Source organism: Eretmochelys imbricata, chromosome 2 (assembly GCF_965152235.1).
Source record: "Eretmochelys imbricata isolate rEreImb1 chromosome 2, rEreImb1.hap1, whole genome shotgun sequence".
NCBI lineage: Eukaryota > Metazoa > Chordata > Testudines > Cheloniidae > Eretmochelys > Eretmochelys imbricata.
In genome coordinates this window covers 224,867,387-225,392,219 of record NC_135573.1, presented here as the reverse complement: position 1 = coordinate 225,392,219, position 524,833 = coordinate 224,867,387, and the positions used below count along the sequence as shown (strand labels likewise).

Sequence of the window (524,833 nt, the reverse complement as noted above, 5' to 3'; positions counted from 1 at the left end):
GCAGGTGGGTCCAACATCATGAGGGCTCTTGCTGAGTCTAATTGGAATGGAGTAACAGGTGGGCTTAGTTTCCCTTCTGTGAGATCTTGGGCTCTACATGCAATTAGAAAAGCCTCTTGTTGTGAGCTCAGGGAGATGCAGTGTTAGCAGTGACTTTGTTTAGAACCGTATTTCTTAGAAACACTTTTCTGAAAAACATTTTACATAAGGAAGCATTCCTCTGAGCTTTTTTTCCCTAATAGAGGAACTTATTGATGGTATACTATTTTTGATGGGTCTTAAATATATATTCTGGGTTTGGCTGATTGCTATGTGCTAAAGTGCCTATTTTGTGAAAATCCCCCCGCACTCTCAGTCTTACCCTTGGGACTGCCTAAATCACCCTCTTACTATGCTCCCACTACATTAAGTTGGCCACATTGTACATTCTAGCTGTTATCATACACATATAGAAAAAAACATAAAGCATTAAGGGAACCTAGAATAGAAAACGCTACATGACTTCAATGGAGCTTTGCTAGGATATTCATATGTGATTGTTTTCTTCCCAATTTTAACACAGGCTTAAATTTTGGAATTTCCTGTCTTTTGAGTGCTTGATTTGTCAGCCTTAACATTCCATGAAAGCTATTTTTGTTTTCATTTACTTTCCCTGTTTTGGAGGGTCTTTTTAGAATGGAAAAATAAAAAGCAAAAGGAAATCTGGGAGCTATTCAGCTTGGGGACCATATAGATTCCTCTGCCTTTGCTGGGTAAGCTTGTAAGTTCCTTGAGCTGGAAGTATCTGTCTTGTGCCTATACTAAAGCACTTTAGCTAGATCAATTTATCTAAGCACTTTGCTGTTGGCCTATATTAAAGTGCTTAATGCTGGGCCTCATGTGATGGGAATAATAAAATGCTGATCTAGCTGAAGCATTTTAGTCTGTGTATGTTTACACTAAATAAACATTTAAATTCAATAAACTTATTTCTTAGCTAATTACCTCTACTAAATATAAATAAAAGTTTTTAGTATTTTTTACAGTTATATTTTTAGTCTTAGTCATGTAATAATCACTTGAAATTTAATTAATAAAACCTTTGGAACACAGGTAAATTATTTGAAATTTTTAGGAAGATACTGTTTAAATACATGTTTTAAGTTTTAAATAAGTAAACTGAACCAACTGTGTATTTTTAGGCCAAATACACAGCTGATGGAAGCAGGCATATCTCCCTAAACCAGCTGTGTATTTTTAGGCCAAATACACAGCTGATGGAAGCAGGCATATCTCCCTAATAATCAATGGCTATGTGCATCTTCAGGACCATAATGAATCTGATCCAATATTAATTAAACTAAGCCTTTTTGGTAATTAAATTTGGTAAGAATGTTTGGACTATGTGAGGCTGGACCTGAGAGATGCTGAGTGTGCTCCCATTGAAGTTAATGGGAATTAGGTCCTGATTCTAGATGCCCTTGTCTGACAATCAGTACATCGTATAGGCAGATTATACAGGGAATTTCAGAGTGAAGTTATAATGTCTTGTTAGCTGTTTTTGTATGAAGTAACATTTCATAATATCATCAATATACATATATGTATTGGTTTAAATATAATGGGGAATCTCAACAATCAGGAACAATCGGGAATAAGATGCATAATTCTACTTTTCTCTTGCAGATTTGATTTTAGACTGATGGGATATGGTACTTGATATCATTAATTCTAATGTAAGTGCAATCTGCCCTGACTTGTTTCATGAGATTTTGTATGAATGACACTCTACAAAGATAACTTGCATTGTGGCCTGTATTTTCATAGCACCACTTTGGGCTAAATTTTCACAGCATTGTCCTGAATTGACCTTTCACAAGTCCTTTAATTAACAGGTGTGCCTAGATTCAGTCACAGATTTAGAAAAAATAGACTTTGGTTTTTCTTCTGAGTTTTACAAAGAGCCCCTTCTTTAATCATGTATGGAATTTATTATTTTAATAAATGTGGGGAATTTGGTTAGTGCCTATTTTCATATATGTTCAGGTGATGTCTATGTCATGCAGCTTCTTCCTGCCCAATTTCTCTAAGATACAGCTTTTGTTCTCTGTCCACACAGCTAAAATTGAAGTCCCAGGCCCTCTTCATCTCACATCTTGACAGCTGCAACTTCCTCCACTCTGGCCTTGACGAAAATGCCCTTTATATCTTTCAAAATGCTGCTGTAAAAATCACCTTCCCGGCTTGTCATGCTGACCATTTCACCCTCCTCTTTGCCTCCCTCCACTAGCTCCCCATTCTCCATCGCCTCAAACACAAAACTACTTCTTTTCATTTTTAAGGCCTTAGACAGAGCTAACCTGTGAATCATCTCTCTGTTGAGCCATCAGCCCCTGCTTGTGGTCTGCCAAAAGTGATGTCATCCTTTACTGCCTATCAGTTCAATTTTCCTTAAAATGCCTCTCCACTTTCTCCCCTGATGTTAATGTTGCCTGGAAGGAGCTCCCCATAAAAATACACAAAGCCACTGTATTATCCACCTTAAAACTCACCTCTGCTATGATGCCTACAAAACACTCACCAACGGGTAGAAAGAAAAGGAGGACTTGTGGCACCTTAGAGATTAACCAATTTATTTGAGCATGAGCTTTCGTGAGCTGCATCTGATGAAGTGAGCTGTAGCTCACGAAAGCTCATGCTCAGATAAATGGGTTAGTCTCTAAGGTGCCACAAGTACTCCTTTTCTTTTTGCGAATACAGACTAACACGGCTGCTACTCTGAAACAACGGGTAGGTAGCTGGTTTGCTGTGCCTGCTGCTTTGACTCGTCTCACTGCTCATGTGTGCTACCTTGTCTGTTTTATCTACCTATTGTCTCAGCACACACTTCTAATGTAAGCTCTGTGGGACAGGGACCATCTCTTTGTTATGTGTGTGTACACCAATTAGCACAGTGAGGCCTTGATGGCTAAGTGGAGCCTTTAGGTGTGACCACAATGTAAATAACAAATAACCTTAGTGAATCCTGTTACAGGGGGATTTTTCAACACCAGTTTGTGCCGGATACGTTACAGACAAGTACAGAGACTCATTCAATCTTTAATGCCTCATTTGTGATTTTTGTGCTGCTTAATTTTTTGCGGTGCTTTGTTACCACAGTGATAGGAGCTATAAAAACCTTAAGACATCTTATCCAAGCCTTCCCCTGAGCAGAGATTGGCATGTGGGCTGAATGATTTTAAAATAGTGAATGTGAACTGCAGTAACTTGAGCAGACCACAAAATGTCTGTCCTAAAGAACGAAGTCCAGACTTTCAGGTGTGAAAGGTGAGTCATGCACTTGTCCACTCTGCCCTATAAGCTGCAGTTCTGATGACTTTAGCACCTACACATTTTGTATTATCCATCTTGTGTGTAAAATTCATCCCTCTGTAGGGGGCTGCTAGCATAAGACTTATGCACCCCTGGCATCACACTTAAGTCCTGTCAGGTCAGCTTCACGCTATGGGCCCAGTCCTTGGAGGTTCTGAGCACCCCACTGGGAACTGAGGGTGCAGAGCTGCTCACAGAATCCAGCATTACATGCTGGTCTTCTAACATCCTTTCGAGAATATTTATGGTACCTGTGGTTTAATAAGCTTTATTAAACAAACAAAAACTCAAGAGCCCTTGAGATATAGTCAGGTTATTCTCTAAATCACCCTTGTTTTTTTGAGACATCAGTGAATAGTTGTCATTTTAAAATTATCATTGTATTTTCACATCCCAGAATCAGTTGGGCTTTGTGTGTGTGTATGTGTGAGCACGTGCATGTGCATAAGTACGTAATATACACAGATTGAGTACACTGCTGATGGCCAAATAGTCACCTGTAGATAAATAGCAATGATCATACAGTAATCACCCATCATTCAATCTTTATGATGAGATGATATGATTTACACATGCTTTTTGAATGCATTGAAATGGATCATATCCCATCTGCTTCCAATTTTATTTATCATCTTCATTATGGGAGTATTTATTGAGCATTTCAATGCCCTTAGCACATTATACCACAACGGCTGAGGTCGTTTCACTAGAAATACCATTTTCTCTTTTACTAGCCCTTTATCAGGACAGCACAAGAAAATTAGCTGGTTAAAAGATTTTTCTCTTATTTCACAGGAACATTCAGCTTTAATGTGATGTTGCTAGGTAGCCAAGTAACCTTAAATTGGAAAGTATCTTAGCACACAAATTCCTGCAAACCTAATATACTTATATTTGCTCAGCAGTGCCACTGAGATTACATAACTTTCACTGTAACATGTGATGTTTAATGCTTTGGGGTTACAGTTAAAGTCCTTCTGTTAACTCAGTAGTTTGAAGTGGGTAGATTTATGACAGCCATTTATTTTCCTTTACTGGCTACAGTTTTGTTTCTTGTCACACTGTTTCTCCAGGCTGGGCTCTCTTTGCCTTTGTCTCAGCCAAAATGAAAGAAGCTACACGTGCCTAGGTATGAAAGGGACAGCTGTATATTTCAGGAAAACAACCTAAAAGGGAATACAAATTATAACAGAGATAATAAGATTGTCTCTGAGTCTGAGGCTATTAAGTTCCAATGCTCAAGTATATGGTAAATACAAAGTAAGATATAAGGGTCTCATATACATTAGTTTTCAAAAGGACTCACCACTAGAGGGTAGTGCAGAGAGACAAACGTTCACAGATTGCTCAGACTGAGAGGTCACTGCTAAAGTGTGGTTTCTGCTAGCCGGGAAAGCCAAACTCTCTTCTCGACATTGTAGCCTTGACTAATCCATGTGGGAACGTAACACATCACCTACTAAGCCACAGCACAGGATCTATATGAAGCTGTAATCAGGCTTGAGAGGATCTGAAATTAACTTCCTAGTTAGCTTCCTTGTTTGTGCTCTGATTATCAGCAGAGATGCACAATGCACAAACAAGACTCATCCTCCTGGGTTAATAAATATCACTACTTCATAGCCAGGGCCAAAAAAGGCGAAGTCTGACACCTCTCCTCTGCTTTAAGAGCAATTTTCCAGGACCAGACACACTCCCCTTCCACTACTGCCAAAGTTTAATTTTTGTCTCTAATGCATTTTGCTAGCAGAGCTTAAAGGTCATATCCCTGAGGCTACAGCTCAGTTTGTGCTGTCAGAGCCCATCCTTCTCTTCACAAAATGAGCAGTCATCTTGGATTAAGTCCGACTAGAGGACACAGGGAAAGTGAGACTCTTAATAGGGGCTAGTAGCGCTTTCACATGGATCCTAATCCTGGGAGGGTCAGTCAAGACTTGCAGCATTGTCAAATACCAGCTCCTGGCATCCAGCAAACATGCTCTCCCAGCAATGAAATCTTTCCAAGGTGAGCCAACTGGCCTAAAGGAGAATTTCCTCAGCAAAGGAGAAAGAAGATTTGTGACATTACTTTGGACTGTCAGGTGGAGGCCCAAAAGCCTATGCTTTCTGCATGGGTAAGCCTGTCCTGCTGGAGAGCTATTTCCTACTCTCTCTCCACCCCCCGCCCCCCAGCCACCCCCGCATCCCCATCCCCATCCCAACTGCCCTCCTGCTAATCTTGAATAATCAGACGGTCTGAGTGTGCTTGTGTAAGCACACACCTCCTGGGAGTGGTATTCTGTCCCATCTAGTGGCATCGAGACCACTTAGAGAGATTAATGAGTCTGCTCCACAGACTTAAACTAACAGCCATATGGCTTTCAGACCATGCCGTAGAGGCTCATGCATTTAGTTCCAGAGGTTCCAGGTTCAATGCTACCCGCGAAGGATGGGGTTTGTCAGGTTTTACGCTTGTTCCCACAGCACAATGATCCATGCACATGGCACTGACAGGCACTGGATCAATGAGTTCTTTTTGTGTGACATGTTTTTTGCTTGTTTATGCACAGTTCAAGTTTTGAAATTCAGCCTCTTGCTCCAGTGCAAATTCAAATAACTTAAGTCCATCTCCTTTCAGAGATCCCAAAGCAAAACCAGTGGGGCTGTTACACGGGGAAGGGGAGAAGATGGTACAGCACTGAGACTCCAGAGCACATAAAACTATGTCCCCATGTACTTGGATGTCTGGCAAGTGTCCGTCTCCCCCCAGCATTGTCAGCCATTCTCTGCACCCCAGATCGGAGATTAGGTGTTCATCATCTCCCTCTTTCCCTTCTAGTAAGGAACAGTGTCTGCACTGTCCTGCAGATGTGAGATATGGGATACTGACCCCGCCATGCCCAGTACTGGTCTGGAGATGGGTTATATCAATCCCACAATCCCCATCAAACAGGTCATACTAAAATAAACCAACTGAAGACCCCCCAGTTATTTCCCCTCATAAATAACACAACTGACTTCTTACTTCAGAGCACAGCAGGCAGGCTAGCATTCCCCAGTCTCCAGCCCTGCAATACCAATCCCAGGATGGTTTGGCCAAAGGACTGATTGCTCACCACGCTGGATAACCCCTCAGTTTGCAGAATGATTCACAGTCACGCAACTAGAGGGGCTGAGTTCAGCTGAATTCTTCCCCCAAAGCTGGCCAAGAAGCTGCTTGGGATAAGGACTATTTTTCTACCTGCTTTTTCCTCCTGTTCTGTCTTTAGGGGGTTGACTCCGGGTGTTGTGCTTTAAACAAATCGCCTGGCAGAAATTCTCATTGTACAGAGTCCATTTTGTCAACAAGTTAAAACGGTGTAGACGCTTTTGGCTAAGGGGCGCAAAGACAAAGGCTGGGATTTCCTGTACGTGTAACAATGCTGATGCTCTTTAGCATTGAGTGCACATCGGTAACTTCTGCGGGGCTGCGAAGTCCGATGTTCAAATATGCCCAGCTGAGCAGAGAGCCCAGACGCTGCAAGAAAATAAACCGTCACCATTGTAATAGCTGCAGCTCTGCGGTTTGGCAATTTCACTCTTCCGCTTTATGGGTTTCCCGAGCTGGGCCATAGAAATGGAGGGGGCGGGAGGGGGAGTATTGCCAGCATCAAAGCCAAGAAGGTGCTTGCAGGTTTCAGAGCTGAAGTGAGCTGTAGCTCACGAAAGCTTATGCTCAAATAAATTGGTTAGTCTCTAAGGTGCCACAAGTACTCCTTTTCTTTTTGCGAATACAGACTAACACGGCTGTTATTCCGAAACCTGTCAAATTAATTGGTTAGTCTCTAAGGTGCCACAAGTACTCCTTTTCTTTTCATGAGTTTTCTTCAGCTCTGGTGCTCTCGGAAACAGCAACGGGGGGCGAGGAGGGGGGGGAGAGTGGGGAGACACACAGACAAAGGCACTAAACGCTTCCACTTTTCTTTCCTTCCAGCAAAAACCACCAAGAAAGGGAGGAAGAACAAACATCGCCCTGGGTGTTTTACAGATTGCTGCCCGCTGCTCTTTCATCGGGGTCTGTGGGACGCTGCCGGTGGCTTCTTCGGGGTGTCTGAGCCTAAGAGCTGTCTACTTTCATTGGGACCAGGCTACCGGCCCTAGTCGGCAGGCAGAGCTCCCATTGATTTAAAACAACGGGGGGTTACCTGACGAGGGACTGCAGGATGTAAAGCCCGGAGCAGCCGATGCACGAGAAGCAGAACTACAAAATAACATCGCGCTGTCTTTTCTTCTTCTGTTCCTGGAACTTTTCAGTTCTCTGTCCCTTTCCCTTTCCCGACACAGTTCAGGGCTTTGTAAGAGCAGCTAGTCTCTTGCGTCCATTGGTTTGTCCCAAACGAAGTCTTTAAGCACAAGACAATAGATCACGCATGATCCCTCAAGTTTCAGGTAAACAAAGCAGAGACTGCTGAATGGGAATTAATTTGCAAACTGGACACCATTAACTTAGGCTTGAATAAAGACTGGGAGTGGATGGGTCATTACACAAAGTAAAACTATTTCCCCATGTTTATTTTCCCCCCTACTGTTCCTCACACATTCTTGTCAGCTGCTGGAAATGGCCCACCTTCATTATCACTACAAAAGGTCCCCCCCCCCACTCCTACTGGTAATAGCTCACCTTATCTGATCACTCTCCTTACAGTTTTCAGAGTAGCAAAGTAGCGAATACAGTGAAGTTGATAGATTTCCACTCCATACGGCTAAATGCAATGCCTTGGTAACACCCATTGTTTCATGTTCTGTGTATATAAATCCCACCACTGTATTTTCCACTACATGCATCCGATGAAGTGAGCTGTAGCTCACAAAAGCTTATGCTCAAATAAATTTGTTAGTCTCTAAGGTGCCACAAGTCCTCCTTTTTGTTTTTTTGTGGATACAGACTAACAGGGCTGCTACTCTGAAAAAAGCATCACAGTCACACCCTCATGGGCTTTCTGTTCAACCAGCTGATTTGGGATTATTAACATTTCTGCTCATATGCCTCCAAAAACATCACAGCCTCTCTCTCCTGCCCCCAAAGAGCCTGACAGACATTTGGACAACTTTGGCACAAAGTCTTTTATTCGTAACAAGAGTAAAAGACACTGGACATGTAAGTTTATACACTGGCACACTTTTAAATCCCGCTGCAGACACTGTTCAAAAGGAGAGGCTAATGCCTCATAATTTCTTTTTTAAAAGTCAGTTCAAATAAAAATGTGGCCAAGATGAAAACTAGAATGACTTCCAGATAGACTGTAACGTGACTTTGTCCCATGTGACTTCGACACCTACAGGCTACATTGCTGCAATGTGCTCTACCTGGGTTTAGTTGTGCAGGACCACTTGAAGACAGAGCTAGTGTAGAATGCAATTGCACAGGGCTAATCAGCATGTTTATATCCTGCCTCTGTGCTCTTTCCTCTGCGCTGCGGCTCATCCATCTCTGGGTGAAACTGAATCATTACTTGCAATACACAAAACCATAAATTGCATTACATTAGCACCTAAAGACCTCAACCAGCGATCAGAATCCAAATTGTACTAGGAGCTGAGTGCACCAGAGGTGTCAAACTCATTATACAGAAAGGGTCAAATTCTACTTTTGGGTATGGTCCATGGATAACAGTATACATTTCTGTACTTGCCTCTGTCCAGAGCAAGAATACTCACTGATATCAAAAAGAAAAGGAGGACTTGTGGCACCTTAGAGACTAACCAATTTATTTGAGCATAAGCTTTCATGAGCTACAACTCACTTCAAGCTTATGCTCAAATAAATTGGTTAATCTCTAAGGTGCCACAAGTCCTCCTATTATTTATTAAGTACTTCACTGTCACACTCAATATCACTCAGTGGGAAGTAGGTCCACTCCTATTTGCACCCTTTCTCCCTCTTCCTACCCCATGCTCATCTCTGTTTCTATCACTTTTCCTTGTCTTTGCATCTCTCTTTCTTTCTTTATCTTTGCATTTTCTTCTCTGCATCATTTCCCAGTCACTGACATTGAAGTGCTATTTTAGTTAGCACTCCAGTGAAATTAAGGGGGACAACAGAATTCATGTCTTTGAGAGCTATTGTTTCAGGCTGTCTGCAGACTGAGGCTTGTCTACTGAGAGAAATTGATCGGCATTACTAGTATCCTTATGGTGCTGTAGTTATACCTGTACAACTCCCCATGTGATGAGTCTGTTTTGGAATAACAGTGGGCATTTTTTTTTTGTTAGTTTATGTTGCTTCAATAAGCTAAACTGAAAAAAAAAGCTGCTTTTATAATTACTGGTATAATTATTATTGGTGTAGTACATTTCCCCGTGTATATAAGCCATCAGAAAGGCAACACTGCATAAGTTGTTTACTTTTGGTTCACATTTGGAAGGTTTTCTTCACAATCATGAGAGCTAAGGAAATGTACATTTTAAAAGGCAAGTTAATATTCTCCACAATCTGTATATGTCATAAGGGCCACACAAATACATCATGTGGATCAGCTCTGACTCATAGGCCATATGTTCAACACCTCTAGTGTATGTGCATGTTGCAAAAGACAGTTCCTACCCCAAAGACTTGACAGTTGCAGATGATCTAGGCGCAAGTGCCTGTCTAGTGCTTTTTAAATTGAGTTAGCTAACATGATTTGAAACATTCCTTCACAGATGGAATGGACACAATGTAATACCTGTAAAATTATGCTAGTTAGCTCTGTTGTAACCTAGGTGGTGTGCCTTGCCCTACACCAGGGTTTAAAAAAGTGTTAGTTAACCTGTGTTAGCTAACATGTTTTGTGGGTTTTTTTTTAAATACTCACCTCTTATTTTAGCCTAGACACACTCTAAGGCCCAGTCTTGATTGGCCAAGAGATCATCATGTTAGCTCAACTGAGTTAACTTAACATAATCAAGAAGCCCTCAACACTCATCAGACTAACACATTTGAAGCTGTGTTATCTGGCTGTGTTTTAAAGTCTTGGGGAGGGGGGTGGGCTATGTTTGGACTTGAAGAGTCAGTGTGCCTTGTCCATACTATCCTTTTAACCATTAGTTATTAGGTGTTAGGTAACATTACCCCTTTAAACCTACTCTAGACAAGGTCTACAAGACTCTCTTCTCTATCTTTGACTCCTACACCAATTGCATTTCTCCAGAATGGCTAAGTTAACTGTCCCAAGGGTGCAACTGATAGGAGTTGGAGACACGTTGGAATTGGGTGGTGAGATCTCACTCTAGAATTTACTCCATCTCAGCCTCCTCTCTTGTGTAAGCATTGCAAACTACTGCTGTTGGAAGTGAACTCTTGCTTGCTTGGCATTCACCCTCCCCTGGCTTAATTCCACTTTGTGTATGTGCTCTAGATCACAGTGCAGTAGGGTTGTGCGGCATATAGTAGTCCTAATGAGTAATTGGTATTTCTTGCCAACTCAATCCCTACAGAATGCATCCATGCCACAGTGACAGGCACCCCAGAATAATAATTAGTAGCTGGAGATCTACAAATTGTTTTGCCTTGGGTTTTATGTACAATTCAGTGATGCTCTTAATCTTTGATGGCATGAGCTGTGGTAAAAGTGGGATCTCCCTTATGGTCTGCCCTGTTAAAAGCCACTGAAAGGAAGATCAACACAAACAGCCGGCAGACCAGAGGGCCCCTTCCATCCTCTGTCCGTAGCCTTCGGGGTGAGATAAGCCACAGCCTCGCTATGTGAGGTCTCTTAAATCCACTAGCCCCTCTCCTCAGCACCAGCTTCTTGATGCAACCACCCTCCTAGACCCACCAACCCCACCCCTTGCACCGTCAGCCTGGTCCCACCAACCCCCCCACCCCCGCACCTGCACCCATCAGCCTGGTCCCACCAACAAACCACCCCCCCTGCATCCATCAGCCTGGTCCCACCAACCCCGCCTCCCCTGCACCCATCAGCCTGGTCCCACCTTCCCTGCACTCATCAGTCTGGTCCCACCAGTCACTCCTGCCCCGCACCCATCAGCCTGAACCCCCAACCCTCCCCCACACCCAGCAGCTTGGACCCACCAACTCCCCCTGCCCCCTTGCGTAAGAACATAAGAACAGCCATGCTGGGTCAGACCAAAAATCCATCAAGCCCAGTATCCTGTCCTCTGACAGTGGCCAATGGCAGGTGCCCCAAAGGGAATGATAGGTTATCATCAAGTGACCCATGCCCTGTCACACAATGCCAGCTTCTGGCAAAGAGAGGCTAGGGACCCCATTCCTGCCCATCCTGGCTAATAGCCATTGATGGACCTATCCTCCATGAATCTACCTAGCTCCCTTTTGAACCCAGTTATAGTTTTGGCCTTCACAACATCCTCTGCCAAGGAGTTCCAGAGGTTCACAGTGTGTTGTGTGAAAAAATATTTTCTTCTGTTTGTTTTAAACCCGCTACCTATTCATTTCATTTGGTGGCCCCTTTTTCTTGTATTATGAGAAGGAGTAAATAACACTTCTTTATTTACTGTCTCTGCACCAGTGATTCTAAAAGCCGGTCCACCGCTTGTGGAGGGAAAGCCCCTGCCGGGCCGGGCCGGTTTGTTTACCTGCCGTGTCCGCATGTTCAGCCAATCGTGGCTCCAGGCCAATGGGGGCTGCGGGAAGGGCGGCCAGTACGACCTTTGGTCCACTCCGCTTCCTGCAGCCCCTATTGGCCTGGAGTGGCGAACCGCGGACAGTGGGAGCCGCAATCAGACGAAACTGCGGACGCGGCAGGTAAACAAACCAGTCCGGCCCGGCAGGGGCTTTCCCTGCACAAGCGGTGGACTGGCTTTGAGAACCACTGCTCTACACCACTCATGGTTTTATAGATCTCTATCATATCCCCCCTTAGTCGCCTCTTTTCCAAGCTGAAAAGTCCCAGTCTTATTAATCTTGCCTCATACGGAAGCTGTTCCATACCCCTAATCATTTTTGTTGCCCTTTTCTGAACCTTTTCCAATTCCAATATATCTTTTTTGAGATGGGCCGACCACATCTGCACGCAGTACTCAAGATGGGGGCGTACCATGGATTTATATAGCGGCAATATGATATTTTCTGTCCTATTATCTATCCCTTCCTTGATGATTCCCAACATTCTGTTCACTCTTTTTTGACTGCCGCTGCACATTGAGTGGATGAGTCCAGAGAACTGTCCACAATGACTCCAGCGGCCTGGACCCACCGACGCCAACCCCCACCCCCTGGTCCCAGCAGCCCCCAACCCGCAGCCTGTCCCACCAAATCCCCTCCCCCACACCCAGCAGCCCGGTCCCACCAACCCCCCTTCGGACCCAGCAGCCTGAACCCCAGGCCCCGCATCCATCAGCCTGGTCCCACCAACGCGCCCCCGGACCCCCTAACAGCCTGAACCTCCCTTCCCCCGCCCCCGCCGCCTTTCCCACCAACCCCCCCGCACCCAGCAGCCTGGTCCCCAGCCCCCCGTATGCAGCCCCGCCCCCGCCGGCCAGCCCTCGCCCCCGAAGGCCACCGCCACCGCGCTCTCCCGGCCGGGCTCCCTCGGCCAATCAGCGAGGCGCGCCGGGGCGGGGGCGGGAGCGCGGGCAGGCCGGGGCGGGGAGGGCGGCGCAGCGGAGGCTGCTGGAGTTGCCGCCCGGCTCGGAGCTGGCGGGGACGCGGCCGCTGCTGCTGCGCTAACCGGGGCGGGTCCGAGCAGCCGGCGGCACCCGGGCAGGGCTGCCCCCTTCTCCCGCGCGCCTCGGGGCACCCCCGCCGCTCCGAGCTGCCCTCCTCGGCTGCGCCCCGCCCGGGCTGGCTCCGGAGCCCCGACGGGAGGCGATGAGCCTGCCCTGGGCACCGCGGCGCGCTCCCTCCCCGGCGGTGTGAGCGGCGGCGGCGGCGGCGGGGGAGAAGGGGGTCCCGCGGCGAGGGGAGCCGGGGGGCGGCGGGCGATCGGGCTCCTCCCTCCCCCCGCGCTGGGCCGGCGCCGCCGAGCTGTGCCATGCTGGACGCGCAGTCCGCCGAGAAAAGCAGCAGGATGAAAAAGTTGCGGAGAACTTTGTCGGAGAGTTTCAGCCGAATAGGTGAGTCGGGTCCCCGGCCGCCGCCTCCGCTCTGCCCCCTGCGCCGCCTGCCCCGGCGCCTCGGGGGGCATCCTGGCATCCACGCGTGCTGCCCACGCCCACGGGGAACCGTCCGCTTGGCAGGAGACCTCTGGAGCTGGGGGGGGGGGGGTGATCACATCCCAGGGAGCTTAGCCTACTTGGGGGCTGCAGGACTTGGCCCTTCATCCCTAAAGAGTCAGGGCTGTAAATTCCAGCCGCTCCTTTTGTAATGAAACTAACTAGAGGGATGTAGAGAGGGACAAGGTGGTTGAGCTAATATCTTTAATGGGCTCAACTTCTGTTGGTGGAAGAGACAAGCTTTGGAGCTACACAGAGTTCTTCTGTTGGTCCAATAAAATATATTGCCCACCTTGTTTTTCTAACATCCTGGGACCAACAGGGCTAGAACAACACTGCCTACAAGGAGAGAGAGATCTGACTAATAAGTGAGCAGAGCTGGAAGGGGCTTGTGGGGTCAGTCTAGGCCATTGGCATCACTTGTCTGTTTCCCTACAGTATAGGGAAGGACGGGTAGGTCCATTAATCAATATACTGTTTCCCTACAGTATACTGAGGATGTCTTGTAACATAGGTGACAAAAGGAAGTGGTATGGAACTGGTAGAATTACTTTCTTACGCCTAGAGGATCAGATTTAGTTATGTGTTTGCTTTCTTGTACCTCCTTGCCTCAGCCTACCTCATGCCATCTTTTTTCTCAGGCCTCTATCTCCTAATTTTTCTCTCCCTCTACTTTAATTTTGTTATCTCTGTAAATATATTATTTAGCTCTGCAAAGTAATTTGGGATGGAGTTTGCCTGATAGATGCTAAACTGAAATTGTGCTTTATAAGTAAAGATTCTTTCTGCCCGTCTAACTACTTATCAAGTACCATTGTGCTTTACAAAGCTGCTATGCATTGTGTTTTACAAAACTGAAAAACTCTAGCAGTGTTCTGTAGATAATGTTCCTATAGATAATGAGTGTTCCTATAGATAATGTTTGAAAACTAACAAAGATTTCTCAGTACCTTCTGAAACTCAGATGCTACAGCATGAGCTTGCAATTGAATTGACTGAAAAGAAATAAAATTAAAATTGACTAGTCTGCTTTCAATGCTACACTGAGAGATCTAGACAAAAATAAAAGCACATCTAGTAGAAAAGTAAATTACTTTTAATGTTTGTCCAACAGGTAAAATGTTTGTTAAAAAATACACCACCAGACAACATCCCCTTAAGGCTGAGGCATGAGGTCGGAAAGCAGATGATGATAGTTAAGCAGTGATGGTTAGGAGACTAAACAAAAGAAGTCTGTCCATCATCTCTTGCTGCTAAATCCTGTCATTCTCTTGCTGATGTAAACCGTGTTGAGATAGCATGTTATACTTTGTATTGCTGACCTTATCATCTCCTGGCATTACTATCTAATTTTCTTTTTGGTATCAGGTTGCTTTGCCTTAAAAATTGTTATTTACTGATCTTCTTGGAATTCTTTGTCATTGTTCTCTGCACTTTAATATTTTTCATTCAAATTGACATTTTATATCTTTGGCATAATACATAAAAACAACACGAGCACGTTGGGACAAAATTAGAAAGGCCAAGACACATAATGAGATTAAACTAGCTTGGGGCATAAATGCCGAAAACATTTTACAAATATATTAGAGGCAAGAAGAAGACCAAGGACGGGTAGGTCCATTAATCAATAAGGAGGAAAAGACAATAACAGAAAATGCAGCAGTGACTAAGGGTTGAATGCCTTTTTTTGTTTTCACCAAAAAGGTTAGCAGTGATTGGACAACTGACATAATGAACATCAGTGTAAATGTAGTAGGATCTGAGGCTACAATAGGGAAAGAACAAATTAAGAATTACTTAAGCAAATTGGATGTCTTTAAGTAAGTAGGGCCTGATTAAAATACATCCTAGAATTCTTAAGGAACTGGCTGAAGAGATCTCTAAACCATTAGCGATTATCTTTGAGAGCTTATGGAGGACAGGAGAGATCCCAGAGGACTGGGAAAGGGTACTATATTTGCCCTTTTATAAAAAGGGGAATAAGGGCAACCCAGGGAATTGTAGACCTGTCAGCTTAACTTTGGTATTCAGAAAGACAGTGGAGTAAATAATCAGTTTGTAAAAACCTAGAAGATAACTAACAGTCAGCATGAATTTGTCAAGAACAAATCATGTCAAACCAACTTAATAGCTTTCTTTGACAGGATAACAAGCCTTATGCATGGGGGGAAGCAGTAGATGTGAGATATCTCAACTTTAGTAAGGTTTTTGATACTGTCTCATATGATCTTCTCATAAACTAGGGAAATATAGACTAGACGAACCTATTATAAGGTGGGTGCATAAATGGTTGGAAAACTATACTCTGAGAGTAGTTATCTATAGTTCCCAGTCAAGCTGGAAGGGCATATCAAGTGGGGGTCCCGTAGAGCTGTGGCTCTCAACCTTTCCAGACTACTGTACCTCCTTTCAAGAGTCTGATTTGTCTTGCGTATCCCCAAGTTTCACCTCATTTAAAAACTACTTGCTTACAAAATCAGACATAAAAATACAGAAGTGTCACAGCGCACTAGTACTGCAAAATTGTTTACTTTCTCATTTTGACCATATAATTATAAAATAAACCAATTGGAATATAAATATTGTACTTACATTTCAGTGTGTATATAGAGCAGTATAAATTAAGTCATTGTCACTATTAAATTTTAGTTTTAACTGACTGCTAGCGCTTTTATGTGGCCTGTTGTAAAATTAGACAAATAACTAGATGAGTTGAGAAGACCTCTGAGTATCCCCAGAGGTACATGTACCCCTGTTTGAGAACCATTGCTGTAGGGATCTGTCTGGGTCTGGTTCTATTCAATATCTTCATAAATGATTCATAATGGCATAGAAAATACTCTTAGAAAATTTGCAGATTATACCAAATCGGGAGCGATTGCAAGCGCTTTGGAGGACAGAATTAGAATTCAAAATGATCTTGACAAACTGGAGAAATAGTCTGAAATAAATGGGATGAAATTCAATAAGGACAATGCAAAGTACTAATCAAATGCACAAATACAAAATGGCAAATGACTGCCTTGGAAGGAGTACTGCAGAAAAGGATCTGGGGGTTAAAATGGATCACAAACTAAATGAGAGTCAACAATGTAATACTGTTGCTAAAAAAGCAAATATCATTCTAGGATGTGTTAGCAGGAGTGTTGTAAGCAAGACACGAGAAGTAGTAATTCTGCTCTACTCAGCCCCAGTAAGGCTTCAGCTGGAGTACTGTGTCCAGTTCTGGACACCACACTTCAGAAAAGATGTAGACAAATTGGAGAAAGTCCAAAGGGGAGCAACAAAAATGATTAAAGGTCTAGAAAACATGACCTCTGAAGGAAGCTGCGGAAAAAATGGGTTTGTTTCTTCTGGAGAAGAGAAGACTGAGGGGGGACATGATGACAGTCTTCAAGTCCGTAAAAGGTTGCTTTTAAGAGGAGGGTGTTAAATTGTTCTCCTTAACCACTGAGGGTAGGACAAGAAGCAATGGGCTTAAATTGCAGCAAGGCAGTTTCAGGTTAGATAGTAGGAAAAGCTTCCTAACTGTAAGGGTAGTTAAGCACTGGAACAAATTACCTCGGGAAGTTGTGGAATCTCTGTTGTTAGAGTTTTTTAAGAACACGTTAGACAAACACCTATCAAGGATGGTCTAGATCAGGGGTGGGCAAACTATGTCCTGGGGACCACATCTGGCCCTTCAGACGTTTTAATCCGGCCCTCGAGTTCCTGCTGGGGAGCAGGGTCCAGGGCTCGTCCTTCTCCATGTGTGCCATGGCTCCACGTGGCTCCCAGAAGCAGCATCATGTCCTCTGGATCCTACGCATAGGGGCAGCCAGGGGGCTCCGTACGCTGCCCCAAGCACCGGCTCTGCAGCTCCCATTGGCCAGGAACTGCAGACAGTGGGAGATGCAGAGGTGGCGCCTGTCGACTGGGCAATGTGCAGAGCTGCCTGGCTGCGCCTCTGCACAAGAGCCAGAGAGGGGACATGCCGCTGCTTCCGGGAGCTGCTTGAGGTAAGCGCTACCCGGAGCCTGCACCCCTGAATCCATCCTGCGCCCCTGCCCGAGCCCTGATCCCCCTCCTGCTCTCCAAATCCCTCAGTCCCAGTCCACAGCACCTTCCTGCACCCCAACCCTAGCCGGATCCCTCACCTCCTGCCCCAGTCCGGAGCCCCCTCCCACATCCTGAACTCCTCATTTCTGACCCCACCCCAGAGTCCTTACCCTCTCACACACCCCAACCCCCAATTTTGTGAGCATTCATGGCCCACCATACAATAGCTAGATGTGGCCGGTAGGCCAAAAAGTTTGCCTGTCCCTGGTCTAGATGAGCAGTTCTCAAACTATGGGGCAGGCCTTCCAAGGGAGGTGTGAGCTCTATGCTTTTTATTTATTTATTTTTTAAAGAGTTCTGGCTATCAGCCCTGGGTGGCAGGGACTTATGCAGAAGGGTCATGCGTAACCAGGAGGTGGGGATGAAGAGGCTAGCCAGAGCCTTGCCGTGCAGGGGCTGACAGCTGAAGCCCGGCACCCAGGCTCGGGCTCTCCTCTCACCCCGCCCTTCCCAATCCCTCACCTGGAGGTGGCAGGGCTCTGGCTGTCACCTCCAGGGTGGCAGCAGCAGCTCAGAAGCAAGGGTGACAATGGGGCACTAAGTCTGCTGTGAAAATTGATATTGACAAATATCACTTTTCACATTGCCTCCCTTACTTATGAGCTGCTGCTGGCACATCCCTGCCTTCAGAGCTGGGCGCCCGGCCAGCAGGCACTTCTCTCTGCTCTGTCTTGAGAGCTGGGTGGTAGGAAGGGGTGTAAACAACTACAGTACAAAGAAAGGGGGCCCGATCAAATAAGTTTGAGAATCACTGGTTTAGATAATATTTAGTCTTGCCTCAGTGCAGGGAACTGGACTGGATGACCTATCAAGGTCTCTTCCAGTCCTACATTTCTGTGATTATTTTTGGTGTGGTGTCTAAATCAACTAGTATCTCATTTTCAGTTCACACAAATAGCATAAGAATAGTAGTTGACTGCAGCCAAAAGGGGGAGCAGAGCAGCTTGGGAGGCATGCAAAGGTGTCTTAATTTAAGCTGTCTTTGTTCTCCCATAATTCAGAGCTGCTGAGCACAAGGGTGGGCCCCTGGCTGCTCTAAATTACGCTGTTTGCCAATGGCCCTGAGTGGCAACCTTGGATCACTGGGTGCAGACACACCTAATTCCTCTTGTCATGCCTCTTACCCTGACTGTGGAGATGGGGGTAGGCTCAGAGCCATTATGCTCTTCATTATGCACTGTCTCACCAGAGGATTCCCACACAGTGGTCTGATCCCATTGTGGCTGGCTCTGCTAGTTTTAAAGTTGCTTTGTGCCAGTAGTACAATGTGAAGTGGCCTGAATGTAGGAGAGAATGTGGCATGTAGTGTCCTTGTGATGTGAATCTACTACAGTTACATCAAGAGGATGCTAGACCGTATACTGGTGCCATAATTTTTGGTGTGTGTTTTGCAAATCAACTCCTTACAAACCCTAATATTTAAGAACTGTAGGCTTTTAAATGGAAGAAAGTATCTGAATCCAGACAACACCTTTCCTTTGTCTTCCTGTAACATTCATATTTATAAAGGAGAAAATGATGCCAGGAGGAATAATAAGTTCCAAGTTTGGAGCAAATATTTACATCCGCATCATAAATCCTTGTATCCCCATATGAAAATAGTGTTTGTATAATCACACATGTCCAGAGCTAGTAATATGCTTTTCAAAAAATAAAAAGCATAATTATGTATTTGGTGGATCTGATTGATCAAGTAGATAATAGTTAAAATATATAGCCATGGAAGTTTTGCTTTTTAAGAAACCAAGACTAAGTTTTGTTTTTTTTAAAATGGGTGTCTAAAGTTAGCTTCTTAAATAAAGCCCTGATCCTGCAAAGACGTAAGCACAGGCTTAACTTAATGTATTGTGAGAAGTCCCATTGACTCTAAGTCTTTTGCAAGATCAGGCCCCAACGGGGCTAACTTCCAAAAATTTTATTTCCACTTGAGTCTTCTGAACATTGGGCAGACGTGCTGTGACTTGAGTCCAAGCCCCGTCACTGTATAGTGTGGTGCAGCTCAGACTGTAGACCTCTGTCGGTCTATTTGGTGAAGTATGGACATCTTAGCACAGCTGTCAGATGCCGGGTCCAGCAATTGTAAGCCCAGTTTAACAATACAGTGCAGACAAACCCATTGAGACTGATCCAGAGTTCAGTGAATTCAGTAGAAAGACTCCAGTTGAGTTTATTGGGCTTTGGATCAGGCCTTACTGAGGAGCTTAAATGTAGAACCTTTTTTGGAAAAACTTGGTCCAAGTAAATTAAATATACAAAGACCCAAGTCTACTAATAAAATGCTTTGGCAATAGTAATGGCTATTATAAGGACAGTGACTGTTTGTATGTGCATTATCATACATTGATTCTTTGGGTTGGCATCAGCATGTGGGGCAGTTGGCTGAGCTTACTCTAATAATTGGGTCTTCTCTTAAGAACATAAGAATGGCCATACTGGGTCAGACCAAAGGTCCATCAAGCCCAGTATCCTGTCCTCTGACAGTGGCCAATGGCAGGTGCCCCAAAGGGAATCAGATAGCTGCAGCGGCACAGGAGCCAGCAAACAGAGCTGTAAACAGGGGAGTTTGGGTGGGAGTTCTGTTAGAGGAGAAGGTATTTGTAGGTGGTGGTGTTTTGGTTTGGTTTGTGTTTCCCAGATTAACAGGATTTAGGTGGGAAGGCTATGACAGGTACAGAGGCAGCAGTGGGAGTGACCGTAGTAGTGGAAGACACAATGAAGATGACTGGTTGTGGAAGCTGCGGTATGTACATGATCCTGGAGGGGGTACCTGAAAAGAGTTTCGTCTGCATGAAGTGCCACCTGATAGAGCTGATGGAAGAAAAGATCTGAGGATTGGAGATACAGGTGGAAAGTCTGGTTGAGTTTAGAAGCGGGTTTGAGCAGATTATGGAGCAAAGACATGAGGCGACTGAAGGGAAAAGCTCAGTCTTGCAGATGGAAGCAGGACCAAAGAACTCTGAGGGGAAATTGCTGGGTGAAGAAAATAGACAGTGGAAGCATGTGACTAAGAGAACCAGGCAGAGGAAAAGACGGGCTAGTGAAGGAGAAATAGAGCTCAAGAAGAGGTTTACAGAGTTGGAAAGTGAAGAAGGGGCTCAGCAGGTGGTCATTGAAGGTGGAAGGGCAAGGAAGAAGAGAAGAGCGGCTTGTCCTATAGGAAAAGGGGAAGAGTCAATGGAGACTACACCAAATACGAGCCACAGGAGGATACAGGATGAGTTGAAGAGGATTACAAGGGAGAATAGGAATGGAAAGAACTTGCAGCCAGAGGGAACAGGGGATAGACCGGGGAATCGCACCATCACCAGGAAAAGGCAGTTCAGTGTGATCGGGGACTTCTCACGGAGAAGAATAGACAGGCCTGTAACCAGAGCTGATCCAGAGAACAGAAGGATGTGCTGTCTACCAGGTGCTAAGATACGGGATGTGGACCTGAGGTTGAAGAGGATCCTAAAGGGAGCGGGAAAGAATCCAGTGATCATCCTTCATGTGGGAACAAATGATACCGGTAGATTCTCGCTGGAACATATCAAGGGAGACTATGCCAGGCTGGGGAAGACGCTTAAGGAAGTCGAGGCTCAGGTGATCTTAAGTGGGATTCTGCCCATTCCTAGAGAAGGGCAACAAAGGTGTGACAAGATTTTGACGATCAACAGATGGCTCAGGCAGTGGTGCTATAAGGAGGGCTTTGGGATGTATGGCCACTGGGAGGCATTCATGGACAGAGGACAGTTCTCTCGGGATAGACTTCATCTGCGTAGGGAGGGAAATAGACTTCTAGGATGGAGGCTGGCACAACTGATTAAGAGAGCTTTAACCGAGGAATTTTGGGGAGATGGTTGGGAGATGTCCAGGTAAACTCCACGCTGGATTTTTGCATTGAGAGGGAAGAAAACGAAGTAAGAAAGGATACAGCTGTGGGTAGGAGAATGGACATAAGGAGGAAGAGCAGTGTGGATACCAGTCTAATAGGTCATGCTGGCTGTAGAATGTCCATGCCTAATCAGGTAAAGAATGTGAGCGAAGCGAAACAGCAAAAATTAAGATGTTTGTACATCGCTGCGAGGAGCCTAAGAAACAAAATGGAGGAACTAGAATTACTGGTGCAGGAAATGAAACCAGATATTATAGGGATAACAGAAACATGGTGGAATAGTAGTCATGATTTGAGTACAGGTATTGAAGGGTGTGTGCTGTTTAGGAAAGACAGAAATAAAGGTAAAGGTGGTGGAGTAGCATTGTATATCAATGATGAGGTAGAATGTAAAGAAATAAGAAGCGATGGAATGGATAAGACAGAGTCTGTCTGGGCAAAAATCACATTGGGGAAGAAAACTACTAGATCCCCCCCTGTGATAGTGCTTGGGGTGTGCTATAGACTGCCAGGATCTAATTTGGATATGGATAGAGCCCTCTTCAATGTCTTTAATGAAGTAAATACTAATGGAAACTGCGTGATCATGGGAGACTTTAACTTCCCAGATACAGACTGGTGGACAAGTGCTAGTAATAATAATAGGGCTCAGATTTTCCTAGATGCAATAGCTGATGGATTCCTTCATCAGCTGATGGATTCCTTCAGTAGTTGCTGAATCGACAAGAGGGGATGCCATTTTAGATTTGGTTTTGGTGAGTAGTGAGGGCCTCACAGAAGAAATGGTTGTAGGGGACAACCTTGGTTCAAGTGATCATGAGCTAATTCAGTTCAAACTGAACGGAAGGATAAACAAAAATAAATCTGCGATGAGGGTTTTTGATTTCAAAAGGGCTGACTTTTAAAAATTAAGGAAATTAGTTAGGGAAGTGGATTGGACTGAAGAACTTATGGACCTAAAGGCGGAGGAGGTCTGGGATTACTTCAAGTCAAAGCTGCAGAAGTTATCGGAAGCCTGCATCCCAAGTAAGGGGAAAAAATTCATAGGGAGGAGTTGTAGACCAAGCTGGATGAGCAAGCATCTCAGAGGGGTGATTAAGAAAAAGCAGAAAGCATACAGGGAGTGGAAGATGGGAGGGATCAGGAAGGAAAGCTACCTTATTGAGGTCAGAACATGTAGGGGTAAAGTGAGAGGCTAAAAGTCATGTAGAGTTGGACCTTGCAAAGGGAATTAAAACCAATAGTAAAAGGTTCTATAGCCATATAAATAAGAAGAAAACAAAGAAAGAAGTGGGACTGCTAAACACTGAGGATGGAGTCGAGGTTAAGGATCATCTCGGCATGACCCAATATCTAAACAAATAGTTTGCCTCATTCTTTAATGAGGATCTTGGGGATAATGATAGCATGACAAACGGGAATGAGGATATGGAGGTAGATATTCCCATATCTGAGGTAGAAGCGAAACTCAAACAGCTTAATGGGACTAAATCGGGGGGGGGGGGCAGATAATCTTCATCCAATAATATTAAAGCAATTGGCACATGAAATTTCAAGCCCATTAGCAAGAATTTTTAATGAATCTGTAAACTCGGGGATTGTACCATATGACTGGAGAATTGCTAACATAGATCCTGTTTTTAAGAAAGGGAAAAAAAGTGATCCGGGTAACTACAGGCCTGTTAGTTTGACATCTATAGTATGCAAGGTCTTGGAAAAAATTTTGAAGGAGAAAGTAGTTAAGGACATTGAGGTCAATGGAAAATGGGACAAAATACAACATGGTTTTACAAAAGGTAGCTCGTGCCAAACCAACCTGATCTCCTTCTTTGAGAAAGTAACAGATATTTTTTAGACAAAGGAAATGCAGTGGATCTAATTTACCTAGATTTCAGTAAGGCGTTTGATACGGTGCCACATGGGGAATTATTAGTTAAATTGGAAAAGATGGGGATCAATATGAAAATTGAAAGGTGGATAAGGAATTGGTTAAAGGGGAGGCTACAGGGGGTCATACTGAAAGGTGAACTGTTAGGCTGGAGGGAGGTTACCAGTGGAATTCCTCAGGGATCAGTTTTGGCACCAATCTTATTTAATCTTTTTATTACTGACCTCGGCACAAAAAGTGGGAGTGTGCTAATAAAGTTTGCGGATGATACAAAGCTGAGAGGTATTGCCAATTTAGAGAAGGATTGGGAAATCATACAGGAGGATCTGGATGACCTTGTAAACTGGAGTAACAGTAATAGGATGAAATTTAACAGTGAGAAGTATAAGGTCATGCATTTAGGGATTAATAACAAGAATTTTAGTTATAAGCTGGGGACGCATCAATTAGAAGTAACGGAGGAGGAGAAGGACCTTGGAGTATTGGTTGACCACAGGATGACTATGAGCTGCCAATGTGATATGGCCGTGAAAAAAGCTAATGCGGTCTTGGGATGCATCAGGCGAGGTATTTCCAGTAGAGATAAGGAGGTGTTGGTACTGTTATACAAGGCACTGGTGAGATTTCATCTGGAATATTGTGTGCAGTTCTGGTCTCCCATGTTTAAGAAGGATGAATTCAAACTGGAACAGGTACAGAGAAGGGGTACTGGGGTGATCTGAAGAATGGAAAACTTGTCTTATGAAAGGAGACTCAAGGAGCTTGGCTTGTTTAGCCTAACCAAAAGAAGGCTGAGGGGAGATATGATTGCTCTCTATAAATATATCAGAGGGATAAACACCAGAGAGGGGGAGGAATTATTTAAGCTCAGTACCAATGTGGACACAAGAACAAATGGATATAAACTGGTCATTGGGAAGTTTAGACTTGAAATTAGACGAAGGTTTCTAACCATCAGAGGAGTGAAGTTTTGGAATAGTCTTCCAAGGGAAGCAGTGGGGGCAAAAGATCTATCTGGCTTCAAGATTAAACTCGATAAATTTATGGAGGAGAAGGTAAGATGGGATAACATGATTTTGGTAATTAATTGATCTTTAACTATTCATGGTAAATAGGCCCAATGGCCTGTGATGGAATGTTAGATGGGGTGGGATCTGAGTTACTACAGAGAATTCTTTCCTGGATATCTGGCTGGTGAATCTTGCTCACATGCTCAGGGTTCAGCTGATCACCATATTTGGTGTCAGGAAGGAATTTTCCTCCGGGGCAGATTGGAAGAGGCCCTGGGGGGTTTTTGCCTTCGTCTGCAGCATGGGGCACGGGTAACTTGCTGGAGGATTCTCTGCACCTTGAAGTCTTTAAACCATGGTTTGAGGAGTTCAGTAGCTCAGACATAGGTGAGAGGTTTATTGCAGGATGGGTGGGTGAGATTCGGTGGCCTGCATTGTGCAGGAGGTCAGACTAGATGATCATAATGGTCCCTTCTGACCTTAATATCTATGAATGAACAGACAGGTAATCATCAAGTGATCCATGCCCTGTCACCCAATCCCAGCCTCTGGCAAACAGAAGCTAGAGACACCATTCCCCGCTAATAGCCATTGATGGACCTATCTAGCTCCCTTTTGAACCCCATTATAGTATTGGCCTTCACAAGACCCTTTGGCAAGGAGTTCCAGAGGTTGACAGTGCGTTGCATGAAAAAATACTTCCTTGTGTTTGTTTTAAACCTGCTACCTATTAATTTAATTTGGTGGCCCCTTGTTCTTTTATTATGAGAAGGAGTAAATAACACTTCCTTATTTACTTTCTCTATACCACTCATGATTTTATAGACCTCTATCATATCCCCCCTTAGTCGCGTCTTTTCCAAGCTGAAAAGTCCCATTCTTATTCATCTCTCCTCATACGGAAGCTGTTCCACACCCCTAATCATTTTTGTTGCCCTTTTCTGAACCTTTTCCAATTCCAATATATCTTTTTTGAGGTGAAGCGACCACATCTGCATGCAGTATTCAAGGTGTGGGCGTACCATAGATTTATATAGAGGCAATGTGATATTTTCTGTCCTATTATCTATCCCTTTCTTGATGATTCCCAACATTCTGTTCGCTTTTTTGACTGCTGCTGCACCGTTACAAGTCTTCATGTAATGGTGACTTGAACTGCCATACATTTTTATCTTGAATTACATCTATTTTGGAGTTTACACCTACTGCTTTTCCATGTTTTTGAGTATATGATGTATTGCAACTTTATCTCTCCATTTCTCTTTCAGTAATAAATAAAAGGACCTTTTGGTTCCCTTGGGCTCTTTGACCTGGTTTTTGATGCAAAAGTTATGTTCTGATTACAGTAGTGCAGTGTGCTCCACAGGGTGGAAAGCATTTAAGTAATTTTTTTGTTAAAATAATCCTTACTCGTGAAATGGTTCCACATACACCTGGTCTGATATTTTGGCCTTCTTGCTAATCCATACCATTTATAGGAAAAACATTCTAATATACCAGCATGGGGTTTGGACTTAGTCACTCCTGTACGACCCATAGCCATACACAAAAAAACCCGCTCTATATTTAAATAACATACCAGGAAATTCAAAGTTTAAGACTGACATTCTTAACTCATACATTGAGGCTCGCGAGAGGAAAGCAAAACAGCTCTAGAAGGAGCCTTAACAGTTAGTTTAATGGCTTTTGTTGTTTATGGCCTTACACCTTTTTCTGGCAATTTCCTGATGAGATCAAATTGTTAATACCATATTCATGTTGGTCTAATGGGTTCTTTTTCATTCTGGAACCTTCAGCTCCCCGAACATAGGCTGAATTCCTGGTATGGCATGTGTATTCTAAAGAACACTTTTGATAGGTGAAAAGAACAGTCTTCCCTTTCTTGTTTTTCACGGTAGCTTCTTCATGGGCTCTGGATGGTATTTTTGGATAATAGGGTTAAATATATAGTAGCACAGTGAGTGTAACTGTGGGAAAAATTATAAAATGTTTAAACTGTGTTTGAACTCAAGAGTTACACATACCATAACCCCCTAAAGCAGTGAAAGCATAATGTATAGTTATTCTTAGGAAATCAGTATAATACTGGTTTCAGAGTAACAGCCGTGTTAGTCTGTATTCGCAAAAAGAAAAGGAGTCCTTGTGGCACCTTAGAGACTAACCAATTTATTTGAGCATGAGCTTTCGTGAGCTACAGCTCACTTCATGCTCACGAAAGCTCATGCTCAAATAAATTGGTTAGTCTCTAAGGTGCCACAAGGACTCCTTTTCTTTTTGCAGTATAATACTGAAAGTTTTTTTCTGTAATAAATATTAGTGGTATAGGGCTAACTACTCTCCAGAAATTAGTCACCAAACATAATAGTTTTCATACTGTAAAGCCCTAATTCACAGTTGTCAAGGTTCCTCCCTCACTCTGAACTCTAGGGTACAGATGTGGGGACCTGCATGAAAAACCTCCTAAGCTTATCTTTACCAGCTTAGGTCAAAACTTCCCCAAGGTACAAAGTATTCCACCCGTTGTCCTTGGAATGGCCGCTACCACCACCAAACTAATACTGGTTACTGGGGAAGAGCTGTTTGGACGCGTCTTTCCCCCCAAAATACTTCCCAAAACCCTGCACCCCACTTCCTGGACAAAGTTTGGTAAAAAGCCTCACCAATTTGCCTAGGTGACTACAGACCCAGACCCTTGGATCTTAAGAACAATGAACAATCCTCCCAACACTTGCACCCCCCCTTTCCTGGGAAATGTTGGATAAAAAGCCTCACCAATTTGCATAGGTGACCACAGACCCAAACCCTTGGATCTGAGAACAATGAAAAAGCATTCAGTTTTTTACAAGAAGACTTTTAATAGAAAATAGAAGTAAATAGAAATAAAGAAATCCCCCCTGTAAAATCAGGATGGTAGATATCTTACAGGGTAATTAGATTAAAAAACATAGAGAACCCCTCTAGGCAAAACCTTAAGTTACAAAAAAGATACACAGACAGAAATAGTTATTCTATTCAGCACAATTCTTTTCTCAGCCATTTAAAGAAATCATAATCTAACACATACCTAGCTAGATTACTTACTAAAAGTTCTAAGACTCCATTCCTGTTCTGTCCCTGGCAAAAGCAGCATACAGACAGACACAGACCCTTTGTTTCTCTCCCTCCTCCCAGCTTTTGAAAGTATCTTGTCTCCTCATTGGTCATTTTGGTCAGGTGCCAGCGAGGTTACCTTTAGCTTCTTAACCCTTTACAGGTGAGAGGAGCTTTCCCCTGGCCAGGAGGGATTTCAAAGGGGTTTACCCTTCCCTTTATATTTATGACAACAGTTATCAGAGAGAGTTTGTCATATCAAACAGCCCTGGTTGATAAGAACTGTGTATATAAATCTGAGGTCCTCATTCACTGATTTTTCATGTTAGTATGCGTAACTGTTAACACCGTTAGCAGAGCCCCTTGAATCTCGGGGGGCAGGAGGGGATGTCTTCAAGATCTCTTCAGTTTTTCGATTGTATTGTTGTAGATGTAGTACTATGACTTTGTGGTGATTTGCAGTGTGCAAAATATGTTAAACAGTGGTCAGTTGTTGCCAGAAGAAAAATGTAAGTATATTAATGCAAATGATTTCATTTTTAGTGGTGATAGTAGTTACCTAGGGATCCTGATCCTTGGGTGTTTCAGAGCTCTACTTGGTGCACCTGGTGAGGGGTGGAGCCTTAAAACCATCTTTGTGCTCCCCTGATCCTCAGGACACATCCAGGGACAGATCAGAGCAGTTTCAGGAACCATTATGTGCATTGGGATCATTGCAACACAGTGCACTTCAGCCACTGCCTCTGGGGGTTAACGGGGTGGCATAGATCTGGCTATGCTGGCTTTTCCCACCCTCTGTAGCTGTGGTCTGGCCCATACTGTCTAGCGTACCTGCTCTTGAGTAACTTTCATTGTTGTGAAAAATGTCTAATGCCAAATTGCCCTTCCCTCAACTTTCATCCTACAGGAACTGTCATTTGTAGTCTACTGACAGTCAGTGTAGATCTGTGGTGTACTGAAAGAAACGCATACTGTTTCTGGGCTGAACTCAGTATTCTTAAATCAGTTGCACAACTAATAGTTGTTCAGTGCAAAAGTTCAGAATTCGCTGCCTGCTCAGTCTGAAATATCAGAAAGCTTCTACCAGTAGAAAGGACATCTTGGTTGTAAAATTTATTACAAATACACTTACCAAAAGATTGTAATATTCTTCATGATATTCTAAGAAATGTAAATAGCTAAGTAATGCTTAGTTTCTTTAAAGATATAGATTTCTATTGGCCGTTTTGTAGCTGTCTCTGGCTTGGCAAACTAATTTGACCCTCTATGAACAAAGTCGTATTTCCTTGGTTTGATAAGGAAAAATATGGAATCCACTTAAATTAATAGACTATATAGTATGCTGATCAGTTGTTTAAAAGAATCAAGTCAAATCCTTGTTTCATTAGTATTTTAACATCATATGAGGATTGATGATTAAATATGTATCAAAATGAAATAACTATAAGATGCATAAATTATTAATTAAAGGCAGTGCTTAAAGTAGGGGGGGGGGTGGATCGCAAGGCATTGAGCCAGTTTGCATAAGGGGGCATGCTCTAGTCTAAAGCACTCTTACCAAAGCTGCTATTCCCAGATTATGATAGACCCCCTGCGCACATGTTTTTCAGGCTACTTTAAGCATTGATTAAAGGCATATTTTGAAGAAATTTATGATCAAGTTCTTTTAGAACAAATAACTTAAGACATCTGCTAATGCTAGTGTATATAGTCTAGCACCAAAAATGTATTTTAAGGGGCTTGTTCAATCGATGCTATTTTATTTGTTTTTTTATGCTCCTATTCTGATTTCCAGCTGGAAAAAAATGAAAGAAAACATTGTATGTTTTCCATGCACTAAAATAAAAATGTCAGTGTTTTTATTTTCAGAGCCATTTTATTGTAAAAGTTATCATTATGATGAGGCAATAACATATCATTTGTATGTAACATATATGGTTGTGGTATGAAATCTGCATTTTAGTGATTCACCTTTGGAGTGGCCATTTTATAATAGGGTTGCCACCTTTCTAAGCGCGGAAACCTAAACACCCTTGGCCCGCTGCTTCCCCGAGGCCGCTCACTTCATCAAACAGGCTGCTGCCCTGCCCCTTCTCCAAGGCCCCACTCCCGCTCACTTCATCCCCCCCCCCCATCGCTTGCTCTCCCCCACCCTCACTCTCATTAGGCTGGGGCAGGGGGTTGGGATGTGGGAGGGGGTGAGGGGTCCAGCTGTGGGTGCGGGCTCTGGTGTGGGGCTAGAAATGAGGGGTTGAGGGTGTTGGAGAGGGCTCTGGGCTGGGGTAGGGGGTTGGGTGTGCAGGGGGTTCAAGGTAGGGGCTCCAGCTGGGCGGCGCTTACTTCAGGCAGCTCTTGGAAGCAGCCGTGTCCTGTTCCTTTGCAGAGGGGCCAGGGTGCTCTGCCCGCAGGCGCCGCCCCCGCGGCTCCCATTGGCCACGGTTCCTGGCCAATAGAAGCTATGGGTCTGGCACTTGGGGCAGGGGCAGCGTGCGGAGCCCCTGTGGCTGCACTTGCACCTAGAAGCTGGACGTGTTCGCCGCTTCCGGGAGCTGTGCAGAGCCAGGGTAGGCAAGGAGTCTGCCTTAGCACCGCTCTGTTGCCAACTGGCGTTTTAGCAGTGCAGTCAGCGGAGCTGACTGAAGCTGCTAGGATCCCTTTTCGACCAGGTGTTCCAGTAGAAAACTAGATGCCTGGCAACCCTAGGTCAGATAGCTATTTGTTAATTAAAATTTCATTCTCAAACTGAGAATTGTCAAGGGTTTTAGTTTTACCGGCTAAGAAAATCCTCATATTTTGATTTCTCTATATCACAATTCTTAAATATCCATTTCAGTCAAAGTTAAAATACAATTAAAGGTAAAGACAAGCTAGAAAAATATCCAGAATACAGCATAACTAGGGTTGCCAGGTGTCTGGTTTTCAACTGGAACACCTGGTTGAAAAGGGCTTCAGTCAGCACTGCTGACCGGGCTGTTAAAAGTCTGGTTGGCAGCGCAGCGGGGCTAAGGCAGGCTCCCTTCCTAGCTCCGTGCGGTTCCTCGGAAGCAGCAATATGTCCCTTGCCTCCTAGGTGGAGGCGCAGCCAGGGGGCTCCGTGTTCTGCCCCCGCCCCAAGCGCTGGCTCTGCAGTTCCCAGCCAGTTGCAGTTCCCAGCCAATGGGAGCTGTGGGGGCAGCATGCACCGCGCAGAGCTGCCTGGCCATGCGTCTGCCTTGGACCCTAGGGACATGTTGCCCCTTCTGGGGAGCTGCCTGAGGTAAGCACTGCCTGGAGCCTGCACCCTCACGCCCTCCCACTCCCCAACCCACACACCAGAGCCCCCTTCTGCAAACTCCTTCCCAGAGCCTGCACCCCAACCCCGTGTCCCAGCCCTGACCCCCCTCCCACACCCAATCTCCCTTCCAAAGCCCCCACCCTCTCCTGTGCCCCAACCCCCTGTCGCAGCCTGGAGCCCCCTACTACACCCCAAACTCCTCATCCTCTGCCCCACCACAGACCCCACACCCCAACCTCCTCTCCCAACTCAGAGCCCCTTCACACACCCTGAGTTCCTAATTTCTGGCCCTATCCCAACGTTTGCTTGCCACCCCATGATTCAATTATGAGACTTGTAACATTTGGTGTTTTTGTTGAAGTCCTAGCATCTGTAATCCTGTGATTACATGAGAATTCCGATTCATTTTGTCAAGTTTTTCTCCACTGATGTTTTTTCAAAATATGACTAAAGTGCCCCCTACAGGCTCAAAACCCAAAATCAAATTAAAAGAATGGAAAATGTGTATATATTCTCCTAATCTCATGACTTTTTGGGGCCTGGTTCATGCTATTTGAACACCTGGGGTTGGCACTGCTGCAGTGTATAAACTTTTTGTCTTTACTTCAGTCCTTATTTCATTGCAATAAAAATTACATTTGATACACAAAGTACAGTGTACTCCCCAAACTACTCAGCAAAACACCAATACTGTTACTTAGTGTAAAAACTAGATAAGTCGTTTTCAGGCTGTAAGTAAGACATGTTCTCTGCCCCAATGAGCTTGCAATGTAAAGGCAAACAAAAGACAAGACCTCTGGGCCTTGTTTGCATTTGGAAAAATGGGCCCGGTAATTCACCACCTGTGGTAGGAATGATAGAAACTGTGGCACAGGCAAAACAGTAGCAGTGTTTTGTCTGACAATATAGTAGTAAAATGCCTGAGCCCTATCCACCATTGCTACCTCTAATAGATTTATGGGTCACATTTTCACCAGTGTAGACAAGACCCAAGAGGAGATGATTTGAGGGAATGATTTTATGGAGGAAACCGAGCACTAAGTGGAAGAGGAGAGGAGGATTGTTCCAGATGTTGGGGCAGCATAACCTCTACAATTCTCACCATTCAGCTGCTAACTGTAAACATATAAACCCGTGTAAAAATACTCCAATCCCGCAGTACTATGACTTGGTTCATTTTAACTGTTCAAGGTAGTCACCAAAGAGCAAACTCTTGGAGGTAGTGGTTTTTAATTCATTTCAGAACGCAGTTTCTGGATGATGTGACCACAATATGTGCATAAATTAAATAGATCCATTAGCCTGCAGGCTGATACAATTCCAGTAACGAATTGAAGAAATTAACTTAATTTACATTTCAGTGCAGGTATCTAGTAGGCTCAATGAAATGCTTCAAATGGATTAGCCTCTGTCAGAGCTGCAAAACTGCTCACACCATTTTTTTCCGCCTTGGCTCGCTGCTTCACATGCCAAGTCTCTCTCCTATCTTGACTTCACCTTTGGCTGATAGTGTATTTGCATGCAATAAACATTATCATAGTATGTGAGATCTGTGCTGTCATCTTAATGTAAACCATAGAAGAGTATAATGAATGCTGGTCACAATGCATGCTCTGTTGTATTGGAAATGTTGAGTTCTATATGAACTGAATCTATTATGGTGTATGTGATAGGTCTGCTTTACACATGGCTTTCTGCAGTTCAGTCACTCTCCTTGAAGTGTTTTCATGCTCAATAGGAATTAAAGTAAAAATTTGTAGACTCCTATTTTCCTTTAACCTGAGAGGACAGCTTGATTTACATATTTATGAAAAATATTTCTCAGATACATGCTGTGCAGTTCTACATTCAATTTACAGTTTCATATTTTGATTATAAAATTGTTATTCAGGCCAGTCTGTTCTTTCCTGTTACTACAGAAAAAAGTTACTCTATTTTTCTCTTTTTATTCCCGGAGTTAATTATTTTATATTCATTGAAATGCGTGACATAATTTCTTTTTTTTGTTTGTTTTTTATTTTAAAGCCTTGAAGAAAGAAGATAGCAGCCTTGATGAGGTAAGTTAAATATCTTTGTACCTTACTTAATCCAGATATGTTTAATTGCTACAGATTTCTTGCTAATGTTAAAAGTAACATTTGCTTTATCATATTAGTGAGTGTATGTGTACATGCATATAATCTGAGTATCTTTTCACCTCCCTAATGACTATCAGATGAGTGTTTTTACGGAAGACCTTGAGCTGAATGCTCGTTTCTATAAACATATTTTATGCGAAGTATTACATTGTTACATAGTGAGAAAATGCTTTACAGAACTGAGCCATTAGTCGTTTTTATAATAAACAGTATATACATATTTATATAAAAGATATAAACTGAATATCTTTTGAGGGAACACGTCATACAGGACATTGCTGTTGTTGGGTCCTTGGCGTTGGTTGAATAAGTAGTATGCTCTGGTTAGATCTGAAGCTATGATTAATCGTCCTTTAGGAAGTTATTCACCAATCAGTTTTTATACAAGTGGTGGCACCAACACAGTGGAGCCAAAGTTAAATTGTGTGGGGCACAAAACATACAATATGATTTAAGACTCTCTTAATTTGCAAGACAAGTGCAGACACTTGGTGATTCGTGATGCTTGTTTCTGGTGGAAATGGGGTTCAGAGTATGTTATCCTGGACCACAAGATTTATTAGTGTGAGAAATTGCCGGTAATGTAATCAATCACAAGTCATTACTTTACATTTCCTTCTAACCACATAGATGGAAATGAATAGCAGCATCTCTTCCTTTCCATGAAATAATCTTACAGTTTCTGGCTATTTGTATTTTCTTCTGTATTATATTCAGAGCATAAGGACTTGGATAATAATTACCTTGCTACGGCATAGGCAGCGGTTATGTTTTTGGTTTGAACGGAAGGTACCTCATTGTTTAATGGCCTGATCTTGAAATAAATGAGTGAGGAAGCACTAGGTGCTTTTCACTTCATTGGTTCAGACTTTAGGGCCAAACATAAGTGCTGGAAGTAGGAGTGCGGGAGGTAGGGTGTGGGGTGGATATGCTGCCACACCTGCCTGGAAGTGGTTTCCGTCATATACAGGGTTTACAGTTTGGTTCAATGGATCTCAGCACTGTACAAATTGTTCTAGCACCTCTGGGGCCAGATTTGTTTTGTCCTGTTCGCTCAGGCTTTGTACCCATGAATAAGTGTTGTAAATGGCTCTGGAGTAGAGGCAGTGTAGGCAGGTCAAGCTTTGTTAGAACACTAAAGGAATCCCTAGCTCAGAGCCATGGCTAAGATACGATAGTCTTTAGAACATGGTTCTGGCACAGGTGGGCCCCATCCACAACAGCTGTCCACATAGTGTTAGAACGTGGATCACCTGTAAGCGAATTGCTGCTGTTTGCTGGTAAGTATGGTGGCTCAGGCCGTATCTACACTACGTGCTAGGGGTGTGATTCCCAGCCTGTATAGACATACTCTCACTAGCTTTCATTTGACCTAGCAAAGCTAAAAATAGTAGCGTGGGCAGCAGTGAATGTGCTAACTGCCCTGTGCACAAACCTACCTGAACCCCTGGGTGCTCCTGGGGCTGCTAGCACATGTCACTGCTGCCCATGCTACTGCCTATCCAGTCCTGTTCTTAGTGTGCTAGCTCAGATGAGAGCAAGCGCAAGAATGTCTGTGCAAGTTGAGAATCCCCTCCCTAGCTTGTAGTATGGATGTAGCCTGAGTCCTTCGGTTTTATTAGAAATCTGGCATGTTTTGCTGCTTTGCTTCTGGTGTCTGTAGGAGGCTGAATTGTTTGTAATAAAATTGACAGGATGTTCTTGTTGTTTTTAAATGCAATCCACGTAACCAAGAAGAAAATGCTTTATCAATAACTTGCCTTAAACTAGAACTTGATTTTGGAAGGAACAAAATCCACCTGTTAAGTATGAAGCACTTTCAAATCTTAAAGGAAAGCAAATTGCACATACCACCTGTGGAGGAGGCCTCATATACAGCTCGACAGTGTTTCTTATGTGTCTGGGTTTCCATTTGTACAAATGAGACTGTTTCTGCACATGCTCTGGTTGAATTCAGTGTGTACATGGCAGGAGTAATATTTTTTTTTAAGTAAGTCTTTAAGGGAGTCTGGCTGATCAGTATATGGATTGCTGCAGTGTTAGCGAGAGAAGGCTCATAGAGAGGAAAATAAATGAGAATCTTTTCTTTTGTCCCCAGTATGCATACAAAAGGGGTAGGTGTGACATTGTCAATATCTGTCCCCTCCTTATTTTTGGGTGACATTTTGCAGAAGAAAAGTGTGTGTATGTAGGTAATCATAGGATTGGAAGGTACCTCCAGAGGTCACCTAGTTCAGTCCCCTGCACTCATGGCAGGACTGTGTGTTATCTAGACCATCCCTGACTGGTGTTTATCTAACCTGCTTTTAAAAATCCCCAATGATGGAGATTCCACAACCTCTCTAGGCAATTTATTCCAGTGCTTAACCACCCTGACAGGAAGTTTTTCCTAATGTCCAACCTAAACCGCCCATGCTGCAATTTAATCCCATTACTTCTTGTTCTATTCTCAGAGGTTTATGAGATCAATTTTTCTCCCTCTTCCTTGTGACAACTTCTTATGTACTTGAAAACTTATCAGTTATTAACTGTTAATATAGAATGATAACAGCAAAAAGTATAAGTAATCCTCTTTAGACTCAACACAACAGCTTCTATCAATTACCTATCCTAAAATATAAATAAAAAGAAGGTATGTGGCACAGGCGAATGTAATTTCTCCTTTTTCTGACAATTTACACTAAGGAGTATAAAACAATCTTTAGCAATAACTATATACCCTGTAACAATGACATATTTTCCTTTGAGAACTAATACTTCAAAGAACAGCAGCAGAGCAATTGACAATCTTAAACTGTCCCAAGAAAATCTCAAGACCGTTTCTGAAATGGGTCTTTGTGATTCTCTCACCACCAGCATCTTCTGGCTAATGGGCATAGTACTGACACTCCTGAAGGGATATAGCCTTACTAAAAATTGTGGGGGCAAGAAGCATAAATACAAGGATGTGGGGAAAAGAGAGAAGGGGCCAGTTATTATTCAAGCACCCTCCAGTCCATGCTCTAGAATGTGGGAGATAGAGCACTGAAACAGTAAATGTAGTTAGCATGAACCATCCTCTCCCCGAGCAGCTGAAACACTCCCTCTCCTGTTCCCAGCATGGAACTAAAGGGTGTTTTGTATTTTTGTCCACAGCATAGATTATCCCTGCATGGAAGAGAACCAGCCTATGAAGTAGGGATCATACCATAGCCACCAAAGGGTTTGAGGGTGGGGCCTAAAAATATACTGCACCTCCAATTTAGCCCTTAGCTCAGTAGGGAAAGGTTTATCTAGGTTTAGCCTTCTGTGGTATCCGTATTCTTTTCTAGCCCTCCATAATGTCCTCTAGCAAAAGCAGGGTAGCTGAGACCTGAAATTTCAAGATAAAAGCATCCATTTGAATCTGTCTTTACACATCTTAATGGAGTGTTTCTTTTGCAGCTCACTTTTAAAACTGCTTGCTACAGGCATACAGCCAAGTCCGTGGCTACATGTTGTACATACACTTGGAGCTTGCCCATTCTTTGTCAATCAATAGATTCACTGTTTGTTCTACATTTGGATACAGTAGCTCAGCTATATAGACTACTGTGGAAAACTTCTCCCCTTTGAAGAAAAAACTGCTAAAATTATATAAAACATAATTGCTTTCTGTGGAATATGAAATCAATTTCTCTAGTGAATTAAGACCAAGAAAAGTCAAGGACAGCAAAGCGTATGAATACATTTTGTGGGTCGTCCTGGTTCATCGATTAAATTTCATATCTCAGAAACAGAATGTGTTTAATTTTTTCTGGAAGCCTTTTAGTACTGTTTCTGGTGCAGGTAGATCTCTCCATAGGCAAATATATTATAATGTATGCCTGAAATAAAGTTGCAGAAAAATTCTGCAGTATTTGTCACTTTTGTTTTGTACCTGAACTCTTCTTGTTACTGTTGCTATGATGAAACCAAGTTTTTACTTTTTAAATTTAAAGTTTTCTGAGCATAGGGCAGATCTTGCTCATGTTGGCACCAATCCATCAAAGCACTTAAACTCCCATGTAACTTTAAGTGTGTAAGTAGTCCCATGGACTTCTGGTAAGCCCTTCTTCTGGCTTATTTGTGTATGTAACTGAGTTGGTATTGGCCCTATATTTGTCACGGCTCAGTAATGTTCATAATACATCCAGATCCTAAAAGTACTGAAGATTGACCTCACGGTGTTTCGCACTGAAAACACTGTAATAACTTATTTTCATGTTGCCCTGTATCTTTTTTTTTTCTCCCCCAACAATAACTCCCATTGGCAGCTATAAGCTACACATTCCTGTGTTTGTGTCTTCTGCCAGTTCCTTTTTATATGCAAATCTCAGACCACTCAGAAGCTGCATCAGGATCACTGTGGCTGTGGATTTATAAATCCTTTCTTTTAGGAGCCTGATCCAAAGACTGTTGAAATCCATGCAAAGACTCCTGTTGGCTCAAGTGGGCTTTGGATCAGGTACTTAAGTCTTCTAAAATTTCATTTGAATATTTATGATTGTCTTGGTTTCTAGTTTTGTTGGTGGAGTAGGAGTTGGACGTTCGCTTTCATGCCATCTTCTTGATTCCCAAAATGCTATTTCTTCTTGCCCGTGCCCTGTCTCCCCCAGAAAGAGGGTTCCAGTGTAGTTGAAGGTACAGTTGTCCTCCCTTTGAAATCCACCTGAAGTAAAGCGAGGGAATTGCTCTTCTCTTTTATCATAGGTTCTGACATGGAGACTTCATTATTATCCTGCTGTTTGTCTGCTCCATTCTTCTTGCTCACAAACTTCAGTATATTGCTTCATGTTTTATATTGCTGTCTCAAATTGCTGATAAGCCCATTTGAGAAAATGTCATATGCAAAGAGGTAGTCATGGCCATTTTTAGCTTGTGAGCCTTAGTTCCATTGACTAGCAAAGAAGTCGCCTACAGACACTCTGTTTAGATTCATAGGTTTTAGTCATGCATTTCTAGGCAGAAGGGACCACTGTGATGATTCAGTTTGACTTCCTGTGTAGCACAGGCTGCAGAATTTCACTCTCATTCTGCAGCAATGGGCATTTTCTTCCCCACCAGAAAAGTGAATGCTGTCCAGCCCTGTAACCTGTGGCTGAACTACAGCATGTGTTTTAGAAAGAGATCCTGTCTTGATTTAAAGCTTCAAGTGATGGTGATGAATTCATCACATCCCTTGGTAACCTGTTCCAATGGTTAATTACCTTTGCGGGAGCACCTTATTCCAATTTGAGTTTTTTTAACTTAAACTCGCAGTCATTGGATATTGTTGTTCCTTTATCCCCTAGATTAGAACCACTTAATACAATTTGTGTACTGTGTGTAACCTGGAGGGTTCTTAGTCTTCTTTGACAAGCTAAATAGATATCATATACTACAGAATGAGAGTAAATTTTAAAAAAACTTAAGTCTGTATTCTTTTGAGAAACATATTTTAATATCTACAAATATATTCAGCCAATACATTCCATGAAAAACTGTTTCTATGGCACTTCAGCTGTGTTGAGGGAATAAATCAAAGCGCCTCCTATATAACTGTATCAACTGAAGGAGCTAAGGAAGTCCAGAGGCCTAAATAACTTAATAGAGGGAACCTCTGAAAGAGATTAGAGATGTTAATTATCTTTGTTAGCGGCCAAACTTGTAGGAAGGTTCCTTTTCCTAAAGCCCGTTAGGAAAATAAAATACAAGTAACTTTTTGAAGGTGGGTTAGCACACACGTTACAAACCTTTTTGGGAGGGAGAGGCTCATTTGAGTTGCTTGGTTTGCTGGTAGTAGGCAATAGTGAATTGTATTTCTGCATTTCAATTATGTTTGGGTATTTTGCTATATTTTTGAGATTGTGAAAGGCATACCTGAGTATCAGAGCTCTTTTATTAGGTGTAGTTGTCCAAACTTCTTGATTTTGAAATAATCCCACCAATGGAAGGAAATATAGACAGCAGTCTACTTTACTTCACTGTTGTTGGTTTTCTTTGCTTTATATAGTGGAATATTGATTTTTACACATGAGCAATGTTTCATTGGTATAAAGGAGGTTAGTCTTGTGACCTTGTGCACCAGAATGCGTGTCTAGAGATTGAGTTTGAAGAGTGAAAAGGGATGTAGTGTAAGAGCAGATCTGCAGCGAATAGAGAGGAAGATGAATTTGAGTGCAGTATGTGGAAAAAGTAATGGTAGAATGGTAATGAGGGAAACCAAAGTAGGATTTTTTTAAGTGACTTTTGGCATAAGGAGCTGCCAAGGTTCCCTGGAAGAGAAGTGTTCTGATTGCATGGGATATCTTTGTCCTTCTGGAGGGCAGTGGCTGGCTTATGGAAGCAGAAGCATCCCATGCTCTCACTTTTAGGAGAGGTTGGGGGGGGGGGTGGTATCCTAACTATACAGAATTTGTTTCTTCACTCCCAGGATTGGAGAGTATCTGTTTGTAGAATCCAGGAATAGGGAACACTTGCTTAAATATGATTAATTGCCAATGAGCCCTCTGCACCTAAGACCTAGGAAAGAGTGGGATTTGTGTGTCTTGGGAAGAACCTGTGGTATGAAAAGTTTAGGTCATCTTTTGCCATCTTCCCTCTTAGGTAGGCTGGGCAGATTTAGAAGACTGAAATTTATACAAGATTCGGCTTGGTTATCCATTGCCTGATTATTTCATGCATGTTCACAGAGGTGCAAACTACAGTGACATATGGTGGTTGTTTTGTTCAGCCTACATACTTGAACAATGCCCAGTAAGGTGGTTAGAATAAGCATTGTAAGCATAATATTTATGTGGCCTGACAACTTGGTAAATGACCATACACGCAAGATAGAGTTGCAGTTAGATATGTATCAAACCTACCTTTCTAAACGTAGATAAAGAATCTCATTCTGAAAGCCTGATTTTGTGTTGTCTCAGCTGAGGTTGCTGAGTCTGGGCCCATAGGATAATAGATCATAAGAGAGGAGGACTGTCCCAGACTGCTCTGACAAAGAAGATGGGAGGAGAAAATGGTCTTAGGCAGGTTAAAACGCAAGCAGGAACAAGCAGCTTGGAATAATGTAAAATAATGCATCTGTGGGAAAACATTATATGCACTTGCTTTAGAAATGAGAAGCAATGATAATCAAGGTGGGCCATTTCCAGCACAAATCCAGGTTTTCTCACCCCCCCCCCCTCAAACTCACTCTCCTGCTGGCAATAGCTCATCCAAACTGACCACTCTCCTTACAATGTGCATGATAATCAAGGTGGCCCATTTCCAGCATTTATGGCCCACCTTGATTATCATGCACATTGTAGGGAGAGTGGTCACTTTGGATGAGCTATTACCAGCAGGAGAATGAGTTTGTGTGTGCGTGTGGCCCAACTTGATGATCACTTTAGATAAGCTATTACCAGCAGGAGACTGGGGTGGGAGGAGATATTGTTTCATGGTCTCTGTGTATATAATGTCTTCTGCAGTTTCCACAGTATGCATCCGATGAAGTGAGCTGTAGCTCACAAAAGCTCATGCTCAAATAAATTGGTTAGTCTCTAAGGTGCCACAAGTACTCCTTTTCTTTAAACTGAGGTTGACCATCAAGAAAAGTTTGACAGTGAGATCAATTAGGTCTCGACCTTCAAATATGTCCATTTGACTTAAGTAAAAGGCAGCTGATGAGTATGCATTCAGGTGTTTTTAGGAAGTAGTCTTAAATTGTAACAAGTGCATCATTGTTTTGGAGGATGGTGGCAGATGCATTGTAATAATGGAGTTGTTACATGTTTTAATTGGCATGTTCTGTAACTGTCAGATCACTTTTCAATCGTAAATTATTTTCACACTACAGAGCAAAATAGTTACTAGTCAATAATATGAAATTGTTCTTCTTTTCTTTCTTTAAACTTGTTGAATACAGGATGCCAGACGGATTTGTATTACAAACTGGACATAAATGGCCTTAGCTCAATTGTTTGAATCCTTTGTTGAGAGGCTGCACTTGAAACAGTATAATTCACCCTATCTTATTTCAAAATTAACAAATTATGGCAGAGGGCAATTAAAAAAGAAAACTTCTTGATTTTTATAAAATAGTATTAGTAAACATTTAATACTTCACTGGCCATTCTAAGAAATAAACTGTAGACATTTCTAAGTTATTTTGACATGTTCTGTAGGAAGAGATCTCTTCTGACCGAGCAGTATACTCCACTAAAAATAAAAAAAACACCCAACTGTTGTTGGATTTCTTTCTGCTTTGTATGCATTTATTTGAGTAAGTGCTGAGCAGTGGAAATCAGTCTGAATCCTTCCTTCTCTGGGGGAGAGATCTTCTGGGGATCTGTCCAAGGAGATGGGATATTAACCCTGTAGCCTTCATTCTGAAAAGGCTTATGAATATGGATCTCAAAGGAACACTTCCAAATAGAATGTATTTCTAAGCCCACTTTCCTCATTTGTGTGTGTGCCTTAATTATGTTATCAATGTGCCTGTTACTGCAGGTCAAACAAGAGCATGTGCACTCCACAGATGTGGACTCTGAATGTTGACTGTTGGCTCTGTTGTTGTTGTGATGTAACACTTATGTAAACATCCTGGTTGTGTTGCGTCTCGCTGTCCTTCCCTTCCATCCTCTAGCTCTTTCTGTGTCTTTGAAATTCAGTTCCATGTCTGTGAAATTCAATGGTGAGAACGTGAAATGTTTAGATGCTAGGTCAACATTTTAACCCATCTGTCTTGTCAGAACCCATTTCAGTTGTTTAAGGTATTGTAACTTACTCTATTCAATGAGGTGATTCATACATTTCACGTTCCAAGTTATTGTTGCTTAATTTAAATGCCCATGATGGCTAGGCTGAGAGCTTATTAACGAGGCTGAAGTCTGCTGTTCTTTGATTCCTAACTCCGTTAGAATCCCTTGACAAGGGGGCAGGGCTAGGTCAGGGAGAGCTGGGATTTAAAAAGCTAGCTCCTAAGCAACAAGAGAAGCTAGCAAACAGGAGAATTTTGTGAGGGAATTCAGAGAAGGAGCGTGAGAGGCAGATACACCTAACATTGTTTGGCTAACAAACATTATCTAAATTTAGGCCAACCCCTTGTCTCCTCGTCAAATTCCCCCCTCCCCCCACTACGCAAGAGTTTAAAAAAAAAAAAAAAAAAAAGAAAATGCAGGCAGAAGCCCAGCAACACAGTGGGACTATCCAGTTTATTGCTCTGAACGCAGCATGTACGATTACCTGCCATATGGACAAGTTGCTTATGTATGCATTTGCTGCAAGCAACTCTGAGTACAGACTCTTGAGACCAGAGTGGCTGAACTGGAGGAATTAAGGGAGACAAAGCAGTCCTTAGAGGAGACTTGCAGGGACACAGAAGTGCAGTCCTACCCAATTCGGACAACCTCTGTGCTGTTGAGGAGGATGAAGGTCTTGGGGAAGGAGAACGTTAAGCTGGAGTGGAGAGAAATTATCTCATAGCTGGGACACTGCTTCCGGGTGATGTATTGGTATCCTTTCTCACTGAGGATACCCATCTGTGGGATGGGACCTCAGTTATTAGGAAGAGCCAGGTAATAGTAATAGGTAGTTGGGTTTGTGATGACCGGGAGGAGAACTGCCTGGTGAATTGCCTGCCTGATGGTTGTGGACCTCGGGAGACATCTAGATACACTTCTGTGCAGTGCTGGGGAGGAGCTGGTGGTCGTCCTACATGTAGGTACAAATGACATGGTGAAAGGTAGGAGGCCAAATTTGGGCTGCTAGGTAAGAGATTAAAGTCCAGGACCTCCATGGTAGCATTCTTTGAAATGCTTCCAGTTCCACAGACACGACCAGTTAGACAGGCAGAACTGCAGGGTATTAATGTGTGAATGAGACAGTAGTGTTCAGAGGAGGGATTTAGGTTTATTAGGAACTGGAGAACTTTTGGGGAAAGAAGGTACCTATACAGGAAGGATGGGCTTCACCTAGGCCAAAATGGAACCAGATTGCCAGTTTGTAAAAATTAAAAACGTCATAGAGGAGTTTTTAAACTAAGGGCTGGGAGAAAGTTGACAGATGTGGAGGAACACATGGTCCGGACCTCATCTTTAGGGGTGGACTTATTAAAGAAGATACATTCTATCCTCTTTACTAGGATACAGAGTAAGTTGATAAAATATAGATAGAGGCTGAAGAGAAATAGTCAAACCAAATAGAGTCCCATTTAATTACATCACAGGAAGGCAGACAACTGTGTATTGACAAATGTTGTAAGTACTTGTATACAAATGCAAGAAGTCTAAATATTAAGATGGTGTAATTTGAGTGCCAGGTATTAAATAAAGATATTAATGTAATAGGCATCACAGAAACTTGGTGAAATGACAATAATCAATGGGACATTGTAATACCAAGGTACAAAATATATAAGAATGACAGAGTAGCTCACAGTGGTTGGGGAGTTGCACTATATGTGAAAGAATGCAGAGCCAAATATAGTAAAAAATCTTAAGTGATTCAAACTGTACGATAGAATCTGTATGGATAGAAATTCCATGCTTACATAATACGAGTACGACAATAGGAATATACTACCGAACACCTAACCAGGATGGTGATGGTGATTGTGAAATGCTTAGGGAGATTAGAGAGGCTACAAAAACAGAAAACCCAATAATAAGGGGGATTTCAACTATCCCCATATTGACTAGGTATGTCTCTACTCAGGGTAGGATGCAGAGATTAAATTTCTAGACACCATTAATGATTGCTTCTTGGAGCAGCTAGTCCTGGAACCCAGGGAAGAGACAATTCCTGATTTTAGTTCTAAATGGAGCATAGGCTCTGGTCCAAAAGGTAAATATAGCTGAATTGCTCTGTAATAGCAACCATAATGTAATCAAATGCAACCTCCTTGTAAGGGGGAAAATATTAAAGAAACCCACCACAGTACCATTTAACTTCTGAAAGGGGAAGTACAGAAAAATGAGGAAGCTAGTTAAATGGAACTTAAAAGGAACTGTCACAAGGATAAAATGCTTGCAAGCTGCATGGAAACTATTTAAAAACACTATGAAAGAGCCTCAGATTAAATGTATACCCACAAATAAAAATCAGAAAAATAGTAAGAGGACCAAAAAATGCCACCATGGTGTAAACAGCAGGTTAAAGAGGTGGTTAAAGGTAAAAAGGCATCCTTTAAAAACTGGCAGTCAAATTCTAGTGAGGAAAATAGGAAGGAGCATAAATTCTGGCAAGTCAAGTCTAAAAGTATAATTAGGCAAGCCAAAAAAGAATTTGAAGAGCAGCTAGCAAAAGACACAAAGTAATAGCAAACTTATTTTAGTACATCAGAAGCAGGAAGCCTGCCAAACAGTCAGTGTGGCCACTGGACTATCAGGTGCTAAAGAAGCACTCAAGGAAGTGCTGTTACAGAGAAGCTAAATACATTCTTTTCATCAGACTTCACTGTATAGCAGGGTTTCTCAAACTGGGGTCTGTGGACCCTCTGAGGGTCCATGAGGGTACTCCAGGGGGTTCCAACGCAGAACAGCTGTTCAACGATGTGCAGGGGGTGCTGGGAGTGAGAGGAAGGAGCCGGGGATGGAGCACGCTTGGGGGGAGGGGCAGAGGTGGAACGGGGGGTGGGAAGAGATGGGGTGAGGCCTTAGAGGAAGGAGTGGAGTGGGAGCAGGGTGAGGCCTTGGAGGAAGGAGTGGAGTCGGGGCAGGGCCTGGGGCTGAGTGGGGGGCTTGGGATCTGTGGAAAAATTTTAAATCAAAATGGGGGTCCTCAGATTGCTAAAGTTTGAGAACCACTGAGAGGATGTGAGAGAGATTCCCACACCTGAGCCATTCTTTTTAGGTGAGAAATCTGAGGAACTGCCAGAGACTGACGTGTCAATTAAGGAGGTTTTGGAACTAATTCATAAATTAAAAAGTAATAAGTCATCAGGACCAGATGATATTCACCCAAGAGCTGTGAAAGAACTCAAAATGAAATTGTGAAACTAGTAAGTGTGGTATGTAACCTATCGCTTAAATCAGCTTCTGTACCAAATGACTGGAGGTTCGTTAATGTAACACCAATTTGAAAAAAAAAAAAAATGCTCCAGAGGCAATCCTGGCAACTACAGGCCAGTAAGCCTAACTTCAGTATCAGGCAAATTGGTTGAAACTATAGTAAAGAACAGGCTTATCAGAAGTATAGATGAACGTGGTATGTTGGGGAAGACTCATCATGACTTCTGTAAAGGGAAATCAAGTCTCCCCAATCTGTTAGAATTTTTTGGGGATGTCAACAAGCCTGTGAACAAGGTTAATCCACTTGATATAGTGTACTTGGACTTTCAGAAAGCCTTTGACAAGGTCCCATACCAAAGGCTCTTAACCAAACTAAGCAGTCATGGGATAAGAGGGCGGGTCCTTTCATAAATCCGTATCTAATTGAGAGAGGAAACAAAGGGTAGCAACAAATTATCAGTTTTCAGAATGGAGGGAGGTAAATAGTGGGGTCCCTCAAGGATCTGTGCTGGGACATGTGCTGGTCAACACATTCATTAATGATATGGAAAAGGAGGTGAACCAGGAGGCGGCAAAATTTGCAGATGATACAAAATTACTCAAGATAGTTAAGTCCAAAGCTGACTGCAAAGAGTTAGTTATCTCACAAAACTGGGCAACAAAATGGCAGATGAAATTCAATGTTAATTGCAAAGTAATGCGTATTGGGAAAAATAATCCCAAATGTACATACAAAATTAGTGGTTACCTCTCAAGAAAGAGATCTTAGAGTCATTGGCTGTTAGCCAAGATGGTCAGGCACCCCCCTAATCCTCAGCCAGAAACTAAGACTGGATGATGGGATGGATCTCTCTCGATAATTGCCCTGTTCTGTTCATTCCCTCTGAAGCATCTAGAACCGGCCACTGTCAGAAGACAGGATAGTGGGTTAGATGGAGCATTGGTCTGACCTATTATGGACATTCTTATGTTCTTAATATGAAAAAAAGTGACTGGAGATGAGATTTACGATGTAACAACCCTTTCAAAAATGCTTAGTAAGTGGTTAATATGATGTGCCCAGTGAGCATATGTGCTGTGTATTGCCAATAATTAATATAGCTCCCCAAATACCAGCTACTTAACCAAAGAGATAAATTTCTCTATGGGATACAGATGTTTAAAAAGGTAATCTGAAGTCCCAGGCAATAAAAGAAAAGGAAACTGGCCTAACTTCGCTATCTGTTCATTACTCCCAGGCCCAGAAAATGATTAGTTGTTAAAAACATAAAAATACAACTCTTCTTACCCTAATCTGTTACTCATACTTAAAATCTGTATATTTATGTATATAGAGTGTCTATATATGAGCATATGCTTAAAAACCTGGAGACAGATTTACATTTATCCTTTGTTCTATTCACATTGGGTTGAAGAGATTTTTCTCTCACCATCAGAAACAGTATTTATCTGTTTGTTAGTCTCTGAGGTGCCACAAGTCCTCCTTTTCTTTTTGCAGATACAGACTAACACGACTGTTACTCTGAAACCTATCACTTAGCATGTTATCAATCATGGATTTTTTTTGTGCTGCTTGGTCGTATGATGATAAAATCTCTCCTTGTGGATGTGTCACTTGCTTTGTGTGCATTTCTGTACAAAGCATTAAAACTGTTTGTGGCTCTTGGGTTAAACCAGGATGCTTGAAATAGGATTTCCAGGGTTGAAATCGTTTGACCAGCACACAGTTCCAGCTACCTGAGGTCCCTTTGGAGAAGTGCTTTCTCATACTTCCAGCTTCCTTTACAGAAAAGCAAACACGCACCCACACCCCCCACCACACACACTGCCCCTTTTAAAAAAAAATGTGATTTTTTTGCTTCTCTCTCCCCTGCCTACTTTTATCCCACATTGTAACTTTCCCTCCAAACTCCTGTTACCAGGAAGAAAATGTAAAAAAAGACTCAATCATTCCCCCTTCCCTTCCTCTGTCTTCCTAGTATATGTGCATGTGTTCCCTTTGCTCGTCAAAGTGAAACCCTGTTGGAGAAGCCTGCAAACGGAATACTCTGTTTATGAACCTTCAAGAGGACTCGGTGCTGCCTTCCTCCAGAGAAAAGACTTAGCAGTTTTCCTTCCCATTGAGACTATATTTACTTAAACTTGTCTTGCAGGATTTTGGGGACTCCTGATGATTTATCCAGACGGGAAATGTTTTCTGCCAAAAGCTGCAGAGTAAAACTGACCACTGGATTTTGCTAACTGGAGAACTTCAAGTCTCAATATTCTGTTTTTAAAAAGACCCGCTCAAGAGAGTTGCTCCAATATTGGAGAGGGAAGTACTCAATTCTTTCCATCTTGCATCTACCATTCATCAGTCCTGACTGTCAGAGATATTAAATCCCCTTAAATCTCCTGCTTCATTGTGTCTCTCTTCCCGTTCTTTTTGAGGTATTTGGTGGATCTGCCATCACATTTACTAAGCTATCTTTTAGATTTATTTTCTTAGATTTCCTAATACACAGTCCCTTTTTAGTTGTGATTATGAAGATAAATGTGCATGTAAGCACAAGTAGGAATTTAGCTGGATGTAGGAATTTATATTGATTTATTCCATCTTAAAGTCAATCCAGATACCTAGTATGGACATGTGTAATTGGACATGAATGAGGCCTCATTTCTTGGGTGATAGTGTTAGGGAGGTAAATGGGTCATTAGCCTGGAAACAAAATGTCTGTACTAGCTAAAATCAGGGGAATGCCCAAGGAACCATCTACAATAGATAACTATGGATAAGATAAGTTGTGCATGTAAAGGTGAGGTAAAGAGTAAGTTGTGCATGGACGGTGCCTGTTGTATAGGGATTGGTTCTTACAGAGTAACCAAGCCAGTTCCAAAACATGTGATGTAATGTACAGTACATGCAATGTGATGTGTAAAGCAAGAGGTTTCCTCTGTACTTTTGGATGTGTGGTATACCCTGTACCCACTCCCTACACTTGAGCATGAGCAACTCAAGTGTAGTTTGAATGTATGACAATAAAGGAACCCTAGTTATGAGACTGGAATCAAACTGACTTCTTGGGGAACTGAATGGAAGAGGTCTTGGGGGAACCCCAACACACTGGTGCCGTCACTTAGATCTGCACGCTTGGAGCAGGTGACGTATACACATAAGGGTCGCAACCTAGCATTAAAAAAATAAAAATAAAAAAGTATTGGAAGAATTTAAGGGTTTAACTATAAGGAAGTGAGTGCCATGCTGGAAAACTGGGTTAACTCTAAGGGCAGGCCTTATGGACTCCCCAAAGAAGTGTTAGGGGGAGACTGAAAGAGAGTAAGAAAGCGAACTTCAAAGAATGGTATTAAAAATACTTGGAAGAGCATAGCAAAGGTCTGTTAAATGCCAATAAAAGATTAAAAAATAGATCTATTGGCTACTATAAAAATTTTTTTTTTTGTTTTTTTAATCCTAAGGCAAAGAAAGCCCAAATCAAGGCAGATGTTTCACAAGGATTATTGGTCCTGGCTAAAACTTTACAAATAAAGTGTGCCACTTTAAGGAATAAATGTGAAAGGCATAAAAAGGAAATCAAAGATGTAGAGGAGGAAATAAACTAAATGGAAAAAAATCCCTGAAAGGTCAGGGAGAAAACAGTGTCGGTTACCTATTTACATAAATCCAAAGTAAAGAGCAGCCATCCTTCAAGAGCTGTATTTAATGAGTATAGCTTTGCAGGTAAAGTATACTAAGTTTAAAAAATAAGTCCTAAAATCTTTATTAAAAAAAAAAACACTGAAAAAGTTTGGCTTAAAAAAGTCATTTTAAAAAATATGTAGTTTTTTTTTAACAGTGAGAAATTAAAAAAAACTTTTGCACAAATAAACACTGCAAAGTTTGGAAGGAATAAAGCAGTTGGGGGCTGTAAAAATATATAAAAAGTGTGAAAAATACTTGGTATAATTTGGTGCAGTCATACCTGGTAAAACCCGTAGTTATAAAACAAATTATGCAAAGGGCAGATGACTGATAGATGATGACTACCACCAATATATGCTTCTTCCCCACAAAAAACCTTTACAGCAATTCTGAAGGAAATAGGCCCTTCCTAATAAATATATCTGTAAATAATCAATTATGCTGGTTGCTACAGGTTCAAAAACAGTTTAGATTAAACTATTGGACTATGGACAATTTAGTCAAAATCATCAAAAAAGAAACAGGGATTTCTCCATGGCTTGACTGCTTCCAAATGTATTAGTAGAAATGTAACCTGGGTATAGGGTGACCAGATAGCAAAAGTGAAAAATCAGGACAGGCGGTGGGGGGGTAATAGGCGCCTGTATAAGAAAAAGCCCTGAATATAAGGACTGTCCCTATAAAATCGGGACATCTGGTCACCCTACCTGTGTACAGTTAATTAAGAGCAATGCAAGGAGCATTAATAATCTCAAAGAGCAGATTGTAAGAAAAAAGAGGAAAACACCTACCAACTATAAAATAAAAACAAAACAAAATTATATAGTAAAGTTCTGTTAATAAAAAAGTTCTAAACTAAAAACTCATCCCAATTTAAAATTAAAACCTATTAAAATATACAAATATGTTCAGTTTGTGTCATTATTAAATTTTACCAATCTGCATTTATCTAAAAATTGTCCACTAAAATTTAATAAAATATAATTAAGAACTGTTAAACAACTTTCTAAACAAAATATACTTTAAAATACATAAAACTACCAAAGTGAGGGGGAGAAACGACACTAGAAAACCCTTAATAGAATTGGTACAAAAATGAAACACTAAAAAATTAGTATATTCTAAAACCAAGCTAACACAGAGATGCTGTGAGAACATAACCAAGTATTTCAGCGAAAGAACTGCGTCTATTAAATAAGCAAAGCTAAGAATTCATTAACAAAGGTTTGTTAATTGTGTATAATATACATAATACAGTCGGTGATTGCCTGTTCTGTTCATTCCTTCTGAAGCACCTGGCATTGGCCACCGTCTGAAGACAACATACTGGGCTAGATGTACTATTGGTCTGATCCAGTATTGCTGTTCTTAAGTAATGTTGAAATTGCTTTTAAAAAAAGGAGAATATTAAGTCAATGTGTTTTTTTTTTTTACATGCTACACATGATATTAAAACACATGCTATACAAAATAAAAGCAGCCTTAAACATAAGTAATAGTAAAACTTGCTCTTTTATCACCATAAATATTAAAAATTTAATACAGAAAATGTGACACCACTTGGTGCATAATAATAAAAATAAAAAAACAAGGGTCCAATACCATGAAGTTAAATGTAAAACCACAGCAGCCCATATGGTGTAAAAACAACTGTGTTTTTCCTCCTCAAATACTTTATCAAGACAAGGTCTAAAAAGTTCCACACTTGTACTGTTGTTTGCTGAGGGACACTTGTGCAAGTATATGTCTTACAGATAGAATTGCCAAGCATGTGGGTTCATTCTGGGAAAACAGTCTCCAAATTGCACAGTATGGTTGAGATGCTGGGATGCTGGCAAAGTAAAAACTATCTATGCTAATAATAAATATTGTGTGGTAGCTAAAAACAGCCATTTCTAGTATAAACCCAGGTCTATGTTCTCTTTCACACCTGAATTTTCTGTTGTAATGTGCAAAATGTATTTTTTATTTCAGTTTTTATAATGTAATTAAAATAAATACAAAGTTAAAATTAAAGGCAAAACAAGTTAAAATTACACCCTAGTGGCCTATACCAAGGGAGGTGAGCTTGCACCCTTGGTCTATATTAAGCACAGTATTAGTAATAATTGTGGCTAAGATAAGTCAGGAATGTGAAGATGAGGAAAACAGTAAGTTGTGCATGGACAGTGCATGCTGTACAGGGATTGGTAACCAAGCCAATTCCAGAATGTGTAATGCAATCTATAGTAAATGTGCTGTGTGAACAGAGGTGCAAGTAAGCCACTACGGTGTACTGCGGCGGACTGGCTTCCCCAGGTGGCAATTTAGAGGGCCTGGGGCTCCCAGCAGTGGCTGGAGCCCCGGGCCCTTTTAAATTTGCACCAGAGCCCTGCTGCCGGAGCCCTGGGGTAGCGGTGGTGGGGCTCCAGCGGCTATTTGAAGGGCCCACGCTCGGAAGGGGCCCTGGCGCTCTTCTCTGCCCCCCGCTCTCTCCTATGGGGGCAGAAGCTTGGTGCTGCCTTCTCCTGGAGCTCTGTCCTGCTGCTGCAGGGCAGGCTCCGCTGGCAGCCCACTCCCCCATCCCCCGCCTCTTCCCCCAGTTCCCCCTGCGTTCCCCCTCCCCCCTCCCTCTCTCTCTCTCTGCTGCTGATCAGCTGTTTGCTGGCATGAGGAAGCAGAGAAGAGGCGGGGGCAGGGCCTTGGGGAAGGGGGTGGAATCAGGGCATACCCCCTCCAGTCCCCTGCCGTGAGCTGCTCAGGGCAGGGAGCTGGGAGCGACCCCGGCCCTCTGCCCTGACTCCTGCACCCCCCTCACACCCCCATGACCCCAGGCCACACCTCCAGCCCTCTGCCCTGACTCTTGCACCCCCCCACATCCCCACCCCCACCCTGAGCACCAAACGGGAGCTCCTGCACCCTCCCCCACCCCACATACCCACCTGCACCCCTCGCACCGAATGGGAGCTGCCCCAGGTAAGCGCTCCACACCCCAACCTCCTGCCCCAACCCTGAGCCCCTTCCCTCATTCTAGCTCCTGGACAGACCCTGCACCCCAACCCCCAGCCTGCTCCTGCACCCTAACTCCCTCCCAGACCCTGCATCCCCAGCCCTGTTCTCAGTGTACCCCCACCCTCAGCTTGGTGCAGAGAGAGACCAAGAGAATGGGCTAGAACCAGGGAGAAGGTAGGTACCCATTATATGTGAGCAGGGGAGTGAGTGGGGGATCCTGTTTACCTCCTCCTGAGCCCTGCTGCCCTTGCAGTTTACCCCCAGTCCCTCTCTTGCTCCAAGGACCAACCCTAGCTCCCGCCCCACTGTGTTTTTGCCCCCAGCCCCTGCCTTGCTCTAATCAGCAAGGACTAATTCTCCCCCCATGCTTCACTGTGCTCATCTTGCCGCGGCCCCTGCCTCGCTCCAGCTAGGGTCCAGTCCTTCCCCACCCCACCATCATGCCCCGCTGTGCTCTTGCCCCGGCCTCTTCTTTCCACAGGGGGGCCCTCAAATATGTTTGGCACCAGGCCCACAAAAAGTTAATCCGGCCCGGGCCCTTTAAATTGTCCCCGGAGCCTTGTTGCCAGAGCCCTGGGGTAGCGGTAGCGGGGCTCCGGTGACAAGTTAAAGGGCTGGGGCAGTAGCGGTGGCCCCAGGGCCTTTAAATAGCCCCCTTTAAATTACCCTCGAACCCCAGGGCTCTCAGTTGCCTCTGCAGCTGGGAGCTCAGGGGGTGATTTAAAGGGCCCGGGGCTCCCAGCTGCTGCTCCCACAGCCCTAGCCCCAGGCCCTTTAAATCCTGATTTAAAGTGCCTGGGGATTTAAAGGCCCCCGCCTCTTCCGGTTGAGGCCCGCCCCTTCATCAGGACTCCAGAGTACCGGTAAGTCCTTTAAGTTACTTTCACCCCTGTGTGTGAAGTTGTATAAGGGAAGAAGTTTGCTGTAACTTTTGGATGTACCCACCCACTACACTTGTGCCTGATCAACTGAAGCGTAGTTTGATTGTATGACATTAGAGGAACCTGACTGACAAGACTGGAGTTGAACCGAGTTCTTGGGGAGCTGTGTGGAAGAGATCTCAGGGGAACCCCAATACCTAGTAGTTCCAGTTTTTAAGAACCAGTGCTGTAAACACTTACTACGGTGAGTGGTCTCACTGAAGACTTGCTATCTTTCTTTCCTTATAAGCACCTGATCCTGAAATTGTTCCATGCTAGGAGTTCTCATTGAAATCAATGGGAGTTCATGTGAACAACCCTTGCAGGATAAGACTGTAAGTGCCTACAGTGCACGTTATTCTCGCACACTGTGGATTGTCATCAAGGACCGAACCTCAACTTCAGCACCTAAGTACAGGCTCCACCACTTGAGCTTTAGAAGCAACTCCTTTAGTTGTTGTCAATAATACTGTTGTCCTCTGTGGAGGATTACCTGACATACTTAGTCTGGCTGTTGTGCACACACCTCTCTCATTGAGGTCCGTTGAAGCTGTGTGCATAACCAAAGCATAACCTATTTTGGAAGTGGGACATAATTTTTCCACTGTTTCCATGTTCGGTGGTAATCTTTGTGACTAGAATCTTGCTAGTTTAGAAGTTCAAAGGATTGTGCTCATAATGTTGAAAATGAGCCATTTTGGCTGCAACTTGATGAGTCAGACTTGAGGATTTTTTAAAATTGAGGCATAATTATGAATGTTCTTAAACCGTACAAGATGCTGTTAACCATGAGTTACAGAACAGGCACTCAGTTGTTTTCAACTTTGTTTTGGAAAAGAATGTGCACGAGCAACTCTAATGAATGAATCTCTGGAGATAGCTTTGACCTGAATTAGCTAATTATGGTGTAACAGTTTTGCTGCGGAACTAGCTCATTATGGAGTAAAATACTAAAAGTTTAATCCCAAAGCAGAGTATGCAAAACCAGCTAAAGGGTAGTGAATGATCACCTTTCATATGTTAGCTTGATTTTTTTGTAAGACTTTTCTGTCTGTATGACAGAAATTAGCAACTGAGTTCAGTAATCAAAAAGCACTCCTTAAATGCATTCTGGCATTTCTAAACTGATGAACTTTGTTTTGCACCACTGAAGTCTATCGCAAAACTGTTGCTGGCATTTCTGTTGTGCTATGGGCACATGGTGACTTTATGTTCTTTAAAGAAAAAGATGACTAAGAGGAGGAAAAAATCATCACACCCAACATCGCTGCCCTTACCTGTGCTATCATAGATACTAAGGTCAGAAGGGACCATTATGATCATCTAGTCTGACCTCCTGCACAACGCAGGCCACAGAATCTCACCCACCCACTCCTGCGAAAAACCTCTCACCTATGTCTGAGCTATTGAAGCCCTCAAATTGTGGTTTAAAGACTTCAAGGAGCAGAGAATCCTCCAGCAAGTGACCCGTGCCCCATGCTACAGAGGAAAGCGAAAAACCCCCAGGGCCTCTTCCAATCTGCCCTGGAGGAAAATTCCTTCCTGACCCCAAATATGGAGATCAGCTAAACCCTGAGCATATGGGCAAGATTCACCAGCCAGATACTACAGAAAATTCTTTCCTGGGTAACTATCAACCCTCTTTCCTTTTTTTTTCACTATACCTGTCACTTTTTCACCTTCTCCAGAAAGAGTTTTAGGTGTTGCTTGAATTCACGGGCAAGAACAAACATGATGCAAAGCAATATATTGACTGTACTGTTGAACATATCTTATATATTATGATGTAATGTATTTATCTAGGCAGTAGCATCCACTTGTCATGTTTCTTTCATAACATAAAGGCTTCAGTCCTGCACTTGGGGGCCAGAAGAGATTGCGATGTTGGTGCCTTAGTTTTTGATCTTGTGAAGACTAGAGTACATGCTTAGCTTTCCCTACTCGGAGTTGCCCCATTGACTTCAGAAGAACTACTCTGAGTATGTAAAGTTAAGCACCGATAGGACTACTCAGTACAGAAAGTTAAGCATGAACGTAAATCTCTGTAGGATTAGGGATTTGTAAAATGATGCTTAGTGCTTATCTTTTATCTTCTCACGATCCAATCATTCACTGTTGTCTAATTTAACATAAAGTGTGTTGGTTGCTAAAAAGAATTTTAGAAAAGTCCATTACAGTCCAGATGGAAAAGCTGGCTAATGATCTGATACTGATGGTGTAAATGTTTGTGTGTCATAATAAGAAATCCTTATCCGTTACATAATTTTCTTTCAAATAGTCAATTATTTACTTTTGGGAGGAAACACATTTTTCTGGATAACATTCTGTCCTGCTTTATCTTAAAGTTCACGTATTTTGAGTCGCTCTGTTTAGATGTTGCTTTCCTGTCAAACTGATATTGTACCATTCAAGAGAAAGTATTACAGACTTCTGGAGGAGGAAAGTAGAGGAGTACAGGTGTACTTTTTCCTCATGTTTCTGATGCATAGGTGGAGTATAAACAAACTTTTGCTAACACTAATTTTTCAGACTACAGATTAAATGGAAAAATGTATTTTCTATTTATAGAGATTTATGAAGATTTTTATAAATGGCTGTGTACAGTACTTTTAAAAAGTACTTAAATTGTGCTGTAAATATTTGAAATACTGTTAAAAGCATTGGCTGTGAAAGAAATCTGTATAAATGCTTTCATATCTACTTGTTTTTCAAATGGTAAATGAAAATTAGATATGAGCTTTTAGCTTATTTTTAACCAATATCTCTTATTTTAAGAAATGAATATAAGTGCAGTGACAAGTCAATTGCAAACAATTCACTTTCAATATACTGGAAGGATAGTCAAATACGCTGACAACTACCCAACAAACCACTCTGTAATGTCCCCTTGCATCCTTCTCATCGCATCCACACATCTAGAACATCATCAAAAGGTGATGCGCGTGTGCACGCACGCACGCACACACAGAGTTACGTACCATGCTATTGACTTTGCTCTGTATTGTGGCTTTGCCTTAGGCCCTGGGCATGTGGCAGTGTGTACATGTGTTGCTCTAGAAGCAGACTGATCGCACTGCACCTTTAATTGGGGGCGGGGAAGGGAAGGGGATGTTGTCTGGCTTGCCAGAGGAGAGGGACTAGCGCCTTATGGCCAGGAGGGGGAAGTGAGGCTCAGAAGCTGCTGCAGAAAGGGGAGTGGGTCACCGGGGCAACGCTGACTCATCTGAAGGGACCCGAAGGGCTGGGGAGTTGAAAAGGGGCAAGCCTGGCAGGAGAATCTCTTTTCCCAGAGCAGGCGGACCAGCACCCACTCTCCCTCCCCTTTACTAGCAAAATACCAGCTTTGGTCAGGACCTGCTGTGGGCATCATGCTAGCCGCTCCTTTCGGGCTGGGAGGGATTGACCTAGGTGGAGTGGGAGATTTTTTCGCCTTCCCCACAGCAGGTTCCAGGGAGGCTTTGTTATGGTGAGTGGGGACGGGAGTTAGGCTATGATGATGTAACTCATTACGTGAGTGTGGGGCGGCTGTCCAGTGCAGGTACTCCAGAGGGAAGGGACACAGTGACTGGAGAAATGGCTTGGTAAAGGACTTAAAAAAAGAGATGTTTGTTAAAGGACTGTAATGGGGGTAGGGAGGTGGAGTTGGGGGCTGCTATGACTGGTATGGCAGGGAGCCAACCCCCCTTTCATATAGCCCACGTTAACCCTCATGGTGGGGCGGGGGGGAGGAAGGGGGTGGGAGATGGTAAGGTCCCAGCCATGGGTTGGCTCAGGAAGGACCTGAATGGAAAAACAGGGGGGCTGGCGGAAGCCCCCCGGGTAGATATTGAATGAAGATGGAGTTGCCTACACTTTACACTTTTTATCTGCTGGGTAGTCCCAGACATCTAATAATTAAATTGCAGCTTGATTAAAACCGTATCAAGTGTCTCCTGTCCTTTCTGTATAGTGGGACAACTGGGACTGTATTGTGATTTGGTCCCAGTCTATTCTCTGGTTCTCCCACTTGGTCACATTGGGATGTAACTTATGCCAACCCCATACTTGGTGCAAATTCCTTCCCTTGCATGCAGGCTAGCATGTTTGGAGAGGGCTCTTCCCACTTCCTGCTGGCCCACTCCCTGCCCACATGCAGAGGAGGGGAAGTAGTGGCCCCACAAAGGCTTCTCTCTCTCCAACTGATGCTATCCATGACGCAGGTAGCAAGTAGGAGGCTGTAAGGGTGTCAGTGCGTCCTTATGTCCCCACATGGGTGTGCAGCAAAAGGCACAATCTGGCTCTCAGTGACCAGCAAACCTCTTCTAGTGCAAAGTGGGCCTAAGTAAGAGTAGAAGCAGAGAGAAAAGAGAGGAAGAGAAAGATGGAGTGTAGAGAAGGGAAAAGTGGATGAGGATGCCTTCAGGGGAGGGGAAGCAACAGATTCCTATCTATTTATATAGGACCCAGGATGCATAAATGCTCCTTTCCCCAAAGAACTTACAAGAGAAAACACCAGTAAAGGAGTAGAAGAGATGGTGGTTGTTTTTTAAATCATGTGTATAATCTTCCTTCCCACCTTTTTAAAATCCTTAAATTAAATACTGTTATTTGATGACGACACTTCCCCTACAACTTTTGTTGATTCGTCCAATTTCTCTTAACCTTTTGTTGTTTGTTCAGGTTTTATTTAACCCTCTAATTATCCATTCATGATAAGAATAACCCCTATTTACCAAGTTCTTTTTTGGGTATTGCTTGCAAATGGGATTGTAGGGACAATTGCTTTAAGCTGGGTTCGGTTTGGTTTGGTTTTGTTTGTGTTTTTTTTTAATGTGATTCTAGGGGCAACTTTTTTTCTCTAAATAAATACAGTTCTGTCCCTTAGCAGATAAGTATTTTGGAGAAGAGACTGTCTTGCTATGTTTGAATAGTACAGCTCGCTTTAGACAAAATTAATACATAGTAGAAAAATGGAGCAAGCAGTTACATTATTGTGCATCACCACTGTTTTGGGGAGTAGGGTCTTTTAATCAGAAATTTCTACATTGTAGTTGTAGTTTTTTTAACATATATTTGGTGCCCTCATTTTAGTATTTTTTTATCATGATACATTTTTTTACTGCTGATCTCTTATGAATGGTGAGTGAATGTCATATGTACTGTATTATAGTAATTTATTACAGGCAATTGTGTGTTTGAAACAAAAAATTAACTTTCTATGTGGCGTGTACACTTGATGCAGTGAAGTTCAGTTTCATTTCCTATTCTCTGAATAGATCTGTGGCTGTGGTTTGAGTGTATTGTTATATTTATCTGAAAAGTGAACAGACTTTATTATGGAAACCATTTCTAGATGGAGTATTATTGCTTTCCATGTGCCATTTAAAATATTGATGGGGGCTGCATTAGAATCACGTACTGCAGAGATGCGTTTTTAATATATTGGTGCTATTTGCACGGCTATTGTTAAGTATCTGTCAGCATTTCCATTATAAATCAGCATTTGCCTGAGTTAATAACTCAGCTATACAAATTAGCTTTGACTAGAAATGTGGCACCAAAGTGTTCAGTCTGAGAGGAAATTTTATATTCATTTAGAAAATATGGGAAGCAAGGAGGTATTTAGTTTTGCTATTTTTAATTTGTATTATGCAGCCCCCACCCAGAAAAGACAATATTAAATGAATATTTGCTTTGAGTTTAAAAAAAATTGTTTTGACTAAAGGCCTGACCAAATTGAAGCTAAAGGTATGAAACTAGTGCACTTGGGTAGCGTATTTTTCTTTTAATAGTTTGTGATGAGAACAGTATGCACACTTGTATAGAATATGCACAATTTCCTTTCACAAAAAATGTGATTGTTTTCAGCATGTGACTTTATTGCACGTATGGTACCCAGTGCTGGAGAGCTCTGCAATAAGTGGAGTTAGTCTCACTGCCAAGAGAGACTAGAATGGCTGCTAAAGAGCCATTGTTACTTATGGTGTAATTATTAATAATAGGGATTTTAAAAGTCCCTGCATAGCAACGTACTTAAACAGTGCGTCTTACAAAGTGGTAAGCGCATTCTCTGAAGTGCCAAGCCACCTCAACTTCTGTCATTGAAATCAGCCATTCGGAGTTGAGGGGACTCAGCACCTTGGAGGATTGGCCAATAACAGGGTGGGAATCTAAGTGAGGGGATTTAGATGATGTATAAAGATGATAATGTTGTCCTAAAATTAATGAGCTGCATCCTCAGTTGGTGTAGATTATAGTATGCTTCAAACGAACTATGACAATTTACATCATGTACCATGCTGTCCTTCCATGGGAAATATATTTCTCTTGTTGTTTTCAAACCTTACATCAGAGAACACCAACAGCAGGAAATTCAGCTTTTGAAAGCACTACATTAAAATAATCAGGATTAAACCTTCAAAATACAGAACACTTACATTTAATGATAAACCTCTGCTTGTGTTGTTTTGTGGGTATTAAAGTAGATTTCCAGAATTAGCTGACTAACATAGCTTTCCTGAAGGAAAATATATTTTGCTATTTAATGTCAAATGGGAAATAGTACCAAATAATATGTTTATTAACTAACTAGTAGAATTGTTTTGGTAAACTATGTATAATTGTTCTTTAATAATGTATATGCATTTTAACAGGAACAGCATATAATTTTACTGATCATGGCAAAACCTATAACTTTAACAAATATAGACACATGAATTTGCATTTGGAGATGACCATTGTATTCATATATCATGTTTTTCAAAAAGATTTTGTGATGTGTTTATATTTTGAGATTTACTGGTAAAATAATATGTATTTGAGTTACAATTAAGGTTGTTGTATTGTGACGAACTAGGATTTTCTCTTGTAATTTAGAAGAACAGTAGTCCAGGGCAGTAGCCAAAGAGTGCTAACTTACTGAATGTTGGAAAAACTGTTACATCATAACAGGTTTCAGAGTAGCAGCAGTGTTCGTCTGTATCCACAAAAAGAAAAGGAGGACTTGTGGCACCTTAGAGACTAACAAATTTATTTGAGCATAAGCTTTCATGGTGTAGCTTACGAAAGCTTATGCTCAAATAATTTGTTAGTCTCTAAGGTGTCACAAGTACTCCTTTTCTTGTTACATCATAGTAAATTACAGTAGAACCTCAGAGTTATGAATACCAGAGTTACAAACTGACCAGTTAACCATATACCTCATTTGGAACCAGAAGTACACAATCAGGCAGCAGCAGAGACACCCCCCCCCCCAAAAAAAAAAAAAAAAAAGAAAGAAGCAAATACTGTACAGAACAGTAATGTGTTAAAGGTAAACTACTAAAAAAAAGGGAACATTTTAAAAAAATTGACAAGGTAAGGAAACTATTTCTGTGCTTGTTTCATTTAAATTAAAAGCAGCATTTTTCTTCTGGATAGTAAAGTTTCAAATCTGTGTTAAGTCAAAGTTGAGGTATAAACTTCTGAAAGAACAGCCATAATGTTTTATTCAGTTACGAATAACCACCGTATCTGAGGTGTTCGTAACTCTGACGTTCTCCTGCATCTGAGATTACAACTTGGGTGTCTAGGTTTCGCAGCCGAAGATCAGTAAGCCATAGTGAATTCCAGGCAAATTCTTGAACATTTCTCTGTGCCTTAGTTACCTAAGGAAATGTGGATAATAATGCTTTGCATTTACCAAGTGCTTTTTCGTCTGTAGAATACCGGTCAAAATTGTGTAGGAATGTCGCCCAGTTCGGGGTTACTGCTGTCTTCAGGTACTGAGCTGTTCAAAGAGTGGTGAACTTGCTCAGAGCGTCCTCCATCATTCTTTTAAATAGTTTCCTGGGAATTGGTGATAACTAATGTCTGTAGAGCTGTCCAATCTCATGAAGTGGAAACACAGCAGAAGCCTCGAGGAGCTTGTGTGGCTTGCAAGCCAGGAGGCTCCTTTCTCTTGTCCAAAGAGGTACTGATAGAAAGCTCTGTTGGTAAATTACTTGGTCAGGGTTGACTGGAGCCAGAGAGAGGTCTTGATAAGTATCTGGATTACCTGCTTCCTGTTGCAAAATGAAATTCAGAGACACTGTTTCTAAAGTATGTTAATCATGAATTTCACTTCTGTCGAGGTACTCCATGTGATCCCAGTAGTAAATTATCTGGATGCTTCATAATCATTGTTGCAACGGGTCTTGGAGATAGGGAAGTATTATCCTCATTTTGCAGATGGGGGCTGTGGCACAGTGTGATTGAGACTTGCATAAAGTCAAAGTTTGTGGCAGAGCTGGGAATTGAATCCGGATCTCCTGAGTCTCTGGTTAGTGCCTTAATCACAAGACCAACCTTTCTCCCTTTGTTGAAATGTTGAAAAGAAGTCTCAGATTAAGTAGACTTTAGTACCTGGGTGGGGAGGAGATGGGGGAGAACTGTGCAACTTTTCAAAGAAATAGCAAAATTGTGGCATATAATGTGATTTAAAACATCAGAAATGACAGGTTGTTCAAGGAATCGGGGACTATGACATCAGATTCTCCGACAACATTAATGTCATTATGGCACAGTCCCAAACTGGTAGGAGGAATGACTCCTTGAATTATTTTAACCTTGTCTATCAACCAAAGCCTGGATTCCCAAAGAGAAGTAATTCTCTTTTTTCAAGAATCACAATGGAACTTGAGGGGTGAAGAGCAGGTGTTCTTCTGTAACTCTAGATCGCTCCTTATTTCATGTGCATGACTTAATATTAAAATAGAGAAGAGAGAATTTTCTTTCAAAAATTAATGAGAAAGAGGCACTGATTATGTTTGAGGACCTTTACCTGGACTGTCTTAACACAGTCATTGGTATTTTATGTTGCCTGTATTCACTATTAAACAGTTATGTATCACAGAGGTGATTAGACATATGGCTAACTTCCATTTAGTGTCAATGGGAGTTACAAATATCAGGGGAAGAAAAGACCCCTTGGCAGATAGAAACATTATTTTCATGCTGCTTAAAATCTAAACAAAAACAAGAGCTGGCTTCCATTTTAAAATCAATAGGAAAACAAGTGGATGTTCATATGACTACTATTCCTTGGTTATTCTAAAGGATATGGAAGGTCACAACTTCAGCAACATAAACACTATAAGAAAACCTGTTACCAAATTCTACCAGCTGTGAAAATGTGGTAAAAGAGGATGGACACAACTTGTTGGGGAGAACCACCTGGTTTTCCCACCTCATCGAAGACCAGTATATAAGCCTAGACCAGAAATGAAGCCTAGCACAGGGTCTTGGTGTCAATACCACCCCTTTCCCCCACCCCCCACAGATAAATGGGGGTAGGGTTCCTGCCATCAGTACAGGTAGTTTTAATGTTTTGTTTTACAAGACTCATGTCCACATCCCCTTTCCCATCTGATACCAGTGGGAGGTTTAAGAGCTGTTTCTGGCGGTAGAATCTGAGAGAAGGTGGTAAATTTAGACTCAAGTCTGAGCCCTCCCTAGTTAGAAGTGATTCAAGCAGAAGGATTTGATTTTCTGCTCTACAATGATTTCCTCTGGGCTGAAAATAAAATATGAAGAAAGAAAACTAACTTGTTAAAATGGGGAGTTTAAACTGATAATTCCATCTTGATATATCTCACCATCTTTTGTCTCTCTCTCGACCTCTGTTGGGAACAATCCTTTGAGAAGTGTCATCTTCTACTATAGCTTCATGTAAATGGAATCTATAGTTTTTTCTGACTGTATTCAAAGCAGATTGTGTCAGTTTTTGGAGCAAGTGCATCCATGAAAATCAAATTTCAGACCCACAAGCCACTTGGATATTTGACAATTTGTACATGCACAAGCCTCCTTTGTTTGCATTGTCCAGGTCATTGGATCCACGTACATATTTTAGTGAGCAATACTGTGGGTATTTGTATTTTCAAAGCAGTTTTGAAAATCAAGAGGAGAATACACTAGCGTTTTTAGACTTTCAGTATGTGCTTATGAAGAGGAGAGACACAGTATTGAAGAGGTCTACTCATTACTCTTTCCACCCTGTTTTAAGTACAGATATTTTCTCCAAACCAAGGAGAGAGGTTACAGCAGTTGGCAAAACCATATGGTTTTTATTCCTGTAAAGTATGCAGAGTGTATTGACAGTATAGCACCGGGTTCTTGTGTAGTTTTGAAATGGGTGTGGGAGGAGGTGCAGAGAGGGGATGGTCAGGGCTCTCCTCCCTCACTCATTTTTGAGACTGTTAGCCGTTTGGAGTAGTCTTATCTATTCCAAAAGGAGAAGATTTGCAGAATTGCACTCTGGGAGTGGACAGCGCTTTTGGAGTTGGGAATCATCCCATCGTTTTGTAGCAGAATGTTAATAAGGGGCTCTCTCAAGTCCCCTCAAGCATGTGACTTGATGCTTCACCTTTCTGTATGTAAAGTCTGTGTATAGATGTGTACAAGCGGAGTTTCACTTTACTTGCTGTTGATCATGTTTTTTCTCTTCCATGTGCAACAGCAGTGGTAGGGATTGAACTGATGCTCTCATAGCTGCTCGCTCAGCATGCAGGAAAAACACATTAGAAAGAACATTTGCACAGATGGAGGGGACAGTGTGGAAAAATGCAGAGACTGGAGTAAGAGAGAGAAACAATTAGTGTGTAGCCTGGCAGCATTGTCAGAGTGGAGGGGCCAGTGGAAAGGGATAAGAGATGTAGGCTGTGGTGGAGTTGTGACGCTTTGAATGGGAGCTCCTTAAAGCGTAAGCTATGGGGCAGTGCTTTTCTCCTCTTTCTCCCCCCCCCCCACCCCCCAGGCGAAAGTCATGATTGTGGCACAGTCTTACCTAGTGTGGGTTTTGGAAAGAAACATACTCTCAGCCTGCAAGTTTATTCCATATCAGTGAACAGACTTGTAGGATCCGGGCCAGAGGTGGTTGTCATGAATGGGTTCCCATAGGCATGGTCAGGCAGAGCTAGATTTAGGGGCAGGTGACCTCCTAAGGTGCTGGGCTTGGGGGGGTGCTGGGCCCAGGATGCTGTTTTTGTTGTTAGCAACAAAAGAGAGAATAGAATGCTTGAAGCAAAATGTCTCAGGTATTCCATATGTAGATTCATTTTTTCACTAACCTCCTAGAATTTTCTGGACCTCTGTTAACTCTGTTATATGACAGAGAGAAATCATGCATCAAAGTTGTGCAATGGGCTACAAATGCAATAAACAATGAAGTATTCAAAAGTTTAACAAGTAGAGGGGGGTGGTGGCGCTGAAGATGCGCCTTGCCTGGGGTGCCATTTGATCTAGCGCCGGCCCTGTGGTCAGGCACGGAGATCCTGATATTGTTTTGTGGACCCAAAAATTGCTGTGAGGAAGGTGCTTGGTTATTATTATTTTATTCCTTTTATGTAAGCTGGGATTCCTAATAAACCATATACAGTAAAAGCTGTGTTATCTCGGCCTGTACCAATGGGAAAGCTCTATAAACCAGCATTTCTAATCCTCACAGAAAGTCTGGTCTATAGTGCAGTTGGTGCGGGGCCAACAGGGTCCCTACCTGGCTCCGCGTGGCTCCCCGGAAGTGGCGACATGTCCCTGCTGCTCCTAGGTGGAGGAATGGCCATGGGGGCTCCGTGCGCTGTCCCCGCCCTGCCCCAAGTGCTGGCTCCACAGCTCCCATTGGCTGGGAACCGCGGCCAATGGGATCGGCTGGGACGGCGCCTGCAGGCGGAGGCAGCACACAAAGCTGCCTAGCCGCACCTCAACCGAGGAGCAGCAGGGACATGTTGCTGCTTGTGGGGAGCCGCCTGAGGTGAGTGCAGCCCGGATTCAGCACCTGTGCCCCAACCTCCTCCCCGAGCCCCCTCCTGCACCCAAACTCCCTTCCAGAGCCCAAATCCCACATCCCATCCCGCATGCTGAACCCCTTGGCCCCAGTCTGGAGCCCCCTCTTGCACCCCAAACCCCTTATCCCTGGCCCTACCCAAGCCTGCAGCCCTAGCTGGAGCCCTCACCCCCTCCCATACCCTGCCCCAATGTGGATCCCCCTCCTGCACCCTGAACCCCTCATTTCTGGCCCCACCCTGGAGTCTGCACCCCCAGCCCAGAACCCGTACCCCCTCCCACACCCCATCCCCTTGCCTCAGCCTGGAGCCCCCTCCAACATGCCGAACACCCCAGCCCGGAGCCCCTTCCTGCACCCCAAAAGATTTTTGTAAGCAAATGCAATTGACTGAGCCCTTTGCATTTTCTGATGGATGGCTTTCGTGTTTCGCAGTTGGACTATGCTCGAGTTAGCCGAGAAGAGCCGAATGCTGTTCTGTTTGTATCTGCCATTGTGATCAGTCGGTTTATCACTTGGTGTATTGTCCTTTGTTTATTGTAAAATAGCAATGCCACCCTACGATTATGGCATCCAAAATTACAGTGAAAAGCAAAGGAGAGAAGCGTTGTGTTGACATTAAAATAGATATTTGTACACATCTTGAAAAGGGCGAGAGTAGGAATGTTTTGATGCAAGAGTACGTTTCCTGGTCCACATTTATCTGTTTACAAAGCACTAGGTAATTCATGGATGGACAAAGAAATTTTTTATGATTGGTTTCATCAAGTTTTTGTACCTGCAATGAAAGAACATTTTAGAAAAATAGGCTTAGCTGAAGATAGCGAAACTATTCTATTGCTAGGCAATTGTAGAGCTCACCATCATGAAACACAGTTAGTGTCTGGTAATATTTTTACCATCTTCCTGCTTGCCAATGTTACTTCATTGGTTCAACCTATGGACCAGGGCATTATCCAGAATATGAAATGTTACTACAGAAGAGATTTTCTGAGAAAGTTGAGCGATCATGAAGGACTTTTCAGGAGTTTCAATCTTGTTATAACATAAAAGATGCAATTTTTAATGTTGCTTGTGCCTGGAATTCTGTTAAAAGTGAAACATTAAGGAGAGCTTGGAGAAAATTGTGGCCTAGTGTTATATTTTGCAAAAGTGTCTTCTGATGAGGATGAATTGGAAAGCTTTAAAGTAAGTGTTAAGAAAAAATACATTAGTACAAATTCTTGAAATGGTGAAGGATATTCTTTCTTCACACCCCATCAACAAACTTCATGGAGGTGAGATAGAGTGGATTGAAGCAGATGAGGAGGTTGAAGTGACACATACTGTTACTGATACCAAAATAATAGAGAATATTTTGAATCCTGAGAGGTCAAAGAACACTGATAAAGACAATGAAGAAGAAGATTTTAGTGAAGAGGACAAAATAATTCTGGGAAAGGTTGCTTCAGCTTTTGATACAATAGTTAAATTTTCAGAAAGGCAGCCATGTTATATTGCCCAGGAAGTTACGCGATTGCTCATTCTGCCCTCTACTTTTACGCAAAAGCGGCAGAAGACAAGCAAGCAAGCGGATATCAGGACTTTATTCAAAAAAGCAGCTTCCAGGGTGTGTCATAGGGTCAGTACAGATTCAGCCCAATCTCCTATACCTTCTGCATCTACTGTACAATGATGATGAACGTTGATAATGATGACCCTGAAGCACTGTAAGATCCTGAAGTGCCTTCTGAATCATCAAAGATTATATTATGTATAGTTTTAGTGTTAAGTGTATTTTTAGTGATCTGGGTGTACGCCATGTACTGCCCATAGTGATACGTGGTGTCATAAGGTAACCCACTGTATAGAAAACTTTACCTGTATACACCTATGTGCTTCAAAAAACCAACCACTCTGCAGTGCAGTACTACTACTGGATTGGTGAGTACCTGTATACTGTACTACTGTATTTTATACTTTATTCATTTTATTGTGTTCTAATTCTTTGAAAATTGGTATTTGTAACGGGTTCAGGCTCACCACTGCGGTGCCTCATGCTGATGGTGGCTTGCCTGTTGTCTCCTCTACTCTGCTGTTTTGGATCCGCGTTGCCGCCCTGCTCGGCGGTATCCTCTTCAGGACACTGCCCTCTGGCAGTGCCCCCCACTTCTTTCTCACCCCCCCTTCTGGGGGTCCTGGCAGTCCTTTTGCTTGCACCCACCACAGGGGCCAACCACAACCCAAAGTCTAGCCCCTCACTTCAGGGGCAAGTTGCAGTCTGTATTGCCCATGCTCCTCCATGGCCAGGTGCACTGCAGGGGGGGGGACCCAGGCCCGCCCGCTACTCTGGGTCCCGACGCAGGGACCCTCTAGCGGCAGCCTCTCTGCCCTCCTTCTCTCCCCTTGTCCGCCTGTTGTCCCTGGGCCACTTCCCCTTGGCCCCTGCACCTTCTTGTCCCTTTCTGGCAGGGGTCTGCAGCCTAGGAGGTAACAGGCCAGAGCTCACCCTCCGCTCTTCTGAGCCTGTCCAGCACCGCTCTGTCTCAGGTGCTATCCCTGGGAGCCAGTCCTCCTCCCTTGCTTATCAGGGAGAGACTCCCCTCTGCTCTGCTGGACAGCTCCTTATATCTGGGCTGCCACAGCAGCTGCCTCCTGTCTGGCTCCTAACAAGCCTCGCCCTAATTAGCTGCAGGTTTCCACAGCCTCCCTGGTTGCTTCTGCCCCACCCCCGCTGGAGTGAGCCACCTGCACCACTACAGTATTCCATTGGTAAGTATAACTCTTAGTTAACCAGAATATTTGATTAACCGGCACCCCTGAGACTCTGAACATGCCTGATAACAAAGCTTTTACTGTATCAAGCTCATTGCCTTTCAGAAGAATAAAGAAAAAAATTGGGAAAACTTGATATTTTTGTGTTTCCTCAGAAATAAGTGGAATTTGGAATCCTGTTTATCCTCATGCAGTTTGTAAGTTTGTACTTTCCTAATCTGAAAATATTTGAAATGCCAAAATCATTTTACACATAGGTTGTTTTGAAGACAGTTCAGTCCCATAACTGCTTTCTGTCTATATTAAAGAGTCTTCCTGAAACTCATTGTAGTCTTTCAAATCAAGCTGATCAACTGATCTGTCTGTATTGTCTTAGATTCAAAGCGTAATGTATTCAGGTAGCATCCTAAGGTAAGATGCTTACAGTGTTTCGAAAGGGCCTTCTGAGGTCTGTAACAGTCAATGCTGGGGAAAAGTAGTTAATGTTGATGATAAATTCCCGGTCTGTGGCCCTGTGTGCTGATTAGACAGCTAAGCAAAGCAGGCAAATGGGGCAATGAGACAAAAAAGAAGAAAACTGTGACATAGAGCACAGTTGTGCGTTTTAGATGTTGAGGTGAATCCCAGTAAGTAATTCTGAATGAGCTGCTCTTTGCTGGAGCTGTGTCAATCCATAGCAGCTGCTAGCTTTGACCTTAGAAACGTTTATGCTTGATTGATTGGATAATAACATGGTTTTAGCATTGATGTTGGAATATGTATTGAACACCTGATAGAAATAAATTACAAATGTACACAGCTGCATGCTAGCGTCTGATATGAGCAGAGTTGAGATGAATGGGATATGTTCCAAATGAGATTACAGGGAACATCCTTTTGCTAATAAAAGGGCAGACTGGTCACAGTTATAGGAAGATGATACACAAACCTTAATTCAGGGGGTAGGGTGACAACTGTTTTGCTATATTAATGTGGCTATGTTGGACTGATGACTAAATTTCAATGCTGAAATTTATGGGCCATTTTTTCCCCACAACAACTATAGATGCATACATGTGTCCTTGCAATCCTAATTTATATGAACCGCTATTGCAATTGCATGTGTAGTTGCTTTAATTTCACAAGTATATGACCAATTATAAATCTAACCATTTGCTTATGCAAATGCTAAAATTGTGTAACCCACAACTTACTGTGTTATGTCCTCTCCAGATGTGAGTCCGTTAAAACTATCTAAATAAACTGCTACTTTAGCTCAAGAGCTCAAGTGGAGAGGCACATAACTCTTAGAATCATAGGGTTAGAAGGGACCACAAGGATCATCTAATCAAATCATTTTGGCTGGTGATTAGTTGTATCCAGAGGTGAAAGTGGGCCGGCGCGGCATACCGGTAAGAAGTGGCTGCTGGTACCCACCCATATGCGTGGCAGTGCTTTGACATCACTGCCTCTTTTCACTCCCTTCCCCCCCCCCCCCCGACTGGCAGGGCCATTGATGGGGGGGAGGGGCAGGGGGCAAAAGGGGTAGCTGCCCCAGGGCCCGGTGATTTAAAAGGGCTCGGGGCTCCTGGCTGCCGCTACCGTGGCAGCGGCAAAAGCCCTGGGCCCTTTAAATTGCTGCCGGAGCCCCGGCAGGCACATGCCAGGCAGCATGGAAGGGCTGGCTGGGGGAGGTTGACCTCTGGCCCTGTCCCTTCTGCTCAAAGCCCTGCCCCTTCTGGGGGCCTCAGAGCCGGGCCCCCATACCGGGAAGTCTTTTATCTTACTTTCACCCCTGGTTGTGTCTAAACCATCCAAGACAGATGGCTATCCAGCCTCCTTTTGAAAACTTCTAGTGAAGAAGCTTCCACAACCTCCTGAGGCATCTGTTCCACTGTTCTACTGTTCTTACAGTTAGGACTTTTTTTTTTTAGATTTAATCTAAATCTGCCATGCTGTAGTTTGAAGAACCCATTGCCTCGTGTCCTGCCTCTGTGGCAAAAGAGAACAACTTTTCTTCTTCATTTTTATGGCAGCCTTTCAAGTATCTGAAGACCACTGTCATGTCCCCCACCTAATCTTGACTTTTCCAAACTAAACATACTCAGTTCCTTCTGCTGTTGCTTATGTGGCTTGCATTCCATCCCTTTGATCATCTTTGTTGCTTGCCTCTGGATCCTTTCCAGTTTCTCTACATTCTTTCTATACATTGGAGACCAAAACTGGACACAGTACTCCAGCTGAGGCCTATCCAGTGTTGAGTAGAGCAGTACTATCACCCCCTGTGACTTGCATGCTATGCGTCTATTAATGCAATCTAAAATTGCATTAGCCTTTTTTTTTTTTTTTTTTTTTGCAACAGCATTGCATTGCTGACTAATTTTGGGGCTGTGATCCACTACAACTCCCAGATCCTTCTCAGTAGTGCTGCTGCCAAGCCAGTTATTCCCCCTGTCTGTATTTGTGCATTTGGTTTTTCTTCCCTGAGTGTAGTACTTTATATTTGTCTTTGTTGAATTTCATTTTGTTGCCTGTAGCCTAGTTCTCCAGAGTATCAAGATCACTCTGAATTTTAGCTTTATCCTCCAAAGTATTGGCAACCCTCCATAGCTTTGTGTCATCTGCAAACTGGATCGGTTTGCTCTCTATACCTACATCCATTAATAAAGATGTTAAACAACACTGGACCCAGAACAGATCCCTGTGGAACCCCATTTGACATCTTCCTTGAATCGGACATCATTCCATTAATAGTTACTGTTTGCGGTTGTTTAACCAATTATGTATCATAGAATCATAGAATATCAGGGTTGGAAGGGACCCGTGAAGGTCAACTAGTCCAACCCCCTGCTTGAAGCAGGACCAATTCCCAGTTAAATGATCCCAGCCAGGGCTTTGTCAAGCCTGACCTTAAAAACCTCTAAGGAAGGAGATTCTACCACCTCCCTAGGTAACGCATTCCAGTGTTTCACCACCCTCTTAGTGAAAAAGTTTTTCCTAATATCCAATCTAAACCTCCCCCACTGCAACTTGAGACCATTACTCCTCGTTCTGTCATCTGCTACCATTGAGAACAGTCTAGAGCCATCCTCTTTGGAACCCCCTTTCAGGTAGTTGAAAGCAGCTATCAAATCCCCCCTCATTCTTCTCTTCTGCAGGCTAAACAATCCCAGTTCCCTCAGCCTCTCCTCATAAGTCATGTGTTCTAGACCCCTAATCATTTTTGTTGCCCTTCGCTGGACTCTCTCCAATTTATCCACATCCTTCTTGTAGTGTGGGGCCCAAAACTGGACACAGTACTCCAGATGAGGCCTCACCAATGTCGAATAGAGGGGAACGATCACGTCCCTCGATCTGCTCGCTATGCCCCTACTTATACATCCCAAAATGCCATTGGCCTTCTTGGCAACAAGGGCACACTGCTGACTCATATCCAGCTTCTCGTCCACTGTCACCCCTAGGTCCTTTTCCGCAGAACTGCTGCCTAGCCATTCGGTCCCTAGTCTGTAGCGGTGCATTGGATTCTTCCATCCTAAGTGCAGGACCCTGCACTTATCCTTATTGAACCTCATCAGATTTCTTTTGGCCCAATCCTCCAATTTGTCTAGGTCCTTCTGTATCCTATCCCTCCCCTCCAGCGTATCTACCACTCCTCCCAGTTTAGTATCATCCGCAAATTTGCTGAGAGTGCAATCCACACCATCCTCCAGATCATTTATGAAGATATTGAACAAAACCGGCCCCAGGACCGACCCCTGGGGCACTCCACTTGATACCAGCTGCCAACTAGACATGGAGCCATTGATGACTACCCGTTGAGCCCGACAATCTAGCCAGCTTTCTACCCACCTTATAGTGCATTCATCCAGCCCATACTTCCTTAACTTGCTGACAAGAATACTGTGGGAGGCCGTGTCAAAAGCTTTGCTAAAGTCAAGAAACAATACATCCACTGCTTTCCCTTCATCCACAGAACCAGTAATCTCATCATAAAAGGCGATTAGATTAGTCAGGCATGACCTTCCCTTGGTGAATCCATGCTGGCTGTTCCTGATCACTTTCCTCTCATGCAAGTGCATCAGGATTGATTCTTTGAGGACCTGCTCCATGATTTTTCCAGGGACTGAGGTGAGGCTGACTGGCCTGTAGTTCCCAGGATCCTCCTTCTTCCCTTTTTTAAAGATTGGCACTACATTAGCCTTTTTCCAGTCATCCGGGACTTCCCCGGTTCGCCACGAGTTTTCAAAGATAATGGCCAATGGCTCTGCAATCACAGCCGTCAATTCCTTCAGCACTCTCGGATGCAACTCGTCCGGCCCCATGGACCTGTGCACGTCCAGCTTTTCTAAATAGTCCCTAACCACCTCTATCTCCACAGAGGGCTGGCCATCTCTTCCCCATTTTGTGATGCCCAGCGCAGCAGTCTGGGAGCTGACCTTGTTAGTGAAAACAGAGGCAAAAAAAGCATTGAGTACATTTAGCTTTTCCCACATCCTCTGTCACTAGGTTGCCTCCCTCATTCAGTAAGGGGCCCACACTTTCCTTGGCTTTCTTCTTGTTGCCAACATACCTGAAAAAACCCTTCTTGTTACTCTTGACATCTCTTGCTAGCTGCAGCTCCAGGTGCGATTTGGCCCTCCTGATTTCATTCCTACATGCCCGAGCAATATTTTTATACTCTTCCCTGGTCATATGTCCAACCTTCCACTTCTTGTAAGCTTCTTTTTTATGTTTAAGATCCGCTAGGATTTCACCATTAAGCCAAGCTGGTCGCCTGCCATATTTACTATTCTTTCGACTCATTGGGATGGTTTGTCCCTGTAACCTCAACAGGGATTCCTTGAAATACAGCTAGCTCTCCTGGACTCCTTTCCCCTTCAAGTTAATCCCCCACTTAACGTAGTTCTGTTGAGCCAGCATTTCTCCAGCATACTTATCAGAACGTTATGTGGGGCTGTGTCAAAAGCCTTGCTGAAGTCCAGGTATATTATGTCTACCATATTCCCCCAATTCACCCAATCATTTACCCTGTCAAAGAAGGAAATCAAGTTGGTTTGGCATGATTTGTTCTTGGTAAATCCATGCTGGCTACTAGTGATTACCCCTTCATCCTCCAGTATTTCTTATTCTGGAGGTCTTGGGTTCCATCCCCAGTGCTGAGCCATGGTGGCAGTCATTCAATTCTATGGCCAGTCAGAAAACAAATTTCTCAATTTTTCTGCAGAATGAAATTTCAAAATTTATTTTTCATCCCAATTTGGAGGATAGTCAAAACTTTTATATTTTTTATGAAAAGAAATTCCATAAGACTTTGCTTTGGGTTAGTTGAAATGTTCTGTTTTGATAAATTCAAAACACTTCATCTCATTTTCAACCATTTAAAATATTTAGATGTGTATATATAAAAAGTAAACTCTGAAGCATATTTTTGTTTCAAAATGAAAAGTCAAGCTTTCTGTTCTGAACGACAATGTTTTTCCATTATTTTCTAAATTACATTTGTCAAAATCAACTTGATTTTGTGACATTTTGATTGTGTCAAAATGGTATTTTCTGATGGAAAACTATTTTGATGAAATTTTTTTGGATTAGCTTTGCTCAGTTAATTCACAGTTGTGGAAATTGCATATAGAATTTAGGCCCACTAATGGCCACATAGTATTTTTTTTTTTGTTCTATTCTGCCCAATGTGTTAAATTTTGCCTAATTATTGTATTTAATGACACGTAGAAGCTTGGCAAACTACCTTTTCAGTAGGACCAGTAGGTTGCAATAAATGACACGCTATGGAGGCTTTTCCCCTTCAGGCCCCTCTTGCCATCCCAATGATATTGAAGGTGGGGTGTGTGCTACTTGGTAATCTTGGACTAACTTGCTGTTGTGTTTCATGGCGAAAGGCAACATCTTTGTTGAAACTATGTAGTGGTATTAGAAATGTGTGTGTTCCATTTGTACTGTCCGTGTGTGTGTGTGTCTGTCTCTGCATCTGTTTGCATACTAAACCTGTAGAATCCTGTATGCTATAACTAAAAATAAATAAATAAAATAAAATTTCTCTCACCTTTTGTCTGCTGTTCGTAATAAAAGGCAGAGCAAACTGAAGTCATGGAAGTTGTCTGTCAGGGTTGCCTTTGACACAAGTTTCTTTAACAAAGTTAAGAAGTTAAGGATGCATTACTTACTCCTGAGCACTTCACATAAATGGAAAAAGATACTGGTTTGAGAGCAGTAGTAAGACATAACATTTTCCTTTTAGAAATTATCTACTAAATTTCCCTAGACAGAGTCGGGGCTTTGGGTCTGCGTGATCAGGCTTTGCCCAACAGTTGAATTTCATGGAAATATTATGTTCTGGATTTAACTTTTAAAATTGGCTTGATTCATCCAATCCAATCCAAATATAAATCAGTAAAATCAAAGCACAAATATCAGGTGCAATTACATAAATGGTGAGGGAGAAGAATGAGGAAACTGGTGTAATTTTCCAGGCTCAGATTTATCAGCGGACACTACTACTGAGTAATTTTACAAAAAATTGTACGCTAACAAAGCAATTCATTTAGGTATTCCAGGGAACAGTGTTGCATTCATTGTGTATAGTTTTCTTCTGATTGATGTTAGAGTTTGCATAATGCATTAGTTTGGAATGAGCAGTACAATGTATTGCTGAGTATTTCTACAAAGGCTGAACACACTGTCAAGTGCAAGTGAACGATTTTTTTTAAATGGTATTAATTAGCAATGTAGAGAGGATGGTGCAGTGATAAGGGTGCTAGTTTGGCACACAGGAGAATTAGATTTGATTCCTTGTTCTATTCCAGACTTCTTGTGTGGGCTTAGGCAAATCACTTAGGGACAAATTTACGGAAGGATTTAGGTGCCTGAGTCTAAAGGCACCAGTATTCACAAAACCCTTGCTTGGCTATATACTCCGCACCTAAATTTTCTCTGTAAAAGTTTCCTAGCATGCTGCTGCCTCACTCTAGGCATCTGGCTACCTAAGCCCCAGCACAATCCTCAAAGCAGGGAAGAGAGACCTTCTCCCCCACTTATCTCACTGGCAGGGCCTGATCTGTTTGGTATGCTCAGAGAAAGCACTCTTACTCTATCATGGCCCATTCAAATGCTGGCTGGAGAAGGAGGCGGTGGTGCTGCTTCCTTTATAACTTATGGCCCCATGGTTAGAGTACTTACCAGGGTTCAATTCCCCCCTCTGCCTGATGAGAGGATTTGAACATGCAAAAAAAAAAACCAAAAAAAACCAAACCTTGGGCACTTGACTGTAGGAGCGGGTTCTCAGCTGTGGGTCTCAAGCAAAGAGAAGTGCCTTCCTGCAGCCCAGTTTAAGGCATCTAACTGTGAGAGGGGCGGGACTTGGGACATACACCTTTCATTGCCATCTCCCATTTTCTAGCTTAAGCATCTCCCTGCCTACCATGCTGTTTTTTGTGGATCCCATTCTTAGGTGCCTCTCTCACCGCATTCATTGTATAGGGAGCCTTGGCACCTAACACAGGCTTTGAGAATCCCAGTGATTTTCTAGGTACCTAAAATTTAGGTAGACCTATGCCCCTCTGTGAATCCTTAGTTTCTTTGTGCCTCAGTTTGACATCTGTAAAATGAGATAACAGTACTTCACTACCTCCCACGTCATGTGAGGATACATGCATTAAAGATTGAGGTGCTTGGATGCTGTGGTAATGGGGCAGGGGTATACATACCTGAAAGAATATCAGATCTATTTTGTTCAGATAAAGATTAATACTGTTCTAGGGATATGTTGACACTATAATTAGACACCTGTGGCTGGCCTGTGCCAGATGACTCCGGCGTGGGCTAATGGGCTGTTTAATTGTGGTTTAGACATTTGGGCTTTGGCTGGAGCACAGGCTCTAAGATCCTGTGAAATGGGAGGATCCTATAGCCCAGGCTCCAGTCTGTGTCCAAATGTCTACTCTGCAATTAAACAGCCCGTTAGCCTGAGCCCCATGAGCCCGAGTCAGCTGGCATGGACCAGCCATGGGTGTCTAACTGCAGTAAAGACAAACCCTAGAAGTACAAAACAATATGCTTTCAGTAGATCAGTTTAATTGCTTTTTCAAGCACGATAAGCTTTTTGGGTATCACGTATAATTACAATTTCAAATGTACTAAAATTACATTATTGTTAAGGGTTTATTTTAAATTTATACAGTCTATCCTTTGATGTAACTGTTACTATGTTCCTATTGCTAAGAAGAGTCGACAGCTATTAAAACGTTTGAAAATATGTTCGCTCATCAAAAGATTAAGGCTGCAATTCTGACCTCCTCCCTTCGATTACTCATCCCATAGTTCCTCGTTCATCTTCCATAGAGCATCCATCGAATGTGGATGTTCTGCCCAACTTTCTGATCCTTACATATTTAAAATGTAGAATTGTACTAGACATTCTTGTTCCACAAAATTATCAAACACCTGGGAGCGGAGGGGAGAAAAATCAATTTTAGATGCAGATGGGAGTGAAGCTGTACAAAGATATTGGACTCATCGACCCCTACTGTGCACCATATTTCCAAGACAGAATATGAAATTTGTGAAAGAGTGGTGTTATCCACAGTGACATAGACAAATAAATAATGGCTGCATATATTTGAATTAAAGGTAAGGAAGTATTTGGTGACAAAACCAAACAACCTTAAAAATGAAATCCTCCCAGCTCAGTGCCCAGTTCTGCAAATTCTTATACCTACTTAGACTTGTGCATGCTATTGTTGGCAGAAAATGTAAATGTGTGATTCTGTATCTGGGGAAGATACTCGGCTCCGGTGTCCATAATAGATAACGAAGACTTGAACTCAGAATGTGGAGTTTTTGAAAAGGGATAGTGGTGCAGTCAGGCATGGGACAAAGCAGGAATTCAGACACTGTTTTTGGTCAACTATTTCAAACTGGAAATTCGAGGATTGTACATAGATCAAAAGATAACTGACCTATCACCTCCTCAGGAATTTACAATTTAAAGATTATGTAATAAAAGCACAAAAGAGATTAGCATACAGTTTTGTTAGAAGAGATGTACATAGAACAAAAGCAGTACCTAAGGTGTAAAAAAGTATTGATTTCAAGAGCATAGTGAAGCACCACTTTCATAAAAACTATGGAGGGGAATGTAAATAAAAACGGAGGAATGCACACAGGTGTGGAAGTGGGACTCTTAAGTTGCTTTCTGTTTATAACTAAAGAAAACTACTTATCTTACCAGCTATAAGAGATCTATGATAAAGGACTGAAGAATGTTGGAGAGTTGGTGACTTAAGGGGAATTTTATAGGGATCTTGTGTAGGAAGTATGCAATTAGTCAGTTTGTACGTGTTCATCCATGCTTTTTTCAAGTTTCATGTCATGTTGGTTTTGCATTTCCTGTAGTTTGCTTTTACTCTGGGATTAGAAATAATTCAAAAATTCAGAGCATAACTTAGTTCAAACTACAAAACGTGTGAAACAACAGAGTTTGGATGCTTGCCACCTAAAACAAAAAAATTCATGCAGGCTTTACTCTGAAGTTTTTGATCCAATTTTTCTAAAGGTTCACAGATTTCTTGGTGAATTGGGACTGAATTTTCAGGTTGCTGATAGACTCCGAGGCCAAGTAATTTTGGGCTGACTTTGAACTCATTGCAACTTTCACACAGCTCTGGCCACATCCTATTATCTGAAAGCATTATGGACCCAGATTTCGACAATGGGTTTTGGGAGTGTAGATGTGTAATATACCAGTGTAATGCCATGTGGAGGCCAGATTGAAGGTACCCTTGAAATCTGGTCAGTATATTTACTGAGTACATCTGTGTGTATTTTTGTGTACAGATCGATGGTGCTAATGGGTACAAGATTAGAACTGAATAGTGTGCTGGAATTACTATTTAATTCTGTTAGTGTATAGCAATATGCATAAGATGTTCATATATTTTATGTTTCCCTAGCGGGAAAAACACTTACATTACTTATCAGAAACTATTTTTCCACTTGTAATGGCCATTAACTGGAATGTTAACTTTTTTTAGCATTGTAGTTGGAATTATTTTTTGTGCGAGCACTTGAATATGTTTCTGACTGTATTCAGTAATTCTCTGTGGAAATGTCTTTCCAATTTAAGCATCCCTTACAAAGAGGACTGTAAAAACAAAAGATTTAGCCTCTTCTCAAATATGTGTAAAAAGGATTAAAGGGAGTAAAAAATGAATTTTGAAGAAGTTTGGAGTTAGGTATAATGAAATAGCCTCTAAAACTCTTATCATGAAAGGAAAAAAATATATTTAGGGCGCTGTACTGCTCTGAACGTGTTGTCAGTGGAAACTATGCCCACTGATCAAGGGCAGCATTTGAGGAATATTGTCTACCTCAGGGAAGTAATGATTTGCCATTTAATATGTAGCTTTATCACCAGGTAGTATAATAGCTTTATATGGTATTAAAGGGATATAATGACTGGTGAATGTACATTTCTTTCCTTGTTAACAAGTTTACTGTAGGTTTATATTTCATCTACAATACATACATTTGGTGACACAGTATGTTAGTGACTTTAATAAGAATTAAAACATTAAGGTGTGGATTATTTCCCCATAAATGTATGGTACGATACAACATTGCAATACTCTTAGTTAAATCATATTCCAGTCCATGTTTTTGTAATCAAGATGTTGCCTTGTTATGTGGAAGCCTGATGTGCAAATGACCATAATATCCTATGGCAGTTTTTTTTACTTAAAAGCAGAAGAATTCGCAATAAAATTCCCTGGTGAAAATGAGCCACTCTCTTTGTGCTTCATAAAACATTTGTTTTCTCAGAGGTTAGTCCCCACCCCTCTCTGGTTTCTATTAAAATGTGGTCATGATGGCAGTTCAGCTGAGTGGTTCTCTTGTCTCCAATGTCCCCTTGTCTGTTCATGAGATGACACTCAGTGAATAGAGAGCCTGGCCCCAGATAATGTATGAATTTGTAAAACATAGGCTGGAACTGATTTAAAGCACTTGACATCCTGTTTGATTAAGCTGTTTTTGTTAAGATTAGTGATTTTATGCCAGTCGATGATCAGATTATATTTTCCCATTCATTGGTGCTGCTCAAATGGAAAGGGAATCAGCAAAGCCTATTTGAGGAAGAAGTCAGCATCGTGTGGCTATGGAATTTATTTCCTGTAAGCTGCATTGCAGTCATACCATCTCGGGTTATGGATGGGTCTTTTATGCAGCATAGTGAAATACAGTACATTTGTGCTGTGCTAAGGATTTAGCCAGTCTTGTCCAGTTTCATTATTGGACAGACTAATCCGATCTATTTTTTATATAGATAATTCTCTGTTAAAATGGTTGCTTTTTCTTCTAGTTCTGTTTTGTTGTAATAGTTCTCCACTTAGTTGAAATATTAAACTTTAGCAAAGGTAGCTATGCGATAAAAAAGTGCAGTAGTATTTACAAGAGGAAGTCAGCCAAAAATGAATTTGCTTGTGGTTTTTGGATACTGATAAGGCTTTCTGATAGTTAATCTGATCTTAAACAAATTGAAGCAGTCTATTAAATTGTGTCTTCTGTCTTTTAAAAAGTAGTGACATAGAAAGCCAGAAGGAATAATTAGTGTCTGGAAAGTTAAATTTCGTCAACTTGAAGAGCATTGAATACTTGTATATAGGCAATCAGCAGAGATCTGTGAAATTTTACTTTTGGTATTTTTGCTTTTGGTATTAAGGATTATGGCTTCTGGCCAATATTTTATGTTAGGGTAAAGAAAGAGGCCCTCATTTACTTTACTTCTGTAAGAATGAACACTTGGCTAAAAGTTAATGTTTGTTTTAATCCTTTTACCCAAAAGGCGGACAGCATTTCAGTTCTTTAGGTTACATTGCTAAATAAGGACTGTTGCATTTGTGTTCTATAATAGCAATAGGCTCAAGAAGAGTACTTTTTTATGATGAACTTGTGTGGAGGTTCAATCAGGTTCAGCAGTGGATATTTGAAAGTTTTAAAAAGTGAGTGTAAAACGAGAAAGGGCTAATCAAAACTGAGCAAGCTGCTTCTACTGGAATATTATCATATGTTTATAAGCTGTAGCATTCTCTTAACAAGTTTCCAGTAACTCTCTGGCCACTTAGTAGGTAATTCAAAGGTCCAATTCTGCAACAGTTATGCATGTAAGTAGCTTTATCTACATGAGTAATCCCACTGAAACAAAGAATTTTTTTTCACATGAATAAGTGTTTGTAAGATTGGGTCCTAGGTTAGGAAAGCCAAGAAGTACAGTGTTTTCATTGTTTTGTTTTCATTGCTTATTTATTTAGAATAATAGTTTACTATGATTTTGATCTTATGAACATGTCTTGATCTTACAGTGGAACTTTGCATAGTAGATCCATTCTTCTAGTGAATCCCACTGTGAGATTGGGCCTATAGGGAAGGAGTACAATGAATGGAATAGGGGTGCACACACACACAGAGGTGAGCTGGAGCTGGTTTGCGCAAACCGGTTGATAAATTTTGATGCTGGTTTAGAACCGGTTGTTAAAGGGGTGGGCAAACGACGGCCCGCGGGACCATCCTTCTGGCCCGCCTGATTTTTCGGCTGGAGAGGCTCCCCTGAGAATCCCTTTTTAAGTTTTACTCACCCGGCAGTGCTCCGGGTCTTCGGCGGGTCCTTCACTCGCTCCGGGTCTTTGGTGGCGGGTCCTTAAGTGCCGCCGAAGACCCGGAGCAACTGAAGGAACCAGTTCTTCAGCTTTTGGCAGCTCATCACTGTGTATGTGTGTGTGGAGAGAGAGAGTGAGATCGCCAAGGATCCTAAATTTTAGGAAAAGTTCTTCATACTTGGCAAACTGTGAAACTTCTGAAGTTGCAACAGTTTGTAAACAGCTTTTCTGATTTCCATTCCCTTGTGCTGTATAATACTGTACAAGGGTGGAGGACAGAATATGCAAAAATGACTACTGTGAAAAGCAGTGGGAGTTTCAGAAGATATAGCCAAAAGAATCATACTTGGTTCTAGTGGAGAATTTTCATTTGAGTACAATTAGCTTAAAGTATTCTATCCCATTAGCTAAGAGGGTGTTGCTTTCAGGCTCCTTTGAATGGAAATAACGCAATGCTATAATCATAAGAGTTGATTTAAAATCTCGTTTTAAGAAAAAACTGGCTCTTGATTTGCAGGAAGGTTTAACATAATTTGATTTGACAAAATTTGATCAAAATTACCACCTACCTCCAATGAAACGTGCAAGTGACATTAAAAGGGATTCAGTGCGGTTTCATGATACCACAGTGAGCATGCCAGAATATTAATGTTTTTGTAGATAATGGTCTGTTCAAATTGAACTTACATATTTCCTTTTTGTTAGCAAAACAAAGAATGGCACACCCAGGAGAAGACACAATCCTCCTATCCCCCCAGAAGATGGAGTTTACTTGGGAATAGTCCCACTGTGACCCTGCTTTTGACCTAGCTTTGTCTTAAGGGTGGAATTTTTAAGTGTGTCTAAGTGGTTTAGAAACCTATCCTACTGTCTCCAATGGCACATATGTTCCGAAGGATATGTGTGCACTGCAAAATCATCTCCCCTCACCCCTTCCACCACATTCTCCGCGAGTTTCAGAGCCCAGGTCAATTGTCTTGGGCTTGTGCTATGGGGGCTAAAAATAGCAGCAAAAATGCTTGGGCTGGCGCTCAAGCTCAGAAACCCGGTGATGAGGGAGTGTCTCAGAGCCCAGGCTCCAGCCCAAGCCCAAATGCCTATACTGTTGTTTTTCGCCCCATCGTATGAGTCCCACAAGCTCGAGTTAGTTGACCTAGGCTCTGAGACTCTCTGCTTTGGGTCTTCCCCCCCCCCTCCCCCCCGGTCTTTTTTTTAAGCGTAGATGTACCCTGACACGTGTAAACACTTTTGAAGATCTCATCCTGAAACCCCCAAATTGGATTTAGACTGATATTGACCTCAGTGGGGCTCTACGCTGATGCAAGGGCCCTCTTCTAGGTTGGGGGTCATGTTCTCTGTAATTGCCCATCTTCTTTAAAATATGTACTGAATAACATATTTATTTTATATAGCTGTTCTTCACAGTTCCTTTTCTTTAAAATAGCTAATATGTGAAAATAGTTGAAAACCCAGCTACAAATGTGTTATATATAAAGGAAGATTTGTCACTATATTGTCAACTCCTCTTTTTCATCTCTGCCGAGGTAATGCAACATTGTTTCACTGTTTCTATAAAGCAGGGGTGGCCAACCTGTGGCTCCGGAGCCACATGCGGCTCTTTAGAAGTTAATATGCGGCTCCTTGTATAGGCACCCACTCCGGGGCTGGAGCTACAGGTGCCAACTTTCCAATGTGCCAGGGGTTGCTCACTGCTCAACCTCTGGCTCTGCCCCAGGCCCTGCCCCCACTCCACTCCTTCCTGCCCCCTCCCGAGCCTGCTGTGCCCTCGCTCCTCTCCCTCCCCCACAGAGCCTCCTGCACCTTGCGAAACAGCTGATCAGGAGGTGACGGGGGGAGGGGCTAATTGGTGGACTGTCAGTGGGTGGGAGGCGCTGGGGGGTGGGGAGCTGATGGGGAGGCTGCTGATGTATTACTGTAGCTCTTTGGCAATGTACATTGGTAAATTCTGGCTCCTTCTCAAGCTCAGGTTGGCCACCCCTGCTATAAAGCATGTGTCTACTTTGCATAATGGAATGAAACCAGGCTGAGAGCCCATAGCAAACAGCTTGAAGTCTTTAAAATCATATATTAGATAACTGTGGGATGCAATATTTACTATCACACATGGTGGTTATTTTTTTTAAAAAGTTGACTGTCCTAGTATCTCACATAATCTTCTTGTTCTGTATTTTCATTTCCCTCCATCCTTCCCATCCTACAAGTGCTCACACAATCTCTCACTTCCCTCTCAAAATGCCTTTTGTCCTCCCCTCTCATCTCCACGCATCTGGTCGTCCTGTTATTTTTCTCTCAGCTTGATAGTTTCATTTTTTAAAGCTATGTTCCACAAAGTACATAATTAAGCAATAAGACACGACAGGGCATGAATTGTATTGTGTTAATTGACGGAGTGAGAAAAACCAAAGGAAAACTACAGAAAGAAAATACCAGCTGGCATTCGATAGGTGTATAATTTGCCATTCATTTAAAGGGAAGCTAATCCATGGGGTGGAATTTTACATTTTAAAATGATGGCAAAACCAGTGCTACAATTGGAGGTTGCCACTTAGATCTCTCTATTTTTATTTAGAAGTGGGCAGCATGGTTGCTGCTGCTCTTCACTGTTCTGGACAGTGATACTATCCTGTTGCCACCAGAGTAGATCTTACACTACACATGTATTGATTGCTGTACAGAGGTAGATGTTCATTTCAAGGGAAGGTGTATTGCGAGGTACTTACAGATATACAGCTGATCTGCTGATGAAAGCTATATGTCAATAATACAATTCTGTTGCAACCCAAAGAGACCATAGCAGCTGACTGAGTGGTAGCAAATGCCAATGGTGGATACTGAATACAATTGAAAGCAAGCAGAGGAAGTACTTCCTAGCCAGTGATTGTTTGGCAAAGGTTATACAACTTTAAAAGTCTCTGCTTCCCTTTAATCAAAATCCTATAAAATAAAATTGAATTTTGGTAAAGGAAGGAAGTGGGCAAATATATATTTTTCCTTTTGTAAAAATAGGAGGGGAGCAGTGTGAGTAGGTGTTAAGAGCTGCCAGAGCGTGTAACAAGTTCTACTGCTCCTATTGAGCCCATGAACTATGCTTCCTGTTCTTGAATGCCATCTACTGGTACTTTATCTAGTAACTATTTACATGTATTCAGCTGTAGAGCACTCTTTTAACAGCAGAGGCAGCAAAACTATAACTCTTTTGTGTAAATGGGCTGTATAATTGAAAATACTATAAAATTCTGAATTTGTGTGTTCAGAACTCCTATGTAGGCCAGTGCTGCTTTAGGTTTTAGAACATAATTCTGACAGTGAAGTGCTCCATTTTGATTTTTAAACGATAACTACAAATATTTCTGAAGTGACAAAGCTTGTATGGAATATGTTTTCATAGAAACATTTAGTTTAACATTTCCTTTTTGTGTATTCAAAAATATTACTTTATTGCTGTTAGAGGCTGTGAACATATACAAATGGAGGACTATGTTGCCTCATCTCAGGCTCTCATCCCTTGTGGCTTGTCACTAACTTCCAGAAAATGCCCTTCCGTTGGTCATAACTGACTAACGAAATACGAAGTACAATAATTGCTTCATACTCAAGGTCATGTCAAGGTCAATAAGTCATGTCAAGGTCAACATGCTGTTTTGTCTCCTATGTCTGGGTGATGTAAAACTCACCAAAGTTTGGGAGAAGGCATAGAAGTGAACAGGTCAGGGATCAGCATTGTTTCCTTCCAGGCACCTTTCTATATTGACATGCAAAAACAATTGTAAAGAATTAGTAATATGAAGGAAGACTGATTAATTCATCCTAAGTGTTGGGTAGTATGATTACTTGAATTAATACCTAGCAAACTGGTACATAGATGTATGTTTTATTTACATATTTTTGTATTTATATATTCAATTAATACTTTACTGTTGTCTCTTTGGCCAACATATAGCCAAAATCTGGTCTTTGCAGGTGATTTCATTTGGATGAGAAATAAGTGGCCTAAAGTAAGTATGCATTAGTGTAGTTTATTTATAAAAATATACCTCCGTTTCCCTGAGCACGAGATGGAGAAATCCCAGATACTATATTCCAGCATCTCTCTGAAGAAACAACTTTCTTCTTACTATTTCCTCTCCCCAGGGACCTCCAGAGCACCCACCTGCTTGCTCACTCAAAATGTTTAATAGACAGCTTTGTTCCAGCCTGTGTTTGAAACATGTAAAAACCCCCTTCACTCCACACTCTGCTGCTAGGCCACCTGGCATTGAGCAACGAGCCTGGGTCATTCATGTCACAATATTTCCCAACAACTCCAGGTGGCTCCATGCTCTGTGTCCACTATTTCTCTAGAGAGAAACTCAACTTAATGGGTAAGGCATTATGTACACCTTTCACAACGGTGTCTTATGTCAGGAGTGGCGCATTGGCTTCAGCATGGCTTTTCTCTTCTTGGGCTGTCCTGCTCACCTTTCAGATTAATAAAAGAGAATAAGTAAAATTCTGTCCTCAGATACGTGCGTGCAGCTCCTGTCTAAGTCTATGCGAATTGTACTTGGATATGTTTTCATAAATGCACTTCAACAATTTTCAACTTGCTCTGCATATTACACTAAAGCGTCTTAAAGAGGGTTGGCGTAGACCTTGAGAGAGACTTCTTTATAAAGATGAATAAATAATGAAAATTTGCTGAATCATCCTTTCAGTTAGGACTAAAGTGGAATTGTATTTCTTCAATAGCATTATAATCTTCTCTTTGGAACCTGTATAATAAACAAGCAATAATAATAAAAAAAAATAATAAAAAAACCTTGACTACTTTTCTTTGTATAGCACCTGTTCTGCCCAGGTAGAATGCTTCTTTTAAAAATGCTCTATTTTTCCTTCAGTTTCTTCCCTCCTCATTGGCATCAAAGTGACTTAAATTCAGACTGCTACAGAAGTGGCTCTCCTCCCCCCCCTCCCAACTCATGGTGTAGCATCAAATTTATGACTGGTGGTGGTTGGGTAACATGAGCTGTAACATGACACACACTTTTCTTGTACATACAGAAGTAGCAAGGCATGTTTACTCAGTGTTCCGACTCAGATTGCAAATGCTGGTACATGAACCCCACTGTAAATCCACATTACAGCAATGTGTATTTAGATAAGCCAATACGATTGTGAAAGCCACGGTTTTCACCATGATGAATCAAAAGTTTTCTTCCTTTAATATCCAGTCTTCATTAGTTACCATTGTAAACTCTGGTCTAGTGGCTAGAGTGATGGATAGTAAGTCTGAGTTCCTGGGTACCAGTCATGCCTCTGCCACTGTGTCACCCTAAGCAAATCACACATCCACTGTGTACTTAAATAAGAGAAGAAATAAAAACTTAACAACGCTCTTTACATCTGTACAAAGTGGAAAATATAGTTATCTTAGGGGGCAAGATCAGACTTCATTCATTACTGTTCGTAAGATGACAGATCTATGGAAAGACACCTCCAAGTCAAAGAATTAGATATTCATTCCTACCACTTCAGGTAACTTTTTTTCCTCTCTCCCCCAAAAGACCAAAATAGCAAAAACTTCTTTCTCGCTTCAGAACACACACCGGCTCTAGTATGACTTCTCCAATAATTCCCTACTGTTAAAGTTCATTTGCTAGTTCTGAATGTACTGGCTAACTTAGACGGTTTTATACTCTTTTGCTAGCTTCTCGGTATATTTATTGGTCTGTTACTCCTGAATGTCTGTATGCTACTTCAGCTTCTAAGTTCAAAGGTTAATTTATCTCTCCCCCCCCACCCCCCATCGATTGTATATTAGAGCACCTTTCAGTTTTAAGGGGCTCTTACCAGTTTGCCCCAGAATTGTTCTGAAGAGATTCACATCTCCCTCTTGTTTTTGCCCATCCCCCAATTTTGCACTGGCCTCTGAACCCAGAAAAAGATTTGATTTTTATTTCTCCCATTACTTAACAGCTCCCACTGCCACTAGAACAATCTCAAGCTTTATTGAAATGGCTCTTCTTTTTTTCAGCAGTAATGGTGATGGGAGTTCTTTTTTCCCTCTGTTCTCATGTGGTTCATTTTGTTTGGAATCACTTTCACCTTCTGGTTCCCATGCCTTTAACAATGTATGTGGTGTTTTTGTTCATAGCACTGTAGGGGAAATATTTACATCTCAAAGAAATATATTTTTTCACTGAATTATTTTAAAAAAAACCCCCACAACTGTGCTCATCTTAGGTTTTGAGCTTGATGATATTATAAAAAAGGAAAAACACATATGAACCCTCTCTCAAGTTAACATATGTTAGTTAAATCCATTCTACGGCATACAAGTAGATTATTACAAAAACAGTAACGATTCAGGGGACAGAGGAAATAATGTAAAGGAAGCTACAGTCGTTAGCAGCATAGGTAACAGAAACAAAACAAGATTAACTTGAGCAAATACAAAGTTACATGTGTCTATCACATATATTCAATTATTTAATGAATTGAATTGAGAAGCAGTAAAGCTGAAAGAATTAGGGAGGTTGGATGGGCCACATACTATGTGCATATACAATGTGACATGGCAACAAAAAACCTGTGATAGATTTTTGGGTGGCATACACAGACATCACATTACAAAGCAGGCCTGGTGAGAGAACCTCTACAATACATTATTCCAGCTGGGAGCTCTAATACCTGAAAGATTTTGACAAATTGGAGGGAAGTAAGATGAGCAGTGAAACCATTACAATTCGGGAGGTAGGACTGTCTAAATGATTGATTTTTCTGTGTATTGGCAATTGCAAAAAATTGAGGAAAAAAAATGGTTTCAGGTCAACTCAAAACAATTCAATTTCAGTGAATTGAAAAGTAAAACAAATGATTGTTTTGGGTCATACAGATATTTCAGTTGACCCAAAATGAAACATTGTTTTGCTTTTGAGTGTTTCTGAATGTTTTTTTAAATTAAATTGAAGGAAGTTTTTAAATGAAAAGTTGTTTCAGTCTGAAAAATTAAAATTTCATTTTGAATGTGTCAACTAACCATCTAGTCTACAAAAAATGTTTGGGATTTTTTCAGCTGAAACAATTTGGCGAAGCAATTATAAATTCATGGAACATGTTGGTGTCACCGATTTTGTGCATTTTAAAATAAATATTTTTGAAAAATTTCACTCAGCACTAACTGGAAGGATGGACTTATAGGAAAAAATATTAAAGGCCAGATCCCACAAACATCTGCTTAGGTGCATACTGTTCGTGTCTACAGAAGTATGAGATTACCACTCTTTCCCAATATCTCCCCTGTGGTAACTGTTGGCAAAATCTGACTCCTAATGGAGAGCATTGCATTTAAAGGTGTAAATATCTCGTAGGAAGAGGGATTCTTCACAGTTAAAGAATATAATTATTAGAGCAGGTGAGGAATTCCACTCCCTCCCCCAAATTTCAATGAAAATGAAAAGTTTCATCAATTTTTCACAAACTTTTGACTTTCTGCAAAATATTGAAAACAGAAATATTTTGATTTGGAAATGCCACCGCGTCTCATGCTTCCATCCTCCCCAGAAGTCTGGTTGGGCTCCCTGGTCTGACTATATTTCCCATGACCTACTATGGCCTTCTCTCTTGGTGAAGGAAGGCAATGCAGCATTTGCAGAGCTATGGATGTAGTGTGTTCCTGGAGATAAAGTTCAGCTGAGGTGCCTGGCCATAGAAGAGAATGGGGACATGAGGGAACTGAAATACATGACACCACATTGGCATATCTACATCAAAATATGTTGTATTTTTTCGTCTTAGCTAAGTGATTAGATCTAGCTAAGGCCAGATTTGCATAAGCACATAGGTGCTATGGGGGGTTGTCAAAAGCACACTGGAAGTTAGATGCCTATCTGCATCTTTAGAAGCAGATATACTTTTAAAAATCAGCCTCTTAATGTTTAAGTGTGAATGGAAAGGAGCAAGGTGGGTAAGGTAGTATCTTTTATTGAATCATAGAATCATAGAATATCAGGGCTGGAAGGGACCCCCGAAGGCCATCCAGTCCAACCCCCTGCTCGAAGCAGGACCAATTCCCAGTTAAATGATCCCAGCCAGGGCTTTGTCAAGCCTGACCTTAAAAACCTCTAAGGAAGGAGATTCTACCACCTCCCTAGGTAACGCATTCCAGTGTTTCACCACCCTCTTAGTGAAAAAGTTTTTCCTAATATCCAATCTAAACCTCCCCCACTGCAACTTGAGACCATTACTCCTCGTTCTGTCATCTGCTACCATTGAGAACAGTCTAGAGCCATCCTCTTTGGAACCCCCTTTCAGGTAGTTGAAAGCAGCTATCAAATCCCCCCTCATTCTTCTCTTCTGCAGGCTAAACAATCCCAGTTCCCTCAGCCTCTCCTCATAAGTCATGTGTTCTAGACCCCTAATCATTTTTGTTGCCCTTCGCTGGACTCTCTCCAATTTATCCACATCCTTCTTGTAGTGTGGGGCCCAAAACTGGACACAGTACTCCAGATGAGGCCTCACCAATGTCGAATAGAGGGGAACGATCACGTCCCTCGATCTGCTCGCTATGCCCCTACTTATACATCCCAAAATGCCATTGGCCTTCTTGGCAACAAGGGCACACTGCTGACTCATATCCAGCTTCTCGTCCACTGTCACCCCTAGGTCCTTTTCCGCAGAACTGCTGCCTAGCCATTCGGTCCCTAGTCTGTAGCGGTGCATTGGATTCTTCCGTCCTAAGTGCAGGACCCTGCACTTATCCTTATTGAACCTCATCAGATTTCTTTTGGCCCAATCCTCCAATTTGTCTAGGTCCTTCTGTATCCTATCCCTCCCCTCCAGCATATCTACCACTCCTCCCAGTTTAGTATCGTCCGCAAATTTGCTGAGAGTGCAATCCACACCATCCTCCAGATCATTTATGAAGATATTGAACAAAACCGGCCCCAGGACCGACCCTTGGGGCACTCCACTTGATACCGGCTGCCAACTAGACATGGAGCCATTGATGACTACCCGTTGAGCCCGACAATCTAGCCAGCTTTCTACCCACCTTATAGTGCATTCATCCAGCCCATACTTCCTTAACTTGCTGACAAGAATACTGTGGGAGACCGTGTCAAAAGCTTTGCTAAAGTCAAGAAACAATACATCCACTGCTTTCCCTTCATCCACAGAACCAGTAATCTCATCATAAAAGGCGTTTAGATTAGTCAGGCATGACCTTCCCTTGGTGAATCCATGCTGGCTGTTCCTGATCACTTTCCTCTCATGCAAGTGCATCAGGATTGATTCTTTGAGGACCTGCTCCATGATTTTTCCAGGGACTGAGGTGAGGCTGACTGGCCTGTAGTTCCCAGGATCCTCCTTTCTTCCCCTTTTTAAAGATTGGCACTACATTAGCCTTTTTCCAGTCATCCGGGACTTCCCCGGTTCGCCACGAGTTTTCAAAGATAATGGCCAATGGCTCTGCAATCACAGCCGCCAATTCCTTCAGCACTCTCGGATGCAACTCGTCCGGCCCCATGGACTTGTGCACGTCCAGCTTTTCTAAATAGTCCCTAACCACCTCTATCTCCACAGAGGGCTGGCCGTCTCTTCCCCATTTTGTGATGCCCAGCGCAGCAGTCTGGGAGCTGACCTTGTTAGTGAAAACAGAGGCAAAAAAAGCATTGAGTACATTAGCTTTTTCCACATCCTCTGTCACTAGGTTGCCTCCCTCATTCAGTAAGGGGCCCACACTTTCCTTGGCTTTCTTCTTGTTGCCAACATACCTGAAAAAACCCTTCTTGTTACTCTTGACATCTCTCGCTAGCTGCAGCTCCAGGTGCGATTTGGCCCTCCTGATTTCATTCCTACATGCCCGAGCAATATTTTTATACTCTTCCCTGGTCATATGTCCAACCTTCCACTTCTTGTAAGCTTCTTTTTTATGTTTAAGATCCGCTAGGATTTCACCATTAAGCCAAGCTGGTCGCCTGCCATATTTACTATTCTTTCGACTCATTGGGATGGTTTGTCCCTGTAACCTCAACAGGGATTCCTTGAAATACAGCCAGCTCTCCTGGACTCCTTTCCCCTTCAAGTTAGTCCCTCAGGGGATCCTGGCCATCCGTTCCCTGAGGGAGTCGAAGTCTGCTTTCCTGAAGTCCAGGGTCCGTATCCTGCTGCTTACCTTTCTTCCCTGGACCAACTTCTGTTGGTGAGAGGAAGTTAGCTTAACAGAAGAAATAAGAGTGAGGTTAAAAAGAGGTAAATTTAGCCTGAATGCCAAGAAAAACATGCCAATGTTGTGATGTATTAGTCTGTGGAATATCTCCCAAGGGATATATGCAAGTCCTTTAATGTGACATGCAAACCTAGAAAAGCAGTAGAAAATACTTGCTTCTAATAATTTATTTTATACTGTCTCTTTTTTTGGGCCCAAAAAACTAACAGCAGTGATGCTTTTAAAAAAAACAAAACTTATCGCGTTAGCCTCATTTTTCAAATTTCTGATTTAAATAGAAGTAATCTAGGAATATTATTTATGGAGATAATCTTTTAGTATATGGTTGTGGCTTGTTGTGGGGTACCTTTTTTCCCTGTTAGACTCTTCTTAGATAATTCAGCTCAACAAGCATTTTACCAGAAAGCCACAGGAAAGAGGACCCGCCCAAACCAGTTGGTGATTTTTAAAAATAAATATTAAAGTACTATCATACAGTTATTACGTTTCTATACCCTTTATATTTTTTATTTAGATGCAATTTTACATTTTGATGTGCCGAATGTGAAGTTGAAATAATGTAATGAGGCTCAGTTTCTATTTAAAAAAATTATTATTGTGGCACATTGTATAGCAACTTTCTATTGCTGCAAAAATGTGTATAGTGTATTCATTTGAGATAAGTTGAGTGCTTGGGTGCTTTACCAAGTAATACAGTGCTGTTGCTTTTTCTTTCAGAATTATAGTTATATGCAAGACAAATGATTTTTTTCCCATTGTAATTTATTGTTGTAAAAATCTACTGTACTCAAACACCATAACTTCTAACTTTGATCAGTGCATGTGTTTGCTAGTGGTTTTTCAGTTTTTGTGGACATCTTGTCCAGATTTTTAACTATTTTTGTTGAGGGGGATACTGTAAATGTTTAGTGTTGTTCTTCCTTGCCACTAGAGAGACAATGAAATGGCCAGGAGTTTCCTTTTCCACTCTGATAATGCATAAATAACAGCATTCTGTTTTGAATGGAAACTTTGCTTAAATAAATATTAATTTTTAGACGTAAAGTGTGACAAACATTTGGACTAAATCCTGGATTTTGATGGAGTTAATTGCATTTACTCAAGTGTAAATAAGAGCAGATTTTTCTCTCTGTACATATAGGAAGACACCTCAATTATATAAAGTGTTTAAAATCTTGTAGCATTTTTCCATGGTATAACATCTTAAATATTTGTGTGTGTACCAAAAAAAAAAGTATACAAATGTTTCATGGCTTGACATTAGGAGTCCTGTCCAGTACTATTAAAAGTCAATGGAGAGACTTCCATTGGTCTCAATTAACTTTGGATTGGCCCCCTAAATGTAGTTTTTGTTGAACTCTGGTCTGCCAACATTGAATATATGGGATAGGTTTCCAACATGAATCTTGTCCATCAGGCAGCAACCACTGAAAGGGATCTAATGCTTGAATATTAAGTATAGAAATATCTTCATTAACTACAGCAGGATTCTTGTATTTGAAAGTACGGAAGGCTTCAGTCCTTGTGTGGAAAAAGCTATGATGTCTTTAAGTTCCACTAGTTGTGTGTTCTCAGAGTCATAGCATTTAGGAGTTTCTGTGAGATATTCAGCTTCAGAAGTAGAGAGTGTCATGAAAAAAGAGTGCAGGTTAGGTAGGGGAAAAACTAGTTCAGATAAATAAGGAACTGGCTATTTCTTTGCCTGGCATTCAGACTATACTGAATCTGAAACTGTTATGAGGTTTGGAGAAGATTTGGTGCACCACTGTTAAAATAACTTTAGAAAATCTTCCGTCCCTTTTATGCATCTGGATTGAGGAATGTAGGAATGGCAGTACTGAAAATACCAATGGTCTTCTCCAGCTCCAGCAATGGGCTGCAACATTATCCAAGGTCATAAACTGCTCTCTAGTGCAACACTGTACCAAGAAGCCCTCAGCTGGTGATAAGTCTGTGCCCTGGAGCATGAAGATTGAGGCTCTTGCAGTTTTTATTCCAGTTAATTTAGTACAGATGCCATTAATCATAATGTGTTCAATCCATTTTTGAATCTTGTGAAACTATTTGTTTCAATATATTCTGTGGCAGTGAGTTTCACAGGTCAATGGTATAATATATATAAAGTTAATCCTTAGTTTTGGCCAGGACATAAAACATAAATATCTTTCATTCATAGAAGACCATAGAAGTTTTGTCCTATGAGGAAGGACTATTATTTCCGACCTTGCTATAGCAGGAAGGACTGTGGATATATAGCTCTTTTTCCTGAAGGAAAGTTTGAATAGTTCAGGTGACCACCTGAAATTTATGGATGCTTCTCCAAGAACAACTGAGGTTCTCTAAATAGGAGCACAAATGCAACAGTTGTTAACTCTTAGTAGCTTGTTGATTTTTATCTGTGAAAATCTCTGGCATACACCAGTGGGTGTAAATTACCTCCTTGGCATGGGGACTGGATTTTCCAAGCCTTGGTCACTTTTGAACTTTCAGAAGTGCTGAGGATATAGGGCTAGTGTGAAAACTCTTATTTTTGAGGTTTGGTGGTGTGTGTTTGGTGGTGGTGGTGGTTGGGGGGGGGGCACATAGGGGAATAAACAAAACCTATTTACATAGAGGACCAAGGTAAAGACTGAGGGCATGATTCTTTTCTCACATACATTTAAATCAGTAGTAACTCCATTGAAGTAATTGGAATTACTTTCAGTGAGAGGAAAATCAGGCTCCGTCCAATATTGAGTTGGGATAGCTGTCAATTTATACAAGGACATCAACTTCTCAGCTGATTTATCAGACTTTAGAGAACACCCCCTGGAGGAGAAATGGAGCATATCCTACCATTCCAGGATAGCTGTAGTACCATACACATAAATGCAAATGCTCAGCTGCTAAATTGCTAAATAACCTTTTTTATTTGTCAATTTTTTCTGAGGGACATTTTCAACAAAATGTCACCCTTTTCTGAGAATGGAAGGCTGCTTCGCACAGAGAACAGCAACTAGGTCAAACTTAAAACTTTTCTGTAGGTAGATCTGTTTCTTCAGTGAACACTTGTGTATTTAACCAGATACCATGTCATAAAATGAAAACAATGCATCATGAACCTTCTGGTAACACTAAACAAAATTCTCCAGGATGTTACAAATAAGGTCTGGGAGTCTTATCCCCAAAACTGCATGAAGCTCTTGAAAGATGCTTTACAAGCTGGAGCAGGTTAGAGGCAAAACCTAACTGCAAGTCCTCTGATCTGAAAGACCATAGCCTCTAAATCTATAGGCCCATATGCTCCCACATTCATTCCTCCTGAAGACCCACTCTGTTGTGTTGCTTAGAGGGGAAAATGACCAAGTTCTACAGATAGGTGGTACTCCTCAACTTCTCTGTTATATAACACTTGTGATCTGTAGACCTCAAAGTGCTTTACAAAGGAGGTAAGTACTTGGGAATAAATTGGATATGGGGCACAGTAGGCTGATACTACCATGACTTGACTTAATGAAGCATCACTTTGATCACTCTGTTTTTGTAAGCTAAGCTCCTTAAGTCTCTCATGGCAAGGCATGTATTCCAGGCTTCAGATCATTCTTGCAGGTATTCTTTCAACCTGTTCCAGTTTTCAACATCCTTTTCCAAGTCTCGACGCCAGAATTGTATTCAGTATTCCAGTAGTTGACTCACTACAGTCAAGTACAGAGATAATACCTTCTCCTTACTCTTAGTCAACATTCCCCTCAGTATAAAGCACTTTCAGCCCTTCAACCAATAAGTTACCTGAAGGCATTTCAATGTGGAGACCATCTTCTGAACATTTTAATACAATAATGGATAGAACATCTCGGGATCATATGTTCCAAAATTCTGCTTCAAGCAGACATGTCCTATGTTACTTTCTGTAAATATATCTAATCTAAACTGTTAATTCAGGACTATTTAAAAAACTGTCATAAGGGGAAATCCACCCATCTATTATTCATACTACTCTTTTCTAATTTGTCATGTCTCTCTTTGATTTTCTCCTTATAGGCAATGAGGATTGCTAAAAGTTGGTAATTCAGAAGACTATAAATAGAATGAAATGGATATTAGGTTTTAGTTCAGAGTGGATTTTCAGATATCAACACGTATTCTACAACTTGCAAGCTTTAACTCAAAAATATTATGGGGCAAATGATGCCCCTTGTGTCACAGGCACGGAGATGCTTGAAGTCATCGAAACTGCCATGGATCATTTTCAAGTACTGAAGTCAGGGATGCTAGGTGCTCATGAAGCATACCATACATACATGCCAGGTGCACTGTCTGGCTGTGCTTTGTGAGGGCCCCTTTTACATTCCTGGTCAGAGAAAGACTTAGTTTATGATTAGGGGACCATATTTTCAAAACCAAGGCAGTTTTGTGGCAACTTCTTATTTTTTTGGTGGGGAGTCACAAAATACTCAGCTAAATGTACATGTAACTCCCTCACCTGTGTGTGTTTGTGTCACTACTGCCAGCTTGTGACTCAACCACGATCATATGCATATTTGTTAGAGTGGAGGATTCTTCCCAAGACCTAATGTTCTGAATTAGTTTGATAAAACACTGAATAAGGGTTGTTACCATTCACTTTGACTAAAAGAGCAGCTTTGATAGTGTCTAACATTCATTCAGCTTTTCTCTTCACTCCAAACCAACACGGTTCATCACATTGAAGGCTTGTTCCACTGGACTTTTTGTTCCCAGTAAATAGAGTAAATGCTACTCAGCAGGACGATATCCCTTGAACAAATATTTTACAGTTATAAAACAAATGTTTTGACTAATAAAATAAAAGCTAGGACACTTCAGGTGTCCCAAAAGGAGTTCTGATGGTATTGTATGGAAAACTGATTTATGACCATTTCAGTCCTGCCCATACCATAACTAAAGGGTCTGCACCACACGAATCCACTGATCATTCCAGTCCTTATGGAAGGGGAGCACCACGGTCTCAGGAACCTCTGGAGCCTTGTGGCCGCAGAATGGCTCTGCTGTCCATTTGTGGCTTGATGAGTGGAAACGATTCTCTCCCCCTTCCTCTGAGCTAAGGCATTATGCGTGGGTGGCTCATGCACAGAGTAGAATTTTGGTGCTGTAGGCACAAAAGCCTAAAAGGTAAAAGGTTTTACACATGTAGTAAAAAGACATGACTCGAATCACTTATTTATATGATGTATTTTTACTATTTGTAAGTATACTGCACTAGTTATAGTTTTATTAGATTATTATAAAGTGTCCTGCCATTTTGGCATTCTTATTCTGAGTATACTGAGAACAAATGTTCAACCATAAATCATATTTATTCATATAGGCTATTTAATATTGCACCTTACTGTGGAACACAGGCATACTGTACCCTTATAGCTACCAACAATTACTCTGAGAATTATGGAGTGATATGATTTATATATTGATGGGTATTCTAGCATGCAATGAATGTATAACAGGGTCTTGTACACAGAAATCAAAGACCTAATAAACTAAATTAATATCTTGTTTTCCTGCTCACATTCAGACAATAGGACACTCACTGCTTTTCTAGAGTTTTCAATGGCAATGATTTGCACTGAGATAAATGCTCCATTATGTAAACACAGTTTGAAATTAGGCCACTTAAGTAAGCTGTCTGTTGGACAATCTGCTTAAAGTATATTGTCCACAGTATTGTTGATATAAAAGAGAAAAATGGTGTTCTGTGCTTAATGAATTATACAAAAAATCAGAGTTAAATTGTTTCAGGAAAGATGCTGTGGTGATCCTTTGGAGCAGGAAAAACACAGAACTGTTTAAAATGTAGCATAACACTTCAAGGAGAAATATTCTTTGCTGTAATATGTTTTATGCAGTCATATTAAATTAAGTATCTTTATCTGGTGGTTATTTAATGTTTGTCTCCCATCTCCTGCACTTTAGATCATATCACTTTTAAAACGATTAGAAAAAGCCCTCTCCAAATCAATATTTCATGTTTTGTGTTTTACGGTGGAGTTTTTTTATGGAATCTGAAATCCCTTTAGGCCAAGGACACTATTTTAAGCATGTTACCTCCATTCTCCTATTTTTCATTAGCCACTGTTCACTTCTGGTGGGTAGTTCAAAGTGTTGGTTTCAATGGGTAAAGCCCTGACTGGGCTAGGACTCTGCTGTCTGAGGGGTCACTGCTCCCTACATTCTGTTGCAGGGATTATGATCCTCTGGGTTATTCTCACGCTCGGTTCCTGGGGGTAAGCTCTCTCTGGCTGGAAGGATCATAGAATATCAGGTTGGAAGGGACCTCAGGAGGTCATCTAGTCCAACCCCCTGCTCAAAGCAGGACCAATCCCCAACTAAATCATCCCAGACGGGGCTTTGTCAAGCCTGACCTTAAAAACCTCAAAGGAAGGAGATTCCACCACCTCCCTAGGTAACGCATTCCAGTGTTTCACCACTCTCCTAGTGAAAAAGCTTTTCCTAATATCCAACCTAAACCTCCCCCACTGCAACTTGAGACCATTACTCCTTGTTCTGTCATCTGCTACCACTGAGAACAGTCTAGATACGTCCTCTTTGGAACCCCCTTTTCAGGTAGTTGAAAGCAGCTATCAAATCACCCCTCATTCTTCTCTTCTGCAGATTAAACAATCCCAGTTCCCTCAGCCTCTCCTCATAAGTCATGTGTTCCAGTCCCCTAATCATTTTTGTTGCCCTCCGCTGGACGCTTTCCAATTTTTCCACATCCTTCTTGTAGAGTGGGGCCCAAAACTGGACACAGTCCTCCAGATGAGGCCTCACCAATGTCCAATAGAGGGGAATGATCACGTCCCTCGATCTGCTGGCAATGCCGCTACTTATACATCCCAAAATGCCATTGGCCTTCTTGGCAACAAGGGCACACTGTTGACTCATATCCAGCTTCTCATCCAGTGTAACCCCTAGGTCCTTTCGTGCAGAACTACTGCCAAGCCATTCGGTCCCTAGTCTGTAGCGGTGCATGGGATTCTTCCATCCTAAGTGCAGGACTCTGCACTTGTCCTTGTTGAACCACATCAGATTTCTTTTGGCCCAATCCTCTAATTTGTCTAGGTCCCTCTATATCCTATCCCTACCTTCCAGCGTATCTACCACTCCTCCCAGTTTAGTGTCATCTGCAAACTTGCTGGGGGTGCAGTCCATGCCATCTTCCAGATCATTAATGAAGATATTGAACAAAACCGGCTTCAGGACCGACCCTGGGGGCACTCCGCTTGATACTGGCTGCCAACTAGACATGGAGCCATTGATCACTGCCCGTTGAGCCTGACGATCTAGCCATAGTTAATCAGTGGTGGTGTGCATGTAATTGTTGGCATCATAGTAAAAATATGTATGTAGTTAAGTTACAGAAAAGACAGAGGTTTCATGCCTGTTGAACTTGGTCCAGTTGTCCATCAGAATCCAGCCTTGGTGAGCTACAAAGCATGGTGTAAGACCGATTTCTTTTATCAAGTTTTTGATAGTATTAATAAGGAATGAGGCCTTTGTTACAGAGCTGCAGGTTTTATGTTTTTGCCAAGAAAAGACATGGAAAACCGGGTGTGTGACCAAAACCTAACCTGAAGCTCAAACTCATTGTGGGCTAGTTGTTTAGACCAGGTGAATGACCCTGTATCCCTAGCCAGCTAAGATAAGTTCTAGACTGTAACCATTAATACTGTCTATGAATTGGCTGAGTAAATCCTTTTCTGAAGTGACTGTTATAGCTGGTGTACAAGTGTGACACAGTTTTGTTTTTTCAGTGTCCATTTTTTCACCCTTCTAAATTGTAATCTGGTTCATTGTTGTTCTTTAATTTCTAGCTGTAACTGCTAAATTGACAAGTTGAGATGTTAGAGGGACTACATTTCTGTCCCTCTTCTTTCACATAAAATTCAAAACTTCCCCCTTCACCTTCAGAACTCTACAGAACTTAATTGCCATCTATAACTTCCCTCCTTCCTTTCATTGCTTGAGCATCATTTCTATCAGCTTCTTCTATCTCCCTTTTCTGTTCTCAACTTTGTGCCTTCCTTGCTGCTGCCCCCTTTTATTGGATTATTGTCCCTATTAATATACGCCGCAATCTCCTCTTTTCTCTCTCCAAACCTCCATACCTACATGTTGCCTATTTCATTCCAGCCAAAATTATCTGTAACTCTTTTTATATTGTATTATTGGGTGCTGCCCCAGATCATGTTTGTGCCCTTTTGGTTTTCCTGTTGTACTACCTTGTATTGACTTGTGGGACTGTATAAATAAGAAATATAATTAAAACATCCCTTTTGTGTTTCTGAGCTGTAGCAATAGGTTAGGTAAGTGTCAAGTCTCTGTGAAGTTGATATCTGCTTTGTGCACAAGAACAGATTAATCCACTGGGATACTGGCCATTTCACCGGGTAAAATGTAAACTGAGAATTCTAACTGTGCCAGCTGTGCAACTGAAAAGCAGCTGGAGCATTAGAGGAAAACATTTGGCAAAGCGGCCTGTGAGTTGCCCACGAATGTAAACATTTGCCTAGTTTAAATGATTAAGAGCAGTACTTCTGTAGCTTGGTTATTAACTGATTAAAAGAGACTGACGCTAGCTTTTTAACCCTCATTTTTGATATGGCAAGAATCACCACATTGGTACCTTCTGTCACACTGTCTTCAGTGACTCAAAAGCATGAGTACCAACCTTCGGGCAGACCATTCAGAAGCAGGGCACAAACTCCCAAATCTATACTTCACCAGCCAACTGCCAAGTGTAAACTCCTCAGGCACTTTTACAGCCTTAACATGGGGTCAGAGACAGTCCCCTTGGGTACTCCGGTCTGTCTTGCCACTCAGGTGAACTTATCCTTATGACAGATGGTCCCTTACACCAAGAATCACAGCATTATTCAGATTACCCCCAGCCCCAAAGGACCAGTCACTTACCCCAAGTCATTTGTACCTTGGATCTCACACCAGGAGAACACTTGTAGCCAGGGCCGGCTCTAGGATTTTTGCTGCCCCAAGCAAAAAATTTTTTGGCTGTCCCCGCTTTTTTTCGTGCTCCCCAGCGTTAACTTCTGATGCATTTCTGTTTTGAGAACTGGATAGAGAAGTCAAGGCATACAGAGGTGTCTTAGGTAAGAAAAACTTTATTTATATAACTTGCCTTCCATTCATTGTTTGTTTTTCTAGAGGGAGATGACTGCATAATTTCAATCCCTGCACATAGTAAGCTGTGGAAACAAAATAGGCACAAAGGAAATGACTGGAAAGTGCAAGGCATAGGGAAGGTGCTGCATTTTTATTTATTCTCCTGACCTTGCTCTGTTTCCTGTTCGTAGTCAATCAGATCAAAGAAAGTGATCAAAATATGTTCATGAATTTATATCTGAGCTTTCATTTTCTACAAGGTTAAATAGAAAACATGATTTTAAAGAATATTCTATAAAACTTTGGGAAAGGAACTTTGAAGGATTTTGGCAGGCAAACCTCAGCTCCTCCGGTTGGGCTCTTCTGTAGAGGTGATTGGAAGTGCAGACCATATAATGCAATCTAAACCCACTGCCATATCCACTTAATTAAATCAGCGGAAAGGAAAGCCGGTTACATGTTGCCTCTGCTGCCCATCCATCAGCCCCTTTATGTGCTCCCCTTCTCTCTGTCCTCTCCCTGCTATGCCCCTTCACCACCACCCCCGGCAGAGCGCTCAGCTCACCAGCAGCTTGGCAGGCAGGCTTCTTCCTTCCTCCACTGCCTTTGAGCTTCCCTAGATGCTGCTGACACTGGAGGTTGCTCCATTTCCACAGCATTTGTCATGCCTTGGACATTTTGGCTCAGGCTCTGTGGGTTCCTTAGGGAAGTCCAAAATATCTTTGATGGTTTGAAACTCTTTATTGAGACTACCAAAGAATTATTGTACATTTTGAAAGACTCCAGGGCCACCTTGCAATCTCTTGGAATGTATACACATGCAAACAAAGCTATAATAGTTCCCATCCCATCCAGTTTTCTGGTTTCCAAAGACCAATTGAGCAGTCTAGGGGGAAAAAAACCCACAAGATTTCGATGGACGAGACTATCCATTACATCTGTCAATTAATCAACTATCCTCATCAAAATGTCAATTTTGACAGATAGGTTGAAGGACCCTGGAACAAGCCTGTGTTTCGTATCTACAGCTGCAACAGCTTACCTGCCTTCTTCCCTCCGTCCCTCTGTTTCTCATTTTCAAGAGGTGTGGGAACATATTACATATGACAAATTGATGTTGGAGGTTATAACATTGAGTTACGCCATCCTTTTATCTCCCTTGCCCCACCCTACCCTGCTCCCCCACTCCTCTTCAGGGACCCCTCACAAACACTTGCTGAGACAGGAAATTGACTCCCTTCTACAATTAGGAGCCATAGAACCAGTTTCTGTTCGGCACAGGGGGAAGGGTATTTACTCCGAGTATGTCCTGGTCGCAAAAAAGAATGGAGGGTGTTGACCTATTCTAGCTCTGACTCCTGAACAACATTGTGAAAGTGCAAAATTTCCGGATGGTGGTTCTTGTAGCTGTAGTACCACTGTTGGACCCAGGGGATTTTTTTTCAGCCCTTGGCCTTCAGGAGGTGTATTTCCATATTGTGATTCAATCATCTCACCAGATTCATTTGATTTCTGGTTGGCTAAGACCACTTCTAGTAATGGGTACCGCTGTTCAGTCTGTCTTCTGCTCCGAGTAGGTTTTGGCAGTGGTTTCTGTGTATCTTCATCAAAAGTTGATGATAGTTTTATCATACTTTGATGATTGGCAAGTCAAGGACAAGATTCTTTTCACCATGAAGACCCTCTTCCTCAGGTTAGGTTTTGAGATCAATATTGAGAAGTTCATGTTAACCCCTGTACAAAGAATAAAATGAATAGGGGCATCCTTAGATGAAGCAATGGCCAGAGCTTACCTCCCCATAAATAGGCTTACGACTCTATCAAACCTCATTGCAAAAATTCAAAAAAGCTTGCAGACTTCGGCAAGGAATTGTCTTCAACTCTTGGGACATATGGCAGTACATACCTTTGTAACACATCATGCAAGGTTATGCCCTTCCTGCTTCGAGGGATGGCTCAGGAAAGTTTTCTCGGAACTAACGCAGTCTGGACAGATTATTGTCACTCCCTCGACAAGTGCAAGACTCCCTCAGTTGGTGGAAGGACCCTCATGTTATCTGTACAGGTGTCCTAGTTATCCAGCCTGCTTCAGCTATCACTATAATAACATGCGTTTTTGTTGAGTTGGGAGCATCTAAAGACACTTATTATTCAAGGCAGATGGTCTATCCAACAAGCTAGTTTGCACATCAAATTTTGGAGCAGAGGGCAGCCAGGAAAGCCTGTGTTCACTTTCTCCCAGTAATCAGACAAATCTATCAATATAATGTCTGACAGCATAGCTTGTATGTTTTACGTGAATCGACAAAGGGGGAACAAAGATCCCTTTTTCTTTGTGTCGAAGTGATAAAGCTATGGACTGCTGTCTAGCCAATCGTATCATTTCAGCAGTTACCTTCCAGGCACACAAGACACCACAGCCAATGCTTCTGCCAAGATTAGGAGTGGGAGTTGCATTCCCAGATTCTCAATCCCATGTTTCTGACTTGGGCACTTCCAGAGGTAGTTATTTTTACCACTATCACCCATAGGAAATGTAGACAGTTTTGTCTGAGTGGTGGTGGTGAACCCTTACTCACTGGGATTTGCCTTCCTCGTTCTGTGGGTGAGGGACCCTCTGTATCCATTCTCTCTGATGTCTTTAGTATTAAAAGTGGTGAACAATATCAAAAAAGAAACAGCCAAGGTCATGCTAATAGTTCTATTGTGCTCCAGACAGACTTGGTACCCTTATCTGATTTGCCTTGCTGTTTGTCAGGCCACCAGTCTTCTGTCCATTCCCCATCTTCTAGATGTCAGTCAGGCTCTCCGTCCCAAACTAGGAATTCTTCGCCTCAAGACTTGGCTCTCTGATGTTTTGTGGGAATAGACTTTCTGTTACACCGTAGCAAAGGAGCCACAGGGGATACTTATCGCCAGAAATGGAAGAGATCCACCTATTGGTGTGACCAGCCGTCTCTCTCCTCCTTTCATTCTTGCTTCTAAGATGTTCATGGCTACCTTCTGGAATTGGAAAAAGGCCAGGATTATCTGTGAGCTCTATTAGAGTTCCCTTGGCAGCTATAACAGACTTTCATTCCTCAGTTGAGGGATTCCCAGTGTACACTTATCCTTTGACAGTGAGATATCAAGGGGTAGAGAAATGTTTTTCCTCACGCTAAAGAACCCATTCTTGTATGGGATCTAAGTGTAGTATTTTAGTGTCTTATGAGACCTCCTTTCAAACCAACGTCTACCTGTTCCTTCCTTGACCTACCCATGAAAACGGCTGCCTTGGTAGCCATCGCCTCTGCCTGTAGAGTTCGGAAAATAGGGGATTTAATGGCAGACTATAGTATTCTTCAGGGACAAGATTTTGTTTTATCCACATTCTAAATTCTTACCTGACGTGTCACCTTTAATTTCACATCAGTCAAGTCATCCATCTCCCAATCTTTTCCCTGAAACCACATCAGACCAGGGAAGAGGCTGCCTTATATACCTTGGACATCAGGATGGCATTAGCCTTCTATCTAGAAAGAACCAAGCCATTTAGGAAGTCTCTTCCATGTGAATTGTTGACACACCCAGAAGGTCTACAAACTCTACTTGGGAACTCTCTGGGTGGATATCTGGATGTATTATTTTCTGTTATGAACTGCCGATATATAACCACCTCCTAGGGTGTTAGCTCATTCCACAGTGGCTTTCTCAATCTCTATGGCATTACTCAAACACACTTAGGTTGTGGAGATTTGCAAGGCTGCAAATTGGACTTCAGTACCGTCTCCAGCATTATGTAGTCCCTTCTTTTAGATTGGATGCTATGCTTGGGAATGCAGTCTTGTCTTCAGTCTTGCACACAGCTCTGAAGTGGGAGCACCCATAGAGACACTACTTGATGATGATGGAGAGGTTATTTACCTTGTACAGTAACTGGAGTTCTTTGAGATGTGTCCTTATGGGTTCTTCACTACCTGCCCTCCTTTCCCTCTGCTTCTCAGTTTCTTCTGTGGGACTTTGTGGTGGAGAAGGAACTGTGGATGGTGCAAATAAAAAATCTTCAATGGAAGCTGCATGGAGTGCATGCTCACCTGAAGTGGAGCACACGTAGAGACACAGATCTTGAACTCCAGTTACTGTACAAGGTGAGTAACCAGTCCTTTGATTGTCTTTGCTCACTCTAGGAAATCTTTGAAAGAAGCATCTGAAGGAAGTTAGTATTTCTGGAGGACCCCCACCCCCACCCCAAGTACACCCCATTCTGAGTTGTTCCTTTGAAACTATGATGAAAGACAGTACTCAACTGTGCGTCTATTCTGATGGCAGTATTCTGATTATGATATTTAGGAGGTTACTTCCTTTTCTTTTACCCTTCAAAAGGGGGAGAGGGGAAGGGATGTGATTCAGCTTAATGCACTCAACAACAGAAACCAAACAATCAAAATGTAAATGCACTCTTAAATGTCGCTCCTCAATAGATGGATTGGTAGCTAATCCTTTTCATAGATTCTTACGGATGCTACAGGGTGGTTATTGTCCTTAAACTGTATGTAAGTGTGCTCAAAAGGCTGAGAATACCTCCCAAGTGTGTGGGCTTTGGCCAATAGCAAAATCAATTAGAAGCCTTTAAAAAAATGTGATAGGGTGTGAGTTGTATTAAACTATGATTTTATGGGAATATCAGGGATTTTTTTTTTTTACTTTTATCAGTGGAAAGGGAGTAGTGTGTTATACAATACACATAATGTGTTGTGGAAAGTATTTTGAGGATCTAGGAAACATGTATATTTATACTTTTGTTCTTGAAGTGCTTTAGCTGTCGCTACGTATAAAGTAGTGTGGAAGTGGGTGCTAAAAAAAAAATAGAGCATTCTTTTATAATCTCCCCACTGATGCTGCTTACTCTTGAAGACGCCAGTCATTTGCTATATGTAGTGGACCCGTGTACAGGTTTAAATTCTTACTGGTTTAAAATTAACACCAGGCTGTATATGAAGGTATAGATGATGGGTCAAAATGCAGTAAAGAGGCTAATGTCTGATGTATCTTTTACTGAAGATGACTAGAATATTCATTGTGGGTTTGGCTTAGTTATTGCTATTCATGTGCTCGCTCTCTCTGGTAAACTTTCTCACCAAGGTTGTGCTACTATCACCTTGTTTAAAATATTTTGTGCTAGTAGCACCCCACCCCTCAAATCAATGTATCTGTTTCTTACACTTCGTTTTACATGCATAAAATATATGGAATGGGACTAATGTGTTGGTGTTATAAAGTGCTCCAATAAGAATAGGAGTGATGATCTCAATTATGAGTCAGATGAGACCCTGGAGTCAAATGGAATGAGTTTCTATTTGTCTTCCTCTCAGATACCATTACACTTTGTAAATCAATTGGGTGTATTAATCATCGCCCCTGTTGTCAGTTCTTTGTGACTGAAGACAATATATTAAAAGTTTCTGTTCTGATCGTCATTACTAATCATGAAGACACAATACCTACGTTCAAATCAGTCACTATACAGTTGAGGTCTTTCATCTGCCTTTTGCAGTTCATCAGGGTTAAGCTAGACATCTGACAACATTTCACTGTTGTTGTTTTGATCCAGTGTTGAGCGTTTTAGGAGGATGAGGAGTGCTTGGTGCTTTCCTCAGAGATTCAAAGCACAAATAGAAATAAATACAAATAATGATAAAAGTATCTTTGACATCTAATTTAAATTGAAAAAAGGAAGAAAAGTCAGACGTTTCCAATTTGAATCATGCTCTGTGATTAGGTGCAGGTTTGCAATACTTAAACACACTAGATGCCACATCCAAGATGTGTTGCCACCTTAAAACTGCATTACGTGCTGCTACAGAACCATTCAGATGATACAATGGCAACACAGAAAGTGTTGTGTTGTAATCTATTTTACTATAGAGAAGTTAATAGTTAATTAAGAGCATATAGCATGTATTGTGTTAATTTCTAATATAGTTCCATAAACTTATGTGTTGTATGTATCAGTTCAAAGGCAGATGGCCATTACATCTTGCCATTTTCAGTTGTTTTTTAAAATAAAATTTTAGATGCCTGTCGGGTTTGGTCACTTTTTTGCATGAGCAAATAGAGAAATCTCTGAAAAAACAAGTGGTATAGTGTGTGCACACGCATGGACCCACCTACTGATTTAAGCAGACAGACCTAATTTCAATTAACCATAATGCTCCTCTTCTACACCCATATGAAAAACAAATTTCCTGGCTGAGAATTATCGTGTAAAATTTCACTAATTTTTTTTACAGCTAAATTATAAACATCTTAAAAAGACAGATTATAACAGAAACACAGGCAGACCACCATATAGTAGCTATTGAAAAATGACCAAGCATTGATATAATAAGATGATTACATTTCTTTGAGAGCTATCTGAGAGTATTATGATACATTTGCTCTTAAGTGTTCAAAAATTGTAGCATAAATGAATTCTTAGAATTTAATGTATTGTAAATGTTTCTATAGCAATGACTACTTCTTGATCAGTAGCAATTCAGCATTTAGTAAGATAAAATAATTTGTTAAAGTATTTTAATGCAACTGTCTCCTATGCTCCCTTTTTACAAATGATCTTAAATAATAAGCAGTGAATGAAAGAAAAGGTGGGAGGAAATGTGGGTTGAAGAATCTGAAATGTGTATTTACTAGAAATCTTTTAGTAATAATGGTCTGAAGCTAATGTTAAACCAAGGAAAATTTAGACTGTTTAGTAGAAAACTTTAAAACCCTAAGGACATTCATTGCATTGAGTGAAACACATTACAGAGTAAGAGAAGGAATTGTTGTTACTGGAGCTCATCAAATCAAACAGTTTAATATAATTTGTGAAGAAGGCCAGGGCTAAATAGAAACATCAAATCTTTGGTTTTGTGTTGAAAGCACTGGACTGGAACTCAGGAGATCCGGCTTTTGTTCCAGCTCTGCTACATAGTTCCTGTGCTGTGAGATCTTGGAAAAAAGTAAATAGCTGGCCTCAGTTTCCCATCTGTGTGTGTGTGAGGGAAGTATGATCCCTCTCTCTCTCTATCTCTGATACATTGTGAGGGTAAATTCATTAATGTTAGCAAGGTGCTCAGACGCTGTGGTGATAGAGGCCGGAGAAATACTTGGGTATATTGATACCAATGTTGATTTTATAGGGTTTTTTTCTGATGAGCCCAAAGTAAATTTACTTTCTTAAACTTGTGGCTTCTGGAAGTAGAGCTGTCAGAAGCCTCTTGAAGATCAGAAAATATTGTAAAAAACTTCCTTGTTACAATAGGCTTTATGATTGTACCTTTGCTACAGAAACATTGGGATAGGATTCTCCTGCTCTAAAAGCATCGGCCCTTACTTTTCATACTACAGAGAATTTCTGTTAGTTGTTAGAATCTGAGTTACTTTGCTACAAGCTCTACTCAGAATACCATTTCATAATTATCTGGCAAAGCCATTTGTCCCATAGTGAACATTGCCAACAGGTACACGTATGCACCCCCCCATACCTTCATTCCTAGGGATGGGGTGGGAGAGAGAAAAAGAATATTGGGTCCTAGTCTTTTGCTTTAACATGTAGTTCTTTTGTTCTTTAAGGATTTTTAGTATCCGCACACTTATGAAAATGGTGCTAAGCTTGCATTCAAATCCTTTTTTGCCCAGAAAGCATTCTTGTCCACATTTGAATATGCTAATTGTATGTAATTTGTGGTTCAGTGAATGCCCGTAGCATTTTAAACTCTTGTTGAAATCCAATGGAAATTACTATGGCAGGACACTACATAAAACATCCATAATATCAACAAATGACATTGTTATGACCTCTCTTGTTACAATGAATACTAAATTCATTAATAATGACAAAATGCTTATGTAGTGTTATTAGAATGCTATTGTATTATGCCATGAGGAATTAAAGTTCTTGCATTGACAGGTCATTGCATGGGTGCAGTATGGATGGGAAAAATACTGTTTCAATTTCCAGCGTCCTCTTGATTGCAGAAATAGGATTTTTTTTGGTTCCTGCTTAACAATATAAAAGTAAGTTATATTAAAAAATTGTTTGTCTGAGTAACCAAAAACCTAACAAATTCACTGAATTCAGCCACGTTTTGACTGCCTGTTATAGAGCAGCCCAGTATTGTATCATTGTAAGTAAACATGTGAAATAAACTGATTTGATGTACTATTAATATTTTGCTACTTTTCTCAGTGGAATAAAAGTATGCTCATTTGTTGAGGGTGCAACATGTTTCTGCTTTTTATTAATAAAAGCTTAATTCTTTTTTCTTTATTACATTAATACAAATGGATAGTATTTCCACATTTGAGCATGTTAACTGAAAAAGTTAAATGGTTTGCCAAAGAGGAAACTTCTGTAGTTAGGGCTTGATCCAAATCCACTGACATTGATTGCAGTCTTTCCATTGACTTCAGTGGGTATTGGATCAGGCCCTTTTTGCTTCTATGATATTTGATAATGAATTGAAAATTGTACATTTGCAAGATGCTTACAGTTTAAGAAATAAGAATTTGGTTTTACTGATCAGCGTTGCACAGTACCTTTTATTCCTTAGGTTTTCTGTACCTCTGCATGTGTTTTCATGATTCGGTTTATCAATGCACACCTCCAGGTATGGCTTCAGCTAGAAGAAACTCTAGTTTATTTGCTTTGTTTATATCTATATGTTTATGTACCTCTGAAATGTTCTGCTTAATGTATATTTTATTGTAACTTAATGGTTTATATACATTGTGTATCAGATAATTGCTAATAGAATATTTAACCTAATATTAGGTTTCCCTGTCTCATATTGTCTATACAGCATATTAGGGTATGTTATGGAAATGTAGAAATGTTAATTCCTTTAATTCTTTTTATATTGTTTTGATGCAATGAATAGCCACATTTTGAGGCTCTGGTAAAAGAATAGCTGTTTGATAAAGGGCATTCTAATGTTGTTTATATTACCTGGATGTGGAATGAAAAGCAGCAATTAAAAATGTACATGGATATTTCTGGAAAACGACCCCAGGGATGCATTTGATGGATGTTGTTCCTAGACTATGTGCGATGGAGGCATGTTACATAATTCAATATCTAATGGTAGTTTGCCCTTTCACCTCCAAAAGTTGAGCTTGAGTTAGCTGAATAAAGACAGATGTTTTAATATTGATTTAGCACAAGCTTGAGGTATGTGATCATATCAAACATAATGCGCCAACTCTGACACCTATATTCTCATCCTGGGAATTATACAAAGACTTAATCAATGCTCTTTTCTAGTAATCCCCTTCCACACATCTCACAAAACCTCAAAGCTCATGTAACTTTTAGAATTTCCATTGAGCTAGTGTAGGGAATGGCAGTGTACAGTGCTTGCATAATATTCTGCATTATGGGGTTGGAAGGCTGCCTCATTCATTGTGTGATAGATGCCTGCTAGTAAGATGGACGAGGAAAAATAGGATAATGATAGTCTGATGACAGTGGTGTAAGCCAAGAATTTATTTCAGATGTTTGTATACACTTCTGACAGCTTTGCTAGTAATCATGTTAAAAATGGTCCTTAGTGAAGCAACGTTAAGCTACACTTTACTTTTCAAAGATGAATTTGAATTAGTTGACCTTCATTTGCTGGATGTTTAAATATACAGCCAGTAAATAGGCCTGTCAAAAAATCATGATATGGGTTATTTAAGTTTTTGCGCTTGTTTAAAGCAGAAATATATCAACAGGAAAATGAATATGGCCCTTTTTCAGGGCTGGTATTATTCAAAGGGCATCCTTTCCTATATAGTGAGTGAAATCCTGGACTCCCCCTTCCTCCCTGTGTTCGATACTCTGGTCTCTCCCCCCCACCCCTTTCCTCCTCAAGTTCATGGAGGGTCAAAAATTTGACAGAGCTGTTGTAGTTCCACTGCACAGCAGGAGGACTCATTAAGAAGCAGAGGGGCCATGTAGTGAGGCCTGTTCGCCTGTGTAGGCTGTAAAGCCGAGCTCTCTCTAGAGGGCCATTCCCTGGGTAGAGGGAAATGGAGGCTGGAGTGACCCATGGATCTATGAATTGCTCAGATGCGCTGACAGGGAGGTGTAGCAGCCTGTCATTACTACTCGTACTGTAGCAGAAGCAGGTGCACAATCATTTTTAAGAGTGACATTTGCTTATTCATTATGGGTGGAGCTAGTAGTCACCCTGTAGTTCAGGTTGCCTGCCCCCTTATAATGGTAAGAAGCTGTTCTCACTTGTCTTTTCCTGTGTTGAACTTAAACCGTTTATGCTGAAATCATCTATGGTGAGTGTCTGAGTTGGGCTAATTTTTTTTTTAAATTAAAGTTTCAGTTAAAATGATTAAGTTGTTGCTGAAAACAAAATTAGGGAGAAATATGTTGCTTTTCCCATGTTAAAAAAATTCTTACTGTTTTACTGAGAAATTTTAGCAGCCCCAGACTCAGGGCTTGAAATTTGGCAAGGCAATTGCCCTAGTGCCAGGAATATGCCTTTTGCCATCCCCATAAATTTTTTCCAAAAGTTATGAGTCTCTGAAAAAGTTTGTTTGCACATGCTCAGTACAGACTCGTTAGAGTTTGGCAGCTAAAATGTCAGATTCCATGTTCATTGAGCATGCTCCAGCCACTCAGTCCCTACAGGTCAAACGGTGCATGCATGCGCCAGCCCTACAGAGTGACTGAGCATGCTCCATCCACAACTGCAGCAGCTGAGGAGAACTTTTCCTGCAGTTGCTCCTCTCGGGGCCAGGAGGTGCTGGGGGTGCTTGTCACAGAATCAGAGAGTATCTGGGTCACCGGGCAGAGAAGAGTCTAATCACTAGTGCTCACTTTCCTCCAGAAACAGGAATTGATCCCAGGAGTTCTGAGTCTCTACCTTCTTCAGCTGTCAGCAAAAAGCTGTGAAACCCACTAGCAGAGTGTGTGTCATCCCCTTCTAATGCTAGTCCACATAAAGGATGACAACCTACTACTCTACCACTTATTCCATTAATTCAAGTGATAGAAGGTGGTGCTTTGGATGTAAAGGTCCAATCCCTGCTGATGAACCAAGTTGGTGTCAGTAGGTTTCCACATGATAGAATTGGTTTTCTTAATTTTTTTAAAAGTAAGAAATTACATCCAAAACCACTACATTGAATAAAATATTAAGGTTGCAAACATTGGTTTTGGACAGGGTTTGTCTGAATTACAATTTATTTGGCTGGCTGGACCTTCCTGGTTAAGTCCCAGCTGGGTACAGCATTCCAGTGGTGCTCAGCTGAATGTGACTAAAAATAACCTTCTATCCATTATGTTCAATTGGGGATGGCAGGCTGGGGTTATGGGAGTAGCTGGTAAGAACTGAAAAAGATCCTCCTCCTTCTATTAGAATATTAAATAAAACGTTGTTAAAATAAAAAAGGATTATAAGCTTTTAGCTGTGAAAACGATGTCCCTTGCATCTACTACTTCAGCTGGTTTACCTTCTGTCTAACCCCCATTCTTCCACTGGGCATCCACTGTTGCCAACTCATGATTTTATTGTGAGTCTCACTTTATTTGGTATTTTTCTTAAAGCCCCAGCTCCTGTAATGAAGTGCTCATGTGAGAAGCAGTGTGTCACCCTCATGATTGCAGAGAAAAGGCTGAAAACATGACAGTGTATTTTTTAGAATCATGATTTTAAAGCCAATCACTGTTTTCTGTTTTTTTTTGGGGGGGGGAGGGGGTAGGAGAAGACTGGTTAGTCAGCTAGTCTAGGATTTGGGAGGTTCCCTGCCCTGCCATGGACTCTGTGTGACCATAGGCCTGTCCCTGCCTCAGGTTCCCATCTGTAAAATGGGGATAATAGTACTTGCTGACCTCACAGGGTTGGGATGAGGCACTCAGATATTTTAGTAATGGGGGCCATATAAGTACCTAAGATAGACATGGGTGGTTTAAAAGTTAATTTAAGATATTTGTAAGTCGTACTGTGTTTGTTTTGTGTGTGGCCTCAGTGGAGTATTGAGTATTCTTGCTACCCTGAGTTTTAGTACCTCTAATTTTATCTGTTTAGTAACCAGCTTGCTTCCCTTCATCCTTTTAAAATATTCCCACATCTTTCTTCATCTTATTATATACACAAACCCTCAATGTAAAAAGCTGTAAAAGGATTACAAAATTATTTGTGTCAGTCATTATTTGTCAAAATAATGGTTGGCCCCATGCATGTGCCAGAACAACTCGTGCATAAATTTTCCCTCAAAGAAAGCCAAGGTTATGAGGGGATCACATCTCAAGAGCTATCCAACAGCATTTGCATTTCTGAAGTTATCAAACCCTTTCCTCAGCAGAACTTTTCAATTGCATTTTCCCTGTAGCATTTCAAGGGCAAACTAAAGTTTATATGTTTTGATGAGAGGTTGTTTTTTTTTTTTTTGGTTCTGATCTGGAAAAGGGATCCTTAAGTGTAGCCTCTTGCTCCTCCCAAAAAGTAAGGGTCCTTGCGTGTGGATCCCTTTGGAAGACTGGGCCCAATACTTGTATAGAGGCCATCTTTGAATTTGGAATGGAAATGCTCAAGTAAAGCCTACCCAGTGTTGTGTGGGAGGCACTTTCTCTGCTCTTTAGAAGGATAAGTGGCTTGTTGCTAAACTTGGTGGTTGAAGACAGGTTACTGTAATTTAACGTTGGATTATATATTTAGTATGAGAAACAATAGTTATGGGAATGATATTGTGCGTCAAGCTAACGATGCATGTACAGTGACTATGGCTCCTAGGTGCTATGGTAATACAAATAATACATTATAATAGTAATAATGAAGTTATACATATAATTTCATTATTTTTTAGGGATAGCTGTACAGATCTACAATAGATAACACACCAAACTTCCCTTCTCTCATTCTCTTTTCACTGTTCAGTCCGCTTGCCTTTCCCATATCATTTTTCAGCTCCTGTTCCAGTGTCCTCATTTACCCAAAGGGAAAGGAGAAAAAGAAGTTCACTCATAAAATAAATAATTCCTCTTTGAAACTCTCCTTTGTTGTGATGCCTACAAAAAAGCGTTCATAGATTAATTTAATAGATTTGAAGTCCGGAAGAGACCAATGATCATTTAGTCTGGCCTCCTGTATAAAACAGGCCATTGAACTTCCCCAAAATAATTCCTAGAGCATATATTTTAGAATCCAATCTCAATTTTAAAAATGGTCAGTGATGGAGAATCCACCACGACCCTTCGTAAGTTGTTCCAATGGTTAAATACTTTCACCATTAACAAATGTATACCTTATTTCTAGTCTGAATTTGTCTAGATTAAACTTCCAGTCTTTGGATCATGTTATACCTTTCTCTGCTAGACTGAAGAGCCCATTATCAAATGTTTGTTTCCTATGTAAGTACTTATAGACTGTAATCAAATCATCCCTTAACCCTCTGTTTTGTTAAGTAGACTGATCTCCTTGAGTTTATTACTATATGGCATGTTTTCAAGTAGTTTAATCGGTCTCGTGGCTCTTCTTTGAACCCTCTCTAGTATATCCAAATCGATCTTGAATTGTGCACATCAAGAACTGGACACAGTATTTCAGCAGTGATCGCACCAGTGACAAAAAACAGAGCTAAAGTAACCTCTCTACTCTCTACCCGAGATTCCCCTGTTTAAGGCATCCAAGGATCTCATTAGCCCTTTTGGCCACAGTGTCACACTGGGAGCTCATGTGCAGCTAATTATCACCCACAACCCTCAAATCTGTTTGAGTCTGTGCTTCCCAAGATAGAGACCCCTCTTGTGTAAGTGTGGCCTACATTCTTGGTTTCTAGAGATATATTTACATTTGACCATATTAAAACACACAGTTTGCTCGCACCCAGCTTACCAAGCAATCCAGATCACTTTGTATCAATGACCGGTCCTCTTCATTATTTACTTCTCCTCCAGTTTTGTCTCATCTGCAAACTGTATTAGTGATGATTTTGTTTTCTTCTAGGTCATTGATAAAAACGTTATTTAACAAAGAAACAAGAACTGATCCTTTCAGGACCTTCCACCTTCCCCCCTCACCCAAGAAACACACCCATTCTGTGATAATTCTGTAGCCAGCCCTGGTTTGACAAAGGTTTGGCCTCTGGTGTGGTGTGCTGAACACAGGCAGTTGGTGAATATATTCTTGGAGGAGACTGGGTGTGCAGAGTGGGGGCGGGTCCCCAGGCTCATACAAGAGGAGTCCAGGCTCTGGGTTTGGTGTCAGGTCCTGCACTTGTGTGCGTGTGTGTGTTGAGGGGTGGGTTGCTGTCTTTACCCTGGTTGATACAAAGAGGTGTCTCTGAAGAGTGAGCTCACCCCACAGTGGTGACTCCTGTTGAGTGAGGCTGGGCCCAACTCCCCACTCCAGCCCGTTGGCTCTCACAGCTTGAAGACTTGATCCAGTGAAAGGCTTGACCCAAAACTCCTCATGAAGGCAAGAATCCCATTGTCTTCAAAGGGCGCTGTTAGGATAATAGGGATCGAGCGTGATGTTAGTTTAAAAACCCTTGAAGATAAATATCTAGTTCTTACTTTAAGCATCTGGATTATCAGTTCTAACATCTAATGTTTGGGATAGTACCATGACATGGAACACTTTTCTTTCATCCCTGCTAAAAAAAACTGAAATATTTCTTAACACTAGGTGCTTCATTTGTGAGGCTGTTCTTAATGCCATGAAGCTGAGGTCAAACGCAAGTCAGAGCAGCTTGGCAGCAGGGTTCTGGTAATTTATTTATCACTGTTTTTAATGTAATGCCAAAGCGCACACAGTAAAATAGGGCAATTTTTGTGTGTGTGTGTGTGTGTGTGTGTATGGAGGCCGGGGTGTGTGTGTGTGTGTAGCAGGGGATGGCCCTGTGGCCTAGCAGAGCTAGAGGGAGGGGCGGGGTGGGGAAGGTGCCCTGAAGGAGCCTACATGGACGAGGGAGAGCAGAGGTATTAATCCCAATTGAGCTGAGCCGGTATCCTTGAAGCTCTGGCAGATGCCACCAGACTGGCTTGCACATGCCACTGCTTCCCCAGTGTGTAGCCCCAGCCTCTTACCAGTCCTGGTAAGAGTTGTAATGCATGGAGACAGGGAGCCCAGCCGCCTGACAGACTGTAAGTCCCATGCAGGGTCGGCAGTGTATATGTGCATGGGGCAGCCGGGTTTGGAGCTGGCAAGCAGAGAGCATGCTGAGTCTATTTTTGAAGTGCTGGAGCAATGCCCTGGAGTGCTCCAGCAGCACTATGCTCGTGTGGCAGAGAAAGATTTGAGGAAGCTGAGCCACCTCTTGCTGGAGCTGTCTGGAGCAGAGCTCCGGTAAATATTTTCAAACGCAGGGGGAGCCCAAGCACCGCCTCTTACGGGGCAGAAGCCCCTAGCCCCACCACCCTGCTGTAGGGCAGAACTGCACCGCACCCAGTGGCTAGAGCCCTGAGGGCCTTCCCCTCACCCCTGCGCTGGGCCCTGGAATTTTTACAGCATGTTTGGGGGGTGGGCAGTATGGGGGACTCCGGGAAATAATCTCTGAGAATTTAAGCCCTGGTTGAGACTACTGTCTATCATGCTTCTAATGCTGTCAAACTGTTTCTTTGCGGTTCCCCACCTGTCTGTATCCATCTTGTACTTAGATTGTAAACTCTTTGGGGCCAGGAAAGTCATCGTGTTCCGTTTGTACAGGACCTAACACCATGATGAGTGCTCCTGGATGCTCTGTGTGCCACTACTAGTAACCCTGTATTAAATAGACATTTTAGCAACTGATAAATTCTAAATTCTTAAGATGCGATTGTTGTTGTATGCATAAAGAATAAGTTCCTTTTTCAAAAACGTGAAATAATTTAGCTTTGGGTCCCAATTTTGCACTGCCTTTCTGTTCGCAGAGAATAAAACCTTCAGTTCATGTTCTCTACTCACTGTGAAGTTGTTGCCCTATTGTGGAAAGTGAGATAAAGTGGCTTTTCCTCTCAATTTTTCTAAGACAAATCAAGAGTAGTATACAGCACTGGATCAGCCTAAGGAAATATACAGATTAATATTGTTCATTTTTGTAGCAAGGGTGAACCTATGGGGCTATGTTGTTTGTGTAGCTTACGGTCTTTTGTGGTGTGTGAAGATAATCTTGTATAAAACCAGTCTAAAATGAGATGGGGTACATTCTTTTGAAAGAATTTAGAAAAGGGATTACTTGTGTGTGGATTGTAATAATCAAAGTTAGCATGTAAACACAAAGGCAGCTACACATCAGTATGGTGATATATTGCTGTATCATATTTTAGTTGCATAGCAATGGTATAATGCATATTTTTAGATTTTATTTTGAGCTTGGGAATTCTGAAATGTGTTCCTGAAAGATATTAGGGGTAGATAAGCATGTATTTCCTGTTTTGTGATGCAGGTTGAAGTACGTAGTCCTGCACAAAGGTTTTGAGGGGTGTCTGTGGGGCAATTAGGGTGACTGCTTGGGGCCTCAGGTTATTCTTTGGTCACTTACTTATATCAGCATTTCTTATCTCCAAGGCCTAAGATAGCTAAGCTAAAATCTTGCAGGGCTCAGCCTATAGGCCTTGCATTTTAGCCTTTCTTACTTAGATACCTAATAAATAATTATCCGTTTTAACTACTGATCAGTCTTCTACTTCTATAATCCTATAAATTAACTCTATTTAGCATGCAATGATTTGACATATATGACATAACACGTTAGTTAATTATAACATCACACAATAAATGACCAATAAACTAAAAACATTGGCTCCAAGTATTAACCTAGGAACTTTTTTTTCCAGCTTAGATGTTTGGAAATTAAAAACAAATAAAACAGCAACAAAAAATCGACCGCAATTGTCATCGTTCTACATAGTAGCAAAATCCTGACTATTCAGGGTGAAATCCTGGCCTGTTGAAGTTAATGGGAGTTTAGCTGTTAATGTAAGTGGAGCCAGGATTTCACCAGCAATCTTTTATCTGTCTGCTCTATGGAAACTATTGAGTAATTTTTCCAAGATTTGTAGAACCTTCATTTCTTCTCAATTCTTATATGATAGAGAATGCTTACCTAGGTGGAAAAGAGATTGAGATTGTTTGCCAGGTTAATCAGGTGTTGTCATTCCTAGATATGAACAAATTGCACAAAGAGAGATCATTCCACTGGAGAGCTGATTTTGTTATACTGGGAGCACAGGTTATACTTTTTAAATTAAATTTTATGGTTAGATCTACAGTGTATAGTTTCTTTTCAGTGATTTCTTAAAAAGATTGAATGAATATCTCTTAAAAAAGACTTCTTTATTGACTGGTTTTCCCTGTTGAATTAATATTATGCTACAGAACTAGATGCCTATTTTAATGATTAAAACCACACTAACAGAATCTTCTTGAACAGTGGTTCTCAACCTTTTTATCATTATGGGCCGCATATGCGGCCCACAGTGTGTTACCTGGACCATAGGTTGAGAACCAGAGCATGCTGCCCCCAGACCTGTACGTCTAGCGCCTCCTGCCCACAGATCTTGCCACAGAGTGGGGCCAGGGATGAAGCCCTGGGTGTGGGCAGGGCGGAAGGGAAGCCCGGACCCCAACTCTGGGGCCAGCTGACAGCCCTGATACTGACCCCGGACTGCGATCCTGTGGGTCAGAGCCCGGACCCTGTGGGACCAGTCGGCAGCTCCGGAACCCCACTATGCAGAGCCTGCTGCGCAGCCTGGTGGCCTTTAGCACACAGCTGGACCACATGTGGCCTGCAGGCTGCGGGTTGAGAACTACTGTTCTTGAGTATATTTTTCATCGTCCACTGTATATAATATTTAGGTAAGTCATATAGGAAGCTCTGATAAGGCTTACAGTTTATGGGTTTTTTTAAGTGCCAGAAGGACAGATAAGCAAACATTCTTAAGGTACAAAGAGCTAACTCATTAAGGGGTAAATCCTGCCCTAATATCTGCAGCTATAGATGGCTCTCTAGTGAGAATCCATGTAGTTCAGTGGCCTGGGGAGAGTTAGGGCCGAATGCAAGGGGATCCATATGGAAGGTGCCTACTCCCTGGGTTTCACAGAGCCCTGCTCCACATGCACAAGTGTGAAAGGGAAGAGTTGGGGGTGGAAGAATCAGTGCAGACAGAGCTAGTGTATCTGTCCATGTATTGGGGCACAAATAAGGTGGAAGTCACTGCAGTCTGAAGACTATAGTAGCAGCAGCCAGGATAGCTACATGGTTTGAGGAAGAAGAATACCTCCTTTTCATTCCCTATGGAGTTCCCCTGCACTGAGGCACTATGCTAGTGGAGGCGATAGGTTTTTCCAACGGCTTTCTGTGGGGCTTTTGAAAATGGGGGTAAAATTGATCCTAAGAGTAAAAATAAGGCCTTAAATTCCTCCCATCCTGCCAAAGTACAGTAGAGCCTCAGAGTTACAAACACCAGAGTTACGAATTGACTGGTCAACCACACACGTCATTTGGAACTGGAAGTACACAATCAGGCAATAGCAGAGACTACAGTACTGTGTTAAATGTAAACTATTAAAAATAAAGGGAAAGTTTAAAAAAAAAGATTTGACAAAGTAAGGAAGCTGGTTCTGTGCTTGTTTCATTTAAATTAAGATGGTGAAAAGCAGCATTTTTCTTCTGCATAAGAAGTTTCAAAGCTGTATTAAGTCAATGTTCAGTTGTAAACTTTTGAAAGAACAACATCTTGTTTAGAGTTCCGAACATTTCAGAGTTATGAACTTCCATTCCCAACATGTTCTTAACTATGAGGTTCTACTGTAAGACCCCTCTTTTCGTCAGATCACTCTATCTCAATCACACCCCTTCCTCTAAGACAGCCTGGGAAAATAGGGATTTAGTGCACACGCAAGATGGATCAAATTCCAGAGTCCAGTGCTCTTTGTTGAGAATGCTCTTCTACCCTAGGTGAATGCAACTAAAGATAGTCACTTTATCTCAAATGCTGTGATAAAACATGAGGAGGAAAAAAGTCTTTTTAAAATGCAAAGGACCCAAATCATACAGGGCTTTATAGATCAAAACTGATACCTTGAATTGAACCCAGGAATTGATTAGAAGCCAGTGCCATCTCCAACATATAAGAACATAAGAGCGGCCCTACCGGGTCAGACCAAAGGTCCGTCTAGCCCAGTATCCTGTCTTCCAACAGTGACCAATGCCAGGTGTCCCAGAGGGAATGAACAGAACAGGTAATCATCAAGTGATGCATTCCCTGTTGCTCATTCACAGCTTCTGGCAAAGAGAGGCTAGGGAGACCATCCCTGCCCATCTTGGCTAATAGCCATTGATGGACCTATCTTCCATGAATTTATCTAGTTCTTTTTTGAACGCTGTTATAGTCTTGACTTTCTCAGCATCATCTGGCAAAGAGTTCCACAGGTTGACTGTGCATTGTGTGAAGAAATACTTCCTTTTGTTTGTTTTAAACCTTCTGCTTATTAATTTCATTTGGTGACCCCTAGTTTTTGTGTTATGAGAAGGAGTAACTAGCACTTCCTTATTTACTTTCTCTACACCAGTCATGATTTTATAGACCTCAATCATATCCCCCCTTAGTCATCTCTTTTCCAAGCTGAAAAGTCCCAGTCTTGTTGTTCTGTCCTCATACGGAAGCCATTCTATACCCCTAATAATTTTTGTTGCCCTTTTCTGAGTCCTTTCCAATTCCAATATATTTTTTTGAGATGTGATGACCACATCTACACACAGTATTCAAGATGTGGGAATACCATGGATTTATATAGAGGCAATGTGATATTTTCTGTCTTATTATCTATCCCTTTCTTAATGATTCCCAACATTCTGTTTGCTTTTTTGACTGCCGCTGCACATTGAGTGGATGATTTCAGAGAACTATCCACAATGACTCAAAGATTTCTTTCCTGAGTGGTTACAGCTAATTTAGACTCCATTTTATATGTATAGTTGGGATTATGTTTTCCAATGTGCATTACTTTGCATTTATCAACAGGAAATTTCAGCTGCCAATCACCCAGTTTTGAGAGCCTTTCGTAGCTCTTCGCAGTCTGCCTGGAACTTAACTATCTTGAGTAGTTTTGTTGCATCTGCAAATTTTGCCACTTCACTGTTTACCCCTTTTTCCAGATAATTTATGAATGTGTTGAATAGGACTGGTCCCAGTAGAGACCCCTAGAGGAAAGCACTATTAACCTCTCTCCATTCTGAAAACTGACCATTTATACCTACCTTTTGTTTCCTATCTTTTAACCAGTTACCAATCCATGAGAGGACCTTTCTTCTTATCCCACTACAGCTTACTTGGCTTAAGAGCCTTTGGTGAGAGACCTTGTCAAAGACTTTCTAAAAATCTAAGTACACTGTATCCATTGGATCGCCCTTGTCCACATGCTTGTTGTTTCCCTCAAAGAATTCCAGTAGATTGGTGAGGCATGATCTCTGGATTACAGCTGTGATATGTGCCCTGGGGGGGGCACTGCTAAATAATCAGGGCTGCATATTTCACCAGATGAAGTTTAAGTGGCTGTCTGACGTAGACCAAGTAGAGCAGTAAACCAGCAGTTCTCAAACTGTGGGTTGGGACCCCAAAATGGGTCATGATCTCATTTTAATGAGGTTACCATGGCTGGCGTTAGACTTGCTGGGGGCCGGGGCCAAAGCCCAAGCCGCACTGCCCAGGGCCAAAGCCGAAGTCCGAGGGCTTCAGGTTACAGGCCCCCTACCTTGGCTGAAGCCCTTGGACTTTGGCTTTGGTCCCCACGACTGGGGCAGTGGGGCTTGAGCTTTGGGTCCTCTACTCATAGGCACCAACTCTGAGGGTGCTCCGGGGCTGGAGCACCCACGGGGAAAAATTAGTGGTGCTCTGCATCCACCGGCAGCCAAGCTCCCCTCCTGCCCCACCTCACCTCCCTCTCCTCCTCCCCTGAGTGCACCGCGTCCCTGCTCCTCTGCCTCCCTCCCAGTGCTTGGTGCTGCCAGCTGTTTGGCGGCCTAGCAAGCTCCAGGAGGGAGGCAGGTGGAGCGGGAACATGGCATGCTCAGGGGAGGAGATGGGGAAGTGGTGGGGCCAGGGAGGGGAATTGGGGAAGGAGTCGGAATAGGGACAGGGAAGGGGCGTAGTTGGGGGGGTACTTTGGGGAAGGGGTTGGAATGGGGGCGGGGCGAGAGAGGGTGGGGCAGAGGTGGAGTTGGGGCAGGGCCAGAGGCAGAGCGGATCGAGCACCCACCGGTGCGAGCAGAAGTCGGTGCCTATGCTCCCACTCAGGGTGGTGGACCTCAGGTGAGCTCAGGCTTCGGTCCCCTCTCCTGGGGCTGTGTAGTAATTTTTGTTGTCAGAAGGGGGTCACGGTGCAATGAAGTTTGAGGACCCCTGCAGTAATCTAATCTGAAGGTGACCAAAGCATGGATAACTATCATAAGGTCCTTATTTGAAAGAGGGCAACCTTCTAACCAAGCATAGGTGGGGGGAAAAAGCACTTTTGGCTATTGCTGATATATGACCATACCAGAACCACCAAGGAACAAATCATGCTCCAAAACTGGGAGGTAGTTTTTTTTTGTTTGTTTTTTTTTAAAAAGGCAGGCTTTCTCAACTCAAGAAGTAGATATTAATTCCTCCTTTTATTCCCTTTCCACTCTAGTATAAAACCTGTTTTAGCTGCCATCTTGCTCGCATCAGATTTACCGAATGTGACACATCTTGAGGCATATGCGTTTGACAGATGCATCATGAATTTCTACAGAACTGACAAAATATTACACATTTTTGAGAGAATTTGTCCTTCCCCCACAAACTCCCTCTAATCTGAGGCAAATGGGAACTGAGCTGCAAAGTAAAAGACCATGAGTTTTAGTCCCATCTCTTTCACTGAATGCTGTTAATATTTCTATGCACTTCACAACCCTTATTATTAACAAAGGTCTTAATTTTCTCCCTAAGGTAGGGGTATTTCATTCACCTGTCTTACAAATAAGGTAATTTAGAAGGTACAAAAGTCACTATATGTAAAGCTGGCAATAGAATCCCTGTTTCTAACATGACAGATCAAAGTATAATTCCTCTTTGCCACACTGCCTTTCGGAAGTATTGTGCCAAGTTGTGTGCTTATGTAACCTACACTAACACATTGTGGCTCTTTCCTCCTCCTAATGTCTTGACCATGTGTCAAGTCTTGTGTCTGCTACTGCTAACAGAGATGGTCTTTTTGATCAAGTGGTATTGTCTTATTTTTACAGGCAGAAGTCCTGGGTTCAGGCCCTACAAATGACCCAACAGGGATATCTTTACATTTGGCTATATTATCTCTAACCATTACACTACACAATGTTTCTACAGCCATGGATAAGATCCAGGAATCCTGATACCCAACAGCCGAGTGCTATTCAACAAATAGTTGTCTAAGCCATTAACAAAGTGTGTTATATCCCCTTCTATGGGCTAGTCTGCACAGGGGGATGTCAATATGTTTTCCCCACCAACTACTCCTTTAGCTGAAGTAGAAAAGGTCAGAGCTATGGATCTGAAGATTGTGGATTCAAACCTGCTGTTTGACTGGGGGCAGGTGGGGGAGAAAGAGTGAGGAGTTTAGAATAATTATAATTGTTGAAATGATTTTATATTGCACAACATCGTATTTAGAAATAAATGTGGATATTGTGGAGATTGTTTTATTGTATATTTAGTGTTTTTATTTTGGCTAATGGGAGCTGCCCCATTCCTTTGTAATGCGTGTATGAATCGGACTGAGAGTAATCGTGTGGGCGATTTTGCTGGTGTTTTCAAACGGGAAAGCTCTGTCTGGGTAACCTTCAAAAAGGCAAGTACTTAATGTAAAACTTACCTTTCCAGAAAGCAAGCCTCATTCTCAAAGGTGTAATATTAGCACTTAAGGAAGGTTGGATACTGCTTGCTACTGCTAATGAGCGGTAGAGCCTGTCACCTGGAGGTCTTGAGTTTGAATTGTGCCCAGCAAGAATAATGGTTGTTCCCATCTAATAGATGTTTGGTGGCTCCTGTATGGGATGAGTTTAGTGACTCGTTTTCCAGCTTCTATATCACAAACTCACCATTTTTAAAAAATGCTACAAAGAGTATGGAATGAGTGTGATCTCTTAATTGCTTTATAACACACAGCTGTCCATGGAGTATCAGATAAAATATCCATACAGTTCTCTAAACACTTGTGCTAAAACTGTTTAACCTGAACATTTACTATTTAGCTACATATTGAAGGGCTCAAAATTGTTAGTTATGCTAACCATAACTCAGTAAATTTTTTCCAAAGCTGATCTTCTTGGACAGTGAAATAAAGATAATTGATTTGGTCTGTGAAAATGTTTTTGATTACACATATTAATCCTCTTCTGGAGATTTATGATGGCCAATATGGAAAAAGTGATTCAAAAGATGAACACTTGTTTGAAGTTAGAATAGAGGCAGATCAAATGGTTTTGCAATGTGGATGCTGTTAGCTCTAAAACATACAGCCTATTCCTAGTTTCTGACATCTACCTCACAGATGTGTGAAGATAATGTGACTTTAATTTTGTAACCACAATAGCTTACATTGGTGCGTAGAATCTTTTTAGTTTTAAAATCACAGTTCTGAGAGTCTCTGTCTATTCCATTGAAATATGGAAAGAACACAGCTGGTGTGAAAATCAGAGCTTTCATGTGGATACCTTCAAAATGAGAAACAAGGGGAAGTGAAATCCAGAAAATGTCCATTAAAAGATACTAGATTTCAATGTACATCATATTTAAACTGGCTATGGTGCTGAACATGAACCCTTCTTACTGTGCCAAGTTTCAGTTAATTGAGAGCTGGACTTTCTTCTCTCAGCCACTCAGATGGTAGGGATATCTTTGAAATAGGATGTAACTGGGATTAGTCCCAGCGTGAGATTGGCTGTAAGACTTGATGTAATCTGAAAATAAAAAAATGTTCAGTGAGGTGACCTCTTGTCATTAGGAAGTATATTGGTCAATATTGAGATATTGCTCTTCCTAAAAAAGCTGGGGTTTGTAATCTGTATTTCTAACATTCTTTCTTAACAATTCTTGTCAATAAGAAAATAAGCTAATCTTTGTATATTTTTTTGTTGATTACACAAAATTCTATCTATATGGCAAATATGAAAATTACATACTTTTAGGAGCTGTAGGTTTGAGAAGATTGAGTGCTTTTGATTAAAATTAATTGGCTACATGATCTTATACCTCTTGCTGCTGTCTTTCATTGAAGAGAACATACATTTAATTTTACTGCTGTTAGATGTCTTTGCAGCATTTCAGAAAATAGTTTTTTTTTACCAAGACATGATGCTTAAATATCTTTTACCCAAGGATTTTAGACTGCAGTGATTTGCACTGAACTTTAGTTAATAACTGTCCTCATTCCAGTTCTGTCACTGACCCTTACCTGTTGAAACTGGTTTTGGCTCTCCTCAAGGAGAATAGGCTAGAAACGTTAAGGCTCTTCACTCTGGCATTCTGTCTATGATCTTGAAGGGAAAGCTGTTAGGTGACTATTAAAATAGGCCTCCTTTTGCCTTTCCTAGGTGGGTAGGGTAACTCTACTACCCAGACAGACCCTATGGTGAACTATCCAATCCCATTAATGAGACAGATACACCATGGTAGTGTCGTGCAGGTATTAACAATCACCAAAGAGCATCCCGATTTTTGTCACAGCATGATCTTATTTAACCTGAAAATTTTTGAAAGATAACTGAATAAGATTAATTGTTACATTATATAGATCTGAAAATTTCTAAGGGCTAAAGTCAAACCTTAAAGTACTTTATGGAGAGCTATAAAAGCAGTACCTAGGGTTCTCTGGTGCTGTAGCCTCTGAACATAATTTCAAAAAGATTTTTATTGTCTTCTTACAAAACAAAATAATTGCTTCATAAACTGTGTAATACATTTTTTAAAATTTGTAGTTAAGTCATTTCAAAGTTTTTTGGTGAAGTGAGTACTACAGTGAGTTGTACTTCACTTTTAAGTAAAATGTCACACTGAGAGATAATGCAGGTGGAATGGTAGTGTGCAAATATTTGTGTAAGTGAAGTAAGTTTTACAGCATGGTGTATTCAGAATAACTTTCCACACAATCAAATGAACAATATTCTGTTTATGTCTCCATTTGATAACTTCACTGCCTTTCTATGCATACATCTGCATATCTTTGTCCCCTTTTATTCTTATAGGTCAGTGTCTTAATTTATGTAATGTTACAATTGGAAAAAGAACCAAGGAAATAAAATTTTTCAGTGGTCCAGAGATTAGGTCAGTCCAGTTGCTGTTCTGGCTATTTGGCATATTAGGTGCCTGGCTGGACATCTGGTACAGTTTCACATGTCGGTAAACTTTTTAAATTATTGAGTACATTATTCTTTATTCTGCTTGTAAAATTCCATCTGCAGTAGTCAAAGTAAAACAAGAAATTGGAGACTCTGATTCAATACAGCTGTCCTGACAATGTATCATTAGAAGCCAGTAGAAAGCAGGCTCTACCCATGTGGATGCAGAAGGACCATAGCTGATCCAGATTTCTTTTTATTAGATTGAAGGAAAAAGAAATGGTACTCAGCAAGCTTCCAAATTATGGAAGATAGAGTGGGAAGAGTAAAGACCAACCCAGCCCATATGATACAGAAAATTCACTATAAAGTGAATCAGAGCTGTATATAGTATGAACTAACAGAAGCAACTTACTGCCATTCTTTTCACTTATTAATAAATCATGGATTTTATAGTTAGCTGATTGACTATTAGAGCCTTCGCATTATGTAGGCATCCACTTATTACATGATTTTGTAAATAACTACTTTTGCTTAGCCCAGAAAGCTCAAAAGGTCTTAGCCCCACTATGAACTAACTCTGAAGTGCACTTGAAAGTAATTCTCAAATTACAGGTAGCATTGTGGAATTTCCTGCTGGTATGATTATCTATCCAAAAGGTAGCATAATTTATGATGATGAGAGCGTAAAGGCTGTTGCACAATATTTTTAATACATTTCCAAATAGTTTTTGGAAACCTAAGCAATTTATTAATGTGTATTGAAGATTGTTTGATGATAAAGTAGCAGTAGATCAGAAAAAGATTCTTAAAACAATTCTGCACAGGGCTCACAAACTGCCAGAAACACCAGTTATGTAGGCTGATAAATTTCAGTTGTGACTGAATGCTTCATTTGGCTGTCAGCCCCACCTTTATTTGGCTTTCCAGTTCCACCTTTCATCCATGGGCTAAAACAGTTTATCTGTTACAACAGACAGCATCAAAATGTGTTCTGTGCTAGTAGCCAAACTGTGTTCAGTCACAACTGAGGAATGGACCATGGGAGTTAGCCCTCTTGCAGCACAGCTCCCTTTGTTAGTGTAAATACAACATAAGAATGGCCATACTGGATCAGACCAATGGTCCACCTAGCCTAGTATTCTGTCTTCCAATAGTGGCCAGTGCCAGGCACTTCAGAGGGAATTACTGAATGAGCCCCATCCTTAGGTATCCACTCCCAGCTTCTGGCAATCAGAGGGTAGGGACACCCAGAGCATGGGGTTGCCTCTCTGACCATCTTGGCTAATAGCCTCCATGAATTCATCTTGTTCTTTTTTGAACCCAGTTATATTTTTGGCTTTCACAACTTCCCCTGGCAGCGAGTTCCACAGGTTGACTGTGTGTTGTGCGAAGAAGTACTTCCTTATGTTTGTTTTAAATCTGCTGCCTTTTAATTTCATTGGGTGACCTCTAGTTCTTGTGTAAATAATACTTCCTTATTCACTTTCTCTACACCGTTCACAATTTTATAGACCTGTATCATATTCCCCCCCCCCCCCCCCCCCCCGGTCGTCTCTTTTCCAAGCTGAAAAGGCCCAGTTTTTTAAAATTTCTCCTTATATGGAACCAGTTCCATCCCTCTAATAATTTTTATTGCCGTTCTCTGTATCCTTTCCAATTCTAACAGCATTTTTGAGATGGGGTGACCAGCACTGCATGCAGTAATCCAGGTGTGGGCGTCCCATGGATTCCCATAATGGCATTATATTTTCTGTCCTCTTATCGATCCCTTTTCTAATGGTTCCTAACATTCCGTTAGCTTTTTTTTTTGTGACTGCCGCTGCATATTGAGCAGATGTTTTCAGAGAACTATCCACAATGACGCCAAGATCTGTCTTGAGTGAAAACTAAATTACTTTGCATTTATCAGTATTGAATTTTATCTGGCATTCTGTTGCCATATTGCCCAGTCACGCAGTTTGGAGAGATCCCTTTGTAATTCTTTGCAGTCTGCTTTGGACTTAACTATCTTGAGTAAATTTATCTTGTCTGCAAATTTTGCCACATCACTGTTTACCCCTTTTTCCAGATCATTTATTAATATGTTGACCAGCAATGGTCCCAGTACAGACGCCTGGGGGACACCGCTATTTACATCTCTCCATTCTGAAAACGGACCATTCATTCCTACCCTTTGCTTCCTGTCTTTTAACCAGTTACTGATCCATTAGAGGATCTTTCCTTTTGTCCCATGACTGCTTACTTTGCTTAAGACCCTTTGGTGAGAGACCTTGTCAAAAGCTTTCTGAAACTCCAAATACACTATTATCTACTGGACCACCCTTGTTCATGTATTTGATGTCCCCCTCAAATAATTCTAAGAGATTGGTGAGGCATGATTTCCCTTTTAAAAAATCCATGTGGACTCTTCCCCAACAAATTGTGTTCATCTATGTGTCTGATTATTTTGTTCTTTACTATAGTTTCAACCAATTTGCCTGGTACTGAAGATAGGTTTACCAGCCTGTAATTGCCAGGATTGCCTCTGGAGCCTTTTAAAAAAATTGGTATAACATAAGCTATGTCCAGTCACTTGGTACAGAAGCTGATTTGAATGATAAGATGCATACCACAGATAGTAGTTCTGCAATTCCATATTTGAGTTCCTTCAGAACTCTTGGGTGAAAACTGTCTGGTCCTGGTGACTTATTACTGTTTGTTTAATCATTTATTATTTATTTATTAATTTATAACAGTTTTTTACACTGAAGTCATACAGCTGCCTGAAATAAGTGCTGGGTCTGCCACTGGCAGACAATATAATGGCACCATTTCAACAAAATTTGCTTTTCAATTCTCTTCCCTGCCTTTTCCTTTCCATTTGTGCCAGAGAAATACAATACATGTAGAAATATGAATAAAAACAATAAAAATCAGTGGTTTTCAAAATACAGTCCTCTCTTGCTTGTTCCATTTCGCTCAAATTTCATTTTCAATCTCTCATTTCTCTCATCTTTCTTTTTGTGTCTCTTTAATTCTTGAGTTCTTTTTGCACTCTCTGGTTCATTTCTTCTATGCTAGTCCCAATAGTGTGCTCTTTTTTTCCTACTACCATGCTCTCTTTTCATCGCACCTTCTTACTTCCTCAGACCAACCATTTTCTCCCTAATCTTACTCCTAATCTGTTTGCTCTTGGCCTCCTCCATCTCTTTCCCTTCGCCAGACCAGAATTTTTGCAGTCTCCTTCTCATTGCTCCTCATCTCTTTCTTTCTACATCCCATTTTTTTGTGTGGCATCCCTCTCTTTTCTGGTATCTGGAACAGGAAAAATGGGTGGTGTCACACAGGGGGTTTCTGAAGCTGTTTTTCAGACAGCTTTTCAGCAGGAGCTTTTTTCATGCTCAGAATGTCAGGTGTAGAAATGCCTGTTTGACCAGTGCTGGCCCTCTTTAACTGTCTGTTTTCTAAGTATGGATTCTCAGAATGTAGAGGTGTTGTTCTGAGCTGTCCTGATCTTCTTCCGCTTGCCCATGCTTTTGGGGCACTGAGGCCTCAGATCTTCAATAGAGGTTTTTCATTGGTGTTTTTGCCAAGTCTTTTACCAGATATAACTGAAGACATGCACTGATAGCGTGGTAGGTGTCCACTATCAGTGCTTCCCCCACCTTCTTATCTCTGGCCACTTCCTCAGTCTAGTATCCTGTGAGGCAAATTATTCATAGTCTACTACATCAAAACCTTCAATCTTAAATAGACTTGCAGGGCACATGTAAATATTTTTTCTTCTATAGACGTCTGATTTCCAACTGCAATACTGACCTAGCTTTTTTTTACCTTCTTCTCTCATAACGTAACTACTTTAGTTGCTGGTCTCTCATTTCCTTCATGTCTAGTCTGGTTGTTTAGGAGAAACATTTTCTGTGTCTTCTGCCAGGAGCTGAAGCTTTTCTTTCTTCACATAAAATGGTCCTGAAAGATGATCTGCTGTGAAGAAGACTAAACTAACAAACTCGAAGGTGATCTGTAACATGGAATTGGTAACTGGGGTTAGGAAGTAGATGATGGAAAGAAAAACTTTTGAAGATCTTACTTCATGCTTTGAGCATCTTATGGAGATGGCATGACATCATTCAAGCTTTCTGACGGTCATTGCAGCTGCTTGTGCCAGACAAGATTATTTAGTTCATTAACACATCTAGGTCTTTATTTAGTAAGCACTTAAACATATGCTTAAGTCTCATTGGCTTCAGTGGGATGTGGGCATATGTATGGAGTTCAAACATGTTCTTAAGACTTTTCTTCAGAATGGGAATAGACTTGAGACTGTGTGCTAAGTGCTTTGCTGAATTCAGTGGGACTGCATGAACTGTAAATTGGGGCTGCATTCAGATCATTAGTTGTCCTGCATATTTTGTTGTTCTGTGTTAAGATTTTCCCATACTCAGAGTGAAGTAGAGAAGTTATTTTGTAAGAGCATTAAGCCATGTAGGGTGAGCTGCATTTTAGCCTCTTCCTCTGTTTTAGCTTTCACCTATTGCTAATCCCTTTCCTCTGTCAGTCAATCCAGGATGCAGTTCCTAATCTCTGGCAGGGGAGATTTCCTTGAAGTCAGTGCCAAACACAAACCCAGTGACCAGTAGGGGTTGCTATGAGAGCAGTGGATACAGAGAAATTGGTGTCCTTTTTGAGATACCATAGTCGATGTGCCTTGCCCATGCAGACCTCTTTTCCAATGTACCACGCCCAGGCTCAGTAAGGCTCAGCAGTGAGTTCAGCATAGATGTTCTGCTGCTTAGTTATTCTTTGATGAAAGTATTTTTATATGTTCTTTATTATATGCTAAGGTTGATGATTATAAAGCTGTAATTGTTCATATTTGGGTAGTTACATACTTCGGAGATGCTTAATTTGATATTTTTCCATGGTCCATGGGAAAGGAGGTCGGCATACTCAAGGCACATCAGCTATATATAAATGCATTAAATTGAGCCATAGTATCCTTAGCATTCATTTCCAGATGCCCTTCATTATTGTTTTAATATCATTTGTCACTAGGACACTACTGATTTCCTTCTGTACTAGGGAAATAATTGAATTGGGCACGACGAGTTGCACTCTTTTGATTAAATGTTTTTTCTGTATTTCTATAAAATCATCATTAGCTATTTTGGCTCCAGTTCTATGTTCCATTGAACCAGCACTGCATTGTAAATCAATATCTTTTCAAAAAGACACTGCTGTAAATTGCCTAGATAGCATATGCACGGTTACTTTGGCTGCAATGCTGCTGCAGAGCCTGGGTAGTCTGCCTTCCTGGGAACTCCACAGGCAAGTCCATCCTATTTTTTAAAATACCTTTTCAGAATGAACATAATTCTCCGTCTAAATTGCATCAGCAATAATTCTGCTCTGTGTTCACCTGTAACTTTTTATATTACGCTCTACTGGGATTATCCTGCCTTTAGGGATTGCTTTGTTTTCTGCTTTAGATTTCCCCCTTTCTTAGCTGTAGTACAGCCGTACCATTTCAGCTTGTTAATGCAGAAAGATGTGAATTCAGTTGCTGAATGAGCCGAGACTGACTGCAAACACTAACGTTGCTAGAGATATGTTTAAGAGTTGCAGGTGAATCTGACCTGAATCTAACAGCAGCAAAACGGTAAGATGGTGTTTGTTTAAAATACAAGATTGAGTGCTGGGATCTCCTGTTAAACCAGAGCCCGAGTTATCACATGCTTCCAACTTGAGCAGGATTCATTCTGTGCATGTCAGTGGTGGGTTTTTTTGAACACTGAAAGCCTAGACAGATGAATGTGGTGGTTAGCACGGAATGCCACATGAGGCTTTTTAGCGTACAGCCTTGTGAGACTCCCTAAATATCGCTTTTGGTTTCTGAATATCAGTAAAAAGGTAGGGAAAAGGTTTGCTTTTTTTTGCTACTGCTCTATTGATCTCCTAAACAGCCTTATTTATTATAGTATAAAGAGGACAATATAGACAATTTTGCTGGTGTATGCTTGGCTGACTGCCCTCTGGGACAAGTGAGTGAAGGACGTGACCAGCCACTTTTTCATTTCTGCAAACAAGTCTCTGTATCCTGATAGATCTGACTGGAATATATGTCTTTAGTAAATTAGAGATTTGCTTAATATGGGAAAATATACCATGAACCATCTTGAAATACGCTGACCTGTCATATGGAATGTATCTTCTTGATTGGTTAGCCATTTGGTTGTTTTGTTTTCATGTTTATAAAGTAATGTAGTCATTGTCAGTGGTCATTCTTGAATAGCTGGAGTAGAAGTGTGTTGGCAGCATTTTAGATCACTGTAGAATATTTCAGCATGTATGAAAGCTTGGGGCAGCAGCATGCTCATAAAAACCCCCCAAAACCACTTACTCGGTTATGAGCAGTACAAGCAATAAGGATAAGAACATAACCATAACATGGCATAGCAATTTGAAATATTGTTGGTGATATTAATTGACAGGTAATATTTTGAGCTCTGCATCAAGCCAGAGACTTACTTTAAACTAAAATTTAATGAAACTAAAACATTTTTCTGTTCTATAGTATATTTTAGTCAGTAAATATATTTTTTACGCCTAGATAATGTCAAAAACAGATTTTCATCTTAGCAGAAATGCATGTCTGATGTTCACATGTTGTATAAAGTAATGCAGGTAAAAATTAGTTGTAGAAATACAGTAGAGGGTGGCAAAACTAGTACAGTAGTAATTTGATGGTGAAGCATAGTGTTAATATCTACTCACTTTTTAGGTTTGTAGCAGATTATTGTGGGTGTTATTCTTAGTGGGGGGCAAGTTAGACATATATCTAGGATATTATATAAAATCTTAATTGTTCAGAGTTATTTTCTAGGTGTGTCTTTTTCTTAAAAATATATATTCTTTAAGATTCTCTCCTCAGTGTACTATATTATTACATGTGAATTAAATATGAGTGATATAAACTACCTGTTACACACTGTATTCAAACCCCAATTTACATTCTTATAGGTATCAGAAAGCGTCTTCTCTTTGGTCAGCTAGGATAATCTCAGGCATTTCTGTTTAAAGAATTACTTCAGCTACAAGCTGATTTTGACTGATCTATTTTCCATGGCTTAAACTGCTATTTACCATTCTCAGCATAAGAAATGCACCACAGGTTTCCTTTACCCTGCAATAGATCAAATATTCTGACTATTTGTGTTTCACTCCTTCAACGAACTGAAGAAACTTTAAAGAAGGGTTTGGATTTTTTTTTCTTTGAACAAATGGTAAAGAAGGGTAAAGGTGGTGTAACAATTCGCTGAATAACGGCGCTGTTTTTACATCTCCTAAACTTTTCTGTGAGACTCAATGTTTAGAGACACAGGGTGGGTGAGGTAATACCTTTTATTGGATCAACTTCTGTTTGAGAGAGAATACAGGTTTTCGAGCTTACCTCACCCACCTTGTCTCTCTAATATCCTGGGGCTGACATGGCTACAACAGCATTGCAGACTCGGTGGTTTTCAGATTTCCTTAAAAAAAAAGATTTTTCTTTATCTTTTCATATATGAAAATAAAACCAGCAATTCTGTTCAATGCAGGTTACCTATCTGTACATTTTCCTCTTCTTGGACTCTCAAGCTCTTACTCTTGAGATTAAAAATTAAGCCAAGGGCATTTTAGACCTTTTTTATATGAAAATTTTGGTGGTGGTTTTCTTAAACTGTTGGTTAGTTAACACAGATTCCAGATTATCACAGACACAGGAGAAATCTGCAGAAAAGTTAAAAACATAACTTGGGAAACGTGAATATATCTGACAAGCATGGTTTAAGGGAGAGACACTGCTGAATGCTTCATAAAGATTATCTAGCTGTTCTTCAGTGTGTGGCTCCATTACATAGTTACAACCCATTTGTAACCGTGTGAGATAAGTCTATATCTATTAGAGGGCTCCCTCGTCACTCTGGCCTTGTAATTATTAATTTTAGTTTATTGCTATATGGCCCAAAGGGTGTTGGGCACCTTCTAAACAAGTGAAAAGATGAGGTCCTTCCCCAAGTAGATTAAACTAAGGGGCTTCCTGACATGAGTCACTTCGTCATGCCAAGGCATTCCCTCTCCAGGCCACTTCCCATCACCCCAAATAATCACTTGTAAGCCTCTTGGAAAAGTCAAGACCATCTAGATCAGTGGTTTTCAAAGTTTTTTTCTGGCCACCCAGTTGAAGAAAATTGTTGATGCCCGCGACCCAACGGAGTAGGGAAGAGGGGTTTGGGGTGAGAGGGGGCTCCAGGGGCCTGGGCTTACCTCTGGTGGCTCCCAGTCAGCAGCACAGCGGGGGTGCTAAGGCAGGCTTCCTGCCTGTCTTGGCACTGTGGACTGCGCTGCGCCCCAGAAGCAGTCAGCAGCAGGTCTGTCTCCTAGGCGGAAGTGGCTCCATGCAGCTCTTGCCCCCTCCCGTCAGGAGGCAGATCTGCTGCTGGCTGCTTCCAGGGTGCAGTGCGGTGTCAGAAAGGGTAGGACCTAGCCTGCCTTAAGTTGGCAGCACTGCTGACCGGGCCATTGAAAGTCCCATCAGCGCTGCTGACCAGAGCCGCCGCGACCCAGTGCCTTACATTCTGCAACCCAGTACTGTGTTGCGACTCGCAGTTTGAAAACCACTGATCTAGATGATCAGAGGATAATGTTAATCTTCTAATTAGCTGAGGTAAGGATGGTAAAGAGAACTGTTTCCATAATACCATTATTTGTGGAAAAAGTAGGGATTTTTTCAGATTCTTCCTTGATTCCTCAAAATTCAGATAGAAAGAACTTGAAAAAGTTAGATCTTAGATGATCTAAAATCTCCCTAGAACACCCCAGGAAGCATTCAGAAGGCCTGAAAGTCAACAAGGAAAATACTCAGACAAGCATATTCCCAATTCACCTTGCTGGGTACACCCTGATAAACTCGGGATTCTAAAAGTGTTTTTTCTAACAATGTCTCTAAGCTGAGGACTCCCCAGATAAAAGCAAAATCTGCATGAAGCTTCTTTGAAAGTGGACCTGCAAGTTGCTTCCCATGCAAGTAAGTGTTCTCTGCCATTAGAACAATTCTTGTTTCCCTGAGACCCCTATACGTAAGAGAATTGATAGTACTCTAAAAAAGCTTTTGATTACTCTGCAGAACAAAAATTCATAACCACTCACAACCTTATTTGGCTCAGACACTGCTAGAAAGAGTCACAAAGCTTTAGTGCAATCCACTATTACAGGAAAATCCTTGCTCAGTCAGCAAGTCTCCTGCATGGTGTAGCTTGCAGCACATTTTGCCTTTAGTCAACAGGTGTGATCAGTCGCAATTTGTCAAGCAGTCCCTGTGACAACATTATCTTAAGTCACTGAGCTTTGCAGAATATAAGATGGTAACAATCCCTATCTAAAAATGTAGACTTTCTGGAATGCCTCAGAATTTACCCTAAAGCACCTGGTAGTCCAAAATAAAAGAAAAAGTCCTTGAATACTTCTCAGACCATTTGTCAGACCCCCTCTCCACTCAGCAAAGTTCTTGCAAGACAAGAAGAGATTGAGGTTGGGTTCCAGGCTATGCCATGCCTATTTTATGAACTTGGTTTGATTAACAATTGTTCTCCTAAAAATTCCATTGAGTGAAGCTCACAGCGTAATGGTTGGTATTTCATCCAGATTGATCAATCTCTCACAAGACTTCTGGAAAGGAAAATGAGAGCATTAGATTTATCTAATGAAAATATAGGTATGTGCTAAAGTCTGTGATGCTTAGGAACTGCCCCCAAAGTCTATTACTGGATTTGGGAAGGATTTAGCACCTGATTTAAATTCTAAAGTCAAATGTATTTTGCTTTCTGAACTAAAATTCCTTTAGGTGAGGTCTATATTGTATTAGAAGAATGCTGGAAGCCAGCATTTCTTTTAGTGCAATAAGAGGAAGGTTCTCTATTAGAAAGTCAGTCAATTTCATTGATAGACTCCTGAGGGCTGTTTTATTGATTAGTACCATGCTACCTTTCCCGCATTCATATCCGAATAGTTTCCCCCCCTTGAAACATCAGCTTAGTCCTTTGTATATTGTGAAAGGATTCCTTCAAATATATGGTTTCTCTTCCCTTTCTTTACCTTGCAGTAAATATCTAGCTTTTTATTCCCATTTTCTTGTACTGTGTATATATATTATTGCCTTTGGGACAAGTTTATAAATTTTCCAAGTTGCTGTAATTCTAGATTTTTTTAGAGTAGATTTTTAGCACAGTAATAAATCCACCATAATAAGTATTTCCAAAGAAACAATCTAAGAGGCAGCACTGTCTCCTACTCTTCTTTTGAAATATATAATTTTATAGGAAATCAGACTGCAAATATACTGTTTTTAAACCTTTCACAGAAGTAATTTTATGCAATTACAGCTATGCTCAATCATCAGTTTGAAACCTTTGCAGCCACCATCAGTTTGAAACCTTTCCTTTTTACATTTTTCATGTTAAAGAAAAAAGATAAACTGCAGAGTTCATGATACTCAGCATAATCTCTGATACTATGGGTTTCATTATAACATCTAGCAGAATCCTTAGTTATGGGTGGGGGCGTAATGTGGTTGTGGGGAATTTTACTTTTTTTTTTTTTAAGTGCAGTACATCAGATACTGATAAACCAATTGTATTATGTTTTTTCAGACACCTTTTTGCTTTGAAAGTTACTGCAAGGCCAACAGAAATATGCAGAAGCTTCTGGAAAATTCTGTTAAGATTTTTTCATTCCAAATCTGAAGCATATTGCATTCAGGTCATTATTTTGCATCCCAAATTGTAGAGAACAATCACCTGTTTAAAAAAAATAGATATATACATGTGTGAGACTCAAACACAAACATGGATACCTTTCTTTTACTTATTTGTGCAGCTGCAGCTGAACTCTCAAACTTTGTTGCCACTTTATGATCAGAAGATGAATGTCCTGGTATGAAAACCGACCAAAAAGGCAGTGGTAGATGCTGTTTCAAAGGAGCTAAGTTGGGGTAGAAAAGTCTCAGAACTCTGAATTGTGTTCAAACCTGAGAATAAATGACTCTTTTAGTCCTTTTTCCATCCTAGCCTTTATGCAGTCTCTTTTAGCTATTTCAGAAACACTCATCAAAGTTCAATCATATCTTTTCCTAGTTATTTAAGAGTTCACTTCAATGCCTTTTCTCTGTCTTTTTTTTTTTTAAGGTTATTTTCAGAATTCAGGCATCGTCCTTTTCCTACCAGAACACTCAAGGTTTCCTGATTGAATGTTCTGAGTAAAATAGTCATAGTCTCCTCTACTGGGATAAAACAATGAGGAGTCCTTGTGGCCTTATTGGGATCCAGAAAGTGGATCCCAACTTCGCCCACCCACTGCTAAAGGATCCCCCCCCAGCCTAAGGGGGGGGTCCACAGGACCTGGAAAACCAAATAATTACGGGGGACAACTAATGAACAACAGGGACAGGAGTGCGGTCAAAGGGTCAAACAAAAAGGGCACCTTAGAGACTAACGAATTTATTTGGGCATAAGCTTTTGTGGGCTACAACCCACTTTATCAGATGCATGGAGTGGAAAATGCAAGAGCAGGTATAAATACATGAAAGGATGGGAGTTGCCTTACCAAGTGTGAGGTCAGTCTAAAGAGACAATTCACTTAGCAGCAGGATACCAAGGGAGAAAAAATAACTTTCAAAGTGGTAATGAGATGGCTCATTTCAGACAGTTGACAAGAAGGTGTGAATAACAGGAAGGGGAAATAAGTATAGGGGAAATTAGGTTTAGGTTTTGTCATGAGCCTACTTCTACTGGGATAATTGTAACCTTCCTCAAGGATCCCCTGTCTTCTTAGACATCTACTTGAAGTCATTTGGGAGAAAATTGTTGAGAAGCCACAGATGCACTTGCCAGTCATGTGTATATGATGTCCAGCTCTCATCATCTTACCTGTGACCCAGTTAGCAACATTTTCCTAGGTGTCTTTCTGCTTGCCAAGATCAGTACCGGGATGAAAGGCAGTGACTAAAGCTGAACCTTGGCAAAGTGGAGGTGATGTCTGCGGGAGTACGGAAACACATGAAAGATATAACAAGTGCTATTTTCTCATCTTCCTGTGAGCGAGTCTGCCTCCAGCTTGTGAAGTCAGTGCACACCCATGGGACCTCATTCCTGCTGGACATGCAGATAGTGACAACCATAAGAATGTTTTCTTCCGTTTATGAAGCTGGAAGATTGGGTCCCATCTATTAAACAAAGACCTGGCCACAATAGTCATGTTGGACTACTGCAGTTCACTGCAGCGATGAATGAGCACTCCAGCATTAAAAGAGCATCAGTTAATGCAGAATAACACAGCGTGCTGCCTCAGCAACAGCTGCTGACAGCCCTGATGCTCAGCTCTCTACATGGGGTCCCCACAGAATATCTGGTCAAATCCAAGGTCTCAGAGTTTAATATTAAAGGGGCCTCCATGGAACTCCTCCAACGTAGCTTAGGGAGCGCTACTTTCGTTGTGGCATTGACCTCCCTTCAGAGCTATGCTCCTGAGGAATTGTGAAGCTGCTGACCTCAGTGGTGAGAAAAGGAGAGATGGCTTTCTTGGCAGTAGAGCTAACGCTTTGGAAAACATGATCAGATCAAGATATAAAATTCATTACATCTTCTTAGCTTTTCCACAGTGGCAACTAAAAACATCAAAAAAGAAAGAGAGTGGAAGAGAAGAAGAATAAAGGGAAGGCAAAAAGGATGAGAGAGTAGTAGGAAAGGAAGTTGTGGGGGGAGGAGGAGGAAATAAATAAGCAACATACCATCAACTATTCTGGAGGAAGGAGAGAGAAAAATCAGACCATTAGACTATAGGAATCTTTGATATTTTTCTTCGGAGGCACTCATGCCCTGATCCAAAGTCTGCTGAAGAGAATGGAAAGACCCACATTGATTTTAGCAGACCGAGTCAGGCTTTTTTTGCTGCACATAATTCTTATTAATTAAAATATCCCTTTTTAATTCAGATTTGTACCTGACTGTGAGGATTTTTTATTTTCTATTATTAAATCACAAATTGAGTTTTAATCTTAGTTTTCACTGGCTCAAGAACCTGCGTTGAGCAGAGTCTTTACCAAGTTGGTATTTTGGGGGGCCCCATTCTATCCCATCGATTGCCATTGCAGTTAATGTGTGAACAATATTGACCATATACAGTCTTTTAGGTATTTACTGCACAGGATGCATGTAGGAGAACATAATTCTTGGTTTAGGAGATTTGCTTACTGAATCACCAGTTATTCTATTTGCTGAGGAAATGCTTTGACGTCAACACTAGGTTTTGATGTTGGGTAACTAATAAGCCATAGGAGGGCTCTGACCTGTGGCCATGATTTTATCCACATTTTCAGTTGGAATTTGCCATTGGCCATAAAAATTAGGGATACAGGATTTTATGAATAAAGGGCCCAGTTCAGTGGGAGTTTTTCAAGAGCAAATGCTCCAGGAACAGGCATTAAACTAATCAAGTTGAGTACGTTTTGATCTTCTTACTACTCTGGACCAGAGGTACCTTATGGTGGTGGATGTAAAGGAATGAGATGCATGCGCAGTGGCTGGGGTTGTCGAAGGAGTCTAAGGGAGTTTGGCACTCCAATCCCATTGAAAATAATTGTGTACCTAATCGCCATTTATGCCTTTTAAAATCTCCCTCCATTGTGGTTATTTTCAGAATCCCAGCAAAAATAAGCACTCCCCTGTTAACACCCTTAAATGAGAGCATATCTGGGTGTTGGAGGAGCTACTGTATTTTTATGTCTGTTCCTTTAACCACTTCATGATCATAATAGAGGCTTGGAGGAGATAATATAAATCTTTAAACTCTGAAAGATTTATATGAAATTAATAATTTAACTAATATAAAACCTTTAATAATGCATTAATGGAAGGAAAACTGTGTTGGAATTTGAATCATATTTGCACATGTAGCCATCTGTTGGAGCAGGAGGCTGAGTAGAAAACACTTTTTTTGGTTGGGAAAGTGATTTGAAAATACATTTTTTTAATCTTTTATTTTTAAATGCTGTTCATACGGTTACAGAGGAGAATACAGACCGCAGATCTTAATGGGTCACTCAGCAATGGTGTATAGAAGCTATCTCTTATATTTTTGTTTTCTGTTACACATTTGCAATGCTAGTATATATGCGGCATGCACACTGCTGAAGCAGCTTAATTTCATCTATTGAAACTACACATACTTTGAAATGAAGTTGAGGTACTGAGATCTACATAATTTTAATAATACTTAGCACTTGCGTAGTTCTGTGCATTTTCAAAGTGCTTTACAAACATTATTTAAACCTTGCACCCGGTCTGAGAGATAAATATATTCTAATTTTGTAAATGAGGATTCACAATTTGTCCAAGATTACAAGGCAAATAATTGGCATAGAGAGAAAACAAATTCAATAATTCCTGGCTCTCTGTCCTGTGCTTAGATTCAGTAGACAGCACTAATGTTCAGAGACTACATTAGCAGAATAAATGTATGCATATAATTTACGTTGAAAGCTCATCCAACTCCTCCCTCCCCCCCGCCCCCCCCAAAAAAAAACCAAACTCCAACAACCCCAAAAGCAAACTGTATATTGTACTATGTATCAAAAGGTTTCAGCAGTTGATTTGCTTGGCATGAGTGGGCCCTTCATTCCCCTGAATCAAGTGCTGAACACGTGCTGTTAATAGTTAGTTATACATGTACAGGTAAATTCTCTTAATGTTATGAACTTGTATATGAAAAGCTGTTGAAATCCAATATAATTTAGCACTACATTAATATCGCTTAGAAAATTCCAAAAAATATGACTGTTTCATAACAGATTTAATGAAGTAATTATCAAACAAAATCTGTGGGAGGTAATCACTGAAACACAAAGAAGAGCCTAACAAATCTACCATGTCAGCAGAAACATAGTGATTATGAACAGATTCATTTCCCAACCTATTCTACAATGTACGAATGTAAAACTGATCCCCTTTCTAGAAGGCTGGTTTTATTAACAAAGAAAACAATAAAAGAGCAAAGATCAGCCAAACTGAGAAACAGGTTTTGTGCTGATCCCGGTATTCCTACTTCAGGACTGCTCAGCTCACACACTGCATCCTCTCTCTCCCATGGAGGACCCATCCCACGTCCCTTACATATAGGTGGGATAATGAGCCACCTGTCTCAGTGATGCAGTAGAGCCCACTTAATTTTTTCTCAGTAGAATCAACACCTGCTGGATTGAGTGTTTCAGGTGAAAATGGAGTATTAATGTAAGAGCTTCCAGCTCAAAATTTCTTCTGAACAGCACTTCAGTTCTTATATTTGTAATCATCCTGATGACAAAGACATTGGGTTTTAACAGCAGCCTTGACTTCAAAAGGAGAACCATCCTTACTGGAGTAAGCTTTTGATATGGGGATATGACAGGAAGATTGATAAAGAAGCTGCTTTAGGTTTGTTCTGTTACACCTGTGAAGGGATATGTACAATAAGGATTATATGATACGATCAGATTCCCACCACAAGACTCCAAAATTTGTCTTTCCTTGTGCATTTAACTGGCTGATGGGAGGCTCCGCACCCTATTACTATTGTTTTATTTAAATAGCACCTAGAATCAGATTTATCCCTGTAATGAGCAGCTTACCGTGTGAATGCACAACATACAGACAAGGGAGTGGAGAAAGGAAGCAGCACAAAATTGTTTATTACTTTCAGAATCAAAGTTCTCCTTTTCCCCCCGACCTTATAATAACCTCAATTTGCTGCCTTGTAGTTACTTAACGCTTTTCTGTTGGAAATTATATTTTGTTCTCTTTGGTTTTTCCTTAATGGTATTTTTTCTCTTTCTCAAAATTTTTAACCCAACCTCATTCCATCCCGTGTTTCCCCTCATATATTATCAACACAATTGCTGCCTACTTCCAGTCCCGCCTGTACCCATCAACTATTTCTTTGACTCTTTCTTATTCTAGCACTAATAGTGTACTATCTGCTTACCCTTCACAATTGTCATCGGCTTCTGTTGAACACCCCAGTAATTGTTCCTCCCCTGTCGCTCCACAAGGTGACTCCAACTTGCCTCCATGCCTTCGTTCCAACAGTTAGGCCCTCTTCTCCACATTAAGCAATCCGCTGAGGCTGGTGCTGCTGCCATCACAGAGACTTCTGGACCAGTGAATGTGTCCTCTATTGCTGCCTTCCAGGGGAGTTGGAGAATTGTGTGAGCTGCCCCCAGGAGTTACTAATAGCTACATATGGTCACAGGCAGAAGGAGTTTTGCTGGTGTCTTGTCCCGCAAAAAGAGTGAATCTCAAAATCTCTTTGAGCAAAACTGAATAATCTTCCAAAAACTATACTAAACCGCATTCCATCATCAGAAAAGGTCAAAATCCAATATTTATACAAAAGTGTGTTAATTTATTTTCTCTTATTTTATTTTGCCTTTTAGAGTGTGCCGTTGTCGTTTTGATATTTGCTGGTGCTATCCTTCTATCTAGCTGTAAAAATACCTTCAGTGAGGCAGTGTGGCCTCCCTCCAAACTGGAGTGTGAGGGAACAGTACACACCCCTGGGTGGGCAGAGCCAAACCCACCCACTCACCGGAAGTACCAGGGCAAGACAGGAAGTAGAAAAGGAGAGCCCAGGAGCTCAGTTGCTGCTGAGCCACAGGAGAGGAGAGATGCCTCTCCTAGGGAGTAGATGCCCCTGCAAGAACCTGGCCTAGCTCCGGAGTGGACCGACGCTTTGCTGTCAGGGGAGGCAGATGAGGACCCAGAGGAGGTGCCGGAGCTACCAGTGGCTGAATACCCCAAGGAGATAGGGGATCTTTGGACCACAGGACCCTATACCCAGAATGTGGTAGGAAGTAGCCCAGGGGGACTAGACTCTAGTCCAGTTCTGCTGTCGGACAGCGAGTCAGGGTGTTGCGCCTGGAATCCCAGCTGACCCAGTGGCAGATCACTCTGCTACTGTTAGGGCTCTGGGCTGGGATGCCTATGTCCCCTTGTGGTCTGTGTCCCCCTACTCCCTGACACTCCACTTCTGGGTTGGTAGCCTCCCCATCTTTGGCCAGGAGGCCTGTTAGAGTCTACCCCCTGCCTGAGCTCGCTAGACTATATTGGGTGCTCACCCCTGCCTGAGCCCTACGTGTTTGCTGCTCTGCCCTGCTTGAGGGCCTGGGCTTATATAAGACTGTTACAGCTCTGAACACAGGCCAGAGCCCTAACTATTTGTGGTTCTGCCCCACCCAGAGGGAGCCAGAGCCCCTCTACAGACTATTTGTAGCTGTCTGTCCCAGCCATGTGGCTGGGGGCTAAAGACAGTTGTGCTTCATCCCGCCCAAGGGGCTGGAGTTGCCCCTCATAAGTCTGTCACTTGTGGTCTGCCAGTAGCGAGGGACCACTGCAATGCCATATAACTAAATGTGATACATTATTTGGTCTCAGACATGGCTGCTGTGTTACAAGGCCAGTTGCTCCATTTCAGAGTGATGTGTTTAGTATTGGGATGACTGTTTAATCCTAAATTTTCTTTTTTGTGCTAAAGCACATTGGAAAATAAAATACCTTTTCTAGAAGTAAGAAAAATTCAGGTCCAGATGGGAAACTGTGCAAATTAATGCCTTCTGCTTTTGCAGCTATATAGACACTAGTCAGTGATAGCTGTGATTATATCAGGGATAAATACATCCTGGAAATCTGCAGTTTAAATGCAGAATCTTATATTCAGGGATATTTTTGATATTTCAAGAAATAATGTGATTCTTCTTTGAGTAATATCCCTATGGGTGCTCCACTGTAGGTGTGTCTGCGTCCGTGAGTTGCTGATCGGAGAACTCTGGTAGTAGTCAGTCCTGCATGTGCTGCTCCCTGTCTGCCATAAGGCTAGTTAGCACACATGGGTGACCCTCCTCAGTTCCTTCTCAACCACCCCTGGCTAGAGACAGAGGTGTCCATTTGCGGATCATTAACTTTTTTTAGAATTGCTCATTTTAGCTTCCATTGAAGGTTTTTCTTTGTTACTTGGTTTGTATTTTTATTTGGCCATATTACGTGCCAGCAAAGGACATGGAATTTCTCTTTTCCCACCTGCCTCCCAATTTGATCATTGGTGCTGGCGGCCCCTAGAGTTAACTGTGTGTACAATCAGTTCCTTTTGACTGGGACTGGAAACATTTAGATCTGTTCGGCAGGAAGGCATATTCCTTAGCTACTCTCCAGTTCCACGTAGCAAACTATCAAGCCTTGTTGGTAAAACATGACTACACAAAACTTGGTTTATTTATTGAGCAACTTCCTGATTCTCACAAGGGTTAATTCAAGGCCATAGTCAACAAGGGCTAGGTGGTGGCTAAAATGTCCCTCCAGTCCGTGCTAGATGCAGCTGACATGGTGGCATGCTTGATTTCCATGACCATTGTGGGGAGACAGGCTTTGTGGCTTCACTTATCTGGCTTCGCTAAAGAAGTCCAAACTACAGTAGAAGATCTTCCTTTTGAAGGGATGAAGTTATGTGCTGAGAAGACAGTCGCATCCCTTCACACATTGAAGGATTCTAGGGTAACTCTTTTGATCCCTCAGGATTTATACTCCTGCCTACAAAAGAAAGTACAGTCCTCAGCCACCACTGAAGTCCCGCTCATCACAATACACATCTCAGTACTTGTCACAAAGATCTTACAAGCCGCAGAGGAAGAAGCCTAGATTCCCCAGGCAAAAGCAGTTGGGATCCCAACCAACTTCCTCTCAGTCCTCTACTTCAAAGTGGCAGTTTTGACAGGTTGGTCAAGGTACCGTAGAACATTCTCCTTGTCCTCTCATGCTGGAAAACCCCACCCATCCCTTCGGAGACAGTCAACTGTTCTGCAGCACCCAGGAACAGATAACCCCCGACAAATGGGTGTTGGTGATAATCCAGGGTGGATATGCCATCGATGTCTCCTTCCTCTTCCTCTCAAAAATCCTTCCCCTTAAAGGACGCTTCTCACAAGGTTAGGCCAGGAGGTAAACCATCTCTTCGGTATAGAAGCCATAGAGCCTATGCGTGGGCACCTAAGAGGCAAAGGCTTCTACTCTTGCTACTTCCTAATACCAATGAAAAAGGGAGGTTGGAGACCCATATTGGACCTCAGAGTGCTCAGTAGCTCTATCAAGGTGCAGAAGTTTCAAGATGGTCACCCTATTGATTATTATTCCAGCATTAGAGAAAGTAATATTGGTTCTCGGCCCGCAACCTCCAAGATGCGTATATCTGCATTTCCATCCTGCCAAGTCACAGACATTACCTGAGATTCATGCTGGGCCAACACAACTACCAATCCAGAGTACTCCCTTTCGGCCTCTTGTCAGTCCCCAGGATGTTCTCCAAGGTTCTGTTGGTAGTGGTGGACCACTTACTCTCTCAGGGCATCATGATTTATCCTTACCTTGATGATTGCTTTCTCAGGGCACACTCTTTCGCTGAAGCCCAGTGAGTCACCCAGACTACACTGAACCTGTTCCAGAATCTGGGCCTACAAATCAATGTGCAAAATTCGACATTAACACCCGTACAAAGACTAGAATTCATAGGAGCCGACCGTGACTCCATTCAGGTGAAGGCGCTCCTCCTTCATCACAGATTCCTCAGCCTCTCCACTCTGTTAGAGACAGTACAATCTAGCCCCCAAATTTCAGCCGGACACTGCCTCGAACTCCTGAGGTATATAGCCAAGGGCACATGCGTCATAGCTCATGTCAGACTACACAGGAGATGCCTCCAAGTAATCCTTGGACTGGTGGAAAGACCCAGTGTAACGTATGTAAGGAAATCTGATTTGTTTGACCTCCCCCATTGTTACTCCTGACTACCAATGCATCCCTCATAGGATGGGATGTGCATCTCCCATCACGATGCAGGGGAAATCGTCACTATCCAAGACGTGCCTTCACATCAACTGCTTGAACTCAGAGTGGTCAGAAATGCGTGTGTTTATTTCCTCCCAATGATCAAGGACATGCACACAAAAGTCATGACGGACAATGTGGCCTGTATGTATTACATAAACCATCAAGGAGGTACCAGATCACACTTCCTGTGCCTGGAAGCACTAAAGCTATGGAACTGGTGCATTTCCCACAATATCTTAATATCAGTGGCCTATTTGCCAGGAGTACACAACACAACAGCAGACAACCTCAGCCACAAATTCCCACTTGACCACAGTTGGGAAATACATTTGATGATCCTACACGACATATTCCAGAAATGTGGAGAACTGACAGTACCTGTTTGCTACTTACTGGAACAAGAAATGTCCTCAGTACTGCTCTAGAGTGGGGATTGGATGATACTCCATGGGGGAAGTTCTCCTCTTCCGATGGGACAAGGTCGTCTTTATGCTTTCCCCTCATTTCCTCTAATTCTGAAAGTCTTGTAGAAAGTGAAAAGAGAGAGAGAAAACATTCTGATTGCTCCCACCTGGCCCAGGCAGACATGGTACCCTTACCTGTCACAGCTGATGCTATGTCCACTGATGACTCTTCCAATCATTCCATACCTGCTATCGCAGAACGAGGGATGCACTCTCCATCCCAACCTATGGATTCTGCCACTCAAAACCTGGCTGCTTTGTGGTTCCAGCACACAGAGACATCTTGCTCTGAGGAGGTACAGGGGGTGTTATTACACAGTAGAAAAGGAGCTACTTGTCGTACCGACCTTTTACAAAAATGGAAGAGATGTCAAATCTGATGTCAGCCCAAAGGCATCACCCTGAATGCAACCACACTACTGGTAATCCTGGACTACCTGTTGATTCTCAAGAAATTGGGTGTCTATCAGCTTGCTAAAGGTTCACTTAGCAGCAATTGCAACCTTCCACCAGCAGGTAGAAAGATATTCCATTTTTTCTCATCAGACCATGAAGAGGTTTCTCAAAGGCATAGCAAATCTCCTTCCCCAACCCAGACTTCCTATTTTTCAATGGGATCTCAACGTGGTGGTAAAAAGACTGACTAGACCACCATTTGAATCCCATGGCCACTTGTTCGTTAACTCACCTTTCAATGAAGACAGTGTTCCTGATCACCGTTATCTCAGCAAGAAGGATAGGGGAGCTATGATGGCGGACCCCCTGCTTCACTGTGTTCTTCCCTGGCAAAGTCACTCTTAGACCATGTCCGAAGTTTGCTCCCAACATGAATTCCGCTTTTCTATAAATCAGCTTATTCAACTTCCAACCTTTTATCCTAAACCTCATCAGGATAATAGGGAAGCCATCCTCCATACGCTGGACATGAGGAGAGCCTTGGCCTTCTATTTGGACAGAACAAGAGCTTTCAGAAAATCTCCGAGACACTTCCTTTTTATTGCAGATCAAACGATACAGCGATTTCAGCTCAAAGATTCTCCAAATAGGCCTCAAGCTGTGTCAAGCTCTGCTACCAGATGTGTAATGGTGCATCCCTCCATCTTCAGTATACACACACTCTGAGATTGGTCTCTTCTTCCGTCGCCTTCCCAAAGGGTATTGTCATATCAGAAATTTGCAGAGCAGGTACCTGGGTATCTGCACATACCGTTGCAGAACATTATGCCATCCTCGGGGACTCCGCTGCAGATGTCAGATTTGGTGCCACAGTGCTATCATCTGTAACAGACTTAACTCTGAAGCCCCAGCCTCCAGTAGTGGGCACTGCTCGGGAATCACCTACACTGGAGAACCCATAGGGACACTGGAAGATGATGATGTGCAGTAATGATGGCTCTTTGAGATGTGTCCCCTTATGGGTTCTCCTTGACCTCCCCTCTACTTTGAAGTTCTAGTAGTTGAAACTGTGGTACAGAAGGAACTGAGGAGGGATTGCCCATGTGGGCTGGTTAGCCTCATGGCAGGCAGGGAGCAGCACATGCGTGGGTTGGACAGGCCGCTATCAAAGTTCTCTGATCAGCAGCACAGGGACGCAGGCAAACCTACAGAGGAGCATCCATAGGGATACACATCTCAAAGAACCATCATTATTGCACAAGGTAACTACTTCTTCTTCTTGTGATACTTCATGGGAGATGGCCCTAACTTCACAAATATTTCATTATCCTATTTAATTTGAGAAACTCTTTGGGTGTTTCACAAAATTAATGAATTAGTCTTTACAGTTTTATTTATGTAGTGGAATTATCATTGTCCCCATTCTATAGTTGAAGGACAAAAAACCTCAACAACACAGATTAAATGATTTTCCTCGAAGCTATTCAATGATCCTCTTCCCCTCCCCCCGGTGAGAACAGAACTCAGATCCCCTAACTATGTTCTTTCATAGCCCCTATCCAGGAACAGAGTAGAAATAGGAAGCTTCAAAAGTTTCAATTTGGATAAACATCCAGTCCTCTGTGTGCTTATTCAAGTATTATCTGCACTATCCAAATCTTCAGGATCTACAAATTAGAATGGGAAATAGTTAAACAGAACCCATTTTACTCAGGCCAGTGATCAGAAATTTAAAGAGGAAGACTCAGCCAAACTGAGAAGACTATTTGGCATAATTTCTTAAAACTTTGTGTTTATTGGATGAGGAAAATGGGTTAATTTCAACTTTGTTTATAATATTTCATGTGGGCAATCGAAATAGAATATGACATGTTTTCCCAAAATGTAAGATGTGTTTGTAGAACCTTATGGCACATCTGGTTTTGCAGCTGCTTGTGATGTTTAACCAGTGGAAGGTTAGCTCAGGGGCCCTGGCCAATTGAGGGTCCCCTGGAAAAATGGGTGCCTCTTGTCAAAACTTAAGTCTGATCCTTCAGATCTTGCTTACATGAGCAATTCTTAATGTGACCGGGTGCCTGGATGGGCCACACGGAGAATGCTATACTCAGGTCAGACTGCAAAGAATAGGGCAAACAGTCCGTCAAACTGGTAGGTTATTCTATAATTAGATTCACCAAGCCAGTAACAAAACAGCTTCTGCAGTACCACAGTGGTTACCAAAAAGTAAAATACAGTCCCCTTTAAGCATTCCAGCCCTTGCTCCCATCTAGGCAGCTCAATCTAATAGTGAGAGGTTCCTGAAAACCAGATTCACCATATGTGAGGTTTGCCAATCCCAAAGGACTGATCCCAAGGTCAATATGAGTCTCAGATCTTACCCAATAATCACAGGGATGCCAATCCTTTAATAACTAAAAGATTAAAGGCTTAATAATAAAAGGAAAAAAGTAGTAAGAGCGTTGCAGTGGTTAAATGATCAATATACATACAGATAAGTGTAAAGTCCCGAGGTCAGTTTTGTTACCCAGGATTCTTTCAACCCAAAGCTCTTGGTAACTTTTACTCTGTGCGAGGTGGTGTCAGGAAATAAATTGGGAGACACGGCTGTCCGACCGATAGATGGCTGCTACAAACAGGACAACACGAGTGCTTTCACTTAAAGCCAAACTTTATTTAGTCTCAAGCACTAATATACATGTCTGCAACAGGTTAGTAAAGCACCCTCAACCCTTGATAATTACCAAAGCTGAGCGAGGCTCTCGAGTGGCACAACAGCAGCCCGTCTGCTAGTGGGGAACACAAGATGCATCCAGAGGGAGAGTCCAGTCCTGAAGAGTCCTCCCACCTCAAACTTTTCCCCCTTATTTATACATTAGTAATAGAATGACATGTCCCTTAAAGAAAACTTGTTAAGCAACCATTTCCAATGGGCAAGCAAGAGGCTCCTTCTGATTATCGATCTAACCAGGGGTGGGTTTGCAGCCTTGAGGTCCCGATAGACATTCCTGGGGCACATCCTGCTCTTCTAAGATGCATGTATCAGCAACTTCAACACAATTCTTATCAGGAAGGATGCGGGGTCAAGCTGCCCTTTCTGTGGTACCCAAAACCCCCTTCCCCTCCTGCCTTGGTTAAACTAAGCCTGCTGATTTGGCTGCTTTTAGCAATAAGCCATAGTGGTTTCAGGCACTTTACTGGTTTTCCAAAGTCTCCCCGTACAAGTTTCATAGAGATGGTAAGGCTGCTGATTTAAATCTTTCTGGAACCGATTTAAAAGGTTAGAGTCCAATAGGCAGTTCAGGTATAGAATCTGTTCAGATTCTTCCATGAGAATTCACTCTTATTGCTTAGCCCTTCCCTGTCGAAATTTAAGCAGACCTGAGAGGTCATTTATTCACATAACGTAATTAACCAGTACTTATTTTAGCATAGATAATTAAATGGAAGACAATATAGATAATGACAGGTTTCATGCTCAAATAAATTAGGTGCCACTAGTACTCCTTTTCTTTTTGCGAATATAGATAATATTAGTTTCCCACAGTATCTTACATCTTTGATCTTAAGGTTAACTGAACCATCTGCATGCATAATAGAAAACAATTAAGACCTGAAAGGACATTAGCATCTACAAGCTAATCTGGTTACATGTTAAACTTCTAACAGGATATAGGTAAACACAGACAAATACACTTAGCATCTCCCTTGATCTGTTACTACAAATAAATGGGTTAATGATTGCTGGTCTTGTACATCTCTTTGAAATTCACATACAAATAGATTGTCTTGATTACTTTTTGTAGTAATTTTCCCTCTGCTGATATGCACACATTCTTGTCAACTGTTGGAAATAGCCCATGTCCACCTTGATTGCATTTGCCTCTTTAGCACTACAAAAGTAATTTTTCCTCTCTTGGTATTCATCCCTTCTTGTCAACTGTTGAGAATAGGCCACTTCCACCTTAATTGAATTGGCCTCATTAACATTGACCCCCCCCACTTGGTAAGGCAACTCCCATCTTTTCATGTGCTGTATATATATACTGCTTACTGTATTTTTCACTCCATGAATCTGATGAAGTGGGTTTTAGCCCATGAAAGCTTATGCCCAGATAAATTTGTTAGTGTCTAAGGTGCCACATGGACTCCTCGTTGTCTTTGCTGATACAGACTAACACGGCTACCACTCTGAAACCTGTCTTGTAACAATGGAATTTATCTCCTTTACCAAGTACCTAGATAGACAGGCAAAGTATCAAGGGGACATTCAGGACCATAATGAATATTAATTGAATGCATGGATTTCAAGGGTAATAGAATACTTAAAAAAAAGTAGTCCCAGATATGGAGCTAGTTGTTGACTGAACATTATAGGGTGAATCCTCATTCCTACTAAGCACTCATCCTGCAAGGTGCTGAGCACTTAAGCACAAGCTTATTTTTAAGCTCATACATGGTTCCATTGACTTTAATTGGGTTTTTCACATGCTGAAAATTAAGCACATGCCTAAGCGCTTTGCTGAAGTGCATCTAGAGGGCTCAGCAAATTGAAGAATTGAGCCCTGACTGCCATTTGCAGTATTTCAGCATGGGGTAATCCCAAAAGGGTGGAAAGCTGGCTCCACACCAATGTCATAGTTCTGGTATGTCCCATGCACTGGTATGTGAGGAGGTGTAACCAGAGTGGATTGTGCTCCAGAGGTCTTTGTGGATATAACAGCAAACTTGCAGATTTGTAACAGCTGCCGTATTCCAATTCGAACAGTTCTGAGTCTCCTATAACTTGTGCTGGGGCCATCACCCAACTGTTCCTGGGATTGGAGGAGTGGGACAAAAGAGGGCTGGAAAGCCACTTTTGGGGTCCCCTGTTCCCACCCCGAGTCTGCTGGGTACTGCTTTGTTACACCTGAGTATTCAATACTATATGTTTCTGAAATGTGGATCAACAGGTGTGAAAATCATAGGGAATAATCTGTTAGTTTCTATAACTCTAAAATCTGGCAGGCATTCAATGAAATTGTTCAATTTTAAGCACTTTTTTCTTACTGTCTGGCTTTGAGTGTAATAATTCTTTAATTTTATTGGAAAAATAACACATTCAGGATACTAAAAGTATCATGGGCGTTACCTTTTCAGTTCATAAATTTAAAATAAAGTGTGAAGTAGCTAAATTAATGTTGAGATTAGTTTGTTAAATGTTTCAGTTCACTACAGAAATCTACTCACCTCCACTTGTCTCAAAAGTAAAGAAAAGTGCACCATGCAGACAGGTGCTGGAGCAAGATTCCTTTGCTAAGGATTTCAGGTGGCAGACACGTTCCTTTAATCCGCCCCTCTTTTCTTTCTCTTTTTGTTCTCTTCAACACAAATCTCTCACAGAGATTTGAAAGCAGGGGGAAGTCCTAGGCTGAGGCATGCCAACCCTTTTCTCTACTTATTTACCTTTTGGATGAATAAGCAATAAAAAGGCTTTGAGAGCGCTGTTTTGAATCAGTTTAATCAGCTACTGGTTACATCTCCTGAAAGGAAGTCTCCAGCAGGGGCCATGCCCAGTGGGACTTGCTAGAGGAGCCATAGTTAGCAGACAGGGACACTGCCACACAAAGATTCAGTATAAGTGTGATTCAGTGAAGGGATGAGAAAGTGAGAGAGGTGAAGGAAGCCAAGCCCGTCACCTAGGGTGAGCACTTGCCCTAGCCTTGGTAAAGGCTACTGAATAGAAAAATCACTTTTAAAAGTGGACATTACCCTTTAAATACAAGCAATAAGTAAAATGAAGAAAAATGACCATTCTGCTACTACATTAGTCTGAGTGCTGATTGTTTCAATAGTTTAATGCCTTAACCGTGATATTGTTTGTTAGATCAAAGTTTCTGAAACTTTTTCATAGTGAGGGCCACATTTAATACACAGGCTGTCTTGTGAACAACTTTCTCCCATTTGCACTTACGAAATGTTCCTGTGGTCTTGTGTACACTTAGAAAAGCCCTAACTCAGCAACTGGTAGCCAGCAATTAGTGTAGCTGCACCAGAGCTAACTTCTAAGGCATAGAAGGGCAAATTGGGGCTTAAAACACCTTTTGCCCATACTGAAGAATCAGCACCGATTCTGCTACACCAAATAATTGGAGCTGTTTTTGAGTGTGAACTATAGCAAATGCTTATATGAAAAAGCAGTAATAGAGAAGTGTGTGGATTTTAAGTTGTTTTTAATGTGGTGGTCGTTTTGTATTTAGATTCATAGATTCATAGATATTTAGGTCAGAAGGGACCATTATGATCATCTAGTCTGACCTCCTGCACAACGCAGGCCACAGAATTTCACCCACCACTCCTACAAAAAAAACCTCACACCTATATCTGTGCTATTGAAGTCCTCAAATTGTAGTTTAAAGACCTCAAGGAGCAGAGAATCCTCCAGCAAGTGACCCGTGCCCCATGCTACAGAGGAAGGCGAAAAACCTCCAGGGCCTCTTCCAATCTGCCCTGGAGGAAAATTCCTTCCCGACCCCAAATATGGCGATCAGCTAAACCCTGAGCATATGGGCAAGATTCATCAGCCAGATACTACAGAAAATTCTTTCCCAGAAAATTCTTTCCCAGGTAACTTGGATCTTACCCCATCTAAAACCCATCACAGGCCATTGGGCCTATTTACCATGAATATTTAATTACCAAAACCATGTTATCCCATGGTATTATGGTAGCACCTAGAATTCCCAACTGAGATTAAGGCCCCATTGCACTGTATTCATATATTCATAGAGCTGAAGACCAGAAGGGACTACTAGATCATCTAGTCTGACTAGCTGCATAACACATGCCATTACATTTCACCCAGTTACCCAGTATTCAGTCCAATAACTTGTGGCTGACTAAAGCATTTCTTCCGGAAAGGCATCCAATCCTGTTCCGAAGACATCTCAAGCACTGGAGAATGCACCACTTCCCTTGGTAGTTTTTCCAGTGGTTACTTACTCGCTCTGTTAAACATTTGTGAGTTATTTCCGATTTGAATTTGCCTGGCTTAAGCTTCCAGCCATTGGTCCTTGTTATGTCTTTCTCCACTAGTTTAAAGAGCCCTCTAATACCCAGTATTTTTTCCCTGTGAAGGTATTCATACACTAATCAAGTTAATTCTCAATCTTCTGTTTGATAAACTAAACAAATTGAGCCCTTTAAATTACTCATTGTAAGGACTTTTCTCCAGCCCTTGAATAATTTTTATGGCTTTCTTCTGCACTTTCTCCAGTTTTTCAACATCCTTCTTAAAATACGGACATCAGAACTGGACATTATATTCTACAATTGATCTCACCAATGCCATGTACAGAGGTAAAATTACCTCTCTACTCCTACTCATTTCCCTGTTTCTACATCCAAGAATCACATTGGCTGTTTTTTACCCAAGGGTCACTCTGGGAGCTCATGGTAAGTTGTTAATCCACTTTGACCCTCAATCTTTTTCAGTCACCTATTTTCCCAGATATAGTCCCCTGTTTTTCAGGTCTGGCCTCCATACTTTGTTCCCAGATGTACAACTTTGCATTTTGGCTGTATTAAAACACATTTTGTTTGAACGGGCCCAGTTTACAAAGTGATCCATGTGACTGTCCTGTCCCTTTTCATTATCTACCATTCCACCAATCTTAGCATCAGCAGCGATTAGGATTATGGTTCCTGTTTTACAGATGGGAAATGGATGCACAGAGATCGTGTGACTTGCTCCCAAGATCCCACAGGAAATCTGTGACAGTGCTGAAATAGAGTCCCCATCTTCTAAGACCCAGTCCAGTGTCTTAACCGTAAAATCATCCTTCCTCTGTAATGCAAATAAACTGCTGGAAGTAAGACAGAGGCCAGCCAGCTCCAGACCACCAGCAAGTATGTCTCAGACCACTAAAGGTCTACTGACCTCTGTTTCAGAACCTCTCAGTTAGATTACTTGGTCCAAAACCAGGTTTATATAGCCATGCATGTATTTCTGACAGCCTTTTGAGTGACCAAAATATATATGAAGAAATGACAAAAGTATTTCTTATGCTATGTAAGGAAAAGACAGCTACTTTCAAATCTGAATTTTGTTTTAGTTTGTCTCACACTGTACTGTGTGTACAGTGCCAGGCATCCTCTGCTGACTTCTTAGATAAAATGAAGGCTCTTTCCATGTGCAGAAAAAAGACCCCCAAAATAGTACAATAAGCCATACCTCATATAGGCAAAAAGAAAAGGAGTACTTGTGGCACCTTAGAGACTAACCAATGGCTCAGTGCTGACATTTCAAACTTCAGATTTAGCAAAGGGTAGATTTTAGTCCTAAATTCTCTTTTTCTGACAATAGATGGGGAAGAATGTATGAGTGTTGTTCAATCCACCTGTTTGGTCAAAAAGCATTCCTTTTTAGAGTTTCATGAGGAAAACAGGTCAAACAGATGAAACACACCCATTTGAAAATGACAGAATTCTGGCATATGAAAAGTTATGAATAGAAAGTTCTGGGGGTCCCTCAAATGCTTAGTTAATTCAGATTCCGGAGGATTTCAGTATCCCATAGCTCATGCTCACTTGATGTGCATGTATAACACTTACATGTGCCCAGGAAAGAGAAAATATATCTATTGCCATTAAATTTGCTGAGGAAGTAGATTTAAAGAGTCTGTGAATGGATTTTTGACAGAACTAGTGAGTGATGTACTTTGTTCACAGTACAGGCAGAGCAGAGGCAGTAGCAGTCCAGGATTGTCCATCTTCCCACAGCTTCTGCTCCTGGAAAGGGGCACTTCTATGAGTGATGTTCAATCTGCATTTCCATTCATTTCTTGAGCTGCAGAACCTCCAAAAAGGTGACCACTTGGAGCAAATTTTGACGGTGGATTTTGTGACTTGGGCATTTTACATCGACCTCCAGATGGTAATCTCTTTGGGTGGATTTTAACCTAGTCTAGATTCAAACTAGTGACCTAGAAGTGAAGGAGTGCCCTCTAAGACATTCAATTTGAAGCTAAAAGAAAAGGAGTACTTGTGGCACCTTAGAGACTAACCAATTTATTTGAGCATGAGCTTTCGTGAGCTACAGCTCACTTCATCGGATGCATACCGTGGAAACTGCAGAAGACATTATATACACACAGAGACCGTGAAACAATACCTCCTCCCACCCCACTGCCCTGCTGGTAATAGCTTATCTAAAGTGATCATCAAGTTGGGCCATTTCCAGCACAAATCCAGGTTCTCTCACTCCCTCACCCCCCTCCAAAAACCACACACACAAACTTACTCTCCTGCTGGTAATAGCTTATCCAAAGCGACCACTCTCCTTACAATGTCTATGAAAATCAAGGTGGGCCATTTCCAGCACAAATCCAGGTTTTCTCACCCCCCCACCCCCATACACACACAAACTCACTCTCCTGCTGGTAATAGCTTATCTAAAGTGATCATCAAGTTGGGCCATTTCCAGCACAAATCCAGGTTTTCTCACCCTCCGCCCCCCCCCCACACTATTACCAGCAGGAGAGTGAGTTTGTGTGTGTGGTTTTTGGAGGGGGGTGAGGGAGTGAGAGAACCTGGATTTGTGCTAGAAATGGCCCAACTTGATGATCACTTTAGATAAGCTATTACCAGCAGGACAGTGGGATGGGAGGAGGTATTGTTTCATGGTCTCTGTGTGTATATAATGTCTTCTGCAGTTTCCACGGTATGCATCCGATGAAGTGAGTTGTAGCTCACGAAAGCTCATGCTCAAATAAATTGGTTAGTCTCTAAGGTGCCACAAGTACTCCTTTTCTTTTTGCGAATACAGACTAACACGGCTGTTACTCTGAAACCTGTCAATTTGAAGCTATTACCATTACTGCTTTTACACACAATAGATGACAGCACATCTGCTGCCTGTGTATTTTCTGGTTTCAGAGTAGCAGCCGTGTTAGTCTGTATTTGCAAAAAGAAAAGGAGGACTTGTGGCACCTTAGAGACTAACCAATTTATTTGAGCATAAGCTTTTGTGAGCTACAGCTCACTTCATCGGATGCATCCGATGAAGTGAGCTGTAGCTCACGAAAGCTCATGCTCAAATAAATTTGTTAATCTCTAAGGTGCCACAAGTCCTCCTTTTCTTTTTGTGTATTTTCTGTAGGTAATATGTGCTTAACCCATATTAGAGCCTGCAACTGGGCAGTAGGTTCTTCAGCATAACATGTAAACAAAACTCCATGTAAGGCAGATGCAGCAATCACAGTATCATTACACTGAATTGCAAATATTTAAGTTTAATGGCCGACTGCTGATCTTTAACAATTTCATTAAGACACGTGTGTTTTAGAAGCCTTTTTATTATTTTGTTTTTTGTTTTTCATTCATTAGTTCATAATATCTTGGAAGCTGAGAAATTTTTTTCCTTCACTGATTTTATTTTACTGGGAAAACATTAATGGCACCAAAATTTAACATTGCTGTTTAACCTCAGCTTTAGCTCATGCATTTATTGTGTCAGAAACATCTTGGGTTGTGCACCAGCATCACTGATTTCAGTGTATGTCTAGAAAGAGCAATATTAAGTGTTTAAAGTGGTGTGTGTATTTGTGGCTGGCATAGTGGTAGGGGGAACGGAAATGCATTTTAAAAGGGAAGCCCACTTAACTCCTAAACCAACCAGTTTATTTGGTCTTTGTGGTAGTAACGATATACCAAAGTTTAGCCATTAAGACAAAATCTGCCCAAAAATGTGTATATGGCTTAGGATGAACAGGCACTGCTCCTAATCTTTGGTACCAGCGACAAATTTTCAAAGTGATGAAGTTTTAGTTAATTGTCTTTTTAAGTAAGAAAGGAAACTTGTAATCCCTGTATTGGAATATCAGTCGTGTACCTTTAATTAGAGTTAAACCTGTCTCTGGTAGTTCAGATAGTGCTGTACAGTGTACGTAATATTTAATGATGAAGGCAGTCTTTGGACCATTGTGTTTTCTTGGTGTTTATGGAGGAGTGTAGTTATATTCAAGAGTATGATTGGTTTGTTCTGTATTGTATCCTTTATTTCTGCATGAAGGCATTACTGGGTATTACTGTCAGTGAACAATCGAAGTAAATTGGATTTCAAGCAACCAAACCATAAAGGGAACTGTGAAGAATGATTTGCTGTTGGAAAATGTTTGTTTGCATTGGTAACAGTTATAGCTGTGAGGGAGGCGCCCTGCACAAACACATCTCTAAAACTGATCCCTGGTGTGACACCCAATTTGTAATGCTTCAGCAAGTTTTCAAAATATCATCAGTAAGGGCCCTGCAAATACTTATACACTTGCTTAACTGTACACATTTGTAGTGATACTAAATCAGTATTGCCAACCCCAAACATTTAAAAATCACAAGATATTTCAAAAATGTGTTTTGGTTTCTTTTTCTGTGCCTTTGGGTTTTTGAGCTTTTAAAGTGGATCCCATTTTCAAGCTTTTATTTGCAACCACAAGGGTTAGAAAATTAACCTTTCAAAAAAAACCCCCAAAACTGTGTCATATAATTACATGAGTATAGGAACTGGGGTTCAAGCAAAACCACAAATTTTGCAAGACTCGTAGTAAAATCACTAGAGCTGGCAATCTGTAATCACAATGGTGCTACCTGAATGTGTAAAAGATACATATGTGCCTAAATGTTTGCAGGATCAGAGCCCCCTGTCACAAACATAGGTAATATAGTTCAACCCTGTGGCAAGAACAAATGAGAACTCTGATCTTTGTGCTTTAGTGTGTCGTCAGGCTGAGGTTTCTCATGTTTCAGTGCTTGGGTATTGATTTACTAATTTGATTTTCTGGGGCATATGGTGGTGGTGATAATACTGCATAAGCATTATTTTAAAAGAATACAATAATTATAAACTAGTATTGAATCTTTGCAGTGCAGCACAAAAGTATGTATGTAAACTGGTATCATTTATTTAAGTTCGCTCTCATCCAATTTTAAATAAATGGAAATCGATATTGGTTGCAGATACCAGTGACTGTGGGATGAAGTGGACTGGCACTGTTACAAAGAATAGCCTGCAAAAGTTTAAATAAAATAGACCTCTATTGAGACATTTATTTTGAATTTGTCATTTTACATGATTATACAAACTGTATGTTGCTTCCTCCTTTCTATCTTTTTTTCTCTACCCTTTAAGTAGTACATCTGATATACCTATTTGTGTATATATCTGTGTGTTTGTATATATATATTTGTGTGGTGTGTGTATAAAAATACACGTTTTATAAAATTTCAGTATTTAAAAAATGTGTTCTTGTTACACTTGAAATTTCATCTCTTTTAATTTCAGGTGTATACATTATATTCAGTGCATGTAATTTTTTTTTTTTCAGATATGTGTCACAAAGATGTCTACACGGAACTGCCAGGGAATGGACTCAGTGATCAAACCCCTGGACACAATTCCCGAGGACAAAAAAGTCAGAGTTCAGAGGACACAGAGCAGTTTTGATCCATTTGAGAAACCAACTAGTCAAGTGAAGAGGGTCCATTCAGAGAACAATGCTTGCATTAACTTCAAAACTACGTCAGCAGGGAAAGAATCTCCTAAAGTCAGGCGACATTCTAGTCCCAGCTCTGTAAGTGCATCTGGCTATATTACCAGTTTCTACACCAAATGCATAAATACGGTATATGTTTCTTACCTTTGTAAATGAAATTCAACACTTCTTAAAGCATTCCTCTCAGATTAAAACTAATGCATTTAAAAGAAAAATCCCTTTACTGTTGCTACTAAAAATCTAAATTACATTTCACTGTAATATTGTGTTTAATCTGACAATTCTCTCAGCTCTTGGGCAGCTAGTTTCACCTGTTTATGGACTGTTTATGGACAGTGTCTAATCAATTTCAGTTTTAGGGTCTCATCCTCAAGTACAATGCTGAAGTATTTGGATTGCTAACTTTGCAGGGGAATGTTTATTTCCAAAGAAAAGTTGTTTTCCCTGGAAAGTCAGTCAAACACAAAACCACCCAAACAATGTAGTCACATTTATTTTGGTCTTAGGTTTTATAAAAGTATATTTCTATTAAATCTGAATCTTGGGCCAATTTTGACTTTTTTGTGTACCTTTTAAAATCTTCGTATTTTAAATGGAATATATAAGTGAAAATAAGGTTACTGTTTTCTGATAGAACCATGCTGCATGTGGAGAAAAATGAAAGGAATTTGATCAATGCAGTATCATGTTTGTTTTCCTTATGTGATGTAATATTTTGAAAGTAGGTTGATAAATAAAATGTCATGTCTTTTATGAATAGTGCCCAGACAGATGTCCCACAAGAGACCTTAACAAATTATTGAAAAATTGTATCTTCTTTTTACTGTAGTAGGATAAATCCATAATAGTGTGACCTTTGAGATAAAGATTACAGATTCAAGGAGAATGCAAAGAACACTTCAAAAGTTAGTTGGCATGAAAGTGATTTAAAAGATTGATTCTTTTCTGCTGTCTTTTCTGGATCAGGCAGAATTTTGAGAAAAATCTATGAAGAAATGTCAAAATTCTCTTTTCTAGAGCTGAGCTTTGTTTAACCCATGTGAATTTAACAGATAAGATGTCATGCCCTTAGGGGACTGTACTTTGTAGGAAAGGTTATATTTTAAAAGGAACTATCTTTAGCTATGTTTAGCCAAAATATTTAAATAAATGGTATTCTATTATTGTTTAACAATGTTAATCTCTTGACAGCCCTAGAATAAAGTTAAGTATGTGTGTAAGGATTTTTAGGATCAGATACTTGATTTCTTCATTTCCACAATCCTCTTTTCTTAACTCAAATACCCTTACATGCTGCATCTACGAACCAATTTCTTATTGTACTGCTTCCATATAGCTTTTGGTCACTTCTCTTGTTCTTGCCTATGGAATTCCGAAAAAGAGACTCACAAGATAAAAATAGTTTATTACAATGGCTGCAACTTTAATAAACAAGAATGTGAATGGAGGGGAGTGTACATAGTCTTTGTGGAATGGGTAACTGTAGCACTCTGCTTAGACTTGAGCCACATTTGGTCCTGACTGGCAAACCCCAAGGTCAAAATGGCTACCAAACCGGATATACTGTCTAGCTCAGTGGTTCTTAACATTTACGGCAGCCTGCACCCCTTTGGTTCTCAAAATATGTTCTCGCATCCCTTATCAAAATAAAAATCTGTTCTCGCACCACTTATAAAAAAAATCATTGAAGTAGGTCAGTTCTTTAAACCTAGATATATTTTTTGTTTGTATATTACAGTAATTGTTAAAAAAAAGTATAATGTTAATAAATACATAGGCTTGATTAAACAAAGTAGTTGTACTTACCTGCCTGTGCTCAATTTGTGTTTTCAATGATTTATCTTCTAAAAAAATCTGGCATGTCTCGCACCCCTAGAAAGGGCATCTCGCACCCCCAGAGGGAGAGTGCAATGGTAAATCATACATTCAGTAATTAAATGCCAACAAAACATCCCAAGGTTATGGACTGATTGCTTTCCCTAAGCCCTGCCCCCTCTCCACTGCACAGGTAGGATGAAAGGAAAATTTTGTTGCGGTAGCAAGAGAGACTGAATGGCCCCTTTGATCCACCCCCAGCTCAGCCCAAGGAGAGAGGGCATGCACACTTCCCTCCCTCCTGGCCAGTAAGAGGATTCCTTGAGCTGGAGGAACAGCCTTGATTGAAAGTGGGAAAGGAGCCACTGGCATGCATACAGGGAAATCCCCAGCAAACTCCAACCCAGCTAGCCAGACACTGCTATGCCGCCTTTTGTGTGTGTCTGTCTGTCTCTCTGGGGCAAGAAAGGGTGGTGGTGGTGGGAGGTGGTAAAAAGGGAGGCTGAGCTGAATTCTCAAATATTTCCCACCTCTCAGTAGATCCAGGATAGTTTCTCCTCTGGCTTGTGTCCACTCAACTTATATGTAATTTGGGAAAATTCTGATGCGTGTTTGGCTGTCTTGTTGCCCAATGCATGTCTGCATGGTTAGATTCCCTAGGAGATGACAGGCTGTGGTTTTGAGTAACATGAGTTGATACAGGTTTTTTGGTCTTGTTTTCTTCTAGTCTTCGTGTTGTGTCGCAGATACCCATCATCATTTCCTCTACTACTTATTCCTTGTATTTTTAATCAAAGAATCACTACCAGATTCCTCATTGTCAAATTATACCTTGCTGGGTCTGTAAATACTTCTGGCATATAGATTACACCCATCTGAGTTGGCATTTCAGTTATGAGAAGCACACTGCCAAGTTTGTTATGCCCTCTAGGTCATAATCGCTATAATTTTGTTTCAGTTCTAGTTATCTCTCTCTTTTTTGGTAAGCCTCCATTTATGTATGGATTCTTTAATAGATGAGTAATATCTTCATCTTTTGTTTAATAAAATTTCCACTTTCTGCCCTGGTTAGTATTTTGAAAATGCATGTCAAATTATTTTGCATTAGGCAAAAATTGTCATTTTGCCTCTTTCCTACCATAGCTTAAAGCCTGCCTATGCCTTCACTTCTGTAGCACTCATCAAAACAACTGTGTGTCATTCTCTGATCATTTAATTCCAGTCTCCTATCAGTTCACATTCTAGAATATAGAGGTAACCCAAAAGATAACAAACATTCTCAAGGTTTAACCACACCACTTCTTTAGAGGACATCATTAGAATATCCTAGGACTTTAGCCTCTAGTTCAATCAGTCGCAATAGCTGAAACAGCTGTAGGGCAGCTTTGTGTTGCTGGGTGAAGAGCAAATGGAGAATAATTGCTCAGCAGGTGGGATATTCTCAATGTACACACTGCAACTTCTGTTATTGTTGTTGGGAGATAGTACACAGAGGATTTTGTGAAATCTGGGATTGTATGTTCCTGGGCACAGTTTCTGCCATTCAGAAATGAAATGATTTGCTGTTAAGCAGCTTGCATCATTTAAATTAATGTTGTACCTCTCCATAGCTGTATAGAAGTTCTAGGTTGTTAATTAGTTCTGTAGCATAAAGTGAGAAGTTGTTGCATGAATTGTTTTTTGTTTGCTTACATGTTTAGACTTTAAAATCATCTGACAGATGTGAACTCATTATGTAAAACTATGACCTAGTATTTTGGTTAATTCTTCAAATGTTGAGTATTTATACACAGTAGCTGGGAGCTTGCTTTTGTGTTCTGGGAAGCACACTGCAGATCCTGTGTAGACATACTGTTACCTAGATTAGAGGTCCCTGCATGCAGTTACAGAATTATTTATTGGGAAAGAAACTGAATCTTGTTGTTGAATAAAATTCCTAGTGGAAGAGATTGATGCTCTTTGATAAACACAGATAATTCAGACAGGCATCAGGAATTCTAATTTTCTGCTACTCCTTTGGACATGACAAATCTGCATGTTAAAATTATGCGTGTAGCCAGCTAGGTAACTTCATTGCCCAACAGCTCAGGACAACCCAAAACATTAATACAGACAAAACATAAAGAGACACTATCAACTTGAAATGAAGGTAGTCTGTTTCGGAAAATGAATTCAAAGTAGTCCGATCGTGCACCTTTCCCAGAGTGCCATTGCTAATTTCTTTGGTTTTACAGTCAAATGCTTTTTAAAATATGGTGGTGTTTCCCCTGTAACAACTGGGTGAAAGTGTCATACAAATAATGTAAAAACTATATGGTAGAAACAATGAAAACCATTAAGCACAAAGAACAAATTGGAGGGAAAAGAAGGGTTTTATTTTTTCTCTAATTGTTCAGTTATTGTAATATTAGGTGCTAATTGGAACTATAGACAAAACATTTTCATAGAGAGAGGTGTGATTTTTCAAGTTGCTACTGTCCCTTTAATTATTCCAGTAACCTGGACAAACTGGTGAGGTGCACATACAAATCTTGGCTGCAGTGAGTGACCGGTGTATCTGACCTGATGCTGAAAATAAGAGTTCTCCTGCCTCAGGTTTCATATAACCACCACTGAATAGCAGAAGAAAGCAGACCTGTCAGGCAAGTTGTGGTATTCTGCTAAGTTTCTTTGGCTCCATTCATACTGTCATGTTCACGTACTGTATTTTGGAGCACAGGCACATAGCTGATTCTCAGTGTACACCCCTACCCAAATCGGAGTATGGAATACAACTGCCATTCACTGATACTTTCTTAGGACCTGAGGCACAATTTCAGATTGTTCACGCTGGTCAGTTGAAGCATCCAGGATTGTAAAATGAAGTTCAGATCAGCAGTCTCGGGGACATACAATATAGTGCAATGTTTTAATTTATATAATCTTGCTTTAAAAAGAAAATTTGAGTCCTATTTTATTGTTTGACAGCCAAATTTGGGTTCCAGGCTATTTTTCGGACAAGTGACTTTATGGTAGGATAGGAAAAAATAACTGAGGTGTTATTTACTTGATAGATATTAGGGCTCTCAAGTGATTAAAAAAATTAATCGTGCGATTAATTGTGCTGTTAATAATAGAACACTATTCATATAAATATTTTTGGATGTTTTCCACATTTTCTAGTATATTGATTTCAGTTACAACACAGAATACAAAGTATGCAGTACTTACTTTATATTTATTTTTTATTATAAATATTTGCACTGTAAAAATAAAAAATAGTATTTTTCAGTTTACTTAATACAAGTACTGTAGTGCAATCTATTTATCATGAAAGTTGAACTTACAAATGTAGAATTACTTGCAAAAAATAAAACAATATAAAATTTCAGAGTCTGCAAGTCCACTCAGTTCTACTTCTTGTTCAGCCAATTGCTCAGACACACAAGTTTGTTTACGTTTGCAGGCGATAATGCTGCTTGCTTCTTATTTACAATGTTACCTTAAAGTGTGAACAGTTGCTTGTATGGCACTGTTGTAGCTGGCGTTGCAAGACATTTACGTGCCAGATGTACTGAAGATTCATATGTCCCTTCGTGCTTTATCCACCATCTCAGAGGACATGTGTCCATGCTGATGCTGGGTTCTGCTCAATAAGATCCAAAGCAGTGCAGACCGAAACATGTTCATTTTCATCGTCTGAGTCAGATGCCACCAGCAGAAGGTTGATTTTTTTCTTTTTTTGGTGGTTTAGGTTCTATAGTTTCTGCATAGGAGTGTTGCTCTTTTAAGACTTCTGAAAGCATGCTCCACACCTTGTCCCTCTCAGATTTTGGAAGGCACTTCAGATTCTTAAATCTTGGGTTGAGTGCTGTAGCTATCTTTAGAAATCTCACATTGGTACCTTCTTTGCGTTTTGTCAAATCTGCAGTGAAAGTGTTCTTAAAATGAACAACATACTGGGACATCATCCAAAACCCCTATAACGTGAAATATAGGGCAGAATACAGGTAAAACAGAGGAGGAGACATAGAATTCTCCCCCAAGGAGTTCAGACACAAATTTAATTAACACATTTATTTTCTTAGAGTCATCAGCATGGAAGCATGTCCTCTGGAATGGTGGCCAACGCATGAAGGGGCATATGAATGTTTAGCATGTAAATCCCTTGCAATGCCGGCTACAAAAGTGCCATGTGAATGTCTGTTCTCACTTTCAGGTGATGTAAATAAAAAGCAGGCAGCATTATCTCCCAAAAATGTAAACAAACTTGTTTGTCTTAGCGATTGGCTGAACAAGAAGTAGGACTTAGTAGACTTGTAGGCTCTAAAGTTTTACATTGTTCTGTTTTTGAGTGCAGTTATGTAACAAAAAAAGTCTACATTTGTAAGTTGCGTTTTTCACGATAAAGAGATTGCAGTACGATACTTGTATGAGGTGAGTTGAAAAATACTATTTTTATCATTTTTAGAGTGCAAATATTTGTAATAAAAATAATATAAAGTGAGTAGTGTACACTTTGTATTCTGTGTTGTAATTGAAATAAATATATTTGAAAATGTAGAAAAACATCCAAAATATTTAATAAATTGCAATTGGTTTTCTATTGTTTAGCAGTGTGATTAAAGCTGAGATTAATTGGGATTAATTTTTTAATCATGATTAATTTTTTTGAATTAATCGCATGAGTTAACTGTGAGTAATCGACAGCACTAAGAGATATTTAAGTGTTATTCATGTTGCACTAGCTGGTGACTTTTTTAGGTTTACCTAATCACTTTTTCTTTACAAGGGCAACCTGTAATGTCTGTGTCATTGATCTATTAATTACAATGCATTTCCAAACTGTAGGCGTATCTGTTTGTGTGCAGTGATGTAGTAGCCATGTTAATCTCAAGATATTAGAGACAAGGTGAGTGAGGTAATGTGTAAGAGCTTGAGCTCTGTATAAACTTGAAAGCTCGTCTCTCTCACCAACAGCAGTTGGTCCAGTAAAAGTCCAGTATTACCTCATCACCTTGTCTCTGCATACCTAGTTCACAGATTAAATAACACTTATTTTGATACATTTGGTATTAAAAAAATACAAATTTTCTGTCACCTTGTTGTTAATGGAAAGGATTTTAATTGTAGTAGTTTATTTATTCATATCAAGTTAAGTTGGATAAACAATGTGTTATGACCCCCTGGAGAGTGTAGAGAGTGGTAGCGTGCAGCTCCATTGGCCCTCAGCAGCCTCGCTCCCTCTGGGAAGCCCTGGCATCGGAATTGCAGTCCCCCTCTTACTGCTTCTGCCCTGCCCGCAGGCAGGCTTGTGGGACTGCAGCCAGGAAAGGCATGTCCCAGCACTTGTTTCCCTGACTGCTGCCTCACAAACCTAACTTCCGCTTGTTAGCAATTGCTGGATAATAGCAACTTTTTGCTGGCAACCGAGGGGCTGCTAATAAGCAGAATGTACTGTATTTAAAATGTTTAAGACTTTTTCTGAATGTGGAAATCTCTTCTATGTGGGCAGTTTTCCATTTCATATTTCAGTCTGATTATGTGATTTCATTATAAAAATAAATAAATGTAAAACTCATGAATGTAGAGCTGTGGTTAGTAAGGGCCAGTGGCTTGGCTCAAGCTGTTTGGGGCAAGGAACCTTCAGCTGTGTCTTGGCTGCTGATCCTAAATGCATCTTTAACCCTTTCCTACTTCTCCCATTCAGGTGGGTGTGGAGCACCTTTGTGGTCTCTCCATCCCATCAGTCCATCCTTCCTGGTATCCAACTGTGGTGGCTAGGGAGCTTCTGAGTTTTGTGTGGGAGATATCCCTTCCTGGCTGAATGTGAAACTTGGCCTGGATGGTAGTTCTGAAATGAGATATGGTGAGATGGTATGGTTTTTGATCCAAAGATTTTCCTACATACCTTTCAGTATTTGGGAAAGGAGAGGAAAAGAAAACCCTACAAAGACTGCCCGACTCCCTTGCAGGAGCTGAGCAGCGAGTATTCCTTGACCTTAATAGCCATGAATTTGTACACATCTATTGGAACATGGATGGGGATATGCCTAGGAGAACTTGGGGGTGGGGGGGTTGGAAAGCTCATTGGCAATTGCAGTTTGGGCACCGGATTCTGTTTGTACCCCTCATACACTGAGCCCAACTGTCCCCAAGACTGGTCAGCTCAGAGCACAGGAGATTTATAGATTTGGACAGATTTACATGTCACTTACTGCCTCATAGCCAGCTTTGTTTCAGGTTTGATCCTAAGCTATTTAACTCTAGCATGTAATAGGATCTGTTCTCTCTACAAACGTGTACCTCCCGAGAGTCTGTGTGGGGTTTGGTAATGAAAGCTTTACCAGCATCTCATTGGAAGATATTCTCTCCTACGATAGGGAATAGACCCTGAGTTGTTGTATTGACTTCTATCTATTGACTTATCCTTTACTTTCAGACTTTCCTTACAATGAATTTAGTATATAGCAAAACAGATGGATCTTCATTTTGGATTTTAAATAATTTACAATGGAACTGTGAACATAATATTTTTCCCTTGAGGATAATTTCATTTTGAAGTTTAATATTCTGTTAAAAAAATCTATTTAAAACTTTAGGCTCAGGAGTGTGATGGTAAAGTGTGACATTCACAAGCTGTTTTGCAGTTATGAAAAATGCATGAGAACGTAACCCACACAGCTTGTATAAGAATAGTCAAGTGGCTCTAGATGTAATTTTCCATTAAAGCTGTCTTTACTAAATAATCCACTGATTCTTGAGAATTTCTAAAAGGTGGTGTTCACAAGTGAATATAATGCCCAGTCACTCTACAGGATCCCAGATTAAACCTGCTAAATACCCTACAATGTATGTAAATGAAGTGGTCATTTGAAATTAGTTACAGTGACCCTGCCAACACTCTTTTAAAACAGATTCTCCCACCTTCCACACATATTTTTTTTGAATTTGTGTTTTCTGATTCCCTCCCATGAGCCTGAAATGCCAATTTCTTCCACTGTCATTTCCCCCCATTTGGCATACTCTTTCCTCTCCCCTTGTTAATAGGATTCCTGTGCTCCATTGATCTGAAGGGGACTTACTTCATGTTGTCATAAATCCATTTAATCAAACTATTTTTTTTTTTTCATATTAAGGGCCTTTGTCATTGAGTGGCTTTACCCTTTGGCCTCCAATTTGTGCCTTCTGCCGTCTCCAAGCATAGGGTGAGTGTACTAGTATGCTTTGAACAGGAAGAAGATCCATGTTTTTCACTATTTGGGTGATTTATAAGGTGACTCTTCAGATTAATTAGTCTCTCCAAGTAATGGGAGAAAGACTTGGTCTGGGCAGCCCATACAAGTCAAATTTTTGTCAAGCCATATAGCTTCAGGAGGAATCTCTGTTGTCCCTTGTCCCCTGAATTAAGTCATTGCTTTTGCACCCAAATACTAATCCTTCTCTTAGAATACAAGAAGACTGAAGTCCCATCATTTGCCAGTGGAGAGGGAGAAAGAGGTCCAAATGCAGGTTTGAGATGGTGAGGATTCTTCTGTCTCCACCTGCTCCATATTAGTCTCAGAGACCTTGGTTCTCTCACCCATTTTGAAACAATGAGCAGTCCTCCTTGAATGAGAATTCATTTTCCAGTGGCCAGTTCTTCATCCTAACAGTACCAAAAGTTTTCTGACCACTTGGTACCTGAAAGATTGAATCTGCAAACACAGGAACATGCTGACTCACTGCTCTAGATGCTTGTTAAATATAGGAATGATTCCATAGCTAGAAATAACAGAAAAATATGGAAAATATTTTTTTAGCTAGTGTAATGCTCGGAACATTGATCCTGACACTTGAAGGAAAGCTGTCTGAATTCCTGTTTGATGGCTTCAATTCATTTCTCAAATTAAGTGATCCCAAAATTTAGGTGGCTGTTCTGTGAGCCCTCAGCATCACTGGGAAACAGTGCATCTTGTCATCTCTTCCTTGTATTTCCTGTTTCCTTCTAGCTGCCTCAAAAGTCAGAATTCCTTAGTTTAGAGCACCCATCCCTGTGTAGAATCTGTGTTGTTTTGCTTTTGAACCTTTTCAGTACATGTCTTTGAACTTTCTGGAGCAGGGGTGGCCAACCTGTGACTCTAGAGCCAAATGCGGCTCTTCAGAAGTTAATATGTGGCTCCTTGTATAGGCACCTACTCTGGGGCTGGAGCTAGAGGCACTAACTTTCCAATGTGCCGGTGGGTGCTCACTGCTCAACCCTTGGCTCTGCCAAAGGCCCTGCCTCTACTCCACCCCTTCCTGCCCCGCCCCCCACCCCGAGCCTGCAGTGCCCTCGCTCCTCCCCCTTCCCCCCAGAGCCTCCTGTATGCCATGAAACAGCTGATCGGGAGGTGCGGGGTGGGGGAGCTGATGGGGGCCTGCTGACGTTTTACTGTGGCTCTTTGGCAATGTACATTGGTAAATTCTGGCTCTTTCTCGGGCTCAGGTTGGCCACCCCTGTTCTGGAGGGTCAAATTTGCCTGTGCCATTACTATTAGTGCCTGTACAGTAACTGATTTGGAGCCCTTTCAATACAAGAAACTTGTCCTCCAATTTTATCTTGATAAGTGGTTCATTTTCCTTTTTGTCTTCTCTCAGTTCCTCTCCTTACTCTTCTTTTGTTCGAAAACCTGTGATTAGCAAGGAGCTCCTCCTCCACAACTACGACTTGAAAGAACCAAAAATGACTTTTTACACAGAACAGTCTCTTCTTGGAAGTTAGATGCTCTTTTCTATTGTCTGAATGCTTTATTTCCCTTTTTGGCCTCCTTAAAGTCAATGCTGCTTTGTTGAGTGCTTGCTCATGTCCTTCCATACTAGGTGTGTGCGTGCCGTGTGTACAGTTGCTGGAGATTTTTCCCTCAGCGGTATCAGTAGGACTGGTCCTAGGCCTTCTGGAGCCCCATGCGTGTTCGCCGGTATAAGGGGCACCGCCAGCTCTACGCCCTTTCAGTTCCTTCTTATCACCCATGACAGTTTCCTGGAATGATCCTGTTTGCTTTTATAAGGCTTCTTTCCCAGTGGTTTGGACTCTTTTATCTTGCATTGAATAGTTATTGTAGTTAGTGTATATAGTTCTAAGTTACTGTATATAATAGCATGAATAGTTGTCCCTGTCATCGAGGGACTTTAGCCCCAGGGGCTGGGTTCCCAGGCTTTAAGCTGATGATAGTAAGTGACCCTACTCTGGCTGTCTAAAGTGCCTTGAGGAAACTCTTGTTAAAGAGAAGTGCCAGATCTGCAGAGGCTTCAGACCACACACTCAAAAAGATAGACATTTGTCTGAAGGCCTTAGTCATGAAGGCAGCCCTCAGACCAGTCCCTTAGCTGAGCCACTCCGAATTGGCACCAAGCATTTAGGTTTTTCTGTGAAGCGCTCCACAGGCACCATGCTCTTTCTGGAACCGTTCTTCACCCCCAGTACCGAGGAAGAAGTGTAGGAAACAGCACACTGAGAGGGGGCACTCTCTCCGGAGCTGAAGAGGGACAAGCGGGGAGTGGCATTGAGACCTGGGCTGGGCCACTCATAGAATCATAGACTTTAAGGTCAGAAGGGACCGTTATGATCATCTAGTCTGACCTTTTGCACAACACAGGCCACAGAATCTCACCCACCCACTCCTGTAACAAACCCCTGACCTATGTCTGAGCTACTGAAGTCCTCAAATCGTGGTTTAAAGACTTCAAGGTGCAGAGAATCCTCCAGCAAGTGACCAGTGCCCCACACTGCAGAGGAAGGCAAAAAACCCCCAGGGCCTCTGCCAATCTGCCCTGGAGGAAAATTCCTTCCCAACCCCGAATATGGCGATCAGCTAAACCCTGAGCATGTGAGCAAGACTCACCAACCAGACACCCAGGAAAGAACTCTCTGTAGTAACTCAGATCCCACCCCATCTAACATCCCATCACAGGCCATTGGGCCTATTTACTGCTAAGAGTCAAAGATCAATTAATTGCCAAAATTAGGCTATCCCATCATATCATCCCTTCCATAAACTTATCAAGCTTAGTCTTGAAGCCAGATATGTCTTTTTGCCCCCACTGCTCCCCTTGGAAGGCTGTTCCAGAACTTTGTTCCTCTGATTGGTTAGAAACCTTCGTCTAATTTCAAGTCTAAACTTCCTGATGGCCAGTTTATATTCATTGTTCTTGTGTCGACATTGGTACTGAGCTTAAATAATTCCTCTCCCTCCCTGGCATTTATCCCTCTGATATGTTTATAGAGAGCAATCATATCTCCCCTCAGCCTTCTTTTGGTTAGGCTAAACAAGCTAAACCCTTTAAGTCTCCTTTCATAAGACAGGTTTTCCATTCCTCGGATCATCCTAGTAGCCCTTCTCTGTACCTGTTCCAGTTTGAATTAATCTTTCTTAAACATGGGAGACACAGTATGGGAGACACACTATTCCAGATGAAGTCTCACCAGTGCCTTGTATAACGGTACTAACACCTCCTTATTTCTACTAGAAATACCTCACCTGATGCATCCCAAGACTGCATTTGCTTTTTTCACAGCCATATCACATTGGTGGCTCATAGTCATCCTGTGATCAACCAATACTCCGAGGTCCTTCTCCTCCTCTGTTACTTCCAAGCTTATAACAAAAATTCTTTTTATTAATCCCTAAATGGATGACCTCGAACTTTTCACTATTAAATTTCATCCTATTACTATTACTCCAGTTTACAAGGTCATCCAGATCTTCCTGTGAGATATCCCGGTCCTTCTCTGTATTGGCAATACCTCCCAGCTTTGTGTTCTCCACAAACTTTATTAGCACATTCCCACTTTTTTTGTCAAGGTCAGTATTAAAAAGATTGGTCCCAAAACCGATCCCTGAGGAATTCCACTGGTAACCTCCCTCCAGCCTAATAGTTCACCTTTCAGTATGACCCCCTGTAGTCTCCCCTTTAACCAATTCCTTATCCACCTTTCAATTTTCATGTTGATTCCCATCTTTTCCAATTTAGCTAATAATTCCTCATGTGGAACAGTATCAAATGCCTTACTGAAATCGAGGTAAATTAGATCTACTGCATTTCCTTTGTCTAAAAAATTGGTTACCTTCTCAAAGAAGGGGATCGGGTTGGTTTGGCACGAGCTACCTTTTGTAAAACCATGTTGTATTTTGTCCCAATTACCACTGATCTCAATGTCCTTAACTACTTTCTCTTTCAAAATTTTTTCCAAGACCTTGCATGCTACTGATGTCAAACTAACAGGCCTGTAGTTACCCGGATCGCTTTTTTTTCCTTTCTTACAAATAGGAACTATGTTAGCAATTCTCCAGTCATAGGGTACAACCCCTGAGTTTAGAGATCCATTAAAAATTCTTGCTAATGGGCTCACAATTTCATGTGCCAATTCCTTTAATATTCTTGGATGAAGATTATCTGGGCCCCCCGATTTAGTCCCATTAAGCTGTTGGAGTTTGGCTTTTACCTCGGATGTGGTAATATCTACCTCCATTTCCTCATTTCCATTTGTCATCCTATCATTATCCCTAAGCTCCTCATTAAAGACTGAGGCAAAGTATTTGTTTCGATATTGGGCCATGCCTAAATTATCCTTGACCTCCACTCCATCCTCAGTGTTTAGCGGTCCCACTTCTTCTTTCTTCGTTTTTTTCTTATTTATCTGGCTACGGAACCTTTTACTATTGGTTTTAATTCCCTTTGCAAAGTCCAACTCTACATGGCTTTTAGCCTTTCTCACTTTATCCCTGCATGTTCTGACCTCAATAAGGTAGCTTTCTTTGCTAATCCCTCCCATCTTCCACTCCTTGTCGGCTTTCTACTTTTTCTTAATCACCTCTCTGAGATGCTTGCTCATCCAGTTGGTCTACAACTCCTGCCTATGAATTTTTTCCGCTTTCTTGGGATGAAGGCTTCTGATAGTTTCTGCAATGTTGAGTTTAAGTAATTCCAGACCTTCTCCGTCTTTAGATCCACAAGTTCTTCAGTCCAATCCGCTTCCCTAACTAATTTCCTTAATTTTTTAAAGTTAGCCCTTTTGAAATCAAAAACCCTAGTCGCAGATCTGTTTTTAGAGTAACAGCCGTGTTAGTCTGTATTCGCAAAAAGAAAAGGAGTACTTGTGGCACCTTAGAGACTAACCAATTTATTTGAGCATGAGCTTTGAACTGAATAGGCTCATGATCGCTCAAACCAATGTTGTCCCCTACAACCATTTCTTCTCTAAGGTCTTCACTACTCACCAAAACCAAATCTAAAATGGCATCCCTTCTTGTTGGTTCAGCAACTATTTGGTGAAGGAATCCATCAACTATTGCATCCAAGAATATCTGAGCTCTATTATTATTACTAGCACTTGTCCTCCAGTCTATATCTGGGAAGTTAGTCTTCCATGATCACACAATTCCCATTAGTATTTACTTCATTGAAAACATTAAAGAGGTCTCTATCCTTATCCAAATCGGATCCTGGCAGTCTATAGCACACCCCAAGCACTATCCCAAGGGAGGCTCTGGTAGCTTTCTTCCCCTGTGTGATTTTTGCCCAGACGGACTCTGTTTTATCCATTCCATCACTTGCTGTTTCTTTACATTCTACCTCATCATTGATATACAATGCTACTCCACCACCTTTGCCTTTATTTCTGTCTTTCCTAAACAGGGCGTACCCTTCAATACCTGTACTCCAATCATGACTACTATTCCACCATGTTTCTGTTATCCCTATAATATCCGGTTTCACTTCCTGCACCAGTAGCTCTAGTTCCTACATTTTGTTACCTAAGCTCCTCACATTGGTGTACAAACATCTTAATTTTTGCTGTTTTGCTTCGCTCACGTTCTTTACCCGATTAGGCATGGACATTCTACCGTCTATTAGACTGGTATCCACACTGCCCTTCCTCCTTATGTCCATTCTGCTACCCACAGCTGTATCCTTTCTTACTTCGTTTTCTTCCCTCTCAATGCTAAAATCCGGCGTGGAGATTACCTGGACATCTCCCAACCGACTCCCGCAAATTCCTAGTTTAAAGGTCTCTTAATCAGTTGTGCCAGCCTCCATCCTAGAAGTCTATTTCCCTCCCTATGCAGATGAAGTCCATCCCGAGAGAACTGTCCTCTGTCCATGAATGCCTCCCAGTGGCCATACATCCCAAAGCCCTCCTTATAGCATCACTGCCTGCGCTATCTGTTGATCGTCATAATCTTGTCACACCTTTGTTGCCCTTCTCTAGGAACAGGCAGAATCCCACTGAAGATCACCTGAGCCTCAATTTTCTTAAGTGTCTTCCCCAGCCTGGCATAGTCTCCCTTGATATGTTCCAGCGAGAATCTAGCCATATCATTTGTTCCCACATGAAGGATAATCAATGGATTCTTTCCCGCTCCCTTTAGGATCCTCTTCAGCCTCAGGTCCACATCCCATATCTTAGCACCAGGCAGACAGCACACCCTTCTGTTCTCTGAATCAGCTCTGGTTACAGGCCTGTCTATACTTCTCAATAAGGCGTCCCCAATCATGTAGACCTGCCTTTTCCTGGTGATGGTGAAATTCTCCGGTCTATCCCCTTTTCCCTCTGGCTGCAAGTCCTCTCGATTCCTATTGTCCCTTGCAATTCCCTGCAATCCATCCCATATCCTCCTGGGGCTCATATTTGGTAGTGTATTCTCCATTGAGCGTTATCGTCCCCTCTTCCTATAGGACTAGCTGCTCTTCTCTTCTTCCTTGCCTTCTCACCTTCAGTGCCTGCTGTTCCCTGTCTTCATTTTCCAACTCCACAAACCTGTTCCTGAGCTCTATTTCTCCTTCACTAGCCCATCTTTTCCTCTGCCTGATTCTCTTAGTCACATGCTTCCACTGTCCACTTTCTTCACCCAGCAGTCTCACCTCAGAGTTCTTTGGTCCTCCTTCCATCTGCAAGTCTGAGCTTCTCCCTTCAGCGTTCTCATGTCTTTGCTCCATCATCTGCTTGAACCCCCTTCTAAACTCAGCCAGAGTTTCCACCTGCATCTCCAATCCTCAGATCTTTATTCCATCAGCTCTATCAGGTGGCACTTCATGCAGACGAAACTCTTTTCAGGTACCCCCTCCAGGATCATGTACATGCCGCAGCTTCCACATCCAGTCATCTTCACTGCTTGGGTCACTTCCACTGCTGCCTCTGTATCTGTCATAGCCTTCCCACCAAAGTCCTGTTAGTCTGGGAATAACAAACGAAAGCAAAACACCACCTCCCACAACAACCCCCACCACCCCCCCAACGAGCACCAAAACACCACACACTCCCTTCGCTAGCCTGTCTGTTCCTCTGCCTGGCTCTTTTAGTCTTTCCCCCCAAACTCCCCTTGCAAACTCCCACTCAAACTTCCCGTTTACAGCTGTTTGCTGGCTCCTGTGCTGCTGCAGTTGTCTGTGATTCTGTGACGATAGACTGCAGGGAAGACCAGGATGGAGAGATTGTTTGGCCATGAAGGTCACTGTTAGCTCTGGTGGCTCTGCCTAGAGCACCACGTCCAGTCCAGGACCCACCTCTGAAACCCAACTGTTTCTTCCCATATGGTGCTGGACCCTGACTATGGTACCAATGTCTGAGAAATGGCCCCAATGGATATGGTTCAGGTTGAGGAAGAGGAGGCAGCCCCTCCTCCAGTGCAGGCTTCTTCCTCGTCATCCCCGGATGAGGTGGTCGCAGGCCCTAGTAACCTACTACTGCCAGATAACTTCAGGGCCCATCAAGAGCTCCTGAAAAGGGTCACTGCAAACTTGGGGCTGGAAGTCGGGGAGCTAAAGGAGTCTTCACCCAGCCTAGTTGACATACTGGCTGTAGCAGCTCCCTCCAGAAGAGAGGTTTGTAGTGGATGAACACGACTGCCAATGCACAGCACTTCCCTTTGGCCTGTCGGCAGCCCATGGCTCTTCATTAAGTGTATGGCGGTGGTAGCAGCCTTCTTCAGACGTTGAGGTGTCCATATCTACCTGTAGCTCGACGGCTGGCTGATCAAAGGCCACTGGCAGGCTCAGGTCCAGCACAGCATCAGTACAGTACAGGCCACCTTTCAGGTTCTGGGACTGTTGATAAATGAGCATAAGTCAACTTTGGTTCCGGTTCAGAGAATAGAGTTCTTTGGGGCAGTGCTTGACTTGACCCAGACCCAGACCTACTTATTAGAGGCCAGATTCCGAGCTATGTTGGACCTGATCTCCAAGGTCATGACCCACCCACTAACAACCGCTCGGGTTTGCCTCAAACTGTTGGGTCAGATGGCAGTATGTAACTATGTGGTGCAGTACGCAAGGCTATACCTCAGACCCCTACAAATGTCGCTAGCGTCAGTCTACTCCCTAAGCAGACACAACTTAAACTCAATACTCATGATTCTGCTGGCAGTCCTCGCTTTGCTGACTTGGTGGAGAGACCCAGGTTCCTTAATGAAAGGAGTACCCTTTGCTGCCCTGCATCTGTTCGTAACCTTAGTTTTGGATGCATCAGACCTGGATTAGAGAGCCCACCTCAACAATCTCAGGGCCTCTGGTCCCAGGAGGAACGTTCCCTGCATATAAATGTTAGGGAACACAGAGCAGTATGTTTGGCTTGCAGATGTCCCTTCCCAGGTCTCAGGCAAGGTGGTGCGTGTCTTGATGGACAACATTGCATCAGTGAATTACTTCAACAAGTAGGGAGGGGCTCAATCTTCAGCCCTGTGCCAGGGAACTTCTGCTTGAAACACGCCATTCACCTCGAAGCATCACGTTTTCCCCGAGCCCAAAACACATTAGTGGATTGCCTCAGCAGGTCCTTTGTCTCTCGCCGTGAGTGGTCTCTTTATCCGGAGGTCATCAGTGTCATCTTCCAGAAGTGGGGGCCTCCCCAGGTGGACCTGTTCGCCACAGACAGAACAGGAAATACCATCAGTTCTATTCACTGAACGGGCACATCAGTTCTATTCGATGCCTTCCTCCTCTCATGGGCAGACTGCCTACTATACGTCTTCCCACTGATCCTCTTGGTTCACAAGTTCCTCCTAAAAATCAGGCGGGACAAGGTAAAGGTTATTCCTGATAACTCCACATGGTCTCTTCAGCATTGGTTCAGTATGCTTCTGGATCTTTCAGTGGCAGCTCTACCCATGCTTGTATCCCACTCAGACTTGATTTCACAAGACCATAGCCGGTTGCTTCATTCGAACCTTACATCCCTGCACCTGATGGCATGATTGCTGCATGGCTGAACCCTGAAAAGCAGCCCTATTCGGAACAAGTCTGGCAAGTCTTGATAGGTAGCAGAAAACCTTCCACCAGGGCTACTTTCATGGCCAAACTGAATCTCTCTCCATCCCGGTCTTCCCTGCAGTCTGTCTTGAACTATCTGCTCCACCTAAGGCATTGAGATCTGTCTCTCTCCTCTATTAAGGTCCACTTGGCAGCTACCTCAACCTTCCTCTCTCCAGTGCAGGGCAGATCAGTGTTCTCCCACAAGATGGTCAGATTTTTCAAGGGCCTGGAAAGACTCTACCCTCAGGTTTGTGATCTGATTCTGCCATGGACTTAAACCTAGTGCTGTCGAGGCTCAGGGGGCCATCTTTTGAGCTGTTAGCATCTTGCCCCATACTGCTTCTCTTGGAAGGTTGCCTTCCTGATGGTAGTCACCTCGGCCAGAAGGGTCTCAGAGATCAAAGCCCTGACATCAGAACCCCCCTTATACAGTGTTATTGAAGGACGAAGTCCAGCTGCACTCCCCTCCGGCCTTCCTACCAAAGGTGGTTTTGCAATTCCAAACAACCAACACATTTTTTTCTTCCTGTCTTCTTTCCGAAACCTAACAAGACTGCTGGGGAATGTCGGTTCCATGCTTTGAATGTTAGGTGGGCCCTCGCCTTCTATGTTGAGAAGACTAAGCCCTTCCAGTAGTCTACACAACACTTTGTAGAAGTAGCAGAAATGACGAGAGGGCTGCCTGTGTCATCCCAAAGAATCTCGTCCTGCATAACTGCATGTATCTGGGCTTGCTACGACCAGGTGAAGGTTCTGCCTCCAGCCATCTTGACCACTTATTCCATGAGAGCCCAAGCTTCGTCAGCAGCGTTCCTCACACTAGTACCAATCCAGGACATCTGCAGAGCTGCAACATGGTCATTGATTCATACCTTCACACTATGTCCAGCAAGCCTGTGATGATGCCAGTCTTGGGAGAGCGGTGTTGCAGTCAGCACATCCATGAACTCTGCACCCACCTCCTGGAGTACTGCTTGAGAGTCACCTAGAATGGAATGGACATGAGCAAGCACTTGAAGAAGAAAAACCAGTTACCTACCTTTTGTAACTTGTTTTTTAAGATGTGTTGCTCCTGTCCATTACATGACCCACCCTCCTTACCCCTCTGTTGGAGTTGCCAGCAAGAAGGAACTGAGAGGGTGCGGAGCCGGTGGCACCCCTTATGCTGGCACTACAGCCAGTCCTCTGGATATCACTGAGAGAAAAATCTCCAGCATCTGTGCACGTGGCACACACATACCTAGCATGGAATGGACCTGAGCAACATATCTTGAAGAACAGCAGGAAGGCTAGTAACCGTTTTTTCCCCTATGGGTCAAGCTTATATTTAAAAGGAAGCTTTTCTTTTCTCAAAAAACTATATATCCACAAGTCATCTGCACATCATTGACCACATCTCTTGCTACCTCCTGAGCAAAGAGAAATCAAGTGTCATATTCAGGGGCTTGAGTAGCTGCCATCTAGATAAAATTATCTTCCAGATAATGAAAGATCTCTTTTAAAACCTCTGCTTTTATTATCACATACCTAAGTCATAGGTTCTGTTAATAATTTTTTTAAATGTGAACAGAAAAGTGACTTCAGGCTAAATTCAGCCATCATATTAACATCATGTGTTTTTTGTAGTACTGTAATTTATGCTTGGGAGGGATTGAAATCAGCCTCCACACATGTTCAAAATCACTTATATTCTGTCGTCATCCAAAAGGCTTGCAGTTTCTTATCTGCATGTTCTCTGTTTTGTGGCAGCTGATTTATCAAAAGAAACATGGTTTTGAACAAAAAAGAAAAATCATTTTTAAACATTTGAAAGCTGTGGATTGAATAAACTGTTCTAAGGTCTTCAGTTTTTTTATATACCGTACTATTAACTTTAAAAATGGTGGTGTTTGCTGTAACAATCAAAGGCTAATTTTAAATAGATGGGAATGAGTGGCCTTTCCTGTATTTTATAGAAAGATCTATAGCTATGGATTTTGCTCTGTAAAGTATTTCAGAAATAGACATATGAAACTGGATGTACTGAAAGGAGGAAAAAAACCCCAATGCAATTTTGTGTATGCAGTAATGTATTTAAATATAAACATTTGGGATTTCAGAGTTTACATGGCATTTCAGATGATTTAGACTCCAAATTTATAACAAAATTTTACAAAATTTAATATTAATAGAGATTGTTTCAATTCTTTAGAGGATCAACCTCTGCAGCCTTTTCAACCCAGACATTGCAATACAAGGCTATTGACTAAGAACCAGAAAATTAAACTGACTAGTATACTGTATTTTCTAAGATGAGTGAAATGTAGAAAGGTACCATGTGAAATTGTGAAATGTAAATTAGTGTCAATTCTATTTTCACGTTTAATAATCAAAATTATTGTTAACTGCTAGCATCAGCAATTGGTGAATTTTTTCAAAGATTAATTGTCATGTGGTGTGCATTCTCAATATCACTTTTCAAAGTTTTTTGTGGTCTCTGAAATATCTTGCAGATTAGTTTGCAAGTTTCATGCTAAAGTATCATAGCAGCAGCCTCTGTTAATTTGTGCTTTTGAAAGATAATACAGGGAGTCACAGAACAAATTAAAGGGCCAGTTTTTAAAGATATATAGGTATCTAAAGATGCAGATAGCAGCTTTTGAAAATACCATTAAGCACCAATATGCCTCTTTAGGTGCCTGAACACCTGGCCTACAACATCCTACACTGTATTGTGGGGAGACACACCAGTAGGGTCTGACACTGCCTGGACTGTGTACACTTTGGTTCCACCTTTGGAAGTGGCAAGGATCTCATTGGGTTCTGGATCAACAAGTTATCCCACCCAGTGGTCCAGCTAGATCAGAGAGCCAAGCTGGACCACTGGGTGGGATAACTTGTGGATCCAGAATCCAATGCAGAGCCTTGTGCCACTTCAGGATGACTGAAAGGACACCCTTTTTGCTAGATCAGAGGGCCAACCTGGGTACTGAGGCATCACGGTCTGCAAAGGGGAGAAGAGCTGCCAGGTCTTTCTGCTGGGTCTGGACAGATGGTGACTGAATAGTTTTCTTGTTGCTTTGGGGCTGTTCTCTCTCAGCATGACCAGGCACTGGACCAACTGGGAGTTGTGACTGCATAGTAAGAGAGACAAGGCCCATCCTGCTTCTATGAAGCTGGAGTTTGTAGCACAACAGCTGCTGATGCATGTGGCAGAGGTACCCATCAGGCAGAGGCAGTCAACACAGGCACCTCTCCTGCGTAGTCAGTAGTGAGCTCTTCCTATGGCCATCTTACTGGTCCTGCCCAATGCAAGCTCTTCTCATCCTCTGCCTACTCTCAGTGGGGATGCAGCAGGCTTCCAAGCGGGGAATGAATCAAATAACTATGATTTTAAACCAATATTTTTGACAGCTGGAATAGGGGGAAGTGAGTCTGTGGTTGAGGGAATAATTATTTGATTTTTATGGTAATGGATTACCTATCAGAACCCTAAAGCAATAGCGATTCTTAAGACCTCTACGTTATGGCAACTGGCGGTATTATAAAACAAACAAAAACAAAAAAACAAAACAAAACAAAAATCCCAAAACAACGGAACAAGTAAGTCTCAACATGAAAATAGGCAAACTACATATAAGAAAAGTAAAACACAGTAAACCAGCTTCATCATATCCGAATAACATGGAAATCTAGTGATGGAGGAGCCTCAAAGGTGGGTGGTTGGTTTTTTTTGATAGTTTTGCAAACCTACTATATTGTGGACTACTTTCTCCCTGCCCTCAAACAAATACACATCCATACCTGTTGGTAATGGCTCACTTGGAAGCAAGCTGATAGCAGACAAACCTTGTCTGATGGATCCTTCTCCTTCTAGTGATTACATTTTCATTTAATTTAGGTTTTTGGTCCTTAATTTTTGTGTTTTTAGTTTTTCCCCCTCCCTATTCTCCTCTTCCACCGGTGGAAAATGGGGGAAGGGGAGAGAATAGTTTAAACATAATCTCACTTTCTCTCTCTTTTTTTCTTCTTCTCCTTTTGCACTGGAAAAATATAAGAGGGAGGAACCCAGAATGAATCTGTGACTGAAAATCAAAAACAGAAATTGAAAATTTCTGCAAAAACAAAGTGGTTTTCTTTGACCAGAAATATTTATACCACTTTTGCACCCTCATGTATGCCATAACTTTCTCTCTCTCTCTCTCCATATATACATGTATACTTTCACATATGTATCAGAGATTCATGTCTACAAAGTGACACAATTATGTACGTAATTGTTTTCATAGACTATTGTACTGAAATAATGAAGATTGCGAGAAACATTGTTTGGTATTCTCCTGCTGAGTAGGCTCTGTTTAACAAAATGAAGATAAATGGTGCAATTTTACAAGACAGAGCCCTCTGCATAATTTTCCTTATTTTCAGCACTTTCAAATTAATCATTTTAGAGTATATTTTTAAAGGTGCAGTATGAACTTCTACTCTTCACAGCTCTAGTTATTGTCAGTTTTGTTAAGTTTGTGTAAAAGCTTAGGGCAGATTCCTTAGGGCTGTTGCTAAAGCCAGTGGGGGCTATGTCTGATTGCACTAACTGAAAATCTGACCTTTTGCTTTTTCACTGAACAAAGTACCGTAGTTAACTTGATTCAGTTATAGAAACCCAGGCAGCAGTCATTAAGAATAAAGATGATAAAAAGCCATACTGCATACACACACCATTAAAAGGCATGCTTTGGTTGTGTATGCAAACCAAAGAATTTTAGGATCAATTCAGAAGTGAAATTCACTCTTAGAGGGCCCATTCCATAAGATATTTAGATCTTCTGGGAGGTGCTCAGTGCCCTAAGTGCCACTGACAGTATTTTTTACATGTTTTCATCTAAGCAGGCCTATGTGATTACCTTGCCCATTTTATAGAGAAGATTAGAATCTTGAATTACATTTATTAAAACAGATTGGTTGGTTTAGTTGGAAATGATCCACCTCTGCATATAAAGTTTTCTATGCCAAAAATGAAACACAAGCCTCCTTTTGATGGCTCCACTGATACAAGAATATGGTTGAAATAGGTAACCACCATCTGGAGTGTTGAATGATGTTTATTTGAGCAGCCTATTAAACATTCTACATTAGTTCTGCTGGATTCTTGCAGCCAATATTAAAAAAATTCAGACATAATCCCATCCGTTTCGGTAATGTTGTTTAGTCTTTCATGGTTGAATCAAAGCAGTTAATTTTGGTGTTAATGCTGAAAGTTCCATCCTTTATTTTTATTTAGCCTACAAGCCCCAAGTTTGGAAAAGCAGACTCTTACGAAAAACTGGAAAAATTAGGGGAAGGATCATATGCTACAGTGTACAAAGGGAAAAGCAAGTAAGTGGGTTTATTATTATTATTAAATATGGGGAAAGGGTTGGCAAACATTTTATATACATGGGCCATGATCCTGCAATTGGATGCAGAATCGATGCATTCATGTGCAATGCCATTGTCTTCAGTGCTAATCTACAGGTCCTCTTGCACTTTACTGAGTGAAGGATTGTAACGTAAGATATTATAGTACCTCTGTGCTAGGACATTTTAATATAGCTCTGCATTGTTATTTTCTTAAATAGGATCTCAGAATCTTGTACATTTCATTATATCGGTCAATGAGTTCCTCCTTCAGTATTTTCTCAATATACACATGAAAAATCAATCCTTCCAAGTATTTCAGCTTGTTAGTTAAGAGCATTTAGAAAACCTTCCATCGATAGTGATGTCTTCTGAGTTGCTTAGAACAATGGTAAACAAATATTGTAGTTCTATTTTTTGTTGTTGTTCTATAGTTTTTTGGGGCTGAGGTAGCATAATGTGACCTAACATAATTTTGGACTGTTGTCAGTTCATTCACAAAAGCAGATATATTATGATATAGAAACCCACCCTCAAAAATCAGGGTAATATTTACCCAGGTAATATTTACCCATTTATTTTTACCCAATTTACCCAATATTTACCAGTGCATGGTATTTGAAGCAATAGCTGAGGAAAAGAATCCTCTTGGAACAGTAAATTTGCTTTGATTGTGAATAATGCTAAAAGCATGTTGAATTCAACCACTATTACCACATTCATTATTATTTGTTCCAGTTCACTTTTTGTCAGGGATTGTATCTTACCCTGAAGTAGTGCATTAACTTATTATAGTATGTATACATGAATTTTTCATACTACTACTAATAAAGCAGCTCCTTGAAGGGGCCTGGTACACTTGTGCATCTCTGAGAAGAACCTTATTCCAATGTGTCATAGAGAAAGGACACTTTGGGCTTGTCTATATAGAGCACTGAAGGTGTAATGTGCACTGAAGGTGTGATTTCTCAAGTGTACCAACTAAAACAGCTAAATTAATGCACTCTAGGGAACTTTTAGATCACTTCAACAGGGTCTACATGGATCAGTGTAGCATGCAACAGGCTGGTGTGCTTCAGAAATCGCACCCCGCTAGTGAGCATTGCTACTCTGTGCTATCAAGCCCCAGTGTTTCCCATCAGAGAGGAGCCTCAGTTTCGTCTAGTTCAGATGACAGAATGACTACTGAAAGGAAGAAGATAGCAGATATGTTAACATTGTATGCCTAATTTAATGGAATATGTAGTACTGCAAATAGTGCAAAATTAATCGTGCAGTGAATAGATAAATTTTTTTGTAGAGAATCAAAATGAGGCTGATGTTATCTCTCAATAGCTTTTAGACTAACAGGAACAAAAACTTTTGACTGGCTTGAGTAGCAAAGAATTATTTCTAAACATAAAATAAGTATGCACTTACTAAGTATATTCCTTGTGACGTAATCGCTAAGAGGAGACCCAGCTTTTTCTTCCCTATCAGGCAGTAGAAATTTTGCTGTTTATCCATTAAGTATTAGAATCCTGTCACAGTCTAAAGAAATAACAAAAGATCTAAATTTCATTCAAGGAAGTGCAGTTACTGTATATTACTGTTTAATTACATGCCTTAATAAATACCAGACATATTATCAGTAAATAGAATAAACTTACTTTTCTCTTGGGGTTCTAGTAATATAGGAAATCACATAAGTTTCAGCCTTGTGGCTTATCACCCAAAATACCCAGTAAAATCATAGCCTTAAAATGAGTGTCTGGCTATAATTATATCCTACAAATTGATTTCCAGTTAATCTGAACTAAAGAAACATATTTGCCGGACATGTTCCCTTAAATCCATATAGGTGATCTGAAATTAATTTAAAAAATCTTATTCATTCAGTGATAAGCTGTGAATGTGTTTATAAACTCAGATTGGTTAGAAATATTCTGTTTGTTGTAATGGAGTGGACCTGTAGATTTGTTAGAAATACTTCATTGATTTTAATGGGGGCTGTATTGGACTTTTAACAAATCTTCATTGCTTCTCCATTGTAATCAACAGCAAATTAGTAATAGATTTGAATTACAGAATCAGTATCATGAATTTTAAACTGTACTTGTTAATAATAGGGCTGTTGATTAATTGCAGTTAACTCATGTGATTAACTCAAAAAAATTAATCATGATTAAAAAAATTCATTGCGATTAAAAAAATTAATCACAGTTTAAACAATAGAATACCAATTGAAATGAAAAATTTTGGATATTTTTCTACATTTTCAAATATATTTATTTAAATTACAATATAGAATACAAAGTGTACAGTACTCACTTTATATTATTTTTACTACAGATATTCGCACTGTTAAAATGATAAACACTGTAGTGCAGATATGCTAAACATTTGTATATCCCTTCATGCTTCGGCCATCATTCCAGAAGACATGCTTCCATGCTGATGACGCTTGTTAAAAAAAATGTGTTAATTACATTTTTGACTGAACTCCTTGGGGGAGAATTGTAGGTCTCCTGCTCGTTTTTTACCCGCATTCTGCTATATATATCATGTTATATCAGTCTCGGATGATGACCCAGCACATGTTGTTGGTTTTAAGAACACTTTCACTGTGGATTTGGCAAAACGCAAAGAAGGTACCAATGTGAGATTTCTAAAGATAGCTACAGCACTTGACCCAAGATTTAAGAATCTGAAGTATGTTCCAAAATCTGAGAGGGACAAGGTGTGGAGCATGTTTTCAGAAGTCTTAAAAGAGCAACATTCTGATGTGGAAACCACCCAAAAAAAAAAGAAAATCAACCTTCTGCTGGTGACATCTGACTCAGATGATGAAAGTGAACCTGCATTGGTCTGCAATGCTTTGGTTTGTTGTTGAGCAGTACCCATCATCAGCATGGGCGTCATCATCAGCATCATCAGCATGTCCCTTGGAATGGTGGTTGAAGCATGAAAGGACATATGAATCTTTAGCGCATCTGGCATGTAAATAGCTTGTGACGCCGGCTACAACAGTGCCATGCGAACGTCTCTTCTCACTTTCAGGTGACATTGTAAACAAGAAGCAGGCAGCATTATCTCCTGCAAGTGTAAACAAACTTGTTTGTGCTTTTCCTTATGTTCCAGTTCTAGTCTCTTGCTAGAGGACAATCCATAATGATTCCTGCTCCAGTAACTTGGTGCTCTATGGATTGAACAACAAATTGACATAGTGATATATGCACATCCCACTTATACATCCCTAATTCAAGTTTGTTCCATTCCATGGTTTAAAAAAAGCAGTGCTGTAGCTCGTGGACCTTTTAAAATCTGTGAAGAATCCGCTTCCCATCTGTTTCATTTCAAAATCCAGTGGTGTTCCATTAGAAGTGAAGCCTGCTTACTTTTTCATCTGTGTATCATGTCGCACTGTTTCACACATTCACATAAAAGGTGTTGGGGATCCTGTCCCAGTGCCAATTTAAATTTCTGTATGGGGATGTAAAGTGAATCTGTTCATGCCTATTTGAGAGATGAACTTTTTAAAGCTCCAGTTCAAGAAAAAGGACTAGATAAGTTCATGGAGGATAGGTCAGTAGGGCCATACCAATTTCATGGCCGTGAAAAACATGTCACGGACCGTGAAATAAGACCTTTCCCGTGAAATCTGATCTCCGCAATCTCAGCTGGGCTGGGATGAGACAGGACTTATCCTTTCCCTGCACAGCTGTTACGGGGAGAGATCAGACCCTCCCCCACAGGCAGCACAGAAGTGAGTGTGTACCACCCTGTGCTGCAGCAGCCCCAGAGCTGGGCTCTGGACTGCTTCCCCAGTGGCTCTTGCCGGAGCTTGGGACACTCTAGTTCCGGGGCTTCCACCCCGCCCACACACAACTCCTGCCAGGGCTTGGGGTGCCTGGGCTCTGGGCCTACTGTTCCCTCTCCCACCTGGCTTATGCCCGGCCTGCTGCTTCACCCCCCATGGCTCCTGCCAGGGCTGGGAGGTGCCCAGGCTCCTGCCGGGGCTTGGGTCTTCCACCCCCTGCAGCTCCTGCCTGGACTCTGGGCATTCGAGCTTGGGGCTGCTGCTGGAATTGCGAGGGCCTGGACTCCAGCCGGGACTCAGGGCTTCTACCCCCTTGCGGCTCAGAGACTTGGTTTCAGACCTGGGCTGGGGCTGCCACCCTCTGCAGCTCCAGCCCCTGGAGCTCCTGCCCAGTCTCAGGGGGGCCTGGCTTGGGGCTGCTGGCCCTTCCTCTCCACCGCTATGGCTCCAGCCAGGGATCCGGGCTTCCACCCTGTGACTCCTACCATGGCTGGGGCACCCATTTTTCAAATTGTCCGAGGCCCCGGCCCTGATTAGCAGCTAAGAGCCCCTGGTTGTGGCACTCCAAGCAGCACTGGGGAGATCGGACCTACCTCCAGTTGCAGGAAACTCCGCAGCTGGGCTCTGAAGGCAGCATAGAAGTGAGTATGGCAATCCTGCAACCCCCTTACAAGAGCTTTAGGACCCCACCCCTATGATCCCCTTTTGGATCAGAGTCCCCATGGTTACTACACCATGACATTTCAGATATAAACATCTGAAATCGTGCAATTGACTAATTTTAAGACCCTGTGGCCGTGAAATTGATCAAAGTGAACCATGAATTTGGTAGGACCCTAGCTATTAGCCAAGATGGTCAAGGATACAACCCCACACTTTTGTGGCAACCCTATACCTCTGACTGCCAGAAATCTGGAGGGGAAGATGGGTGGATCATTTCAGCTGCCGTGTTCTGTACACTTCCCCTGAAGCTCTGATACTGGTTACTGTTTGGGGTAGATGGGCCATTGGTCTGACCCAGTTTGTCAGTTTTTTGGTTACCCAAAGACCAATGGAGCACATCTGGTTCAAGATACTGAAACTTGAGTGGCTGGTATAAAAGGAGGTTATTAATATAATAGGCATCACAGAAACTTGGTTGAAAGATGATGATCAATGGGACACAGTAATACCAGGGTACGAAATCTATAGGAATGAAAGAGTATATTGTGCTGTAGGATGCCACTATATGTGAAAGAAAGCATACAGGCAAATATAGTAAAAGCCTTAAATGAATCAAACTGTACTGTAGAATCTCTGTGGTTGAATCATAAAAGTATAATAGTAGGAATATACTACTGACTACCTGACCAGGATGGTGACCATGACTGTGAAATGCTCAGGGAGATTAAAGAGGGTACAAAACCAGAAAACCCAACAATAATGGGGATTTCGGTTATACCCAGATTGCTTGAGAACATGTCACCTCAGGCTGAGAGGCAGAGATAAAATTTCTAGACACATTAATGACTGCTTCTTGAAGCAGCTAGTCATGAAATCCACAACGGGAGAAGAAATTCTTGATTTAGTCATACGTGAAGCACAAGATCAAGTTCACGAGGTGAATATAGCTGAACCACTAAGTAACAGTGACCATAGTGTGATTAAATATAAGATCCTTGTAAGGGAGGAAAATACCAAAGAAACCCACTACACTAGCATTTAACTTCAACAAAGGGAATTGCACAAAAAATGAGGAGGCTAGTTAAACAGAAATTAAAAGAAACTGTCAGAAGAGTGAAATGTCTGCAAACTGTAGTCTGCAAACTACATGGCAACTTTTTAAAAACACCATAATAATAATAAACACTATTAGAAAAACAATAAAAGGACCAGAAAACCCACCACCACCATGGCTAAACACAGTAAAAGAGGCAATTAGGGGCAAAAAGACCTCTTTTAAAAATTGGAAGTCAAATCTTAATGAGGAAAATAGAAAGGAGCATAAACTCTGGCAAGTCAAGTGCAACAGGAAGGCCAAAAAAGAATTTCAAGAGTAACTAGTAAGAGACTTAAAAATTAATAGCAAAAAATTTTTTTGTAAGTCCTTCAGAAGTGGGAAGACTGCTAAACAATCAGTGGGACCACTGTATGATCAAGGTGCTAAAGGAGCATCCAAGGAAGACAAGGTCATTGTGGAGAAGTTTAAATGAATTCTATGCATTGGTCTTCACTGCAAAGGATGTGAGGGCAATTCCCACATCTAAGCCATTCTTTTCATGTGACATATCTGAGGAACTGTCCCAGACTGAGGCGTCAATAGAAGAGGTTTTGGAACAAATTGATAAATTAAGCAGTAATCAATCACAAGGACCGGATGGTATTCACATAAGAATTCTGAGGGAACTCGCATATGAAATTGCAGAACACTAATTGTAGTATGTAACCTTTGACTTAAATCAGCCCCTGTGCCAAATGACTGGCGGATAACCAATGTGATGCTGATTTTTAAAAAGGGCTTCAGAGGAGATCCTGGCATAACAGGCCAGTAAGCCTAACTTCAGTACAAGACAAACAGGTTGAAACTACAGTAAAGAATAGAATTATCAGATACATAGATGACACGGTATGTTGGGGAAGAGGTAACATGGCTTTTGTTATGGGAAATCATGCTTCATCAATCTATTAGCATTCACTGAGGGTGTCAACACACATGTAGGCAAGGGTGATCCAGTAGATATAGTATACTTGGACTTTCAGAAGGCCTTTCACAAGTTCGCTCATCATAGGTTCTTAAGCTCTCATGGAGTAAGAGGGAAGGTCCTCACATGGATCAATAACTGTTCAAAAGACAGGAAACAACAGTAGGTATAAATGGTTAGCTTTCACAATGGAAAGAGATAAATAACTGGATCCCCCAAGAATCTGTACTGGGACCAGTGCTGTTTAACATATTCATAAATGATCTGGAAAAAGGGATAAACAATGAGGTGGCAAAGTCTGTAGACAATACAAAATTACTCAAAATAGTTAAAGTCAAAGTAGACTGCAAAGAGTTACAAAGGGATCTCACAAAACTAGGTGACCGAGAAATAAAATGACAGATGAAATTCAATGTTGATAAATGCAAAGTAATGCACATAGGTAAACATAATCCCAACAATACTGTATTTTCATCAATGACTTAGATAATGGCCTAGGGTACACTTATACCGTTTGTGGATGATATCAAACTGGGAGGGATTGCAAGTGCTTTGGAAGATAGGATTAAAATTCAAAATGATCTGGACAAACTGGAGAAATAGGCTGAAGTAAATAGGATGAAATTCAATAAGGATAAATGCAATGTACTCCACTTAGGAAGGAATAATCAGTTACACACATACAAAATGGGAAATGACTGTCTAGGCAGGAGGATTGCAAAAAGGGATGTGGGGATCATAGTGGATGACAAGCTAAACATGAGTCAACAGTGTAACACTGTTGCAAAAAAACAAACATCATTCTGGGATGTATTAGCAGGCATGTTGTAAGCAAGACACAAAAATTAATTCTTTCACTCATTCTGTGCTGATTAGTCCTCAACTGGACTATTGGGTCCAGTTCTGGGTGCCACATTTCAGGAAAGATACAGACAAATTGAAGAAAGCCCAGAGAAGGGAAACAAAACTGATTAAAGGTCTAGAAAACATGACCTAGAAAAATTGGGTTTGTTTAGTCTGGAGCAGAGAAGACTGAGAGGGGGCATAACAGTTGTCAAGTCTGTAAAAGATTGTTACGAAGAGGGGGAGGTAAATTGTCGTCCTACGATAGGACAAGAGGCAATGGGCTTAAATTGCAGCAATGGCAGTTGAGGTGAGACATTAGGAAAAACTTCCTAACTGTCAGGCTGGTTAAGCAGTGGAATAAATTGCCTCGGGAGGTTGTGGAATCTTTGTCATTGGAGATTTTTAAGAGCAGGTTAGACAAACACCTGTCAGGGATGGTCTAGATGATACTTAATTCTGCCAAGAGGGCATGGGACTGGGCTAGATGACCTCTCAAGGTCCCTTCCAATCCTACTATTCTATGATTCTATACATACAAAATATGGGGTCTAGATTAGCTGTTAGAACTCAAGAAAGAGATCTTGAAGTCATTGTAGACAGTCATCTGAAAATAGTAGCAGCAGTTAAAAGAGCTAACAGAATGTTAGGAACCATTAGGAAAGGGATAAATAATAAGACAGAAAATATATTAAAATGCCACTGTATAAATACATGGCACACCTTGAATACTGCATGCAGTTCTGGTTGCCCCATCTGAAAAAAGATATCTTAGAACTGGAAAAAGTACAGAGAAGGGAACAAAAATGATTTGGGGGGATGGAACAGCTTCCATAGGAGGAGAGTGTAAAAAATTGGGAGTGTTCAGCTTAGAAGAGAGAAGGGGGAATACAGGAGAGGTCTCTAAAGTCATGTGTAGAGACAGTAGAATTAAGGATGTTATTTACCCTTTCACATAACACAAGAACCAGGGGTCATCCAAGGAAATTGAGGCAGCAGGTTTAAAACAAACATAAGGAAGTACTTGTTCACACAACGGACAAACTCGTTGACAGTGGATTTTGTGAAGGCCAAAAGTATAACTAGGTTCAAAAAAGTGTTGGACCTATCCTCCGTGAACTTACCTACCAATGGCCAGTAGCCAAGATGGTCAGGAAGGCAACCCCATGCTCTGAGTGTCCGTAAACCTGTGACTGCTAGAAGCTGGGACTGGATGACAGGAGAATGGATCACTTGATAAATTGCCAGTTCTGTTCACTTTCTCTGAAGCATCTGGTACCAGCCACTGTTGGAAGACAGGAGACTGGACTAGATGGACCATTGGTCTGACCAGATATGGCCATTCTTATGTTCCTTTTTTTTTTTTTAATTAAAAGGCAAGACAGTTTAACCACGCTTGAAAATAAATTTAGTTGAGTTTTACGAACCTGAAGCTGAGGTTCTAGCATGAAGCAAACTAATGCAGAACACCTTTCTCTGGTAAATTTTGTATTTGACATTGCACTGTTGGCTCAAACACTTTCTAAAGTGTATTATTCCAGCATCCAAGATCGTGCTAAGGACTTTACAGACTAAATAGGAAGACACAGTTCTTTCTGCAATGCACTTATAATCTAAGACCTGATATTGGAAAAATTACATACATAATGTTACACACATGAGCAGCCCCTGGATTACTCCCATGTATAAAACTTTTTCAAGATCAAGGCCTACATTTTGTGGTGTGAGTGGCAAACATTAAGGAAAAGTGTCTGTGTGAAAAGGAGAGGAAGGAGTGAAAGATGACTCCCAGGTTATGGGGCCTGGCCACAGGAAGAATGACAGTGTTATCAATAATAACAGAAGATAGGCAAAGTAGAGAAGGTTTAGGAGGAACATGGAGTTATAGCTTTCCACCCCACAAGTCATTAGTTTAGCTCAGTTAGCCATAACCTTACAGGTATGTACGACTTTAAAATGTTCAAACACTCTTTTCTTTGCCTTTAAGGTGACATTGTGCTGTTTTAATATCTCACCTTGATTGGGACCAAGTTTTGGGTTAAAATGGTAATGCTGAAAATGATTTCCTCCATTTTTATGATGGCTAGTCATAGAAAATAGGTGCAGTTGAGGACTAAGACCGCTATTCAGTGGGCTGGGAGATATTCAGCGCATCCTTAAGTGAGCTATTTTGGAGTCAAATTTCAAAACATGTAATGTGCTGGGCTTCAGCCACATGGCTCCCTCTAACTTTTAATAAGAGTCGAATGCCTACATTGGCTAACCCCTTTGAAAATGTACATCCAAGGGAAGCATGCAAGCTGCTCTTCTCTCAGCATTCTTCGGATAGCTGCTGAATAGTAGGTGTAATAGCTATGTCTTCGAATCATCTAACTGGATATGTACAAAGTACCTTGGTCGCCATCAAAAAGTTACTTCTATCAACAGTCCCCACATAATGGCAGTTGAGTTATCACACCACATCTCTCAGGGGTGGCTGTTGAAATCGAGCATCAACAATAACAAAAAAAAAGGGGGGGGAGAGGGGGGGAACAGGATTTTTGGGGGTGGGAGGAGATTTGGGAAACAATGTACACTATGGCAATTGCCTCTTAAGGAGATTGGTGAAGATTATTTTTTCAGTCCTTCAGTAAGACCCAATCTAATATTGTGGGTTGTATTTCTGTTCTGTTGTGCATCCATACTGCTAGTGTTACAGCTCTCAGCATTTTTCAGCAAAGATGTCTATGTCTGCGCCCATGAGGAGCACTGCTGCTTTTATTGAGGGCACAGGGCCCACCCACATAGAGCTCATTGCAGGATTGTGGCTTACATGAAATGACTGCATCTATTCTTCAGTGCAGCACCTGGGAGCAATAATCCAGGTCAAATTTTCTTCCCCAGTTTTTGCAGAGGTGGAGCAAAATACAAGAAATGCATTATAGCATTGTGTGTTAATAAACACTTATTAAATATACTAAATACGTTGTGGAACCACAAACTTTAAAAACGCTACTTGAACTCTGCAGACACATTGCATTCTAAGTTATCAGTATGCACCTCCCAAAAGCTTGAGACTTTAATTACAAATGGGTTTTCTGACCCTGCATGGGGTGGCTGGGATGCCATTATTAACACTGACAAAAGAGGAGCCCAACATAAGATTCCTGAGATGACTTCAAGTTTCCGGCCTCCTGCAGCTCTGATTTAAAAGTCAACCTTAGAATTTTTTTAAGAAACTCAACATTCTGGGACAAATTCCTTCGTGTATGGAGAAAATTTGCTCAGATTGTAGTGAATTTAGTAGCCTGTGACCCTGTGTTAAGAGATTGGCTGAAGCAGTGTGGTTTCTTTGGCTTTTCAGGTTCCTTAGTTGTCATCTTTTGCCTTTTCAGAGATAAAGCCCTTCACTAATTTTGCTCTTTAGTATAAGTTTTGGATTCACGAAGTGCAGGGCACTCAGAAGCTCCCTGACCCTCATCTGTAAACTTCAATGGGAGTTGCTGGAAGCACAGCATAGCTGAAATTAAATATGGGCTTAAAAGCCTAGTTTTAGGCACTAATTTTTTCCCCCAACTTTTGCCTCTAGAGTATTTTTACACTTTCCAGGTTTCCCATTATTGCTTGTTAAAATGACCTCCTTTTTCCCCTTTAAATTCTTGTCCTGATTCTAAAATGGTGAGGGGAATTTAATAATAAAAAAGCAAAGGCCAAGCTCACAATCTGCAAATCTGCATACTGTATAAGAGTGCAAAGTTAGCTAATACCATTCCTTCACTAAAATTTGTGGTAGCATGCATACTAAATCGGCAACTATGGAAAGCTGTTCCCATATTTGTAACATGGAATTTACAGAGGGCTCAGTGAGGCCCAACCTTGCCTTCCTGCTAAAACACATTACTGCACAGAGATAGGGCAGTAACTCAGCAAAATTAGGTTAAGAGCTAGTTGGATGACTGATATCTCCTTCCTTAAACTAGATACTGTTGATCCAAGGCCGCAAAGGATTGTGAAGTAGCTGTAAGGTATTGTTTTAGGAACAGAGGAGACAGACACACAAGCTAGCTTGCTATTAAACTGGTTGACATACCTACCTGCTTGGGAGGGTAATTATTTTCTGTAGAAATAGCAGAACAGCCATTTGTTGCTCCACTGGCTTTTGTAGAAATAGGTCAATATATTTCGCTGAGTTCATGTTAGTCTTCACGCTCAGAGCTGGAGATTCCTGTCCTGCACGTTCACCACTTACTTTTTGTCTCTACTGGTAATTAACTTATTGTTTGCTGTATAAAGTCCTGTCTGGAAGCCTGCTTACCCCACATGTTGGCTGGAATATAGCATCCCACTCTGAACTGAATGTTGCTAAAAACAGCCAGTGATATAAGGCTAATAGATCTGATAATACCACAGAAGAATGATGCAGGTGTCATCTCGTTTCTGTGTGACTAATGTTGTGATCGTTTGTCAGTTTTGCTTCTAATCAGCCACAAGTGCTCCAGGCCCATTGACTGTCAGTTGGTCTTAAGCCACTGAAGAAGTGTAGGTACTTTTCGAAAATATTACTGTTTGATTGTATTTGACTGAAAATACAGATTAGCACAAGAAATGCTTTCTCTGATATCTTCCTTTGTAATCTAGATACATGGAAATTTTAGAAGAGGTCATCTTACTTTGAAAATGTGGCTCTGTTCTTTCTACTATTGACTCTTCTCCACTCTGGGGTAGATACGCAATTTGTTGGGGTGGGTAAATGGGATCGTACTAAACCAGTGACAGGCATTCTGGTGCAACACTCCAGAGCTATAAATGACCCAGGAGCAGTGGATAGAAAAGTGTCCCAGTCAAGCCCCTTGAAAGGTAGAAGGTTAGGTATGTTTTCCATTCTGCAGAAAATACTTAGAGAGGACTTGGGGAGGAGTAGCCTTACTTTGCTCTCTCTATTGGCATACTTGTGACTGCTGTGGGTTTTGCTCCTCTGCTGTGTAGTCACGTACATGTACTCAGTGGGGGATTGAAAAACAAGTCTCAGAGCAACATGATCTGCATCTACAGTTCGTTGTCTTGCCACACATCCCTGGATGTGCTTTGTGAAGAATCCCACTGGCATGCCTGTGGCTTCTGTATCTCTATCCTCTACGCTTTACCCTTGCTTGTTGCTACTATTTAATTCACTTTACTAAAAGGGCATCTGTCTATACCTCCATGTACACATAAAATATTATAAAAACATAGAACTCTAACAGATCAATCCACAAAATCCTCCCCAACACGCTCACCATAAAATTCCTATTCCTAAACCAAGATGGGGCAAATCTATCCTAAATCCAGTTGTGCACAACACCGTTAACTGTGTGAGGGGAAAACCTTGGGGAATAAATAGGCCTTGTAGAGTGTCATTAAAGTTAATAGATCTGAGCTCAGGATAAGGGGAGTAAGTTCTAGAGTCAAGGACCCTTGCTGTTCCTTATTTGAACTGGGGACTGAGAGCTTGAGTTCCACAGCTGATCACAACAGCTTCAGTATCTATTATGAGAAGAGTGGCAGTCTCTTGGGTAGCCAGGCCATTTTTGGTCTTTATAGGTCAAAGCCAATACCTTCTAATCTTCACCTGGGAATCCGCTGGGAGCAAGTGGTGAATTTGAAGCATACATCTGTGTGAAATACCACTCAGATAGGCCAGCCATCTTATTCTGCAGTAGCTGCAATTTCCAAGTGATTTTAAAGCCTTATGACAACGAGGGATGCTTATACCAGGGCGGTCAAGCTTATTGACCTTCAAGCCGCACATGATGATGATCAGAAGTTTGAGAGCCGCGCCCAGGCAGGCGTGCCCCACGGGGCTGAAACCCCAAGACCCCCCCCCACCACTGGGCAGAAACCAGAGGCAATGTGTAAGGGGGGCAAGTGGGGTCACATCTGCCCCCTGATTTTTGCCACCTGGTGCCGCCGGGCCCCCTCCCTGCACCCCAGCTGCTGGAGCCAGCAATCTGGGAGCTGTGGCTGTGGGGAGAAGTAGCAGCAAATAGCTGGGAGCTGCAGGGAGGGGCCACTGAGGTAAGAGGAGGATGTGACTCAAGCTTTGAGGACGGCTGAACCTTTAAATTGTGCCCCCTCCCCCCCAACAGGCACCAGTAGTCTCTGGCAGAAGCCCCTAGCCCCACCACTCTGCTGCAGGGCAGAAGCCCTGAGAGTCCCTCCCCCCCAAACCGCCCCCCCGCACTCTGGTAGGTGGAGAATGGGGCAGCATGGGGGGCTCAGCAAGCTGTACCTTAACTGTAAAAGAGCTCATGCAGCTTGCGAGCCGCGGTTTGGCCACCCCTGGCTTATACAGTCAACACATGGCTTAACCATTGTCTATATTGGTTTGTGTCTCACTATATTCCAGTACCCTTTATGAACAACTAGCTGGCTATGGTTATTTTTTCATATGTTCTGGGGGACTGTGGCACTCAAATAGTACATCATCTTCCCTATGCACATGGATATTCATAGTCTGCTTTTCAATTTTGTGGTGTCATAGTCCCTGACAGGTGATTGTTGGGGTTACTTGCTCTTCCTATTTTTGAGCTCATATTTTTCCTTGTGCATCTGCTGAATTCACATCATCCTTTTCCCTCCCAGGCTGCTTTCTTAGCTGTGACTCCTGTAGGTTTTTGCTGGCTTTCTTATGTGTGTGTTGTTGCAATTCCTGTGGGCTTTGGCAGCCTGCTGGGCATGCTGTGTCTTTCCTGTCATTCTTCCCAGCTAACCACAGCTTTGATCCGCAGCTACACAAGGTATAATTTTCACTGTACCAACGCAGCATTCTGCATCATTATGACATGCTCCCCAGTGTCTATTTTACTTGGCAGCAGCTTAATTTACACATCTTCAACTCACTTTTCATGGTTTGTTCCTTTTAGCTTCATTTTCGTATTTGGAATGTTCACCATGTTGATCAGGTATCCCTTCTACCAGGTGAAGTTGGCAGAAGCAAAGGCCAGGTTCAACATCTAGGGGTTCCTCTGAACATTACAACACAGAACCAACTTGAGTGCCCACCCAGTAATCTGGGAAAACTTAACACCATCCCTGCGTGCTTCTAAGAGGCAATCCTTCCCCACTCTTGAGTACTGAGTCTGAGAACTTTTATTAAAAGGGAAAGGGAACCAAGCCTTAGTTTGGGAAATCACCACAACCAATCAAAAAACAGGCGTTCATAAGCTGACCCGAACCCATAGTGCGTTAGGCAGCATCCTTTGCCTCAGTTTCCCATCTTGTGATGGGAAAGTCCAACAAATGAATGTCCCTTTAACAAATCACATCACTCTCCTCTCCCTCCACTGCACCCTACTGACAGTTGGCTGTCCTTGGTCAGCAAAGACCCAGAGTTCACGGTGTGTTCATTTGGGGTCACCTCCCACTCTTTGGGGTTGGGGGTTGGGGAGAGAAGGGGGAAGTATCCAGCAATGACTCAGCTGCTGCTGACGCTTCTGCAGCTGGCTCACTCTGTTCACCGCCTGATGAGACAGTCACTGGCTGCCGCTGCCACCGTTCAGTCTGCCACCATCGTTCACTCTGGTGGTGGTGGTGGAGCTGCTGTTGCTTCTCTGCTGCCACCTGCCACTCTGTGCAATGCCACATGCTGAGGTTCCGCCACTTAACCCAGCTTTCTGGGGGGGCCCTCGCTGCTAGTGCAGGCTGGGCAGTCTCCTTTACAGCAACATTGTCCTGCAGCAGATCGAAGGCTCAACAGCGAGACTTGATTATCAGAGACTTCAGCTCTAGTGATCACTTAGCAAAACAATGACTCAGCTGTCTTTGTTGCAGGTCAAATGTTGTCTAGGAGTCTTAGGCAGAGCCCACACCACAGGTATGAACACCTGTTCCCAGCCTTTCTCTCTTTTCACCGGGCTTTGGCATCCCTAACCCCTGCTTAGCGAGTACAGTTCAGTTGAGGGCTAGCCCCTCAATCAAGGCATGCTGAGCATGGTTCTACTCCCCTTTTACTCATACATTTCATTGCCCCTGCAGTCAGTACCAAACCATATTGTTACCCAACACTAGTCAAAATGTATCACTTTGGCAACGCAACCTGTCAGCTGAATACCTAGGCAGAGTAGGTGTGTTTATGCCAATACAGTCTGATCCTGAAGTCTTTTACCTCCAGTTCATCTCTCGATGTCAGGGGAGAGCTCCTTCAGACTCTGCTCACACCTTGACAACTCTTTCCAACAGGGTTAAGAAGATCTTCTCTCGTTCATGCTTTTGCAAAACTCTCGCTGTTTTGGTTTCACGGAACTAATTAGTTTTGAACCTTTCGCTCTGTGATTTAAATATATTCCAAGCCACTTTTTCCTGTAGCTTATACAAAACTAGTGACCTGCTGTAAATGAAGCAGGGACCTTTCTATTTACCCAACCAGGTAGTTGTGAAATTAATATAGATTTATAGATTTTAAGGCCAGATGTTACCATTACAGTAATCTAGTCCGACTTCCTGCATAGTGCGTACTGGTGGTGGTGGGGGTTATATTAAATTGTACTGCTATCCATAGGAGATTATCTGTGACATGTTTTTAAGTTATATCAAGGGTTCCTAGAACATATGGATAGATGCCCTTTTTTAAGCCTGTGTACCAATATAAATAAATACTTTATCAAATCACAGTGACTTTTAGCTGAACTAGAGCAAATTTTTAAAAAATATTTTAATTTAAAATGCCAAGCGATGGAGAGTTTGACACTTAACGAAGTGCTAAACATTGAAAGAATTTTCAATTTTCAATATTTTCTCCTGTTTAAAAGCTTTAAGAATTGTCCAGAATTGAGGATTCTAAGTGAAGGATGAAAGAATCGCAGTGAATGTATACATGACAGTCTTCATTCCTATAATCAATTTCTCAAAATCCAAATGCATTGCTGAAACAAATAGCAAGAGTGTGTGTTTATGTATATGTAGCTAGATAGTGCGTGTGTGTATCTCTGTGTGTATAAGCACCTAGATACAATGGCAACTGGCATACTGTGTATACTGTATTTCTATATATTGATAATAATGAGCACTTTTCATCTGTAACTCGCACAGCACTTGACAAAAGTGGATAAGCATTATTATTCCCATTGTACAGGTGAGGAAACCGAGGCATTGAATAATTATGACTTGCCCAAAGTCACGCTCTGAGTCAGTGGTAGAGCTGGGACAGAAACCAGGTGTCTTGTGTCATAGTAATAAAAAATAATGATAATCTAATGATAATAGGAAATATGTGCATGTTTGGGGACAGAATAAACACTAAAGCCTTGTCTACACTGGCAGCACGTTCTAGAATATGGGCAAAAAATGGTGAAAGCCAGCTGCATCCACTCTTGTCACTGTGGTGTGCAGCAGTGAAAGGTGGCGGCAAGGTGGAGAGAGCCGTATAGGGTACATACCGTAAGGTTCGGACATGTAGGGCATTCCACTCTACTCGCCTAAGCGGTGTCTCACCATCTACACAGCTGTTTATACCTGTGCTAGCTGGGTGTGTAATGTCTGTAGTTTACACACCGCCGTAAGTGTAGACATGCCTTACGGAGTCCCCAAACTAGATGTCATTGTGCACCAGTGTGTTTTCTGTTTGAGAATGACACAATACCTTCCAATAGGAGATCAAATGAGATATCAAACTACAAAATTATAAAAGAGGTCACCCTTCTGCAGCCACACTACCAGATCTGTTCTGGGACCCTTCAGACTTACAGAGTGGTTTCTGCAGGCTCCCAAGGGAGTTAAAAGTGTGCCAAGGAACACTGCCTTCTGTTCTTTCCTATGCTATCTGTCCCAGTTCCATGCTGCTTTCCTCCCCTCTGCTCAGATAACGGGAGAAGAGTACCTAACCCATAGTCTTTACTTTAAGGAACAAATTTGTTCTTTATCTCTGTGCATGCGCCATTAAAAAATATATTAATAGAATAGCTGCCATTTCTAGAACCATAGGTGTCCCTATGACCAGTGACTTTTGTACCTGTTTTGAAGAGGATTTTTATTTAATCTGTACTTGTACAAATAGTATATCTATTTCAAATCTATTAATGTCTATTGGACATCTTTACTTTAAACATAATACTTAGTACCTAGTTACCATTGTGACTTATCCATATAATGTACATTTCACTGGTATGGCACATAGCAAACTACAGACAGAGCTGTTTTCTTAATCTTAAACTGTTACTAGTAATTCATATTCTTTCAATAGTCATGTGTTAAAAAGAGCGGTTGAGTATGTGTACACACACACACACACACACACAATGTGTGCACACGTATAGAGTTATGTTATACATAAACATATGTATATATGTTTTTATAAAATATGATTAGTTATGCTTAATGTAGTTTGTCTTGAGTGGAGGATGTGGATCTGGAGATAAATATTTTTTCACTCTGTTCATGCTTCTTATTCAAAAACAAGGTCTATAAAATTGTGTCGTCTTGTCCATGAACCTAAACTGTGAATTCTTTGAAGAATTGATGGATTTGTTCCCGGAGTCCCAGTTGTAATATTTTAGCTGTGCAAAAATGAATATTCTAAATCTACCATGTCTCTTGGAAGCCTTAGATCTTTTATCAAGCTTATCATAATAAACAGCCACTCTAGAAAATAGTCCCTAATTTATTACTTAATTGATTTCTGCTTTTTAAAATAAAGTAACTAGATAGTTTTGCCTTCAACTCTTTTTAATAATTAAAAAAAAGTGTCATAGAAGCTGGAAAGATATATTGGCAGGTTCACTTTATTCTATTGAATACTTACAGGAAAAAATACATTGTTAGCAGAACTGGTAAAGTTATGAGTAACTCCTTTCTGCGGAAGAAATATATAATCCATATTTACACTGAACTTTCTCAAATGTTTATGATTAAAAGAAATATTTCATTGAATGTGAGATCAAATTTTATTCTGTGGAGTAATATGAAGTGACTAAAATGGTTACAGATTTACTTTTATAGCAGGTTTCCTTTCAAAGCAGAATGCTAGCAGAGCATGGCTTTATTAAGACTATTAACTCTGTGGGGCTTTGGACATCTGTTTGTGAAGCTGTTATAACTACAGAATACGTTTTGTTGAATATGAGGGATTTAGCGGTCTTACAGAAGTTTTTAGCTTTATGTAAATGAATAACTATATCATGAGTCAAATTTTTATTTTTTTCTGAGATATGAGAGTAATATCAGGAATTAAAGAACAGTATAGATGCCATCTGCTGATTTGTCTTTCAAAGTCTGTGCTTACTAGCTTAGCTTTGAACTAAGTTTCAACTCTAGCCAGCAATAAAATTCCTCACAAAATAAACAGATTGAAATCCTAGTGGTGAATTTTATGTAAATTGAACCCATTAAGGGTATTTAAAACATTTATTATATTTAAATATAACTGAAGAACTTGTGAAAATAAATAGTATTCCATTCTTACCTTTTGTTCCCTAGATATGCATTATCCATATTATGCTAGAAAAACCAATTAGCCCTCAATTGCTTTATATTCATTAGTATTAGATTTTGTTAATGATGCATGATTAGAGCATTACATTGTTTCTAATCGCCGACATTTTCCCATAAACAGTCGTGTTTTCTCCATGTAATTCATTTGGGTCTTGCTGGCATTACAGTCTGTTTTGGAAAATGTTGTGTAACGTATACATTTTATTAGGATTTTTTTTAAACATCTGGTTCAAATGGTCTGAAGCTCACTTATATTTTAAAACATGCACAATTTATTATGTGCCATGTACATTTACATAAACCCATAGCTCTTTAACGCCTTTCATGCAAAGCATGCTAGAAACAGTTTACAATAAAATTCCAAAACTAGTAATTTTAAAACAGTAAACAAAAATGAATTGAATTGAGACTTTTTAAAATTCTCCTGAGTCTAAATATTCTACCATCAGCTCCTAGTGATAACCGGAGGGCCAGAGTGAACAAAGACCCTAGATGAGAATTAATTCAAATGATGTTTAGAGATGGTAAGACGCTCTGCAGCTTATCTCAAGGAATTTTTGGAGCTGGGGGAGAGGAGGCAGAGAGAGCAAGCCTATTAGTTTAGAAAGGAATCAGACCATGCAATGATTTTATAACAATATTGTCCTTAATAGGAACCCATGAAGCAATTAGCAATGTGGATGGGAGATGCTGAGATAAGTGAAATATCCTTATCTTGATTGGGGAGAAGAGTGAGCATAGAGTTGCCTTATAAACAATCCTACATGTCAGAAGATACAGCAATACTGTCATATTGTCAGGTTGCCTAAAGGGTCTGTGCCTAGCAGTATTTCCTACTTACCTTTCATAATAATAATAATAATTAATCCAATATTGAGTATAATAACATAAGCGATAGAAGACACAGTCGTAGAAGACAAAGATTAAGCCATTCATCCTGGTATTATTGTAAAGTATGGTCTGATTATCTTCCAAATAAATGCATGGGCAGATTTTAATAGGTTGCGGAGCTAATTTTCAGCACGACAGTTTTCTTCAGTGTTGATTGTAAGGATTCTGTGGTAGCCGCATCTGCACTTCTGACAAGGCATGACAGTGTTGAGATTGCCTCAGTGGGAACAGCTGGAAGAGGAAAATACATCCAGTTATCACTGTTAACTGATGATAATTCACCTTCTATTGCCCCAAAATACGCACTTAAGGAAGGGAATGAACTAAAGTAAAAGAGCTCTTAGCAATTGAATAATTAACTGGAACCAGATCAGATGAAAATTGTTCTTTGAAAGGTAAGAGACTGGTATCTTTGGGACAAAAACAGGATATTTCAGTCCCTGAGCAACCAAGCATTCAAGATGAGTTGAATCATTTCAATAGCATTAATAGTTGCCCAGAGCTCTACCAAAGCAAATGACAAATATGATACAAAATGCTAATGATAACCACGTTTCTCCCCTCAACTGCCTCATCCATTGCAAATTAAGAACACGAAGATTCATCGATATTAATGTTATAGTTTTTCTACTTCCATTGCCAGTCTGTGGTAAAATTAATTGACTAGGTAGAAGAAAGACCAATAACCTCAGACTAAAAAAAAGAACATAACCTATATAACACAACCCCTTCCTAACGCTTCCTCTCCCTATTTACCAGTCTTTGTCTCTTGTTACGTTTCCCCCACCGCCCCATCTCCTCCACTCTACCAGTGATGCCAGCCTCAATATCTTATTTTTCTGCTTCTCCTGCTGACCTCCACATTGCCAGCTAGACACGGAACACCTTTCCTGGCCTGGGTCCGCAAAACTTTCACCCTCTCCTCATTTAAATCCCTCCTGAAGACACATTTTTCTTGCACCTTTCCTTTGTGTATTCAGATTTTAAACTCGTTAGGGCAAAGACTGTTGTCTTCTCTTTCTAAAAGACACCTGGTGTATTTTGTTACCAAAATCTAAATACAAATAAATGTCAAATATTAATAAGTGGAACCCCCTAATTTATTCTCAGATGAAGTTTCCAGTGGTGACTAGTGACTGGGATACTTGGGATACTTTAAAGGGGCCTGAGCACCCCACCCTTTGAAAAATTAGGCCTTTTTAAGGTATCTTGAGTTTTGTATGTTTGTACAGTACCTAGCACCTAGGCCCAACCTAGTTGATACCTTTAGGCACTATTACGGTGTAAATGTTAAATACTACTAATAAATAGGAGAATAAAAATACAGTAGCAACCCTGTAATTAAATATTAAAAAATAAAGCTTGAGGGAGCAACTGAATTGATCACTGGATTAGATGTCCGTGTCATCTTGCTGCAAGATTCAGAACAACATATTTTAAGGCTCAGTGCAATAAGTTGCCTCCTCAACTACTGGAGTACGAAAGCTCTGTCAGTCTCCTGGGCTCTTCAGCTGCAAACTCTAATTTTTTAAATTTTTTTAAAAGAAATTGTAATAATAATCCTTGTTGCCAACTGCATCATACCATTTTAGGAATGCTATCCCCAATTATCCTTTTCATGTTCAGGGAGTCTCTTAAAGTCCTAATGCAGGAGTATACTTTTGAGGAGGAGATTGTTGAAGATGGTGTTGGTCATCTGAGTCCTTCACCTGGATAAACTGTCTGAGCAGACTGGGCAGATTAGGCAGAAATTACGTTTAAATGTTAAATACTGGAAACTACTTCAGTTGAATAGAGCTGAAAAGAGACAGACATCTGTTGTGAGGCTTGATCCATGGGGGAACATTATTTTAAACCTTATAAATAGGTGTCGTCATAATAAAAAACTAGTCTGGGCAGTGCACTCAAGAATGTACTTTAGGGAATAATCCTTCTTTAATGGGAAATGGACAGAATGACCTAACAGATATTTTCCACCTCAAATTTCCATGACTATTGGAAGGTAATTATTGTGGGGCATAATTCAGGGAGAAGAGAAAAATAAATATAAAAATGGGTATACCATATGTGGAATTATTGATGGAAGTTCTGTTTGGATTAAATGATCAAAGAAATAAACCATATTTTTACAATGCTATGCTTTCTTTAAACAAAGCCTCCAGTTTAATGCTATGATAGAAAGGAAACAGAGGCTGACTCATAAAAAGCTGAGATCACTTCTTGGATTACATGAATGTGAATATTTAAAGCTGACATTATGGAGGCTATGAAGTGTTTCTTACTGTGCCATAAGTGAATCACTGACATTGACAGGGAGAAACTAAATAAGACATGATGGGAAATAAGCCCTGTTATTGGAGTATTCATTTTTTAATTAATTTTGCATATGTTTCTCTTCCTGTCCTTCTTCCCCTCTCCCCCCTGCCCCTGCCCCCCAGGGTAAATGGGAAGCTGGTGGCGCTGAAGGTGATTAGATTACAAGAGGAGGAAGGAACTCCATTTACAGCTATCAGGGAAGGTATGCACTCATGTTTAATGATTATTCATGGTTTGTTTTTTAATTGCATTGCACTCACTCTTTCCAATACCAGGCTATACTGAATAGCTTGAGATTTTAAATTATATGGTTATGTTCCCTGTAGGAAGTGGCTTTGGTACTTCAAAAATCAAAACCTCCCTACAACGTGGGAGTTCATGTTAAATAAAACAAATCTGTGCCTCTGTGGTTTGGCTTGTCTGAGAACTACTATTTGGGTACAAGTGACATACCAAGTAGAATGTATGTTTGGGAGGGGGGTGGGGACTGTCACTGGTATAATATGTTGGGGAAGTTTTGCTTGTTGTGAAGCAGCACCTAAAATGAGGAGAGATTGAACTTTTTGTTTATTTGAGACCATATTTTCTGAAAGATAGTCATATAGAACATATCTCTGCATTTTTTGACTGAGAGCCATGTAGGTTCAGGGACAAATATAGCAAGCTCCTTAAGAACAGGGTGGCTGATTAACTTTTTTTAAAGAACTGACTGTGTATGGTTTGGGTTTTTGTCCCCCTCCCTCTTTGCCACCTCTGGACTGTCTGGCTTAGGGATGACTCTTTTCTAGCTGAGGGTCGGAGGTCTGTCATGCTTTCTGCTCCACTCCCTCTGTTTTTTCTTATCAGCCATCCTGGCTGCTCCCTGGTGACAGCTTTGCAGAAGTTGCTGCACATGCCTTGTTTAAATGGGCCTACTCTGTTGGTGAGTGCCAAAGATAGGGACTGGTGGTGAAAGAAGAAACCTTTTACCTTCCGGTCACTGATTCAGATTTATCTCAGGGTATGGCTACACTATGAGGAGAAAGCTCTCCTGCTGATAAAACACTTCCACCCCCCACAAGTGGCACTGTTCACACTGACAGGTTTCAGAGTAACAGCTGTATTCGCAAAAAGAAAAGGAGTACTTGTGGCACCGTAGAGACTAGCCAATTTATTTGAGCATAAGCTTTCGTGAGCTAGAGCTCACTTCATCGGATGCATACTGTGGAAACTGCAGAAGACATTATATACACAGAGACCATGAAACAATACCTCCTCCCACCCCACTCTCCTGCTGGTAATAGCTTATCTAAAGTGATCACTCTCCTTACAATGTGTATGATAATCAAGTTGGGCCATTTCCAGCACAAATCCAGGTTTTCTCCCCCCCCCCCCCCCCCAACTCACTCTCCTGCTGGTAATAGCCCATCCAAAGTGACCACTCTCTTTACAATGTGTATGATAATCAAGGTGGGCCATTTCCAGCACAAATCCAGGTTTTCTCACCCCCCGCCCCCATACACATACAAACTCACTCTCCTGCTGGTAATAGCTCATCCAAACTGACCACTCTCCTTACAATGTGTATGATAATCAAGGTGCATTTCCAGCATAAATCCAAGTTTAACCAGAACGTCTGGGGGGGGGGGGGTAGGAAAAAACAAGGGGAAATAGGCTACCTTGCATAATGACTTAGCCACTCCCAGTCTCTATTTAAGCCTAAATTAATAATATCCAATTTGCAAATGAATTCCAATTCAGCAGTTTCTCGCTGGAGTCTGGATTTGAAGTTTTTTTGTTTTAAGATAGCGACCTTCATGTCTGTAATTGCGTGACCAGAGAGATTGAAGTGTTCTCCGACTGGTTTATGAATGTTATAATTCTTGACATCTGATTTGTGTCCATTTATTCTTTTACGAAGAGACTGTCCAGTTTGACCAATGTACATGGCTTTTTGTCGGTAAAACTTTTGTCATTCGGGGGTGTGTATGTGTGGTTTTTTTTTTTAAAACCCCTGAACGACAAAAGTTTTGTTGACGAAGTGCCAATGTAGACAAAGCTTCAGGTTGGTAGCAAGTTCTGATTCAGCTATTCAGTGGTCGTATGAAATATCTTGACAGTCCCAGTGCAGTTCCTACGGTGGGGAGAAAGGTTAATGGCATATCACAACACCAGCCCAATTGACCCTCTTATCAGTCTCAGCAGAACAGACGATAACATCATTGCATAAGCATTTAATACTGTACTAACCAGTCTTCCCAGGATGGGTGAGGTGCCAGTTGATGGGCTAGTGTGAGGAAACTTGCATTGTCTGTATTTGTAGTGCTGCCAGAATAATATTCATTGATTCATTTGACATATGAAACATTTTTGAACAAATATCATGTGAATAGATATTATTTACTTTTAAACAGTTTGCTCTTGAGACCATGTTGATATTTAGGAGCATGTAACATAACTCCCATTTCCAGTGTTAATGTCATCCGGTGTCGGTCTGTCTTTTGAGAGACTGAGCTGCGGATATTTAAAATCATTTCGCCCCCAATTTTTTAGTGAATTTATTGCTGATTTTTTAAGAGTGAATAGACATGATCATCCTACTCATCTTCACTTGTTACAAAGGGCAGGAGTTCTCAGCCCTTTTTCTTTCTGAGCCCCCCCGACATGCTATAAAAATTCCACAGCCCTCCTGTGCCACAACAACTGTTTTTCTGCTGATCTAGTAGATTAAAAGCCATGGCCAGCGTTAGAGAGTAGCAAGCAAGGCAACTGGGGGCCCTGCGAAGTTAAGTTGTTCAGGCTTCAGCTTTCAGCCCCAGGCAGTGGGACTGGTGCGTTGGTTTTTTGTCCTGAGCTTCAGGGAGTCTAACGCTGGCCCTGCTCTCTGGTTTATTTTGGTGGACCCCCAGAAACCTCTGGCCCTGCTCTCTGGTTTATTTTGGTGGACCCCCCGGAAACCTGCTCGTGGCCCTGCAGGGTTGTCAGGTGTCCGGTTTTTGACCAGAACGCCTGGTTGAAAAGGGACCTTGGCAGCTCCAGTCAGCCCAGCTGATATTCATATAGTTTAAAGAAGGAAAACTTTCTAGCATAGAGAAGCCCACAAACAGCCTGGCTTGAAATGCTAATACTCCAAGGCCCCTATCCAACAAAGCACTTAGTCATGTATAAGACTTGAAGCGTGATCACTCGCCTGATTTCAATGGGACTTCCTACATGCTTCAAATTATGTATGATGATCTTTACTGGGACCTGATCCAAAGCCCATTTAAGTTAATAGGAATCTTTCCCTTGACTTCAGCAGGCTTTGGATCAACGCCCAACAGATTTTTCTTAGGAATATTCCTGTCTTCTAGGCTGGGGAATCTCTATATAGGGTTGTGGATGCCACATGGAAATCTATTTCTGTAGCTTTTGTGTGCCATGGAAGCTATGTGTGGTTTGGGGTTGGGGAGAGGAAGGGGAAAAGTATATTTTTTATTTTTTGGTGAACACAAACTTTAGTTGAGAACCAGAAAAGGATAGAAAAATGCACTGAAAAATGTAACTGAAGGTAATCTTTTCAGTATTGAGGCGGAACTGTACTAGGCATACATAGTTCTAGGTATAGACATTAAAAATGGAAAGTAGAATAAATACTTTATATTGAACTCTTGGAGAGGTCCGATATACTTTAGACTAAAAAAAAAAAAAAAAAAGTGGTGAGGCTGGGAGACTCTGAGCTACTTAAACCTGCTTGAAGAATTTTTCTTTTTTTCCATCCCCTGATTAAACGATGCAGCCCTACAGTTTGGACTGCAATAGCAGGAGCTGGAAAGCTATAATTTATAAATGAGGTCAAATTCTAATTTCAGTGTTTATTTGCATTGTAGTGTTGATCTAATAAGCCAAAAATGTGTTTCATGAGCCAGAGGACTGCATGCAGGCATGCAAGTTATACACACAGACTTCTTTCCAGAGCTTTTCATAATGTGGAAGCCAGACAGTTTTTATTCTTGCTGACTCATGCCCTATTTTCTAATTTTCCATCAGTGTATCAAATTCAGGCAAAAATCCAGCAATTTATAAATTAAAATTGGTGTAAATTAATTGTTAAACATCGCTCATGACTCATCAGGCAGCTGTGGAGGGAAAATATAATTCCTGCATTGTGTTCCTCCTGTTGGAGATGTTGTGTGATGCTAATTAAGGGGAAGTCACAGTCTGAAATCTTGAGCAGTACTCATGCTGAGGGAATTTTGTAGTTGGCTTGTGTGTAGAGAAGCATATTGTTGCCATTGTGACAGCAATAGAATGGGACTCAAAGGAAAACAAAGCAATTGGAAAAAAGATTAAATTAAGAAATGCAGTAAAATAAAGCATTTGAAAACAATGTGATTGGGGGGAAGAAAAATAAGTGAGGGTAGGCAAAAAGGGAAGAGAGCAAAGTAAAGAACAGTAAATGAAACTGAGGAACAAAAAAATAAATAAGCAGAATACCACAAAAGCAGAGAATAGTAATTATAAATTTTGTCATCTCCCTGAAAACTTCAGCGGAAACACTTTGCTGAGACTGAGAGTAATTTTGTCAAAAGCATACATTTTCTATACATCTTTTTCCCATTTCTGACTCAGAGGTACATTTGCTTGAAAATAGGATCAGGTCTACAAGAGCTCATCTGTTCTTGCTGTCTGGTTGCCTCTTGAAGTCATAGTGCCAAATTCAGAAGTGACTCTATCTTGCACGTTCTCCCTGCCCTGTCTTACGCTGCTTTAGCATTGCAGACTTGCTTACTGACATGCAAATTGCTGGGTCCCTGTCACCTCTGAAGTTAGCTCACTGAGTCAAAGCTAATTTAGTGCCTTGCATCATGACAGGTTTCAGAGTAGCAGCCATGTTAGTCTGTATCTGCAAAAAGAAAAGGAGGACTTGTGGCACCTTAGAGACTAACCAATTTATTTGAGCATAAGCTTTCGTGAGGAAAGCTTATGCTCAAATAAATTGGTTAGTCTCTAAGGTGCCACAAGTACTCCTTTTCTTAAAGCTAATTTAATTTGCTTCCAAGGAGCCAGAAGAGAGAAGATGTACAGTCGTAAGAAAAGCAGCTAGCAAGAGGGTGTAAGTAGGTGAGAGTTCAAATAGGCCACTCCTTTAACCTACATCACCTTCTTGACTACATGGCATGTGAATTACATAAACTCAGATTCTCTTCTACTGTCAGCATACCAATGTGTAGATTTTATCACCTCCCTCATCCCCTCTGAATTTGGCCTACAGTGTCCTGTTTCAAACATCAGTTGATCTGGGAATGATTTACTTAGTATATTTTCATATAAAGTCACTTTTATAGAAGCTGCATTAGCCAATGTATATTTCCGTGTGTTAAATATGGCTCAAGTTTATTCAATATAGCAATCACTGTTGCTGCGTGGAAGTATTAATATCAGTAGGCGTCTGAAAAAAAATCATATTAAAATCACTACAACCAATGCAATAGTTCACCAGCTCAACCTTTATCTCATGTATAATTCCCACTTAATTTCCTGTAATATGCTTAGCAGAACCTTTGATCTCCTAGATTGGCTGTTGAATTGTGTAATGGAAACTACTTCTAGAAACAAACTTTTTCTTGATCATACCACAATTTTACCTTACTTGATAACTGGGTAATTGAAATTCTTCATGATCAATATGAAGGCATTTTTGTAGGTCTCTGTTCCCATGTACGTGTGTAGACAAACATTCCAAAGCCGAATGTCTAACTTGCTTTGTGAACTTAACTCATTTACTCTGAAGTTCCTTTCTTTGGCAGGTTCTTAAAATTATTGCATGTCCAGGCTGGCCATCTCTCATAGAATATGTCATTGCTTGTCCTTTCTTTTCATATGTTATCCTCCCATATCTATATCTCTATCAACTTTGCTGTGTTTAACTTAATTGATTATTGTTAATTAAACACAATCCTGGTATTTTAATATCAAGTCACTTACTGTTCCTGAGATATGCCTTTCCGAACGTTAAGAAAGCAAATATATTTAAGCAAAGAATTGCTTAAATGTTATCAGTTTTTCAATTAAATCACTTCTTTTTAATCCTGAAAGATGCATTTATCTAATTTTTACCTACCTTTAGTTGCTCATTTTTTCTTTATTTGTAGTAATCCAATTTTTATAATTAGGGCCCTAACAAATTCACTGTCTATTTTAGTCAATGTCAGAGTCATAGGATTTTAAAAATAGTAAATTTTATTATTTCAGCTATTTAAATCTGAAATTCCACAGTGTTGTAATTGTAGGGATCCTGACCCAAAAGGAGTGGTGGAGGGGCCGCAAGGCTATTGTGTGTGTGTTTGGCTGTCGTTGGGAGGGGGAGCTGTGTTACTGCAACCCTCACTTCTGCACTGCTGCTGGTGGAGGAGCTGCCTTCAGAGCTGGGCAGCTGGACAGCGGTGGCTGCTGGTTGGTGCTAGTGGGGTGCTGCCTTCAGAGCTGGGCACTTGGGCAACAGCCGCCACGCTCTGGCCGCTCAGCTCTGAAGGCAGCGCAGAAGTAAGGGTGTCAATACTGCGACCCCCTAAAATAACCTTGTGACCCCCCTGCAACTCCGTTTTGGGTCAGGACCCCCAGTTTGAGAAATGCTGGTCTCCTCCATGAAATCTGTAGAGTATAAGGTAAAAGCATACAAAAGACCAGATTTCACTGAGAGCAGACCAGATTTCACGGCCCATGATGCTTTTTTTCATATTGATGAATTTGGTAGGGCCCTATATAATACATAATGTAGATCAAAGGTTCTCAAACTTCATTGCACTGCGACCCCCTTCTGACAACAAAAATTACTACATGACTCCAGGAGAGGGGACTGAAGCCTGAGCCTGCCCGAGCCACACTGCCCCAGGCAGGGAGGCTAAAGCCCAAGGGCTTCAGCCCCGGGAAGGAGGCCTGTAACCTGAGCCCCACTGCCCAGGGCTGAAATGGAGTCGCGACCCACTTTGGGGTCCCAACCCGCAGTTTGAGAAACACTGATTTCGATGATAAATTCTATAGGGCAGGGACTGTGTTTACCTGTGCGTGTTTGTAGGCTGCATAGCATAATGGGGTCCCAGTCCTGAATGGGACCCTGGGTTGCTACTGCATTACAAAACAGTAGTAATACTTCCGCACGTGAGACGTGTCCTACCTACCACTGACATTGCACTTCAAGATTCAATATGGGTAAGCATTCACCTAATGAACTTTTAACATAAGTACAGTATGTATTTGGTACTGGTTACAGGTCTGAATAATTGTAGAACATTTTTTGATTTACACGAGAGGGCAGAGAACACATTCTATTGCAAATAGAAAGAAAAATTTTAAGACTTGGAATACACAGCTAGGAATTCAAATATATGGTCTCATTTATGACCCCTTCCACTCTTTCGTTAGTGGTGTATTATAGATGTCAAGTATTTGATCTATTGGTGTGTTACAAAAGCTAAAAATAGCAAAAATATAATGCAGAAATGTACTTCCTTTATAAAGAATTGGAATCTGCATTTCATTGTTTCTTTTGTGTTAAGCCTTAGCTCATTTTCAGTCAAGAGGGTTAGAAACAATGGCACAGAATATTTCATTCTCATCCATATAGTCCATGTGTCCCCCAAAAAATAAAAGTTTAAAAGCTTAGAGATTTCCAGCAGAATTGTCCAAGTCCCATATCGTGCCACAAACCACACAAACTGCCTGTTCTTTGAACTTGGAAAATTCCAAGATTACAAAATAGCTCTCCATCAGACTTTTTTCTCTGGAGAATTGATGTCAAATAGCAACTAAACAGAAAACACACAGAAGATTAACAGTTCTTGGGTTTCGTGCAGAAATCAATGTATTATTTCATTGTATGTTCAGTTATCGGATACAAGATGAAAAACACAATTGTATAAGAATGCTTGTAAAATTATAGTAACAATCAATTTGTAAGTATATAGAGGACAATAGCATAGTAAGTAACAGCCAGTATGAATTTTGTCAATAACAAATCATGCCAAACCACAACCTAATTTCCTTCTTTGACAAGGTTACTGGCCCAAGAAATGGGGTGGGGGGGGGAAGCTGTAGACACGATATATCTTGATTTTAGTGATGGTTTTGATACAGTGCCACAATACATTCTCATAGTCAAATGAAGGGAATGTGGTCTAGAGGAAATTCCTATAAGATGAATGCAAAAGTGGTTGAAAGAGTAGTTATTAATAGTTCGCTGTCAAACTGGGAGGATGTATCTAGTGAGGTCCTACAGGGGTCTGTTCTGTATCTAGTACTATTCAATGTTTTCATTAATGACTTGGATAATGAAGTGAAAAATGTGCTTATAAAATGGGAGGCGTTGTGTGCACTTGAAAGAACAGGATTGGAATTCAAAATGACCTTGACAAATTGGAGTATTGGTCTGAAATCAATAAGATGAAATTCAGTAAAGACAAGTGCAAAGTACTGCATCTTGGACGGAAAAATCAAATGCACAACTACAAAAGGGGGAATAACTCTGGGGGTGGTAGTACTACTGAAAAGGAGCTGAGGGCTGTAATAGAACACAAATTGAATCTGAGTCAACATTGGGATTCAGTTATGAAAAAGGTCAATATCATTCTGTTGTATGTTAACAGGAGTATCGTACGTAAGATGTAGGAGGTAATTGTTCTCACTACTCGGCGCTAGTGAAGCCTCAGCTGGAATATTGTGTCCAGTTTTGTGCACCACATCTTCCTTAAAGGGTGAACAAATTGGAGAGATTCCATAGGGGAGAAACCAAAATGATGTAAGGTTTAGAAAACCTGATCATGAGAAAAGGTTAAAAAAACTGGGCATGTGTAGTCTAGAGCAAAGAAGACTTGGGGAGGGGGGGCCTGGTAAATCTTTAATTTTTTTAAGGGCTGGTATAAAGAGGGTGATAATCAATTGCTCTCCATATCTACTGAAGGTAGAACAAGAAATAATTGGCGTAATCTTCAGCAAGGGAGATTTAGCTTAGATATTAGGAAAAACTTTCTAACTATAAGGATAGTTAAGCTCTGGAATATGCTTCCAAGGAAGGTTGTGGAATCTCCATCATTGGAGGTTTTTAAAAACAGGTTGGACAAATGCCAAACTAGGATGTCTTAAGTGTATTTTGTCCTGCCTCGGTGAACGGGGCTGGACTAGATCACCCCTCGAGATCCCTTCCAGCCCTACATTTCTATGATTCTATAAAGCAGCCATACATGTTCATTACCAAATATATATATACACAGACTGTTTATCCATGCCATCTTGAAGAGAACCTCAGACAATGATACTGGGGACTCAGAAGTTGTCTTTCTCATGAGATCATGCTGAAACAATGCTCCAACATAGTATAGGAAGTACTGTGCTGTTACAGCTTTTGACTTCTGGATGATGAATAAACCGGGGTCTTAACAGCCTTTAGTTAGCAAAGATTTCATGGTACCGTTTGGAAGAGTAACGGTATTAGGCCTATTGTTCACTGGACTGCTACCATTAATCATAGAAGTTAGAAATAGAATATGAATTTTGTAATGCAGTCCATCTCCTTGGCAATACAGGATCGTTCTTTACTGTTCATTCATGTTTAATTTAGTCTTCCATTTATAACCAGAGAGAGAAGTTTGTTTGGATCGCAGTTACTTGGAGCATGGGCGTACCTGCAGAAAATTCCCTTCCAGAACTGGGTAAATAGTAAGATTTTATGGTTCTCTGGAAATTCCAAAAAAATTGAAAAACAAAGAAAACAAAAAAAATTTTTGGATTGAACCAAAAATATGTTTTTCAATGTTTTCGGCAAATCAGAAAGTGGGAAAAGGTTTAGGCTGAAGGAAACATTTTGTTTCGTGCAAAATGAAGTATTTCATTTTCATTTCAAACTTTTTTTGTTTTAAAATTTTGTTTTTGTTTTAAAATTACTTTTAGTAACTCTGTCTTGAAATTTCCTTAAGTTTATTTCAAATTGAAACAGTTGATTTTGAAAATGTTGGGAGGAAACATTTCAACTGTTTTGGCATTTTTTAAGGGTTTGTTCTGAATGAAACAAGTTGGTAAAATTCACATGAATTCAAGATATTTAGGGCCTGCATTTTTACGTGGGGAGGGGGGGAAAGATTTGGTAAAATTTTTTTGCCCAACTCCCCTCCCCGCATAATTTTTCCCAGCTGTAGTTCCCCCCCATTGCAGTTTTTGTAATATTTTCCCTTAATTTTTTTCTGAACCATGTGACTGAGAGAGGCTTGTGAAGTGACTGTCTGAAACAGGCAGATGATAAGCCTAACAGAGTGTGTCTGGCCATCACTGAGGAAAATGACTGCCTCTCTTGCCATTAGCTGGCCAACTAAGAGCTAAACGGCTTCTCTCTGACTGTGCTTCCAATTCTGCTTGGATGCATTGCATGAGGACACCATAGTATCACCATGTCGAATGGTTTCAGCCTTTCCAAATTATGTAGTGCTCTGTTTCCAATATGCTGATGAAATGGTACAGCCTCTCTTCAGTTTGCTAGAAGCAGTGGAGAGTGAACAGAATCTGTTCACACTCCTTTCCAGGCTTCTTGCTGTTCATAGGCCCAGTGCAGCATTCATGTTTATCTCCACTCCAAGAGAATCTGTGATGTTTTGGATTCTTCGGGATGTGGATGTAAAATTATAGCGACATTTCCCATTAGAAATCATAACCTGAATTTTAAACAAACTCAACTATGAACTGTCATCAGATCAGAGAGGCTCAGGTATGTCAGAAATGTCTGAGCTGTAATTTTCTCCAGTTTCTCATAGCTTAATCTACTTCGCAGAATATGTTCCTCCCCCCCCCAAGAATATCTTACCCACAGTTTGGCTAGAAATTACGTAGTGATTTTAAAGTGAAAGCTGTGATCTTCCTTTGGCTTGTGTTCTTGGGCTTAGTTCGAGAAAGACAAGAATGTGTTGAGACTTTCTTTAAGTGCCCTTGAATTTCTTTGCAATGGCCGGAATCCTCTCCTCATCCTCGGTCACTTTAAAATATGATAAGCCTTTTGCAGACAGCCCTGCTTCCTTTCGAGGAGATGCTCTGGTATAAGGAATCTTGTGCTTGTTCCAAACGTAGCACATTACAAATGCATTAACTCAGGACACCGTTAAGTCATCTGTCTCTCCTCCCTCTAGAATGCCAAATAGTCTCATGATTTTCGTCCAAATCGGAATCCCAAGGCTTTCTAATTGATTTTTTAGTTCTCTGTTGTCTTACTGCAGCCATCTGTGTTGGACAAGTGTAACATTTTGTCCTATTCTCATTCAATATAGACATCTGAACTATTCCTTCAGCCTTGATTTTGTTGAAATGGCTTTCATTAGTTTGCCCCCCACCCACACCCAGTGCTGCACAGCATGTAGAGGAGAAAAAAATGTGGAAAAGCTGCAGCCCATGGACCAGAAGGGCAGTTATGCAGGATGCTCCCTCCCTTGTGACCTGGCCATAAACCTCTTTGCTAAAGATTTGTGGTCCCTGATTGGCATGGGAATGTGTGAGGGAACAGGCATTCTAAACAATATTCAGATTTAGTCGTCTTGTATACTGGCTAAAACCTATGTAAAATTAAAGGATATGTCCATTCTGCTGAGATCAGCATTAGCTTTCCCCATCCTTCTTTTGAGGGACTAGAGCAGCAGTTCTCAATTTGTGGCTCAGGACCTCAAAGTGGGTCGCAACCCCATTTTAATGGGGTCGCCAGGGCTGTCCTAGACTTGCTAGGGCTTGGGGCTGAAGCCTGCCTGGGGCTGAAGCCAAAGCCCAAGGGCTTCAGTCCTGGGTGGTGTGGCTCAGGTTACAGGCCCTCTTCCTGGGGCTGAAGCCCTTGGGCTTCAGCTTTGCCCCCCACAACACCCAGGGTAGTGAAGCTTGGGCTTTGCCCCTTCCTCCCCCTGGCAGGTGTGCTCAGGCTTCGGTCCCCCCTCCTGGGATCGTGTAGTAATTTTTGTTGTCGGGGGGGGGGGGGGGGGAGGAGGGGTCAGTGCAGTGAAGTTTGAGAACTCATGGACTAGAGAATGCAGGTGCTGGCAGGATGCTGATTGTACCAGAGATAAAAGCCAGCTATGCTGTTCTTTCTTGGACTGGAAGGGAATGCTGAGGGAGAGACCTTCTGATCACCACTCCAGGAATTCCTGGACTACATGGAAAAATTAGATCTTGACACCAGCCAGTGTGCAAAGCTTCTAGTGTTGTGTATTAGTGTCCCTAATCCTAGGGGGCTTTCAAGTTAGTGTTCCTTTGCTATGTCTCCTATGTGTGAAAATAATAATCTGAGCAACAGTATAGCTAGCTGTCTGTTCAGAGCAGTGGTTGTGCACTGACCAGGATCAGAGGTAGTATTAATCTCTGTCAGAATCGCTTTGAATGCTTCTTTTGTTCTCCCAGTCTGTACCCTGAGCCTCCAAGATATCTGAACAATATGGCAATTCAGCTTTTGCACCAGTTGACTTAGCTTTTAGCTTCTTCATGGGCCTCTTTTGTACGTTAAAAGATAACATTCAACAGTTGTGTCCCATCAGAACTTATTTGCGATTTATTAAAGACAGCAAATGTCAAATAAGAGCACAAAAGAGCAGTCTGCTTTCCAAGTACAAACTCTCTAACCCCCATATTAAAAAATAAATAAATAAGGCATCTGTGGCTACTGAATACTAGACACAGCTGGAATTCTGAACTGCTGAAAAGAAGGCAGAACATACTAATTTGTATGTAAATTTAAAATATTGTCGGGGAGCCTCCTTTTTCATTACCACAATGCACAGTGCGTGAAAGACTCTGGCAAATGAGATATTTATAAGGCACAGTATTCTGAATGATTTAGAGAGATATGTTACTATTGTGCATCATATAATGTTAATTTGTATTAAAAAGTGGGTAACGTACATGGCTAAATCCTTTCTAAGGGTCACGTACTAGTCTTTTTTAACATGGAGAACATCTGATATCAAGGGGAGTTGGCACATGTGGCTGCCGGAAAGTAAATGACACTTTCTGTGCTGTATATGAGAAACAATTTATTGCCAGACTGAGGTGGCAGCCACACACTAAGGTACTTCCCTATGCTCAGTGTGTTTACTTCCTAACTACAGGCCTTATTCATTAAGAAATAACGGGAATATTTTCATACATATTTTGCATTCTTGATACAGAGAAGGCCTGTAATGAGTCTCCCTCATGGAAATTTCATATGTGAGTTGTTCAACAATGTGGCATGACACACTGACTGAGCTCATCAGACATAGTGTGTCTGGCCATCACTGAGGAAAATGACTGCCTCTCTTGCCATCAGCTGGCCAACTAAGAGCTAAATGGCTTCTCTCTGACTATGCTTCCAATTCTGCTTGGATGCATTGCATGAAGGCAAATTGTGTGTATCTGTTATTGAGCATGTATCCTTTTGTTTTAGCCCTTGCCTGTTGGTGTATTGTCATTTTGCTTTTGCATTCATTACAGAACATGCAAACTACAATATTCTTCTTTAAAAACTTTAAACTTTTCCAGAATGAGGCTTTCAATAATTAGGAAGGCAGAAAACCCAGAAGTGCATAAGTCCGTTCCTGTTTCTCTTTTTGGTTTTGCCACCTTTTTTTCCATCTTTTGGAGGTAAAGAATCAGTTCTTGTTTCCTTGTGTGACCTATTCTTTAATTTCAATATCCTTGAGATTGCAGTGTGTGCTGGTTCTCAAGTTTAAATAAAATGATTTATTGACAGATGGCAGAACGAGGAGTAATGGTCTCAAGTTGCAGTGGGGGAGGTTTAAGTTGGATATTAGGAAAAACTTTTTCACTAGGAGGGTGGTGAAACACTGGAATGCATTACCTCGGGAGGTGGTGGAATCTCCTTCCTTAGAAGTTTTTAAGGTCAGGCTTGACAAAGCCCTGTCTGGGATGATTAAGTTGGGGATTGGTCCTGCTTTGAGCAGGGGGTTGGACTAGATGACCTCCTGAGGTCCCTTCCAACCCTGATATTCTATGATTCGGATGGTGCTTGTGGTAGTCTGCTCCTTTGTCACTATAATCATGGGATTTACAGCAACATGATGACACTATAGTGAAGTCAACACCATTAAGTCATCCTGTCGGGAAAAAGCAGCCATTTATAGTTCAAACAGTGAAAAAGCTATGGGAAATAGATCTTCTCTTAAAGTCACAGCTAAACACTGCGGTTCTTCAGGGCCATAGATAGAGCTGGCCTTTTCCCTTTCTAGAGTTTTCCCGCAGACTCAGGGTTGCCCAGGAAATATTTTAGTTTTACTTTCCCAATTGCTGCTTTTGGACTATTGTCAGAGCTGCTTCCCTCGAGCCCCTAGGAATGGTGTCGGAGAGGGACGGCTACACAGAGTTAAATATGTGGTTCATATTGGTACCTATTTGTACAGCACAAGAAAGTTGTTGCTTTCAGGCTTTATAACCAATATGAAGAGTTACATTTTAAATTAGATAATGGTCTTTTCAGTCACTTTTTAGCAATGAAAATGAATATCCACATCATTGTAATGGAAATAAACACCATAAATCACAAGCAGTTAATTGATCACATTTCACATTTGAGATGAAAAGGAACTGGATAAGTCAGAGCTTAGTAATGGGATACCAGAGCCTTTCACTCTGGGGCACTGGTTTAAGTACAGCTCAGGTCAGGAGTGACTGAAAGTCATTAGTGTGGTGTATACAGCACTAAACACTGTGGTGGCTGTGCAGTTACTTCACTTCTAAGGTCTGGAACATATTTTGTGGCAGCAGTTGGAGCTGGAGCTGAATTGGAGACTGAACCCAAGAACTGAGTGAAGCTGGTTGTGGCTTGTAAATAAGGACCCACTTACTAGGCTAAGTGGATTCATGTTTCTTCTTCAGATTCAGTTAAATGGCTAGATAGTTCTTCCCCTCCCACTTCTGCCCCTTCCATATCCACACACGGAGAGGATCATCTATGCGCAGATCTGCCCTTGTCCAGGCAGGATTGGGCTGAGCTCCCTTATCCAGAGCCAGTGGAATCCTCTGCATTGGTCCAGGAACTGTATGGGTGAGGGGGCAGGGGCAGAAGGGGATATAAATCATTCCCTCCTCACCCCCCGTGAATCTTACCTGGAGAAGAGACTAAGCCCCCAGATAGTTTGTGTGTATACCCTCACCACAAGGGCTCCTCTGGGGCTTTTGCAGTTGGGAGAGTCAAGTCCCTGGTAGTGGAACTCCAGGGGAACCACCCCACCAGAGAAATGTGGGTAGGAGTGCCACCAGGACCCAGCATTGGTGTGGGAGCACAGAGTCTTTGCGCAGAAATCCCTGGCCTCCCTTAGATCCCCTAGGATCCACCAGGTTTGGGAATAGATCCTTTGGCACTTTCCTGGGAGAGGCAAAACCTACCCTCCACTCTGGACTCGTATAATTTGGGAAAAACTCTGTGGGGAAAATCCTTGCAGAGATTTTCTCCCCAAGTCACTTTCCACAGCTTCTAACATGAGAAGAAACCGTGACTCCACAAGTTACTGTAATAAATTAAAGCAGCGCTGGTTGAAAAATGTGGGGAAAAAAAAATTACAATAGAATAGATAAATAAAATTTGAAATTGTTTTTGTTTGGGAGCATTCAGAATGAACCCATTCTACATTTTTTTATCAAAAATGTTATCAATAGGCGATCACATTTTTTGTTGACCAAAAATCAATATATTTCTATGACAAGACCTTTTAATAAAAATTTCCCTATAAATAATAAGCATGACATTTTCCCAGAAAAAAATCAACTGTTTTTTTCCCCAATAAAATTTGTTTAGAAAAGGCTGTTTTTAATGGAAAAACTTTTTCATTCAAAAATTTCACATAGTTCTGTTAAAGAAAATATTTGGATGATTGAAAAGTAGGATGAGTGTCAGGTTGGATGATTGGCAGGTTGGATGAGTGTCAGGTTGGATGATTGGCAGGTTGTATGAGCTCAGTACTTAATGGATAGGTCATAAAAACGCTTACGGTTTATGCCCTTGTTGGCAGTCAGGAGAGAGTATAAGGACTGAACGGGCATGGAGATTGATCTGAAAGAAAGTCCCCCTAAAGCAAGACTAAAACTCATTGGCAAAGTGGTGTGAAGAACTTCTGACACTTCTCCAGGTAGTCTAGGCTTCATATATTTATGGTCTTGAAGACTTTTTTCATTAGACAATTAGATGTTTCTCAGGAAAATTTACTTTGGGTTGTGAAACCGACATGGTTGAAATACTGGCTTCACAGCAAGATTCCTGAAAAGAATTAACATCTGAATCGCTTGAGGCTCTGCTCATAAGACAGAGGCTTATTTATATAATCAAAAATGCATGATTTCACAAGGCTTTGGAGAGGCCGAAGATTGTAGTTTTGATTCACAAAAAAAAAAATTCAAGCTATCAGTATTCATGTGCTGGCTTGCTGGCACAAATAAGGATAAATCCATATAAAGGCAGAAGAAAAGATTTGAGGGCAATGCATATTTTCCTTTCAAAGTCTGACCAAATAGTAGGGGTCAGAGGGGCAGAATCCTTACTGCCCTGATTGTGGGTAAGGTTGGGGCACCTTCACAGCTGGGCTGTAGCTAGAAGTTTGGACGTCTTCCTTAAAGATATGCTCTAGGTCAATTAGAAGTACTGGGTAAAAGTCTATAGCAACTACATATCCCACAGAAGTCCATGGGTAATGCAGGTGCTTGATAGCTTTGACAATCTGGACTTTTTTGTTTTTGTTTTTTGCTTTCCAGTGAACTTAAAAAGAACATGAGGGTGTCTCCTTTAGCATGCATAACAAGGTTGAGATAGTATGGGCTCCAGTCCCACAAGGAGCTCTGTGCAGATTAATTGCTGTATCCATGCAGATCTCATTGTAAAATTGGGACTACAGCTATTACAGTATCCGGATTCTTTGAAACTGAAAAAGAGAGAATTTGTGCTTCAGTGTTTTATTAGCACTATGAGATAAGCGCACTGCATTACTCTTCTATAAACTATCTTAAAATAAAATCTTTTTTTCCAGACTTTAAAATATTATTTTCATGCAGGTATGTAACAAGGCAGTGAAAGTATGATTTTAATATAGAAAATGTAGGTGCTATATCTCATTCACCTTTCTCTCAACAGCTACAGTATTTACAGTTTAACTTCATAGACACATTAAGCATGTTGACACAGTATTTTGGAAAGCATTTATGAAGACTTGGAGAATTCTTGTGGTGAAAAGAGGAAAAAAATTGAGATATTTAATTTAATATTTTAAAATATTGTTAGTTTCAGCTTCCCTGTATAGAGTGATGGAAATGTAGGGCTGGAAGGGATGCTAGTTTTGTCAAAAGGTCATTTTGAATTCTAATCTCCTCCTCCAAAGTGCTTGCAACTCCTCCCTTCTAAAAATTTTTATGCAATATTTTCCACTCCATTATCCAAGTCATTAATGAAAATATCGAATAATACCTTGGTCTGAAGTTTTTACCAAATTTCCCAGAAAAAATGTGCCCTGGTACAAGATACAATGTGCAAAATATCAAGCATAGTTTCTTTTGGGAGAAGGTTGGGGAGGGAGTGAACACTGGATTTACATTGAATGGCTACCTTCATCCTTAACTACGGAATGAATACCACCACTTCATAAAAGGAAGAATTAATATTACACAAAGAGCTAAACAGAATGGGGCACTTGCAGGTGCGGGACATGGTGCAGGCATGATTGACAGCAGATGGTATGTGAGAGGAAAAGTAGAAGGGAAATATTAGTGAGTAAGGAAACAGGGAGCAGAAGTGAGATGCTAATGGGGGATGGGAAAAAGGGAGTTCAAGGTGACAGGAAACAAGCCAGAATGGAGATGGCAGAAAATGGGCAGCTGAAAGCCAGTGGAGAGGCAGGGGTTGGGGGATGAACAGAGCTGGCAGCAAGAGGGAGCCTGAAACACACTGGGCAGCAGAAGGGGCATCCTGGAAACAGTTTAGAGGGTAGGAAAGAAGCCCGAAGGGGAAAAGGGTGACAGCGCTTGGAAAGAGATGAGAGAGACTGAGAGCATACAAGGGAAAGAGAAGGGAAACACAGCTGGCAGCTGGTGGAGGTGGAACTGGCAGAAGAGAGGGACTGAAAAGGATAGAAACTCATTAGTCAGGGAGGGGACAAGGGAGAAGAGCAGAAAAGGCAAGTGCTAACCAGTGGTGGATTGGAAGAAGAAAAGAGTCACTAGAGGAATTCTGCTATACAAGTAGGCAAATGAGGCAAGCTAGTTTTGCCAATTTTTTCAGTTGTATCTTAAGTATGATATTGGGCATCTTTCTTGTGGGCCCAGCTCCTGGCATCAAATACTTACATGGATGTCTCACCTTTCATTTTAATCTCCATTCCACCCTCCCCCAAATTTTTAGTCCTCATGGTTGCAGAGTAAAGCTTGAAAACATGACACGTGGACCCTAGAGTAGAGCTGGCTGAAAAAAAATTGATTAAAGTTTCCTGTTGGAAAATGAGATTTTGCTGAAAATGAAACCTTTCAAAATGGTAGCAATTTCTATGAAAATTTGTTTTGATTTTTCCCCTCTCATTTTGGAAAAAAAATTCAGTTAAAAAATGTTTTGAAAAAATAAATGTTTCAAAACAATTTTCATATTGAAATTTTAGATTATGTATTTTTAGACGGTATATTTCATGACCTGTAAGTGCATAACATGACTTGGCATGACATGGCATATGTCAGCAGTAGCAGTGCGCATGGCATGGTATGCACTACAACTACTAACATGTCAAATCTGCAATGTGTGCGATTGGTGCCAATCTGAATTTATTTTGAAATAATGTCCAGGTAAAGAAATGTTACCATTAGGGAAACTTCAGCTTTACAGAGGTACCTTCCAAAACCAAGAATAAATCCAAATCAATGTGAATGATCCAAAATTTGGATTTTAGTTGATGTAGAGACAGTGAAAATTTCCTAAATTTTAGGAACAGAATTTTAGTAAGTTTGTTGACATAAAAGTGAAAGTACATTTCTGATTTTACCAGTAATCTGAGTAGGCCAATGCCCCTGATCTCATTAACAGTGAGCAATGAAAGAGAAACTAGCTGTCCTAAAGATTTAAGGGCTCAAATGGAAGATTTAATAGCTCCTCTTTCTCGCCCTATGATTACTAGCAAAAATTAACAGCCTACAGTCTTAAATTGTCAGCCTGGTGCAATCTCTTAAATCAGTTTGGGTGCTTCATTAGTGTACTGTAGATCAAAACCCAATCTTTTGTTTGCAATTCTAGAGAAACATAAATAGAAGCACACACATTCTTTTCTTACAACCAAGCAATAGGATGCTTTAAAGCAGACCAATAAAACCATGGCATTTTGTAACCTAAAACCTTGGCTTAGGAATCAATATTGTTCAAAAGCAATTTCATTTCATCTCTAGGGCTTCCTGAAGCCTTTATGAGAAACATGATGAGCCTTTTTACCTCATAGATGCAATATAAAGTAGAGATGGACCATTAAAGAAAAAAAAAGGGTTCTGTGACACTAAAAGGTTCAGGGATTATATCCTCTTTCGAGGAGTCTGCTTGTTATACAGAAGTATTTGTTATATAGGGTAATGGGTGTGTTAACGTTGAATCCAAATGCTCCTTTAGCAATAATGCCTCCTTCTAGAACTGGTTGGGAAATCTTGATGAAACTGAAAAAGTTTAAATTGAAAAAATTCTTCAAAAATGTTCCGACTATCAAATCTCCCTGTCCTCCTGCCCCCAAATAAAACTAAACTTTTTTGGGGGGGAAAGTGGGGGGGGGGAGAAGTCTTCCATTTGGTCAAAAAGCCATTTTACATTCAATTCCAATGGAAATGTTTTTAACCAGCTTTACTTTTTAAAAACACCTTTCGTGGCCAGGATTCTAATTTTTTTGTGCATTTCACTGGGATTCTTAATATCTCTTTCACTCAGTGAGATATATTTTCTTGACTGAGTATTTTGATTTACTGAATAAATAGAACATCTAGCACAGGGGTTGGCAACCTTTCAGAAGTGGTGTGCTGAGTCTTCATTTATTCACTTTAAGGTTTCACGTGCTGGTAATACATTTTAATGTTTTTTAGAAGGTGTCTCTCTATAAAAGTCTATATATTATATGACTAAACTATTGTTGTATTGTAAAATAAACAAGGTTTTCAAAATGTTTAAGAAGCTTCATTTAAAATTAAATAAAAATGTTGATCTTATGCCTCTGGCCCACTCAGCCTACTGCTGGTCTGGGGTTCCGTTCACCTAGGCCGGCAGCAGGCTAAGCGGGGCCTGTGGCCGGGGCCCTGGCTGGCGAGGAGCTGGCAGCCAGAACCCCAGACTGGCAGCCGGCTGTGTGGGGCTGGCGGCTGGGACCCCAGACCGGCAGTGGGCTGAGCAGTTCAGCCTGCTGCTGCTGCTCAGGGGTTCCATCTGCTGGCTCCTGCCAGCTGGGATCCCGGCTGCTGGACCCGCTCAGCCCGCTGCTGGTCTGGGGTCCCGGCCCTGCCCACATAGAATGGGTACCTACCTTCTCCCTGGTTCTGGCCCATTCTCTTCCTCTCTCTCTGCACTGAGCTGAGGGTGGGAGTGTACTGAGCACAGGGCTGGGGGTGAAGGAGCAGGCTGGGGGTTGGGGTGTAGGGTCTGGCCAGGAGCTGGAATGAGGGAGGGGGCTCAGGGTTGGGGCAGGAGGTTTGGGTGTGGAGAGCTTACCTGGGCAGCTCCCATTTGGTGGGAGGGGTGCAGGTGGGAATGTGTGGGGCGGTGCAGGAGCTCCCATTTGGTGCTCAGGGTGGGGGTGGGAATGTGGGGAGTGCAAGAGTCAGGATGTGGGGGGTGCATGGGGTGTGGGGGGGCTGGGTATTTGGGGGGGTGCAAGAGTCAGGGCAGAGGGCTGGGGACCTGTGAGGGGGGTGCAGGTATCAGGGCATGGGGTGTGGGGGGCCTGGGTATGTGTGGGGGTGCCAGAGTCAGGGTCGGGGTTGTGGGGGGGGGGGTGAAGGAGTCAAGCAGAGGGCTGGGTGTGTATGAGGGGAGTACAGGGCTCAGGGCAGAGGGCTGGGTGTGTATGAGGGCAGTACAGGGCTCAGGGCAGAGGGCTGGGTGTGTATGAGGGCAGTACAGGGCTCAGGGCAGAGGGCTGGGTGTATGTGAGGGGGGTTCAGGGCTCAGGGCAGAGGGCTGGGTGTGTATGAGGGGGGTACAGGGCTCAGGGCAGAGGGCTGGGTGTGTATGAGGGGGGTACAGGGCTCAGGGCAGAGGGCTGGGTGTGTATGAGGGGGGTACAGGGCTCAGGGCAGAGGGCTGGGTGTGTATGAGGGGGGTACAGGGCTCAGGGCAGAGGGCTGGGTGTGTATGAGGGGGGTACAGGGCTCAGGGCAGAGGGCTGGGTGTGTATGAGGGCGGTACAGGGCTCAGGGCAGAGGGCTGGGTGTGTATGAGGGCGGTACAGGGCTCAGGGCAGAGGGCTGGGTGTGTATGAGGGCGGTACAGGGCTCAGGGCAGAGGGCTGGGTGTGTATGAGGGCGGTACAGGGCTCAGGGCAGAGGGCTGGGTGTGTATGAGGGCAGTACAGGGCTCAGGGCAGAGAGCTGGGTGTGTATGAGGGGAGTACAGGGCTCAGGGCAGAGGGCTGGGTGTGTATGAGGGGAGTACAGGGCTCAGGGCAGAGGGCTGGGTGTGTATGAGGGCAGTACAGGGCTCAGGGCAGAGGGCTGGGTGTGTATGAGGGCAGTACAGGGCTCAGGGCAGAGGGCTGGGTGTGTATGAGGGGAGTACAGGGCTCAGGGCAGGGGCCTGGGGGTGTGTGCGGGGCAGCAGGGCTTGGGGCAGATGGCTGGGTGTGTGTGAGTGGGGAGTCAGGGCAGCAGGCTAGCAGTGTAGGCTGGGGTCATGGGGTGCTCATGGGAGGGGGCTGGAGGGGGTATGCCCCGCTTCCAGCCCCCCCTTCTCCAAGGCCCTGCTTCTTCTCTGCCTCAGCCAGGAGCAGGGAGCACGCTGACCCCACTCCTCCCCCACCCCCTCGCAAGGGCCATCAGCTGATCGGCTGGCAGGGAGGGACCCAGCACACTGCGGGAAGAGGCAGGGAAGAGGCAGGGGAGCCGGCAGGACCAAGCTTCTGCCCCCTCCCCCATGCCCACGGGAGGCGGAGAAGAGCGGGCTGGGCAGGGCAGGATTTTTAATCTCACGCTGCTGCTGCCCTGGCAGGCAGCAGCATGCCATTAAAAATGGGCTTGCGTGCTGTAGGTTACCGACCCCTGATCTAGCATACAAAGGGATTTTCTTTTTTAAAAGTGAATGTTATGAATATATTGTATCCTTTGTAGAAAAAAGTTATGAAATACAGAACTAGAACTGAATAATCATTGCATTCATGGCTCTCTTTGTGATTAAACCCATTGAGACTGATTTTCGATTGATGTGAACCCAGCAGCAAAATGAGGATAGACGTGCATGGAATTAAGCAGCAGGACCCAGCTTTTACTAAACTTTAGCACAGGAGAGGTGTACCTGCGCATACTCTCCTATACCAGGTATTTAATTGGTTCCAGTGCTCCTTACCATATAACCTGTAACTCGGGGTAGGCTCTCCTCAGTCTAACCCCCAGGACTCATAGAATAGAATATCATAGAATATTATCAGGGTTGGAAGGGACCTCAGGAGGTCATCTGGTCCAACCCCCCTGCTCAAAGCAGGACCAATCCCCAATTTTTGCCCCAGATCCCTAAATGGCCCCCTCAAGGATTGAACTCACAACCCTGGGTTTAGCAGGCCAATGCTCAAACCACTGAGCTATCCCTCCCCCTATTCATCTCCCCCTCAGCTCTCTCTGAGTCCTAGCACCCTCCCGTCTCACATGGTTCCAAAGCCTAAATGTCTGCAGTTTTATAGCACCACAGCCGGTGTCCTGTGAGACTGACTCAACTGCCATGGGCCTGCTGCAGGTGTTTTATTGCAGTGTAGGCATACCCAGAGGTTGCAGAAATTTGGGGACCTCAGCCCACAAAGTCTCACCAAATCCCAGGTTTTTTACCTCTGGGAACTGTCCATTTTATCCTTTTAACACACTGGAAACCGGCCACAAGTTGCAATGAATTAATAGCTCAACCCAAGAACATCAAATAGGTCGTAAGTGCATTCCTATATTACCCACTGTGGCTTGAAGGTGCTGCAAGGAAGGTGAAACAACTCCCTGGTCCTTGTCAATTGGTCTATGCTAGAAAAAATTCCTTCCTGACGCCCAAATGGGTGATTGGCTAGAGGAGATCCCCTGCATCTGTCAGTTCGGGTTCCTATTCCTAGTTCATGGTGAGTCGGGTGGAGTTGCTGGAATGGAACCAAAAGAGGCTCCTCATGGCCCTCACTCCAGGCTAAATCCTGTCAACTGTGGAATACTGGCCAATCGGTACCCTTCTCTCCCTACTCCCCAGCTGGCCAATGGGTGCTAGACATTTCCAGTGGGGAGGAACTACCTGGTATCCCTCACTGACTGTCCCTTTTCACCACCAGCTCCATCAAGTTCCCCCACTTTTTGAGGCAGGTGGGAGGCATATTTGCTGAGCATTAACAGTTCTCATTGACTTCAAATGCAGTTTTGAGTGTTCAACATACATGGGACTGGTAGCGCCACCTATTATAAAGGTTTCCCAATATTTCCTGTTATTAATTACCTTTTCAATTACTTATAACTTTGCAAAGCTTTAACTGTTCAAGCTGAAATTATCTATGCAGGGTGTCTGCATCAAGTGGATCTTTTTGGAAATTTTTAGCTAAAACAGTTTACCCATTTGTGAGAATAAGGTGAGGGAAAAATACTTTGAGGCAGAGTCCTATGCAGAAAATAGTATGTAATCATGTAATTTAAAGACTGTACGGTAATTAGAGTTGAGTGGATAATTGATTTGTTGTTGTTCAGTGGCTGAACTGAAAATTTGAAAAAAAAATTCTTTGCTTTTAGGTTGAGTGAAACATTTTGTTCAACCTGAAAGAATGTTTCATTTCAAGAATGTTTAATCTTTTATTATAAAATTGCAGTAAAATTCAAAACAAAGGCATGCCTAATAAAAAAAAATCAAAATGTTTCATTAAAAAAAATCTAAAAGGAACGTTTCAGATTTTTTTTTGACTGAAGCAGTTTATCAAATTTGACCCACATCCACAAATTGTTTTGGTTAGCCCAAATCACCATTTGTCAGCCAAAAACCTGTGCACAAAAAATGTCACCCCACTCTAACCATAGTGCATACATACAAGGGTGCCAAATAAAGGTTGCACAGGCAACCTTAATTCTGGTGTTGCCTAATTGTTAAGTACTTGACTTTGCTACGTCAGTAACGTTCTTTTAACTTGGTTTTTGTGTGTAATTATAGATTTATTACATGAATAATAGATGTGTTGCAATTCATAATACAGGTACAGTAATCAGAGCTACAGTACAATTCCAATTCTTTATACTTGTAATTACCACTACTTGAAGCTTAACTTAATACCTGAATTACTTATTGTAGGTTTAGAATATTGGTAATTAATTACATGGTATTTATACTGTGAGTACTCTGCGGTTACACTTTTTGATAATGTCATTATATCAAAATTGTATAATTGGAAGTTTAACCTCATGGCTGAATTACCAGATTTCGAAGTAAAGTCTTTTTTCTATTCTAGATAAAGAAAAGAAAAGAGTGTTAAGATAGAATTAATGTTGAGAGTTCATATCAGCAAATTAAGGATAACAAAATTTACCAAGCTGTTGTAATTATCCCGAAACAATCATTACTCATGAAATTCAGAGTTAAGGTTTAAAAATCCTAAACATATTAAGGAAATGCATCATTAAGGCATCCTGTGGTGCCTTAACACTGTCTTAGTGATGCCATAAGGAAAGAATATCTAATATAGTGCCAGCTAGTGGATAGGAGACTTCTGTGCTATTCTCAGCTTTGCCACTGAGTTACTGCGTGGCCTTGAGCAAGCAAGTGGCCTTCAGCCCAGATCCTCAGCATTGCAATACCTAACCCCTCAGCAGCCTTCCACCTAGTGGAATCCTCGGCCCATGCTGGGCACCCAAGCTCCCTATACAATATGCTGAAGAGTGGGGTGAGGAGAGATGCTGGAAGATAAGATGCTCAGTCATTCAAGCAGCTGACCTGGTGTGCCTGCCTTGCAAGTCATAGATAGGAACCTCCCTCCTCTCAGGATGTTCAGCTGCAAACCCTCTCCTGGAGTTAAGGTGCCTTGGTAGCCTATGCACTGACAGCTGAAATTGTCTCCTGGTCAATACCTGACACTCATCCTACTTTTCCCTCTGCCCCTGGCTGTCTTCTGGGCAGGTTCTGTGCTGTCACCCTGCCATACCCCCAACTATCAGTGTCCTCCTGCTATGGGGTCTGACAGATATCAGGATTTAGGCATGCTCAGATACAGGTTTGGGCTCCATTGCTGAAAGATGTCACCCCCCTCCCCTCCCGTCCCCAGTTTGAATTCCACTTCAAAGCCTCTGGGACTTCAGCAAGGGCTCGAAGCTGCTTGGTAGCTGTGCAGCAGCATCAGGGCTTAGGCCTAGGCTTGTCAACTTTCTACTCGCACAAAACCGAACACCCGTCTGCCCCCTTCCACGCCCCTTTTCCAAGGTCCCACCCCTGCTCACTCTATTCCCCCATCCCTCTCTTGCTCGCTGTACCCACCCTCTCTCACTCGCTCATTTTTAACTGGCTGGGGCAGGGGGTTAGGGTACGGGAGGGGGTGAGGGTTCCGGCTGGGGATGAGGGGTTTGGGGTGCAGGATGGGGCTTCGGGCTGGGGCAGGGGTTTGGGATGCGGGGTGTGTGTGTGAGGGATTTGGGGTGCAGGAGGGGGCTCTGGGCTGGGGCAGGGGGTTGGGGTGTGGGGGGCATGATGGCTCTGGCTAGGGGTGCAGACTCTGGAATGGGGATGAGGGGTTAGGGGGTGGAAGAGGGTGCTCTGGACTGGGACCGCAGGGTTCAGAGGGCAGGAGGGGATCAGGGCTGGGACAGGGGATTGGGGCATGGGAGGGGGTCAAGGGTGCAGGCTCCTGGCAGCGATTATCTCAAGCATCTCCCGGAATCAGCAGCATGTCCCCCACCTCTAGCTCCGCATGCTGCTCTGTCCGCAGGCACTGCCCCTGCAGCTCCCATTGGCTGCGGTTCCTGGCCAATGGGAGCTGCAGAGCCGGTGCTTGGGGTGGGGGCAGTATGCGGAGCCCCCTGGTTCCCCCTACACATAGGAGCTGAAGGGGGGACATGCTGCTGCTTCCGGGAGCCACGCGGTGCGAGGAACCATACCAGGAATGGAGCCTGCCTTAGCCCTGTTGCGCTGCCGACTGGACTTTTAATGGCCCAGTCAGTGGTGCTGACCGGAGCCACCAGGGTCCCTTTTCAACCGGACGTTCCAGTCGAAAACTGTCACCTGGCAATCCTACTTAGGCATCTAAGTACCTTTGAGCGTCTGGGCCTTCATCTCTTCATGCCTCTGACCCTCTCTCCATTTATGTATTTTGATTGCAAATTCTTTGGTGCAGAGACTCTCTTACTATGTGATTGTGTAGTGCCTAGCCTAACGAGGTCCCCATAATAATGAATCTGTAAAAATAAATTGTATATAATCTGGGATCACAAACCCTAAAATGTCATCATTGTAATAGAATGATTGCTGCATGGCATCACTGCAAGGGCAGAATAAAGTTTGTTTGAAGGGGAAAAGATTTTTAATGTCTGCATACAGCAGAGGAGGCCTTGGTTATTATATTTGGCATGTGATCATTTTATTTAAAAAAAAGACATCAGGTGTTACTGGGGTATGTGGGCAAATCCGTTTGACGTATTTTTGCACGTTGTTTGGACTTGTTTTAATTGCGTTATTGTTCAAATTGACTTTTGATATGAAGTTATGTTAATATTTTGGTTGGGAACATGATACAATACACAGAATTCAGTATTAAGAGAATGAGTTGAAGATGTTGAGTTTTTTGCATGCTGGAATAGGAGAGAGAAATTACTAGCTTACATGAACTAAATCTCTTCTAAGCCTCACTTAACTTTCTTATTGCCTTGTTACTGTCAGCTGTGGATGTCAACACCATGAAGGTGAGACATTCCTTCAGCCTATCTTTCCTATTCTAGTATCTCCTTATCTTCCTCAGAGGGCCAGCTGCTTTTAAAATAAGCATAAACATTGTTTTGCCATCTCTTTGCTTTGGGGGAAATTGCTGGAAATTTTTTTAGAAGCAAACTATAAAATTAAACCAAATCGCCCACAAGGCTTAAACATGCACGTGGTTATCTAGGTGGTGACATGGTCTTATAATACTTTGTCATCTTTAAATAGAACTTGGAAATCTTGTAGCAATGCAGATTTTGTTGGTTAGAAGTTTCTGCAGTGTTAGTGAAAGGTGATATACAATATATATTGCATGGTTCATATCTATTGTCTTTTCTCTTCTTTCTGCTTACGTGTCATTTCTACTAATGCTGATGATAGATGGTATGAACTACTATGATTAATGATAAATAAATGACAGGATGAGAACCCAGACCTGACCCAGAGATCACGCAGAGCATCAGAGTGAGCAAAAAGGCTGCTGGATGACATGTCTGTCCCCCATGTGTTAGACAGATGAGCCTGACTACTGATGGAATGGTTTCCTTTTATGTTAAAGGCATACTTGTGATATATTGAGATAATAGGATTTGTGAGGAAGGAGGATAATACTGGCAGAAAGGTGGCAGTAGTTTATGGTGCAGTATCACAAGGGTTTACCATGATAATTTACACCATGTCAAGGATTACAGTGGATCATATTAAGAGGTTACTCACAGCACAGATATATCCTACTAAATTGTAGCATGTGTTAAACACAAACAGCCCTATATTAATGCAGCAGTAAGACTGCACAGTTTAAATGTTGAAATTACAAGATGCAGAAGTTAAGGTACATGCAGACACTTGGCCTTGCAGTGGAATATTTCTGATTTCATAGTTAAAACATAGCTTGATAAAACATATCAAGAATTGCGGGAGAGAGACCTCAGAGCCTTCTCCTTGGCTGGTAATGCAGTTCCTGCTTCTGTAAGTCACTTCTTCTCTGCCCTGTCACTGGCCGCTAGCTTTGTGCTGCCACCCCTCTGCTCTTCAGCCAACCCGTCCTATTTCTGCTATAACCTCTTCTTTCATGGGGGCGGGATTAGAACAGAACTCAGTACAATTTTAGATCAGTTTTATAATGGCATTTTCAATATTGTTTCCTATCCCATTCCTTATATAGAGTAATGTTTTGTTTGCTTTTTTATTGTTGTTGCACACAGAGCAGATATTTACATCAGGCTGTCTATGATGATCAGTGGAGCTTTCTGCAGTGGATACAGTTAATTTTGAACTCAGTATGAGTAACTGAAATGATCACTTCCAGTTGCATTACCTTGTATATGCAACATTGCATTTCACCTGCAGCGATGCTGCCCATTCATCATGGCTAGGTACCATTGGAGTTCCTTATGCTCCTCTGTAATGTTGGCTAATTTAAATAATTTTGTATCAGCTGCAAATTTGTCACCCTGCCTGACTCTGATGCTGCCTACTTCTCTCTTATTGCATGGTCAGAGGGCCCAATTTTGTGCTTGTATCACTGCCATTTCCATGCTTTCTTCCATGCCATTTCCTGCGCCTGGAACATGCTTACTCAGCTGGTCTACAAGGCCATTTCTTTCTCTTCAGCCAAATGCTCCCAGAATACAGTGACAGGTACAAGACAATAGTTAGGACCCTACCAAATTCACAATTTGGTCAATTTTATGGTCATAGGATTTTAAAAATCATAAATTTCATTATTCCAGCTATTAAAATCTGAAATTTCACAGCGTTGTAACTGTAGGGGTCCTGGCCCCAAAAGCAGTTGTGAGGTGGGAGGGTCGCACGGTTACTGCAGGGGTGGTTGTGGTATTGCTACCCTTACTTCTGCACTCTTATTGGAGGCGGCGCTGCCTTCAGAGCTGGGCAGCTGGAGAGTGGCAGTTGCTAGCTGGCATCCCAGTTCTGAAGGCAGAGCCGCCGCCAGCAGCAGCGCAGAAGTAAGAGTGGCAGGGTATGGTATTGCCACCCTTACTTCTGCGCTGCTGCCTGCAGAGCTGGGCCCTCAGTCAGCAGCTGCCACTCTCCGGCCACCCAGCTCTGAAGGCAGCGTAGAAGTAAAGGTGGCAATACTGCAACTTCCCTAAACTAACCTTGCGATCCTCCTGCAATTCCCTTTTAGGTCAGGATCTCCAGTTTGAGAAATGCTGGTCTCTCCTCCCCACGCCCCCCTGAATTCTGTATAGCATAGGTTAAAAGTGCACAAAAGACCAGATTTCACCCGGGGGGGGGTGACCGGATTTCACGGTCCGTGATGCATTTTTCATGGCCCTGAATTTTGCAGGGCACAAGCAATAGCGAACTACATTTTCTATTTACTGAACTAATCTAGAAAAGGAAAATTTTACTCCCACATGCCTTCATGCTAAGGGCACTAGCCTTCACTGAGTAACTTTTTAATCTTGTTGATGTCCCTGGTAGACTTCCCCCAACTCTTCCCTACTTTCTTATTTGCCTCATTATGTCATAGCTGAAATTAGTTCGTAAGTTCCTTGAGAAAGGGATCTTGCCATTTTGTTTTGATTTTGAAGCACCTAGTGCAGTTGGATGATGGAAAAAAATATAATGCATGTCTCCTCGTTAGCTGGACAGAAGTTGTTTGTGGAGCCTGAGATTTCCTGGCTTTCCTTCTCTTCTCCCCTCCCCCAAACCCCCTCCCCCCCGCTATAGTAGCAAGTGTTCTACATCAAGGTTCTAGTGCTTTGAAAGTTAATTGCTAATTATTTAAAACTCCACCTGTCGTAAAGCTATTTGTTAGTAAATGTATTACTAATGCTGTAACTATATTTCATTTAAAACACTAACAAATCCTGATCTTTTTGTACTCCTAGTTCATATTATACTTCTTTCAATAGCAAACTAAAACATAGTTTGTCTAATTTTCACTACGTAACTTTAAAAATTTTTAATTGTAGTAAATATTATTGATGGATTTATTTTCTGGTTTGTTTTTTATCACCACTACCTTTCTCTGATCTCTAAATCATTCCACAGGAGACAAAATGATGTCATGTTAGTTGCAGCCTTATTTTCCAGCTGTTAGCAAAAAGGCATATTGGACCTCACCCACCCATAAAAATGAAATTGACATGATCCTTGAAAGGTTTCTGTTTCTCTCCCTTCTTAAAAAATAGCAAAACGTATGCCACAAGCCTTTTTTCCTGCAGCCTGATTACATGCTGACACAAATAATATCACAGTGCCTTTCATACAGTACTTTTGCTTGAGGAGATGCCTCAGTAAGAAATATAACAAAGTAATTTTTTTAGGAAAATGTATCTTTATATATAATTCTTAATGTGTAAATAGGACAGTGAAATATGCTTGTAGTTAACTGGGTTTTTGCGAATCTCAGTTATGCCCATTCCTTTCCTGCCAAGACCTCCCTGGATACCTACAGCAAATACAAAAATGTACTTATCTACAAAAAGAAATCCATTAGAGAGAGAGAGAGAGAGAGAGTAGCTAAGTGATCTCTTGTCACAGTTTGACACACCAGGGGCAAAATCCTGACCCCATTGAATTTGATAACAAAATTCCCTTTGACATCAGTGAAGCCAGCTTTTTCTACAAGTTTTTAACCCCATTACTACTTTACTTTATTCTGTCTGTGTGTGTGTATACATACACTACCCACTTATGTGTACACACGTATGGATATCTTACACAAAAACTACATTGCAACCTTACTAATGTTTTTAAAGTTAAGGACTCAAAAGTTTAAATATGACAGAATTAAGTTGATCTGTGCAACTCCTCCATATGTTGCCCCACTCTCCCGACATCTGGCTCTTGTCTCTTCTGCATTTGAATCAGGCAGCTTCCTCCTCAGTGAGGCCTGGGCACAGGAGGGAGATCGCTGACCTTACAGGAAGGACAGGTGTCTGGATGAGGCAGAGTAGGCAGCAGCTCAGAGCTGCAATTGCAGGGGAAAGCCCTGCTCAGCCCTGTGCTGGAGCATGTCCATTGCAGACGGAATCTTTGGGGGAATTTAGCTGCTAAAATCTAAGCACTCTTTACTGAACAGGTACAAACTGCAATTTATCAAAGGCTTTCAACTTGGCCAACTTTGGGCAGATTTTCATGTGGTAGCAAAAGGTACGACCATGACACATAGACCAAATTTTGACTTTCCACTCCAAATCATGGTGGTCCTAATGGCATTCAAAGGAAAAGTCACCAGCATTTTGTAACATGGGCAAAGCAATGTATTTTTCCCTAACATCATTCTTGGAAATGGCTGAACTGTTTTGGCTGAAATTTCTCCAAAAAAATTCCACTAGGAGGCAGACACCCAGCATGGAAAACTTCAGCCAAAACAGTTAGTTTGACAAATTTATTAAACAACTGAAAACAGGGTTTTATAATGGTAAGGCTTGAAATATCTTAAATGGTGCTATCAGCCCCACCTATAAAATAAACATACACACACAGAGAGCACTGAAAAGTACTAAAGGTGCTAAACACCTGATGTGTCAAAGTACGACAAGAAATGACATAATTGTTTATTGTCCGCAGTGGAATATTTTTACTTTACATCACTGACCTCTTCTTAAATGCTGAAATAGAATATGGAGACAAGCTATTACTGGTTACGACTAGATAGAGCTGGCACATAAGATCTTTCTGTTTCATTTTTACTCTTTAATATGTGAATGACACTTCATTCTTTTTTTAACCTTCAGTCTGTACCTGTAGACAATCTGAAAGGACAGCAATTACCATACATAATGAATACAGCTATATAAAAATCCAGCTAATGGCTGAACTTAACTCATTCCAATTAAAATATCAACTATTTTCCATTTTCCTTGTAATGAAGTTGAATTTTACTGCTTTATACACATTAACTGAGTAGTGCTGTCAACACATTATCCCAGTGTTACAAATGGATAAACTGAGGCACAGATAGGTTATGACATGCCCAAGATCATAGCACAACAATGGTAAAGCCAAGAGTAAAACCCAAGATTCCCTGACTCCTATTCCAATGCTTTAATCATTAGATATACTCTTTCTTTCCTATTATACATGGTGCCTGTTTTAAGGATACACTGCATTACCAAGTGGACTCAGCACAGAGGGACTTCACACAGATGTGCTTGGTAAAATTATTAAACCACATCTTCATTAAGGAGATTGAGTCTAAACATTACCATGCAGTTAATCACATCTAATGTGATTCTGCTTTCCTTCAGCAAAATAACTTCTTGTACCCACCAATGAAGCACCAGCAAATACTTTATTCAAAGGCAATTCTGGCCTTCTGCTGTCTTGTTACTCCTCTCTGACTCTTTACAGGAAGATTTAAGATGAGGGCCACTTTATACTTGGAAGAGGGAGTCACTAGGATGAATTGTCTCTGCACAGAGCAACCCTAACATTTCCCAGCAGGAAGTTTCCTCACAATTTTAATTTCAAGGAGTAGTAGTTAACTATGGGTCAACAAAGTTGTGTGTTGGTTTTGAAGAACCTTGTTATTTGGGTTTTTTGTTTTCCAGACCAAACCCCTTGTGGGTTCCAGTCTACTCAATCCACCTGAGTTTTATGTGGGGGTGGAGTTTCAGAGCAAAGTTTTTGGTTTTGGCCCATCACTGGTAAAAACACAGTTTGAAGTTCGGATGCAGCTACCTTGTCTTAAGGCTTCATTCATTAAATGCTTACATGTCTTTCCATCTTAGTTAAGGTGGTATGATATATACACAAAGTAACACACACACACACACACACACACACACACACACACACACACACACACACACACACACACACACACACACACACACACACACACACACACACACACACAATTGTTTGTCAAAGCTCTCAAAACACTATTGCCCATGATCTCCAGTACCCATTTTGCATTAAAGGCATAAAATGTACAAGGAACCCTAATCCAATATAGAGATTTCTAGTTTGTGTACTGTAAGTATGCAAATGGAGAAACTTTAGTCCTTTTTCTGAGAGGTGCTTAGTAACAGTGGCTCAGGCATGAGCATTATTGAACGCATTGTAGATTACAGAAAGTAGTGGTTTGTAATCATTTTAACAACTGCTTTATCTCACAGCCTGACTCCCAAGTGAGTCTTTTAATTTCAGGAATTTATCCTGTATTAGAATGAATATAAACATTTAATAGAGAACAAGCAATGCATTCAAACAAATGTAGTAATATTTTAGTCCAAATACTGATTTTTTTTTTAAAGGCTCATGTGCTACTATGCCTGCTGAAGACTCATTGGGGAAATGAATTAAAAATGCTGCCATCTGTTTACCTTACATTTGATGTGAGGATAAAAATCTTAGTATCAAAGTAATATTACATCATTAGTTTTTCAGAATAAATGCGAAGTATACTGTACATATTGGTATATTCTCTGCTGCTGTTGTGGTTTCTTGAAGTGCTGTTTCAACAATATTTTAGTCTCGTGCTCCCACCCCCCCCCCCCCTCCGTCCCCAATCCCCCAAACATGTTTAGTGTGAAATTGGTAGGTGATGATGACTGGATTTGGTTGACAATCTGTAGAAGAATATTTTGTTCTAGCTGTAACAGCAGGAGCAGCGGCACCTAATTCCTTGTTGAGCTCCAACAGCAACTATATTGGCAGCTTCAAAATTGAATTCAGGTCTGTCACAGAGACCTATGCTGCTGGATCCTCTAGTCTTCCTGCCTTTTAGATGCTACTTGTTTGGTTCCATCTTTGAATTTAGTGGAATTTTTGCAGTTCTATCCTCTTCTGAACAAGAACTTACACAAAATGCCTTGTGAGATTTCAACGACAGTTATTTGTGACCATTTGTTTTGAAAGGAGATGTTTCTAAATGTCTTCATACTCTAGATTGTGCATGCCACTTAAAAAAATAAGGATTTTTTTTGGAGAGCGGCAGAAGAAGGGGAAAATGCAGTCCACTTATTAAATCATACATGTTTAGCCTATGGGTCAAAAAATGTTGTTTTCTTTTGGTATAGTTTTCAAAAACAATAGGCAGAATTTGGCTCCAGGATTGCTTCCATCAGTTACTATCCCCTGGGATAGCGCTTGGGGTGTGCTATAGACTGCCGGGATCCGATTTGGATAAGGATAGAGACCTCTTTAATGGTTTCAATGAAGTAAATACTAATGGGAATTGTGTGATCATGGAAGACTTTAACTTCCCAGATATAGACTGGAGGACAAGTGCTAGTAATAATAATAGGGCTCAGATTTTCCTGCATGCAATAGCTGATGAATTCCTTCACCAAGTAGTTGCTGAACCAATGAGAGGGGAAGCCATTTTAGATTTGGTTTTGGTGAGTAGTGAGGACCTCATAGAAGAAATGGTTGTAGGGGACAACCTTGGTTGGAGTGATCATGAGCTAATTCAGTTCAAACTAAATGGAAGGATAAACAAAAATAGATCTGTGACTAGGGTTTTTGGTTTCAAAAGGGCTAACTGAAAAAAATTAAGGAAATTAGTTAGGGAAGTGGATTGGACTGAAGAACTTGTGGATCTAAAGGCGGAGGCGGCCTGAAATTACTTCAAGTCAAGGTTGCAGAAACTGTCAGAAGGCTGCATCCCAAGAAAGGGAAAAAAAAAACATAGGCAGGAGTTGTAGACCAAGCTGGATGAGCAAGCATCTCAGAGAGGTGATTAAGGAAAAGCAGAAAGCCTACAAGGAGTGGAAGATGGGAGGGATCAGCAAGGAAAGCTACCTTATTGAGGTCAAAACATGCAGGGATAAAGTGAGAAAGGCTAAAAGCCATGTAGAGTTGGACCTTGCAAAGGGAATTAAAACCAATAGTAAAAGGTTCCGTAGCCAGATAAATAAGAAAAAAACGAAGAAAGAAGAAGTGGGACCGCTAAACACTGAGGATGGAGTGGAGGTCAAGGATAATTTAGGCATGGCCCAATATCGAAACAAATACTTTGCCTCAGTTTTTAATGAGGAGCTTAGGGATAATGGTAGGATAACAAATGTGAATGAGGATATGGAGGTAGATATTACCACATCCAAGGTAGAAGCCAAACTTGAACAGCTTAATGGAACTAAATCGGGGGGCCCAGATAATCTTCATCCAAAAATATTAAAGGAACTGGCACATGAAATTGCAAGCCCATTAGCAAGAATTTTTAATGAATCTGTAAACTCAGGGGTTGTACCCTATGACTGGAGAATTGCTAACATGGTTCCTATTTGTAAGAAAGGAAAAAAAAGCGATCCGGGTAACTACAGGCCTGTTAGTTTGACATTGGTAGTATGCAAGGTCTTGGAAAAAATTTTGAAGGAGAAAGTAGTTAAGGACATTGAGGTCAATGATAAATGGGACAAAATACAACATGGTTTTACAAAAGGTAGCTTGTGCCAAACCAACCTGATCTCCTTCTTTGAGAAAGTAATCGATTATTTTTAGACAAAGTAAATGCAGTGGATCTAATTTACCTAGATTTCAGGAAGGTATTTGATACAGTTCCACATGGGGAATTATTAGCTAAATTGGAAAAGATGGTGATCAATATGAAAACTGAAAGGTGGATAAGGAACTGGTTAAAGGGGAGATTACAACGGATCATACTGAAAGGTGAACTGTCAGGCTGGAAGGAGGTTACTAGTGGAGTTCCTCAGGGATCGGTTTTGGGACCAATCTTTTTAATACTGACAAAAAAAAGTGGGAATGTGCTAATAAAGTTTGTGGATGACACAAAGCTGGGATGTATTGCCAATACAGAGAGGGACCGGGTTATCATACAGGAAGATCTGGATGACCTTGTAAACTGGAGTAATAGTAATAGGATGAAATTTAATAGTGAAAAGTTCAAGGTCATGCATTTAGGGATTAATAAAAAGAATTTTTATTCTAAACTGGGGATACATCAATTAGAAGTAACAGAGGAGGAGAAGGACCTCGGAGTATTGGTTGATCACAGGATGACTATGAGCAGCCAATGTGGTATGGCCGTAAAAAAAGCTAATGCGGTCTTGGGATGCATCAGGTGAGGTATTTCCAGTAGAGATAATGAGGTGTTAGTACCGTTATACAAGGCACTGTTGAGACTTCATCTGGAATATTGTCTCCCCCATAATGTGTCTCCCATGTTTAAGAAAGATGAATTCAAACTGAAACAGGTACAGAGAAGGGCTACTAGGATGATCCGAGGAATGGAAAACCTGTCTTATGAAAGGAGACTCAAAAAGCTTAGCTTGTTTAGCCTGACCAAAAGAAGGCTGAGGGGAGGTATGATTGCTCTCTATAAACATATCAGAGGGATAATTGCCAGGGAGGGAGAGGAACTATTTAAGCTCTGTACCAATGTGGACACAAGAACAAATGGATATAAACTGGCCATCAGGAAGTTTAGACTTGAAATTAGACGAAGGTTTCTAACCATCAGAGGCGTGAAGTTCTGGAATAGCCTTCCAGGTGGAGCAGTGGAGGCAAAAGACACATCTGGCTTCAAGACTGTTTGGTAAGTTTATGGAGGGGATGGTATGATGGGATAGCCTAATTTTGGCAATTAATTGATCTTTGACTCTTAGCAGTAAATAGGCCCAATGGCCTGGGATGGGACACTAGATAGGGTGGGATCTGAGTTACTACAGAGAATTCTTTCCTGAGTGTCTGGTTGGTGAGTCTTGCCCACATGCTCAGGGTTTAGCTGATCTCCATATTTGGGGTCGGGAAAGAATTTTCCTCCAGGGCAGATTGGCAGAAGTCCTGGGTTTTTTTTGCCTTCCTCTGCAGCGTGGGGCACTAGGTCACTTGCTGGAGGATTCTCTGCACCTTGAAGTCTTTAAACCACGAGTTGAGGAAATCAGTAGCTCAGACATAGGTCAGGGGTTTGTTACAGGAGTGGGTGGGTGAGATTCTGTGGCCTGCGTTGTGCAGGAGGTCAGACTAGATGATCATAATGGTCCCTTCTGACCTTAAAGTCTGAGTCTATGAGAGAATTAGCTATTACAGATGATAAACGAGAGGTAGGAGTAAGGGGGAATGTGTAGGAGGAGCGACTGTACAAAAACCTGAGGGTGTGTTGCTTGCAATGTACTGTTTAAGCTTTAATGACCCATTTACAGTTTTTAACCATGAAGTAATAGCCATCTAGAGGAGGTAGCCTGAACAGTGAAGACTGAAAGAGGTCATAAATACTATTTCAGGATGTAGCTCTACTAAGCTTGTGTCAGGATATTTTTAATGCTTCCCTCTCAATGGGAGAGTGTGGAGTGGTGAGTTGAAAAGGGGTGAGGGCATTATGTAGTAACATGTTCTGTCTGCTGTTCACTTCTTTCCATTTTAAAAAAATGTGTGTGTATTTAGTGGGCTTTTACATTACAACTTGAACACAATTATAGTCCTCCTTAAGGTTATAAACTGAGAGAACTATTAAAATTGTGTTATGATCTTCCTTGCTTCCTCTTCTCTTTCCAAAACAGCCCATTCCACTTACCTGGTTCCTTGTTGAATGATAGCTGTTACTAGAGATAAACTGGTCAATGGAGTTTCTTACTATCTGTTTACCTCCTCTGAGCTCCATGTCAGCTCCTCTCTCTGTGATACGTTCCACCTCTGTGTTCGTTCCTTGTTAGCAAGGTCATTCAGGACTCCTCTCCGAGAAAAATTCCAATTTGGTTTTGGCTCCCAATGGCCAAAAATTTCTCCCTCCAGGCACTATAGATCATCTAGTGATACCCCAGTAAAAGCATAATGAATGTTTAAGAATTAGCTAATGTCCTGAGGGATAAAGAAATGCTAGGGTTTTTAAAATAATAATCCTATATTAGTGTTAATGATCAGCTCTTCACTGATCAGCTGACTGCCTGAGGTGTTTATCTCTTTTAGGCTTTTGTTCGCTTACTGTCATAAGGTGGCCCTGCCTAGAGCAGCCTCCTGTGACAGGTGATGGCATGAGAGGTGTGCCTACCTCAGTTTCTCTTTGAGTCTCCAGAAATTGTTGAAATAGTTTTTCTGAATATATATATCCCTTGAGGGGTTAATTTATTATAAAGTCCCACAAACAAGTCCCATAACCATAATCCGGACCCTGCATCTAGTAGAGTTCCTGTGCTCCTCACCACATTCTGGGTCTCCAGTGCAGCCTCTGTGCCCCTCACCATGCCCTGGCTCTGAGAGCCAGCAGGTATCTCCCACTGCTCTCTCAACCTTCAAGTCCTCACCAGCCTTCTCTGGCCATGGTTCTGTGGCACAGGAAGGATAGCAGGCCAGCCCATCCACTGGCTTCCTGATAATTCCATCCTCTTTCCAGGGATGGTCTGCAGATAGCTTTCTGCAGGTTTTCTTGGAGAGCTCCTTCAGTCTTTTGACTCTGGCAGTCTTAACTCACCAGCCTTCTTCTCGCACTGGGTCTCCCCTTCCCTCAGATTGTCCCTGATCTTTTATAGTCCCAGTTGCTGCCCCTGCCCTTGTAATTGGCCAAAGTGGGAGTACCTGTTGTGGTACAGGGGTGCTGGACCTACTTAATTTATTGGGACCAGCCACTCTGTGACACGCACCAATAACAGCTTTAATTTGGCCTTTGATACTGAAATTGTGAGATTGAACATTCCTGATATCAAGCAGTAGTAAAAGCTACAGGAACTGAGGGGACTAAAGAAGAGGAAATCTCAGCCAGGATCCTTTGTGGCATTCTCCCAACTGTTCTATCAAGAGAAGGGGTTTGCCTTACCTTTGGCCAATGAGCCTGGGATCCAGCCTTCAAGTTCCTGTAGGAGTCACTTGAGGCCAAAGTCATCTATGTGGAACACTGGCTATGGATCCCTGGTGTGTCCCTGTTCCATCATCCTCCACCTCCTCACAGCATAGCTCCAGTAGGGGGGTGCTAGCAGGGACTGCCAAACAAGAATCCTTAAATGGAGTGGGGGCGAGTTGCACGTTGCAATGGAGTTGTTGCCCAGAGCTGTATTACATTTTCAGGGTAATCCCTAGAGGACCAGTTTGGGAGACAATGTGTGCCTGCCTCCACCCAAAGCGGGGCTGTCCATTCCTGATCTCCTTGGTGAGTCCCAACCCATCAGAGTACACTCTACTCTGTGCCATGGAAGTGTCTGAGCCTCTTCTGTGCATGGGAAGGAGGGATACCCACATGCAGATAATGTTGGTACAATCTGGTGCTTCATTATTTTCCAAAACAACAGGGAAGAGGAAAAATTAAAGTCACGGTAAATGACTACCGAGACATACTATATATTTCTGTGTAGTTATGTGTATAATACACTCCATGATGATGTCTGGAATGAATCCTTCTCATATGTATGCATGACAAGTCACCAATGGCATGTTGATATTGGTAACAACACATGGCTTGTCATATCATATTCCTTAACTATGGCATACCTTGTGGAACATTAAATATACATGTAAATTTATGCATTGCGAAGCAAGCATTAAATATGCATTGCAGTGCAAAAGAAAATTTTTTGGGGGAAGGCGGAATCTTCTGCAGATTCAGTAGATAAAGATTTCTGTCACTATTCTAAAACGCTGATGTTAATAAGAAATATGAGTTGATAACATTTATAAAAAAATATGAAAACACTGCTTAACTTATTTTTCTATTATCACTGACTAATACAAATAGTTAATTCCCTCAAATCTGAACGTGAATGGGGGGAAGTTATCAAAGTGCTATGTACAGAATATGTGATTGCCTTTAATTAGAAAGCTCCTTTTGTGTTTTGCCTATGAAAGGGAAATGTCATTTTGAAAAATGTTCAGATCTTATCCGAGATAGATATTATGATTTTAGATTATAAAATCAACATACACATTTGATAGGCCAGAAGGTAATGGTTTGATGCACTCAGTAGAGACCACTCAAGTGAAACCCCTGCTGTTTCTGCCTCAGAGCAGGGTTCAGTTTGACTGGCAAAATGGAGAAGACAACATTGAGAGGAGGACAGCTTTATCCTCATTAGAGCTGTGAGAACAAATGATTTTTCAGTTCACTGGCTGTAATGAAGAACTGAGCGGGGGGTGTCATTTTGGATACACCTGAGACAAAAAAAAAATCATATTTTTCAGCAAACCAAAAAGTGTAAAAAAAACACCACTTTGAGCTGAACAAAACATTTTGCTTTACTTATGAACACTTTTTTATAAATAAAATTGAAGTATATTTCAAAACAAAGTCATTCAAATTGAAAAATTTAACCCCCCTAAAAATGCAGGTTTGGGTCAAAGAAGACATTTCACAAATTTGTGTCAAATATACTGAATTGTTTTCATTTAATAAAAAAAAAAAAAAACCCTTAAAGATCTAGATAAAAACTGGAACATTTCACTTAAACATTTTCAAATTGAACTGTTTTGTTTTTGTCCGGATTTATTTTTAGGTTTTTTTTTTTTGTTTTAATTACCAAAACAATTCAGTGAATTTGACATAAATTTGTGAAATATTTTGGTTGATTCAAATCTGTTGTTTTTGCGTGAAAAGTTTTGGCGAAAAATTTTGCCTAACCCTAATCTTGAGACATGTGGAAGGATATAACTGAGGGCATTTTAGCACCTCTCAGGACCAAGCCATTGATGGCCAGCCAGCGAATGAAATCTGTAGAGTGACTGATTACCATTCTAATTATTTTAAAAACAATCCTTCACTAGAAAATATTTATTTCTGGTGGAAGTAACATGTTCTTTATAATGTGTATGTTTTCCTTTGCAGCTTCTCTTTTGAAAGGACTGAAACATGCTAACATTGTGCTACTTCATGACATCATTCACACCAAGGAGACATTGACACTTGTGTTTGAATATGTGGTAAGTAAAATTAATTTAACGTGATAGGTAAGCTTGGGAGAGTTTAATTTTTGTTGGTAAATGTTGATTTTACCATACATACACAAAGTGACAAAAATGATTCCATCTATGATTATTGAAATGTTTACAGATAGGCAACATGAGAAAAATGCTGCTTGAGAACTTCAGAGTTTGATTTAAGGATATTTAGTTTGTATATTTTGATATGGGATTTTGAAAATTTGTTTTAATGATTATAAGTTATAATATTTTGAATCTCAGTATGTACTGTCGAGAAATAATTGTCTGACCTCCCTCTTACAGCCAGCAACTGTGAAAATTTAAATTGATCAAAATAAAAAAAAGTACTTTAAAAGAGATGTTGTTATCCATTGAAATTATGAAAAAATAAAAATGGAATTCTGCCAAGCCTAGTTTTAGGGAATGATCCAAAGCCCATTGAAGTAAATGGAAAAACTCTCATTAACTTCAGTGGGATTTGGAACAGGCACATGATAACCCATTGCTCTCTCTGTAAGAGTGAATATTATAAAAGGAGCTGTTTTGTAATGGAATATCTTGAAACTGGAAAGCTTGCTACAATAGCCCTGTCTCTGAGGCGGTTAAGTGGCTGTAAGAACACTTCCGGTCACTGTAATGTTAAAATGACTTTTCAGCTGGTTTATTTAACATGTGTCCTGGGCCTGGCCTATTTGTGAGAACATTTTCTTTAGTGTCAGGATAGATGGTAATTAAAAAATAGGTAAGGAGAGCAAATAGGATTAAAATGCTCTACAGGTAATATCTACATCAAATGAGTGTGACAACTGAAAATGACTTTTGTTGTGCATGGTTTCTGAAAGGACCTTCTTTAGTAAGCAATGTCAGTAAGGAAACTCTGATGCATACAATTTAGGCTTCATAGATTTATTTTTCCCCCGACTGATGTTTCAGCTATTAATTAAAACTTCATTTGCATAGTACACAGTGTAACGATCTAATTGTGTTCAGAGTATTACTTTCCCAAATCTTGGGCTTGAACTCCTAATTAATCTTTCTACATTTTCCTAAGACAGACATATGGTACCGGTGTAGAACTACTTCAGCATTTAGCTGTGGAATCATGCAATGTACCATCATAATTAACCTCCCAGTTTTCACAGATGGATCTAAGAACATGTAATTTATACGAAACAAATGAGTCTAGAGGAGATTTGGCTTTAATAGAATATCTGTCATTGTACTGTAGTCAATAAGGCTCTGCATTTTTTGCGTTATTAGTTTGGTTTTTTAAACTGTGACTGATTTTATCATAAAATTAATATGGACTGGATTAATACTTAAGAGAGTATAGTAGTTTTTCCCCCTCTTCTCAGTAGCATCACTTAATTTTTACAAGATGAAGTACACTGTTTATCATCTGGAGAAGATGTTCACCTCGTTTGTTTGCATATAAATGATATATTTTAATAATGTGGTTATTTGACTACAGAAGACTAGTGCAGAGCAGCTGCATACATCACTGTTTCCCTACATCAGGTGTAGAGACATCAACACAAATCTGATTCCTTTTGTTTAATCAATTATTCCAGTGTGCCTAACTTATAAACTGAATCAGCATTAAAAAAGTCTTGACATCTAATATTATGTAACAGACAGTGGAGATATATTTGTATAATTTTACATGAATTTTTACATAATTACATAATTTTACAGTTTTGCGATCGTATGTCAACTACTGTTTAGCTCTATTTAGTAGTGCTGGCTGAGAAATGAAAAATGTTTTCCATGAGAAATTTCATGGAATTTGTTGCCTTTTTTTGTCCTTTCAAACATCTTGCTTTTCCCAACTATCTCTAATATTTACACCTCCCCCATATGGAGTTAAAAATGCATATGCCCTTCTCCTGCAAAAAATTGTATGACACTTGCTTAATTTTGTGCCTGCGAGCAGTCCCATTGAACTTATAAATGATTTCTGAACTGGGGTCTTAAGGCTTACACCTATGAGGTGCTGAGTACTTTCAACTCCCATTAACTCATTGGAAGTTGAGGGTGCTCAGGACCTTGCAAGACTGAGGCCATTTCAGTTTCCAAGTTATAGTACTCAAAAGTAATTGGTAATGATATGAGGAAATAACTTCAATAACCATTATGGATCCTTTTGCAACAGTGAAATTCAACAATATATGGGGTACCATGTGGTGCAGGAACTCCACCCAAACACAAGGTGGCATGTAGGAAGAGAGATCAAGAAGGACTCGCTCTACAATTCACTGGACCCAGAACATGGTGCAGGCAATCCATCCCCTTCCCTTCATGACAGCCTTTTCCCATTGCCATTGAATGCAATTAGTCCTACATCTCAAGTAGTAGAAGTCTGTGCAGCAAGTTCAAGGTTCTGACTCTCCTGATGGTGCCTGATGGGGAAGTTGTTCCAGTTGTACATAACAAAATCTGCTTTACCCTTTTAATAAGAAAGAGTTTGAAAGAGATTACTTACAAAAATCTGTTATCTGTGCTATTTAGATTGCAAAGTTTAGCACTGGTAAGTTAGGAAAAGTCCATTTTAAGATAACCCATGCAACCTTAATTCTGACTCCCTGTTCATATGCATTATGATATAGTCTTCAATTACATGCTCACATGCTTTTCACAGGACCCTTGCCTCTGTCATTTCATGAGATGAGTTCAGAAAGGGGTAGAAATTAAGGTTGCCGGGGTAAACTTAGTTAAATTGGACTTTTTCCTGATTTCTGAGTGTTTGACTTTGCAACCGACATTTTTAATGCATTTTCTATCTATCATCCAACTGTCATATCTAATCTAATCATCTGCAAGTCTAAAATGCCCAGCATCTCAAACAGCTACACCTGAGCTTAACTTGATGCATGTGAGTGATCCCACTGAAGGCAGTGGGACTACTTTTGAGTAAAGTTAAACATGTGCATAAGTATTTGAAGGATTGAGGCCTAAAGACCTTACTGGAGGTTCATGTTCGCTTTAGTTCCTACCTATTGCTGATTTTATGATGATGTTTTGCTGCTCTAAAAGTGAAATCTTAGAACTATTATTATATTCTTACTAATGACAATTTCAAACTTAATAAAAATCTTTTGAGATGGAGTAATTAAATAAGTGATGAATGGTTAGTGATCTGAAAGAGCGCTCAGCAAATGGAGCCAGGAGGTTATCAATTTGGTGATGATTCCATAGATAAATTAATACTGATGGCATACTTTAGATTATCAGGGCTGTCCAATTTCAGAGCTGACCGTGAAACAGTAGAACGGAGTTTAGTTTCATGTAACACCCTTCAGACTCAAAGTATTGCAAAATGCTTTACAGTAATGAGTTAGAAATGGATAGTATAGTGACTGGATAGGCAAATGTGACCCCCATTATCTGCTCAGCAATAGCTCAAAATGGAAGTTGCTTTATTGGAATTTTGTCTGTCTACATAGTCGATTGATTTTATTTTTTATATATATAATCAAAGTCCCCCCCTGCCCCTTCAAAATTTTTTAACTTCCACTGATGGCCACCAGAATCAGGAAGGAAGGTCCTTGTTTGACAACTCATCTGACAGAAACACCTCCTCTGGTCCCACAGTGAAATGTTGTCCGCTTTGCATATAAAGCAAAGTCCTGGTGTGATATGTGACCCCACATCCTTCAGTCCCAGGAGAGACGTGCACCATCTGAATGACAGAACTAATATCAGTGTTGGATAATATATACTGTAGTTTAATATTAGGGCATAATTCTTAGCATGCTTTGGCGATTATTACATCGACTAATTATTCATGAATAATTGAGCATTATTCAAGCTCTGCTGAACAGAAGACTAAAGAGAAAAATTTAAATTTATAACTGATTGACTGAAAGGCACCTGCTATTCCCTGAATAGAGAGGAATATTTGGACTCCCTGGAACCATTGTTTCAAATCTTGGTAGGATTGACTCGGTCTTTCATCTTTCTGTGGCAGGTAAATTTGGTACTATGTAGTTAGCTGTATAGGGGTTTGTTACACAAGTCCCTAAAAATAAAAGTCTGATGCGCTCTGTGTGAATGTTGCAGTTGATGTCAATTTTTTTAAGATTCAGAGTTTCTCCTTGGGTCCTTGATTAAGTATTTCCCCTTCCTGCAGTGCAGTATGTTGTGTGCTGGGTGGCTGATGCCCTCCTCCCCCGGAGTTAGTTGCTTTTCCCTGTAGGATAGTATGTATGTTTGCTTCCCAATTTTTGTAGTGTATTTTTTTAGGCCATTTGTAAATAACATTAGCACAATTTCTCCAAAATCAAATGAAAAATATTTTGACTCATCTTTAATAGTGGAATTATCTTCTATTTTTATCTCCACTATTCCTGAAAATGCACTTTGTGGCTTATGAGACTGCAGACAAAAGCCTATTCACCAGCACACTCCAGTAGAGGAGCATGACTGTTTGCTCCCCTCCTGTAAAGGCCCTGTCAGAAGATGGTATGACCTTGTGGGGTGTTCCAGCTACAGAAAGGTGCATAAGCCACTTTCACACTGAGCCAACAGAGGAAGTGATGAGGGTTGCAGGTGAGAGATGAAGCAGAGCTCCTTGAAGAAGGTTTCATGTCTGCTTTTACTAAACTTGGCGCTAGTTGGAATTATTAGTTCTTCATTTGTCTTTTTAGAAGGAAGACAAATTTATCCATAAACATTAAACTAATTTAAAAAATCTCCAGTAAACGGTACAAGCTTAGTACAATGCAATCTCTAAACATTAATGAGATTTGTAGTATGACACATAATTATGCAGATATATTATCAATAACTGAACTGGTTATTATGTCCTTCAGTACTTGGCATATGAAAAATGAATATATCTAGTAATACTTTTCATTATGCTTTTAATATTTATGAACAAGAACTGAAATGAGAACAGATATGTGATAATTGAAAGCATGATTCTTAGTGAGGAATAATTATATTTATGCCTCAACTATGCTATTAATGGGGGGAAAAAGCTCCCAGACTAACAAGACTATATAATTTTAAACCAAGGATTTTCAGTTTACCTTTCCTATTTTAATCTTTGTGTGTCTCTTATTTTTTAAAATTACTTCCCATTAAAGATATAAGTTAATTCTCATTGGTTGATTACAAGACCCAAAACATAGTTTGTTTAAGCAATGAATTGGCTTAATAAATTGCATTCATTCCTATTTTTTGCACTCTGTCCTATGGCAGAAATATGTTTCTTGTTTGACATAAACACAGTTTGTACAACTATATAGTGTGTTACAATTAAAAGAGCCACAGACCTGAATTTTCAAAAATGATTAGTGACTGGGTGCCCATCTTGAGACCCCTTAAAGGGGCCTGATTTAAGAAAACATTGAGCACCTTCCATCTGAAAATCAGGCCCCTTTAAGATTTTTTTAAGTTGGGCACCCTAAATAGATAGTCATTTTTTGATAACTTAGATCAAAATGCTTTTGTCTTATTTGTCAGAAGAGTAGAATTATACTAGTTGAAAATAAAGAGATAATTGAAAACGTTGATATGTCATAAAATCTGCATTAGTGAGTCAAATTCTTTTACATTTATCTGTGCCCTTTAGGGTCCCAGATTACTATGCAAACTATATACAGGGGTCACTCATCTGCCTCTCGTGTCTGAAATCTCAGGAGGAGAAGGGGAACTGGTGGTGAAGGGAGTCTCCTTCCCTTCTCCTTTTGGAAGGAAGAGGGAACAAGGAGTGGGGGTCTCTCTCCTTTGTGGGAGAGGGAAAGTTAGTGGGAAGAGAGATCTTTTTGTACAGGAGTGAAAAGTAGATGGATCCAAAGCAGGAATCTCCTATTTTCCTCTCCTGTCAGTGGCTGCTCCTGCTTCACTGTCAGTAAAAACTTGAGAAGCCCAGAAACTCTCCAGCCAGGCACCAGCTTCTCTTGCTGCTCCACCTCTGATTGCAGTGCTTAGTGAGTCCTTCCTTCACCAGCCAGAAAGGAGGGGGAGATCTGAGGGAACAGGGTTCCCCCAAGTCTGGGAAAGGGGTGAAGCGAGGAGCTCTCCATTTGCTTTTAGTAGGGGAGGGAGAAAGCTGCTTTTCCCATTTCTTTTACCCTGCGGGCCCCCTGGTCTCTGCACAGAGAAGAAACGAAACATTTACATTGGACTGCTCAGTGAAAAAGCCAATAGAACATGGGTGGAGGAGCAGAGGGAGAGGAAATCCTATAGATGGAGAACAGGTGATAAGGGAATAAAGCTCTAGGGAAAGCATTGTTTTTCAAACCTTTTTTAATGAATAGATATGAGACCAGGTCCTGCTAAAGCTGGAGTGCAGTTTGGTGATGGAAACAACACTAGCTTGAGGAAGTGAGATTTCTGCAGGGATTTCTGAGGGCGAAAAAGGAAGTTTGCTTGGCACACAAGGAGGAGAAGGGAGATATAGACATAGGAGTCAGAAGGAACGAACGAAGAAATGAGTGTGAAAAGTAGACAGTGTCTGAGAGGGAGGGAAGATTTGCTGAGCATATTGAAGGGTTTCCATAGAATTGGAGGGGTAATGATGCCACTTAGGGGGGCATTCAACCCTGGCCCCTCCAGACAAACTTTGTGGAATTTCAATGGGGTTTTCTGCTTTTTTTTTTCATTTCTCTCACAACTGAAATTGGATGGACTGACCCAAGCATTAATAAATAATTAATAGATGTTTTAACAAATGGTTAATCAATTGTGCAACAGATCAATAAATTGCTTGTAACTATGGATTATAACCATTTAGAACACCTTCCACTGATATTCTTATCATCATAACACATTGCTTATCTCTGTATCATGCTTTACATCTATTAACCCTTTTATAAACTCCGTATAAATGTTAAGTTTGACCAAAAAAATCCAAGCAATCAAGGACAGATAGTTTCTGAGTCAAACAGGTAAATGAAATCTTTAGAAATGAGTGAGCTGTCCTGTCTGATGACAAATCTCACTGGAAATATTTTATTTCCTTAAACACGATACATGTTCATAGAATCATAGAATATCAGGGTTGGCAGGGACCTCAGGAGGTCATCTAGTCCAACCCCATGCTCAAAGCAGGACCAATCCCCAACTAAATCATCCCAGCCAGGGCTTTGTCAAGCCTGACCTTGAAAACTTCTAAGGAAGGAGATTTCACCACCTCCCTAGGTAACACATTCCAGTGCTTCACCACCCTCCTAGTGAAAAAGTTTCTCTTAATATCCAACCTAAACCTCCCTCACTGCATCTTGAGACCATTACTCCTTGTTCTGTCATCTGTTACCACTGAGAACCGTCTAGATTCATCCTCTTTGGAACCCCCTTTCAGGTTAGTTGAAAGCAGCTATCAAATCTCCCCTCATTCTTCTCTTCCGCAGACTAAACAATCCCAGTTCCCTCAGCCTCTCCTCATAAGTTATGTGTTCCAGTCCCCTAATCATTTTTGTTGCCCTCTGCTGGGCGTTTTCCAATTTTTCCACATCCCTCTTGTAGTGGGGGGCCCAAAACTGGACACAGTACTCCAGATGAGGCCTCACCAATGTCAAATAGAGGGGAATGATCACGTCCCTCGATCTACTGGCAATGCCCCTACTCATACATCCCAAAATGCCATTGGCCTTCTTGGCAACAAGGGGATACTGTTGACTCATATCCAGCTTCTCGTCCACTGTAACCCCTAGGTCCTTTTCTGCAAAACTGCTGCCTAGCCATTCGGTCCCTAGTTTGTAGCGGTGCATGGGATTCTTCCATCCTAAGTGCAGGACTCTGCACTTGTCCTTGTTGAACCTCATCAGATTTCTTTTGGCCCAATCCTCCAATTTGTCTAGGTCCCTCTGTATCCTATCCCTGCCCTCCAGTGTATCTACCACTCCTCCCAGTTTAGTGTCATCTGCAAACTTGCTGAGGATGCAATCCACGCCATCCTCCAGATCATTAATGAAGATATTGAACAAAACCAGCCCGAGGACCGACCCTTGGGGCACTCTGCTTGATACCGGCTGCCAACTAGACATGGAGTCACTGATCACTACCTGTTGAGCCCGACAACCTAGCCAGCTTTCTATCTACCTTATAGTCCATTCATCCAGCCCATACTACTTTAACTTGCTGGCAAGAATATTGTGGGAGACTGTGTCAAAAGCTTTGCTAAAGTCAAGGAACAACATGTCCACTGCTTTCCCCTCATCCACAGAGCCAGTTATCTCATCATAGAAGGCAATTAGATTAGTCAGGCATAACTTGCCCTTGGTGAATCCATGCTGACTGTTCCTGATCACTTTCCTCTCCTCTAAGTGCTTCAGAATTGATTCCTTGAGGACCTGTTCCATGATTTTTCCAGGGACTGAGGTGAGGCTGACTGGCCTGTAGTTGCCCAGATCATCCTCCTTCCCTTTTTCAAAGATGGGCACTACATTAGCCTTTTTCCAGTCGTCCGGGACCTCCCCTGATCGCCATGCGTTTTCAAAGATAATGGCCAATGGCTCTGCAATCACATCCGCCAACTCCTTTAGCACTCTCAGATGCAACGCGTCCAGCCCCATGGACTTGTGCATGTCCAGCTTTTCTAAATAGTCCCGAACCACTTCTTTCTCCACAGAGGGCTGGTCACCTCCTCCCCATGCTGTGCTGCCCAGTGCAGTAGTCTGGGAGCTGACCTTGTTCGTGAAGACAGAGGCAAAAAAAGCATTGAGTACATTAGCTTTTTCCACATCCTCTGTCACTAGGCTGCCTCCCTCATTCAGTAAGGGGCCCACACTTTCCTTGACTTTCTTCTTGTTGCTAACAATCCTGAAAAAACCCTTCTTGTTACTTTTAACGTCTCTTGCTAGCTGCAACACCAAATGTGATTTGGCCTTCCTGATTTCACTCCTGCATGCCCGAGCAATATTTTTATACTCCTCCCTGGTCATTTGTCCAATCTTCCACTTCTTGTAAGCTTCTTTTTTGTGTTTAAGATCAGCAAGGATTTCACTGTTAAGCCAAGCTGGTTGCCTGCCATATTTACTATTCTTTCTACACATTAGGATGGTTTGTCCCTGTAACCTCAATAAGGATTCTTTAAACTACAGCCAGCTCACCTAGGACTTCTTTTCCCCTCATGTTGTTCTCCCAGGGGATCCTGCCCATCAGTTCCCTGAGGTTGTCAAAGTCTGCTTTTTTGAAGTCCAGGGTCCGTATTCTGCTGCTCTCCTTTCTTCCTTGTGTCAGAATCCTGAACTCGACCATCTCATGGTCACTGCCTCCCACTGCCTGCCATCCACTTTAGCTTCCCCTACTAATTCTTCCCGGTTTGTGAGTAGCAGGTCAAGAAGAGCTCTGCCCCTAGTTGGTTCCTCCAGCACTTGCACCAGGAAATTGTCCCCTACACTTTCCAAAAACTTCCTGGATTGTCTGTGCACCGCTGTATTGCTCTCCCAGCAGATATCAGGGTGATTGAAGTCTCCCATGAGAACCAGGGCCTGCTATCTAGTAACTTCCGTGAGTTGCCAAAAGAAAGCCTCGTCCACCTCATTCCCTTGGTCCGGTGGTCTGTAGAAGACTCCCACCATGACATCACCCTTGTTGCTCACACTTCTAAACTTAATCCAGAGACTCTCAGGTTTTTCTGCAGTTTCATACTTGAGCTCTGAGCAGTCATACTGCTCTCTTACATACAGTGCAACTCCCCCACCTTTTCTGCCCTGCCTGTCCTTCCTGAACAGTTTATATCTATCCATGACAGTACTCCAGTCATGTGAGTTATCCCACCACGTCTCTGTTATTCCAATCACATCATAAATCCTTGACTGTGCCAGGACTTCCAGTTCTCCCTGTTTCCCAGGCTTCTTGCATTTGTGTATAGGCACTTAAGATAACTTGTTGTTTGTCCTGCTTTCTTAGTATGAGGCAGAAGCCCTCCTCTCTCATGCTCTCCTGCTCGTGCTTTCTCCCGGTATCCCACGTCCCCACTTATCTCAGGGCTTCGGTCTCCTTCTCCTGGTGAACCTAGTTTAAAGCTCTCCTCACTACGTTAGCCAGCCTGCTTGCGAAGATGCTCTTCCCTCTCTTTGTCAGGTGGAGCCCATCTCTGCCTAGCACTCCTCCTTCTTGGAACACCATCCCATGATCAAAGAATCCAAAGCCTTCTCTGACACCACCTGCGTAGCCATTCGTTGACTTCACGATTCGACGGAGTTTTTGTACTTGAATAGGTTAATACTCTTTTTAGTGCACACAATGCAAAATTGGATAAATTTTTCAATTTGACCTTTTATAAGCGGCTAATCCTCATAGAGGGCTAATTGCTTTGTTACAAATTTATTTTTTATTTTACAAAATATTATATTATAAGCATTTAATAAAGACATGGGAGATTCCCAACAGGTGTAAATTGTTATAGGACCACTTAATTCAAGGAACATAGGCCTAAGAAAATTTTCATAAGCTGAGGATCTGCCTCTTTATTCTGAGCATGCCAGGTAGAAAGTCTTTCTAATATTTTGCAATATGATGCTAACTGTCTAACTGAAATAACATAGTCGGTATCTATGTACTTTCTTTAACTAATATTTCTTCATAATAGGACTGCAATGACCTTTATCTGAAGATCTCAAAGCACTTGAGGAGTAGTGACTTTACCTTCCCAACACCTCTCAAGTGGTGTTACAGATGAGACTGAGATATAATATAATAGTAGGTTTCAGAGTAACAGCCGTGTTAGTCTGTATTCGCAAAAAGAAAAGGAGTCCTTGTGGCACCTTAGAGACTAACCAATTTATTTGAGCATGAGCTTTCGTGAGCTACAGCTCACTTCATCAGATGCATACCGTGGAAACTGCAGCAGACTTTATTTATACACAGAGAATATGAAACAATACCTCCTCCCACCCCACTGTCCTGCTGGTAATAGCTTATCTAAAGTGAGCATCAGGTTAGGCCATTTCCAGCACAAATCCAGGTTTTCTCACCCTCCACCCCCCCACACAAATTCACTCTCCTGCTGGTGATAGCCCATCCAAAGTGACAACTCTTTACACAATGTGCATGATAATGAAGTTAGGCCATTTCCTGCACAAATCCAGGTTCTCTCACTCCCTCACCCCCCTCCAAAAACCCACCCCCATACACACACAGACTCACTCTCCTGCTGGTAATAGCTCATCCAAACTGACCACTCTCCAAGTTTAAAACCAAGTTAAACCAGAACATCTGGGGGGGGGGGGGTAGGAAAAAACAAGAGGAAATAGGCTACCTTGCATAATGACTTAGCCACTCCCAGTCTCTATTTAAGCCTAAATTAATAGTATCCAATTTGCAAATGAATTCCAATTCAGCAGTTTCTCGCTGGAGTCTGGATTTGAAGTTTCTTTGTTTTAAGATAGCGACCTTCATGTCTGTGATTGCGTGACCAGAGAGATTGAAGTGTTCTCCGACTGGTTTATGAATGTTATAATTCTTGACATCTGATTTGTGTCCATTTATTCTTTTACGAAGAGACTGTCCAGTTTGACCAATGTACATGGCAGAGGGGCATTGCTGGCACATGATGGCATAAATCACATTGGTGGATGTGCAGGTGAACGAGCCTCTGATAGTGTGGCTGATGTTATTAGGCCCTGTGATGGTGTCCCCTGAATAGATATGTGGGCACAGTTGGCAACGGGCTTTGTTGCAAGGAGAAGTTCCTGGGTTAGTGGTTCTGTTGTGTGGTATGTGGTTGTTGGTGAGTATTTGCTTCAGGTTGCGGGGCTGTCTGTAGGCAAGGACTGGCCTGTCTCCCAAGATTTGTGAGAGTGTTGGGTCATCCTTTAGGATAGGTTGTAGATCCTTAATAATGCGTTGGAGGGGTTTTAGTTGGGGGCTGAAGGTGACGGCTAGTGGCGTTCTGTTATTTTCTTTGTTAGGCCTGTCCTGTAGTAGGTAACTTCTGGGAACTCTTCTGGCTCTATCAATCTGTTTCTTTACTTCCGCAGGTGGGTATTATAGTTGTAAGAAAGCTTGACAGAGATCTTGTAGGTGTTTGTCTCTGTCTGAGGGGTTGGAGCAAATGCGGTTGTATCGCAGAGCTTGGCTGTAGACGATGGATCATGTGGTGTGGTCAGGGTGAAAGCTGGAGGCATGCAGGTAGGAATAGCGGTCAGTAGGTTTCCGGTATAGGGTGGTGTTTATGTGACCATTGTTTATTAGCACTGTAGTGTCCAGGAAGTGGATCTCTTGTGTGGACTGGACCAGGCTGAGGTTGGTGGTGGGATGGAAATTGTTGAAATCATGGTGGAATTCTTCAAGGGCTTCTTTTCCATGGGTCCAGATGATGAAGATGTCATCAATATAGCGCAAGTAGAGTAGGGGCTTTAGGGGACGAGAGCTGAGGAAGCGTTGTTCTAAATCAGCCATAAAAATGTTGGCATACTGTGGGGCCATGCGGGTACCCATAGCAGTGCCGCTGATCTGAAGGTTCACATTGTCCCCAAATGTGAAATAGTTATGGGTAAGGACAAAGTCACAAAGTTCGGCCACCAGGTTAGCCGTGACATTATCGGGGATAGTGTTCCTGACGGCTTGTAGTCCATCTTTGTGTGGAATGTTGGTGTAGAGGGCTTCTACATCCATTGTGGCCAGGATGGTGTTATCAGGAAGATCACCGATGGATTATAGTAGTATTCCCATTTTACAGACGGGGAAAATAAGGCAAAGAGAGATTAAGTGGTTTGCATGAGGGTGTAGAACAAGCCTGTGGCAGAGCTAAAATCTTTAAGGGTCTGAGTTTGAGATGCTGAGTACCTTTAACTGCAGTTGAAGTCAGTGCTCAGCACCTGTGAAAATTAGGCCCTAAATGGTTAGGCCCTGTAACTGCAGTGTTGACCCTCCTTGAATGTAATGTAGGTTAAAGGTGCTTCAGGCCATTAATGGGAGTGAAGCGATTCCCAGCTTCTGTAGACATACCCGTGCTAAATCTGCTCGAGTTTGTCATTGTCTTCATCTTTCATCTCACTTCCGTATTTGGGGCTGGCAACTCTTATAGCCTTCTTCTAAAACTTGTGATTGTACACAATCACTGGCTGTCATGCAAATTGGTCTTCCTAAGATCCGCTGATGAACCAAGTCTTTGTCTTCTCCCTTGATCATCTTCCATCCATGATCATTGTAAGGGCCATCTACCAATATAACTCCCAGTTCTGTGCTGGATATGCCCATACCAACGTGGCCTAGCCTCCCTCAACTTATCTTTAATTGGGGGCAACCAGTTAGGGGGCGGCAGGCCAGGCTGTTTGCTGAACATATTTTAAGTACATAATTTTAGCACATATTTAGAGTCTTTGTACACACCCCATACCTATGTAACCCCTTGGGGTTTAGAGAGCATGGCCCCTTTTAAATCTTTTTCCCAGTGGGGAGGGCGAGCAGTGAGAGAAAGGATGGAAACTTGGGGGTGTGGCTCTGGAGCCCGGATAAGAGAAGGGCTGCAGCCAGGAGGCTCTGGACAAAAAGTGAAGGAGAGAGGCTACCTGCCTGAAGCCTGGGAAGGACAGGGTGGCCGATCAGGGACACTCAAGTACAGGAGCCAGGAGGCGCACTGTGCCAGGGAGGAATCGCCAGAGAAGGACAGCCCGGAGCTGGATCCAGTATCACTGCTGCCCAGAGCTGCATGGGGCTGTGAGTACTGGGGCTTGTGACTCTGCACTGGGAATAAGGAGGGAGGCTGCTAGCTAGTTAAGTGGGGAGGTGGTTGCTCTGTGTGGCTTTGCAGAGAGCGGCAGAAGAGGGCACCGGAGGGGTTTGCTGGGGAAAGTTCACTGGCGCTGAAGATGACGAGGCGCACCCAAGACTCACCATTGAACTGGAATTTTGCTCAGGACTCCTGAACTCTGTGTCTGTGACACATTGCTCAGTGTCTGCCCTTTCAGACTGTGCTACCACTGGGCCTGTGAGGCCTTGGTTTGGATGCAACCTTGTTCTACTGCTCCCCCTATACTTCCCATTGTTGTTTTTCTCCTCTCATCCCTCTGTAAATAAATATTTCCCTTTATTATATCCATTGTACTTTTCCTGTGGGTGGGTGTGTTCACTCTGGGGGGGGCGGGGAGGGTTTGAACAGGTGCCCGTGGGGTGGAGGGAATTTTTCCTGCTGCATTCCTGAGCGCGCTGTCTCTTGGCCAGAGCTGCCTGCAGAGCAGACTCCATCTTGGCCATGCGGGCGCTAAAGTTACACATATGTCATGCAAGAATATTAATGATCAGTAAGTCATTAGTTTTCCAATGGTCTCTTACCTGGCACCTTTTAGATTCAGATGATGACAACAGTGTGTTAGGTGTAATGAGTATGTCAGGTCTGACAAGAGTTGCTGACACAGAGTAGTAAACTGCAAATGGGCCTCTGTGTCACCAGCTCCATTTCGTTTTGACTACAGTAGTCATTCCATTATATGTAGTCTAGATAAGACAGACACATCCTTCTGGCACACCTCTGCATCACAAATTCCACCCAATTAGTTCTCTTAGCACACAATCCTAAGCCTTCTCCAAGTCAAAAAACCCCAAGCCCATTTGATGGTTCTGCTGGAGCTAGCCCACGAAAAATAGTTGTGAAGCCACAGTAGCACGGGCAGCGGCAGGCGGCAGCATGGGCCAGCTGCCTCAAGTACAAACCCATTGAGACCCAGCTAACCTGTGGTGCCGCACACTAATGCCTGGGCTACCATGGCTATACTACTGTTTTTAGCATGCTAGCTAAATGAGAGCTGCTATCATGAGTGTCTGTCCACTTGATCTGGAAACCATGCTCCCAGCTCCAAGTGTAGACTTACTCTTAGAGGGAGGATGATCATGTAGTTAAAGCACATAACTTAGAACCAGATCTGAGCTCTATTCCTGGATTGACAGCACCTTTCTTATGTGGTTTTCCTCAACTGTGAAATGGGGATAATAATTAAAATTAACTTACCTCAAAGAGAGGAGTGGTGAGGTTTAATTAATCAGTGTTTATAAAATGCTTTGTGATCCTCAGGTGTAAATTGCTATCAAAGTATAAAGTGGTAGGTGCTTTTAGTCTACTGTTCCTGGGGGTAGAGGGTTGGGGAAGAAACAAGGAAACTAAAATATTAAAACATATGTTGCTCTAACCTTTTGTTATTTAAAACACTCAAAAGTTAGGAAGTGAATAAGTTACAGTTCTCTTACCAATATAAACTAAAGTATATATGGCATATGCAATGTCTTCTATTCCTCTTCCTTTATAAATGTTTTATGTATGCTATTTATTATTGTTTATATTATAGGAGGTGCAGTATTGCTATGAGAACCTTACATTTTCCTCTCCTTACATCTGAAGTACACTTGACATTGCATTATTATAAGTTTACGTATCTTAATTTCTTTATTTTGAATTTGAATGTGGTGTGTGTTCGCACGTATTAGCTACATGTTTCCAAGCAAAAGTATGTGGACATAAATGTCTCTGGAGGAGATGGGGGATGGCTGAGGTACAGAGATATGGAGAGGAGGGGATTTTTGTCCATCAGGGAAGTGCAAGAGTAAGCCCTGGACTCCCCTGTTGCCTCTGCAATTCTATGGAACGTGTATTTTGGAGTTTACATCCAAGAACTCCCTCCACAAAGACAATTCAGCCTTCTCTGAAAGTAATCTATGCCCGTGGCACAAATCCAGGAGTTCTCCATGTACTTAAAGGAAACTTTGCATTAATTAATAACCAAAAAATGTTTTCATCAAAGAACCACCAAAACCATGAGAAAATCACATATCAGTGGCATACCTGTTTGCTTTACAGAACACCTTGGTTAGACTTGGTGCATAAATTATGTGCTTTTTCTTCTTCTGTACAGTATCACTCATGTGTTTCTGAGTAAATTTGTCCTTGTTGCTAGTTTGTGGGAATTCCAAGACACTAGAGACATCTGTTAGCAAAATTGTTTTCAAAGGTTTTTCTTTTTTTAAAATCCCTCATATATGTTCTTCTCCTTGACCCCTTGCTGCGTCAGCCTTGCTGGTCTTGTTTCCATCCCTTCTCTGTCTGAAAATTGCATGAGTATCACTTTGTGAAATAGCTTTCAGGAGGATTCTTTCTTAGGGATGTGGTGAACCCCTTCCTTTCCAATATAAGGGAATAGAGATCATCATTATATGAATATTTCCATTGCTTTCCATTGTAAAGAATTCTGTGACATTCTTAGAAGCTTCAGAAATTTTAAATGTGGTGACTAAAATTGTACTATAGCAATCAACAGATTACTTTATAGATTTCATTTAAATAAAATTAACTTTCCTGTGATCTTTTGTAACCTCCATTTTAAATGTTATTGCAGCTATCAATGTTTTTGGTAAACTGTATTGTCAGTTTAAGAATTTGTTAGTGAAAATGGGAAACTTTCAGTCAGTAAAACTGCTAGGGCATAAATAATGTGTGCACTCTTTTTAACAGGAAAGAATGGCTTGAAACAGTCTTGCTGCCTCAGTGAAACAATACAATCTGTCTGCTGCCAATGATGTCATTGCCAGAAGCCAAATAGTACAGTTTTTGTTTTAATGGAAGAGCTCTTTCACATTGCTGGTTTTACATGATGGGAATGTGGTTGGAAATGCTTCCTTTTCCATTCAGAAGCCTCGGGCTGTCCATGCATTTCAGTTTCAGAAATGACAGCTGAAACCAATTAGGCAGAATTATGGGACAGCAAAGTCACGTGTAGCTTTATCATGACTGAGGAAGAGGGGAGAGAGAGAGATTATACTGCATGGGGAATAGAAATGACTAATCAAATTAGGAGAATACTATATTAGTAAAATTATTATAGAAAGGCTTGTGAGATAGAGCTCATTTTCTGTGAGTTACCTTATCTTTAGTGAGAGATTTTCTAGCCTTTCTGTGCGAGCTGTTGCATGTTTGATAGTGGATTCTCAAATATCTCTAAACTGGCTAAAGTCAAAAGGTAAAATATTTGATTTTAAAATAAATCACAAGAGCATGTTCTTGAATATCTTTACTTTGTGGCTTACTCAGCTATTCATAATTTGAATCCTTTTTGTAAGGTGGAGGAGGACCTAAATCTTTAACCTTTGTTCCTGATTTTATTTATTTACATATTCTCTCTTCTCCAGAAGTAGATTAGTTCACATAAACTTTTCTCTGTCTGATTAGTTCTCCCTTTACAATTGCTTGCGCGCACACATCTGCAGGTGTACATCATGGTTTTACTGAATAAGAATCACCTTTCACATTCTGCAACACATTTCAAGCAAAAACCAATTAATTACATTATGAAATATTGCTCCATTGGTTATTTGCATAAATAATTTAAATTTGTTGAGGCAGTTTACAGAGAAAAATAACAAAACAAACAATGATAGTCCAAGTAAGTCTTTTTAATCCTAGATCCTATCCTTTAATCCCATATTTCTTGTTCCAAATTCTGCTCTTTGTTAATCCCATGTAATTTTACTGCCTTTGAGACATTCTCAAAGTCTCCAAGGTATTGTCTTGGGCAAGTCATTTAATCTTTCCAGTCATAAAATGGGGGGTGTTAACCTCTCTTCATTAAGGTTTGAAAAGTGTTTTGAGACCCTAGCAGGGAATGCATCATAGAAAAATTATTATTCAGTATTGCTTGTCTGTGTGTAATCTTCCCTGGATACCAGCTGTAAACTGTGATGAACTAAGCATTCCCTTATTACCTCCTAATAATAAAACTCCTATTCTACTCCTTTTACATCAGTTGTTCCTCTAACAATGCAGCAAGGAAAGCAGAAAACCCTCCGGTCCCTACCAGTTTGGCCCAAGGGGAAAAAGTTCCTTCCTGATTGCCAAAACAGGTGATAGGTCTGACATTCATTCTTGAGGTGTCCATAACTCTGAGGTTTTATTGTAGGTAGGTCAACACAGTCAGTGTAGACACCGCGTTACTTACATTGACCATTACTGGCCTCCATCAGCTGTCTCACAATGCCCCACAGTGACCGCTCTGGTCACTGTTGTGAATTCTGCTGCCCAGGGGTCAGGTGGACAGGAAGACACCCCTCCCCTTTAAGGACCCACACATTTTTGAAATTCCTTTTCCTGGTTGCCTAGCTGGGCAAGCACACCTACCAACTCTCCATTGTTGAGTGTAACTTCCCAGCTGACCATGCCGGCTAAACACTTCAGACACACACCTGCCTGGAATACACAGGAGATATTTGGATCTCCTGGGCCTGTGGGGAAAAGAAATTCTGCAGGCACAGCTCTGATCCAGCTGTAGAAATGTGGACCTCTACGAGCAGGTTGCTCGGGGAGTGTGGAAAGGCTGCAACAGAGACCAGCAGCAGTGCTGCATGAAAGCCAAAGAGCTGCGGCAGGCATACCGGAAGGCCAATAATAGATCCAGTGCTGAGCCGCAGACCTGCTGCTTTTACAAAGAGCTGCAAGCCATGCTTGGTGGAGGACTCCCACCTCCCTGCTCAAGAACACTGTGGTTACTTCTGAGAAGCCCAAGTCACAGGCCCTTGCCACAAACAGTGAGGAGATGGATGAGGAGGAGGAGGAGTATGGGGAACTGGTAACTGGGGGATCCAGCTGTGCAGCAAGCCAGGACCTATTTTTGACTCTTCTGCAGTCCAGCCAGTCCTGACAGAGGTAGAGTTGCTATCAGCTTTTCATTCCCCTCTAGACTTAGGGGTGACGCGGAGCAGTTTGTTTATGTGCACCGATAATGGAGGTACTCTGCAGTCCTCATGGAGGATTCATGGAGGTACTCTGCAATCCTCTGCTGAAGGTTTCTGGGGAGGGCTGCCTCATTTCTTCTTCTGTGATAGGACACTTTCTCAGCAATTATTTCAGCAGGCACCAGTGCAGTACACAGGCTAGCAGCATAGGGGCCCAGGTGGCCTCAGAACACCAGCAGCAGCAGCTGTGCTCTCTCTGCCTCTGATATCCTCAGGAGTGAGGTATCAGCTAAAATCACCACTGCCTGGGGAAAATGGTGCCAATATTCAGTTCCATTGCCCTTTACTACTAGAATCAAGCAAGCGAGCAATTCCCTTCTCCTTTCAGTGGCCGTACTGGAACTGTGGGGTGTGCCCATAATGCTGGTTCCGTATTCTCACCAGTCCTCCCTGGCCACCTCAGACAAACCGCTGCCAGCACCAGAGTCGGAACTTGGTACCGAATCCGAGGTGAGGGCAGCACATCAGATTCCAGCACTTAAGGAGACATCCCAGGAGAAGGAAGGGGAACGCACCCCTCCTCTGGTGGTGCACTCATCATTGTCGTCTCCGGACAAAGTGGTGGCAGATTCCCAAATGGGCAGTCCCCCTGACAACTTCAAGGAGCAGCAGGCCCTTCTTAATAGGGTGGCTACCAACCTGAACTTAAAAATTGAGGAGGTTGCAGAGGAGTCTGACGACCTCTTTAACATTTATATCCTCCTCCACCCCAACCAGGGTCATTCTGCTGTCCAACCAGGGGTCCTTAAGATTGCCAAATCGCTGTGGGAGACCCCCTCTTTCATTCTGCCAACTTCCAAGAAGGCAGAAAAGAAGTATTATGTTCCTTCAAAAGGTCATATATACCTGCCTACACACCCTCCAGCAGCGTCACTGGTCGTGTCCACTGTTAATGAAAGGGACTGGCTGGTGCTGAGCGGGGCCAAGTCATTGGCACGCTGAAAAATGAAGATGCCAAGAGACTAGATTTATTTGGTAGAAAGATTTATTCGGCAGCAAGCGTGAAATTTCACTTGTCTAACCACCAGGCTGTGTTAGGCAGGTGAAATTTTAGCCTCTGGGACTCCCTTCACAAATTCATGGAGGTCCTCCTGCAGGATCGAGCCCAGGAGTTCACTGCTTTGCTATCCTTAGGTGCTAGAAGGCTGAACTGCAGGGGAAATCCAGGTTGCCTGAACTGCAGCCCTGTTGTGTATGAGTATCCACAGTGATGTGGGCAGGTGTGTCAAATGCATGTATGTCGTTGATATACATGGTAGAGGGCAATGCTTGTCTCTCATCGTATGTTTTTAAAAAGCAAATTTCAGTGAGGTTTTTGTCAAAAAATTTGACTAAGACTTCTATCAAAAATAATGGAAATTGTCTTTATTCAAAAATTCACATGGAAGTTAAATGAGAACATTTTATTCCATGGAGGTTGCTGTTCTACTGCTATAATCAGAGAGAGATTGAGAGGAAGAAACTTATTCCACGCCAACTGGAAAAGAAACGTTTACATCATTGCAGTAATGATGTTTCAGATGTTTTGCCAAAAGGCATTATATGTTTGTGCTAGAGTTAATGCTCAAGCAGTATCAATCACTCAACACCTAAAAGGTGACAAAGGTGACTTTATATCAACATCAAGGAAGCTTAATAATAAATCAATGAAACAGAACCTTGAGTGTTCAATGTAGTAATGAATTGTTAAGAGTGATTGGGTAGTTCTTGCTATGGTCCCAGAAGATTTGGAGGGAAAGATTGGGGAGCCAATACTGAAGTGGATTTTAGAGCTGGAAAAAATGAAAGTAAAAGGATCACATTTAAAGTATAAACCTCTGTACAAAATACAATTTAACTAACTCACACTAACACTGACGGGTTGGGTTGCCAACCCTGCAGGATTATCGTGGAGTCTCCAGGAATTAAACGTTAATTTTTAATTAAAGACTAAGTCATGTGGTGAAACCTCCAGGAATACGTCCAACCAAAATTGGCAGCCCGACTGATAGGGGAAGTAAATGCATGAACTAACCTTTTATTTTCTTTGTTAGACTACTTCAGTGATACGTTAACTGTAAATTGAACCAATAAACATTACTGTTCGTAGCGTTTGTTTGGGAGGGAATTGCTTCCTCTGCTTACGTCTTCATGCCCATTTGAATAGGTTCCTCTTCCTTTTCCCTGTGATATACACACACATTATAGTACCTAGAAATTTCCACTACATACAGAATATTTGCTGTCTTTAGGCCACAGCAGAGTTTCTTAAAGAAACATGCTAATGTCCAGCCAACTGAATGTATGCATCTTTAGTTTGCATTGAAGAAATAATGTTTTAAATTATATATTTAAATTTTTACTAATTTTAAAATACTTTCAGCAAATTGATTGAGTCCCACATTAATTTTCTAATATTGGCACACTGGAGAAGGGTTGTGAGAATAAAGGATAGCTTAGATGTGGAGGCAAGAAGGCAACGAAGCATGGAGTGGCTATTCCTGATATTAATTTGAATCCTATCAGGAGGCAATGTTAGTGGCTAGGTATATAGTAGACTTCTGAATGAACATAAAAGAAAGGTTCCTGGGGTTGTATGGGTAGCAAAATGAGACCCAAGAAACCATTCTGGCTTGGGGAAGAAAACTTCTCTCCAAGACTCTCACCTGGATCACTGCTTACACACAACTGGCTTGTCCCTGCATGCAGTGCATATATTGACAACTGTCTTGTGCAGAAATGCTAGTTGATTTCCTCCCCCCCGCCACCCCCCCCCCCCAAGATGCTGTCCAAGTTCCTGAATGGAAAGATCAGCTCCAGTGTGTTAGCGATTATGCCAATTGATACTTTTTCTTTCAGTCCTGACTGTAATTTCAGAAGTTACATTGTGGGTAGGGAGCAGAGAATCAAAATACCACCTTATCTGATAAAGGTGGTGTACTGGTCAGAGCCAAAAGAAATGTGAAGGGAAAAAACGGAGGGGAGGGGGATTTCAAAAGAGAGTGTTTTCAAATGTTTCCTCTGCAAAAGTTAATAAATGTTTACTAAGAATTTATATGGAGAGTTCAGTTGTCATCTGGAGAGTTATTGTGGTAAATTCAGAGACTGTTAAATCATTAAAGTGAGAAACTGATTTTAATCCTGCTATAAGTGCAAACCTTAACAAATCTTCACTATGAATCTGCTTCTGACATCTCTAATAATCGACCACACATATCTACACACGTGCATGTTGCCATGTTTCATCATATCTTTTTTTTTGTACTGAACAATATTCAGCAATCTGTTCTACAGCTATTTTAAGAATTATTTCTATAAATAATCCTGGGCCAAAATCCTGCTTGTTTTACTCACATGAAACATTGATTCCAAAGATATTCTATGTCAATAGTGTGAGCAGGATTTGTGATGTTTTTGTTATATGATTTCCCCCATCCCTGGATGTTACCTATAGGGCATTGATGGTATTATGGAGTCTTATAGATTAAGAGATGACCTATTGTGTATGCTAGAAGGAGATGTAAATTAATAAATTAACCATATACAAGAGAAATGAGAAGGAAACTAGATACAATTTAGTTCTTATCAATAATCTTATGAGTCAAGTATAGAGGTGCTTAATAAGAATGGAGCCTGGAGGTAAAGCCATCATGGTATAACTGAGAAAATACATGTCCTACTTCCATTTGCTCTGTCCAGCGAAAACAGTGACTTTGAAGTGGAAGAATATTAATGTAGTCATGGGGATAGTAATACAGTTTTTCCACTTTGCCTTTTTCAGCACACTGATTTATGTCAGTACATGGACAAACATCCTGGAGGACTTCATCCAGACAATGTGAAGGTAAGAGTTAAAAGGACACTTTCAAGCAGAATATAGTAACAGTAAACTTGTGTTGAAGGTACGGTAAAATATTTCATTGAAGCTTTTCTCCTTGGTAGATAAAATTAACTTGGCCACACATTTTCCTCTATTGATGTTGCATTTTTTCCTCTTTTTAAATGAAAATACAATTGTAATTTAAACACTCCCACAGCAGAACAATGGGAACAGTGTAAATAGATGGTAAGCCAAAATTAACATATAAATATTGTTTTAATGTGACAGAACACACTTTGCTTACTTTGAAGATAAGAAAATAGTGCCGCTCCTCCACCCCCCACCAAAAAAAACCCCTTGAATGAAATATTTTGAACTGTCAGGGACAAAGCTTCAGCTAATATAAATCAGTACAGATTCATCGACTAATCAATGCTAGGTTGATTTATAGCAGCTGAATATTTTGTCCATAGTGCTTTTTAAAGATAAATTCAGTATAAAAACTTTCAACTCTCTCATGTTTATCAAGTAGTTTTAAGACCTAACTTGATTTTATTTTGTTTGTTTGTAGAAAGTCAGATATTAAGTATCACACAGTATGCATCCAAAGATGGATATTTATATTATTTGGGCTTAATGAAGGGGGGGAGTGGGGGAAAGAGTGATCTTCTGACATTTCAATTCATTCACCTTCTAGGAAGTCAGCCAAATTATTTTAGCATAAAACAGAAGCCGATCAGACATGCAAAGTATGTCTTATTTGTACAGACCACTCAGGTAATATTTGTTGAACTTGTTTTGTGCTTTGACACTGTTCTCATTGTTTTGCTGCTGTGGAAATGTTTAAATCCCCACTTGCTATGTTGAGAATTTTACTCCAGTATTTGGCTTTTTAAAATGGGGGGTGTGGAGAAATAGAAGGAGGAGGGAAATAGAAGAGGTCATGAAAAAAAGTAAAGATTTTCCCATGGAAAATTCAAAAGGTGTTTTTAAAGAAGTAAAATAAGATTTTTTTAAAAAAGGAAAGAATCTGATTATTTAAATGTGATCACCTGTATAGTAGTATAATGGTAATTTGATTAATTGTCCCTTGCTTCCACTAAAATTACCATCAACAGTACATAGTTGTAGATAAATATATGTGTGTATCATAATAGCTTTTTAAAGGATGAAATCTTCCTTTATTGTGCTTCTGGTATTTTTATACAACAAATATAAAGTGATTGTCATTGAAACTGTGCTCTGTGCATGCTACAACAATACGCATGTTTTAAACATTGTTGTGATACATAGTTGTGATCCAAATAAGTTGCCTATGTGTACAGAGAAAACGTATGTAGCAACCATGTTAAGGATTTATGTTTAATTTAGACAAGCTACTACCAGCCAACTACCAGGTACCATTTTTTGTTGGTGCTGCTGGCTCTTTCACACTTGCTGCATAAGTGAGGGGTGGGGGAGGAGGGCCTACTTCGCATCCCAAAGACCGTTAAGGGTTTTAGGGGTGTAGTGATCCCGCCTGGTGGCCTTATGAAGACACCAGAGAGGAGAGTGGTCCTCCAAAGAACTGGGGTGTGAGGCTCAAACTTTTCCTGTCACACCCCCCTTAACAGTAACAGAATCTGTCCACAACACCCCCTCCCTCCCCCACACATTACTGCACAGCTGAGACTTCCTCAGCAGTGGAGCTTGGGTTGAAGGCAGAGCTGGGGGGCAGAAGTGGGAATGGGGGAGGAGCTGGGGCTAGAGGTGGAGCTGGTCTGGGGGTGGACAGGGAGTGAGGGTGGAGCTGGACCTGGAGGCAAAGCAGGACTGGGGGCTAAATGGGGTTGGAGGTGGAGCTGGCCTGGGGCTGTAGTGGGGTTGGAAGCCCCAGCCTCACCATATGCCCCCCTGAATGTTCCTCTGTGCCCCCCTAGTGGGGTGTGCTTCACACTTTGAGAACCACTGCTCTCAGTAGATGTGGGAGGGTTTGTGTGTAGCATAGGGCTGCCACCATCCATAGTTTTAGGTACTTTGGGTAAGTATCCAGATTCTGAAATGTTTGAGGTTCCCACATCACCAGGTCTGTATGTAATTTTTGTTAAGGTGGTTAATATTTCTTTGAAAAATGCTTTTGTATTTACTTTCCCTGTGTGGAACCTGGCTTACATTATCCTCTCTAATGGGATTGGCAGATAATGGGGTGTATGATTTAGTACGGATGCCGATACCACTTCTGGAGGTGGAACCAAAGGTCATACATTCTTTTGTCACCGCCTGCCATTGTGTATGTTTGTATCTCTCTCCTTTCTGTTTTCTCTCCAGAATTGACAAAGCATTGGTTGTTGCAGTTCTTTGGCAAATTTCAAATGTGTGGCATTTTGGAATCTTGACATTTTGAGCTAGAAGTGGATTTTACAAATTACTCTGTGAGAATATTTTGGACCCTTGAAATTTCAGGCAATTTTGACGACTCATAAAATAATATGAAACACGTTGGTAGTAAATGTTGAGTAAAATTTGGCATTCCCACCCTCCTCCCCCCCCCCCGCCAGTCCTGCAATCTGTTAGAAAAACATTCTTCAGCTAGAAAATAAGACAAAGCATTCCCTCCTAGAACAATAGTTACCATTTAATGCATCTCTTACAAGTAGTGAGGCTGCAGTAACTTCATTCACTGCAGATTCTCTCTCCCTGCTACTCTCTCAATACTAATTCTGTGAGTGTGTTCTTGAGATATCTCAAAGTCTTTATTAAACAATGAATTAAATACTCCTGCTTACTTCGCAAAGTGTTACGGATTCTTTAACTTTCAGCTGGACAACCATCTGACATAAGCTGAAAAGACTTCCAAAGTCCTTTGAAGTCATGAGAGAGACTGCCCTTGACATCAATGGGCGTTGGATTAGGCCATTAATGTCTCATATGAAGGACAGAGGAAATATTTGGTTTATTTGATTTCAAAGAATAGTCTCTCCATTTTTTTTCTGCAGTGTATCTTTCCTGTATATATTCTTATGCCCACAATGGTAAATGGGTTAAATAAAAGAAATAAGGGGAAATGTGTCAGTATCTTTCCCCTACAATGTTTTTTAAACCCATTTTCCTACTGGTCAAAATATTACAGGCTTCAGCAGCAAAGGCAGTCAATGTCTTTGATATATGGAAATGATATATGGAATTTTAGAATCAGTCTTTCTTTTTATTTATTAAGGGAAATAACAGAGCAAACAAACCGCCATGCTTGAGACCCAGCTTTGCCTCACTTGTTTCCCAGGGGGATTACACACTGCCTAGATCTCTAAAACAGACACATCTAGTAGCTGAAAAATGTAGCTGAAAGCACATTTATAGATATACTCTCTTTCTTAGTATGCAGCCCAAACTCCCTTATGTCTACCTCTCTAGCCTTCCTCTCTTAAATTCCTTATCTTGGGTTCTTGTGAAGAAACTGAAGAAAATCTGAGCCCAGTGTCATGCCTGAGTAGTTGAGCTGGGCAATAGGGAGATGTGCAGGGGGAAGAGAGAAAGAAACAGGCATGTCCACACATGCATACATAGACGTGTGGGTGTGTGTGTTTAATATCCCAAGGCTGCAGAGGGGTTGCACTGTGCAATCAGAGGTCTAAGGATGGAAGTCATTGCATTTATAACTCGTGTGTGTGAGGAGGACATGAGAATTCACAAAGCCCCATCCGTCTCTCTTCATGCCAGTGCACAGGGTGTGCATAGCCTTTCTGTGCTTTGCATGTCTGCTCCAATTCCCCTACTCCAGTTGTATTACAAAGAGACCCTATACAATAGCTGAGGCAGCATCAGAATTAGCCCATTCATATATCTCCTAGTTGAGCTTCCAACTTGTAGACATGTTTCAAGGCTGCTCAGCTGTTTCTCCAGTTTTGCTGCATACTTTGGCTGGGCTGGGAGAGAAAGCAGTATCATCCCTTTAAGCCCTAATGCTAGTGCTTCTCTTGCAGTAGAACTTCAAAGGAAAACTGCTGGTTACCCTGTGTCAGGGATCAGGGCATGGATGGTCGTGCCTCGTGGTTGGAGGAGGGGTTGGTAGCCTGGAATAGCTCCCCGGGGTCCAGATGCTGGAGCCAAGGGTCAGAACTAAGGTCAGAGGTCAGGAATCGGAGCCGCAGGTCAGAACTGGATTACCTGGAGTGAGGCAAGGCAGGGGCATGCCTGGGAACAAGCAGGTGCAGGGGTTATTGCAGCCGTGGGCAAATGCTTTGAATACCCAGCATCCTGCTGCTGGTCTTAAGACAGGTCTGTGTTGATCCCCCTCAGCCAGTTGAACAATTTGGCCAATCAGGAGAACTCAGTTGTGGCCCAGCTGTGCTCCTAAGACTGCCTGCAGGTAAGCTAGAAGGTAAGTAGTCTAACTGCAGGCCCTAACTCCTGATACCCTGCCAGCCTAGTCAAAGCATTCAGCAATGCTGAAGAAGCAGCTGGGCGGCTTTGAAATGTGTCCTTGAGTAGGGAGTTAAACTAGGAGCTGCATTTAGACTCTTTAGTTCAAGGTCTTGACGTAAGAACTCAAGTTCAGGAAATGTGTTAGAGGAAAGGAGAGCAGGAGGAAAACGAAAAGCCGGTGGGGAGGAGGGGCAGTTTAAAACTGGCCACCTTTCTCTCCTAGCTGACCTCCTGATTCCAGCAGCCTCTCACAGGACACATTTTAAATTCTCTTTTCCATTGAAAAAAAACCATAAAACTAATTTTTTTGTGTATTTAATATTCCCAGTTTAGTTTTTCTAGCAAGAGGGAGATGAAAATGGACAGAAAAACTGTGCTCATTGAAAGTAAGGGAGGAGATTGTGCAAGCAAAACAGACACCTGAAAGAGGAAAAAGGTTAACAAATGATTTTACAAGAAATCTAGTCAGAATTGTCTGAAGTAGGTGTTTATATTCCTTCCTTCTACTGTCAAGTACTTTCCATGGTAGAAGGAAATACTGCATAAATCCTTCTCCAGATCAGTTTTTAAAATATAATTTCAAATTAAGCAACAAAGCTCTAGCAGCACTAAGCCATGCTAGACTGTCTGGGCTACACTCTGATAATAAACTATAGATGCTTTCCCAAGGTGGCTGAAGACATTCAACTTTCAGCTTTGTTCTTGAAGAGTGTACCCCATAGCCTACATTCCAGTGTAATTAGCAATAAATCACTATAAATATGTAAATATACATATTTTTTTCTGCAGAATACTATACAATATATTTCCTGTGAAACAACATTTATACTAAATGGAATGACTTCTGGTATTAGTCACTGCATTGAGTATGTGGAAACAAAGGCATCCTTAATTAATGTTTTGGTGTCCATGGGACATCCCAGCCTAATTATGAATCATCTTTATTCCTTTTTTGCCAGCTGAAGACAATGCAGTTGCCTAGGGTTTTATCTTAGGAACAAAATTGCAAGTGGAATAAAATCAACACATGTACTAGTGTCGTCTTGGGTATTGCGTTTGTCATATTGCCTTTCCTCGTGGTTCCATTAATACTATTTACTGTCATTTAAACACATTTAAAATAGTGGTAATGTTTTGCTTACTCCTTGTATGTAAGCGTAAAGAGGAAGATCTCAAAATAATCTACATTGTAAAAATCTTTGGACATCATATTTAAACAAAGACAAAAAGGATTGCTTCCCAAACTATTAGATTGAGGCGTGTGCGTGCTTGTGTGTGTGTGTGTAAATATTTCAAAATCTTTTTCTCCCTCTCTCTCTCTTTTTCTCTTCTGGGCCCAAATCTCAAAATTGACACATGCATTTTAGACCCTTTGAGATGCAGGGTTGCTTGGATGTTGGATTTTAGTTTGGGATGGATATATTATTTCATATTCTAGTGACACACCCCATTTCCCTGATTAGTGTAAATGTGAGTGTCAACGTACCAAATGCGTTTAGATGCCTTGTAGTGGCCTGATGAGCTAGGAGCCAAATGTTGAACCCCAGATACGCCAAACACTAGGCCCTATAGACTCTTCACCTGGTGGGTTTTCAGTAAATACTCATGTTCACATTTGGTAACAAATAAGCCTCTACCAAAGCTGTCAATAAAGGAAATATAAGTATATGAGATACAAACTCTTAACTAGATGTATGGCTGGTGGGAGGAAAGGTAATTATTAACTGAGACTCTAGGGAGCAGTTTAATAGGAATGGGCAAGCTCAGGGTTTCTTCAACCTGGTAACAAAGACGCTCTTTCAAGTCCACTGGCGAGAGATAAGTTTTAAACCCTTGGCCTCACATGTGTGGGCTTGGCTTTGCTTTTGATGTGTGATGTTGCCTGGTAATTAGAGGTGATTGTGATTATTTTTCCCTGTGAGAAATGTTGACAACTTTTTTTTCTTTCATCAAATGTTTGTCCTCTAAAAATGTGGGTTATTGTCAAAAACAAAAAATACAGTTTGTTTTTTTAATGAACATATACTTTTTTGATGAAAATTTCAGTTCAATCAAACAGGCATTTTCTATTGCAAAACATGTTTCAACCACCTCCACTGGTATTCCAGGTGGCGTCCATTCATGTCATCTCCCTCCTGTCCCAGTCCAAATGTGATCAACATCTTCACTTTCTGCATTCTTCTGTGTGTGGTGAAAGTCAAGTTGTACTCATTCACCTGTTTGCTGAAGCTTTTTCTACAGCCCCACCCTTTCCCTTCCCTGTGGCCCACCCTTTCCCGTCACTGTGGTGGAGACTTGTTCCCCCTGCTGATGAAATCTCTAAAGCAGAAGTTCGAACTCCTCAGTAAGTGATCCGGCACCCCCAGTTTTTGCTTTTTAAGAACATCCCGCATTAAGGGCTTCTTGCAGTATCTTGAGAATTGTGTCTGTCCTAGGCCTCTCTTGGAGCAATTCTGACTTTCTATCCCCTGTCAGACTTTCTCCTTGTTTTCTCTCAGCTGCAGCTGGCCCAGCTTCCTGGGACTTCTGCTCAGATCTCTTTTCCCCAGTTGTTGCTGCCTGTGGAAGTTGTTTGCACTTCCTAGTCCCCAGTTCTAACTATATATGATCGCTTCCAGTAGCGTAAACTCAGATGGCCACAGCAGCCACTCCCCATATGACTTTTGCAGCTGCCTCCCTGCTTATCTACTTTCCTTCCCTTTTGCTCTCTGGCCATCTCCTGGTCATTCCATCTAGTTTTTTGGACATTCTTTTGTCCTCAGGTCTCCTGAGTGCTAGCAGCAGCCACCTGTAAAATTGTTCCAATTTTGCAAGTTCATAACCTAGTAGGGTTGCCACCCGTCCGTGTTTTATCTGGACAGTTCAGTTTTCAGCTTTTGTGTCCAGGTGCCATTTAGGGTTGCCAGGTGTCTGCTTTTCGATCAGAAAGTCCAGTCAAAAATGGGACATGGCAATCCTAATGGCATCCGAACCAAAAGTCCGGTTACCATGAGGTGGGGAGAGTCGCCAGGTCATTAACTTGTGCCAGCCCCTGCTCAGCCAGGGCCGCCTCCTACCTGCAGGTAGGCTCCTTGAGACGATTCACTGAGTGACGGGAGAAGAGGAGCATGTGACGATGGTGGGGCCTTGAGGGAAGAGGCAGAGAAGGGATCTGGGTCTCGGTGGTCCAATTACCAACAATTAGAAACCCTATAACCTAGTTCATTTTGAAGAATTTTTTTCTTTCTCTATTACACCCAACTCTAATGGAAATGTATGGCACCTTTAAAATTGGTCTCTTAGCTTTTCTACTCTCAATCAGTACCTAAATATACTTGTTTTTACTCCAGAGCATCACATTTCCAAATATAGCTTCATTTGGTCTGTAAGTAAAATGACCTTCCTGTCTTGATATGTTGATTATTTTGTGGTTGAGCACATTTCCCATAAATCCTAGAGCCGGGGTAGGCGAACTACGGCCTGGGGGCCACATCCAGCCCTCCAGATGTTTAAATTTGGCCCTTGAGCTCCCGCCGGGGAGTGGGGTCCGGGGCTTGCCCCACTCCAGCCAGGGAGCGGGGTCGGGGGCTTGCCATGTTCCACACAGCTCCTGGAAGGAGCAGCATGTCCCCCCTCCAGCTCCTATGCATAGAGGCAGCTGGGGGCTCCGCATGCTGCCCCTGCCCCAACACTGCCCCTGCCGTTCCCATTGGCTGGGAACCATGGCCAATGGGAGCTGCACCGGTGGCGCCTGAGGATGGGCAGTGTGCAGAGCTGCCTGGCCACACCTCCGTGTAGGAACCGGAAGGGGGACATGCCACTGCTTCTGGGAGCTGCTTGAGGTAAGCACCGCCTGGAGCCTGCACCGCTGACCCCCTCCTGTGCCCCAACCCCTACCCCAGCCCTGATTCCCCCTCCCGCTCTCTGAACCCCTCGGTCCCAGCCCGGAGCACCCTCCAGCATCCCCAACCCTTCATCCCCTGCCCCACCTCAGAGCCCACACCCTCAGCCAGAGCCCTCACTCCCTCCCGCACCCCAACCCTAATTTCATGAGCATTCATGGCCCGCCATACAATTTCCATACCCAGATGTGGTCCTCGGGCCAAAATGTTTGCCCACCCCTGTCCTAGAGCGGATAGAACAGATGGAATTTGAGATCATAGTAATTATGCCTGGATTACTTTTGCATCCCTGTCTAAAGCGGAAAATAATATGGAAGGTAATTGTCCTTAGATTATTTGAGTTGATATTGTGTTGAAGTAGGCTGAGGCTACAGAAAAACTACTGAGATTTGTTTTTAACATTACAGGTAATTTTTGGCTCTTGTGTATTTGTGTTCATAAGGCAACTTAGACTGGACAAAGATTGTTGTAATATAGGTTAAGTAAACAGTTTCTTCTAACATGGTGTCTTAACTGGTGGGATACAACCCTAAAGTGAGTTACCCAGGAGTTGCCAGAGGGTAACATAAAATCAAACTGCTTCCCATCCAAAGAATATTCAGCATGACAAAACAGGCAGGCTGATAGGACCTCGTTTGAAAAGGGATGGAAGGAGCAGCTCACTCCCTCCACCATCTAATACTACTGCTCTGACTTCCTCCTTCTCCTGTGCAGCTTGTCTCTCCAGCATTTTGGACAAATGCAGAGCATCAGTGCCCCAGTGCAGAGTTTTGGGTGCAGGGAGAATCAGTCTTCCCCCAGATACTGCATCTAGTATCTGAAACTAGCCCAGTTTACATTCCTGTCTGTCATCACCATATTATATGAGCACCACAAATTTATTTTATTTTCACAACATTCCTGGGGGGACTGAAGCATGGGGAGAGGGCAACTGAGTCTGTGGCAATGTGGAGAATTGAATCAAGGTCTCCTGTTTCCCAGGCCAGCAACCTAAACTCTGCAAAAGATTGCAGGATTCAGGTTGCAGCAAGAAAACTGCATCTGGTTTTATTTAAAAAAAAACCCAAAAACCCAAAAAACAAAAATAAGTGAACTGGAATGTGAGGGAGGGCTTTGAAGTAATAGGTATTCGTGAAACATGGAGGAATGACAAAACTCTGTGGGATACTGTAATACTTGTGTGTGTAGAACAGATTAGATTATAGAGATAGTTGGTGAGAAATATAACTGAAAGATTGCATAGAATCTAATGAGCTAAAAATTTGAGTGGAGGGGACCGTGCAGTGGAATCTGTACAAGTACAAATCCCAAATCATAAAATTATGACTATATTAAAAGTAAGTTTATACTACTGGCCTCCAAAAAAGGAAGTACAGAATAATGCTGAGAATGTTGAAATATGCATACAATAAATGGTGTGTGCTCTTATTAAAAAAAATCTCATCTTCATGCTGTCGCTTAATTGTCACTTGCAGAATTCATTTATTGCCTCCCATACTCCTCCATCATGAACATTATCCCTTAACTAATGGTTATAGTTTTTAAAATAATATCTGTTCTTGACAAATGGATAATTTCAGGAGCTAATGACCAATCTGGAAATTAACAACCCGAGTCAAAGCCTTAGGGTGTTTGACTTATAAATATTTATATTTGCAAAAGGAATAACTGAACTGATTTCTCCTTTAGAATAATCTGGAGCACAAAACATAGGGAAACATTTAGAACATAGGAGTAGTTAGTTAACCTCTTCTATGTTTAACCAAATGTGGCTTATTATCTTTGAAATGTAACTTCTGAAAATATGCCAATAATACAGTATTACCCGGTGGCTGTTACTAAACAGAAACTGCCATTGGTTAATAGTACTGAGTTAAAATATGTATTCTTTACTAAAACATAACAGCTAGGCAGTGTCCTAATAGTATGTTTTTATCCCTTTGTGTTATTTATTTACTCTGGAAAAAATGATCAGCAGGTGAGAGAGAAAAAAGAAACCATCTTTACTCTGACTCTACCAATCCAGAATTGAGGGGTTTCCTCCTGTCCAGATGATTGACGAGCAGCAGCAATCAGAAAGTCCAGAATTTTGGCACTTTTATAGAAACTTCCCGTGGTACTTTATCATCTAGCCAAACAGGAGTTTAGATGACTAAACCATGGTAAAGTGTCTGGAGATGATGGGTTTGCCTCATGCATCTAGATGAGAATATATCTTCTCTTACTTATTCTATTGAGTCACCATAGTTTGGCTGAAGAGATGTTTTTACATTAAAATATCTACGTGTCATGGTTGCTCTTCTTATTTTCCCAGATCAGGTTTTGGAACAAATTAAAACTAGTATATTACTTGTGAAATATCTGTCATATTCACTGAAACTAGTGATGCTGTTGGTGTAAATATGAAAATATTTTAATAGATATGCCAAATAGGAAGATATGTAGTTTAATATGATTAAAGTTGCTGTTTTTCATTCCTCATTCAGAGAACAAGCAGGTGTACAACATACAGAATAATGTCATGCCAAATTAAGGTAGTCTTTTACAGATAGCATTGAAAATTGATTTTTAAATGAGACTTTCTAGTGATCAGACATTAACTATGTCATCAGGATTTCACTCTACTTTCTGTTAGCTTTGCCACTTAGACAGTAATGATTTAATCCCATGCACAAACGTGAACATTAAATGCAAAACCTTCATTACTGTATTAAGGAACATGCGAGTTTCATGAAGTTTCTATAATATGTTGTGAGATTAGAGAAATATACACAAAAACATTCACTGAACATATATATTTTGATACATTTATGCTTCAGCTAAAATAAAGAAATATAGTCAAGATGAAAAGAAAAAAAATACGTCCTCAGAAATAGTGTTCTTCAAACTGATGATGTATTATAATACAAGTCACTCTTGAACTATTTCAGCATGCGAGTGCATCAGTGAGATGAAAGGTAGAAGGGAGAGTTTTTAATCTCAATAGTTCTGGAAAAGGAAATGAAAAGAATCTTTCACCTATTGAACATCAGCTACTAAGTTGCCACGTTATATTAACTGATCAGAAAGGAGTATCATCAAGCTCAGTTAATTATGCACACTGTCCCTCATTACAAATGACTTTAGCACGTAGTGGGGAGATGTACTGATGAGAGAAAAAAATCAAATATAGAACTTGGCTAGTTAACACTTTCTGAGCTGTTTTCACTACAGTTCTGCTACAGGCAAGTGTAAATTTCTGTATATCTTTAGAATCTGAATGAGATTTTCATTCCAGTGAAATTTTCATTCCATTGTTGAATATTTGTGTGAAATTTGACTTCAGTGGGACTTTTTCTGTGTGTTAGGAATGCAGGATCAGGCTCCAAGCCTCTAAGAATGTGGTTTTGATAAGAGTATCTTTAAACCCTGCTTTTTAGAGAAGCCTGTCCAATGGGTTCTGGGAAATTAAGACAGGGCCAGCTTTTACTGAAATAAAGCTTATTATGATAGTGGAAATCATGCTAACTCTGGCTAATATTTTTAGTCAGATAAAATCCTTTGTTCTTTGGGATGCAAGTCCATGTCAAGTCAACACTTTGTTCCTGAAGTTTCTTCTGCTGACTATTGAGATGAGAGCGCCTACAAAGCTTTGACCTAAAAAAGCACAATACATCTCCAGGATACTGTTAGAAATGAAATGTTACATTTTATCTCATGGTTATTATCATGGTGGGAGAGAAAAAAGAATAACAAACCTACAGTGGTAAAAGAGATTGCACTTGATCAGCTTTGGACATGCTAACAGAGGTCACACAGAGACATTTGTCATTGCTTCTGTGCTTAATGGCAATTCATATGATCAAATAGAATTTTTTAACATTATGTTAATGTTTTATTAAAAAAAAAACTCAGCAAGTATGACATATGGTCATGTTTATTTTACTAGCTATATGACTCTGTTGTATGTATTGCCCCGTTCCACTCATCCGCCTAATTAATCCGAGGTTACAGTATCCTCTGGATCGTGGGGAAAATAGACTGGTTTCAGACATGAGGCATCTTGCGTGTTACTTACCGGTATTTTTAGATTTGATTGCCTATTAAGACTGAATATGGTATCGATTCACGTTGAATACACAAAGGAGAATCCGAATGATTAAGTAATACCTCACAGGTACGCTTTTTGATAGGCATCACATGAGTATCAGCTATATTATCAAGGAAGATAAAGCTTATGCTGTGTGTGTGTGTAAGTCAACTCTGCTAATGCTGCAATATGAATCAAGACAAGACATTCTGCTATAGATCTGAACATTAATCCAGCCATACTTTAATCTTTGTCCCTTTCAGTGCAATGTCCATCTCAGCTGCTCAACTCCATGTGAATTCTCATGCTGTTGATAAAGTGAGGCTAGGATTTGGACCTGTGTGTGTTCTGTAGAATGAAAGCTTCTACACAGCTCTCTGCGTACGCATTCGAGGCCAGATCATCCCCTCCTGCAGTAAAACACACAGGAGGGAGCTCTGATACAGATCCCTCCATGTCATCTCATCCAGAGAAAGTCCTCCTATCCCCATAGAAAGGACTGCAGGGCTAACCTATAAACCTGGCAAATCCTTTGTGCATCTGCACCAGCTCTGGTCTCTTGTAGTCTCCTGAGGCACTGCAAGGCCCAAGTCGTCTTGGGCTCCTCCCCCGCCCAAGAGATGGTCTGTGGGAAAGGTAATAGAGCCTCATGTTGCACTGTCTTGTCTGGAGAATCTATGTGGGAGAGGGATGATGTGCATTCCTGCACGCCCAGTACAGCAAACTTCTTCCACATCAACCTGTCCAGCCCCTACCCCCCCATGAGCATGTACCCTGGATCCAATAAAACTGTCTGTGGGGTCTGGAGGGAGGGACCAGTGCTGTGGAGGCAGCTGAGATCTGCACATGGACAGCCTGCTGTGATGGCTTGATGCAAGCCCATTGAAGTCAATGGGAATCTTCCCATTGTCTTCACTGAGCTTTGGATCAGGCCTTGTTTGTGAACACTGGGGAGAATGGTCCAGGCCTTACACGGAGAGCAGCGATATCTGGTTTTGTCTCTTGTAGATGTTAACATTTTGTGCTTCTTTCTCTTATATTTTAAACGTGGCTAATATCTTTTAATATCTCTGAATAGATATGACCTGCATGCAGCCCCCTCTTGAAAGCCAACTACTCTGATGAAAGTTCAGACAGTATAACTGTTATCGCAAGAATGTGCTTCTTCAATGGATGTATTAAATAAGGAAAGGTCTCAAATGCCACTTTTCAAACTTTGTAACTGGAAGATTTTAAAGATTATCGATCATCATCATCATGTAACATTAGCCCTTTCCAAAGACTGACAGCTAAAAAATAAAAATAACTTCAACTGAGCCTACTTCTGTTCTCCTTCTCTTGCCACTTTCTGCCACTCCTCTAACTTATTCATTCACTGTCACAATGTTTCAAAATGACCAAAACCTCAGTTCTTGCTAATTATACGCTACCTCCACAGCATGATGTCATAGTCTCATAATTGCAGGTTATTTGACAGTCCTGCAGCCTGGTTTATTTGATACCACTTTTTGTTTTACTAATAACATGTCAGGACAAGTCCCATTTATTGTCTCTGTAATTCCACTCCCATCTCCATCCCCATACACAGCTCGATTCTTCTGCCCATTGAAGTCAATAAGAGATTTGCCATTGACTACAGCAGGTATGTGAATAGGTCCATAGTGTCCACTGAACTTGACTTGTTTACCTTTTTATTGACAGAAGAACTTAAGCACATAGATTTGTAGGGTCCCCTCTGCTTACACGAGTGGGAGAGAGCTAAAGATTCTGGCAGAGCTAGGAGGAGTCATTGTTTCAGCTGGATACTCCTCAGAGTCCCTCTCACAAACCACCAGGTTGAGGCTCCATGACAATTAGAATTGAGCATATTGCAGGTGGGAGAGGGTAAAGACAGAGGAATGACCACTATAAGTGGCACATAACCCTCCTAACCTAGTTGATATCTGATCAGAAATTTAGGTGGGAGTTAATGGTTATCCAGGTGGCACTAACTCCACATCAGGGCTTCTGCTCCCCATGGGTGGGGGTCTTGTGCAGATGGGTTCAGAAGGAGGTGGAAAGGGCCAGTGGCATAAAGGCATGTAGTGAAGCTTTGCTGCCTATTTTCCATGACACTACTGGTTTTCTGTTTCTAGAGCCCCATTTTGAAGTCCTTCCTCGGGCCAAGATTACAAAAATCTTCCCTTCAGGAAAGAAGGGGGAAAATGCAACATGGTTCACCTTATAAAGTTTCCAGTGGGCTTTTTTTCTCCCACTGTTTTTCCCCCCTCCGCTCCCCAGGACAATTAAGACCATAGTAATTTATGCAAGAAAATTAATTAGCTTAGTCATGGAAGTTATCATGAAAACTACATGTTTGAGGGCTGAATAAAGCTAAGAGGTTTTTTTTTCCAACTCTGTTCTCAGAGAGCCTGTAACTCATTATGTTTCATTCATTGTGAAGTTCTATTGTTTTGTTTCCTATTTGGACATAGCACATAAGATCATTTTGATCCGTTGCCTTAAAGGCAGTTGAACTAAAGTATTATATATGAATTCTTGGTATCATAGTGTTCTAGTAATCTGAAATGCTTGTGGTTTCTTTGCACACTTAAAATCCATCTTTGTGGTCAAATAGCTCTTGGATGGTTGAGTAAACTGGCCCTATTTCGCATTTTTGTATTCAAAAATTATTGGGAAGCCATTTGATAATACCTAATCTAAATTCTAAGGCCATAATGAAAGCCAGTTTTACTTCCTGCCCTAAAAATGGTTTTTATGCACCACAAATTCCATGCTCACTACAATTCACAAAAAAAAAATGAGGAGTACTTGTGGCACCTTAGGGTATGTGTACACTATGAAATTAAGTTGAATTTATAGAAATCGATTTTTAGAAAGCGATTTTAATACTGTCGATTGTGTGTGTCCCCACTAAGCGCATTAAGTCAGCAGAGTGCATCCACAGTACTGAGGCTAGCGTCAACTTCTGGAGCGTTGAACTGTGGGTAGCTATCCCACAGTTCCCACAGTCTCCGCTGCTCATTGGAATTCTGGGTTGAGCTCCCAATGCCTGATGGGGCAAAAACATTGTCGCGGGTGGTTTTGGGTGCATGTCGTCAGTCGCCTCTCCCTCCGTGAAATCAAAGGCAGACAATCGTTTCGTGCCTTTTTTCCATGCGGGCGCCATACTGCTTTCAGCAGACAGTGCAGTAGGACTGCTAACCGTCGTCATCGAACCACCGCTTCCGCTGCCACTCTGCTCTCCTGCTCTTGTCTCGATAGCGAATTTCTCCATGTTGTCTCTCATGGGCTCCCGCTTCCGCTGCAACTCTACTCTCCTGCTCTCATGAATCCGCCTTGCAGGTCGTCAGCCACTGCTTCTGTTGCCACTGCTCTCCTGGTGGTCCCCCAGGGCCGCTTCCACTGCAACTCTGCTCGGCTGCTTTTGTCTCACCATAACACAGCAAGCGTGCAGCCCGCTGAGCTGTTGTGTCCTGGCAGCAGACGGTGCAGTAGGTCTGCAAACCATCGTCACTGAATGACCGCTTCCGCTGCCATTCTGCTCTCTTGCAGACGCCATACCATGGCAAGCATGGAGCCCGCTCAGATCACTGCAGAAGTTATGAGCATTGTAAACACCTCACGCTTTATCATGCAGTATATGCAGAACCAGGACCTGCAAAAGCAGGCGAGGAGGCGATGGCAGCACAGTGACAAGAGTGATGAGGACATGGACACAGACTTCTCTCAAAGCACAGGCCCCGGCAATTTGGCCATTCTGGTGGCAATGGGGCAGGCTCATGCCATGGAACACCGATTCTGGGCCTGTGAAACAAGCAAAGACTGGTGGGACCACATAGTTTTGCAGGTCTGGGATGATTCCTAGTGGCTGCGAAACTTTCACATATGTAAGGGCACTTTCATGGAACTTTGTCTTGCTTTCCCCTTCCCTGAAGCTCAAGAATACCAAGATGAGAGCGGCCCTCACAGTTCACAAGCGAGTGGCGATAGCCCTCCAGAAGCTTGCAATGCCAGACAGCTACCGGTCAGTCGGGAATCAATTTGGAGTGGGCAAATCTACTGTGGGGGCTACTGTGATCCAAGTAGCCAATGCAATCACTGAGCTGCTGCTATCAAGGGTAGTGACTCTGGGAAACGTGCAGGTCAGAGTGGATGGCTTTGCTGCAATGGGATTCCCTAACTCTGGTGGGGCCATAGACTGAACGCATATCCCTATCTTGGCACCGGACCACCAAGGCAGCCAGTACATAAACCGAAAGAGGTACTTTTCAATGGTGTTGCAAGCACTGGTGGATCACAAGGGACGTTTCACCAACATCAACGTGGGGTGGCCGGGAAAGGTGCATGTTGCTCGCATCTTCAGGAACTCTGGTCTGTATAAACAGCTGCAGCAAGGGACTTACTTTCCAGACCAGAAAATAACCACTGGGGATGTTGAAATGCGTATAGTTATCCTTGGGGACCCAGCCTACCCCTTAATGCCATGGCTAATGAAGCCGTACACAGGCAACCTGGACAGTAATCAGGAGCTGCTCAACTACAGGCTGAGCAAGTGCAGAATGGTGGTAGAATGTGCATTTGGACATTTAAAAGCACGCTGGTGCAGTTTACTGACTCATTTCAGAGTGACAGCCGTGTTAGTCTGTATTCGCAAAAAGAAAAGGAGTACTTGTGGCACCTTAGAGACTAACCAATTTATTTGAGCATAAGCTTTCGTGAGCTACAGCTCACTTCATCGGATGCATACTGTTCTGCAGTTTCCACAGTATGCATCCGATGAAGTGAGCTGTAGCTCACGAAAGCTTATGCTCAAATAAATTGGTTAGTCTCTAAGGTGCCACAAGTACTCCTTTTCTTTTTACTGACTCAGTTAGACCTCAGAGAAACCAGTATTCCCATTGTTATTACTGCTTGCTGTGCAGTCCACAATATTTGTGAGAGTAAGGGGGAGAGATTTATGGCAGGGTGGGAAGTTGAGGCAAATCGCCTGGCTGCTGATTACATGCAGCCAGATACCAGGGCGGTTAGAAGAGCACAGGAGGGCGTGCTGCGCATCAGAGAAGCTTTGAAAACCAATTTCAATGCTGACCAGGCTACAGTGTGACAGTTCTGTTTGTTTCTCCTTGATGAAAACCTGCCCTCTTGGTTCACTCTACTTCCCGATAAGCCAACTGCCCTCCTCTCCCCCACTCCCCCCCGATCACCGCTTGCAGAGGCAATAAAGTCGTTGTTGTTTAAAATTCATGCATTCTTTATTAATTCGTCAGAAAAATGGGGGATGACTGCCAAGGTAGCCCATGAGGGGTAGGGGAGTGGGGAGAGGAGGGAAGGACAAGTCCACACTGCACTTCAAAACTTATTAAATGCTAGCCTTCTGTTGCTTGGGCAGTCCTCTGGGGTGGAGTGGTTGGGGGCCCGAACACCCCCGCCTGTGTTCTTGGGCGTCTGGGTGAGGAGGCTATGGAACTTAGGGAGGAGGGCGGTTGATTACATAGGGGCTGCAGTGGCGGTCTGTGCCTTTCCTGCACCTCAACCATATGCCGGAGCATATCAGGTTGACCCTTCAGTAGCCTCAGCATTGTATCCTGCCTCCTCTCATCATGTTGCCGCCACCTTTCCTCTTGATCCCACCACCTCTCCTGTTGCTCCCACCACCTGTCCTCTCCCGCGTCCCTCCTGTCCTCGTGTTCATTTTGTGCTTTTCTGGGCTCTGCCATTGTCTGCCTCCACGCATTCTGCTGGGCTCTTTCAGTTTGAGTGGACTGCATGAGCTTAGAACATTTCATCGCGAGTGTGTTTTTTTTCACCGCCTTATCTATGCTAGCCTCTGGGATGGAGATGCTAGTTGCAGCGTTGAAACATTTGCAGATTTGGAAGGAAAAAAGGGAGATTTAAAATTGAAAAAGACACATTCGCCATTTAAAAGGACGGGCTGATGTTTTCGGGTTAATGTGCAGCACAAACCCAACTAACCCCCCCCCCCCACCCAATTCTCTGGGATGATCGCTTCACCCCTCTCCCCACCACGTCTCTAACAGCGGGGATGATTTCTGTTCAGCAAACAGCCCAGCTGGAACGGCCACCTCTGAATGTACCCTGAATAAAATTCCCTTATTTCAACCAGGTGACCACGAATTATATCACTCTCCTGAGGATAACACAGAGAGATAAAGAACGGATGTTGCTTGAATGCCAGCAAACACTGGGACCACACGCTGCCATGCTTTCGTATGCAATGATTCCAGACTATGTGCTACTGGCCTGCCGTGGTAAAGTGTCCTACCATGGAGGATGCAATAAGGCTGCCCTCCCCAGAAACCTTTTGCAAAGGCTTTGGGAGGGGAGTACCTCCAGGACAACTTCATTGAGATGTCCCTGGAGGATTTCTGCCCCATCCCCAGACATGTTAACAGACTTTTCCGGTAGCTGTACAGGCCACGAATGCATCCCAAGTCTTCAGGGCAAAGTAATCATTAAACACGCTTGCTTTTAAACCGTATATTATATTTACAAAGGTACACTCACTAGAGCTGCCTTCTCCGCCTTCAAGGTCTGGGAGCCCAGGTTGGGAGGGTATTGGATCTATGGTGATAAACAGTTCCTGGCTGTCGGGGAGAAAGGTTTCTCCACTTGCCTGGTATGCGCTATCTTCAACCTGCCACTCTTCATCATCTTCCTCGTCCCCAAAATCCTTATCCCTGTTGTGTGTGACTCCCCCTGTGCAGGAGTCCACATACAGAGGTGGGGCAGAGGTAGGGGCACCTCCTAGAACTGCATGCGGCTCATCATAGAGGCGGCATGTCTGGGGCTCTGACCCCGAGTGGGAGTTGGCCTCTTGCGTTTTTTGGTAGGCTTGCCTAAGCTCCTTAAGTTTCATGCGGTGATAGCCTCTGTCTTTCATGCCCTTGGAGATTTTTTCAAATATTTTGGCATCTTTTGGAACAGAGTTCTGATCGTATGGATTTGTCTTCCCATACAGCAATCAGATCCAGTACCTCCCGTTTGGTCCACACTGGAGCTCTTTTGCAATTCTGGGACTCCATGGTCACCTCTGCTGATGAGATCTGCACAGTCACCTATCCTGATCAGCTTGCCACACTGGCTAAACAGGAAATGAAATTCAAAAGTTTGTGGGGCTTTTCCTGTCTACCTGGCCAGTGTGTCTGAGTTCAGAGTGCTGTCCAGAGTGGTCACAATGGAGCACAGTAGGATAGCTCCCGGAGGTCAATACCATCAAATTGTGTCCACACTAACCCAAATTCGACCCGGCATGGTGATTTCAGCGCTAATCCCCTCATTGGGGAGGAGTACAGAAATCTGCATGGAGGAGGTCCTGTTTTAAATTTTCAGGGGTTTATTAATGATCAATAAAAGAAAAATTTTCAAATAAATATGATTAAATCTTAAGAACATCCTTAAAGACATAGAGGTTGATTAATAATAGATAGCATGAGCTAAAAGGTTTGGGGTTTGTGAGAGTTATGCTCAATGGAGATGCGGTTTAAAAACTGGATGCTGTACATAGACCAAGAATGTTTTGTCTCACCATAACACAGCAAGCGTGCAGCCCGCTGAGCTGTTGTGTCCTGGCAGCAGACGGTGCAGTAGGTCTGCAAACCATCGTCACTGAATGACCGCTTCCGCTGCCATTCTGCTCTCTTGCAGACGCCATACCATGGCAAGCATGGAGCCCGCTCAGATCACTGCAGAAGTTATGAGCATTGTAAACACCTCACGCTTTATCATGCAGTATATGCAGAACCAGGACCTGCAAAAGCAGGCGAGGAGGCGATGGCAGCACAGTGACAAGAGTGATGAGGACATGGACACAGACTTCTCTCAAAGCACAGGCCCCGGCAATTTGGCCATTCTGGTGGCAATGGGGCAGGCTCATGCCATGGAACACCGATTCTGGGCCTGTGAAACAAGCAAAGACTGGTGGGACCACATAGTTTTGCAGGTCTGGGATGATTCCTAGTGGCTGCGAAACTTTCACATATGTAAGGGCACTTTCATGGAACTTTGTCTTGCTTTCCCCTTCCCTGAAGCTCAAGAATACCAAGATGAGAGCGGCCCTCACAGTTCACAAGCGAGTGGCGATAGCCCTCCAGAAGCTTGCAATGCCAGACAGCTACCGGTCAGTCGGGAATCAATTTGGAGTGGGCAAATCTACTGTGGGGGCTACTGTGATCCAAGTAGCCAATGCAATCACTGAGCTGCTGCTATCAAGGGTAGTGACTCTGGGAAACGTGCAGGTCAGAGTGGATGGCTTTGCTGCAATGGGATTCCCTAACTCTGGTGGGGCCATAGACTGAACGCATATCCCTATCTTGGCACCGGACCACCAAGGCAGCCAGTACATAAACCGAAAGAGGTACTTTTCAATGGTGTTGCAAGCACTGGTGGATCACAAGGGACGTTTCACCAACATCAACGTGGGGTGGCCGGGAAAGGTGCATGTTGCTCGCATCTTCAGGAACTCTGGTCTGTATAAACAGCTGCAGCAAGGGACTTACTTTCCAGACCAGAAAATAACCACTGGGGATGTTGAAATGCGTATAGTTATCCTTGGGGACCCAGCCTACCCCTTAATGCCATGGCTAATGAAGCCGTACACAGGCAACCTGGACAGTAATCAGGAGCTGCTCAACTACAGGCTGAGCAAGTGCAGAATGGTGGTAGAATGTGCATTTGGACATTTAAAAGCACGCTGGTGCAGTTTACTGACTCATTTCAGAGTGACAGCCGTGTTAGTCTGTATTCGCAAAAAGAAAAGGAGTACTTGTGGCACCTTAGAGACTAACCAATTTATTTGAGCATAAGCTTTCGTGAGCTACAGCTCACTTCATCGGATGCATACTGTTCTGCAGTTTCCACAGTATGCATCCGATGAAGTGAGCTGTAGCTCACGAAAGCTTATGCTCAAATAAATTGGTTAGTCTCTAAGGTGCCACAAGTACTCCTTTTCTTTTTACTGACTCAGTTAGACCTCAGAGAAACCAGTATTCCCATTGTTATTACTGCTTGCTGTGCAGTCCACAATATTTGTGAGAGTAAGGGGGAGAGATTTATGGCAGGGTGGGAAGTTGAGGCAAATCGCCTGGCTGCTGATTACATGCAGCCAGATACCAGGGCGGTTAGAAGAGCACAGGAGGGCGTGCTGCGCATCAGAGAAGCTTTGAAAACCAATTTCAATGCTGACCAGGCTACAGTGTGACAGTTCTGTTTGTTTCTCCTTGATGAAAACCTGCCCTCTTGGTTCACTCTACTTCCCGATAAGCCAACTGCCCTCCTCTCCCCCACTCCCCCCCGATCACCGCTTGCAGAGGCAATAAAGTCGTTGTTGTTTAAAATTCATGCATTCTTTATTAATTCGTCAGAAAAATGGGGGATGACTGCCAAGGTAGCCCATGAGGGGTAGGGGAGTGGGGAGAGGAGGGAAGGACAAGTCCACACTGCACTTCAAAACTTATTAAATGCTAGCCTTCTGTTGCTTGGGCAGTCCTCTGGGGTGGAGTGGTTGGGGGCCCGAACACCCCCGCCTGTGTTCTTGGGCGTCTGGGTGAGGAGGCTATGGAACTTAGGGAGGAGGGCGGTTGATTACATAGGGGCTGCAGTGGCGGTCTGTGCCTTTCCTGCACCTCAACCATATGCCGGAGCATATCAGGTTGACCCTTCAGTAGCCTCAGCATTGTATCCTGCCTCCTCTCATCATGTTGCCGCCACCTTTCCTCTTGATCCCACCACCTCTCCTGTTGCTCCCACCACCTGTCCTCTCCCGCGTCCCTCCTGTCCTCGTGTTCATTTTGTGCTTTTCTGGGCTCTGCCATTGTCTGCCTCCACGCATTCTGCTGGGCTCTTTCAGTTTGAGTGGACTGCATGAGCTTAGAACATTTCATCGCGAGTGTGTTTTTTTTCACCGCCTTATCTATGCTAGCCTCTGGGATGGAGATGCTAGTTGCAGCGTTGAAACATTTGCAGATTTGGAAGGAAAAAAGGGAGATTTAAAATTGAAAAAGACACATTCGCCATTTAAAAGGACGGGCTGATGTTTTCGGGTTAATGTGCAGCACAAACCCAACTAACCCCCCCCCCCACCCAATTCTCTGGGATGATCGCTTCACCCCTCTCCCCACCACGTCTCTAACAGCGGGGATGATTTCTGTTCAGCAAACAGCCCAGCTGGAACGGCCACCTCTGAATGTACCCTGAATAAAATTCCCTTATTTCAACCAGGTGACCACGAATTATATCACTCTCCTGAGGATAACACAGAGAGATAAAGAACGGATGTTGCTTGAATGCCAGCAAACACTGGGACCACACGCTGCCATGCTTTCGTATGCAATGATTCCAGACTATGTGCTACTGGCCTGCCGTGGTAAAGTGTCCTACCATGGAGGATGCAATAAGGCTGCCCTCCCCAGAAACCTTTTGCAAAGGCTTTGGGAGGGGAGTACCTCCAGGACAACTTCATTGAGATGTCCCTGGAGGATTTCTGCCCCATCCCCAGACATGTTAACAGACTTTTCCGGTAGCTGTACAGGCCACGAATGCATCCCAAGTCTTCAGGGCAAAGTAATCATTAAACACGCTTGCTTTTAAACCGTATATTATATTTACAAAGGTACACTCACTAGAGCTGCCTTCTCCGCCTTCAAGGTCTGGGAGCCCAGGTTGGGAGGGTATTGGATCTATGGTGATAAACAGTTCCTGGCTGTCGGGGAGAAAGGTTTCTCCACTTGCCTGGTATGCGCTATCTTCAACCTGCCACTCTTCATCATCTTCCTCGTCCCCAAAATCCTTATCCCTGTTGTGTGTGACTCCCCCTGTGCAGGAGTCCACATACAGAGGTGGGGCAGAGGTAGGGGCACCTCCTAGAACTGCATGCGGCTCATCATAGAGGCGGCATGTCTGGGGCTCTGACCCCGAGTGGGAGTTGGCCTCTTGCGTTTTTTGGTAGGCTTGCCTAAGCTCCTTAAGTTTCATGCGGTGATAGCCTCTGTCTTTCATGCCCTTGGAGATTTTTTCAAATATTTTGGCATCTTTTGGAACAGAGTTCTGATCGTATGGATTTGTCTTCCCATACAGCAATCAGATCCAGTACCTCCCGTTTGGTCCACACTGGAGCTCTTTTGCAATTCTGGGACTCCATGGTCACCTCTGCTGATGAGATCTGCACAGTCACCTATCCTGATCAGCTTGCCACACTGGCTAAACAGGAAATGAAATTCAAAAGTTTGTGGGGCTTTTCCTGTCTACCTGGCCAGTGTGTCTGAGTTCAGAGTGCTGTCCAGAGTGGTCACAATGGAGCACAGTAGGATAGCTCCCGGAGGTCAATACCATCAAATTGTGTCCACACTAACCCAAATTCGACCCGGCATGGTGATTTCAGCGCTAATCCCCTCATTGGGGAGGAGTACAGAAATCAATTTTAAGAGCCCATTAAGTCGACAAAAATGGCTTTGTTGTGTGGATGGGTGCAGGGTTAAATCTACCTAAAAACCCTGCTAAATTTGACGTAAACTCATAGTGTAGACCAGGGCTAAGAGATTAATTCACAAAGGAATCTGTATGTTACTTATCACTTTCCTGCTTTTTTTTTTTTACGGTATACTGCTCTTACGTTTCCTCAGCACATTGTTAAGCTGAACCTGGGCAAGAAGCTGATTGATATGGCTCTTTGTGCCCTGACTAAATAGCAAAACATACAGTAGTATTGTGTCTGCACTTGCGGGGGAGGGGGAATGGAATGTAACTAAATCTGTTTCAACTTGAGTAATGTGACATTTCTGTTCCTTTCATGTCAGGCTTTATTCTCTTCTATAATCAGATTTCATAACCTTATTTAGTATGTTTTCTCATTTGAATACTCTTTAAATAAATGTAGGGGTTGTGTTGCTAGCTAATTAGTGACTATTAATGTGCCTACGTTGACTTTTTCCAAATCTTTGGGTTTGGTGGTATGGATCCCCAGGACTTGCAGGAGGGCATCTTTATTTGCCAGGTACTTGACTAATAGGTAAAGAGTAATTCTTCCATGACCTCATGTGAACCTCCCATATCTAAAATACAGGGGACAGTGCCGTTTCCTCGTGGGAACCAGAATATTTCTTCTAATAATTATAATACCAGGAAGGGCTTGTGTCCAAGCAGACATAGCTTTTTTAAAAAGGTGTATGCATAGACAATCTCTGCGAAATCTGTATTCAACAAACCAGATGTATGTTAATACAAGGGGTGAGATTTGCCATCCTTTAGTGGCAGGGGCTATCGGAAGACGCATGAAAATCTGAAAAAAATCATCTAGCTCTTTTTCATAAGAGCAAATTGCACAACTGCACAAAGGGAAAGCTAAACACTAAAGCATTTGTAGAGTCTGGTGGACGTTTAAAATGGGCACTGGCAAGGAGTGTCAAATTCAACCTACCTTAAAGACCTTTTAGTGTGTGGAAAATAGCCTCAATTTCAGTGAAACCTGTGTTACTGGGTTTTTTTTAAATAAAAAACTCAGCTGACTCCTATCAAACTTTTGGGGGGAAACCCTACCTGCGTCATCTTTGCAAATCATTTTGGAGAAGCAGAGAGAGTTGTTTATACCCTTAATATTTTGTTGGTTTTAGCTCCTCTATCCCATTCCCTGGTCCTGTCTCCCCACCACCACCCTACCTTATTGTTTCCTATAATTAGTGCAGATACACATCTGTCTCCAGGCTATCATCTAATCACTAAGGCTATATGGATAAATGGAATATAATTACAGTTTGGTAGAAACTGAGCGTTCTGCTTGTAGTAGTATTGTTCTTGTGTTGTTTTAAATCAGGTAAATTCAGTGTGTGAAGCGGTGGGGTTTGTGGATTGGAGATCGTTTTCTGCAAAATATATTCCTTATTTTTACGTTTGAAAACTGTTTTAAAAAATTGGAGAGGGGGCAGTTGTATGACGATGAAGTCATAAGAAATTGTTACCATAAAATACAAATCCCCTGCAGATTGTGTAGAAATCTGGTGCATTACATACAAATATTAACAGAAGTCATTTTTTTGTCCCCCTCTTTTTCAGTTATTTTTATTTCAGTTACTGCGAGGACTGTCTTACATCCACCAGCGTTACATTTTGCACAGGGACCTGAAACCACAGAACCTTCTGATCAGTGACACGGGGGAATTAAAGCTGGCAGACTTTGGTAGGAAAGCAGTTAATTAAATGTCTATTTTATAATGTTGTGGAAATGTCAGACAGATGGTTTCATTGATTTTTCCTGTTCCTTAGACACACCTACTTTATTGCAGATAATTGTAATTTTTTCTCCAGAGCTAAGAAATTGATTATGGTCAACATAATATTTGATTAAAACTAGTGAGTGGAAAATAAATAAATACTCCAAATCCTACTAGAAAGGGATGATAATACTGCAAGTAGTTCAGTTCTCGTTATCTCCATAACTTAAGACTTAGACGTTAGGAGAGAACCTTTGAAAAGGCCTAACGATGAACAGGTCATGTCTAGTGGACAATCCTTTCTGTGTGTAGTCCTGGGGACATAATGATCTGGAAATAGGATTTAACTTTCATGAAATGACCAATAATTGAATGAGGCTTGAGGAAATAGGAAATCAGTAATGTTCTTCTGATGTTTAGAAGAAACAAGGATTATATGGACTGATTTCGGTACCCATTGTGGATCCCTTGTTGGGCATTGGGCAACTCTTTATAAAGCATCTCGGTATGAGACATTGTTCACCCCTTTCTTGTAAAGATGTCCCTTCTCAACACTTCCTTGAAAACCCCCCTTTTCTAGCAGTTACTGTAGCAGTGCCTCTTCCTCTAAAGGATAGTGCCAGTGTGGATGTGGAAAATGGTAATGCTTTTCTTGGGGTTTGTCTACACTTACAGCAGCGTAGCTGCACTTTGTGAATATGCTACTTATGCCACTGGGAGAGCTTCTGCTGTTAGTGTAGGTACTTCACCTCCACCAGAGGAGGTAGCTATGTCAACGGGAGAAGTCCACACCTAGACATAGCGCTCTGTACACCATGGGTTAAGTTGGTATAACTACATTGCTCGGGGTGTGCATTTTCTATACCCCTGAGTGACATAGTTATACCAACATAAGTTCCTTGTGTAGACCAACTCTCGGTGACTTAAAAAAAACACTTTGGCTTATCAGGTGTAAACTTCCAAATATTGACGAAGTGCTTGAGGAGTTCAGTATCTTACTCTGGACCAGATTCTCAGCTAATGAAAATCAGCATAACTCCGTCCACTTCAGTGGTACTACATCAGCCTACGCCAGATGAGAATGTGGCCCATCAGCTTCTTGAGGTGCCTTTTTTTTTTAAAGCTCGCCCTATACTCTGGGCTTCCCATTCTATTTACCAAGTGTAGTGAGGGTACCTTACATGCTAATTGACAATTTCACTAGTAATTTAATGGTGATTTTGTCTGTAATTAAAGTTACTGTGAGTAGCAGCTGTGTGTGTGTGCTTAATGTGCTGGGGAAAGAAATCGAGCTTCATTTGATCGCAGTTCACATAAATTTGATTAGTCTGTAGATTGTGAAGCAGCTTAAAGAAACAATATCAGAAACCAGTCATGTATAGCCTTACTCACCATTTTCTGTTGCTATTTTTTAATACTTGGAGGATGCCACAAGATTTGAACAAGAATTGCTTTTTTAAAAGATAGGTTTCAGAGTAACAGCCGTGTTAGTCTGTATTCGCAAAAAGAAAAGGAGTACTTGTGGCACCTTAGAGACTAACCAATTTATTTGAGCATGAGCTTTCGTGAGCTCACGAAAGCTCATGCTCAAATAAATTGGTTAGTCTCTAAGGTGCCACAAGTACTCCTTTTCTTTTTTTAAAAGAAAATTTGAAGACCTCTGCTCTCCGGGATGATACATTGTAGAATAAAATTCCATTTCTTAGAGAAATTCATGAAACATAGGGGAATCATTAGGTATTTATGCTTGCAGTGAAATATACAGTAGCTCTCTGATGAAATATGTCATTTGAGGTGACTTATTTTCTTTATTGAAATTGCTGGTTTTGCCATATCTGTTAAATATACAGAGATCCAAGGATGATATGAAAGTAACTTGAGTTATAGTCTTAAAAGAATCTAAACAGCTCAAGGGTAGAGTTGACAAAATAGCTGATTTTTTGGTTCAGTAACCCAACTGAAAATCAGGAAAAAAAATTGGTTAATTTTGAGCTAACGGTATGGTGTTTTGTTTTTCTTCACAAAATGAAAAATCACAAATATATTGTTCTGGCTGAATGAAACATTCTGACATTTCAGAATTTTTAAAAATGTTTTTTGTTTTTGGGTTTTTTTGGCTAAAACTATTTACTGAATTTGACTTAAATTCATAAATAGTTTTGATATCCTGAACAGTACATTTTTTGGCAAATTTACCATTTTCCAAATTTTTTTTGCCTAGCTCCACTCATGAGGTTCTGATGATACTGTGGCTTTGGCTGGTAGCGAAAAGTATAGTTAAAGTTGCAAACAGTTTTCATTTTAATCCCACTTTTCAGACCCTCTTAACTTTCCTTTTGTACTGATGATTCTCTGTGACTAGTGGAGATGTTTTTTAAACTTAGAAATTCCATTCAGCCATTTTGAGTTAAACAAGAATGAAACAGGCTTTTCCTACTTTTAAAAGTAAGTAACTACATTTTTTTGACATGACAGTAGGAAACCCAGGTGTAGTTTCAAACTTCTGGCTTTGTAGTTATTACTTTGATTATGAACTCTGTGGGGCAAGAAATGGCTTTCATATATCTTTGTACAGTGCCTAGCACAATAGTGTCATGGTCTATGACTGTGACCCCTAGGCTTTATGTAACACAAATAAATAATATATAATTCTCATCTGAAAAGAACCTTTGTTAGGTTGGGGGAGGTGGTTAAATAAAAATGAAAAATTATAAGAAATGTAAAAATTACTTCAGTTCACGGCCTGTGGGAATCAGCTTAAGTTTTAGCTGAGCCTAATGAAATCCTTTCCCATTTATGAAGTCACTGCACATCCTACTTGTCCAGTTTGACAGGCATAGATCTGCCAGAATAGTTGGCGTGAACTGACTATACATGTCTCATTGTAACACACAGAACATAATCCTCCAAAAACCTTCCTAAACATCAGGGATAGGAGAAAATTATGGACATGTAAAAAAAAAAAAAAAAGAAATGTTTGCTGAAAACTGCAATAGCCTGTAAATTCCCCTTGCATACACTAGACTGGGTCTAGGTTACACCCTCCTCGGGGTAGAGAGCAAGCAAATAGGTTATCAAAATTTAGAAAATTCACCACCTCTGGTAAGTGTCTTATTGAACTGGAAACACAAAATCACAAGAGAGACTTCCCAGTTTCTAGCAGGCCACTTGAGCACTTCTAGATTACTTCACTGTATTACCAGCCTTCACCCCCTCAGGTAAGGAAATGCCCTAATTGCATATTTCTGGTGAGATCCTGGCCCCAGTGCAGTCCATGGCAAAACTTCCATTGACTTCAGTGGGGCCAGCGTTTCACCTCTTTGTGTTGACAAGAAATCAGGGCTCGCGTGTAAGGCTTGCATACAGTGTTACTTTGAAAGCGCACAGTCTATAAATGAAGAACAGGTAGAGATAATACATGTAAATGAAAAAGTCCTTACAATATTCAGCGCCCATATTTCAATTGCAGTATGATGGTGTCAGGGAGAATTTTTAATCCCTTATGTTTGTCTTGATTAACCAAAAAAATCTATGTAATACTCTGTAACTGACATATTGAGAGAAGATTATAAGTCTGTATTTTTCCAAGTTATTTTTTCCCTCATGGCTCATGACCTTGTGAAATGGAAAACCAGACGGGTTAAATTTCCCTCCAGAAAATCAAGATGAAAAATTAAAAACTATGAGGCAAATGGCTGGAGGGTCATGACCCCTTTCACTGACGGCATGGGAAATGAGAAGACCAATATCCCTCTCTTTTTATAATACTATGCAATTATACAAAATAAATGACACTCTTCTACCAAAGACATAAAATGAAACCTTTTTATTGTTGAAGCTCTACCTCCCCCAGGCTACTTCTTCTCTAGAAGGTTCTTGGGAGGGAAATTTGTGTAAATTATATTTTGGATTAATGACAACACATTAGGGGCCTTTTTTCAAATTAGAAGAGAAGTCGAGGAGAAATGAGCTTGTGTCAGAGACAGGATTGACTTTGCCAGTGTAATTAAATATAAAATCTTAGTCTAACGGCCTTTCAGTCCCAGAAGAGAAGACCTTCAGAGTTTGGTTTCATAAGTTTACAAAAATCAACAGTGCAGCCCTAGTTTTTAATTCAGTCTCAGGTTTATTTTATTCCCTCTGCGTAAGATATCAAATACTCAGAAGTTGGCTTTGGTAGATCATTGTTCTTGGGTAAACATGCTGAAGGAAAAGCACTCCTGCTTGCTAGTGCATCACATTGCTGCTGAGCTGGAATCTTTGAGTAACTGTAGACACAACCTTTTTTATTTTTTTTTAAGCTGTGGAGAGTTCCCAGATGTTGATACTCTTATGTGTGTGTCATTCTTCAAAGCAAAGAAGTAACCAAGGGAGGTTTGCTTTTGTATTGTGCCTATGGAAAGAGCATTTATGAGAAGAGAGACCCAGCAATCAAAGGAAAAGGGAAAACAGACCAGAGACTGTATCAAATTAAAAATTGATAAAGTGTAAAAAATTGCTTTCATGACATTGTATGAGATGGAAGAATATGTCTAAAATAATTGTTGCTACACAAAGTAGACAAGAAGTAAACTCTTTTTCTTTCTATTCTAAAACTAATATAAATTCTAAGAAATATTAAAATATGCTAGGAGTTCTCCCTGTGAAATGATTAAATAAGAGCAAGAATTAATTTTGATCTTGTGTGTGAATTTGATTTAAAGCTTTTTTTTTTCCAAGCTGTCCTCTAAGTAGAAACAAGGTTCTAAACCTTTAATGAATAGAGCCATTTTCAATTACAAATTGAAAAGAATACCACCATTTGTTTTAAGCTACCCACCATACAAAGAAATCAAACTTCCTGTCTAATTTCCTTTGGCCTCCGTTCACAATTTCTTCACTTAGCTATTTGTATATCTTAAGCCTCCTGTATTTGCATATACGTTTGTTTAGCCTTTACACAGGATTGCTTTTGGTGTGTTGAAAAACTGATCAGTTTTGTTTGGTGATGTCATTCTGCAGAAATTTTGAAAGCTGCAGTATTTCTCAGAATAAACATATTTATCTCAACTATAGACAGTGTCAAATGATTGTGCAATATCTGATAGAAGCACATACTAAAAGAGATAACCCTAAAAATGGCATACTTTCCCCTCCAGAAGTAGATATGATCAGATTTTTTGCCTAGTCAATAAGTGCATGATCTATATTGTTTATTATATGGACACTTTATGAAACCCTTCACTTTTGCTGTATATTAAAGCAACATAACAATAATGATATTTCAGTTACCATTACATTTCAAATTAATGTAGGAAAGTGTCTCCTCATAGACTTTCACAAGAAAACAGTGCTTCAAAGACTTTGAAAGGAAATAAGGATTGAAGTATTGCAGACACTTTCTTGTTCGGTTTTCATGTAGAAGACATACGGTGGGTTTTTCAAAAGTTCTCAGCATTGGGCAAACACTGCCTCGGAATTGACTTCAATGGGGGGAGAATTAAACAATTCTGAACACTTTTGAAAATCTGATTCCTAGATTTCAAGTGACTAATTCAACCAATCTGTTCTATCAAGGTTTTCATACCATGCCTGTTACCACAGTATCTGCTGACCAGCTGATTAGAGCCATACTAGTTTCATATTTTATGTTTGGTCCTACTCTGTCATCCAGAAAGCAAAGATCCAGATGAGGGGTTGGGGTATTACAGGGGAAATGAGTGTTCTGTAACCTTAAACCAAATCACATCTGTGCCAGTTACATACTGACTTAAATTACAGTATACAGAACTCTCAATTTTTAAAAGCTATTATTTACTAATGTTGTTTTTATTAAAAGTGTAAGCAATCCATATGATTCTTCTCCTAGTTGTTGGTGTAAAATCAGGAGTAACTTGGGAAGTCAATGGTGTTATAAGTATAAAAGTGGTTAAAATGAGGAAAGAATCTATACCACCAGTATGCCTCAAAAATATAGTTATGTAAAACTGCCCAATGAAAAATTAAAAGCATGCACAATGCCTTTGAGAATAGGCACGCTGCCCTCAGCTGTTAGTGTACTGAAAATCCCACCCAGCATGGGTGTAGAAAACAGTGAAAGTTTAGCTTTAGCTTGGAATCATATAACTTTATCAACTTGTGTGGCTGTGGGAAAAATTAGCCAAAGTATTAGTGGGGCTGTTGTCCTATTATTCCAATAGATTGATATACCTATGCCACCAGGAATTCAATTTCAGGTGTTTGCTTGCTGATGAAGCTTCCCTGGGACCAGCTTTCCTGGTGCAGCACCAGGGAACAGCAATTACTTGTGCTGATAGGATTCTGATGAACAGACCTTCAGATGAGAGAAGTTGGAGGCTCCTGGAGCGTGGGCTGTATTTTGGATTGTGCAATTACTGTAGAGTACAGATGCCTGCTGTGTAGTCACTGCTTGTAATTGACACTTCATTCTCTTTAGTATGTACACTGACTTTTACAAGTTATTTTAGGCCCTGGCTGCAAGCACAACAGCTGATTATTATTATTTTTGTTGCCAAGATAGTGTGTGGCTATGAACATCTAAGCATTTGAGAAGAGGGGCTGTAAAATACAAATACAAAATACAATATTGAAATAGAAATAGACCAGAACAATAAAATATTGCCGGCTTTATTCTAATTGTCAAAGATGGAGAAATATCTAGTGTTGTGGATTTTTTAGATTACATATTAAATGGAGTTCTTGTTTAAAGTTGTATGCTCTTCTCTTACGTTCGAAAGATCACAGTTAGAAATGACAGCTTTGAACTGTCCTCCTGGGAGGTCCGAGCTATGTGTGATTACTCCAAAGAGTACGAGTATTGGTGGTCAGAAACTCAGTATTTGTCCCTGAAGTTCTTGGGACTGATCATTATCTTCTGTGGGAGTGGATTTTGGGGGAAAAAATCTGCACAAGGAGATCTTCATGGAAATTTTCCTGAATTCTTCATTGGGAGGTGAAGTTTCCCCAGAAATTTTTCACTCAAACCCTTTGGGTCCCTCAGGGTCTGTGAAGATGTATGGGAACCTGTAGGAGGCCTGGGTCATCTGCATGGAGGAGGTCCTGTTTTAAATTTTCAGGGGTTTATTAATGATCAATAAAAGAAAAATTTTCAAATAAATATGATTAAATCTTAAGAACATCCTTAAAGACATAGAGGTTGATTAATAATAGATAGCATGAGCTAAAAGGTTTGGGGTTTGTGAGAGTTATGCTCAATGGAGATGCGGTTTAAAAACTGGATGCTGTACATAGACCAAGAATGTTTCTGTGAATTTTCGTGGAGATTTTTACTGTGGAGAGCGTGTGCTTGGAAATGTCACAAGGGACCTGAGTAGTACCATCTAGTTTACCGTTAAAATGAGAAGCTAAGTTATTTAACCTAAGGGTATGTCTTCATTACCGCCAGATCAGCGGGCAGCGATCGATCCAGCGGGGATCGCTTTATTGCGTCTAGTCTAGACTTGATAAATCAACCCCCGAGCGCTCTCCCGTCGACTCCTGTACTCCATCGCCGCGAGAGGCGCAGTGGAGTCAACAGGGGGAGTGGCAGCAGTCGACTCACCGCAGTGAAGACACCATGGGTAAGTTGATCTAAGTACGTCAACTTTAGCTACATTATTCACGTAGCTGAAGTTGAATAACTTAGATCGATCCCCCACACCCCTCCAGCGTAGACCAGAGCTAAGAAAATAGTTTTTTCTTCTCAATAAACATCCCCAGAAGGAAATTGTCTTTATAGGATAATGTATATGATCCCCAGATAATGGATTCTGTACATGTGCATAGACACCATACACTGTTATGCTTTACTGTGTCAATAGCCCACAGAGTATCAGTTCTTTAAGATATTGATACAAGAGATCATCCTGGTGCCCAAGAACCTGTTACATTGGGTTGTTGACGATACAGAGACAATAAGGTTGTTTTGCTGAGCTCTACTGAGTGTGTGAAATAGCTTTAATGTCTTCAAAGGATTGCTTATGATCTCTGTGCTTAGAATTATGACAACTCTGAGGGTCCCCCCCCCGTTTTTTCAACAATATTTCATTCCTCCTTTTTGCATCTGTCATAATTCCTTTGGAAGAACAAGCATTGTCAGGGCTCTATTGGCAACCTACGTGTTGTCTGGAATTTTTGTTATGAGATTATGATGATTGGGTGGGAGAGGAAGGACAACATATGCGTGAATTATAGTGCCTCTTTCTTCCCATTATGGGTTATTACGGGATAGGGAGTGAAAGCTGGCATCTAACAGAGGTGTCTAATGTCTGTTTTGCTTCAGTCTTCACTGCAAAGGTAAATTGTGACTGGATATTTGACACAATTAATATTAACAAGGGGGAAGGAACACAAGCCAAAGTAGGAAAAACAGGGTAAGGAATATTTAAATAAGTTAGCTGTATTTAAGTCTTCAGGGCCTCATGCAGTTCACCCCAGAACTTAAGGAACTAGCTGAAGCAATCTTAGAAACATTAGCAATTTATCTTTGAGCGCTCATGGAGGATGAGTGAGGCCGCAGAGTACTGAGAGAGAGCAACCATAGTACCTATCTTTAAAAAGGAGAACAAAGACTACTTGAGAAATTATAGCCCAGTCAGCCTAACTTTGATAGCTGGAAAGATACTGGAAAAAATTAACCAATCAGTTTATCAGGACCTTAAGCATTGTAAGGTTATAAGTAATAGTCAACATGGATTTGTCAGATCATGTCAAACAATCTTCATTTCCGTCTTTGACAGGGTTACTGGCCTAGTGGATAGGGGGAAGTGGTAGATGTGACATATCTTAATTTTAGTAAGCCTTTTGACACAGTCCCAACATGACATTCTTATAAGCAAAACTGGGGAAATATGGTGCAGATGAAATTACTTGAAGGTGGTACAAAACTGGTTGAAGGACTATACTCAATGATTCGCTGTCAACTGGGAGAGCATATAAGTGGGGCCCTATAGGGGTCAGTCCTAGATCCAGTACTTGTCAGCATTCTCATTAGTGACTTGGATAATGGAGTGGAGAGTGTGGTTATAAAATTTGTGTGTGACACCAAACTGGGAGGGGTTGTAAGCACTTTGGAGGACAGAATTAGAATTCAAAATGACCTTGACAACTTGGAGAATTGGTCTGAAATCAACAAGATGAAATTCACTAAAGTCAAGTGCAAAATACTACACTTTGGAAGGAAAAATCAAATGCAAAACTATAAAATGGGGAATTACTCGCTAGGTGGCAGTACTGCTGAAAAGGAGGTGGGAGTTATAGTGAATCACAAATTAAAAATGAGTCAACAATGTGGTGCAGTTGTGAAAAAGACTAATGTTGTTCTGGTGTGTGGTGTTAGGTGCCTTATATAAGGCATGGGTGGGGGTAACTGTCCCACTGTACTCTGCATCAGTGAGGCCTTGGCTGGAGTATAGTATCCAGTTCTGGGTGTCACACTTTAAGAAAGATGTGGACAAATTGGAGAGAATCCAGAGAACAACAACAAAATGAAAGTTTTAGAAAAGGAAAGATTAAAAAAACTGGACATGTTGAGTTATGCGTAAAAGAAAACTGAGGGGAGACCTGATAAGTCTTCAGATATGTTAAGGGTTGTTACAAAAAGAGGAGAGTGATCAATTTTTCTCCTGTTCACTGAAGGTAGGATACTTGCTTAATGTACATCAAGGGAGATTTCAGTTAGCTATTAGGAAAAACTTTCCAACTATAGTGTAGTTAAGCTCTGGAATAGGATTCCAAAAGAGGTTGTGGAATCCCCATCTTTGGAGGTTTTTAAGAACAGGCTGGAGAAACACGTTAGGGATGGTCTATGTACATTTGGTCCTGCCTCAGTGCAGGGGGCTGGACTTAGCGCAGACTTCTCAAGGTCCCCTTCATCCCTACGTCTGTGATTCTGTGGCCTCTTGTGCACTGCATGAAGTTAGTGAGAATTCCCCATTCTCTAGAGCCAGCTGGGGAATAAGGAGGCCACAGTCAAGGAACCCACTTGGCTGATAGGAGCCCAAAACCTAGTGTCTTGTGGGGTGGGAGTGAACTTTCTGGCAATAAGGACTGTGGAGGTGGAGGGCCAGAGAGGCTTGGACAGGTTGGCATGCTGGTCAAATACTTTTCCAGGGTGACAGAGCAGTGAGGAAAATGCTTTTTAATTCTCTGATTTGGGTAGCCTTGGGCTGAGATTACTGATGGGGAGTGGCTTCTTTCCGCAGGATATTCTTTCTGGTGTTTTTCAAAATCTACATATAAGCACTAAGTGAACTGGTCAGATGACATGGACTCAAGTGACAGCAATATGGAAATTACAAACAGCTCTATCTTTCCTTCACCATATATAACCACACCACTAAAACCAAGATGTTCCAGTGCTTGTGTTACTGTGGTTCTTAAAACTCAAAGTTTTTGGTAACTATTGCTCTTCGCGAGGCAGTGGCAGGAAATAAATCAGTGGAAACGTTGCTGTCTGACTGATAAGTGGCTAACACAAACAGTACAATACAAGAGTGCTTTCACTTAAAGCTACGCTTTATTTTAATATCAAGCATTTACACACATCTTCAACAGGTTAGTAAAATACCCCCAAAATCAATAATTACTGAGGTCTGGAGCAGTCTTTGAGTGGAATGACAACTGTCTGGTTGGCGCGTCTTTTAGCTGCTGTTGGGGACCCTAATTTGTGTCCCTGAAGTGTCCCTAAAAGAGACACTTAACTTTCTCTCCTTATTTAATGGGTTAGAGTAACAAAAATATGTCAATAAAAAAAAAACTTGTTAACCAAACAACTTCAAAGTTTAAGCAAGAGGTCTCCCCAAACCATTAATTAGACAGATGTCCTGAGGGCCCTGATAAACACATTCCAAAGGGCAGATATAGATAAATTTCCTGTTTTTCCAAACCATATACCTCAGCAATGTCAACAGAGATCTTATCAGGAAGGACACAGGGTCGGCTCTCCCATCAATCCTTCCCCTCCTGACTTCTTGCTTAGATGTGCTATGGCTGTTGCAGAGGCCTGCTGAGACCTACTGATTTAGCTGCTTTTGGCCATAAGCATGCTAATCAATATTCCAATTATCTGTAGTGGTCCAGGCATTTTGCTGGTCTGCCAAAATGACCCTGTGCACTTGAATAAGATCAGCTTATGGATAAAGAACAGCTGACTGAAGCTGAACCGAAGCCGAGATGATGCTGGGTGTCCAGAGGAAAGTATTTTGAAGAGTTTGCAGCCACGGTGCAGTCTTTGACTGAAGGTTCACATCCACAATTGGTCAGTTCAGTCCATAGTCTGAGTGTACTTTTGGGTTCTTCACAGGCACTGAGCTCTCGCATCACAATAGTGTGAGTAATGCTTTCTGCCATCTCTGGTTGGCTTGGAGACTGTCTCATCCTAGTGGATGAAGACCTGGCCTCACTTATCATGCCTTTTTCACCTCTTGGCTGGACTATGGCAATGTAGCATACTTCAGAATGAAACCCTCAGTACTTAGTAAACTCGAACTGATACAAAATACTGCTGCGCATCTCCACAGTGACAGAGACTTCATGATCACATCACACCAGTCCTCCAGTCTCTACACTGGCTTGCCATAGAAATCAAGTTTAAGTCTTGCTCCTTACCTTCAAAGTGCCCCATGGCCTGGGCCCAGGATACCTAAAAGACAGTTTACAGCTCCAAGATGAAGACTGTGGGTGACAGCACTCCCTGGCACAATGGAATTCTCAACAATAAGAGTTAAGTTCATCCATGTGAGAGACAGAACCTTCTCGGTGGGTGGTGAGATGCTCTGGAATGAACTCTCCCAGAAACTAAGGACTATCACAAATCTCACGACTTTCTGCTGCCGGTGCAAGGATGATTTCTTTGTCCTTTCCTTCTCCAATATAAGCATAGCAACATGTATATTTAAAATAAAAAAATCATACTAAACAACATGTGATAGACATGTAGTCACGTTGCTTAATGCATTATTGGAAGGCGCTCAGATACTAGGGTGATGAGCGCATTATAAAAACCTATATAGAATAGTATGTAGGATAGAATAGAAATGGCAGCATATGCTGTTCTCATGATCTCCTTGCATACTGCCCACAAGAGACATGTAGTGGAGAAGGAGAAAAGAGAGGAGTGTATGGGTGGTATCAAAGTTTCCAATGACTAGAGCATATACTATTATCAGTGCCAGGGGAGGGTCTGATTTCCTGCTGTGATGCCAGACGTTGTCCATTGAGGCCTTTCTGACCCATAATGTGTGTGGTAATTGGAGGCTGAGGGGGGCAGCGGAGGGAAAGGGGGTGGATGTGATGAAGGAGTTGTTGGTCCAATATCTTTGCTGACACCTCTTACTCTAAATTGGTCTAGCTTATGTAATTGCATAGTAAACCTCAGTCTTAATCATTTCTTAGATCTGATAGTGATATTGATCTTTCAGACAGGCTTACGAAAACTGCCATTGTGACTTTAGATTCTGAAAGAGCATCTGACAGACTCAAGTGGGGATTCATGTTAGTTCTATGGCATGAAATTGGAATGGGAAAATACTTTACTAACTGGATACAAAGTCTTTGTGGAAACCCTGAGGCTGAATTTGCTCTGCTAAGGTCATCTCTGTTAATGCCTTTCCCTTCAACAGAGTACAAGACAAAACTGCTAGGCAAGTTAGCCATCGTGTTACATTTTTTGACAGTTTGCACTGACTGCTTTTTGAAGGTGTTGAAATTAAACTTTTCAGAAAATTCCACTCTGTTGATATAAGTAATGCAATGTACTTCATAATGTACTTCTCTTACCATAAGTAAATTCAGCATGCTTCTTAGACTGAACAGGGTTACACTTACAAGTAAAATACAACCACCTCAGTGGTACACTGTGACAGCCTATCTATGCTAATAAGTAGCTAGAGATGGGAATAACTCACCAAATATGTCTCTAATTAAAAGCAGATGGGGGAAATGTAGGGCCCAATCCAACTCGCATTGATTTTTAGTTGGACTAGTATTGAGCCTTTAGGTAGGAGAAATGTATTATAATTATCTAGTTGGTATTTGGTCAGGATACCCTTTCACTTGCACAAAAATTATCTTTTAATTACTTGGATTTAGGTTTCATCCAAACTATAGCACCTTTGCCCCAGGTCAGCAGTAGTTACCTACAGAATGACTAACACCACTTTCTTCAGAGCCTGAGGTTGACCAGGTCCAAGATCCTTCCTAGTCTGAGAGCTCAAGAAATTGCAGAGTGAACTGTACAACATCTCTTGTTATAAAACAGGCCTATTCATCGCATTGAACTGAGAGAGTATTTAAAATATTGCACCTTCTTTCTTAAGTTTCTTAAAATTCGGCATTGGGTGCTTCTGGTATGGTTATGGTGACAAAATACCGCATGCACCTAGTCAGACAAGAAGCCAGTAAAGGATTTAAGGAAGAGTGAAGTGCTCAGACCAGTGGGAGAAGAATTATAAGTAAAGCAGTGGCATTTTGGCAAAGCTAGAAGTGAGGTTTTATTAGTCAATAAAATTACACCCCAAACATAATGAAATAGCTTAAAAATCAAAATAAAACAGAGAAATACCTTAATGTACTTTATTCTGTCCCTCTTGAAATGTTCTTGTTTTAAAAATTTAATTTGTAGCCTGATTTTTCAGAGTCACTGAGCACTTGCAAGTTCCATTAACTTCAGTGAGAACAGTGGTTGCTCAGCTCCTTTGACAAGTGGGTCATTAAGTCAATCTCTTCAGTGATATAATTTGCCTCTGGCCTGAAAAATGGCAAACTGTTCCACCAATGCATCCGATGAAGTGAGCTGTAGCTCACGAAAGCTTATGCTCGGATAAATTTGTTAGTCTCTAAGGTGCCACAAGTACTCCTTTTCTTTTTGCGAATACAGACTAACATGCTGCTACTCTGAAATCTGTTCCACCAATGAGCTCATGTACTTAGTATCCTAGGGGCCTGGCAATGAAGCTTTTGAATCAAGGTCTCTTGTTTGACTTCCATAATGCTCTCAGCTCCTTGTCATCCTGCTGTGATTAAGTTTTTGTTTAATGAGCCTTTATTTAAAGAGCCTTTAACAAAACACTGTATTATTTAAGACAATTTATGGAACAATTTAAAATCATTATATGGTGAATAAAATGCAATGCATTAATAGTTATGCAGATTTGTTATACAGAAAAATACACAAACTAAATAGAAATTAAAGAATATTTTAAAGGGAAAATAGTATGGATTAAAGAAAAGAGTTTAATATAAAGACAACAAAGATACTGAGGTGCAAAGGAAAAGATATTAACAGGAAATGATTAAATGGATCCACTAACATAAATATATTCTATTTAATATGAAATGAAATAATTATTTCTGACTGAATTTTAAAAAAAGAATGAATTAAAAATGTAGTCAATAACCTGTTACATTTTTCTTTAAAAGATTTAAAACAAAGCTTTTGTTTAATTGCATATAAAAGTGTTTTCACAACTTTATATAGGTAATTATTTAATATATGTAGTGTTTAATGAGTTTTTTTAAATCTTCATTGTTACTGAAGGATACAATCTCCTCTTGATGTGCTAGGATTTATTGTACATGCACATCTCTCCTATTAATGCAAATGCGAGAGTAATTCATAAAGATCTACCTGCATTAAGGTGCGACTATTCTGTTTCCTTTGCAGCAGTTGGCCTTCTGAATACCCAAAAGATGACGGGAACTATTTATAATAGTAATACTGAGCACTTACCCAGTCATTTGCGTTTTCAGTGTTGCATAAACATTAACCCCACATCACCCTTAATGTATGTTAGAAATAAGGAAACTATGATACAAAGGTTAAGTGAATGGTTATCCATGTTAAGAGCTGGAATTAGAACTTGACAGTTCTTGTTCCCGTAGACTTCTAGACAGCACTTTTCTCTATTAACAGGTTCTTACTTTCTGTATTGAGAAAAAAATGTTAATTGAATGAATCTTGCTTTAGAGCTGACAAAAGAAAAATGAGGTTTTAAGGTTCCTGAAGAGATTTATGTATTTAAGGACATTTCCAGAGATTTAATAGATTCTATAATAGCTTTGGCCCCATCTATAACAATACCTAGACCATGTGTTAATGAACATTTTCATTTACTGTATTTCTAATCCTCACCTAAAGTCTATGTATTACTAAGAACCTGATTTATTTAGCTGTTGAGTTAAATGGTATGTAATGAGGAGAAAGGGTAGAACAAATTTAAATTATTGCTGTTGAGAGTGAAAGCTGCAGCAACAATGCAATATCATGCATCTCAAGGGAAAATAAAGTTTTAAAACAATACTAACCATAATCACTAGCACTTGCATTTACACCACGGGTATAGTTTTACGTGGATAACTGCATTATTCAGGTGGAGAGGACCTTTATGCTAAATTGAAAGTTTTCTGGAGTGTACACCTTGGACCAGATTCTCAGCTGTTACAAATCAAAGTTGTTAGTCTGAAGTTGATATAACAACACCAATTTACCGCACCTGGGGCTTTGGCCCCATCTATCCATTTGCCAGCTGCAGTAGTCACTTCTTTCTGTGACCATGAAGAGGCTGTCACTTTTTGTGAAGAATTTTAGAACTATAAATAGCTTATTTTTTCCTTAGTCTCTAAATTTTATTACAATAACGTTAAATTAGACGGTGTTGGAGTGGGTAGGGTTGACGGTGGAAGCCAGTACTGAACAAAAGGAACTAGAACAGAACAGCATTGGGGTGTTGTTTATACTGCCAATGCTGATGTCGCAAAGGTGCATAAGTCATCGAGTAAGGGAGCTGAAAATGTGCTGCAGCTGCTAAACTCTCTGTAGACCTCAAAGGAAAAGAGAGTTGTCCGCTCTAGCACAAGTACGAGCTTAGACTTTCTATGACGGCCCTTTGAAACTATGGCAGTTCTCTGCCCAGGCGGTCTTGTAATACTCTTGAACATTGCAAATCTTGCCCTATAGGTTGTCTACTCCAGATAACATGCGAGGATGAATACACTGTCAGGTTGTGACTTTTAAGTTTGAGCTATTCAAAATGCATTCAGCCACGTAAATCTTCCTTGAGACTGTTTGCTGCTACTGCTTCTACATACCTTTTTAGGTTATTATTTTAACCAACCCAGTTAGGCTCAGAATTTTGACATACAGCTATGTTAGTTTGTTTTGCAAAACTCCGTAAGTGTGCAGAGCTTTAGGTGCCTAAATGAACAATAGTTTAAATAAAGTTTTGAATGTTCAAGATTTTATATTGAATTGGCCCTCAGTGTGTGTTTGTTTTTTTGCGTGTTGAGCTTACTATTCTGAGTGTTTTGGTTGCTATTGTATTAAATTTGTCAGAGGTAGTTTCTCCCAGTGACCTACTGGAGTTATTGCTTCAGGAAATGCCAGTTCAGTAGGTGAAAGGTGGCTTGCTTTCAGTGGTAATAGATCTTCAACTCAGCTTGGGCACCAAATTCAGTTCTAATGTACGTCTATGCATCTGCCTAGAGTTCATTGGCACCGCATCTATATTTATAACAAGGCTAAATTTGGATCTGTGTCTTTAACTGTTTGTTGCCCTAGAAGATTCTACTGTGGTCCATTCACAATTTTCATATCACTTCATTACACATAGGTACTGAATAGGAAGGTTTGATTCTTAACAGTGGATTTCCAGGTATTTATTGGTGTAAGGCACAATCTTAAGATACTTCTAGTATAATTATTTTATATCAAAAGTCCTCTCTTCATTTATTTTCTATGATAGAAGTTTCTGTTGCAGAACTGTATTATGATCTGATTGGATAGCTCTGAAAGAGTATGGATACATGATTACTGGTGTAAAGCCAAAGACACATAGGAATGTAAACTTTCACATAAAACTTTTCCTTCAAGATATATGATTTAACTAATTTAGGATGACATATGTTAAATGGATTTTGAGGAAGAATTCACTTGAGCAGGTGGATCTGAGGACTCAGGAGGTTCCTTTCACATTAAGTGTCATTCTGAAGAAGCAATGTATCAGTACATTTGCCGTTTTTGCACTTTAAAGCAAAGCAAAAATAATTGTAAAATGTCTCTAATGGTATACATATTCAAGTTAAGTCACGTGCAGTAATTGTCATTCTTAAATGTGTTTGGCAAGCCTACAAAAGAAAGCAGGGACATGTAGAATTAAGTGTTGAATTTGAGCAGGTTGTACAGTGACGTAGTTCCATTGTCTTTCAGTGCAGTTACCCGTGACTTAAACTAGTGTGAGAACAGAATCAGGCCCACTGACTGGTGGAGTTCTCCAAAGAGTGAGTGCTATTAGCTTGGAGACTAGTATGGTAGTAGGTATAAATTGTGCTGGAGTACCTAGGCACTGTGGGTGAGATTCCGGGCTACTCTTCAAAGAGATTTAATGCACAACTCTCAGAGCCCAGGGAAGATGAGGGTCACAAGACACTTTAAGTCACCATTGTGCCTTCTTGATCCTGGGCTGCTCCAGAGGCTGGAAAGGCCCCAGGGATAACTGAGGGTATGTCTACACTGCAGTCAGAGGTGTGATTGCAGCAGGTGTAGCCAGACCTGAGCTAGCTTTGATCTAGCTAGCTTGAATAACAATAAGAGTGAAGCCATGGCAGCATGGGTTAGCCACTCCAGTACATATCCAGGTGGGCTTGTACAGCCTGTGCCGCCATCCATGCTGCCAAGACTTCATTGCCGTTATTATTCAACAATAATCCAATCCTGCACAGAAACACAAGTAAATAGCAATGTCTCGTATGAAGAGCAAACTCCACTGTCAAAGTATTCAAATGATAGATAAGCAGATCCATTTATAGATAAATATTTGTATTTGGATGTTAATGTTGGTCCTGTTCCGCCCCCATCCCCCCTCCCGCCCCGATTACAAATGAATCTGCTTTCCTGGACAGCCCTATCAGTCTTATTTTCTAAAATATCTATCACACTGCTTCTGGGGTTATATCTGTTCCTCAGCAAATTTACAGGCACTTGACCACGCTCTTAACTTACCATAATTTAAAATATTTCCTTTCTTGCAAATTCCCCAAATTTTACCACTGATTTAGAAATGATTGAATATTAGAATCTTAATACCCCCCTGGAATGAGTTGCTCTTCTGGGCAATGTCCCAGTAGGGAGCAAGGAGGGCATTTGTTTGATGGAGACAGCCAACATGGTGATTTGTAAGTATTTCAGAGCACTACTGTTAGAGAAGTCATCGCTCACGTGATTACCGACGATTGCGAATGAATGTGATGGAGATTCTGGCCTGTGTGGCAGCACCATGTCAACAGCAGCTTTGCAGGGACATATGGAGACTAAGGCTGGCTAATAAGAGAAACAGGATTATAAATATTAAAGAATGAGAACAGGTGTAAGGATATAAAACTATACAAATGAAACTTCTGCCTAATTTATCTCTCTTACTTGTCTCAATTCTGATATCGTTCCCATCACCATGGTATCTGAGTGCATTACAAAGAGAGCTTCTTCACAATTGGCCCATAACCGATGGAATGAAAAGCTGTGATGGGAGGATATAAAATATGAACTATTACTAACCCAGTTTAACAGCTCACTGTGTCTAAAGGGCTAGCTTCTGTTTTTTGTTCTAGCCCTTTTGCAGCAGCACAAAATAGCTGGAAAAATTTTGGATGATCTGCCCAGCTAAGAATTTTCAGGATAGGGAACCTCGTGTCTGGCGCAGAGCTTGTGTAGCTGCCCTGTCCGAACCCATCCTACTTGAACTTGCACAAGCAATAGGTCTGGTTATACACTCAGGCTATGCTCAGCTGGTCCATAAAGGACTGTCACCATCTGGTGGAAGTTAGAGTTAATTTATAGTAGGATTCAGGGTGGAGCAGTCTGCTCTGATGCTAGGGGATCTGTAACTAGCTGTCTCTTAGTCCTTTTCCCACATTGCTCTTAGCTATATTGCTGTGTACCATAATAAATTGTTCTTAATATTTTGTGTTTTAAACTCTTCAGATATTTATGGACTATTATAATGTCCCCATCATAGACATCGCTTAGTCAAACTATACATATGTAGCTCTTGTAGTCTGTCCACATAAGTCAATTCCTCTGGTACACCTGGATCATTTTCATTTCTCTGTCCTGAACCTCCCTCCAATTTGTCAGTATCTTTCCAATAATGTGATTCTCGGAAATCAGAGAAATATTGCGCAAGTGTGGTTTCTTCAAAGCTGCATCAATATGCTCTACTTACCTTTCTTCTTTCAAAGTGATATGTTTGTGCATGCATCTGAAAATTGCACTAATCATTGTTAGTCTTATCACATTCCAAACTCATGTCTAAGTTGGTGTCCAGTATCACCCCTAATTCTCATTCGGTGTAGCTGCTTCCCAGGGTTTCTCCATCTCATTGAGAATATGTTTCAGATTATTTTTCCTAGATACATTAGCTTTCATTTTTCCAAGATGAATTATTTTCTACCCATGTTTCTCTAGATCCTTTTGTAGTATTTTCCTCGCTGTTGTTTGCAACTCCTCCCAATGTAGAACCATCTGTACAGTGAATACTGTTAACTTTGTGTTTACCTTAATAGCGTAGCAGTATAAATGAGTAATTCTTATATATTTTCACCTTTTCGTCTTTCCATCAAAGTGGTGTGTTCATGCTGTGATGCTGTTGACAACAGAGGTCATTATTTTCATATAGAATATTTGCATGACAATAAAGTGAGGCTCATTAAATAAGAAGCCAGAAACTGGAAAGCAAGATTTAAATCAGTCCGCTGTTAAAGTATTGTGTGCACATATACTATATTCATCATTCCAGTTTCTTCATTAATGCAGATATGATAGGATGTTGTCACTGATGTGGAATTGCTTAGAAACACTAAGTACTGTGAGGTTGTGTTTACATTCTTGGTGCAGATGTTTAGTTTTGCTGCCTACACCATTTTTTCCTGTTTTCAGAATAACACAGACAGTATGAACATATTAAGACTGATTGAGAAGTTTGTAAGAAGAAATATTTTCTCATTTCTTGGAAAGGGCAACATTTTATATTATTTGCTCTTTCATGTGACAGCTGTTCGGTTGAAATGGCAATTATTAGTTTTGCTCCCCTCTACTAATGGGAAAAGAATGAATCTAGTAATTGTGGTATTCTGTTCAACCCCAAGTAGGCTTTTTCTACAAGTGACAAAAGAATTTTAAACTGAGAAGCAAAAATAGCTTCAAAGCTAAGATGGCTTTGCACTTCCGAGGAGCTGATGGGATCCCCAGCATTCCATCAACAACTGGTCTCTTCATGTGATCCCACTTTTCTGTTGTCTAGCATCACTTTATTGCTAGATGCAGTTTGATTGGCTGGGTGTACAGAGATTATTGGGGTTTTTTAAAAGTGGCTTTGGAGGGGGACAGAGATTCCTTTCTCTGACTGCAAAGCTTGCTCACCTTTGCAGCTCACTTCTCGCTAGCTATAGGTCATGCCTGCCATGTGAACAGTTGGGCTCTATTTCCAGACTACAGTGCCACTGCCTTCTACCTCTCAATAATTGATTCGCATGCTCTAACTTGGATGCCCAGTCATAGTTTGAGTGTGTTGGGAATAGTCATGAGGCGAAGCTGCTTGGTAGTGTGTTAGCTGTCTCTAGTGATGGGTCGTTCTTGCAGTAGAAGAGTTTTGGCAGGGGACAGAAAAGTAGGTGTTGGCTAACTAAATCCTAACTCTATTTACTAGGGTTAGGCTGAAGGGAAGCATTCAAACCTGTATCCCTGTGGCTAGATCAGAACGGTAATTTCAGGCATTGCAGGTGGTTATCTTCCTTGAGGGCTGGGGGATGTAGCTTGTAATACATAGAATAGAGTGACAGGTACAGCTATGACTTGAGTCATTCTAGAAGGACCTAGGTAGTCCTAAATAAGCAGATAAACAGAGAAGGATCTAGGAACCAAAGTAAAGTTTTGGACTGTAATCACTGCCTACTGGGATAGACATTTGGTACATGTTTTACTGAAATAATGATAATTTTTTTCTGCCATTTTTTATTTGTATTGTGTTCTGTTCTCATTCAGGCATTTCCTGGGTAAATGTACCATTCAGATGAGTGACCAAGAAGTGAGTGCCATTGTTTTGGTCAACTGAAATAGATAGTTATAATCGACAATTTGATAATTTTATTTATTTTATAATTTGAATAAGAATTATGTATTTACAAGCCAATTATGCCAAACTACCAGTATCTATTAAAGAATTAAACAGATTGCTAAACAAGGAGACCTCTAAGGGCTTTGAGAAGAGGGAGAATAACAATAAAATCCCCTTTGTTTCCTATTTTCATCTCGTGCTGCTAGAACCCAGCTATTTGTATCTAAGTGAAGATGAGGTGCATATTAACACTGAAATAGAAGAGAAAACATACTGATGCACATGTGTGTATTAATTTAAACAATTATGTGGGGTTTAGTATATGTGTATTTATATAGAGTTTGATTTGTTTTTCCAGACTGTGGGTAAGTCCACATTTGTGCACCTGCATATTTTCCCTCCTTTACCCACACATGGTAGATGTGCATAAGTTTCTCCTGATTTCGACACAAACTTGGCTAGATAGCTATCACATAGCTAGAGAGATATCTGATAGATATTTGTGCCACACATCTAGCAGTACGCTCACAAAGTGGGTATAAGTCATTGCCTCCTTGCAACTGTAAATACAATACAAAAATATTAAGTGATAAGGCGATGTGTGTGTTTGCCAATAAAAGAGATTAGGGAAACTCGGACACTGTTTCCCTGAGCCTGAGGTGCAGGATAAGGCCCCACAAAGGGAGAAAATTATATTTACCAAATGGTGAAATATCTTCATATATTTAAGACTTTTTTTACACAGAGCATGTGGCAGCCTGAGTTTTTGGGTGGTAAAAACTAAAATATACTGGGATCCGAATGGGTCTTTGTGTTGAATGCTTATCCATGGTCGTAAAATATTCTTGAATCTGTAATTTACTAAGCAACGTTTAAAGAAAATTGTACCTTTTCTCATGATACTGGTAAATTATATCATGTAAAATATTAGAATGTAATGTATCATTATTTTATTTAGTTTCAATTAAATGTACATATAAGTAACATTCAACACACAGAGTAGTACACAAACCTAATAACACAACTCTTTGAAAAATTATACAAAAGTTTCATGGTGGGTTTGATATGACCTGATTTTTAGTAACTGTGCCTTATGGTTTCTGGTTACTTTAAGAATAGGACAATAGCAGCAGGATGTTTTTACTGGTGACCTTTTATCTGTCCAAAAGCACAGGAGCTGAAAGATACTTCACTGAACTATCATGAAGTTATCATTGTATATCATCAGGTCAAAAGTGTATAAGCAGCACTATGCAAATATTGTGTATTTACCTGGTGATCTCTTCCATTTACCTTTTGACTTTTTATTCACATTAAGATTAGAAGTTTTGATGATCAACCTTAAGCTGTCTTTTTCAAAAGAGATTGTCTCTTCCTGTAGTGTAACCATGGAAACAGACAAGGAACCTTAAAGAAAGTGATCCAACATGCTGTGCTAATTAATCCTACCCTACATTTTCCTTCAGCTGAAAGATGCAGTTAAATAAATTTTGCATGAGTAAGCATATTTGGATGCACAAATGGTATAAAATATGTAACCATTTCTTTTCAGAAGAATATTTGAAAAACTGGTAACTGTCATTTATTCATATCTGGTGCATCAAAATAAGAAATGCTGTCTTGTTAGTTTCTCATATTTTTGATGATTTTGTATTTAAATAAACTGTAAATATTTCTAAAGGACGAAGATATTCTTTCATGCCTTGAGACGATCCAAAGTGCGTGCACTAAGTTTGAACATATGAATCTAAATGTGCATAATTTCATGTGCATAAATTACACCTGCAGTTTCACTTGCATTTTGGGCAGTCAGTCGCCTAACTGGTCTACATGCACAGTGAGGAAAATTCAGGCCATCATTTCAAACACAAAGACATCCTTGAGCCCATTCAGTGCCATTTTGCTACTTTGCTGCACTGAAGTTCCTAAACACTAACACAAAAGCGACCTCAACACATTTTAGGATACATAGTTGTCTTACACGCCAAGGCTCTGTTCATCATTTTTCCTTTCAGCAGTGAAAGCAACCCACTCAGACAACTGTCTGTCTCAGAAACCAGATACAGTAGCTAACCTGTGATGACCTTGTTTTATGGTGGTTGGGGGGTCAGGAGCAGATTTAAGGATAAGGGGTGAGTTGCCAAGTGACTGGATTAGGAGAGAGGACCAAAGGTGGCATTCTGAAGAAGTGACACTTAGAAAAATCTGCAGTATGTTTAGTTACAGTTCAGGCATCAGTGGAGGAGGAGATGTGGCAGCAGGAAAGGCAGACCAGAGGAGCTGATCCAGGGTGGCAGGTGAGAAGCTGCAGCTGAACTGGCCAGCACAAGGAAAGCTCTATGTGCCAGCCTGAAAAAGGTGGCAGTCAGTAATGTAATGAATATTTTCTAAGTCCATGTAATCTAGAACCACCTACTTAAATCTGAACTGAGAATAGTTTGTCTTTTATTTTCTCTACCTTAGTTCAGGGAGCACATTTTCTGTTTGGGAAGAGGGGCTCATTCTGGCAGGATGGATTTTCATTCCCCCCGCCCCCCACTCCCGCGTTATAGTACCTCCTTGTTTTTTCTCCCTTTCTCAATTGTCTAGATGTCTCTTCAACTCTTTTAAATGTAGGAGTATCGGGGTTTCCATATGTTTCCTTCTCTTCCACACTGGCATCTAGCTAGGGTGACCAGATGTCCCGATTTTATAGGGACAGTCCCGATATTTGGGGCTTTGTCTTATATAGGTGCCCATTACCCCCTCACCCCTGTCCCGATTTTTCACACTTGCTGTCTGGTCACCCTACATCTAGCTGAGATCTTTCACACCTCAATCTGAATAGAATCTGCCTCCCTTTAGTCATGTGGGATATAAGTAAAAATAGCTCTTCAAAGCACTTCAGACTCTTAACTGCTCATTCATGCTAGGAACAAAATTATCAGTCTTAATTACTGTACAAGTATCCACTGTCTGTGAAAGTATAAACCTGTAGTCACAAGCAAGGGCTCTGTAGGTGGCTTAGCTTCTGCAAGGTGTGCAATCTACGTTTCCCAAGAAACTCTTGCCAACATGGAATTCAGTGCAATCAGACACTGGGCTGATTTGTAGCCAGGGAGACCAGGTAAAAAAATGCCAGAACATGTAAAACTGGACAAAGAATAGGAGTACTTGTGGCACCTTAGAAACTAACCAGTTTATTTGAGCATAAGCTTTCGTGAGCTACAGCTCACTTCATCAGATGCTCAATAAACTGGTTAGTTTCTAAGGTGCCACAAGTACTCCTTTTCTTTTTGCGAATACAGACTAACATGGCTGTTACTCTGAAACCTGGACAAAGAATGATCATTAAGTCTGAAATGTTTTTGTTTTTAAAATTCTGGTGTGCTAGTTAGACTATCCTCCCACACATGTCTAATCTGTATAATCAGTAGATAACCCAGTCTTTGCACAGAATTTGCCAGCGTTACTATGGTAATATGTTCACTGGGATTAATTGTTCTTAAATCACTTCTCCAGTGTATTAAGTATAAAAGTGTAAATGTGCTTTGCTTCAACTTCAGGCATGCAGTCCTTAATTTTCATTTTTGTTTTTAAAAATATTTATTGCTGCTCCAGAGAAGATTCTGATCATCACTTACATGTGAACTCTCATATTGTAGATTTCTCTTGCAGTTTGTAATCTTTCACTAAATGAATGTGTTTTGGCTCTCTTTAAAGATTTCAGTGAGGTAGCAGAACTGATAGTGACCTTCTGTTTTAGTAGTTTCATTGTCTTGTGGAAGGAAGTTAACATATCTTCTTTCAGCAGGTGAAAATCCAACAGTGTACACTCCTGGTTCCCATTACTTGCATGTGCTCAGTATCTCCCAACTTCAGGGGTTGTGAGGACAGCAGCTTTTAGAATACCAGAACATGACTGTAGAAAAGCAATCAGGAGTGGACTGTGCAGAGAAATTCTACCTCCTTGTGGTGCAGGCATTTATCCTAGACTTGAAAATGCCCATGTCCCTGAATCATGGTCCCTTGCTTGTGGGAAGGATTAGAAGTTCTCTGTGAGCATACAGTGATCGTTCCTAAAAATCTGCAAGTTTTACCTTAGATAAATTATAGTTACCTTAGTACTAGCAGTATGCCTTGGATGCCCCTATATTTTAATAGAGTGGCAATTGCTAAGGTAATATTATTTAGCTATCTCAGGGAATTGGCACGGTTTAAGAATGGCCATAGTAAATGCTGCTCTTTCAATAGATTGTGGATTGGAAGGTTTCATTCGAGAGGCAAGTCTTTCCTGCTCCCAGACCTTCCAGGAACTGAGTTCCTTTACTCTATAACAGGTTTCAGAGTAACAGCCGTGTTAGTCTGTATTCGCAAAAAGAAAAGGAGTACTTGTGGCACCTTAGAGACTAACCAATTTATTTGAACATGAGCTTTCGTGAGCTACAGCTCACTTCATCAGATGCATACCGTGGAAACTGTACTCCACAAGTACTCCTTTTCTTTTTACTCTATAATGCTCATCTTCTGGGAGTTGGGGAATAAAGCTTTTTACACATGCAATTTCCTGATTTATATGCACAATGTTAGTAATTATGGATGCAACTGTGGATCTACACTTTTGAGTATTCTTTGTAAATGGATGTGGGCTTCTACTGTTTTAAAATTTGACTCTGGGAGGTGAGGCAGCTCTGGAAAATTCCCACTGTAGTGCTGTTTGCACTGGATTTTCCTTGCTTTTATTTTTTATAATAATAATAATAATAATTAATTCCATTAAATTGAAAGGTTTCAGAGTAACAGCCGTGTTAGTCTGTCTTTGCAAAAAGAAAAGGAGTACTTGTGGCACCTTAGAGACTAACCAATTTATTTGAGCATGAGCTTTCGTGAGCTACAGCTCACTTCATCATATGCATACCGTGGAAACTGCAGTAGACATTATATACACACAGAGACCATGAAACAATACCTCCTCCCACCCCACTGTCCTGCTGGTAATAGCTTATCTAAAGTGATCATCAAGTTGGGCCATTTCCAGCACAAATCCAGGTTTTCTCACCCTCCACCCCACTCCCCCCCACAAACTCAGTCTCCTGCTGGTAATAGCCCATCCAAAGTGACCACACTCTTCACAATGTGTATGATAATCAAGGTGGGCCATTTCCTGCACAAATCCAGGTTCTCTCACCCCCTCACCCCCCTCCAAAAACCACACACACAAACTCAATCTCCTGCTGGTAATAGCTTATCGAAAGTGACCACTCTCCCTACAATGTGCATGATAATCAAGGTGGACCATTTCCAGCATAAATCCAGGTTTTCTCATCCCCCCACCCCCATACACACACAAACTCACTCTCCTGCTGGTAATAGCTCATCCAAAGTGACCACTCTCCCTACAATGTGCATGGTAATCAAGGTGGGTCATTTCCAGCACAGATCCAGGCTTTCTCACCCCCCCCGCCCCCCGCCCCGGGGAACACACACACACACACACACACACAAACTCACTCTCCTGCTGGTAATAGCTCATCCAAACTGACCACTCTCCAAGTTTAAATCCAAGTTTAACCAGAACGTCTGGGGGGGGGGGGGGTAGGAAAAAGCAAGGGGAAATAGGCTACCTTGCATAATGACTTAGCCACTCCCAGTCTCTATTTAAGCCTAAACTAATAGTATCCAATTTGCAAATGAATTCCAATTCAGCAGTTTCTCGCTGGAGTCTGGATTTGAAGTTTTTTTGTTGTAATCTAGTGACCTTCATGTCGGTGATTGCGTGACCAGAGAGATTGAAGTGTTCTCTGACTGGTTTATGAATGTTATAATTCTTGACATCTGATTTGTGTCCATTTATTCTTTTACATAGAGACTGTCCAGTTTGACCAATGTAAATGGCAGAGGGGCATTGCTGGCACATGATGGCATATATCACATTGGTGGATGTGCAGGTGAACGAGCCTCTGGTAGTGTGGCTGATGTTATTAGGCCCTGTGATGGTGTCCCCTGAATAGATATGTGGACACAGTTGGCAACGGGCTTTGTTGCAAGGATAGGTTCCTGGGCTAGTGGTTCTGTTGTGTGGTATGTGGTTGTTGGTGAGTATTTGCTTCAGGTTGGGGGGCTGTCTGTAGGCAAGGACTGGCCTGTCTCCCAAGATTTGTGAGACTGTTGGGTCATCCTTCAGGATAGGTTGTAGATCCTTAATAATGCGTTGGAGGGGTTTTAGTTGGGGGCTGAAGGTGACGGCTAGTGGCGTTCTGTTATTGCTATCTTACAAGAAAAAAACTTCAAATCCAGACTCCAGCGAGAAACTGTTGAATTGGAATTCATTTGCAAATTGGATACTATTAATTTAGGCTTAAATAGAGACTGGGAGTGGCTAAGTCATTATGCAAGGTAGCCTATTTCCCCTTGCTTTTTCCTACCCCTCCCCCCCCGACATTCTGGTTAAACTTGGATTTAAACTTGGAGAGTGGTCAGTCTGGATGAGCTATTGCCAGCAGGAGAGTGAGTTTGTGTGTGGTTTTTGGAGGGGGGTGAGGGGGTGAGAGAACCTGGATTTATGCAGGAAATGGCCCACCTTGATTATCATACACATTGTGAAGAGAGTGGTCACTTTGGATGGGCTATTACCAGCAGGAGAGTGAGTTTGTGTGGGGCGGGGGGGGGGAGGGTGAGAAAACCTGGATTTGTGCTGGAAATGGCCCAACTTGATGATCACTTTAGATAAGCTATTACCAGCAGGGCACTGGGGTGGGAGGGGGTATTGTTTCATGGTCTCTGTGTGTATATAATGTCTACTGCAGTTTCCACGGTATGCATCCGATGAAGTGAGCTGTAGCTCACGAAAGCTCATGTGCAAATAAATTGGTTAGTCTCTAAGGTGCCACAAGTACTCCTATTAAATTGAAAGGTTATCAGTGCTGAAAATTGATGAGTTGAAAGATGAATGGTGTAGGAAATGGCAACCCCCTTTTTTTTTGTTTGTCACAGGAATACCAAAATATATGCTTGAAAATTCAAATATTTTTTTCAATGTATTTTTTCCGTATGTGAATATAAGCTAAACCTGTCACAGGAGTCATTAATTCCCTGTAAGAATCCACCTGTTGTCTAGAGTTGTGTTGTCATGCTGGGTTTGTTCTTCCTCACTTTGAATAATTGACCTTTAGGGATTTATCTGTTATACTTTTGAATACTGTGTTTTCAGAATGCTAAATAAATGCTAAAGATAAAATTCCAGATGATGAGATTATTCCCACACCATATTTTTATATCTATGAAAATATAAATAAAAATTTAAGCTACTTCAGTCGTTATAGTTATCAAAGACTTGTCTTATAGTTCTTTCAAAATAACAAATCTGTTTAGCTATGAACTAAATGATAGATCTTATGTTCCGTCACTAATTAACTTACTCCTAGGCCAGAAGAAACAAAAAGCAGTCTTGCATGCAACACACATCCAGGTTCATATGACACACACTGCCTTTAAGATCTTAACTGTACACTTCTTTGTTCTCTTTATGCTTATTGCTTTTTTATTATGTATATTCTACAGGTCTTGCAAGAGCCAAATCAGTCCCCAGCCACACATACTCTAATGAAGTGGTTACCCTGTGGTACAGACCCCCAGATGTCCTTTTGGGCTCAACAGAATACTCCACCTGCCTTGACATGTGGTAAGAATAGCATCCTTATACAGGATAATCCATCTAGTTGCTTTCGCTTTGACTTAGTGTAGACAAATATGTACTAAAATTAATGGTGTAGCATAGACTGCCTGTGTGTGCTAATCCTTGTGGATCCTCCCAGATAGTACTTCCTGAGAGCAGCCCCCTGCCTATATATCCAGTACTTTACAGTGGGTATCCAGTAATGATACATGACTAGCATGAACAATAACAAAGAAGCAATTTAATTGGTATTCCGTATCTTTTGTGGTCTTAATTTGAAATTTTGTTTTGGAGAAAGTAGCTTTTATCTCCTAATAAACAACAGGGAAAGGGGGAAGTGCCATAATTCGAGATACAAACAATACAGTACAGTATAACAGCAGTATAACAGCAATAACTATTGTTACAAATCCATGGCCAGTTAGGACCTTGCATTTGTCACTGTGTTGCTCGCCATCATCATATCCACTCGCAACTTCACAGCAATAGCAGGTATAAAACCCAGAGTCTTCTGTTACAAAAAGCTCTGCCCTGGTATTTGGTCAAAATCTACCTTAGCTATTAGTAGTATGTTAGCATATGATACCCAGTTGACCGTGTGGTGCCGTGGAGAGCCAAAGTAGTGTTCTGAGGAGCCCTTCAGGCAGGTCTCCCACCCCAGGCTCTCTCAACATCTCGTAGAGTCTCATCTCTGTCCAGAGAGCAACCTGAGTCGATAGGGGAACATTCAGAGCACAGCTGGTGAATCTGGGTACGTTCGAGAATGAAAGTAGCTGATGGATCTGAGGATTTCTGTCAGTCAAACTTGGCACTGTCCATTTAGGTTATCATAAAAAAGGAAAAACTCCATGTGTTTAACTTATTCAAATTTGTCCTAAATGATCAGATTTAATCTCTGTGTGCTTTCAGTGTGTGTTTAAGTAGGGAATTGTGGGGCTGCTGATTTTAGCTAGAGGAACCCAAAGAACTGCAAGAAAAATTCCAAGAAGGGAGCATTTTCAAAAGTTTTCTCTGCAAAATTCATAAATAGATTTGGCCAAAACATTTTCTTTGATGTGGAATGGCTTTTTGAACAAAACAAAAAATTTTGTGCAAAATTTTCATTTTGGTTGAAATTTTTCAGCTTTTCAACAAAAAACAAAAATATTCAGTAAAACTTTCAGGGGGGTTGATTTGATTATCCTTTTTTAGTTTTTGAACCCCCCCCCCCCCAAAAAAAAAAAAGTGGTTTTTGAAGACCAAAACTTCTTTGGTTCTTGTTTTTTCATTGAAAACTGAAACATTTTTACAGGATTTTATTAAAGAAAAATATTTTGGAAATTCCTGACCAAAAAAATTTGCATTTTTGACCAGTTCTATTAGCAAATACTTTACAAAAAATGACATGGAATGTTCATCTGAACTGTGCAGAGTTACCGTGCCAAACTGGGAGACCAAATTAAACCATAAATATGCAACAGAGATACTTTAGATTTACTATAAAGGCAACCTGGGTATCTCTGGTATTTCCTCTCGCACAAGAATGTTAAATTTAATTACATTATGGTTACTGTTACTGAGCAGTTCAGCTATATTCACGACTTGGACAAGATCCTGTGTGCTACTTAGAACTAAATCAAGAATTGCCTCTCTCATTGTGGGTTCCAGGATTAGCTGGTCCAAGAAGCAACCATTAATGGTGTCTAGAAATTTTATCTCTGCATCCTATCCCATATCACAGAGAGAGAGAGAGAGCACTCTAATAAAAGTGAAGTCCAGGAAGGACCTAACCAGTGTAATCATATTCCATGTCTGGATCTCGGCGGTGAGGCAAGGGTGCTTGCTGGAGGGCACAAAAAGAAAATGTCTTAAATAACGGACATAAAATATTGACATCCCCTGGTGGCAGGACCTTTAACACAGGCCCAAAAGAGATCCAGGGTGCTCGGGGAGAAAGCTTTGTTCCAAATGAAAAATGAGGCAACACTGATTGTACTGATCAAAGCTATGAATCCAGTGCACTGGCACAGTGTTCTGACACTGAGCAATCACAGGATCAGAATGTTATTCAGAGCACACAGTTCACTCAGATGGCACATGAAAGGACTGAACAGTGAGGTTCACACCCCACCCCACACCACCCCATGTTCTCCAGTTTATATTCAGGAAATGCAGGAGATCTTGCCTGTTGAAAATATTTTTATGAACTTGGTACGTCTAACAGTAAGGCATATTGGAGAACAGATCGTATGGGAGCTCTTTTACAGAAGCAGCATATTGTTGGGCCACGATTAAATTCGACTAAGTAATGATTTCCCAGAATGAAAAGAGAAAGAGAATCCTTGCTTGTATCAGATGCCAAGATAATTCATTACCAACAAGTGTGTTTGTGTGACATTACCATCCATATACAATTATTAGTGTTACGTCCTTATGTTAGTGTGCCTTCTGTGTCCTGATTCATCACATACATCTTCATTGCAAAAGCAGACAGTCACTTTATGGAAATATTTAAATAGTATTGAGAGAAAATACACATCTGTTTTTTCCATTTAGAAAAAAGCTCATAAGGCACTGACTTTAGCCATGATAAATGACATTTAATTGGGGTTTCCAAGGAATTGAACATGGATCTGCTATTGAGTAGAAGAGCAGCTGTGTGATAGGAGTGCAAATATTAACCACTGGACAGTGGCTGGGAAGCAGGTGGCAGTGACTGTGGGCTATTTTTATGCTTCATTTGCCATAGTAGGGCATTAGGCTAGTAACTAGAAGCTAATGATCCACATACAGTATTACATTTTCCAGCTTTCTGTTTAAATAGCCTCTGGCAGTAAAAGAATATTAATGAAGACATACATACATCAATGGTGTCAGCTAGTGATGGAAATCAATACAATGTGCGTTGTGATTTACTGCTGTCAGCATATGATACTGTGGCATTGTGTGAACATATTATGCAACCTGAGACTGCATCAAGGAGTTATGATAGCCTTGGATATGCTTTTTTTCTTGATGAGGACTTACTGGTAGGTAAAAGTACCATTTAACACTGCCTCTGGTATAAATTTTTTTAATCCTTCGATTTTAGTCCTCTGAAAGTCAGTGCAGGGGAAATAATCTTTAAGCTTCTATACCTAGAGGTTTTATAAAACACTAAAAACCATATAAAGGTAATATAAAAATGTAAAAAACCTGTTATACTTATCTGTTTGTTTCTTACAAGAAGAACTGAGCTTGAGCAGCTGAGATACTTGATTCAAGGAAGTTATTAATGGCTTTTTGATTCTCACAATGTAAGCACTGCTACATCTGTTTTTTAAAAGCTGGAAGTCCCTATGGATATTTTATTTTAACATGTAGCTGGCTATAATCTATATTTGCCAAACAGCTGGCAACTGTCTTATTATATTTTATCCATACTACAGATTTCTTTGTTTTAAAAGATACAATGAATGCCTGACAGGTTAGTCACAATTCAGGTAAAATAAGCAATGTGCCAATTTTTAAAATTTCATTTAATTAATTAACATTAACTGTGCTTATCACTGTGGAAGAAATCACTTATAACTTTTCCTGTCAAATGTAATGCAATTGCATATTAGATCACCATTATCTCCATTACATTTCTGCCTTCAGATTTACATTAATTTATTTAACTTTGTAGCAGCTGGGATGACAGTGATCTCAGTGCAGATTTCAGCTTAAAGAAGAGTAGTCATCTCGAGCTTTATATTTTACGTATGCACAATCTGTTCGCTCCCTCTCCTCCCAGGTACAATGATCCCTATTTTGCTTTTGTAATCTGTTCTCCCATTATTGGAAAGCAGAATTGAGTATTTACCATAATCCTCTGTCTGCTTTCATGAATACTTGTCCAATCCAGACCTATGACAACAATTAAGATAGTATATAAAAATGGTCTTCTCTAGGACACAGGTGCATTACATTATCTGTTTACACAGGGGACATGACAGAGGCATCTTTATTCTACATCCCTTGTAAACAGTTTTCAATGAAAGAGTCTGGGGCTAGTAATCCCACTACACTGTGAAGCACTAGTTGTTTGAGGCACCAAAGAGAGACAACAGCAGGGAAAATTGGTTCTTTTGCCCTTGATGCTCTCAACCATAACAAGTTCTACTCCAGAGAAATACTAATCCTTAAGAGGTCAGGATGCTGTGATAACCATCAAGATATTGTTAATTAAACTTCCGGAAAAGATACTGACAATGAGCAGTTTTATCAGATGAATTAATCTGTGATTGGAAAATTCTCCCGGGGTCAGGTTCATGTGAGAAGCCTCTTTTGTTCTTAGCTGTTGGAAAGTCATTTAATTTTAGTTTCCTGTTCCTGAAGAATATTGTCTTTAGTTTGGCATTACACATTTACCAGATCTATCAACAAAGGTGTGTCAATTTTAGAGATGTTTCATACATACCAGAGAATTCAGTTTTGAAATCTCCTTATTACACAAAGGAAACCGAAAAACAAAAACTCCCTAAGAATAGGAAATACATATTCAACAGGCAAATTTTGCTGGGCAAATGCTGCTCAATTTGGTGTTCTGTTTCTCAGAATCTGAGCAGTTGAGTTTACTTGCACAGATGCACACACAAAATGATTTTGCAAATGGGGTATGTCATAAATATAAAGGGAAGGGTAAATACCTTTAAATCCCTCCTGGCCAGAGGAAAAACCCTTTCACCTGTAAAGGGTTAAGAAGCTAAGATAACCTCGCTGGTACCTGACCAAAATGACAAATGAGGAGACAAGATACTTTCAAAACGGTGTGGGGGGTGGGGGGAAACAAAGGTTTCTCTCTGTCTGTGTGCTGCTTTTGCCGGGACCAGAGCAGGAATGCAGGTCAGAACTCCTGTAAAGAGTTAGTAAGTAATCTAGTTAGATGTGCGTTAGATTCTCTTTTGTTTAAATGGCTGATAAAATAAGTTGTGCTGAATGGAATCTATATTCCTATTTTTGTGTCTTTTTGTAACTTAAGGTTTTGCCTAGAGGGATTCTCTATGTTTTGAATCTGATTACCCTGTAAGGTATTTACCATCCTGATTTTACAGAGGTGATTCTTTTACTTTTTCTTTAATTAAAATTCTTCTTTTAAGAACCTGATTGCTGTTCATTGTTCTTAAGATCCAAGGGTTTGGGTCTGTGTTCACCTATGCAAATTGGTGAGGATTTTTATCAAGCCTTCCCCAGGAAAGGGGGTATAGTGCTTGGGGGGATATTTTGGGGGGAAGACGTTTTCAAGTGGGCACTTTTCCTGTTCTTTGTGTAATACTTTGGTGATGGCAGCTTTTAACCTAAGCTGGTAAGAATAAGCTTAGGGGGTCTTTCATGCAGGCCCCACATCTGTACCCTAGAGTTCAGAGTGGGGAAGAAACCTTGACAGGGTATATTTTATTTGGAATGGAACATTGCAGCACGGGGAGGGGAACCACAGAACCACTCTTCAGAACCTTAGTTTTTAGGCGGTTAAATGAGCCAGAAAAGAATCTGATCGCACCCTTCAGAACTAACATGGATTAAAAATTTTACCTCATGAAACATTGAATTTTTGACTAAATGAACTTTGTTTTGTGAAATTTAAAAATTTTCATCAACAAAATATCATTTTGTTGGAAAAAGTCCAAATATTTTTATTTGGATGTACTCCCTCGTGGGAGTTGTTGTTTGGTTGCCTACTATCCCCATTCACCTACAAAGGGCCAGGCTCCTTGGCTAGAAAACATTGCCCATGATGCACAACAGCCAGGAGTTACTGTCTCCCCTCTCCAAGAGGGGAGGCAATCACAGGAGATATAGTCTGACCAGGGAGCACAGCCCATAGAAGAGAATGGAAGCATGAGGCACCCAAGTGACAACGGCCGTGAGCCACTGCAGCGACATTTCTGAATCAAAATGTTTCGGATTTTCATTGAAATTTTTCACCAGTAAAAAACCACCTCTTTTTCTGACCAGTTCCATTAATAGACAGCATCACGTATGAGCATGCAGTTGTTTTGAATAAGCATAGAATCAGGATAATAAATGTATGGCTGGCAGGGTCCTTGTCACGGGGTCTACTCACTGCTAGGGGCCTCCTCCTCCTAGCCACTCTGGGGATCAGCTTTTTCCAGGTCCAACGCCCACTTCCACTGCTCGCTGCATGCCCTGCTCTCTCTCTCTCTTGCTCTCTGTCTGTGATTCAGGGTGCTCTGTCTTTGTGGCTTGGCCCTCTGGCCAGGTTACTGTAGTCCTCCCCTTCCAGGTTATCAGAGTCTTTCCTTACAAATTGTCTCAGGAAGTCTTCTCATTCACTGCTCTGATGGTGCCACTTTCCTAGTGGCTGGTAGGGGAACCCAGGCCCACCTGGGTTCCCGCCTCTACTCCGGGTTGTAGCCGGGGACCTTCTAAGCAGCAGGTAAAGTCTTCACCTAAACCTTCACCTTCACCTAAACCTGTGTTTTCCCTGAGCCCTTCCTACACTTCCGCCTCCTGCCCTCAGGGGGATTTGCCATCTTAAACTGCCTTCTCCCAGGGAGTAACTGGAGAATAAATTCTGTAGCCCCAAACACACCTCCCTTTCCGCAGGCAATGACTGCAGACTACTTCCCTGCTCCCTGGCTTTATAGAGGCCCTGCTTGTTCCTGCAGACGTGAGCTTCCCCTAAATAGGGTTTTCCTCTCAGCCTAACTATACCCCAGCTTGCAGCCTAATAGGTTAATTGGTCTCACTGGTCTGCATTAACCCCATTCACGGCAAGTGAGGGGAACACACCCCATCAGAGTCCTCAAGATGTAAATTAGTTCAGCTCCCTGTGCAGACTAAGGACCAAGTATATGTAGACCATTTTTGGCTGGTGTCTGGAAGTTTTTAAGAACAGGTTAGATAATGATGGGGATTCCATAATCTCCCTGAGAAGCCTATTCCAGTGATTAATTACCTTATAGCTAAAAAGCTTTTCCTAATAACTAATTTATATCTCCCTTGCTTCAGATTAAGTTGGTGATTTCTTGTCCTACCTTCAGTGGACATAGAGAACAATTGATCACCACCCTCTTAAAAACAGGCCTTAGTACATTTGAAGACTGTTATGAGGTCCTTCCTCAGTCATCTTTTCTTAAGACTACACATGCTCAGTTTTTTTCACCTTTCCTCATAGTTCATGTTTTCTTAACCTTTTATAATTTTTGTTGCTCTTCTCTGGATTCTCTCCAATTTGTTCACATCTTAAAGTGTGATGCCCAGAACTGGACACATTACTCTAGCTGAAGCCTCACCAGAGCTGAATACAGTGGGACAATTCCCTCTTGTGCCTTATGTATGACGCTGCTGTTAATACATCCCAGAATATTAGGCCCCCCCTATTTTTTTTTGCAACTGCTTCACATTGTTGGCTCATATTCAATGTGTGATTCACTATAACCCCCAGATCCATTTCAGTAGTAGTATCACCTCGCTGGTTTTTTCCTTATTTTGTAGTTATTAATTTCATTATTCCTTTCTAAGTGTAGTACTTTGCACTTGTCTTTATTGAATTTCATCTTGTTGATTTCAGACCAATTCTCCAAGTTGTCAGGGTCATTTTGAATTCTAATCCTGTCCTCCAAAATTCTTGCAACCCCTTCTAACTTGGTGTCATCCACAAATTTTATAATACTCTCCACTCAATTATCCAACTAATTAATGAAAACATTGAATAGTATCAGTCTAAGACCACTCCCTTGCAGGACAGTACTGTATATACATCCCCTGAATTTAACAGCGAACCATTGATAACTACTCTTTTAGTTAGGTCTTTCAATTAGTTTTGCACCCACTTTATATTAATTTCTTCTAAACCACATTTCCCCAGTTTGCTTATGAGACTGTCATGTGGGACTGTCAAAAGCCTTACTAAAATCAAGATATATCACATCTACAGCTTCCCCTTCATCTACCAGGCCAGAAACATTGTCATAGAAGGAAATTAAGTTGGGGTGGTATGATTTGTTCCTGAGAAATTCATGTTGGCTATTATTTATTACATTATTATCCGCTAGGTGATGACAAATTGATTGTTTAATAATGTCTTCCAGTATCTTTCCAGGTATCAAAGTTAGGTTGACTGGGATATACTTTTTCAGGTCCTCTTTGTTCTCATTTTTAAAGAGAGGTACTGTATTTGCTCTTTCTTAGTCCTCTGGAACATCACTCACCCTCCATGAGCTCTCAAAGATAAATCGCTGATGTTTCCCAGATTTCTTCAGCTAGTTCTTTAAAAACCCTGGGGTGAACTTCATCAGGCCCTGCCAACTTGAACATATCTAACTTGTTTAATATTTGTTCCAGTGTCTTACCAGGTATCAAGTTAGGCAGACTAGTCTATAATTCCCCATTGTTCTCCTTTTTAAAGCGAGGTTCTGTGTTTGCCCTTCTTTATTCCTCTGTGCTCTCACCCATCCTCCATGAGTTCCCAAAGATAATCTGTATTGGTTCCAAGATTGCTTTAGCTAGCTCCTTAAGTACGCTAGGATGAATTTCATCAGGCCTGGATGACTTGAATACATCTAAATATTCTTTAATCTGTTCATTTCCTATTTTGGCTCACGTTCCTTCCCCCCTTCTTAATACTAATTGTGTTAAGTATATGATCACAATTTACCTTTGTATTAAAGACTGAAGCAAAATAGGCATTAAATAGTTCAATCTCCTTGATGTTAGCAGTTATTATTCTCCTTCCCCACCTACACTTCCCTTCATCTTTCTCTTGCTCCTAATGTATTTATAGAGCCCTTCTTATTACCTTTTATGACCCTTGCTAGATATAACTCACTTTGTGCTTTAGCCTTTCTGCTTTTGTCCCAACATATTTGCTCTATTCTTTTGTACTCATGCAATTTGTTAATGTTTCCACTTTTTGTAGGATTCCTTTACAGTTTTCATGTAATTAAAGAGCTCCATATTGGCCTCTGACTATTCTTGCTATATTTCTTTCACATAGAAATCGTTTGGCATGGTACCTTTAATACTATTGTCTCTGAGAAACTACCAGGTCTCGTGCACTCATTTTCCCTCAGATTTTTTTTTCACATGGGACCTTACCTACCAGTTCTCTGTTTTCCGAAAAGCAGATTTTTTAAGTCCACTGTCCTTATTCTGCTGCTCTCACTCCTTCCTTTCCTTAAATTAATCAAATCTATCAGTTATGATAATTTCACCCATATTGTCTTTAATCTTGAGGTTTGCAACCAATTCCTCTCTGTTAGAATCAGATCTAAAATGGCTGCCCCTCCTATTATGCCCTCCACTTGCTGAAACAAGAAATCATACACGATACATTTCAAGAACTTATTGGACATTTTGTGTTTTGCCTTATTAGTTTTCCAACAGATGTCTAGGTAGTTAAAGTCCCCAATTACTATCAGGCCTTGTGTTTTTGAAATTTCTATTGTTTATTCTAAAATGACTGATTCACATTCTCCTGCTGGTTCGATGGTCTGTACTAGACCCCAGCCATGGCATGACTCCTGTTTCTTTCCCTTTTTATCTGCTCTCGGAAACTTTCAACTGGTCTGCTACTCACTTCCCTCTTGACCTCAGAACAAATGTATATTTTCTTGATGTAAAACCTCCTCCCTACCCTCTCCACCGTCCTTCCTGAGCAAGGTATACCCCTCTATTCCAGTCAGAAGATTTATCCCACCAAGGCACTGTGATACCAAGTAAGTCATGATTTGCTTATCTATTAATAATTCCAGTTCCTTCTGTTTGTTCCCCATGCTACTTGCATTTGTGTGCAGACATCTGAGATGCTGAGTAGATTTCCCCACTGCTACCCTTTTTGCTCCCATGACCCTATTGTGATTTTTCATCTTTCTCTGCCCCCACCTTTAGTCCTCTGTTAAGGTTCCCTTTTTTTATACTTACTTGTGGGTTATACACCTGCCCTCTTGAACCTAATTTAAAGCCCTCCCCACTAGATTGGCCAGTCAATGCATGAAAATGCTCTTCCCCTTTATGGTCAGGTGGACCCATGTCTTCCCAGCAGTCCTCCTTCCCAGAACAGCATTTCATGCTTGAGGAACCTAAAGCCCTCCCATAAACACTGTCAGACTGTCTGGAGTGGCTCATGACTATGAGTGCCAGACTCAGGACAGACTGTCAAGAAGCAGGGGAAAGACCCCACACTGGTTGTGTGTTCTATAATTAGATTTCACCGTCTTAGTAACAAGTGTGAACTCCTAAAGCACTAGAACAGTCTTTCCCCTGAGTCAGTCAGTTTCCTTGGCACTCCAGTCTATCGTGCCACCCAGGCAAGTTGGACTTAGTGATAGATGGTTGCTATACACCAGAGATCACAAAATATTCAGGTTACTCCCAGTCCCAAAGGACCAGTCACTTACACCAGGTCATTTTGTGCCTTAGATCTCTCACCAAAGACAATGCTTGAAGCCAATCCTATAGTAAATTATCTAAGAAAAGATCTATTAACTATTATCTATTAACTAAGAAAAGAAAGAGTTATTACAAGGTTAAAGCAGGCAAGCATATATACACAAATAAGCTACAGTCTATGGTTCCAAAAGGTGAGAGAACTGTAGTAATCTGTCAGCTCTGAATATCTTTTAGGGCTAACCCAGGTTGATCTTGGGGATCTCTGTTTCTGTTTCATAGCTCTGGTCCTGTGAGAGTCCAGACAACAAAAGAGGTATTTTGTCAGGTATTTTTATTTCCTTCTTCCAGACTTCAAGCCCATGGGATGAGCCCTTTTACAGGTAGCCTCTTTATGGTAGTAAGAGGTAATTAACTAAGTCTTTGTATTGTGATGTCCTGCAGTGGCTCATTTAGTTTTGATAGGCCTTCTTGATGGGCAGGAAACAATCCCTCCTGACTGGGTTCACAGTTTTAGAGCAAACATTTTTTATAGTTACAAAGCAAAAACTTAAATATTACCTTATAGTATGTGATCCAGATATTATAAGTGAGCTTAATTCATGTAGAAACTGACAAGCATTTCATAAAGTCTAAACACATTGTTATAAGTCAAATACCCATCTTAACCATACTAACACACAGATGAAACAGACTGGTTTCCAGCAATGAATTTGTCAGTGCTTGGCTGAGCTCTAAAGCTTTGTCAAGAGCTGGCACCTACATTCCCAGCGTCGCAGACACCATCTGTGAAGCCATGCATTTCATCTCCAAGACAAATGTGTCCCTGCCTGCACAATCACACTTCAGGAAAAACTGTGCAACTTTGTGTGTAGAACAGTCCCTATCCAAGCTCCATCTGGGTCAGTGCAGCCCTGCATGGCTCCTACCTGGCTCAAACTTAAATACCATAGCTTGGCAGCTGTTAAATTATTTACTGCAAATTATTCATTCACCTTTAATAAACATCCATCTGCTGAAACCAGTGATATTTAGTTTTTTTAGGGTTCAATCATGTGACACAATTCTGCAAGGTATTAGACCCCTCAGTGGGAGTTGAGTGTTCTCAGCTCCTTGGAGATCATGCCTATAGACAACAGGGGTGAAATCCTGGACTCATTAAAGTCGATGGTGGTTTCTGTCAGAGAACCAGATTCCAGGAATCAGGGGTAGTTAAAAGCAACAATTCCTTGCAGGTGCAGGCTTATTAGTCAAGGTTACATACAGTTTATCCTTTACAATACCTTATTCAGAGATGTATTATACATCCACACATTGACTTGATACAAGGCCTTTCCTGGGAGTAAAAATTGGTGTATACAATTTCAAATTTAGTAAAGTAGCTGAAGCAAAATCTGTTTAATTGTCCTTACTTCGCTATTAATCCTGAACATGTACTTTTTTTGAAGTGCAACCCATTGTTTCTAGTTTCTGTAGTGTTTACCTTTGGTGTTAGTAAAGCATTCAGTATTCCAATATTGCCTCTTGGTGGTGATGGAGAAAATACTAAGCAGGTATTATAATAAAAAAGGACTGTCACTTTTGGAAAACTGGCGCAAAATCTGAGTTACATGAATTATTCCTCTTGTGTTTTTTATAAATGTTAAGTAACTTTATCAGAAGTATTAAAGTGATCATTTAGTGCTTTCAAAATATGTCTCCTCCCAGAGAGCCAAATCTTGCAATCTGAAGTCAGGCTTCATGGCCAGATGTAGCTTTCTTGGGTCTTCAAAATCTGAATGTCGATTCTGAAGTGACATGATGCTGAATATCGTCTCTTGTTAGCAAATTAATGCAATAGAAAAGCTGTTCATTCAGCAAAGACTATTCAACGTTTGTTATAGTGAAGTTCCCCAATTGTCCACGCAAATTTTAAAATCTGCATTTAAATAAAACAATAAAAATCAGTATGAAAACAACTTGTTAATCAAAAATAGCTCTGCAGTCACTTATATGGATCTCTTCAGAAGTAAAAAAAAAAAAAAAAAAAACCAAAACACCACACACCCCAGCAACTTCAATGGACATGAATAATCTTAATAAGTTTTTAGATAAAGTGTCAAGTAAAAGAGATATTGCAAAGGCTTTATAAATTCATATCCAAATAGATTGTAATTTGAATTTGTGCATTATATCAAATGTTATATGGACAGAATTCTTCAGAATTAAAACAAAAATTAGTTTCTTAAAATATTGTATAATGGCAACCAAACAAGTTATTTTTTACGAGCTGCGACTCTTGGCCTACAAATGCTCTGCATAAAAATGGAATTTCTGTAGCCATTTAAGCTTCTCATTAGATAGTCATTTGTTATCTAAATTCAAATTTCAGAGTAACCCATTGAGCTACAACATGAACTCTTCCTTTATAGTTCTCTGTGTAGTATGGTGATGGATATAGCCCTAGGAAATTAGGGTGGACAATATTAGATGGATGGCCACACATGGTATCATCAGTACATCAATAGGCTTAGTCATGCTTATTGTTGTCAGAGGGTAAGTCACACATTTCAACATTCAATGGCTGTCATTTAAGTTTGTCATGTTTGCTTTGCAAGGTTATCCCATTTTGTTCCATTTCAAAGATTCCTGAATCAAGTATCCAAAAGCCCAGCAACTCAGTTTGCAAATTAGAATTCAGACCACCTCCAAAGGGTGTAGGAAATGCTAAATCAAATTCTTGAACTATTGCCAAAGTTCTTCAATGTGACACACACACTTTCTCAAACACTTTACCTGAAAATGTCACTCACTATAGGGTATGTATGTATGTGTACAAATAATATATAAATAAATAATGGGGTGGGTATAGAGTGAGGGGGAGAGACAATAGAAGCAAAGTTACTTCTTGAAGTATGAAATATGCTCTGATTAACCTTGTATCACAGAAGCTAGAGATGGGCGAGATCTATTAGCTCATCTTGTCCACCTGCCGCTTAATGCAAGATAAGATAGTTCCCTGGAAAATATACTTAAGTATTTCATCCAGACTAGTTTTATGACTTGAGTAGTGGACCTTCCATTCCTTTGGGAGGCTATTGCACAGTATAATTGACCTCAGTATTAGGCAGTTTTCCTTAACTCTCACCCTAAATTTTCTGTTTCTTAGTTGCATCTCATTACTTCTACCCTCTTTGTTATATATTCAGTTCTGGGGACCAGTGAAATCCAAAGCAATTCCTTGTCCTCTTTGTTTTTCATATTTTTCAGATACTTGTACAGAGTCATCCTATTTCCGCCTCGCCCTCCCCCCGCCCCATTCATTATTTTACCCAAGAATAATATATGGAGTTCTTTTTTCTTTTCCTTACAAGTCAGTTTTTCCAGTAATAATCATTTTTGTTGCTCTGCTAAGAAATCCCCCCCGTTTGTTGATATGTTCTTGTTTTGGGATGCCTGAAAATGTACACAGACTTAATGGCTGCATAGAGATTTGGTATCTGTGCTCATACAATACAAATGCGTTTTGATTTTTGATTACAAAATTTTTTTTGGCTATCATGTACTCATACTCAGTTTTCTATTCCTTATGGTCATGATCTAAACTAAAGTCTGTTGAAGTCAATGGGAAAACTCCTATTGACTTGCATGAGCTTCATTACCCCAAGATCCTTACTTGGTATTATGGCTTTCTATGTATTTTCCTTCTATTGTATATCTGTATTTTAGTTTATTTTTTCTAAGGTGTGTTTTCTTACCTTTTCCCAGAAGGAATCTTATTTTGTTATTTTCTGCCCATATTTTTGTCCCCTCTAAGGGCTCAATCCTGCAGTATGCTGGGTGAATGGGGCTACTCTTGTGCTTAAAATTAAACATGAGCTTAAGTGCTTTATTAGGTTGTAGCCAGAATGTTACAAGATTGAGCCCTATAAGTCTCTCTATTTTTCTCATCAGTGATGTTTAACAACACCTCCTGATTTAGCATCATGTTTTAAGGGATAAAAAGCACATTACTTGAATTATTCCAGATAATAAAAAATATGGTGTCAAACAATATCTAAAATAGTCCTTGTAGCACTTATGACATTGCAGTATATTAATAATGAATTTACAGATCTTCATCCAATTTTTAGTCCATACCGGAGTCAATTTCCATTAAATATGCAAGTAAGATTTTGAGAGGCAATATATAAAATTCTTTGCTAAAATCTTAATCTTCTATTGTATTTCAAATACAAATATGCATTAAGTGCTTGTCTGTAGATACCTGTACATGCTCTTCAAATTTTAAACTAATTTAATCTAATGTCTGTTGTCTGGTTGCAAAAATAGAACTCTACTCCCTCTGTCCTCCAGACCAAATTCAGTTTTTTTTATCTTGAGTAAATACCTCCTGTCCAAAATTCTGCATTTCTCCTTGCCTGAGATGTAAATACTGTTTATAAGTATTTGACGAAGATATATTGTGCCTATCTGTGCCTAATGATGCATTAACCAGAGTAAATGATGAGTGGCAGTTTAATCAATCCAGTACCTTCAGTAACCAACAAGGGCATATGGAACATCATTTTTTAATCTCCTTCTTTTCAAACTGACTGAATACAACTAGGGATGGATCTGAACTGTCTGTTGTTTTTCTTTATTCTCTAGAGGTAAAGGAAAATGTTTGCATAAGGTATTCAATCTTTGAGAAGTAGAATCAGAAAATAATGGTGTATTATAAAAGCTTTCTTTTTTAATAAATTTGAATCGTATCCTGTTGCCTTTAAAATAAAATTATTGCATTATTCAGTAGTGGACTATCCATTCTGAACTTAGTAAAGAATGGTTTCAGAGTAACAGCCGTGTTAGACTGTATTTGCAAAAAGAAAAGGAGGACTTGTGGCACCTTAGAGACTAACCAATTTATTTGAGCATAAGCTTTCGTGAGCTACAGCTGTAGCTCACGAAAGCTTATGCTCAAATAAATTGGTTAGTCTCTAAGGTGCCACAAGTCCTCCTTTTCTTTTAGTAAAGAATGTGGTCTCTGCTGGTGATCTTTACCGAGTGGCGTCTACAAATGTTCAGTGAGACATTCCCTCACTTAACTGAAAACATGCAATCTGTTTTTATTAGGAGACTTTCTTCCAGACAACACATCTCACAATATACACAGACAGTAAAATTAAATGCTGCTGCCTAAATAAATAGTCACCATCATAAATAAGGAAAAAAACAATGTTTCATGATTATATTCCAAACACTCGACTTCTGAGAACAAAGTTAAATAAGAGGTTAAGGTTGGGACTTCCAAAGATAGCTATAGGACACAACTTGGATTTGAAAGGAATGGTAGTAACATGGTTAAATCCTCTAGTTGCCTTTGAGAAAGCTTAACGGATATGTAAAATGTGTATAACTCTACATAAAGCTGTTGGATTGACAGATTTTTGTTAAAATGATCTCTCATGTGCATGTGCACAAATGAGTGTGTTTATCTATATTGCATATATATAATGTGTGTGCATGGATAAGAATAAATACATTTAGAAAAAAATGTAATTGAAATAAACACAATTAAAATGTTTTATCAAATCATGCATCCCACTGATACCTAAATAGATTATTAGCTCTTGAACATCAAATCTTGGAGAAGATGCAAATCCCCCTTGGAGCAGAGGGAAGAGAAGCAGATGAGGGTCTGTAGCTTCCCCTGGGAATGCACAAATGGCTGAACCAACTGACAAAGCCAGACCCTGGGGAACTACAGAAGCTTGTCTCAGTCTCTCAAGAGATATTTTCTCTGCTGCTGCCCCTCTTTCTCCTGCAACCAAGCCACATCTTTTTCAAAGCTGCTGTGGAGCCTTACTTAAGATGGTCCAAGGTTATGACCCTAGGTGAATGGATCCTTTTTATACATCATCAGTGTGACAACTAAGCAGAAACTGTTTCTTGAAAAAATGTTTGAAAAAGAGACTGTTTAAAGGTATGGATTGGTTTTCAACACATTCATCCATTCCAGTTGTCATCCTGCCATCCTTGTACAGAAGAGTGTGGTGACGTAATGCTGGTGATAGAGACAAGTGTTTAATGTATTAATTATTTAATCTCAAGAAAATCTAATATTCTATACTTTTTTTTTTTAATAGGGGAGTGGGTTGTATCTTTGTAGAAATGATTCAAGGAGTTGCTGCTTTTCCTGGAATGAAAGACATTCAAGACCAACTCGAAAGAATATTTCTGGTAAGTTCTTTATTTCTGGATTAATATGCTACCTTACAAATGTGAGTAATAAAATGTGTCTATTAAAACCCCAGGGAACTATTCTATTTGTAGTGTTTACTTTTCTCTATTGGAGCACAGGTGTCAAACACCCGGCCTCAAGCCGGATCCAACCTGCCCTGATACATTTTTGAGACTTGCATGACTTGTTCAGATTATGCAGAATCCAAGCTTTCATTTTAAAAAGATGTTTGTAGCTCTTCTGGCTGTAAAGAAAAGCTTCCAAATGCAAGTCCAGTAAAAAAAAGATGCCATGTTGCTCTGCTGAATCTGCAAACAGTCTAAAATAATGAGTCAGAGATGCCCCCATTAATATTGTGCTATTTTAACGTTAGCATTAACTCTTTTATTGATGATTATTTTGTGTGATGGAATAGGCCATGGTGTGGGAGTGAAGCCCATGAAGGTTGGGTGAGAATTGAGATTTGCTGCAGGGATGGAAATGCAGAGGGAATACAAAGACAGGGAGTACAAAGACAGAGAAGGAACAGAAGGATGGCAGAAATAGTGGTGATAGAGTTGGAGTGTATTTCCTACTGAGTGATGCTTTATTCAACTATAAAGTACTTAACAAATAATGATAACTGACAGAGCAGAGAGAAGTGCAGTACCCAACTCCCACCACTGCAGCCTGATTGGTCCATTCATGGGCTGCATGGACAGCTCTTTGGCTTAATGAATCATAGAATCATAGAATATCAGGATTGGAAGGGACCTCAGGAGGTCATCTAGTCCAACCCCCTGCTCAAAGCAGGACCAATCCCCAATTAAATCATCCCAGCCAGGGCTTTGTCAAGCCTGACCTTAAAAACTTCTAAGGAAGGAGATTCTACCACCTCCCTAGGTAACACATTCCAGTGTTTCACCACCCTCCTAGTGAAAAAGATTTTCCTAATATCCAACCCAAACCTCCCTCACTGCAACTTGAGACCATTACTCCTTGTCCTGTCCTCTTCTACCACTGAGAATAGTCTAGAACCATCCTCTCTGGAACCACCTCTCAGGTAGCTGAAAGCAGCTATCAAATCCCCCCTCATTCTTCTCTTCTGCAGACTAAACAATCCCAGTTCCCTCAGCCTCTCCTCATAAGTCATGTGTTCCAGACCCCTAATAATTTTTGTTGCCCTTCGCTGGACTCTCTCCAATTTATCCACATCCTTCTTGTAGTGTGGGGCCCGAAACTGGACACAGTACTCCAGATGAGGCCTCACCAATGTCGAATAGAGGGGGATGATCACGTCCCTCGATCTGCTCGCTATGCCCCTACTTATACATCCCAAATGCCATTGGCCTTCTTGGCAACAAGGGCACACTGCTGACTCATATCCAGCTTCTCGTCCACTGTCACCCCTAGGTCCTTTTCCACAGAACTGCTGCCTAGCCATTCGGTCCCTAGTCTGTAGCTGTGCATTGGGTTCTTCCGTCCTAAGTGCAGGACCCTGCACTTATCCTTATTGAACCTCATCAGATTTCTTTTGGCCCAATCCTCCAATTTGTCTAGGTCCCTCTGTATCCTATCCCTGCCCTCCAGCGTATCTACCACTCCTCCCAGTTTAGTATCATCCGCAAATTTGCTGAGTGTAATCCACACCATCCTCCAGATCATTTATGAAGATATTGAACAAAACCGGCCCCAGGACCGATCCCTGGGGCACTCCACTTGACACCGGCTGCCAACTAGACATGGAGCCATTGATCACTACCCATTGAGCCCGACAATCTAGCCAACTTTCTACCCACCTTATAGTGCATTCATCCGCCCATACTTCCTTAACTTGCTGACAAGAATGCTGTGGGAGACCGTGTCAAAAGCTTTGCTAAAGTCAAGAAACAATAAATCCACTGCTTTCCCTTCATCCACAGAACCAGTAATCTCATCATAGAAGGCGATTAGATTAGTCAGGCATGACCTTCCCTTGGTGAATCCATGCTGACTGTTCCTGATCACTTTCCTCTCATGTAAGTGCTTCAGGATTGATTCTTTGAGGGCCTGCTGCATGATTTTTCCAGGGACTGAGGTGAGGCTGACTGGCCTGTAGTTCCCAGGATCCTCCTTCTTCCCTTTTTTAAAGATTGGCACTACATTAGCCTTTTTCCAGTCATCCGGGACTTCCCCCATTCGCCACGAGTTTTCAAAGATAATGGCCAATGGCTCTGCAATCACAGCCGCCAGTTCCTTTAGCACTCTCGGATGCAACTCGTCCGGCCCCATGGACTTGTGCGCGTCCAGCTTTTCTAAATAGTCCCTAACCACCTCTTTCTCCACAGAGGGCTGGCCATCTATTCCCCATGTTGTGATGCCCAGCGCAGCAGTCTGGGAGCTGACCTTGTTCGTGAAGACAGGCAAAAAAAGCACTGAGTACATTTAGCTTTTTCCACATCCTCCTTCACTAGGTTGCCTCCCTCATTCATTAAGGGGCCCACACTTTCCTTGGCTTTCTTCTTGTTGCCAACATACCTGAAGAAACCCTTCTTGTTACTCTTGACAGCTCTCGCTAGCTGCAGCTCCAGGTGCAATTTGGCCCTCCTGATTTCATTCCTACATGCCCGAGCAATGTTTTTATACTCTTCCCTGGTCAACCTTCCACTTCTTGTAATGGCACCACCACAATTGGGAAGTCCAGTTCATAGTGCTCCTCCTAGGATCTGCCACCATTCGTGCCAGTTTTCTTTCCTCACCGGCCCTCGCTCTCGGGTTGTTTTCTTATTTTCCTGTTTCTACCGCTGGATTTCCCATTTTGCTATGGGGTTTGGCCAGTGCCCTTTTAAGAGGCTAGGAAGAATGTTGTTCACTTCACAGATCAGTAGTAAGCTATGTGAGTGTTTTCTCCTTCTTCAGAGGCCTTGGGAGCTTTGCAATTGTTTAGCAGGTGCCCAGTGCAGATTAACTGAGGTGGCTAATACAGTCCCAAATGCTGGCCTGGTTGGCTTCTGATTGGACCATTGTTGTTTGTTATATGGCAAGCAGGGGAGGCCTCCGAAAGAAGTACCTCTCACCTCAGCCCTATTACAAAAAAGGGGAATCTGGGGCTTGCTTGGTCCTGATGCCTGGGTGGATTTAGCAGGAGGGGTTGAGTGGTAGTCTCTTCTGAAAGATTGTTCTGGCTTTACAGCCGTTTGTTTGTTTGAACTGCTCTAGATTTATCCTTCCAGGTTAGCTAGTGTGGGAAAGAGCTGCCTGGTATTTCCGCTCCTTGTTCTGTTACATCATAGCTACTAAAGGTATGGCCTTCCTTCTAACCAAATCTGTGTGGTGTTCTAATCACTGTGAGCCTGGGCAATTAATATTGCACACCTGTTGTAGTGAAGTACAGTTCAGCTCTGAAAAGCAGCTCTAAGAATGGCAGCGTAGAGCTCCTTGTTTGTTTGTCCTTGATTTCTACATCACAGTTTCTCAGTCTTTGAGCAAAACATGCTTTTTCTAAATGTCAGATCTGCAAACTCAACGTAGGATGTGAAAGTCGCATTATGTTCTTTCTTCCTTGTCAAAACACCTGTGCAGCTTGACCCATTGCAATGTAGAGGACTAAACTGCTTCTGTGCTGTATGTGAGCAGGGTCGGGATGAGCTCTCCTCTGACATCTAGTGATGAGCTGGGAGAAAAGACTTCAGGAGCAGACAGTGTTTGCATAGACACACCTACTTTGCCTAGGTGCGCAGCAGATGGAGCTGCTTTGCTAAAATGATAGATTTTGGCTGATTTTTGGGTTACAAATCACTCTAGTATTTGCATGAAGGGGAAATGAAATGCTGTTATCCTTACTGTATGAGTAAAGGACAGCAGAACTGTGCTTAGCGTGCCCTGATTGAGTGGGACACCCTAAACTGAACCTCACTTGCCAAGCATGGGATAGGGGATGCCAACTCCCAGAGAAGAGTAGGTGGGGATAGGTGTTCCTACCTGGTGGTGTGGACTCTGCCTAAATAGTCCTAGACACCATTTGATCTGTTTCTCTCCAGCGTTTTATGGCAGAGCTGATTAGACTCAATTGAGAGTCCTTGTTTTCTGGTTGGTGATTCCTAGAGCTGAGATCACTGCAGAGCAGATTTAGGGGCTAAGCCTTAGACTTTGTGTGAGGACAGTAGAAGATACCACAGAGATTGCACTGGCTGTGAGGCTCCCCGCTAAAATGGCTAAGTGCTGGGTTAAGTGATGGAACCTCAGAATGTGGCATTGCAGGAGCAGTGGCAACAGAGGCATTGCTCAAACTCCACCCCCTTCCCCAGCGGTGGGAGGTGAACTCACATGAATGCACCTCAGAACTCTGGGTATTTGCTAACTGTGAGTGGGGTGCGGGAGAGGGGAGCGAAATGTTACAGGGAAAAGTCACAACACAATACAAATGTGTTCCTGCAAGGTGGGAAACTGAGGCAAAGGACGCTACCCAATGCACTGTAGGGTCTGGTTTGCTTATGGTTGTATGCTTTTGAATGTGGTTGTGGTATTTTTCCAAATTAGTGCTGAGTTCTCTTTCCCTTTTCATAAGAGTTCTCTTTTGTTATACATAGACTCAGTGCTTGTGAGTGGGGAAGTATTGCCTCTCAGAGGTGCCCAGAGGTGGTATGAAGTTTTCCCAGATTACTAGGAGGGGGCTCAAACTGGTCCTGTTTTGTATTGTTAAGAGGCACCTCTAGATATTGAGCCTGGCCCTTGTTGCTGCAGTCTCCACCTGGCAGAAGGGTTACGTATATTTAATTGTAATGTATTGTCAATCAACTTCTGTTTAATATACTAGTAAGTAATGGGTAAAAGTTCTGCTTTATTAAATTTGTGCACTACTCATTTAAAGTGTGGAATGTAATTCCACTTCCTTTTTCTCTCTCCTCTGCTATTTTACCAACAGGTGAGACTTTTAAACATGGATCATATTAAACACATACTCAGATTTTTGGAAGTATTATTGACCTTGCACAATAGTGTATTTTGTTGAAATTAAAAAACTTTTAAAAACAATAAATTATTGCTACATTTGACAGGGTCAGTACAAGCATGTATATATCATGTAGAATTTTTTAAACATTTTGGTCACTCTCAAGCTTGATTTGTTGTTTTTGTTTTTTTGTTTTCTGGAGGGGGCTTATTTGGTAAAATACCAAATACCATGTAAATTAATGGCCTTCTAAATTTTCATTTAGAAGAAAAAGGTTTTAAACTGTAGCTGCAAATAACAAGTTCAGCCTTTTAAATAACTGGGGATAATTTTTTGACCTGGTCTCTTTAGGTCAGACTGATCTTGTCCAAGCTTTAAAAGAATAAAAAAGAAGCTTTTTGATGGAGCCTTTTATGGCATGTGGTTAACCAGAGTTAATTCTTAAATCCTAATTAAAATCCTCTTAAAATAGGGGTTTGTAAAGGAAACTTCCAGCCATCCGTAATTAAAGTGCCTCTCTAAAATACCATTTTCATAATTAAGAGTTTAAGAAGTTATCTATTTAAAAGTTATAAAACAAGGGATTATTCTTGTTCCCTTTGTTTCTGAACAGAAGGATTAAATTCATTCATTCTCCAGTGAATTGTGTACACTAAGGTGGTTAATAACTTTGAAGTGCAAAACTAATCAGGTTGCTATTTAAGATAACTAATACAATTAACTCCCACATACTGAGTCCTTATAACAGCTATGAAATACAGATCAGCCAGCCAAAGTCGTCTTTTCTGCAGAGACAAGGTGGTGAGGTAATATCTTTTATTGGACCAACAATAAAATTCTTCAATTCTCTGTTGGTGGGAGAGAATTTTAGTTCACATATTTAAGTTCTTCAACAGTGGATCGTTTCATACAATATTGTGGTGTTCTGAAAGCAGATATACAATACAATACGCCGCTCCCATTGATCCTTTAGTTCTGCAGTATTCTGAGGTCAGGTATTTTAAAACATACCTCTTGCAATATAAAAAAAATACATCAGTAAGATTCATTACTCTATGCCAGGAGTTGAAATATGATTGAATTTCTTTTTCTTACAAACTTGTATTTTGGAAGGAAAGGCACTGATTAATATTTAGGACAACTAAATCTAATGTGATGTGAACAGCGTGAGCCTGTCAACAGCAGTTCCATGTACTTCTCAAATAGCTGGCTCTAAATCTATTTTCCATTATTATGTAAATATAATTAAAATATGTGGTACCTTAATTTTCCACAGATTATCAAGTGCACAATAAAGAGCATATTCTCTAAGTGCTCTTCCATTTCTCCTCCTTATCAAGAATAGAATACATCCCAAAACCTGTATTTCTGTTCATTTATGCTTATGTATTAGTTGTTTACATTCATCAGGGGTTTAATGAAACTGATATGTTTAATGGACTAGGAAAAGAGGTTGATCTTCCTATTACACTTCATGCATTATTCTGTTCATTGATTTTCCTTTTGGTTGTTTATCAACACGAGCACTTCATTTGGACTATTTTTAGATATTATGCTTATTTTAAATAACTTCAGGAACCAAAATCAAGTATAATACTGTAGCAGGGCTGAACCCCGTGCATACGCTTGGATTTAATATCAGATTGGGGCCTGATTCAGTAATATACAATATACTGTGAACTGAAAGTTGCAAATTACCATTTTAAAGTACACATTATTTGTGCCCCAGTTGTCAGTTTGTGGTGGATTTGTTTTACTCATCCAGACACTAGAACGTATGGATAATTTTGCTTAAAGAACTATGTGCTTATTAAGTAAAATGGAGGAGTACTTGTCACGGAGCCACAAATTCAGTGCTATGCCCCAGCTTTGGAAGAGTTTTCAAGGAGGACCCCTTCAGCATGCCTGACCCTCCTAGGGATTTCACTCTTCCTCCAGCTTAAGCCACGTGGCTTTACCACCTTGGACTAAACCTTTGGGCCTTCCGCACTCCTGTTTCACACCATGAGTTCTGTTCAGCTAGTCCCACTGAGACAGACCCCTAAGGGAGACTCATACAATCTTAGGGAGCAATGCACCTCTGAAAGCATCCGCAACTAACGTTTTCAAACAGTAGGGTTTATTAGTCAATTGGAACACAGCATAGGAAGTCCTTGGTTAGCATAGAGAAATGAAGGTTACAGCATAGTCCCTTCTGGGTAACCAGAGCCCAGCCAAGCATTGTTCAAGCTCTGTCTCTCGCAAAGCAAACACTTCACCAGAAAGGGTACAGATGTGCTTTTGACTCTTTAATATTATAATCCTATAAGATACAGTCAACCAGTCCTCAACCTCGGAGCATGAACTGCAGTCATCAGGATTTCCTCCTTTCACCCCACTGCACAATTGGCTAGGTGCATCATCATTTTTTTTATTTTGTCTGTCTCTGAGGCATTACATACTGGCCTACACTAAGTGCAAGATACTAGGCTTGTTGCACCAGTAGTCTGATCTGGTATGGCAAATCCAACATTCCTATATACTCAAGTAATTGTATATACACAAGAAAGTATGAAGTTTAGTCAACTACTGAAGGATTCTCCAAGCAGAGGGGGAGCTTCAAGTGGCATTGTCAGACTGTGCCAGGGGTGCGATTAAGAAAAAAATGACATGTTCTGGTTGTGCCTTTACTCCAGCAAAGAAATAACTCTTTGGGGCTTTTGGGAATCATCATAAATTAGCTTAAGACTACATAAAATTACACTGAGAAGTGGCATGGCATCTAGACAGCCCAGGAACAGTGGTGTACAAAGGGTAACCTGTGCATTCCCTCTCCTAAGCTGCACTGACTGTATCTCAGCAATGGTCAAAGATCAGGCCTGGATAGCTTAATATCTGTGTTTCCACCATCTGCATTCATGTGCCTAAACTAGACCAGGTTTCACTCCTGTGCTATCTGTTCTGTGCCAGTTTTGTTTTTTTGTTAGAGGGAGAAGTAGCTGGGTGCAGCTTTTGGCTTTATCTCACTAAACCAAGATTCTGGGAGTTACTAGAGAGCAGAAGGAATTTGCCCCATGTTCTTAAAACTTCTTTTTTGGAAAATAAGCCACATGTGAACTGTACTTTTTTAGCCTTTGTGCTACACTCAGTGGCTACACTGCTGCCATAGGTGTGATTGTAGCTCAGGGAGGCATTCATAGATATTTAGGTCAGAAGGGACCATTATGATCATCTAGTCTGACCTCCTGCACAACGCAGGCCACAGAATCTCACCCACCCACTCCTGCAAAAAACCTCTCACCTATGTCTGAGCTATTGAAGTCCTCAAATCGTGGTTTAAAGACTTCAAGGAGCAGAGAATCCTCCAGTAAGTGACCCGTGCCCCATGCTACAGAGGAAGGCGAAAAACCTCCAGGGCCTCTGCCAATCTGCCCTGGAGGAAAATTCCTTCCTGACCCCAAATATGGCGACCAGCTAAACCCTGAGCATATGGGCAAGATTCACCAGCCAGATACTACAGAAAATTACCTGTACTAGTTTTAATCCAGCTAGCATGGCTGAAAGTATGAGTGACGTGCAAGCCCATCTGGAGCCCTGGGTACATACTCATGTTGGTAGACCACACTGGGGTCTGTGCCACAGCATCTTCACTGATGTTTTTAGCTCTGCTAGCTGGATTAAGGCGAGCATGGGTATGCCTAGCTGAGCTGCAGTCACACCTCTGATTTCAGTGCAGACGTACTCTCAGAACTACTTTCCACCATAGGGATGATACAAAGACAGGTCTTCTGATACTGTACAAATTCCCTGCACAAGCGGGGTAGCAAAAATCAAAATGCTGCTCTGACTATAAATGCAGACACACTGTGCAGATGTGGCTGTGGAATGAATAAGCTGGTTTGTTCATGACAGTTCAGGTAATATGACACAGCTGGGAAGCTAGTTCACAGCCAGAACCCCCTCTCTTCACTGACATGCATGCCACAAAGTACTGCAAACCCCTCCCTGGTTTTGAATGACAATACTTTGCTGTGTTCCAGCATACATGATATTACAAATAATAATGAAAAGGAAACTATGCCCATTTTGTTCATCCCAGAAGCATGATGCCAAAAAAAACCCCCATAAATTTCTGCATGTATTTTTAATGCGAGACTTGTCCTGTGTTTGAAATTTCAGTGCTGGATATGAAAAATTGTCTTTTCCTTTAAAATAGCATGCAATTTGAGTAGCTGTGGGGGAATGTGTGTGTATTAGGTGAGAAGCGGGTGAGATTTGTTCTTTATATAACTGACTGCAAGGAGTATGTCACCTCTGTAATGTTGCATACTAACATTTGCACTGAAACTCTAATGTTAATAGGCATTTGTGAAGCCGTTGAGCTATTTCATTGTGGTTCCACATCTTCGTATCAGTTGTATCATCTGAAGCCTGGCATAACTTTTTTCAGCAGACCCGGCGCTCATTCAGTCAAGTGCTGGGCCAGAAATGTCATTGTAGCACATTCTGTTGAGAACACCTCTTCTGGAGCAATAATGCTGAATCCAATGGGTGAATATTTTATCTATTATTTGTTTGCAGTTTACCTATATAATGCACACTGTTTGCCCAACTTCCTCAAAGTCTCCTCTTTCCTCACTACTTTTAATGCATGCTTTCCTACTACTCCTAAAAACTTTGGTTCCCAAATACAGCTTGTTTGGATCAGATGGAACACATTTGGTTGTGAGGCAGAAGTTGGATTTAGGTTTTGACCTTGTGTGTTTCTGCGTGGGACTCTGAGGAGGAAGTTACTCTCCTCTTTGAGCTTCTACTCCTTGACAATACACATCCTTGTAAAATCTTTAGTCTTTTATTCTTTATTTTGGATACAACTATATCATTTAAAACTAAACAGAACAGAATATAGTCTAGAAAACCACTATGTACTGGCAAGGACATGGACTAGATAATCTAAAAGAGTGTTCTTTTTCTAATGTCTGTAATCATAGGATAGGGGTTTTTTAAGAGGGTAAAGAGATGGATTTGGAAGTTGGTAATATGGGCAGTTGTTTTCTGCTTTCTATGTCTTTTGAAATTCTTCTCTTTGATGCTTAGATCTAAATAGTAAAATTTCAGGAACTGAGAAAATAGTCAAGGCTGGCATTGATTTCTCCTCCCTTGAATATGTTTCATGTCTTGTAAGTTGCTTTTGATTTGTGGATTTTGGTTTTGCACCTTTTTCTCTCTACACTACTGAAGATTTAGAAGGAGAATGCCTTTAATTCCTTTCAATAGGCAGCTTCCCTCTTAATCTTATATAGAACCAAGTACAAGAAGACTGAACATGGATGGAAAGGGGTTCTCCAGCCTGCTCCCCCCTCGCGAGGGAACGTACAGTCTTCCCTGAAGGGCTGTGTTCCCTTTCCCCTTCTCCCCCCAACAACTTCCCTCCTCCTCATGAGAACAAAAAACAATTTTCAAGAGTAACCAAAAACATCATTAAAAAAGAACCAGAAAGTTGAGCTGTGCTTCCCACAAAGTGTAAGGAGAATGAATAAAAAATAAGTAGCATACTGTGCCAATTTACCTATAGATTTCATGCAGCCATAGAGTGTACATAAAATTCACCATTTTTATTTTTGCAATTAGTGATGAAAAAAGGCAAATAGCTGCCCTTTCAGTTACTTTCTGATTGCAGAACTGCCATTGAATTAATCACCGACACCCCAACCTGTGTGACTGATGACGTCAATAGGACTAGCATGCATGAGGGTTACTGTCTTTGGACTTTTATTTATCAGTAGAGCTGTTGTGTTCACCATTGTTCAATACACTACTATAGATCCAGGTTAGTGATATCCTGAGCCAAACCCTGTACCTTTGGAGATACACTTGCTTAACTTAAGAATTTCAGTCGATTTCTTCACCCTTACAGTGGCAGCAGATCTTATACCAGGCTTGTCCTTTGATTGTTTTCCTGTGGTCTTTGCTGTTGACTTGGCTGCGTGCAGAGTTTCTGGATCAGCACTTCTGCCAAATGTGGTCAGTGTTTTCCTTACACATCTCCACGGCAGTGATAAAATTATGTGGCCATACAGTTTTAGTAGTAAAAGGACAGATAGCATTGTGCACAATCAAGGCCATGTGATACCATCAGATCCATGCTGGGGATCTCCAAAACTTTTGGCTCTTTTATTTATTTGTGCCCGACAATGGCTCTGACTCCAAATGGGGCTTCAGGAATAGGAAACAAATAGTGCTTTGCTATCTCCTTGTTCCACCCTCCACCTCTGCCCTATCCTGTGCTCCATCTCAAAAAGAGAATTGCATGTTGGTTTCTGTTTGTTATGGCAACCCCCAAAAGAAGGTATTGTCTGACCCAATGTGGGAGATACTATCCAGCACCACACTAAGCTGTATTTATATCAGATGAAACAGGAAGATCTTTAGCAAGTCTAGTCAGTGAGAGTTAATATCAACTAAATAGAGTATCTTGTGCTTAGCATGTTTATATGTATAGCCACTGCCCGATTGTCTAGCTGCAGCATAGCTTACAAAAAGTCCAGTTTTGTAATGGGTATTAGTCCCATACAGACATGCAAAAAAGACCCTATATTTTTTAACAATGAAGATGAACTGATAACATGTTAAAAGTGAACTGATAATGTGTTAAGTGAGCCGAAATGCAGATCAAAAATTGTTTGCGATCCCAGTTCATTAGCAGATACATGTGTAGACATACCCACCACAAAGAAAGGACCTGACTCTACAGCCCTCACTCACGGGTCTTATTGAATTCAGTGGGGTACTTGCAAGAGTAGGGATGCAAGTTTCAGCTCCAATACACTGTACTCTCCTAGTTTTTGCTTGACTTGAGTTCAGCCATTCGATGTTTTAATATGTTTTTCTGCAACTTTTGCAGTTATGTTGCTAGCACCTCAAACACTGCAGGAGGCTGAATTCTTTCCAGGGCTCTCAGTGTTTGCGACTGTGCTGTTTATCTCATATCTGCCATATTCTACTTGTTAAAAGAAGACTATGCTATAATTATAAACCAGTATTGTTTCACTTCCAGGGCTGACTGTTGCATCTAAGTAAATAATTATAGGCTGCATTTTAAAACATGGGGAAGGGGCAAAATCAGTGTAGCTCCATTGATTTACACTCAATGAATATCTTTGTGTGCACCCTTTTTGTGAGCTGTTTTCTGTTCATACAGATGATGGAATTTACACGTATAAAACCCATCATTTTTGTGCGCAGATGACATTGCACAAAAATCTAGGAGCAAGTGGTTTGTGCGCATTAAATGGAGGCTTAGAGGTCCATTTGAACATAAGTATTAATCTGTTTGTAGTTAAGCAAAAGTCAACAAGGGTTTTGTGTTACAGTGAAATAATGTTGTGATATACAAGTTATATGTGCTTTTCCTTAATCTAGCAATAAAATGTGGTTTTATTTGTTAAGGAAGTTGATAAATCAGATAGAGTTTTCAAAAACTGTTTTCCATCTTTTTTCTTTTATAAAAAAAGGAACAAAGCATAATACAGTGGAAACTTTCCACACCTTCTGTTTTGCTTGAATCCCAGTTGCAATTCTAATGCTAGCAGCGTAGGCAGAGGACCAGAGCGAATGCCAAAATTGTTGTTTATCATTAGACAATTTTCAATGATTTTGGAGACAAATTAAGAAAATAAGAGAAAAATTTCATGTCTATTTGCACAAGATTCCTTAAGGGCTTCAAGATGAATAACTTAACTTCCCCACGTTTCACACTTTCAGCGCAAAGGTCTCAGTACCATCACGTAGGCCCCAATTCAGGAATGCATTGCTATTCAGTACAATCAATATCAGTACAATCAATAGGAGCTATGTACTTGCTATGAGTTAAGCAATCACTGAAGTGCTGTCTTGAATAGGGATGCACTTAAGTAGATGTGTGTTTCCTGAAAAAGTGCCACGGAGTTTAAAAAATGTGGGGCTCTATTCTGCAAGGTGCTGAGCACTTTCTGTAAAATGGAGTGTCCCCCACTCATAGTGGCATTGATCTCAGCACCTTTCAAGACAAAATCATCAGATGAGCTTAGAGAATTTTAATTTTCAAGAGCCAATATTTAATCCAGTTTGATTATGTCATCTGCATTTCTGGTTCATTAAAGGAAAATAGTTAAATAGCTTGGATGTTAAATTGACCTACTTTGGAAAATTTTATGACATTCTCCTCTAGATTTAAATATACATTTTAAGATTGTACCACATAGTCACCAAGTATTCATAATAAGTACAGTATTGTGATACTTTTGCTCTTTATAGCAGAGCCAAGCAAAAAATCAGGAGAAGGAGCACATTTTACCAAACAAACCTTTTCTCCAGAATTTCACCAGCTTCTTCCTGTAATAAGATAAAAGTTACAACCAGAAGAGCCATGTTAAGTTTAAGCTGTATTGAAGACTTCAGAAAAATCCACACTTGCCAGATGGAAAAGGACAAAATCAGTAAAGGAAAGATACATGTTCATGTTTGTAAGGGGTATAAAGCAAAAATCTGGAGGGTAAGAAAAGTACCTGACAGTCACTTTCATGTTCATATAGTGTGATTGATGTTGGAACCAAGCATTCCAAAATAGAGGGTGTTGTTATCAACTCTTGTTCATTGGTTTCTTCCTTTCCTACTCTTTTGAATGCTCATATTCTCTGATTATCTGGAATAACTGGCTGGCCTTATGAAAACTGTTTCTTGGTGGGCAGTTGCAGGGAGTAAATGTCTCTGTTCACATTATTTGCTCTAACGGTGGGAAGCTGCCACAATGGAACAATATTTTGGCTGTCACTGTCTATTTCCAAATACTTGTAAGTAAGAAAGTTTACGGCATTTACTGTTTTCCAGAAAGTAGATTGATCAGAATTATTCACTGTGCATTTTCTATGCAAAACACAATTCAAATAGCTATTGCAGAAAACTCCAAAATGTGTCACTGAGAGATGAAACAGATGACTGCATGAGGCAAATTGTTACAGAATAGTGTGTCGTGATCTTGTAGTACAAAGGGCCATGTACTCTCATAAATGAGGATGGCATTGATGATGATCATATCCAGAGGAGAAATAAAAGGAAATGTTCTTTTTAAGTGGTCATTTGTTGTACTGAAAAAGTACAGTTCGATTTTTATAACTTTGTCAACTGAGAAACCAGTTGGTATCCAAGATTTAAAGGGGACACACTTTCAATTTGAATGCACCTTACTGTATGCTAAAGATTGCCATAATTGTTTTTACAACTGTACTTCCTTAATTTTTAAAGAATCTCATATTTTGAAAATATTTTGTAGGTGATCTGACTGTGTGTGAGTGTGTGTGTGTGTGTGTGTGAACCTTTACATGTGTGTTACAGGCTGGCCCTGTGCTCTTATGGATGGGCATCAATCTGTTGTGAGTGGACCCAGTCACTGGGTCCCATGTGCTTCCAAGCCACCTGGGTCTGGACTGAGTTTAGTTACTGTTTTTAGCTTTGAGTCTCTTGGACACACTGTCAGACTCGCACCCCTTGTCTGTGCCCTTCTTTGGCATGTGAGATTCTGCAGGCCAGCTGCCCTAGACCCTGAAACCAGTGCCTCAGGCATCCCAAGGCACCCAGTCACTTGCACACGCTCCCCAGAGCTCAGTTGTGGCTGTGAGCACTCTGGGCTTGTAATTTAACCTCTTCGGGGACAATGTGGCAGTAAAAGAAGGAATACAGGCTTAGCAAAAAAATGTCTTCACCACAACAATCTTTACTCTTCAAGCACGCAGGAGTTCCGGATCTTTGCAAATAATGAAGTCCTGAGATGCACCCTCCCCTACACTGATCTCAACCCCTTCTGTGAATCTGAGGTTTGTCTGCATTTCAGGCTGGGCAGAGTCCCTCCTGCCCTCCCTCTCCTGCACGTGTAGTTTGCAAATGGTGAAGGTCAGCACCCTCTGCCCCTCAATATCACCGTGCCCCCCCCCATTAAATAGAGTCTCTGGCAGGTGCACAATAGAAACTTTTGCCACCATGGCAACGTCAGTTGGGGATGGGGGAGGAATGTTTTTGTGACATTATACACTGGCAAAAGCCCTAGTGTCGATGCCATTATACCAGCCAAAAAGTGCTTTTTTTCCACATGTAGCTTATTTCACTCAGGCGACTGGTATAAACAATAAAGGGAAAAGCACTTTATTGCCAGCCCCACTAAAGAGTTTGCTGGGATGGCTATACAAGCAAATCTTTTCTAGTGTAGACTAGGATTCTGCTCCTTACCATCTGCTCAACTGGAAAACTCCAGTCACCTCCCCCAGCCATATGGCTTTCTCACCACTTAGAATCCTCATTATAAGATGGCTACTCACCCTGTTTCGGATAGTTGGATTATTTTATGAAACTTTTGTAAAGGAAAATAGAATTATTACCACACAAGTGGATTAATGGGTCCTCTTATAAAGGGAAGTCATTCAAGAGATCCTCAGTAAAGGATATTGTTGTCGTCCTACTGTATACTCTGCATGTGCAGAATTCATGTCCCCTGCAGATTTCTTTACTTCCCTACAGAAAAATGACTTTCTGACAGGGAAGCAAAGAGAAGCTGCAAGAGCAGTCACGCACCCCTCCCTAGCTGGACAGGTACATCGTTTCAGGCACCCAGACCAGCCAGCAGAGAGAGAAATCACTGCAGAGCTGTGGACACCCCAGCCAGTGGCTCATACTCTGAGCCAGGATCAGCTACTAGTCCTGGGTGGACTGGAAGCAGGAAAGGATGGGATTTCCTCTTCCCCTGCAAGGAGTGGCTAGGGATGTGTCAGACCCACCCCCAGAAACCTCCCCCAGCTGCACGAAGCTCAGCATCCTCCCCTGCTTCCTGCCCCCATCACTCCTCAGCCGTGGGGGAGAGGGGTCACTGCATGGGCAGCTGGTCCCCCATCCGCCCAACCCCCACACATCCGGACCTCCTGTACCCAGAAACCCCCACCAAGCCTCACTCCATACACCCAGAACCCCCTAGCCCTCCATACTTGAACCCCACAACACTGAACCTCAACCTCTGCATCTGGAGCCCCCCTGCACCCTCACTGAGCTCCCTGCACTCAAACCGCCACCCTGATGAGGCCCACCCCCTGCATCATCCTGAGCCCCCACATCCAGACCCCCACACCACTGAACCCCAACTAGCTGCTCCCACACCCACACCAAGACCCACTCCCCCAACACCCAGACCCTTCTGATGATCCCAACACCCAGATCCCTCCACTGAGCCCTAACCACTTTCACCTGGAAGCCCCTGCAGAGTCCCATTGCACTTGCATCTGGAAACCCCGCCCCCCAACAAACTTCTGTGCATCCAGATCCTCCCACACCCTAGACCCCGCACTGAGTTGCCTGCACCCGGATTGTCCCACACAGAATCTTCTAACCCCACACTGAGCCTGTCATAAATATAAAGGGAAGGGTAAACCCCTTTGAAATCCCTCCTGGCCAGGGGAAAGCTCCTCTCACCTGTAAAGGGTTAAGAAGCTAAAGGTAACCTCGCTGGCACCTGACCAAAATGACCAATGAGGAGACAAGATACTTTCAAAAGCTGGGAGGAGGGAGAGAAACAAAGGGTCTGTGTGTCTGTCTATATGCTGGTTTCTGCCGGGGATAGACCAGGAATGGAGTCTTAGAACTTTTAGTAAGTATTCTAGCTAGGTATGTGTTAGATTATGATTTCTTTAAATGGCTGAGAAAAGAATTGTGCTGAATAGAATAACTATTTCTGTCTGTGTATCTTTTTTGTAACTTACGGTTTTACCTAGAGGGGTTCTCTATGTTTTTGAATCTAATTACCCTGTAAGATATCTACCATCCTGATTTTACAGGGGGAATTTCTTTATTTCTGTTTACTTCTATTTTTATTAAAAGTCTTCTTGTAAGAAAACTGAATGCTTATTCATTGTTCTCAGATCCAAGGGTTTGGGTCTGTGGTCATCTATGCAATTTGGTGAGGCTTTTTATCCAACATTTCCCAGGAAAGGGGGGGTGCAAGTGTTGGGAGGATTGTTCATTGTTCTTAAGATCCAAGGGTCTGGGTCTGTAGTCACCTAGGCAAATTGGTGAGGCTTTTTACCAAACCTTGTCCAGGAAGTGGGGTGCAAGGTTTTGGGAAGTATTTTGGGGGGAAAGACGCGTCCAAACAGCTCTTCCCCAGTAACCAGTATTAGTTTGGTGGATGTAGCGGCCAATCCAAGGACAACGGGTGGAATATTTTGTACCTTGGGGGAAGTTTTGACCTAAGCTGGTAAAGATAAGCTTAGGAGGTTTTTCATGCAGGTCCCCACATCTGTACCCTAGAGTTCAGAGTGGGGGAGGAACCTTGACAGAGCCCCTCCAGACTTGGATTCTGCCTGGTTGAGCCTACCTGCCCCGCTCCTGGAGCACCTGGCGCAGAGGAGTAGGGCCCCAGGGTGTTTCTGGGTAGGCCCAGGCCTTGTGCTGTGTCAGGGTCAGGTGAAGCCTCACCACTGAGTCCGTGTCCTGGGAGTGGGAGGGTAGGAAGGCTGCAGGGTGATCTCCCACCTTCATACAACCAGTGGCCTGTGCGCCCCACTCCATGCTGGAGCCTCTGCATTTATTTATTAACAAATAAAGCTTGCAAAATTTTGAAGAATTTTAAAATATTGTGCGCAGAATTTTTAATTTTTTTGGCACAGAATGCCCTCAGAAGTATCCTCCTTCATAGTAGAATTCACTATATCGTAAGCCATTTGCATAATATACAATTTTTAAATCAACTTTAAATATTCTTCCATAGAATAGAATAGAATTGTTTTACAACTCTTATTAATTAGCCAGCCTTTTCGCAAAAAAAAAGAAAGCAAAGCTTACTGAATGTGTTCACCTTCCAGAAGGGTTAAAATACTGGTCATTTATTTCGTCCCTTCCTTTGACTGCCTGTAATTCAAAGCTTGCTGCTGCAGCTGCTACTTTGTGAGCATGTGCGAAGGTATTTAGTTGCACTTATTAAGCAGACATCCTAATTGTGTAGCCATTAAGGAGCCCATGACACTTTTTATGAAAGTGGAGATGGTGAGCTTCAGTCTCCTGACAACTTGGATAGTACTCTCTTCACTTAAATACCCCCTGCAGTTTCAATCGGATGCTGTTCTTTCTTTCTTGTCCCAAACTGTGTAGTAGCATTGTTGTGAGCTTGTTTCTCATAGGAGCGGTGCCAGTAGGGTGCTTTTCTTTGCAGGCTGCTGCAGGTTGGTCAGTGATGCAGAAGTGCAAAGAAGGCCAGGTGTAAAGCCAGAATAAGTCAAGTGCTCCAATCCTAAGGTATTAGTTTTCATAAAGTCCCTGTGCGGTATTACTCCATACAGCATGTCATCGGATAGGAGTAAATAGCTAAAAACCTAAAAAAGCTGCAACAAGCATCTACTTAATGTGCTTTCTGCTTTGTTACCAGAAGTATTAGGAGGTAACCTTTTCTTTGGAACCAGAATACCACAACTGCTCTTGTTGTTAGTACTCATCCACTTTAGTCTTCTCTCACTTCTCGTTGATCAGAATATACTTATTTGACACTTCCATGGTATTCCTGCTATTGCTGCCTTTTATTAATAATGATATCTTAATAATAATCCCCCACTGTTAATTCTTCCTTCCTCCTACAGTCCAAGAGATCAACTGTGACCACACTAAAGTTAGACTTACTGAAAGTTTGCTTTCTCGCTTTAACTAACTTAGCCACAGTTATCTTTGTTTCACCAGGGTAGCATTTCCCATCCTACTAATTCAATGAAGTCTTTGAAATGCACCTCTCCAGTACTTCTGTTGTAATAGCAACAATGTTTGTAATGAAGGAATTAGCATAATCAGTACACAAATCTAAAGCAGGGCTGTGCAAGCCTTCCAGCCATTCTGTGGGCTTTCCCATGGGGCTGTATCACAAGCCATACATGTGTAAATGATTTGCCCTTACACAAATATAAACTCACAGTCAGTGTCCCTTGCAAAACTGTAGGTGTTGCCTGTGATTTCATGAGAACTTGAAAGAGTTCTTTGCACCCAGAAGTGGGCCATTGACCAATTATGGGATTTATAATTGAAGAGGAAAGAAGCATGCTGAGGGGGAGCAGAAAGAGAAAATTACTCATAAATAATACACTTCACTTTGCACAAACATACTTTTTTATGTACAAACATAATTATTAGCTGGTTCTTTGTGCTTTTAAGTTCTGGGGGTTTTTTTAATCAAATATTTCTGGAGGGATAGATTCTCCCTCTAGAGAGATTTATAGGTTTAAGTTTGTGACATTGTATTTCACAGTTTGACTAGCTGAGGAGTGTCATACATTTTTCCAGATTACATTTTTAATTAAGGTCTATATGCCAACCTATAAAGTTAAGGCTGTATTAATTCCCCCTTGATCCTCAGTTGAAAATTCCACTATGGTGAAGGGAGTTCAGTAGACTGTGTACAAAGAAGGCTCTTAGGTAGTAATTAAACTTGTAGCTAGTAAAGCTACTGTTGCATTCAGCATCACTAAGTAGGAAAAATTGTATAGGACACCTTTAAGACCATGGCAATTTTTTCTGTTGTGTCTCTACCCTCCCCCCATCTTTGTGCTTCTCCTTTCTTCCCCTCTCACTATATTTCTCTTCTTTACTGTTTTAGCAGCTCCACATTTTTTGTTTTTGTTTTATTCCGGTTACCCCCTCCTCCCACCATTATCTTAGTCCAGGCCCCCCTACACAATTCCTTTTAGGCAGTGTATCCTCTTGTCCCCAGGCCCCCACTGCTCCTCTTTACAGCTGCCTTTTGTGCCGAGCTCCCTGCTATGTTACACTGAGTGGAGAAGTAACTGGGAAGAGAAGAAGTGAGAGCACAAGCACTGGAGAGGGTGTGCGGAGGGAAAGGACATTGCCTCTGACACACTTCTGAAATAGGGGGGTCATATCCCCCACTTTTTACAACCTGAACACATTCATAGCTGGGAGGGAGCGCATGGTGGCCCAGCCAGCATCCAGGTCCCACTCTGCTTCATGCTACATGCAGCGTGCTGGCCAGGTCCCACTGTGTGTCATGATGCTTGCTGGGCCCATGGCGGAGGCACCTCTGGGTGCCAATAACTGGCTGGGTCTGGGTCACGGGATGGACCCATCACCTGAGAGCAAGGGCCTCACCAGGAGGGAGGCTTGGGTAAGGAGCAGGAGGCAGGGGCTCCAGGACAGTTGGCCTATGGGTTTCTCCCTGGACCCCCCACTTTTGCAGTCCTTCCAGCACCAGTGAGCATGAAGGGAAAGTGTTTAGCAGGCACTAGCAGCTTCAGGGAAGTATCTTTTTCTCTCAACCCCCACTGCTGAGCAGTGTGTGAAGAACAGGTGCTCAGAATCTGTGTTGATGATCTAAGTGTAAATGCCTTTATAGCCCTACAAAGAGCTTCCCTAACATGCTGGGGTATGTCTACACTGCACTTGTGAGCGAGCCCCCCGACCCAAATCCACAGATTTGTGTTAGTAGGGCTCATGCTAGCGCGCTAAAAAGAGCAGTGTAAACGCTGTGGCTGGGATCAGTGTGTGTTGGGCTTGGTGACATGAGGAGGGAGGCTTCAGAGCCTGAGCTCCAGTCCAAGTCATTGTTTACACAGCTATGTTTAGTGCACTACTGTGAGCCCCACTAACACAGGTCTGTGGACCTGGGCTGGGAGGCTTTCTCCCAGTAGTTGTTTCGATGAACCAGAGGTTCCCTAGTCAAACAAAGAGATGCTTAGCATGCTGGAGGAGCACACCCACTGAATGTACCTCTTCCTACAATGCAGGTTGCTGCCCCCTGCATGCCAGTTTTGTCCTTAGCAGGGATTGTGCCCTTGGGAGAGCAAAGAGGGAACAGTCTTGGCGCTCCACCAAGACCAAAGGCTGTGGTTGTGGCTCGCTCATGCATCGGTTACCTACAGCAGTGGTTCTCAACCAGGGGTACGTGTACCTGTGGGGTACGCAGAGGTCTTCCAGGGGGTACATCAACTCATGCACATATTTGCGTAGTTTTATAACAGACAACATAAAAAGCACTAGTGAAGTCAGTACAAACTAAAATTTCATGTGTATACTGCTCTACACACTATACACTGAAAAGTAAATACAATATTTGTGTTCCAATTGATTTATTTTATAATTATAAGGTAAAAATGAGAACGTATGCATTTTTTCAGGAGTAATGTGCTGTGACACTTTTGTATTTTTATGTCTACTTTTTGCAAGCAAGTAGTTTTTAAGTGGGGTGAAACTTGGGGTACACAAGACAAATCAGCCTCCTGAAAGAGGCACAATCATCTGGAAAGGTTGAGAGCCACTGCCCTAGCGTTTAGGGGACGAAGAAGACACTCTACCCCTAGTTCCTGTGACTCAGAACATGTTAGAACTCAGCAGTCACAGGTGAAGTTACTGACTGTGCTAATGTCAAAGAAAACAAATCTGTCCACTGAAGCTGTCAGTGCAGCTGCTCTTCCAGTTGAACTTCATTTGCAGTCCTGTCAGCTTTTACCCTGATTTACTTGAAAGCAAAGTGAAAATCTCTAATCACCCCCAGGGTTGTTGTTGTTGTTGTTAATAAAATACAATTAAGAAGCAATAAAGTGCTACTAGACAAATCTTTCTTAAAGCACAGTGGCCAGAATGGTGAGTAAAGTGCTTTAATGCACTGGACTGGCTCAACACATGGGTTCAGTTCAAGGTACTGTTTGTCTGTGCGTGACCTTGGGCAGTTTACACAGAGCCTGGTTCAGTTCCCCTGATAGTCAGTGGGAGTCTTTCCATTGGCTCTGATAGGCTTTGGGTAAGACTCAGAATCAACCAGTGCCTGGGTCCCCTACCTGTAAAACGCTGATGATACTTTCCTACCTAGGATCTCATGAGGATGTTCAAAAATACCAGCTTCTTTTTGAAGAGCCTGTGCCCCTCAAACACAGATGGGCTGAGCCACAGATTTTTTAAGAGGTGCCCTTAACACAACCAAGAGTCTGTCCACTCTGCTGGTCTGCTCCATTCAAGAAAGGTATTCAATCTCACAAGAGTCCTGCTTTCTAAATATCAGAATGCAGCTGTTCTGTCTGAATTAGCTTTACAGTGAGCAGCGCCCTGAGGTTCTGCTGTTGGAAGCACATTTGAAGCAGGGTAAATTGAGATGACTACAGTTATAGGAGTTGGACTTCTAAAGAGTTGTTTGAATCGGGGATTCTGGTTAGGTCCATTGTAGGGATAAGCAGGATATCTGAACATATAAGAATACTGCACAAATATCCACCCTCTGTCCGTCCACACACACAATTGGAGCTCTATTATTGGTTCATTGGCCATTTTAGAAATACTGTAGCACTGTTATATCTTGGACCATACGTTCTCTAAACAGCAAAGGGCAACATGTCTGGCCTCCTGAACCCACAGTACATTGAATAAATGACCTCTTATGGGAGGGACAGACAAAGGGCCTAATGCTTCAGGCACAGGGATCTGCTCACATGAATCTTAATACAAGTTCAAGCTCAAGCTTAATGCAAGTTGGAAAAATAACCAAAACTTCTAACAATGGATCTGACTCTAGTATTGTGCTGTACTATGAAAGTTGAGTACCAAGCTTAATATATTTTCTTAAAAAGTGAGAAAAGAATTAGTCTTGATAGCAGTCATTTTTTTGCACCTGGATCTCAGCACTACAGTGAACCCATTTGTAGTATGGCAATGGACCACTGTACCCTGCCTCCTTTGCAATGCGCATGTGTCTCTGTCAAGTAATGAGGTTCTGTTGTGCTGTGCATGTGCTATTCCCTGTGCAGAAGGAATGACAAATTTTAGTGTACTATCATAATGGGATACACTTATTCCTAACGTGTCTTTTAACTAGGCAGGGGGCCAGAAACAAAGTGTTTCCAGCATCCAAAAAGTACAGTATATCTTTCCCTTTTTATCTGCTCTCGGAAACTTTCAACTGGTCTGCTACTTTGGAGTGGGATTTTGCTCTCGTAAAATGCTATATGTAAATATATTTATATGCAAACTAAAATCCCAGAGCTAGATCCTCGTGTGGTGTAAAGTGGCATAGGTCCACTGACTTTAATGATACTGTGCAGATTTTACACCAGCCAAGGATCTGGCTGAAAACATGCATGTTTTTGTTTTAAAAACTAAAGAGCAATACTATAATGGAGAAAAGTTATTTTATTTAATCTTAAAATATTTACTTACTGTTTTTATCATATTAAGATATATAAACTTGGTCAAATTTATTACAGGGTTTGAGAAGTGATGGTAGCTTTAGACCTTTAAATGTCATGATGAAATGGTATGTTTCGGCCCATGCCAATGAGATTGGACACTGTGACGTTCAATAGGAATTTGTGTGTATGTGATCTGTGCCAACTTTGTGGTCTTCAAAAATGGCTCTGATACAAAAACCGCTTTGCTGTTTTGATATGCCAGCATTTCTAGAAAGACCCACATAGTATATCCCTCAGCCGCAGCAAGTTCCAATGAGCTGGCTGCCTGAGCCAGCACAGCCGGGCTTGCAAAATCCTCATATGGGTCTTAGGCTTTAACTTGTGTTCAGCTGAATTAAAATCAGTGGAAAAATTGGTAACCAATCATAGAAGGCAATTAGAAGGACAGAGGTACCTCCTGTAGCTGCTTGGGCAGGGGTATTCCATGCGCCACACTGGCTGTGCAGACAGGATGGCAGACTCCCAATTGCAAAGGCATACTTCTCCCTCTCTACATTGTAAACCAGGGCAGATGTTAAAGGGCTTCAAGGTCTGACAACAATTGTGCTTGTCAAGGAGGGACCCCCCGGGGGGAAGATGAGACAGTTCCCTGTCCTTCTAAAGAGAGACAGAAACAGTCCTTCTCACTCTCCAATAAATGGCCAAGAGCCGAGGCATCCCAGCTGTAGTAATCAAGAGCAAGGGCCTCCATCCACTCCTCACCAGCAGCTGCAGTTTGAGTTTCCTCACGTAGCTGTAAGGCTTGATTTTGTTTTTAATGCAAACCAGTCAGTCTCTCTAATTTGTCAGCCTTGGGGCAGCAATATACTGGCAACTCCAACAGGCTGAGCCAGCCCAGTGTGGAGATGGGGAAGATAGAGCTGTCCAGGACGGGGTAGGTCACTTCGGCATGAGTTTTCCCTCTCCATTCTGGGCCAGCTCTACAACTCCCAACTGTGCAGAGGCTTCTGGGTTATTTTGTTCCAACCCATGATCAGCCTGCTGTGGAGCCTCCTGCAGCTTGGGCAGCACAGAAAGCCAGAGAGATGTTGGCCTGGCTAGGGCTCTAGGATTTTAGGTTACTACTCAATCCCACGTCTGACATTTAATTAGTTTATAGATGTCAGGGAGCATTTTGAAGCTAATGAATTCTCTTGCTACTTACTTGACTGAATGCCCCCTTACACATTTCCCATTACAATTGTACAGAGTACCTTGTTCATAAGTGATCTGAATAGATGTGAAGAGACATTCTGGGGAGGAGTTAGAGAGGGAGAATGTTTCTGCACAATGGAAAACCTACCAGGGACTTCAAGATTAGTGCCATTTAATTCTGAGCATTTGCTTCACAGCTGCTCTTTTTTCTAGTGAAAATTATACAAAATAGGCTGGGCTTTGATTTCTTTTCAATTTTGATTGAATTATGGGCATTTTATTTTTAAAAAATGCAGCTCACTGACAGCCACTACTGCAAATACATAAGGAAATAAATCGTAGGGCTTGATTCTTTAACAACTCCATGCACAAATCTCTCACCCAACTGAGCAGTTAGGAATGCAGATGAATCAAGCATTATCAGTGCTGCAGTGTGACTCAGGATTTCACATCCTGCTCCGGTGCAATCTATAGTCTGCTTTTCTTCCACGGAGTTCCATAAAATATTAGCCCAGGGACATATTCAGCACATAGACTGAGTAGCCAGACGGGGCAGCTGCATGGAAATGAACAAGGAATCACTAGAGTAATGTGGCCATGTAAGTACTGCACCAAGACAGATTGTCCCCTCCAGGCCACAGAGCAGCTGTGGATACTGAAGTAGCCCTAAATTCCAATAAGACAATCATCTGCTTCCCTCCGTTTGGCTCCACCCCACTCTGGTTCACGTACTCCCCATCTCTTGGGCACTGCTGTGCAGGAAGCTTGGGTGGAGTTGGACTCCATACTTGTAGGGGGTATGCGCGCCATGCAGCCTCCCTCCCCTATCCTCTTACTCCTGCTCAACAGAATTGCTCCAGGCCCTCTGCCAGTGGGCCCTCCAAGTGGTCGTTTCAATTACCTCTAAATAAAAACCTGTGAATTTAGTTGTACTATCAAAGTGCTACATGTGGCAGAGAGCCAGTGATGAGAGAAATTCCAGACATTTGGTGTGGGCAAATACGTAAAAGTAAGGAGAACCATTTCAGCTCTACAAAAGTAGGCATGAAATCACATGTTAGATAGGTTTCCTGATAAGATTTCTTTTACTTTCCACTTCCACTCAGGCCAGCAGTACAGCAAGAACAGTTTTCTCACCCTACTTTGCACTTCTTATGTTGATCCTGGTCAGAACTAAGCAGCATAAATATGAGCAAAAGACTAATATAATTTTAAAAAAAGTTCAGCTTGTGTTTTGTTCAAGTTTTGTGGGAAGATCAATGCTAACTTTATCTGGCCTGCTTTTCTCATCCTTATTGGCTTGTCACTTTGATGTTGTTTGAAATAGATTTGATAACAAAACACTCTTCATGGATGAAAGTAGGCGTTTTTCTCTGACATAATGGAATGTAAAAATACTGCATAGTGCCTGAAAGATTTTCTTTTATTTTACACACACTCGATTCTGCTTTTATTGATTTCCCCACGCTACACAGAACAGAATGTACTCTAGCAACTTGTATACTTCATGCAACGCTATCACTTATCTGCACAGCAGAAAAGAACTTGCTTAGTAGGGCACTTTATTTGTTGGTAAACATGCTTTTCTCTTTTTCACAGTCTCTGCACTGCTCTTGTGGATGCTGTAGACATTATTCATCTGTCACTTGAAGTTATCTCTTATTGTTTTGGGCAGAGCTGGTGGAAAAATGTCAAACTTCCATTTTTTTAATGGAAGAGTCCATTTTTCATGAAAAGCAAACAAAAAAAGTGCAAAAAGCTCTTGTTTTCTCTTAATAAAACTGGGGTCTAAGTTATGTGTGCCCGGTGGTTTAGATTTGAATGTCTGAACTTCACACTGAAATGTATATTCTAGTGCACATTTACCTACTCCATATGATGAAATGGTGACTGTGGGATTTTTGTTTCCTCTGTTATTTTATATCAATTGTAAATGTTTAAATTATCAGGATAAAATAGTGTAACAACATAAATCTAGCAATAACAGGAGCCTGATTTATAAATAAAAATAAAAAACTTGAATTTTAATTAAATGTCTCCCATCTTGAGTCAGCTCTTCAAAAAGATTGTTTTTATTTCTTTCATATCTCATTCCCATGCAATGAGTCTCTAGTCTGTGTATTTCTAATATAAGGAATCTCTTCTCACCTTTTTTCCTTTCCTATTTTTAAAAGAGATGAAAATTTTGATAGAGGTCAGTGGTTGGAAAAGAGGAGGGGAACATTGTTGTTTTATTGTACCTATTACAGTAGCATCTAGAGGCCGCAAAGGAGATCAGCACTTCACTGTGCTAGTCGCTATAAATACACTGTAAACAAAAGATAGACTAAAGATGAGAAAGGAAGTATTATTATCCCAATTTCATAGATGAGGAACTGAAGTACAGAGAGAATAAGTGACTTGCCCAGGATTTTATAGGAAGTTTGTGGTGAAGCTGGGAACTGAACCCAGACCTCCTCAGTCCCAGTCCTGTGTCTCAGCCACTAAGTGATCCTTTCTCATTTTCACTTTTGATTTGGTTAGTTTGCTGGTCAGAGATTGTATGGAATTGTTGCAGTTTAGTTAGACTGGAATGAGGCTTCGATAACTGTATTTTAAGTTACCTCATGGGCAGCTAGAACCACAGGTAGATGCTCCTTTCATTGTGTATAAGTCCAAATAAATAAATGGCTATATGTATATAGCCTCAGATATGTTGGTGCAACCTTAACTGATGAGCACTGCCATTTTGGAGAAGGAATTGATATAATTTGTCAATCTAGCTAGGAACCCTGGAACATTTAGTATCTTCCAAAAGATAACATTTGTTTGCCCATCACTGATAGATGTGGAAGTGTGTAATCCAAAATGATAGATTTATTGTCCCTCAAGGAAACTGAACTGCTGAGCTCCTGGTGTGAAAACAATGACTGGTATCAAGACAATTCCATTTCTCTTTCTCTCTTTTGAATATTAAGTCTGACACTTAACTGCCATACATCATGCCCTGCAGAATAAGACAAGGAAGTATAGATGCAATTGTCAATCATCTGACTTTGAGCCAATACGTGCAATATACTGATAGTCATTACATCTGTCTTTTTAAATTTTTTTTGACAAAGAAAGACTAAATGTGAAGATGAAGAAAGCTGCTGAATGTCCCCAATTGCTATATATCTCTCCTGCTCAATGACATTGGAAGCCAGGCAATGCAATGAAATTGGCCTCACCATGGTGAAGATGGCGATTATTTCGCTCAGGGCGAACACTCTCGAGAAGAACTTTGTAGTATTTTGATCTGCAGAACCGTTTTTGCCTTGTCAGGTTGTCCTTTCCTCCTTTTTTGATGACTGATTTTGAAAGCTTCCGACCATCTTCCCTGTAAGTGGAAAAGATTTTAGCAAGTGACTTCTCAGCACAGAAGGAATGGCAAGAAGATATCAAATAAACTTCTTCTCTTCAGCAGATCAGAAGGGAATTTCATCAGCAAAAGAGGAGGCCACATGAGCAGTTTTTGCTGTAAGGCCATCTGGATTTGATGCCTTATGCTTAGAGCAAGTCTACACTACAGCCAGGATCGACACTCTGAGATTGATCCACCAATGGTCGATTTAGCAGGTATAGTAAAGACCCACCAAATCGACTGCAGATCACTCTCCAGTCGACCCCTGTACTCTACCCCCGATGACAAGAGTAAGGGAAGTCAACGGAAGATTTTCTCCCATCGACCCCCTGCGGTGTAGACCCCATGGTAACTTGACCTAAGGTACGTCGACTCCAGCTACGTTATTCAGGTAGCTGGAGTTGCATAGCATAGGTCGACTTACTGCAGTAGTGTAGACGTAGCCTTAGCAACCCATCTACAGGCAGTCAGAGTAGCTTTTCTGACTGGGAAAATCCTTCTCTGAAAACAAAGTAGTGAGCGCTCCTGGAGCGCATCAGGCTTCTAAGCTTTAAAAGCCAGCTCTGCTGGCCCTCCTATTCCCACTTTTAAATCCCTCCCCCCTTCCTGGATTCCACAGTGCTGCTTGACTTCTCCTTCCACCTGGGAACTAGGCAGGAACTGGCTGACAATTGTCCAGTTTTCAGCTAAATGAAGCATTTTGTGAAATGTCTGCTTCCTGCAGAAAATACCGACTTTTTATGAAAACACGACCAGCCAAAAAATTTCAGATGAGAAGAAAACAAAAAGATGATTTTGAAATGCCACTGTGATGCCTCATGGGAGTTGGGTTCAGGTGCCTCATGCCCCCATTCTCCTCTCTGGTTTTGTTGTCCAGATAGCCATCGTCTCCCATGATGCTCCACAGCCAAGGATTCTCATAATGTACTGTGTGGTGGATCAGCTAGTGGAGAGACAATATTTGAAATCTTCTTGATGGTTTTTGGAAAAACTAAGTGTGAAGTGAAATGAAAAGTTTCTAAATGAAAATTGAATGAATTTTTGACAATTTTTCCACACGTGTTTTTTTTTTTAAAAGTCCGTGGGTTGGTTGTTTTTTTTTTGGGGGGGGGGGGGGAGGGGAGGGGAGAACAAAACCTCTCAAACACCTCTTAGTTCAAAAAATGGTGATCTGCTCTGAGGACTTTTTGAATGGATTTGCTTTAATGTTTATCCATCAAGAGTTGACCCAATACATGAAGAGTCTAAAAGAGAATACAGTAAACAGCCAGGAATTCATAGAGCCTGTCTTTAACAAAGTGTAAATCATTGGCCTTCTGGTCTTGCTCACACTCCTGCCTTGTCATTGCAAACTTCTGGATCTGCTTCTGGCTGGATGGTCTTTTTGTGGTGGGGGCGACAACCTCAAACCAATACCTTTCTTGAGGAATACCAAGAATTCTTATACCAAATATTAAGGAAATTGTACATAACCAGATATTAAAGCACTGCACTCTGAGTTTTGTTTTTAATAGGATAAAGCTTTGTATATTCCGCAATTGAGGTGAATCTGTTGGCCCATTACTGGCTACTCCACCACTTCAGAAAGAGCTGGAGGGAAGGAATTAAGCCAAGGGTCATCCCCCAAGGGACCCAGATCAGCTAGGCAAACTATGTTACCAGAGTGGCCATTATGCAACATTATGTAATTATTTTTGCTCTCTGAAGAAAATATAGGACAATATGACTCATTATGTTGACAATGTTATGCTGTTCACAAGCTATGATGACCACAAAATAAAGATTGGCTTGGATACCAGGCAGTGCATTAGTGAGGTCTTTGTAAAACTAATTTTAAAAAGCAAAGCAGCAGTTTCTTTTCCAACTCAAAAAGTCAAACCAGTTACAGTAAAATCCCTTTATTTCCCAAGGTGCTTTAGCTATTTTAAGTGTTTTATTACTGAGCCTGTCGTTTAATATGACAGTGGGCACCAGGAGTTCACTCCTTCAAATTAGTGTATCAAGCATGAGCATAGAGAGCAGCTCCCCCTAAGGTAAGTCATCACCACAGTTAGCCTGGGTGATGAGCACCCCAGGTAGCTATCCCAAGGTATGAGCATCTACACTTGAAAACCCTACCCAAGTTGCTGGGTTCTCACTGGTGCTGTGTGGCAGTAGGCCTAGACCTGGTTAGGAATTTTTTGACAGAACGCTTTTTCATCAGAAAATGTAGAACCATCAAAACCAAAACTTTTCACAGAAATGAATCTATTTTGACAAAATTTTCATTGGGAAGGATTCTCAGGATAGAACTTTTGAGAGAGAGACAGACACAGATGCATGCACTATGACCTCCCACCCGCCCCACCCCAAATGGCCAATAGTCCATTGGATAAGGTACTTACTTGGCATGTTGGAGACCCAGGTTCATGTCCTTGGTATGAACCAGCAAAAGCCTCAGGTGAGTGTTTGAATCTCTGGGCTATTGGCTTTCCTGGGGTGAGTCTGGTTTTGCTTGTTTGTTTTTTGTTGGGTGGGGGATCGGGGGGGGGGTGAGAAAATATTTGAAAGGTCCATTTCAAATGCAGAAAGGGAAAAAATGTTGAAAATCTTGAAAATTTTCCTGGGACAGGAAAACCATTTCCTGCACAACTCAGACTTCTAGGGGTGCATCCCCTGGTTCTTTGTGCTGCCATAAGATGAGCCATTTTATGATTCTTCCCAGTGAATTATGGGTGAACTTGTCTGTCCTTCTGGACACACACAGTTAATTGTGAGAAGGCATTGGAGAACTATCACCACTCAAGTGATTTTTAGCCTGGATTCTTGCTGCAAAGTGAGCCTATGGGAAAGTGGAACACAAGCTGGAACCCACATCCCCAGCTGTGCCCGCTAGCCTGGGCAGAGAGAGCGCTACTAAACTCGGTGTGTGGATGGAGGAGGATTAGGATCAATACTGGTGTAAAAGCCTGAATCAACTCTACAGTGAAGACATACCCTTAGAGATAAAACTGCATTTCCCCTGCCTGACCCCTACATTCAACAGGCTAACAGCGTATTAGCTATGTGGAGTGTGCCATAAGGACAATATGTGGCTGTCTTAAAGTACCCTCTTTTTCAGTAAATTGGCTAAGATAAATTCTTCGGTATCCCTTACCGCATTGTACTGGCTTTCCCACAGAAATCCCTCTTTAAACCACCCCTGACATGATGCCTTCAAAACTCTCGGTAATGCCTAGGCAGTGGACAGGAAGTTTATTCCTCCTTATTATGCCAAGTAGGATTGTTTCACTGTTACTTTGTCCTTCTTGTTAGTCATTTATCTTTACCTGCTGTATTTTCTCGTATGTTTAGACTGTAGGCTCTTTGGGACAAGCACTGTGTCTTTGTACCATTCATAGAACAATGGGGTCCTGATCGCTGATTGTGTCCAATAGGTGCTACCACCCTATAAATAATAATCCAAGTGATGGAATACCCTGGTTGTCTTTGGCAGAAGAGCCACTGTTGACAACAGAAAAAGTGATGTAGAGAGTTTGGGTCCTACTATGAGCAGAACTTATTTTGTAACTGGCTCCCAGACGCTGTGACTGTGTTAGAATATATAGACAGAAAATGAATAGGAAGGCTGTGGGGGGGGGGGGGAAATGGTCACAGTTTAGTGTGAAAAGTGATCACATAGCAAAGCCTTTTGTTTTGGTTCCTGTGTCATTTTGGAAACCAAAGTTACTTCCTTGTTTCTCTTATTCTGATCCTTATGTTACCTCAACACAGCAAACCTTCTTCATGTTATGTTAAAATTTTAGGTTTCAGATTATATGAACTAGCTTTGATTTCTACCTGTAAAGTGCAGAAGAGGGGCTAGACACTAGAACTGTGGCTCACTCGCAGCCTAAATTTGCCCTTCTTTCTTTATATTGCTGTTATTGACTGAAGGAGAGTGTGTATGTGTGTATATACAGGGCACATCAATCTCATCTAAAATACTGGACAGTTAATACTGATAATGTAAGGGAGTCTTTTTGAGAGGGGGTGAATAATTTTCCTTTAGTGGTACAGTTATTTAGAGGGATTGTTCATTGAATTGCTGAGGTGTGCTACAAAATACACAACATTTTCAAGCATACTTACTGCTTCGCTTGGAAGAGCTGGAAAAAAATCTTTGTTTTTAATCCACTGGCTCCCTCTGCTGGCATGACAGAATTATAGTGCATGGTTGCTGGTTAGAAGAACTGATTATACAGAGCTAGAAGAAAATGGCTTTGCAAAGAACTATTTTACTTGATCATGACACAAGTGAATCAGGGGCACTTCCTGGCTTCTCACCCCTTGCTTTAGCACTGTGTACACACACACACACACACACACACACACACACACACACACACACACACACACTCCCACACACTCCCACACACTCCCACACACACACACACTCCCACACACACACACTCCTTCAGTCAATAAGAGTAATGAAAAGAAAGAAGAAAGGGGAAGTTAGGCTGTGAATGAACCACAGTTCTAGTGCACAGCACCTCTCATTCAATCAGGAATTAAACACTGGTTTTGAAATATTGAAAACAGTGTTTTATAAACATTAACTATAAATAAAACTTTAATGCAATCAACAGGATGTCTGTACATACCATAACTTAGTAGTCATATGATCTTATTACTCTTGCCCTTCCCTCCCTGCTCCCCATTGTTTATTTTCACTAGTTGTGTTACATTTTAAATCATAGAATCATAGAATATCAGGGTTGGAAGGGACCCCTGAAGGTCATCTAGTCCAACCCCCTGCTCGAAGCAGGACCAATTCCCAGTTAAATCATCCCAGCCAGGGCTTTGTCAAGCCTGACCTTAAAAACTTCCAAGGAAGGAGATTCCACCACCTCCCTAGGCAACGCATTCCAGTGTTTCACCACCCTCTTAGTGAAAAAGTTTTTCCTAATATCCAATCTAAACCTCCCCCACTGCAACTTGAGACCATTACTCCTCGTTCTGTCATCTGCTACCATTGAGAACAGTCTAGAGCCATCCTCTTTGGAACCCCCTTTCAGGTAGTTGAAAGCAGCTATCAAATCCCCCCTCATTCTTCTCTTCTGCAGGCTAAACAATCCCAGCTCCCTCAGCCTCTCCTCATAGGTCATGTGTTCTAGACCCCTAATCATTTTTGTTGCCCTGCATTTGTTTACTGTATTTGGCTGCATTTGTTTACTGTATTTGGCTGGATCACTATGAATCCACCTAAAAGGAGCACCTTTTAGTTAGAAAACACTTCAGCGAAAGGGTGATGCCTTTGTGTTTGTGCTGTAAATCACTCAGCAAACTTGGATGATTTTTTAAATATAATTAATCATAGAGTTAAAGCTTGCAGCACAGCTTGTAGGTTAGTATTATTGTATCCATTTCACAGATAGGAAAACTGAGGCACAGAGAGGCTAAATTACTTGCTGAATGTCAGAAGGCAAATAGCAGAGCCAGAGCTCTGAAACCTCAGCTCTCAGCTAACATGTACAGGCCCGTGCCAATGCTCTCGTTGACCTTACATAAATTTAATTTTCATAATAAACATCACAGATTGCCCAGATCATCCCACACTCAGTACACAGATATATTATGGGTGACAAAATAAAAAAGATTTAAAAACCCCTTCATAGCAGTCCTTTTAAAAAAAAAAAAAAGAAAGAAAGAAAATCTCCTCAGCCAAGCCCATGCCCAAAAGCCTCAGAGAAAAGATAGGCTTTGCAGCCTGCCTTGAAACTTAACAGAAGTGGTTCTGCTGCACCAAGAGAGGGGAGTAAATTCCAGAGCTGAGGACCCCTCATGGGGATCCACTGCCAACAGCTCCCTCTTTTTTACATTTGGGGCTCCACCTTGAGAGCCTCTGCTGATCTCAGTTGTGCCAAAAGACACAGGGAAAGAGGCAGTCTCTCAGGCACCCAGGTCACATACCGTAAAGGACTTTATAGGTTAAAACAACAGCCAGTGCAGTGCCTCAGGCACAGATGTGAAATGCCCTTCAGGGTGCAATTGCACTTAGTAAACAGAGAGCTGTATGCTGAGTTCCAAGTGGTCTCAGTGTGTGACCCCAAATAGAGCGCATTACAGTAATCCAGTTTTGAGGTGATAAGGCATGGATATCTCTGGCAAGGTACACATTGGGAAGGAAAGGTCATGCTCTTCCCAGGAGGTGCAGATGGGAAGGAGTGTTCTTGATCACGGTCATAAGAATCCAGGTTCTACCAGCAGTGACACACCTGAGTTTTGTACACTAAAAGAAACCACCTGTGATGCATAGCATCTCTGCTATAAGAAACTACCAGCGTCCTTTTTAAGTTACTCAGAGGGGATCTTTTTGTTCCCCTCTAATTTGCATTATAGCATTTTTTTTGCTCACCTGGAGTTGCAGGTTTGCTGCCTGCTCTCACTGTCATCTTTGCTTCTTATTTACTCTTTTATCAGTGATTTTTTATCGCTACCTCCTCCCTGAATAATCAATAAAACAGAGGGACACGAGAACTCATCATCCTCAGATTTGCTTTTGCTTTGAGACATGACTGCTTGCACTTCTTTTTACTGAAGTTAAGAAGAACGCTCAGGAACAAAACTGCTAGAGATAGATTTATGAATGAGTTTTGGATACTGACTTTTCATAAGTAGAATGTTCATTCATATGCATTTACCTGATTTCTAATATGAATTTAAATTCCAGTGATAGTTTTCAATATTTTTAATAAATATAGCCCCTAGAGAGAATATAAATTGGTATTTTTTAATGATCAGTTTGTTATAAATCAGATTTTAAAGCCACTGGTCATGATATTCATGTTACTGTAGAAAGTAGTTACTGTGAACAACAAATAGGAATCCCAATTATTTAAGATTGTACAAATTAAAATTTAAGCTACTTCCCTAACCATCTATTTCAGTTTTTAACTACTCTACTATACAATGCCATCCATCCCAAGGCATTGGGCATCTTTGGCACTCTTTTAAAAACACTCCAGTAAAGAAACAGACCCACCACAACACCAAATTCAAATACCCGTTGAAAACAGATGCATTAACATTTCATTTAAGCCTGCTCACATTGTCCCCCCGCCACTACACACACAGACCCCACTACCCAGCCCTACCTGTTACCCATCTCCTTACAGATTGAGGAGAAAAGCTTAGCCTTGGATTCTTCACTAGGCCCCAGCCATTGTGCCCAACACAACCTTCATGTGTGGGGGTCTTTGTCCAGATAGATGGAAGATAATTGTGTTGCCCCTTTAAGGACTTCTTACAAGAGATGGTGAGGAGGGGGAGTTTACAGGGGTAGACAAGAAGGGCAGGAAGCAGTTGGGGCCAGGTCAGAAGATCACTGCACGGCTCTTCATGCTCACTGGAAGGGAGGGTTAATGCCCCATGCAGCTGTAGAGAGACCCTGATTTATCAGGATTGCGCTGGCAGCGCCAACCCAGGAACTTGGCAAAAGCACCAAGTTCCCTCTTGACCTGCTGTAGGCATTATGCCAGTTGCCCTTCGCCTTGGGGGTTGGGAGGGAATTTGTTGGCCAAGGCAGAATGGGTTTTTTCACCTTCCCCACAGCTGGTCTGGGACCCACTGGGGTGATGTAGGGGGTTGGGTTAGAATGTTGCAACTTAGTACATAAAACTAGTGGCTGATGTCCAGTGCACGTGCTCAGTATGGAAAGGATACAGTTATCAGATAAAATGGATTGGAAAAGAATTTGAAGGAAAGTATCCCTTAAGGGAGGCAGAGTAAGGGTGTTTGGGGCTCCTACGTCTTGTACAGTGGGGAGCTGTCCTTTTCCTAACTCCTTTTAGCCCCCTTTCAGGGAGCTGAGGAAGAGGGTTTGGGGCTCCTGCATCTGGATCAGCAGAAAACCAAACCCTCTCCTTCCTGCACTGTAAAATTTGTTCCTGGGTATGCCCAGATATTAGAAGTGAATAAAGTTGTGGCCTAATTAAATCACATTCATGGTCCCCCCCGGTCTGTCTTCTGGCGTGACTGGACAATTGTGCTTTGACTTAATTTAACACAGTGGTCCCTTCTGGCCTTAAAGATGTAGGGTGAAATCCCTACTGAAATCAATGACATAAATCCTATTGACTTAAACGGGGTTAGATTTTACCCTGTGAATTGATGACTATTTTGAGTATAATTTTTATGAGTGACACTTAAAATTTCACAAAAACTAAATGAAAAGTTCTAGAGATTTTGGTGACTGAATTAGCGAAGTTGAGTGAAAAATTGCATATTGTTTTTGACTTTGTGAAAAATGTGTTACTTCAGATTTTTCTCACGCTGAATCTTTCTCATGCTGCATTGGCAGTGAGATGCTCTCAAGAAGAGGGTGAAATACTTTACATTGTGTCATAGATGCCAGGGATTTAGTCCATGTTAACAGGGAGGGGAGGGGGAGAAGTAGTCTTAATTCATTGCTGCCTTGAACCTTTTGTATTCATTTACACCAATGTAAAGTAGATGTAAATAGCTACCATTCTGATTTGATAGCATCTCTCACCCACTTTGCACTAGTGTAAATGACTACACAGGGCAATGGTGAAACAGGTTGTGTGTGTGGAAAAGACATACATTTCAGGATATATGTAGTGCTGAAACTTTGGATGTGGTGTTCTCTGGGATATTCCCCAAACTTAATTGTTTCATTTTCTACAGACAAATGTGTGTAAAACATAAGTGCTGTAGCAGTGGTGAGGGCTGCTGCACAATTATTTGAGTAAAGCATGCAAGTGAGAATTAACCACATATGGTACATGTTAGTCACATCTCTTAATGCACTGGTGGAAGACGCTCAGATATTATGATGATAAGGGCAACATAAGAACTGGCACAGAAGAGAATAGAAGCAGAAGCTGTTCTGTGGGTAGATGGAGGATTGTTGTCTCCACAGTCTTTCAGTTTTTATGAGCACTAAATGCATGTAAAATTAAGGGCAATCTTTTGAAGTTCTGGTTCCTACTGCATTCTTAGAAGTCTGGTTCACCATCTGTGTACATCTGCTACATTGCAGTTAGCAAGCTCTTGGAGTTGAAAATAGTTTAACTTGTATATGTCCATTCAGTTTGTTTAGGATTACAAAGATCTACATTTCCGGTGAGCTCAAAGGCCTAGTTTGGGCCATTTCTGTTTTCTATGATGTACAAATAGGTTGACATTTGTCAGTGAAATGTCAGTTTTAATATATCTATCATCTGATAGACCAGCGGTTCTCAAACTTCATTGCATCATGACCCTCTTCTGACAACAAAAATTACTACCCGACCCCAGGAGTTGGGACCGAAGACCGAGGCCACCCGAACCCTGCCGCCCGAGCCCCGCCACCCCGGGCAGATGCTCCAGGCAGCCCAAGGACTTCTTCCTTGGGCAGTGGCATGTAACCTTGGGCTTGGGCTTCAGCCCTGGACGGTTGGGCTTGGGCTTCCGGCTTGCTGGGGCCCAGGGCCAACACCAGCCATGGCAACCCCATTAACATGGGGTTGTGACCCACAGTTTGAGAACCCCTGTGATAGACTGTCCAATTTACTGACAAGGGGTAAAGGACTGGGAGTCAGGGCTCCTGTGTCTGATTTCTGACTTTGCCACTGACTTGACCGTGGGTAAGTCAATTAACTTTTTCTTCATTAATTAAGCTTAATTACAGTTTGTATTGTAAAGTACTTTGTAGTCTGTGGAAGAATGGCTCTATATAAGAGCCAAGCATTGCCAGTGCTAAAATTAAAGAGGTCTTTTTTTCTTTTGCTAACAGGTACTTGGAACACCAAATGAAGATACATGGCCTGGAGTCCATTCTTTACCCCATTTCAAGCCAGGTAGGATTAAACAACAAGTTATCAAGATTTCACTCTTTCCAGGAAAACACATTAAAAATCTTACGTGCTAGCTGACAGAAGGATTTTGAGACAATGCTCCTACCTTTTGGCACATTTACTTACTGACTAATGGACTTCTGCAACATTGTTCCAAAATCATCGGAATAGTTTTGCAGGATAGCGGATGCATTGTAAGCATACCGCCGTGCATTCATTTTAGCATTTCACATGTCACTATGTTAGTTGGATTTTGACTTTTAGCCGTAATTTCCCTTTGTAGCACATTAATATGACATGTTGCACAGCAATCTTACATATCCTGTGAGTGGTAGGACCAGTATTACTAGTCCACAGATGCAATATCTATGAATTATAATGTACTGAAGGGGGGAATCAAAGTGATAGGGAAAGGGATCCTAGAAGCTGAAGACGGAAACATCTTATTCCTCTGCCACTGTTTAGTTTGCTGTATTATCTAACACTTTCTGCAGTCTACTTTTAAATGGCCAAACTGATGGTGCTGCTTCTACCACTGTTGGAAACCTGTTCCACAGTCGAATAGATTTAACCATTAGGAAGTTTCTCTTGCTATTAAGCAAACACCAGTTGGTAACCCTTATAAGCTAGGATGCAACCAAAATAATGATGTTTTATCTGTTCCACAAGTAGACTTCTATTTTGAATTTAACCTATAAATTGCAGTATTTAGGCTGGAAGTAGGTACCAAGATCTACTGCTCTGAAATGGAATCCAGATTCTACTCAAGTGAGATCATAATTAAGTTAACAAGTTTGCAGGATTGGGGCTTATGTCATCCAAAAGGCCTGGAAAGAAAGAGGGTGATGTACAGCTATTCATCATAGAATACTATAGGAACCCTTCAATAATAGCACACATCTATTTAATAAATCTGGAAGGGTTTTATCCTAATACTTTCTAGATTAAAAAAAGATTTTCTCTAAAATGCAAAAACAATTGTGTGTAAATTTAATTCTTATTAAAGAAAACACTATTTTCAGAAAAGTTCCAAAGACATTTGTTAATACCCTGGGATATTGGAAGTGGAAAAACAGGACGTGTTTTTGGCTTTGGTGATGCTGTATTTTTGTCACCAAAAAAAATGGAGTTGAATAAGATGTTTTGAACAGTAGATGGCAGTCAAGAAACTTTCTCTTTAGAGAACGGCTTAGAAGTGCATCATGCAGTGAGGGTTTGTTCTATCAATTTTTGCAAAGGGACATTGGGAAATAAATTGACAGCTGGCACTTAGTGAAATGTAACAGAAGCATGTTATTATTAAAATGACCATTGTGTTGGATTTGTTTTTGTTTCCTCTGTTACAGAGTATGGATTTTGCCAGCTCTGAACACATACCAACCATAAAAATGCAGTAATGAGGAAAAAAAGATAAATGCAATGTGGTAAATGGTCACTCAACACTTTCTCCATTTCCCTGAGGGTGCATAGAGTGTTCTTTGTTCTTTCAGCCTTTCTCCACCCCTGTGAAGTATGCATATTTTCAAGCAAAAATCATTATTATCCTGGTTGATGACTGTTTTCATGTGTATGAGGCCTGTTGCTGCAAGGTGCTGAGCACCCTTAATTCCCATCCACTTACATGGGGGTTGAGAGACGTCTGCTCCTCCGCATGGGGAAAAGGCCTCTTTTTGCTGCAAGTGTATGTTTAGCTCAGAGCTCCCTTTGCCCCCTCCAGCCTCTTAGTGCACATGTATTCTTAGCAAAATGATGAAAATGTGAAATAAGCCCTTCTAACATGTTACAAAGATGCATAGTTTTTGGTTTGTACAACAGTAGGGATGAAATTTGCCTCACCTGCGTAAAGCCTGGGCTTTATGCTGGTGAAATGCAGAATGACTGGGGAAGCAAAATCCAACACCTTACAGCATAGGGGTTGGGCATGAAGCAAGCTTTGCATCATATCAAGAACTGCATCCTACGGGCTGAGCTGGAATAATACCACTTTTTGGGGCTGCTAGGGACATTGGCTCTGATTAGGGATGTATAACATGGCCCTTTCACTATCCAAAAAGCTGCCCCTCATGCTGACCTGTGTCTGGCCATCAGGGAAACCTCTCTGGAGAGCACAGGGGTTGTATAGTCTCTTTTGCAGCTGCTCAACCAGCCCCTTACCCTTCCTGTAGTGCTTAGATGGACCCTCTGCACTTGGATGAATTACACCCTATAAGAGATTTTCCGAGTGAACTTGACTGAAAGAGTTTCCTGAGTAACCTTGTACTAGCAGAAGCAGAGTTAATGCTTTATTTTAACACTTCTCAGATTTATAATTTTGAAATGGCTTAGTCTCTTTGTTTCCTTAGTCCCAGAGTACAATATAGTGAACCTGAAATGGTCTTGCCAAATTTGAATTGATTCCATCTGTGTCCAAGACGTATGAGTTTATTGTACTTAAAAATAGAAAGCGTGGAATATATTTTCTTTTTCCAACAGTTTGTTCAGCACTCCTTAGTCAGGCAAAATTTCTGTGTGTGTGGAGCAGAGCCCTAAGAAAGTAACATCCCCATCTAAACATAAATATATGAGCTATAATTTAAGCGTAGCAGTTGCAAACAGTAAGGACAACAAATTATTTGAAAGGAAAGAAGTGCAAGAAGAGCACTGATGATTAGAACATTAGCATCCGCTCAAGGCAGACTTTGATGTTATAAGCTCAGCTGCTTTAAAGCATAAAACAATGGAATTTGAGCAGAAGGTAACAGTAATAAATAGTGACTGTAGTAAAAAAAAATTCTGGCAACTTAATTAAATATCTGTGGAGTTGAAAAATAAAACAAGCAGAGTTTAAACAGAATTTCATTTTTTGTTGTCTGCATTCAGATGTAGGTAACTAATTTTTTACTCTGTGATTCAGTAAAACACGGTCACTGCCTCAGGGAGCTAATCACATTTTACTAGGGAGAGACAAGTAACATCTGAAAAACACTGCTTTCAATGTTCTGGGTTGCTGCTTTTCCATTCCAGTGTCCACAGGCCTAATTGCCATGTATTGCAGTTAGCAAAAGCAATGATGTCAGGGATATTCTGCTGAGATTGGTCAGTAGAGAGAGAGTAATATCCTAAAATGTGAATAAACTTCTCTCAGGCTGAATGATGAGTCCACTTCTTATGCCAACCATAGAGAGCTCTAAATTAGCCACCTGTTTTGTTTCTGAGGCTCTCAGTCGGTAAATGGGAATGTAAAAATTTTGTATCATTTATTTCACCCACTAGCCCTTTGTCCCTTTGAGATAGCGCTGTATCATCCAAATCATGAAACCAGTTTGAAAGTTGTCTGCTGTGTCATCTCCTGCTGTCCCTTAGTCTTGCCCTCCACCAAAACCATCCCGTTTGTGTTTGCAAATACTTTTATCCCATCTAGTAAATCACCTACTGGGTTGATTTTCAACACTGTTTTTCATCTAAATCGGGGTGGGCAAACTTTTTGGCCCGAGATCCACATTGGGGTTGCAAAACAGTATGGCGGGCCGGATAGGGAAGGCTGTGCCTCCCCAAACAGCCTGGCCCCCACCCCTCTCAGAACCCCCTGACTCATCCAACCACCCCCTCCTGAGACCCCCCCCTGCCTCAACCATCCCCCTGGGACCCCACCTCCTATCCAAACCCCCTCTCCCAGTCCCCTGACTTACCTGACCCCTATCTGCACCCCCACCCCCTGACAGGCCCCCTGGGACCCCACATCCTATCCAACCACCCCGCTCCCTGTCCCCAGACTGCCCCGACTGCTATCCACACCCACGCCCCCTGACAGGTCCCCTGGGACCCCATGCCTATCCAACCCCCCCAGTTCCCCGTCCCCTGACCGCCCCCCCCAAAACCTCTGCTCCATCCAACCGCTGCCCCCTCCCCCCAGGACTCTCTGCCCTTTATCCAAACCCCCGGCCCCAGCCCCCTTACCATGCCACTCTGAGCAGCATGTCTGGCAGTCGCGCCATCCGGCCGAGCCAGACACAGTGCCGCTGCCCAGCAGGAGTGCACAGCTCTGCCTCCCAGAGTGCTGCCCACGCGGCGGCATGGCTATGGGGAAGCGGGGACAGCAGGGCAGGGTCTGGGGGCTAGCCTCCACGGCCGGGAGCTCAGGGGCTGAGCAGGACGGTCTAGCGGGCCGGATGTGGTCCGGAGGCCGTAGTTTGCCCACCTCTGATCTAAATACTTAATTTTAAAAATACAAAATAGACCAAATGGGAGACAGCTGCCTTCCTAACTCAGTTCCAAAATTTTGTAATCCTGATTTTCTTATAGTATCTCCCTGTGCTCAGGTGTCATCTCTTCCAGCCTGGTTATGTAAGCCAACATGGGCCATGTGTGAGCGCTGTTTGTAAAGAAGTGATCCGTGCTCAAATGAGCAAGCTGTTCTGGGAAGTTGAAACAAAAATTAAAGTAAAAACAATTATTATTATTGTAGTAGAGTCTAGAGGTCTCGAGCATTTGGGGGCCCCATAGTGCTGAGCACTGTACAAACATATAGTAAATGATGACAGTGACCTAATGAAATCTGGGTTGGTGCCTAAGTATTTACTATGGACTAGCCTATGGCTTTGCCACAAGGCCTGAGTAAGGGCAATGTGTAGGTGTGTTGCCCTGGAACAGGCCAATTACTTCCTCCTCCATGTCAGCTCAGTGGTGCTGGTTCATATGTTTGGGGGGATGGAGGCATGGGTCTGCCTCTGCCTGCGCAACTGAGTGGGAGAGGGAGTAGCAGTCCCAAGGAAGCTGCTTTCCCACTCACGTTATGACGTGTGATATAGGTAACTCATGCGGGGCAGGAAGCCGCATCTGATGTTCCCTTACTTCCCTGTATGGGCACATCTAGTAATCTAGTCCAGTATCTGTTTTTAATGGATATTCATTTTAATAATCTTTGTTTATTCCCAGAGCACCCATACACCACGTCCATGCGTCCATGCTATATTAAGGTGAAATGTGAACTGATTCCCTTCATTGTTTTAAGATAAAACTAATGTTACTAAGTAAACGGATATATCCCTCACTTCCTGCATATTCCTTGATATCACTCATCATGTTTTACTTTATTAAAAGGTATTTTTCATTTAATGCAAATCTGGTCTGCTAATATCTCATGGCATGACCCCATCCAGGAAAACATGTCGAGCATTGCTGAAGCAATGGCTTTTCACCAGTGTAGAATGAAGAGGGATTGTCTTTTGATACAAATTGGTGGATTCTATTATTATGAGAATGTGCTGATAGCTGGACGAATGCTTTTCTATTGGCCCTACTAAGACCACTTCTCTCCTGGCACAGATTGTTTCTGATGTAGAAGAAAAACTAGCAAGCTTCAGGCAACTTGTTCTGGGGCCATCTAGTGACAATTGGGGTTTAATACATTAAAGTTCTGGGCATTTTGATCTATAGCTGCCCCCAAAGAAGTAGGTCAGCGATCAGGGTAGGGTCTTTCCTTCCTCAGAAAAAGAACATAAGAATGGCCATACTGGGTCAAACCAATGGTCCATCTAGCCCAGTGTCCTGTCTTTTGACAGTGACCAGTGCCAGATGCTTCAGAGGGAATGATCAGAACTGGGCAATTAGCGAGAGATCCATCCCTTGTCATGCAGTCCCAGCTTCTGGTATCAGAGGTTTAGGGACATCCTGGGCATGGGGTTGTGTCCCTGACCATGTTGTCTAATCCCCAGTGATGGACTATCCTCCATGAACTTGTATAATTCTTTTTTGAACCTAGTTAAATTCATGTCCTTCATAACATCCCCTGGCAAAGAGCCCCACAGGGGGGACTGTGGGTTGTGTGAAGAAGTACGTCTCTGTTAGTTTTAAACTTGCTGCCTGTTCATTTCATTGGTGACCCCTGGTTCTTGTGTTATGAGAAAGAGTAAATAACACTTCCTTATTCACTATCTCTACACAATTCAGGATTTTACAGACCTCTATCATATTCCCCTTAGTCATCTCTTTTCTAAGGTGAACAGTCTCAGTATTTTTAATCTCTCCTCAGATTCTCTGTACCCCTAATCATTTTTGTTGCCTTTCTCTGTACTTTCTCCAATTTTAAGATATCTTTTTTGAGATGGGGTGACCAGAGCTGCATGCAGTATTGAAGATGTGGGAGTACTATGAATTTATATAGTGCCATTATGATATTTTCTGTCTTATCTGTCCCTTTCCTAATGGTTCCTAATATTCTGTTAACTTTTTTGACTGCTGTTGCACATTGAGCAGATGTTTTCATAGAACTATCCACAATGACTCCAAGATCTCCTCCTTGAGTAGTAACAGCTAATTTAGACACCATCATTTGGTGTGTATAGTTGGGATTATTATTTTCCAATTTGCATTACTTTGCATTTATCAATATTGAATTTAATATTCTATTTTGTTGCCCATATGTCCTGCTAATGATTTTTCGTGGGCCAAATGCAGAAACAGTCAGAGATATGTATAGGGCACAAGGAATTGGATATATAAAATTCTTTATGGGACTCTGCTTTAATCACTTACTATTGTAAATCTCATCTGAAATTGAGCCGCTATCCAGAGTCTTAGCATTTCCTGCTCTATCAGAGCTTATCCCATCCTCACAGATGCAGTGAAAGAAATCCTCCATCTGATGCTAGATCAGAGAAGACTACCAGCTTCTCAGGCAAAATCAGCAATTGGGCCTATTTCTCTGGTTCCAGACACTGGGCAAGGCTGCCTGAACTCTAATCCTTTCTTTCAGTCCAGCCTCTCTTCTGTACTGGATTCACAGACCTAACTAGTGAGTCGAAGAACTTCGCTTGGAGACTCGCCTAGTTAGTTTTATTATTTTTTTCTTATCAGCTTTTTGAAATGGCCCCAGTCCTGCTGTCTGGGTTAATAACTCAAAATACAGTTGCTGGGCAGTTACCAGATCAACAGTGCTGCTAACTCCAAAGTTTTAAAATCATGAGTCAATTCCCCCCTCCCTAGGAAAAACTTCAGTGTGACCCTGTCCCACTGCTTAGAACAGAGGTTCTCAACTGGGGAGTCATGCCTCCCTTAGGGGTGGGGTGGGGAACCAAACCTGATGGTTCAGTAGTTATGGCAGCGGTGGGGGGAGGGGCCACAGCGGTTTTGTGTGGCAACTCCTGCCACGTAGGCAAGATCTGCTGCCCTCTGCTGCTGCCTAGTTTGCATAAGGCAGGAGCAGGAGAGAGAGCTCTGTCTGTCTCCTGCAGCAGCACTGATTGTCTGCCCTTCCCCAGGAGGCAGGAGAGTGGGGAAGGCAGAGGGAGTATTCTCCCAGCCAGGGCTGAAATTTATGAGAGGACTGGAGATTCTAATGTCATTGTGATACTGGCTTCAGTCCCAGCTGGCCTCCTAGCATTCACGGAAAAAAATAAGAGTTTGCAGTATTGGCTCATGCTCTTGGTGTTCAGCCAGCTACACTTCCCGCAGGCATTGCTGAGAGGCCAGTTGTCACTGGTGCAGATGGGCCCACAGCATCTGTAATGGAATTGCTTACAACTAATTCTACAGTTCCTTTGGAGCATGATACCTTGGGCTGTGGCTTGCTGCTGTATCAGGAGGCAGAGCATCGTCTCCCTGGCCGATCCTTTTATGAAGGATGTTCGGTGGATACAAACGTGATCCCACTTCTAGTTCTGCATTTGGATGTCCTGTCTGGTCCTCTTAACCAGTCTTGTCCCTTTAAGAAGGCACACGTGGTCCTGTCTCATTAAGGTTCTTTTGGTTAACCTGGTCATCTACCTCACCCTAGTTCTCTTTGTCCATAATAGACCAAAGAGAGAATATCTTGTGACTACTGCAGCTCTGTCCAAAATATAGCCTGGCTCCAACCAGCCCTTCCTGACAACCCAAGCCATTGGCCACAGGTAGGTTTTTTCTGTTGAGCGTGTCAACCTCTTTTGACCAAACATTTGGATATTTGGCTTGCAGAGACCTGAGCTCTTCCCTGAAAGCTATTAGGAGCAGCTTCCTTTGTCCCCAGCCTACCTTTTCCCCTGAAAAGCTAAAACTTTTATATCAGCAGCTGCATTTAAGCCCAGTTCCTGCCGTTCCTTCAATTTCTGTTCACCTCTTCTCTGCTTCATGGAATATGGACTCTGTATGCATCATCAGAAGCCCTCTTGATATTTAAAGAGTAGGGATTTATAATCAGAAGCAGTTACAGTAAGCAAGAGGGGAACTGATGAGACATCATAAAGATTTTGTTGAAGATGAGACATGATGACCATCCTACAGTCTATGAGGAGAAATGGTGGTCCCCCTGGTACAAAGTGGTAGAGACTAGAACCTCATGTTAATGAACCTATTGTTGCCTGGTAGGGTGAGTGATTAAATCTATGCTTGACTGCTACTGAGGTAAAAGAGAATCCACACTTAGCAAAATAACAAACATTAGGAAATGTACAATGTATGTGAAAATGAGTGCTTGCTTTTCAAACTTTAACTGCATTCACAATAGAATTTCACAAAAGTCCAGTCAACTCTTTCTGTTAAACACTGAGTCAAATAGCTGTGCAATCAAATTGCTAGGCAAGATATTCTGAGCTGGTTGAAAAATTGGTGGTAGTGGGGAATTAACCTTTTAAAAATACTTTTCCTCCTCCCCTTTTAATTTTGACAATTTTGAAATTAAAAAAAAATTGAAATGTTGATGATCTCTAATATCTGCAGTATGAGAAAAAACAGGGTTATCAAAGGTTTCAGAAAAGGTGATATAATTAGAACTAGAAGTGGGATCACGTTTGTATCCACCAGAACATCCTGTATAAAAGGATCGGCCATGGAGAAGATTTTGTGCCTCCTGATGGGGGAAGCAAGCATGTGAACATTGCTGAAGGACAGCATCATCTTATAAAAAGAATGTAATGTGACATTGTAATACAGTGCTGGCTAACTACCTTACACACATTGCATTTCTTTTTTATGCTCACAAGAGGGACTAGAAAATTGCGTTCTGTTGCACCATCCTTAACATGTCTTGGTAAGACAATGAGGTTGCATATCTGTATCTTGAATATGACCGAACAATTTTCAGTGACAAGCAGGAGCTCAGCTTTACGTTAATTTCTTTCTAGGGTACTGGGCTTATGTCCCACAAAATGATATAGCCATCACTAAAGAATCCTGAGGTATTTAAGCAGTGGGGGCAAAAGATCTATCTGGCTTTAAGATTAAACTCGATAAGTTTATGGAGGAGATGGTATGATGGGATAACATGGTTTTTAAATATTCATGGTAAATAGGCCTAATGGCCTGTGATGGGATATTAGATGGGGTGGGATGTGAGTTACCCAGGAAAGAATTTTCTGTGGTATCTGGCTGGTGAATCTTGCTCATATGCTCAGGGTTTAGCTGATTGCCATATTTGGGGTCGGGAAGGAATTTTCCTCCAGGACAGATTGGAAGAGGCCCTGGAGGTTTTTCGCCTTCCTCTGTAGCATGGGGCACGGGTCACTTACTGGAGGATTCTCTGCTCCTTGAAGTCTTTAAACCATGATTTGAGGACTTCAATAGCTCAGACATAGGTGAGAGGTTTTTTGCAGGAGTGGGTGGGTGAAATTCTGTGGCCTGCGTTGTGCAGGAGGTCGGACTAGATGATCATAATGGTCCCTTCTGACCTTAGTATCTATGAATCTAAGATGCAATTGATGGTTTAGAAAACTGGATTAGATGTCGAGACTTCTGATTTATAGACATACTGTATATTTTTAGAAGAAGGGAAGGCTAAACCCCCACTCTGGCACTTTGAGTGCAGAAGATAGGGGCCCTCAAGGATTCTAAAAATTAATACTGGCCGCTCCAGGCTTTTATTAAACTCTCAAGGTTACAGCTTTTCTCTGACCTTGGATGGGTAGATGCTGCCACCATCCCTTTGAGAGCCCAGGAAGACACACTTGGGAATTCCTTCCTGTGGGGCACCCTCAAAGGAAAGGAAATCAGCTGTTGCCACCAGCTAATTAAACAGCATGTGCACAAACCTCTGAAGACACAAAAATCCAATTCTATTCTTAAAAAAAGTAAATTTTATTAATAAAATAAAGAAAATACATCGAGGAACTTCCTTTTGCTAGATTAAAAAAATATAAACCTACTACAAGGATTAAGGATCAAGAATAGCTCTCTTGAGGTCCATCTTAAAGTTTACAAGCAAAACAAAAGCACCTGGGGTTAGCACAGAGGAATCCACAAGCCACAAAAAAAAAAAGAAATAAATAAACCTAGTCACGTCTTCCTAGACATTTCCTGATCTACTTACATATCTGGGGCTTTAGAGGAGTAGCTTCTAGGTATGATACTGATGATTTTTCATACGTGGCCCAGGCTTCTCACAGCATAATTGCTCCCTCCCCGAGAACAACAACAGCAGACAGACAAAAGCGAAGTTTTGTTTCAATTTTAAAAAGTTCCCATTGGCTCTTTTGGCCAGGTGCCTACTCCCTTCCTTTTACCTATGCATAGCAGTGAGGCTTTTTAACCCTTTACTGGTAGAACAATTAGTGAACAGATACTAAGTGGGATTTTTATAGCTGCTGGCTGGGTGCCCATAAAAGGGATCTACCCCCTCCCTTCATTTATGACAGGGTTGTTAGAATTGCAAGGTAATGATTTTTTTCATAGTATTCTAAACTCCTGTACTGGCATTTCTATCCCATGCTGCAATGGACTAGTTACAAAAAATCTTATCCAAGAGAGGAATTAAATTTTCCCTTCCATGCATAGCCATCATCACTAGCAGTTAATATGAATGGAGGCACAGATGTTTTTCATAGACAGAGAAGAAGCAACTACATCCAGTAATTAAAAAAGACATCTCTTAAATGTTGCTTAGACTGTTAGTCTCACAAAGTTACCGTTACACACAAGCAAATATATGTAATGATTTTTGAAGGGTTAGTTGATGAATTGAGCTACAGTATAAATGCTTTTATAAATTTCTTTGGCCTCCTAAAATGTCAGTAATTTAGAGAGAGCATCACTGGGTAATTACAGGTAGTAAGTAGATATTCATTCTCCACTCTAACTTCAGAACTCAGGAGATCTAAGAATGAGGGTTCACATGATTAGGGGGTGCTCACATGCAGCGGAGCACTAGCTCTGCTATAGTTAAAGTTAAGACCAGCTTTCTGTTTAAACCATAAAAAGAAAAGGAGTACTTGTGGCACCTTAGAGACTAACCAATTTATTTGAGCAAGGTGGAAAAGGCCCACCTTGACTATCATACACATTGTAAGGAGAGTGATCACTTTAGATAAGCTATTACCAGCAGGAGAGTGGGGTAGGGGGAGAGAAAATCTTTTGTAGTGGTAAACACCCATTTTTTCATGCTTTGTGTGTATAAAAAGATCTTGTGTATTTTCCACAGTATGCATCCAATGAAGTGAGCTGTAGCTCACGAAAGCTTATGCTCAAATAGATTGGTTAGTCTCTAAGGTGCCACAAGTACTCCTTTTCTTTTTGCGAATACAGACTAACACGGCTGTTACTCTGAAACCTATTTAAACCATGACTCTTCTAATTGCTCTACAATCCATTCAGTTGCTCGGATTGCCTTGAAATTTGGTGTGCCTCATGGAGGCTTGGGGTTTGGTCAGTGACCAAATTTGGGGTCATTTGACCAAGGGGTTCCTGAGATACAACCCTTCCCAGCACATCCCAAAAAACCCTGCTTTTCTTAAAGTTGACATATTTTGACAACTTTTTTTTGTCCAGACCTGGGGATCAAACTATGGTTCTGATCCTGGCACAAGGGTCTTATTTGTGTAAGGGTTGCCCCAGAGAATGTATGGCACCCACTAGTCCCTTGGGGGAACGAAATTCAGAATGCTATTAGCAAAAGAAGTTGTTATTCTCCAGTTAGGCTCACACCTAAGACTAACACAAACCACATTACACTGAGCACATGCAGAGAGAGAGAGAGAGAGAGAGAAAGAGAATGTCTAGTGGAAAGCTTCCTCTGCAGCTGGAGGGGATGAGTAATATGCTTTTGAACCTGAACCAGCCCTGAACCAGCCCAGCCAGTGTAAGTCCCATCTAGGGTAGAAATCTGGAAAAGTTTTGAAGGCATGTTGCTAAAATCTTTCTGTAAAGTGCTTTTTAATGGGGGGTGAAACGTAATCAAAGTATTTGTGAAAAAACGTTAAACATGTGAATGCTTGCTGGGACGGAAGGGCGTTAGGGGGCATGGTAATAGGGGGAGAGGGAAATATAGGGATGGGTGGGAGAGGAGAGGAGGTGGAGGACTCAGATTAGGTAGGGGGAGGAACACTGAGAAGGGCACATGGGGGTAAGTGGCAGGGATACTGGAGCAGAATAAGAGGCACCTGTCAGACCACATTCTCCCCTCCTGTGTGTGGGCCAAGATTGGAGGGGGAAGGAGGGCTGAGTCCCTTTCTTTACCATGGTGTGTGTGTGCGTGCCAGGATCTGGGGCCTTCTGTTCCTCTAGGGGTGGGTCTGAGCCCCTCTCTCTGCCTCCCCTGGGATCTGGGGATGCCTGCTGTTCTGGGAGTGCTGGAGCTCTTACCAGCTTACCAGCTTCTGGGAGGCCGAGGTAAGCTATACATCCCCCTGCAACCCTAACTACTTCTTCGAGTGATGGTCCCTATACGGATTCCAGAGATGCGTGTGCATGTGCACGACGCACCAGAGCCAGAACTGTTTATAGTAGTGTCCATTGGCCCGCATGCGCATCATGTGTCGGCCGCATGGTGTGTCTGAGGCTTTAAGAGGCTGTGCGGGTCAACGCCACTCCAGTTCCCTCTTACCGTTGTATGGCCTGTTCCTCTGTGCTCTTGGCTTGCTAAGTGAACTCTTTGTCCATTCCTGTTTTTTGTATGTAGCTTCTAGTTGTATATAGTTACCAACAGTTGTTAGTTAGCTAGTTTTTTTTTTCCCATTGGACTTCTTCCCCCGGGGGGTGACAACCCACCTCCCGCCCTTCCGGGGACAATGCCCCAGCATGCTGGCTTCAAAAGCTGTGCTTTGTGCTCATGTTCCTTCTGTGTAAGCAACGAGCACTGGGTCAAGTGGAGATGGTTTTCATCCTGGGCACAGCAAAAAGGAGTTTTACCAGAAACATTGGCAATTCCTCTCATCCTAGACTGTCCTATCCTTAAAATCATTGGGTCTCGCCCTCAGCACTTCGAGAGTCCATCCGGTAGCTATCAGCACATTCCAGCATTCAGTGGAAAATTACTCTGTCTTTACAAACCCATTAACCACTAGATTTTGGAAAGGCCTCCTCAGAACCTTCTCACCCCTCCAAATGATTGTGCCTCAATGGGACCTGAATCTTGTTCTCTCCATGGAAACCCCCTTTTGAACTCTTAGCTTTGTGCTCCAGGTCCTTCCTTTCCATGAAAGTCACCTTCCTTGTTATCTCTTCAGTGAGAAGGGTCGGTGAACTCGGCACTATGATGGTGGGCCTGCCATTCACAGTATTCCAGATAAAATCTTATGTCTACACCCTAAATTTCTTCCAGTATTGGTTTCCCAGTTTCACATTAACCAATCCATTCACTTTCCTGTTTTCTTCCTGAAACCTCGTGTATCTGCGGAAGAAAGTCTACTCCATTCCCTTGACATCCGCCAAGCTCTGGCCTTCTACCTGCAAAGAATTAAACCAATTAGGAAGTCCCCTATATTGAGTGGCAGGGGACAGGCCATCTCCCCCAGAGAATTTCCAAATGGATTTCTTGCTGCATTAAACTATGCTACCAGCTGTCAAGTCTAGCTTCCTACACAGAGGTATGGGCTCACTCCACAAGAGCTCAAGCTACCTCGGCATCCCTTCATGACGTGCCTCTCAGAGACCTATGTAGAGCATCCACTTGGAGTTCTGTACTCACTTCCGTGACACGCTATGCCTTGGTGCAAGTCTCGGTGGCCTCCTTTGGAACAGCGGTTTGCCACGTGACCGTTCCGCCCTTGTTCTCACACCCACCTCCAGCTTAGATGCTGCTTGTTAATCACCCTCAGGGGAATGCAGTAGAGGCCATCACTTGAAGAAGAGGAGGAGGTTACTTTCCTATAACTGAAGGTTCTTTGAGATGTATCTGTATTCCACTTTCCGCCCTTCTTTCTCTCTGCTTCAAATCTGTGAGATTCATGGTGGAGAAGGAACTGAAGATGCAGTTGGTTTGACCTGATCTTTGTCACCTGGGACAGAAGCACAAGGCAAACCAGGGCGCATGCATGAACCAATGGACACTACTTTCAAATTCTCTGATTCGAAGGTGAAAATGCATAGCCTGCAGTGGAAAACAGATAGGGAACACACATCTCAAAGAACCCAGTGACAGGTAAGTAACCTCCACTTTGGAGGGAACTGAAGGGCGCAGGTGTAGTACCCAAAATTATTTTAAACTGCACTTGAAAAAATTGAATAATTATCATGTTGACAGTTTTCCTTTAATAATGTGGATGAGGTAGCTGCCAGTTATAACTAACTAGCCCACACAATTACTGAATCACTATCTAACTTAACCCAGTGACAAACATTTTCAATCTTGACAGTTAAAATTTGCACACCCCAAATTTAGTGATTGTCAGAGATTTCGTACATATTCAAATGGAAAAGATTCAAGCTGTAACTGGTGTACATGAGGGAAGTGATGAGCAAAAGTGAGGCTTTATCCCACCTTTCTGACTTTCTCTTTTCCCATTTCCCTGATTCAACCCCCAATGCAATTTAGAGACTGGCAGAGAAGGCAGATTCTTGGTAAAACAGTATGGGGTAACATAGAAATGGGTTATTCATAACCTGCCCCTAAGTCCAAAAGTGCCCTCGTTACGTAGGCTTCATTTCAGAAAAGCACTTAAGTATGTGTCCTTACCTTTAAGCATTGACTTCGATGGGACTTGAGCATGTAAATGCCTTCCTGAATCAGGGACAGTATGTCTGTCTTATCTCCATCAGCAAATCTTCACTGAAGAGATGAATTCATTATTTTAAGTGAGAGAATCATCTCATCCTGGGGCAGGTCTGATTCTTAATAATATGGTTGTCAGTTTGAGACCAAGAAGGCAGAGCTTGAATCTCATGACTGTCATGCAGCTCTGAATACTACTGCTGTAGTTCAGTAAAAAGCCCTAATTGTATATTCTTGCTTTCTATAGTACTTGAGGATTTGGATGGACTGCATGGTTCACTTGTCTTTTCAACGTTTAGATGACATAATAGCAATATATATGTTAAAATCTCTAGTATGAAAGTAGTATGCTATAGAACAGTCACAAATACAATATGTTATTGTTTTTAGTATTAAAAATGTATTTACTTTGAAAGTAAACACACTTTAAAGAAGCCTGTTTACTAATCTGTTCAAAATATTACTGTGATAAATGTTTAAATATTTGCATTGAAACAAATCACATTTGGTTTTAAGTAGAGAAGAACAGTAATCAAGAAATACACATTAAACTAGCATGTTTTTATTAATAACATGAAAAGAGTTTGAAGTCAAACTCTGTGCATTTTAACTGGTATAGGTTAGAGAAGCTGATTATCAAAACTGCTGAAAATAAAGCTAACAAAATCAAAATTCAGTCCGCTTTAATTCTTTGCATAGCTTTTTTTTTCCCCCTGTTCTAGATTTTCTTCAAGGCAAATAAATGGTATAAGTATAATAGCTCATGTGTTTCCTGACTGATGAAAAAAACCAAAACTCGTTTTATGTTACTTAAAATGCAAGTACTTATTTTTTTCAATTCTCATAGCAGACCAGTGGTTCCTTCAAGGGTCTGCTAATAAGCTCACTAGTGAGTTCTGCTGAAATTCTCTTCTGTTTGAACCTGTCCTTGATGCAAGGCTGTCAGAAAGAGCCTGTTTATCAAGCATATAATGTTTTCAGTGGAGAGCATTTAGGTATATGTGTGAGCACATGTGTGTATGTGTATATATAGCCACATAAAGCCACCTACTCGCTCTTATTCTGTTTGTTAGCTTTTTAAATCCTAATAATAATCTACAGGCTGTAGAAGGATAAAATAGTTTATTTTTCTTTCTGGTGAGAAATATTGATATCATGTATCTGCTTTTGCTAGTAAGATAGCCACACAGTATAACTATACAGAGCTCTAATCTGTTTACATAGCACTTAGCTATGAACAGACCATTTCTTAGTTGAGAGTTTTTACTAGCTTGAACCTGTTTTCAGAAGCAAATCTTAAACATGTTTTAATGTCTGTGCAATTTACAGAAAATCTGAAGTCACTCATTTGTTTCATGTGGTAGAACATCAGCTTCAACTAGTGAAATACGAAGCTTGTATGAAAATCCATCTTAACAATGAGACAGGCCTCTGAAGATGGTGATCATTGTACATTTAGCATAGTAATTCAGAGAAAATCAAGTTTATTTTGCTCAATTTAATTATAAAGGTTTTTCAGATAACATTGGTTTCCTTTAAACTTAGTAATTTTCATATTCAACGCAGCACTATTTTAGTTTTAAATTCCAGGCAAATTTAATATACTTGCCTACTACTGTGTTCCTACACAAAATAAATGCATGTAGAGAAATTTAAAATTATCTAAAAGGATTTGATTCCCTAATAACTAGTTACTATTTGAGTCAGTGATTCAATCAAGTCATAATAAATATGCACTTTCAGTCCCACTACTTAACAGGTTTTCTTTTTAATTACATGTTGATGAAAGTAAGCAAGTACCTTCATTCTACCGCTCATACAGCCTTCTTGGCAGTAGCTTGCATACTTCAGAGTATGGTTTATCATAGAAGATTAGGGTTGGAAGAGACCTCAGGAGGTCATCTAGTCCAACCCCTTCTCAAAGCTGGACCAACCTCAACTAAATCATCCCAGCCAGGGCTTTGTCAAGCCAGGCCTTAAAAACCTTTAAGGATGGAGATTCCACCACCTCCCTTGGTAACCCATTCCAGTGCTTCACCACCCTCCTAGTGAAATAGTTTTTCCTAATATCCAACCTAGACCTCCCCCACTGCAACTTGAGACCATTGCTCCTTGTTCTGTCATCTGCCACCACTAAGAACAGCCTAGCTCCATCTTCTTTGGAACCCCGCTTCAGGCAGTTCAAGGCTGCTATCAAATCCTCCCTCACTCTTCTCTTCTGCAGACTAAATAAGCCCAGTTCCCTCACACTCACCTCATAAGTCATGTGCCCCAGCCCCCTAATAATTTTCGTTTCCCTCCACTGGACTCTCTCCAATATGTCCACATCCTTTCTGGATGCAGTACTCCAGATGTGGCCTCACCAGTGTCAAATAGAGGGGAATAATCAGTTCCCTTGATCTAGTGGCAATGCTCCTACTAATGCAGCCCAATATGCCATTAGCCTTCTTGACTACAAGGGCACACTGTTGACTCGTATCCAGCTTCTCGTCCACTATAATCCCCAGGTCTGTTTCTGGAGAACTGCTGCTTAGCCAGTCAGTCCCCAGCCTGTAGCAGTGCATGGGATTCTTCCATCCTAAGTGCAGAACTCTGCACTTGTCCTTGTTGAACCTCATCAGATTTCTTTTGGCTTAATCCTCCAATTTGTCTAGGTCAAACTGGACCCTATCCCTACCCTCTAGCGTATCTACCTCTCCTCCCAGTTTAGCGTCATCCACGAACTTGCCGATGGTGCAATCTATCCCATCATCCAGATCATTAATGAAGATGTTGAACAAAAACCGGCTCCAGGACAGACCCCTGGGGCACTCTGCTTGATACTGGCTGCCAACTAGACATTGAGCCTTTGATCACTACCCGTTGAGCCTGACAATCTAGCCAGCTTTCTATCAACCTTATAGTCCATTCATCCAATCCATACTACTTTAACTTGCTGTCAAGAATACTGTGGGAGACGGTATCAAAAGCTTTGCTAAAGTCAAGGTATATTACGTCCACCACTTTCCCAATAGCCACAGAACCAGTTATTTCATCATAGAAGGCAATCAGGTTGGTCAGGCATGACTTGCCCTTGGTGAATCCATGTTGACTGTTCCTGATCGCCTTCCTCTCCTTCAAGTGCTTCAAAATGGATTCCTTGAGGGCCTGCTCCTTGATTTTTCCAGGGACTGAGGTGAGGCTGACCGGTCTGTAGTTCCCCAGATTCTCCTTCTTTCCTTTTTTAAAGGTGGGCACTACATTTGCCCCTTTCCAATCATCCGGGACCTCTCCCTATCACCATGAGTTTTCAAAGATAATGGCCAATGACTCTGCAATCACATCAGCCAACTCCCTCATCGCCCTCGGGTGCATTGCATCCTTCCCCATGGACTTGTGCATGTCCAGCTTTTCTAAATAGTCCTTAACCTGTTCTTTCACTACTGAGGGCTGCTCACCTCCATCCCATACTGTGCTGCCCAGTGCAGCAGTCTGGGAGCTGACCTTGTCTATGAAGACCAAGGCAAAAAAGCATTGAGTACTTCAGCTTTTTCCACATCTGTCACTAGGTTGCCTCCCCCATTCAATAAGGGTCCCACACTTTCCCTGACCACCTTCTCATTGCTGACATACCTGTAGAAACCCTTCTTGTTACCCTTCACATCCCTTGCTAGCTGCAACTCCAATTGTGCTTTGGCCTTCCTGATTATACTCCTGCATGCTCGAGCAATATTTTTATACTCCTCCCTAGTCATCTGTCCAAGTTTCCACTTCTTGTAGGCTTCCTTTTTGTGTTTAAGGTCACTGAAGATTTCTCTGTTAAGCCAAGCTGGTCGCCTACCATATTTGCTATTCTTTCTGTACATCGGGATGGTTTGTTCCTGTGCCCTCAATAAGGATTCTTTAAAATACAGCCAGCATTCCTGGACTCCTTTCCCCCTCATATTAGTCTCCCGAGGGATCCTGCCCATCAGTTTCCTGAGGGAGTCAAAGTCTCTGCTTTTCTGAAGTCCAGGGTCTGTATTCTGCTGCTCTCCTTTCTGCCTTTTGTCAGGATCCTGAACTTGACCATCTCATGGGCACTGCTGCCCATGTTGCCACCCACTTCTACTTCCCCTACCAATTTCTCCCAGTTTGTGAGCAGCAGGTCAAGAGGAGCACAGCCTCTAGTTGGTTCCTCCAGGACTTGCACCAGGAAATTGTCCCGAACACTCTCCAAAAACTTCCTGAATTGTCTATGCACTGCTGTATTGCTTTCCCAACAGATGTCAGGGTGATCGAACTCCCCCATGAGAACCAGGGCCTGTGACCTGGAAACTTCTGTTAGTTGGCCAAAAAAAGCCTTGTCTACCTCATCCTCCTGGTCTGGTAATCTATAGCTGATGCCCTCCTCGACATCATCCTTGTTGCTCTCGCCTCTAAACTTAACCCAAAGACTCTCAAAAGGCTTTTCTCCAGTTTAATAGTGGTGCTCTGAGCAATCATACCGCTCTCTGACATACAATGCAACTCTTCCACCATTCCTCCCGTACCTGTCCTTCCTGAACAGTTTATACCCAACCATGACAGTGCTCCAGTCATGTGAACTGCCCCACCAAGTTTCTGTTATTGCAATCACATCATAGTTCCTTGACTGTGCCAGGTCTTCCAATTCTTCCTGCTTGTTTCCCAGGCTTCTTGCATTCATATTCAGGCACCTAAGATAATTAGCTGATTGCCCTACTTTCTCAGTATGAATCAGGAGGCATCGCCTGTTGCATCCTCCTCCTTATGTTTTCTCCCAGTTTCCACCTCCCCAATCACTTCAGGGCTTAGGTCTCCATCCCCTGGCGAACATAGTTTAAAGCTCTCTCACTTGGTTAGCAAGCCTGCCTGCAAAGATGCTCTTCCCCTTGTCAGGTGGATCCGATCTCTTCCTAGCAATTCTCCTTCCTGGAACAACATCCCATGGTCAAAGAATCGAAAGCCTTCTCTCTGACACCACCTGCGTAATCACACATTTACTTCCACAATTTGAGGATCCCTATCTGGAGCTTTTCCTTCAACATGGAGGATGGACGAGAACACGACTTACACCTCAAACTTCTTTATCCTTCTTCCCAGAGCCACATAGTCTGCCGTGACCATTTCAAGGTCATTCTTGGAGGTATCATTGGTGCCCACATGGAGAAGTAGGAAGGGGTAGCAGTCTGAGGGCTTGATCAGTCTTGGCAGATGCGCCGTCACATCCTGAATTCCTCCAGGCAAGTAGCACGCTTCTCGAGTTTCCCAGTCTGGACGGCAGATGGATGACTCCATCCCCCTTCTGAGGGAATCTCCGACAACCATCACCTATCTCCTCCTCTTGGAAGTGGTGGTCGTGGAACTGCCATCCCTAGGATAAGGTATCCCATGCCTTCTGGTCAGTAGGGTCTCCTTCTGGTCCCTTCCCTCAGAGGACTCTTCCAAACCATTCTCCACCCTAGTACCTGTACAGAGAGACTGAAAACGGTTTCTTACTTCTATGTGCATTGGGGGTACATGGGTTCGCCTCTTTAGTCTTCTGGTGGTCACATGTGTGCCGGGTTGGATCACAGAAACCGCCTTGGGGCTGCCAACTGATGTGCCAGGACTACTTCTGCCCCTGCTTGCCCTGCTATCTTGGGACTCCAGAGCCCTGCCTAGTTGGCCAGACACCCTTGCCGGCCACAAACATAAACCCAGGTCTGAACCACGTCCCACAAACTGCAAGCTTAACTGAAAGCAGCTTAAGAAGTGTTCCTGTCTTTAACACTCAGATACTCAAATCCCAAATAAATCCGTTTTACCCTGTATAAAGCGTATACAGGGTAAACTCATAAATTTTTCGTCCTCTATAACACTGATAGAGAGAGATGCACAGCTGTTTGCCGCTCTCCCCTCTCCCCCGTATTAATACATACTCTGGGTTAAATAATAAGTAAAAAGTGATTTTATTAAATACAGAAAGTAGGATTTAAGTGGTTCCAAGTAGTAACAGACAGAACAAAGTGAATTACGAAGCAAAATAAAATAAAACATGCAAATCTATGCCTAATACAGTAAGAAAACTGAATACAGATAAAACCTCACCCTCAGAGATGTTCCAGTAAACTTCCTTTTGCATACCAGTCTCCTTCTAGTCTGGGTCCAGCACTCAGTCACTGTGGGTTCAGCACCCCCATGGTTACTGTCCTTTGTTCCAGTTTCTTTCAAGTATCCTTTGGGGATGGAGAGGCTATCTCTTGAGCCAGCTAAAGACCAAATGGAGGGGTCTCCCTGGGGTTTAAATAGACTTTCTCTTGTGGGTGGACACGCTTCCCTCCCTCTGTGTAGAATCCCAGCGACAAGATAGAGTTTTGGAGTCACATGGGCAAGACACATGTCCATGCATTGTTATACTAATAAAAATGACACCAACAGGATCTTGCAAGAGAGACAAGGCAAATTGCCATGTTTATTGTAAATACAACAAAATATTCCTATATGCAATTTCTATATAGATCCATTCACACACACAGACATTCACACACAGGTTCTACATTAAGGTTGTTATAGTTACCAGTCTAGATGTTGATTGTGCCAAGTCACTGGCCTGGACATGAGAGTAGAGCTGAGTCGTCAGATGCGCATCCAATGCTCCTGGAGGGTGGTCGTAGAACCAGACTCAAAGAACACAGTTCCTGGACCCAATTTTTATAGGTCTCTGGTTTAATACAAGTCTATGGAAGTTGCTTCATCATGCTGAATTTACAATTGAGATGACCATCAATCAGCTCAATCAGCAGGTGGTACATCCATGACGGCTCCATGATGGCTAGGTGTTATCTTCTTGTTCTTCCTTGATGCGTTTTGGGTGGATTCCGGTTCGCCCTCCGGGGGTCATCCAGTTATCTCCACTTTGCATATTCTTCGGCCCATCGATATCAAGGTTGAAATTCTTAGGATTAGGCTGGCACCATTTACTAACCAATTATTTCCCTGCTTCAGGCTCTCAATTCCATGCACTCATCATTCATTCTTTTACTTAACAACACAATCTGTGACTCTTGATTCATTTAACAAGTTTTATCCCACTATCTATTTTTCCCTCTTTGGATACAAGATTTACATAGGCATGACAAGGGGCCCCGGCAGGGGAAGAGCATCAGGGTGTTGTTTTAAAGAACAGCATTGTTTACTCAAAGTTCTTATCACTTTCCGGCACAGACTCTTTGTCCTGTACCAGCCTGAAATAATTAGCACCTTAGCCTTGCATTTGTTACAGAGTGAAATTCAACAGCATGGAACTGATGTTCATACTTTTTTACAATACCTATATATTCTTTTGTCTATCTTTGTTTCTACTACTACATAATTATAATTCTATCATACTTATATAACTTTGAGGGCGACCCAACAGCATGATTCAGAACTTGGAGGTAGCAGCCATGGTTCACATGCTATCTTGAACATCCTCAAGTAGACCTCTTATGTGGATTGGAGCCTTCCAAGATCCATTGTTCGTTAAGTGTTTCTTGATTGGGCACTTAACTTGCACATTCCTTTCTCAAGAAGCTGACCAAATGCTTTACTAAGGCTACTTAGAAATCAAGCAAGTACACAGCTGATATTCATAACTTCTAACACAGAAATGATACGTGCATACAAATAGGAGGAATAGATTCAGTACATCTTAACCTTACAGAGATATGTTACATGGCACATGTAGCCTAAAACCTATTCCAGTTATATCATATATACATTCATAAGCATATTTCCATAAAGCCTGATGGGGTGCAACGTCACAACATGCTGCCAATTTTCTTCCCTGTTCTCCACTTCAGCATCCTGTGCCTGCAGTACCAAACACTGACTTCTATCCAGAAAGTCTTCATTTCCTCTGATGCAACACAGGATTGGTACTTGGGTCACTAGTCCTTTAACCTTCTTTTCCAATATTGAGACCAGCTTTCACTTCATACAGACGAAGTTGCTTCTGTCCTCTGGGAAAAAGACAAACATGGCACATCCTGTGCAGGTCACAACAGCTGATCGCTCACTTTCCCTATTGTCTTCCTTCTAAGACCTTCTTCAGATGTTGTATTTACTGCTCACAGAAGCCTGAAAGGCAAAAACTCTGTGGGAAGCCCCCCCCCCACCCCCCTCCGCCCCCAGGTGAACTCCCAGGCAGACTCCCTCTGTTTGCCTCTCCTCTGATCGGCACTCACTGAATTCGCAACTGGCTGCTTTTTTATAAGGCTGCTAGCTTGAAGCAGTTGCCCTGGCTCAAAGCCTTCCATCCAATCAACCACTCAAGGCCCACCTGGAACAAAGCACTCCCAATTCACACTTTTCAAACAAACAACCACATGTTGTCAAACAGTCACACTTTTCAAACAAATACGGGGTCAAACAATCCCTGCAACTAACAACAGTCAAACAAAGGGTCACAGCAGGTTAAACACTCAGATATTCAGCTCACAAAACAGCCCAGTCCCCGGGTATTGCAGCACTCACTGTAGCTTCTCTCGGACTGTTCCCAGGCAAACTCCCTCTGTTCGCCTCTCTTCTCTTCGCTGCTTCAGTATGATTTGTTCACAGTAGTGCCTAGTCCTGTCCGTCTTATAGTTCTATGAGAGAAGTAGCATGTAGGTGGGTTTTGGCTAGTGAGGTTTGGTTTCTCCCATAAATTCTGACTCTCTCATAACAGGTGGCAAATTTATATTTTCCGTCGTCATAGCCCTTCTCCTCCATAGTGTAACAATGAGCTATTTGCTTATACCATTCCTCAATAAATCAGGTTCTTCTTCAAGTGCTTGCTCATGTCAATTCATTTTCAGTTTCATCCTGATTCATTTTTCCAGTACCAGGAGTTTTCAACCTTTTATATACGGGGGCTTCCCTCCCCACCCCATGATGATCTTTCTCCCATTTCTAACTGGGATTCCCGTCCATTTAGCAATACGGCAAGAAAAGGGAAATTGTGACCTCCTGGTCCACAGGTTGAGAACCCTTGCCTTGTACAATTCACATGCTCTCACCATTAGACATTTATTTTTGAACAATCTCCAAATAAATACAGAAAGGAAAGTTATATCTCCAACATTCCTACGTAGATTCTTGACTAAAATTGTTATTTTGTCAGGATGAGATGTTTGTTTTATATTTATATATTCATTAAATTATTAACCTAGAAAAAGTTGAGCTAACCTAAAAAATGTGTGGATTTTGTGATGGAAGGAGGGGAGGTGGTGGTTAGCCCCAGAATCATTTGGTTCTCACAAGACAGAGTTAAGAGATGATAATACCTACTTTATACGCTTTGCACCTTTAGATCTCAAAGTGATTTACTGAGGAAGTAAATATCATCCGTTTTTACGTGGATGGATTTTTATGTGGAGCTGTTCTGAAATAATGTATGGTCTAAAGTACGGGTACTCATCCCGGGCTGGGGAGATGGCAACCTTTCTCTCTTTCTTTATGGCTAGGTGGTGAGGGTAGTTGTTAAACTTCTGAAAAGGGGGCACCAACGCTTTTATATATTGTAATGTACTGGCATAGGGTGAAATTGTTGTCCTACTGAAGTGATGTAAACTTCATTGTTGTCCTTCTGTTGATTTTCAGTATGGCAATAGCATGGAAAAAGTTGAGAATAACTGGTTTGACATTATGAATTTGGTGACTGATGGCACTGAGTCAATGGAAGCTTCTGAAGGAAAGGAATTTATATCTGGAATGTTATGTGGGAATTTAAATTTCACCCAGTGCTTTAGATAAATAGTATTGGCAGGCATGTTTGTTTAATAGTGCAGATTCATCATTAATATATATTTTTTTAGTTTATTAACCAAGTAAAAGTTGGCTTAACCTAAAAAGGTCTCTTTTTATGTGGGGATACAGGGGTTATAGATTTTATGGATTTGAGAAAATATTGGAAAGATAAACTACCTTTCTGGAGCTACTCTTTGAAGCTGGCTGAGGTGAACATTAGTATGAGGCTCTGGTTAGAGTAGGCATATCTAAGAGTTTACAAATATCTTTCTGTGTTTAATATCTTTCCTTGTTTACCTAGAGATTTTATAAAGTAATATGTAGGGCTTCTTGGACTGGAAGGGAGAGTGTTAATAGGCTGATCCACTCTGGGGGATTTTCAATATCAATTAGAGGAAGCGGAAACGTAATCATGCTGCATAGTAATAGAGTTTGAAAATCCTTCTTTTTCAAAGACGAGAGTTAGTATTTCTCCCTTCTTCCTACAGGGATTGTTTTGCCAGATAAATGTGGTGCAGACAGGATTTCTTTTAGGAGAGGTTTAGAACAGAGCAGGAGGCTGTATATAAAGGAAGCATGAATTTCAGTAGGATATTCATTTTGGTTATACTTCTCCTTCCTAACAACATCAGGGCAAGATTTATCAATTTCTTTCACATTTCATTTGGTATAACAATGGTTTATAGTTTTGTAGTGCAACCAAGATAGGTCTTCTAGACATTAAGGCCAGGATTTTCAAAGCAGCTTAAGGGAGTTAGGTGCCTAATCATCATTTGGATTTTTGCACCTAGCTTCCATAGGCCATTTTGAAAGTCCCACCTTAAATTTTTTGGTCTTCTAAAGATGCAGAATTAATTGTAAGAGGGTGGTTAAGTGACAATATGTTTCCTCCTTAGTTTAAGGGTAACACTTTTGTTAACTTTATGATGTGCAATTTTGCTGAAAAGTTTAATGATTCCTACAATTTTTTTTTTTTTTTTGGTAGTGTGGAGTGGGATTACTGGACACATAGTACAATGTTGCCATTGTGGAGTTCTGATGATGGGTTGTGTTATTGACTTGAATTCTTTTGGTTACAGGGCATGAAGATTTTTTAAATTGTTTTGTTACCCAGTATCAGTTGTGTGCTCATACTAAGTAAGTAAAACCAAGTATTGAATCCTAGTGCACAAAGATGTACCAGTATCCCTTAAGGGCAGGATCAATAAAATATGCATCTGTATTCTGTACCAGGGAAGCCTGTGCTGTGCTACCTGTCGGTCTAATCTAATCAATCTAGTCATTCATACTGTACTCATTACCATGGTTCAGTTTGCATAAACCTGTGTAAGAGCTCAAAAAAGATTTGGGGTGGGGTGTCCAAAATGTTCACAGCTTTGCACAGGCTTCAGTATTATTTAATACGACTTGTTTACGTGAAATTTACACTTGATTAGTGTTACAAGCCAAACTATCCCAAATCCACGAAGCACACATCCCCAAGTGCTTGAGTCCACCAACATGGGAACAGTCATTGCAGTTGTTCACAGCTAGAACTGACCAGAGGGCAACAATCCCATTTCACAGCAATTTTAAAGGTTTTGCCTTTTTTTTTTCCATTCTTCATTCAGAGCAGAGTTCTTCATCACAGCTCAGTCTGAATCAGAGCAGGGACTTTTGCCTGGATCTCCTACGTGCCAGACCAGTGTCTCTGTCTTTGTGATGGAAATGTCATTGAAAAAGATATATCTCTGCTAAACTTTCCAGCTTTTACAAAACAGCATATTTTGGAGTAATTTTATTACAATGTTCTGACAAGCTCTGTTCACAACACGTGATGGATGGGTACCTTGTCAGCCTCCCAGGTGCCATGCGGGAGCATGTTGTTGTTAAATCTCCATTTTTCTTTCATTTTTTTCTGACCATTCTCTGTCTCCTTCCCTCCCTCCCGGCACTGACCCCTTCCACCCAGCTTATATTTTTCTATTTTTTTGAGTGCTTTCCTGTTTTGTCACCCTTTCTCCCTTTTCCATACTCACCAGAAGGCTACATGTTACCCAGTTTGGGTGCTCCACTGGTGTCTCCATCAAGCTAAATGGAAAAATTACCATTAACTTCAGTGGAGCCAAGATCTCATCCCAAAACAACAGTGGTTGAGACATTAAGTGATGGGCTTGGTTTAAGACAAATTATAATGCTCATTTCTCTATTAATTTGTCATCACATTCCCATTGCTGAGATTATATCTCTTCACTTAATGCATAATGTATAATGAAGTCCTGGGTTTTTACACCTGTTATGACTTTATTTATTTACACCTGTTATGACTTTATTCAGATTACGGACACTGTCTCCCACTACTGTCTTCACACCTCCGTTATCTGGCATGTAATAATGGTTCTGGGTACTTGCATAGTGTGCTTCACTGAAAGGTCTAGCATTCTTTTTATCTCTTTGTAATATTATAGTTACATTAGTTTTAGTACATACAATACAGTATGTAATGAAGATTTATATAAAAGGAGGGATTCAGAATTTTCTGTGGTGTTATTCTGTATGCCTCAGAAGAGTATTAATTTATTTATTTAATCACAGTGTATGCACAGAGAACTGAAGTGGAAACTTGTAACTTGCTAGTTGGTGCAATTATGAACTCACCCATTTCTCCCTTCTCTACTATTCTTCTTTCTTTCCTTAACCCCTGCTGGTGTGCCTCCACTGCAGTGTCAGAGCAGGATAAAAATAGGTGAAAAATCACCCTGCAGGTTTAAATTAATTGCTCTTCTCTGTTACGCTACAAGCTAGTGAGTGCCTTAGATAATGTGCTATGAATTTTCTTTAATTTAACCATAATTGGAATGGGAAGGTTCTGTAATTACTGAAGTTCTTGGTAGTTTACGAAGCTTTTTATTAGAATAGAGGAGCATAAAAACATTCAGCATTGTAGTGTTTCATATTACTACCACTCATGTATATCATCAGTAATTTTATGAAAAAAGAAAAGGAGTACTTGTGGAACTTTAGAGACTAACAAATTTTTCCACTCCATACGGCTAAATTCAGTGCCTTGCATGATGACAGGTTTCAGAGTAACAGCCGTGTTAGTCTGTATTCGCAAAAAGAAAAGGAGGACTTGTGGCACCTTAGAGACTAACTGTTAGTCTCTAAGGTGCCACAAGTCCTCCTTTTCTTTTTGCGAATACAGACTAACACGGCTGCTACTCTGAAACCAGTAATTTTATGGTATGTTTTATCAGGGAATCATCACAACAAAAGTTTTCGCTCTTTTATGAGTTTCATAATAGTTCGCCAGTCAACAAATTCTATTTTGTGAGGTACGTTTTTTGAGAAACATACTTTTTTATTCCTAGAGTATTCAAATCCTATCACATTTTATCTTGCACAGGTTGTCTCAGAGTTGAGTTTTTTCCAATTTTCAAAATAAAATATTAAAATAATACATCAAAATAACATAGATACAGACAGATGAATGGTTCTTATGGATCCAGCTTAAGAGTTCTTCTAGTTTGTGGAGAAACTGTAAAAAGGGTGCCTTGCTCAACAGATCTGCTTCTTGAATATTTAGAAGTCTCCTTTCTTTGCTGACTAACATACATTTTTCCTAGATTTTACTCCTGTAGTACTGTAGTAGTACAGTCAGCGAGGTGCTGCTCTAGCTCATGCTTCATCTACAGAATTATTAACTATGACTCAGTTGCAGAATCTTTATTGTTGGTGATGCACAAAGTAGAAGAAGCCATCTTGACTTTCTAATCCTTGTGTTGGTCTTCTATAACATGGCCTTTAAAAAGCGTGATTTTTTTTTTTTTTTTTTTTTTGCCAAGGTAGCTATGACAGTAAAATCTTGAGAGTAGACACAGTTATGCTGGTATAAAGGTACATTATACTGGTATAGCTTATTTTGGTTCCTAAACCAGAATAAGCTATTTCAGCGTAAGGCACCTTTATGCTGGTATAACTGCATCTAAACTAGGAGTGTTTCACTTCTTTAATTATGCTGGAAAAAAGTCTGAAATCCTATGGTTCCATTTTTACCAAGTTACTTTGCTGAGGTGAGCTGCATTTTAATTCCACCCAACTGTTTTTATTGATTACATGCCACTCATTCTGGTCATCCATTTTGTTGCAACTTTAAAGAAAAATATTGCCATTGACAGTAGGATTTTCCTATTGTGTTGTCTGTAACCATGTACGTTGTTTTCAGAGTTGCCAGTAGTTACGTGACAAGGTTACCTGTACAAATAAAGAACAATTCAACTAATTTTAAGTTGCTCTTGAAAACCAAAGGTAGCTTTCATTTTGTTTATGATGGTGTGATCCATTCAGTACAAAAAATTGCTGTAACTTCATGGTCCCGTGCTATGTGTACCACTCACAGAAAGTAAAGCCCCCTTTTAAAAGGGTCTTTAAAGTTTTAGCAGAAATCTAGGTAGCATCTCATTGAACGCATAATGTTGGGGAGATCTATCCAAACTACTTAACATGACACAGCAGGAGGAACGTTGGCCTATTACAGCATCCCATTTTTACAGTTTGTGATTTGAAGGTATTTATCTAGTATGTCTGTTGTTAACTGGGACACATTTTGCTCATGTTCAGAGGAGCAACACAGTGCCTAGCCCCAATGTTCTTCCTAAAATCCTGCCCTAGCCAGAAGATATCCTTCTGCAGAGGAACCATAGGACAATAGATCTGCTCCTTATCCCTGCACTAGTCAGGGCAATATTTACAACTAGAACTTAGTTTGTGTGTGTGGGTAAAGAAACATGCAGTCACTATAATTATGGAGTTTTGGTTATGTTTATGGATCTTTTAGCATGAGGACTTTCATATGACCAGCATAGCTCTCAGCTGCCCCCAACTTTAACATAAAGCTGGGCTCACTTCACTTACTATTAAAATGTTCTTACATGGGAAATGTGGAGTCATGACAGCAAGGTAACAGAGAATGTTATTTATGATGATGAAAAATAGGGTCTGATTCTTATTTACACTTAAAACCTCTCTGTATCGCTCTGGCAATATAACATGGCTTTAAAGTGCATGTAAAGTGGCTTTTGTGTAGATGAGAATCAGTCACAGAATATGTCCATTATTTAAAGTTATTTTTCCCTTCTTCTCACTTTGTTCTTTTTTTCCAGATTTGGCATATGGGAGGAATGATAACCGCCATTAGTTAAAATGTTTTTACATATTTTTAATATAATTAAACAAGATAATCAAATGTCTTTCTTTTTGTTACAGAACGCTTTACACAGTACAGCTCTAAAAACCTTAGACAAGCATGGAATAAGTAAGTTGTTTTTTTTTTAAATTTACTCTGCATTCTTTGACTTTCTGTCCATATGGTCTATCTCATGCTGAAGTTACCATAGCTAATTTACAATGCCTTTTGCTTCTTTGTCATTCTTAGCAACACAGAATCACCCACTCCTGCATTTATCAGTTCTGAACTTGCTTCACGTTACCAATGTTCAAATGAACCCCCAGCTTCAACTCAGATACTATTTGACATCATTTAACCCAAATAATGTTGTGTGGAATCAAATGGAAAGATTAAAATTTGACTTCATCTTTGTCATTTGAGTGTGCTATGTACATTTCTATAACAGAAATACTGCTGTGGCTTTTTGAATCATATTTTACTCAGGGGGGGAGTTCTGCACCAAAAAATTAAAAATGTTGCTACACTATTTTAAAATTCTGCATATTTTGTCAAAATAACACAATGTAATCATGCCTGTTTCAATTATTTTGGTAATTTATTTCAAAATACCTGTCAATGAGTATGTCTACAACAATACAGACAGTAAAAAAGATTCTGGAAATGGTTTTGACAAATAGATTCCTTACTAGGCATATTAATACAGAGGAGATTAATAAGACTGGGACCTTTCAGTCTGAAAAAGAGACGACTAAGGGGGGATATGATTAAGGTCTATAAAATCATGAGTGGTGTAGAGAAAGTAAATAAGGAAGCGTTATTTGCTCCTTCTCAATACAAGAACTAGGGGTCACCTGACGAAATGAATGGGCAGCAGGTTTAAAACAAACAAAAGGAAGTGTTTCTTCACACAACGCACAGCCAACCTTGGAATTTTTTGCCAGAGGATGTTGTGAAGGCCAAGACTATAACAGGGTTCAAAAAAGAATTAGAAAAATGAATGGAGGATAGGTCCATCAATGGCTATTAGCCAAGATGGGCAGGGATGGTGTCCCTAGCTGCAGTTTGCCAGAGGCTGGGAGTGGGTAGCAGGGGATGGATTACTTAGTGATTGCCTGTTCTGTTCGTTCCCTCTGGGGCACCTGACATTGGCTGCTGTCGAAAGACAGGATACTGGGCTAGATGAACCTTTGGTCTGACCCAGTGTGGTCATGTTCCTAACTGTCAGGGTGGCAAAGCACTGGAACAAATTACCTAGGGTTGTGAAATCTCCCTCATTGGAGGTTTTTAAGAACAGGTTAGACAAACACCTGCCAGGAATGGTAAATAATCCTTAGTCCTGCCTCAATGCAGGGTATTGGACTAGATGACCTATCACGGTCCCTTCCACTCCTACATTTCTATGATTTTGTGTCTCCTTCCCTCTCCTACCCCCCAGTATGCAAGACAACATGTGCTACCCCTTGCTTGGGGTTTGAGGTAATGCCATGATTTAGCCCACAGAAAGATCACATCCACTGCTGTCAAGAGTTCAGGTTTGGCTGGGGCAAACCTAGGCTTTCCCAGGTAACTGCTGTCTCAATTGGGACTGTTGGTAGCTATATATCAGACAGGCAGCAGTAGCACTGTTGTACTCCCAGAGTAGTAGCCCCTCTCTGGGATGAATGGATGGGTATATATAAAACAAACTTGCTCGCACGTTGTTTGGGACAGGACTCTGTCTTCCTACCTGTTTTAATAGTACCTCACACAATGGGGCCCCTGATCAATACTTGGGCCCCTGGACCCTGTCATGGTAAAAATAACAATAATAATTGCATTTGAATTGAAAACATGACACTGTGAGCCACGTATTTTCTCCAAGCTTATTGTGTGTTGGTTTTGTTTGTTACAAAATCTATTGTTTGTTTAAAATAAAACTGTGGTCTGAGAATTGACACAGAACATGATTCCATCATAATCTGCTGCAAATGAAACCAGAGCTTCCTCATTTATAAGGAAGCTCTTCAAAAATATGTACACGTTTTCTATGCTCCATGAATAAAGGATTTACAAATTTTCAACATATATGAGGGGATTGAAAGCAATGACAATGCTTTCAGTAGAATTCAGTGCTTCATATCTCAGGCTCTGATATGATAGGAAATATTTTGTTCTCAAAATTATGTATCATTTACATTTGAAAAGTGTAAAGCATTTTCTCTTTTTCTAGTGTAAATCTTTATTAGTGTGCAGTATTAGTGTGTTGCTGGATAGTACTGCTGTAGTGAAGGATGTATCAATATTTCCACTGTAGACATCATATTCACAGGGGTTTATAATTCAGCTGTAAAATTAACATTAAAAAACCTCATAGAGTGACTCAGCCTGGAAAGTATGCTTTTATTTATTAATACATTTTGAAGAACATGTTTTCTAATCTAAGAGAGCATTTTTTACGTAATTCTGATTTCTTTTTTTCAGTATTTTTTTCATTCATGATACCAGAATGGGCTGGTTTGTTTAAACCAAATTTGCAGGCTAGTCAGAATGAGAATTAAACCCTCCTAGTGTTTAAAAACTGAGCGGACGAAAATAAGGTTATACTGTTGGGTTTTTTTAGAGTAGTTTGGGTAGATAGATTTGTTTTGATATTGTTAACAGTTAGTTACTGTGGACCTCTTAATGGCTCTGGAGGATCAGTGTCAAAGGATGTCTAAGGCCCTGATCCTGCAAAGATTTACACATGTGCTTAACTTTAAGTAGGGTAAGTAGTCCCTTTAATTTCAATTGAACTATTCATGTTGTTTAAAATTAATGGGGGTAGTGTGTGGGTGGCCTTTGATATACAGGAGGTCAGACTCGACGATCTGGTGGTCTCTTCGGACCTTAAATTCTAGGATTGCAAGTCTTTGCAGGATTGGGGCCTAACTGGGAAATATTTTTGAAAGCCTCTTGGGTCTGACACTATGGAACCACTGTTTGGGTTAGAGCAGCTCCTAAAGCATGTATAAGAGGAGGTTTATTTAAAATACTTAGCTATATTTTTAAAAATATATTAAACCTACTTTAAACTGATAGAAAATCATGCTCTGCTCTTGATCTACAGCTTGTGCAACCACATAAATGTCTATGTTCACAAGCTGCAGTGAGTGCTCCTGCTTATGCTGGTCAATGTCAGGGAAGAATAGGACCACGTGTCCCATACTTACTCCTTTTCTCCTCACCCCAGGGGTTTGCAAGCACAGACAGATGCACTCGAGTCTATCAAGCATAAATATTTATATGTCCCCCATTACGATACTATCTGAGCCCCTCACTGTCTTTAACGTAGTTAGCCTGACAACATCCCTGTGAGGTAGGGAAGGGATGCTATTCCCATTTTATCAATGAGGAAATAAGGCAAAGAGAGATTAAGCTGAGTAATCAAGTCACACAGGAAGTCTGTGCCAAGAGCAGGGAATTGATCCCATGTTTCCCAAGCCTCAAGGTAACATCCCAACCACTTCCTCGTAGTCTGTGCGTGGCAGGAGCACAAAGCCTGAGATTGCGTATGGTTCAGGAGAAGATTACTCACCCTCCACTTTTCTTTTTCAGACGGCAGGACTAAGGATAATGCAACCCCTTTTCTTGTTTGTATACATGAGCTGTATACAATGTCTTTAAAAAGGATTACATCCAAAAATACAATGATTCGGGGCTTTAAGTATTATACTTCATTTGTATTTATTTACTTAGCATACTCCCTTATCCAAGGCTACTACAAAGGTAACTAAAAAAAAAAAGGAGTACTTGTGGCACCTTAGAGACTAACCAATTTATTTGAGCATGAGCTTTCGTGAGCTACAGCTCACTTCATCAGATGCATACCGTGGAAACTGCAGCAGACTTTATATATACACAGAGAATATGAAACAATACCTCCTCCCACCCCACTGTCCTGCTGGTAATAGCTTATCTAAAGTAATCTTCAGGTTAGGCCATTTCCAGCACAAATCCAGGTTTTCTCACCCTCTCCAGCAGGAGAGTGAATTTGTGTGGGGGGGTGGAGGGTGAGAAAACCTGGATTTGTGCTGGAAATGGCCTAACCTGAAGATTACTTTAGATAAGCTATTACCAGCAGGACAGTGGGGTGGGAGGAGGTATTGTTTCATATTCTCTGTGTATATATAAAGTCTGCTGCAGTTTCCACGGTATGCATCTGATGAAGTGAGCTGTAGCTCACGAAAGCTCATGCTCAAATAAATTGGTTAGTCTCTAAGGTGCCACAAGTACTCCTTTTTTTTTTTTGCGAATACAGACTAACACGGCTGTTACTCTGAAACCTACAAAGGTAACTATAGTACAGTACAATACTTGTTGTATATATACTGCCTGAACACATCCACAAAATTTGCTATTTATGCTGTGACCAACCCATGAAAAATGTGTGATTTCTCAGCGATTTAAGTAGACCCCTAATAATGACAGTCAATTAATTTAAGTGAGGACAGGCCACTAAGAATGGCATTCTGCTTACAAACGTTCACAGTACCCCCAGGTGTGAGACAGGCTCTTCTACAGAAAACAGAGGCAAGAACAGAGAAAACATTACAGATAATATACTGAGAGTGATGGTAATCAATCACATATTAGTTACTCCAACCACAAGAGAGACAAATCTTAAAGCCAGAGTAGAAAAGGTAGAGCAATGACTGACACAGCTTGATATCTCTCTACCTAACCAGTTTAGCTGGAAAACAGCTGCTCAGAATAAAGCAATATGTAATAACTTTTAAAAAATATTGATTAGAACCAGTGGAAAATCATACCCGAGCCAAGAATATCAACGTTATTGGACTATTCAAAGGGCAGAGAAGATAAACCCAACAGGCTTATTATGTGAAAAATCTGATCCCTGAAGCTCTTAAGCTAGATGTAACAATAGACCTATTTTACTTTTGAGAGCCTTTTGGAGAAACAAAGAAGTAACAGTGAATGAGTACTTTGGTTAAGGTGTCCAATTACAGAGATAGAGAACATGGTACTTATGGAATCATACACGTGGTACTTAAAATGCAAGATGGGCATTACTCTAAGCCCTGCAGTTCCTCGGCTGGGGTTTTCAAGAGTCTAAGGCAGTCTGGCAGCCAACACACATTGGTTTTAGTTCCATCCAATATTAAATTCCACCTGCACTGCACATGTTACTCTACTGGGGGTCCTCAACTCATTTAAAACCTGGTTTGGTTTTTAACTATGGAGGGATCTGAACTGTGTTTTATCTTTGGTCCTGCACTGTTCACTTCAGGTATGTCTGCACATGTTCTTTTACAGAAAACAATGTAAAACTCACTGTTTCAGATTACAATAGCTTTCTCACAACAGTAAACCCTTACAGGGTAATGAGGAGAGAAAGCTAATTGTCTCTGTGTATATTTCAAAGAAGGATCTGTAAAGTGCTTACACACTATGGCGATGAGTAAGAATTTAGATAGTTCCCTGCACATCTGTTCTTCCCTAGCATGTTAAAATTAATGTAACTAATTCGCCAACGTGATAGAATTTAGTATATGGCACCTTAGCCTCACAACACAGGTCAACTGCTGGAAATTTCTCCTTCAAACAAGATCTTCTATAATAGTAGGGGCTGATACCTTCCATATTTATATCTGGCAAAGTTTAAGGATAGGACTCAAGGGCCAGATTCTCACATTTTTAAACCGTTAGTCAGTGAAAACCTTCTGAAGAAGCAAGAGTGAGGGACCAGAAAAAGATTCAAAAGCCAAATATTGAATATATGGGATTTTCAGATTTGAATAGTTAACAGTTTACAGTTCAAAATGGTCTTTGGAAAAACACATTCCCTAACGGGCTATTTAGTTTACATTGCTCTGACAGTGTAAAAGGCACCCATGTCAGGGTCCTTTTACATCATTCTGCCAGTGTAAAGGGGCCTGAGTGCAAATGAGAATTGGACCCATTACGTCCACAGCCCAACTCAGCAGCATCAGAGATCTACAGTTGGAAAGCAGTGTATAATTCTTAGTGATGGTGGTGTTATGAATTATATTATATAGAAATAAGTGACTGATAAGACCTACTTAGATTCTATAATCTATCCCTTGTGCCAAAGCTTGCAGTTTATTTTGAGGGCTTCCTCCATTCTAATTCTAAATCTCTCAAGTGATGAGACATTTATCATTTCTTATGCGAGATTATTCCACAATCTGACAGTGAGGTCTCTTAGAATATATATATCCTGATATTCAACCACAATTTCACTTTGCTCTGTTATATCTTATTATTCCTAGTTTTACCCCCTTACACTACCTTTAGTCCAGATATATTATATTCCTTCCCCTTACAATGTTCACGCACTTTAGATAATTAAAACCGCTATGGTATACTCCCTTAGTCATCATTTAACCATAAGTATTTCTCCACTTTTTAAAAACTAATTTCTAGTACTGATAACTTAGATGCAATTTTATCAATACTATCTTCTACCTGTCCCATCTATGATACCTCTGCAAGTACAATACAAAACCATTCTGGCTTTTTTTCACCTGCCTTATAGCCTTGCATGCTTATATCCAGTTCACACTCTCTTATTGGACAAGACTCTGTGGGTATTAGTACTTTCCTAGTATCTCTGTTCCACTGAATATCTGGGGTTGGGATTATTTACCCATAGATGTATTTGTCTGCAGTTTTCCATCCTGAATCCTTCTGATATATTTTTTTTTCTGCCCATAAATTTCATTTTTATAAATCCCTTTGTATTAATTCTGTCTTCATTGGTGTTTGCAACACCTCCTAATTTAGTATCTGTGAACTGAATTAATGTGCTGTTATCCCTTAGTCCAGATCGTTAATAAAGATGTTAAATAAAACTGGGGCTAACACTAATCCCTGTGGCACACAGCTGGATGCGTCCCCTCCAACTCTGTACATGGCCAATTATCATTATCCTTTGTTTATGGCCTGTCAGCCAGTTTTCAGTCCATGTGACAGTGCTTATATCCAAGATCATGTGAATTTGTCTTTAGAGCAAGGCTTTGTGAGACACTGAATCAAATGTTTAAAAGTCCAGATATATTACGTCTACTGCATTGTGCTGATCCACTAATATTTAAGTCCATTTTAAAAAGTGATGAAATTGTCTAATGTGTTTTGCTTTTTTGTTTGTCATTTATGTATTGCTTATCATTTTTTTCTTATTATCCACTTACAATTTTTTTTCCTCTTAATGTTGATTCCATTTATTTTACTAAGGTTTGAAATTAGAATTGCCGGCTAAAAATTGCCAAGATTGCCCTGACTTTTTTTTTAAAAAAAAATAATTGGCTCTGAATTTGCTTTTCTACCAAAATCCTGTTATGATCACGTCCTTCATGACTTTTGAAAAGTACTTTGCATTAGTCTGGTGAATTCATTAAGTAATTCCTTGAGGTCTTGATGTGAATGTCACACAGATATGCTGGTTTATATTTATTCAGTGTTTTCAATTGTGAATTTTCCAAAATATGTTCTTTAATAATGTTTTTCATTACTTTCTGATTGACTCTACTTTTCTTTACTTTTCAAATATGTTAATATGTTAACTTTTCAAATATGTTAATATGTCTCTTTTAAAACTACATCAGTTGTTCCTACCTTCTTCTACACTTCCCCTGATAAGGTGATGTTATACTAGTTTCCCAAAATGATGCTTTTGGGATGGTGTGACTTGAGTATTTTTGTAGTCTAAGAAATTGTTTCCTCTTTTGAATTCCAGTAGTTCATTGTCACTAGCACCAAACTTTCCTGTTACTCTATTCTCACAGTCTTAATTAATTCCTCTCTTTTAAAGGCAAAATCCAGGATGGCTTCTGCACTGGCTAAAATCTCTCCTTTCTAGATCATGACTTTGTTACAACATTCTGTCTCTTTGAGCCATATTTAGATGCACTTGTCTGAGCAATTCATGTCCCCTTAGAAGCACAGGCTGTGCTGTGGTTTAGAAACCTGTCATATTGTGAGTCTGATTTCATTTTGTGTGGACAACAAGGCCAAGATTTTCAAAAATGACTACCAAAAATTAGCCACCTGAAAAAGGGTAGGCTGATTTTCAGAAGTGCTGAGCATCTAGCAGCCCCTATTGATGTCATTGGGATGGGATTTATATTTTCTATTTTGCCCATCATAGTATATCCTAGAACACTTCTCTTCAGCTCCCACGTTTCTTTGTTTCTCATCTTTACTTATCACCTCACCAGTGGACATCAACTTGGAAGGGAGTAGTGTCAGTGTAGTCAGCTAATAAACAACCTTGCAGATAAGTATTACCACCTCTGTAACTAGCATGAGGTCAGTCTGAAAAGGCTCACGATTCTGCAGTTATGTGAGCCAAAGATTTTTGGGCAATCGCTAGCTTTTGGAGGTGGTGTCGTGCACCATAACAATCAAAGGCTTCATGGTGCTAGGCCAAATCAAAGCACATCTTGGCCTTTGACAAATATTTATAACTGATCTTTATGGTAGTTTGATCAGGGTTCTTCAGTCTTCTTTTGACTGCCAGTTTTCATAAAATGAAATGACCCTTGAACTGCCACTTTTTCCTCATTTAACCTCTATATTCCAGGACCTCTCGTGATCATATTCCAAGAATCTTTTGCAATTCATGCCAAAAAAGAAAAAACTAAATGTATCTTTCTTCTTCTGCCTCCACATTTCTGGCTATTGCTCCTTCAAGCCCCAACTTCCTAGGTCTCTGAGTGCTGTGGCATAGGACTTATGGCAATAAATTTATGCCACTTAAAGCAAGGAAACAGAGTTCTTATTTTCTCATGCAGTTCTTTAAAATTAGTTATATGTTAACAAATGGCATTCTACATAATTAATGTAAAAACTATGATCTATTTCAAACTTTGAAACACATGTGTCAAGGTTCCTTCCCCACTCTGAACTCTAGGGTACAGATGTGGGGACCTGCATGAAAAACCCCCTAAGCTTATTCTTACCAGCTTAGGTTAAAACTTCCCCAAGGTACAAACTTTGCCTTGTCCTTGAGCCATATGCTGCCACCACCAAGCATTTTAAACAAAGAACAGGGAAAGAGCCCACTTGGAGATGTCTTCCCCCAAAATATCCCCCCAAGCCCTACACCCCCTTTCCTGGGGAAGGCTTGATAAGAATCCTCACCAATTTGCCTAGGTGAACACAGACCCAAACCCTTGGATCTTAAGAACAATGAAAAAGCAATCAGGTTCTTAAAAGAAGAATTTTAATTAAAGAAAAGGTAAAAGAATCACTTCTGTAAAATCAGGATGGTAAATACCTTACAGGGTAATCAGATTCAAAACAGAGAATCCCTCTAGGCCAAACCTTAAGTTACAAAAAGACACAAAAACAGGAATATACATACCATCCATCACAGCTTATTTTACCATTAAACAAAAGGAAATCTAACGCATTTCTAGCTAGATTACTTACTAATTTAACAGGCGTTGTAAAGCTGCATTCCTGATCTGTTCCCGGCAAAAGCATCACACAGACAGACAAACCCTTTGTTCCCCTCCCCCTAGCCCCAGATTTGAAAGTATCTTGTCCCCTCATTGGTCATTTTGGGTCAGGTGCCAGCGAGGTTATCTTAGCTTCTTAACCCTTTACAGGTGAGAGGGTTTTGCCTCTGGCCAGGAGGTATTTTATAGCACTGTATACAGAAAGGTGGTTACCCTTCCCTTTATTTTTATGACAATATGTATTAGATGAACAGTTTTGCTAAATAGATTAAATGAAGCCTTCAGACAAATCATTCTTAGAAAGTGCCAAGATATAATTTGAAAGCTTAGAAGAGACGCTGCCTGTGGGTAGATTAGTTGCTCTAAACCCAGGTGTGTATGTTCAGCGTCCACTTGACCTGGTTGTCAAAATGGGCGGACATAAGGTAATTATTCTTGCCACTGCCTTAAAACTGGAGAGGATAGATTACGTATCTTCAGCAATACGCTGTGAATAAAGAGACTCAGTGTAGCATTGGTGCACCTGTTATCGCTGGAGGGCAGAGAGGCAAGTGATTCCAAAGGGAACTGACCTTTTTCTTTCAGGCATTGAGTCAATTCCATATCCTAAGGCATAAATTCTGTCTTAAAATTATTATATCCCTCCTGGTATTGGTCTTAACAATAGACTTTACGTTGGCTCTTAATGGAAAGCCAATAAAATTATTTTAAAAATTAACTCTTTGTAGGGGAAAAAATTGTCTAATTTTGAAAGGAGTTACTAGGTTAGTTAAGTTGTTCTCTGATCACAATAAATCCTAATTTAAATTTAGAATAAAATGCTTTAGTGGAATATCTATCTAATGAGTTGCCAATGAAACCATTGATACATAAATGGCATTATCAATAAGTGAAGAGAAATGTTAATTGACAGAAAGGTCTGCTGCATTATTATAAACAGTTATAAATAGTACAATGTATCCACTGTCTGCTAGTACCTCAGCTGTGTTTACTCCCACAAGACTTGATTTACAAACAATGCTAAATAACTTTCCTTTAAATTATTCACATTTCATAATAATTCATCTTTCAGAGTTCCAGTACTGGAGAATATTTGATCATAAATTCAGTGAAATCAGTCTCCATCTTTGTGATGTTTGTCCAGCTAAATCCTTCAATGAATAAACCAATAAAGATGCCAGCTGTGTTTCTTTTATAATGGTTGCTGTTGTTTGTGAGCAGGTTTGAAATAAAAATAAAGAAAATTTCTAAATTTTCAGATTAGATATGTGAATCCTTAATCCGACTGTAGACTTTTTAAATGGAAAAAAAAATTGAGAACAGACAAATGCATCCTTAAAATATTCTTGCAAATCCAGTGCTTGCTTTTGTTTGGATACCTAGAATCAGAACTATTGTTGAGGTCATGGCCTGAGCTGACAAAAGCGAGGGCAATCAGCATGAAAACTTCTCTCTCGTGATGATATGAATTAAGAGTCTGTCACTTCAATTTTCCTTTTGAATTGCCTCCTTTAGTCATATTGTATCATAGCCTTAAAACTGTTTTCTCTATTAGTGGTTGTACTTCATGAGAGTGCCCCAGTATTGCCAGCCCCAAGCACCCCAAAATCATGAGTTAGGCCCCAAAATATCATAAAGGTTGACTTAAATATCATGAGATTTTTAACAGGTAATAATTTGGGGGTTCTTTTTATTTGACATATTTTTGAGCCTCTAGGGTGCAACTCAGGTCACATTTTCAAGCTTTATTCTGCAACCATGAGGGATAGAAACTTTTTTTTAAAATGAAAGTTGAGATTTTCATCTCATCACTTGCTTCCAGGAGCTGAGGCTTGAAGAAAAATATCCAAGGTGAAAACCTGGTCCCCACTGAATTAAATTGCAAAACTCCCATTGTCTTCAGTGCGGCTAAGATTTCACGAAGGATGCTCATCTGCTTGGGGCAGGGCATGGTTCTAGTGGGATCTGTCTGTTTTATCTAATATGTCAATCACAGTAGTACATAGATGCCAACTCCTGCAGCATATTCTGGAAAAGGAAATAGGATTCTTAAATCCGGGATCTCCCTGTGTTATCAGAAATATATGCAGCTAAAAAATATTTAAAATATGGTTTTGGTAGCACTAGAGTCAGAGCAGAAATGTCCATCAAGACAAATTTTCAGGTTTAGTCTGCTGTTAAGTGCTGTATAGGACTGTGGTTTAATACATTTGCAAAATCCTGTGACAAGACCAAAAGTTCTCTCAAAGAGCTTTGAATTTTATAGGAAAATTTCAGACCAAAGAAATCTGCAGTATCCTACTTAATGAATTCCAATAAGGGCTTCTTACCTTACTTGTTTAAATTCAAAATGATCCACAAAGGAGGCCCACGTTGTCAGCATACTGATGCAGAATGCTGAGAGTTTTTAATGCAAATCAGTGGAAATTTGCAGCAGGGAGTGTGTGATCCCATAAGCAGGATCAAGCTTTTATTTGTACTATCAATAACCCGGAGATGGTTTTCCTGCTTAGTGACATCTATTGTGGGAAGGGGGCCCTTTCACCATCCAGCAAGTACACAAAGTCTTCCACAGCAGCACAGCTCTTCTTAAAATCATGCTGTTATCTTGCACCTGTGTTTTCCAAAGTGTTCTCACAACCAGCCTGCATGCTGAGTGAGAGATCAATATTACCATTATTTATATTACAGTAGTGAGATTGGGCCACTTTGTGCTAGGCAAAGAGCAAACACATAGTGAGAGAGAGTCCCTGCCCCAAAAAGTTCCGAGTTTAAATAGATGACTGACCAAGGAACAGGGGCCCAGAGAGACTGTGATATCCCCAAAGTTAGAGTCCTGTTACCAGATTTTCCCGTTACTTTGGGGTATGCTCATTTATTAGGGTTACTCTTGTGTGGGGGGGTCCTGTAATTCTGTCAATGTACTGCTTGTGTCACTTGTGTTTTCATATGGAGCTCTACTTCTCCCTTCTGCAAGTCCCCTCCCAATGGAGCTACCCTGCAGGACCTAGGTTCCTCCAGCCCCAGAATCAGATGAACGCGCACACACACAGCAAGTCTGAGTGGACCAGGTCAGTCACCACTCTCAAGCTGACCCCTTAGATGTCCCTGGGCTCAATAGGCTGGGCCAAGCAGCACTGCCAAGATGCCACCCTTATATGCGCCTGGACTCCGTAATCTGGGTCGAGCAGCACTTCCAAGCTGCCACCCTCGTATGTCACAGGTACAGCACGTCCCTATCCCCACTTTCACATTTCTGGTAGCAACCCACTTGAGCAAACCCCATAATATGTTTGGGCATTACAGCTTAGGTAAGAGGAGCGTTGCTGCAGAGTAAATGGGGAAGAGCAAAGAGCAAAGTTCAGAGAGAGAGAGAGAGGGAAGCAACCAGCTTAACCATAAAAGTTATTTATTGAATAATAGTGATAACCACACAAGGAGAGCCTAAACAAACATAACAATTACATTATTAAAGTTTACAAAAGTTATATAGAGAAAACTATACCTGATCAAACACGTCAGGGTTAAAAAGTAATACCTGAGACAGAAAAGAAAACAGAGAGAGAGAGAGCTGGGGTCTCACCACTGCATGAAGCTTGAACTGGTTGGAGTTCCCAGGTGATGGTGGTAGCTCTGAGTGCTGGAGATAGGCTGAGCCCCCAGCACGATTAGTCAGGAGAAGATGAAGTCCCAGTGGATCCAGGCATCAGAACACTTACTTGAGCATGGGTAGGGGTTTTTGTAGGGAAACAACAGTGGTTCAAGGGAGAACACTAGATTTGTTTATGGGTAAACTGATGAGTCAAGGGTTTTCTTTAGGCTTGACAAAAGGAACTGATCATTCCTGGCTATGGGTGGTGTCCCTTCAAGGGAGCTCACAATGCAATTAGGCAGCTTCAGTATTTTGGATATAAATCAAGGATTCATTACTAGAATTGGTCTGATAACTGCTGAGCTGGGTGCATGCAGGGGTAGGTTCATTAACATCTGGAGCAGAGATCCCCCATGATGCAGTGCTTCCCTGCTTTACTAGTCCCAGAGTTCTTGCCTTGGAATCTCTGTTCTCCATTCTGTATGCTAATGGAGATGCTCCCTGTCCCATCTTTGATGCAGATGAGGCTAGGGGAGTTGCCTTAAGCTTGTTACCCTTGTCAGGAGGGGTTTAGGTTTGTCTCCCACCGCCTTTTTATTGCTTGCTGTAAGTCTCTTCTGTGATCGGTTTTGGTTAAAGCAGAGGCTGGGGTGGGAGGTTGTCCTTCATGAGTCAGACAGGCTGGATACTGCGCCCTGATTCCCCAAGAACACAGAGCTGACTAGTATCACTGTGCAGATACAAAATTTGTATCCACATCAGATCTGCGACCCACAGACATGGCTCTCAGATATAAAGCAGACATCTGCAAATTTGCCAGGCTCTACTCAACGTCACACAGCAGGCCAGCAGTCGAGCTGGTTGTAGAAGCCATGCCTCCTCACTCCCAGTCCAGTGGCCCGTCCACTGGACCACACAGTCTAGCTTTATGGGTGGCAGTGCGGACAGTGCCACTGGGTCAGCCTTTTCCCCGGTTTGTAGGGTTAGTTTTCATAAACCTGCCTTTATTGGTACCATGATGTAGCCTTACAACTGTTTAAAATAGAGAGATCAAACCTTCTCTATGAAAACAACAACAAAGAAGTTGGTGGGAAATAAGCAGAGCACTGAGCATTGTGATTTCCCAGTAAAACTGGTTGTTGTGAGAGCAGAGTTAGCAGTACTGCCATGCTGCTGGTCGTGGGATCTGTGCCCATGCCGCATACTGTAATGGCCCACTTCTAGCCGTTGTTTTAATAATCATCCCTAGCCGTAGTGACCCTGCAAGCTGTATGAATGGGAACGCTGTGGTAGCAGCAGAAATGAACACTAAAACATCATTTACAGAGTAGTACAGCCACCACACGCACCAAGTTGAGTATCTTGTGGATAACTAATTGCTAACAGATATGGGCACTTACACTATGTCCTTACTCCCACTTTTTTACTTACTTGGGATTCCCATGGAAGTTCCTCACTTTTCTTCCTTTTCTATCGTTGTTAACATGACTATCCATCACTCAGGCCCTCAGTCTTGGGTTATTTTAAACTCTGCCCTCTTCTTGTCCCACACATCCAGGCTCCATTTAAATCCTGCAGCTTCTTCCTTCTCAGCATCCATTCTCTTCTTTCCATCCCCGCACCAAATCTCCCATTCAAGCCCTCATTAGATCTCACTTTGATTACTGCTGTATTTTCCTCTCTGGCCTCCCAAGCATGCACATTACACCTCCGGCCGTACAAAATGCAGTCACTGAACTCCACTTCCTTTTCTGTTGATCTGATCATGTAACTTTCCTCACTGGGCCCCAACACGGGCTCCTCATTTACTATCGCATCACATTTAAGCGTTGTCACCACATTCAAAGTTCTGCATAACTCTGCCCCTTCCTACTTAGCCTCCATTGTCAAGTTTTGAATTGCCTCTCACCAATTCTGTCTGCCCATGCTCTCAAGCTTTTCAGCTTCTCCCACAGTCACCTCTGTTCCTTCTCCCATGTGGCCTCCAGTGCATGGGACTACTTCTGTGAGCTCATCCACAAAACCCCTTTTGAACGCCCACATCTTCCATACTGCTTTCAGTGAATCGAGTTGACTTGTGTATAAATTATACAAATTTGTATACTGTTCACAGTCCTTTATTCTCCACTTATCTGTCCTTCCAGCTAGGGCTGTCTTCCTTGGTGGTTTGAAAAGCACCTACCAGCTGGGAAACTAGATTTTCAAAAGTGCTCCACACCCAGCAGCTCTCATTGGGACCCTGACAGCCAGATTTGCAAGGAGCTCAGTTTATATCACACACCCAACATGCTGAGCTCTTTTGAAAATCTGTCCAGTTATTTTGGTACCTAAATAGGAGCTGAGGTGTGCGTTTTCTTGTTTGTTTGGAGCCAGACTCTCCAGAAAACCAACAACAAAGGTGGCTCGGCTCTTTTGAAAATCTGGCCCATAAATGGGAACCACCATAAATAATTTTTTGTTTGTTTTTTAAACAGCCAAAACTGGGACATGTCTAGATACTCAGCTTTGATTTCCAATGTAGATCTGCCTACCTCTTTCATACTATGATGACAGTTAGAGATGTGCAAAAGTAGTTGAAGATTGTCATAGACAGTTTTTTGAGTCATCTGGTATCTTCACCCTGACTCATGAATAAGATGCAAGTAAAAACACCAACCACCCAATAATTAATTGGTCCTAAATGATAACAAATATACAGAACTGCTATTTTAGTCATTCATTACCAAACTGCTCATATTTTAAAGGCTTAAGCAGAAAAGAAATAAATCTCAGTAAGGTAAATGTAACTAATGAAAACTCTTCAGAAATGCAAAGAATTGAATGTGTCATGCAATGCTGCACCTTCTTTATAACACCACCAAGTTCAGTGGGAAGCCATGTTCATCTCTGCTCAAGCCACGCGCCAAACTATAACCATTGTTCCCTCCTTCCTCAATGCTGCCTACATCTGGGAAACTCCCCTCAATCCACTCTACCATGCTCTCACCTTTTCTCCTTCAAATATCTTGTGGGATTCACACTACTTCCAGAAGGCCTATTAAAACCCTAGTCATCTTCTCCAACTAACAGCATCATTAAAGATTATGGACTGGATTCTCCAGTCTGCCAAGTTTGCTTTTTGCTGTTTATGGAGCCAAAATGAGCTTGAACCTATTAGAAGATGCCACAGGAGGATTCACCAATGTAAGGGGGAAGAAGAATGTGTCAGACAGGTGGGGGGATAGTGTGGTGGGAGAAGGGTATGTGACAGAGAGCCCCTTGCTGCCCTAACTTCCAGTGGGGCCAAGGGGCTGAGAATCTAGGAGCTGCAACTGGCTTTTTGTGGCATAGTGGAGAATGAGGCGTGTGTGTGGTTATATGTATGTATATGTGTGTATATATGTAATGTTTGTGAGTGCATATATAATCTTGAAATACCTTAAGATCTATCAACATGATCTTACTGGTGTAATTCTCGGCCCTCCTTCTCCCACACTGATTGTTGCAATTCATCAAGTCGCTGTTGTGTTTTAATTTATACTCCAGTTTAGCAAAGACTTTGCATGCTTCACTTACACAAGTGCATGGTCTCATTCAGTTCAGCAGACTCACAAAGTTAGGTGTACGCTTAAGTCTTACAGCTTTGGTTTCTTACTTTTGTAAGCTTTCTGGAGTGAAGGCATTCTCTTTCTCTCCAAATCCCTATCCATATTTAAGGGGCTGTATAAATAATACACAGTGCACACTTCATCTTGCCATACCCATAAAACTTTTTTCATTAGTCTGAAAAACATACAATAATAAAAAATCACACCAGTCTGATATTTTAGGGAGGGAAAGGAGGAGGGGATAAGTAGCTGTCTCCAAGTGTTTGACAGATGTGAAGTCCCTGCAGGACAGATCGGTAGGTTAACTGTGATAAATGGTCTTTGGCTTCAGTGACTAAAGAGAGGTCACCCTTTTCAGGCCACTCCCTGCATTCTGAAATCTTTGCAGCAAATGCTTGTCGGAGTACTGAACAAACAAACCAGTTCTTATTTACACTGTAGTGAAATTAAGACATTTCAAACCAAAGATGTTAAAATATGAGACAAGAGGGCTGAAATTTATGAGAGAGTACTAATGTTTCTTTACTAGGACATGGATGCTTTTAGATTTCAAAAGACAGTAGGTCCAAAAGGACAGCTGTATTTTCCTTTACAGTCGTTTAAAAGGGAGAACTTTGTTTGCAACCCCAGCAGCTGCACCCAGTGACAAACTCAAAACCCAAAGTTCTCCATCTCGCATACTCTTGGGCTCTCTCTCTTTCAGCCTCTGCTATGAATCCTTTGGAGTGTAACAATGCAGGGTGCTAAAAGAGAGAGAAACCTGCAGAGCCTTGACTGCATGATGTGCCAAAGGTTTATTTCCTAGCTACTTCTGTGTTGTTTTTTTTATTCTCTCTATCTGTATCTCTCTCTTTTTTTATTTTTTTGTTACCCCTGGCGTATGTCCAGTCAGTGAGGAAATAAATATGTGAAGAAAGAATGCTATGGAATGTTAACTGCACTGGCGTATTTTCTTCCTTTTATCAAGTCCCAAGATTCAGTGAAGTTGATATAAATTCACCATGCCTTCTTTTAAAAAGCATAACAGAAAGGCATTCTTCCTGTAAGAGTCAGACTGTAAAAGGTGATTTTCTTTCACTCAGTTTGGTTTAAGCCTGTAAAAAGCATTAAGTGAAAAATCTGATATATTTGTTAGGGCATTTATTGCATTACTAACTTATATTTTCAATTCCTAGTGAAAGGTTTATAGAGAACATAAACCTTGAAGAGTTTTTGTTCAGGATTAAAGATATATTTTCCCCCTTTTCTGGTGAAATAATAGCCCATAAAATGATGGCTTTTTTAGTAATTATTTTTAGCTGTATTTATTTTCCAAGGATACATTGTTCAGCTTGCTGAGATGCATGAAGAAGACCTTTTGAAAGCACTATCTTTATTAGAAGATTCATGCCTTTTAAATGTTTTCAAATGAATATAAAGCTTATGATTAAATGTAGCCACCAAGTTGTTGTTTTTATTAATTACATTTACCGCAAGGAAAGACCTTCCAATAAACTATAAATCCAACATATTCTGAAATCTTCTGTCATGGTGCAAGTAATCTATTATATGTCTGCCATAATGAATATCTTTAATATTGGACTAACTGGTATGCTGAAAGAAGATAACTGATTGATGGTGAAAAGAAGTAATTGTTAAAACCTTTCTGGGAAAAAAATGGTAAGGGGAACTATATGATTAAAATTTCTTGGGAAATACTTTTCCCAGGAAATATTTTTCACTCAAATAAATTGATGAAAATTGCAAACAAGGAAGTATGAAATGAACCTTAAAGCTTACCTATGCATACTTTTGTTCAAACAGTTTGTCAGTTTTAAACAAGAGAAGAAAAAGACACTCAAAATAATTCCATTGATTTGAAATTTTTAAAAATCCACAATTCTACAGTTATGTGCCAGAATGTCCTAAATAGCCCTGGGAGTAAGTGGATCATCTGACGTATGCTATACTTGCATTTAAAGCTACCTCATTTTATTTCTTCCTAGTTCCTAACACCAAATTCAATGGCTCTCACTCCATGTGATGCCTCAGCATGCATTATCCTGGTAAAATCGTATGCTGCACACAATATTGCACTGGGTGTTTTGACTTTCACATAGCCTTATTCCCATATCCCAGTGGACATATAATCTGATGACTTTTAATTTGACAAACTGTGCAATATTGTAAAAAAGAGCATTATGTCTATGAAATGGCAGTAGTTTGCATTGGATTTCTATAGAAGGTGTGATAACCCCAGCATAGTTTATTCTATGGCATCAAATAGAGCAAGAGCCAATGGGTGTGGAAGTCAGGACCTAGAAAGAAGAAAAATAAGGTAAGTTTAAGTCAATCATATGCAGAATGGCTCTCTTTAAACTCTGTGTTCAAAGCTCAAATCAGCCAAGTTTATAATAAATGGCCTGCACATCTGTAGTGCTGTCCATCTGAAGATCTTACAATGCTGTATAAACTTTAAAGGAATTAGTCCTTCAGGGCACGATAGGTGGACATATTATCTTTATTTTTTTGCTGCAGGAATTGATGCAGAGGTAGATCAAGGCCCCAGTCCAACAAAGCACCTAGAAACATGCTCAAGTTTAAGCATATGTAAAGCTATTGAACCCAATGGAAATACTCATGTGCTTAAAGTTAAGCATGTGTTTGCTTGTGTTCCTGGATTGGGTCCTGTAGCAGAGCTGGGAAGGGAATGCAGATCTCCTCATGCATGGTCCATGTATTGAAGATTGTCCTTTCTCCCATTTGTTCCTCATTCTCAATCATGATTATTAATCAACGCTGTGGATGACCCAGGTGATAACACACTAGTCTGATCTGTGGCCCAAACTATGTTGTAGCCAAGTTTTAAAAAATGCTTTGGCTTAAGTAGACAGCCAGTTGTAGGAGCTATAATGTTTCCATCCTCATGGGAAAGTAAACAATGTAAATGACATTGATTCAGCAAGAGGCAAGGCAGATCTTTCATTGTACGCATTGCAAAGAACATTATGCACCTATACAGAGTATATACCATGCTAACGTATAGCTCATGCCTAGTACAGACAGAGCCATACAGGGTGAGAAATTAGCTCCAGTGGAAACCTAGCATGCGTTTTAGCCTGATTGTATCTGGCCATGTCCACACAGGCATTTTATAACCTGGTTCTATACAACTGAGCTTAATAACCCCTATTGACCTCAGTTGTTTTGAGTGTGTAGACTGGTTCATACTCTTGCTATTTGGTGCATTCAGCAGCACCTAGTGCTAAATCTTCTGGACTAAAGCATTACTGAGTCTCCTGTTCCACATATTTGTTTTCTAAAAATCCTCAAACCAGGCTACTGGACAAAAAAGATTATGGTCTTCATTCTACATTCCCGTTAAGTTTAGAAACTGGTATTAGAAATATATATCGGCCAGTAGATTTTAGCCTTAAAAATTCCTACAAGAATGTTTTTAACAAGATACACTAATTAGCACAAATGTTTTCATAAGTAATGTAGTTATGTCCCCCTTGTTGGTGGCCTTTATGTGCCACATTTACGGTTTTTATCATGACACAGTATTCATCTTGGCTTTTTCTCCAGTTTGCAGCAGCTGTGTGACTGTTCAGTGAGATTGGTTCAAATAGGTCAGACTTATTACCTTGTTGGAATGCACTAAATCAGCTCACCTACATAGCTTGTCTAAATAGGGCTATGGCCTTCTTGAACACCTACATTCTTGGCAATACCAAGACATCAAACACTTACACTTATAACAATGTACAAAGACCACAGGAAAAATGATCATTGATGTCTGTCACGGGTTTTATTTTAATGATAAAGATTTAGCCACCTTTCCAGTACTCTAATAAACAAGGATACTGATGCTAAACTATTCAAGTATAGTTAAAAGGTACTGAGCTAACTAACCTGTACATTTCCAATAATCTTTTCTTTCATACCCTTTTATGGAAATAGTGGAAACCTTGTAAAGAGCCTCTTTATTTTGTGATCTGACAAAACAAATCAACAGACAATGAGGGTAGCACTGCCTTAACAATTCTTTTTACAGTGTATGCCTCCTTTAGGCGTTCATTTGGTCTTTGATTTATACTATTTTCTTTCCTTGCAAATCTTTATTGCAGGGGAGTATGTCATCTTACACAGGCAGCAGGCTAGACTGGGGTAGACTGACTAGGCAATGTAAAATCTTTTCTTCAGTAGTTGTAGATGTTTGTCACAATTTTTAGGTTTTATGCTTTTATCTGCATCAGAAGTTAAAAGCATCCAAAGTGGAGGGCAGTACTAGTTTGGTCTTCACTATAGTGATTTCATCACAGTAATGATAATGGGCTAAATTCATCCCTGATGTAATTCAGTTGACTCTGGTGGAGTTACAGTAGGGATTAAGATGGCCCAGTATTTTATATCTACATGGTAAAATTCTATACTCTGAATCATAGGAATGGTTTCATTGGAGTCAATGGGAGCCCTAAGCATGCATGTTACTCAAATTAGGCCTTGCCCTGACCTGCAAAGACTGGCACACACGCTTAACTTTATACATGTGCGTACTCCTAGTGAAGTCTCTCTCATGCTCAGAAATACAGAACTACTTCAGCTTGTGTCAAGATTCTAGAAATAATGTGTGTTTCAGTTGAGTCTCATTCAAACCCATTCCCTTCAAATGTATTTGGCCATGTTTTACCCAGTAAAAAAAATTCTATTCCTGGGAAAAGAAAGCCAAAGCATTACTAAGGACCCAGTCCTGCAAAGACTTATGCAACTGCTTAACTTTGCCCATATTAGACTGCTCAGCTACACAGCCAAATTAATTTGAAAGAAATTGGCTTGAATAATAACCATCTTAAATATATTTTAATCTGCACCATTGGTACAGGTTTAAATAGTTTTCTTGAGTATGAAGATGTCATTTTGACTGTGTACACTTCAAATCTGTTAAATATAAGCCCTTCCAGAAAGATCTACCTGCTACAGAATATTGTAATGTTTTATGTAGCAAAAAAAGCACCGTACTTCTCAGAAATACAAATATGGATATCTTTGACTGAAGACTGAATGGCTTGACAAAGAAAACGTTAACTATCACACCTAAAATTGGCACCATTTTATATCAGCACTGAGGAGTGGCCTAAAACTGGGACAAGAAGGAAATGCATTTTTGTCTCTGTCGTTTACTGTATAGGAGTCCTGTGAGTTAAAAACACAAGTTGGGTGATGTGGCAAAAATCACAGTACAACCGTTTACTCTTTAGTAACATTTTGGATTTATAGTGTAATACAGGCTTCATCACTATGAGACATTTACCATTCATATTCATTCCATTTAAACTTTAGACTCAACTAAATGATGTGGTTTTTCTACTTATAACTTGTTTTGGCAAGCATATCCAATGCTTTAGGTGAGAAGTGTGGTAGAGTGTAGGTCTCATGGTTAAAGCACTGGGCAGATATTCAGGAGATTTTTGGTTCAATTCCAGCTCTGCCCTATATTTGCTGTGTGACTCTGAGTCACCTAGGAGGAGATGTTTAAAGGTACTTTCAATGGGCATTGGCACTTACCTGCCTTTCATGCTTTGAAAATATCCCCCTTAATCTCTCTCTCTCTCTCAATTCTCCAGCCTTAAAATGTCAATACTACATCTTTTCTCCTTTCCATTGTCTGTTTAGATTGCAAGCTGTTTGGGGGCAATGACGGTCTCTTACTATATCTTTATACAGGACCTCACACAAAGAGGCCTTGATAACAATTGAGGCCTCTCAGCAGTAGTGCAATATGAATAATGAAGTAATAATTATAGTATTTCCTTGCATACTCAAAAGGAGGCAGATCTGGAATTTTCAAAGGGAATTAAGGGAGTTAGGTGCCTTAAGAGAAACAAATTAGAAGTATGCCGTGAGAGTTTTACTGTCAAATTACAGTTTGATTTGGAAATTGTAAACACAACAAAATCTGTTTACCTTGGGAAAGTATTCACCTCATTTGCTGTCAAAAATGCATAGACAGGACTAATCTCTGTTTGTTTTAAATACGCACGTCTTAATTATTAATGTGAATTTAAACCCCGCTCTTCATTTCATTTAACAAGCAAAGCACCCTGAGTTCAGAAGTTCACTGCACATGCCTGAATCTTTTGGGTTTTTTTCTCAAAAGCTTAAACCAAACTTCAGTGATCCTAGTCATGTTCTGCTTGACCAAATACTGACCTGCCTTTGCAACAGAAAGAAATGTAAACCTCTTTTCTAAAATTAAATCAAATTCTTATAATCCAGTGAGATTTACAACTATTCAATTCTTGTCCTAGTCATAACTTTAAAGTGAAATAAACTAAATGGCATTTGTTTTGTTATGCTAAGGAGATGGGTATACTCAGAGCTTTTATTTTTAAGGGAGCAGGTATTTTTGTAAATATTGAGAGTTTAGCTCTTTTAAAAAATCTTTCCATTACTACTTGTACCAGCACTTCCATATAATTTAATGGTCAATGCTAAGGGCTTCACTGTACTTGGCTGTATGCAGCATTTTCTATAGAAATTATGTATGCTGCCATGACCAGTAACCATTCCAAAGTGATTAGTGTGACAGTAAGTGAAGCATGAATATTGAGACTTGCCATATCTTGCGTGCCAAGTTACTATATAGCCCAAGTGCTGTGAGACAAAACATGCTATTATGTCATAGATACAAAGCCATATTGTATGAAATTCCACCCTATCACCATATAGAAAGAGGTGTATTTAGGAATTCAAAAGTTTTTTCTTTTGATTTTTTAAAAACTCTTCTACAGAATATAGCACCTACATACAGAACTCAATCAGAAAATCCAATTCTCCCCCCCACCACCCCATATTAAGGAATACGATCTGAAATGTATATCAGATAAATTTAACTAATTTCTAGGGGAACTTTAAAAGAGTGTATTTTTAAAAAGGTACCGATATTATGTATTAAATGAATCGCACCAACAAGTTCTCATGTAGTAGATGTGTTCATAGTATATGAACGTGCAGTATATTTTTAATAAGTTGGAGAATGACTTGCTTTAAACAAGTCTCAGGACTTCACATGCATATTTCCTTTTGCAATGTCCAGCTAATCTCCATAAATGATCTTTGCAAAAGACAAATTTCCTGGAGAACAATTGCTGCACTGCTGAGCCAACCTACATAAACAAAAATAGAACTTTTACATAGATTTAAAGGTATGTTCTAGCTCAGTTAGAGGTAACGGGCTTGATGCGGGCATTAATGGGTGATCTTCAGTGGTATGTTTTAAGCAGGCAGGCAAACTAGATGATTGTAATGGTCTCTTCAGGCCTTAAAATCTATGAATGCATGAGAGTATAATAATACTAATAACTTAGTTTCTGGAAACTTCAAAGCAATGTAAAAACAGCTGATCCTCACAACACCCCTCTAAACATTATAAGGGGTAAGTGACCATTATAGTCAGAGTAGGTCAAACTATTCATTGCAAACTTTTTATTCGGTAAGTTTAGTCCTTTTTTTTCTGTTCACAAATTTTCCATGAACAGGTCCCAATTGTTACTAATTTATTTGCCTGTTCAAAATTGTTTGGCTAATAGATAAGACTATGTTCGAGCTAAAGACGGTTTGCATAGTATTTGTACTGAGTATTGTGTTGATTATTTGATATTTGGAATTTGCTTCTTGACTGGTCATCGAAGTCAGCGAGTATTATTTTTGTTCCTTGACAGAATGGTCTTGGCTTTATAAACTACTTCCACTCAAAGTATCTTTCATTTTTTTGGGAAACTTAATTTGTTTCTTAGTTAAACAAATCTTGGTTATGGGCCAGATACCCAAGTTCCACCAACATTCATGCACTCATAATTTTGCATGTTCAAATGTATTCAAGAAAGCAAACATAAATAGGATGCTAACATATTTAAATCAAACTTGTAATTCAGAATTCACACAAATGCTTATTTTCACATTTTTCCTTTTTCTTATCATCCTCATTTTACAAATATAGAAAATGAGGGCCAGAGAAGTTAAAAACTTTTTACATTTGAGTTATGTTTAAGGAATAGCTAGCATAGATTTGTCAAGAACAAATCATGCCAAACCAACCAAATTTCCTTCTTTGACAGGGTAGCTGGCCTAGTGGATGGGAGGAAGCAGTAAATGTGATATATCTTGATTTTAGTAAGGTCTTTGACACAGTTCTACTTGACTTTCTCATAAGCAAACAACTACAAACTACTACAAGATGAAACTACTATAAGGTGGGTGTACCACTGGTTGAAAGACCATACTCAGAGAATAGTTCTTCGAGTAGACGCAGCCATGTATTCCATGTAAGTGTTTGCATGGCCAGCATGCTGAAGTTGGAGAACTTTGTCTAGCAGTACCCGTAATATTCATCACCAAGCCACATTCAACCCCAAATGAGCAGCATCTTCACGCTGTTTATCGGGCTATGTTTGTCTTTTTATCTTGATAAGACTAAACCTTTCCATTCTTCACCTCTTCTGTTTCATATGCGGACTGAGTTAAAGGACAAGAGATCTCTTCACAGACAATCTTCCAGTGGATAACTTCCTGTAACATGACAGCATATGAAGTAGCTCTGACTGCTCCTCCTCAAAGGGTACAAGCTCATTCCACAAGGAGCCTGGCAATGTTGATGGCATTTCTAATTGACATTCCTATATTGGATATTTGCAGGGCTGTCGCTTGGTCCTCTGTACATACATTTACAAACCCCTATGCCATTACTACTGCATCCAGATCAGATTCAAACTTTGGGAAGGCAAACCTTCAGTCTGTTCAAATAGACTCTGAGCTAAGTTCCCTCTAAGCTGCATGGTCATGTAGCAGCCTATTAAGTGCCGCAGAGGCTCAGGGCTGCCGCCAGCCAGCCCCAGCCCAGCCCCAGCCCTCCTATTGCTGGGGGAGAGGTGCTTATCCCGGGGCCCCAGACCTGCTACAGCCGAAAGAGAGGCGCCCTTGCCCCGGCCCGGCCCGGACCTGCTGTAGCCGGGGGAGAGGCACCTATCCCACAACCCCAGCCCCGGAGCTGCCATGGTGAAGAGAGGCGCCTCTCCCCCCGAGCCCAGGTGCTGCTGCACGGGGAGAGAGAGAGAGCTGGGGGGAGTTCTCTCTCCCCGATGTAACCTCAAAGCAGCCTGCACCTGAAACCCCTCATCCCCAGCCCCACCCCAGAGCCCAGACCCACCAACCTGAGCCCTCACTCCCCCACACACCTCAACCCTCTGTCCCATCCCTGAGCCCCTCATCCTCTTCCCCACCCCAGGGCCCGCATCACCAGCCAGAGCCCTCACCCCCCCGCACACCCCAACCCTCTGCCCCAGCCCTGAGCCCCCTCCCACACTCCAAACCCCTCAGCCCCACCACCGCCACATGAATTTTGTTGTGTGCACCAGCCTGTCACACATCACCTCCATATTGGTGCACATAACAAAATTCGTTCCGCACATGGGTGGGGAAAAATTAGAGGGAACACTGACTCTGAGCCCCACCTCCTGCAAGTACTACATGGAATTCACGACTACACCTACTCGAAGAAGAAAAGCATTTACTTACCTGTGTTGTAACTGTTGTTCTTCGAGATGTGATGCAGGTGGGTATTCCACAACTCACCCTCCATCCTCTGCACACTGGAGTCTGTGCTCATGACGTTTGGTGCAAGAGAACTGAGGGGGGTCAGGGTGGTGCCACTCTTACAAAGCCAGGGGAGGTACAGGGATTACAGTGCACTCACCCCTATGGGTACTGGTGGGCTATGCTGTCTGGTTTCAGTACGCTGCGTGCGCACACACCTACATGAAATACACATCTGCATCACATCTCGAAGAACAACAGTTACAATACAGATAAGTAACCATTTTTTATCCATGGTTCTCTGTCAAACTGGGAGGACATATCTAGTGGGATCCCACAGGGGTCAGTCCTGGGTCCTGTACTAGTCAATATTTTCATTAATGACCTATGAGGAAAGATTAATAAAACCTGGCATGTTTAGTTCTGAGACAGGAAGAATGAGAGGGGACCTGATAACAGTCTCAGATATGTTAAGCGCTGTTATAAAGAGGATGGTGATCAGTTGTTTTCCATGTCCGCTGAAGGTAGGACAAGAAGTAATTGGCTTAATCTGAAGCAAGGGAGATTTAGGTTAGATATTAGGAAAAACTTTCTAACTACCAGGGTAGTTAAGATCTGGAATAGGCTTCGAATGGAGGTTGTGGAATCTGCATCATCAGAAGTTTTTAAGAATAGGTTGGACACAATACCTGTATACTTGGTTCTGATACAGCACAAGGGGCTGGACTTGATAACTTCGCAAGGTCCCTTTCAGCCCTTTATTTCTATGATTCTATGATACAGGTAATGAAATACATGTCCTAATGTTCAAAGGTGCTAGACACCCACAATTCTCACTAAAAGAAAATGAGTACTTGTGGCATCTTAGAGACTAACAACTTATTTGAGCATAAGCTTTCGTGAGCTACAGCTCACTTCATCGGATCCGATGAAGTGAGCTGTAGCTCACAAAAGCTTATGCTCAGATAAATTGGTTAGTCTCTAAGGTGCCACAAGTACTCCTTTTCTTTTTGCGAATACAGACTAACATGGCTGTTACTCTGAAAACAGTTCTCACTGAAAATCAGGACTCTCTTATTTTGGTTCCTAAATATGGAGGCATTTGAAAACTTTGCCCTAAATGACTTGCCTGAGGCCAGGTGGGTGAGGTAATATTTTTTATTTGACCAATTTCTGCTGGTAAGAGAGGCAAGCTTCCTTCTGCAGAGCTCCCAGTAAGCTCGAAAGCTTGTCTCTCTCTCCAGCAGATGTTGGTCCAATAAAAGATATTACCTCATCCACCTTGTCTCTCTTAATATCCCAGGACCAACATGACTACAACAACATTGCCCGAGGCCGCACACTTCCTGGCTTCCAGTGCCATATGCGGTTCACTAAGTCAGGCCTTGCTAGCTCCAAGTAATCACTGGTTCATTAGAAGTTTAGGTGTGCCCACATGAATGTGATTTTTCCCAGACTTTATCTGCCAGCCCCTAATTAGCAGTATGTGTACTGACATTTACCAGTGTCCTGGTTTGTAAAGCACTTCCTTGTAAATGTCATGAAAAGCCAAATAAAACAATTGTTTAAGGAACCTGGAATTAATCCTCTGGCAAAGCTTAGGCTATGGTGAATGACTGACATTGATGCCATATTGCACCACAAACTGAAAAAGGAAAAGATATAGCAAAATGACACTGAAAAGTACCTTTTGCATTTTTCATATGTTTACCCTAGAATAACAATAAAAAACCAAGTCCTGGAAATTTCTTCAAATAATAACTAGCTGGGATTAATGGCCTGAGGTTGTCAACTTTTTCCAGTCAATTGTTGACACCCAGGAATTCTCTGGACAAATATCCTATCTGTTCGCAAGAATGGAGCAGATAGGCTCATTAGAGGAAAATCCCTATAATGCACACAGATGTCATAGATCCAAAATGCAGTGAATATCACATTTTTGGATCACTATCAATAGCAGCATATCTTACATATGTCAGCCCATAATTTAATGGTATTAATTACTGGTATTTATTAGAGTTTGCTAAAGTCTTAAAGAGAAAGTGTAAAGCCACCCCAGAGAGGAATCATTGTGCTTCCTCTTGTAATGAATGTGTTATTTTGATTAGAGTAGCTTTAAGAGATGTTTGTCGCTTTGATAAGCATACTGAACATTGTACTGTAACTCTGAGTATGGTACGAGTGGGCAGAAGAAGTTGAGTCTTTATGAAGTCTGCAACAGAGATGTTCTCTCTGGTGTATCTTATATTCATTGTAACCTGCTTATGATTTTCAGCTCTCTGGTCACCTGTAAGTGTGACGGTTATAAACTGTTGAACCTCAAACCACTGTTACAAGCGCCTGAGAATAAAAAGAGGGACACTTTCTTATACATCATCTTGCTTCTTGAGTGATATTCCAGAAAATCAGCTTGAGACAAACAAGGGGAAGGACTAACTGTCCTCATGTCAAAATTCTATTAATCTAAATTTGGATGGAACTCTGGAGGCTTTGGAGTTTTATGGGCAGTGTAGCAGGGTGGTCACTCTGCTCCTGCCTTAAAAGGCTTAAAACAGCCTGGGAAGAGGGCTGTGGCAGGGAAGGAAAAGCGGGGCTGATTGGGAGAAGTAGCCTCAGCTGGGGGCCATGCCCCAACCAGGCTGCGGCTGGCTTAATCAGGGCCCAGATGGCCCTTATAAGAGGGCAGTGGGCCAGGAGCACAGAGTGTCTCCCTCTAGCTGAGGAGGGAGATGGACCTAGCTGCCTGAGTGCTAAAGGGTACTGGAGTGAAGCAGGGCTGGGGAAAGGCCAGAGGAGCTGGGGAGCTCCGGGCCAGCAACTCCCCAGGCGGCAGGGCCTTGTACGAGGCCACTGGATGTACTGGGTTGCAGGGGAAGGCAGCAGGTCAAAACCTCCCTTGCCTATGATGACTAGCTTATACAAACTGCAGTCGGCCCCAGTGAAAGGGGGCTAGATGGTGACTGGCAGTAGCCTATTGGCTGAGGGCAAGGTGGGGATAGAGGGTGGGGGGTTCCCCAGGGAGAGGAGACCCAGATCTGTGGGGTATTGCCTGGAGGGGCAGCACCCCAGGTAAAAGGGCACCAGGGTCCGGGAGGGACACGGGGGCCAGCGACAGCGAGACACCAGCAGAGGGTGCTCCGGAGCTGGTAAAAAGAGCTAATTCTCAGACAGACAGCAGGAGGCGCCGCTGGGTGAGTCTGCGCCCCATGACAGGCAGATAATAGTATCTATTTCCAACATTTTGATAGTTTGGCCTGCTTATCTAATATCCTTATTTGTCAACTCATGAACTGCAAAGTGGAGGCATTTTAAATTATTGGTGTTCTGGTTTTGTTGTCTGAAAACAGATCTTTAGTTTAAAAAGTGTGCTAGAATTTATAAAACAAAATGATGATGAAGATATATTCAGTGTGTGCAGGATCCAGCCTTTTTTCTTTTGGAACACTTTTTTCCAAAGCCAGAGTATGGAAAAGTTTACCAGTCTCCCAAAAAACTTCTGGACCTGGCAGATTAGAAGATAACAGACCTTTTGTCATATCACTCTGATTATTGTTTTGCTTTTTCCTCACTCTAAATGCTGCTGTTCTAGGTTGAGATTTATAATGGAGATCTAGCCACACAAGTTGCATTAAAATGAATGAGTCCTGTATCTAAATTCACTCATCATGTTTAAAACCTCAACTGCTGTTGTTTAATATTTGTATTACATTAGCACCTAGATGCTTCAGAGAAGAGTAAGGGCCTCATTATGCTAAACACTGTGTATACACAAAACAAAAAGACAATATCTGAGTCTGGAGTGGTTCAAGACCAATGAATTCTTGAGCAGACTGTCAAAAGACAGGGCAGAAACCCCAAACTGGTGGTATGATCTATAATTAGATTTCACCAACCCAATAACAAGTGTGAACTTCTAAAGCACTAGAGCATTCCTACTACAGAGTCATAGACAGTCCCCTGAGGCAAGCTGGACTAGGTGATAGATGGTCACTTTGCACCAAAAATCACATCAATATTCAGGTTACTTCCAGTCCCAAAGGACCAGTCACTTCCCTCAGGCCAACTGTACTCAGATCTCAAACCAAGGACAACGCCTGTAACCAATCCTGTAATAAACTAAGTAAAGATTTGTTAACTAAGGAATGAAATAAGAGAGTTATTTACAAGATTAAAGCAAATAAACATACACACACAAATGAGGAACAATCTTAAATTTAGGCTTCTATGACCAGCATGCTTTTATGCCCTTTGGGGATAAACCAAGCCAAGAAGCTTGAGGATAATCGTTATTTCTAGGAATCTTTGTCACTGAGCCCATATGGTAAAGAGACCCAGTTCTCCTTGACAGAATCCAAGCTGATGGGATGAGCGCTCCTGCACGTAACCTATTCATGGATGTTGAGGGGAGCAATCGACAAAGTCTTTGTTCCATAAGACCCATTTGGATTCAGTAGTCCTTCCTGATGATCAGGAGATAACACCTCTTAGGGTAGACTTATATTTCACGCTTGGTAATGCTTCTCCGATGACTGTGGGGAACTTACAGTCTTAGCAAACAAACATTTTTATAGTCACAGAGCAAACATTTAAACATTAACTTTATAACATGGGATACAGATATTATAAGTAGGATTAATACATGCAGCATCTTACAAGCATTCTATAAAGTCTAAACACATTGGGATCTTGGCATGAGCTGGCACTTGGTCTGCCAGCATCACACTCTGCCCCAAAGAGTTTGCAATGTAAGTAAGAGGATACCTATATAGTATGGTAAATATGATTTGTTTTCATAACTGCTGTCTCAGAAACTTCAGAGACTTTTATTGTCATTTGAAAGCTAGGATTTCATGTTTTTAGATGGTAGAAGTCATTTGTAGGTGGAGCAGTTCTCAAGTTAGCAGCATGTTCAACTGAAATAGGGATGGGAAAAGCAAAATGGTAATCAGAGTTGTGTGCTTTTTCCTCCAGTGGTAGGTAAAGCTTATATGATATACATGTTCTGGTGATTCATAAGATATCGATCACAGCAATCTCACCCTTACTCTAAGGAGTATGTTTTTGGCACTGTCTAGCACTGAGTACAGAAAAACGTGGAACCAGTGTAATTTTTAGTCCCTGAATCTTCAGTGATGTGAGATTCTACATTTTTAACTATACTGAATCCAGCTGATATTAGTAAAGAGAGTAAGCAGCTTGTACATAGGTATGTTTGTTTTACTTCTCCTTGCTTGTGTTTCAGGCTAAGCTATGTGAATCATGCAGAGGATCTGGCCTCCAAACTTCTTCAGTGTTTCCCAAAGAACAGATTGTCAGCACAGGCAGCCCTGAGCCACGAATATTTCAGTGATCTGCCCCCACGGCTATGGGAGCTAACTGATAGTGAGTATGACACAACATCTGAGCTGAATAAAAGCAAGGAAATCAGTATATAGATAGATATATATATTTGAGCAAAATTCTGTAGTTCAAATTGCATAGTTTGCTTGACACAGGAAAAAATGGATTCTTTTTTGCTATCTCTACTCTGCAGTCTGCAGCTAGCTATCTTTGTATTTGATTATGTGTGCAGCCAAGAGAATTATCTGAATTGTCATAAAGCAAAAGGAAAAAAATACAATTTACATATTTAGTGTTTTTCACATCATAACAGAGAGTACTTTTTAACTAGCTGCAGCACACAGGATAAAAATCCAGCAATCTTTGATTCTCAGACACTTCATCTCTTATAACAATAACCCTTTAAAAAGACTTGGCATTCAGAAGACTGAGGAACACAAAGTAGACAATTGGTTAATTTGCTGAATTGAAATGTATGAGAAGAAAACTTCATTTTATTAGCTGAGAATGCTTTCAGTATTCACACACAGCTCTTTTGTTTCTCCTATAAAATAAAACGCTTTCCAGTTGTCTTGGCAAAAATGTTCCATCCAGCACAAATGCTGTCAATTGCTTTTTAAATATTTGTGAAATATTTATACCACAGATTTCCTTATCTTTTCCCAGAATGCTAACTGTCACCACCATGAATTCTGGCAAACCCATGCTTACAATACATAAGGGTATTTTTGATCCAGAGACTGTTTTGTTACCATAAATAGGTATCTCATGGGAATCTTATTTGTGATTTTTATTTAAATCAATTTTTGCACTCTAACCATAGAAGTTGTTTTCAGTTTTCAAACACAGGTACCTTAATAGGAGATCCAAATCCAATATCCAGAGACTTAAATCATTATGTGGTCATGTAACAATTGCATTTATGTGCCTACGCATGGTTGATTGGAGCAATAAAATGTGAGATTTGGACATGAATGTCTGAAAAACTGGGCCCAGGATGCAAATATTAGTCAACAGTAGATTTTTTTGTTTACTTCACTTTTAGTAAGTCAACTTTCCCTCTTCCAAATTTTTAGTTGTTCTGTCTCCAACAGTTAACTGCACTGGATCTCCTGTTGAGGCAGCTTTGTAAACTGGCACTCAAGGTACCCTACTCCCCAGCGGTACCTGCTTTTGGGACTAACCCCCATTTTGGAGAATGCGGAGATAAAAATCCTTGTCACTAATTACAGGTTATATTCTCCAATTCACCTGCAGTGCTAATAGATTTTCAGTTACTCTGTTAACACTAGATCCAGGACGCTCACCTACCTATCCATACATCAGCCCTCCTTCCAATGCACCCTAAGCTAATGATGCTGTAAGGAAGTCTGTCTTTGCTGTAAGTATGATGCAAAGAGATTCATTAGTTCATGGCTAATCAAACATGCCAGTTCAGTTATCCCTTTCCCACTAAATGGAAAACAAAAATCAATCTGCACTGGTGACATCTCAATCCTGTCTGACTGTGCAATTTAGTCTAGCCAGGATTTTGATAGTCTATGAATTCTGAATTCTGTAGTAGTACTTTTCTCTTAATATGGACTTATTACCCACTTGCCACTTAGTTTATCAGTCAGTGGTTAAATCCAGTTCTATCAGTGAAGTAAATGCCTACACATTATCACTCTGCAGCAGGCTGCCAACAGAGACAGTCTTGTCCTAGTCATTAACAAGCACAATGTATGCAGAACACCAGAGGGGAATTAAAACCACAAAAAATACCTCAGGGTGGTATTTTTAATATGAGAATTTAATTTGTAATTTCACAGATTAAGAATTTTGGCTGCATTAATCCTTTTATCAGCTCACAGCAGGTTATTTGCAGAAGCATAACCATAAGGCGATATTCATTGGCAGAAACACGTCTTTGCATAACGTTAAACATCAGGAGCAGCGAAACCTTTTGAAGGGGGGAGAATAAAGATGAAAAATCATTATATTTTAAAGCAAGGTTCTGTTAAATGCCTCCAGTAAAATTTGAGTTACAGATATACTCTTTCTGTGTCTAGTAGATAATCATTATGAAGCATAAATCCAGATGCAAGAAAGGACAATCCCAGTATCAAATACTACAATCATTTCTATTTAGTACAACTTGGATATACTTGTAAACATATTTACAAAACAAAGAAGTCATATACTTTGGAGACTTTGGAAAATGTTTACTTTGTAGTGAAATGACTTGTTTTGGTGACTTCATTTGTCTGAGTTAATACTTTATCCAGGTGTCTGGACAGATTTCCTATTTATACTTTATTTTAGTAAAATTTTTGGATAAATGCAATGGTATTTTGCACACAATACAGTCAACAGCCTTGCAATCAAAACACTACAAGGCCATTTTCGGAATCCATGTTACAGATGGTCCTCTTCATGGAACATACATTATACTGCAAAGTCCACATGCAAAATTGAAATCTTTAACATAAAAAGTCTGTGGAGAATCACAATTGTGTGTGTGGGGGGAAAGGAATCCCTCACATTAGAAGGAATTTTGTCAGAAACACTTTTCCATCAGAAATTGGAGTTTCATCTGAATCAAAACATTATGTGGAAAAGTATGGATTTCAATGAACTTTTTATAGAATAAGTGTCAACAAATCATATCAACATTTTAACTTTTATGATATAATTTTAACATATAATTTATACTTTATTGTAATGTTTTGCTATAATTGAAACAAAACATTCTGACGTTTTTGAAATGAAATATTATGATTTGAACTTTTTGGAATTGACATTTCACGACAAATGTTGAAATGTTGACTTTTTGTTCTGATTCAGAATGAAAAAAGTTTTGAAATGTTGGAATTGCCCATGGGATGGGAATTCCTTTTTCCAACTAACTCTACCTAACCTACACTGCAATCTTCACTTTCAGTGTATAAAATTTAAAAAAAGACATAGGAATAGTTAATCTTATAATACTGGAAATACAGTACAATACCTGAGATCACACAGTCTTCCAAGAACCCCAGACTTGAGCTGTAATAGAGGAACTTAATACTCGTACTAACTGTGCCCGATTTCATTTTCCATAAAATAATTTCTCACTCTTTCCTACTTAAATAAGCTCATAAGCGTTTCCATGCATAAGTGTGTAAATAATTTATAACACACCTTCTGATTTTAAAAAAGGCCACAGAAACACCCCAAATAAATTTTAGTATGAATACAGTACAACAGAGATAATAATTACAAGACTATGTATTATAATAAATAGTGAAACACAGTCTCCATACACTAAAAATAGCTGAATCTTTTAAATGTACACAAATAATGTGGTGACTCTAACACCTATTAGCTGCATTAATATCTGTCGGATAAAAAAAAAACTATGAAGGCCTTAGTTTAACCTTTAAATGTGCACCTGTAATTTTGTTCTCTCAATCTCACAGGGACACATAATAGATTTTTTTTATGGCTAACAGCCTGATACACAGGTGCTAATGCTTGCAAAAAAATAAAATATTGGTTTCTCTCAACCAGTCTGAGGCATTTTAATTGGAATTAGGTTTCTTGATCATTATTGTGAACCCTTCACCATTTGTATTTTGACATTCATCATTAATATTATCATGGCCATTAATAATTAGTTCCACACACACTTTCCTGCCATCAACTTGCAATCTTGATACAGATTTTTCCAGTGGCTCAGCGACAGATCTGATATAGACTGGACCTGCACTATGTAGATATATTTGATTTGCTTTTAAATATTCACTGGATATTTTTAAAAGACTTTAATGGTCTCTAACACTGTGGTTCTGTTCTGTTCTTTTGCAATGGAGGGAAGGCAAATGCAGAGGCTCAGTTCCACAGGCAGCAAAGTTTTGAAGCTGGAAGACATGAAATCGAATTATTGAACGTCCTGTCTTATTTTTAGAAATTCTGGTACATTTCTAAAGGTTACACAGGAGAAACTTCAAAAGTAATAGGAAAAAAATGAATCACAGATGGGAGCAGAGTGAGCAAAAACAAAAAACAAACAAAAAAATATGAAGACACAACTCTTTATAAGATGTCTGACAATGTTGTCTGCTCAGATAATCTCCCCCATAAACAACCCTACTTCCTTCCCACTGAAGATTTTTTAAAATAATTTAGAAGTAGCACAAAGCTTATTCCTTATTTCAATGTCTGCCACAGCATTTAGCTGAATATTTTTAAAGCAATACATTTATCATAAAGTAAAATAATTACAATTCTGAATTGTCACTTTTTCCACAGTGTCTTCTATTTTTACGGTACCGAATGTAAGATTACAACTAGAGGTTGGAGAAAGCATGAGAGTCTTTGGGAAAAACAATAGTTATGGCAAAGGTTTATCAAACAGCAAGCACTGAGGAGAATACTTAGACTTACTACAGAGAATGCAGGTAAGAATGCTTATCAGAAATCATTTATTTGAATACAGCATTGGATTAAATTGTGCTTTAGAGGTGCAAAAAAAAGAACAACTTTAAAAAAAAAAAGGAATTAGGTGCATGTGTGTAAATCTGAGCTTGGAGTTTGATGAAAGAAGGCATTTCATATTGCTTTTGCTATTAGATATGGGTTGAGAAACTAGTGGTGAGTTCAATAAGACTAAGAGTCCTATCCGGAGTTTACCACCACGACAAATGGAGGGCCAATGCCCTTGATGGAGGGAATGATCTCGGCTGGCTCCTATAAATAAATCTCCTTTTCTTCCATCATCACTTTGGTCTTGTGTGGATTCAGTTTGAGCCCGCAGCTCTTCAATCATAAGATCTAAAACATATTTCAGTGTTGAAATTCTGCTTGTTATGGCATCAGACTTTCTAACAGCATTGTGGAGACCCGTATGTTTCTGGGCTGTAGGGGATGTCTCTCATGTTGTAAGAGTAGGTTAAAATAGGTGGATGCCTGTTATATATTTTATGCGGACCTACTAATTACTTTTTGTCTGTTTGCATTATTACCACAGTATAGGCTTAGCAGGGCTTTCCTCCCTTTGACATACACTCTTTTAGACCACCAATGTCCCCTTTTTCCACCTGCACCTCCTAGGATGTCTTTTGTGCCTGTAATACCTAAATGGAGTTAGACATCTTTTTTTCATAGCGACAGCTGGGATGTATCAGCAGGAGTGTTGTAAGCAAGACATGAGAATTCTTCCACTCTACTTCACACTGATAAGGCCTCAACTGGAGTAGTATGTCCAGTTCTGGGTGCCACATTTCAGGAAAGATATGGACAAATAAGACAAAGTCCAGAGGAGAGCAACAAAAATTATTAGAGGTGTAGAAAACATGACTTTTGAGGAAAGATTGAAAAAACTGGGTTTGTTTAGTCTGGAGAAGAGAAGACTAAGAGACATGTAACAGTTTCCAAGTACATAAAAGATTGTTACAAGGAGGAGGGTGAAAAATTGTTCCCCTTAACCTCTGAGGATAGGGCAAGAAGCAATGGGGCTTAAACTGTAGCAAGGGGAGGTTTAGGTGGATATTAGGAAAAACTTCCTAACTGTCAGGGTGGTTAAGCACTGGAATAAATTGCCTAGGGAGGTTGTAGAATCTCCGTCTGGAGATTTTTAAGAACAGGTTACACAAACACCTGTCAGGGATGGTCTACATAATACTTAGTCCTGCCTTGAGTACAGGGGACTGGACTAGATGAACTACTGAGGTCCCTTCTAGTTCTACAGTTCTGTGATTCCATTATCTGCACAATTTAGGCAACAATTACACTCATTTTCTTACTAATTTATGGAGCACCCAAAGCATATCTCATATTGGCCTTATGTCACTTCAGAATTTAGTCCATTGTTTAAAAGAATCCTCTTTTGAAAGAGGCATTACCCTAGCACTTTTCTGTTTGCAGGTTAAAATATATTTTACTGTTTAGTATTGTTGACATCAATAAATTAGCAAGGAGCTACTGGGAAGTGAGGTAAACTGTAATGTTACTGTATCGCCCACTATAAAACTAGCCTAATGTATATTATAATCTCATATTCATACTGTTAATATTCTTTGTGAAAAATAAATAAATCTTGTTAGCTATGTGTACATGTTACAATATCAGATGCACATCCCCAATAAATTCTAACTGCAGTCTCTACCATTATAAAATGATGTTCAATTCTATTTTTTAAAAACCTGTATTGTTAAGGGGGTGGTTTCCAGGGTAAACAGTGACTATGGAAAACTGACGTGATCAGATTTCATTTCTGGCAATCTGTCCCAGTTATTGCACATGCTCTTCTCCAGCAAAGCTTTTAAGACTTTCTAATGTCAGAAATGAGACCGTCTCAGAGCAGTCTGTTTACATCTTTATTGACAAGCTAAGCCCTACTTTTTTCCTGGAGCTGTGCCCCTGCAGACATGTCTTCAGCCTTGCCTGTTTCAACATGATATATCATCCATCTAAAATAAAGTTAGAGTGTGCCCATCTGTGGTGAATACATTTTGTTTGGAAGCTTATGTACAAAATCTCATTTCTGTTGCCTCCAAACAAGAATTTGCACAGAATTCGCAATGGAAGTTCATATGTGAAAGTAAGCTGTTAAAATAATGGGAAGAAGGAAATTTTTCTCATTCTTCAATACCTATATGAACAGAATTAGGTGGTTTCTTTTCCATACCAAAACGGATACAGTGGGTCAAATACAGCCCTAGAAAAAGAAAGAGCGTGGGATTGTATGTATATATGTGTGTGTGTATGTGTGTGTATATATATATATATATAATATGTATGTGTGTATAAATATGTGTGTTGTGGCAAATTGCCAGCACTACTATGATGGGTCTCGCGCTTTCTCTTCTTGGGGGGGGGAGGTTTCCAGGGCACCCTTTTCTTGCCCCTGACTGGGGTATTAACTGCCCCACTAGTGTCCTAGAGGAGGGGAGTGGAGAGGGAGGGACCCAGGCTCTACCTCTACTCCAGGTCCCAGCCCAGGGGCCCTAGGGATAGCGGTAAACCACTAGAACTAGCGGTTCCTTCCCTAGCCTACTTCCCTCTCCTGCCCTTCAGCCTATGGGGCTTCCTGCCCTCCCTCTGCACAAACCAGGTGTCCCTTTACCTCGGGTCTTGGTCTTCTTAGCCCACCGCAGCACTTCTCCAAACTCTCCTCTGGTTCCCTCCAAACTGCGCTCTGCTCCAACACCAATCCACTCTGTTTCAACTCCTCCAAACTGCTCTTTGCTCCAGTGCCAATCTGCTCTGCTTCAACTCCTCCAAACTGCTCTCTACTCCCACATCAATCCACTCTGCTTCAACTCCTCCAAACTGCTCTCTGCTCCAACACCAATCCACTCTGCTTCAACTCCTCCTCTTGTCTGATTGAAGCAGGGGGGTTTTATTATGTGACTGGCTTCAGGTGCCTTAATTAATTTATAGCAAACTTTCTTCCCTCTACAGGGAATAAGGCTCCCTTCTAACACGCTCCTGCTGCCCTCTGGTGATGCTGAATCACTGTGTGTGTGTGTGTGTGTGAGAGAGAGATGAGGTTGCTACTACAGAACAATATCTTACGTATGTACAGAACAGCAACCTTCATTCTATAGGATCCCAATGCACTTTGCAAATTGATCATTATTATTTATTTGTATTGCAGTAGCACTTGCTACGGATCATAGATCAGACCTCTGTTGCGCTAGGTGCTATGCAAACACAGAACAAAAGAATGGCCCCTTTCCTAAAGAGTTTACAATCTAAGTATAATACAAGGTGAACACAGCCAACTGGGGAGAAAATGATAACAAAGGCAAAATTGCCCTAATCCCTAGGCTATAGGGTAGGCTGGATGTGTATAAAAAAAGAGTGACTCTGTAGACCAGTAATTAGGGCCCTCAGTTGGGAGGACCAAGACCCAGGTTTATGGCCCTGCTCCAATGACTCTTGGAAAATATCCCTGACATGTCCATGTGCATGATGGTTTTCAAAAGCCTGAGGTAGGTATGTACAAATTGACCTGCATACTTTAGAAAATTCGGGTGTAAGTTAGTTTGTTGGCAGCACTGTGATCTCAGGAATGAATCTGGAAATCTTAAAGTTCAGATTCAGGTCTTCTGGCACTGACCTGCTCTGTAACCCTGGGAAATGCATGTAACCTGTCTGTGCCTTCAATTCTCCATCTGTAAAATGCAGATGGTAATACTTGCCTACCTTTCCCATAAGCTCTTGCGAAAATTGAGTAGGTTAGGGCTGTACAGATGTCTGAAAATATAAAAGAGCTATATAGGTATTATTATTAGGAGCACAGAGGAGTAGAAAGCAGCACTGTGAAGGAATAGTAAATGTCTCTCCTCATCTCCGGATCTACTTTCTTCCATAGAGCCTGGAGCAGAATTGGAGGTTTTCAGGGTACATAAACTGAGAAGGGGTGAAAGGGATTGAGATGTTTGAGAGATTTTTCTGCCACTAATGAAGCAAAATAAAAAGGAAATGAGAGCAAAGTAGACAGGAATACAGATGCTTTTATGCTTATTCAGAGGTCTGTCTGTGTTTGCAGAGAGCCTGAAACAATCTCCGAGGTTTGAACTATCTTCTTCATTTCTATGGGCGCGGTCTTAGAAGCTAGTGATGATCCTAAAATGCACAATATATAAAATATTTCTCTGCTCATCAACCATCTAAAAAGAAGAAATATTTTTAAATAGTTTGTCTCCCTAAAACTACTGAGTTATAACTAAGCAGGGTTGGTTCTGCCATTCAGCTTGATGTGTTACTGATTAACATTGACTTGTTTTCTTCTTCGAAGAGTGATAGAAAACGGCAAAGAAAAATTATGTAAAATTCCCCAGAATGCACAAATACCCAGAAGTTTGGCTGACTGAGACTGTGTTCTCCTTCTCCTCAGTGATTCCTCCCTTGGCTCCTCTGTGTACCCATTCCTCCCCAGTTACTCTTCCTCAGAAATCTCCTGCTAATCACACCTGAGAAATTAATGCAAGGAACAGAGTTGTTAGCAGGGGCTGGGAAGGGATTCGCAACATCCCAGAGAGGCACTATTGTTCTTGGAGTATAGCAGTGCTGTTGCTGCTTGCCTGCTATACAGCTGCCAACAATCCCAAAACAATGGTGAGAAAGCAGTTACCTGTTTTTTTGAAAACCTAGGCTATCTACCCCAGATATGAATTCCTGACATCTACAAATGTGATCTCCCTGTGGGCTAAATTATGGCATTGCCATGAACCCCAAGTAGGGAATGGCACATTGTCCCGCTGCTCCTGGGGCGTACTGGACAGACAGCGTACATCCCCTAAAACACCAGCACAGTAAATCATCAAAGACCAACTTGAAGATTGTTCACTAATGGGGGGAAAATAGTAAATATCAAATAATGAGCTCCGTATCAGTGCTCCTGGAGAAATTCTGCATCAAAAAATTAAAAATTCTGTGCACGATATTTTAAAATTCTGCAGAATTCTGCATATTTTAATTGTCAAAATAACACAATATAATCACATCAGTTTCAATTATTTTGGTAATTTATTTCAAAATACCTGTCAGCAAGTATGTGTGTAACAATACGCACAACAAAAAAGATTCAGGAAATGTTTTTTGACAAATAGATTAAGTATATTAATGCAGAACAATACAGAAATGTATTTCCCACACCTTTCAGAAGGAGTGCAAAAGCTTGGAGGAGCTGAGGGAGAGGGAAGTATTTGCTGAGAAGGAACTTGGGAGTGAACTTGGAGGGTTGTTGAATGTGGGGGGGAGAAATATGGAACAGGCTGGGGGTTTTTTGGGGTATGAGAGATTGTTAGGGAGTTGGGAAACCTCTCTCATGCAGATCCTGACTGATCCCTAGCCTCTCCTATTCAGTCAGACACATCTGCTCCTGACCCCATGAATCCCCTCACCCTCTCTCCTCCATCCCCATGTGTCCCTGCACCCCCACCCATTCAGCTCTGGCTCAATGCTGTCGCTCCACTAGCTCCTATGCCACTTCCCCAGTCTGTCCCCCACACCAGCCCTTATGAACCCCAGTCTATGTGACCCCCCCAGCAGCCTGCTCTGTCTATTCCCCCCATATCCCATGCCTCCTCATCTGACCCTTCTGGCAAGGCACTGTGGGGAAGGCAGTTTCTTTCCCTCCCTTGCCATGGCTGGCTGAGCCTGCTGCCCTCTCTTCTGGTGCCACAGCAGCCCCTGGTAGACAAAAGGTGTAATTGCAGTGCCTTCCGGCAGAATGTATTTTCTGCTGGAAGAAAAAATCTGCAGGGGACATGAATTCTGCATGTGTGCAGTGGCACAGAATTTCACCAGGAGTTATATCAGGGAAAAGTCTTTGTTGCCCATGAGTAGAACTCTGTGATAAAAGCTCTTGACTACAACCAAAAATCATGTTTTAGGAGGGTTCATGAGAAAGCAAAATATCTTTCTTTCATGTCTAATATTTTTCTTCATTTTTTTTTCTAATGGGCAGTAAACATGTCAATACCTATAAAACAAAAATTGGTGGTTGCACACAGCTCTGCCATTGCTAGCTTCTGTAATAACCAGACTGGGCCACAAAAAAACACCAGAGCCATTTTTGCCTTTTGGTCAGTAAAAATTATGGCCAAAACTTGCCTCTCCAGTAGAGGGTAAATCAAATGGTAATTGAAAAGGCAAAACATTATCTGTTATCAAATTGTATGATATGTTCTCACATAGTAATTCATATCCTGAGTTCCGATTGATTGGACAAAGACAAAGATGTGTTTCTGAACAATTATTGTGTGCCTCCTAGAGCCAGCAGGGACAATTTAATTCAGGATGGTAACGCCATGTGCTTTTAAAGTATTTAACCTGTATTACCATAATGAGATCCCCCTGGCTTTATAAATCTCCTTGACAATTCACTGGAACAAAACAAAAAGTGGTCTTTATTTGTATTGCTTCTCCACAGGCACATGCATACAAGCAATCCTGAATTTCAATTGCAGGATGCTGAATTCTTTCTTCTATGTCCATTTAAGCCAGCAAGTGACACAAACCCAGCCAATCAGAAAAGCTATATCCTCATTCAGGTCAGCTGTGTGAAACAAAATAAAGCTTACTGGACAACAGTTCCTAGTAGAATGGCAAAAACTGCTAATTGCTAAAAAAGCATGATGTCCAAAAACACAAAAATGTTTTGTAAAAATGCTTCTTTCCAATCTAGTAGCTTGTTTTTATGTCTGATGAGAAGTATATTACAGATCAAGCCAAATATTTTCATTCTCAGTTTTTTTCTTCTCCTTACACATTTACAAATAGTGTAAGATACCCTCTTCAGCACTGCTGTATAGGAACATCATTTTTAAAAGCTTTTCTTTAACTCGAGCTGTGGGGAAGCTATAGTCCAGCAGTGTATGAGTCAGTCTGTTTTGAAAAGTCTTTCTAATTCATCATCACCTTGCTATTCTCTACCCTCTGTGTCCCATCACTGCTAAATCACTCTGGAAAGCTATATACTGTGGTTCTAATTCCTGTTCTGAGCAGCATCAGGAGATAAAACTATAGTAATTATAATGAAATAGGGTCTATAATGAAGTAAAGGGAATTGCTGGACTGAGTTACTTTACTAGCTAACTTGACTTTGATTCTGTAGTTGTTTATTTAATCAAAAGCTGAAAGCCCCACACAGAATTTTATCCTTCCCAGAATTTCTAAGTTCAATGCAAAACAAAGTCTTTGTAGAAAAAATAACACTGAAGTGTAACATCACCACAATAGATGGAACCATTTTAAAGATACTGGGATTTTTTAGAGTTGGATTCAAATAGTTGTATAAAGCATTCATGTTGCACCAACTGAAAAGATGGAAGCCTACATACTAAAGATGGGGGTGTTTAAAGTCCTAATTTTTCTTGCATCTCTCACTACCAAATGATGTCTATAAGTGAATGTTGAGGGTCATTTTAATTATTTAACTAAAAATACTGGATTTGCATAAATTGTCTTTAGTGAAAAGGCTAATAAGATGCAATTGTGTTGGCCAGCTGAAAGCAATTTGGGTTTGAGTCCAGTAATAGTACTAACTGGAATTGAAATTGTGGCATTAATTTTGTAAAATGTTAAATTAGTAGTGAGTACGCAAAGAGAACTGCAGGATCCTAGAGGTTTTTGTGGCTTTTTACCATTTTTAGTGCCATAATTTTAGAAGGTTAGTAACATAATGGTTTTATGGGGCTACTCCTACTGTGTTTTAGTTAGCATCAAAGGATAAGGCCATCACGCTGATGGAAAACACCCTAAATGATATGCATATAGCAATTTGTCCAAGAAAGCCACAGGCATTGGACTATATTCTCATCTTGAAGCTGTTTTGTTCTAATTTGTGTAAAATGGAAGTTATAGACTAAGCTCTTCCTTCAAGCCCCAACCATGCAAACACCTTGAATCCAATGAGACCAGTATGTCCAGCATGCATATGCTCAGAGGATAAAATTCTCATCCATTATGTAGCAGGTCAGCACTAGGCTATCTTTCAGTCTCACATAGGATTTGTGCTAGCCAACTGCAAATGGAGCAGTGGCCAAGGGGACCTATATGCCACAGAAAGGCTTTCCATTATCAGCCCTATGTACTCAGTGGTACTTAAGCACATGCTTAAGTGCTTTCTAAATTGTGTCCATAGTTAGTATATTCTACTCTAACATGGATTTTGTTACTGCTGGTAATATTCAGTACAAGAAACACTGGAATACACAACTCCCTTGGATTTCGGGGATCAATTCCACATTTGGAGTTGGAAATCCACTGACATGAAAGAATCCACACTTGGTGGGAGCCTCTCACATGGTCTCATTAAGCCATTCAAACACTGGACCTAGTAGGCCAATCAGGTCCATTCATAAAAGGCCAGGAAAGCACATATTCCTCTATATGTAAGAAACAGACCCTGAACAGAAGCAGCAGTTCAAATAAGATGGTCCAGAGCAGCAGCAAAGGTATTAGATAGGTATTTGTATGATAAGTGGCACATGTTGCAAAAGAGGGCAAAAAATGTTGTATTTTTTTTTAGTCCTGAGCTACATTGGAAGAGATTTTTGGGGAAGAGAAGTTCTGATTAAATACAGTAACATGAAAAGAGCTTCCCAAACTGTGGGCAGGATTTTGAGGCAAGTGCTTAGTACTAGTGCAAGATGCTTCTTTAAAAGGCCCACTGGGGTGGGGAATGGGGCGGGGAAGAGGTTGAGGATGAAGGAAAAGGAGCAGTGAGGAAGACAGAATGAGAGACTGTGGTCACACTTTGGCTTGTTACCTCAGAGCACTTGCCATGACCAGCTTTTGAAATATCCCAGGCTAGGGTCTATACATTCTGTATTGTGATTGTATATTCTATATTATTCTTTGTTGGAACTTGTTGTTGCATATTTATAGGTGTATTTTTGAGTTGCATTGTTTCACAGTCAGGTCAGCTACACAGCCGCCAGATTAGGAAGGAAGTATCGCTAATGTTAAAGTTGAACTTGCATCAAGGGAAAATATCATTTTTTCTCTACCTTTGTATAGTCTGATGCTTATGTTTAGTTCACTTCTGATAATTTACCCTTAAGCATTTTTAGCTGTAGTTTTAAGTAATTTTCAGTGTATAGGATTCTAATTTAGCAATCTCAGATAATGCAGTTAATCTCCGAAGATATTGGTGGTATTTTCAATAACACAAATGCTCAGCTAACACTGTTTATCCATCTTTTCATTTCATGTTTTTGTTCTTGAATTTGGGATACAGAAGACGGAATCTTGTGTGCCCCATGTGCACTGTATTGTATTATTAATATTAGAATAGCAACCGATTCCCACTAGACAGTCTTTGTGGTCCGCTCATGCTCTAAGAAGTGTCTAGGCATAAAAGGCTGTTTGAGTTGAAGTGGGCTGATAGTCTGGGATGACATTTGAATGCAGAGAGGACAATGTCTAAATGACAATGACTGGAAGAGAAGCAAAAGAAGCTCTAAACTATCCTATTCTCTCATGGACGGTCACCTCTCCTTTAGGATTATTTTGTCACATGATTCCTCAGTTAGGCTTTGTCTATGGGGGGAAAAAGTGGAACCACTGAAGGGGAGAAACTTAGGTTCCCAGACAAAGAAGAAGTTTCTAGTGCTGACACATGGCCTGTAACCTATAGAGACAGCAAATCTAATGAGAGCCATTGCCTGTAAGGCATAATTTGCAATGTTCAGAATTAATAAAGCATTTTACTTTTAGTAAAATCATAAAACACAAATCTATTTCAGTAAACTCCTCTGAACAGTATGCACTGGGATGGTTTCTATGAATAAGTGGTTTCAAGAGCTTTGTATCAATATTTCATTTGCATAGTTTATGGTGGTAGACTATGAAACAAAGAAACTAAAACCCCTCAGGGCCAAATTCTGTTCTTGGATAAGTACATGCAACACCCACTGATGTTAATGGGAATTGAGTGTGCTCAGCTGTGGGCAGAATTGGGCCCATGAATGCAGTAATATTTTTAAGAGTCAATTGATCAGATTGCATGAGTTTACGCTGCCCCATAATTTACAGTTTAGTCTGACTTTTGTTCCCATAGCTGCACGTCATTAAAATAATCTTAAAGGTCTCAGGGGAAAAAGCAGACAAATTCAGAATAAAATATTAAAATTGCCAATACCTTGGCACAACAAAGGAGGGTAACACTGAAGCAGTGTCATCTGATTTCTCAGAAGTGGAGTTTAAGACTTATAGTTCCATAATTGTGTGGTGGTGTTATAAATGACTAATGATGTTTTAATATAATTTTGACTGCACACGTCTTGATTTTTTAAATTGTAGATTATCATTTTTATGCAATGGTAGAGAGCTATTAATTATATACTATAATTGTTGCAAATATATCTATTGACATAATTGCTATAAACGGGAGGAACAATATCATTAGAATGTGCTGAATATTATTACATGTGTTGTAATGGTATAAAGACAACATATAATGTTGTTGTATAATCCCTTAATAAAAGTTTTGCATTCGTTATTACATGAAATATGTACTACTTTACTTAGTACAACACTGTAGCTGCTTAGTTTATGTATTTTCTTCTAAAACTGTTATTTCAGTCTGAACTATCCACCTACTGAACTTGATCTGGAACAAATTTAATGTTAAAAGTTCTATAAGAGCAAAAAAAAAAATCTTAAAATTAAACAGATCTCCTAATACATTTGAATAATTCAACAGTAGCTAACCTATCACACTGTAAAATGAACTAAACCAAAACAAATCACTCATTGTCATAACTGCTATGCTTGTTTTCAACCCACAAAACTTCATATAAACTATGTTCAAAGTATATTTGTTGTTTACAGATGTTTGTGCCTAAAAACAGAGGTGTAAATATTGCCAGCATTTAAATTAGGTTTTAAAATACTAATTATGGCTTACATGACCCAAAAAATTCATAATTCCTAGATGCAAATGTTAATATAACAAGTTTACAGCTCCTAATTAATTCTGTAAAGAACGCCATTTGGCAGAGCAGAATTATGAGGGCCACATATTGGTGGTGGCAGGGGAAATACATATATTTTCTATTTATATGATAAAATTTACTTGTGTTCTTTAGAAAATGGCACATCTCAGAGGTGTTGCTCTCAAAATGATCTCAGGATGGAAAGAAATCAGTAATTACAGAGCTAGACATTCAATTCTGCCCTAATTTTCCCACCAGTTTTTCAGTGTTTCAGCTGCCTCAGAGACTTAAAGTATTCTCATTAGGTAGCTGCAGAGGCAGCTCGCTTGCCTACTCCCTCATTCTCTTGCTAGCTTTTTCTTTCTTTCTTTTTTCCCCCTGCCTTGGGAGTGACTGTGAAGATCATTTGTTGGAATGATTGGCAGGTTAGAGGATTCGATCAGATGAGTTCCTCTTAGTGCAGGTCAAAAAGGCTAGTTAGCAGGAGCTGTCGAAAAATGCCAGCAGCATTCAAAATGGGAAATGTCATGACTTCGAGGCAGGGGGTGCCACCTGGAACAGAAAGCCCCCAGCTCATTAGCAAGTTACAGGATGCAAGCTTAACTGGAGGGAGCAGAGGAGGAAAGATAATATCCAATTGGGAAAATTATTGTGAAGTGGAATTGATTTCATGTATAATTTGTTTATCACTAGAGGGGACAAATGCTGTCCTTCTGACATGTGCGGAGGAGTGTGGACTATGAATGAAGCAATTTAGCATAATCTCCAGGTTGAGCTCTGGATTTAAAGAATGCAAACTTCTTTCTTCCTTGCTATGGAAATGATCAGGTCATGTTGTATTAATTAAACCTGACATACTCTCAAATGGTTTATCTGGGCAATTGTAGCAGTTCGGCAGAACCTGGTAGATAGAGAATGCATTTATTATAAACATGGTATGGTATGGTTTTGGGTTTTTGGACACAAAGATTTATCTTTTTTAAGCTACTGTTACGAAAAATGTGTCTCAATGGCAGACTGAATTATAACACAGCTCATGTTTATCTTTGGTTAGTCAGACTGGATAAAATCAGAAATGCAATTCCAGTTTCACAATATAATTTCATTTCCAGAAAAGACTATATGCCCTTAGAAAGTAAAGATTTTTTTGAAAAATATGGTTTAAAAATGTATGTTTTTTCATTTAAAATTAAATATAAATGAAAAACCACAAGATCTCCTGGCTACCTTTGACTTATAGGATGCATATATCGAGTCTCAGCCATACAAAATACTCAGTGTTGTTTGAGACATTCTGTGACTGAAAATTGCAGGCAAAATCTTCGTCCCAGGGAGTTAAATAAACCTTGGCTATTAATGCTACTAGCCATTGATTGTTTCATCTTTCTGTATCTGAGTGTATAAGATATATTGCATGACAGGGAAAATTAAATTACATAGGTAACATTTTTGAAAAATGATGGTAGATTGAACTAGGAGAAAACAATATTGCACATGCCATTGCCTACACTTCTGCTCAATCCTGCACCTATTGACTTAAATGGGCATGGAATTGGATCCTTTATCAAAAACATCTTGGAAACACTAATACCATTTTAGACTGAGGAAACTTGGTTTAAAAGCAGCAATTTGCCTTTGAATAACTTGTATTGCAAAGTGTATCGTCTCTTGACAAGGAATGTTATCTCATTTATCTTAAACACGTATCTAGCAAGTTTGATTGTTGTTGCAAGTCATGTACAGCTCTGCTTAATTTTTTTTTAATTCTGAGGTATGTTTGCTTAGTATTCAGACTCTGCACATGTGTCTTTTCAGCATTTCTCTGACTTCAGCTTTCCCTTTTTTATATACTTGAGAAAGTTTTTTCAAAGACAGTAATGAAATAGCCGTGGCTTGTTTTATCAGCTAACTACAAGCTGTTGGATTTCCCTTCCTAAAACTAATGTGACTCAGAATTTATTTCTTTAAAAAACTTTTGTAACAAAAATATCGGTCGAAAAACTCTGCAGATGGATGATTTCTGTTTTGCGTTCTGCATAAAAAGCTTAGCATTAAGCTATGTTCCCACTCTGTCTGTTTGGCAGACAGATGAGTTAATACAGCACTGTAAACACAGGCAATCTTCTAGTTCTCAGATGACTACTTTAGTGCAAAGTTTTCCTCTCTGGTCCGCACCGCGGCAACCAGCTCTAGTACTCAGATCTCCCCATACATGCATGTATCTCAGATCTGTGCATGTACAATAAGGAGAGCAGAATATTGGAATCGAGCTCCACTGTGCAGACCTGAAGGGAGAATTTTGCCGATGTTGTGTAAATCTGTAAATTCCCTATAGTAGGAGTTCTCAACCTTTTTCTTTTGGAGCCCCACCTCCCCACCCCACGCCCCCTCAACCCCCCCCTCCCCCCCAACATGTTATAGAAACTCCATGGCTCTCCAGGCTTCAGCCTCGGGGTTGACTCTGGGCTTCACCTGTGGGAAGCTTTTGCCCCGCAGGGCAGGGGGCTCGGGGCTTCTGTCCCTTGTGGCAGGGGAGCAGCTTGGGGCTGGGAAGCTCCAGGCTTCAGCCCTGCGGTACAGCTTCTTCCAGAGCTCAGGGCTTCAGCAGGAGCAGGGCTGAAGTCCCAAGCCCTGGCAGGCACCCCATGGGGCTAAAGCCCTGAGATGCCCCCCCTTGCAGGGCAGAAGCCCCGAGCCCCACCACCCTGCTGTGGGCAGAAGCCCCAAGTTTCTCTTCCCCTTTAACCCCCCACCCAGGCCTGGGAGGCAGAGAATGTGGGGGCTGCTGTGAGCTGTACTTTAACTGTAAAAGAGTTACATGGCCACTCCTGATCTATAAGCTACTAACCCCGCCTCGTCCCCTAGGGCTGCAGAGGTGTTAACGGGCCACTTCAACTTGAAAGGTCCCTTGAAATATGTGCTAACTACTTATGCTAAACAATTTGATCCACCTTGTATTTAGCTGTGACACTCTGAGTACATTTCCCTTAGCTGAAGAGGAGCTCTCTTTAAGCTCCAAAGCTTGTCTCTCTCAGGAGCAGAAGTTGGTCCAGTAACAGATATTACCTCACCCACCTTGTCTCTGTGATACGAAATAACTAGCAGTGGAAAACCATGGCTGACTAAACCATTCCAGTTCTTTGGGCACGTGAGTAAAACAGCAGAACAAGAACAATTTGCCATCATTTGTATTTGAAAATGCTGTTGTCAAGATGCTGCTCACAAGTGGCTAGTAAGGAAACTAAGCAGGCATGGATCAGAAACCAACTCAGGGCTTGTCTAGAGCAGGGGTTCTCAACCTTTTACTTTCAGAGGACCTCCACACACACCTCTGATATGCTATAGAAACTCCAGGGCCTGGGGTGGTGGAACCTTTGGGCTTCAGCTGTTGGGGGAGGGCTCAGGCTTGAGCCACAGCGGGGCTTCTGCCTCGCAGGACAGATGAAGGGCGGGGGGGTGTCAAGGCTTCTACCCCGCAGGATTGGGAGCTTTGGGCTTCTGCCCAGGTGCCAGGGTTTCAGCCCCACCTGGCAGCTTCTGCCAGGGCTTGGGGATCTGGGATCCAGGGCTTTAGCCACGCAGGGTGGCTTCTTCCAAGGCTCAGGGAACGGGGCTCTTCTGCCCCATGGGGCACCCAGGCTCGGGGCTTCCATCCAATGGGGCACCGGGGCTTCTGCTGTGCGGGCTGCCTGGGTTTCAGGGTTTCTGCCCCGCATGGTGCCAGGGCTCGGGACTCTGAGTAGCCCTGCTTGTCAACCCCCGCCCAGTGGGCCGCAGAGCCCCAGTTAAGAACTGCTGCCCTGCAGAATAACACTATTTCTTTAATGAATAAAAAATTTAAAATCCATTTGAAAGAGTTCATGATGCATCATCATTGTATGAAAACCTATTTTGTTACTTTGCTTAGATATTTCAAATATTAGGGAGTCTGGATAAAATACAGTACATTAATGATTTGGGGGTGGGAGTGGAGCTAGAATTTTGTTAGGGAAGGAGAAAAGCCATTTAGGAAATAGTCAGGTGCATTGACTGTCAGGACAGATTTAAGGCTAAAGACCCAGAAAGCATATAAACCTGTGGAAGTGGGCTACAAGAGTAGGGCACTCTATGAGGCGCATACATGAGTGTCAGGATGACCCTCTTTGCTTCTTGCAAGAGCTGGACAGGCAGGAGGACAAAAGACATGGGAGCTAGAGATGGGAAAGCCTTTACCTGGGCCATGATCAGGGACCAAAGAATACCTTTACCATCCTACTGAAAAAGGAATTTGCCAGGGCCCTCACAGTTAGTGTCTCCCACAAGTTGAAGGTTGGACTAGTAAGCAAAAGTAGCCCAGCCAGTATCTCCTGAACCACACCACAAAATTCAGCCATAAATCCCTTTAATTTTACCAGAATTTTTCTCCTTCAGAGAAGGCTGGAATCTGCTGAGATCCTGGCTTGAGAGTGTCAACTGCAAGATCTTGTTACAAGAGATCCTGTCTTGCAGTGGCCCAGCCAGTGTTCCGAAGTCAACACCATCTTGGTTCCTAGACGCTACCACAAATAAATAATAATGAAAGGGTTGGTGATCCACCTCTTTTGCCCCTCCGGGTCACAGGAAGATAGTCCTGAAGTTGGGTCTGAAGCTCCCACAAATGCTGACTTATCTATTCTTAATTATTCCTAATTGGCTCCTTGGTAGCCCAGTGAGGACAGAAACAAAGAACGTTACATACTTGTCCACATATTTCCACATCTTCATTTTCAAATTTCTGAGCTGTCTTTGGAAATTGACACCATTTATTTCATGAAGTGACCCGGCTTTCTGAGTCACCCCTCAGACAGAAATGAGCTCCAACAAAGACTGAACAACACATGCAAATCCGCATGTGTGACGTTTTATGAGACTAAGCAGTGCCCTCAGTGCTTAGCGATTACAGCCAGCATCCAGTACAGTAACTCATGGTCTGTGTGCATGAGCCCTTGCACTTTGTTTCATTCGTGTTAGAGGATCATACTGTTTTGTATAAAGTAAACCCAGTGCATGCACATAAATGCAGTATGATCTAGGGAAGGAGTTCTCACAACAAAATTTTTGGTGGCCTCAGAATGCAGCCACTAACTCTTAGTGGTGGTCGCTCTGACAATTTTTCCTAAAGTACTTAATTAACTTTAGGAAAAACAAATAAATATGCACACATACATGTCCAAATCATTGTAATTTATTTATTATGCAGACTCAGTAATAAAAATAAGGTACAGTTGTCCCTATTCTTTACTGGACTTAAACAGAATAGAAGCAAAAATAAGGTGCTTTGCCTGTTTTGCTTTTTTGGGTTGTTTGTTTGTTTTTTTAAGACTTGCTAGCTAGTAAGTCTGCTATTGTGAAAAGTGATATTTGTATATTTGTTAATATCACTTTTCACAGCAGACTTCCTCATCCCCAGCAAGCTGGGGGACACATTAAATCCTGAATGGGGAGGTGGGTAAGGAGGCAGGAGGGCCAAGGGCAATGGGGACTGGATGGGGGGTAGAGGAGGCAGCGGAGTCAGGGCTATTAGGGGGTGAGTCCAGGCCTAGAGCCTGGGGTCCTGCTGCACGAGTAGGGGCTGGAAGAGGCAGCAGGAGCCGGGGCGGTGGGGTGAGCCTGGGGCCAGAGCCCAAAGCCCTGTGGCTGAGGTACAGAGCCTGTTGCCCACCCACCACCCCAGGGCTAAAGCCCAAGCCCCCAGGAAGGTGGGGGACTCACACTGGTCGTCTGGCTCTACAGTGTGTGTGGCTCCAGAGGGGGGCAGGGACCAACCCCTCCTGGTGACCCCGGGAGAGGGGCTGCTGCTTTGCTCCCCCACCCCTCAACCATCACCCAGGAGGTTGTGGCCTCAAGAAAAGCCCCTGGTGGCCGCATGCAGCCATGGAGGCTGCATTTGAGAAACGCTGATCTAGGGGAATGTTTTCAAACAGTGTTTGCAGTTTTTGATGGAAAATGTTTTAATCTGAATAATTTAACCATGTTTGAAATATAACTCAATTGATGACTCTGCGTAAGTGTCAATGTGGTAAGATAGGACTGGTTGAAGGACTACAAAATTCCATTAACCAGAAGCCCAGCAATGAACTATTTCTACACTTTTCCCTCCAGCTCCTTTCTTAACTTCTGTTTTCTTCTTTTTAATCCTCTGTCCTTCCTTTTCCACACAACTGTCATTTGCCAGGGGGCTGTGGCCAGCAGGTATCACTCCATTATTGATCCGTTTCAGGGAGTCTTCCCCACTTCCTCCTGGAGCATCAAGTGCTGGCTGAAGGTGCTCGCTTTCTTATGAGCATCTTTGTAGGATGGTTTCCTTATCTTACTAAGGATAAGTCTACACTTAAAATGCTGCATCAGTGCAGCTATAACACTTTAAGAAGACGTTGTATGCCAATGGGAGAGCTCTCCCACTGGTGTAGTTAATCCACCTTCTCGAGAGCAGTAACCATGCTGGCGGAAGATGCTCTCTCGCCAACATAGAACTGTCTACATGAAGGTGGGGTGGGGGATTAGGTCAGTATAACTATGTTGCTCAGGGGTGTGGATTTTTCACACTGCTGAATGACATAGTTATGCTGACATAGCTCTGTAGTGTAGACCAGATCTAAGTCTTGAAGAAGCATGTTTACACACACAGGCTGGCCCACAGGAGGTTCCTGAGGGTCATCATATCACCTCAAAATACATGTTAGGCACTCCTGATTGACTTCTATGGTGCTCTGGGTGTTTGTTAAGTTCTACTCATAGTTAGATTTGCTAGATGCCATCCTTTATTTGACAGGTAGTCCCCCAGAGCACAGACATTCACAAAATGCAGATCAACCAACAGAAGAGTAACTTGGCATTGGTGCAGACAGTTTCCCGCTCTGGTGTAGTCATCTCCAAAAGAATTAAGCCTCTGGCACAAAGCAGGATAGAAAATCACCAGTCTGCAATCAACAGGGCCTGCCTCCAGACCATATCCAAATTCAAAAATCTTTGTGGGAGGGGGAATGTAAGAGAGAGTGTGCTGTGCTGAAGTGCTACCCTGGTTCCATTAGTGCAGGAGGGTTTTTCAACACCTCGTTCTCTCCAGGATATACAAGAACCATTCCAATATGGAGAATATGGGCCAGAACATATAGCCACAAAGTGGAAATATGTTGCTATTCAAGGAGGAAAACTCATGAGGCAGTGGCATTGAATGCCCTTTCTCACTTTTCAGAAAGAATGCACTTCTAGGCCATGCTCAGATAAGTTAGAATATGAGAGAAAGGAATATGGCACCATAATGATTCATATCAATCTTGCAATTCACTTCAGGACAACCTGGCCATTGGCACACTGGGCAGCATGCCAAGAGTCCATGCTTTAGTCCCGAGTTTTTTGTTTTCATTAGATCACCCGAATGTGGCACATTTCCTCAGGGCAGCTAGAAAGCTGAGACCTCTTCTGTGCTTTCAAGGGCTGGACTTGGATTCTCAACTTAGTTTTCCAGGTCTTCACAACCATTTAAAATCCTAAATTCTGCATCTTTGTAATTCGATAATCAATCATCTTCCTAGCAGCCACCATGCCAGCTTATCTGATATCAGAAGTAGGAGCTTCTAGCACTTAGCCACAGCATTGTTTGTTTCACCAGGACACAGTGGTTCTGAGAGCCCTAGAGGGTCTCTCACCAAAGAAGATCTGTGTCCCACAGATTGCAGGACATAGTTGTCACCGTACCTCAGTGGATCACAATTGAGAATACAAGTTTCAGGACAAACTGTTGAGAAATAGGGCAGACTCACCCCAAAGCTGGTGGTTGTTCTTCCACAAGATCACAAGATATACCAAACCAGCAACAAAAATAAACTTCGTCTCACCACACTGGCAAAAAAGAAGTCAGAAATGCAGTCTCCTTAGGTATCCCAGATCTTGTTCCAACACCCAGCCATTAGACTTAATGATGAATGGTTATTTAAAACCAATTTCATCAAACAAAGGAAAGGAGTACTTGTGGCACCTTAGAGACTAACCAATTTATTTATTTGAGCATAAGCTTTCGTGAGTTACAGCTCACTTCATCGGATGCTGTAGCTCACGAAAGCTTATGCTCAAATAAATTGGTTAGTCTCTAAGGTGCCACAAGTACTCCTTTTCTTTTTGCGAATACAGACTAACACGGCAGTTACTCTGAAACCTATCAAACAAAGGGTTCTTCTGATCCCAAAGGACCAGCCACATACCTAGGTAAATATATGACTTAGATCTTAACCAACAATCATGCTGTTGCCAGTCCTTTAGTATCTAATATCTAAAGGTTTATTTATAAGAGGAAAAGAGATGAGAGTTAAAATTGGTGAAAGGAATCAAATACATGCAATAATTGCAAAGTTCTTGTATCAGGTTTGAAGCAGTGATGAAATAAATTGCTGGCTTGTTAAGTCTCTGGTTGTTTCCAAATGATTGGAAGGCCCTCAGGCCTTCAGTTAGAATGCGCCCATTAGTATAAGTCCATAGTCTAGAGATTAGAGCAGGAAAGAGGCAAAATGGAGATGTTTTCAGAGCCTTTTATAGTTTCTGCCATATGGCAGGAATGTCATTGTCCCAAACAAAGCCCCCAGCATAATTAGTGGAAAAGTAGAGGCATAAGATGGATTTTAGTATCACATGAGCTGGTCACATGTCCTTGCATGCTTCGATGAGTCATAGCAGGGACCATTACCCATATTCTGCTTGGAACATCCACAGGAAAGTCCATCAGGTGGGGATAAGCTTCTTCCATGGTCCATTGTGTTCATTAATGGGCCGTCAACTTGAATAATCCATTCAAAATGTGCTGGCTAGACTGGATGTAAACTACCTTGTGGGGGTTTTCACAGGAACAAACACATTTGAAATACAGATATAAAGTCAATATTCATAACTTCAGATATGAACATGATACATGCATACTGATAGGATAATCCTATTCAGCAAATCATAACTTTTCCATTGACACCTCACATGACACACTTTGTGCAAGATTTTTTGCAATTGTATAATAGTGGTAGCAACAATGATATACATGGTCATATTTTAATCAGATAATGTCACAATAGTCCTCCCTTATTCTATCAGAATCATAAATATAAGAAAGAGAAACTGTAGTGTACCTGGGATGTCAGAAGGGTGTTTGAAATATGCCTCAATGGAATGGAGTGATTTGGAAAATCTGATTCCCTGTTTGTGAATTACTGTGGAAGACAGAGGACACAGGGAGATACCAGTTCCATCTTGATATATGAGCGCATCAGAGAGGCATAAAGGTGCAGAAGATCTCTCCAACTATGCAGCTGTGAGAGGACATACTGTCCCAGAGGGGTCAAGACAGTATGGGCAGGGAAACCATGAGCTCCATCGGATGAAATCTCCAGAGCAGCTACAGATACTGTTGCTTATTTTATTCCCTTCTTTGTTTTATTTATATAGTGCCAAAAATAGGTACTTGCTGACATTCACAAAGCATGGTAACCTTGATCTCCAGGAATCTTTTAAAATAGCCTTTAACAGAAGTTCATTTGCCACTGTGGTACCCATCTGACACGTTTCTCTCTCATCATTCCACCACTTGCTCTATTCTTCTTCACCGTTGATCACTTACTACATGGTAAGAAATCAGTAGAAGTGCCACCCAAAGAACACAAAATTCCTTTCTCATACCTGTCCTTTTCATCTCCAAGAAAAGGCATGCCTGCTGATCTTTTGGGCAAAGAATACTGTTTGATTCTGTATGCGTTCGAAAACAAAACATCTTTTAGGCTCCTCAGTGCTCTATCACATAATAAATGTCAGTTGAGCCTAATCTGTCAGCCTTTGTGGCTGGGGATATTTCTGTGTGAACATAGTAATATAAAAATTCAGACCTTTCACTAGTGAATTTCATTATGACCTACTTCACAAACCATTGACAGACTCAAACAGCATGTTGAGGGCTGATCTCCTTTCCTTCTAGGTTCATCCAGATGTACTGTTTAGTGGCCTTTGTCCAATCAACAGAAGTAACCCATCACATGTAAAGTAACAGCAGACATGATTCCTCTTAGTTCTGCTCTACACTACAGTTAGGTCAACCTAAGGCGCCTTACATCAGTTATGTCAGTGTACACACTGCAGCCTTGCTCCCATCTATGTAAGTGCAATACTACACCGACATAATAACTCCACCTCCAGGTGAGATGCAGGGCTTATGCCATTGTAGTTAGGGCAACACAGTGTCGTAGACACTGCAGGTTACTTACATCAGCTGTTGGTTGTCATTCTTGTCAATTTCACAGTTCTGAGCTGGAGCTGTGAAATTTCCAAGAAAGCCTCACAGATCAGGCTGTGACCCTGGTGATCACAGGGTGGGGGGCTCCAGCTAGAACCCGGCTGCCTCCGGGCTCCTAGAGCCCTGCTCCTATCTGGGCTGCTGCCCGGGGTCCCCAGGCCCAGCTCCGCGCTGGGAGCACGGCTGCACCGAGGCTCCCTGCTCCTCACTGGGAGCCTGGCAGGTGCCCTGGCTCCAGGCTCAGAGCTCCCCACTGGGAGCTCAGAGGGCTGCCATGCTCCTGGCAGCCCCACATTGCCCCTCTTACGTCGGTGGAAGCACTCCTGGTGAGGACATGCACCGTTCACGGAAGGAAGATAGTGTGGATGTGAACCACCTCAGTAATTACTGCAGTCGACTTAAGTTTTTAATATAGACAGTTAGACAAGCGAAGTTGATGGCGAAGACATTTTTTTTTCCACCAAACAAAAAGTTCTGATGGAGAATTTTATAACCAACTTCCTTATGGGGTGAAATCCAGGAAACCTACACATAGATATGATCCATTCCCTCTTCTCATTTGTGGAAGAGCAGATTTTTTTAATGACATTATCTTCACCAGATTATGTTTAGGAAGAGCCACATTTGTTTATTCCTGTTTAAATATCATGGAAATCTGATCTTTATCCAAAATACAGCAATATGTGGGGTGATAAGGACAAAAGGTTAGCAGCTGATGATAATCATGCCTATCTGGCTACAGAATCAAACTGTTACTATTAAGATTTCCAGCAACAAGATGACAATTTTTTAAAAATGAGTTTACATGGCATTGCAGGAAACACCTACCCACAAACTTACAGTACTGTAAGTATAAAGTTGAGAGAGAGGACTTTCAAAACACATTTACTTAGCCAATTCCCTGTCTTCACATTGAGAAGCTTCAAATATGTATGTTATTCCATCAAAGGACAGTTGTACTTTAAAAGAGAGAGAGAGAGAAATTAAATCGGGGCAAAGGAGGAAGTATCACATGAGTATCGTAAATACACTCACAAATAAAGTGAGCATTATGCTCAGTATAAGAGTATAAGGGAATATTCTTAAAAACAAAAACACCACCACCCATCAAGATAAGAACATACCTAAAAAGAGTGACTCCGTGAATATATTTTTGAAATCCTTGCCCTAATTCCACCCTTACCTCTTTTTTGTTTGTTTATAAACCTCACTTGTTGTATTGTGTCCGAGCTCTAGACTGTAAATTCTTCAGATGACTGGCCCATCTTTTTTTTGTTCTTTAAGTTCCTAGCACACTTTTGAGCACTGTAAAAATAACACACAAAAATAACAGTATGAGTAAATGCAATGCTATGTTCTGCCAAGAGTTAATTTCTCTGTTTGTTTGTTGTTTATATTTTATTTGGCATAGCTGCTCAAATTGCAGTGAGTAAGCCCCAGAATGGTGGCCTCTCTGCAAAGGTCAGTGATGATTTCCGGGTCCAAATACAAGGAGGAAAAGAGTAGAATATGAGGAACTTCAGCATTTTGGTCATTCTGTTCCTTTTGGAGATGGCCTAGCAAAGGGTTCCAACAGGCAGCTGATAAGTTCCATACTTCTGAAAGATGGCAGAATTCCAGCAGAACATGAAGCATGTGAGGAGGAGGCTGCTGTCAGATCTTCTTACTTAATTTAAAACAACAACCAGATAAGTGCAGACCTGATGGCCAAATTTTGCCTTTTAAGGTAAATAATCCCTATCAACTCCCCAAAATGTTCCACCTTAGCAGGGACATATCTATTCTGCATTTAGAACCAGTTTTTTTCTTGCCTTACTCATGTGAGTAGCCCCACTGAAGTCAATGGAACTGGTTGTGTGTGTAAACCAAGCAAGATTTGCTCCTTAGTTTGTATGTTGTTAGGAGGAGTGAGGAGAGTGGGTTGGTTTTTTGCTTTTTTGTTTTGTTTGTCACGGTGGGGATTATAAAGTGTGTGGTGCAGATAGGGGAAGCACAGGCATTTAAGTTATGCAGATTTAAAATACTCTGAATCTGCATTACTTTGGAAGATTGTAGGTTGGGCAAGTATGTATAAACTGACAAAGGGGAGATGTTTATGAAAACAGAAATCCAATTATCATCATATCGAAGGAATTGGAAATGTGTATTCATTACTCCCCTGTTCTCCAAATACGTTGGTCTGGCTATTCTGTATTAATCACGCTAGCTTCATTCTACTCGTATCATTTTTCTTTGTTTATCCAATTGAACAGCTTAGTCCTGCCATGGAGTCCAGTATCGTATGGCAATCTTTGCCTTTTGAACTGTCTAGATCACAGTTTTACTGCAGCTCCCTATCTCCACCTTCATTCCTTCTCTTTACTCTGAATGTTACCAAGGAGGAGACAAAAAAAAAAAGAAAAGAAAAAAATAAAACTGCTGTGGAAAAAAAAAGTTTAAAAGAAAACCTGAATGAATGCTTCACTTGTTGGCTTTTAGCACAATTACCATACCTTAGGAAATATGCAGGGAATAGTTAATTATGACTAAATGAGCTCCTTTTAGAGTCCATGGCAGGCCCCAGGATCCAACTGTCAGTGTTGTGAAAGATATTGAATTGGAAGGCTGGTCTCCCTGTCAGCCAGTAGGATGGTCTGCCTGAGTAAAATAGACAGTGAAAAGATAGCTGGTTTAGAGTAGCCTCAGACAAGGGAACCACGTACAGCATTTGCATACTTTTTCTGCAAAGGGGGTTTAATCCGAAGAAAGGAGGAGATTTCTGTATTGTCAGCCAAGGCTTTGTTCAGGGTGAAGAGTAGAAGGAAATCTGATGAAGGGGCCTTTCTAAAAGCCTCAGTCTCAGCTTTGAGGTTGTTCTAGTAAAGTTATGTACTTGTGGATTGTTTACACACTATTGTCTGTTGAAGATCTTCTAAACTGAAAGGGCTCAAAGTATTCCCCTTTACTAGCACAAAAGCAGGGAATTTGTGTGGTAAAAATGACTTGCTCTGCAAAACTGAACAAGTTCCTTTTATTATGTGCACAAAATACCCCAAAGTTCCTTTTATTATGTGTAAAATTCCCTCATTTTCTTCAACCAAACTCATGTACCACAAAATGTTTGCAGGCTAGAAAACAAGATAGAACTATACTTGAAAAAATTTGAGGTAGCAAGAGAAACAGAAAGGCCTCCAAGTTAAGTGAGTCAGTGTTCTCCCTCCCTTCCTCCTAATATGGTTAATTATTATTATGATATGCGATTTCCTGCCATCTCAAAATTACATTTTAAAATTTAGATATAAACAACTATAGAAATTGCACAATGTCAGGAAGGGGCTTAGTGCTGAGCTACAGAAGAGGCAATACAATAAGGACAGAATCTGAAAATATACTAGATTTTGTTATAAGACTATGGCTATAGCCTAGAAAGAAACATTTTTATCCAGTATTATATTTTTTGTAATCACTTTTTAATGTGATATAAAATATGTTTATGGACAAATTCTGCTCTCAAATATGTGTTGCAACTGCTTTAGTTTGAATAGGAGCTGTTTTGTGCTTATTCAAGGATAGAATTTGACCCTGGCACATAACTTTTCTATAGTCAATAAATACTTAGAAACTAGCCCAGCTCACTCCTATGTCTATGCTGTTATACATGCTATAGTGTTAGCAAGTCTAACAGGGATGGAGTGTACAGCACCAGAAGATTTCCTATCCATGGAGTGACAGAGCAACCCTAAAAAAAGGGTGTTGCAGGCCAGTGACCACACATTGGAGGCCAGGATATGTTCTGCATAAAGTTATTTCCTGAGCAGTCTCTGCCAGTTACTCCTCAGTAAACCTGAATGTAATTTAGTATTTCTATCTCCTCCTTCCTGCAGAAACCCAGAAGGTGAGGGCAAACACTGGCAAAACCACCTGCTCCTCTGGGGTGATTCAGGGGGATCAGCTGGCACAAACTGGAGCAATTTATACCCGCATGCATCAGCTTGGGTGAACGTAGCTAATAGATGCCTGTAGGTGCTTACATTTTTCTTATCAATGTAACTAGTGCAAATTAGGTATCTAAAGTACAACTTTGGTTATTTCCCATAGAACGTTCACAGCCAGAAAATACAGAATAACTCAATCCATAAAATATTTGTTGACAATGTATAAAAACCTATAGATGAACTTGAAGCCAACCAGTCTGAGGTGCATTTCTCAATTTAAGTATCAAGTGGGTTTTTTTCCCTATTTTTCACTCATAACTTTTCATTGCTTAGTTGGAAATGAAAACATCCTCCACTGCATTCTTACCCAGTCAAGGAAACAAACGTGAATTTTTCATATGCAGGAGATCTTGTATATAACTGTGGTTGTTAAAAATATATATAATATATATACACACAATGCTCAATACAATGTTGGGGAAATAAAGAAATGCAATAATAATAAATGTAACATATAGAAATGTATTAGTCTTCAGAGAAGGTTTATTTAATCATCCAGTGGAAATATTTTTAATAATAATAATAATAATAGTATGGTCTTTCAGTGATAAAAAGGGCCGTGCAGTTTAATGGGCACTATTCCGTTTTACATCATTGGGAGCTGCACGCACAGATCAAGGGTGCATATGCCCCAAAATTAGCTCTGATGTTAAGATGCATAGTTTGGAAAAATAGAAAAGAGGTGAAATCCCACATTTATGACCAGTATGTTCATTGATGTGGATGTTTTCTACTTCTCATTCATTTCTTTTCGTTTTGAGGGACATGTGAAATCTCAAATTATAAATCGTGCTTTGCTAGAAGTAGTAAACTCCCCCTCATCCCCTTTTGCATTTTTTCCTGTGAGAAGCGTGTCAGAATTTGGGGGAACTAAATATACTTCTTTGTTGCTGAGCTTGTCAAGCACAGCACTGTGTTCTCTTTCCCACCAGGAAGGTCAGACCGCTGGGGGGCCATTCTATTTTCTGAAATGATCCCGACTGTCTGTCCATGCTGTCTGACAGATTGAAACAGTTGTCTGTGTCACTGTGCTTTCAATGCTTTTTTAAATGCCTCACTTTCCATGAAAGAGAGAAAATATGTGGGCAATGGGAAAAAAATGTAAAAGGAACCACATTTTTTCCTAGATTGAAGTTTAAAAAAATCATAGATTTTCCTCTTTAAAATGTAAACTCTAATTCTGTGCTAAGATATTTACCAACTGATTTTAGTAAAGTTGCTCTTTAAAGCAAAAAGAGAGAGAGAGAGAAGCCACTGTCAACATGTTGTTCTTCTAAAGATCCATTTTAAAGCTAGGGCACTAAGATTGTTAAATATACACTCTCTTTCAATAACAGAAGTGAAATAGTAGGTTTCCTTTGTTCACTTATATTTCAGTTTAATATATTTTGATCTGAGGTACATATAAAGCCTGAAGAAATTAGTGCTGTTCTGAGCCTTCAATACTCTCCAGATAATTGAACTAATTAAATCTTTACCAACATTAACACAACTCCAGCAATCCTTGGACAGTGGTTAATTATTGCATGAACATGGCAAGCTTAAACTAAACAGATGAAAATAGAGTCCTGTGGAATGGGTATTGAGTTTATTCTTTATTCATCTTTTGATAAGGTTTAATTAAAACTGCCTCTCTCCATTGTGGTGAGAATGAATGTGCTTGTTTTCTTAGTGAAAGCCAAATTATTCACTTCAGCCATGGTTCAATAATCAAAGCCTTTGCAAAGTTTTGGGTTATATTGTCGTTGTGGTGATATAATTGCTGCAATTCTCTATGAAGGCTTTATCTTTTTATTACTTTCTTTTATTTACTTTTTAATTTCTTTAGAAAGAACACTATAGCATCCATTTTCTGATGCAGTGTTTTAATGTTTTCCAAGCATTGGTATATATTGAAAACAATGGGTTGGATGTTATAAAACACACTTAAAATAAAAGTTCTTTGTAATAATATTTTATGACAAAATATAAAAACCTTTCTTATAAATTTAAACAAAATCAGCAATCTTTTAAGCTAATAGTGTTGGGTATAATGTAAGTACATAGCAAAACCTATTCCCAGCTACAGTTGAATGAGAATACTAATAAAGGAATAGTCACATCTATTTATAAGAGAGATGTAGGACTGGTTTGATGACTCATCACACTAGTATACCAGCTAGTTATTCATTTTAAAGACAAAATTGTTGAAAGAACCAATGCCAGCTCATAAGGTTAGAAACACAGTGTCTCTCCAACTTTGTAAAGTATTGCTATCCTCAACAGCTACCTGAGTCTGACAATGAATGCAGATTTTAGGATCAGTGCAATACTAGTGCACCCAAACTTTTAAAACAAACCTTTAGGACACAATCATGATAAAATTTTGAATTTTTGAGTACGAAAAATATATTCCAATTGTTGAAAATTAGAAGCATAAAATGTTCAAAGCCCACTAGTGTGCAAGCAGACAAATTGGCTAATCACAGATACAATTGGTATTTGCATTTTAAGTTGGGAAGGCATTGGAATACTTAGTGCATACTTTATAAGGTATGGCAATGGGCTTCAACTTTTAAAATATGCAGCTCACAATGCAAACCCAAAGTCGACATTCTAACTGTCTCTCACTATCATTTCATACAATTAAATTAACTTGTTACACCAAAATTGGTTAATTCAAAGGGGGCACTGTCTTTCATGTCTAATTTTAAATTTTTGCCAGACAGTCTTTTTACCTTTTGTAATAGCTTCTTAGAAATGTATCCTTCCCTATTTGTCTCCTCCTTTTTCATTTGGAAAACATTCATTGTTCCCTCTTGGATGGGTCAGAAGCCATATGACTTTGTGATGACTTACGTCCACGTTATGATGATCATATTCAAAATTGGCATCAATATTTTCAACACAATTGAGAGAAGAGGGCTTCTTTCATTTTTCTTTGTTTGTTGTTGGGCTTTCCTCCCAGGTTTTGTTTTTTTGAGGGTGAATTTAGTTTATGGAAGAAAAGTACTAAAATTGCTGGAGCATTGGCTAAAGCAAGGCAAATGTTGTTTAAAGACTGTGGGTCAAATCATGTTGAGAAGGTCTTAAATGTAGGAGAAGACAGTCTGTGCAGAGTTTATTCACAAGTGCCAGCTTTAGAGTAATGCTAGGTGGTGGCTTTCTCCTCTGCAACATGGGAGATGCTTAGGGGACAGGGTGGAGGAGAATGGTTGACACATGGCCAGTGAATCCACAATTATGCAGATCCACTGGATAAACCCCTGGATGTGGGGTAAGGGAATACTCAGCCACTGCTATAGACTATGGAGTGTAGTAGCATCTGCAGAACAGCCGTGCAGATGTCCTGTGCACTGGAGGAAAGGCGGCCATTCCCCATCTGACCTGTGTAGAGATCTCCTGCTCATGAGCCATTTATTCAGACTTTTCGGAATATGGCTTTGGCAAGCTTCCTCCCACAGGTGGGTTAATGCAGCTCAGTCTTGCTGAGGTGGGAGTAGAGTCTGTTAGTTTACTTGTGCATTCTCTGGTAGATAGCTGTGTGGCACCCAGAGCACATATATGGTCATGTGTATTTTAATGGTGTCTATTGTATTTTAATTTCTTGCCAACATAGTAGCAGAATTTTTTAGAAACCACAGACCATTCTAAGAATGCTGAGTCAGGTCATATTTGAGACCAAAAACTCCCTGCCAGATTCTTCAAAATAGAGCTTTCCTCTTTTATTACGTATCTTTTTATTTGGCACAAAGAAAACATATTTAACAAAGCAATTATTTTATCTGATCAACTTTCCATTGCATTTTGCCTTTCAAAGCACTGGAAGTTAATTACTCGAACAAATTAATATCAATACTAATTAATTATTTGAAGGGCTTTATTGTATTTTTGTATGAGAGTTGCACTCTACTAAATTTCTGTGTTTTCATTGCAAGTAGAAATTTTCCAGCATTTAGAACAATGAGTCATTCCTGGAACTTCTGTCATAGTCTCCTAAACCCTTTTCATATGAGGCTTTCTTATTTGAATGAGAATCCTCACCTGTTCAGTTACGTTAAAATTATTTTTATTGCGTAATTTATTTTTAAATGGTGATTACAATCTTGAATCAGATAATTGTGAAATATCAAGCATCCAGGAAATTTAATGGAGTTTCTATCTGGAGATACTGAAAGAACTGCTTCCTCAAAAGATCATAATCTAATTTGAGTGGATGCAAAGATTTGAAAATACTCTCTTTAAAAGTGAAGAGAAGATTGTTGCAAGTTAATGAGTTAAACTCTTTGGGGTTTTAGATGATAGGCTATACTGCACTCAAAACTCTGCACATAATTCCTATATAGATCTCAATTCCAAAAGATTCTTATGAATGTGCCTAAAGTTAAGAACATGAGTAATTTTAGTGAAACATTTTTTGTATTTATTATGCATTTTTTTAAGTTGCTGCATTTCTTCACTTAAGTGAATAGTATCTCCCTAAGATACAAATGGACATACTTGACCATCTACATTTTTGCCTCTCACATATTAATTCAGGTTGAAAGTAATAAATCCTTTCACCAGTTCAAAAGATTTTCAACTGATGGGACTGTTTCATGTTTGTTTGATTCAAATGGTTGTGTAAACAAAGTATAACTATTCTTCTTGCTTCTCCTTGATTTGGCATGCATGTATAGCTTTACAGGAGCAGTATTCTCCATTTAATTCTTAAACACCTAAATTTCATGTCCATAACAGCTGACCTATGTATAATTTACAGAGCCATAGCAAAAATATCTTACTTATCTGTGTAAACTTGAAAGTGTTAACTTGCCTTCAGCCATAATTCTTACATTCCTGTAAGTAGTCATCTTTATAATGTCAGCTACAAATCAATCCACTTCAGCTAAATCTGATGGGATTTCCCTTCCTACCTAGTAATTGTTCCAGTCTTCCTAGCCATCAGTCATTGTATTTGCTGTATATAAGTCACCCTAATTATTTAACCTTCTTGTGAAGTTCTTCATCTTCAATTGTAGGGATACCTGGTAAGTCATTCTATTATTTAAAGCTGTTCTAAGGTTTCGTTTAAGGTATTTGTCATATGATGTAAAATCTTCAGCTTTACCACGTTTTTTTTAATTTTGAGTTGTCATTAGTTTTGCTTTCTTTAGAAAGTGTTCGATATAATGTACAGACCCAACCTTTGTATTATAATTATTATTTATTTAACATTCGTATTGCGATAGTGGCCGAAGCAGGTTAGGTCCCATTATGTACTGTACGGTTGCTTATTAAACGACAATCCCTGCCACAAAGAGTTTACAGTTTCTCAGTCCCTGTTTCCAGCTTGGCAGACTGCCATATTTGTACACATGGAATCAGCCACCTTGTTCAGATAAGTCATGGGATTCTTTCACACAGATTCTGTGACATTCAGATGTTCCAGTCACATAGTCATTTACAGGCATGGGTCTTGAGCGATTACTGAATTGCTGTGTCATGTAAGGAGACATTCTAGCTACCTCAAGCATACGAAATTTTAAAAATAGAAAGTATACTAAAACCATAATGCTCTGGGGGGAAAGATGTTAATACTCTATTGGAGAGTCCCATGAAGGTTTACTTTTAATGTAATTTCACATTATTGTGATGACTGGAAACATTTTCATATACTGACAAAACTAACAAAAACCTATTGAACTTCCTTTAGCTGTAATTATTTTGAAAACTTCAACAGAAATAAGCAGACAAAAAAGCATTTTTTTCATTGTAGGACAGCGTTGCATTTGAGTCCTCAATCCAGTGAGGTAGTTTTCCCCGCCCCCTCCCAAGAAACTTATTTTGTTATAATCTACATATTTCATAATGTGGTAAAGATATCTATCTCTACGTGTTTTTTTCTTACAGTGGTAAGTAGTAGAAAGTGAGAAGGCGACACTGTTTTCATTTGCACTTTCTGTGTTTTAATTCCCACTTACCTGATGTCGAGCAAGCTCTGGGCAGAGCAAGTGTTAGTTTATCAAATTACCAATATTCAGATAAAAAAGACAATTTATATGCCAGTTATTTTATGTAGTATTTGAATAAGAGTTCAGTAGTGCATTACTGTGAGTTCAAAGGGTAAAGCTGAGTTTACAGTGTTGAGCAAGTGAAGCTAACTTAATATGTTGCATAAAGGACCTCATATCTGAAACATGCTGTTCCCCCATTTTCTCTATTTACCCCATGATGCCAGCCTCAACATATCAGTTTTCCAGGTCTCTCATAAACTGTATCCACTCTTGTTTCCCTGCACAGAATATCCTTCCTCTGCTGGTCTGTACTTTCAGAAGTGTTGGAGTCAGTTAAAATTAAAGATCTCACAAAACAGGAATTTGTCTATATTTAACTCTTCTCTTGGTAGAGACGCACTTTGGGGCCTTTTGGAGGCTTAATTTAATTGGCTTTGCTACCTCTACTTCCCCTGTTGGGTAGCCACTCATAAGGGAGTCAAAAGCTAAGCATACCTGACCAAAGGCAAAATATCATCTCTGCTCTTCCTGAAACCAACCTGTAGAGAGATGTTTATGAAAGACTGTGATTTGGAGATGCTCCCTTGTAAGGGACTATGTTGTGAGTGTGGGAATTTGGAGATGTGCTTTGGAGTCAGGGGCTGGGAATACAGCATGGCTGTGTGCAGCAGTTCACCAAAGACATTCTCCAGTTTGTTTTAGTAAAGTTTTGTTCCTTTCTCATTCCCTGTTTGTTATTTAATGAACCCCAACATTGTTACACAACCTTTTCCAGTGAGCTCTGTCCGCCACATGTGAATCTGAAGACAATGGGAAGCCAAAAGGACGAAGCTAAAGGAGGAACACCATTAGGGGCAAGCAGGTGGGGTTCCCACCTATGCAAACAAATGATAGCTGCGAGAGCTTTATACTATTGCACAGAGGAACAAACAAAGCAGGCAGTGTCCCCGCCCATGTGGACAATGACAATCAAGGTCCCATCACTCTCATCTAGGGGAACACTGGCTGTGGTGAGCAGAGGAGGGCCCCAACCACAGGGATGATGGAAAAGCCAGGTCTCTCTTTCCTTGGGAATGCTGTCACAGGCAAGCAGGCAAAGTCTTTGCACCTGCGGATGACAATAATGTCCCAGAGTGCTACTTCAGCTGTATTGGACTTGAACTCTATGATCAGCAGAGTGAGTGACTCTGTCTCTAACAAGCAAATATTTCCAGAGTTAACTAAATCCCTCCAATGGAGACTATCAGTCAGTAACAAAGGTACGGATGGACAAGTATTGAATAGAAGTGGTATACGCAGGAGAGCTACTAAGTTCCTGGCTTCAGGCACATGATATGGGTCAAGGTTAGTAAAAGTTATACCCCATGGATTCTAATGGTGTTATTATTACAGCTATGATCCCTCACAACCTGGAGCTCTGAATCTGTGTGAATTTAACGTTGATAGAGCAAAGCCAGCCAGTAAGACTAGGCAAAATAGCCCTTCAAACCCAATAAGAGAGCCTCAGATATGCTTAAGACTGTCAAAGCTTGTAATCAGGGCACTTGGTTTTCAAACTCAGCAAGAGGAGAAATTACCCATAGTATTTTTTTTTGAGATTTAAAAATGAAATGGGATCAATCAAATATCATAATAGAAAAAGAGCAAAGGAACCCATACATCACTTTCTCCAGTGTGGACTCAATAATGGCAGACGACACAAATGACTCCATAATTTCCTCGGAGGGGAACACTTTTGTCAGTCGTAACACAAACAAGAAGAAACAGTTGGGCCTTTTCATCCCCAGTATGATTTTCCAGATTCATTGTTGCTGGTTTGCAAGGCATTTAGAAAGATTACTGCCTGCAAAGACAAGTAAGGTCCCCTTCTGATGATGATATCATTCCCTTATGGTATACTCACTTAGGTAATTCGCTAGTTCTGTGATATCATGCAGGCATCTGTGACTTCAACCGCCAAACCTGGATGTCTTAATCTCATAGCCAGTTTCCGTAGTGATAAGCAATTCAATGAGAAAGAAAGGAAGAGTTTTGGGGGAAGCCACAATCTAGCTTTCCAAAGAGACCAGAGTAATCAGAGGACATCTTGAAACAAAAGGCCATTCCATAACGGCCTGATAAACCTGAGTACAAATTTCAACCTTTCAGACAAATGGGTGTTTGAAATAATATCCAGCAGCTATGTTCTAGAGCTTGCCTGGAATGTGTCAAGATGGTTCCATCAGTTCTCAAGACCAAGAGATTCCCAGAAATCTGAAGACATTCCACTGTCCAAACATCAACCTGAGACAGGAGTCATTAAGCCTGTTGTCTCTTGTGGTGTTCCTTTGGGATGTACTCAATCTTTTTCATCATCCCCAAGAAATGGGACAATCTGAGTGAAGAATCAAACCTCAAAGCACTAATCAAGTAAGTCAATTAAATACCTTCAGTACTTGGAGACCCTTTCACCAATCATCTTAGTTCTGTCTCTCAGCCTTAGCATGAAGGAAACACATTCACATCCCAATCCAACTGGGACATAAAAAAGACATAGAAGCTCATATGCCAATTCATCACAAGAAAGACTTCAGCAAGAAATCTTAGGAGCCACTTGAGTTCTTAAGAGCAGTTGGTGGGTGAATTCTAGTGTTGTACACTGGAAATCATCTTCTAAACCATAATGCCTACAAATTTACAGAGAGCGAAACACCTATCCCTATGTACAAAATCATAACATGTATTGTTTTGAACAAAATAAATTTCCAAGTGAGAACTATATTTTTCTTTGATTTATTTTTTCTTCTTTCTTTGGATTAGATGAAAGGTGAAGCAGTTTGATGGAGCATTTCTTTTTGACTTGGCTAGGGGGAGAAGGACCACATAAAATCTTTTATTTCTCCTTTCTTGAACTTTTAGGAAATTTCATAATTTGAGGTAATTAATACAAAAATAAACCCCAGATGAGAGTTGAAAATATTCTGTATATATAAAATGTTGGTGGGGAAAAAACCCAAATCAGATTAATTCTGGGCACTCTGTAATGGGCTTTCCAAAAGGGTGATCTATTGTCTGAAGCTAGTATGCAGTGCAACATTACACTTATTGCCAGAGTGGGCAGCAGGCATTTTGCCTATCTGCTGCTCTATATGTGCTATTGACAGCTTGTTGTCACATGGATAGACTTCAAAAATTTGTCAATTATTTTAAAAGTCTTAAAGTCCTGGATTCTAAGCAAGTTTCTGAATTTTAGGCTTTCTTTACTGTATATCCTTTTGCCCTTTGAGGTTAATAGACATGGAGCTATTGATCTCAAAAACTTGCAAGAGCATAAGAGGTATAGCTCGTACTGAATCTGAGTCTGCTGCCTCATGTCTTGGGAATACCATACTTTGGGGCTTGACACATGCCAGAGGTTTGCCTTCTTTAAAAGAGTATATAGTGACCTCTTTATTTCACTAACTCCGCCACAACTATAGAGTCACCATTAGCACCTCCTGAATCTGTTTTCCAACTGCATTCTGATTTATTTGGTCTATTTTTAATCTGGTAGGATTTTTAGTCATTTTAACCTGGAATGGTATTTTTCTGTGCTGCTTTCAGTGGAGTGCTTTGGGTACCATTGGCAGATATCCCTATATAAATAAGATGTATTACTACTTAAATTTTTCCTCCTCTGCTTTGCTGTGAACAATAGCCAGGAGTTGGAGATGAGCTGGTCTCTTTTTCAGCCTAGACCTGGACCTCTAGTAAACAAATGGAAACTTGTAGCGGAAAAACGTTGATATTTGCTGAAAATTGAAAGGAACTTTCCTACTTTTTGTTGACTTCTTTTGTACCTTTGCAGTTTGAGAATCTCAAATTTTTAGTAAAATGCTATAAAACTGAATTAAGTCACTGTGACACTGAATACAGACTAACACGGCTGTTACTCTGAAACCTGTCTCTTTTTAGTGTAGCACAGTGGGAGACCTTATCACCCTAGATTCAACTTCCATTTCTGTGAGAGATAAGGATTCTGATTCTCTTCGTGCTTACATGAGTCTAATTAGGAATAATTCCACTGAGGTCAGTGGAGTTATGCCAGTTTAAAAGTAGTGTGTGTAAGAGAAGAATCAAGTTCTAGGTAATACAAAGGCATCTGCAAATCACTAGAGGTTAAGTGTTGGCCTTTCGTCTCCACAGCACTACCTTGCTGGCTTGTAGGGGTAGTTAAAATAAATAAAAACAGAGACATGCCCCATTGTCAGTTGTGACTGCTACACAAGGAGATACGGGAAATAAAATGGTAAAATTCCAAGGATGATTGGGCATCTTCCAGCCTCAGCAATAAGACAGCAACATCCTCCTTTGAAGAAAAAAGTGGATTTTATAACAGAGGAAGAAAGAGCCTAAAGATGTGGATTCAAATTCATTCCCTGTTCTAAATCCCACTTGGCTTCATGAGGGTTTATTAATTTGGCCCAGAGCTTTTTGAAAATGACTTGAATTGAGCAGCTGGGTCCGTGGACCATATGCAGTACTGCCCTAAATCCCCATGGATATAAGTGGTAGTTCTGCCTCTGATAAAGGCTGTCTTATGGGTCATAAATTGCTGTTGCTTAATATTACTTATTATTTATTTACCACCAAAAGTTTGCCAGCATTTAAGTGTTCCCCAGTTGGACTTTAAAGGTAACATATCACTGAGTTAGGTTCACGTTTCACACTGCTATTGTTTGGCTGAAAACAATTTTCTGCAAGGGCAGGTTATCAGGCAACAGAGCTTTATGAACGTTCACATGGAGAAGGCTTTCTTCACAATAGAACATGGCTAATTTTAACAATTTTAGATTTTGCAGAAATTATTTTAAGTGTTGAAATTTGCCGTAATTGTGGAGTCCAGATTTTGGAAAACCTACTGGGTTTTCTGTTGTCCCAGTAATGCATATCTGGTGTCTCGCTGCACAGAGGATGTGCGGTGGGTTTGTGAATTTTGTTAGAAATTAAGATGGAGATATTGAGCATGTATCAGTGGGTCTCACATTATGACCTTTGCCCCCTGTCTGTACTACCATTACAAACATATTGGGTTAAAGCATGCCTAGTAAAAACCCAGTTCCAATCTACAATGTAGATGGGGCCATCACTGTGTTATTGAACTATGACAAAGCCTTACATAAGTCTACGGTTCAGGCATGTTAAGATATGAGGTTTGGGGGCTTATTCAAATCTAAGGCTTGGGCTAAGGCTTTAACATGATTCAGGAAAGCAGCTAAGATACTATGTACCACACAATACAAAATTAGAACCTTGCTTTAACTCGGCCAGGGGACTACTATATTGTAAACAAGTTTCCTGATCTGGTTGTAGTTGTGGAGCAGACTCTTAAGCTAAAATTCTGTCATTTTAGCCAGCAAACCCTTATCTAATCCTTCTCGTAACTAATTAATTAATCTCAACTACTGATACAATATAAATATTATCCAGGAAATTTAGCAGTTTGCACCCTGTCACTTACCCTGTCACTTACAATTACCGACAACGTAATGTTAAAATCTGTTCTTTTTAAAGTAATAGTCAAACTTTAGGATGCTAAACACTGTACTCTCAGTGATAATTTAGGACCTGTTGTAAACAGTTCAGTGTAGTATATCCTACCCAGCATGGAGCATAGGGTTTATTTTTTCCCCCTTGTTGTTCTGTTATGTGCGTTTTGTTCCATACGTTTTTTTCTTCTTGTTGACCCTAGCATACAAATCTGTAATGAAAAAAAATTGATTGACTCGTGGAGTAGGGGATTGCAATGTCGTGATTTCACGCTCAGTTGTTGGCTAACAAGGGACCATAGTTTTTATTTAGTGAGGCCCAGTTGGAAAAGATGAAGAATTGTGTGAGGCCCAGCTGCCAAGGTTACAGAGCAAGCAGCTTAAAGGGCTTCAGGGTTCCAAGTGTGAAGGGAATTGTCTCTGCCCAGCAGGTAAGGAATAGATCTAGACAGAGTCTGTTGTGCACAAGATGCTGACTGACCTAAGCAATTCATAAATCCAAAAAATTACAACATTCTCCTCTCAGCAGTAAATGAAGCCGACACTCAGCTGTGTAATTAACCCTTTGAGTGCCATGTATGCAGCACAACCTGCCTGAGAGCCAGTTAAAAAAAAAAATTTGAGAATGCCTGTTTCTAAAATCCTTCCCTGTAATGTTATACACATGCAATATAGATACTGTTGAAAATCTCTTTAAAAAAAATTGCCAATTATATGTTACATATACCTTTTAAAGATTGATCTTCCTTGTTCTTATATTTCATGTTCAGCTTCTAATGTACCATAAGTTCTGTATATTTCCATTACATGCTACCTAAAATATATTTGGCGAAGGTGGCATTAGGCCCTAAATTCTCAACCAACTCAAAGCCAGGCTGATCTCCTGCTGCAGATTATAGCTGCCTGGAGACTGCCCTGATTTTTTGGCAGCTACCATAGGTCTCCAGCAATCATTCCAAAAGCCAGGTATTAAGTAAGGCACAGGAATGCCCCTGCCAGGCCTCTTTCTACCCAGACATGCCCCCTACCCTGGGGCTTGGAATCAAAATATTCAGAATGAAGATAAACCAAATATGGAGCATCAGTCTTGTTGTGAAAGAACAATTAACATCTAAGGTTACAAGTGCAATCACATTAACAGCCTTAACTCTTAAGTGCCTGTCTTTGGTCAATTTTTGCTATAATATTAATTATTTACACTTTTTGTATTTATTGTGCTTTATTTTTTTAAACCCACTTTGTAATAAAACAATATGAAAATCCTTCAAGTGCAGTGAAGGCCATGATAGGACATCAAACTCTGCTTCTGCTTGCCACTGGAAAGCCACGTCTGATAGGAAAAGGAAGAGAGCAGACCTCACCAGCATGATCCTGAAATTGATAGGTGCCTGCCATTTATAGATCCTATCAGATAAATTTGTATGTAATGGCAGCTCTTTTTCCATAGTGTGTAGTTTGTCTCCAATAAACTAGAACTATTCTGAAGAAAGTGCCCCAGTTTCTCGTAGGGTGGGGGCATGTGTGTAATACTCCATTTTAAAGAAATTTTAAATATTATTTATTGAATGGGCAGGCAGGTTAGGAGCAAGAATAACTGAGATGAAGAGAAATATTTGCCCTTCTAGACCATCCACTGCCATTTGGAAGGTAAAATCAGAGAAGCCTGGGCTGTGTATTCTAAGAAGCCTTTGAATGAAAAAGCTCTTCCTGATATCTCATCTAATTTTCCTCATTATAATTTATGTCCACAGATTGTACTATGATCCTATAATGAAACTAAGTGAATTCCCTCTTTGCTGTGTGGCCCCTTTATATATTTGTACAATACCACTATTTACAAACCTTTCAAGCATGTATTTTTCTAAACCAAGCATATCCATTTTCTTAAGCCATTCCCCAGAGGGAATGATTTCTATTCAGATACCATGTGTGTCTTGTGGGACATCCTCTGGACTTTTTCTAAGACGTGGAAATCTTTGTTAAACTTGGTGACCAGTATAATCCCCAGTATTTCATATGAGACCTAACTGTTGTTTTGTATAATGGAAGCATTATCTCCGCTTGTCTTACATATAATTCCTCTGTTTATGCATATCATTTTCTGTCATTACTATGAATATACATTCTGCCTCCATACCTTCCTGGTATCATCCTTCGTTGCCCAAGATCCCTTTCTTCATGTGTATTTTATTTTAATATTAAGTCTACCTAGGTACAACTTAAACTTTCGAGAGGTACATTTAATGTGACATTCTTCCTCTCCTTCAGCCCCCCTGCCCCAGTCCCATCTCCCAAAGGTCTCTGATTTATCATGTGCATTTACTTGCTTGCATTTCATTATCACCTACTGTTCACATTTATATTCATACATAATGTGTGAAATTTACTTGCAAATTCAACACCCTCTTTTTTACTATAATATCCTTTTAAGATACACTGGCCAGGCTTTGTATCCGACCCAAATAATATCGTAGTTACATCTTTTTACATCTCTACATGACCGTGCAAGTATTTTAAAAATACATATTCAAGCCATTTGGAAAAGTCTGAAAAACTGGTTGTATTTTATTATACTAAGTGTTTGCCAAATTTCTCATTGAAACTACAGCTGCTTTTAAAAATTCTGCATACACACCAGATGCTTCTGCAGCCAGTGACATTTGAATTTGTTTTGTACTCCTATCACTTAAAACCAGCTGAAGGAATTTTTCAAATATTTGTTTGAAAAGGTTTGCATTACAGCTGACATTTTGCAAGGCAAGTTTTTGTTTCGGTGCTGAAGAGATGGTGATTTTTCCTTAATTAAGTTGTTCCACATTTTCTACCGTTCAGGTTATGTGTTTGTATTTCATTATCACTTGTTATTCCAACTTGTGTCTCATTTGAAACTTGCAAATCTGGCAGCGTCTTTCTATCTTGAATATAAACTAGTACTTAATTTCCCAAATCATCTGTTAGTGTTTAGCCTATTTTTAATACTATTTTCCTTCATGTAATGTTTATCCAGCTCTGTATTAAATCTATATGCACCTTACTTTCCCCATAAATCTTGTTAGATCACAATGACCTTGTTGCTTTTGTTTGATTTACTTTCCTCATGCAGCTTCCACCCTGATTTGCTGTTTTACTTCTGCTACCATAGTCCACTTTTGCTAAGAATGCCTCCCAATTTGGTGAAGAATAACTGGAAAGGAAGGAAGTAATACGAGATTTATGGAGTGAAAAGTACACTGGTTCGTTTAAAAGAAACAAAATGTAGTTGGTTTCTGTCAGCAAAAAAGAAGCTTCTAGCACACAGTAAATTTATTCTATCAACCTTAAGGAAGACTGGGAAACATACAGACTGTAACCAAACAATGCACAATGTGCAGAGCTTCCCAGTAAGTTATGGTTATTACTTGCATACGGAAAAATTTGGAAATGATCAGACCCTGCCATTCAGTTACATTGCCAGTTGTTCTGATACTTGGCAAAACTTTGGGATTGTTGTTTTCTTTTTCCTGACATACTCTTCTTCATTTATTTATTGTCCCCACTTTTGTCCATCCTACCACATCCCCTATACTGCATGATTTTGTAGTAGACTTGAATAATACACTATGTGCTAAAAATAAATCTCTTGCACTAACCTCCAGGAATTTCAGAGGTGGTCTGAATCCCAGATCCATCTGTCACATAGTTTGTCTTTATAATTGGCCAAACAAACCAAAATCCCAAATCCAAGTAAACTCTTAACTTTGTGGTGTTTGAAATCTAGCTCTGAATTGTGCTGCTTGAGTAGATCCCTACTTGCATATAACTTAAAATAGTCCATGGGGCAGACTCATGCTTAATTCACCATAATATGTTAACACAAACCGTGGTATAGGTCCCCAGTGGCATAAGACCACCAGGGGAGGTTGCTGCACTTGCTGGGAACTGCTCAACTGCTGAGTGTGCTAATTCAGTAGGTTTTCCATACTGCTCCTAATGGCTGAGCACCTTTGAAGTCCCCACCAGAATTCAAAGCTTTCCTCCAATCACCCTTCAAAACAGTCAACTCAACGGAGAAAACAGCAGCATAATAACTGCCTACCTTCTACTGAGGGGAAAGAGTAATTTTGTACTTCTCATGGATTCGTATATTCTAAGGCTAGAAGGAACTCTTGTGATCGTGTAGTCCGATTTCCTGTATAACACATGCCATAGAACGTCCCCAAAATAATTCCTAAAGCACATCTTTTAGAAAAACGTCCAATCTTGATATAAAATTGTCGATGGAGAATGCACCATAACCCTCGGTAAATTGTTCCAATGATCAATTATTCTTGCCATTAAAAATGTATGCCTTTTTTCCACTCTGAATTTGTTTACTTTCTACTTCTAGCCATTGGATCATATTATACCTTTCTCTAGAGCCAGGTCTTTTGAAATGGACCTGACTTTCTCTAGAGTCAGGAACTTCTTCTAGAGCCTGCTTTTCTGAATATAGATGCAGATCTGCAATAAATAAATAAATAAATAGGCTTCTTTTATCTGTATATTTAATCTATGCAATTCTGTTGAAGTCACAGCAAAAGTAAGCCCAAAATGTAATGGCCCATTCCAAGTGTCCTCATCCTCATTCCAGTGAACTGTGCTCCATGGAGGCTCCTTCCACACAGCCATAGGATCAGATCAGAAGATGGGTAAGAAGCAAGCAGTGATGGATTTGCAACTACACAGATCTACCAACCGTTCTTCCACCCCTTCCCTATAGAGAGTAGCAGCCATACAGCAGACATGAGAGGAAGCCTGTATCCTCCCACATCCATGTGGACCTCACCTGCACATGTTTACATCCTCAGGCTTTGAAACATGGAATAGGATTTGTGCATGTGTCTTTTTTCCATCTGCATACAGTTATTCTTCACATGTGCCACAGTATTTCAATATTACACATCTTGCTGTTATAGTATATTTCTCCTGACAGTCCACCTGGAAAAATGGCAAGACACAGGCAATTGTGCCTTTATATTAAATTAACTGAGAAAAGAACTGAAGAGAAAAGTAAGGCCTAGTAAATTATCGTTATGAAGGCAGGTTACCTTTTTTAACCCTAATAGGAATAAAGGTGCCGGGTTGAAATATTTGCTGTTTCAAATGTAGACAGAACAAGAACAAAGTATGTATGAGATCCGTGCTGTCTAGAACCATCTTGTAAAGATTAAGTATTTAAACTGTACACTTCAGGGCTGCCATAAAGAATGGGCAGTCATGTTGAATTTCAGCAATCTTACCCATAAAAAAAAACTTTTATCTGGACATTTTTAATATCTGTGAACATTTTATTTAATATTCAGCAAACATATGTTGGCAGCAGGAACAGTATATTCAGTAAGTTTGTGCTTTGCATTAAGGTTGTAATGCAAGATTGATCTTGCGGTCATTTGGCTATGGAAGCAGCACTCGTAAATGGAAAACGTCACTGTTTTGACAAATATTTTCTGGCACCTTCACATTGCTGTTAACTAAAAACAGAAAATGCTAGTTTAGTGTCATGCCCGCTGAAAACTATGAGCTATAACTAACGACTAACATTAGGGTTGATTTTCACTGGGGAGGGGGAGAACAGATGGGAACTAAGGAATTTCTCTTTTTTTCTCAAGTATTTTTATGTCTCAAGGCACCAAAGTTAGATAGGGATCTCTCCCTTGCCACTTAATCTTAATCTTTATGCATGATAAGCCTGCCTCAAAAGGGCAGAGAATTGAAAACGTCATTCTGAGTCATCTTTAAATCAAATTTTTCTCCAGGTATATTACTACCACCACCCCCACTATAGTGCTTTCACAAGCAGCGAGTTCTGAGGTGGGAGAAGAGGGTTTTGAGATTAATACAAATAAAAGATGGTTCTTCTGAGAAGACAACTATCTTCCCCCGCTCTCCCCACAGAGGCAGACTGCCTTCTTAATACACTTTGGGCCCAGTTTTTTAAAAGGTCTCAACCCTATCTCCTATTTTTCCCCTACAGTTTTGCAAAAGAAGATAAATATCTTGCAGGATATCCTTTAGGGACTGACTTTTAAACGCTGGCCTTCTTTTGTGCATCTGCAATTTGCAAGCTCAGCTTAGTGTACACATCCCATAAATATTTGTGAATGCAGTTCAGGTCACTTAAGGTATGTCCGCACAGCAGCTGGGAGGTGTGATTCCTCCACACACACTCAAGCGAGCGTGCTAAAAATAGCAGTGTGGCTTCAGCAGCATAGGCAGAGGCTCAGGTTAGCGGCCCAAGAACAATCCTGCCCCTGGGTAAGTACTCTAGTGGCTAGTCTAAGCCGTGGCCAAGGCCACCTCAAACACACTGCTAGTTTTAGGCACTTGCTCCAGAAAACCTCGTGCTTGCATGTCTACCTGAGCTGGGAATCAGAATCACACATCCTAGCTGCTGAGTAGACATACCCTTAGATGTCTGAGCACTTGACTAGGCCAGCCAATCTGTTAAATAAATGTGTAAGTGACCTAAATTGCACGTGCAGTTATTGGCGCATGCAGTGGTAATAATTGGACATCTAACTACCTACTTTGTGAGCACAAACACACAATGCTTAGTTGTTTCTAATTTCACTATCACAGGTAATCAAAGCATGGTGTGCATAGAACACTCTATCTAACTATATGAACTAGATTTCCTAGTTTCTACAAAGTAGCAAACACACATTCTTTTAATTAAAAGATTGTTGTGTTTTACTGCCCAGAAACAAATCCTACAGGAAACTTGGTGAGAACAAATTATATCCTGCGCTTAGACATTTCCCAGTCATTATTATTGAGGAATAAATGTTAGGTAACCCAGGCTGCAGTTCATAAAGAAAAAGAATTAAAGAACAGTAGCAAAATGATTACAACTGAACCCCAGGAAATTTAGTAAACGCAAGTACACTCAAAACTAGCTTCAGATAACTACACAACAACTTGTAAATTAATCTATTCTGTCTGGAGTTTAAAATACCCTTTTTGATAAATGTGGTTTCTGATCATTTAACTGCATTTGTGCACTGTAGCTGAAGTAATCTGTCCACTTTTTTACCTAAACTCCCTCAGAGTCTCAAGATTTACAGCATTATTCACTGAACAAGCATTTTTGTGGCTCTTCCAGCATATCATATTCCCAACATCAAACCCTACTTCCAAACCCTTAGTTTCTACAACTTTCTCTTCTCTCTCCACCCCAACACTCAACCTCAACCCTCCCCCAGTCCATCCAAAATGCTGCCACCAATGCCATCTTCCTTTCCCTCCTTCATTCCTTACACTGGCTTCTCCTTGCCTCCTGCAGCACATTCAAGATCTTTGTTCTCTCTTTCAAGGGCCTGCAGAATTAGGCCGCCACTTAACTCTCCACTGTACTGTTGACTAATATACTATATGTATATATTATGCTGATAAAACTACCCACAATATATATATTCCAAGCATTTATGTATACATATCATTAAGCATTAGAATAGCAGTTACATAGCCCAAATTGGCTTGTATCTTTGTTACAATCCTGTACGCTTATGTGCAATCGTCATGTGATAAATGGATGAAACAAGTGGAAAGCTAGACAGAATTACGTTTTTTAAAAAATGGAACACTTAAGACAAGTAAAGGTAGATGTGCATGTACACTGATACACTTTATATAACATCAGAGAGCCTGATTCTCCTCTTTCTTAACCTAGTGAAAATCAGGAATGTCTCCACTGAAACCAAAGTGGAGTGTTAGTAAGAGCAGACTCAAGCCCATAAACTGCAGTATATCAGTTCATTGATCAAATCCTAACTAACTAAAGTATGTTTCTTTCACAGAGGTATTGGTTGGATATTATCAATAGCATAGTCAACTGTGAATCCATAAAAGCATCTGATTCATAAGTTTAGTGGCTACATTTTTAAACTTTTACTTGTTGTTGAAAAGTGGAAAAAATATATTTGGATCTAGTAGTGTTTGTGGATTCATTGTACTCAACTAAAAATATCTGTCAGTAGCACAAAAATAACAAGAATTTCTAACAGTCATAGTCTATATAGTAAAGGTATTTAGATTTGGTGTTAGATAATGATTCATTCCTACTATCTCTATTTGTGATCATTATCTGCATCATTCTTCAATGCCTTTGTTTCTTAAACAAAAGAAGACAGGTCCTCCTGAACCCACGTTCTTACCAGGGCCAGCTCCAGGCACCAGCTTTCCAAGCAGGTGCTTGGGGAGGCATTTAGAATGGGGCGGCCGTCCGTGTCCCGCAGCAGCAATTCGGTGACAGCCCCACCACTTTTCCCGCCGCGGCGGCTTTCGGCGGCGACTGCTTGGGGCGGCAAAATTGGTAGAGCCGCCTCTGGTTCTTACCTACCTAAACAATCTGAGTCAAATTTGTAAAACATCATATTAGGCCCTTTATAGTCTCAGTACCCCTTGTGATCTGAGGTTGCGGGTCTGAAAAACAAAACAGTAGAGAGGAAATAGACATCAACTTGCCACAGATACGTGTACAGTGAGGAAGATATTTTTATTTAGAAGAGAGACAGCTGAGAGAGAGTTATTTGATCCCAGCTGCTTGAGGGACCGTAGGGAAAGAGAGGTATTTTTGTGATCGCTCTTCCGTGATCCCTATGCCACTTGGTTCCAACAGTCACAACAAAACCCAGGATGTTATAACAACATTGCAAAAGGCCAGAGTTATGTTGCAAGTATTACGCACAGTTGTACCTAGCATACACAATCTGTTTGATTATTTACGGATCCATAACATTTAGTTTGTGAAAACATGCTTTATCTATCTGAAAAGAACTTGCACAATAAATAGGACACATTTAATAGCTATCAACCACATTCTGACATCCTTACTCATGTTGAATAGTACCTTGCTTTGCAAGCATTATTTATTATTACCATCATCAACATTGTTGAACTATAATGAGATACAGTATTCTCCCCAGTAATGGCGCATTCGTTCTGTGGTACACATCTGTATTTTCTATAATATTTACTTACTTACAAGTTGATCAGTGCACAGAGGTCAGAGCACAGTTTTTAGAAGAGCATGTTTTAGGCATACAGATACTCCAAAGCATGTGCAGGAATTTCCCTGCTTAAACTGTACATGTGTAAATGGGCTTGCATATTTGTGTTTGTGTTCTTATGAAAACGTACTACTATATATGGAATGCATATTGGTGTGGCTTCATCAGCAATCATTTTGGGTGACCTACATAATTTATTTGTGGCTATGCCACTTGTGAATAATACAACCATTCCAAATTAATGTTGCTAAAACTTTTATATATAATCCCACCATCATGTTTTCTGTATATTATACATATTTTAATGAAAAACTATTTTATAAATGTTTTAGAGATTTTTACAAACAAATTTCGTGACTTGTTCTTGTCTCTCTCCACCTTAAAGCCAGGTGATGTGAATCCAATTGTGTCAGGGAGAGAGAAAAATTAAATCTAATAAAGGTGAAATACCTCCAAAATGCTTTTCTACACTTAAAAAATGACACAGTTTTATGGTCTAATAGATGTAAGTGTTGGCACAATTTTGAAGTGGGGAATCTCTGCTTACCAGTTGCATGAGAAGGTCCTGTTTCTAGTCCTTCAGAAATGTGATATATCTGGTTTGAATGCCATCGTGTTTTTACATATAGAAATGCTATTTCTAGTCCAGGACTAGGTTATTAATTTATTTTATTTTATTTTATTTTTTTTAAGGGAGTCATCTCCCACTTTTGCAGCTTGCAGGGAAGCTCTGCCACTACAAGGCCTCCCTGCAGCCTTAATTTTCTTACTGACATTTTGTCTCTGTCAAAGCAGATGACAGAAAATGGGGAGAGAAGGGGAATACCTGGGAGTGAAAGCAGAAGGAAAATTTGAAGTGGATTTTTTTTAGTTATGCTTAAGGACTTCCCAGAAAAGTTCCTGATATTTACAATGTTATTTTTATGTTCTTTTGAAAGTTGTTAATAAAGGTACCTTCACGTACTTTTTGTCCTCACTTAACTTCTATAACTGGATTTTTGGGCAAATATTTTGTTTGCATTTAAACAGGCACGAAGAATAGTGAGGGGCTAGTTTATTTATTATATAGATGTAATGAAAACAGACTTTATTGGGAGCATCAAAGCTACATTTTCCTAAAATTAATTAAATTCATGAGCATTGTTCAATATTATCACTGGATTGCTGTACAGATATTTTGTTGCATGATTAAATTACCACACATGGTATACAGAGAAGGCATTGTTGTTTAACAGCTAGAGATTACTCTTGTTAAAAGTTGTATGTCTATGATGAAAGACTGAATATCTTTATCCTAACAATCCTGGTGGACATGACCTCACTGAACATTGAGATAAAATTCATTTTTTTATTTATTTTAAAGTAAAATGAGTAAATAAATACCAGGCTCGTGTGGAAGTTTTTAATCAGAGATTCCCTTATTAATTTTGGAAAAGAAGTTATAGGTTTTTTCTGTATGTATTTTAAAAATGAGTAATACACAAACTATAAAATGGTATGACCTAGATTTGCCATATGCCTCTAACAACATGTAAATAATGACTTGTAATAGTATTAGTTCACCAGCCCAATAGAATAATTATAAGCATGGCTTGCTCCAGTATATAATTATTGAAAAGTTCTTAATTTTAGGAGTGTCAATAACTAGCCTTTTCAATGAGAACATATTTTGGCAATTAGTCATTTAAATGTTTTCAGTGAATCGTTAGTGTTCGTAGAAGATAAATTTGATCACATTGGGCCATTGAAATTTTCTAAAACAAACTATATACAGCATGACCACTAGAAGCTTACCTATACTGCCCTACCAATGCATTCTGTGTCTACAGACTACAGGCAGGCGTGTAAGAATAGCTGAGTTTTGATGATCCATTTAATCCTTGGCTTCTCTTGAGATTATCAACCAAGGGTGTCAAATTGTGTTGATGGTACCTGCCCACTAGAACTGGACAACTAGAACTGGACAACTACTGAATGTTCACCACATTCAAACATTGTCACCTGAAATGAACGTTTGTATATCTTTACAAATCCACTGAGCCATTCATTCTTCTTGTAAGTTTTGCTATTTGTTTTGTGGAACTTTCTTTTGTTGTATTGTTTTTTCCTTTACAGTAAAGCTGATGTAATTATAATGCTTCTGGAACTACATTAGGAGCCTTCTGGGCTGTATGTTTTTGTTATGTAGCAGGCTGACCTACCCAAAGGAAAAATTGGCATGCTACCCAGGAAAAGAGAAATCACCAACTGTTCTGTGCATGGTGGAGTTACAGAAATAATTGGGGAAGCAGGGAATTCATGCGTATGAATTGCATGCCTTCCATGCACCATAATTTCTATCGTCCCCTGCAGGTACCACACAAACCATGAGAAATGTTAAAGCCTTAGTGTTAGAGTAAAACCTATTTGCAGTCCTTCTGGAGGGAAGCAATGCACCTTTGGGCCATGATGGTTTTAAAATAAACTTTGAGTTGGAAAGTGAGGTTGGTGAGAACATTATTGACAAATAATTGTGACATTTTGCACCCCTTTCCTCCCTACTTCCACTTTGGAATGTAAGTTTTTCACCAAAGTTCAGGGGATTGAAAATTATTCAAAATGAAGAATGCAAAATTTTGAAAAGCTGGTTTCTCATGGAAATGTGGAGGCAGTTGTGGTATTCCCCATCTCTCCTCTGAAGCCACATGGCCAGAGGAATGGCACAGGACTGGGAACCGTGGGATCCTGAATTCTTTTCCCAACACCTGCCACCACGTGGCCTTAATATTTTGCATTTATACAGACATTTACAAACATCAGTTAAGTTTCAGAGGGGTAGACTGAGATTCAGAGGGGTTTCATGACTTACACTGACTTGTTCTCTGACTTCAGAAATGTTGTTTAAGTTGTTATTATTTCTTTGTATTATTGTACACTGTTGACCTTTTGATACTGAATGAGAGATGATGGGTAGGGGGATAAAATATGATAAAGAAGGGGAGCCAGTGGAGAGATGCAAAGAGAACGGTGACATGTTCAAAGTGATAAGCTAGAAAAATGATCTTTGCAGCAGTATCCTGAATGGATATGAGCAGAGCAAGATCATATTTGTCAAGGCCAGGGAATAGGATATTGCAGTATTTGCCACTTGAGATGATCAGAGTTGTAACTGTGTGGATGGATAAGAAAGGCTGTAACTTAGAGGTGTTGCACAGAAAAAATCTGCAAGACTTAAACATAGCCTTGACATGAGGACCTTGAGAAATGCCTGAGTTGAAGATGACAGCGAGGTTAAGGCAGAGTGGTGGTGTCGTCCACAATGATTGAGAAAAGAAGTAGGAAGGAAGGCTTGTGGGGGGAAGATTAGGAGCACCGTTTTAGCTGTTGAGTTTGAGCTGATAGCTAGCCATTCACAAGGAGATATCAGAGTTACAGGCTAAAACTTTTGTTTGGCTAGAAAGAGACAGGTCTGTGAATTGTCCACATAGGCCTGGTAGTTGAATTTGTGTTTGCGGATGAGGTTATCCAGAGGTAAAGTATAGAGGGAGAAGAGAAGGGGACCAAGGGCAGATCCCTAAGCAACTCTCACAGAAAACTCTAATCTCTCAGCCTCAATATTCCCCATCTGTAAAATGGGAGCAATTATATTTACTGATTTACTTGTGCTCATTGTACATTTCTAGGTCAGTGTAAAAGTCTGGAGGTTATAGTGGATCACAAATTTACCATGAGCCAAGAATGTGGTGCAGTTGTGAAAAAAGCTAATATCATTCTGAGGTGTATTAACAGGAGTATTGTGTGTAAGACATGGGAAGTAGTTATCCCATTCAGTTCAGCACTGGTGAGGTCTCAGCTGGAATACTGTGTCCAGTTATGGATGTCACTCTTTGGGAAAAATGTGGACAAACTGGAAAGAGTCCAGAGGAGAGCAACAAAAGTGACAAAAGGTTTAGAAAATCTGACCTATGAGAGAGGTTAAAAAACTGGGCATGTTTAGTCTTGAGAAAAGATTGGCGGGGGGACCTAATAAATCTTCTAATATATTAAGGGCTGTTATAAAAAGGATGGTGATCAATTGATATCCAAATCTACTGATGGTAGGACAAGAAGTAATCCACTTAATCTGCAGCAAAGGAGATTTAGGTTAAATATTAGGAAACCTCTCTAATTATAAGGATAGTTAAATACTGGAATAGGCTTCCAGGAGATTGTGGAATCCTCATCTTTGGAGGTTTTTAAGAACAATTAAAAAAACGCTGGTGGGATGGTCTAGCTACACTTGGTCTTGCCTCAGCTCACTGGGCTAGACTAGGTAACTTCTTGAGGTCACTTTCAGCCCTACATTTCTATGATGATTGAGGTCAGTCAGCAACAGAAGTGGGAATGGAACTTAGAACTTCTTGTAACGTTGGCCTGTGTTTATTCCTCTAGATCAGCCTTGCAAAATATCCTCCTTGCCCAGGGTGAATAGGAAGCTTTATTCAGAATCTACACTTTCATCCAGAAAAAAAAATAAACCGAACCCCTCACCTACCTTTTTCTAGCTCTTATGGCAGAAGAAAACCCTCTATCCATGAGCCACTTGCAGCTGCTAGTCAGAATGGAAGGGTGACCAAGCTGGAATATGGGGGTGAATTGGGATGTACAGTAAAAGTTGTTTTATCTGGCATGTTGGGGGATTGGGGGGTGCTAGTAAGTTAAAAATGCCGGTTAACTAAGAGGTGGGGAGTTTGGGTGCAGGAGGGGGTGCAGGGCTGGGGGTTGGGGAGTGGGTGCGGGGTGCTGGATCCAGGGGCCATTCACGTCGGGCGGCTCCCTACAGGTGGCAACCTGTCCCAGGCTCCGGCTGCTCCTTGGTGGTGACGCGGCAGGCGGCTCTGCACGCTGCCTCCTCCTGCAGGCGCAAGATATCTGAGTTTGTGTGCGAAAGAGAACATGTAGGGGATGTGATTGCATCCATCCATTCAAATGTGAGAGTGCATGTGACCAGGAGCATGTGGGTGGGAGTGAGTACATGTGTTTATATGGGAGTTGGTAGCATGTGCTGGTCTTTTTGGTAAGGCTGGGCTAGCAGATTATTTTTCACCTAGGCTGGTAAATTTTCTTGAGGAATTTGCAAGATTCCTGTTGACCATGTGATCCAGAGTGACTTCAGCTTTGCAATTTTTTTTTCCAGCTGTCCAGTCCTTAAAATATACGTTGCTGTGGGAAAATACTGAAATTTCATAAAACTGCTCATATATCACAATTTTTTATCTTAAAATTAGACAAATTCTGTTGGTTAAAACGCTTTTCCAATGTATCCTTTGCCAAACACGACTCCTGCCCATGATCACCAAAGGTGGAAATTTCCGCTTCTATGTTGACCATTAGGGAGATCTTTGTCACAATCATTCCAGAGCTCGGGCAGCAAAAATCCTGTGCTGTACTGTCCATTTAATCTCTTCATATCAGATACCCAGTATATATTTTGTTTTGCCAAGGGACACATCTTTGCTCAGTTGGCTCTACAATAGGTGTCCAGATACTGTCATGATGGGGGAATACATGTATCTAGATGATGGGGCTTGATTCCAAAAAGCCCGATACAGCATTCAGGCAAGAAAAACCCTTGACTTCATCCCTGGGAGAGGGAAGGCTTGGGGAAGTAGCTAATGTGCAAAACAGCACTACATGGTTTTGTCCAAATAGGATTTACACTCTTAGGATAAGGAACAGCCTATCCTCGGACATTTAAGAGGCGTCTGTGGGCCAGCAGTCACAGAGGCGGTTTTAAGGCGAGACTGATCCTTAGGATGATACAGCTACTGATCTCATACATTTGAAGTTTGTCTAGGAGATATTAAACCACATTATGGGAAAGCACTGAAGTACATCTATCAGAAGTAATACATCTAAATTTATGTCCATAGAATTCAGTAAATGTAAACATCTGGTTCCTATACTTAATATTTATTTAACTTCTGCAGTCTAATTGAAAACAATTGCTTGAACAACAAGTGCTTGATTTTTCAGTGTCTGACATGAAGAATTTATGAAACACAGTTCTCAGTCAACACATTTATGTGATGTGTATACAGTCAACATGTCTTTGCAAACAATAAATCCATCTGTTTAAAAGACAATGTGAAATTTTATGTTAAACTGTGGTCTGCTACACACATGGCCATTTTCTTGCTACTTTCACTGAACACAGAACACAGTGAAATGTATTGTACAGCTTACCAGTTTGATTTCACTTTGATAGACGTGAAGTGACCTTATATACACACTCCAGTGTACTCTAATCTGTGGTCTCCCAGCTCCCACTCTGCAGGAATTCTGAGATGTTGATGGAACCCTGTGATTTAACAGAGAAGCTGCACTGACCCTTCACCCTTCACACTGGTTCTGACAGCTGCCTGCCATGTGTAGAGGAAACCTGACAGACTAAAATCTCTGTCATAAAGTAAAGATCTTTAGATAAACATGCAGGTTGGATCATGCTACTACTTTAAAATTAAATATTTTAAAAACCAAACTTCCTATATGTCAGTGAAAGAATGGCACCTATATATACAAGATGTACTGTACAGCAAAAACACAATGTAATGTTCCTTTTTCCTTTAAAAGAAGGTCATGCTAAACAATTCAAGTTGTTATAAACCTAAATAAACTTGTATACTAAATTTGATTAATCTGTCTCCTAGAACTGGTTCAGCTAGCTAAACAAGGCTCATCAGGTTTTGCTAGTTTGTTAAAATGTAGTGTCATAATAAAGTTAGGTAAGAAATAGCTTGGCCTTCCAACATTTCCTGCATCAAGTGACAGATGGTGTTTGTATCGAAGTACTAGTAGTACTGACTTTTATCCATACAGTAGATTTCTTTCATTGGGATTTTTTTCTTGGAAGAGAAAAATGAAGTGTTTAAAATGCAAGTATAAACCAAATTATAAATTTCCTTTAAAAATCCCTGTTATAAGTTAAAATACCAGGCTGCATTGTACTTCTGAATCATTCTGTTCACATACAGTACCCAGAGTTATAGCCTTGCTAATGTTTTCCTGCTGAGCTACCATTATCTTTTGTCTAGCTGCCATGGTATTAAATTGATATACCTTCCACATTTGGGTAGAGGTCATTATCCTGTTGCCTGGTTGCATTGCCTCTGCTGAGCAGGTTAACTGCTTGAAGTCTTTTATCTAGATAAATGTTTCACCAGCACTTTTGCTCCATGATGACACAAACTGTTCCTCAGAGATCAAATACAGCTGCATTAGCAATGCTCTGATAACTTGGTCCCTGTACTTTCACAGACAGATGCATACCCAAGGGAGTAAGGTTTTCAACTTTATAACAGGAATAAAAATAATGATAAAAGGGTAACTTAAGAATTGTTTCCCCCAACTATTTGCTTTTTTTCTTTAAAAGAACATATCATTGTTGAACATTACAAATTGGCGTATTAAAAGAGAGGCACTTTGCAAAGAGATATGACATCTATCTAGTAGACTTACAGAGTAGCCACTTCTACAAATAATATTTTAACACTGTTTTTGTAATTTAGAGTTCTCATGTTTTAAAGGTGTTAGTTAACTTTATAGATATCTCCTTTTTAAGTGACAACTAAATTGTTTAGGAATGTGTTGAGATTTTCAGGCATTTCCTGGAAGTATCTTAGATACTTTCTGAGCATGAGTACTACTTGGTGACAAAAGTAACAAATGAGAAGATGACCTAAAGTACAGTGCAGTGATACTCAGACTCAAACTGCAAGTGGCTCTTTACTGTGTCTCCTGCAGCTCTTTGCAGCATGATATCAAAACACTGTGTGATTTAATTATTAACCCAGCTGAGAATCAGGATGCTTTTACTATATTATTAATCAATTAAGTTATTAACTTGCACTAAGTTATTTGCTGTGAGAATAATGTGTGTGTGTATAAAAACTAAATATTCCCCAGTTATTCACACTACTGTGGCTCTTTTGAGCAATGTTGATCACTAATTTGGCTCCTGAACCACTGAGATCTGAGTATTCCTTGTGTAGTCATTCTGACAATTTCCTGACAAGCTCTAGGGCCAAGTTTTTGAACGTGTTTAGGCACCGAACTCCCATTGATTTCATGCTTTGATTTCAGTGTGTTAGGTGCCTAAATACCTTTATAAACCTGGCCTTAGGTGACATGTTTATTCCAAAGGCAGACGATTAATGATATTAATTAAAACAACTAATGTAAGAGCCTGTTAAAATCCATTTTGAGGGTGCAGAAGATTTCAAGAAATAACTATGTATCTTTAACAACAGCAACAAAATGGAAAAGAAAAAAACACTGACATTTTTATTAAACACTGATATTAATACTAGCTTTAATAACCAATCAAACTATATCAGCTATTTTTTTAACATAGATACAAATTATGATTCCATAGTTTGACATATTCTGTTTTTTAAAAATAAAAGCAATAAACATGAAAGCAATGGAATGTATTTATGGGTCCTAGTCCAATATCTATTGAAATTGATATGTAGACTTCCATTGACTTCAGTGGGCATTGGATTGGCTCCAGAATACTAACAAATATTATTAATTCTCTGATTTTGCACTCAAAGAAAATCATATCTGTTCATTCCCTGTTCATATAGTTACCAGTTCAGGATAGCTCTTCAACACATACTTAATTTTAAATATGTGCCTAAATCCCACTGAAGTCAATAAAATTAAGTGAAGTTTTTCAGGAAAAAGTTTTCATACTTGCATTTGGATAGCTATATAAACCTGTATAACAAGATTTTTGCCCTGCTACTTACAATGTAGATTGAAATGAATCTCTGCACTTCAGATATATCACTTTTTTTGACAACAGAGGCAGGGAAGAAGAGATTAGAGACACATTAGAAAAAGACATTGGCTATTTCCATCTTATATAACTAAACTAGGAAATTGCTCTGAAAAAAAATAATGGAAATTTATTCTCTGTTTGTGTTTCCTTCTTTGGAATAGATTTTTTTATGTCACATACAAATAATGATTTTAAAGGCAATGTTTCTGGAGACATTTGTTGCCAAAATACAGGAAAGTTCTTGTTCTGCTGCCCACATTTTTGTAGAAGAAAAACATACTGTGAGTTGAGTCTGATAATGATGAAATTTTGCATAGATAGAGACTTTGAAAGGTTATACGGCCGCATTCACTGTTGGCATAAGGAGGCACAGTTGACACTGAGGTCAATGGAGGAGTTTGCGTTATTGAATTTCACTGTCAAAAAAAAAAAAAGGAACTGAAAGGAATTGGGATGATAAAGCCTGACAAAGGTTGGATATTAAGAAAAACTTTTTCACTAGGAGGGTGGTGAAGCACTGGAATGCGTTACCTAAGGAGGTGGTGGAATCTCCTTCCTTAGAGGTTTTTAAGGTCAGGCTTGACAAAGCCCTGGCTGGGATGATGTAGTTGGGGATTGGTGCTGCTTTGAGCAGGGGGTTGGACTAGATGACGTCCTGAGGTCCCTTCCAACCCTGATATTCTATGATTCTATGACGAAGACTTTAATTCTTCAGGTTAATTGTGATTCAGAATGGAGAAGAATTTTGAAGTATAGGCACTGATGCAATTATGACTGAAGTTAATGGGTATCTCCTCTAGCCTCCATTTACTTCATTGGGAATTGGTCTGGGCCCAGTAGCAGGGATTAAGGGGTTCTTCAGCGCGATTGTGACCTGACAATGTAGCTAGTGCACAGTCTGGCACTTTTATTTTCCAGTATGAGCAATTATATTAGCTCTGTCATGTCTGTGTAGCTTGGTACTCATAGAAGAGAATCTACTGCTTTGGTACCAAACAGAAAATATGATCCCGGGCTGCCACTAGAATTAAATTTATATATTGTGTGTGAATTTATTTAGAACATACTATATGCCATTGGCTGCTTCAGCCTAAAGAAATGTCTATTGGATGCCTATTTAGCAGCATGGCTTCAGTTTTTCAACAGTCTCCATGTAACCTTTTAATCTAACTCTTGTCTTTGACTTTTCACACTTATATATTTAACCCCTCGTTGCAGATATATTGCGTTAAGTGCTTTAGAAATCCCAGTTTACTGCCTCATGGGATTAAATAGAATTCTAATATTCTCAGTTTATCTATATTCATTTTTCCAGTACATTTATATCTAATAAAGACATTGCCTAGATTATATTTCTCTCAAAACTTTAACTCCTGAAAATAACTTTATGCAGTGAAATAATTAAAAAAAAATTGCATATTGCTCTTATTCTTAATTTAAATATTAGCTTTCTAGGCCTGATGGGTTTACATTCTCCAAGTAAACACCACCTTTGAGGTTCACACTGCAAAGCTCTAATTTTTAGTTGACTTGTGAGGAGATTTAATCAAACTGCAGGATATATGATTCAAAGAAAAAAATGTAGTTAAGAAAAACACTATATCAGTAGGCAGAGAGCAGCTTGTTTTCATTAATTTTATGAAAAAGGTGGTTTTCTTTGGCTGAAAACTTAAATCCAGAAGAGAAGATTTATGGGGCGGTCCATAAATTGACACAGGTTTTGTATCGCAAAGCTATTATAGCAGTGGCTGCTAGAGTCCCTATTATTAAAGGTTTATTAGTGTTCCTTTGTAAGCCCCTATTTTCAGGCCAAGTTTTTACTCAGAAATTAGCTCTGAGCTAAATACTGTGATACAAAGTATCAGCCCGGGGAAACATGTATACATAACATAGTGAATATGTATATACGTATGTGTGCATATTTAATATCTATGGCAGTAAAACTGAGTTAATTAATGATGGCACTTTAGCCTTCTATTTATATATGTCATATGTTTTATTGTCATTGTGCCTTATCTATAGCTATCAAGCATTCCCTGAAAAGGAATGGAGAAGAAGGTAAGAGTAAAAGGCATAGTCTTTTTTGTAGTCTAATTCTGCAAGGTGTAGAGCAACCCCTGTAAGTTACTGAGTCTGCTTAAATTCTGAGTTGTGAATTGGATGTGCTTAGATTCCCTCTCTCATGGTTAGGTTGGATATAAGTAGACCTAGGGGAGAGTAATGGGGTTTATTGTAAAGAGGTTTAACTTTCACCATCCTACACATCACTTTTAAATTTTGCCCATAGGTTTGACGTCCAAATTCAACTTTAAGTTTGTATTCTTTGACCTCTGTGTGTTTAAACTAAATGTTGTATTAACTCAGTTTACTGAATTGAATTACATTATTACATTATTGTCATTATAAATTACCTAAATATCTCTTTTAATAGATCTATGGTTCAGAAGAACAGTAGTGAAACAAATACTTTAACGGAATGTCTTTTTTTTTCCATAATGTCAGAGAGAGTGTCTACTTGTTTAATATCATGGTAAACAGAAAAGTTCATGGTTCAGTGCTTAAGCCTCTGAGCGGTCTCCCCAGGGCTGCCAAGCATTTTACCTACTCAACAGGAAACTAACTAGTGTAAAGAACAGGCTAGTATACAATGCCTTTAAGTTTTAGAAGGCATATGCTAGATACAGTTTTAAAGTTCTCAAAATGGAATACATTTCATACTGAATAAGCAACAAGTTCTTATCTTTCTTTGTCAAATTAAACAATGACATGAATGCTGGAATGTTTTCTCTATAGCCTTGTAATATAAAAATAGTTGTTTCTTTCACCTGAAATTTTGCAAGTTGTTAATCTATGTAAGACAAGTTTTCAGCCTAGTATCCCATTTTTCTTATTATGTTGTTCATGATGATTGTGACTAAATGGAAAGATAATTAATCATCTGGCTCTTTATAGTGTTATTACATTTTAAAAAAGTATATTAAAAGAACGTTATTAAGCTGCAGAGTCAAGTGCTCACAAATTAGGCAATGCAAGAATTAAGGTTGCCTATGCAACCTTAGTTTGGTCCCCTTGTGCATATGCATTATGATAAAAAGATTTTAATTGCATGATCACTTAGTATTTTTTCTGCAGCACCTTGCATCATTCAGTGCAGAGGATGGACAGTGGTCACTGAAAGAGTAACTGTTCAACATTTATTTTTATCCTCATCATTCAATGTCTGGCCCCAGGCATTATTTACGGCACACCATCCAAACCCTGCCCTAAATACAAGATTATTAATTTCCTCATGGTCTTTTTCTGTGGTGCTCTCATCATTGTATCTCAGTTCTTAACAAACATTAATTAATTAATCTTCACAACACCCCTGCAAGATGAGTTGGTGTTATTATCCCTGTTTTACACCTGGGGAACTGAGGTGCCTAGATTAAAGTACAAATTGTTAGCTAATTTTGGGTGCCTGATTTGAGAAGCATAGAGCCTGATTTTGAAGAATACTTAACATCTAGTGGTACTTCATATATGCAGAGTACACCTCATTTGCAGTGACCTCAATTACAGCTGTGAGTGTTCAGCATTTCTTCAAATCAGACCCCTAGGGTATTGGGCAGGGCACACAAGAACACACAGTGACCAGCTGTGAAAACTTTGATTATATAACTTGCACTGCATCACATAGGAACTCTTGATGGAAGACATAAGAACTGCCATACGGGTCAGACCAAAGGTCCATCTAGCCCAGTATCCTGTCTTCCGACAGTGGCCAATTCCAGGTGCCCCAGAGGAAATGAACAGAACAGTGATCATCAAGTGATCCATCCCCTGTCGCCCATTGCCAGCTTCTGGCAAACAGAGGCTAGGGACACCATCCATGCCCATCCTGGCTAATAGCCATTGATGGACCTATCCTCCATGAATTTATCTAGTTCTTCTTTTAACCCTGTTGTAATCTTGGCCTTCACAACATCCCATGGCAAAGAGTTCCACAAATTGACTGTGGATTGTGTGAAGAAATACTTCCTTTTGTTTGTTTTAAACCTGCCACCTATTAAAGGGACAGAATCCAGTTCTGCAGGATATATTCAGCTGTCTCAACCATGAGACCTTCCTTTCTCTTCCTGAAGTCCCTTGCTTCATTTACTACATATGTTCCAACTTGAGCAACAAACAAGGCAGGGATCTTAGACATCATCCTTATTCACCTCATAGCCTTATTTCTTTCCTCACCATCCATCCTGTGCACTCAAAGAGTCTGCAATCCTGTGGAAAAAAATAGTATGTGATCATGCAGTTACAGACTACAACATAATGCATACACATATGGGAACTGAATTAAGGTTGTATGGTCAACCATTATTGTGGCATTTCCTAATTTAGTTTTCTTGGATAGAATTTCCTAAGTTTTTAAAAACTTAAAAATTGAAGAAAAAACAGTTTAATTGTATGGAACCATATGAACCACCACCACCACCACATTAGTCATCAGTGGGATTGGGATCTATAAATCTACAGCACAGCTGTCTACCACTTGAGTTAATTGAGTAACTGGTGGCGGTAGGAGGCTATTATTTTCTATGTGGACCTGCCACTAGGGGAAGATGGGGATACACTTTGAAAATGGTTTCACAGCTCTTTGCTAGACAGCAGAGGAGTCATAGAACCATAGGGTTAGAAGGGCCCACAAGGATCCACATGTAGTCTAACCCTTGCCAAGATGTGGGATTTGTTGTGTCTAAATCATCCAAGACAGATGGCTGTGCAGCCTCCTTTTGTAAACCTCCAGTGAAGGAGCTTCCACAACACCCCTAGGTGTCTGTTCCATTGTCCTACTGTTCTTACAGTTAGGACGTTTTTCTTGAGATTTAATCTAAATCTGCTATGCAGTAGTTTGAATCCATTGCCAATTGGCCTGCCCTCTGTGGCAAGAGAGAACAACTTTTCTCCAACTTTTTTATGGCAGCCTTTCAAGTTTTAGAAGATCGCTATCATGTGTCCCCACCCCATCCCCCCATCTCCTCTTTTCCAATCTAAGCGTACCAAGTTCCTTCAGCCTTTGCTCGTATGGCTTGCATTCCATCCCTTTGATTATCTTTGTTGCTCGTCTCTAGATCCTTTCCAGTTTCTCAACATCCTTTCTATACATTGGTGACTAAAATTGGACACAGTACTCCAGCTGAGGCCAACCAGCGCCAAGTAGAGAGGTACTGTCAATCTCGAGACTTGTATGCTATGCCTCTGCTAATACAACATAAAATTGCATTTGCTATTTTTTGCAACAGCATCGCATTGCTGACTCATGTTGAGATTGTGATCCACCAAAACTCCCAGATCCTTCTCAGCAGTGCTGCTGCCAAACCAGTTATCCCCCATTCTGCATTTGTGCATTTGGTTTTATTTCCCTAAGTGTAGCACCTCACATTTGTCTTTTTTGAATTTTGTTGTTGTTGTCTATAGCCCAGTTCTCCAATTTGTCAAGCTCCCGCTGAATTTTAGCTCTATCCTCCAAAGTGTTGGCAAACCTCCCTAGCTTTGTATCATCTGCAAATTTGATCAGTATGCTCTCTATTCCAGATCATTAATAAAGATGTTAAACAACACTGGACCCAGAACAGGTCCCTGTGGAACCGCAGTTGAGACCTCCCTCCAATTCAAAATAGTTACCCTTTGTTTGCAGTTGTTTAACCAATTCTGTATCCACTTAATGGTAGTGACTCAGGAATAATGGGTTCTTCCAGAGTCTGGAGAGGGGTGTGCTCTAGTGGTTATAGGTTGCGAATACCAGGGCATAAGAGACTAAGTTCTTCTGCCCTTGTCCCTTCCCCGGCTCCTCCCTCTGTTTCTTCCCCTCCCCCCACAAATCCCCTTCAGAGCTAGGCTGAATCCTAGGAGCTAAGATAAAAAAGGGCCAATCCTGAACATTGGCTATTTGGCATGTAGTCCATTTTTAACATTGCACTGGATCTAAGTAAATTTCTGCAGTATGTGTGTGTTTGTGGGAGCTTCTCACCCCCAGTAAAGTAAAAAGTTAATAACATTGCAGCTTTCTATTTCAAAATGTATCTTTGTGTCTGTGTTTCATTCTCCCACATGTCCTGATCAAAGATCGGATGACTCAAAACATGGCAAATTCCAGATCTTCTAGTTTAACCACTATTAGTCACTTGACATTGCATTTAGAGCTAGTTTGCACAAGATGTATGCAAAGCATAGAGCCTCACTCGCATGCTGGTTTGACTGCCAGGAATTTCCTCCTCTTGACTCCTCACTCATTAATATTTAATAGCAAATCAGGAGGGGCTGAATTGGATTACCAGAGTGGGTGGCACCTTAATTACTACTGTCCTGCTGAGTTGTTACAAGGCTGCCTCCTCTGATAGGCAGCTTCAGCTAGTTTAGTGTGATGACATATGAGCCTTGAAGGTAGGAATTCATTTTCATATTGCAACAGTTTCTGCTGTGATCAGTAGTATTTCTGTGCTGCCCAGATTGTCTGGTTCCTCCTGCTCCTGATCACCTGATTGCTGCTTCATTGTGCCCCCTTTCAATCATACCTGCTCACTTGGTTGTGGTCCCCTCATGCTGCCTTGTCCACCTGTTGACTGCCCATTTTTCCCTGAGCTACTCTGTTAACCTGTAACTCCCAACCCAGAAGCATGTTGAGAGTCAACAGTCAGAACAGCTGTGTGAACTTCAGAATCCTCTTGTCTTCCTGGGGCCTCTAGCATCAGCAAAATGGAAGAAGGGAAAGCCGGCCCTCACTTTGTCTTCTCACGGTCAGCAATGCATATAGAAATTGCTTATATTTAAAAATAAATAGTGTGGAACCTACATTGTGTTTTAATTACAAGTTTAACAACCTCACTGATAGATTTTTACAAAGGTCAAATGAAAAATTAGCTACTTAAGATTAGCCAAAATGTCCCTGGAGTGTCAGTGTTTTTGAAATTTCCCAAGGTAGAATATCAGTCTCTTCCTTGACAGTGGTGACTGTTTTATTTCTGCATAAACAGGAGCTCTGGTGCTCTTGGTTAAAACCTTTGCTAAAGAAACACACCCTGTTTTAGTCAATTTTGTAAAATGAGTTAAAGTTCTTTAGGGTACTACATTACCCGTGTCCCTCTGCCATTTTTAGTGGCTTTACCATAATATTTCCTATTTTAAAAGTCTTTTTCTCTTCCCCTGTTACTGTTGATATATGAAAGACACCACAGGGGAAACAATGAAAATAACTATATACAAAGTCCTGACATACACAAAAGGCACAGATGAGAAAAAACACTTTTCTCTAATCTCTGTGGATTACTATTACTTTACTGTTGGAGGTGTTTGTATCAGTAGTAGGTAAAATGTTCCCTCACGCAGGATTTTTAGGCTGTTAATGTCCCTTTAAATTGTTTGTTTTACTTTTCAGTCTTTCATTTTGAAAGAGTCTTTTTTCAAGGCACCGTTCACTTTTGGGCTTTGATTTGGTGGGGAGGCGATGTACGGGGGCAGGAAAATTGTTGTTGCTTATTGTTCAGCGTGTACACCCCAATCCTGTGAAATGTGAAAAACAGAAGCTATTTCTTCCCGCTAATTCCTGTTATCACACTATATACAAGACCGCAAACCAGGCATGAGATACTGTAGCAAGGAAAGACCGACAATCAGCATTTCTGGAGCAATCATGCATGGCACCACGAAATCCAGCACTTATAGTGTATGAAGAGGTGAATAAAAGTAGAGCCCTGCAGCGGGACTGTGATCCCGCAGGTCCTGCTGCCATAATAGCAGGAGAAGGTAAAATGTACTTTGTTGTGGGTGGGATTAGGTGGGCAAAAAAACGAGACTATGGTAATTTGCGGGAGAAGACTAAATCTCTTGTCAGTTTGTCATAAATAGAATTTCAGAAATGTAAAGCAAGTTTTTCTCTCTCTCTATTTTTTTAAGATATTTTAGTTCATAAATTTAAGTGAGGGATAGAAAGAGATTTGATATCTATTATAGTGGGAGTTAAAGAAGTTTTTACATGGTTTAAGCAAGATTTGTTTTTTCTTTTAGTGGTAAAAATTGGGTCTGAATTCCGTTAATACATATCATATATTAACTGACTGTTTTTTGGCCGGGGCAGGGGAGGAATTAATAGCATGGGGGCATCTTGCAGGATTTGTGGGAGCTAAGGTTTTTGCAGGTGGGAGTGGGATAAAAATGCAAGAAACACGGTAGAAGTGGATATTGCAGGGTGGAGTGGGAGCGGGATTAAAAACATAGCCCTGCACAGGGTTCTAGTGAGTAGGTCCTCAGGGGACCATGCTCACAAGGCTACATCACTACTTTTGTGCAGATCAGTCTGCAAAGTGGGAAGGGAGTTATGTTGCAGATGATACATTTATCTTGCTTTCTTCCACCAACCTATGATTTATGGGGGGGATTGCAACTCATCGATGTCAGGTTAAGTGGAGTGTCATAGAATAGGAAGGTGCCATCTATCAAAGAATTATCACCCCAGAACAGATGTGATCTCACCTTCTAGCTGAGGATTACTGTAGTGCATCTGTTAGTATCACTATTTACACAGGTTTCAGAGTAACAGCCGTGTTAGTCTGTATTCGCAAAAAGAAAAGGAGTACTTGTGGCACCTTAGAGACGTCTCTAAGGTGCCACAAGTACTCCTTTTCTTTTTACTATTTACACAGCAATCCATGGTGTTGGCAGGATTTAGTTCTAAAATATGCAGAACATTACATCTTCTGTAATATTTCAACTGTAAAGTTCCTGCAGTGGAAGAAAGACTGGATCAGTTCCCCTGCTTCATTGGCAAATTCTTTGCCACTGCAGATTCTAGGACCAGGAAAAACCACTGTCACATGCAAATTACAAAAAGGTGGCTTTACTTGTCTCTGTGTTCTTCATAGGTGAGATATTGTTAATCATTTAAATTTTTTTTATCTTTTGGCTACAGAAACTGTTACTGTAATCCTTCAAACCCAGAATAGACTTGATTTCCTGATGAAGTTAAAGAAAAGGCCAAATATTTTGAGGGGGCAATAGATAAACGCACAAAAGCCTGCATTTCCAGTCGCAAGCCTATGCTTGGAGATACAAAATGGGTGATTGTGTGCAAAAGGGCACACAAATGCACAATTACCTGTGTTCGTAAACATAAGTCTAGATTTCTGCACTCATTTCCCCATTCTTTAAAAATCTGACCCCAGAAAGTCTAATGTCTATAGAAATCGCAACAAATTATCCTGGTTTTATTTTTGTTTTTATTATCTCTCCTTCCTTTTCCCTCTCCCCCGTCTTTTATCCTCATCCCTTTCAATGTTTTTTTTTAAAGACCAGCTACACTTTATATGAATCATAAAACAAGTGCAAGTTAATCAAGTGGATTGAACAGTAGTTGCCATAAATAAATGAGTAATTATGAGACTACAGCATTATTCTGTAATAATGCTAGAAAAGTTTGATTGAGAAATCCATCATAAATGAATTTATATACCCACCCATATTTTTTTAATTAAAATCATCCATGACTCCTTGCTGTAGCTTTGACTACTAAGTACTTACAAATAGCCTTATTAGACATGTTTGTTTTTTTCACAGCTGTAAAAATACGTATTTTGCCATGATTGCTTTTTATTTGATTTATTGAAATAGACTAGGTAAAGATACAGTTTATATGGAAGGTTAAATGGTCAAAATCCTATTTAATTAACTGGTACCCACTTGGGAAATAGCCAAGGTAAAGGAATGCAGTGAAAGTAAGCTTCAAATAATAATAAATCTTTGAAAAAGAACTAACCACCTTTGGTGAAAGACTTTTCTGTTCTTAACCTTGTGTCATTTAAACTATTTAAATGAACCAGGCAAAACCTTACATTTAATATATAATAGGGCTTCAAAAGAGAGATTATTTTTTCCTTGGCAGTTACAAGAAAAACTGATGCAATGCCTCTGAAAGAAAAGGTTACAGTTACCTATTTGACCATAGTTCCGACTCTTATGTACCAACCATAGGTATAGGTAATGCCTGATCTAATATCTATTATTTTTGTTCAACATGAGGAACATACAGAGTGTATTACAGAACTAGATACAAATATGGACCAAGATTTTCAGAAGCAATTAGTGGTTTTGAGTGCTTAGCTTGAGACACCTTTAAAACAAGTCTTAGTTTTCAGAGAGTGTCTGCTCCACATTTTCTGAAAGTCAGGCCCCTATAAGGTGTCTCAAACTGGGCACCCAAAATCATTGGTCTTATTTGACCATGGGCATGAAAAGAGTTCCTACCTTAGATAGAATGTTTACTTCTCATAGGAAATGAAACTGCCAGGCTCGCTTTTTCTCTCTCCACTAGTACAAATCAGGGGTCCGCAATTAGATCTGCCATTCTGCAATATTGTCCTCCCCTACTCTACAGATGCTCCTCTGCTGCGGTTCTACAGTGTTAGGGTTCCGCGTGACTTTCTACAAAAGACCAGCGCCAGGAGGGATAGAACAGGCAACCAGTTGCTCTTTGTAGCATCCCACAGAATTTCAGTCAGAAACCCAAATGGGCATTCATGCTACTTCAAGCAGCATTGCTTCCCTCAGGTGTTACAACTACACAGCCATGTGGGGACCCAGCTAATGGAAGCACAGTGAGGAGGGAAAGGTAGCATGGAGGGGACAAACTGCCATGCAGAACTGAGGCTTCCTTTCCTTGTAGATTCTCAGTCTCTGCTGGGTTGGGAGACTATAACCTCAGCTTCAGAAGGTCAACTTCAAGCCTTTCTGATCTCTATGTCCCTCTTCTGTGGTGTGGTGTGCTTTGTGGGACTGCACAGTATAGCCCTATGTACTATAATGGTACTGGGAAACATTCTAAAATGTGAATTATATCTGTTACTTAAAGCCGCCATTTAATCTCATATACCTTGTGATTCAGCTTGTGAGGTTTGCATTCTATTTAATTTTATATATACTTATTTATTTGCAATGCTGCTCTGTAGGATTTATTTTAATTTATGTGACTACTTTGGCATGATGTTCAGTCTCTGAAAAGCCAGACCAGCAAATAGAGTAGTATAACCTGATGGGTCTTAAAAAATAGCAGCTTTCAACCAGAAGAGTATTTTGCTATCCAGGATGCAACTGTAATGATGTCCCTTCTCTTCAGCTAAAAACAAAGGCTCTCATAACTCAGCATTCCAGATTAATTAAGAATTCCTTCCTGGTCTCAAAAGTATTCCCTTTTGGAGAGAAACACTAGAGAAAACATGTATCAAAAGCAGAAATACGGATGAAAAATGAATTTTTCTGAGGTTTCTGCTTTCCTGTCTCTTATTTCTTTCTCTTTCCTCCACCCAAATACACATTCCCCACATCAAAATATTTACAAAGGTAGCTAGAACCAAAACTGGCTCCAGAGACTGAAAAAGTATTTTGAAGACCCTGAGAATGATAGATAAACTCGTACGGCCTCACTTTTTGTCATGAATAATATTTGAATCTGTTGAATTGTGCTTATTTAAAATATTTTCAGTACTTCATGGAGCTATCTTTAAGACCTGAATAGTTCTTGTTTATTTTGTTTAAATGAGCCAGAAAGATTGTCCGTACCATTCCTTAGACCAGTGATACTCAGACCTCAGTGGTTCATTGCCAAATTAGCAATAAACATTACTCAAAAGAGCCACAGGAGTGTAAGTTCATTGTTTCATATACTATTATATATATACTCATAGCAGAACGACTGACCAAGTATTCTGCAATTGGTTAATAACATAATAAAAGCATCCTGACTGTTTAATAACTTAGACTGGTTAATAATTAAATCACACAGTGTTTTAACATCATGTGTGCTGCAAAGAGTCGCAGGAGACACATTAACGAGCCACTTGCAGCTCCCAGTTCTCAATCTGAGTATCACTGTCTTAGACCCTCCTGTAGTTCCTTCTCACCAATTGCATCTGGATTTAGACACAAGCTCCCCTTGATTATTTTGCACCAGAAGTCTTAAATGTGCTCTAAGAACATCGATTAACCATGTAGCAAAATTGAATATATTGATCATGTGTATGCAAAATACCATATTTTAACTACCTGTAAGATACTGGAGCTTCATATAATGTGGCCCCTAAACTTCTTTTCAAAGGAGGTGGATGCTAACAGCTCATCTAGCATGCAGTTAACGTATATTGCATTTTACACAGTAGATTGTGAAACCTTTAGCCTAGCTGTGTACAACCTTGGCAGCACTGCAGCCTGTACTGGCAACTTCCCTGGAACCAAAAGGCCAGACTAATTTGCATATAAATTTGCAGAGGATTTTAATCAGATATAAACGTGCAGTCATGTTTTAGCAGAGTGCTCTATGTAGACATTTCATTTCACAGAACACATAGACAAAATATGCTTGAGGGCAGTGGGGGGGAAGTATCAATAGGAAAACCAGAACTTTTTCTCTGTACTGATGTCTTTTATCTGTGTGATGACCACAAACATTACTGCATGAAGCTTTGAGACTGTTAGCCAGTTGTGATGTTTCAGTTCAGAGGCAGACAAAGAGTGTGTTCACAAATGTAAGTACTTCCAAAGACGCTTACACAATTCCAGTGTTGTGTAACACTGGAGATCAGTCAGCTGACAGGCATTTATAGAAATTCAGTACGTTTCATTCATGAAATTTGGATTGAGGAATGAATACTCAATCTGTTCACCTTGACCTTTGGCCTTACAGTGTAAGGTTTACACCAGTGATGGGCAACCTACGGCCCGCATGCCGCATGCGTCCCATCAGGGCAATCTGATTGTGGGCTGCGAGACATTTTGCTGACATTGACCGTCCACAGGTATGGCCCCCCGCAGCTCCCAGTGGTCACAGTTCGACGTTCCCGGCCAATGGGAGCTGAGGAAGCGGCGGCCAACACATCCCTGCAGCCCACCGCTTCCCACAGCTCCCATTGGCCGGGAACGGCAACCCACAGCCACTGGGATCTGTGGGGGGGGGGCCATGCTTGCGGACGGTCAACGTAAACAAAATGTCTCGCGGCCCGCAATCAGATTACACTGATGGGCTGCAGGTTGCCCATCAGTGGTTTACACTGTTCATTTGCAGTTAGAAATTAGATTGCAGAGAACTTAAACGTTTTTCTGGTCCTTTGAAAGTCTCTGAATTGTTAATTAAATTAATCTTGAAGCTTCTTGATCCCTTAAGCACACAACTATTATACTCCTACTTCTTGAGTAATTGTTGATAAGTCAGAAAAATGAGAGAAGCCATTCCACTGAATCAGTCTGTAAACAAAACAAAACAAAATTTCCATCTACTGCATAGGCCCTCAGTCCCATCTTGTTCTCTGCTCTCCTGAAGCATGTACAAAATGGCTGTCTTTATTAGGCAATGTCCTATCATAAGAGACCATCCCAAAATATCCTCCAACCTTTTGAGTTCAGTTCTGCTCCTCCTTTATTAGTAGCCCTTCTCCATTATGCAACCAATTTTTGCCACTAAGGAATCAGTTAAGACAGATTTCACTATATTTCTGCGTATCTGAAAAGAATTCGTTGTTTGTGAGTCAGGAAGTCAGACTTGCAGAAAATGGAGGCCTGCAGCAAGTGGTGAGCTATGAGAAATTATTTTAGTTGAAGAATGAGTCTGTTAAAGCTCCCTCGGCTGGTGGTTCCTGCTAAAGCTTCCAGTCCCTCCCACCATTCTGTTTGGCTTATCGAGTGCACCTAGGAATTCTCCCATCTGCTCTCTCAGATATATTCCACACCTCCAGAGAGAGGTTCAACCCAGGAGCAGCCAAAGCACTTTAGGCAGTACACCACTGACCTCATAGGTCTTTCCTGTTTGTGTTCTGTTAAATCCAACCTCTTCTGATTAGCATGAACAACAGTAAAGGCTTCTTTTTTTTTTTAAATCCACCTTGGCTTTTAAGTCATTCTAATTAGGCATCAGCATTAAATAGCACGTTGATATAAATGTGGGCAGCTCACGTCTTTTATTATTATTTATTTGTTTTACAGTAATACAGAGATGCCCCCACTGAAATCAGGCCCCACCGTTTTAGGCACCGTGTACAAACACATCCTAGAGCAACTGGTTGTGGCTGTCTGATCGCAAATGCTGGAAGACAACATTGCATCAGTTTATATGCAGATGGTTCCCTTTGGCAGGTTTTCTTTGCAAACATAAGGGTAAGAGACCTAATGTTTGCAGTACTGAGGAGACTGCCACCACGCAGATGACAAGAAAAAGCGTGGCAAGCTCTTCGGGTTATGTTCCTTAGTTTTGCTATACAACTGTGGGGATAAATGTCTGTGAGTGAGTTTTTGCCCACTGATCTTATTGGGCCCAACCTCGGAGGTGACAAGTCAATAAATTATTGTAAGTGTCATGCCTGAGGGCTGACGGTCAGAGCTGAAACCGGAAAAACAAACAGGAGCATGGAAGAAGTTGTAAGAATTTGGCCCATCATTGTCTGGTTTGAAAAGCACATTCTAGTGAAAGAAGATGTACCAATATTTCTGTATTCTTGATGTGTTCCAAAATCTTGGTGACTGAGCTATTAAGCTTCTTTTTTAAAATAAGGTTCATATGACTCTGCTTGCAAACTATATTGAACTCACTAAGACTACTATCTTTGTAGTACTTCTGTCTGAAGTATTAACTTTCCCAGAGCTCACTTGCAGAGAAGTCTATTTTATTCTCAAAGACTGGAAGAGGTATAGTAGATTCCTTCCTGGCCATTTTTCATGTGAAGCCTTATTCAAATGGTAATTGAAAAAGGCTTTGTGGGCTTTGTTCTCTACTCAAGGAAAGAAAAAAAAAAAATACAGCTGTGGCCAGTTTGGGGTAGTAGAGAATTTTTGCTGAAAGACTCACAGAAACAACTAGCTTGGAAGTTACCACAGCCACCCAAAGGTTAAAAGATAAACTACAAAGTATGTTACCAAATATTAGTGAAAACAAAAATAGTGAATAAAATGCTAACTCATTTTTGTTTTGTCCAGTAACAAATGTGCAAGAGTTAGTTAAAATATTTTGAGAGATCTGTGTACAAGGTATTCTGTAATTGAGTATTGAGTGCAAAAATTCCCTAAATTTGTTGTTCTAAGAGATTATTTATATTACTATAGCACCTAGATGTCCCAGTTAGGTATGAAACCTCCATTATAATAGGTGTTGTACAGCATCCAAGCTACAACATCTGGATTCAGATTTCTGACAATCTAAAGTTAAAGAATATCTAGGGCTTTGATTGGGACTATTATAATGACAGGTTCAAAATTCATAGTCAGATCTGGGTTAGGATTTCAAATACTTCAGAGTTTGCTGCTGTTCAGATCCAGGATTTTTGCCTCATTATTATTGTTATATAATGCGAGCACCTGGAGGTCATAAATAAACATCAGGACTTCATTGTGTTAGGTACTGTATACCACACAGTAAGAGGCAGTTCTTACCCCATTGAGTTTATAATCTAACCAAACAAAACAGACGCGCACAGAAGTGAAGTGACTTGCCCAAGATCATGCATCTATTCAGTGGCAGAGTCAAGAACAGAACCAGGTCTTTTGAGTCCCAATCTAGTGCCCTGTCCACTGCAGCATACTAATAGGCCCATTATCCTTGGTGGCTAGGGTTGCCAGGCATCTGGTTTTCAACTGGAACATCCAGTTGAAAAGGGATCCTGGCAGCTCCGGTCAGCACTGTAGACCGGGCCGCTAAAAGTCTGGTCGGCAGTGCAGCGGGGCTAAGGCTGGCTCCCAGCCAGCCCTAGTTCCGCACGGCTCCTGGAAGCAGCCGCCATGTCCAGTTCCTAGGCGCAGGGGTGGCCATGGGGGCTCTGCATGCCGCCCCGAGCGCTGGTTCCACAGCTCCCATTGGCCAGAAACCACAGCCAATGGGAGCTGTGGGGTTGGCACCTGCGGGTACTGGCAGTGCGCAGAGTCCCCCGGCCCCGCCGCCTAGGAGCCAGACATGCCGGCCGCTTCTTGGAGTTGCCTGAGGTAAGCACCACCCAGCCGGAGCCCTCACCTCGAACCCCCTCCAGCACACCAACCCCCGACCCAGTCCGGTGAAAGGGAGTGAGGGTGGGGGAGAGCTAGCAATGGTGGGAGGGGGGATGGAGTAAGCAGGGCACAGGGCCTCGGGGAAGAGGTGGGGCAAGGGTGTTCACTTTTTTGGGATTAGAAAGGTGACAACCCTATTGATGGCTATCTGCTATTTTCTTAAATGCATTGATATTTGAATACTCCTATTTATTTCCATGTTAGTACTCTTATTTTTTTCTGGTTGAGTTTACTTCTTCATACCTGGCAATTCATTTACTGGGTCTTTTAGTTGTAAACAGAACAAAATCTCGATCCAGCAGTGATCTTCATTCAGGTGCTTGAATGAGGGATGTTGTGTGGGAGCAGGAAGTATCCCAGGCAAAGTTCTCTGCAGGATCAGGAACTATGAAAAACAGACACTGCCTACATTTTTATTAATATTCCTAACTTAGGGTTTTTGGACGTGGTTTAGAATATGCAGCAATATTTTTCTATTTGGGACTGAAATCAGAGAGACTCGTGAATTAGCAAATGAACACAGTAAAGAAGTAAGACACATATAGAAGAGTAAATAAAATGCCTCAGAAAACATTTTACTTATTTGACGAGCATGGTTCTGATGATATTTCATAGCATATGAGTAAATCTTCTGTATCACACTGGCTGATCACGTAGAGCTAGCTCCTCAGTTTGTTTCCAGCTTGATAAGCTACAATTAAAGACAGCTACAAATAAATATAAATTGATCTGGAAGGGATGTAGCCTGTGTGACAGAATGGGAGGAGATACCGTCTGTATTAAGGTGTGGTCCATTTTATGAAAAAGGCTGAGAGTCACTGCCCTAATATAGCTGGTTAAATTAGGGCTTACACATTGCCTATACACACAACTTGCACCAATTTAGCTAAAATCTCTTTTAAAATCAATTTAGTTACACTGGTGCAAAATTCTGCATAGACACTCTTAAACCAACTTGAGAGTGTCCACACAGGAGTTGGCACCAATTTAGTTAAATTCAAGACACAGATTTAAACTGGTGCAAGTTTGTGTATAGACAAGGTCTTGGAAATAAGAGACCTCATTTCTGCACGGTTCTAATAGATCTAGCTGAGAGGTGGTGAGAGACTACCATTTTTTGTTTGAATTATGGGGTGTGTGAGCTAGAGAATTGCACAATAAAGTCTGCTGTAAAATAGTTCCTGCAAACATTGCCAGTTTGGAAAAATCATAGTTTATTTCTAGAATCAAAAAATCTATTTTAAAATAAATTTTTAATCCTGGCCTTAAGACTTGGCTCACCAGTGCATTGCAGGAGCATGGAGTAACTGGATAAAACTAAAGCCCAGGAGAAACCAGTTTTGAGTAGCCATATACTTAGCCTCAGTGAATAGTATTCCTCAACAAACCAGCTGTATGGTTTAGCCTATGGAAGAGAAGCCTACAAATGAGCTACAATCGGTACTGATATAATCACTTATTTCACCTCTGAGCTAATGCCACTGAAGATATGTAAAGAAACCTAACAGGCGGCTGTCTGTACTGATCCTGGCCTGTGGAGAAATAGAAGGCGTAAGCTAACAATACTGCAAATAATTTTTTTTATAAAATACGACAATAATTCTTTTTAAAACTTGCCGCAGTGCAAATCGATTTGAGAAACAAAGTACCTTGTAATATATAAAAATTGTATTTTTTAAAATATGTATTTATATAATGTTTAAATATGTATGTTTTACATACCTTTATGCATAGACGTACTTATACATGCTATGTATATACATGTGTGCATAGAGACAGAGCTAAAATAATGTATGTATATGTACCTATATTTGCGGGGGGTGAAGCATTTGTAAGAGGCTGTCCTGATTTAATTTCTCTGTTTGCTTGTATTCAGCACTTAAGGGCTTATACATTCAGTTTGCTCAAGAGAGTGATGAAGTACTTCTTGCTTATGCCTCCAATCAGAAATGCATGAAGTGCAGCTGCAGAGATAATACATTCTCCCCAAAGGCTTTGGCTGAGCAAATTAGGTGTCAATGGGGTGCCTGTGCAGGCAGTACTCTCTCTAATTAGTCTCTTGAGCCTAGTTGGTGGCAGGTATCCGATGATCTCATCAATTGGTCTGTGTCTGATGGTACGTGTAAAAATCCTGCCAGGCAGAGCTGTCTCCCACAGGTCACTCACCTGCACAGCGGGAATGCTCATTTTCATTTTTCATCTCTTCCATCACATGATGCTGACAGTTGGCTTTAAGAAAACTGAATCCCCAAAAAATCTAGTTCATAGGGCATGCGGGTCAGAATAAAGCTGCATTATGGGTATTGGTGATCCAATTAATTAACATTTATAGCAAAGAGCTGTATGTAGATATTACCGGAATACAAATTTTATCGATAATATATTTGTTTTAATTGCTTCACTCGTACAGAGATGAATAAAAAATAAGCAAGAAAGAAATGTATTATCTGTTAATATTATACAATTTGTTGGAGTAATAGCTGGGTATATTAATATGGGGAGGGGACCACTGTTGATGGTCTTAAATTGCCAGTATATTTCACCTTCCAGGAAATGCAGTATTCCCCTGGTTATCCGGTTGCATTTGTGTTTACAACCGTATTTCATAGGAATAAACTGTCTAAAGTGGTGCCAACAGTCAGCCATGTAAATAGAACTGTACCCGGAGTGTGCTTTGCATGTTAAGGACTCTGCATGAGCACAGCTCTACCCCGTTTTATAATTTGCTCCCTAATTAATAGCACCTTGAGAAGGATGCTGAGGCTGCCAAAAGTAGCCTGTAAGGGAACCAGAGATAAATATTTTTAAAGGGAAGAACTCTCCTTTTATAAATTAAAAAAAAGAAAATCTTCAGGAAGTGTTGGCCTCTTAGTCATCCCACCCTTGCCCCAGGCCTTGAAACTTAGAATTAATATTTAAAATACAAAGCTTTTGTATCGTTTAATAGTGTTGCTATTACATCAACAGCTGCAATATTATACAGTTATTCATTGCTTATTTTTAAGCTGGATTAATAAATTGTATGACAAAACAGGGTGTATGCAGCACAGAATTTCATACAGTTACAATTACATAGAATTACATGGCTTGATTTGCATCATTAAATATTTCGGATGCATCATTAACTGGCTTATAATCTTTTATTATTTTTAATAGAGATGTTATGAAAATCTAAACTGCCTCATCCTGCAGTGCAAAAATAAAAGTTCATTTTTAAGGCAGTCTGTTTCATGTCAGAAGGTATTTTAAGGAGATCTGAAAGAGCCCTTGTTTGCTCTTGGGAAATCATAAATTGTAAATATTCCATTTTACAGCTTATGCTTTTATAAGCAAAGCTGTGACCAGGGGCCATACACACGATCGGCAAAGTCACCAAGCAAAACTTTGACTTGTATGATCAGAAAAAAAATAAGCCGTTTTAGTGAGGATTTTTCTAAAATGGATCTCTTTTTTTACATGCAAAAGCAGAATTGCTAAGGAGCTTGGGAATTGTGCTGTGGTATTGTGTGGAGAATCCTGGTTCAGAAACAGCCTTGGGTCTTCGATGTTTCGTGCTTGAAGGGTGGGGGCAGCGTGGACCACATTGCTCTTCAGTAACCCTTTCGGAATGACTGCATCCCAACCTGAAAGCCAAAGGAAAGGTGTCTCCGAAGCAGTCAGCGCTGGGGATGGGAGAACTCCACTATAACGGGTTCGGAGGGTTCTTATTCAGCGCCACAGCAGAAAAACAAAGGAGCCTCTATAGAAAGCTTTGAACATTACTCCACATGTTAATCACCACTGTCGGTCCTTATGCCATCTTGTAACCAAAATGATGCTGTCAGTGTTTCCCAGCACGTAAAATGGCAGCTTCTGCTGTTTAGTGTCATAAATCATTTGTGCTAGCATAAGAGCATAAGAATGGCCCTACTGGGTCAGACCAATGGTCCACGTAGCTCAGAATCCTGTCTTCCGACAGTGGCTGGTGCTAGGTGCTTCAGAGGGAATGAACAGAACAGGTAGTCATCGAGTGATCCATTCCCTGTCGCTCTTTCCCAGCTTCTGGCAGTCAGACACTTAGGGACACCCAGAGAATGGGGCTGCATCCCTGACCATCTTGACTAATAGCCTTTGATGGACCTATCCTCCCTGAGCTTAACTAATTCTTTTCTGAACTTTTGGCCTTCACAACATCAGCTGGCAACAAGTTCCACGGGGTGACTGTGCGTTGTGTGAAGAATTACTTTCTTACGTTTGTTTTAAACCTGCCGCCTATTAATTCCATTGGGTGACCCCTGGTTCTTGTGTTCTCCACAACGGCTGGCCTGTTTCTGTGAAGTGCTGAACATCTGTTTGTGAGCTACTGAGCACCCTCAACTTCCATTAATGTCACCAGGGAATGAAGAGTGCGTGGCATGGCACAGAGGGCTTGTAGCATCTCATTCAGGACCAGCTCTGGGCACCAGCAAAGCAAGCACGTGCTTGAGGTGGCACAATTCCAGGGGCGGCATTTTATTTATTTATTTTTGCTTGGGCAGTTGCGCTCTCGGAGCTAGGGTCGGCAAAAAACCTAGAGCTGGCCCCGATCTCACAGATCTTGGCCCTTCATTCGACAGTTGTCTGTGTCTGATCAGTTTTACATGGAGAGCCAAAGCTTGGAGAATTTAGGTGTTTTGCAACTGGAAATCTTTAGTGTCACTGGGAAAGTTTTTGTTTGTTCACTGTGGCAAAGAGCAGTTTGTGCCCTTAGTGGAAACTTCTTTCTCTGTTCTTCTGTTACAAATGCCAGAGACTCAAGCTTTGTTATCCCAGATCTGGTTACTTTGAAAAGCAGCATCTGGACAGGGTCTTGTCTTATGTCCCAATCATTTTGCCATTCATATTGGATGATGTCTGCTTTGCTTGTTATACCAAGTCCCGGGACTCCAGCAATATATGCTTACCCCTATAGTATGGCCAGCTGTTCTCTGCCTGCAATGACATTTTTTAAGCAGCACTGGGATCAGCAGGGCAACCAGACCAAAGTTAGGGGTGCAGCATATAAACCCAAGGTGGCAGAGACCCATCTATCCCCACTGATCTATATATCTTCCTGTTTATAAGTTGTTTCCTTAGAGGATGGTGGGGGTCTCCACTAAGCAGTGTTAGTTTATGAAAACTTGGAATTTGGGGAATATTATCAACAAAATGTCACCATTGAGCACTAGTGAAATTTTGAACCCCCAAAATATTGCGCTTCTTTTTTTGGCTAAACTTACATAAGTGTCAGCTAGAGAAGTCATCTTCAATATGTTTTTTAAAACAAGAGTTACTGAGTCATCAACCGTAACCAGCAGCCAACAAAAGAGTGGGATTTTAATGTGGATGCCTGGAGTAAAGTGTTGGTAGGTGTCCAAAATGAACCACAAAGGCAATTGGAAAACAACCCACATAGGACTCCAGAGATGGTCGAACAAAAGCCAAGGGGCCATAAGACACTGACTGCCACACACCACTCATAATGTGTTCTTGTTGATCCAGCTCAGGTGCTGTGTAGTTTTAATGGGGAGGGAGAGGAGCACTCAGGGACTGTGGTAATGAGCCTGGCATGGGTGGAGAGAGAGAAATTGCAAAAGGTGGAAATTGTTTAAGCTACTTCTGATGAAAAAAGCAATTAAAGTCTTATGCTTGAAGCTGCAGTTTGCATTAGTTTTTCAGGCAGTTGTTTCATCGTTTCTTTCCTGGTGTTGAAATGAGGTCCTTATAGACTGGAGTCTGTGGCGCCTACCGTTTGATTTGTGGAGTTTTAGGAGGTGCTAATTCCAGCACAGCTCTAAGTCTGATAAATATTTTTACGTAACTGCCTTTTTAAGTGCTGTTTTCTTGTATATTGTCAATCTAACCTTGCAATTGCACTTAAAAGTGTAACAAGTGCCCATAGTTCAAATCTCATCTTTTGGAAAAACCAGTTGTTTTAAAAATTATATCTGTATTTCGAACCTGTCTTTAGTAATTACAGAATTCCTGATCTTCATCAGCAAAGGGCTTGTACAGAAATCCATTTGGAGATTTTTGAAGGTTAAAAGTGCTAGTGACAAAACTTAAATCCTTCCAGTGGATCTGATTCTTACAGCCCTTACTCAGTTATAGCTCCTATTACAGTCAATGGGATTTTTATTTTAATACTTCAGGATCATGCCCTCCGGGTCCTCAATCTGTTTGGCTGGCCCCAAATAAATAGCAGAATGATCACAAGCCATCTTTTCAGAATCAGTAATTGGGAGTGAGTTTGATGAAATGGAAATCATTGGCATGATTCAAAGATAAAACTAGGGAAATGATTACAACATACATATGCTAGAAAAGCGCCAGAATAAAAATGAGTGTTTTGTGTTCCTGGGTGTTTATCATTACCAGGTGGAGTTTACAGAGCTATTTGCTATATATACCTACGTATAAGTGAACTCCGTTTTTGGGCAAAGTCTGAGGGAATCTGTTTATCAGGCAGATCAGCCTCAGCTGCCCAGTTCTTGGTTAGGAGAGGAGAATGGTCCTTAGGGCAACTGCTGGGTGCAGTACAGGAGAAGCAGCAAGGGAAGGGAGCAGACATAGCTTATAAACTCCAAATGCTACACCAATAAGCAGCAAGTTCCTCTTTACCTGCCTAGGGTTTGAGCATCTCCTGCAGAGACAGCTGTCTGGTACCACATATACCTGTGTATACACTCCCAATTGAATGTGGTGGTGCTCATGGCCCCTCTGAAGAGTAGGCCACTTTTATGTAGATCCCTTAATAAGGACTTGGGCATCTCAGTTTAGGCACCCAATTGGAAAATGCTGGCTTTAGGGCAGTGGTCCTCAAACTGCGGGGCGCGCCCCCCTGGGGAACGCAAAGGAACATTCGGGGGGGCACGTGCGGTGGGGCCTGGGCCAGCCCCTACGGGGGGCAGGGAGGAAGCACTACCCAGCACCGTTCTGCTCCCAGCTCTGCTCGGTCTCTGGCCCCAGCCACAGCTCTGCTCCCAGCCCCGGGTACTGGCCCCAGATAAGACTCCACTTCCGACCGCTTCCCGGACTTTGAGTAAGGCCATGGCCTGGTTCTGACCGTGATTCCCATGGGGGCGTGGCTGATTCCATTACGGGTAAGGTGGGGTGCAACAGAAAAAGTTTGGGGATCACTGCTTTAGGTTTGCTGCTTTGTTGAGACACCTCATCTAAATATGTTTTGTGTTTGTAGTATTTTGGTCAGAGTGGGAGTAATAAAGTAATGAGGGCTGGCTTTGGGCAAACATATTTTTTAGGTTCAGAAATCATAAAATGATGCAAGTCATAAGACTGCTTATAATTTCTATTTTTTCCTTACAGGATTACGCTCACCACTCTACAGGAGGGAAACAAAACCTAATGAGAGGACCAATGATTTGAAGGAACCGTGGCCCTGTCTCCTTTTTCTCTCTCTGGTGGATTTCATTCAAAAGAAAACTGAAGCTGGCAAGACCCAGTTTTTCCCTGCAATTTACTTAAAACCTTGCACGCATTTGGATACCTTGTGATTTCAGAGAACTATGTGAAGATTTAGCTTTTGCTTACTGGTACATGGGATGTACTCTTTTCAGCCTTTTGCATTTGATTTTGTTTGATTTTCCACTGCAGCACAGCCTCTTTGTAAAGATTTTTATGCTTTCACCAGCAAGGTCTTAAATACGTTAAGACAACACATTGGGTGTTCACGCTTGTTCAGTAATGTCTGTGCATAAAACCCAATAGTGGCATAAAAGTGTGTGTTTTCTTTGAGAGTTGGACATATTTTTCAACCAGTAGGGAAGCTATTTCTAGCTAGACAAGCCCAAGTCCTCAGATTGACGGACAAGTACAGTGTCTTGCCATTATTCCTAGAGTGGATTTTTACCTGTTCAGAATGTTCACATCCATTTTTTTTAAACCTGGAAATAATTGCATGTTTATTTAGAAACTCAGCATTTGGTTATTCTGCGTAGGCTGCATAGCATGCCACTTTACAAAATAGGCCTGCAGTGAAGAAAAAATGACAGGACATACTATACTAACGGATACAGTGATGAATTCCTTACCCTTCGCTAATATAGATTTTTAAATACGTTTTATATGTCTTGGCTCCATCTTTACTTACTTTTTTCACACCCTATTTAACTTCTGGAATATTTTCTGAAAAAGAAAACAAAAAGAGCATGAGACAGAATTGAGTTTACTTTAGGACAGACGCTAGGGTACAGAAACTGTATTTGCTGAAGGAGCCACTAAAACTACCTTTGTTGTTTTGCTTCTTAGAAAGCAAAATGAAAAGTCACCCCGATCTAAAATGTTTGCTGTTCCACACCAAAGCACTTTCACTTACTTTCCTTAGACATTTTAATCCGATTGGAGGACGCCACCAGCTACTGTGTATTTAAGTTCTTTTTTGACTGAATCACTCGAATGCAAACTTGGCAAACAGTGCAGTCATGTCATTTTTAAAAAAAGGAGACCCCAGCTCCCCTGGATTGGGGAGGCAGGGCTTGAGGGGAACTTGTGGAATATGATTGCCCTAATGTATGAAACTTTGAATTCAGAGAGACTGGGAATGGGGCAAATCCTGCTGTTGAGTTATAACGGTGCTTAAACAGAAGGGCTTGTTAGACTATTTTATTGAAAACGTAAAGTTCCTCTGCTTCCTGGATGCATCAACTGCCAAAAACCACATTGGTTTCGCATTTAGTGTTTTGTTTGGAGGGAAAGGGGGAAAGAGTTGGGTTACTGCCCCTTTATTAAACTCAGCAGTGTTTCTGTTGGGAACTAGGAAAGAACACCCAACAAGGCAAATCCTGGATTGTCCAAAAGCTACCAGTAGAGGTTTCCTTTTATGAACTACGGTGAACATTGTTCTGTACTTTCAAACACAGTTAAGATGTGAAAATATACCCAATAGTTGCACAGTCATTAAAACCATATGCCCCCTGTGACATCTCTGTCGTTTAGAAACTTGTAAAAACTACATGAAAGCTACTTAAATCACCATCCTATTTTAAAACTTACTACAAATTCATTCCGGTACTTACAAGGACAGGAGGTGGAAAAAATAAGCAGCAAGCCCACTGAACTTTTCAAACTCATCACAAACTAAAATTGCCTTATATGTCATTTGCTTTGAGTTACATGTTTAATTTTATTTTTTAGAGAAAAATCTTTTGTACATTATCTTTGCTACTTAAATCATATGCAATTTGATGGTTGAAATTAGCTATTTTTTAAGAAAGGCTTTACTTCAAAAATCTGAAGAATTTTTGAAAACGTAATAAAGCTTTCAATTAGGAAAATAAGGGTAGTTCCTTAGTCCTATATCTTTTACTTTGTCAGCTTAAATAGGGAGGTGAGCAATTATGCTTCTCCATGAAACATCTGGTGGTTTGATATAGAGAGTAATTCCCCAAACCGTTCCCTTCGGAAGGATACAAGTCTAGCACCTTACTTATCCATGGTAAATCAAGCATAGCATTTGCTTAAATCAAGTGTATATCACTCTCTTCTCTCCCACTTTTAAACAACCATTGAAATCATTAATGGTTATGGCCAAAATGTTCAAATTTGAGTGCCTGAAGTTGGGTATGTGAATTTAGATTTAGGTGTCTAAATAGAAAGTGACTCAAATTTCAAAGGGGCTGAGCACACCTCTGAACTCCCAGTGGAATTTTGGGAACTCGGTATTCCTGAAAATCAGGTCACTTATTTACACACCTAACTTCAAACACCCTAGTTTGAACACTGTGGCCTGAGCTCATTAGCAGATTTATTATTCTCTTGAGGAAGTTCTGAAATGTGAGCGTTTGTCTTCATGGACGGACAGCTTGCATTCAGACAGCTGATGGGGTTGGGAGTAAGACTTCGAAAAGGTTCACACAGATCCTCAAACCCACTCAACAGCAGATAGGGCTCTGACTTCTAGTGCAACTGCAAACATCAGGCCGGGTGTCAAAAAGCTCCCTAGCCCTGGGTGGTTGTGATTGTACAGCTCTGCTCCCCCTCCCTCTCCTTCCAGAGCAGCCCGTACTTAGCGAGTTGTCACCCTCCAATACCCATCAATTAGGAACCCCAACTAAACGTTGGATCTCTCTTTGGAAGACTAAACAATCCTGCTGCAGCATCCTGAAACTGGGTGTTTCCTCCCCTGCTCCCCTAAGAAGTACTGGCTGGCCATTCTCCCTCTAAATACTTTCCAGGGTGCACTGCACAGGCCCACTGCTGACCCCCAAAGCTAGAAGGGTCTTCAGGGAAGCAAGAGGAGGCAAATTGGCTCTTGAAGAGACAAGCAGGAGCCAGGAAAGAATCCTGCTATCAGCCGCTGCATCACGTTAGGTAGCACTTCACACTCCCAAGCACTGGGTTAGCTGCTTAGTATGTGTAGGAATGGCCATTACTCCCTCGAGCACAATAGTTTGTGAAGCTATGGGACGCTACCTGCCCCTAGTCAATAATACCATGGCTGGCAGCAACAGTGGAATAATTTCCCTTCTACCGCCTTGCTGGTCCTTTGAAGATTCTTTCTGATGTTGAGGGGAGGTGGTGGCTTTTCCTGAGGGAAGGGGGGCAGCTGCCTGACATCCCTGAAAATCCAGGGGCGTGGCAGTGGGCCAGTAAAAGTTCAAAGGCATGTCGTAGCTCCATAAAAATATTAATAGTAGGTGGAGGGGAAAGGAGAGGTGGTGAGGGGCTGATCTGTGGAAGGGAGGATTTCTTCGAAGTTCAGGTTCATAGAACTTAACCATATATGTTACCATCTCCAGCTGGCTTTGATCTTCAATCCTGCTGGGTTCAGTTCATCTGTCCTACATGAACCATACCCAGTAGGGCGCTGCACAGCACTAGTCAGGACCCCTTAGCACTATGATAGTATCAACATTACATCACTGCATAGTATCCTGGATTGGGTGGTGGGTGGGTTTCAGAAAAGCGTGGTTTAGGATAGCAAATCTGTTCATGCAGCACATGAAAACGCTTATCTGCAATGCTGCAGACATTGGGGTCTATTCTTGCCCTTGGTGTGAGGGAGAACTTTACACTGGGAACTCCCACTAATGCTCAAGGACGTTACAATAATCAATTCCCCACTGATTGGTGGGAGAAATACACCTCAGTGTGTTCTTTGTAAGTGCACACATGACGAAACGTGTTCTCAGTGCTCTACGTTATGCTTCTATACAAAATACTCCTCTGTGAATATTATTGGTTTTGTAACCTTTGTTTATATAAAATGATGTTTAGGCTGTACATACTTGGGGGCAAACTACTGACATCCCATATAAATAGAAATATGTGGTTTTGCCACCTATAACAATAATCTCCCCTACCAACATAAAGGTGGACATAACTGTATGTTACTGCCTTGCATTTTTTTCGCATAAGCAAAAATAAGAGGATGCACTAAAAAATCCCACCCCAAAATTGCATTTTGACAGTGCTGCATACAAAATACCCACTCACCAACTTCAGTTGGGCTTTTTGTATGATTCAGTAAGAGGCATTCTTTTTAACAGGGGTTTGGTACGTGAAAACAATGTTAATGTAATTATATATGTGTGTGTCTATGTGTGTGTGTGTGTATATATATATAAATACACACACATACTTCAGAACAGCAGCATAGTAAACAGTACAGTAAAATAAATGTGACATTTGTTACAATTTGTAATTTGTCTGTATTATGAAAGATGTAATGGTTTGTCAGCTGTAACTGTTTTCTTGTAACATGATATTGAATAAAGGGTAGCAGAATCTCTCTTCTCTCCTTGGTGCTTGCTCTGTAGAACTACCACACAGTACAAATTTCTTTGCAGATAAATGAGAAGGATAGTGCTTGTGAACATTTTTTAAAAACTTATTGTTAAGGCAACATTACAATCAATCATTAATATACTTCACTGTACATTACCTATTTAGGATCAAGTTAATATTGAAAGAACATGACTAAAGATTCTGGCTGGGGAGTATGCTAGGAAGGGTGGCCAAATTTCTAAATACTTATCCTGTTTTTGGTGCTTCTCTTGTGTACATACTTGTTGTGGAGTCTTTTCCATTACAAGGACAGTGCGTATTTTACTATACTACAATTCCAGAGCAGGAGGGGTCCCACATTTCCAAGAATGTGCAATCCTGAGTCTAGCTGCTAACCATAAAAAAGATATTAATTTGTCATTCTGTTTAAAATGTGGATCCCTTACTGGAGCATTATGTAAGCAGGTCAGGGGATCCCTGGGAAGCTGGCGTTTTGACGTAAGATGAATCTTTTTAATAATCACCACGTGTGCAAATACGTTCCCCTTTCTCTGAACCCCTCCAACAGAGCCCCTCTCTAGAAGCAAAAATATGATGGGTCTCAACTGGAATCAAACGCCATCTATAAACAATTTCTTTACGAGCTATACAAATTGAAAACAATTATATTTTAAGGAATGGAACTACCGCAAAAAGCACTCTGTAGATGATAAGTTGAAGAGTCTTTAAACCCTGATTCAGCCAAGCAGGTAAGCACACACTTAGTTTTAAGCACATAATTAAGCACATTCCAATTCAGCAAACCACTTAAAAACACATGCTTAGACAAGCATTTGAAACCAACAGGATGTAAGTACACGTTTCGTTTTAAAATTGTGGCATTAGTGAAGTAAATTTTGAACATATATTTATTCTACTTTTAATTTCATGTTCCAGAATACTCTGCTGAATTCTGTAGCATGATAATAGTGCACAGAAGAGGTTATTTTTTTTTTAAAGGTGACACTATCTATGTAGGGCAAACAAAAATACAACAATAAATACAGTTGAAATTCGACCTATCTAGACCTAATATGATGTTAATTGCTTGGTTGGAGGGATGTTGGGTTTTTTTTGTTTTTTATCATTTTGTTATGAACATAATAGACCTATTCATGGTATGCTTCACTTTAAAAAAAAAAAAAAAAAAAGTGACCTATTTTTAAGTGGCAATAGGCTGTTTCCTAGCAAAAATATCTGAGCAAAAATGGGCTCATTTTTAGAGATGGTATTTATATTAAAAATATGTCCAAAATATAGTTTTGCATGTAATGTGAAAATTACTATTGTGTCAAACTGAGACATCAAACTTTGATGTGTTGCAAACTCTCATGAAATGGAAGTGACAATTCTTGTGCAAAATTATTCAAAACAAACACTGAATTTTTCCTAGCTCTATTAAGACAATTTGCCCGATTTACCACTGTATTATTCCAATTTTACAACAATTGAACTCCAAGCTCATACTCTCTTTCATCACCAATTCATCCAAGCTTTGAGAGGATTCTATGTAAGCTTTAACTTAATGGTTGTAACTGCTGCTTTGGGTATTGGTTCATTTGTTTTCTGAGCAATCTGCAAACATTTATGCCCTGTACAGATGGGCCTCAACATGTTCCTTAAAATAATAATAATTCTCCAGAGGGGTCTACTAAAGTTCTTCCCATTTTCTGCAGCCATCATCTTGGGTAGGTCCTACTTCAAGCCAAAGAATGCTAAACAGATGCAACATACTTTCACAGACATCAGCGCCCAGAAGCAGAGATGGTCAGAACATTTTTGACAAAATAAAAAGTTGCCAAAATATGCTGTTTCGATTAAGTGTTAATCTAGGGAAGGGGGCATGGGGGAGAGAGAAACGTTTAAAAACCCTTTTAATAAAATCAGTACAGAAACACAGTAAAAACAAGAAAATAAATTACAAATTCAAAAATAATCGCCCATCCTGAACAGTATAAAGTGCATTTGCAATAGCTACCACTGAATATATTGAGCCAAAGCATTTATAAGAATATAATACCTAAACTCCAGGTGAAGGCATAAAACAATTACAAATCTAAAAGAACTGAAGAATATAGGCAACCC

General features: G+C 41.0%; 1 protein-coding gene across 2 annotated transcripts; it reads left to right on the top strand.

The window, feature by feature from the left end:
- The first annotated feature begins 157,369 nt into the window (after window positions 1-157,369).
- On the top strand, window positions 157,370-440,328 carry CDK14 (cyclin dependent kinase 14). Of its 2 annotated transcripts, none has more exons than XM_077809416.1 (12): window positions 157,370-157,513; window positions 180,861-180,955; window positions 203,071-203,150; window positions 243,706-243,800; window positions 266,227-266,289; window positions 291,682-291,805; window positions 320,483-320,603; window positions 337,055-337,148; window positions 374,559-374,622; window positions 404,465-404,513; window positions 435,843-435,982; window positions 440,213-440,328. In XM_077809416.1, the coding sequence occupies exons 1-12, from the start codon at window positions 157,385-157,387 to the stop codon at window positions 440,326-440,328; spliced, it is 1,170 nt and encodes a 389-aa protein (XP_077665542.1). In that variant the 5' UTR covers window positions 157,370-157,384. The 2 variants fall into 2 exon arrangements, with proteins under 2 accessions (XP_077665542.1, XP_077665541.1); XM_077809415.1 differs by having other exon boundaries at window positions 157,370-157,615.
- The last annotated feature ends 84,505 nt before the right edge of the window (window positions 440,329-524,833 follow it).

Coding starts and splice junctions, on each gene's coding strand:
- CDK14 (XM_077809415.1), top strand. CDS start 157,385: ATGTCTACACGGAACTGCCAGGGAATGGACTCAGTGATCAAACCCCTG. Junction 243,801..266,226: donor CACTTGTGTTTGAATATGTG/GTAAGTAAAATT, acceptor TGCCTTTTTCAG/CACACTGATTTATGTCAGTA. Junction 374,623..404,464: donor TTTACCCCATTTCAAGCCAG/GTAGGATTAAAC, acceptor TTTTTGTTACAG/AACGCTTTACACAGTACAGC.